At 46.3% G+C, this 489,025-nt stretch overlaps 2 protein-coding genes, 1 long non-coding RNA gene, 1 other non-coding gene and 4 pseudogenes across 39 annotated transcripts; 4 read left to right on the top strand and 4 right to left on the bottom strand.

Moving 5' to 3' along the window:
- Positions 1-24,175: 24,175 nt before the first annotated feature.
- LOC118610335 lies at positions 24,176-24,294 on the bottom strand (annotated as a pseudogene).
- A 27,584-nt stretch (positions 24,295-51,878) lies between these two features.
- Positions 51,879-51,997, top strand: LOC118610461 (annotated as a pseudogene).
- Positions 51,998-54,037: 2,040 nt separating this feature from the next.
- LOC118610113 lies at positions 54,038-54,156 on the bottom strand (annotated as a pseudogene).
- A 24,968-nt stretch (positions 54,157-79,124) lies between these two features.
- LOC118609983 lies at positions 79,125-81,704 on the bottom strand. Its single transcript, XR_004953571.1, has 2 exons — positions 80,154-81,704; positions 79,125-79,871 (listed from the first exon to the last, which is right to left on the bottom strand). It is a non-coding gene; the product is annotated as an uncharacterized LOC118609983 (long non-coding RNA).
- Positions 81,705-83,402: 1,698 nt separating this feature from the next.
- ZMYND8 (zinc finger MYND-type containing 8) lies at positions 83,403-188,850 on the top strand. Of its 31 annotated transcripts, none has more exons than XM_016121198.2 (24): positions 83,403-83,484; positions 84,158-84,391; positions 93,134-93,204; positions 116,785-116,933; positions 124,161-124,379; positions 127,324-127,437; positions 129,407-129,499; positions 130,674-130,761; positions 133,397-133,452; positions 135,842-135,919; positions 136,814-136,929; positions 142,381-142,862; positions 151,866-152,006; positions 160,098-160,250; positions 162,750-163,262; positions 167,889-168,272; positions 170,227-170,417; positions 174,863-174,943; positions 176,655-176,733; positions 178,455-178,694; positions 180,384-180,544; positions 181,585-181,651; positions 185,339-185,422; positions 187,164-188,850. In XM_016121198.2, exons 2-24 carry the CDS (start codon positions 84,378-84,380, stop codon positions 187,298-187,300), a joined length of 3,711 nt encoding a protein of 1,236 aa, XP_015976684.2. In that variant the 5' UTR covers positions 83,403-83,484; positions 84,158-84,377; the 3' UTR covers positions 187,301-188,850. The 31 variants fall into 31 exon arrangements, with proteins under 31 accessions (XP_015976684.2, XP_015976696.2, XP_015976701.2 ...); XM_016121210.2 differs by having other exon boundaries at positions 167,889-168,125; XM_016121215.2 differs by having other exon boundaries at positions 124,236-124,379; positions 167,889-168,125.
- On the top strand, positions 136,936-142,374 carry LOC107498280 (annotated as a pseudogene).
- Positions 188,851-193,507: 4,657 nt separating the features above from the next.
- On the bottom strand, positions 193,508-401,449 carry EYA2 (EYA transcriptional coactivator and phosphatase 2). Of its 6 annotated transcripts, none has more exons than XM_016121227.2 (16): positions 401,395-401,443; positions 369,498-369,608; positions 335,488-335,606; positions 323,020-323,065; positions 321,125-321,267; positions 315,931-316,047; positions 275,612-275,679; positions 273,597-273,774; positions 265,846-265,988; positions 259,961-260,044; positions 230,602-230,691; positions 214,382-214,440; positions 209,526-209,686; positions 205,508-205,622; positions 204,434-204,555; positions 197,363-202,909 (listed from the first exon to the last, which is right to left on the bottom strand). In XM_016121227.2, the coding sequence occupies exons 3-16, from the start codon at positions 335,594-335,596 to the stop codon at positions 202,446-202,448; spliced, it is 1,899 nt and encodes a 632-aa protein (XP_015976713.2). In that variant the 5' UTR covers positions 335,597-335,606; positions 369,498-369,608; positions 401,395-401,443; the 3' UTR covers positions 197,363-202,445. The 6 variants fall into 6 exon arrangements, with proteins under 6 accessions (XP_015976716.2, XP_015976713.2, XP_015976712.2 ...); XM_016121226.2 differs by lacking the exon at positions 401,395-401,443 and adding an exon at positions 372,047-373,350; XM_016121230.2 differs by lacking the exons at positions 369,498-369,608; positions 401,395-401,443 and adding an exon at positions 193,508-195,659 and having other exon boundaries at positions 202,809-202,909; positions 335,488-336,100.
- A 3,678-nt stretch (positions 401,450-405,127) lies between these two features.
- LOC118610145 lies at positions 405,128-405,234 on the top strand. Its single transcript, XR_004953804.1, has one exon. It is a non-coding gene; the product is annotated as a U6 spliceosomal RNA (small nuclear RNA).
- Positions 405,235-489,025: the final 83,791 nt, after the last annotated feature.

Consider the following 489,025-nt stretch of genomic DNA (forward strand, 5'->3'; position numbering starts at 1 on the left):
ATAACCTCAAACCTTTTTTCCAGGCTCAGTATATAGATCTGAGAAACAAATACCCCATTGCCCTCAAGTATAAATTCAAGTGAGAAGTGGGGTGTACTGCCAGTGGGAAGGCATTAACTTATTAGACGGCGGTTTCGAGAAGCCAGTTTAATCCTCCTCCCCTTCTCCTCTAGCAAGGGACAAATCTGAGCACCAGCTACTCTTCAGCAAAATCTTCCCAGCTCAGTTTGGAGGCTTTTATCACATTTTCCTTCCCTTCCTGTTTTCTTTCTTTTGAAATTCTACCAAGGCAATGCAAGGTAAAGTCCCTTAGGCACCCAAGTCCTCTCCCAAAGGCCACCACTATTACCATGTCTTAGGGGTTATTTAAGAGATGTATTTACAAATAAACACACATATATACATATACAAATTTTCATAAATTTTCATAATACATATAATGGCATATTATACAAGGCTTTGCCCCTGACTTATATTACTTATGGTATCGGGGAGATCGTTTTTATTCTTTTTTTTTACCTTGTAAACAAACTTTATTTATCTGTTCTTCAGAGATGACATTGCCAACAGTAATGAATTTGAATACAATAATTACTTATCAGCTATTTACAATTTACAGTAATATGTTAAACGATGAGGTACTATCCTTCGGATTTATCATATGTCATACTTAAAGAATTAGTCTTCAGTAAATACTCACCAGATCAATCTGGATAAAGTAGTCAATTAAATGCTCTAGTTTATCAGAAAAAATGGTTTCCTACTGGTACATGTGCAGCAGTTTTACTGTGTCTTGCTGGCTGCATGTCATCCCATCATGGGGTCTTGAGGCTTTTAAAGGTTGGCTGACCTCAGCCCTGAAATTACACGCTTTTTTTTTTTTAATGAACTTACGTTTTAGCGTGATGACAGTGAGCTTATTTAAAAGGATAAACCCTCTTCTAGTCATTTAGTAATTACAGAGTAGGAATATCAGAGGAATAGATGTGTTGAGGCATGCAAACAGTATCTATGCCAGGGGTGAATATATCAAAACCAAGTTAAGATTTTAGCTAATAAAAGCCATAAGCAAAACGAAACGAAAACAAAAAAAGCAAACAGACACCTTCTGAATATTATCGATCAACTGGATTGCAGAGTCTCCTAAGGATAAGTCACAGCACACATCAATCATGATGTCTGCCCCTCCCACAGGCCCTTCTAAAAGAAGGACCGAAGTCACTGTCTTTGGTACCTTGTGATTGGCCCCTTCTGGCCACACCACAGCCAACTGGATCAGACATGAGCATCAGCTCCAAGGACATCCAATGCATGGGCTGGGAAGTGATCTCTGAGGTGGCTGGGCACAAACATATTTGGCCAGATAGGAAGCAGTTTGACTTGTCAGATTTCCATGTGGGGTGAATTTAAATGAAAAACAATAGAATGAACCAGCTGGTTAATAAAAGGATTTGAAGCTGTGAGGATAAAGGACACATGAGATAGGAAGGAATAGAATGGGACTTGAAGAACAGACACTGAATATTAACAGCTAGGAGGTAGAGGAAAGATGCAAGAAAGAAAGAAAGAAAGAAAGAAAGAAAGAAAGAGAGAGAGAGAGAGAGAGAGAGAGAGAGAGAGAGAGGAAGAAGGAAGGAAGGAAGGAAGGAAGGAAGGAAACGGATGAAGGAAAAGAGTGATTTATCTTCCGGACCCCCCTTCTGCCTCCTTCCGGAAGGGCAGGTCCTTCCTTCCTTCCTTCCCTCCCCTCCCCTCCGCCCTCTCGAGATCTCCCTTCCTTCCTTCCTCCTTCCCTTCCTTCCTTCCTCCTTCTTTCTTTCTTTCTTTCTTTCGTCCTTCCTTCCTTCCTTCCTTCCTTCCTCTCCTCCCTCCGCCTCCCGCCCTCCCGTCCCCGCCTCCCTCCCCCTCTCAGAAAAGAAAGGAAAGAAAGGCAATTCATCCCCAGCAATAGCTGAAACACCCTACCTTTCACTACAAAAACACCTGAAAATTCTGGGTAAAAGATAAATATTCTTTCCAATGAATAACTGAGTTCACAAGAAAGTAAGGGAAATCCCCAGCTGCCCAAAAGACAAAAATGGAACTGAAAACCAAACCAGCAAGCATGAACCGATACTGTGAGTGCCAGAAGAGGGACATGTCATAGGTCACGGAAAGCAAGGGTCTTGAGCTAAAATGCAAATGCAAAGACAGGAAATGGGGCCTCGCGCTCATATAATCTGAAATTATAACACACAGAAACAATCTGCCTTGAGCTAGGAATCAGTGGACCAAGCGACTAATGGTGAAATTAGACCCCTGGGACTTCAGAAGACCGTGTGTTAGGATAAAAACCGTTGAAGAGATGGATACGGTGTAACGGGATATAAAAACGCCAGTCTTTATACCTGAGGCCATGCAAGGAGGGAATGAAATCTGAGAAAAGAGCACAAGGTGAGGGCAGCTGGTAGGTGGCAAGAAGGGAAACAAGACGACCCAGAGAGGCCCCCCCAAAACAGAGAAAGTAACTGAGCTTTCGCTTTGCTAGTGGTAGAGTTATGGGCTGCGACCGTGTCGACGAGGCCAGCAAAGCTCTCTGTGTGACTTTCGAGTGCCTTCCCCATTCACTCATCTTTTTGCCAAGTACCTACTGAGGGCTGCATTTATTTCCTATTGCTGCTATAGCACATTGCCACAAAGGCAATGGCTTCAAAAGCACAAATTCTTACAGCTTTGGGTGTCAGAAGTTTGGAATGAATCTTTAGGGGCTGAAATCGAAGACTGTGTCCCTTCTGGAGGCTCTAGGGCAAATCCGTTTCCTTGCTTTCACAGGCTGCCTGCATTCCTTGGCTCATAGCCCTTCGAGGCCGGAACCCACATCACTCCCACTCTGCTTCTGTTGACGCATCTCCTCTGACTCTGACCCTTCTACTTCCCTCTTCCAGGGCCCCCTGTGGTTAATTTGGACCCACTCAGATAATTCCAGATAATTTTTCCCTCTCAGAATCCTTAACTTAATCACACCTGCAAAGTCCCTTTTACCAGGAAAGATGACATAAACACAGGCACTCATTCTAGGATAGAAGACGGAAAGATGAACAAAACAGACCTGTTCCCACGGAGCTCACGTCCTGGAGGGTGTAGAGAATGAGGAAAGGGATGGAGAGTCCCAACGTAAAAACACATAAACAAAATAATATCAAAAAGCGATCAATGCTATGGAAGACATAATACAGGGGTAAAGAGCAGACGTTCTACTTTAGAACGTCAGGTCAGGCTCCTGAAAGAAAACGACGTTTGAGGTGAGACGTGAATGATGACAAGACAGTAGCTCGCAAAATATCTGAGGAAAGGGTAGCGGGAGCAAAAGTAGGGATTCACCTGGGGCATTTCAGAAACAGTGAGGAGGCAGACTAGCAGAGTCGGGTGAGGTGTATGATCTTGATTCTGTTCCTCCCGTGAAGCCTCTCTATTTAGCTCTTGCTGTCTTTCTACAGGGTTGATGCCACAGGTAAGACACCTACGAATATCCTTATCACAAGCCCGCCCTTTCCTAAAGTAGATTGAGTGAACCTTCATATCTTGCAATCAAAAGCTCCAAACTAATCTAGGATACAAAATGTTGAAATATTATTTAAAAAGGTGCAGTCGCTTTGGGAGACAATCCGGCTCGTAAAAAACTTCAGTGCAGAGTCACCACATGACTCAGGAATTCTACTCCTAAATATATACCCAAGAGAACTAAAAAGGTATGTCCACACAAAACTGGAACATGAATATTCGTAGCAGCACTCTTCATAAGAGCCCCAAAGGGGAAACAACCCAACTGTCTGTCCATCAAGTGATGGATAAAATAAACAAGATGTGGTATATCCACCAATGGACTAGTATCTAGTCACAAAAAGGAATGAAATACTGATATGTGCTTCATGGGTGAACCTTGAAACATTATGCTAAGTGAAATAAAGCAGTCACAAAAGACCGTATATTGTATGATTTCATTTATATGAAATGTTCAGACAGGCGAAACTATAAAAACAAAGTAGTAACAAATGGGGGAGGGAGAGATCAAGAATAACTGCTAATAGGTAAAGGGTTCCTTTTGGGGGTGATGAAAATACTGGAACATTGATTATTAGTGATGGTTACACAACTCTGTAAATACAGTAAAAACCACTGAGTTGTATACTTTTTAATTTTTTAAACATATTTTTATTTGAATCGTACACTTTAAATGGGTAAGTTGTATGGTATGTGAACAATATCTCAATAAAAGCTATTATTTAAATTTAAAACATACTCTGAGATAGTTTCTGCCTTTAAGGAACTGAAAGTCCAGTTAAATACAAAAAAAAAAAAATCAAATGTCAATTGTCCTGTGCTGATAAGTTACATAGAATAGATGATGACTATACAAGAGAAATGTTAGTAATCATGTCAGGTCACATTTCTTGAGTGACACTTGGTGCCAGACCTTGTCCCAGGCACTTGCAGATGCAGCCGCTATTATCAAAAAGCTTACAGTCCGAATGACTTGATGAATTCCCAAATGAGCGTCCTGGGGAAATTCTCTTCCCCATCTTGGGTCTCAATTTCCCCTCTTGTGAAATGAACTGTTTGAATGCTATGTTTCCCCATAGACAGGTGAGATGTTTTAAAAATATTCAGACAACACTAAGTAGCTCTGTGAGAACATTACTCCTTTTTCAATCATCTTCTAATTCTTCTACCTTTAGTAGGAAGTCTCATTGTGGTACAGTTTCCTTTTTGAACAAAGGACAATACATCCAAAATCTGAAGGCCTCTAGCAGGCAATAGTATCTAGCCAAAACGTAATCACGTTGTGTTGTTTCACTGTCTTTATTTTTACTCTACATTTCACTTATGACAAGGGATACAGGTTTTCCGCTTACATGGTGATATAATGTTTCCTTTTGAAATAAAATGTATATAACTAAAAATAAGTTCATGGATTTTAAGAAAAATACTAACTAAATAACATAGGTGGCAAAAATCATAAAGACAGAACAGGAATGAATGAAGCCAAGTTTAATTCCTTCTGCCCATTCTGTAGGCAGAATACCTAATGCCTAACACAGCTAACATAATTTCGGAATCATTTTGCTGATTCTGACATGTTGAAGCAGCCACAAGCACTTGGCACGAGAACTGCAGAAGATGCTCGCACATTCAAAGTGTGTCAGACAGCGATGAACCCCCAGAGGTTTCTTTCCCATAGGTGTGAGGTTCAGGTATATGCAGGTTCTGAATCTCCAGGTGATCTTGGCACACATTCCTCCCCGTCTTGTCCCCATTGTATAAGATTCACTCATTCAACAAATATTTATCGAGCTACTACCACTTACCAGGCATTCCTAGGAATATAAAGATGAGCCACAGACGGCAACACTTCCTGCTCCCAAGGAGATTGTAATCTAGTGATCTAGAAAATAAAAGAAATATACATACAAGATGATTACAGATTGTGATCAGTGCTGTAAAAGAAATAAAATAGCTTGTTAAGATAGGCTAACCACAGAACTACTTATTTAGTTAGGTTTGATTGTATTTACTTGTCTATTGACTTGGACTAGGTAATACATTAATGAGGTCCAAAATTCAAGAGGTACAAAAGGCTTAGGGTGAAAATCTACTTTGTTCTGCTTTCCGTGAGATGCTTAGTTTCCCTCTCTAGCGGCAACCAGGGTTCCAGGTTTTTCGTGTATCCTTTCATAGGTATTCTAACCTGGAGGAGCCAAGGGATACATAGTCTCTGTTACTTACTTAAACGGTAACATACATGCAATACACACTTCCTTGCCTTACTTTTTTCACCTAAGGGCACATCTTGGACATCATTTCCCTCATTCTTTAGGTAGGTGGCTAAAGAGGACAGCCTTTTTGTCAAGCACAGGGTTGGAGAAGGATGGCAGTCCAACCAATCGCAAGTGCGAAAGACTTGGTGTGTGCAGGACCTGGAAGATTCTGTATACCTGGAGTGTGATGAGCAAAGCGGGAGACGTGAACGATAACGCCAGGAAAGGAGGCAGGGGCCGGGGCATGCAGGTTCTTGTCAGTCTTCAGTAAAAGAAGTTTGCAATTTATTCTAATAGCAGTAGCCACTGGATGTGTTTTTGGCAGAGTGACTTGATCTGACTTGAATTTTTCAAAGATCACTCAGGCAATTGCAGGGGTGGGGGTGGACAGGAGTGGGGGAAGACACCAGGTAGGAGGTGGTTGCAATATTCCAGGTGACAGGGGATGTGAGCTTGGACTAGGATTGTATATGAGAAAAGACAGATTTGGGGTATATATCAAAGAGAAAATAGAAAACCTTGACAGTTAGGATATGAGAAACAAGGGGAAAAACCTTGAGCCCCTGGGAGGAGGGAGTTGTCAGGTTTCATGGGTATAATAATGTCCATAATTTACTTTAAACTATTTCAATATAATCAGTTTGATATTATATAAATGCCAGCTGGAGCCAATGAGTCCCGAAATGCAGCCCATGGACCAGCAATACCAGCATCACCCAGAACAGGTTAGAAATGCAGACCCCGATCCCTCCACAGAGCTACCAGAGATGGAACCCAGTAGTGAGTGATTTAACAAGCCCTGCAGGTGATTCTGATGCCTGTTCATGTTTTAGAACCTTTGGTTCAAGCCAGGGGTTTCCGAGGCAGACGGATTCCAGTCTGTGCAGGAGGTGAGGAGCAGGAGAGCCAGCGAAGCTTCATCTGCATTTGCAGCTGCTCCCCAACGCTGGCATCACCGCCTCAGCTCCACCTCAGATCATCAGGCCCTAGATTCTCATAGGAGCACCGGTCCCTGGTGCCAAAAAGATTGGGGACCGCTAGTCTACAGATGGTCAGCTATCTGTCAAGAATGCACACACAGTACAGGGATAATTAACTAGCAAGCAGCCTAGCAGAAATGGCCACACTCTCAAACTAAAATAGATGTGACTCTCAGTGCAGTGGAGACAGGTAAGAGACAAAGGGAGTGTTCTCGGCAAAGGAACCTTATCAGAGAAAGGGAAACAAAGCTGGACGTGCCTGGAACAGCTCTCGTAGGTGGAGTTCCCTGAACCCTGGGAAAAAACAGGCCTTATCTTGAAAAGAGGAAGGACTGGATCAGTTCGGGCCTTGTTGGAGGGGAACAAGTTGTGTGCAAAAGGAATGAGGACAAAAAAAAAAAAAAAAGGTTTTTTAATGCAGTTCTCACCCAAAAAAAAAGCATGCTAAGGGAGAAAAAAGGAGTCCATTTCTAAGAACACTGAAGACAGACTTGTCGCAAGGCTCAGAGGGACATGGCCGTGGATTAGCGTCTGCGTTCACCAAGGAAGAAGCAGATGTGACCTTAGGCAAGGCACTTCTCTTTTCCACGATGTCAGTATTTTCCCCCTCTAAGGAGTTGGGCTGTCAGCTGTTATAAATTTAAAAGTCATTCCCCAAGAAGGACACGCTCACCATCACCTCTGCAGTATTTTGCCATAAATGTTTAACCTAAATCGAGACCTGTGGAAACCATCAGACAAGTCCAAATGAAGGGACGTTCTGTAGAAGTGGCTTAGACTCTGGGGTGGGCAGGGGTGGGGGGGAGCAGGAATCATTGTCTTGAAAGACAAAGAAAGGATAGAAAGCTAGATTAAAAGCGGCCCAAAAGAGGCATGACTATTAAATGTATTTATTATGTGATCCTTGTATCCTGATTTTTATTAAAGTAGCTATAAAAAATATTGGAATGGTTGAGGAAATTTGAGCACTGAGAGGGTATAGTAGAAAATAGTTTTCTGTTAACGATAGATTTTCTGAGCATGATGACTGTATTTGGTGAGGTAGGATCAAGCCCTCATTCTCAGGAGACAGATGTCAGGTTACTTCCAGGTGAAGGGCTGATCAGTTTGCGTTGCGCTCTCAAATTGTTCAGGAAAAACAAATAAACAAAGCAGAGGAAACAACAGAAATGCTGCTTCTTTTAATCTTTTTTTTCCCCCTGAAATCCACCGTGCCTCTCTGAACCTGGGCTGGGACTAGGGTGACCAACTCATCTCGATTTGCCCGGGACTTTGCTAGAAAGTCCTGCATCCCAGAAACCCCCTCTCAGTCCTGGAAAATCAGGATAGTTGATTGCCCTAAAAGAGACCCAGATCTTCTCAGTTGGGCATAATAAGTCTTCTAATGAAGAAAGGAAGGAATTTCATTTAAAAATCATCATTTAGCCACCTCTTGATCCAAAGAGGTTGCTGAGATCAGGTCCCTACTTACCTGAAGATCCCTGGGGGATGAGCAAAACAAAACAATGGCTGTGATAATTTTCCAGCTGCCGGTGTAGTTGTGGAAACCAAGACATAGGGCTTGAGCCTTAGTTAAATCCTAAAAAAATGTAAGAAGCCCTATATTAAATTGTTAAGTTCAAATTAGTGAGAAGTTTTAGGTCCATTCCAATTATTTGTTCCACAAGAAAGCAAATGACCACAAGCTAAATCCTATTATCCCTCCTGCCCTCAAAGAGAACCCCTGCGAGTCAGCAGCTGCCTCTCTTTCCTGCCTTTCCTGTTTTGAGTTCCCCTTTCTTGACTTGAATGAAAGCAGGATTGGTTAAGAGGAAGCTCCTAAAGCTGGACTGCCTAAGTTCAAAATCTGACTCTGCTGTGCGACCTTGAGCAAATTACTCAGTGTCTCTGTGCCCCAATTTCTTCTTTTGCAAAATGAGGGTAATAATCATAATGATAGTATAGGGATGCTGTAACAGTTAAGTAGATTAATATATGTTAAGTGTTTGGGTTAGAGGCTGGCAAACATTTTCTATAAAGGGCCAGATAGTAAATATTTTAGTCTACCAGCCATACAGTCCATGATAAACTATTCAAAGCTAGAAAGCACCTATAGATAATATGTAAACAAATGGGCATTGCTATGTTCCAATAAAACTTTATATAAAAAACAGGAGACTGTTTATACAAAAAAAAAAAAAAAAGACTGGCACCAGCCCAGATGCGTGGTTCAACAGGTAAGTAGGTGGTACACTGTGGTATATCCTTACCATGGAATACTACTCAGCAATAAAAAAGAACAAACTATTGATACACACAATAATTTGGATGAATCTCCAAAGAACTATGCCAAGCAAGGGGGGGAAGAATCAGCAAAAGTCACATCCTATGTGGTTTTCGGTATATAACATTTTTGAAATGACAACAAGGATCGAGAAAAGGTGAGTGTGACTGTAAAAGAACAAAATGAGGGTTCCCTGCGGCATCGAAACGTTTCAGCATCTTGACTGTGGTGGGAGAGACACAAGCCACAGGGATAAAATTGTGTAGAACTGATACCTACACACACACGTGCAATGAGCACACATAATGCTAGGGAAAACCGAACAGGATTGGTGGATTACATTAATGTCAACAAGCTGAATGTGCTATTATAATACAGTATTGATTGCATAACGTTATCATTTGGAGAAAATGGGCAAAGTGTACAAGAGATCTCCCTGTATTGTTTCTTACAACTGTCTGTGAGTCTACAATAAACTCAATAAAAATTTCGATAAAATTTCAATTAAAAATTGCCACCTCGAACAAGCCAGATCCCGTGTGATCTCGGAAGCTAAGCAGGGTCGGGCCTGATTAGTACTTGGATGGGAGACCACCTAGGAAGACCAGGTGCTGTAGGAGTAAAAAAAAATAAGGGATCATAAGCTAACAAGGTCCTTGCAATCTGTGAGGTCAACCAAGGGTTACCTCGCCTAAAAAAAAAAAAAATTAACAAAAATAAATATCTGGTGATGTGCCGGATTCGGCCTGTGGGTCATAGTGCTAAAATCAGGAAAGTCTTGGACAAATTGGAATGAGTTGGACACCTACATATATTAGGCTCATGTTCTAGGGACCCCTCCCATCCCCAGGATACCAGCACAGATAATCACCCCACATATGTGTTACTATGATGACCACGGTTATGATTTTAACAAGACTCACACAGCTGCAACATTTAAATGAGCTCACGGGTCTGCCGGCACCTCTCAACGCTCCACACTTCCTCCACGTAGTCAGAGGCAGCAGGTAGAAACAGCGAACAGGGGCTGCCGTCTTGAAATAAAAAGTCTGACTGGGGCCCTGAATAACTCATTTCCCAAGCGGAACAATAGTCACTGTTTATTGAGCACCTGCCACATATATAGCACAGTACTAGGGCCCGGTGCAAAACCATTTCCATATCTTATCTCATTTAATCCTTGAGCAACTCAGCAAGCTAAGTACTATTTGTTATTCCCGTTTTGCAGCTGGGGAAAGAGGGCCTCTGGTTAAGCAAATTGCCTAAGAATATACGGCTAGAAAATACCAGGCCATACAAGAAAATTTTAAAGTATTAGAATTCAGGTTTGTGAGAGCTCCTGACAATGAATATAGAGACGGGGTTCTCAGTACTGGCTACAGATTAGAATTATCTGGAGTGTTGGGACACTTCCGGTCCCCAGACTCGATGCCCACAGTCTGATTTAATTGGTTGGGGGTAGGGCCCAGGCATCAATACTTCTTTAAAGTTCTCCAGTTAATTGATTTCATGCGTAGATAATACAGAGAACCACTGCGGCTCCTGTTCTCACTCAGTTTTCCATACTTCATGCAGCAATCTATTAACCGGTCTTGAAAAAGAATTTCATCTATTCAATCCAGTCATTTGAAGAGTAGGTTAGGATAAAGATGACTAAACTAGACTAGACTACATCAGGATTCCGGAAACTCACATTTCAGGAGATTGTGTGTGTGTGTGTGTATGTGTGTGTGTGTGTGTCTGTGTCTGTGTTTGCGTGTGCACGCACGCACCATCATGATATAAAATGTGAATCAACATCAAAACCATTTGAAAACTACTTTTTTAGACTTGTCAGATCTAAAATACGTATATGTTCCATGTGGCCCATATGATGTTTTAAAAAGTCTGAATTAATTGCCAGTATATGAATACTGGTAGATTTCACCTAAGGATCTGAATTTCCGTCCATTACTGGCTTCTTTAGAAATGTGTGCGTGGAGGTGTGGAAAAACAGAGTCTACTTTCCTGAGTGGCTCATACAAGGACCAGGAGAGGGGCGTGGGTTCTCCGGTTTACCAGGGTCCCCACCATTTCCTGATGTCTCCCAGACACTGAGGCTGAGTGACTGTTCCCACCTCTTGTCATACACAAGCCGGCTCTAGTCACTGCATCCTTGCATCGTGCATTTGAGCTTGTCACTCCTGCCCAGAAACTGAACTCCATTTGAGCTGAGATGATTTGTTTTGGTTTTTATTTTATTCCAAACAGAACGCATTACTGTAGGAAATATTCAATAAAGTTGAAAGGAAAAGAGAGACAGGAAGAAAAAGAGAGAATGAGAGAGCCAGGCTACCGAAGCTTATTCTATTTAGTCACAGAATTACTATGGGTTCCTCTAGACACAGAAGATAGAGCAAGGCCAAAAAAATGACCCCATTATCCAGATTTAGCAGAATGTCTCTTAACCAAATTTAGCAGCCCATGTTATGGGATAAAGATATCTTTAATTAATCAAAACATGTATTTTTTTTTTCCTATATCAGTTTTCACTCTTCACTAAATTAATGCAAATGAGGCACGATTTTGGGGAGGCAAGTAGTGTGGCAAAACACACACAAACTTCCCCTGTAGGGTTAGTCAGCAGTCTCTCTGACTCGTCAACCCCCTCCGAAATGAGTATCTGATGCTCAGAGTCAACGAAAAATGAGTTCAAGTTGATACGAGCCGCAGCTCCTTGGCATTAGGTGTTTATAACTGCACGAGGTAAAAGAAGAGGAAACAGGGTCACACACACGCAATCTTTCCACCGCTGAGTGGGGCTTAAATCAGCCCAGTCAGCAAAGGCAAGTTCTCTGTAAATAAACAAGCTGGGATCTTTCAAGGCCTCGGATTCTGGATGCCTGGGCTGCCAGCTTTTATAAGTCTGTTTTGCAAGACTTCAAAAGCCAGACGCCCTAGCCACTTGGTTCTTGCAACTGGCAATTAGTATACACAAATGCCTCCTCTCCCAGAAACGAAGGCCTCATTTTGAAAAAATAGCCCCCCAGGTTAAAAGAAGGCACAAATATAAGGCTATGTAGACTTGGAAGGTCCACCTAGAGATAGCAGCAGCTGTCTGTCCTTTAAAATATTTCTCTAGCCCCAGTTTTCATGCAAGGAATTTTTGTCTAGCTTGGTTCAGCCAAGTAAAGTCCAGAAGAGAGTCTGGCTCTACCGGAGTTCGCCAACTTTCAGTCACTCACATAAGGCCTTTGGGATTTTTGCCACAGCCACAAATCACCTTATTATTATTTATTTAATATTTGTTCTTTAAATGGACTCACCTTTTAATTTAAGTTTCTTTAAAAAGGAAAGTATAAGATCTGCTTTTCTTCTTAACTCAATTGTGGTTTCCTCCGGAAGTCTGAGATAACAATATCCAGGAAGCACTCTGATCGTTTGCTAACTAAAAGTGTGGTCTCTGGAAATGCAGATTCTCAGGTCCAAACTCAGACCCGCTGAATCAGAATCTGCATTTAAAACAGCTCCCCCACAGATGACTCATAGGCACAATAATCTTTGAGAAGCACTAGCCTCAGGGACTAGGTTTAGAGAGCAAGTCTCAACCACGGGTAGGAATCAATGAAGAAACCAAGGAAAGTCTGAGAAAGTTAGAACTCTGCTATCTCAGTGCAAAGCATGCTGGGACTGGGAGGTGCCCTCAGAACTCACTCTGGTAGCATTCTGGTTTCTTTACCCAAATTCTTAGTGTGTTTAGATATGGCAATGGGCTCATTTTTTGGTTCAAGGGGCAGGGAGGCACGAGTTTTAGATTTGGCCAATGAGAGCTTGCCATTACTGCTGGGCGCAGAGATTGGCTCAAAAATGGAGCTGTGATCCAAACCAAGTCATTCAGGCTCAATTCTTAAACTTTTGTTGGAATAGTTGCCTAAGAGATACTTATTCTTCTGGAGTTGCTAAGTAGAGAGTAAAGCCTGTAGCCTCTGGGGCCACCACTAAGTAAGCTTCAGACTAAGAATTAAGTCAACACTCAGGAAAACAGAGACGAGAGGTGAAAAGGAAAACCAAGTATAGATGACATTGCCGCCTGGACCCAGCCATGCCTGAAGTCCCTGAACTTTTGAGATGTGCAAGCCAATAAATTTCTCCCTAACTTTTTCTTCTATTACTTACAATTGACTAATATACCATCTACACAAATATAGTAAACGGCAGAATATGTTACAGACACTATCATTGGCCTACCCAAAAAACAGTCTCCCTTTTTAATCAGAATTCCTCTTATGACCAGATGTTCACCTTCCGCCTGGTGGCCGCGTTCCTCCAAGGAGCTGGGTGCCAGTCCCAGACTCGGCCCAAAGAAGAGAATGATGATAGGCATGGCAATCCAGATGCTTTCCAGCATCTGGTTTGGGCATTGTCATGTGACGCCCTCTGGAGCGACATGAGGAAAAATCTGCTGAGAGCTTCTGGGAAAGGTTTTGTGACCCGAATGTCTGGAATTGTGGGTGTTATTTTGCCACCGCAAGTAAGCAAAGCTTAACACGAACAGAACGGCAGAGAAGAAATGCAGAAAAGACTTAAGTCCCGACACTGCACGAGCCGCTGAGAACCATCTCAGCCTCTGACTCCTTGACAGCTCTAAGCATTGCCCTCTTGGGCAGTTGTGACTATAGTACCGGGAAGCCTCACCCATCTACACTACCGCCTGGGATGAAAGTATATTGAAAGAGAAATTATTTCCCTTCAGGAGCCCCAGCTAACATCTTGTATCTCGTTGGCTCTGACTTGGTTATGTGCCCATCTGTGAACCAAACACTGGTACTAGGGAGAAAAAAAAATCTCATGGATTGACTGAAGCCAAGCGGAACCCAACTCCGGTAAGGTAGATCCTCCGCCAAAACACAGGGGAGGAGAATGTGCGAGTTGGTGTTTTGTGGTCCAATAAATAGTGCCTTGGGAAGATTACAAAAGGACCCACGTTCTCTTCCAGTCCACAGAGCCATATGACTAATGAGGGAAAGAAGAAGAAGAAGAAGAAAAAAAAAACCACAGTACTTAGCCTTATGGGGAATTTAGAAAATGTCTACCATACGTTCCCTGCTTTCAGAGGATTTGTAAGTGAGATGACCTGCTCCTGACTAGATCAGCTTGGAAGATCTGCCTTTCAGAGACTATGTTTTTTGTTGAACACTATTCAAGTAACACTAGCCGCCGTAGAAAATAACTAAATAAACGGACCCGTCAGGGTTTGCATCACAGAAGTCTGTCTCCTGCTCACATCTCTGTCCAGAGCAGTGTTGCCAGCTGCTTGCCGCCTCCCCATCACCGTCTGCATCCAGTGGCGGCAGGGGAAAGAGAGTAGAGAGGCACGCACGTTTCTCAACTGCCTAGCCCTGCGCTGACATGCGTTACTCTTGCTCATATTCTATTTTTAAGAACAAGTCTCACAGCTGTACCCAGATGCAAAGGGGATTGGGACATGTTGTCCCTGGATGGGCGGCCGCTTTCCAGCGGCAATTCTACCCGAAGGGTAACTAGCCACCTCTGCCCCTCGGCTTGTGCCTGTAATAAGAGCGAGTACCCACAGGGATGCAGACATTCTTTAATCATGTTTAAGCCATCGAAACCACATGCCATACCGAAGTTTCTCTGCCTCAGCACTGCTGGCGTGCGGGGCCGGATAACTCTGTTGCGGGAGCCATTCTGAGCACTGCAGGATGTTGAGCGGCATCTCTGGCCTCTGCCCTCCAGCTGACGGTAGTACTCACCTTCTCCGCCAGCTATGACAACCAAAAATGTCTCCAGACATTGCCGCATGTGCCCTAGGGCACAGAACACTTCCATCGCCCAGAAAGGTCTCTCCTGCCCCTTCCCAAGCCCAGTTAGCCACTCTTTGACCTCTGTCACTGTTAGTTTTTGTTTTGTTTTTTAGTTAAGGCAAACCTTGGTTAACCTTACATATTGCAAGGACCTTGTCAGTTTACAATCCCTGAATTTTTTCCTTAATTTTTTTATACCTATAGCACCTGGTCTTCCTAGGTGGTCTCCCATCCAAGTACTAACCAGGCCCGACCCTGCTTAACTTCTGAGTCACCATTAGTTTTGCCTGTTCTTGGACTTTGTACCTGGCTTCTTTACTCAAATAATGTTTTCCAGATTCAATCGCGTTGGCTGTTGGATGCATCCATACTTCATTCTTTTTTATTGTTGACTATTCTATTGTCTGATTATACTACATTTATTTATCTGTCCTCTTGTTGATTGACATTTGGTTGTCTCCAGCATGCACTATATATGAAAAAAAAAAAGCTGTTCGGAACATTCTTGAACAAGTTTTTCTGTGGCTATGTTCACTCATTACTCTTAACCCGAAGGTGGAATTACTGGGTTATAGGGTAGGCATAAGTCTAACTTTATTAGACATTGTTGTTGGCCTTTCAAAATAACTATTTTTTTTTTATTATTTTGAAAGTAATATGTATTCGAGGAAAAGTCTCAATAATGCTTGAAATAATAACAGTAAAAATGTGTTTGGTATTTACCATGCGACGACACTATTCTAAATGTTTTAGGAACACACCAGCTCATTTAATTTCACAACAACCCTGTGAAGTAACATGATCACTATCATCTCCATGCGAGCAGCCGAAAACTGAATTGCAGGGTGGTGCCGTCACCAAGACCCTAGGAGGCAAAAAGAGATTTCTCTTTCTTTGTCACACCGTCTTCCCTCCCCACCTGGGTCCAGGACAATAATCCCTGACAGTGGCGCCAGGGAGGTACTCAACATTAACAAGGAAAAAGAGGTGGGTGTCTTACAAACACTCCATTCCGACAACTTCAGAAGTCTGGAGCGTCCTGCTCAGACAGTTCCAAATGCACTCAAGAACGTCGCAAGTGCAAACCACAAAATCGGGGAACCCCAAGATCGCAAGGCTCCTCCAGGACTGAGCAGCTGGTGTTGAGGAGAGAGCAGAGAGAAGAGGGACCCGCCTCCCTGATCCCATCCACTGCAGACCCTACTGGGCCACACAATGAGTCAGTGAGAAAAACCACCGTCTTCCCTTCCACCTTTGCGGCCTGTGTGTGTTTGCTTGTGTGGCGGTAAGCTCGCCTCCTTGCCGGAAAGGGGCTGTCCCTGCCTGTTCCTCCAGCCTCTGCAAGAATAAGTGACGTTACAAATATGTGCCGGTAAAATACATTGTTTTCATACCAAATGGAAACATAATGTGTAGACTGTTTTGCCAGTTTCTTTTTTTCCCTTAATTTTCTCAGTCAGCTCATCTTTTCCATCACAAGAGACCCTTTTCTTTCTAACGTCCACAGTATGCTTTTCTCTAGACAGACCACAATATATTTGATGAGTTATTTCTTAAACTGTCAGATGATGGATACGAGGGCTGATTAGACTATTTTCTCCCCTTTCGAATATATTAGAAATTCTCCACGCTAAAATAATAATAACACAACAATGGAAAGTTCCGTGTACAACATAACTTGTCTATTTAAGCCTGCAAAGTTGACTCTCGGTCAACTTGTTCATACTGACAGAAAGCCACAGTTAAAAATCTAAACACTATATGTGAAATTAGAAATTAGTGAATTAAAGCTACCCAACCATGAACGGTGCAGGACTGTTTTCGTTTTTGTTCAGAGCTCATCTTGATAGCTTTCTGATTCTCTGAAGATTGTTGGATGAGACAGAGGACAGCTCTCAGAAATCTATGTGGTATCTTAAGAAAGTGACTCATTGGAAACTGAAGTCAGGCCTTGTCGGTTACTTATAATTCAGTAATTGTGAACTCTTACATAACAGGAACTTGCATGCCAACCAGTCTTGTCAATACTTTACACAACTATTAACCCATTTAATTCTTTCATTAATCTTGAGAAATAGGTACTATTTTTACATTTTACAGAACAGGAATCAAAAGCAGAGAGAGTTTAAATGACTCATTCGAGGTCTCACAGATACTGAGAGGCGGGGCCGAGATTTGAACTCCAGGACCACACTCTTTTCATCCTTATTTTCTGCCCTTTCTCTATGAATTTGGTAATGTGTCTCTGGCAATTTACTGGGTGTCAGATACAGGAGAACTGGGAGTAGGTTGGGGAGAATAATGAAGATCATTCTGTGTGCTCATTCAGTGGAAATCTGAGGTGTCCCTAGAAATAACAGATCATCTGAATTAGTTATCTTTTCTGGGAAAGCAATAAAGCGATAACCACCATTTAAGGAACTTCTGCTGTGTACCAGCCACTCTGCTAGGAGAAAAAAATACTGTAATAATTTCATTTATGTCAAGAAATATTCTATGTACCGGGCTCTGTTCTAGGCAGTAGGGATATGGCTGTAAAAAGACTGACATGGTTTAAATCTATATGAAGCTTATTAGAACTTGTTTTGACCAATATAATGGGATAGAAGGAACACAGCACAAGTTCTAGAACCTAGGCCTTGAAAAACCTTGGAACTCTGCCCCGAGTCTACCACACTGGAAAAGCCTTGAATGAAAGACCAGAGTGAGAGAGACCCAGCTACCTGGCTGCCCCCACCGACCCTCCAGCAGAACGTGGCTGCATGATCAAACTCGTGTACAACTAACAGGACAGCTCACCAAACCAAAGATGCATGAGAAATAATAAATGATTGTTTTAAGCAACTATGTCTTGGGGTAGTTTATCACACAGCAATACGTAACTGTTACAGTATAATAGGAAAATGAAATTGAGTAAGTACTATGCAGCAAAGCCTCTAGATGCTATACAATCATATAAGAATCTGACCTGATCTGGAAGTGGAAGAGGGCCGCACAGTAGAAAGGACTGAGTTCCTAAACCAGGGAGACCTTCGTTCAAGCCCAATTTCGTCATTCCTGTCCTATGTGACCTTAGGCAAGTCATATAGCCTCTCTGAGCTTCGCTTGCAAAACAGAGTCATCGAACATACTCTGTTAAATAAGTAATACATGAGAGAACGTGTGTGAACATTGTGAGACAAATAGGCATTCAATAAAAGGTGGCTTTATTAGACAAATCCCAACACATCATTCAGTTTCTACCTTGGTGGGGTGCGGGTAGGGGGGACTAGATTTATCTCAGATCACTGACATCCAAGGAAGAACCAAAAGAGTTGGGTTTTCTCGGCTTTATCTGTTCAGTTTTGTTTTTGTTAATTCACAGCTGAAGGCTCAAAAGTTAATAGATGCAGTAGAGTTTAAAAGCCAGCCTTGTTTTCCTTGGTGCATTTAAGAAAGAAAGCAAAGAAGGGGGGAAAAAAAATCGCAAATAGTCACTTGTGTGGCTTAGGCAGAAAGAGACCAAACAAGTCAATTAACTTGTGAGTAAGTGCCCCAGTCATATGGCCCAGGGGCCCTCCTGCCAGGTACAATCAGTTACAGAAAGAGTGAGGTCAACACCAGCAGAAGGATTTCACCTGATCATTGTCGGGACACTTAAACACACCTTTACAGCTTGCAAACAGGACTTTATCTCTCTGCCACTTATCAAAACCTGCGGTTTGATTCTAGCATCTTAAGCTTCCAAGGAATGCTGCAGAAAGGCAAGGAGGGAGACACAGAAATCTACGCCTTGCCCCAGGCAGGGCAGATCTTCAGGCTATTTCCCAGGACTGGGTCCTGCTTCCGATTCTGTTGGCACAATCTCTCAACGCTCCCAGAGACTTGTTGCGGGACCAGAGGTGGGTCCAGGTTTAGGGCGACCTGAAGTTCATAGAAGTTGGGGGAGCCTTCTTTCAAAATAGTACAAAATTAAGTATTAGAGGTGAATATTGATTTAAAATGAGAAATAAAAAATTGTGGGTGGCTTTGGTAGTCAGACTTCAAAATGGCCCAATGATGCTTTGCCTCTTGGACATCACAGCCTCGTGTAGCCCCCCCGATCCTACGTTGCACTGGGGTGGTCTATTGACCAAGAGAATTTGGCAAAAATAACGATGTATTATCACTTCTGAGATTAGTTATAGAAGACACTGAAGCTTCTATCCTGGTTGCTCTCTCTCTTTCTCTTTCTTAAGTCACTTGCTTAGAGGAGAAGCCAGCTGCCATGTCACGAGCAGCCCTATGAAGAGGCCCATGTGGTAAGAAACCGAAACTTCCTGCCAACAACCACGTGAGCTCAGAAACAGAGCCTCCAGCCCTAATTGAGCCTGAAGGTGGCTGCAGCCCTAGTGACAAGATGGCTTCGAGCTGATGAGACTCAGCCAGAAACACCCAGACGAGCCCTCCTGGATTCCCACCCCACCGAAACTGTGAAATAAATGTTTATTATTTTAAGCTGATAAATGTGGAGGCGACTTATTACATAGCAATAGACAACTAATACAGTGGCCTTTGGAGATTCATGTTCTTTTCTTCTGAGCTGTTTAGGGAATGCTCACCTGTAAACATGAGCCCAGCCTACCTGCAGCCCAGCCCCCATCCCCGCCAAAAGCCCTCTAGAAATTCCAGCACTGTTTCTAGAGGAGTATGGGGCACAGAGCAGAAATTCAAACTATATTTGTTGAATAAATGAGTAAAATAAGGCTCTTACAAGAGTGGCATTTCATCCTTATTTTATAGTTCAGGAAACAGAAGCTCAGAGATGTTAAAAAACTAGCTTAGATTACACGGCTATAGACTTAGTGTTGGTTCTCTAAGGGACAGCCTGTAGTGTTCACTTCTTTCACGTTCTTCACAGTACCCAATATATATTAAGTGCCTAATAAATGCAGATTGACGGAAAGAGTATATGTGTACGTCTTCATCCAATTCAAGCACGTATATCTTTAGTATAGAACAAGAACAATGTGGGGTGACGGGAACAGAGAAATTGATGTTACCCTCTTTCTATCACAAACAATAATGGACAATGCACTGCTTAGGGAAGAAAAACCTAAAAAACGAAACAAAACAAAAAAAAACGCTCAAAAAACTAACAAAACCACTTCAAAAGCATCCAAAGACTAAAATTCAGGATAAAAGGGGTTTGTAGTTCCTTTCATGCATTGAATTAAAAAGTTGGTTTTGTTGGCTTTAGAAAGCTGTGTAAAAACAATTAATGAACTTATGGTTTGCGCCTCACTCTTTTGAACAATAACGAAATCTCCAAATTGACGCACACGGTTTGGGGTCCAGCTACTCAGGAGTGACCACAGGCAACTTTTGGTGAGCACTTTCTTCCCCTTAAGTGGTCACTCTAGTCAGTCAAGGTCAAAAGTTACCTGGGAGCCCGGTGGTCACAGTGAGTCGGGTGACTATTCTGGCTTCCTCTGAAAACTCCTACCCCTGAATCTCAAAATTGCATTGATTTAGAAGGATGATGGATATTCTAATTAGGCCATATGTAATTTAATTTTGGAGTGGTGAAACTTGCATGGTCTTCTGACTGTTCATCGAGTAAACATGAAGCCTTTGAAAATTAATGGACTTGTCACTGAGTTATTCATAAAAGTTCTTCAGCTCTAAGCACAGGATCTGGCCCATATTTGGTACTCAATAAATTAACAAAGTTGTTGATGTAAATGGGAGTAAATCAGACACCTCAAAGAAAGTGCATCACTAGGTCTGCCCACTGCCCCATCTCTTGTATCACCTCCAGGCCCCAGGACTCACTACTCTGCCTGGTTACAAAATTGGATTCCCTTTGCCTGGGATAGTCAACGTCTATTGATTTAACCTCCCAATGTCCATTCTCCTCTTTTCTAACAAGCACTTTTCTTTCTAGAATTCTATCCCTCTCTACTCTGTCCCATGTGCTTTTGGAAGGCAGATTCCACGCCAGGCTCCAGAGATGGACCCATCGCTGGGTCCAGCATATTCAGCCAGATTAATCAACATATCCAGTTCCCCTAACTACACTCATTGGATCTGAAAGAGACACTGACCCAAGTTTATTCAGTCAAGGCCAATATTCCCCTTTCTAGATTCTCAGCAAAACTGAATGGAAAGAACAGAGAGCTCCCATATTAACCCCCCTTCCCAAGACACACACACGCATGCACGCACGCACACACACACACACTCCCCTCACCATCAACATTCCCTATTAGAATGGTACATTTGTTATAATCAACAAACCCATATTGACACATCATTATGAACCAAAGTCCATAGCTGACATTAAGGTTCACTCTTGCTGATGTACATTCAGTAGATTTTGGACAAATGCATGATGACATGCATCCATCATTATAGTATCATAATCATTTCACTGCCCTAAAAATCCCATGCTCTCCACCTATTCATCCCACCTTCCCCCCAAACCCTGGCAACTACTGATCCATAGTTTTACCTGTCCCAGAATGTCATATGGGTGGGCTCATGCAGTATGTAGCCTTTTCTGATTGGCTTCTTTCACTTAGTAACATGCATTTAAGGTTTCTCCATTTCTTGCTGTGACCTGGTAACTCTTTCATTCTAGCACTGAATAATGTCCCACTGCATGGATGTATCACAGGTAACTCACAGACAAATGTATAAATGTATAAAAATAAGATTCATTCACCGACCGAAGGGCAGTTTGGTTGCTTCTAAGTTTGGCTAGAGTAGATTAAGTTTTGTAAGAAATTGCCAAACTCTCTTGCAAAGTGGCTGTACCAGTTTGCACTCCCACCAGCAATAAATTCGAGTTCCTGTTGCTCCAGATCCTCACCAGCAGTTGGTGTCAGTGTTTTGGATTTTAACCATTCACATAAGTGTGTCATGGTATTTCCTTCCGGTTTTAGTTTGCATTTACCTGGTGACATGTATGAAGAATCTTTTCATATGCTTATTTATTTGCCATCTGTATATCTTCTTTGGTGAGGCATCTGTTCAGATCTTTTGCCCATTTTTAAAATTGGGTCATTAGTTTTCTTATTGCTGAGTTTTAAGAGTTCTTTTTATAATTTGAGTAACAGTCTTTTACCAGATATGTCTTTTGCAAATGTTTTCTCACATTCCCCTGACAATCTCTAAACTTTTGTTGGATCCTCCATGAAAACGGTATTCTCCCTGCTGAGGTTGCTGAGAAGATGGACTAAAGCCAGGAGCTGCTGGCGGCCATCATACAACCAACCATAGGAAAGAGGCAGCCTGCAACTGGAGTCAACAAAGAAACGAGAAAAGACAACTCACGGGCAAAAAAGGGACAAACAGCTCATAAACGTATGCAAATAAGATTAACTCTTATGAGAAATGAATTTAAAGCTATAACATGGTATTGTTTTTTTCACCTATCAGACTAGCAAAATGAAAAAAAGTCAGTAATACAACGTGTTCCTGAGAATGTAGGGAAAATGGCATTGTCAATTGGACTCAGGTGTGGATACAAGTAACAGAGATGTGATGAATGTTGGCTAGTAAGATAGTTTATTTCTTTTATGATGTAAAAGAAGTCTGTAGGTCAGCTGTCCAGGGATGGTATTGGTAGGTCCATTTTCCTCAGGGACCTGGTTTCTGTCTGTTTGCCTGCATCATCTAGCCCTCCATTCTTAAAGTCACATGACACAATAATGGCTGGACAGCCATCTATCAGATCTGCATCCCAGGCAGCAGGAAGCAGGAAGAGAAGGAGCATACACCTTTTCCTTCCTGTAAGCCCCCACTCATTTCCATTTTCGTCTCATTGGTCAGACCTTAGTCATGTGACTCTACCTAACTGAAAAGGAAGCTGGGGAATTTTACTTTTATTCTAAGTGGCAATATACTAGAAACTGGAGTTCTGTTAATATGAAGAAATGCAAAAATGGAAATAACTAGGTCTTCTTCTATACAATTTACAGTAGTATAAATCGGTATAATTTTTTTATATAGTTGTGATTTGGTGTGACTTTTATATTTGTTCCAGTTCTTTTCAAGAAATTCCTTCATTCTTGCCATATCTCATTATTAGTCTTTTTACTTTTTTCAAATAAGAAAACTGAGGCAACAATAACTCACCCAAAGACACTGTATTGATCAGGATTCTTGACAGCAAATCAAATCAGTTTATAAAAAGAGAATTCACAGGCTCACCTGACTGCAAAGTCACAGGTAGCAATAGCTTCAGGTATGGATAGATCCAGAGGCTTAGATAGCGAGATTAGGACTCTCTCCTCATCTCTTAGTCCATTTCTTTTCTGTTGGCTTCATCCTTATTTAGGCTTTCCCCATATGGCGGCCCACAGCAACCCTACATTTCATTACATCCTGGTAGAAAAAGAGCACTTATTTTCCAGTATTCCTAGTAAACATCCCAGAACTGACTCTCACTGGACCGCCTTGAGTCACATGTTCATCTCTGGGCCAATCACTGGGGCCAGACATGAGCTGTGTTGGTATCCAGGCAAATCTGAGTCACTTGCTTATTCCTGGAGCCCGAGGGTAGGGGTCAGCCCCACCAGGATGACAGAGATTGGGAGAGGGGAAATTACCCTCAAGAAAACCTGGAGTGCAGTTTCCAGAAGAAGGAAGAGTTGCTAGGTAAACTGAACCACAAACATCTACTATAGTCATATGGTGACTCTGGGCAAGGCCACATCAGGAGCCCAGCTTCCCGATTCCTATTTCGCTGTGCACCACAAGCACCCCAGCTCTTTCTGTTGCCTAGGAACTCACTTTTAAGAAATCACAAAATGTAAACACAGACTAAAGGAGAAGTAATCAGAGAAGGATCGTACATTAAGGGGAGGTTCGGGAGGCCCCGGGAAAACGGGAAAACGTTCAACTTTTGGACTTTGTTACCATATTCACCTTGTCGAAAAGTTTTTAAACCTGATGAATTACATTCCAGAGTACTGAAATAATTTGCAGATGTGATTGGGGAAACACTGTCAGTAATCTTTGAGAAATCATGGAGTAGGAACAGCTGGAAGATTGGAGTTGGGCAAAAGCACATGGTTTTGAAAAGATGAACCCCAAATCCTGAGGATGGATTGGTTGGACTCTGAATTTTCCTCCTCCTCCTCCTCCTCCTCCTTCTCTTTCCTCCTGCTTCCTCTTCTTCTTGCTTTCCCTTTTTCTTTTCTCTTTTTAAAGACAGTTTTATTGCAATATAATTTACACGTCATAAAATTCACCCCTTTGAGTGTGCAATTCGACGCATTTTAGTAATCTTTAATATGATGCAGTTTTTTTCATTACCCCAGTAAGATCCCGCCCCCCTCACTGACTTACCTTTTTTTTTTTTTTTAACGCCTACAGCACCTGGTCTTCCTAGGTGGTCTCCCATCCAAGTACTAACCAGGCCTGACCTTGCTTAGCTTCTGAGATCAGATGAGATTGGGCACGTTTAAGGTGGCATGGCCGTAGTGACTTACCTTTAATCCCTGTTCCCACCCCAAGTCCAGGCATCCATCTACCTTCTGCCTTTTCCAGACATTTCTTCTTTTCTTTAGATGGAAATATTTTCACCATTTTTACTGGTTCTAAAAGCAAGACATTCACGGTAAAATTGCAAATGATACAGGAGTGAATAAAGGTGAAAGTTCTCCTGGCAATCCTGACCTTTATGTATTTATTGTTATCAATTTATATATATATTTTTAAAGTCCCAATATCTTTTCCCATATTATTTTATATTATCAGTTAGATCATAGCATGCATATTTACACTACTCTAAGTAGCACTGTATTCCCCCTTCTTTAGGTAGTACCACCCAGATGTTTCCTGCATGTCTCTCACTCACGTCCATCCTTATAGGTCAATGCCAGGAGCTTCAAGAATGGCCAATCGTTTCATTTTTGCTAAAGCCGTGGGAAGGTGGGATGTGTGTGTGTGTGTGTGTGTGTGTGTGTGTGGTCACCTGCAACCAAAAAGTCCTACCTAATACTGGCTATTTACGACTTGGTTTTTTGTTTGTTTGTTTGTTTGTTTTAATTTGCAAATACCTTCTGCGGACAACTTTCTGCATCAGTTCATAGACCTTAACCACAGTTCTTTTCATTGTTAGATGGCCATATACATGTATCACACTTCATTTAAACAATGTCCTTGTGTCATTCTTCTTGGCCATGATGCTGATGAGTATATACCAGCAGACCTCAATCTATTAGTAGATTGTAAAATTAATTTTTGGGGTCATGACTAATATTTTATTCATAATCGAACTAGTCTAGACCAAAATGGAGTAGAAAATAACGGAGCAAAATGGTAAATATCAAAATGCATTAAATGACATATATTGAAACCAATATTTTTATTTCAGAATATGTGTACAAACATGTATACTGGGTCATAGTATAAAATTTATATTTTACAGTGGATCGTTGTCCAAAAAGTTGAAAAACACAGTTAACTATAAACTGTCCTATTATCACCTAATTTTTTATATGAGTTTGTTTTCTCCCATAAACCAAGAACTAAACTTTCAGAGGGTCAAGTATCATTTATACCTGTTTTATTAATGGTAAAATGCTCTTTCCACCATCAAAACAACAAAAACAAAAAGCTTCAATTCAGTCGTAGTAAATGCTAAAAGAAATTCTGGGTCATCTTGGTTTTTTGTTGACACTGAGTCTTTTGAATTTTGGGTTAGACAAATAGGAAAGGGGGTTGGTATACTTTTTCATTCTGATGACCTCTCCAGCTTAGAGAATGGGGAGACCAAGACGGGGTCGGGGGGCGGGGTGAAGGTTTTACCTAGGTTTACAGAGAGGCCCTGGCTTTTCTAATGTTCTAGAAGAAGAAAATTTCCAACTTAATTTTAAGTTCTTTATTAGCCATTTTTTTTTTTAAATCCTCATGGGATGGTCATTTAGTATTAAATAAAAACTTTCTATTTCTAGAAGCATACAAAAGATTCCTTTGTTCTTTGCTCTAGACTAGGGATCCACAAACTATTAATGTGAAGGGTCAGATAATAAATATTTTAGACGTGGGGGCCCGCTGTTTGAATGGCTCAGTTCTGCCACTGCAGGCCCAAAGCAGCTCTATACAAAACATAAATGAAAAGATGTGGCTCGCTTTTGATTCACTTTATTTGTGGACCTTGAAACTTGAATTTTACATAATTTCATAGCTCACTGACTATGCAAAGAATATGTTTGTGGTGGTGGAAGAAATTCGTTCACTTTTTAAATTTCTGATTTTTATTCAGTTTTCTGAATAGGTAATTGACCATGGTTCAGGATTCAAAAGGTGCAAAGAAAAAGATCTCCCCAATTCCATCTTTGAGCCACACAGTTCCTCATCCCATAACCCAGCAGTGAGGTTCAGTTTCTTGTGGATCCCTACAGAGATTATCCACGAATATACAAAGAAATTCTTTTTATACAGCTATATTTTTTTCTTACATACCTGTACCATTCTGAACTTTGCTTTCTTCACTTAATCTTAGAAGTCATTGTATAGCAAGACATAGAAATCTGTCTTATTAATTTTTGGGTCATAGGGTTCTATTGTACGTCAGGGGTTGGCAAACTAAGGCCCATGGGCCAAATCTGGCCATCACCTGTTTTTTTTATAAATAAAGTTTTATTGGAACACAGACACTCCCATCTATTTACGTATTGTGTATGACTGCTTTTGAGCTACAACTGCAGAGCTGAGTAGTTGTGCCAGAAACTTCGTTACCTGTAAAGCCTAGAATACTTACTATTTAGCCCTTTACAGAAAGAGCTTGCTGACTCCTAGTATAGGTGTTCTATAGTCATCACCACTTGATGAACATTTAGTGTGTTTCCAAACTCTTGTGATTACAAATAATACTACACTGTATAACCTGCCTCCATGTGATTTTCCATGCACATTTCTCATACATAGGATAAATCCTAGAAGTGAAATCCTGGGTCAAAAGGTATGTGCATTTGTAATTTTGATAGAAATTGCCAGATCATCTCCGAAGAGATTATATCAATTTACATACGCTCCCACCAGCAATAAATGAAAGCTACAAATTTCCCAACCTGCTTGCTGACTAAGTGTGTCATCAGACTTTTTGATCCTTATCAAACTGGCAGGTTAAAAATGGCACGTCAATGTAATTTTAATTTTCATTTCTCTCATTGTGAATGTGAATTTCCTAGGGCTGCAATGACAAATTACCGTAAACTTGGTGGCTTTAAACAACAGAAATTCATTCTTTCACAGTTCTGGAGGCTAGGAGACTGAAATCAAGGGGTCGGCAGGGCCGCACTCCCTTCGAATGCTCTGTAGGAAAAGCCTCGCTTGCCACTTCTAGCTTCTGATTGGTGCTGGCAATCCTGGTTGTTCCTTGGCTTGTATATGCATCGCGCCAATCTTTGCCTCCCTCTGCACGTGGCCTTCTTCCCTGTGTGTCTGAGGCTCTATGTCAAAATGTCTCTCTCCTTATAAACACACAAATCACATTGTATTTAGGGCCCAGCCGAATCCAGTATGACCTTGTTTTAACTTGATTACATCTGCAAAGACACTATTTCCAAATTAGGTCACATTCACAGGTGCCAGTAGACAAGAATTTTTGAGGAACACTCAAAATTTGGAATCTGCTCATGTTTTCCGTTGCAGATGAATCCTGTTAATCAGACTCATCACTATTTAGATACCATACCCCATCTGATTCAAGCTAGAAGTCTTGATCACCCACATCTAGTTTCTTTCCCAGCCCAACATACAATTCAAAAATGGCGGCTCCAGCAGAGCTGATCCCAAGCACAATGTGTAGCCTGATGTTCTCCACAACTAAGTTTCTTCTAATGGAAAGCAAGGTTGCGCACCAAGAAAGGCTTAAACCAATATTCGATGAATTGAATTGAATTGAAATGTGAGGAAAAGAAGTTTCCCTTTAAAACAATAATACCTAGAATTATTATTATCTTATTATTATTATGTAATTAATATGTATAGATGTTTACTAAGAGCCAGGCACTTCTCTAAGCCTTTTACCTGTATTAATTCAGTTAGCCCTTTACAAAAAAACTGGGCGGATCCAGGCAGTCTGACTCTAGGCCACTATGGTAAATGTCTTGAATAAACTTAAAAGGGAGGGAGGAAGTTTTTCGATCTTAGAACTAAGAGTTGTTTTTTTGTTGTTGTTTTTTTCTTTCTTTTCTCTGTTAGATTTTAAAATATGAGACATCAAATACAATTTACTATCATGCCTATGATTTTGAACAGTTTGTTCCTATAAAGGACATTTAGGCTGGTTATCACCCTGACGTTTTATTTCTTTTTTTCTTTCTTCTTTTTTTCTATGTTCCATTTCCTCAACACTCTTCCTTTACCCTAAGTTGCTAATTTCAGATCAGGAAGATTAAGAAGCACAAATAACTTTTCTGTGAATTATTCTACAGGAAGTTCACCCTGATCAGATCCTGCTCATCAGTGGTAAAGGAAAAACAAACCAATACGAAACCCAAGTCAGGGTTTCTTCTCGCGAAGATGAGTGACAGAGTCTGTTCCAGCTCTTGCACTAATCTTTCTACAGAGAGACACTGTACGGAAAGTTTTTAAACCCCTGAGTAACTGATCAACCCCTCCACTTTCTGTAATGTATACAATGCGTGACAAAATAAATAAATAAATAAAAGCTGGACCCTTGAAGGACCGGAAGTTGAATAATGGACTTATGCATTATGAGAGAGTTTCTAGTTTCGATGCTTGAAAATATATCATGAATCCATAATTGAGATTCAATGGACAGAAATATATTTCCAGCATTTATACACGTTCCTTAATTGAACCTGGTTGACCAGCTTAAACAGACTAGTTTAAGACAAAGACCACCCATTTTTTCCCCCCATTCATTTTTTGAGCACCTGCTATATACCGGAAGGAAGGGGAGAAGACAGATTTCTTTAGTACTTTTCTGATTTAATCGAATAAATGTGCTCCAAGTTGGAACCACAGCTCTTGAAAGTAAGAGCAGTCATGTGGGCTACTGTGGCTCTGCCATTTACTAGCTGTGTGACTTTGATTAAGTTCATTAACTTCTCTGTGCCTCAGATTCCTCATCAGTAAATGGGAAAAATAATAATGCCTCTCTCAGAGATATATGATATATAATGTTATATTATATATTATATAACTATTATACATCGTATGTAAAACAAATGCTAATCTAGTATATATTTAATAATATACTATATATAAATATGTAATACATAAATATATGTGATATATGTATGATATATATAAACATATATATATCATACATATATAAAGCACGTGGTACCTGGCATATAGCACTGGCTCAATTATTTTTTTTATTATTATTATTATAGGTTACATAATAATTATAATAGTGTATATTATTAGTAGCAGTAGTATAGTAAGAGCTCTCACTCCAGACCATGGCACTCTGACCTCCTTAACTGTCCCATTTTGTTCAAAATGGACCATCACACTGAGGAATGACCTTGTCCCGACCATGACCTTCACATGGACCTTTTACCTCACATCCATATTTTAACCAAAGAAAGAAGTTTTCCGAACAGAAAGGCCTCCACCCAGCTGTGTTAAGTACCTGTAGTGGAAACATCTCCATGTTTGGACTTGCCGCCTGTCAACTGGTTAAAAGAATCGACAGATGAGCACATCTGTAAGATACGGAGCTTAGGAAGAACAAAGAGAAGGGAACTGAGTTAATGCCATTAGGTTTCGCCTCCCTCGGTTATAGGAGCGCACACTGGGGCGGCTTGGGGGTGGGAAAGTCAGAGCTCACTGCGTCGTAGCGTCAGCGGAGCCGCACATGAAAAAGAAGTCCACAAAGTTTCATGTCTATGAGCATCATTTTCGGTGTCATGACGTAGGTTACAGTCTTAGCACCACACCTCATCTCCTGTGAGACCTTCGATGAGTCCCTTAACTCCTCTGAGCGCCACCTTGGTCTTGGTTCAGTTTCCAGGGAGCAGACTCTGGGAGGGAGATCTGCGGGTGGAATGTTTCTGGGGAGTGCTCTTGAAAACAACCCCTGTGAAAGGGTGAGGGAAACAGGACTGGGCGGAGGGAGAAACTGAACCATGAGAGACAATTGCAAAGAAGGCCTCAGCCAACCCCAAGTGGAGCTCTACAGCTGGGATGGCCCTCGGAGATGTTTCAAATTGAAGGTGGGGGCCAGGTCTTTGTATCCCTGCATCAACCAGGCAGTGGACAAGGCAATGATTCTTAATTCAGGGACAGGGACCAGTTTTGCCCCCAGGAACGTTTGGCAATGTCTGAAGACATTTTTGCTTGTCGCGACTGGAGGAGGGATGCTCCTGGCATCTAGTGGGTAGAGGCCAGAGATGCTGCTACATATCCGACAGTGCACAGGACAGCCCCCCACTGCAAAGAAGTGTTACCCCACAATGTCAAAAGTGCTGGGGTTTCTCAAGGATAAAGCTCGCCCTTGGAGAGGACTTGTAATCTTGGACAAGGCAGCACCTTTCAGCTAAGGACAATTGCTGAAGAGGGACTCAGAAACGTGAGTCATCGGCAGCCAGCGCTCCCTGGCAGCTGGGGGAATCCGAGACTGGGTCCTGAAGGGGGGATGTGGATCACCCCCATAGTAGATGAGGTGCGGTGCTAAGACTGTAACCTATGTCATTACGCCAAAAATGATGCTCATAAACATGACATCATTTGTAAAAATCAATTTTTAACTATGCAAGTAATACTTAAATCTCATCTCCTTACAAAAATTAATGTTCTAAATCAGGGTTTCTTAACCTCAACACTATTGGCATTTTAGGCTAGATGACTCTGCAGTGAGGGCTGTTCTCTGCCTCCGCCCACTAGATGCCCGTAGCACTTTGCCCCTCCCCTAGTTGTGACAACCAAGAATACCTGGGGTCATTGACTAAGGTATTTCGGAGGGCAGAATTGCCTCTGATTGAGGACCACTTTCTCGGTAAATTTAAAATAACCCTTTACTGTAATTACTGGTCTCAGGCCCCTCCCCAGAAGTAACCACTACTAGTTTGTAGTGGATCCTTCCAGAATTCTTAGTATTTATTTCCATAAATATATATGCAACTGTAGAAAATGTATAGTTTTTTCCCACAGAAATATAAAAATTTAACCATATGTAACCATAGACAATAGATCATAGTTTTGTTCTTTTTTTTTTTTTGAATGCTTTAATTTTCTTTATGAACATATTTCCCCTGCATAGCCTATGCACTTTGAGAAAGCTGAGAGCACACTCAGTTCCAGGGGTAGGCAGGTAGCATAGACCCAAATTAATCCACATAAGCAAATCTCCTGGCTAAAATTCTTAGGTCAAAGCTGGGCACATAGCTCAATTTAAGCCAGTGGGAGGCTAGATTTTCTGGGGCATCTGGGAGAGAAACCATCTCTCTGAATATGACTGAGGAATCACGTAACTGCTGGAGGTTTGGCAGCCACCTTGTGATCATGGGATTGGAAGCCAGCTTTTGTTTCTAGCTGCTGCCACAGGAGACAGACTAGAAAAATTTTTAAAAATCTTACCCTTAATAATATCATCAAGCCACTGAACCAAACCCACCCTGAGGCCCAAGTTGTTATGGTGGGATCAAATTTAAGACCCACGGAGCCAATTGAGATTAATCATGAGCCTTTATTAGCCGGCCAGAGAATCAGTCCTGAGCTTCCAGAAGGGATAGCTTAAAAAGCCCCAAAATCCCCTCTAGCAAGCAAGCAGGTTTACAGAAGCAGAGGCTGGCCATTAACATATCTTAACACAGGATAATCACACCCTTAACATTAGCATATCTTTGCACAGAATATCTCCTAGAACTACACCCTGTTTAACATTAAACAATGGAAGCAGAAATTGGCCATTTGAAAATTTTCCACCCTTAACAAGGTTTCTATAGATTTTTCAGGATTATAACCAATTGCCTCCAGCAATTCCCCTCATCCAATCTGAATTAGATTTTCTGTTACATTCATAGTCCATACACGGATATACCAAAACTAATCATAACTATTCCCCTATTAAAGGACATTTAAGTTGTCTCTAATTTTTCACCTTAACAATGTACTTTTGAATTCAGGCTTTTTTTCTTTAAATTGCTTTGACTTTAGATGATAAACAGCTCACTCACTTATTCATTCCAAAAACACGTTATGAATCCTTACTGTACCTCACAGAGTTTCAATTCTTATAAGAGAGATAATGAATAAATATAAAACACTACAAAATATAATGTTATAAAATAACATAATGTAACATAACATAATAATGTAACATATGAAGTCTACGGACAAAGTGATTGGTTTTTACTAGTCGTGGTTTTCTGGGTCCAAGCTTCATGTAGCTGGGAGGCTTTATTTTCCAAGAGGAGTTAGTTCAGTTGGGAAATCTGAGAATGTATGCCATGCCCCTCCTTACACTAGAAAGATCAAACATCCAGTTGCTTAGAGCAGCCTCTGGGGTAAAGTTTCAGGATGTGATGGCAGGTTGAAAGCTCTCAAAAATGTGAGATCTCTGTGTCAAGCCATTAGCGCTTGTTAGCACTCTTCCTTTTTGATGAAAGAGCCAGGGAATGGCTTGCTAATTCTCTCCTTAATTCTGATCATCATCATTAATTATTACAGCCGCTAAGGAAATGCAGTTGGGGCATTTCTGAATGAAAGATAGGTTGAAACAAGTTTAGGGAAAACGCTCCTAAATCAGAAGCCCCAGGAACTAAAAATGCATAGCCATTGCTCTATTTAAGTTAACAGGAGAATGTTACCTCCGCAAGGATACTAGTTTGGAAATGAGGAATGAAATCAGATTCCTAGACCCAATTCCACTTGGGGAGGTTCCCCAATATGAACGAACAATTCTCAGACACCAGCAGGTTGCCCAAGAATTCAACACAATTCTGACACTATCTACCCGGAGATAGCTTCAGATTCCCTAAGTGTGTTCATACACACACACACACACACACACACACACACACACACACACACCCCACACTTAGACACCAGTTGCAAGGCCAGGTTACTGTGCTTTTCTGACCAACTGGCCACAGATGGGAAGTTTTAATGACACATTCCAACTGAGAATGCCAATCACAAGTCCAGGTTGTCACCTATACTTCTGACCAGCTGGCTATAAATCAGAGGCTCCCATAACCCCCTCCATGGGTTTAATTGATTTGCTAGAACAACTCATAGAGGTCAGAGAAACATGTTACTTACTAGATCACTGCGTTATTGTAGAAAGGTATGTCAGGAGTAGCCGGATGGAAGGGATCCGTAGGGGAAGGCATGTGGGAGGATGCGTAGAGTTTCACACCCTCTCCGGGTACGCCACTCGCCCTGAGCCGCCACGTGCTCCACCAGGAAGCTCTTCCAACCTCGTCCTCTTGGGTTTTTTATGGAGGCTTCATTACATAGGCCTGACTGCCTAAACCATTGGCCATTGGCAATTGATTCGACTTTCAGCTCTTCTTCCTCCCCAGAGGTGGGGGGTGGGTGGGGGGCAGCGAGGAGGTAGGGGGAGCCTGAAAGTTGCCTCTGGCCACCAGTCCCCATCTTCAGGAGCTTTCCTAGTCACCTCATTAGCATAACAAGGGACACTTTTTTCACTCTCAAGGTTTATGAAATTCCAAGAGTTCCTGGAGCTGTGAGCCAGGAATTGTGGATGACAACCGAATACATATGAGACATGTATTTTGGTCATCTGAACAACCTCCTAGTTCTTATAAATTGCAATATGGCAGGAATGTTAAGCCAGGACTCTCCGCGCTGTTACGTTGAAAGAGGCTGACAGATGTTGAGGACTACCGTTTATTTGCTATAATATATTACATTTTTCTCCAGACTCTTTAGCTCTCGACATTAAAAACAGTTCAATTTGCTCTCTTCTCTGGAAAACAATTATGCAGTTATATCACATCCCTTGATAGGTTTTGGGACCTGTTCCTCCCTTCTCACCAATACCACCAGTGGTATTAGCCAGGACTTCATTGTTAGTATTTTAGGGATTTCAATAAGCGACGTCTTCCTCCACCGAAATTCAGAATACGTTGAAAGACAAATGCTGATGTCAGAGAGAGAACAAATGATCACCATTATCCCTGATAAAGCTGATTAGGGAACATGGCTTCCAACGGGTGGACAATTTGACTTGCATACATTTCACCCCCGAATGTGAGTAAGCTCATTTATTCCTTAGGGTGCTACCAAGGTCATTGATAGAAAAGCCCCACATTTTGGTGGTTTGGCACAATAGAAACTTAGTTCTTGCTCCCATAAATTTCTCATCAGTGGAGCATCTCCTCCAAGTGAAGGTTTAGAAATCCAGGTTCCCAAATTCCCGTTCTGTGGCTCCACCATCGTTAGCACATCTGCACCAAGTCAGAAAGCACAGGAGCCACAGGAGCTCTGGAGGGAGAGTGCTCTCGGGAGACAGAAGGGAGCACAATCGCTAAGTCCCCGGCCCGTGTGCCAGCCCGGCGCGGCAAGGGGACAGCGTGGGAGTGGCGGCAGGGGCGAGCGGGCGCGTGGTAGGAGGCTTCAGGACATTTCAGGCATGTGAGACAGGCCAGAGCTCTGGCTCCTCTAGAAGGGGAGACAAACACTGAACAAGACACATAAGGGCGTGAAGTGGGGAGCCACGCAGGGACTAGGGGTGAGAGCATGACTCCCAAAGGAGGCGGTCACTTCTCGGCACGGCCAAGAGTTGTGAGGCGGGAAAGTGAGCCCCATGTAGCCAGGTCGCCTGATTTTTTAAAGAATGCCTATTAGGAGGAGATGGTCTCGGAAGGTCTTGCGTGTAAAATGCACACAGGTTTGCTCTTCATCCTGTAACAGCTGGAGCCCGTGGGAAGTCGTTGTATTTCGAGCAGCCAGCTCTGCCACCCGGCCTCAGGTAGGAGGGCACGTCCTTCACGCTTGCAGTTGGGTGGGGCCGTGTGAGTCATTCTGGGCAATGAGCTGTGGGTGGAAGAGACATGTCACTTCTAGTTGAAGCATTAACTATCGGTTCAGGACTCCCCAGAATGTCTTTCTTTCCCTCTGGTTGGGTCATTGGCAGCGTTTGAGATGGCAGCTGCTTCATGACTTGGGGTCTATGAGCAACTGCAATTTCCAGAGTCCCCCCCCCCGCTCCACACACACACCAAAATTTGAGATGAGCCCCTGAGATGTGAGGGTTTCTACTCCATGTCCCTGTGATTCTCCACCTGAAAACGCTCTCTGGTACTCATGGACCTCGTTCAGGGCAGGCCAGAGTACTGGGGACTGTCCCAGGAGCAGCCTCAGCAACAATGATGGTGCTCACCCCTTGCGTGGGATAATTCTGAGATGTGCTCTACATGTCTCAGAATCTTCCAGAAGCCTCCAGAAGGTTTGCATCCCACTTGCTTATGGAGATCACCTATTTATTATCATGCCTGTGTTGGCTCTCTTCCCTTCCCTGTCTCACTTTCTCATTCCTCCACTGGGGCCTCCAGGGACCACCACCCAAAGGAACTGTTGCATTGGGATCTTTATCTCTGGTCGGCTTCTAGAGGAACCCAACCCCAGATACCATCTGTCTGAAGGTCTCACCTCTGACCTCACCAGGGGGCTGACGGGAGGAGCTGGAGCGAGGTTGTAGAGAGGGAAGTAGGCCAGACCTTCCCAGCTGAGAACCAAATGCTGTGGTTCGCAGGGCGTCTCAGAAGTCGAGAGCAGCCCAAGCCACTTCCATTTTTTTGAGGCTCTCAAATTATGAAAAAAAGAAAAGAAATCCCAACGCAGGGTTATCAGCATTGTGGCGGATTCTCAACGCCCAGGCCCATCAGAGGTGAGGTGCTGAGCATCAGGGCTCATATTTCTAGTCTCTGTGCAAGAGGATTTGGCCTGAGAGTGGAGAAGGCAGAGGGAGGGAGGAGGTGACCTGGGCGAGGCTGCCTGGAAACCACTCCTCCTCCCCTCAGCTCCTAGTCCCCTCTAGGTGAGCATTTTAACCTAATTTCTGCAGGGTAGTGGAGTTTGGACATCCCTCTCTTCCTGCCTCTGGTCTCCCAGCATGCATCTTCCTCGTGATTGACAGGAAGGAAGTCAGACTGCGACACACAGCAGCAGCAGCAGCACACAGCGTTCTGTTGCACGGACCAGCAAAGTCATGTATATTGAGCACTGATCTTAATCCTCCTTGAACTCACATTTGGGAAACCCAGCTCACCACTCAGTTACCAGCTGCCCCAGCAGCAGCGCCTCTCTTGGGGTGATCATAGATCAGAGTGGTTTGGCTTTATGGCTCTGTTTTCTGAGCTGCCTAAATCTATGCTGCTTCTCCCCCCACCCCCACCCCGCACTGCCTTCCTTTCCAGCTCTTACTGAGTGGGGACAATTCACACCTTAAAAAAGAGCACTTGGCGCTGAACAATGCAGGTAGGGGCTGGGGGCTTGCAGAAAGGAATCTGGGAAGAAAGGAAGGAGGAGGACATCCCTGCCTGGAGGTCCTTAGGACTAAGAAGGGAGGGTGCTGGGAATTGTGTGAAAAGTCACTGAGATCTCAAAAGAAAAGAGCATCTTGACTCAGAACAATCCAGAAAGTCTGGATTTTCATAGCAAGCGTACATTACACAAGAAACGTGGGTGATTATTCCTGCTGTTAAAAGAACTGAGTTCACAATCAGATGAAGCCAAACTGCCTCTTTAACCTCCACAGATGCTGTCATCAGTAATGGTGGGGACTTTTTGTTTTTTCTTTCCTCTCCTGGGGGCATGAGACGACGGTTGTTAAGGCGACACAGGCATGAAGCCCTGTGCGTTGCAATGCGGCTGTGCCCGGACCAAGGAGGATTTGCCTTGGAAAAGTGATCATTGTTGTAATAGAAATCATTGCGAGAGGATTTTCTTACTTTTACCTAGTATTTTGGGAGGTTATTTCATGCTTCTCTAAATGTTTGCACCCATTTTTTTAGGTAATCCCTACCACAAACAAGGGGGGAGTCTTTGACCTTGTTTAACAATCTTTGCCCTCAGCTCTAGGCATGTTCCTACTGACCACTGCATTTGAGTGTTAAACCAAGATCGCCGAGCACCTTACGTGCTTAAGGGTCCCTACCCCCAGAGTGCCCTCGTTTTACTTCAAAGGGTCCTCTCTTTGGGAGAAAAGTCATTCACCTACCCAGACCTCAATACCTCTCCTGACCCACAAGGCCCTCCCTTCTGGCCAAACCCTGTTCTGATTTCTTGGTGCTAATCAGCCCCACTCTCTGAGTCCTGACGTTTGGAACCCTTCGGACTCCCCCATCGAGGGGGAAAAAACACCCTGATTTGTAGCATTCGCCCATTCCCACAGTATAAATACTTGTGCTATAGCCGATTCCAAGTTACCTAGTTTAACTACTGGTTTTTAGGACTCCTGAATTTTGAACGGTTTTTCTCTGGAGTAGGTTCACGCTTCTTCTGGCACATGTCTGAAGCCTGAGTGAGGACATTTGCTACAGCACTGCTTGTAGTAACACCAAGCTGGACACCACCTAAATGTCCATTCATAGGGGATACTCTAAGAAAGAGATACAAAGAGACATTCAAAGGGACACTGTGCAGCCATTTAAGTGATTAGGTAAATCTGCAGATAGAACCATCAATCTCTAAGAGATCTGATTGAATGGAAAAAAGCAAGGTGAAGATGATATAGCAAGGATCACAATCTAAACACTTCATATGGGAGTCAAGAAGCAAAGCAAATGCTTGAACCCACCTGGATGAATACAATAGGGAATGGTGGGGACTGTGGAAAAACCAAGACCACATACTCTGTCTACTGGCAGCAATAATTTGCTGCCATGAGAGAATGAAGAGCTATCATTTCCAGGTCTTATTTTTTAAGAGGAACAGGGAATCTGGATTTTTCTGTGACGTTTTTCTATACATCAAAATACTGCATGGGACCAAACCATACACGTCTATAGGCTGGATCTTGTTCATAGGCTACCTACAAGCAATGGCGAACTTCTCCTTTGAGAGAAAGAGGAAAAAAAGTTAAGTTTATACATAATTTTTGCAGAACACTTCTGCCAGTCTATTGTGTGTGTGTGTTGGGGGAGGGGTGGGTTATGCAAGTTCTCTTCTGAAAAGGAAATTAGAAAAACATTCCTCCCTGACTCGAGCAAAGCTGGGTTTTAATCTCCCACAGCCAGGTTCTTTTGTGTGGTCCGCAATCTGCACAGTGCTTGTGTTGACCCTGCGTGTGAACTGTGCTGCTTAGTCACCAAAGGACTGACATTATCCTCAGGTGAAGAACTAGGCTGATTGGAGTGCCAACCCTAGCAAGAGGCAGCCAGGGACCAGAGATAATGCTGGCCCGATCTGCTCTTTTAAACCAGTGTTTCTCGTTCCTGGTTGCATACTAGAATCATCTGGGAAAGTTTTGAAGACTAAGATGCCAAGACTGCACCCCTGAGCAATGAAATAAGAACTTCTGCTAGTGGGGCCCAAGCATGGGTATCTTTTTTAAGCTCCCCAGGTGATATCTTCCAGCCTAGGTTGAGAACTGCTGCTTTAAACGGTTTATCTGGGCAACTCAGGCTTTGCTTGGAGAACTCAAGTGAATACCAAGCTCTTTAGAAGACGGCCTCCTTCAAACTTTAGTCAGCTCACGTTGCCATTACAGAATACCTTAGAGTGTGTGGCTTAAATAAGAAATTTATGTCTCACAGTTCTGGAGGCTGAAGAGTCTGAGGTCGAGATGCCAGCCAGTCACTTCCTGGTGAGAGCTCTCTGCCTGGCTCCCAGACGGCCACTTTTTCTGCTGTGTTCTCATATGGTGGTAGGGGGTGGGGGTGGGGGGGGCAGCGAAGGAGATCAGGCTCTCTGGCCTCTTCTTACCAGGACACTAACCCCATCGCGATGACCCCGTCCTCATGACCTCATCTAAATCTAATTACCTCCCAAAGCCCTCATCTCCAACCCCACCACCACATTGGAGGTGTGGGGCTTCGGCATATGAATTGGGGGCATGGGAGGGGGAGAGATGCAGTTCAGTCCATAGCACCACCTCTCTCAAAGATGTTCAGAAAAAGTACAGTTTATGGGCTGGGGCGCCGGGGACAAGCGGGCCCCTGGCCTCTGCGGGTCTTTAGCTGGGGACCGATGGGTGTCCTTTAAGAAGTATGGTTGGGTCCCATCTCCGGGCTTTCTCCTGGCATCTGCTGCTCAAGTCTATGCAGTGGGCTGGGCCTCACCTTGGCCCAATGCTGAGGACTCCCTAAGTTTCTGCTGTAATCTACACCTAGGCCCTGATAAGGCTGCCCAGCCACACAGCCTGCCTGCAGAGTCACCCTGGGCCTGACCACAATCTACTCCGTGGCAGGGAGCATGCAGAAATATTTTGGCTGTGCTAACGAAATATCTTGGCTGTGCTAACGGGGCCACGTTCTGCCTGTCTGCGCCTCTGTACTGTCTGTCGTCAGCAGGGGCAGCTTTAGAGAGACCCATTCCACTCAGAGCTTGGGGCAGGCACAGGCTCAGGCCCCCCTCCCTTGTGTTCCCCTCTATCACACACTACCTCCCCTCTGGGCCTTCAGCCCCCTGATTGTCTCGTCCCCTCCCCCCGCCCCCCCATCACAATGCACTAAGCCAGAAAACCGAGCCTTCGGGCTTCCTCTTCCTGTCTCTAAACTGTCTTCAAGCTCTTGAGACACGTCTATTCTCAAGGCATTTTCAAAAACTAGGTTGATAATTGCACGATTTTAAAAAATCAAAATTTAAAAATAGCTGAAAAGAATGTAATGTTTATATACTGTAAATATTGACATCTTAAAACAGTTTCATCACACTGAAATTATCCCCAAAGTACATCGATACCCTAATTATTTGATTTCCACCATCATCCATCAAAAACGAGCCGTGAACGACGAAATGGAAATTTTACTTTGCCCCCTTTGGTTCCTTAATTTACATTCCACTCCCCAACCCCCTGCCTCAATTTCATCCTAATTATGTGTTTATGTTTTAAAGTCTTAATGATCACTCTTCTGTATTTCTTGGAAATAATAATATGGTTAAGAATTGAAATTAAATTAACGTTTTTTTTTTAATTTCCTGCGACCATAAAGTGTTAACGTTGAGGTGTTTTAAAATTTTTCTTCTGGGTTTGTTAAAGGAGGATAATGGTCACCGATATCTCAGGTTGCCCTTTCGTGTGGTGCCTGGACGTTTTTACACCTTGGGACAATAAACCACAGTAAAAGTCAGGAATAGAAAGCAGGACTTTCCTCTGTGAAGAGAGAAGGGCCGCTGTGGAAGGAGCAACAGGGAAGTAAATAAAGCTGGCGAGAAAGGGACTCAGGGAAGTTGAGGAGCCTTAAACTGGCTCCCTGCGCTCTCTTTGTGGCTCCTTAGAGTTACCTGCGTGGATTCTGCCGTTGTAAGTCACATTCCCACGAGGGGACTCAAAGTGAGACGTCAGCTCTGCCAATTTGGGACTTGCCAGCCTCCATAATCTGGTGAGCCAATTCCTTATAATAAACAAACAAACAAATATCCCATTGGTTTCTGTTTCTTTGGCGAATCCTGACTTATAGATATTTTTTCTTTACATTTCAAAAGAAGGTGTTTTTTGTTTTTTTTTTTTTTAATTTTTTCTCCCCAGTTTTATTTATTCACCCATTTTAAGAGTACCAGTCCATAAGTTTTGGGCACTTGTATCCAGGTGTGTAATCACCACCATTTTCAATAAAATTTTTTCTTTCATAAATTAAATGGAGCTAGTTATCAATTTAAATTCGTTATGGCCATACTTGACAGGCAATGCAAAACAGGAGAGGTCTAAATAACGGAGAGGAAGGCATGAGCTGTATTGGGGACAATTCGTAGTATCTTCCCTGGGAGGGTTGATCTTTTAAACACAAAAACTACTCAGTCTACCTGTTCTGTTCCTAAAGCTCATTTTTACAAAGTTTTCTCATCTAAGGAGCTTGGATATTTAATGGGCTTAAAGAATAATAAGTTCTATCAAACACTAGAGAGGATGTCCCACGATCATCCTGAAAAGCACACTTAATGTGTGACAAAATGAGTCCAGCCATTTTAAAGACCTTAACTCTGGAATGTCCCACCTCGTGTCTCGTAAGAGACTTTGACTTATACTCACATCCTGCATCAATAATTTTGTTTTGTCGTACAAACTTTTGACATTACTTTTGTAATTTAAATTATTAGATTATTATTCATCGAGTTTGCTCTGGGCCATGGCTTCTTGGCCATTAGTACACATTGCTTTGCATTTTTGCAAAGCGAGATAATCTAACCGACAGATTGCTTTCCATATACGGGGGCCTCTTTAGGAAGGCTGAACTTCACAATTAATCATGCCGTTATAAAATTCCATTTTATAGTCATCTTAATTTCTATCTTAGGTTTTTCTCTTGCTATTTTAGAGTCGATCATTTGCCTTTTTTTTTTTTTTTTTTTTAAGTCTCAAACAGGGTCTGAAAAGTAGGTCCTAAGCACTGCACAAGTATGTTAGGAAGGCATTTGGGTGCAAGTAACAGGGACCCCAACTTATAGTGACCTAAAACAGAAGTGGATTATTTTTCTCCCCAGACAAGAAGCCACTGGTGGCTCCAAGATTGGCGTAATGACTCAGTGAGGCCATCAATGTCTCAGGTTCCTTCTTTTTTGCTCCGTCATTTTTAGCACATTGGTTTTCAGCTCCTGATTGCAAGGTGGCCGCACACCTGCAGGCGTCACATCCATGTTCCAGACAAAAATGGCGTTGCCGGTTGCACGCGCCCCTGTTGATGTTGGGCGAGGGGAACAAAATCTTCTCCGGGACCCCGCCGCAGGTTTCCTTTTATATAGCCACCCCTACCTTTAAGAGGGGAGCCGGCTGGCAAACCTCATGTTTAGCTGTCTGATTTCCAGGTGAGGGAGTTTTAAGAGCCCGATGTCGAGGGAGCTCACCTGCAGTGGCTGCCGCAGAATCTTAGCAGCAATGGCATGAAACAACCTGAACGACTAAGTTCAGCACCAGAAAAGTGACTGCTGCTTTTGTAATTAATGAGCGACTTGCTCTTATTCAAATGTTAAGCCTTTAAGCAAACGGTTTCTGAAACTAAAACACCCAATAGCTTTCTGTGGCATGATTAAACATTAACTTTCTTACCCGTTGGTTAATTTTTCAGACTTACGGGTACGTCAGCACCACCTGGAGGCCTTGTGAAAACAGACTGCTGGCCTCACCCCACCCTGCCAACACCCGAGTAAGTCCAGGGCGGGGCCTGGGAACTTGCATTTGGGACAAATTCCCAGGTGCTGCTGCTGATCACAGAACCAGATTTTGAAAACCACCAGTCCTGCCGATCTCTTACTTTAATAAACATTTGGGCCACTTTCAGTCTTTTCTCTCTTTTATCAGAGCTGTGAGTGATAACATTGTTGTCGCTGTGAAAAGTGGGGGCAGGGCGTTGCGGGCAGAAGGAACCACACGGATCAGGGGCCTACCATGCATGACCGTTGTTTCTGCTGGCCCCTGGCCATTTTCATTCTTTGGGTAATGGTATCTTGGTTTCCATTTGGGGAACTCCCTGATGGCGGTGCTTGTTTCGGATGGGGCCAATTCCTCCTTTGGTGCTGGTTGGACGGGTGAGAGACAGGAGACCAGGACTGACTAATCAGTGCTCCTCACCCAACTGTACCCACAGTGATTGGTTCAGGGGTGGTCACTCGACCTCGGCAGATTCCATGAGTGTTATTCACAGGACCTTTGCAATTGGGAGGAAGTGAGAATGCTCCTTCCATTATGCGCGCTCATTAGGATTAATTAGGATGCAAGCTTAGAGAGGGCTTCATTTCCCTTTGGGGGAGACCGAGAATGAAGATATTACAGCAGAGACTAAAGGCCACCAATGGAAACTAGAGCCAGCTCCGTCTGTCCTTCTCTGGCCCTTTGCCGTTGCATGAGTCTGTACACTCTCTTTCAGGCTTAAGCCAGTTTGAATTGGTTTCTGTCTCTTGTCGCCGAAAGAGTTCTGACTAACCCAAGACAAGACCGGAAAGGGCTTGGTGTAACTTTGAGGAAGTGAAAGAAGACCCGAAGAGGAGAGAGGCTTGGAGGCCAGGATCCGTATTTTGAATTTTTAACTCGGTGAAATGGGAAGCCACTGGATGACCTGAAGCACAAGAGTCATGTGAAAACGGCTTCTTCAAGGACACAGGGCATGAAAACATGTGGTTATTAGCTTCGCGAGGCCAACAAATATTCTAGGTTTCAATGTGTTGACTTAAATGAAATTCTGTGGTTAAGGCCACTGGCTGCTGGAATTTTTTGCGTTCGAACACATGCAGAGATCACTTTGGAAATGAGCCCTCAGAAAGAGGGCAGAATAATACAGAAGGACATCAGGAATATAGCTACTGATCCCATTCTTCTTCTTTTTTTTAAAAAAAAAGAAAGGAAGAAAGGAACTATGTGTATCTGCACTGATCGTATTGATTGGAACTTCACCAAACCGATAATAGTGATTGCAATGGAGGAGTGTGGGCTTTCGTCTCTACACACTTTTACAACAAACATATATAGCTTTTAAAATTAATGAAGAACAAATATTCTCACTGTTGGGAGGTAATTATATTAATATCTATTAAGATTTTTTAATGCATACCCTTTTCCCTTTAACCAGCGTCTCCATAGTGAGGGTCTTCCATTGGCAAACCCTACAAAACAGGGATTAGCAAATTCTCTCTGTAAAGGGCCAGATCATAAATATTTGTGTGCCACCCGGCCTCCATCTCAATGACTCAGCGCTGCTAAAATAGTGTGGAAAAGCAGGTACAGACATTATGCAAATGAATGAGTTTGGCTGTGTTCCAATGGTTTTGTTAAACTATTTACAAAAGCAGGTGCTGGGCTGGGTTTGGTCTGTGGAAAGTAGATTGCTGCCCTCTGCTATAGAAAAGAGAACGTGTAAAAATATACGTGCCAGGATGTTTACTGAGGAATCATGTGAAACAAACAAATCAAAAAAGGTAAAAGACCTGACATAACATAAACATCTATCCATTAGTGGAACGGTTGCTAAATTGTGGTATGTTTATGCTACAGAATTTGATGCAAATATTAAAAAGAACCAGTTAGATCTATACCTATTGATGAGGATGTCATAAGATGTTAAGCGAACAAAGAGAATTGCAGAATAACAACAAACAATATGTGTAGTAGCTGGCCCCTAACCTGGGAGCACCAAGTAACTTTGCAGGGCTCCCACTGTGGGCAGAATGTAATTCCCAGTCCCACTGCTGAGCTTGGCCATGTGACTTACTTTGGCCAATGGAATGTGAGCAAGAGTCCTGTAGGCAGAGCCTTCCATATGCTTGCACAGTTCGACTTGGCCTCTGGAGCTCCTGTGGGTGCCTTAAGAAGAACATGTCCCAAATAGCTACTGGTCCAAGGAGGATGAGGAAGATACGAAGCAGACTCAACCCAGAGTACCCGCAGCCCGAAGCAGAATTGCCCAGCTGGGCCCAGCGAAGATCTGCAGACCCAAGAGCATGAGGATAAAGGTGCATTATTAAAAGATTTTGAGGTCGTTTCTTATTCAGCACTAAGGGTACAGTATAATTGATGCACACCTGTTGTTTTTGTCACTCCAGCATCTGTTCACGCTTATTCTCATCATAGCACCCTGATTTTCCTTTAAGGAAACACCCCTTTCCCACTCTCGGTCCCTGTGGAAGGTAAGGAGCAGTTCGACTACCTGGGCTAAAGGGGCAGCACGTGAACCACTGGTGTACTTGAGCCAGCTCGAACAGGCTCACAAGAGCTGATGGTGTAAATTAGTTGATGTCATATTGGTAACTTAAATTGGCCAGGATGGGAGTATTTACACCACAGAAAGTGGCAAACACTACAAATCAAAGCTTTTACTTTCCCGAAAAGCCAATCATTAGACATTTATCAGCACACCACTGCATGTGACTTAGTTCTGGTTGATCAGAGGCCCACGATGTCCTACCCACAAAGCAGGACTCGGCATGAGGGTCAGCTCAGGTACTAGAAAAGAGGCATTCAGTTCTACTGGATTTCCTGGACAGGAAGGCTTAAGCCTGGAGCTGCCAGAGGCACCTGTAGAGAGTAAAGTGAACACAGTGTAAGAACTAAATGCTGGCGAGAACCCAAGTCCTACTGGCATTACTTGAAGTCCTTGGTCCAGCACTGCCTGAAAACAGAATTTCCCCTGTACTCCCATCCTGGCACGTATATTTTTACATGTTCTCAAGCCAATATATGTATTCTCTTTGTGGCCAATGCTCTTGGTGCCCCACCCAAAGTCCCCTTGGCCTGCCTCTGAGATCAGCAACAACTGTGGTGACAGTGTTGGCACGTTCTCAGCCTTTCGCCTCACGTACCTGGCGTCTTAGCCTGAGTATCTCCACACAGGCTCCAAAGTGGCTGAGAAAAGGTGGCAGGGACTCGATGCCAACAGGGATCATCCTCAACCAATGCGACAAAGGAATCAATGGCTAAGTATCTCAGCTTCTCTGTCCCCTGGAGAGACCATTCTGAGAAGGGTTCTTTCCTCTCCTACCTGCTTCAGAAACAGAATGCAGGGAGCCATGCGTCACGCCATATTTTCCGTAGTTCAGGGTTTTTTTTTTAGACAGGATAAGGCACTCAAACCGAAACGCATACCTGGTTTTAAGGCTCAGATCTTAGTAAAACAAAGCTTTCATGTCCCACAAAACCCTGGTGCATCAAGCAAGAAACATCCAACCTGGAAGACTACTCTGTTCATGGTTGGTCTGCTCAGGAAGAAATTCAGGCTGAAAATAGCAAACTAAAGTTAGCGGAGCCATTCTGCATTGGGACCCCCCTTCAGGAACATCCTGTCCAGAGGAAAAGATATTTAAGGAGAAAGGAAGCAGCATGAGTTCAACTCAGCCAAGTAACAGAGGAAGAACATCTCGAATGCAGAGTGTGGTTCCGGTCTGCGTCCCCAAGAGAGGGCAGGTGGGACAAACAACCGCGAAACACCTACTGTGTGTTTCTGTCTCGTATATCATTCTCTTTGACCTTCTTCTTGTGTTTTTAATTTTTCTTTTGCGTGTTTTTCTGTCCTTTTCCTTTGCACTTTGAAGCAGGTTTTATCATACTCCTTTTACTGAAACTAAGCTTCAGAGGGTTAAGCCACTTGACCAACACTGAGCAAGGGCAGAGGTGGGATTTGAGGCTGAGCCCCGCTTCCTCCAGGTCGACAGGCATGTAGTTTGATGATCAATAAGTACTGTGTACAAATAAATGAGGAAAGATCCAGATGATAGGAAGGGAATTTAAATCCACAGGAATTTTCGACCTTGTAGAATTCTCCTTAACTCCCATCTACAGCGAAAAGTAGTAATGAGAAGATAATAATATTTAACACAGCAACATTAAGAATCTGGTACTGTGTTTATCCCTATAATACAGATGAGAAGACTGAGTTTCGGGAAAGCGAATTCCCTCCTATTCTATAGGCATAGTGATGTTTCGTCTTGATCATGACTCTACACCTTGAGCCTGATACATAGTTCTCACAAAGTTCCTTTTAACTCATTAATCTGTTTCTAGCTCTTTTTTAAATGAAAGGAACTTTCTTTTCTGTACTTCACTAGCATATCTTTTCTTCTGACCCACCATCAAGGCATAAACCGGAATCCCCAAAGAAAAGAAAGTTCTCTTAGGGCTCTCCTTAGTTGCAAACAACAGAACCCCAGTTCAAGCTGGCTTAAGCATAAAAGAGAGTTTTTGGCTTATCCTTGGTAGTCCAGATGAAGGACCGAATTCAGGTACAGCTGGATCCAGGAGCTCAGACAATGGCATGAGGAGACTGTTTTTTCCATTCCTTGGGCCTGATCTCTTCTGTTTTAACTTCTTACTTAGGGAGACTCTCTCCTCTTGGGGGGGCCCTTGAACCTTCAGCTTTATAATCAGTTTGGTAACCTCTGCAAAAGGGAACTTGGTGCTAATGGCTCCAGAAAAAGATCAGGACGGAATCTCAGCGGCTCTGATAGGCTCGATTTTGGTCTTGGTCTCATTTCTTGAACCAATCCTTGTGGTCAGGATGACAGAATATCTTCATTGACCAGGCCCGGTCACATGCCGTCTCCTAGAGCCAAAGAGCCCAGTTAGTTCCTCCCAGCAGCGTGGACTGAGCGTAAAGAAGGGAAGTTTCCCCAGAGGAAATCAGAGTGCTGCTAGTTTGACTTAATGGTGTTTTACGTGCCATTTACATAAATTTTAGAATCAACTGCCATCAAACATGATCTTACTGAGCACCTAATAGGCAACTATTTTTGGTGCTGAGGGAAGGAATTAGACTTGGACTTTCTAGAGTTCACTCACATAAACCCTCGCTTCTACTGGGTTGAGTGGTATCACCCCAAATTAATGTCCACTTGGAACCTCAGAATGTGACCTTTGGAAAAAAGGGTCTTTGCTGATGCGATCAAGTTAATGGATAAGGGGGAAAATATCTTTTCATTCTACCCTTCCAAATCGCAGCTGAGGCCCTTGTAACCAAAGGGATTAACAGGAGAAAGCATACAAATTTATTTAACAAGTTTTACATGACATGGGAGGCTTTCTAAGGAAATGAAGACCCAGTGTTTTTGTACTAGGTTTGATGATGAGTAGAGAGTATTGGGAAAATGTGATAAAACAAAAAAGGGGCATGAGCTAAGAGCAGTAAACTGGGGGAAACTTAGCGAGGCCTATTCTTTCAGATGCTTCTCCTCAACCCTCCGTCTTCAGAGATAAGGATGTTCCTTAAGGTCATCGGAGGTGGAGGGAGGGCACCTCTCACATGAAGGTCTTATGACCTGCTTAAGGAGAAGGTCAGAAAGTCTTTCCTGTACCAGCTGCTTCTCAAATTCCTTCAGCTTAAAATATTCCATATGCCAAAGTACCATATCTTAGAGTAGTGTGTCTTGAATCCCATCATTAAGATGAGGTCATACCGGATTAACGTGGGTCCTAATCCAATGGCTTGTGTCCTTATAAGAAGAGACACACAGACACACAGAGAAGAAGGTCATGTGACAACAGAGGCAGAGATCGGAGTGATGTACCCACAAGCAAGGAACACAGAGCACAGAAGCCAGGTGAGAGGCATGAAATGGATCTTCCCATAGGGCGTCCGGAACAAACCTGCAGCCACCTTAACTTTGGACTTCTAGCCTCCAGAAGTGTGAGAGAATAAATGTCTGTCTTCTTAAGCCACCAAGTTTGTGGTGGGTTTTTATTACAGCAGCCACAGGAAAATGATAAACACCTATTAAAATTTCTAAAGAGGGGGCAATGAATTCAGTCACATTTTTTTTAAGCTTACAAAAACATACTTTCTTCCAAAAGCTTTATCGATTTTTTTAAAAAATATCAATTAAAATTGAAATTGAGTCAAGATCAGACATCTCTTTTTATACCTACCTTGGGGCATCTGATCTCAATCAGTCATTTAACATTGCAGTTCTCTTTCCTGGTCCAAGTGACAAGCTTTTGAGTACAAATCCCACCTCTCTCTGCTCTCTTTGCTATGGCTAGGTATGATACCTATAAACTATGAAATCAAACCTACCCTACAATGACAATTACACAGCAATTTTGTATTCCTTTTGGCAAGGACAGTGTGGGGACTCAGGGAAATGAAAATAAAATATACAATAGGGAAGTCGATTGTGGGTGGTGGAGGTGATAACTGCTGCGGTCAGTCTAGTGATTAAGAGCAAAGATCTCAATGACAGAGTCACAATTAACCGGCGTAACTTAACTTCTCTCAGCATCAGCTTCCTCCGTAAACTGAGGTTTTTACCTCCTGCTTCTCAGTGTGAGGTTTAAATGAGATGATACATGAAAAGCCCTCAGCATAGAACCTAGCATGTAATAAGTGCTCAATATAGTTTGGCTTTAAAATTTGAACTATTTAATTTTTAAATAGAAAATACATTCGCAAGGTTCAAAAAGAAAAATGACACAAAAAGGAATACACGGAGAGAACTGACTTCCGCCCATCCCCGTCCACCCGGTTCCTCCCTCTCCCCCTACCGTTGGTAAACACTGTTGTTAGTTTCTTGTGCATACTTCCTGTATTTCTTTAAGCAGATATAAATATTTAGCCTCCTTATACAAAAGGTGGTATCCGGTATAAATTTTTTCTGCACCTTGCTTTTTTCATCTAACAACATATTCTGAAGACCATTCCCTGTCAGTAAAAATAGAGCTTCCTTATTTGTTATCACTATATACTGTTCCTACGGATGGAATCTGGTTGTTTCTACTCTTGCAATAACCAATAATGCAGTAATGCAAAACTCTGCACTCACTTTCTTCTGTATGTGTGCAGGTGTATCTGTAACATAGACATCTGAAAGTGGAATTGCTGGGTCAAAGGGAAAATGCCAGTATACTTTTGATGCATATTGGTAAATTATCCTCATAAAGGTTGTATCATTTTGTACTAGCAAGTTATGACAGTATCTGTTTTTCCTACAGCCTCCCCAACCCAGTATGTCTGAAGGATGGTTATTGCTTTGGTTATTGTTGTCGTGATTGTTGTTGCAATGTTATTTGTGGAAAAAAAAAACAAAACCCTTTTTTTTTGGACGTATTTTGTCTATAGATATATGTCATCTCCGACTTTATTTAAAGAAGTCACCTCAGAACAAGAACAGTCTGTAATGAAAGAGAAGCAATCAGAGAACCAGAAATGGTTTTTGGAAATTAAAACTATGACTCTTAGAAAACATTTTATATCCATAAATATGCTGGGAAATAGAATGAACATGGCCAAAGACCAAATCAGTGTTTGGGAATATCGGGGCGAGGAAATTCTTCATAATACAGAGATAACATTTTTTAGCAAAACGTGCTTTAAACCTACATTTTCATATCAAACAAGCATACTTCTAACAAAAATGAATTCAAGATGAATGCCAGAAAAATGAAAATGGAAACCAAAGCAAGCAGAAGTCTTGGTATGCAAGAGATGCCGGATTAACCTAAGAATGCATGACATACGGGCAGCAGGCCCAGGAAGACACAAGAACGAAAAATTAGAACATGAGGTCAACAGGCTCTATTAAACATGCCATAAAGGAGAGTGTAGGTGTTTTTTTTCCACACAGATTATATTATTAAAGATCTAGAATGTTCTAAAAACAAAAGGTAAAAGAAATGCATCCTGTCTGTCGGCAAGCTTAGTGTCTTGTTAGTGAAGGCAGAATAAATACTCACAGAGAGAATTTGGTGCAGGGAACTGGTGACATGAGTAATGGAAGATTAGAGAAGCCCACAGGAGACTGAAAGCCAGGGGTTGGAAGTGACAGTAAACAATGATGTGCTGACAAATGTTTAACAATTTGTTGTGTTTTCCAATGGTGGGGTATAAAGTATAAATTTTATACGTTAAGAGGTTAAAATAGTAAATTTTATGTTATGTGAATTTTATGCCAATAAACAATTTTAAAAAAGCATCGCTTGATTGCAAAACTTTAGGATTCTCAAGTACGTATATTGTCAAGACAACTAGAAAACAAAATAAAAATGAATCACTTAAAAAAAAAGAAAGAAAGTGACAAGGTAAGCCACAGACTTAGAGAAAATATTCATAAAATATACACATATCTGACAAAAGAATTACATTTAGAATATATAAATAACTCTTACAGTTCAATATAAACACAAAGATAAACAACCTGACAAAAAAATTGGATGAAAGGTTTGAACAGACAGTTCATGGAAAAAGACTTATGTATGCCCAGTAAGCGCATGAAAAGATACTCAATATTATTAGTAATCAGAAATGCAAACTAGAACCCCAAGTAAATACCATCACACACCTGTTAGAATATCTTCTTTAAAAAAACGACCCTACTAAATGGTCTCTAGGATGTGGAGCAACTGGAACTCTCATTCATTGCCGGTAGGAATGCAAAATGGCATAGCCAGTTGGAAAAGAGTTTGGCCTTTTCTTAGAAAGTTAAACAAAGTTTATCATATGACTCAACAATCCTGCCTTGATTTTCTGTATCTTGATTGCGAAGGTGCTTACATGACCATATACATTTGTCAAAACACATAGAACTAAATGGGATGAATTTTACTGTATCTTATACCTCAGAAAGCCTGATTACTTTAAAACAAACAAAAACCAACTGGCAATAACAAGTTATGATAAGGATGTGGAGCAACTAGAATCCTCCTTTATTGTTGGGAGTATAACAGGGTGCACCCACTTTAGAAAACTTTTTGGTGATTTCTTATTACCATCAAACACACATCTAACATACAACACTCCTAAATACGTACTCGAGATAAATGAGTGTGGATGTCCACACAGGATTATACAACGATGTTCGTATAAACTCTTTTCATCACAGCAAAAAAATGGAAACAACCCAAATGTCCATTGATTGGTGAACGGATAACCAAATTGTGGTATATTAACATAGGGACTTTATTCTGTTTACTTTTGTATTTCGTGTACCTGGAATAGTTAGTTGCCTGCTTGGCACATAGTAGAGTGCTTAATAAGATCTTGTGATGGTTCTTGATTCTAAAATTTGAATAGGCAGCACCAGTAATCATATGATTATATAAATAGTTTCCACTATAGAACAACCATGTTATTGGACCAAAAATAAAAAGAAATGAAACTTCCTCTATGGCCCCATCTTCCACCAAGGGGTCCTGGTCCCAGGGCTTCAGTAACATCTCCCATCATCCCAAAGTATAGTGACACCTTTCTACCAATGGAGCTGATTTATAAATTTTTTCTTTTATGGTTAGTGTTTATGGTGTCCCGTCTAAGAAATCTTCGCCCATCCTAAGTGGGTCTATATTTTTTTTCTAAGAGCTTTAAATTTTTAGATTTATGTTTAGGCCTATGATCTATCTTGAATATTTTTCATGTATGATGTGAGGTAGGAGTTGGGTTAATCTTTTTAGTATGACTACCCAATTGTTCCAGCAATATTTTGTTGAAAAATAAAACTTTTCCCTCACTGAGTTACCTTGGTGCCTTTATTGAAAATAAAGTGGCCAGTCTATAGCCATGCCACCCTGATCAAGCCTGATCCCATCTGATCTCGGAAGCTAAGCAGGGTCAGGTCTGGTTAGGACTTGGATGGGAGACCACCTAGGAAGACCAGGTGCTGCAGGTGTAAAAAAATTGTAAAAATACAAAATAAAATGAAATAAATAAATAAAATGTAAAAACAAGGAATTGTAAGCTGACAAGGTCCTTGCAATCTGTGAGGTCAACCAAGGGTTCCCTCGCCTAAAAAAAAAATTAGTTGACCATATATATGTCAGTCCAAACTGACTTCTCTATTCTTTTCCATTGATCTATGTATTTATCCTTACTTTTTTTTTTTTTACCTTTCGAGACATGCAAATTGGCCCAGCGTACTCATACAAACAAAATAGCCCTAATTCATACAAGTCTTTTCTGAGCCTAGTCTGTGCAAGTCTCTGGGAATACAATGGTGCTTAAGACCCAACACCTTCCCTTTGCTCATGGAGTTTGGAGTAGTGACCATTGACTGATTGTCCCTGCTTATAATCCTGTCTCTCCTCAATTCACCACTGGAGAGCCACTGTCCATTCATGCTCATCCCATGGGGTTCATATGACCTCAACGCCCCCTTCCTCAGGTGGACAAGGAACCTCTGCTTCTATGGCCAACACTAAGGCATTTCTCTAGAATTACTGGGAAAACGTAGTTTTCTTTCTCTGCAGTTTTGAAGTTGGGGAGCCGAAGGTGGCCACTATCACTTGAGATTGGTGTCAACATGAAGGGCATCAGAGCTCATAGGCAGAGACTGACAGATACCCGCCATTTGAGCAGCTGGTTCCAGCTGCGCCTGAAGCTTGTGCCTGGGCTTTCCAATTCTAACTCATTAAATTCCCTTTAAAAAAAAAATAAAATTTAAGATTGTTTGAGTTAAGCCTACTTCCTTCTGCTAAACATAAAGGAATAAGGAAAAAGGCAGGGTCAACATGGACAACTGAGAGAATTTCCCTGGCCGACTTTTTGGATAATTCTTACTGAATTCCCTTCTTTTGGATACCTCGGTCCTGCCCCTTGAGCCAATCAATCAACAGGTCCTTAGAGAGCAGTATTTTTCACACTGATGTTTATGACCCGCTAGTGAGTCATGAAACAAATTTAATGGGTTATGGCTAGCACTTTTTTTTTTTAATGAAATAGAAGAGATTAGAAAGAATAGAAACTATCAGAGTGCATTGTATGTTGTAAAGCTAAGTATTATTTAATAAAACCTTTCTGTCGTATGCATGTGTGCAGTGTATTTAAAATATATTTCCTCTCTATGAGCAACTAATTGTCTATTATATTTCAATAAAGCTTGAGAAAAATAAAAATAAAATAAAATAAATTTCTTCCTGTGGGATACAGTCAAATCAGTATGAAAATCACCACTACAGAGTAATTTGTGACAAATACTGTGGGTTGCCTACCCAATAACCACTCCCCTCTTTTTCTTTACTAAGAGAACTGCGATTTTGTTCAGGAGTGGAAGCAGCCATGTGTTTACGAAGAAGTTGAGCTGCGCAGAGTTAGGGGTGAGGGTTAAATCCCTTCATAGCCCATGAGGGCAGGAATGTTCTACAAAGGATGTTTAGCAGGTAAAAATACAGACATCTACTCCATAGCTCCTTCTCTATCTCCTAGTTCATTTGAGGTATCAGAAATAGCCAAGGAAACTAGTGAGCAAAAGCAATCTTCGATGGCTTCATTGCCGAGCAAAGACTGAATGCTCTTTTCTTTGGGAGTAGGGTGCTGTGAGCATTCATATTAAGTATTTAATCACATCAGTCAATATGGGAGATTCTGGATATACTTTAGGAAAGACTGAATAATTCATATTTGACTCATAATGCGTACATATTCTAATGCCAAATAAGTGGAAAATGATATACCAGAAATACTGTCCATGCAAATATGCATCTTTACATTGTACATGAAGAAGACGCCACAGCTTAACTGATAACAATAAAGCCAAAGAAACGGTAATTTTAATTCTATGTTGTTTCATTTAATTGACTACAGTGCGATAAAAGCAGGTTTATGCTTTAAAGGGTATTTATTTATTTATTTTTTAGGTGAGGCAACCCTTGGTTGACCTCATAGATTGCAAGGACCTTGTCAGTTTACAACCCCTTATTATTATTATTTTTTACGCCTACAGCACCTGGTCTTCCTAGGTGGTTTCCCATCCAAGTACTAACCAGGCCCAACCCTGCTTAGCTTCCAAGATCAGACGGGATCGCGCTGGTTCAGGGTGGCATGGCCATAGATGACTTAAAAATTCTTTTTCCAGTTTTATTGAGAAATGATTGACATACATCGCTGTTTAGTTTTAAGGCATACAGCAGGATGGTTTGATTTACGTATATTGTTAAATGAATGGTGCATTTATCACGTTCAGCTAACATCCATCTTCTCATAAAGATACAATAAAAGGAAAGGAAAGAAAAAAAGAGAAAAGAAAAAATGCTTTTGTAATGAGAACTAGTAGGATCTACTTTCTTAAAAATTTTCTTGTCCGTGAGACAGCTGTGTTAGCTATGGTCATCGTGTGGCACAGTAAGTTCCTACCACTTATTTATTATATAACTGGAAGTTTGTAACTTCTGACCACCTTCCCTCAAATTCTCCTCCTCCATTCTCAAAGTTTTTGTACACGTATATGCACATGTATATAATTTTAGGTAAAATCATAAAGGTGACCATATCTTATATATTGGGAGGGGGTTCCTTTTCTAGTAAAATCTTTTTGGTTTTCTCTTCCTTTTTCTGGTTGGCTTCCTCGACTTCTTTTCTTCTTTTCCTCCTCCTCCTTCCTCATCTCTAGTTTGTACACTCCCAGCTTTTTCTCCATGCCTATGTAATTTCATACAAATGCATATACACACATGTATTTGGACACAAATACAAATATACAAAGAAATACATATATATGTGCACACACACACATAAACATACTGGATACGCAGGAGTTTAAATAAATAGGATGAAGTTATCCTCTCTTTTCTACCCTCTGCTTTTTTTCATTTAACAGTTTCACATGGAAATCCCTGCAGGTCATCTGGCAAAAAGCATTTTAATGCTTGTGCAATATTCTGTAGTATAGCTATACCATGATCTACTCCACCTCTCTCTACGGATGGGTATTTACTTTGTTTGCCATTTTTGCCACTATAAACAATACTGCATGCATCTTCCTGCACTCATATCCTTATATACTGGTTCCTAAGAGTGGAACCCATCCCGTAGAAATGTTAAAAGACATTGTTCAAATGTCACAACAATATACAAGTATATAAGGATTTCCTCCATACGGCCACCAGCAATAACCGTTATGGCTCTTCCTTTTTATTTTTTCCCTCTTCCTTCTCTTCCTCCTCCTCTTCCTTCTAAACTGAGGTGAAATTCACATAACATAAAATTAGCCATATGGGGTATTCAGCAGAGTGTAACCATCACCTCTATCCACCCAGTACTACAACATCTTCATCACTTAAAAAGGAAACCCCATACCCATTAGCAGTCATTCCCTATTCCCCAGCCCCCCGCTCCCACCCTTGCCGACTGTGAATCTACTTTCTGTCTCTCTAGATTTACCTATTATGGACGTTTCATATAAATGGGATCATACAATATGTGGTCTTCTGTAACTGGCTCCTTTCACTTAGCATAATGTTTCAAGGCTCACTCAGGAAGCATGTATCAGTACTTCATTCCCTTTTGTGACTGGATAATATTTCATTGTATGGATGCAGCACATTTTGTTGATTCATCATTTGATGGACATTTGGGTTGTTTCCACTATTTGGCTATTATGAAGAACGCATCTATGAACATTCTTGTACAAGTTTTTATGTGGACATAGGTTTTCAGTTCTCTCGAGTATCTACCTAGGAGTAGAATTGCTCGGTCATAAGATAATTTTATGTTTAATTTTTTGAGGAGGTGCCAAACTGTTTTCTACAGTGGCTGCGCCATTTTACAGTCCCACTAACAGAACACAAGGGTCTGTTTTCTCATAAGAATACCAGTCATTGGATTAAGACCTTCTCTAATTCAATACAACCTCATCCTAATTGAACTAATTATATCTGCAAAGACTCTATTTCTAACTAAGGTCATATTCACAGGCACAGGGCTTAGAACTTGAACATATCTTTTTAGAAGACACAATTCAACCCACAATAGGGTATGATATCTTTCTGTACACAGGCAACAGAAGCAGCCATCCAGAAGTGTAACCAATTCAAGATAACGCTGATAACAAAGTGTCTTTTCCTTAAATTGTAGGAATTTCAGCTATTTATACAAAGGCAAGGCCATCAAGCATTGAGTGGCAGCCAGATTAACTTGGCAGAACAACAGCTTGGATAAATTGGCTAATTTTAGTTCATGAATACCACATTTTAATAAGCTTTAATAGCTCACATAGCAAATTACTATTAAGTCTCCTGTGGATGTATACAGACATGAAAAATTATGCAGCGGCCATCATTCAGGTGCAAGAACTGGAGGAAGGATGAGAGATTTCAATATTCCAAAAATATTATGGCTTTTCTGATGTTTCTTGTGGTAGATATAGCCAACTGGGTGAGCCAGCTACTGTTCCCAGCCTCTAACTATCCTCTTCCTCTTATTTTAGAAACTAGAAAGATCCTTTGCAGTCATGGTGGCCAACTATGCTGCTGCATTTCCAGGAATATGTTTGCTTTCTGATAAAAGGGACAAACACAACTGGTTCTGGCCCTTCCCCTGCCTCTTCCTGCCTTGGACACTGCTGTGATGCCTGGAGCTGCAGCAGCCATTTTGCTGCCCCAAGAGAAAAAGGCCAAGATGACCACAGAGTAGCTGGCTCTCATATAATTCACCCAGCAACAGCAGCTACCTGCTTCCAGATTCCTCGTTTTGGGAGAAAATGTAAGCCACTCTTAATGAACTTTCCTGCTGTTTATAGCCCCAAATATTCCTAACCGATTCATTTCTTATGCTACTTAGACACAACAGCATAATGCCATAATTATATTTAAGACTTCATTTTGCTTGGCAATTCAAAAGCCCATTCCCCAAAGTCAAATCTTAATGGGCTCCTTGAGAGTTGGTACCCCCAGGATTTCTTTTTTAATGATTTGGAAATTCAAGGCTTAAAAATAGAGATAAAAACAAATCAGACCCCCTTCCCATTGCAGAGACTCATCTTCAAAGGGATCACCTAAGGGCCATGGGGGGCCAATTACAACAGTATAACCCAGGTGGCTTCCTTCTCCTCTTATCCAGGACTATAAAGGGATCCTGAATCCTGTAGGGATTTAGACAACCCCACTGAGAGTTGTTAGATGTTTGTAGCCTCTTTCACAATGCTATAGAATATGCAAAAAAAGAAGTCATCCACTCTTGGTTCAAAATCTTATTTATGCTCTTTTGGCATCGCACAACATAAATTCTTCCTGGTTATTGATAAAAGCGTTGACTGAAATGATCTCTTGGAAAGAAATGTAGCAAGATTTCTCAAAATTACAAGTAGACTTTTCTCTCCACCACCTGGCCAAGGGCACATGACCTGGGCAATCAGATGTTCCTGCCCAGGAGTTTCCATTCTTGAGCCAGTGATGCTAAGGTAAGTGGACGGTGAGTTTAGATTTCCCCTGCACGTGGTGGTCAGTAACCAGAATCGGTGTGTGCTCAGGCAGGGGCAGTGTCTGGCCGAAAATGTGTCCAGTGGTGGCGGCGGTACTCACCTGGACAGAATTTTGCATGCTTAGGCTCCCTCTTTTCCTGTTGTTTGTTCGTTTGTTTATCTATTTGTTTGATTGTTTGTTTACTCACCTGGACAGAATTTTGCATGCTTAGGCTCCCTCTTTTCCTGTTGTTTGTTTGTTTGTTTATCTATTTATTTATTTGTTTGTTTGTTTATTAAGCACTCCTGTGATTCTGTAAGCTCCCGTAGCCTTCCAATAAACCCTCTTGCAGCTTAGTTTAGCCAGCACAGGTCTCTGTTCCTTGGCAGTTGACCACTTTGACTAATAGAGCTTGTACATGCCCAGAGACCCTCTGGGAAGTGACCAGAGAAGCTGGTGATGTGGCTGCCTCTGGAGAAGGCAAATGGGGCGTTGGTCAGAGGTGGAAAGGACACTGGCCTGTCATACGAGCCCCCCTGTTCTGCTTGACCTTTGGTCATTTTAAAATCAACTACACATATTACATTTTTTGTGTGTTCCTCCCCACCCCCACCCCACACATTACATTTAATTGAATAAAAAAATTCAAAGGCCCAAAAACATCAAATTCTATTTTTAGTTCAAATCACGGTCAGATGGGTGACAATGATGTGCTCTCTCTTAGGGTTTCTCGGTGCCTACAGCAACACACTTTTCATAAAAATAAGCCCAAAGGAAAACATCCCTGGAAAGCTGCAGGAGAGAAGTTCCTGCGCCTGCTTGTCTAGTCTTGATCCCTCAGGGGTGGGGGGGGGGGGGGAATGTGGCTGGGTTTTAAGTTACCTAATGAGGATTGCCTGTTTGTCTGAGAGCAGGAGGAACAAAACCCAAGCATAGGGAATGAGCTTGCCTATGCCTTGTTTTGCTTTAGAATTTGAATTTAGCCAAAGAAACATTTTAAGCTCATGTTCTTACTTATGGGCCTTCCCAGAAGTATTACTTCATCTAAACTCTTGGAGAGCTCATTGGAGTATTTATGTATTACATGTTTCTCATCTCTCATTTATTCCCACACGTGGACTCACTCATTCATTCAACAAATATTTGTCCTGTGACCTATAGTGTGCTTGGCAGCAGAATGGGTGGTGTAAGGGCTGCGAGTTAGTCTGAATTCTTTTGGCTGTGAGTAGCCTGAACCCAACTCAAACTGGCTTAAGCAGAAAAGGAATTTGTTGGCTTATGTAAATGTAAGCTTCGGGGCACATCAGCTTCAGGCATGGTTGGTTCCAGGGGGCACATCGAGACTTAGTCTTCATTTCTCAGCTAGGTTTTCTTCTGTGAAGGCCTCACCCTCAAGCAGATCCTCCCCTGAGATGGTAGCAATGATGGCCTCCAGCAGCTCCAGACTTACTAGCTTAGCCACCCCAGGGTGGGGGTGGGGGAGAGCCTTTCCAGCAACAGTTCCAGTAAAAGTCCTGGGTTGGCTATAATTTGTCCCAGCTTGAGTCGTCTGCCTTGACCGGAGTGATTGGGAGAGACACAGTGCTGATTGGCCAGTGTTCGGTCACGTGGTCAAACGAGGATGTGAGAGAGCAAGGTCAGTCCCATCTGAATCATGGGGATTGTGTGCTCGCTTCAGGAGCACACCTACTGAATCACAGGGATTGAGAATCGGAGGCAGGTAGTTCCCCCAAAAGAATACTAGGGTGCCGTGACCAGAAAAGGGAAGAATGATATGGCCATGAAAAACAACAGATGCCCAACTACAGTTCTGATGAAAGCGAATAAAATACCTTTCTTGGGGCTATCGAAACTCCCATGGCTGCTGGTGAGAGTGAAGACAGGGAGCAGCTAGGCTGGAGAGCACCCTGGCCATCCACCCATTCACATAACCCATGACCCAGCATCTCCTCTCCCGGGTACAGATCCCACAGAGCCGCTCATTCAGTCCAAGGGGATATGCACAAAGATGCCTATGGCAATGAATGATGTGGAGGCAGGAATGGGAGCCCATTGCTAGGAGAGTGCATTGGTAAAATGAGGTGGATGCACAGAGGACGCGGAAGCAGTAACAAGAAATGGACCAAAAGTTCACAGGCACGTGAGTGGATCTTAAAAACAGTGCGGGCAAGGGAACCAGATGAACTCTATAACACAACGCCACTCGCGTAAATGTAAAATGTATGCCTGCAATGTTACTAATCAGGATAGAGTTATCCTTGCAGGGTATGACTAGAAGGAAGCATACCGCTTCCCAATTAAAGATTGTATTTCCCAGCTTCCCTTGCAGCTAGGCATGGCCACATGACAAAGTTTTGGTCAATGGGATGGGAGCAACTCCTGGACCAAGGCCTTGAAAGGAAAGGCAAGCACCCTTCCTCTTCCCACTTGAGAGCTGAAGCAGCCACCTTGACCCATAAGGCAGGAGCCACATGCTGAGGATACTGAGTGACAGGATAGGAGCCAGGGACCTAGCCAGATAACATAGAGCGACCCAAATAGCTCTTGACTCCTTAGATCTGGACTATCAAAGAAATAAAAATCTATCTTGTTTAATCTACTCTTTTCTTTTGCTCTTTGTACAGATAGAGAACCTACATGTTTTTAATTTACTATTATTATTCCCTCTTCAATTAGCATTATGCTAATTATTTTATCAGCCTAAAGCATTTTTCAGGTACAGTACAGCAAATTTTCTTGGCATCCTAATAATGGAGGCCGTCGTCGTCAGAGGTCTTTAGTTGCAAGTGTTGGAAACCACCTCTGCCTGAATTAAGCGAAAAAGGAATTCATTGGTAGACCGTAGGATAGCTTGTTGATTCAAAGGAAAGGCTACAAAACCAGGGTTGTGGAAGGCCGAGATCTGGGTCTCGTCCTGGATCCGAGTGGCAGGAATGAGTGAACACTGGAGTAGTGGAGATCGATTGTGACTTATGGGACACAGTGGGCAGGGAGACCATCTCGGCATAAAAGCATCCAGCTGGGAGGCCACTTTAGAACGGGCCTGGGGTAGGCCTCTCAAGGAGGTGACATTTGAGCTAAGAATGGAGAATGTGAAGGAGCTGAGCCTTTACAATATTGGAGGAGAGTATCTCAAGCAAAATTCCTTTGGAAGGGAAACTTTGAACAATATAAGGGAGAGCTAGACTGTTTGGAATCTAATGAAAGAAGCAGAGATGAAATTAGAGTCTAGGTTAAGATCATGGAGGATTTTGGAGGCCATGAAAAAGAGTTTGGGTTTTATCCTGGTTGTTAAGGAAAACTAATAGAAAATTTTAAGTAGGGGTCTGGCATGATTTGGTTTGCTTTTTCAGATCTACCTGACTGCTGGGTGGAAAACTGATTGCAGTGGGACAAGGGTGGAGGCAGGGAGACCAAGGCGTGATGAGGTGGTGGAGATGCGAATGGGAGCTGGAGCCCACAGGGCTTGCTGCTCCTGGATGTGGAGTGGGAGGGAAACAAGAGAAGAAGGACCACTTCCTGTTTTTATGCTTATCAAAGCCACATGGAAGGAGCCAGATTTTGGTGGGGCAAGAAGGAGGCAAGAATTTTGCTCGGCACCAGTGATAATGGCTGGAGATACCAATCTGTAGATTTGGACATGCGTAGGGGACATCAATGGGGAAGTCATCAAGATCGAGGTGCCATTTAAAATCTTGGCACCGAACAAGATCATCCAGAAAGAGGGCAGTACCTGGCACCCAAATCCTGGGACCACCAAAGACCAACATGCACATGAGTCTTCTTTCTTTCTCTTTCTTTCTTTCTTTCTTTCTTTCTTTCTTTCTTTCTTTCTTTCTTTCTTTCTTTCTTTCTTTCTTTCTTTCTTCCTTCTTCTTTCTCTCTCTCTCTCTCTCTCTTTCTCCCTCCCTTCCTCACTCCCTCCCTCCCTCCTTCCTTCCTTCCTACCTTCCTTCGAGTCTTACTATTTTTATCCACCTGGACCTGTCCCTGGATGTCATTCCCAGGGAATGCCCCATTTCCTTGCTCTCTCCTTTCAGCTGCTACCCGCTCTTTCTTACCTCCTGTTCACCCTTCAACCTCCCGTGATCAGGCTGAAATAAGTAAGTTTTTGAAAGTAAGTCAATTTGCCGAAAACGATTCCTTTACTAGCAGGGCACGTGGATCCTAGTTAATAAAATATCTATCTAACTCCATTATCAAGAACTCGTGCACATCTGGAAACATGCCAGACATGCGTGTCCCTGCCCCAGGGCCTTTGCTCTTATTCCCTCTTCCTGGAACATTCTCCCCTGACCCCCAAATAACCATTTCTCCCTTAACCACTCCTCTCTCAAGTTTTTGCTTAAATGTCATCTTCTCAGTGAAGTCTGGAGACTATTTCCCTTATTTTCATCTATGTGTTTCTTTCATTCATTCATTCATTCATTCATTCATAAGGCAAGGATTCAGTCGTTTTGTTTATTTCTATATTTCCAGCACCTAGAACAGTGCTGGCACACAGTAGGCTCTCAAAAAAATATCTGTTGAATAAATAAATAAATGAACAAATGGACCAGATCGTGAAGACGGCACTGGCATTCACAGACAACGCAACACTTTTATCACAAGCCTCTGAACTGCGTCTTGGAAATTCCTCAGCAGGAGTCCTTGGGCAGGTCAAGGGTCAAAGTCCGGATTGTTCTCCCTCGCGTTCACCATCTTAACTCTCTTACTCTAGCCCCCCTGAACTCCCCAGGGCTTGGTCCACCGCCCTTCCTTTACATTCCTCAGCTCTGAAGTCCCCACCCGCTTTCAACACCCTGAATTCTTTCTGAGGATGGAATGGACTGAATAATATTTTCCATGTTCCTAATCCGGCCGAAGAATGCAGATGACTCAAAAGCAGAGCGCCAAGCCAGGGAAGCGGAACGCGGCGCTCCAAATTGCCACCAGGGGGCGCCATTCCTCCACGGAGTTTAACGAAGGCCCCTTTGCAAAGAGCTGAAATTCGAGCGGGAGGCGAAAAGGCCTCTGGTAGCCTTGGGCGCGCAGCGGCTTCTACTTATAGGTGATGGGACCGCTTGCTCTGATGCTTAGAAAGAAGTTAATTGCACAGGTTCTGTCCTGACTGTAGCTGGACCAGCGTTCAGACCCATACTTTGACAACTTTCTGGCTGGGTGACCCTGGACAAGTCACTTAACGTTTGGGAGCCTTCGTGATCTCATCCATCAAACAATGACAATAATGGGCCCGCATTCTGGGAGGCTGCAAGGAGAGGCACCTTGCGTGCACCAAGGATGGATCTGATGTGGGACATGATGAAACTGATCAGAGGTCATTCATTACTATAGTGATCAACTCAGAGCAGTGTTTCCCAAGGTGTGTTCCAAAAACAGCTCCAGGGCACTTGCTAGAAATTCAGCTTCTCAGCCGCACCTAACCTTTTCATTAAGCTCTGGGGTGGGTCCCTCCATTAGTGTTTTAAAAACCCTCTAAGTGATTCTTGACGTGTGCTCAAGGCAGCTTAGAAAGGTAGACATTCCCCCTGAATCATAGCTGTTTGAAGAGTTAAGTTATTGGGGCTAGGGGAGTCTTTCTGACTGTAAAGCTGCAATTTTGATGTGTGTGCGTGTGCACACACACACCCACAAGTCTCATTAATGGCCGAAATTCAGAAACTCCCCTTCTGAGTTCTCTTCAGAGCTCATTTAAAGCTTTGAGTGCCAGGGTTCCCAGCCCCGGCTGCACATTAGAATCAGCTGGGGCTCTTTCAAAACTGTATGGATGCCTGGTTCTCTCCCCAGACCAATTAATCCAGAATTTCTGGAGAGATCTGTGCTTTAAAAAACTCAGGTGAGACCGTGGCCCAGGGAGGACTGACAATCACCAGACAGGAAGCAGCATCTTGCTATTTATAATGACGCCGCCGGCGTGTGGGTAGTGAGGGAGGTGCTGAGCGATCTGGGGATCGAGCCTGGCTTCCTCATCTGGAGACTCAGGACTGCTACGGCTTCTCTTGTTGTCTGTGGGATGAAAAAGGAAAAGCGACTGGGGGTGGGGACGAGGCTTGGCCCTGGGAAGAAATGGCGTCGACCGAAAAACAATATTGGCTAAGTGTGCCATCCCCAAACAGATCTATTTGGGAAAAAGAAAAAGGTTGCAACCCAGAGCATGCAGACATGCCGAGCTATTTATGTGCACACTCTGCACTTATTTAAGGGAAAAGGAAGTGAACAGAAGGGGAAGTTGGAACCATTGAGCCTTATACACAGAGTTCTTCCTCATGTGGGATTCTCGCGATGACCCCGAGCGCGAGAACTTCCCTAAGCGCTAGCTCTTCCCAGACCTTCCCGAACAATGATGTTTGCTTGCAGTTCTGGTCTATCTTTATCCATGGTAATAAAGGACGGCAAACAGTTGCGTGTTTACTGTGTGAGGAGCACACTGCTCATGCTTTTTTTAGAAGCACCATCTCAGCACTCATCAAGTTGCCCACTTCATCGCTGAAGATCCCGAGACCTTAGGACATTAAACGTCATTGGGCCTGGCCATCTCCTGGTCAGTTACAGAGCTAAGACTCTTCAGCCCTGCACTGGGAAGCTGGGCTGGGACAAGGCGGGGCAAGCAGACACCCAGAAGGCGGCATTAAGGAGGCACAAACGCAGGGCTTGTGCTAATGAGTGCAGACTGGGTGCCTGAGGGCGAGCACCTCCTTAAATGTGGGGGGCCCTGAGCCTCCCTGGCCTCTTCCTAGTTCCGGTGCTGTTCCAGAGGCTGCCTTCTGAGTTGCTAGGGTAGAGCCCACTCAGAATGAAGGAGGCGTCAGGGTGCCGGCAGGCTTGTTTAAAAAGCCCACACTTTGTTAACAGCAACAGAATTTTCTTCCCCTTAAGCGAGAACAAATTAATATATAAAAATATCAATGCCAGGGAGGTGAGAGAATGATTAATAAGCGGTGTGCAGTGGGCTTGTGGTGGAGCCACCGAAGAAGTTTAAATTCTGGGCCCTCGAGGCAAACTTTTCAAAGTCCACACCCGATTGCTTCTAAGAATGAATGAACAGAGGAACAGTTTACCAAGTACCTCAAAAGGGACTATGGAGCAAACAAAGAAACAGTGTAGGTGATGTCTACACTTAAGAAATGCAGAGCCTCAGGTCAGAAAAACAGATTAATTTAAGAGAATTCATTAGTGTTTGACAGACAAAGCAGTGGATCCTCATTCTAAGGCCCTGTAGCTTAACCATACTCATCGATCTGCATACTTTGCAAAGAAACCTAAGTGTGTTGACATTTTACTCGTGAATGGGTGTATTTTCTTAGATAAGCAATATATTTGCACAGTACAAAATCAAAAGAACAAATAGTGGTCTCCCCTCTCCCCCCGTGACCCACGCCCCAGACTCTCGCTCCCAGAAGCGGCCTCAGTTTCCCATTTCCGGTGCGTCCTCTGGGAGTATCTTGTCTATACGTCGCTAATTAAAATTGTGTACCTGAGCATCTGTCCACCATCCTACTTGATCTTGAGGAAGGGAGTGATGGACACTTGAACCCACTGGTCCTCAGATCAGCCTTGGTCCCAGTGTGCCTCGCCCAGGGCGGCTTTCTTTTAGGGTGACCAATTGTCCCGGTTTGCCTGGGACCGAGGGGTTCTTGGGATGCGGGATTTCCAGTTTTAAAACTGGAAGGATCCTGGGCAAACCAAAAAGAGTGGGTCAGCCCAAGTCTATTCCTTAGAGCAAGTGTGATTCTAGCAATGAAAGATGCATGTTTTGCACACAATTTACCTTTTAACAACTGCTTCGTCTGGAGTTCAAGGGTTATTTTGTTCCGGGGGAAGAGGAGGAGTTGGTCAGGTTGAGCCAACTGAGAGACAGTGTGTGTGTAGTGTCTACTGTGCGGTCAGGAAGGGGTTTTCTAGGGCGACCTCACAGTGTAGGATTTACACTCAACAGGCTGTCATCAGAATCGACTTGCCCATATAAGTGTCTTTCTGTATCAACAGGCAGTGGCTTTGTTAGGATGAAAACTAGATTGCTGTGAAAAAGAGATTCCAATGTCAGCTTTTGACTCCTCAGAGCCATCACCAGAAAAACCAGTTTTTCAAGCAAAAGTATGTTGAGGGAGTCAGCAGTATCTCAGAAGTATGAAATCTAGGGAGGATCCTTAAAGGGTCTTAAAAAAGGTAATTTCAAGACAGGTCTTGCAAGATAGGGAATTGGTGAGAATTGGCAGAGTTTGACATATATATAGTTGGGCCTGTTGGGCACAGCAAAGCAAGGATTTTGCAGTGAGACTGGACAAGCAAGTTATTAGCCTTGATAAGTCAGCTATTTGGGTTGGTTCACAGTTATGCATTCCAGGAGCAAGTATTTCCTGGAGCAGGGAGCCGGCTCCCAGACTCCCCATGGACTGGGTTGGCTGCACCTCAGCCATCTGGCCACACTGAGCTGCACACGTCCCACATTGTGGGACCTGTCCTAGGCCAGGGACGCCCTGCAAAAAGATGTCCTTAAAGGTCAGTGCATTTGAGAGGTGACAGTCATGGACACGGAGCCTGACATTCCACGAATGATCTCCCCAATAAATCTGTTCTTATGAATGTGGTAAGTGCTAAGAAGAAAAAGAAAAAGTGTAAAGGGACAGATTAAAACCAGGGAGGGTCTACGTCCACGCCACCCTGAACGTGCCTGATCTCGTCGGGTCTCGGAAGCTAAGCAGGGTCAGGCCTGCTTAGTACTCGGATGGGAGACCGACCACCTAGGAAGACCAGGTGCTGTAGGTGTAAAGAAATAAAAATAAATAAATAATAAAACTGGGGAGGGGGTTGCTAACTTAGTTGGGGGTGGTCAGAGGAGGCTTTTCCAGGAAAATAACGCTGAAATTGGGAAGTAAATGGATCTGTCATGGCCTGGCTCACAGGGAGGCCCCATGGGGAGCAGAGGACAGAGGCCGGCGTCGGCGTGAGCTCGGGCTGCGGTGGGTAGCAGTGAGGGTGCCAAGGAGGAGCTGGGCTCAGACTGATTTCGAGGTGAAAGCCTTTGTCTACTGTTGAATTGTGTGTGTGTGTGTGTGTGTGTGTGTGTGTGTGTGTGTGTCCACGTACACACAAACACAAGAGGAGGCAAGGATGACTCTCAGGCACTTTTTTAAAAACCAGGGTAAAGCATACTATGTAACATCAAAGTTACCATTTTAACCACCGTACGCGGAAGGTTCGGTGGCGTTCAGCCCGGTCACACTGCGTGCCACCGTCAGCGCCGTCCTTCTCCAGAACTTTATCGCCTTCCCAAAGGGGAGCTCCACGCCCGGCTGACGGCTGACGTTGGCCCCCGCCGCCCCGTCCTCCAGGCCCTGGCGACCCACCGCCCTCCGCTCCCCGTCCCTGTGAACGCGCCTGTCTAGGCGCCTCCTACACGTGGGATCTGATGGCGCTCGTCCTTCGTTGTCTGGCCTGTCTCTGGGTTCATCCAGGTGGCAGCTTCTCAGGCACTAGGAGGGAACTGGGAGCTGTTTCCGCCCCCTGAAGTCTGTCCGACGCTTTGAGCGTCCCCTGCCAGGCAGTGGCCTCCTGGTACTTTCTGAAGTTCTCAGTTTGACCTGTTCTACCAGGTCGGGCTCGACCCATTCCAGGAAGTTCTGCTTGGGTACGGAGCAGAGCGTTTCAAGTGGGCTTTGGGATCAGACAGACCAGAACAGCCTTCACATCCTGATGCTGCCCTTAACTTACTGGGCGACCCTGGGACACCGGATGAGCCTCTCTGAGCCTCAGTGTCCCCATCTCTAGATGGAGACAACGATCGCTCCAATCTTAGGGGATCGTTCTGACATTTACATGCGATGACGCCACTTTGCCCGGCACTTGGTACTGCTGGAGCGTAGAAAAAAATTGGTACCTATTACTGCAAATTTGGACATCTTAGTTCACCTAATACCTTATCAAAAAACAGTATTCTGTACCTGCTAGCTAGCATACTGGAATTTTTATTACTCTCTAGCTTCGTAATTTAATTATCTTCTTGAGATCTGACTTGATCTCCTCTCACCAGACTCTGGTTTTTTTTGAGGAATATCTCTCTGCATGTCCTAAGGGCTGAACACAGAGCTAATACTGTATGGGTCTGACAAATATCTTTCCTGCTAATGAATGGTTAAATCCAGTTCTGCCTGGCATCTTCCAGCACACAGGCTCCAGCTCTGTCAAAACGATGAGCATCTGTTCCTTAGAATGTCCAGCCCCAGGCTGGAGACTTCCTCCGGAAGTACCCAGCGATCTCAGGTCTCAGGGATTATAGAGCCCCCAAATCTACCCCCACCCCAGTACACACAGAATGAAGCTCCTGAAAATTTGCCTTCATGTATCTTCTCTCACCCGCCATGGAAAAGCATGCATGTTGGCATTATGGCAACATCAGCACATTTTAAACACACACGGACTTTTGCATAAATTCGACCAAAGCTTAAATGTACCGAGATCCATTGTTCCAGCGATTCCGCCGCCGAGTTTTTCCTACGGACAACCCTTGTTCGAGACAGATGAATAAGGATGTTTATCATTGCAACGTGCATAATAGCCAAAGGCTTTCGTTAACAACCCAAATTTCCATCAATTGGAGGTGGTTCTATAAATTATGATACAGCAGCCCAGGGGTCACTACTCCAGAACCATTTAAAAGGAATGAGATGGCTCGATGCGGACTGACAGGGAGCAAGGCTCCCGGACAGACGGATGAGTGCGAACAGTGAGGAGCAGAGTGGCGCCGGTGGCATGTCACCGCTTGTGTCCGTGGAAGGAGGAGGGGGAGGCACTGTGCTTGGTATGCACAGGCGCCCCTGCTAACTGGCCACAGGAATGGCCTCCGAGGTCATCAGAGGGTCAGGGATGGGAGGGAGGCAGCATTTCTCTGCATACATTTCTATATTTGAATTCTTTACCATGCGCGTGCATTTCCTATTGAAAATAGTTTTTAAATTAATATGATACACACATTATATCTTTGTCAGGAAGCGGTAGGGTTTGGACCTCGGGCTAACAAAGAGGCTCCATTCTTGAAAGGCTGAGCATTCTCGATCTGTCTGTTCTCTGCTGAGTGATGTCTGCAGAACTCAGCGACCTTGGCGAGTTGATTTCGGCGGAGGTGTCTTCCCATGATGCTCAGTCGACAACAATCCCTGGCCTGTATGAAGGCACTTCGCAGTTTCCAAGGCTGAGAAGCACTTCCCTTTTCATGATCTCATCTACCCTGACAACGTTGGGGAGTAACTGGGGCGGGCAGGAACTCGTCCAAGGTCACACGACTAGAAAATGCCCGAGCCAGGCTTGAACTCGTATCTCTTTCTTTGCTCCTTCCTCGTGGCTCGACGTGGCAGTCTTTCGAGGTCATCTGAGACATTCCATCAGCCAAGATTTATCAAGTGCTTCTGCGTGCCAGTGACCTGTGACCACCATGCCGCTAAGCCCAGTGGCTGACTCTCAGATCTTGTTTGACTTGACTAGTCAGGAGCATATGATGAGGTGGTCACTTCCTCCTCCTCCAAACACTTTGTTCCCTGGGGTTCTGGGTTCCCCATGTCCTGGTTCTCCTCCACCTCGCTGGAAACGTCTTGTCATCTTTGTTGGGCACAGTCATAGCCAAATGTTCTAACTGTGTCGAGTCCCGGGGATTGGCCCTTGGTCCTGTCTCCTGTCCCTAGGACCCCAAGCTCATCCTGTACTGTGGCTTTAAATACCATCTAGACGCTGATGGTATTTATACCTCCCCCCCCACCCCACACTAGATCATCCAACTGTTCCCTTGACCTCGCCACTTGGATAACCAATAGTTCTTTACCCCCTCACACGTCCGCCCCTTCTGCTCTCGTCCCACTGGCTGTCCCCCCATCTCCACTGGCACCAACTCCATCCTCCCAACCGCTCAGGCCAAAACTGCTGGACGTAACCTGGGCCCCTCCCACCCCACACAAGCTCTGCCCGCTGGACCTTCCAAGGAGACCTGAAACTCATCCCTTCTCTCCACCTCCGCAGTCTCCACCCTGGTCTGAGCCACCTTCACCTCAGGCCTAGAATATTCCAACAGCCTCCCCACTGGTCTCCCTACTTCCGCCTTCCCCTTTTTCAGTCTGTTTCAACCCCGCAGCTGGAGTGAACCTTTTTGAACATGTCAGTCTGTGTCTCCTCTCCTGAAAAGTGATTTCCTGTCTCATTTAGAGTCAAAACCAAGTTCCTTAATGTGGCCTAAAAGGCCTTCCTGTTCCTCTCTTCCTCGGTGCCCTCTGACCTCATCTACCACGATTTCCTTCCGTGGCATAAAACCAGCCCACGTGGCAAGCTCCAGCACCCAGCGTGTGCAAGGCACTGTCAGAGCGGGGTTCCTCTTCCCTCCGCCTTCTGGCTTCTCGGCCTCGTGCTGTGGACGTTTGGAGCTAGATAATTCTTTGTGGTGGGGACTTGTCCTGTGCATCGTAGGATGGTTAGCAGCCTTCCTGGCCTCTATCCACTAGCTACCTGTAGCACCTCCATATCTCCAAAAATTGCCAGATGTCTCCTGGGGGCAAAATCACCCAGGTTGGGAACCACCGACCTACCCATCCCCATGCTTCCCGCCTCACCTTGTTCAAGTCTCGACTTAACTGTCACCTCCTTACTGTGGCCTCTGTCCACCCTGATTATCACCGCTGCCCATGCCAAACTCCCCACCTCCCTTCCTGTCATATTTTTCTCCATAGCACTCATCATCAGTCTGTGTTTATCATCTGTCTCTTCTTTATAGAATGTAAACGTCAAAGAGCTAAGGATTTTTATCCGTTCGCATTCACGGCTGTCTCCCCAGCATTTACAGCAGGACCTGGCACATAGTAGGCACTCAATAAATAGTTCTCGAAAGAACACGTAAACACCAGGCCTTGTAACAGATGCATGATGCAAGCCGGGCCTTGGCTTCCCGAGACTCGTATGCCAGTGTGGGTGCTGGGGGTAAGCAGATGAGAAAAATGCATGTGATGGCAGGTGGTGATCAGAGCAAGGGAGAAAAACAAAGCGGATATGTCGGCTTCCCAGCGCAGCAGACAGGGCGGCTTCAAACCTCAGGTTTACTGTCGCGCAGCTCTGGAGACCAGAAGTCTGAAATCGAGGTGTGGGCAGGGGCACGCTCCCCTGAAGCGGGCGGGGAGAGGGCTTCCTCGCCTCCTCCAGCTTCCGGGGGCTTGCTGGCCATCCATGGCCCCTCGGCTCACCTTCACTCCTGCCCTCCAGCGTCACCAGGCCTTTTCCCTGTGTGTCCTCCTCTGTGTCTGAATTTCATAGTGGATTTGGGCCCGTCCTGTGACTCTACAGAGGTAGCTTGATTACCTCTGTAAAGACACTATTTACAAATAAGGCCACATTCTGAGCTACTGGGGGTGGGGTTAGAATGTCAATTTGTGTGTGTGTGTGTGGGGGGGACACACAGTTCAATCCCTAACAGCAGGGTAAGGAATGAGGAGGTGCTGCTTTAGGGAAGGGGGTCAGGGAAGGCCTCTTTGAATTGAGCAGAGACCTGAACGAAAAAGGGGTGTGAGTCCTGAGAATTTCTGGCGGAGGCTGGGGTGGGGGTAGGGGGGCAGGAAGCATTCCAGGCAGAGGGAACAGCAAGTAATCAAGGTACCCACCTCACAATGTTGTGAAGAGTCAACGAACAACTTAATCTATGAGAAAAGCTAAGAGGCATGCCTTGCACACAGTTAGCAGGCAGTTAATATAAGTTGTTGTTATTATTTATCCTTTTAATAGGCTCTAACTCAGTGCCTACTGTGGGCCTAGCAGCCTCTGGGGCTGGGCGTCCAGAATGAACTAGCCAGACAGCATCCAACTAGGCTGGTGGCCTAGTTGGGGGAGACCAAGGGACCCGCGAGTCAACAGAGAACAGCCTGTGGTGTGACTGCTGGCAGTCACAGGGCCCAGTACAACAGGGGGATGTCACAGAGCGTGACTGTCTGGTGTGGCCGCAGCGGCTCCTTTAGATACGGCAATCAGGGAAGGCCTCTCTGAGGAGGTGACCTTCAAGCTGAAGGATCTTTCCAGATGAGCATGTCGTTAGGGGAAATCCATGGAGAAAGGTCCACTGGTCAGGTTGAGGTCTATGACCAGGTTGGCACTGGCCATGGCGGGGATACCCTGAAGATGAGAACCTGGTGAATCTAATAACACGTGCAGGCCACTTCCGGTTAATTATAAAGAGCATGAGGACGTCCTGATCAACCTGTTCTAAACCCTAGACTTCCTTTACCATCCGCATGGCCATCCTAGCCTTATCACCAAATGAAGAAAACATAAGTGAGAAATGGAATTCCCTAAGTCAGACCCCAAAGTTCATGTCCGACTTCAAGTCCGGGTGGGAGCAATTAAGAACAGGTACCATGGGTGCCCTGTTTACCTGCTGGGTGACTGGCGAAGAAAGTTAATCAGTGTGTCCAGGTGGCTCCATATTCTCAAAGGGTTCTCTGGGTTGGATTCAAAACTCCTCCTCCAATACCCTAGAAAATCCTTTCCTCCTGGGAATTCATTTTCTCTCCTAATCATTTCCAGCACATGGGAGGGCACGGCTGGTGTTTTATGAATGCTGGCTGAAGTTCCTTCTCCCCAGCTAGAAAACAACCAGTGTGGCCGTTTCGGTATTCCCATGGTCATGGTTTTTTCCTTTTCACATTACATTTTGTTATTTTGCTTCATTTTGGGAGAAAAGCCAGAAATCTGACTTAATCCTAATTTCCTTTCGCACGTAGTTGGGGCAATAGAGAAAACAGACCTAGGTTTAATGACAGACAAAGAGACAGAGACAGAGACACAGAGATAGCGAGAGGCAGAGAGATACAGAGAGAATGAATTTGCTTACTGTGTTACGGAGACTGTTGGATTTATATTCATTCATTCCACAACTGCTTATGAAGCACCAGCTAAAACCCTGTGCTAGGCTTTAGGAGTCCATCACAGAAACCAAAGCCATGTCTTTGCCCTCCTGTGGCTTACAGTTTATTGTACATTCACATCTGATTATGTTCGGGAAGAGCTATAGCACGAGAATCCCAACGATGGAACACTTCACTTCTTGTCCTTAGTTTTCCTCCTCTGTAAAATGGGTCCAGCCGTCCATGGCTGTGTAGCTCGGAGGTTTGTGGAGAGGCCCCAGGAAATGGCATCCATTGAAACAGAGGGGAAGAATGGCTGTTCTTTATGGCATCGTATTGAACACTAAGAACAGAGTGGGTTATTTTCTATGAGCTCCTATCTCAGCCTAAGCGACTGGGGCAGTCGCCTCCATTACCTAGAGGCGGAAGCAATGCAGACAGGTTGAATTATGGGTCCCAGGAGGCTCACGAGTCCAAAACAGAAAAGTAACAGAGAAGACACCGCCAGGGAGTTAGATGCGGCCGGCGAGTCAGGCGTGCCAGATTAAATGCAGGATGTACTGAGACGAAAGAATTGTTCGTTGTTTACCAGAAATTCAACTTTAACTGGGCATCTTGCATTTTTTATTTGCTAGACTTAGCCACCCTAAAGGGGTTCTGATGTCAGGCTGGTGGAGGCCCAGGGTAGAGCTGCCATAAGAGGTCTGAGCCCTGGAGCTTAGGGTGGAGCTAGGGCGGGGGAGGGGAGGGCTGGGTGTAAGGACAGCGCGGAAGGGCAAAGATGGGAGGGCTCAGAACCCAGGCAATTTCTGCAGTTTCCGGCTATCAGGATAACCCACCCCTTCTCCCAGTGGGTGGGGGTGGAGGTGGGGGCTTCAGGTCCTCAGCCGGGTGGAGACCTCAGCTTTCAGGAGACTGCCCCAGCACTGCTGGGTCCCTCCCAGTTTGCTTTACATACTAATGACTGTAGCTTACGTTTGGAACCTGGAGAGCCCCAGAGGGCTTCAGTTTTCTAATCTGACTTGAAAACTGGGGATTCAGGCATCCTCGCAGTTGATTTACTCAGCCAGTCCCTGTGCGATAATCACCAAATAATTTCTGAACACCTACTGTGTGCCAGGGAGATATAGAATTGACAAAACACATCAAATAAAAAAATCAGTCATAGGAATTTATACGCAGTTATTAAATATGTATCAAGTATAAAATGGCGATTGCCCTAAGCACCATGAGGGCTATATACATACATACATATATACATATATACATATATATATACATACATATATATAAATGTGTATATATATATATACACACATATATATATATATATATATATATATATATATATAGCAGGGGCATCCAATTTATTGAGAAGTGGGTCCAGGAAGGCTACTCTGAAGAAACGAATGTTGTGGTGTGTTTTGAAGGATGAATCGGAGTTATCGGGTAACAACAGATCGCTGAGTGGTGCAAGACACTGAAAATAAGCACTTTTACTACAGGGACTAGTTTGATCCAGACTACCCTCCTGGAGGTGTAATTATCCACATTTACAGGCCCAGAGAGGTTGAGTCACTTGCACAAAATCACACAGTGAGCAAATGGCGGCATCGAAATCTGAACTCCAGGCGCCCTGGTTCAGAGCCTTCCAAGATGGTCAGGGTTTGAGCTCAGAGACCTGAGGGGAAGTTGGAGAAGGGACTCCTGCAGGCCCCCCACCCCCACTGCCGCCCCCTAAGGCTGGGTCAGGAATTTGAGACTAGCCTGAGAACAATGGGAAACCTCTGAAGGTTTTTGAGGTGGAGGTTGGGGGATGGGGCTGTGTCCTGGTCCAAATTGAAATTTCAAAAGATCCCTCTGGTTGCGGAGGGTGGGGGATGGGAGCAGGCTGGGGCCTGGGGCTGGGGGGAGGCTGTTCCCTTCCTGCCCAGATGAACAGATAATGGTGGCTCTGAGCACAGTCACCAGCTCTGCAGAATGGTGCTGCGAAGCCGGAACCGACAGTGGAAGACACTCAGAAGGTAAATCCCACGGGACTCTGGGGTGGGATGTGGGAGAGGGAGAGCTCCAGGGCGACGTCCTGGTTTGGGGCTCGCGGAATTGGATGAGGAATGGTGGGGTGGGGGGTGGGGAGAGCAAGGCTGGGTCGCCTGAGAAGCACCTGAGGGTTGAGTTTGGATCGCATGGCCCCGTCTCTGGGATTTCTTTTTTGCCTTGGTGTGGTTTTTGTTGTCGCTAGCTTGGTTCCTGATCGCCTTTGAGTGTTTCCTGTCTCTTTTGGTTCCCTTTCTCCACAGCGTTTGAATTTCTTGGAATCTTCGAGGTCGAGTGGGCTTAGATTTCTTTTTTCTTATCAGTGTCTTCCTTTCTCGGATGCGTGAACTTCCTTTCCCGGCACCTCAGTTTCCTCGTCTGTCCGATGAGAGTGAATTAGCATTGGGTTCATAGCGTTGTGGGCGAGGATGAAATTAATTACTAGGCAAAATGTGCTTAGCACGGTGCCTGGCCTGGGTTCGCTGCTATAACCAGGTGAAGATGCTGTGGCTGATGTGCCGAGGAGGGACATGGACACGGGGCCTAGCCCATAGAAGTCACTCCCGTTACTTGGCGAGCAACCTGTTTTACGAGTACTGGAGTAGAGCGCAAGGAGTTTACATTCACTCAAATGAATAAATGTTTTGGGACTCCCAAATGAGGGACCTGCTCTAGACTCTGGGGTTACGACAGTGTGTATGAAAACAAGTTTCCAGTTTCCTGCCTTGAAAAGCAAATATGACACCTCATCTCTCAGCTTAGGACATGCTAAATACCGGGAGGGAAATGAAGCCGCTTTTGTGATGCTGATGCGATCCCAGGGGGCCTCCTGGAGGAGGCGACATTTGGTCGTGGGTCTGAAGCAGAAGCAGCATGTGTAAAGGTCCATAAGGGGTGTGACAAGCGACAGGTGGCACATTTTCAGGGACCCCAAGGTAGGTCAGAGTGGCTGGAGTGCAGTTAACAGTTGAAGTTGAAGGGTCTCGAGAATTAGTTGATTATATTTCTACACATGGCTATGGATGAAATTGCCACTATTCCGCTTTTTTATTCATGTGCGAATTATAACTTCATATGGTTCAAACCTAATAGATTGTGCAAGATGGCGCGAAATCCATCTTAGGGCCGTGGTTGTTCCGGTGGAGATCTTGTAGAGAAACTACTTGATGTAAGAAGAAAATGGCATTCGTTGGACAAATATTTATTGAGCAACTACTATGCCCCGGGCCTGTACTGGCCTGGGGAACACTGGTGAACAGATACACAAAGTCTCGCCTTTGTACAAGACAAAAAGGAAGTAAACAGAGAAATAAGGGGCTTAGATGTTGTGCTAAATTCTAGGAAGAAAATGACAGAGTGGTGTCCCGGGAAATGTAAGAAGTTAGCGCCAGATGGATGGTCAACAAAGGCCGCTTGGAAGAGTGGCGTTTGCAGTCGGATCTGAGTCATGAAAGAGAGCCATGTGCCTGAAGGTGTTCCAGGTGGAGGAGACGGTCTGAGGAAGGAGGCCTGGGCTGCCAGAATGGAGGGGGGCGGGGAGGGGGACTCATTTGAGAGATCAGAGTTGGGACCAGCCTGGAGAGGGCTCTGAGTGACAAGATTTTCTGCTGAAAAGGGGAGTAGCAAACATTTTCTGTGAAGGACCAGATAGTAAATGTTTTAGGCTTCGAGGGCCATCCGTGGTCTCTGTTACAACCACTGGACCCTGCCATTGCAGAGCAAAAGCAGACATAAACAATAAATGAATTAAGTTCCAATCATACTTTTCTCTGGATGCCGAAATTTAAATTTCATAGGATTCATGCATGCCACAAATTTTTATTTTTGATTTTTTTTTCAACCATTTAAAAATGTAAAACACCATTTTGAGCTCGAAGGTCAGATATTAACAGGTGGGAGGCTGGGTTAGGCCCGTGGGGCATAGTTTGCAGACTCTGGTTTTAAAGTTATGGGAAGCCATTGGGAGGTTTTGAGCAGGGGAATGAGAGGATGTGATTTATCATGGGAAAGTATGCAAATGAGGCTTCATGCCAGAAAGTGAATGTTAAAGTAACTATGTAGAATCCAGTGATTATTTAGTCATTCAACACACCCTGAGTTCCTGTAAGAGTCATGATGCTATTGTAATTCTACACTCCGGGATTTTATAACACAGCAGGGGAGTTCGAGAGTCAGGCACAAGTACCTGGAAACTTCAAGGGCAATAGACTCAAACAAAGCAAAAGCTGCAATGAAAATCAGCAAGGTGGCAGACGGAGGTGGCCGGGTGCAGTGAGCCCTGGGGGAATCGGAAGGAGTCAAGAGAGAGCACGTGGCAGAACTGGAATTTTATATTAGGTGGGATGAGAAGGATGTGGGTAGTTTTTTTTTTTTAATGTTGATAAAATGCATACACTTAATGTAAAATTTACCATTTTAACCACTCAAAAGTATACAATCCAGTGGCATTTAGTATCTTCACAATGTTGTGCGACCATCACTATCTAGTTCTGGAACTTTCTCATCGCCCCAAAAGGAAAACCTCAGTCGCCCTCATTCTCCTCTCTCCAGCCCCGGCGACCATTGACCTACGTCTGTCTCTGTGGATTTGCCGATTCTGTATATTTCATATAAACAACCATTCAATATCTGGCTTTTGTGTCTGGCTTCTTTCACTTAGCATAATGTTTTCAAGGTTCATTCCTTTTTCTGGCTGAGTAACAGTCCATTGTGCGGACAGACCACATCTTGTTTATCCATTCATCCCTCGATGGACAATTGGGTGATTTTCACCTTTTGCTTATTGTGAATCGTGCCCAGAGAAGGTTTTGAGCAGGCAGGTGACTGACGTCAAGGTCCCTATGGCTATCGTGTGGGCAAGAACCCAGAGAGGGCAGGAGGGGGAGGTGGGAGATGAGTTAGAACAGGATTCTCAGCCTCGGCTGTCCAGTGCAATCCCCTGGGAGGTCACACGCTCTAGCGGATTGATTCTGAAGGGGAGGAGGGGAGGATGGAGGATTGGGAATGACTGGGGAGACTGCTGTAGCAGCTTGGTGGCGCCGAGGGAAGGGGTTGGGTGATGAGCAGAAGAGCCGTGCTCAGAATATACTTGGCGGGCAGATCTGGCCTTGCTGATGGTTTGGATGAGGGCTGTGAGTGACAGTGGAGAGTCGAGGGTGCCGATTTGAAGCAACTAGATGAAGGGTGATTCTGTTGATCGGGATGGGGGCCCTGTAGGGGTGCTAGTGGGGTTTGCCCTGCTCAGTGAAAGATCCCCCCCCCCTTGCCCCCGCCAATACTGAGAAGTCACAAAGGTAAGGGTTGTGTGCTCTGGCGGTTAGAAGTCGGGAGCCAAGGAACCTCCCAGGTGAGAAATTAGTAAAGACACTCTGGACATGAGGTGGCACCTGGGATTCGAAGGGTGGGTGTTATTCCAACAAGGGATTCAGGGAGAATGAGCCATGATGGGTCACACTTGGGAACAGGTGAGCTCTCCCATTTCACTGAAAAACAGAGGGAGATGAGACGGGAAAGTCAGAAAAGGAGGGCCTGATACGGGTGGGTCAGGGTTGCATTTAATTGGCAGAGAATTGTGGAAGGTTTTTTGGAGACAGCGGTAAAAGTGATCATAGCCAGTATTTATTTGTTTTGAATGCTTTTTTATGGCAGGTGTTTTCATAGCCATTCATTCATTTACTCTGGAGTTACAGCCTTATGAGACAGGAAGCAGTATTCCGATTTTATATGTGGAGAACCAGGTGTAGAGTCATGGAAATTATTCGAGCCCCTCCAGCGAGGCAGTAGCAGACGCCGTCCTGATGACATGTGCTTAGTTATCATTCCACGGGGCTCTCATCTGAGGTAGAATTAGAAACCGTGTGGACAGGCTTCACTGGCGTGTTTCGGGGGCCATGTTTGGCCTTTTTGTTTTTGTTTCTCTGAAACACCAAGCTACCAAGCTTGAACCAGCCCTATTGGAACCCTTCCCCTACCTGCCTAAAAAGCAGCCTCACCCCATCTTTTCACTCCCCTATATCTTCACCCTGCTTTGTTTTTCTTCATAAAGTTGATCTCAATTTGATGCTTTATCTTATGTATTTTTAATTGTTTATTACTTCCTTGCTCAGTCATCAGCTCTTAGAGGGAGAGGAGGCACTCTTGCACATGTCTATGAACTGTCTGGATCAAGAGTAGGAACATGCTCATCCAGGGGTTAGACACATAGATCTGGGGCTTCAGGAGAGAGGTTGGGCCTTGGTCCTTAGCTTTGGAATCTGCTGTGACAGTGGATGGAATTCTTGCACGAAGAGGTTGCAAGGAAAGAAAAAACATCCAACATTTCCTCAGCAGGTACTCTGCACTCGTGTTAAATGATCCTCCCATCCCCACTTCACAGACTTGGAAATTGAGGCACAAAAAGGTTAAACAACTTGCTTAAATTCCCTTAGTGAAGAGAGGCAGCTTGGAAGGGACCCCCCCCCCCCCCGCCAACCCCCACCCCCTTCTCCAGCTGACTGGCTCCAGAGCCTAGATAAAGAGCATCCTATGCAAGGCCAGAAGGACGAGCATTTAGCGCTGGAGTTTCTGGGCTGAGCAGTGTTTTGGAAACTCGGAAGTGTCCAGCATCAAATGTTAGCAAGAAGTCAGGGAGTGGTACACCCAACTACCCAAACTACCCTGTTGAAGCTGATTCTTGGAGGTCAATCAATGATATCTTCTTTTTCTTTAAAAAAAAAATTAAAAATCACCCTTCAAAAATAATTTATTTAAACGGCTACATACAAATGTAAAAAGAACACGTAAGAGATTTTATCTAACTCTTAGGATGTTATAACTGATTCATAGGTGGATTCAGGGTACTGCACAGATAAGGAATGCTGACATGAATTTACAAATAGATGCAAAAACTGGCGAAACTTATCCACGTCAATCTACTGCATTCCAGGGAACTAAATTTGCATTTCTACGGCCATCTTTGTGCTTGAGCTTTTACTCTGAGTGAGGTGGGAGCAATTGAGGGATTTTGAGCAGAGGAAGGGTAAGCTCTGACTTGTTTTAACAAGAATCACTGGCTGCCCGTGTGTGTACGTGTGTGCACGTGTGCACATATGTGTGAATGCATGTGCACAAGCATTGGCAAGGGCAGAAGCAGGAGGCTCGGGCAGGGGGCAGGAGGCTACTGTAACCATCCAGGTGGGGGTGATGTCATATTGAGCTCTAAGACATGTCGAGCACAGTGTTAGATGCCGAGAGCACAGTGGTGGAGAATTCAGGCAAGGTCTTTGCCTCGTTGAAGCTCTCTGTCTGATGCAGGGTTTCTCAGCCTTGGCACTGATAACATTTGGGGCTGGCTTAGTTCTCTGTTAGGGGGTGCTTTCCTATGCATTGTAGGATGTGTAGCAGCATCCCTGGTCTCTACCCTCTGGTTGCCAGTAGCACACACTTCCTCCAGATGTGACAAGCAGAAATGTCTCCAGACATGGCCACTGGTCTAGTGGGAGAGAGAAACAAACAGAGTGAATAAATATGTGGTATTCTTTCTGTAATGGTAATTGCTAAGGAGTAAAAGGAGCATGGAAGTGGAGGTCCAAATCATCTTCCTTTTGGCTTTCATTTTGTTTCTGAATTCCTTACGTCTCTCCCCACCCACACCCACACCGAGGCCATCTGCCTGATGGCCATGTACCATCCCCCACTGCCCTTCCCTCCTCCTTCCCTTTGCCCAATCTTGCCAGTGCCTCCTAGAAAGAAAGAAAGAAAAAGAAAGAAAGACCTTTCAGAGGACACCTCTTCTCCAAGGTAGGGAGTCCTAATTGCCCCTCTGTGGCTCTAACATGACTGTGTGCTCTGAAGGTGAGCCCTTCTTGTCACCATGCCTGAAGTCGGCCTCCGTTCCAGTTGGCCAAAAAGAAACAAAACAAAACAAGATATTTAAAACACTTCCCTGCCTCAATCCTGTCCGTTTCGCATAACAGACAGAGAGGCCTGCTGCTAGCTTGAGGCAGATAACTCCAAGTGTGCTTATTTTCATAGTCAGGCGAACAGGCTATCTCGGGATGCAGCTTGCTGAGGCCGCTCCTCCTGCTGCTCGCCTGGCTGCAGGCCAACGGGAGTGGAGAGCCATTTCGGTGAGGCCAGGCCTCGGCTAGTTAAGGTGCCTGGGGAAGGGAGCTGGAGCCAGCCCTTCCTCTCCTTGGAGACCAGCTTTATCACTGAGACTCTCCGCCTGGCTTCCTTCAGCCTGATCCTGTCCCCCGATTTTCTCCGCCTGGGAATATTAAGAGAGACATATTCTATTCTATTTTTATTAGCTCATTGCTTATTAATATTCGCTGTGGAACCTGCTTGTTTAGGCTTGTGCTGGCTTTTCTATCCTGAGGCATAATGGTTGGAATTCTTTCTTCCTTTTCATTTGAGGCAAGGTTCCCCTACCTCGGCATGATGGGACGTTTCGGACCTTATTGTGAGTACTGTCCTGCGCACTGTAAGATGTTTAGCAGCGTCCCTGGGCTCCGCCCACCAGATGCCAGTCACACCTCTCCCAACATTGCCACATATCCCCTGGGGGTGGGGGGTGGGCAAAACCATCCCTGGTTGAGAACCACTGATTTCAAGGAATATAAAAGCCTGATTTTAGAGATGGCCAAGTTTTCCCTGGACGTCTTGGCTGGAGCTTTGTAGGGAGAGAGGCGCTTTCCCTGGGCCTTGACATGAGTCTGATCTAAAATTCTCCCAGCGCCATCATTCAGGACTTAAAACTCTTTGTCAAAGGAGTTGACCCCCAAAAAGAAATCACAGGTCACGCTTCTTTTTCGAGGCAAATGAAGGTACAGGGTTCAATGATGGGGAGTCATAACTGGGTTGGAAGTCTGCCCTCGGGCACTTGCCAGCTGTGTGACCTTGGGCCCCTCACTTCTCCCTCTGGGTCTCTAACAATACTCCCTATCTCCTGGAGCCAGTCTGTGGAAAGCACTGATTTAGCACAGCGCCTGGCCCCTGTGAGCATGTGGTCGCTGCCGAGGCTACTCTGTGCAGGGGGCGGTTTGAGAAGGGCCATTGAATCATCTCTAGACTGAGGCCGGCGGTATTGGGCTCATTTCCCTCTTATCAGCCGCATTCCATCAGACCCCGGAGTGGCCCTTGCTGGGCCTGTCCTGGGCTTCCTTTTCAATTCGTGTTCCTCCCAGGATTCCATCTGCCACCATACCTTTGTCTCTGTCCCCAGCCGAATTGCTGTTTTCCAGATAACCTCGGACCTCCCCGAATGCCAACGGCATTCCTCAAACAGAGCAGAGCTGCCAGAATAAGCTTGCAGCTTCCTGCTCTTTGCCCCAGAAAACATTTCAAGTGATCAAGTGATCAGAGAGAGGGCGGGCGGGAGGGGAGGATGCTGCAGCTGCTTATGCAACAAGCTCTAATCCCAGGTTAAAATCCACCACGGACACCAGTGGCATATTTCATTTCCTCAATGGGCCGTGAAGTTGGCTGTACACAAGGTCCGCCCCAAACTCACAGTCATGTTTGTTCTCTCAAAAGCACAACGTGGGGAGACCGACAACGGTATTCCTTGTGGGGGGGTGGCGGGACGCCACTGCCACACAACGAGGACGGAGAGCATGGTCTGATGAGCCTTGGCCCCCGCCTCTTGCCCCCCCCCGCCCCGTTTGGTCTTCCTGTACATGCTTCCACCCCCAGGAAGAGGAGGCCCCTCCCTGCTGGCGAGGCCCAGGCCTGTTGTCCTGAGTGCCGGCTCTCTTGGCAGTGGAGGTGGCCTCTTCAGCTTAAAATACAACAACGACGACAAAAGTCCCCTCCCTTTTCATAAAGCCTGCGACCTGCCTCTGCAGTACTCTGCGTGCGTGTGTGTGCGTGTGCGTGTGTGTATTCCTGGCTTATTTCTGTTTGACAGAAGATTCCAGCCGGGAAGAACTTACACACATAGAGACAGTGGGCCTCTGCTGTCCGTGAGGGGTGGGCGGGCCAGCGAGAACAAGCCACCGGCTCTGTGCTTCCTTTGTGGGAACCCACGGGTGTGGCACAAGAAAGCCCACGGGTCCTAATTTTAGGAGGAGAGGGGAGACTTTATGGGGTCTTGGTTTTTACCTCCTGGCATATGGCTGCCTCGCCTCTGGAAGCTTTCTCCAGCCTCTAAAGAATGGTATTTATTTAGATTCTGTTGTTCCAGCTTGTTGTAAAAAAAAAGAAAAAAAAACTTGTTAATTAAGCACCTTGTCTTAACAAAAAAAAAAAAAAAAAGGAAGAAAAAAAAATAAAAAGGAAGCATTGCCATTTTGAGATTCTTCTGCATGCCTTTTCCTTCTCAGGGTACATATCGACTACCAAGGCAGCTTTTGGGAGGAACAGGCAAAGACCTCCTCCTACTACTAAAATGGGTGCAATTATAAGCTGCTCTGAAAGACTAGTTAATATTTTACTGGGGAGCAGTGCCAGAGATGGGGGGTGAGGGGGGTCTGCCAAGTATAGGGCTGTGTGTGAAATAGCTACTCCATCTGCCTTAGGGGACGAAAAGAAGCCGTTCTCTGTGGAAATAAATTGAAACAAGAATCCTTATAAAGCTCATGGGATTTGTCTGCCCACCGAGGGCCCAGTTCCCCACGTCCATGCATACAGGGGTGACTGTGACAGGAAGGGCTAAGCCGTGGGTGTAGGCCTGACTAATAATGGGGGTTCTTGTTCCCTGCGTTTGACATCTTTCTTTCTCCCTCTGGGTTTAAATGGCTTCTCAGACCAAGAGGCACTGCCTGTGCCCTGGATTCACATGGTACACGCCTCCTTGGGAAGCAAAGGCGAGAGACAGCGGCTCTCTCTCTCTCTTTCTGCATCTGCCGGGAGAGCTGCAGCTGGTATTTTTCCACAGGCCTTTTCTGCGATCTCAGGGCCTAGTCTTTCCCAGCCAGGCCCAGAGTCCGAGAGAGGGTTAATAGGCAGGAAGCTGAAGGCATCGCAGACTAATACGGAAGTCAGATTTTTGTTTAACTGACAGGTTTAGCAGGCCTCAGCGGTGGGGGAGGGGGCGGGAGGGGAAGGGAAGTTTGTAGATCTAGGCATGTGGCCTGCTAGGAGCGCATTTGGCTTTTCTTAGGGTAAGGACGGAGGGGGGGCCCTTGGCATCCTGGCAGGGAGGCAGGAACCCATTTTGGTTTTCTTTTGAGTAGTGTGGCTGAGTGGGGCAAGGGGACAGATTCTCTGCGGGGGTGGGGGGTGGGGGAATGGCTCTCTGGCCTGCTTTTCCTGGAGGCATTTTGACAATGACTATGCAAACTTGACCACTCTGTGCCCCTCCTCCCCTCAGCAGCCCGAATCCTCTCCTGTCTGAGAAGCCACGGCTGCTCCTTAGCGATTTCTTGGGGCTCGCCTGTCCTGTCTGTTTGCCCTCAGCTCCTCTGAGGCCTGCCTCAAGCCCCTTTCCTCCTGCTCCCTTAGCTCTTTTCCTGGGGCTCCCCCGATTCAGCTTCACTTTCCCCTCCAGGGGAAACATTCTGCTGGATTGTTCTAGAAAAGGGCCAGCCCTCTGCCTAGCAAAGAGCCGCTTCTGTGGGGGCAGGTGAGGGCGAGCCCTTTCAGCTCACCCCAAAAACTCTCTTCGCAGTGGCCTCTGGGCCTCAGACTTTGCTGGGGGCAGGTCAGGCTGGCTGCACTGGTTTGCCCGTGCTGGGAAGTCTAGTCAGGGTATGGGAGAAGTGCGTCTGGGGGCCCCTTTCCTAAGTTTTTCTTGCTGCAAAAGGCCTAGCTTAGCCTGTCTTTTTCTATGCACAGGATGGCTCTTGCTCACCAGAGCCTCACAAAGATAATCGCTCAGGAAGTGTTTCAGCCAATCCCGGGTGGCCTTACACTCCGATTTGCCGGGCCAGCCAATCGGGGATGAGCTCTTATTAGGCGGCCAGATCATCAAGCCGAAGTGCCAAACCCTTTTTCTGTGAGAACTAGGAGCCTGTCCTCCATGTTTTATAAGTATTGACATTACACAGTGTTAACAATGCATCCACAGAGGTAAGCTCGACTTTTTAACCATCTTTTCTCCCCCTCCCTCTGAGACATCCGAATTGTGGGCGAGCAGTGTGATTTCTGTGTGGCTGGCCGTGCCACACTCACCCCCACAGCACTTAGGTTAACTTGGAACTGTTTAGAGAGAATTTTTTTTGCTTTCTTGGGTCACATGGCTAAGTAGCCATTAGCCATAGCTTGATTTTGCAAACTGGCAAGGGCCTGGAACACCGTTTCTTCCACCAGGACATGGTGTTTCTGGAATAGTTTGAAGCTAGATCCTGGTATGCCAAAAAAGAAGGTTTTTTTTTTTTTTTCCCCCTTCCCCTCCTCTCTCTCTCTCTCTCTCTCTTTCTCTCTCTCTCTCTCTCTGAGCAGTCCCCCCCCCCCCACCCTTGCACTATTGTCTTCTCTTGTGTCACATGCCTGCTGGGGGAAGAAAATGGAAGGTGAGCAAGCAGGCTCCTCTCTAAGGAGAGCTTATGGCAGACAGCAGAGCAGGCAAGTTTTCCTCTCCAAAGAGGTTCTGGGAAGGCTGGACTAAGTTTTGACCAGAGAGGACGTGTGCTTTAAACAGAACCAAGCCCTCAGCAGAGCAGTGCTAAGGAGAGCGCTCAGCTCCTGGGGCCTAGGTGGGTGGTGGTGTCTCTACATGGTCTTTTCTCTCCCTACAGGGTTTCTTCACTTGAAACTACATTGTTCAGCCTTTTTTCCTGACTTCTGTTGATACAGAATGTTCTCCTGCAAGCCAGCCTACAGCCAGCAAATGTTTCTGAAAGTGTTTTCTAGGCTTTGGAGGAAGTTTTTGGAGTAGGGATGGGGATTGGAGGGGGGGGGGCGTGGAGGGGGGAGATGTTGGACAACATCCTGCAATAAATCTGTGAGGACTCTTTTGAATCCCTTAGCTTTCTATTCTTGCATGATTTTCAATGAACTAATGTATCTTTTTTCCCTGTTTTCTTTTTTCCCCTTTCCCTTTTTTTTACATTGTATCATCTTCTGCCCTCCTGTGTGGTAGAGTGCAGAGGAAATAAAATCATGTCTGTGGCTCATGACAGCATTCCCTATTCAGTTGTGTTGTTGTTGTTGTTGTGTGTGTTTTTAATAATCCCATGTAACTGTTTAAAAAAATTTCCTTTTTGATCAAGTCCCAAATCTGCCAGCCTGTTCTCTCTTCTTAACTGTGGAAAAATGAGACGGTTGCTTGAACATGTTGGGTAAGTAAAGCGATCCATTTCCTCTGTGACCACGTATGAAGAGTTTGGCGAACATTTGGGGTCTGTTTTTAACAGGGGGTCTTGGCTATAGCAGTGGAGGGCTTTTCATTAGCAGGAACCAAGTAAGGGCTTTTTAATAGTGTCTTGATTTTAGGTGACTGTTTGAATCCACTGTTTTTCCTGAGAACCTGCAGCTAGGATTGAAGATATACACTTCCTGTTAACCCTCCTGCAGGGGAGAAATGTACAGTTCACTGTGACTTGCCTGGAGACCTTTAATTGGGTTTGTTTGGATATTAGGTAGAACTCTGGGTAGGTGATCTGCGTGTGAAGTGTCAGAAAGTGCTTGTTCTTAGTCACAGAGCCTTAAGCAGTGGTGGTGTGGTGTGTGGGTGGTGGTGTCAGTACTGGGGTTTTAGGGCATGGAGTGTGAAATCCCACCCACCAGCAAACCTGGTTTGATTCAGGACTCAGTGCTCAACGGATTCGGCCTTTTTCCAAGCCTGAGCCACACACATCTGTATGCATGCTGGCCTTTACTTGTGATCCATTTCTCACTTTTTACATTTCCCCTGATCTCTTAATGCCGCAGTTAGAACTTAAGAGTGAACAAAAAGTGGACTCTTGTTTTATGTTAGCTTCAGAATTTCCCTAGAAGTTTGCTGCATCAATTTCCAGTCTGGAGACCAGTCCAGCAATGACTGTAAATGCTGGAAATACATTCAGTTGCTGTTTTAAGCCAACTTCTTGGAGTCAGTATGCTTTTAGTGTCTAGCTAACCAACTTTTAGCACCAATTGGAAAAAAAGCTCATTTAAATAACAAGAAATGGACCCAATTCTAAGTTAAAAGTCTGTGTAAGGCCAGCTTCTTAGAGGAAAAGTGCAGGCAGTTAATGATGTTTTATATACTTAAAACTGAACAATGCTACTGCCCCACAAAAGTAAGTCCAGACTCTTAGCTATTTTCTTTGTTCTTATCTCCTGACTGTAAGTGGAAATTACATATTGAGGCCTCTCTAGAAGCAGCAATATCTAATCAGAAGACTCCTGGTTCAGAGCCTTCAACGTTTGCATAATGGTGTGTTTGTTGGGCTGGAAGGAAACCTTTGGCAAGGCATTTGTCCTCTAAAGCTTGCATTAAAATGGCTCCCACAGGTTTGCAAAGCCAAGATCTGTTTTCAAATGCTCAGCCCCAGCAAGTTCCCAGCCCTGGACCAAGCTAGCCACTTTCTTCGGGTCTCGTGGCCACCACCAAGCCACGAGTCTCTAAAAAGTTAATTGCTTTCAAAGTCGCATTATTTTCCAGTTTCACTAAGGGGTAAAAAAAATGAATGTCTGCATTGCAGCAGGACTAGGTAGGGACGGCAGTGCTGGCTCACGGAGCAGCCCAATGGGGTTCCTCTCTCCAGCTTTTGAACCAATAGACTTGGAGGAAAGGTTACAGATTGACAATTGCAGTGGCTGGACTCAGACCGGGCCTTCTGGAAATTTCTACCATCTTTGTTCCTTTTAGGAAAAGCAGATTCTCCAAGCCGAAGAAGAGTCTCTTGCATTCCATTCCTAGGGCACCTCCCCTCCCCCGCTTTCTTTTTTTATACCAAGGTGGAATGTTCTCTGTGCCACGTTTGCAAATTGCAGAGGGAGGAACAGAAAGAACATGGGCTGTTTTCCTTTTTCCTTCTGCCTCCTCTGTCCCCAAAGAGGATACACAGCTGCAAGGAACAGACAGACACACTGGAGCTTTTGATCCCCGCGCCCCCCCCCCCCCCCCCGCCAATTTTTTGTATTTTGTTTTTTCCTTCAAGACCCCCCAGGATGGACTCACTTTCTGCTTTGGGAAATTAAGTGGCATTCACATGGGGCGGGGGAGAGGGGACTGACTGCTTTTATTAGCTCCAGAAAATGGTCAGTGTTTGGTCTATAACTAGGAATTAATTATATAGAATCACTCAGTAAACTTTTCCACAGAGTTTTTCTAATTGCTGTGCATGAACATGGTTAGTCTGGTGGAGCCCTGTCCAGTTACTTTTATAATTACCAGCTGAAAGATTGCAGTCAGAAAGAAAGAACCAATGGGGCATCTTGGACTATAAATTAGGGATGAAAACAATAGCTTCTCTTTCCTTTCTTTCTTTCTTGTAACCCCTTTTCTTTCAAACAAAACATTCCCCCTTTTCTTTCCCCGGGGAGAACGGTGGGGAAGCTGCTTCAGGTCTTCCATGGGAGAAAGGGGAAGAGGAGCCACTCTAAAAACCAGGGTGACAGTAACCCAGAAAAACCCTGAAGGCAGAGGTAGGGTTTTTGAGTCCAACCACTTCAAATGTGTGATCTCTTTGTTTCTTTTGCCTTCTTTCCCCTTCTTTCTTCTGTGGCAGAGGCAACAGACATTTGTCAGCTGACTAGCCCCAGATCTGGCTTTGCCTCTGGTTGACCCTGAAAAGAAAGGCACACGGAAAAGTGCCTTGGCTATCCCCACAGCAGAGATTTAGTAAGGGAATGTGTTTCGAAGCCCATGCGTCACTCTTAAATGTAAAAACGAGGATTCACCCATGGCTGCAGGTTGCCTAGGCTATGGCCGCCCTTCCCCCTCCCTCCTCTCCTTCCAGATAAACAAGCTGGCTGCGGCCATGTCAGCCCTGCAGCTAGCTGTGCTGCCAGGCTGTCCCTCCTATCAAGATTACCTGCCTATCAGCCGGCGAGGAGCCAGCTGCCCGTCCTCACCCTGGCACAGCCTTGGGCACCATGCCCTCCTGTCTCCCCTGGAGCTAAAAAGCAGTCACCTTGAAACTCTCAGCACCACAGAGTTCTGAGGCCAGTGCTCAGACCTGTAACAGTAAATGACATTATCCACTATGCAGCTATTAGTTCGGCCTCTGAAAGGGTTTTTTTTGCAAAACCCATTGTTAGTTTTCAGGGCTCCGTTGGGGGTGGACACAAATCTAATTTGGGAGCATCCCGTGCATTGGCTAAAGGAATGTTTTACTGTTGTCTTTCTGCAGATTCGGATTGTCTTTCCTTGATGCCGTCTTAGGACTGGCTGGGTATTTGGTGGCCGTTTTGAAGCTTAGAAACAGCCTTTTGATTTTACTTTGGCCTTAGACTTGGGGTGCAGCCCTTTAGCTTGGCTTTTCAGATGCCGCTGCCCTTGAAGCACTTTCGTTTCACCCAGCTCCTTTTTGGTATGGATGCTAAACTGGTTTCTAATATACCAAGAAGGGGAAATGGGCTTCCTTCCCCTCCCCAGCCTGCTCCCTTTGAGCATTTTTGTGTTTGCACAGACACCTGTCTGTCTGCAGTTTATGCCACGGGGCTGCATATTTCCTCACCTTGCACCCAGCTCATGTGAGGGCGAGGGGGGCCTCATCTCACAGCCTCACGTTGAAGGTTCAGGATCTAAAAGGGAAGGGTTTTCCTTAGGAACCTGTGACTTCACATGCTCCCCCTGTCATTGCAGATTTTTTTTTTAAGCCTCTAAACGTTGGGTTGTTGGTGTCCTCTGGTTGAGCTTTTCCTGGTTCTGATATTTAGGAAGGTGGCTTTGAAACTAGCAGGGCTGCTTAAACAAGAGCTACAGCTATTGAACAAACTGCTACCATTTTAGCTTCAATACAGGAATGAGGCAGTATTGCCAGACGCCATTTTAAGAATCCTGCATAAATAGCTTAGCTACCGATGACTCTGCCTGTTTTAGGTGAGTGCTTATATAAAGCTGCTCTGCTAACCATTCCCTTCCCTCCCATTTTTTTTTTTTAAATTAATTGCAGATTTAGGGGAGCATGGTTTTGAAAATTTTGATGTTCACTATTTTGTGCTCTAGAAGAGGAAGATGTTGTGTCTTGGGGATTAACTATTTTTTACAGCCTGGACCAGTTTGATATTTTGAATGAAAGTAAAAAGCTGAAGGAAAAGTCCTTTCGAATGATGCATGATTCTTGAATTGCTGTGTGATGATCCTCAGCTGTAGAACCAGAGTTTTGTGCATGCTGGTTATATATTCTAGATGGGTTTAGATAGTTCTGGTTAAAAGTCAAATAGTAGGGGCACTTGGGGAGAAGAAATATCTGGGTATTGTGTATTCAGGCATTTTTCTGTCAAAACTAGATTTTTTCTTTTTTCTCTCTCTCTCTTGGAAGTGTTCAGGGAATGGGATTCCTGGGAATTACGGACCAGGCTTTGAGTCCTCAGAATTAATAATCAGAAGGCTTAAAACATCCTGGAGGTTCAGCAGTTCATCTGCAACTTTTAATTGCTCTTTTTCAGTGAATGCAGGTTAAGAAGTAAGCATAGGTTTTCTTGCTCAGGCATTGGGGGAGAAATCTTTTATTCTTTCTGGGATGGGATGGGAAGGTTTGGTTGTATTTGTAGGTGCTGTTATTTCTTTTTTAATCGCCTGAAATGTATCAGACTGTGAAATCCAGAGGCAAGTGACTTAGGGTAAATGTGGATGCAAGTGGTGGTGGTGGTGGGAGCCTACAGTGTATATACAACTAGTTGATGGTGAATTTTCCTGTTGGGGTAAGAGGCTGTTGTTTGCTTTTCAGCTAATATTATTACCCTTTCCTTGGGCGGGCCCCCAGCCTCCCAGCCGACCTTAAAAGAAAAAAAAAAATGTAATGTCAATTTGAAACGAGCTTGTTGGTTCTATTGTTTTTTTTTATTTTTTATTTTTAGCTTAAATATTCTGGGTTGCTGGAAGCTAGCAGATATGGAAGGAAAGATACTGTGTATTTTCTAAGACTTTAATGTGTTAATGACAAGAGTTCAAAGTCTTTTCTCCAGATGCAGCTGCCTTTTCTTTTTAACTATCACTGTTATTTGACTTTTTTTTCCACCTTCAAATGACTGAACAGTTCTTAACCTAAATTGACCAAGATCTGTGGGGGCATTCAGACAGGCACAAATCTTATCACCACTTTTGATGTAATATTCATAATTTTTTTCTCTAATAACATACTAGTACTTAACTCTAAACAAACAAAAAAAAACCCTGAGATCAGTGGTGTAGAAAAAAAGGAAGTCCCTTTAGATGTGGCTATTCAAATGACTAATTTTGCATTCTGATCTTTGCTTTTGTTAATGAAGTTTTCTCCTTTTTAATGCATAGACACTGCAATTTCCTTTAGTCAAATACAAGTTGTGTGTGTGTGTGTGTGTGCTTGCGCGTGTGTGCATGGACCGATGGCTTGCTGATCTGTGAAAAAGATGGTTTTCTGAAATTGTGCTTGAAATCCTTGGCTAAAGCTAGCAGTGCCATTCCTAAAGTTAGGTGATTATGGTGCCCACTTGTAATACTTGGAAAGATAAAACAGCTTAACTTTCCCTCCCGCTTTTCTGCTCCAGCATTGATTATCTTAAACTCAGCAGCAAATAGCCACCACATAACTAACTAGTTTGCATTTTCTTAGCCTCTCAGCAGCATTCCTGCCTGAAGTATTCAACCCCTCCAGGCTGTTACAAGCCAAATCATTGTTCTCTTGAATACAGCCTTCCTCTGTGATCAATACTCCTTTGAATGTTTTCATCTCTGCAAAAATCCTTCAAGTGGGTTTTGGGGGCTCTGTTATGCGTCATTGTTTCTCTCACCACCAGACATTTCGGTTGGACCCCAGATTAAGCGTTTTTCTCTATCACTCCAAAAATGGGATCGGTTTCAAGAAGTTTAGGATTTCACATACTTCATGCTAGAGAGGGAAACAATTCTAGTTGATAGAAAGATTAAGGTGGCTGTTTGTTCTTTTGAAGTGGACCGTCTACCCATCTCTGAGGGCTGCGTGGGGCTTTGTGTTAAAATTTATTTCCAGTCACCCCAAGCAAGAAACCATCACTAGTTTTCATTTGGACAACCTGTGTACGTGGCAGGCGGGCTGCTTTTGAGTTCAGAATGTTTGCCTCTTAAATTGAAGTCAAAAGTATTAGTGCCCAAATCACCTTCCACCACCACCGTTGCGTTATTTCTGTTAGCGACGTGTTTAAGAGGCTGCTTGCTTCTGATGAAAAAAGCGTTTGTGACAACATGTCAGTTGTCTCTTTGGGGGTTTGTGTTACAGCCTTTCTCTACAGATGCAGTGTAAGTGAAATTGTTAACTGGGTTCAGTATCAGAGAGCTAAAGGTGTTAATATTCTGATTTAAAACTAAACTATTTTTCTTCTCCCTTCTGGGACTAGTTAAGTTGGAGGCCTCTTAAGTTCTTCCGATTTAATTCTAGCTGTCATCTCTTCCTTTCTACCTAGTTCCTATTCTGAACCTTCCTCCCCCAACAAGCATATCTTCCTCCCCTAAACATATCTTCTTCCATCTCTCTAACCAGCTCTTTTTGGACTCATGTTTTGTCTTATCACAACCCCAGACCACGAACACAGAAAGGGACATTCTATTCCTTCTCACACCCATCCTCCCTCCCTTCCTGGCTTTGAGTCTTCCAAATGGAAAATTCCAGCCATATCATGGGTGATGTGCCCATTTCTTGTTGAACCACAGGTCTGATGGAATGGCATCAAGAGTAACTGTCCAGACTCTTGTCACTTGAAAGCCGGGGAAGTTCAGCACCTCAGACTTTTGCACCTATTAAAGCAGAACTTGATTGGCTTGGCTTGGGAGGTGTGTGTGTGTGCCTGTGTGTACACATACTGTGTAAGAGGTGAAGTGGCCTGCACTGTGTCCAACGGGGAGTTCCAGCAGAGAAAGAGAAAGAAGATTCTGGTGGACCTTCCTAGCAAAGGGGCCTTGCTTTCCCTGCTTCCCTCCCCAACCCCCAACTCTCAGCCTGTCTTTCAACTAATCCTTCCTCGCTCCACTTTTGTGGTGGGGGATAATTAGTCACAGCTCAAAAGAGTGCCGAATGCTTTCTCTAAGCCATGCTGCTAGCGAGAGGAAGCATCCAAGGGGTGGGAGTGTGGAGATCCCAATTCTAATTCTGGGATAAATGCTGGTGCTCTGAATGCTTTGAGACCCGGGCCTTTTTGCCTCTCGCCTGGGCAAATTTTTCTACTTTATAATTTCACCAATACGGTTTTTTTTTTTTTTTTCATATTCTGCCTCACCGGGAAATTGTAAGATTTAGCAGGGAGGTCTGAGAAATGCTCTTTGCCTTGCAGAATTCTGAGATCAGAACTCTGGGTATCCAGACACCCACCTCTTACCTGAAGTCGGTGTTAACGATGAGAAACTTGTTTACTTGAAGCCTGGGTTCTCATTGGCCCATGGAGGCAGATTGTAATTGTGTGTCTAAAAAAAAAAAAAAAAAAAAATGCCTTTTTGCATTCCCCTAATAGCAGGACCAACTGGAGTAGTAATTTGACTTAAAAAAAAAGAAGAACCTAGTAATTTTTTTTTTTAAAAAAACTCCTTCAGAAGGTTTAACACTTTGTTTGCCACCAAGTGTGGGTTTCTCCCCCCCACCCCACCCCACCCCTACATGAGGATGGGGGATTGTCTTAAAGGTGGGTTTCTTCTTAGGACCCCGAAATAGCTGTCCCCATGGGGCGAGTTCTCAGTCTACCTAAACGTGAACGTAATTTGCTCTGTTTCAGCTTGGCTGAAGAAGAAATAAAAACGGAACAGGAGGCCGGAGAGGGCATGGATATCTCTACTCGCTCCAAAGGTGAGTAAAAAAATCCCGTATTATTTCTTCCAGGGCAGAGGAGGAAATTGGAGTCTTTCTGGTGGTTTCGCAGTGAAGCTGTGGCTCTGTGAGCCGAGGCTGCAATAGTCCTCTCATTTTGAGATGAGGGACCGTGGATGGATGGGTGAACCTAATGGATGTAGAAATCTCCACCTTTGCTTCTCTTTTTCTCGTACGCCTATGTAGATATACTGACTGACCTGTCCGGGATTGTCCAGACGCTGAATTTTATATCTTGACTTAAGGGGGTGGCTGGCTGTCTCTCTGCAGGGTGACTTTCAGGAATCACAATTTAAATAAAGTATGTTCTGGAAGCAACCCTGCCTCCAGCTGTTGCTTGGTTTCTAATTTTAATAATAGGCGTGTTCGGGATCACAGCATTGGAAGGAAATGTAGGACTTTCTGGAATGCTGGGGCCGGTAGTGGCATGTAGGACAAAAATTAGCAAATTAGAACAAACAGTTTATGTTTTTATTCAGGAGCCTGTATTAGACGTCTCAGAATCTTCCGATTGAGGGATTGGTACTTTTTGTTTGGTCCGTGCACGATTTTACGAGGCTTCCCCAAAGAGAAGCAGTTACTCACTTTTTGCCTCCAGGGTGCTTTTAAAAATGAGCTACTGGAACATTTTTCATATCTTTGGTTGATGAAAATGCTCAACTCTAAACTTAATGGCTGTACCACGCCGTTGTTATTCCTTCGACGAGTCGCCGAGTGCCTGCTCTGAGCACGCAGCCCTGTGCGGTGGGTTGTGGGGCAGGTTGGGATGGCTGGAGAGAGGGTTATTACAGACCCTGCCAGAAAGATTTCTATCTGGCTAGTGAGAGAGCGTCACAAAAAGCAGTCTCTGAAACAACAAAGCTTTCTGAGGATTTTTTTTTTTTTTTTTTAAGATGGCATATCATTTTGGGGCCCGATAGTCATGACTGTGGGCCGGGAAGTGGGGGAGCTGGCATTTGCTGAGGCCGGCCTCACAGATCGGGGTCTGGCATGGGCCAGAGAGGAGAGGGGAAGGCACCTCAGGTGGGCTGGTCTGTGTCTGGGGTGGTCAGGCAAGGGAGAGAGCAACAGGGAGAGGTCGGGAGGGTGGGTCTGGTCAGAAGGCTGCTGTCCTTCACACAGCCCCCCCTGGGCCATGGGGGCCATCAAGCGGGGAGTTTTGAGCAAGAAAAGAACCCTCCTGAAAGGGTGTTTTGAGACAGTTGTGATGAGGGAGCGTGTCCCAGCCCCCTTGTAGCCAGAATGTGGAGGGAAGAGCACCCAGAGACAGCGAGCTGGAAGATGGGGTTCTTTTGCTATTCACTTTTCCGAGGGGCTTGGCTACCTTCTGTCTCTGTCCAGTTTCTTATCCGTAAAACGGGATGTTGGATTAGATTCTAAGATTTTTTTCTACCTTGGGCTTCTTTTGTCGAAAGAATACTCTCTGATGTTGTTAGTGAAGGCTGTGCTTGGACCAGGAGTTTTGTCTTACTGAATTCCTGGAATCTCTTTATGAGGTGGGAAGTGTTCCCATTTTGCAGATAAGAAAACTGAGGCTCCAGATGGTCACATGGTGGATCGGAGGCCCTGCCTTCAAGGAGGTGCCGGAGACCTGCCGTGGAGACTTCTCTAAGAGGGTTGGAGTCAGGGATTGTCAGCCGGGATGGGAGGCCTGCTCTGATCAGGACCCTCCCCCGTGGGACCCCATCCTTGCGGGGTACCCTGTTCTCTTCCCCTTCAGTGTGGAGACCTCTCTTCTCTTCTTTGGTCTGCTCAGGTGCTCCCAGCTCTTCCCCTGGTGGCATCCCTCTCTGACCGTGCTACCCGAAGCGCGATCACTCTGGGGTGATCATTGTCCCTCTGTCTCATCTGCCCCACTCCACACCTCCCTGCAGCAGCCAAGGGCGACCTGGAAAACAGCCCCGTCTCATTTTGCCCACTCCCTGCAAAGTGCCCTGCGGCTCAGGTCTGAGTTCCCTGTGCCCTGCTCGGTCACCTTGTGACATGCCGTTTCCCTGGGACCCTTTCCCTCTGACGACACTCGAGCTTCCCCCGCCTCCTTCCCCTCTGTTCCCTCCTTGGGGCCCCGTGTGTCCCATGCGGCGAGGGGGGGGGTGCGGGGGGGCAGGGAACAGTGGTGCCCTGGATCTTGCCGCTTCAGTCCCAAGGAGACGTTACCTCCCTGGAGGGGACTTCGGTGGTCACTCTGTCCAAAGGCGCCATTCCGTCATCGTCTGGTGTGTTTTTAAAAAGAAACTTGTAATTTTAGAGCAGCTGTGGATTTCTAGATAAGTTGTGAAGATAGTGCAGTGTTCCCATATCACGCCCCTGCACACACATGTGCACACACAGAGATTTCCAGTTGTGAACATCATACCTTAGTATGATTCATCTGTCAACAATAAATTAATATTGGTTATGTTATCACCAACTGAAGTTCATGCTTTGTTCTGATTTCCTTAGTTTTTCCACTGGGGTGTCTCTTCTCTTCAAGATCTCATCCAAGATACCGCATTATATGTCGTTGTCACGTTTCCTTAGATTCATCTTGGGCTGTGACGGTTTCTCTGCCTTTGTTTTGATGATCTTGATGGTTTTGAGGGCTACTCGTCAGGTGTTCTGCAGGGTGTCCCTTAACTGGGTGGGATTCATCTGATGTTTTTGTCATGATTGCACTGGGGTGGACTGGAATAATGGATTTTGGGGAGGAAGACTGTAAAGTGCTATTTCGTCACATCGTATCGATGGCACCTGTTATCCACTGATGATGTTGACCTTGGTCACCTGGATCAGGCTGCCTTTGTCAGTTTTCTCCCCTTCCGCGCTAAGCTTTTTGGAAGGAAGTCACAATGTCCAGACCACCTTAGGGAGTGGGGAGGTATGCTTCACCTCCTTAAGGCCAACAGGACATAAATTATGTGGAATTCTTCCGTATGGGCGTTTTGTTTCTTCTCTCCCAGTCGTTGTCTCATTTATATCAGCATGGACTCAGTTATTTTCTAGTTTGGGTTATAGTCCAATACTAGTTGTTTACTTTATTGCTCAAATTGCTCTAGCGTTGGCCCTTGGGAACATTTCAGGTGGCTCCTCGTCCCTTTGACATACTGGGATGGATCGATTGAACACTTTCCCGCTTTTCTGCCTCTACGAGATGCTCTAGGCTCCTCTTGTATATTTTCTGTCGCAACCCTTAGAATTAGCCATCTCCCCAAGGAACTCGGGTTTCATTTGTTGGAGAAATGGCATTAGGAGCCAAGATTGGAGACCTCAGTTGCTTGTTGTTGCCGAGGTGTCTTTGCTGTTAGGTCCTCTTAGGTGACAGAGCAAGGAAGTAGATACACGTACACTAACCCATGTGTGTGCACACGTCTGTGAACATTACCGTCTGTGTCTGCATCAGATTAAATGAGTTCACGCACCCGTCTCAGGTTCCGATCCGTCACCGCACGGATCAGTCCAGCCTTCTCCCCTAGCTTCTCTGTAGTCTCCCACTCCCACAGTGAGAAGGCTGGCTCCCACCATCTGTCATTGATTTACTGTATTCTGGTACGTTTGAGATCGTAAGTGTATGGCTCGACGAACTTCTCACACATGGATACACTCACAGGACCACAACCCGGATCGAGATAATTGACACTCCACTCCGAAAGCTTCCTCAGAATCATTCCCGATTTTCTTCCTGGCCCTTGTCCATGACCTTGTACTTCTTACTGGTTTTTTGATGGTCTCCTTTGCTAGAATGCAGGCTCCTTCTCTCCCCAGGCCTTAGACCACCTTGCTCAGTCCCCTTCCTTCCATTTGAGAGGCAGGATGGCATGGAAGTTTAAATCAGCCTGGCTTTTAGAGCCAGACACCTTGAGTTCACGTTCTGGCTTGTGCCCTGCCTAGCAGGTTTATGCTTTGTGGCTCATTTTTCTCTTATACACGAGGATGTTAAAGATAGAGGATTATGGCGAAGATTAAATTCGCGCACACATACGGAGTGCTCGGGTGGCACCGGGGACATGGCGAGCGCTCAGAAATGTTAGCCACAATTAGAATCGGCCGTGAAGTGGGATGAGCTTGTGTTGATATGCTGTCGGGTGGAAGCCCTACTTCCCATGTGCTGCTCCTGCCCTCACTTATAACCTCTAGGGAAAGGGCATGGAGGTGGACGCAGAAGCTATGCCCAGGCAGCAGAGAATTGTATAGGGTTACCTGGCAGGCAGGCAGGCTTAGGATATGCTTCCTGTCCTGTTGGCCTCTGAGACCTTTGAAGAAAGCTGGTCTGTAGCTGTTTGGACTGATTCTCCCAGGGCCATTGGAGCGCCTCTTCTGGTGAGGAGTGGGCATCCACGAGGTGAAGAGAGACCTTTCTCCCTAGGGGCTGCCTTGGGTGGCTTTCTTGGTGTGGGACTGAGCTCCTGTCTTCCAGGGGGGCTGCCTCCGTGTCTGGGGAACCTTTCAGACAAAGCACTCGGGTCAGGCAAGGAAATTGTAGACGCAAAGCCTTGGCATCGGGAGACCGTGGCTGTTGTCTCAAGAACCGAAGCCAGCGCTGTCAAAAGGTGACCCTTGCAAAGGCTGATGGGATGAAGTCTTATCTCTTTTAGTCTCAATTATCTCGAAATCCACAGCATGGTGATCTAGGCTCAGTGAACACATGTTTGTTCCTGTATTTTGGCTTTTCTTGTGGTTTGGGAAATTCAGTGCTTCAGTTCCTACATGCCACAATCCTTGTCAGGGTTCCTTAGTTGTGAGCAGTGGAAGGCAGCTCTGGTTAGTTGGAGAGGAAGGTGGTCAGTTGGCTCACGGGGCCGATGGGAAGGCTGGAGATCGCAGGCTGCTTTGAGGAGTGGAACTAGTCTAGTTAGTATACAGCCTCTTCGGGATCAACAGGGCAAAGTCCCCAGGGAGAATTCCTTACAGTGTCATGTGTCTGCTCTTTGGTCAGGGAAGGGCTGGTGTCTGGACACCGAAAGAACACGGGTTGACCCTTCGGGCATCTTGGGACACTGGCAACATTATGCCCTCCTTGTGGGTCGAGAACAGGCTCCGAATTGTCTTATACTTGGGAAACTTAGAGACTGACTACTGGGGTCCGAATTTGTGCATCCTGTTCCTACATCTAGTCCGTATGACCTTTCAGGTTCTCTAACTGTATACTCCAGTTGCTAACACCCTCTTTCCCCTCACACGTGCTCAACTCGTGAGCTGCGTAATTCCCAGGCCAGTTATTGCCATTACTCCGGCCTTGGCATTTACCGGATCGTTTCCGTTCTCCGGAATCTAAGCTTTCAAGGTGCCAGGTTGACATTTGTGTATGAGGGTAACGATCAGCTGAAAGATGCTCAGGCGTGAATCAGAAGTACCGTTTAGATGTCGAGTGTGTTTGCTTTAGCTACACTTTTCTGAGTACTTATTAGGGCCCGGTATTATGTGTAAATGACTTCATTCGATTCTCATAATAATGCCATGAGAGGGGGTGTAGTTAGTCCCAGGGAACCGAGACTCAGAGGGATTGATAACGTGGCAAAGTGGAGCGCTGAGGTCAGATTTTATCTTTGATTTGAAACCTTTGTACTTGGTTGTGAGCTTTGTCCCAAGAGTTCCAAGTCAGGTGTCTGTCTGCGGGGGCCAGCAGGCAGACGGGTGAGTGTAGCTGGCATCTGGGGTGACGGGGCCTTTGGTGAACAGGAAAGGACCTGGGCTGTCGGGGGTGGATGCCTCCATCTGACTGATCGTGGACCAGCAGGAAACATGGCTTAGCTGGTGTTGCCAGCTGGGATTTTATCCTGTAAAAATGCCTGATAGAGGCGATCTGTGCCGCCCCAGCCCCCTTTCCGAAAGACAATGCATGAACCCATGAAACACATCTCCGGGTCAGAAGTGGCTGAGCGTTAATCAGTTTGCATTCTCTGCGCGAGAGAGGCTGGTCACACCGCACGGTTCAGGGCAGGATTTTGGCCACACTCTACAGGAGTCAGGACAAGCCCCTCGAAGTCCAGGGACTTGAATGAAGCCTGAGCAGTGACGGACTCCGCACATACAAAAGCTCCCCTCTCCGGGCTGCTTGTGTCTTTCTTACTCCTGCCGTGCACGCATTTTGCGGCCTCGACTGCAGTGTGCCGAGGCGAGGCTGCCAAGCCTGAAACCGTTTTTAAAATGTCTGCGTCATGTCACCCGTGCGAGGAAAGGCGCCCGTTGGAAACCGTGCACAGATGCAGCGGAAGCCCAAGATATCGACATCTCGAACAGTGTCATTCTTGCTGAGATTCGCCCGGGTAGGAATATGTTTTCTGAGACAGGATGCTTGGAGAAGATGCAATTACGGCAATTTGCTAACCAGCCCCAGACTTTAATTAGCACAGGAACCTCGTTCTCACTGTTGTATGTAAATTAAGACCCTTCCACAAAGGGATTGTTTATGAGGACAACAAGGAGCTGGAGACCTTCTGTCATTTTTTTTTTTCAAGGAAAACTCTTTAAGGAAATAAATCCCTAAACACTCTTAAATCACGGTGCGATGCAGAAGTGCCGAGAATTTTTCTTTAAAAAAAAAAAAAGAGCATCGGTATTTTTAACTCTCTTTTGGCTCTTCGGCATCTCCTACAGCCCAAGAAGTGCCATCCATGTACTGTGCGATGGAAAGAATTTATTTGCGAGTTAGATAGCTACCAGATTGTTCCTCTCCCAACAAGGTCTGAGATGCCCGAACTCTGAAGATGGCGGATAACGGCTTTCCAAGTTTTCTACCTTCTCTTGGCCAGCGTGGCATCCACTGTGCATCTGTTCACGGAATCCTGTCGGCACCGTCTGCGCGGCTGAGCTCTGGTTTGCTCGCGGAAAGCCTTGCGCTCACCCCGTTTTTTGAAGCCTGACCCCACGTTAATGCGTTTGGGTGACTCCCACGGTTCCAGGAGACTGGCATCTAAAGTGGGGCTGTTTTCAGCCTTCGTTTGAAAAGAACCGTCCCTTCCTTTTCCTCCTCCCAGTAAATGCCTGTGGAATGAACGTCCTAGGTCTGAGGCCTTTTAGGGATCCTGGCACTTTTTTTTTTTTTTTTTCGCCTGAACGTTTCAAATCATAGTTACTTTATTTGGGGCCATCGAAGGCGGATCCTTGACTGTTGACTTGAGAGGGCACGTCTGGAAAGGCCACGTCTCCTAGTAGGGGGTGAGTGCGGTGTTACAAGGCCCTCTCAACACCACCCCCCCCACCCCTACCCCCAACTCTTGTTCCCTCCACCCACCCCGGCTTTCCTGGGAACCTAGAGATCCAGCATTTCACAGACTTTTTTTTTTTAAACCACAGTTTTATTGAGATATAATTCACATGTTGTACAAGACTCTATTGTGCAACCATCACGGTGATCAATTTTAGAGCTTTGTTTACCATCCGGATGAAGCAGCCTCATCGCCATGAGCAGCCGCTCCCCATCGTCCCCTTACCCGAGCCCACGGCACCTGTCAGTCCACTTCTGTCTCTGTGGATGTGCTGATTTTGGACGGTTCATATACGTGGAATTGTATAGTGTGTGACCTTGTGTGTCTGACTTCTTTCACTTAGAATAATGTGTTCAGGGCTCATCCATCGATACTTGATTCCTTTTTATGGCAGAGTACTGTTCTATTGTGGATGCTCATTTTGTGTATCCATCCATCTGTCGACAGATGTTTCGTTCTTGCCACTTTTTTAGCTGATGAGAACATTCGTGAATGAGTAGTTGTGTGGATTGCGTTTTCCTTTCTCTTGGGTACAGACCTAGGTAGGAGTGGATGTGCAGGGGGTCGTTGGGTCACTCTGTTTAACCTCTGGAGGAATGCATGGCCTTTGGAAAGCACTCAGGTCTCTCCCACATTTATTCCCATGACCCTGCATCTTTTCGACTAGCATCTCTCCTATTTCTGGCCTCCTCTTTAAAGCTCGAGTTTTTAGGAGAAGGATCTGTACTTACGTCTGGGGCTCCTCGTCTGGGGCTCCCCGCTCCCACCTTGCCCTGCCAGCTGCATTGTGGCTTCGTCCTAGTCCCTCCCCGTTTTTGATCATTCCTAAGCTTCCTGCAGACTCCATGCTGCTTTTTCTGGTGCAGGTTTTCCATACTCATCTACTTTTATCTCCCAGACGAGTTGGGCGTCGCCGATCTTTCTCCTGGGAACCTCTTTCCCTTGGCTTTTTTGCCACTGTGATCCTGGTTTTCTTCCTCTCTTCCCCGGGCCCCTTCTCTTCTCTCCGGCCTTTACATGTTGGAGTTGTCGAAAGCTTGGCCCTGTGCGCATCTCCCCCAGCATGTTCTTTTTCCTGGGCGATCTCGCCCACATCTGTAGCTTTATGACTCACAGAGTTTTTATTTCCAATATAGATTTTTTTCCTGAGTCATGATGCAGGGGCCCCGCGTACTGCTCACCTGACCTCCCTACCTGTTGTTCATAGGTGTCTCAAACTCAACATGTCCACAGCCGATTTTACGGCTCAGCCTTCCCCTCAGAACACCTGCTTCTCTGCCATGACGAATAACACAGCACTCTGCCAGTTGGCTAGGACAGAGACATGAGACTTTTCTTCTGTTCTGTCCTTTTGCCTTTTTGTGTCCTTGCCTTATATAATATTATCATCCTAAAACGTCACTCCTCTGCACGCCGTCACCAGCGAATGCAGCATTCTTAGCTGGTCTCACCATCTCTGTGCATCCCACCTGCCCAGTCTTTCCGAAAGCTCGTTTCTTCTGGCTGTCCTCTCCTGCTGTAAACTCTTAAGTGCTTTTTTTTGGTTGGTTTTAGGATGAAGATCAAAATTCTAAAATCTTCATGTGCTGGTGTCTGCCCACCTTTCCAGCTTCCCCCCTCCATGCTTCTCCTTTTCGTTGTGCTCCAAGCCACAGGGATCTTTAAGGTCATCGAAAGAGCCACTGGGCGCCATCGGGCCTTTGCTCATGCCTGGACGATCCTCTCTTCACTTTTATCCTAACCTCTCACCCACATTGGTTCTAAGGCTTATCTAAGTGAGGGTGGGTCCTTCCTTCTGTTTTTGCATGTTTTATTTTGCTCTGTGCACACCATCTGACCACTGAGACTGTTCTGGTCGGTGCGCAGCAAATGTTTATTTTGAATTAATGAGTGAATGACTTGACTTTGTCTATTGGATGGATAGAACTGTTCTTCCAGGGAAGGAAGTAAAAACAGCCTTTCCACTAGAGAGGATGGCTTTGTTTCCAGCATAATCCATGCCTGGAAATAATTGTCCGAGCTCAAATATCTGCTCTCTCTCGGAAACTATTGGTGGCCTGTCTTTCCTTCCCCACAGGGACATACTCTTTGAAATGGTCCCCTTCCCTCTGATTTCTTTCCTTCCTGCGATATTCATACTACTTCTGTAGTAGGCCCTTTCCAAAACACAGTCCGATTGTCCTGTCTCCTGCTGTAGATTTCCAATGGCTCCTGAAAACCAGTCTTGAGTAGAGATTCAAGGCACTGCTCTGTGAGTCCTTTCCAGGCTCATGTCAGAGGCCCTGTAGAACCTGCCCACCCCATGTGGCCTGCCAGGTGTGTGCCGGTCCTGTGATGTGCCAGGGTCCCTCCTGCTCCTTGCCCAGTCGCACCTTTGGTGATCCTTCCCGATTGCTCTCCTTGAGGAACCCCCTTCCTCTCACCTTCTCTACATCCTTGGGGACCCAGGGCCCCCCTCTCTTTCTGAGCCTTCATTTATACCTCCAACAGTGGAGTCCTTTAGCTTCCAAATCAAAATCACCCTGGAAAGTCCCTTAAATTGCCCTGAAAGTACACTGATCACTTCTGACTGGACGTTTTTAGGCATACTCAAGGCTTAAGGATTTCCAAGCTAGGCTAAAGGAGGACTCAAAGGCAAGTCCATAGACACATTGCTGGGCATCCAATCACGATGCCCTTGAGGCATTTAGGGTGGGCAGAGGATTCCGTAGTGTCCTGCTGGCCTGCCAGGCTTCCTTCAGTGCCTGTTAAGTATTGAGCTTCCATAGCTATACTGTCCACATACAGCAGCCACTCACCACTGTATGTGGCTGTTTAAATTGACATTGAGAAAAGAAAATTCCTTCCTCTGTCTCGCCAGCCCATTTTACATGCCCAATAGCCACATGTGGCTAGAGGCCGCAGCATCAGGCAGCAGAGATATATAATGTTGCCATCAGTATAGAAAGTTCTGTTGGACAGCACTGCTTTAATGGTCTTATTTGATTTTATCTATCTGTCTATTTATTTTTAGGCGAGGCAATCCTTGGTTGACCTCACAGATTGCAAGGACCTTGTCATTTTACAATCTCCTTATTTTTTACGCCTACAGCACCTGGTCTACCTAGGTGGTCTCCCATCCAAGTGTTAACCAGGCCCGAGGATTGGGCTTGTTCAGGGCTGCATTGCCTAGACTGCTCTAATTATTTTTAACACATGAATGGATTTGTTGTGAGGGCTGTGCTGGGTGCTATAGGCAACAAATACCGAAATACTTAACCAGGGACTGGCATAGCTTGGAACATGCTCGGTGAACGATCATTGTATATGAGTCTTAAGTTTTGCTTGAGCCTCTTGGGCCCTGCCCTTTTAAGAGTAATTCTGCAAGGAGAGAACGTGGCTGGCCACCTTCTAGTCTTTCTAAGTTGGCGTTTCTTATTGAGGCCCCACTGAACTAACCTTCTGCCAGGCCCTTTGGTGTCTTGGCCTGGCCGAGGGAAAATATCACGAGATATGCTGACCCACTCTCTCCCCTGCTCTCCAGACACTCTGTTGTAAAATCCATCTGCTTGTGTGTCTCCTTGCCCCACCGATATGGGGGACTAGGTCCTTCTCAACTCTTTGACACACCTGGGGCTGGCAATTTTATAGTAGCTGCTCAGGAAGTGTTTTTGTTGAATAAAGAAATCTCTTCCAAGAAGTAACAACTAAATAACTTCAAGTTGAATATTGGCTTATTGGGTTTTCCTTTTCTTGTTGTTTTATTTTTCTTTTCAAATGATAAAATTAGTATATCTCCTTGCAGTAAACCAGACTACACAAAGAAAAAGCTAACAATCCGCCCCCCCCCAGGTTTTCTGTGTTAATAGTTTGCTGTTTTCCTGTGTACTTTTTACCCCCTCCGTGTTTATGAAAATATAAACAAACTTAAACCATCGTGGGGTTTTAAACTTTTTAGAACTTGGCCATTCTGGCAGAGCACCCCTTATCTCTCAGCCTTTTATGTCCCGTGTCCTCCTCCACTGTACTCTCCCTTTAAGGGATGTTCAAGGTTAAATTCAATTATCTAAAAATTAAGAGTAATGGAGACCTTGGTGAAGGGGTACAGCCTTCCATCTGAAGGGTGCAGCCTGGAGGGAGGGTGGTTCCATGTGGAAATGGTGCTGGATCATGTGATTGTTATTGTTGTTGTTTTGTTCTGTTTCGTTTAAGAGAAGCTAGAAATCTGGATTTCTAATTCTAAGTGCAGTTTCTCCTGATTTAACAACATTGATGGCTAACTCAAAATTTGAAAGTATTGCCCAGCTGTGGGTGGACTGGGTTCAGCCTGAGTTCCTTCATTGGGTCACCTCTGGCTCAGACAGTAGCTGTAAGTAGCTGTAAGTTCCCCGGATTTCCTGGTGATTGCATCCCTTCTCTGTCTCTGGATCATCTCATGGGCTGTCCCTAGGGCCGTCTTCTAAATAAGGCTGATCCGCTTTTGTCCTTTACCTCCTTAACCACCCTCCAGTAACTTCCCTGTCCCCCTACACAGCCTTCGGGGACTGTCTTTGAACTGGGTTGCTACTTCTTGGGATGGGAACAGATAATACTAGTTGTTGGTGAGAGCCTTTGACTAATGTGAATCTTTAAAATCTAGACTCATCTCAAGGATTAAGGGAGGTGTTGAAAAGAGATCTTCAGACTTAAGAGGGTCTGATAAGAAAAAGGGCAAAGAATCAGGACTGAAGGATTGGGTTGAATGGTCACTATAGTGGGGGAGTCTCCCAGTGAGGAGTATTTTCCCTGGAGAAAAAGATTTTTTTTTTTTTAAACGCTAAATGGTCTCAAAACATAGCTCTCCCTGGGAAGAAAGAACAGAGCTAGGAAATAGGTGGTCTGAGTAAACCTCATGAGTTTTCCCCTTTGGTTTCTTAGTAATTGTGTTTATTAGTTACATGGGCCCATCACCTCCAGGATAAGAATCTTTACTTAATCCCCTATTTTTGGGGGAAATGGGTACTTGAGGCAAGAAACAGGGACGGCTGAGAACCTGTTGAAAAGGGAACTTCCTGCTCTAGTTTCTTTCGGACCCTGAAATGGCCAGGGCTTTTTGTGTAATCTTCCCTGGTGACTTCACAGTTCTCCTACCTTCTTGCTTCGCCTCTGAGAAATTCTTAGACTGGGGAAGAAAAACTGGAGTTTCCTGTGAGTCAGGTCTGTTCAGCACACCTCACGGCTTTTTTAACCCTCTCCATTTAGCTGGTCAGATGAGTATTTTGGGGGCACCTCTGAGCCAGGTCGTTGTGTCCGGCACTGAGCTCACAGCGAAGAAGGAAAAAACAGATCAAGTTCAAGTTCTGGAGGAGACACAATAAACAAGTGAACCAGCAAAAAAAGAAAATGATTTCCGAGCATTTTCAGTTAGAGATGATTGCAGAGAAGGAAAAAAAGACTTCAAGATGATATAATAAAGGGGCTAGAGGCTAAGGTGGTTAGCTATAAGGAAGGTTTTTCTGGGGAGTGACATTTGAGCGCAGTACCCAACTATGGAGAGATTAGGCTTAGAACATTCTAGAAGGAGGGCTAACAAGTGCAAATGAGTTTAGCTTGTTTGAGGCCATTGTGTTTAGGGGTTAAGGGAATGGAGAGGAGAAAAGGTGAGCAGGGCCAGCCGGATCCCTAGGGGCATTGTAGATTTTATAAAATGTTGGGTGTCAAAGCCCCCTTGGTGGGTTTTAAGCTGGGGACTGTTTATCTTATTTAGGTTTGAAGAAGGCTGCTATATAGGAGCAAGTGAATAAATAGTCGCGGGGCTTGGATCTAGGTGGCAACTGAACTGGCAGAAGCGACGATGGGCAGGCAGGGAAGGACCACCCATCCGCAGAGCTCCTGCTCTGCTCCAGGCACCACGTAGGCACTCGCTTTCATCCCAACCCTTTGAGGCTTGGCATTCTCCATGCGTTTTGCAGAATGCTGGGATTCTGAGGCCAGCTTCTTAGGCTCCGTGCACCTCATCTGAGTAGGGAGGAGAGTGCCTTTGGGGAGGAGCCCTGGGGATGAAGGTCAATCTGGAAGGGCGGGGCTGGGACTGGGGCCCCCCCTGGAACGCTCTGCTTTGATCTGGGTGGAAATGCTTTCTAGCCTGGCCAGCCTGAGAGAGGACTTAAAATAAGTTTGTGATTCTCATCAATGAACCTTTTTCGGAAACAGGCTGGGAAGAGTGAGGCCTGGTGTAAATGGAGGTGAAAATACAAAAAGATTTGGGCAAACTGGTTTGAGATTTCTGGGATACTATCTTTTCTCTGCCGGGCTCCCCCTCCCCCACAGGGGAATCGTACTAGTTGTAGCTGGTGGTGCTTTGTGCCAGATGCTGTTTACTATGCACGCATTGTCTCATTTAACCCTAGCAACCCTTTTGAGTTGTGTTCTCACAGTTAACAGCTGAATTGACTGAGGGCACAGAGAGGCCGAGTAACTTGCCGAAGGACACACAGCTGTCAGGCGACAGGGCTTGGGTTGCGACCTAGTGGTGTGGCTCCAGAGCTCACACACCGGAACACTGGTGCTGTGTCGACCTTGGTGACAGGCACGCCCTTAGTGATGGAGAATGAGAAGGTGGGAAGTGGTGCTTACAGTCCTAGGGAAGCCAGGTAATTGGTGCAGTTTAAGGCTTGGGAGTGGGGCTGGGGTGAGGTGGGGTCCCTGGTCATTTTGCCTTGACCCCCTTGCCGTAATAACTTGAACTGCTTTGCTTCCTTGAGTCTCACCTGTAAAATGGGTCTACAGACGCCCTTCCTACTTCCTGAGATTCTTGGGAGGATGCACATAGACGCTTCTTAGTAAATAGTATTGCGAAGCATGAAGCCACTTAGAGGAGGAAAAAGAAATATTTCCCCAATATGTGTTCACACGTTTGGGGTATTTCTCCGCCTCTGTAACCAGTTTCTTATTCTACATTTCTCTGTTGAATGTGTTTTATGTTCTGTATTTACTAGTCACTTAATTGTGGGCTTGTTTTTCCCTGGGCCTCAGTTTTCTCATCAGTAAAACGGTCATGCTTAGCCCCGACCTCCTTGTGGAGCATGACAATTGGTATTTGTGTTTAGAACAGTGCCTCATAGCTAAGTGGTCAACAAAAGGGAGCTATTATTAGTATTACTTGTTTCTGGCTGTCCTCCTCCCATGGGGACGCGGATTTCCCTGACAGGTCCCCCAGGTAGGCCAGGTGTCTAGTAGTTATTGGCTCAGTGACTATTCGTTGACTGACTGGTCGCATTGTTTTCTTCCCTTTGAAATCTGAAGTTAAGCTGCCAGGTGAAACGTTAGGCATTGGTTTCCTACTTCATGGATGTAGATGCCTCCATGGGTGGTGGATTTACACAAGGTTAGACCTGACTGGCAGGTCACTGGAAATTGTTTCACACCAGTGTTTCTCAGCCTGGGTACTGTCGACGGGTTTGCACACATCACTCTTCGTTATGCGGCCGCCCTGGGTACCGTAGGGCGTGTAGCAAGCCGCAGCCCTAGCCTCTGTACCCGCTAGATGTTAGTAGCACTCCCTCTGTTTGCCTAGGTGTGACAATCAAACATGTCTTCGGATATTGCCGAGTGTCTCCTGGGGGACCTGGTTGAGAACCACTGCTTTACACTGTTCTGAACCCCTGAGCCCCTTAAAAGTGGCCCCTGAGTGCTCAGTGCCAGCGGCATGTTCTGAGCTCCTGGGTGTCAGGTGCAGATGTGGTGTCCCTGGTTGGGGCGGCGCCTGGTGTGTAGTGAGAGTTACCCAGATGTCAGTATCCGTTTCCCCGTGGCCATTTCAAATCTGTATCTTGCATCGTTAAATACACCAGTGTGATCAGAAAGGACTCCAAGAGCAGTCCAGCGTGTCCGGCTCTCCTGGCTGTTCCTGCCGCCCTCGGCAAGCCCAGGGCCCACGCAGCACCTGTTTCTTTCACCCGGGTTCTGTTTCTGGCCTTTCTTCTCCCCCCCCCCTTCCCCCACTTGGATTCTGTTCCATGCTTCTGCATAAGATGGGAGTCCTTCTTTAGGCCGTTTTAAGGCTGCATCACGAGGTTTTGCATCATTCCCGTCGATGACATTGAAGTTGCTGCTGTCTAGGCAGCTGCAGTGGCTGGGCCGGGCCATCCTCCTGTGCACTTGTGGGCATGTGGGCCACAGGACACATTCTTAGAATCCCCGCATTGATTTCCGGGTGATGTGTTAGCATCCTTTTGGCCGGGGCAATTTGGGTGACATTGTGGGTCTGAAATCTTTGCTTCCCCAAAGGAACATGACATGATGACTATAGACGGCCTATCCTTTCTTCCCCGGCCTATCCTTTCTTCCCTGGTATCTTAAGAGAATTTTCTTGTCTTCATTAATTAATCAAGAGGGGCCGTAGCCCACCCAGGACGTGGTGGGAAATGTTCATCGCCTGGTTATTAGCGACACCTGGCCCTTCCTTTGCACCTTTCCCAAAGCCTGTTCATTTCCCTTTTCTTCCCTCAGCCCACTTTTCTGCTTCATCTGCTGCCGCCCAGGCGGTCTTTTTGTTTCTAAATTGACCCTCTAATGCCACAGTTCCCCTCTGCTATTTGAAAGTCACCCACCGGCACCTGAGCTTTCCAGAACCTGAGCTGGCCCGGAGGGTGGGGCCCACTATACTTAAAGTCCCTGCGGCCTGGCTAAATCATGCTGCCGGGCTTCAGCCACCAGAACCAGCTCCTCCCGCGAACCTTCTCAGCCAGCTATGATGTAAAGGCCAAAGGCAGCCGGTTGCTCCACATTTTTCTTTGTGGTGGTTTGGCTGAGTTTTAAGGGCCGCAGAGATGTATGTATACACGTGGGACGCAGCCTTCTGGGCCTGCGGAGCGGGCGGGTGGGTGGGTGGGGTGCAGTGGTTTCTTGTAGGGAGCAAGGGCTCTGCTTCCCCCCCTCTTTGTAACATATGAAAAAGCTTGGCATTCTAGAGTCAGGAAATTCCTGTTGAGATGTTGTCGTTTTTCCAGAAGGCCTCGTCCCAGCCGAGGGGAGGGAGAAAGGGCTGCTGGGGCTGCCGTCGCCTCTGGTTGTCCAGGGCGAAACAGTGAAATTCATTGGTAAATCAGCCTCTTTTCCCTAAATTGGAGCAATTTCTGTCTTGCCAGGAGGGTTTGGAAGTTCACCTTTTACATATGAATATGCCCTTGAATCACCATTTCTGTATTATTGAGAGAGAGAGAGAGAGAGAGAGAGAGAGAGAGAGAGACTGAGACTATATGTAGTAGGAAGATGGTTTTCTCATTTCTAGGGGAGGCACACAGAACGAAAGATAATTTGGAACAATAAACCATTATTAAAAAAAAAAAACAAGAAAAACACCTTCAGAATGCAAAGCACCGCAAGTCCCTGCGATGTTCTCGGCCCAGCCGCAGAAACGGCTGCCGTGTGTTGTGTCGTTCACATCCAGTGAGATAAATGGCTCCTCAGTGCAGTGCAGTGCGCTGAAGACGTGCAGCTTCGCCGAGCTGCTGTCTGTCTCTCCTGGGTGATAAATGAGAGTCGAAAGCCCGGGGACATGAAAGCATGGCGCCCTGCCCTGGGCTGCCTGGTGGCAGAGAGGTGAGGGTGTCCTCGCCCGCTTGGGAGACGTAGTGCATACAAGACCTGGTCTGGCCTGGTAAGTGGTGACTCTTAGCCTGTCCTCTTCGCCTCTTCCTCCTCCCCCTGGGAGAGGCTGCTGAGGATCCGGAAGCAGGAATGTCTGCCGTGTGGGAGCCTCTGTTCTCTTTGAAAGAGAGACTAGGCCCTCTGAGCAGCAGAGCTTTCTCCATGGCAGGTAAGCACCGCTTCCCAGGGCTGCCTGCCCCTTGCTCGCGTGGTCTCTGAGGTAACTGGGGTTCCTGCCTTGACGTTCACTCCAGTTGAAAACTGACCTTTTGGTTCCGCTCCTTCATTTCCATTCCAGCCCTTCTTTTCTTGGTCTGGGGTTGAAGTTCATGTTCACATGTGGGAGACGCTTTAGAAGGCCAGCTTAGTGGGAGAGCCCCCTCTCCGAAGGAGGCTGTGGCTGACCCAGGTCAGCAGGCTGCAGCCTCGTCTCCAAGATGCTGTGGGTCGAGGAGGTGTTCAAGTGTGAGCAGATCATTCGCTCGAGAGTCGTTTTTTTCTCCTGTCCTTGTCACTTGGGCATTCTCTGCTGTGAGAAACAATTCGCCCCCTCCCCACCCCCCATCCTTTGCTCCTGATTTCTCATTTCTGTTTTAGGCCTGGAGGAAGGCCTGGGCTTTTGTTTCATTATGATGTAATTACTGGCTGGAGGGGGCCCTAAGATTCCTGGGGAGGGAGGCCTGTCTGGGTACCTACTCTGTCTCTGGGAAGTGCTTTGGAATGATTAACCATGTTCTGCTTTGCTGGTTCTGGGAGAGCAGTGCGTGGTCGTGTTTGACACAGGCCATGGCGAGAGCTGGCTGTTCCTGGGTGTGGTGGCTGTGATTGCACTTGGTGCGTGAGCCAGCGCAGGTCTCTGCCTCTGACCCTGCCGTCACAGCTCCCCGAGGAAACCCAGGACTTTGCAGCCTGATTGGAATGGAGAGACCACGTGATTCTGGTCTCCACTTTATGTAGCCTGGCATTTCCATAACTTTGAACTTGTGGCATTAATTTAAAATGTTCCTCTGAGAAACCGAGCTCTGTTTTTGGAGAGGGGTGGTGAAGGAGGAGGAATGATTGTTGGCTTAAAAAAAATAGCTACTATTTATTGAGCGCTGTCCTCTTTGCCAGGTGTTAGGCTAAGAGCTTGAGTTAACTCATTCGATCCTTTGATAAATCCACAAGAACCACGATCTCTATCTTATTGAAGAGCAGGGGCACAGGGAAGTGTAGTTGGTTTCTTAAGGCCACACTGCTGGGCAGTGGCCGAGCTAGGCACCCTGTCTGCGTCATCTGGACTGGATCTGTCAGAGTATGTGCCCCCAACTTCTGTGTGGGGTGACCATCTTGTCCTGGCTTGCTTGCAATCTGTCCATCTCCGGCCAGCCACCAGTTGGTCACCCTACTTCTGTGGCCTATGATGCCTGTTGGCTGAGTTTCTCTTGACATGCAGGCCCCAGCAGGCTTTACGTCGACATCATTAAGGAAATTAACGCCCACAAAAACACACCACGGGGCTGGTCCTTGTGGGGACAGGCTTGGCCCTTCAGCTGGGGCCCTTTCCCTCTCCAGAGGAGACAATTCCCTGGGAATGATGTGTCATTTCCTAGACTCTGGAGAATGGCGAGCGCTGTGACTCAGGTGCCGGATGTGGGTGGGGGTGGGTGTGCCTGCTGTGGCCTGTCGGGGAGGCTGGACAGACATTGGAAAGGAGTGTTGGGGGAGGGGAGATGGACATGGAGACCCCCTTCACCACCCCCAGCCTATTTCGTGGCATAGGCCAGGTTCTGTCACCACTGTTTTCCAAGATTGGGAGGTAAAGCGCTTCTTGGGGACTGCCTTTGAGGGAATGGCTTGCGGTATCAGTGAGTGACACACAGTGTTTCCACCTTTCTCCAAGCTCCTTGTTGAATTTCTCCCCCCACACCCCTCACCACTGTCCGCAGCTGAGAAAAGAAAAAGGCAAAACTGGAGTGTGCTCTTAAAAAACAGACCCTGAGTCAGGAAGTTGTCTTGTACAGAGCTGAGATAAGCCTCTGCCTGGCATGGGGCTGTGCCTGGGCCTTGGGGTCACACCACTGCCTGGGTTCAAATCCCAGGCCGGTCACTTGTGTGATCTTGGACAATGACTTAGAGGGCAGGACAGGGAAAGGCATTTCGAACACTGCCTGGTACGTTTGAGGTAATTTGCAGGTAATAAAGTCCGTCTTACCTGTTACTACTGTGGCTCAGGAAAGCTAGGAGGCTGGGTTATCTTGAAGGGAGGAGTCCGTTAAGTCAGGGGACATCTAGGAAGGGCTGAGTGGGATTATTTCTGGTGGCTTATAAGACACAGGTTCGGGAACCACATGCTTGGCTCCTAATACCCGTAGAGCTTCCCATATTATTAAGATTTCAGTGAAATGTCACAGGAGGGGAAAATTCTGCTGCTTCCTGCTGCAGACCAAGCTGTTCTCCCGAGTCATTGCTCTGTCCTCTGTCCTCTGGGCAGCTCTCTCCCTGGCCTGTTTAACTCCTTCAGAACCAGACTTATTTTGGGGGGAAGAGGGTGGAAGGCAGAGAGGAGTGCCCCTGGGCCAACCCAGGGGAATCACAGGTCCTGCTACTTACTACCTCACGGAACCATCTCTCAGTTCTGGGGTGAACCGTTTCCCTGGTGATTCAGGCTGCAGTGGCTTTTATCGTCTTGTTCCAAGTGTATAGATGAAATGTGTTTACCAATACCTCTTCATCAGAATGAAATCCTTAAAGAAGGAAAAAGAAAACTTGGCTTAGCTTTCCGAAAAAGGTTGTTAAGGTGGCTTTGTTACCTTGACTACAGCAAGGCCCACACTTAACCATTCTGTCACCGGTGGCCTGGCCCCCACTGGAGTGGGTAGGGTTTTGCTTTGTTTTGTTTTGTTTTTAGCCAAAATGCTGATCTGATACCTCAGACCTCCGAAAGACACTCAATCCAGCCAGCATTGCCCTTTTTTTTCTCCCTAAGAGCCTTTTTTTTTCTCCCTAAGAGCCTTCATTGAAAGCTTCTGTTGTTGACAGATGTGTCCGTTGTTCGGAATCTATTAAATTTCTACCCCTCGGATGCAGCTGCTGAATTCTCTCTCGTTAACTCTGGAGGGAGTCGGCGTGTTTGTAACCAGGAGCAAAATCAAGGGTTTCTGTGTCTGCCTGAGACTAGAGGTTTGGAATTCTTTCCTGTTCGGGCACCTCTAGCTGAGCTGGATCCGGGTTTCCCCCTTCTGATGCCTGCTGGACTTGGGCAAAACTTCTTCCCCAGCTCTAAATTGCTTACGAGTGTGTTCATTCCTAGTGACCACCCCATCCTCCAATTTCTCATGAAATTAGAGGATTTGAAAGTTCAAGAGGGATCTTATGACTCTAGCTCTGGACTTTTTAATCTTTACTGCTGGCAATGCCTTTGAGGAGGTGAGGTGGGTGTGACCCTTCTTCCTAGGAAATTGCATCCACCTACAGAACTGTGGCACGTGGGTCACAGGTCCCTGAATGGAGCATGTTCTTGGGCTCCAGGTAAGGGGTTCTGGTCTGGCTCCTTTCTCTCCTCTCTTCCCATTTTGCATATGGGAGACTCTCTTGGGGTTGTTGCCTGTTTAGCTGTCCTCATTCTCTCATCTTTATTGTTCTCATTGCATCCTTCCTTGAGAAACTATTTCCTCAGTCCCGAGCTAGCCCCTCTAGGTAGCAGTGGGAGGGAGAGGAGGTCGCCTAGGCTTGAGAACTCAGACTCCATCCCCCAAACACACACCCTAGAGCATGTCAAAAGAGCCTGTCCGAATCCTCCAGAGGGCACGTCAAACCACAGGTGGCCGGGCCCTTCCTACACGGCGTGGGGCCTGAGAACGCACATTTCCAGCACATTCCCAGGGGAAGCTGCTGCTGCTAGCGTGAGGACTGTGCGCCTGGGACCCATCGTCCTGGGGGGGTGTCTCAGCTGCAGGCGGGGAACGTAGACAGCTCAAGGAGGCGCTGGTGCCCTTTGTGGCTTTAATGCCGACTGGGTGTGGGTTCGCCCGCCGTGTCCCCCATTCCCACACAGCAGCACCACTCCTGGGGGCGTCTGGGAGGTCCGTGGGAGTGCTCCTCGTTGTCGCAGTGTTGAGTACTGATGGCATTGAGTGGGAGCAAGCCGAGGTTGTCCTTGGAATTAGGGAGCGCTGCCCCTCCCAGAACCCAGGAATGACTTTTGATTGAGAAACATCAAAACACACTGTTTTTTTCCCGAGGTGCCCAAATGCTCCCCTTGGTGTGTCTGGCCTCCTATACTTTCCTTCTTTCAAAATCTACCCACAGATGGGACAAAACATATAACATCCAAACCTGTGGCCAGTTGCTTTCGGTTCTTGCCGGGTCAGGATGCCATTTCTTTTGGGACGCACCTCCTTTGAGCGCCCCCCCAAACACCTCAGACACCTTGAGCAAAGGTATTTGGGCTTCTCAGATCCACGCAGAAGAAATCCCAACTCACCTTCCTTCGGTCCACAAACCTGCAGTGATCGGCCCCAACTTGGTCCATCTGGTGACATTTTTTTTTTTTATCCTGAATCAGGCCTCTGTCATGCGCTCATTACCAGCTTTGGTTTGTGCCTGCTGCCTTTTTTATGTGAAACGAAACCTTCCACGTACTTCGTTTCTCATTTCATTTTGACACAGTAGTCCTGGCACGTGGTAAATAAAGTCACGAGGGTACACAGTGAAAAATAATGCCTTGCCCGGACCCCTGCAGGCTCCCCTTTCCTGAGGCGACCAACTACCAGCCCCCATTGAGAGCCCTATCATACTCCTCATGTTCATCCAGGAATGTGCTAGGTTTATGCAAACGGTGACAGATTACATCTGTGTGTGTGTGTGTGAGTGTGTGTGTGAATGCACTAGCCGCGTGTCGCTTTTTTTAACCTGATGCAGAAGCTTGGTGGTCGTCATGCATCAGTTTGCGTCGAGGGGCCTCGTTGCTCTTAATGGCTGCAGAGTACTCTGCCGTGTGGCTCTGGCGCAGTACCAGACCAGCCGGGTCCCCTCTCCTGGACATCGTGTCTTCTCTGGCCTCAGGCAGAGCACACAGCGCCCTGGTGGAATCATCGTGCGTGTGCTTCGTGCTCCTGCGGCTGTGGCTATGGACTGTGTTTCTGGGAGCAGACAGTTGGGTCAGAGACTCTGTGGAGGGGGGACAGTCCTCACGTTGATGATGGAGGAGGGGGGGGTTGGTGAGGATCCCTGCTGGAACGAGGGGAGGTTTTCTCTAGGGAGCGAGCCAATCCCCGGCTGCACCATTTGAGTGAGTCCTCTCACTAACTAGCTCTTGTGTGCCTCTGGGCCAATCCTTCGGGCTCTCCTGGCCTCCTTTTTGATGTCTGTGGGGTGACCCCCTGAACTCTGGGGTCTGTTCTCCTCAAGGCGCCTGTGGTTAGTGTTTAATTTGCTCTCGGGGCTGTGTCTCCTGGACGTTCGTTCAGGATTTTCCTGAGGCCTGTCTGGCGAGACTGGAGAGTTCCATCCTGTGGACTGGAGTTTGTGACAACAGCAGCTCATTGTCCCCCTGTGTGAGCCTGCCGGAAGGTGCTCCGCCTTTCAGTCCAGAGCAGGCCACCGGGAGGCCTTGCATGTGGCCATATCGGACCCTGTTAATCTGCCCCCTGTGGCCCCCGTCCAGACACAGGATGGTGACATACGGTACAGCCTGCCTGCGGGGACTTGCCTGAGAGTTAAAACTGGAGGAGGAACGTCGTCGGGCTATCTTCGGGGGATAATCATATTTCTGGATTCCATAGCCCATCTTATCTGTCGCCTGTGCTCTTGGCGTAGCGCGCTCTCCTGGTGCCCGTGGCTTCCAGCCCTCAGCATGTGAGGCGGGCCAGGCCGTGCCAGTATATCTGTCACCCCTAAGCTCACCTGACGGCCATCAGGCATGGAATGGATCCGCGTCCTTGCAGGTGATGAGTGGGTGGTGGCGGAAGTGTATGTGTGTTTAAACGAGATCCTGGGAGAATTAAAATAGAAAGGAGTGGGTGAGAAAGGTGGGGTTGGCATTTTACGGATGGGGGGAATCAGCGAGACTGTGCTTCGTGTTGACCTCTTCGGAGGAGAGTTGCAAGCATAATGCCTCCTGGCAAGGGGGCCCTGAGGATTTTCGGGTGGGTTATGTCCTTTCCGCATAGTCACACATCGTTAGCCTGACAGACACGAATAAATGTTGTCTTCCACCAAAAAGTATGTTTGCCATTGTTTTCTGGAATCACGTGGCTTTTTATGGTTTCCTGCTTTTGCCATCAGGAACAGGATGTGAAGAAGAAATATTTCTTTGGGTTTAGGACAGTACTGGTGCCCGTGTGACAACTCGTGGTCGCTGGGTCACGGCCTCGTCAACAGGGACAGTAGGGAAGGGTGGGGATTGTGGCAAAATGGAAGGCACATTTCCATCTAAAAATTTGCTGGCTGGTATTTAATTATCCATTGCCGTAGGCCTTGGAGGCTCTGATCTGTTATTTTATTTTTAAAAGAAAAGCCACAAATCTACATTATTTTGTGAAGTCTCCCAGTTCGGGCAGTGAATTAAAATTTTTACAAAAATGTTACGTAGGGCAAAGAAAGACTGACTGTCTGACCTTTGTCTGAAACAGTCAGTAAAAGGGGTTTTGGGGGGAAGTGTATCCCTGGATGGGGGCACACCGACAGGGCGTGCATGGGTTTGGAGACAGGATGCCTCGTGCCCTACACGGCCAGGGCCTCCCCGACTGCTTTAAAATGTGTGGTCCTGTGTGTCTCTTTTCAGATCCTGGCTCCACAGAGAGAACAGCCCAGAAAAGGAAGTTCCCCAGCCCTCCTCATTCTTCCAATGGCCACTCGCCACAGGACACATCCACAAGCCCCATTAAAAAGAAAAAGAAACCTGGCTTACTGAACAATAACAATAAGGAGCAGGTAAAGGGCCACTGAGGGTGTTGCCCACACCAGCGTGACAAAGGCTGTAGTGATGACAAGCGCTGCAGCGCCCCGGGTTTTGTGGATAAGCCGGAGTTCATTTATTTAGCAGGCTGCCTCACACCGGCTATCATTTGCATAGGGCAAAAAGGGCAGCTCAAAACGGGCCCGTGTAGAAATTTCTCGTGGGTTTTCAGATCTGGTTTGGGGACAGGGCAGTGACCCAGATGAGAAGAATAATGTGTTTTTAGGGTTTGGGGCTTTTCTTTGGGTTTCTTTTCCACGCTTTAGGCCTGAGGGTCTTTCCCTTGGGCACCAGCCTCTGCCTGGTGTTTGTGTGGCGGAGGCAGGCCAGACTCCTTTCTGGTCTCAGTTTTCTCATCTGTAAAAATAATGGATTTAGGTCTGTGGCGAGAGACCACTGTTCTCCCCACCTCCCCACCGATGCTCACTGTCAACTTCGGTAATTGGTCACCATTCTCTGGTAATTGGTCATTGTGCTTAGACCCTGGGCAGCAGACCCCACCCTCCCTGGCAGCCAGGACTAGTCAAGGAGATGTGACCATCTATCTATTCGTCATTTTGGATCTTGTCTAAGGAATCTTCCAGCTTTAAAATACTCTGATGCAGGCTAGATATATTTCCCATTTGGGGTGAAAAAAAAATGAAATTTAAAAAAAAAAAAAAAAGACCATGAGGCCCGAACTCCTCGTATCAGAGGAAGCAGGAAGCCCACTGGTTCAGGTACCACTTCAGGCACAGATTCTTCCTGACATATTCTTGCATTTCATGGGTGAAGCCATGCTGAACTGGGCTCTGGGGATTCGAGGTTGAATAAAACAAGGTTGTTGCTTTCACGAGACGAGACCCAGCAACGGTTAAATGCCCAGGACTGTGAGAGGGGCACTTTTCCGCGCACTAATCTATTTTCATTCCAAAATTATAGAGCGGAATGCCAGCTCTGGCTTTGCTCTGCGCCTGTGGGCGAGTTAACCTCTTTGTGCCTAGTTTTCCCATCAACTAAATGGGAATAATGATGCTATTGCTATGGATTTCATAGGGTTGTTGTGAAGAGGAATTGAGCTAAATTATATTAAAAAAACCCAAACCAATAATAAAAACGAAGCCTGGCCCTATGCTAAGTAGGCAGTCACACAAACTATATATGAAATAATTTAGCAACAGGTCTAGAAATGTTCTCGACCTGCGTCGTTCATTGTGACAGCCACAAGCCACGTGTGGCCATTGAACATTCGCGAGTGGCAAATGTGACCGAGAGGCTGACTTTCTAATTTAATTTAAATTTATCTGTGGCTGCAGCTACCGTGTGGGTCAGTGTAGGTCTAACGAATAGGGAGTCTCATAACAGGAGAAGAAACCATTGTGTTCTAAGTGAATTTCTGGGAGGAACTACAATTTGAAAAACGCACGTAAGTGTTGGTGATAGTAATTCCAAAACCAGTGCTTACAGCTAGCTAGCCGTTTCCTCTTGTAAGCTCTTTCCTGTGTTAAACTTTTCTAAAACCAATTTCTTTTAAATTGAGCTACAATTGACACGTGGCATTATTATTAGATTCAGCTGTCTTGTGTTAGTCTTCATGTTTATAATAACTGTGAGGTAGGGCTATCATCAGCCCCATTTTACAGATCAGAACGTGGAGGTTCCAGCAGGTTAAAATTGCCTCCTGGGAGGCCTCAGAGCACGTTTAGGTCGGCCTGTCACCCAGAAGCCATACGATAACTGCTGGGATTAAAGGCCGAAAAAGAGAAATACGCTCGTGAGCCCCTATCTGTCCGTTAAGAATTGGTTCGCGTCTCTCTTTCTGGAAACTGATCCACTTGGGCAGTTCACACGTTTTTGCCTTTCCCTCCCCACCCATGTGTTCCTAGCATTTCTGTAACACTTACGCCTTGTGACCACAATGATGTGTTTGTAAATCTGTGTCCCCTCTTGACTAAGCAGCCTCAGAAAGGTGGCCAGGGTCTGGCAGCTACTGTTGCCCAGAGTTTGACACAGGGCGGGAGCTTAGGAATACAGAATGAGCTTAGGAGATGGAAAATAGCAGAGCGAGGGTGACTGGGCATCGGGCGCGATTATGCTCCTGAATTATCTGTCATCTTCAGTACCGATACAAGAGTTTACAGGACCGTGGCACTGGAGAGAACTGTTCCCGACCTGGAGACCTGGCTTTTTCTAGCCCCGCTGCTTCTGGGGAACTTGCTGTGTGACCTTGTCCGTTGCTTTCCTATCTCTGAGCTTCAGGTACATTGTAAAATAGGGGTTTGGACTGCGAACATTATCAGGTTGATTGTAGGTTTGTTTTTTCAGATCCAAAACTCCCTGGGGCTGAACAGCCAGGAGTTGGCAAAGGAGAAAAAGCCTTAACTATCAAGAGAAGAAATCGCTGACTGACCTTTGACTCTATAATTCATTCTAGCGTATGATGTTTGCATGGTGGGGGCGACCTCCCTCCTGCATGATCCGCTTTCCTAAGGGGAAACTTAAATCCTTTATATAAAAAAAATTCATCTGGATATTTTTCCTTTTCCATCCCTGCACCTGTCTCCTTTTAGAAATTATGGAATTAAAAATTGATAGAATTTAAAACCAAATCATAGGTTGCAAATGCTGTGTTTGATCAACATAATTCCTATCAGTCACCAGCATTTGAAGAGCATGCAATTCCAGATAACCTGTGTATCTGGGTTCTTCAGAACTTAGAAGAATCCAGCGATAGCTCAAGCTCACTGGGTCCTGTCCCTTTAGATGCAGGGCCTGTGTGCTCCGGTTTTCCGCACTCCCTACCCCTCCCTATCGTGTCGTATCCTGCCTGCTTCCCTCATTCCGTCTGCGTCTGGCTCTTAGGCATTCGCGTTCTTTTGATGGTTGGCATATGTTGAGGTCCTCCATCTCTTTCCTCTTTATCTTCTCTCTAATTTATTTTCTGTATTCCAGTGTTTTAAAAAGAAAGCCATTGTAACAACAACAACAACAACAAAAAACGTATTTTTCCTCATGGGTGAAACTTTTTATTACCAAGTAGAGATAGGGGTTGAGTTTTCAAGTTTGGACCCTGTTTCACCCATTTTTCATATATTAGGAATTTAATATTTTTAGGGGAGTTTTAAGAAGAGCTTTAAAAAATACTTGAGTTTTAGGGGGACAAGTATTCTGAGGCTTATAATTAATTTGTAATGCCTGTGGTCCAGTGGTTTTACCTCTGGCGGATGTTGAGGGGACCCCCCCCCCCAAGCCCAGAAGGATGCTTCATGGAGGAGGGTCAGGCTGCCAAATATCCTTCAGTAGATGGAACAAGAACTATCTTGTCCCCAAATGACATGAGAGCCTTTGCTGAAAAATACCTCTCATCTTTAGTTCTTGGGATGTTTGAGTTTGAAGAGTCCTTTTGAAGATTTTCTCCTCCCTCCTTTCCTCCTATCCTCATCAGAAGGGTGAGAAATAACCTGCTAACAGATTTGTATGATTTGGCCTTAGGTATACCTTTGATCAAATATAGCAGAGAAAGTCACGAGGCTCCTTTACCTCCTCTGTGTGTACATATCACAAATAGGTGGGCTAGGACGTACCTGGTTGGGCCCAGGCATTGCCTTAAAAACTCGGACATTCCACAGAAGTCCTTTGTTGGACAGGAGTGCAGTTATGTTAACAATTGAGCCAGCTCAGGGAACAGCAGGATTGCTGGAATGTTCCCAAGATCGGGCAGCAGTGATAGATAGTATGTACCTGCTTAATTGCCTTGGTCACTGGAGCTGAGTGGAGCTGCCCCCTTAGGGTGGGTGTGAGCTCTGCCTCTCCCTGCTGTCTCCCGGGTCAAGGGTGAATGCCCGTGCCATTCCTGACACTGTACGGCTAGGCAGTTTGTCTCAGAGACGCACTTTGCAAAACCCGTACTTTAATCAAATGCAGAAGAACAAAAGCTGGAGCAGGGACTATTTTCATTTATTTATGTTACCGATGTGGCCCCAATAGGAATTTGACATGGCCAGTAGCCTGTTTTTGTAAACAAAGTTTTATTGCGCCATTCATTCACATATTTTGTGCTGCAGTGGCAGAGTTGAGTCACGGTGGCTGAGACCACACCGGACCCCGCAAAGCCTTAGCTATTTACGATCTTTATAGAATCCTTTGTAGAAAACGTTTGCCAGCTCCTGGTGTAAACTAAGGTATTCAGAAGTGACGGAACAAGCCTATTTTCTTGTTAAGGCAACCTGTGGAAGAAGCAGGGGAATAATAACGTCTGCTCACAGAGCCTGCAATTATCCCCTGGTAACACAGGTCGCAACCTGTTTGCCTTGCCAGCAGGCTGCTAACACAGCCGATACATGTGGCGGGGGGGCGGGGGGAGAAAAATCATAACTCATTTTACTTGAAATGATTCGCTTTTCCTTTTTTTAAATGTTCCATATTTGTTATCAGATTATTTTGATGGAGCAGGAAGCATTTACAAGTAGCAGATAAGGCAGGTATCTGATTGACAAGGAGATTACCAGGGAGCTAGTTCTCAGCCACAGTTGTTCTCAGGAAAGGACAGAATCTCCTGAGTTAGAGACCAGATCGGCCTGGCACTCACTCCTCAGGCTCCTCCTGGAACACCCAGCCCCGGGCAGGTGTGGGACAGGGCCAAGAACCTGGGGGAAACTCATCTTCTGAAATGACAGTATCCTGGCTTCTGTATAGGCAGAAAGGACTTGGGTTGTTGGTTTCAGGGAGATTAGCTGTCATACTCGATTCTTCCTGTTTTATTCAGATCTTAACGGCTCTTTCTGTCCTATTATTAACTTAGTGAAAGGAAGTCAGGCACTGAACCATACAGCTTACTGCTAGCATCCTGGAAGACCCCACTCAGGTGAGCAATAGTTCTGCTTGCTCAATATGCACCGTTTCTCCTCTTTCAAGAGAGCAACTCGGCCATTTTCCTAGGCAGATAACAGTCTTGTCCCCTAAGGGATGTATGGCCATGTCCGGAGACATCTTTTGGTTGTCCTAGTTTTACGCTGGGGCTGCCTCTGGACCTGGTGAGGGATGCTGCTCACACATGCAGTGCACAGGATGGCCTCCCACCGCAAAGAATTCCCTGGCCCCAAACCGCGTCAGTGCCGAAGTTGAGAACCTTTGCTCTGGAAGCCATTATCTTTTCATGTCCCTATCTATTATGTTTCTAATGTCTTCCTAATTTTCAGATTTTTTTTTTTCCCCTCCAGCTTTTTTCATTAAGCAAGTTATTTTGGAACTACAGAGAATGTTCTCAGAGGGGCGGTCACTCGATCATCAGAATCTCTTCTGCATCCAGCGTCATTTTAAATGGGTCACAGGGACAAGAGAAAGTTCTGGGACATTCAGGTGTGAGGCCTTGTTCTGGGGATGGGGGCGGTCAGATCAGTCTTTGTAACCTGATTTTCTCATCTGTCCAGCTAGTCTAGTAGTTTCCATCCTGAGTACCCTCCCCTAAGGCTTGCTGGGAGGATAAACTGAAGACAGTGTGTGTGACCAAATGTTGAAAAACATGGCACAGAAAGAATATTGAAACCATGATGTCATTCTCTGGAAATCCAAGTAGAATGCTCTATTTTAAACGTGTAACTGAAACAGGGAAATGACTGCTTAAGAGTTAGGCAATCACCCTAAAAAGTCTTAGTAGTTTCTTCAGAAATGAGAGCAGGGGGCCTTTTTTAGGGTCGGTTAACAAGGATCTAAGTGACCATCTGTGAGGCATCTCTTTATCAAGGAAAACGTAGACAGAGCAGGCATTTCAAGAACATAAAAACCTCATGATAAATAAACCCCAGGAACCAGACATGGGTTCCTGCAATCTTGGCCAGTCTTTCCCATTATCCTGGGGGTCCTAGCCATTAAAATAGGAAACAAAGAAAAATAATTTAAAAATATTGGACATGAGCAGAGCAGACAAAACCGATGTTACTTGGAGATAAGATTCTTGTTCAACAAACTATTAGAACTATTGATAAAAGATCAGTATTAGAAATCTTAACGGTGTTTCTGTGTACCAGCAATAACGATTTAGAAAATACAGAAGAAGGAGATCCCATTCATAGCATCAACAAAAATTATACAATCTCTAACCAGCGTATGAGATCTTCATGGAGGAAACTAATGTTTTACTGAACGATGGGAAAAAAAAGCTAGTTACACAAGGATGTTTATTCAAAGATAGGTGCTGTGGTTGTGGTGAAGCTATTCTGTATGGAATCAAGACTCAGAGTGGGTTGAGTAACTTTGTCAAGGTCACACAGCCAGTTACCTCCAGGTCATTTTGATGTTTACCGCCGGGCTTTCTCATGCTTCCTAAAACAGGATTTCTCATTGGTTTCTGAGTGATTTTATGCATTCAGAGGATGGCGTTGTGTAGGATTCTCTGATATATCTTTAGGGAGATGTTTCTTTTGCTATTTTGGGGGTAGGATGGGGTATGGCTTTTATGAATTGGCCACTGGATCATCTTTCTGCCATTGGTAGTTCTAGGTAGGTGATATGGCTTCTGATAGATAAGGACATACCATGTTTAAGAATTGTGGCTTTGGGAAGCGACTTGTTGGCTCATGATACTTTACGCATTTGGGATAGACTTAAAAAAATGGGTGATCATTTTTTGGTGACTCAAGTCCAATTAACCTATTGACCAAAATCCCGCTGTTGAAGGAATTCCAGGGCAAATTGTCATACTTTTGTTAGCTTCGTACATTTAGACTTTGATGGGCCCTTAACTGTCTTCGCAATACTAGTCATGGAGGCACTTCGTTAAAAGCTTATGTTATATCATCCCATTTAATCCTAGCCACAATACCATCCATGAAGACAGGCGGTATCACCTCTGTTTTACAGATGAGAAAACTGAAGCTGGAGAGGTTAAGAGACTTGCCCCAGGGTCGTGCATCTGAAAGAGATAAAACATGAACCCAGATATACTTAGGTTGTTTGGCGCTATCTCACTAGTGCTGCTTACTTACTTAGACAGCAGGTTTTCAGTCGACATCCTCTTAAAATAGAAGAAAGAAAAAGAATATTAATATCGAATGACCTGTAAACCCCGTAAACTTAGTAGAAGTAACCCAAGATGGCTTTTTTAATGAATGAATGTGTGAAATGCTGTGATTTTCTTTTGTTGTCATTGATGTATTTGTTCGAATTCCTTTTGAGAATGCACATTTGTTTTGAAACCAAACCTGTCTTTCTTGCCTACATTTCAGTCAGAACTAAGACATGGTCCGTTTTACTATATGAAGCAGCCACTCACCACAGACCCTGTTGATGTTGTACCGCAGGACGGACGAAATGATTTCTACTGCTGGGTTTGTCACCGGGAAGGCCAAGTCCTTTGCTGTGAGCTCTGTCCCCGGGTTTATCACGCTAAGTGTCTGAGACTGACATCGGAACCAGAGGGGGACTGGTTTTGTCCTGAATGTGAGGTTAGTTCCTGATGAACGAATGCGTTATCTGCCTCATTTCTTCTCCTTTCTCTTTCTTCCTTTTATTTTTTAATTCTTCAGATCATCCAGATACAGGGGAAGAGAGGAATTTATTGCCTGTTCCACCTGCTGTATCCTGGTCACCCACTTTTTGGGACCAGTGTTGGCAGTGGTCTCAGCCCCGAAGCTCTTGGAAAGACAAATTGCATTGAATATTTATATACATTTTTCGATTCTTTGAATCACGTTGGGATCTGCAACCCTCTCTGATTCTTCTTTAATGAACACTTCAGAAGTTAACTTACAAACCTTTAACAGTTGGTGTATTCTGAGAGATCTCATGCTATTTCCCCCCTTCTTGGACGTCAAATCCTGCTACGTCATCGAGTCATTGGCAATAGCCAGACTTAGAAGAACCAGTGTTGGTCGGTTGTATGTCTGTGTGGTTGCCATCTGATGCTTCCATTTACGAAGCAGCTACTTCTCCCGTGCTGCTTAGGTACCAGGGGATCCACAGTGAGCAAAAAGGGGCATGGATCACACATTCTTTTCAGGAGAAAAGGACAAAAGCCAACATAAGTAGTAATATACAGTGTGTTAGAAGAGTGTTCTGGGGAAAAAGAAGATGAGGAATAGGGCTGAGAAGGGTGTGCAGGGTGTGTCCATTTTAAATGAAGAGGTCCAGGAAGGCTGACCAAGATTTGAGGAAGGAAGAAGGGAGGAGCGAGCCACACAGCTGGCGGGAAGACCCCCCAGGCAGAGGGCACCGTGGTTTCCAGAACCCTGGGCAGAAGTGCATTGGCATAGCGAGGGGAACTTGTATATTTCATTTGTGGCAAGGCCTAAACACTCTTTATTAAAACGATTATTTCAGTTTCCAATTATTCTGAGTGTCTTCTGTTCTTGGTGACTTTTCCAACTCTGACCCTTTTTCAAGATGCCAAAAATAAGAGTGTCATCTACAGAATCATTTACTATGAATGTCACTTGGATCCAGAGCCATAGTTGAGTTAGATCTCAAACAAGGGAAGCTGGAAAGTTCTCCCAGACATCTTTAGTGGGGAAAAAAAGCAAGCTGAAGGAGAGTGTCTATGGTATAGGGAAAGAAGAAAAATAGGAAGTAGATGAAAAGAAATTAGGCGTCAATCCAATAGGACGATGACATTTTAATGGTGTTCTGCCTCTAGAATATCAAAAGATGGCCACCGGTTCCCTTTGAGTTACTCTGGATTGTGGATGTAGAGGACACACTGCTCCCTAAAGCCCTCTTCTTCACAGCCCGACTTCCTTCTTCTTCATCTATTTCCTTTTGTCTTGATTAACCTTGTCTTTTCCTTAAAGTTATTGTCTGATAATTTTGCAAAATAAGAGAGTGGCTCAGGGAAGATGTCTTTGCTGCATATGATAGGTCTTGAAAGGTGGCTGAAACAATAGGATTTTATTGTTGTGTGTAGAAAGAATTTAGAGGCAGGGCCAGCCCAGAATTTGTTCAGAGCCAGATTCTGCCCATTCCGTTGTTGAGGTGACATGTCCCTCCCGGCTCTAAGGTGGCAACTGGGGTTTTATGACATGTGGCTAGATAAAAGTGTCTCTCTTCACATCCCTTTTTATCAAGAAGAAGGACTTTGCTTTTCACCTTCCAGCTGACTTGCCCTCGTGTTCATTGGTTGCCAGTCCTCATGCAAAAAAGCCTTGAGAAATTCCTGTTTGGCACTTGTAGTCTAATATCGTGGGATTCGGGCACTGGGAGAAAAGGGGTCTGGGGTGTTGGGGAGAAAAGCTGAAAGACAGTTGAGCAGGCTACCCAAGTGTTCACCACGGGTGGTAGTTACCTGGAAACAGGCAGGAATTTAAACAAACAGGTGTTCTGTGTCTAGGATTTCAACCCCTGATTTCCTCCCAGGGTGCATTGGGTGGGTCAGTCAACAGGGGAGACGAGCCGTTTCAGGCTCTCTGGTAGCTAAGCAGTCAGATACTTGCGTCACGTACCGTTTTCAGCTTCTGAGCGACTCTTGTGTTGCCCTTTTCCTCGACAACCAGACACATCTGAAAATTCCTTTTGGAAGATCCGGAGATACGAAGAATGGAAATGAAATCCAAATTAACCGGAGAAAACTTTTCTCAGCTCTCCCGACACAGATGGTTAAAGAGTGTTTCCTGACATCAGAGTTTGCTATTTCTGTCGTTCCTACTACATAAGGATTCTGAAGCTCTGAGATGTAGTACCAGATTTCCTTAGCAGAATCTGGTTTCAGACGTTTCTCTGGGTCTCTTTGATGGGAATTTCCCTTACAAAATGACATTTATTGCCCCATGGAGCTAGACAGCTAGACTACGCTTCTCTTGTAGTTTGTCAGAATGTCACTGAGTGGGTTCACATTAGTGGTGACAGAGACTGAAGTCATATTTATTATTAGTTCATTACCATCCCTTGGATTCTTTCTACTGGAAAGACTGTCTCTTTCCATCAGTGATGGCATTGAGTTAATAATACCTTGTCAGTTTCCGGAAAGATGGCCTAGAACCTCAAGAAGAGCAGGATAAGTTGGCTCATTCATTATAGGAAGGGATCACCTGAAACCATCAGTGGCCTTTCCTTTCACCCCATTCTTGAAGCGCAAGGTCATAATGACGATTTTCAGGTCCCCGTCTACCCGAACTTTTCTCAGATTATGTCGTCTTCATCAACAACAACAGCAACAACAGCAACAAACATTTCCTGATGAGGTAATAAATGGATTGGTATGCTTCTTAATTTTTATCCACTGATCTAGGATATGGTCCAAATAGGTTGGAATCCTTGTCGCGTGAAACAACTGGTCTCATTTGGAGGGAAATTATTTTTTTATGTGTGAGCTTACCGGAAAATCAGGAGGAAAGGGAAATAAGTATATAGATAGTAACTTTTTTTCTAACTGGTCATTTATGTGATTTTGACTTGTAGAAGATTACAGTAGCAGAATGCATCGAGACCCAGAGTAAAGCCATGACAATGCTCACCATTGAACAATTATCCTACCTGCTCAAGTTTGCCATTCAGAAAATGAAACAGCCAGGGGTAAGAAGAAAGTTCCTCTTGGTAAAAGTGTGAATGGAAATAGTGACCTTTGTTTTGTTCTGTTAACATCTTATTCCATGTAACCTTAGCTTTCCAGACACCTGTGCATACTCTTTGGGCCTTCTTATATGCCTGAGTTCAAATACCTGTAAATGAAACAAGGTATGGTGGCATTCAGTTAATTCTTTATACAGTGAGCACTCTGTGTCCTCAAGGACTTTCATTGGGAAATGATGTATAATAGAAACTTGGTGGGGGTTTAAAATTCTGATTGGTTATGTGATGAAACCTCATAGCCCATCGGGGAAGGGGAAGTTTCGTGCTCCTTCCCACAGGAGTCAGTACGATTCCAACGCTGAGTACAACCCAATTTGTTTATAATCAAGTTCTGAGGATGAAACCTTCAAGGAAAATTCAGCCAGTGAGATTTCCCATAAAGGGTGAGGATTTGGTTAAGTTCCTTCAGTTTCGAAACGGGATTTGATGTATATAGCCTTTACCCCTTGAGGAAAATCTGTGTGTGACGCAGGTGGCATGCTGTGCATTTCACGTGGTTTCTCTCCCGAGCCTGAGTCATGTCGTAGCCATGGTGGTTTTAGTGGTTTTTTTTTTTTTTTTTTTTGTGACCGTTTCAGGAAGATGGCAGTAAAATACCTCACCTTTAAAAATAATCAGTGTGTCATTGCCAGTATAATCCATGTATTATGATCATTTTCCTACAGAAACTGGAGGGCAAGGTCTCCTGTTCTGATTGGCACAGAGACACTATTGGGCCCAGTGGTGACTCTTTATGAAATGCTTCAGAGTTTGCTTCCTAAGCCAAATGAACACATAGAAACATAGACTCTAAGGGCTTTTAGTAGCCACTGTGGTTTAATTTCTTTAAGAAAATATGCTTTAGTTTTGAGATTCTGAAATTGGGTACCACGATGAAAAAAATTCAGAGCATGCCAGTTGGGAGTTGCTAAATTGGGAAACTGTCTCTTTAACAAAATCTCTGTCATTGGAAGCAAAAGTGTATAGCCTCGGTTTGGTAAAAGACAAACTTTTAAAAACTACAGACTCCTATATGTTGAGTGATAAGGAATTAATTCCTGTTTCGCATAGGCTGAATTATATATTTGCTGAAGACTGTTGACAAAAAGAATAGATTCATGTAGACTTGTCAACACCGTAGAATTATAAACCAAAAAGAAAAATCGAAGAAGGCCTTAATTTCTCACATAAATTGCTTGATATAAAATCAATCAGAAAGTTGCTGATTTTGTGGAAGCATCTTTTTAACTTAGAACAGCCTGACTTTCGTTCTGGATAAAAGAGGACTTGGATGTCTGTAAATGGTTGCTTGTGCAGATGCCTTGCTTGAGTATAATTTGGTGTTTAATTAAATCTTTGAGATTTGTTTTTATTGATAAGTAAATACTACCCATCCACAACTTGCATTTTGAGCTGATTCAAGTAGGACTTAAGAAAATGGATCAAGATGAATAACTTTTACACAGTTCCTATTTTGGAGGTAATTTGGCGTCTCAAAGGAGGAGCAAAATTTTAACTGTGTAAATTTTGCCCCCATGTGTAAAAATATATGTAATTACTTAGGTTTTGGTATTTCTAGGTATAGCCAAATTTCACCGTCAGTCGGTTTTGATGCCGGGCCTCATTCAGAGATCGGGTCTACACTAACCAATGGTTCTCGTCAGTCTTAACGTAAACGGACAGAACCTGTTATTCACTTGAAAAGAAAACAAAATAAAAGCAGAGCACAACTGTCCCTGGTTATTGAGAATCAGGCAGAATTAGGCGAGAAACCAATTTGGAGCTCCTCAAGGTCATTCTTTATGGAAACTTTTTGGACCCGTGCTGTCTGAAAGGTTGTCTCTGTCTTTAAAGTGCTTCATTGGTGCTAGCGCTTGGGCTTCCCCAGCAGTGATGGGCTTGTGTCTGTGTGTGTGCATCTTTTCTTTTATAGACAGACGCATTTCAGAAGCCTGTTCCGTTGGAACAGCATCCTGACTACGCAGAATACATCTTCCATCCCATGGACCTTTGTACCTTGGAAAAGGTTGGCCTCCATCACAGAACTTCACTATTGTAGTCCACAGTTGTCGAGATGACTCAGCATCCTCCCTCATTTTTCGTGCCTGATCTCAAGTTAGATGGCTTCTCTACATTTCCTCTGCACCATGTTTATTGGGGTAGAAGAACGTTTGACCTCCCTGCTTCTATAACATTCTTCCAAGGATTGCAATGGAATGTTGAAATCCACCGAGTAGCTGCAATACAACTTTTGCTAGTGATTCTAGGTTTTTGCCTGAATTAGCATTGTGATGGATTTGAACCTCCCCCTCCCCCCAGAGGTGCTAATGAAAGAAACAGAAAGGAAGAGGGGGAAAAATTAAGTATCTGGGAAAGCTTCAGATTAGCACCAAGGATGTGTCTTTGTAGAACTTGACTTATCCTACCAATAAGGATATTTCTTTAATGCCTGAACGTGTTATAAAAGTTCAAGCTAGGAGCATTTAAGATTTTGCTTCCTGGCGTGTGTCATCAGTTTGGCTAAAATAAACTCTTATTTAAAAAAAAAGTTCATGTAAAACTCCATGCTGAAAATTACGCTTATAACACTTTAGATGGTATATGACATCCTGGTGCTGATTTCCAAATCATTGGAACCAAACTATGGGTAAAGAAATCACATATGAGGAGAAAATGTTACTTCATATTGTTTGCGCTGATGACTCCCAAATAGTAAATCTAACTTGTTTTGAAAATTGCACACACAGGCATGATATTCAAAGAAGACAGAGTCAGAGTCCTAACTTCATAAATTAAAAGCCTTGGAACTCAGGATAATAAGTTCCTTAACATTTCCATACCTCAGTTCCCTTGTCTTTAAAATGGGGATGATGGTAACTGCTTCACTGAATCCTCATTTATGAGACTTATGGGAGACTATTACGAATAATAATAATTACATAAATATATATGATATCTTGGATCATTGGAATAAACTGCTTGATAAATGACAGCTGCTGTAAAATGAAAAAATTCAAGTTAGCGTGATAAATTCATTTTTATAGAGTTATAGATCTCAAATATAATAGCATCTTGAGAAATGAGTAAAAGCATTAATTGGGCAAATGACTGCTAAGGAAATTTTGTGGGGGACGCAGGTGTTATTGGCTGTGGCTCGTGGAGACTCACTGGTGATTATACTCTGCCTTTTTTCCCCCTAGAACGCTAAAAAGAAAATGTATGGCTGCACGGAAGCTTTCCTGGCTGATGCAAAGTGGATTTTGCACAACTGCATCATTTATAATGGGGGTGAGTGGTTTAGGTGACTCCTAAAAAAGAGTATGCTGTGTGTGTTGCCCATTCTTTGCCTCTTCATTTAAAAAAAAAAAGAAAATCGAATCAGGCTCTTTTTTTCATGCATCAGAACCAATAACCGTGAATACTTGTGTACAGATTGCTAGTGTTTGTGACTAGGGGGGAGTGAATATGTATTTTTTTTTAAAGTATGAGCTAATGTCCAGAGTGGTTTGTGAATATAAGAAGCTGCTACTTGTCCTTTTTAAAAAATTTATTTCAATGGAGGAATTACTTGCATACAATAAAATGCAATGATTTTACATGTATATTCTATGAATTCGAGGTTCGTGTAACCACCTGTGTAACCACAACCCCAAATAAGATCGAGAACATTTTCATTGCCCTATTGTATTCCTTCTTTCCTCTTCCGTTATATTCACCCTCCTCTGAAGAAACTGCTGTTCTATTTTCCGTTGCTAGGGATTAGTTTTGCACATTCCAAAATTTCATCTAAATGGAGTCACAGAGATTGTGCTCTTTTGAGTTTGTCTACTGTAATGCAGCGTGATATTTTTTGGATTCATCCACGTTGTGTGTGCCAGTGGTTTGTTTCTTTTTATTGCTGAGTGTTTTATTTTTTTTAACATAGATCATATTCATTCACTTTGTTGTTGATGGACATTTGTGTCATTTTCAGCTGTGACCGTTACGAATTACGCCACTGCGAACATTCTTGTTCAAGTCTTTGTGTGGACGTATGTTTTCATTTCTCTTGAGTAAATACCTTGGAGTGGTATTGCTGGATCATTGAATAGGTTTATATTTAACTTTATAAGATTTTTTGCCAAGCTGTTTTGCAAAGTGGTTGTATCACTTTACATTCCTAGAATGTGTACAAAGCCTTCAGTTGCTCCACATCCTTGTGAGCGTTTGGCATTGTCTGTCCTTTTAACCATCCTTGAAGGTGTGAAATGCATCATAATGGTTTTAATTTACTTTTCTCTAGTGACCAATGGCATTGAGTATCTTCATGTTCTTTAGTCATTTATATGTCTTTTTTTTCCCCTGTAAAACATCTTTTCAGATCTTTCGCTCATTTAAAAAATTAGGTGGTTTGTATTTTATTATTGTGTCGTAAGAGGTCTTTATATTGTAGATGAAGTTTTGTCAGTTGCGTTTCCATGGGCTTAGAGGATTGAGCCTTCTGGACAGAATGAGGCGGATTTCCATGAAAATCTCCTCTCATGGCGCCTTTCCCACTGCTCCAGCTTTTCCCACAATCCTCTCTGCCTACCTTCTAGCCAGTAGATCTTTCAGTGCCTTGCCCGATCCCATTCTTGTACCCAGCTCCTCTTGTCCTCTGCTGGAACACTCCTTTCTTCTTTGTCTTGACGTCTTTTTCTCATCCTTCAGTCTTAGCTTCTCAGTCCTCTGGAGGGCTTTCCTTCGTGACCCAGACCATATTACGTGCTCTCGTTAGGGGCTGTCACAGTACTTGTCCTTCCCTGTGTGACAGTATTTATCACCCTTTCTGGATGTTCCTGTTTTTATTTGTTTGAGTAGCTCACAAGGATGTGAGCTCTTTAAGGACACACACCGTGTAGTGTTTCCAGCATACTCTCGGGTCTAGCATAGTCTTTTAGCTAATGTTTTGGGAAAGATTTATGAGTGGATAGATGTTTGCTTAAAACACACTTTTTTTTTCTTTTGCATTATTAGCTCAATAACAGGTTTGAGGGCGAAGGGAAGGGAGAGAATCACTAGACATTAAGAATTCATATAAAGATTGTAAACTCAAGCATATAGAAAGGCCCGTCAGAGCATATACACAAATGAGTGAGGTCCGGTGGGAGGAAAACATGAAGCTAGAGCCAGGATGGCCGTTGGCTGTGGGGCGAGCTGGAGACTGCAGAGAGCAGGGAATTTTCCTAGCTAGACTGGTGGGGTCGCCACTGGATATGCCGTGGTTTGTTGGGTTCGAGTTACCAGACCTTCTAAGTTTTCAAGACAAGCCAGAAATCTAGGTATTTATGTGCGTGTGCGAGAAATTCTTTGTGAACAAATTTACAGTTTCTGAAAATACATTCGAAGAAAACGTGACTTTCTGACCATCTTTTCCTCTGGTTTAGTGCAAAGGCAAGGAATTTAGAATTAGATCTAGGGTCAGGTCCTCGACCCATTAGCGAAGTGGTCTCGCGTAAGCAATGACTCCTAAGCCTTGGCTTACTCGTTAATGAAATGGGAAGATTCACATCCGCTTGCTAATGTGGCTTCCTGAGGAGTTAACAAGAAAATGTATTTTGAAGTACCAGGCACACCAGAGCCATTCAGTTAAATGTCTTCTTTTCCCCTTATTCTTTTTAGTTTGGAGTCTGGGTAGAGTAGGGATCTTTTCTGCTAACTGGAGACTTTGAAATGTAAAAGCATCTTTCTAATATTAATCCATGAATTATAGGGAAACCTCACAAATCACTCAGTTTCAGAAAAGGTGACATGAAGGCCCCAGAGGTTGGTTGATAGTCATGGGAGGAGTCATATAATTCGAACTGGTATCAGAAGGCAGAACCTTCTGGTTTTTGGTGTAATCCCAAGGCTGGCTGTTCCAGTGTTTCTATTCGAATTAATCCTATTTTCTTATTTCCCTTAGGAAATCACAAATTGACGCAAATAGCAAAAGTAGTCATCAAAATCTGTGAGCATGAGGTATGTGTTTCCCACTGTTGTGTTTTAAATGCACCCAAAGTGAGGGTTGGGGTGCCTGAAATGTCCATTTGTAGAATCTCCCATTGGGTAGTTAAAGTGGTTTTGAAATTTTTGGAGTAAAAGCAACAAAGAAGGGACCCCAATATGTTACAGAGCACTCTTATGTTAGCTGGGATTTTAGGTGGAAATGACCCATTTATTTTTCAGCTGTGAGTCATGGGCAAGCACTGGGCAGCTTGAGTTCTCTTGGTTGCATAGGTAGAGTTCATAATTTCTTCACCCCACAATCTGTGGCATTGAGTCAGGTTTTTTTTAGTCGTCTTGCTGAACATTTTTGAGTTTTGACATTATTTGAGGAAAGGTCCTGACCCTCAGGGTATCTTGGAGAGTCCCTCTCGTAAATATTCACGGGATCGCTGTGTGGATGAAATGAACCTCCTGGACTGCGTGCCCTGAGGTTCAGGTGTTTGTGGGACAAACTGGTGGCCGAAATGCTCTGAGGAAGAGGCTTTGTTAGATCCTCATTGTAAGAGTGAAAAAACGGAGAAGCAGTGGCCTTTGACCTGTCTTGTTCATGGCCTTCAACCTATTTTTTTGTTCTTTCATTCATTCGTAAAGGAAACATTTGAGAATCTTAGGATGTGTTCATATCTACACATTTCCATAGAGGTTTATAATCTACATTTTGTACTTAGTTTGAGTGTTTGCCTGGGTAATTTATACACAGGAAAAACAGAATTTTTTATGGCCATTTCGATGACTTTTTTAGTATAGTTGTTAGAAATGTACCTGTCAGGTAAACATGGCAAAGGCTTTAGGTAGGTATTTTTTTGATTGTCTTATGGAAAAGCTGTAGCAACTTATAAAGCAACTTGGAATGGACAGATAAGTGTGGTAGTTTTTTTTCTGTGTCCGTTTCAATACTGGAAGTTCTAATTTAAAAACATTTATAAGTTTTTCCGCCAGTGTGACCAGTAAAAACACAGTGGAATCTTACTGTGATTTTGATTTGCATTTGTTGGATGACAAGTTGTCGTGGGCTATTTTGGATACATTCATTGGCTATTTGGAGTTTTGCGTGGGTGAGTTCTTCACTCGTTTCCCTGTTGGGAATTCATTTGTTTTCCTGGAGCTGAAGCTTAGTTGCCTTTTTTTTTTTTTTTTTTTTAAGTGTGTGTACTGTCGAAGCTAGCATGAAGCCTAGGCTTTTAATTGGTGGGGCTCCCTGAGGTAGAACTTATTGAACCCAGATACCTTGAATGGCATCTTTGAATCTTCCTGTTGGTAACATACTTCTGCTTTGTGGGCTCCCAGGCCAGGGCTGTCCTGGATCGGATACATTACCACTTTTTACTACCTCATACCTTTAGAGCGGAAGTAGATAACTAATGAAACAACTGCTGTGTATTTGGTACCTTGCAAGATACAGGAGATAGAAATAAGTCTGATGATGATGAGAATAATAGCATCCCACAGGGCAGTGGGTGAAGCACAAGGGCTTTGGAGCCTGACCGCCTGGGCTCAGATCCTGGCCCTGCCTCTCTGCCGCAGCGAGACCTTGGGCAGGTTGCTTGACTTCTTGGGGCCTCATTTTCTTTCTCTGTAAAATAGTGGAGTGTGAATTCGGGTCCAAGAAAGAAGCTTCCGGAGCCCTTGGTTCTAAGTCATGATGATACTTAATTTCCCAAGAGGGAGAAGGACAGTACGTTATACAATTTTCGGATTGTTGTCAATGGAAGTAAACTAGGGCAACATAATATTAAGTAACTGCTCTGGACAGTGTGTGTAGAGAGGCATAGAAATCGAGCATGGCAGGTGGAGGCCAGAGTGGCTGGAAGGCATCGGGAGGCTCAGACAGGTGGGCCGAGGCCAGATCACACATGGCCTTGAAAGAATCGATCGGGCGTTGAGAGTTCGGTGTTAGTTTCTCAGCCTTGGCACTACTGACATTTGAGGCCGAAGAATTCTTTGTTGTAGGTACTGCCTTGTGTGTGCATCACAGATCCTTGTTGCAACTGCTTCCTCCATCCCGAGTTTTGATAAACCAAAAATGTCTCCAGACATTGCCAAATGTTCCCAGAGGGGTTAAACCGCCCTGGTAGACAACCACGGGTATGAAGGGAGGGATGAGATCAGATTTATGTTTGTAGAGGATGGCTCTGGCTGCCGGGTGTGTGTGGGGAGGGAGCCACAGTGGAAGCCGGAAGACAGGCAGGCATGATGGCGGCTTGGGCTTGGTGGACGTGTAGTGATGGGCGAGAGGGATAGTTTCCTACTGTATGACTTTGTTTAGCTAATCTCTCCTGCCAGATATCATGGTGCATTTCTTGAGGGCCTAGCAATGTAAGGCTCCTGGGATGACACATTCTAACATATTTTTGCTTTACAGATGAATGAAATTGAAGTATGTCCAGAGTGTTATTTAGCTGCTTGCCAAAAACGAGATAACTGGTTTTGTGAGCCTTGTGTAAGTTGGATTTCCTTTCTTTACTTCATTTTTTTGAATTCTATGCCTGGATGACTACCCAAGACAACTTTTTCCAGGTGGCTTATTTGATGAAACTTTGGATGAAGTTTTTTTTAAATAAATGTCTTACTGATAAAGTGGTGGCAGAGCGAAAGTCGTGCAGATAGGATTAAACCTCTCCAGCTGTACGTTCACATGTCAAAGGTCGCCTCGCGATAACTGGGTTTTATTAGCTGGGGCAGACTGCAGGAATCTTGAGTGAAAGGGAGCTCATCAGAGAGATGGGGGGAGTCACCAGGGTAATGCAGATGAGTGTTAACTGATTGATTGTTTTACGTACATGGATTTACATTGTCCACACTAGTGTTCTGTGGAGAGAAATGCAATTTTGGGGTGGGCTGGTGGTGATGGTGGGGGGCAGGATTGAGAATATAGTTTCTGTTTCTCTCTGTCTTTGGAGATGAGCACTTAAATAGGTAAAGCTTTGAGTAGCCCTCAATAAAGAATAAAGGTGGCTAATACTGTCCCTTATTCCGTGCTAAGTAAAACACGGAATTAATCCTCTGACTTAACAGAGGGTGGAGGTATTACTGTCTACGTTGCAGGGAAAGGTGGAATCCCTTGCTCATGGTCACCCAGGTAATAAGCACAACCAGGATCCAAGTGTCAAGTTCTTGGTTTCACTATTTTAACCCAATGCTCGTCTTCATCCAGGTTACTGGCCACACACCTCCTGGGGAACATGTCTAGGGGAGACCCTGCCCGAAACTGTCCTCATTCAGTTTGTGGCGTGTATTACCTCTACCTTGCTTTATCCTCACACGCCAAGCTTTTTACGTGTGTGTCTTTTTGTGAAATACATACCAACTCGGGATTTTGTTTTTCTTTTCCTAGAGCAATCCACATCCTTTGGTCTGGGCAAAACTGAAGGGGTTTCCTTTCTGGCCTGCGAAAGCTCTGAGGGATAAAGACGGGCAGGTGGATGCCCGATTCTTTGGACAACATGACAGGTGGGAGTTAAAAACAGGCTGGAAATGTGTAGCTTTCCCTGGACCTCTGATACTGGCGGTGGGTATGGGAAGGAGCAGAAGATATGGTGATTATTTCATTGTATTATGATAGTAACCAGTGCTCTTTGCAGTTTAAAAATACTGTCCTGCCTGGTAATGTGGGGGCTTCAGTTTATTTTTCAAGTATGTTAGCAAAGAATCTCGTTTTCATGGTTTTGGTGATGAACCCAGCATTGGGTAAAAAATCGTTTGTGACCCAACAGAAGTGATTCTTTCAGCTGCCCCAGGACCCCAGCGGGCATCTGGGTGTGGGTGAGTGGTGGTGGCCTTGGGGAGGAGTTGGGCTGTGGCAGTATGTGGGGACCTGATGCAGTGGCTGCGGGCTTTCACGAGAAACTACTTCCTGTGGAAGCGAAGTAGAGTTTCATAATAACATCACGGATGGGGCAGACTTTTCATGAGAAAACCTACGGCGGCTGTGAAGGCCCTGACATCACTTGTGTCAAATCGATCTCTTCGGACGGTCGTGAATTTATCGAAAGAAAAGAGCGTGCGTTAACATCGGGAATAAGAAAAGCCTTGTTGAGCGGCCTGGGTCGGTTTGCTGAGAATGCAGTCAGGTTTAGAGAGATCGCTTCACATGCCCTGTCAAAAGTCTGCATGTGTTTTAGTTGCGAGGCTTAACTGTACCAACGGCTCCACGGAGATGGCTGAATTCCCAGTTGTATCTGAAATTGCACTGGAACTGCCGGTGGCTACAAACTTCCTAGATGATTAAATAAAATGCATTATAATAAACGGTTAACTTTTTTTTTTCAGTATTTTTTTTTCAAAAGAAAGAAACCAGCATTGGAATAGGTTCCGTGGCCATTTTAAGTGCTGCTGTTCTTTTTTTCGAATTTTTTTTTTTTCCTGGAGTAAATTAAATGGCCATGCAAATTGCTTTTCCAAACAATGCTCTTGGGGATCAGAAGCATTTTCCCAGATTGCCAGTACACGAATCCCCTATCATTGTGCCGGGTAGGTCCCCCCACCTCGATCCTTTTCTCTGAAGCTGAAACGGGACATTCTCAGGGGCTGCTGTTGTGACAGGTGTGAGCCCCGCCTCCCAGCCTTTCCGCCCTCCCCTTGCCTTCGCCCACAGCGAAGTGAATTCTCCAATTCTCCAGCGATTAGCAGTTCCCTTTTAGAGGGCAGCCCCCTGCCTGCTTGAGAACAACAGGTAGACTGAGATGAGCAGCAGTAATATCTTGGTTTTCCTTTAGCAAGTTAAGTTATGATTAAACGAGGCAAAGGGCCTCTTGAAGCCCTGCTGAGCAGTTTGAAAGCGCGGGTGAGCGTATAGAGGGGAGCATTTAAAAGACGCATTCTAGATATTATATGTATACAACCACGGAATGTACAGAATATTCCGTTTATAATTTTAAAACAACCCTGGAATCTGAACTGTTGCTCTCTTGGTTAACTTTTGCTTGTCTTCTTGCAAATCGAAGAAAAGAATGAGTTCCAAAGTCATCTGCAAAATCATTACCTAGGAATCTGGGCCATTGGGTGTCAGGTGGTGAAATGGAAATTGGCCGAGATGGTCATGGGGTTTGATAGGGAGTGTTTTTTAAAAAAATTTATTTATTTGTTTATTCAAAGAAATAAGTATTTGGTGCCTGCTATGGGCCAGGCTGTGTGCTCAATGCTGGGGATACAGGAGTGGGCATGCGGATACTGTCTCTGCCCAGAAGGCTGGTATCCTAGTGCGGAATACAGATAATATACAAGTAGGCAGACAGGTGCGATGATCTCAGGTCAGGAGGTGATGGCGGGGGGTGGGGGTGCGCAAGAGAAGATCTGGGTAGAGGTGTCAGGGAGAGCAGTGACTCGGGCAGGGCCACGGCCTGTCGTGCTCAGGAGAAGCCAGGAGCGCAGTGCGGTTTGGACAGGATGAGGGCGGAGAGGGTGATGAGAGAAGGGGGGGTCAGGGGCTTGGGCAGGGCCCCGGTCACACGGACGGTTGTCAGGAGTCTGGATTTTTAGTCGAATAGCAAGAGGCATTGGTGGCAAGTTGTACTTCTTCCTGGGTCTTCATGACAGCATGGCAGGTGTTAACCCTCTTGATGGTTCGAAGTTATTCTTATTCAACAGCATAACACGGAGCAGGTAGACTTAGGACATGAGTGGGGAGAAGCAGTGCTTGCCCACACGTGCCGAGTGGTCCCAGACCCTTGGAGCCTTTGATTCTGCGCTCTCAGTGGGGCCTGCCCGGCACACACCTCTTAGTCCTCCTACCTGAGCGCCGCTGAAGATGGCATGGAGGCCCGGGCTTCTCTGGCTCTGTGTCCAGGGGCTGCTTTTTATGACTTGCAGGTGTAGGTTGGTTCTGGGTGGGAGCTGTCTTGGAAGTTGGACCCCTGTGTTTGTAAAACAGACAGCAGCCCAAGTCTGATGCCCACGAGGTTTTCCTTACGACCCGGATGTCTTCTGTCCCCTCGGAAGGAATGTGCTGGAAGGAATGTGCTGAGCTGTTGGGCTCACCCGAGGGGAAGGATGTGCCTTGAGCCAGTTGTTACGGACACCCCACGGTGGTAGAGTGACCGTGTGTTTGGTGGTGTCGCAGGACTGTTTCAGCTGGCCAAGGCTTGAGCCTCCCTGACAGCGGTGGGGAAGCCACTCCTAAAAGGAAGAGCGAGTGTCCCTCCCTTCCCCGGAGGTGTCCTTAAAGCAGAACCGGCCGGCGCGTCACTAGCCCACCCTGGGTCGGACCCAGGGACACAGCATGCAGACTAGAGGGAGGCTGCCAGAGGTACGACGTGCTGTCCCTTTTGCAGGGAGCTTGCTTTGGGGCTGCAAAACCAAAATGTGAACTTGGGCAGGTAGTAGGTGTAAGTGACATGGGTCAAGGCAGCAGAATAAGAAATGTCACCGGCCATTGCACGTTCGTTGTCAGGTTCATAGTAGAGAGAAACCGGAGGGTCCATGCACAAATCAAGGCATGCTCTCAAGAGTCTCATCACGTGCCTTTTGTCCTTTAAAAGACTTTGCTTTTATTTTTGGTTTCACTTCAGACACAATGTAAAAACGTAGACGATATTTTATTAAAGGCCTGTAGAACTATAAAAGAGATAGCTGGCATTTACTGAGTGACTAGTGCTGTTTTAAAGTGATTTTTGTAGAAGTTGCTTTTTATCCCCATCTTACTAATAAGAAAACTGAGTCCCAGAGTTGGGAAGTAGCTCAGCTGTGTGACTGTGGCCTCTCATGACATTGTCCCCCACAGGCTTTTATATTATTAAGCAAATCTGATTTTCCTTTAGATATTTCCTGGGCCTGCTTAAAGGAAAAGAAACACTCTCCTCAAATCACTTGCCAAGCACCTTCAGTTGAAGGTGCTTGACAGCCTGGTGGGAAGTGGATACCAGCCGGAAGTGTGGGAGCCCATCCTCACAGTGTGAAGGCGTGAGGACTGGCCGACCGGCACCTGGCAGTGCTGAGACTGGCTTGCGGTGCATTTTATTTGCTCCCCCTGGGCACCCCTCCAGCTTGGGGCTTGCCCTCCGTTTTACTGACAGCTGAGGCTGGCTTAGGGAAGGGGGAGTCCACTTGCCTGTGGGCAGCCCTGGGCGTCCTCACTGCTCCTGGGATCCCTTCTGGCCGGTCCATTTGGTCGGGGCTTTTGCCACCCAGTTGTATCATGTGGGAGTCTCACCCTGGGGACATTGATTCCAGGTGGTTCCTCTGGTTTCAGCAGAGTGACAGCAGTGAGTTGGACTGGGTGAGAAGCTGGTAATTTCCAGCACTCTGAGAGAACAGATACTTTGGGGGTCTTTACCCTTCGTTTTAGTTGATGTCACGAGTTAAAGAGTTAGACACAGCCATCCTGTGCCTTGAATTCTGCCCCTTGCATGTGCTTTATTTCTCCTGGATTTTTTTTTTTATTATTTCTTTTAAAAATAGGAAGAAAATACCAACTGTTAAAATGCGGGTTAAATAAGAAGTGTATCATTTTCTCTTTAAAACATTGGAAGACTGGGCTGTGTTGGGGCCAGATTCCTACGTGGACACTTTGAGAGCACCTGAGTAGATGGTGCTTGTGTTAGTCTGGCCGTGAGTTTAATTCCTTTCCACTTCGCTCCTTATTACTATATCCCGGGCTTAAGTTTATGGCGTGTGAAGTCCAAAAGGCGTCCTGAGAAAAGCTCACTCCCACCGGATGCCCAGCTGCAGACTGGGGTTGAGGCCGGGGGAGCAGATATGACAAGAGTTACGTCTTGGATGCTCCTGCGTGGGGGTTGTGTCCCCATCTCTCCTGCCTGTTGTCACTCGGGTCACTAACTCTAGAAAAGCAGCTCGTGTTTCATGAAGTCTGTGCACGCACAGCACACTGAGATGTGGGGTGTCGGAGGTAAGAAGATGGAACCGGCCCGGAATGGGAGGTGGAGGGCACACATACCTGAAGGCTACGAGGCTGTTTTTTGTTTTTTGTTTTTTTGTTTTGTTTTGTTTTTTCATTCCCCTCCCCCCCATGTGAATTATCTCCCATTCAAAACCATGCACCTCCTTTTAGAAAGGTCATAATTTTCCGATACTGCTTCTTAGTCCCACGGAGAGCCCTGGTTTTAAAAGAGAAAGTTTTTTATGCTTGAGTGCAGAAGAGTGAGATTGGGAGAATAATCCTCTCTTGAGAGGTGTAGTCTAGGATATAGTGATGATTTTCTTAACTCTCTACCAGCCGAGAGCCAAACGGGATTTATTATTTTTTATCGGATTAAAATGACTAAGTCTGTCGTGTTTTTTAATGTTTAAGCTAACTTTGTTGTCCAGGTTTGGTCCTGATGACAGAACATGTCTGTGAAGTAGATTATTTATTAACCATTCAAACCAAGACTTTTTTTTTTTTTTTTTTTTAATAATAAGAGGAATGTGCATTTAAGAATCTTGGCAAGCCTATTAGGCTACTTTGGTTTGCACTAAGGAAAAAAACAATTCTGGAAGCAACCCGAAAGTCCATCTCCAGATGAATGCATAAGAGAAATGGGCTATGCATATACAGTGGAATATTACGCAGCTTTAAAAAGTATATGACAACAAGAATGAAGCTTGAGGACATTACGCTAAGTGAAACGAGCCAGTCATGGACAAACACTGCATGGTTCCATTTACCAGAGGCATCTAAAACAGTCGCATTCAGAAACTCAAAGAGCGGAATGGTGGTCATTCAGGCTCGGGGAGGGCAAATGGCGAATTACTAATAATGGACATAAAGTTTCATTTTAACAAGATGAATATGCTCTAGTATTCACATAACCTTGTCCTTGTAGTTACCAGTAATATATTGTACATTTAAAGATTGCTTGAGAGGGTAGAACTCAAAGAGTTCTTACTACAATACACTATATTAAAAAAGAAATCTTGGAAATGACCAAAGTCAACTTAAACTCTCTTTCTCTTTTGCACTCCTAGGGCCTGGGTTCCGATAAATAATTGCTACCTCATGTCTAAAGAAATTCCTTTTTCTGTGAAAAAGACTAAAAGCATCTTTAACAGTGCAATGCAGGAGATGGAGGTCTACGTGGAGAACATCCGCAGGAAGTTTGGGGTTTTTAATTACTCTCCGTTCAGGACGCCCTACACGCCCAATAGCCAGTACCAAATGCTGCTCGACCCCGCCAACCCCAGCGCCGGCGCCGCCAAGATCGACAAGCAGGAGAAGGTCAAGCTCAACTTCGACATGACGGCATCCCCCAAGATCCTGATGAACAAGCCCATCCTGGGTGGGAACGCAAGCCGCAGGATCTCCCTGTCCGACATGCCTCGCTCCCCCATGAGCACAAACTCTTCCGTGCACACGGGCTCCGACGTGGAGCAGGACCCCGAGAAGAAGGCCATGTCTAGCCACTTCAGCGCAAGCGAGGAGTCCATGGACTTTCTGGACAAGAGCACAGGTTGGCCCCTGGGGGAGAGGGTGGATGAGGCCCCAGGGACACGGGGCGGGGTGAGGTCCCCATTGGTGCCGTAACCTGGCAGGCCCAAGCTGTCCCGTGTCACAGAATCAAAGGGAGCTGCATGGGGTTTCGCTCCAGTGGAGCAGGTTTTAAATTTAAAATGAGTAACTCAATGAGATTCTTGCTGTTAGGGACCAAAAAGTGACAAAAAGCGTCCCCAGTAGGTCATCTTGGAGGTTATTCCTAGCAGGGGGCAGAGGTGGCTAGAAATCCTTTAGAGTTCAGTTCAGACACTTCTTCGATTAATCATAACGATTTTCGATTTTCGTTAACAGTCTTTTCTTTCTCAAGAATTTTAATTGAAACAGTATTTTTCTATCAAAAGCATGCATTCACATTATTTAACGTTCACATCATAGTAGAGAAACAAGCAAATCAATCTCTCTCCCCTGAGCTGTCCCCCCTCCCCTTACAGGTCACCCTGCTAACAGTCACGTTGCATTTTTGAGACTTGCTGTAGTAGAATGGTTAAGAATGAGGACACTGCTCTCGAATCCCAGCTCTGCCACTCCCTTGTTTTGTGGCTTTAGGCAAGCAAGGTGTACCTAACCTCTTGTGCCTTATTTTTCTCCTCTAACATGACGACAGTAATAGGACCTGCTGCATAGGTTCTTGTAAAGATTCAATGAATCAGTTACACAGAGGGCTTAGAACCGCACCCGGAGTAGTAAGTGCTACAAAAATGTTGGCAACTGTATTGCTTCTTAATGGTGGTTGCTGATTAAATACCTGTGTGGATTCAGAGGGTGATACACGTGAGGGATGCTGGCTGAGTGTGTAAAAAGTAACAACGACGTGAAGTCTTTCTACCCAAACATAATTTGGTTGCATGTTAGATACTTAAGAACTTTATTACTTGTACAAAGAAATGGGTTTACCCTCATTTTTCTTGAAACATGGACTTCACTGTCATTTGTTCTACTTTTGAGAGACGTGGGCACAGACAAGCTTCCGTCCAGAGCATGGTGGTAAAGGGCAGCAACCCTCAGGTGCTGGGCTGGGGCGACCGTTGAGCAGACGAGGACTTGTGAATCCCGGGCGCACGCCCCATCTCAAGGGTTTCAGCCGTAGATGCCACGCGGGAATGTGGAGTCACGGTTTTCAGATCTTAACATTTCCTCCAGAGACCTGCGGAGGAATCTGCATTCATCACTCAAATTTTTTATGTAAAATCTCAAGTATTGTCAACTCAAAATGTCTTTATCTTAGACCAGTCCGGTCAAGATGGTGGAGTAAAATGTTGAAAAATAAAAATGTCTTAGAATATTTCCCAAAATGAATAAAGTACATCGACAGGTTGGGCTACTAGTGTGAGACTTTTGGCTAAACCAGGAACCCGGGGTAGCTTTTCAGACTCCCTCCCCTTTCCCCCTTCCCTTCCTTCCTTTACATAGGGTCTCTTTTAAGGAATAGGCATCTGTTCTTTGAGTGACCACAGAGTCCCCAGAAAATCAAATGATAGGGACTTAGTCATTCGTGAACTCGATTCCCCCCATTTTTATATTGTATTGTTTCCTGTTTCTGGATGGTTGGTTATTTTCGAGTACTGCTTGTAGCTGTTCCCGAAATGGTTGCAGGTAGAATAGAGAGCTAAGTACCAACGGCTCTTGTTTCTTCAAAATAAAGGTTGCAGGCTCTTCCTCCCCTTGTGATCACAGCCATGTAGTTCCAGGTACTCACGGCTGAGTGTTTAGAGCTTTGACGCAGTTTCAGAAAAAAACTTCCTTTCTGCTCTTTAGTTTCTGACCAGAGCCCTGATAAGCTTACCTTTATTCCGTGGCATGATTCCATTTAAGCCAAGTTCACGAAACATGGTACGTAATCACACAGACTGCTCAGCCTCTTAGTTCCCATCGAGGGCATGCTTTCGAGAAAGTGTGTTAACCTTGGCAGCAATCCTGAGCATCACTGTTGCCTGAACTTTCATTGTCATGATTTTTGCCGTCTTTTATTACATTTTTAATTTTAAATCTGCCATTTAGTTTCGTCCTAAGCTAAATAAAATGCGTTTAAATTGCTTGTTGTATTTTTCCCTCAAATACGTGAAATCTGACTGTTAAATTTAACACGTTGGTCTGTGAACTACCCTTGGTTCTTTTGCACCATATTTCAGAAAACATAGTTTTCTGGGAATATGAGGACATGTATAATGTGTTACCCCTCCCTGTTTTTTTTTTTTTAAAGATTCGGGAGGACTAGAGGTTGAAATAACGTCAGAAGTCTTGACAAAATTCCTCATCATTTGAGAGGCTTTTTAGGTGATAAGTTTAGTAGATTCCCTACTTCAGTAGACTTTTATAAAAAGTCCCTTTCCCAAAATCTAATCCCTTTGTGAGGGTGTGCTTCGGTCATTTTGTTAATCATGAGTTAGATGGTCAACGAGTAGTAGTACAGGAATAGAAAGTAATAATTCAAATTTGTTTTAATCTTATAAATTGCTCTTGACTCCTTAAGGAGGAGCCAGATAGTAACTATTTTAGGCTTCGTAAGTCTGTGTCACAACTATGCAACTATTAAATATTGTCATTGTGTTACCATGGGCAGTATATGGCTGTGACATTGAAATTTGAATTTTATGCAATTTGTGTGTTTCATAAACCATTAATCCTTTTTTTCCCCTCCAACCATTTAAAAATGGTAAAATACCTTCTTAGCTTGCAGGCTATACAAGAACAGGTGATATGCTAGATTTGGCCCATGGATCAGTTTGGCAGCCTCTTTTAGACTTGAGAGACACTGAGTCTCGCCATTTTACAGAAGGCAAGTTGAGATCCCTTTGGAGAGTGTAGGGAGGTGGCTACCCATCCTGAATCAGACTTGTTTTATTTTCACTGCACCCTACTGCTCTCTGCTGTTTGCAGCGATAATAGCATCTCGTGGAAGGAAAAGGACTATTTATTGGAAAACCCTTGTAATCAGGAAGAGCTATAATTGAGACAAGACTGTGATTTATAGAAAATTGTGTAAAAAAGAGATTGCTGTTGGGATAGAAAAACCATGTTAGTTGTAGCAATGAAAAATTTGTAGCCAGCAACCTAAAACTACGTATTGGAATAAGTAAGTTGTTAAATAAAACCTTTATGGGTGTTGAGAAACCCTTCTCTTTGTTTGGGGGAGGGGGGTTTGAGGAGCTCAGCTTCATGTGTCCATAATCCTGAGAACTGGATTTAGATTTCTGAGAAGCACTTGTGCTCAGCCAGAAGCCTTTCGCTCACGGTGTCCTGGAATCCTGTCGTTTTATTAGTCAGAGTGGTTTATATTCTCAGTGACTTTTTCCTGCTTCCCCCTTTATCTAGGCCTCCTGGCCAGAACTGATGCTTTTGTCAATATTTGCTTGTGGGATCCCAGTTTAAGTCATTAATATGTATTAGGATAAGAGTCCTGAGGCCTGGCTCTCGCCACCTTCTGAGCTAATGGTCCTTTAGTCTGACAGCTCCATATGGCTGGCTTACTGCTTAGGGAGAAGGGGAAATGTTTTCATATACTCCTTTTTAAATGGGAAATCAACACATACTTGTTCTAAAATAATTGTTAATTAAGAAGACTAAAATCGCAGATCACTCCATCTCCAACAGTCAGCCCTTAGATACAGTTTCCAGGACTTCTTCCATGTTGGTTTATAAGTCTTACTGTTCAGTTGAAAACTCATTCTCCAGGGATCCTGGCCTATGTGGGAATGAACAAGATTGGGGTGACCTAAAGCAGAAATATGCTCCTTATCATGACTGATTACATAACACAAGTGTGCTTGTGTGTGTGTGTGTGTTTGTAGCACTTCCCAAAGCTGTACCTGCCCTTGTGATATCAGGTACTCTGAGTGAGAGAGAGAGGTAAGCCAGGGCCTTTTCCTCTTCTTGTTTGTAGCCAGATGGGAATGTGGTTCAGTGTTGCCAGATTTCTGGTTACTCAAGAGAAGTCTCAAATATTTTTTAAAATGCAAACTACCCCAACTTTTACATATTGGCTCAAATTAAAAAAGATGCATCAGATTTGTATCCATGAGCTCCTTGGTTTGTGGATCACCGGTTTGCAATCCTTTAGTCTTGCAGAGTGTCTGGTGGAGACCGTTTAGAGGTTTTTTTTTTTTGTTGTTGTTGGTTTTTAATTTAAACTCAGTCTTGTGTTCTGAATACTTTTCCGTGTTAATAAATAACCCCTCAACACAACATTTTCTGTCCTGTCACGGGCTGTCTGCTGTGTAGCTCGTCTGTGCATGCCACTAAGAACTTGTGCGAGACAGCCCTTTGGACATATAGGTTGTTCCCAAGATTTTACAAGTAGAAGAAATTCAGCATGCTTCAATACCTCTTGTGCCCCACCCCACCCAGAGGGCCTGGGGTATGAGGGAGGGAAGGGACATTTTTTCTAATTTAATTCTTAAGACTCATGTTTCATGTAGTCAGAACAGCACTTAGCACAGGCTAGGATTTTGTAAATGTAGATAATAAATAATGTGTTTTAGCCTACACTTGTGAATTGCACATCAAAGTATAAAATCTGATTAAACTATTGGTGACTTCAAAGGCAATTAGTTCTTCCTCTGGGCAAAATTTACGGCTTTATAAAAGGATTGGCATCCATTTCAAAGCTTAATTGAAATGAGCATTTCCCAATTTTTTATTTTTCTTTTGAAAATGCGTAGTGATTTAAGACAGAATTTCCCAATCTCAGCACCATTGACATTTTGGGTCGGATAGGTCTCCGTCGTGGGGGCCATCCTGTGCGTGATGGGGTGTTTAATAGTGTCCCTGGCCTCTACCCACTAGATGCCAGTAGCACAACCTGCCCACAATCATGACAGCCAAAAGTGTCTCCAGACCATTGCCATATAGCCCCTGGGGAGCATAGTACCCTTCTAGTCCCTATTGAGATCCACTGATTTAATGCACCATGCTTTTGAAATTTAGCTCTGATGAAATTCTGATTGCTTAATATTTATCTTGGAAGCTCTTCAGTATTTACATTTAAATTATATCACTTTTTTTCCTGAACATAAAATATTCCTTTGAGTGTTAATATTATAGAATAAATAGCACAGAGTTCTACCCTAAGAGGTGACAGTTCTTAGGAATTGGCTGTTCCTTCGCTTATTCAGATTTTTTAATGTATATAATCACATTGATAATAAATTTCTTGTGGTGGAATGGGATCATACTAAGCTTCTGCTTCTTTCAGAAAACTTAGCAATGTTTCCTTGACATCTTTCTAATGGTCAATAGTATATATATAGATCGTACATGAATATGTCAGAAATGATGGGACATGACCGAATTTTGGGATGCATTTCTTGGGGAAGAAACCTGGTTTTATTCAGTTATATAGATGTAGGTGTTTTAAACAGATAACACGGGTTTGTTTTCACAGTGTCGATTTTATATGTATATATACGTCCTTGCTGACTTCCGAACCCCCAGTGCTGTGGACATTTTGGCCAGCCTGGTGTTTTCCATGTTTCTGTAGATGGTGACCACATACGAAGCCAGAATACGAGTCATATCGTCACAGAAGCTCTTGCAGGGTTTCAGTGGGAAATGCTGGGCAAGGACAGTGTGTCTCAACCCTTTTTTTCCATTGTCATCCCCTAAGGATCCATTTTAGACATTTTCTTCCTTATCATCTTCCTGTGAATTTTTTTTTAAAAAATGGAGGTGAAATTCACATGACCTAAAATTAACCATTTAAAAATAGACACTTCAGGGGTGGATTTAGTACATTCACAGTGTTGTGCAACTACCACCTTCGTCTAGTTCCAGAACATTCCCATCACTCCAAAATAAAATCCCTGTGCCCAGTAGGCGGCCTGCCTCCCACCCCAGCCCCCAACTTTGCTCCACCGCTGCCCCCGGCAAGCGTTAGTCTGCAGTCTATTCACGTGGCATTATCCTGGATATTTCATTTAAGCAAAATCACACAAAGTGTGACCTTTTGTGTCTGGCTCCTTTCACTTAGCGAGGTGTGTTCAAGGTCATCCACACTCCCACGAGCATCAGAACGCCATTTCTTTTTATGGCTCAGTGGCATTCCTTTGCCAGGGTACCGCAGCTTGGCTGCCCATTGATGGACATTGGGGTTGTGTCACGCTTTGGGCCGTTGTGAATAGTGCTGCTATGAACATTCGTGTACAAGGGTTTGAGTTGCTGTTTTCAGTTCTGTGGGGCGTATACCTGGGGGAGGACCTGCATGGAGTTTAAGAGTCTTGTATATCTTCTTGTGTACTGCATACATTTCTATGCTTTATACATAGAGAGTAAGATATATATATATTTTTTACCCCCTAAGAATCACTTTTTTGCCCCTTGGGGGCCATATTGCCCCTGTTGAGAATGTGTGGATGAGGGTGATAACAGTGGAGATGGGTGATCGGTAGAGAGATGTGGGATTTATTTTGGAAGTGGTATGTAGAAGAAGCCTTACAGAAGAGTTGGGTAAGTTGAGGCAGGGGAGCAAAGGGGGAGTTGAAGGGAGTGGTCTAGACATGTTTGGCCTTGAGCAGCCTGGCGAGTGGTGGTTCCAGTTACTTACTTTTATTACACATTGACACACATGCAGAGAGAATTAAACATGTAACAACTTTACCTGTGTTCTTGCCTAGAGCCTCTGCAGGATCTCAGGTCGGGCAGGGTCCTGTTGGACCACCTCCTGATCTCTGCTTTTTGCTCTTTGAATTCAACCTGTTAAGCAGGGAAATGGAGTCTCACTTGGCTGAGTTCTAGGTGCGAGAGCACCTTTGCCTGTTTTTTCGTTCCTGTCCTCTTTTAGGGTCAGGCTAGTTCATCAAAGTTCTCTATAGTCCCAAGCAGTGCTTTAGCGGGGAGTGGTAAGACCCTCCCTACTAGACCTGCTTGCCTAGTGTGTTTAAGAGAGCAGAATTAAAAAAGGCTGGTCTTTAGTCCTCGTGGAGAGTATAGTGCATTATACTGATCTCTGCAGCCAGTGCAAATCTCTTTTGGAAATAGACAGAACATGAATGAATGAATGATTTTAAAAAAATCTTAATACTAAAGATGTTATTGGTAATATTTGTCTTTTAAAATGCCTTTAACTTGTCGTTGGTCGTAGTGTGGGGGGCGGGATACTAACAGCAGTAGGAACGGCCCTCGGAATATTGCGTGCCGGGCCAGGCATTCCTTAGTCCTTACAGTGAAATTAATTTAACTTAGTAAAAGCTTAACTCTCAGAATAACTTCAAATGTTTATTGAGTACATTCAAAGTAGCAGCTGACACGGATTGGCTAACCTGATCCCCACCTCCTCTCATTTCCAGAGGAGGTGAAGGATTCCCGCAGACGCACCTGCCTCATCCCTGTGTGAATAGGTTGGTCTCAACACTGTCAGCATTTGGGGCCAAAGTAATTTGTTATAGGGGCCGTCCTGTGCACTGTTAGGATGTTTAATGGTATCTCTGGCCTCTACCTACTAGATGTCAGCCCCCCACCCCCCAGTCTGACAACCAAAAATGTCTGCAGACATTGCCCCATGTGTCCTGGAGGGCAAAATCACTCCTAGACAAGAACTACTAGTGTATATGATTGAATCCGAAGCCCTAGAGGTTAATGGGAACGAGAAAACAACGCCGTACCAGGGCTTAATAGACGCTGGGCACTGCTCGGATGGTTAATTTAGTTGATCCTTACAACTTGACGAGCGTAGGTACTTTCACGTTCCCTTCGTATTGTATCGTTAGTATCTCTTTTCGCTGCTCCCAGGAAAGGCTGCTCAGAGATTCCAGGTATCTCTTGCCCAAGGTCACACAGCAGGTTATCAGCAGAGCTGGGATATGAGCCCAGTCTGACTTCTGATCTGTGCTTGAATCCACTTCTGTGTCTAGACTCTTTCCGGCTCTATTATGTTAAACGCAGTGTGGCAGGTCCTGGCTCTAGAGCTGAGGTTAGCTCACGTATCCTGACTGGTATATTGACCGGCCATGGTGTACGAGTTCAATCCATTGAATCTTCACGCTGAATGTCGGCATCTGGCAGGGAGGAAACCCAGGCGCGTGCCCACCCACCTGTCCGAGCACTTTTGAAGCCCCTGTGATGTCTCGATTCCTAATGGCTTCACCACCAACAGCTTTTTCTCTTAAGGACCACATCACCTCAGAGTTGGTTTCTTGTGGCTCCGAGGCCAGCTGGCCATTGTGTTGCCTGTCACACATTTAGTAACGGGACCAATAACACTGAGCTGTTTACGCAAAGGGGCGAGATATAAAGACTCTCTAGGAGGCTCTGGCTGGCCCATCTGAATGCTTCATTTTGTTAAATGTTTGGCATCTCTCCTCCCTCCCCCCACGCAGTGGACGAGGCTCAAGGGAGCAGGGTGTGGGTAGTTTTAAGATACTTTTAAAATCCTTGGGCATAGGTATGACTTGCCACCCTCCTGTCAAAATTTGAAACGTAGTGAAAGGGAGATAATTTACCAACATCTCCTTACTCCATCTGGGCTGGAGTTTAGCTTCATCCTTTGAAATGGGAACCCCAAGCTCTCCCAAGGGGTCGAGTCGGCCTCTGGCAGGTGCAGTAACTGTGGGGGTCCGCCCCGTGACTTCCGCAAACGGATGGCATGCCGTTTGTATGCCTGGGCCTGGGCTCTGCATCTGGACCATGGTGGGGGCTGGTTTAATCGTTACTTGAGATTTACACCCGTGAATGGGCCAAACCAATTTCAGTGGCGGCTTAGCCGATTTGTCTTAGAGCTTTGTGTTTAATAGAATAACTGGGGAGGCCTCCTTCCTTTGTGGCTTTAACGGTTTAACATTGGGTTAAGGCCCTTTGCTTTGAAATATCGAGGGCCAGCCAGCCAGCCATGCCTGCTCCACCCCATCTGTGGGACTCTGGTGGCCTTTTTGAAATCCAATACAATTTCTCTACTCTCCCCGCACCTACAAGTTGTATATATTTTTTTTATTTGTAAATCTGTATTTTAATAAGTACCGTACTTTTTCAGCGTCACCAGCCTCCACGAAGACGGGACAAGCAGGGAGTTTATCCAGCAGCCCGAAACCTTTCTCTCCTCAAGCGTCCACGCCAATCACGACGAAAACGGACAAAACAGCCACCACTGGAAGCATCCTGAATCTTAACCTGGGTCAGTTGGAATTTTTGGAAGTCTCTTTTTGCGGCAGTTATGAATAGCTTTGCAAGTTGTGATGTTCTCTTTTGTGTGTTGGTGCCTGAACTCTGAACTCTCTGAGCAAACTATTTAAAAGGTGCAATGGCCGAAGATGAAGAGAGATCAATAAAATGAACAAGGAAGGGATTTCTCGGGGCTTGTTGACGTGCAAGCTGTTTTATCTTGAAGTACCTTACGCCAGTGTTTACAACCTCGCTTGCCCTTGACCACAGTAACCCAGTTCTGATATGGGCAAATGTACGTATTTGAAGAGCTGTAGGTGTACTCGATGTGTATGAGGTATTAGGAATCAGTAAGGTAAAATTTGTTCACGTGATAAGGAGAGAGAGATGGGCAGGATGTGGGTAAGGACAAGAGCCAGTGGTTCAGGGAACACCTATTTGAGTGGAGAGGTGCATGGCAGGATAAACCAGCCATGCCAGTATCAGCAGGAACATTCTAGAAGCAACAAGAATGCTCTAGATAAGAATGTACAGGCCCTAGGGTAAGGATGAACTTTGTGTTATAGAAGTGGCAAGGAGGCCCAGGTAGCGTGTCCCAGTAGGTGAGGGGGAGATGTGAGGTCAGGCCGCACCAGGGACCTTGAAGGCCCTGGTGGGGGGTGGTTTGAACAGTGAACCAACTTAGCATTTTAGGAGGACCTCTCGGGATGCTGGCCTGAGAGCAGCCGGTGTTAGCCGTTCTCAACCAGAGTCAGTTCCTCCTTTACCCCAGGAGACACTTGTCCGTGTCTGGGGACATTTCTGGTTGTCACAGCTGGGAGTGGACGATGCTGCTGGCATCTAGGAGGTAGAAGCCAGGGATGTTGTTGAAGACCCCGCAGTGCTCAGAGGAGGCCCCCATGGCCAAGAAGGACTGGGTTGTGCCGGTAACCATGTGGACAGATTCGGTTGTGGAGGGAGAAATAGCCAGGAGTTCAGTTTTCGATTTTGTAAGTTTGAGATGCCTAGGAGGCTCCCAGTAGGAGAAGTGAAGAGAATGGGGTGCTCTGAGGCCAAGTTAAGGCAGGAGGTATAATGCTGGGAATCTTGGTTTATACAAGGGGTTGGGGTAGAGCCCCAGTTCTCATAGTGGGGGGCAGGCATGGGGCGTGGAGTCGGGGCTACCGGCATTCAGTGGTTGTAGGCTAGGGATGCTGTTAAATGTCCCACAGTGCCCAGGACAGCCTCCCATAATGGAATTATCTGGCTCCAGTGACAGTAATGCTGAGGTTAACCCTGGTGTGGAGCGTAAAGGAAGAGTGAGGACCCCGGACACTTGAGCAGAGGAGGCTGAAATGGAGCAGTGGACAGGGAGGAAGCCACACCAAAGGGGAGGGTATTGTCCTAGAGGCCTTAAGGAGACAGCAGCCCGGCCTTCTCTGCAGTTTGGCTTTCTTGGTTTCAGTTACCCATGGCTTAGCTGAGGTCTGAAAACATTCAGTGGAAAATTCCAGAAATAAACAATTCATAGGTTTTAAATTGTGCGTCATTCTGAGGAGTATGATGAAATCTCCGTCCTGCCCGGAGAAATGAATCCTCCCTTTGTCCAGCATCTTCACACAGACTATGCCACTGGCCCGTTAGTCACTTAGTCGGCGTCTTTGTTGTCAGACCGTCGTGGTATCGCACTGCTGTGTTCAAGCAGCATTTACTTGCCTTAATAATGGCCCCAAAGAGCAAGAGTGTAGTGATGCTAACGATTCAGACATGCCAAAGAGAAGCCATAAAGTGCTTCCTGTAAGTGCAAAGTGAGCACAGTCCGGTAAGATTATTTGAGAGAGGAAGAGACCACATTCACATAACTTCTATTATTCTATATTATTATAATTCCATTTTATCATTAGTTATTGTTGTTAATCTCTTACTCTGCCTAATTTAGAAATTAAACTTTATCGGAGGAATTTATGTATAATAACACAGTATAAGTAGGGTTTGGTACTATCTGCAGGTTCAGGCATCCGCTGGGGGGTCTGCTGAATGGGGTGTTTAGGACGGGACAGGTGGCCACCTGGGTGCAGGGCGGTTCCATTGTGAACGCACAGCCTTTGGTGGTCAGCACCTTCCTGATTCATCTCGTCCTGCAGTACCATTTTCAGGTGGAGAAACTGAGGTACCCAGAAGCTGGCAGGGCTGGCGCAGGCCTGTGTCTCCATGGAGGCCAGTGCCTCGTTCACCCTGGGCCACCTGTTAGTGCATCCTGGATGTGATTGGACAGTCAGGTGGTGGCTTTAGGGGCTCCAGTTCCGATTGACTGGTGGGAATTCCTCATTTGAACAACGGGGCACCCATTTGCTTCCCTAGGGAAGGCTCACCGTTCTCGGGAGGGTGGTTTGCTTCCTCACATCCGCCTCCTGCCTCCACACCCCGAGAAGAACTGCCATGCAGAAGCGTTCTCACGGTCACGTTTCCTCTCTGCCATGCGTGGCAAGAATAACTGCTTTTCCCAAACCAGGCAGGCTTTGGGCATCCTCGTGACACTGTGGGCCTTTGGCTGTGGCCTGACTCATGTGGGGAATGCAAGATTTGTTCCTGTCATGTGTTTCTCGGTGGGTGGGCACCGCGGAACCCGAGCCTCTGTTGCCGAAGCTAAGCTCCCCGCTAGCTCTTCTTGTCCTGGGACATGCCTCGTTTTGTCAGTGGACATGAAAGCATTGGGAAGGCGAGTGTTTTATGGGATGGGATGTCAATCACCTAATGGGAAGAGGATCAGGTCGGGACCCAGGGATGGGTAGAAAAGTCGCAAAGCGGAGGGAAATGCTAAATAAATAATTCTTGAGCATCCCACAGATGCTTTACGGGACTTGATTTTTATCTCATCTGTTTGAGCAGAGAGAAATGAGACAGCGCCAAAGATAATGACAGTAGTAAATCTAAAAAAACAAAACAAAACAGTATTTAACTTAAAAATTTATACTTGCAAAGCAGAATTGTAGAGTCGAAAACAGATCCGTGATTGCTGGGGGTGGGGGAGGGGGAGGGATTGACCGCAAATCACAGAGGAGTTCTTTGGCAGAAGGAGTTCCTCTGCATTGTGTGCGGTTACACAGATCTATGCAGGTGTTAATATTCGTAGATCTGTATTCCCCCAAAAGGGAATTAAAACTATGAAAAAAAAAAAAAAAGCAAAAAACATGACAACCTTCAAGGTAGGTAATGCCCCCATTTCACGGAAGTGGAAACTGAGACCCAGGGAGTTATGTACCCAGACCTGCTCATACGTAGGTTGGGCTCTTAACCCAGATGCAGAAAATGAAATGCTGCGAGACGGGCCCTTCACCGTGCCTCTCGCGCCGTTGGGTAAGTAGGCCAGGGGTCAGGGGGCGAGGTGACGAAGCGGAATGGGCCGTCACAAGGAGGACGAAGGACGTTTCTTAGGAAGCAGCTCCTGCCATTTCACCCCCGAATTCTCAAGAAAAATAGAAACCCAGATTTTTATGCAAACTCTCCTAGTTTTTAAAATTCGGCAACAATTTCATCAAGAAACAAAAACTACCTCGGGCCAAACAAACAGAACTGAAAAGAACAAAAACCAGCCCATGGGTCATCCATGGTTACTTAAGTACGCTTATAATTACTTTTGACGCAAGATGGGGGACGGTTTCTGCAGACCGTTCTTGCCCTGGTTGGCGACACACGGTCCCTCATTTGCTGTCTTGGGCCTCTTCTCTTGGCTCCATACAAGGAGCCTGGCCCTGGAGGATTGCTGTGTCCCCTTCTGTGGCTCCAAGGCGATTCTAAATAAGTCATAGATAAGAATGAGTTGGTGAGGCTAGGAAAGAGGAGGGGGGCCTGTTCCTTCGCTTCTTCCACATTCCTGTTTGTGTTCTCTGTGACTTCCCTTACCTCTCTTACCTCACAGGGGATGTCTGCTGCGGGCCGAACAAGCAAGGTGCCTTACTGCTCTCTCACTTCTCTCTTAAAGACTTCCTTCCTTCCTTCCTTCCTTCCTTCCTTCCTTCCTTCCTTCCTTCCTTCCTTCCTCCCTCCCTCCCTCCCTCCCTCCCTCCCTTCCTTCCCCCCTTCCTATTTTTTTTTTTGGTGATGAATGCACATAGTAAGAGAAGTTTCGAAGAATAGTCAGGTGTTTAACGAAAAGCCACCCTGTCTGCCACCTCTGATCACCTGTCTGTGCCCCCCTCCCCACAGGTGACCACTTTGCCTATGTTTAGTCTCCGTGGAGAGCTCTTGTGCATACATATCAGTGGTTCTCGAATGGGGTGATTTTTGTTCCCTAGGACACGTGTGGCTATGTCTAGAGACATGTTTATTACCACTGGGGTGTGAGCGCTATTGGCATCCAGTGGTTAGAGGCCAGGGTTGCTGCTAAACATTGGCCATGACCCTTTCGCTGCCACCCCCCCCCCCCCCAAAGACCTATCCAGCCCCAAATGTCAATAGCGCCAACATGGAGACTCCCCACGAGCACATGTATGTGTTCATCATCTGTGTTCCATTTCCTTCTTTCCCGTTCCAGTGCCCAAGTGTTCTACTGAGTGTCACTTATTTCATCAGACAGGTTGGCTTTCCGCATCAGGACACAGAGATCTGCTGCCATTTTATTTTAGCAACTGCATTGTGATCCATTTCAAGGAGAACTGTCACTTTTAAGGTGGCACCTAATTTATTGACGCTAGGTGGTTTTCCGTTTTCGCTGTTGTAAACAGCTGCAGTGAAGACCTTTTTGCCCATACGGGGCTGTATCCAGAGGATAAATTTCCAGAAGGGTACTTGCGGGTCAGAGGCCTTGTGCAGTTGACATTCTGAGGGACGATGCCAAATTGCCCTCTGGGGGGGGGGGTGGTTCTGATTTATGCTCTCTCCGGAAATCAAAGATGATGCCTCTTTCTCTAGTGTGGGTACTTTTTTCCCTCATCTCTGGTTTCCATTTATAGCCTGAGCTGTCTTCCTATCATCTGAAAAGTTCAAAATGTTGGCAGCGAGGGTAGGTTGTGAAGATATTCCCGATATAGAAGGGCAGGGGTGGAAGGAGTCCTCAGAAGCGGCTGCGAGCTAAACGGGAGACGGCAGCTCTTCTCCCTGTGGGGCTGGGGGAGAGTCAGACATGGCTGAAAAGTTGCAGAAAGATAATTCCGTTAGGCTGACCTCCTGAAGATCTGCTCCCAGGGACCCGATCCCAGCCCCCTCCTGGCTTTTGGTGGTTTCTTGTTAGAATAAACGGTACTTTATTGACTTGGGCAATAAGCTTATTTTGTAAAATGAGATGCTTTACCTTTTTTTAAAATTTCTGTTGATTATGACTAGTCCAGAGTTCAGTCTTTTTAGGCTAACGTTACGAGATTGCGCGAACTGTAACACACACATGCACGTGATCATTCCGGTGAGATGTAGGTCTCTTTCTGTGAACCCTAAGGTTTAGACGAGTGCTGCTATTACTGCAGGTAAGCCAGGGTTAAGGCAGATCATGAGTTTGCTTTGCTCTCGTGGAAGATTGGTGCACGACAAGGCTCTCAATCTTAGCTGCCATTAGAATCACACAGGCATATTTTTTTAAAAAGGCCATGCCCAGGTCTTTCCCCCAGGTCAGTTAATTCAGTCTCTGGGGGTGGCGGTGGATTTTTTTAAAGCTCATTTTTTTAAAGGTCATTTCAGTGTGAAGCTGTGTTTGCAGTCACAGGGACTAGAACAGGGGATGACACATTGTACGGCCTGCAGACCAAATCTGGCCCCCCACCTGTTTTTTACGAATAAAGTTTTATTGGAACACAGTCACACCCATTCGTTTACAGGTTGTTGTTTCTGTTCACTTTTGTGCCAGAGCCCGCATGGTCTGCAGAGCCCACTTTATTCTCTAACCCTTCACAGAAAAAGTGTGCTGACCCCTGATAGAGGAGCTTGTGTTTTTCAGTAGCCGCTATATGGAATCTGTTAACCATGTAGGATGTCATTGATCATCTGGGCGGTGCCCCTCCCCCATCCCACTTCATGGAAACTTTTTTGGTGCGATCCTTGTAACTTATGCTCGCAAGGGCCGCCGTTTCCCTCTGGAATCCATTGTGCTTCCTCATTTCAGAGAGCAGAAGTTATGAGGCAGACCTCACGTTCTTCCGCATTCGCTCTCCTGTTAGCAGCTCAACTGTCGAAATCCTTAAGCCTATTCATAAGCTCTTTAATTGAATCTTTTTGTCTTTCTCTTTTCCTGGCCCTCGTCGTCCTCCTCCTCGTCCTCCTCCTCCTTGCCATTTTATTACTGTTTCACTCTGTTCTCTTCGTAAGGTGCTTCTCAAGTAAATGTGAATGAGCATTCTTTTTCTGAAGTGGCAATGTCATTTCTTTGAGCATCTTCAGTCCTAGTGCTGATAAGCTCTCTGAGTAGCCCCTGATCAGCATAGAGTGCAAGTGCGCACACAAGCACACACATGCTCACATGCATGTGTATACACACATACGATGCTCACATAATACACATGCACATCCTTAAATACATACACGTGTGCACACATGCATGCAAATGCTCACGCGTAAATGTTTGCACATACATGCATGCAGTGCTCACATATGGATATGGTTCATAGAGCCTGTTCTTGAATGACAAGGATGTTGTCTCTGCTTCCTTTGGAATCTCCATAAGTGTGGGGGAAAGGCCCTTCCTAATCTCAGTGGAGATGTTATTATGGTGATAAAGTCAAGTGGGAGCAATTAGTTACTCTGGTCACCTATGAGTGTTGGGTGGGGCATTGGGGAAGCCACCTCTGGTCACTTAAAGGGACGCGTCTCTGGATATGCAGTGTAAGGGAGTGCCCTGTTCCTAGGTAAAGGAGAAGGTGTGTGACTCATGTCGGAAAACAAAAAAGAATCGAGGGGAGAGTGTGAAGGCTTCGACCAGCTCTTGCAGTCCAGCTCTGAGTCCGTAGCTCAGGCCTCTAGCAGCCTGGTGGGCATTGGTGGCATGTGCTCCCATCTGGGAACAGGCTCAGAGGTGGCTTTCCCTCCTGGTCCTTGCTTTGATGCCACACGCTTTCTGACTAATCTTCTGGGATCGGTCCCGGTAGGGAAGATGCCCACATTCTCTGCTTGGTGTCGGGTGCAGGGGATGCTGGAGAGTGACGGGCCGGGGTGAGAGAGAGGCGTTGCTCCTGCGTGTACAGCCTCTCATTGCCTTCTGGACCTTGGCAGCCACCTTAGTTTTGCCCCCTTCTTATGTTTTGGGGACACTAGAGGAGGCAGCAGAAGAGGTAGAGAAAGAATTCAATAAATGCAAACTTTAAGGACCCTTTGCAGAACCTGGTTCGATTGGTGATATAAAGAGCCCACAGCAGAAATTGGGTGAAGGCGGGACCCCTGGGCCTGAGCCATCATCAGTCAGAGAGAGGCTCCTTTCTGGGATCCATGCAAGGAGCTCGGACTCTCACCTTCGGGAGAGGACACAGATTCACTACCCAGGGCTCATCTAGTCACCTTTCCTCAGATGCTGTGAGCCAAAGGGAGGTGCAGCAGGCTGGCAGGAAGGAAGGTCTTCCTCTCTTGTACTTGCCCTCTCTTTCTCGCTTGAGCTCCAGACTAGGGCCAGACTAGGTTCGGGCTAGGTAATAATGAAAAGTGAAGCCTCTGCAGTAAACGAGGAGCTGGGGCCCCAGGAACCAGTGTGTGCTCTGAGGGGCTTGGCGTCTCTCTTGGATACAAACCATCTCTGATCTGGGCCTGGAGTTGAAAGCACATTCTGCCCAGAGTTGCTGTCACTTTATCTGCTAATTGAGATTGAGCCTATTACTGTAACCTTTGGTTTTCGAGATCCCAAATGATGCTGCGTTCCACAGACAGCCATCTGGCTGGGATTGTGCATTTTTGAAATATTGAAAGCGACCCAGGCAATTGTATAGCGGGACTGACGAAACCTGCCAAGTGTTTTCTCAGGCTATTATCTCCCAAGTCAGCCCATGTCATCGAGCAGATGATACTGTCGGGACAAATGACAGAAATGTTTAAGGTTTTGCACCCTGCTCTCATGGTCTGAAACATGCATTTGCCAGAAGGAAGCTACACGATGAGCGTTGTTTGTTCGTCTCTCCAACACCTGGCCTTACGAGGGTGCGATGGTGTCTTCCAGATCGAAGCAAGGCTGAGATGGACTTGAAGGAGCTAAGTGAGTCGGTCCAGCAGCAGGTCGCCCCCGTGCCTCTCATCAATCCCAAGCGGCAGATCCGCAGCAGGTTCCAGCTGAATCTTGACAAGACAATAGAGAGTTGCAAAGCACAATTAGGTATGTATGTCTTTTAAGACTCACTTTTATCGTCACCATCATCGCTATTTGTGGAGATACCTCCTGGGTGAAATCAGAGTTGGATTCTGGCTGCATCGAGCAGTTGTTTTAACCTTGAGTTGCTCGTTCAACTAAAATACATTTTAACTCATGGCAAAATCGTTCAGATTTGCTGGGTAATTGTTCCGATGGGCTCCTTGAACTCCTCAGAGTTTATTCTTTGGTGGTGGCGGCCTGCAGACCCGGGGCGCAGGTTGTAAGACAGTTTGGGAGCAGAAGGGGCCTCCTGCGTTTGCCTCTGCGCCCCCTGTCAGTACTTATTAGCATCTCGACGTCAGGATGCAGTGTATCCCACAAGTGTCCAACACAAACCCGTCCCCTCCAGACTGGGCCCTCCCCACCTGGCAGACCCGACCTGCTTCTGTCCGTATTGCCTCCCTTCCTCTTCCCTTGTGCTGCCTGCCTTCATGCTACCTACCTGAATCCTGTCCCTAAGGCTGAGCTCGGTGTCATCTCCTCCAGGAAGTCTCCTCTGACTGCCCTCCCCATCTGCTGGCCTCCTTGGTACTTGATTGCTCGGGAGCATCAGTGGTCTTTTGTGTGGGGGTGGATACCCTTCCCAACCCAGACTGGAAGGTCCTCGTGGGCAGGGAGGTTGCCTTACAAAGGTTTTCCTCCCCTTAGGTACTTGGTCTTATGTACACACTAGTGCTCTGGAATATTGATTGAATAAGTGAATAAAGCCATGAGGGCATTTATAAAGAAGTGGGGGTTGGCTGGGCTTCAGGAGAGAGAGCCAGGGAGCTGTGGGTGGGAGTCGTCAGGCTGTCAGCAGAGAGCATTCCTTTTGGGTTACCTGTTCAGTTAGAACATTGAGTGGCAGGGATGAGGTTTTGCAGGCCATTTAAATATCCCTCTTGGGTCCTTCCATGTAGCTGGCCTAACTCCTTGATTTATTGCTATCGTTTATAAGGATCTTAATATTTCGGTTTACCGAAGTTTCCTGTGCAGCCTGTGCTGTGTTAAGTAAGTGCTGAGCAGCGATTGTCCTGGGAGGTTGATGGTATTATCGGTTCCATTTTGCAGTGAAGAAACTGAGGCTCGGGGAGGCGGATCACTCATTCAGGGTCACGTAGCTAATAAAAGGAGCAAGATTTCGGTTTATATCCTTTGGGCTCTAGTACCCTAGCTTTCCCTGTTACACGACTTTCTGTCTGACCATCAGCTGCACTAACACAAGCCCTATGACCCAGAAATCATACCAGATCTGGGTTTTATATTTTGACTTCTGTCTGTTGATGGCTCTCGTCATTTTGCAAGTTTGCTGTCAGTGTGTCTGGGCCAGGATAGTGACCCATTGCTCTAGAGTGAAGGCAGTAAGAGTGGCTTGGGATTTTCCCTTTTCAAAATTTTTGGATATAGTATTATTTGCGCACTGCCTGATGACGCTCATCGCTGGGAGCAGGAGACGTAAGTGGGTGAAATGGAACTGTCGTTAGTAATGATGCCTCTGCCCATTCTCGTTTGCGTGTATGTGAAACGCCTCCTATTTCGTCTTTCCCTTTCGATGGAGACTTGGAAGTAGGCGACTTTCCTCTTGGCTCCATTCTAAGTGCACGGACAATGCAGGCACAGTGAGTGACGTTGACTCTGTGCCTCAGCTCAGAGTGCAAGATGGGGACCGGGTCACCTGGAGACGGTGCTCCCCTCCTCCCCCAAAGGGGCTGGTGGCTTCTCAGCACAAGCCCGCCATCTTGATTTCTCTGCGAAATTTCCTGATTTGTGAATTGGGCACCAAGTTCCAAATTAAAAAACGAAAAACAAACAGTGAAACGCCCTGCGGGCCCCGCCGCAGCTTCCCAAATGAAACGTGTCCCCACAGGCTTGCGGGTCGTGAGGTTGCCACCTCCGCTTTAAAGCTTCGGCTTGTTTCTTTGTGCCCTGGACACACAGCGGGAAGGACTTTAATGCTTTGGGAATGCCTGGGAGCGGTAGGGTACTGGTGGTGAGCCAGGAGCCCAGGGTGTCGTGGCCTTGACTCTGTCGTGTGTGTGTGTGTGTGTGTGTGTGTGTGTGTGTGTGTGTGTGTGTGTCCTGGGCCAAGTGATTTCTCTGGGCCTCTTGTTTTCTATTCTGTAAAACGGATCAGTTTTAGCAGCTTATCTCTGATGTTGCCTTCCATCCCTCCCATTTTCTGTATCCCAGTTAGCTACCAACATTGTAAAGAGTTAGCTCCAGATAAATTCAGAGTCTATGCTATTGGGTCCCATGTCATCTTTGAATGTTGACGATGGAAACCAAACTCAAGTTCCGTTTGTCAGCTGTCATCAATGGCAACATGAGTTCACTGCTAACCCCACCGGGCCAGTGTGATGCAGTTTGAAATGTATTTTTTTTTTTTTTTTATTTCCAGCATTTGGCGTGGAAAATGTTTGCGTTTTTGGTCCTGCTCTTTATTTTGTGACTACGCCACATGCTGGGTTTTCTTTTTGAATTTAGGCATAAATGAAATCTCGGAAGACGTTTATACGGCCGTAGAGCGCAGCGATTCGGAGGATTCCGAGAAGTCAGATAGTAGCGACAGTGAGTACATCAGTGATGATGAGCAGAAGTCCAAGGACGAGCCAGGAGATGCAGAAGACAAAGAAGGCGGTCAGGTGGACAAAGAGCCATCTGCTCTCAAAAAAAAGCCCAAACCGGCAAACCCGGTGGAGATCAAAGAAGAGGTGAAAAGCACGTCATCGCCCGCCAGTGAGAAAGCAGATCCGGGTTCAGTCAAGGACAAGCCAAGTCCCCAGCCTGAGAAAGACTTTTCAGAAAAAGCAAAACCCTCGCCTCATCCCACCAAGGATAAACCGAAGGGAAAAGATGAGACGGATTCCCCCACAGTCCATTTGGGCCTGGACTCCGATTCAGAGAGCGAACTTGTCATAGATTTAGGAGAAGACCATTCTGGGCGGGAGGGTCGGAAAAATAAGAAGGAACCCAAAGAACCATCTCCCAAGCAGGATGGTAAGTGATCGTACAGTTTCCAGTTTCTTGATTTGGTTTCGAATGGCACCTTGCACTTGTATTATCAAAAGTTACGTGACCCTCTAACATCACCAGAGGAGGCACAACAAAGCTTTGACTGACTCAACGTCACCTAGCTGGCTGGTTACCTGATAAGACTGGGACTTAAACGGGGCCTCCTCTGGCCAATACCCAATGGGGTTGATTTTTAGTGCGGAAGTAACAAGTCTCTTAGGAACTAGTAGTTGCTTCTAGTAATCAAGTCATTTTTAGTTTAAGCAGCTTCTTTACATTCAGCATGCCCAGGCATCTCAAAGTGCGTTTTCTTACCAGAATATGAGGCCATGTGGGTAGGTGGCACCAGAATGCCAAGTGTTTCTTAGGACGCCGGAAATCCATGCGGTGTTGCGTGGCGTGCTCTGAACTGGTGTTTCGCCCCACCCCCACTGTATGTAGATTTAATTGACTTGAGTTCAGGTTTCTCAACCCTGGCGTTACTGACATTTGGGGCTAGGTAATCCTTTGTGGTGGGGACTGTCCTGTACATTGGAGAGGATGTTTAGTAGCATCCCTGGCGTCTACCCACTGGATGCCGGTAGCACCTGCCCAGTTGTGGCAATCAAAAGTGGCTTGACATTGCCAGAAGTCCCCCGGTTGAGAACGACTGCCCGAGTCTCAGCAGAGCTTCTGTTGCTGGTTTTATAGGCTGAACCGGCAGTGGCTGTCTGCAGGCCTGCTATAGACAGGGATGTTAGCAAACCCTCCGGAAGGCCCGTGGGAATGATGGCGAAGGGTGTCCTTTCCATTGACAAAGCAGTCAGCCCATTTTCAGTTTGTTTGGCAAGTGGGTAGTGAGGGGATCCCCACACGCCCAAGAAAGGCGATGAAGAATTCATTGAGGGCCTGAGAGAAATGTTGACCAAGGATAAATGAGATGATATAGCCCCATAAAACGTATGTATGTACTTTGTGAGTAACTTAAGGGGTCACCAACGTTAATTTTTGACTATGCCTAACTTGTGGCAGGAGCTAACTTCTCAGCCAAACCCTTGAGTAAGACCTGATTCTATTTCCCCTGGGCATAGTCTGGCTGCTTTTAAAAGGCAAGTCACAGACAGGCCTTTTGAGGATTTTTCCTCTGTGATTGTGTCAGAGTCTGAGCTGTTCGGGAACCCCTATTTCTGCAGGTCATCACGCGAGGCTGACATGTCTCTGGGTGTGCAGGAGGGAGAGAGAGAGAGAGAGCACTTGAGTGGGACAGGAAGGGTAGACCACCACACCATCATCCCAGAGTCATCTCTTAGATTTGTGGATGGCCTCTAAATAATTTGGTTATGTCGTGGAATGAGCTTTGAAGGACTGCCTCTCATGTTGCAGAGTAGGAATAGCATTTATTCCATGAGGTTTGAGGTTTATGGGAATATTTGGGTACAGATGGCTGTGTTTCTCTGAATGATATTGATAGATATTTACACTGTCCCCTTCTTTCTGGAACAGATCTTTTCATTGATTGGTTTTATGCTCCTTCCTCTTCCAGAAGGGATTTGTGACAGATTGACACAAATTCATAATCATGGAACAAAATGCAAATACAGTAGAATAGTGAGAGATCTGGGAAAAGTTAATATATAGAAATACATCGTGGTTCATTCTTCAGAGTTAGCAAAGTTGGGATTCATTCTGGCTCTGAGCTGCCCAGCAGTCAAAGCAAAAGAGGAAACACAGTTCCTTAAAACAGTGGTCCCCAACCTTTCTGGCTCCAGGGACCAGTGCCCCCATGAAAGTCTAATGCCTGAGGAGCTGAGGCGGAGCTGAGGCAGTGATGCTAGTGCTGGGGAGCGGCTGCAAATATAGATGAAGCTTCGCTCGCTTGCCTGCCGCTCACCTCCTGCCTTGCGGCCTGGTTGCTAACAGGCCGTGTACCAGTCCGGTGCGTGGCCCAGGGATTGGGGTCCCCTGCCTTGAAAGATCTCATATTTTCCAAACAATAAGAAAAAGAATCCAGTCGATTACTTGAAGCAGAGCTCTTCCTTGCACTGATATTGGAGGGAAATTTCTCCAGGATACCCCGAGTTTGCGGTGGAGGATTAAGCTGAAGATGATTCTAAAATATAATTCAGTTAGAACAGACTCCCAGGGGTTGGGACAAAATCAACTACCTATTCTTAATTCCAGAGGCCCCTCGCCCCCTTCCCCGATGATGGTTTGGGCTTAAAGAAGAGGCTCCGTGTCAGATTCTGCAGTAGAGCATCTTTTCAACGATGTGCTTTTATGAATTTGTTCAAGTGAAGGGCATTTTAGAGTGTGCTCTGGTGAACTCTAACATCCCCTCAGCTAGGAATTCAGCTTCTGCGTAGCATGCGAACCCTCATGATGCCAAAACAGCTTATAATAGCAAGTGACGCATGCGTAGGGAGCTCGCTTAGAGACTTGTGCTCACCTGTGACATCAACTTCCATCCTTCCCGTAAGCAGTCCTCATTTTACATACAAGACAGTAGCCAGACTCTGGAATAAAGTAGGTTAATTTGACGGGGGCGGCATCTGCGTGCTGGCCATTCAGGGAGCGACCCTTTTTTTGGGCTGTAGGTAATTGATGACATACTTACTCAGAGTTTCTAGAACAAACAGAATTTTCCAGAGCCTTTTTTTTTTTCCTCTTCATGAACCATCAGAATCTCCTAGAAATTCAAATACTTTATAGTGTCTGAATGATAACCCCCAAAGAGTGTTTTGGGCCTAGAATCTTTTCAGATTGTAAATGCCAGTTTTTCACTTGGAAAAGCGAGCTAGGTGTGATTCCCGCAGAGCTATAACCCGTGTGCAAAGCTGGCCGTTTGCTTTTACAGATGAAGAGAGAGAAAAGGACCTTTTTGTGGTTGCCCTTTGACTGAGGCAGAGGCTAGGCTAGCTAATCAATAATAATAGTGTATTTTTCGGTCACATGGCAGAAAAGAGGATGGTATTGAAGGTACTTCTGCAGGTTAGGAACCCTACCTGGAGACTGTCCCTCTGTGAGTTCTTAGAAAGGCCAGCCAGGTTCAAAGCTACCTGCGCCCCTGGAAGGGGCAGGTTCTTAACCACCACTGTTTGGCAGGTTGTCCTGGGGAAGGGTTGGGGCTCCTCACTGCAGGAAGAGCTCCCCTTCCAGTCCCACCTTGTACCCTTGCCCATGAACTTGGCTAAGGTCCCCTCTCCAGAGGGGCGGGAGGGCCAGCCAGATGCAGTAACCACCGAGAAAGCCTCCCTTGTCCGAAAAGTCATCTTGTCTTTCCTTCTCCATTTCCTTGGCGTTCCAAAACCCACAGCTCACTGAAAATCTTCCCTAGAATAATCAAGACTGAGGTCTTTTCTAGGCGTTAACAAATCTGAAAAGGTAGGCGGAGTCTTAATTAAAAGGAGTTAGACAGATGTCCAGATGTCCAAGCACGTCATCCAAGACCGGGGTGCTGACTTGCACCTGGGCTTAGTGTGTGATCCTTGCGGGGAGGCTCACCTTGCCAGTGATAACTGACCCCTGTTCTGTAAACAAGCCCTCACATCGTCACCCCCGTCTGTGCCGCTCAGTGCTTCTGGCTCTAACCTGCCTTCCGGCCCCCCTCCCTCACTGCCTCCCTCACTCACCGAAGTGCTCCCTGTTTGAACATGTCTTGGCTCATGCTGTTCCCCTCCAGAGTCTCAGCTCTGCCGGGTGAAACCCCAACCCCCCAACCCCCACCCCCCTGGCCCAGCTCCTCCCGGGAGACGTGCTTCTTCATAAAGCAGCTCTCTCCAGACTTGAGGCATTCACGTTCATTATCTTTGCCATTCTCAAGTCCTGCCTGTATATAGTCATTGACTTAGTATTTTTATTTGAAACAACTTACGCTTTTAAAAAAAGGAAACCCATTTTCCACTTCAGCTTGACCATCACACAACAATAGGTAAACCGACATTACTTGCTATACCTGTAATACATTTATCACAAGAATAAATAAAATCAAAAGGAAGGCACTCAAATTCTAGATAATACGTCGTGTCTGGAAGGTTCTGGGGTAGAATCCTCTTTAGTGTTAGGTGTCAAGGCTGAGTGCCAGGCTGAGAGCCAGGCTGAGACTTTGTCCTAGAGCGGCTCAAACGAGGTTAAAGGGATGCCTTTGTTTTTGAATGACTTAATGTTATTCAGTGCCTTGGCCCTTGGGAACCCGTCCGTTTCTTCGGGGTACATGCTCTAGCCGAAGGGGTTTCTCTACATCCCTGGGTTGACACTGACTGGGTCTTTCTCCAAGTGTCCGCCCAGTTCTGACTTCAGAAGACAGGACTCTGGTAGTGTGACCGTTCGTGCATTGCCTCCTCCTCAAGTTCACGGGCGTCTTGAGGGCAGGGGCTGGGTCCAGTTCACCCCGTTTTCCCCAGAGGCTTTGGCATGTCCAGATGTGAGCAAGTGCTCACAAGAGGAGGCCAATAGCTGAGATAGAAGGTGCTAAGTAAATAAGGTGAGGACATGCTGGGGGAGGGGGCAAATTTGGGGGGCATACCTGGACCCGGCTCGTTCCCTCCCTGGAAATTGCTGGCCCGGAGACTCCGCAGGCCAAACCTGAATCAAATCCGCTTTCTCTTTGCTTGCTTTTCCCTGTGTTGGTTTCAGTTGTAGCTAAAGCCCCACCGGTCACGACGACAGGCAGCCAGTCTCCCCCCGAAACGCCGGTCCTCACCCGCTCGTCCTCCCAAACTCCCACGGCTGGTGTCACGGCCACCACCAGCACCACGTCCACGGTCACGGCCCCGGCCGCCGCCGCCACGGGGAGCCCGGTGAAAAAGCAGAGGCCGCTTTTACCGAAGGAGACTGCGCCGGCCGTGCAGCGGGTCGTGTGGAACTCATCAAGTAAGTTTCAAACGTCCTCCCAAAAGTGGCACATGCAGAAGATGCAGCGCCAGCAGCAGCAGCAGCAGCAGCAGCAGCAGCAAAGCCAGCAGCAGCAGACTCAGTCTTCTCAGGGGACAAGATATCAGACCAGACAGGCTGTGAAAGGTACCGAGCCTCCCCTTCCGCTCTCCGTGGCGTCCGGTCCCTTTTTTTGCCACATCGACAGGAGAAAAATCATTCTTTTCTTTCCTTTTTTTCTTTTTCTTTTTTTCTTCTTTTTTTTTTTTTAGTTCCCGTTTGTTTCGTGGCCCTTGTATCCTGAAGGCCTCACACATGGCACTTGGCGTTATTTTTTAGACTCGTTTTGTAACCTGAGTTTTTACTTTTAATTTTTTTTTTCCATTTTATAAATGGTACATGCATATATATATTCTCCTTAGAAAGGGGGCGAGATATTTGTGCAAAATTTGTCCCAGTTTATGCAATTGTCCTGATTGGCCTTCCGTTTTATCCTCCTCCCTTTCTCAGTGGCCACTGTTACCTGTGAAACCTTTTTTTTTATGCACGTACACATATATATTTATATATATGACTCTCCATTAAAATACTCCCTTTTTTTTTTCTTTTTTAAAACATGAAAATGGTACCATTTTTTTCCCCCCACCCATCAGCATGTTTTGGAGGTCCGTCCATGTCAGTACACACGGCTCTATCTTATTTTAGACTGCTGCGTAGTATTCCGTAGTTTATTTAAAATGTTCCCTTATAGATGGGCATTTCGGTTGCTTCCAGGGTTTCCCCGTTGTAAGCAGGGCTGCAATGCATACCATTGTATGCGTTTCCTTGTACATACTTGTGGATCTCTGGCCATTAGTTTGGAAAGAATGAGGGGAGACGTTGGTAGCAAAGCCCGCCTCAGTGACTAGGAATTGGCCACCTCCACAAGAAGAGCTGGCACTGAGAACCGGGTGCTAAAGTTGCAGAGTCAAAATCCCCACCAGCTGTGCAGGAGGCTCCGTCTGGAGCTGACGAAGGGGCGGAGAGGGTGCTCATCTGATTGGTACCCATTGCCCAGGTCTCGTCCATGGGGAGGACATGCATCTGAGTCCTTGACTGGACTCCTCGACTGAAGCTTTCAAGGAGTGAGTGTACCTAGTGAGTAGGACTCTTAAGAGTAGCAGCAGAATAGGGGGTTGAAAGGCAGCCACATCTTGAGTCCCCCCTCCCCGCAGTGAAACCCTTCAAAGACTGGGGAGAGGGAAAGCTGAACGATCGAATAGGTTGGCGTACAGCTGGCTTGATCACCCATTTTCAAGAGTTGGTGGGACAGAACTGGACCTAGGATTCTGAGGTTGGGACAACTGGTTCCGGTCTTCTGTCTTTATGCCCCATAAGCATGCTGAGCCTTCCCCAGGGGAATTTAGGTAAGAAGAGAGGCTCATTGATGGTGTGTTTCTCCAGCTCCACGTTTTCTTGTGTCAAAGACCAAGCTGGACGCTACTTAAAGTGACGAGGACAGAATTTATTCAGTAGCCGACTATTGAAATGGGGGAAAAGTCCGGAGTAAACTGAAGCCAACTTTGATTTGTACCGAGGCAACTAGGTGTTTGAAAAGGAGAATGAGGTGGTAGCAAGGGGGTCGGAGTGAGTAGTGGGACAACAGTCAGCCATGTGGGAATTTACAAAAGTGGGAAGATGGCTGGTCCATGGGAAACCCCCCAGGGTTTGCTAACTGGCACCTATCGGAGTTCAGCTCCTGACTTCCCACAGAGGCTGGGAGACAGGGGCCCCCTCTTCAGATATTTGCCTGAACAGTCAGTTCCTTGGGTGCCCTTGAGTTTTCTCAGGCAGACACTTTCATGGGGGCTGGGGTCACCCCAGGGACGCAGCCTTGAGCTGTTAGAAGCTACGTTGATGTTTTAAGTCTTTATACGCCATGGTTGAGGCTAAGCGAGGAGGAGCCTGGCTGATGTTCGGTCAAGGAGAACAATCTTTGTCACCCAAACGTGGAAAAGCTCGCAGGGCCTGAGATCCGGGGCTTCACTCCCTCACCATGGCTTTGTGCTGGGACGGACCCTTCTCGCAGCAGTGAGGTGACCAGGACACTTTGCTTTCCTAGCTGTCCAGCAGAAGGAGATCACGCAGAGCCCGTCCACCTCCACCATCACCCTGGTGACCAGCACTCAGTCGTCACCCCTGGTCACCAGCTCGGGGGCCACGAGCACCCTCGCATCTTCCGTCAGCGCCGACCTGCCCATCGCCACCGCCTCTGCCGATGTCGCCGCGGACATAGCCAAGTACACTAGCAAAGTGAGTGCCCGCAGGCGCCTGCCGGGTGTCGGAGGACCAGCTTCCTTGGGGGACTGCGAGGGTCATGACCTCGCAGGCTTTAGCTGGTGCTGAGGGGAGAAGACCCTGCTTTTACTGAGGATCTCTAAGACTAATTCTTCCTTCGGCTCTACGTTGGAAGTGTAGACTATTCTAGACTGACTCTTACTCCGAGAGGGCTTAGCCTCTAAAGTCAGTACATAACAGGACAGTGACTCAGAATGACATTAGGCTTCAGAATGCAAGTCCCTCCTTAAGGCAGATTTTCCCTACGTGCTGGAACAAATTTCTTTTCCTTTCTCAGATAATAGCAGACCTAAGGGTCGGTTTGCTTTTCGAAGTGATGGAGAATGAAAGTGACAGGGGCTTCAGTGTGACACTTATAAGGGGTGGTGTCCATACCTAGATTTGCCCAGGAACCAAGGCGGCCCATCCTCCGAGGCTTAGTCCTTGTCGAGCGGTACAGCGGGCCAGCTTCTCGCTGTGTGTTCATTACCAGTGTTCGCTGTGTGGGCTCTTTCTTTTTCTCTCTTAATTTGCTGAGTGATTTTATGTTCACTTGTTGAATTTGGGCTAAAAAACTTGCAGTTCTCACCTCCAGGAGAATTCTCTGGAGTGACGGGCAGCAAGCACCCTTACTTGGCAGTGAGCGTAATCCCCAGAAATGCCAGCTCCCCAAGGACGGGATTTGGTCTGTTTTGCTCACTGCCAGGGCCTAGCACCGTGCCTGGCACATAGTAGGTGCTTGGTGTAGGGTTGTTGATTGAGTGCATGTTGTTCCTTAACTTCTCATCACTGAGCTTATTACTATCAGTAGCTATTCATAGTAGCTAATGAGTAATAATTTAAGCATTTAGCAAGCTAGTAAGTAGGTAATAATAATAATTTCCTCTTTACTAGTGAGAAAATTACCAGTTAGTTACTCAATGAGTAAATTAGTCTAGTTTTTAGAGAAAATGGGTGAAAATAGTTGTTTCCGGAATTCGTGAAGTCTTATGATGAAGAGTTGCTATATCATGTTAAAGGTGTAATCTTTTTTAGTCCTGGATAGTGTGAGACATAGGTATATAATTTTTGTTGGTGATTTTAAAAATCCTTCTATCTAGGTGTATTAGTTTCCTCTTTCTGCCTAACAAATTACCACAAAACATAGCAAAACAACACACATCTCTTACCTCATGGTTCCCGTGGGTCGGGAGCCTAGGCGTGGCCGAGCGCGGTCCCCGTTTCAGAACTTCTGATCGACTGCTGTTGTGATGTCTCCTGGGGATGAGGTTTCATCCGAAGACCTGACTGAGAAAGCAACCATTCTAAGCTCACTTAGGTGGTGGTTGGCAGGGTTCGCTGCCCCGAGGGCCTCAGTTCCTACCTGGCCGTTGGCTGGAGTCCACCCTCGTCCCTTGCCACGTATGCCTTCCCAGCATGGCAGCTTGCTTCATCGAAGCCTGTGACAGAGAAAGGCTACCAGCAAGATGGAGGCTACCATCTCACACAGCCTAAGCACAGAAGTGCGCCCCCTTTACCTCTGGCATATTCTGTTGGTTAGAAGTAGGGCAGCAGACCAGCCATCTTAGTGTCTAGTCTGTCATACTAGGTACGGTGACGCCTAGTGATATCTTACATTTGCATGGCTTTTACTCTGGGCCAGACACTGTTCTAAGTGCTTTCTGTATATTCCTTAATCTTCATGACTAATTGATGAGATAGCTCCTGGTATCACCCCCATTATATGGGTGAGAAAACCAAGGCCCAGCAAGGTTACGCGACTTGTCTACACAGTGAATGACCTGAGATTTGAGTGTTAGCAGCCAGGATCTAGACAGTGGCTCTGAACTGGTTTGTGAAGTCACACGCAGCCCACCGACCACGGAAGTCCAGTGTCCTCTACTTAAGATTCAGTGTGGCTGAAGAGATAATCCGAACCTTGTCTTGGGGGATAACTTTGTCTCTTATTTAGTTATTTAGTATGCCTGTCCCTCTTTTGTCTCCAATGCCGGAATTACTGTAGAGTCCCCAAGCATCACAGTAGGAAGATTCAACTGTCAGCTTGTTTTGTTTGTTTGTTTGTTTGTTTTGTTTTGTTTTTTTTGGCCATCCTTGAGGTTTTTGTCTTACCTGTTCCCCACCGGAACTAGTATTGACTGAATACTTTAAATGAAATTTTATTTAAGTTGACTTAAAATTATGTTTAACCTCATCAGATACTGTTCCTTTTGTTAAAATGAGAGCGTATCATCAGAGCGTTTCCTGGCACCAGACTGAGATTTTCTAATGTGATCTATAGGATTTCGAGAGAATTAAAGGGCAGAGATTTTTTTTCATCACTGATATAAGAAGATATCTAGAATTGCCTAAATGGTCTCTTGTTCTGCTTGCAAACTGAGCCTTGTATGTCATCTTTTGTTTGATTTGGTCCCAGCTGTCTATTTACAGATGAGAAAGGTGAGGCCCGGATCTGGCCGGTGGTTCCCACCGAGCCGTTTTTCGTAGCCATTTTTATTGTTTCTTTCTGCCTCCTCCTTTCCCCTCACAGCAAAATCAAAGAATGGAACTTTTTTCATTCGACATTTTCTTTGCAGTTAAGAAAGTGAGCACGGTGACATATTTTTGGAGCCGATGAACTTTCCTGTCTCCGAGGTGATCCCGAGTTGAAGACCCAGATTTGTGTGTTTTGGCAGAAAGGCTGCCTTTATTAAACATCGAATTTTTTGCTGTATTTGGAAGGAAGAGTGAAAGTCGGTCCACAGATTGATGATTTCTTTAGAATGGAATGTAACCATGGCGTTAGGAACGTATTAAATTTCATTCATTTTCTAAAGTTTTAAGCAATTTCGTTTTAATATTTTAAATTGACGTGGATGGTGCATTGGAGTTAGGCGGCCCGTGCAGAGTGGCTGACCGTAAAGCTGCATAAAACACACTGTTTTTGCTGGCAGCATCCCAGGGTGGCCCCGCAATAAGCGAGGAGCGACAGATACTTTATTTTATTCATTTTCCCCCCATTTGAGGGTGAAGTTGGGGTTACTGTTTAGGGGTTTGGCAGTAGTTTCACAATTACGTACCCATGTGAATTTTTCTGTAAAACTCAGACGAACAGGTATTTCTTTATGGACACCTGTTCTGCAGCGGGCACTGGACCATAGTCTTCACGTGATTTTCTTCTTCAGTCCTTGTGCACGGTCCACCTGGGGGCGCTGTTGTGATCCCTGTTTTCTGCATGGGGAAATCGAGGATCGGAGAGGACGGGTGGTAAGAGGTAGCGGCGGGGACACCTCCGGGACATCAGATACGAGGGCGCTCTCTGTCCTGCCTTCAGGCTGCAAAACGCGGGGGAGGCTCAGCAGTAGCAAGGCCAAGCCTGAGCCCTAGTTAGGGCTCCTGTCCTCTCTTCCTTCTCTTGTGATGCGGGGAGCGGTCAGCCGGCCAGTGGGAGGTAGGAGAGGAATTCGTCCTGCGAGTGCATTTGGTCATGAGATACCTGGGTGCCTGCCGTGTAGGCTTGAGCCTGTGCCACAGGCTTGCTGATGCCCATGTGGGTCAGATACAGCCACACGAACTGGGAAGGCCGCGTCCTGATCAAAGGCATTAGAATAACAAACCAGCTGCATCTGCACAATGAACTCTAGTATGGGTCTGTGAAAAGGAATGAAGTCCTGATACACCCTGCAAAGCAGATAACCTTGAAATGTTAGGCTGAGTCAGACGAGCCAGTCACAGAGGACACATACTGTCTGAGTCCATGTATATGAAATCTCTAGACTGAGCAAATTTATAGAGTTAGAAAGCAGATTAGTAGTCGCAGGGCCTGGGGGGTGGCAGTGGGGATTTTGGGGGGGGGGGATGAAGGTATAGGAGGAGCAGAGTTTCTTTTAGGGGTAATGAAAAGGTTTGCGTTGATGGTGGTGATGAGTGCACGATTCTGAATATGCTAAAAGCCATTGAATTTTACACTTTTAAATGGGCGAATTACATGGTATAGCAATAATACCTCAATGAAATTTTTTTTTTTTAAGGGGAAAGAATTGAAAAACAACAGCTACAAAATATGGCAGTCCCTCCTTTGAACCCACTGTGCTGTGCTGCTCACACAGAACACATCTGGGGCCTAGTTCAGCCTGTGGCTGTAGAAACTATAGCTTTATGGTCATGAGCTGCTCCCAGGATGTGAGACAGAGAACTTGTGGGTGACCCCGCTCTGGTTTATACCTGGGTTTCTCGGCCTCAGCACCTGTGACATTTTGGGCCGAGTAATTCTTTGTTGTGGGGGCCGTTCTGTGTACCCACTCGATGCCAGTAACATGCCCCTCCCCTCCCCTCCCCGACCAGTGGGGAACCACTGCTTTTATGCAGCGAGAGTTCAGATGTATGTTCTCTAGAAAAGCCTCAGAGAAGCGATCAGCTGGATTGTTTCTGTTTTTATCTTTCAGATGATGGATGCAATAAAAGGAACGATGACAGAAATATATAACGATCTTTCTAAAAACACTACTGGAAGCACAATAGCCGAGGTCAGAGACGACACGTTCATTCTGTTTGCTAAGAGTGTTTTGTGGGCTGCTGTGGGATGGTGTCGGGAGGAAGCTTCTCCAGGCCCGCCCTGCCCCGGCCCCTGCCCCGGCCCCTGCCCCGGGCCCTGCCCCGGCCCCGGCCCCTGCCCTTGGCACCGGCCCCGGCCCCGTCGCCAGGCCTGCTGTGCCGTTGGTAAGGGTGTTCCTTCATTGAGCCAGAAGGCTGATGCTGTGGACACATGCCCGTGCTACGTTGAGCAGTCCCCTTCTCATAAAACAGCCCAAACCAGAGCCTGAGTTGTTAACTGCTGAAACTGGAAACATGGTCTTTTTGCTCCATGTAAAATTGGCTCCTTGGTCGTCTCTGCAAGTTTGGACTTTTTTCATACCAGCGATGGAGAACGGTGGCCTTCCCATGTGAAGCCATTGACCAGTGAGGGCCTGGCAGGGTTAGGCTGGCCCTCGGGTGAAGAAGAAAACTTGAGGAATGTGCCCCGAGGGGCCTTCGACTGAGTATAATGTGGGTATAAAAGTTTAAAAGAGGCCCCCCCAAGAAATCAGTGGATCACCTTGGATATTTTTGCTAATACGACCCTCTTTCTGATTCTGCTGGGATCGTCAAATGAGAGGGGAAAATGTTGCTTTAGCAAAACCTCCCGCCCCAGCCCCCCGCCATACTGTATTCTTTTGTCGTTCCTTTTAAGAAGAGGCACACAGTTGAAAGTATGGGTCCATACAGTTTCCCTTGAAATCTTGAGTCCTACAAGATGCACGCCAGAATTTTTCAGATTTCGAGAGAAGTGATTGGCAGCCCCCCACGCTGGGCATGTTTCTGTAGCCGTTCACACGAGGTGGGGCGAATCAGGGCGTTTCGACCCCGGCTCTGCCGACACTTGCGCCTGGTAATTCTCTGCCGCAGGGGCCGTCCTGTCTGTCGCAGGATGTTTAGCAGCATCCTTTGGTCCTACCCACTAGATGCCAGGGTCCCCCTCCCGTTGTGACACCCCGCCGTCTCCAGGGCAACGCCGTGGAGGGAGAGGGAAGGGCGGCATCTCCCCAGCTACAACATTGTGATTTTTAAACACGGGGCGGGAGAGGGGGCGGACACCTCGTTTTCATTTGAGATGGAATTTTTTTTTCTCCAAATGAATTTGGCCCCGAACTTAAACCCCTCTCCCCCAAAATACCCCTTGGGTTTGCGATATTAGGCTTTGGCATTTCAAGTGAATGGCTCTGGTCCCCACCCACAACCTTAGGTAAGAGGTAAAATAGAGCTATAGTTATTTGTTTCTAGTTTCATTTTTGTAGGCCAAAGTCCTAATCAAACCTCTTAGGTGTAATTTATTATGAAACTCTGGTCTTCGTTTTCACTTTTAAGTGTCTTCTCCTGGTGCCACTATTCCTTAAAAAAGATGGACTGCTTGTATTTAGTTTTCTGGAATGATTGCTTGTGACTTTGGGTGGGTTAACCCACTGGCCTGTCTCTCTTCGAGTGTAGCTGTGGGGGGGGGGTGGTCAGCACTGACCCAGGCTGTCTGCTCCTTCATTCACTGTGTGACAGTGACCCCCTCACAGTGAGAGGTCAAGCTTCTGGGGGCCCTGCCGGTGAAGGGCACTCAGACACGCCTTTTTAAAAAAATGTTTATATCATCTATGTTTTCCATACTTATTTTTCCGGACGCACCTTCTAAGTCTTTCTCTTCCGCTGCAGATCCGCAGGCTGAGGATCGAGATCGAGAAGCTTCAGTGGCTGCACCAGCAGGAGCTGTCCGAGATGAAACACAACTTGGGTAAGGCCCGGCGAAAGGCACCGAGAAAGGTTGTGGACGGGAACTTCATCACACCTCTGGAGTCAGGCCCAGGTGGGAATTGAGTCAGAAGTAGTCTAGGGAGACCACAGAGTCCTGGAGAGGCCTGCCTGGGGAAGCCAGGTATAAAAGCAGGTACGAAACCAGGTATAAAAAACACTCTCTTCAAAATATCGACATCAGCAACAAATTAATAGTAACGACAGTAACAGCAGCTCCTACTTACTGAGCTTTTACCTTGGTGCCAGGAACCGTTTTAAGTGCTTTTTCATGAATTAAATAATTCTTTCAGAAACCCTATGATACAGGGCTCTCTCTCTCACCCTGGTTTTCAGATGAAGAAACCGAGGCACAGACGTGTTATGGAAGTTGTTCAAAGTCATGCAGCCATGATTCAAGTCCAGACTTGCCCTCCTGACCATTGAGTATTGAGTATTTGGACAAGTCCTGGAATACCGCCTCTGCGTCCCACAAGCTGCATTGTCGGCCGCTGGGCTAGACTGGATGCTCTTTCGCCTACTCTTCTGTACAAATATTGTTAGGGGATTTTCCCCCCACAGATAGAGCGGCTTCGTTTCAGACCCTCATGTAATAGCAGCCCCAGAGATAGGATGCTGGAAACCATAGGCTCTCTTTTGTTAGGGAGGCATGCCCACCTGCTCACCGGTGGTATATGTTGAAATCACACATTGTAAACTTGGATACTTATGAAGCTGACAGAAGGGAAGCCCATTGTTCTCTAGCTTGTCACCATGTGGGACATTTATTTATTTGGATGTTGTTGCTGCTTGTTTTTTCCAGTAAAGTCGAAGAATCTATATTTTTATGCAGTCTCCATTTTTAAGTAGGGACTGCACATTTGGAAAAAAAAAGATACTTGTGGATTTTTTTTTTTACTGGTCTGTTTTGAAGGGTCCACTTTTAAATTTCAGGAAGAGGATTTTAAGGAGTGGAGAAACCATTTATTTTAGTGTGCAGGGAGCTCCTAGTCGAATTGCAGAGGTCTGAAGTAAAATGAGAGCTCAGGAGACGGAGCAGTTTTCACAGTTGTCTGTCAGCATAACGGTCGGGCCACAGCGCCCTCTCTGGTAGGCTTGGCCCTTTGCCACTAAACACTGAAAAGAAAGCAAGTCTGAGTTCTGGTCCCAGCTCTGTGCCTCAGTTTCCTCACCTGTGAAAGGGGCATTATAGTAGTCCTTACTTCATGGGATTGGTGTAAGGATTAAATGAGTTGATATTTATAAAGTGCTCAGAATTGTGCCTGCATGGAAGTATTCGATAGGTAAAAAAAAAAAAAGGCTTATACTTAGGACAAAATTGAAATCGAGTTGAGTGGAAACTGGTTCGAGGTTTATTCGAAGGCTTCCCACAGGACCGACCACCCAGGGGCTCCTGGGATTGCTGCGTCGTTAATTGAGATGCCTCTCGTTTACCTTAACCGTCTTTGTTAACGAAGCTCAGTCAAGTCGGTGTGATGAGTGCTGGTTTTATAGATGAAGATACCGAGGATTGGGCGGGGTGTGTGTGTGTGTGTGTGTGTTTTACTGGCCCAGTGGGGTGCCCAGTCGGGCACCTCCGAGCCCCAGCTCACGTCTGTGTCAGAATCCACACCCTGTACTTCTTCATCCTCTGGTTTGGACACCCCCACGCCCCGCCCTGGGAGACGGGGGGTGAAGCCTGCGTCCTCTCCCCTCCCCCGTCAGAGCTGACCATGGCCGAGATGCGGCAGAGCCTGGAGCAGGAGCGGGACCGGCTCATCGCCGAGGTGAAGAAGCAGCTGGAGCTGGAAAAGCAGCAGGCGGTGGACGAGACCAAGAAGAAGCAGTGGTGCGCCAACTGCAAGAAGGAGGCCATTTTCTACTGCTGCTGGAACACCAGCTACTGCGACTACCCCTGCCAGCAGGCCCACTGGCCCGAGCACATGAAGTCCTGCACCCAGTCAGGTACTGCCGCTGGCTGCAGCGAGCGGGGTGCGGGGTGGGTGTTGGCGCCCTCGTGGGCCGGCGCGGCGAGGGTGGCTCGCCCAGCCCCTCGCCATCCTCCCTCCCAAATAGCTGTGCCTCTCACACACGCGGACCAGCTTGCGCGTGGTTGACGCCGCAGGTGCGGGGGTTTGCAACCTCTGGTCTCCTTTGCATTCGTTGGCCAAAGTGCGGCGCTTGTAACGCCGGCCCAGATGATGTTGTTTCATGTGAGTTGCAGTGGTTCTCAGCTGGGGGACATTCTGCGGCCCCCCCCGCCCCTCAGCATTGGCAATACCTGCAGACGTTCGTGGCGGTTTTAACGGAGCGGTGGTGTGCGCCTGATCTGTGACCTCTTCCTGACTAACACAAAGCAAAGCAGGTCTCGAGTCTCAGGCCAGGAGACTCCAGCTGGAAACGCCGTCTAGTTAGAATTTATTAGTAACGTTTTAAAAGTAATGTTTTCAGTTAGCTTTTGCTCGTGGCAAACGATATGAGCTTTATATGATAAGAATTAAAAGTCTCCATTTTAAAGGCTCTATTTAAATAAAAAATAACAAAATAATGTGACTAGGTAGCGTGTCTATATATAGATTGGCACAGTTTTCAAAGGTGTTGTATAAATGAAGAAGTTTGAGAGACGCTCTCTAGGCCAGGGTTGGCAAACTCTTTTTGCGAAAGCGTCCAGAGAATAAATATTTTCGGATTTGTGGGCCACGTGGTGTGTGGAAACTGCTCCGTTCTGCTGTGTAAGGCCAGAGCAGCCTCAGACGCTATGTAAATGGCAGGTGTGGCTGCGTCCCAATAAAACTTTATTTACAGAAGCAGGTGGCGCTAGGCGGCTGACTCCAGCTCTATCCTATCTCCTGTTAGTTTATTATTTTTAACCTTTAACCTTCCTTAGGGAGATGTCTTGGTGGTTGTGGGGTTTCCTTTTTTTTTCGTTTTTCTTTTATATTTTTGGAGTTTTGTAATTTCATTTCATGGGGGCACACACAGACATCCTAGAGATAAGGAATTACAGCATCCGGATTGTATTTCAGGGTTCATTCTGGAAGTGAAGGGGAGATGTCTTCTTAAATCTCTTTCTGTAGCGGAGTTAAATTCTCCTAAGTTCTGTCAAAAAGAAAAAAGAAAAAGTGTCCGGCAACCCTTTCGTGTTAGGACGAGACGGCCAGAGTGTCCTCTCTCGGCGGCGGCGTAATGTCCCTCCTCCTGGAATCTCTCTCGAATGCCCCGTTTTTGAGTTTGTCCACGTTTCTGCCGTCTCCAGGCGCCGCGCGCCTCTGACAGACGTCATGTTGCCTTCCCACGTCGGGTCCCCGTGCCTCGCCTCAGGAGGAGGCGGCTCCTTAGGGCTAAAATGGGTCTAAGACCAGACATTACGAAGGGCGTGATTCTAGATCCACAGCAGCTGGCCCTCGGTGACGACCTTCCTTTGTTCCGTGAACTGCTGTGAACAGTAGCAGTTCACACACGGCCTGGAGTTCCAGCCTGAGGAAGGCCGTGGTGCCCTGGCCGCTCGGGGCCTGCACGGAGCTCTGGCGGCTGAGTCGTGAGTTGCTTGAGCTTTGGTGCCGCCACGGGCAGAGCGGGCCGCCTCCTCCGCTGCCGGCCCGGGCTCCGTCCCACTCGGTTCACCCGTGGCTTTTCCCTCCTTCCCACCCCCAGCTACCGCCCCTCAGCAGGAAGCAGATTCCGAGGTGAACACAGAAACACTAAACAAGTCATCCCAGGGGAGTTCCTCCAGCACGCAGGCGGCCCCTTCGGACACAGCCAGCGCCTCGAAAGACAAGGAACCATCTGCTGAGCAAAGCAAGGACAGCGGCTCGGTGAGTGTCTGCAGGCCGTTGGCCGGCGACTCCGATCCTTCGGGCCAGGCAGAGTCTCAAGACCTGTCCCCATGCCTGCCGCCCCCGAAGGCACCCCGCTGTAGTAGGTGTGTGTGTCGTCGAGGCGGGGCAGTCAGGCTGCAGGTGGGGGTGACCGTCCCAGCGGGCAGGGTTCCTTTCCACCAGTGGGCTTGCGGGCAGGGGCAGAGGAACGTGGAGCCCAAGTGGACATTGGGGTGACTTGGCGGCTGCTTCCTGGCGACTCTCGAAGGTCAGAACAGCATCGTCTAGCCGAAGCTTCCGTGACGGGGAGCGCGTTTGGTGTCTGCTCTGTCCGGCGTGGTAGCCGCTAGCCACCTGTGGCCGTTGAGCACTTGAATCATCGTGGTGGTGTGACTGAGGACCTGAATTTTACTTTTTTAGTTGGATTTCAATCCGTTTCCGTACTCACAGTCACAGGGTCGTGGCCGCCATATCGGACAGTGAAGATGGTGCCTTCTAGTTTCCTTGTGTGGGGTTCGTGACATGGATGGATTGCATGCAAACATTATTTTAGGTGGCACATGGATACCTTTTATGTTTTTAATCCAGTGTGTGTTAGGGGGAAAAAGTTATTTCAGTGGTCAGCACCCTTTGATTTTATTGATATTATGGCCTAGTTAGAGGTTAGTGTGAAATAAAAGTGAATTAATATAATTTTGGAGTAATATACTTCCTTTTTTTTTTTTTGGATATGGTAAAAGTCTGGAGGGTGGATAGATCAGTGAGGGAGGCTGAGGAAATAGTGAATGTTCTGGAAGCTGTGGCTACAGGGTGGAGTAAGGGGCCACCCCAGTGCTGTGTTCCTGCCTGTTCAGTCTGGGGACAGAGCGTAGGTAGAGGGCCAGCTGACCTGGCCTCCCTGGCCTGAGCACGGCAGGTGGAGGGCACGCAGGTGCCTTTGGGGGAAGAAACGAGCACCCCCATGGATCCCTGGGCTCCCCTGGGGGCTACATTGGCCCCAGTGCCTTGAGTCCATCTCTCTCTCTTTGTATTTCTAGACCCTCGACCTTTCTGGCTCCAGGGAGACGCCCTCCTCCATTCTCTTAGGCTCCAGCCAAGGCTCTGGTATGTTGCCCCTGGTGGGTGAATGCTGTTCTCACGTCCCACACTGGCGGAGGGGAAGCCTTTATCTCAGAGAGGACTATGAAGGGTTTCAGTGGCAGTGGTTTTCAAACTACCGTGGATCCTTAGGGATCCCTGGGGGTGCCCTGGGCGGGTCAGTGGGGGGTGAGGGCGTGGCTGGGCAGGTCAGCTCTCAGACGCCTCTCCGAACTGATCAGTGTTTGCTTGTACAGTAAGTTCTCACTTTGCGTTGTGGGTAGGATTTTTTTTTTTTTTTTTTGCAACGTTTAAGTGATGAGACCAACGTCGCCATAGGCTCCTTGACAGAAACGAGTGGTTCTTAACGGCATCGCGTCAGTGTTACAGTGGAAATAACGTTGAGCGAAACGATGTTATTCGAGGTCTCGCCGCATCCGTTTTATTTATTGGGGTCCCACGTGAAACTGCGTCTGGACAGAGGCTTCTGTTGCTGACCCGGTGCGGGGTAGGCGGTGTGCGTTTGGGTCGGGCAGGTCCGTTTCCAAGGAAATGACCACAGTAAATGAAAACCGGGGGAAGCTTTGTCCCTGAGGACCCAGCACTTGTATCTGGTGGATGAGGGCACTTGATAGTTTAGGGAAATGAAGAAAAATTTTAGGTGGATGGTCTTTCTGTAAAAACCTTTCCTCTTAGGGAATAAATAACCTGGCAGGCTGGATGAAGGGGATTTTCTGAGACTTTCGGTTTTTCTCTTCTGCGAGATTGGAGATGTAGGAAGAGCCTTTCTCCTGCGCTCTCCAAACCTGTTTTGGGTCATTGCAGATGGGTTCAGAGACGGTGTCTTTCTTCATTGAGGACAATTTTGCTTAATTAATTCAAGGTCTTTCAGCTCTGAGATCTTTCTCTCTGCCGAATAACTCCAAGAATGTTATTTCTCTTTCACACGTTAAGTGCACAGAGGCAAAAGTGGTGTTTGTTTTTTGGATGAAGGAGAAGGATCCCCAAAGGGACCGGAGAGTGGGATTCGGAACTGATTTTACAGAGACCGTGAACTTGGCATGAAATACAATCGAATCATCTCTCAGAAAAGCAACTCCCTTCTCACTTTCCCTTCAGTTCTGATGAAATCTCTGAGGACAAGTTCGGTTTGGTGCTGTCTTTCGCACTCTGACATTTTCTGTTTTTTTTTTTTTGTTTGTTTGTTTTTGTTTTTCTTTTTAACAAAGAGCAGACTTTAGACCTGAGCGGCGTGGTACCCACTTAGAAATGAGTACTACGATTTGGTGTTTATTATGTTTCCTTGTAGAGTTGCCTTCTGTGCGTGGCAAGTATTAATTGGTTTTCTGCTTTTGGGGGGTGATAACGAACGCTTCTGCGTTACTTAAGTTTAAAAACGAGTTTAAAATAAAAACACGAACCGAGTCTGCGTGAAAGGGTTGTGGACGTGTCAGAATTGGGAAGGTGGTGTGAGGATGGAGATACATTGTCTAGGTTTCGGGGCCGCGACGCAGTGGGGTCGGCATGGCGTTGGGAAGGAGGCAGGTGCCGTGGTGCGCGGCAGCTGTTGGAGCGAGTAGGTCATAGCAGAAACATGGCTGGGAGCTGCATCTCACCGTGCAGTTAGTTTTGAGGGGAATACGGCATCCCTGAACCCAAGGGGTCTGCGGAAGGCCAGACAGCGAATATTTTCAAGCTTTGTGGGCCGTGCGGTCTCTGTTGCAACTGTTGATTAGCTCTGCCATTGTGGGGTGAAAGCAGACGTGAGTAACGTGTGCACAAATGAGTATGGCCATGACGCCCCAGCGAAACTATATTTGCTTGAACAGGCATTGGGCTGGATTGGGTCTGTGGGCCACGTAGTTGGCGGATCCCAACCTAAAGCACACTTGGAGGCCAATGGGGCGGAAAAGAAGGCTCAGCTTGGAGAGGGGACAGAAAGCCCTGTAGATGCTGGTGACTTGGTGCCAGGTGGGTTGGGGAGGAGAGAATGATCCCCAGGAGTCTGCCGACTTGATGGAGGAAGAAGAAGGGGCAGGAGGTGGGGGGAGGGAAGGATCCCAAATTCTACTTGAGATTCTTGGAGGGTACATGTCGCTGGGGGTTCTGCAGAGAGAGTTGTGGGTATGCAAGAGTTGGTTGAATATCTCTGGGGCCAGGCTCCGTGCTAGGTAGGGCCGGGGGGTTAGCAGTGAACAGGGCAGACAGTTCGTCTTTGAATTCCTCATACGTCTAACTTCTGCTGGCTGTCGCTGTTGGTGACAAGGGAGATGAAATCTTGAGAGCGGGCTCTATAAAACCTGAGGTCGCTAGCTCTTCATAGGCATCTGGTACTGGGAGGATAAGTAAGGAGGTTCATTGGAAGGGAGAAGGGTTTAGTGGGGGGTATGGGGAGGTATGAGCTTCCTCCAGTGACCATGGGCTCCTCCTGTTTACTTGTCTCTTAATTTTAAGATTTGAATCAGAGCATTACATGAATTTAGCGAGAGGAAATAAGATGGCACAGGGAACATCCCGCCTGGTCCTGGTCTCCGCTTGGGCTTGGCGCGTCTGGTACTCACCTCCTTACTTGTAAATAATGTTCTCTGTATTCCTCCTTCTGGTCTTTATTTTTAGAAGTCGCTTGTTGACGTCAAGCTTTAAGAAAATGAGAATGAGGGTCGTAGATGACCTGTGTTCCCCTGCCTCGTCCCAAACTAGTTATGCCACTGTTTTGTGTGCCGTGGGTTACCTTGGCCCCAACACTGAACTCTTCGGTTCTTGCTCCGGCAGCTGGAGGCAGAATCTCCTCTGTCACCTCACCTACCCCTGTCACAGGGAGACTCTCCATCTCCTCTGCTGTGACTTTTTCCATCATTGAGGTCGAGAATGTGAATTCCGGTCTGTACCTGCAGCTGAGTCTTCTCGCTGTGGCCAAGTCTGAGAACGTGAAACGTGATCGTTCGTGCCTCCGTCATCGCGACGTGCCACTTGTTGTAGAGGCAGATGGTGCCCTGCGATGACATTTCCGTTCTTGTATGGCCTTAGCTTCTTCGAAGCTTCCTGGACTTCCTGTTTCTTTTCCTTGATGGCGCCTTCACAGACCCCCCAGCAGACTCGTCACTGTATTCGTTATTTTATGGAGACGCCTTTCGTATCACTGATTCTCGACTCTTCGGTTTCAGATGTTATTTGCTGGTGTCTGACTGTCAGAGCTGAGGATGTGGCTGACTGGGTAGCCGATCCCGTGGCCCCCTCTCCTCTGCCTCCCCGCGTGCACCTGCGCGGCCCTCTGCGCCCTGTTCTGTCGCCACCCTCGGCAGTCGATGAGTTATGTGCCCCGAGGCATCTGAATCACTCGGGTGGCGTTTCCCGCCTTGCTGTGGTCCTGGTACCTCTCTTTCCCTGGCCGAGTCAGGTTGTCAGCAGAGCCTGGTGGTTGACGATTCTGCTCTCAAAAATTTGTGAATCTGTGGCTTACAAAGTTGGCTTTTACGTTGCCGTGTACCTTATGCACACCTGCAATGCTGGGCTGTGCCCAGTGATCCTGTTTATGGTTTAATACGCATTTTAAAACACCTTAGTCTCCTGGGAATGCGTTAAGTTGGAGAGGTGACGTGAAGCAAACTGGTTCGAGGAGCCAGTAGCGTGTTAATGAACAAAAGTCATGAGCACTCTGGGGTGTGTGGATTTGCGCTCTGACAGACTCTGAGGCTGCCTGTGCTATCTCTTCAGTTAGCGACAGGTGTGACAAGCAACCTGCCTATGCCCCAACCACCACAGACCACCAGCCGCACCCCACCTACCCCGCCCAGAAGTGTAAGTATGACCCTGTCTCACGGAACCTGCCGGGGCCTTGCTCCTGCCACGCAGAAGGCTCTGTGTGTGTGCTTGCGTGCGTGCGTGCGTGTGTGTGTCTGTTTCTTTGTGGGTTTGCCTTCTACCCTTCCTTTGAGTGATGGGTCTTGCTTTGGCTTGCATCTCTTCTCAGCTGGGTCTCTCTGGTGTACATCTAAATCGTTGTAGGGGATGAGAAAGTCAGAGCGTCTGGTTTGTCTTCTTGGGGGATGTTCATCCTCGCTCTTTTCTTAAAGGGTCTTAGGTTTACGCTGATTCTCCTCGCAGCGATTGGCCTGTGTCCTGCCCAAGTGGGGAGTTACATCCCGCAGGTACAACCTGGTCGTGCACGCAGATGCTGTACTGAGCTCAGCCCGTTTCTTCTAGTGCCTTCTCTGCATTCCCCAGAGCTGGCGGAAGGGTAGGGGGCATAAAGTGGCTCGACTGCATTATTGTAGGATTTTTCTCACGTATGGTGATTACCAACTAACTGCACCACCCCCCGAAGACCTTCTAAAACACCTATAAAGATGCAGGCATCACAAATCCGAAAGAGCAGCTAAGGAGAGGTAGACTGAGGATTCTCAGGAGTGGACCCTTGACCCCAGGTCTGCAGAATATTAACCCTCTTTTGGTCCTTGATGCAAGTGACTAAAGCCGAGTGACTGTCTCACTTTAGAGATGGATGCACATCATTCTCTTCTCCACTTGTCTTCCAGAAACAGAACTCATGACTAACTAAAACACTCACATGCCTTTTTACCAGGTGATAAGAAATGCCATCCCCCTCGGCGATGATCTGGTCCCCTCCTCTCTTATTCCAATTCTGTCTCTAAGCTTTGACAGTTGACAACTTTCAGCCGCTGCACTTCGGGAAACTAAAAGGTGTTTTGCCCCAGTCTGTCTGCACTGTGTGAATGAGCTCAGAGATGATGAGGACTTAGCGGTTTGCTGACAGGGCTCTGGTAGTGGACTGTCCAGTGAGCCCGCGGGTCCGGGTGGCTTGATAGTTTTACAGACGCCTCATTTGGCTCTTCCTTCAGCTTCCTCATTTCTTCCTCGGCCGCTGTTTAGCTCCTGTGATAGACACGTCCTTGAAGCCCTCTTAGATGCTAACTCTGGTTCTGCATCCTTCACTGACTCTCAGGCTCGTCTTTACTGGGAATCGGTGGGTCTGCGTCCCCAGTTGGACGTGACCATTCTGGCCCACACTCCTTTTGCTTTATGATCTACTTCTTTAGGTGGTTTGGTTATAAGTCTGTCGCCTATAAATTGATTAAAGAAACTTCTTTAATTATTAAAGTAAGTAGGCCGAATGCCAAATTTTGGTGACTTTTTCCCATGGCCCAGCTTGGATGCAGGTACCTGGGCTGTTTGGTGTCATTCGGTCACGTCACCAGGGTACACAGTTCCAGGTACCGCACCAGGAATGCCTCCCTTGGCAGTTCTGTACCTTTCTCTCTCATCTTTATTCTCTGTGAGAGTGACGCTCTACTGTTTTTCCAACCAGCTGTTGTTAAATTCTGAAAAAAAAAAAATAGGTTCTGCCTCTGTACTCTATAAACCCAAATTTTGGGAAGTCGGTGGTGGCAGCGTTTAGCCATCGGTGTGGGGGCGGAGCGGGGGGGATGAGGGAGGGGAGGGGGCTCCCGCAGGGGACGTGCTTTGTCGGACGAGGCAGGCAGGAACACTGAACGTCCCTTTCTGCCGGTCTCCTTCCCAGACCATCCCCGGAGTGGCAAGTCCAGTGGCTGGAGCAGCGATGAGAAACGAGGCTCGTCGCGTTCTGAGCACAACTCCGGTGCCAGTTCGAAGAGTCTCATCCCGAAAGAGTCTCGGCTGGACACCTTCTGGGACTAGGGACAAGTTGCGACACAAGCCATCCACCCTCGGGAGGAAGAAGAAAACCGACCCCAGGAAACCAGGAAACCGCAAGGAAACATGAGGCAGGAGGACGACCCGCCGTCAGACTGGAGAATTGCAAACGTTCGGGCTCGGCCTTTGCCCGGAAGCCACCCACACTACATCACGTCCAGCATTAGCTTCGACCGAGGACCGTTCGACCCACATGAAACTACACGTTAGATGTAAATAATGTACAATCTGTGGATGTCATTGAACTTAGAGTACCCTCCCCTTTTTATATTTGTATTGACTTTAACTTATAAAAAAAAAAAGAGCAATTTAAAAAACCCCAACAACAAAAAGAATGTTTTGATGTTGGAGAGGGTTGGTCCGTCAGCCCATCTCTGTCACACGGTGGTATGAGGACTGGGCCCGGGAACGGCTGTCGCACGCAGGTCCTCATCCCGGGGTGCCCAGGGGAACACAAGCCGTTTTCATCTCGACATCTGGACACGGGACACTGGGAATTATCAGTTTCGACGACGTCGTGGGCACGTCCCATCACACCATTGTTGGCCCCTTTGAAATGCTACGTTACTAGGTGTTCAGATGCGAGCTCTCTGGACCAGGAAGACACACGGAGGGGCTAGTTTATTCTGTGTGATTGAAATGGTGACTCTACTCACAAAAGGGAAAACGTGATGTTCTCGTTTACAGAAGAGAAGCAGCAACAAGCCCCGTTCCGCTCGATCGCAGGAGAGGGACGGAGCCGGGAAGCGTTAGGCGTCGTCAGCTCTGAAAACAGAAAGCTTCGCTTGGCTTTGGGATTCCCTTCGAACACACTCACACACACCCGACGAGAGAGAGAGAGAGACTGTGCTTCTCGGAAGCAAGAACTCGGAGGCAAGACACACGCGGAGGGCTTTTGAGTCTGGGATGAAGCATGTCTGTAGTATTTATATGATGGAATTTTACGTTTTTTTATGTAAGCATGAAGCAAAGGCAGTGCGAGAGAAAAAAAGACACCCGCCACGCTGTCTGTTACACTACGTATGCGGTAGTACCATTTTGTATGTTGTGTAAAAGAAAAAGCATTGAACAAAGCAAAAGGTGATGTATGTATATGAGAAAATTAATTGTACGATATCATTCCAAGTACATTTTGTTGTACATTTTAGTCTCGTTTACTTTCTCTTCATTGTTGATAAGAGGATGCGAACTGTACAGTTTCCAGCTAGTTACCCATATTAGAGAAGAAATAAAAAGAGTATTAGGACAAAACAGAAGAGAGAACATTTGTGAATTGCAGTTGTCAAAAAAAACAAACAAAAAAATAGCCTAGCTGGCCTTATTTGTGAAGCATAATTGCTTTTAGCATATGGAAGTATTTTTTCACATTTTCTTTGTATAAAATTTGTATTAAACTTAAATATCTTTTTTGATGACGGTGTTTCTTTGTGACTGAGCCAGTAGACTCACACGGTATGCTCTTTTGGGTTCCTCCCTTCCCCCCAATTTTTTCAGATTCTTCACCTTTTTTTAATTAAACTGTTTTTGGAAAAATGGCTTGGTCATCCTCGAATTCGCAGTTTTCCATTTGGTCGGGATGGCCTTGTCAGGTTTGCTTGACGGAGGCCGTGAGAGGCACGTCTCCACAGGCGGTGGACGCATTACAGAGATGGGTGCTTTCCGGGGAAGTCCAGTCCCTTGGGATTTTTTGACCGATGTGACACACAGTGGGAGGGGAGCGAATGTTCTTTCCATGGCCAAGATGAAGTCCTGAGCTAACAGTCGAGCGGGCAACACGTGACTCGAGCCCTGCCCTGGCACGCTCCGGACACCTAATGTGTCACAGAACGATCTTTTCCAGCCATTTAGAAACGTAAACACTAGTCTCAGTTCATGGGCTGTACAAAAGCAGAGAGTGAGCTGGCTTTGGCTCACAGGCCATCGTCGGCTGAGCAGTGAAAGGGACGAAATGGGGGTGGCGTAGAGCACAGGACCAAGGGTGGGCGAAGGTGGCTGTGCCAGCTGGGACCGTGTGAGCAGCCTCTCTGAGGAGGGGACATCTGACCGGAGACCTGAACGAAGAGCTGGCTGTGGGAAGATGGAGTGGGCGAGCAGCCCGGAAGTGACCAGCAAGTGCAAAGGAGCCAGGGCATGTGTGAGCTTGACACTCTGGATGAACAGCAGGGAGGCCGGTGTGGCTTAGCGGAGCGAGCGAGGCAGGAAGGACAGTGTTCGTTCCAGAGTCCGTGGTCTGAGGCTCTCCCAGGGCGGGCTGTGGCTTTCCCCTTGATCCGGGGGTCATCAGCCAAGTCAAAAAGGGCCGTTGGCCACTCTGATGTGATCTCCCCCTGGCCATTTTGGAAACAGGTCCCAAACGTGACTTGCTCATTCAAGTTGATGGGGCATCTTTGCTGTTTTTTAAGTTAAAAACATTTTTTATCTTCTATGGGGCATAGAAGATGTGCACCTTCCCTGCATTTATCCTGGAGACCGCAGAGCGGGAGGTGGACATAGCTCATTTTAGGGGAAGAGGGTGAGGCTGAGAGGGGCGGGGAGCAGGCCACCTCACTGTCGCCTTTCAGCTCCAACAAGCCAGGCGCTTCCTCGCCTGCGGGCCCTTGCACCGCTGTTCACTGGGCCTGGCACACCCTTCTGTGGCTGTCCTTCAGCCGTCCCCCCGCGGGCACTCCCTGACTCCCACCGCCACTCCCCAGTCTCACCGCTGTGTGCCCTGGGCTGCTGCTGCCGCTGCTGCTGCTGCTGCTGCTGCTGATGGAGGCCGCACAACTCCTAGGTAGTGGGGCAGCGTGCAAGCACAGGCAGCCTCAGCTTTCCTCCCCTGAGGTAACCCTGGGACCCTCCCTTCCCCCAACGCCCGCCCTTCCCTTCCCAGGTGCCACTTCCCGTAGAAAAAAAGGACAGCCCAGGAAGAAGCAGCTTACGTGGTGGTAGAGAAATGGTCGCTTTAATAAAGCTGTTGAATTTTAACTTTTACTGTATACAGTCACACGTCTCAAATGTGAAAAGATCGGGTGGGCCCCCTGTGTTTGGTCCCTCCCCAGCCCCCCAGTTCCCGTGCAACCCTCAGTTTGCATTTACAAACCAATGCAGAGGACGGTTCCTCTGCTCCTTTTACACAGAAATGGCGGCATTTGGTACACACACTTCTGTCCTTTCTTCCTTAACCTGAAGCCTGGGGTGTTCCGTGTTGGTACGGGTCCAGCGCTGCCCCGTGCCCCTGCGGTGGGTGAGCCTGGAACGTGGGAGAGGAGACAGTTCCTGTCACAGCCCTCAGCTGGTGGGTGTGCAGATTGCCTCTGAACACGGGCAGGGCCAAGGTCATGAGCTGTGTGAGGGGGCCCATGCAACTGTCTCAAGTGGCTGCACCTTTAGAGGGTCAATGAGTGGCCAGGCAAGAGGGGAGGGAAGTGTGGGGCGCTCCTCCTCTGACTTGAGTCTGGGTCGAGTGTTTTCCGATGCCCAGTGTCTGTGAATCTATGAATGAGGAGAAGAGAGACGGCACCACGGGGTTTGCCATGGTCCTTGCTCCTTTCTTAGCCATGGCTAGGCAGGGGGCGGGACCAGGCCTGGCGGTCTGGGGATGACCTTAAATGCAGTCAGGCACTCTCGCCATCTGGTGGCCTGTACGCGGAACTGCAGTTCCAGAGCACCTGGACCAATAAGAGGGAAAAAGGGAACCAAAGTCATTCACTTGGGCAACTTCCTGAGCTCTCTGTATGAGCCAAGCCCTGGGGACACAGCACCGAACAAAGCAGGTGCAGCCTCTGACATTCTCAGTGGGAAGCAGTCAGATATGCATATGGTGCAATCCAGGTGGTATAGACACGCTGAAGGTAAATACACAGGGTAAGGAGGGGAGGCGGACCGTGTGATTATGGGCTGGCCGCTCTGAGGAGCTGCCCTTTGGGCAGAAACCTGAAGAGGGTGGGGACCCGGCCATGGTGTCTAGGGCAGCGATTCTAAGCTCCAGCTGAACGTTAAGCAGCAGCACCTGGGGAGATGTAAAACACACCAGCAGTGCCCAGATGCCACACCCTTCCCTGAATAATGACATCGGTCTCTCTGAGGTGAGGCTTGGGCATCTTGTTAAAGCTCCACAGGTGACCCTAATGGGCAGCCAGAGCTGAGAGCCATTAGCCTTGTCGGGAGAACACCCCAAGAAGAAGGAAGAACAATTGTAAAAGCCCCGAGGCAGGGACCTGGTGTCTTCCAGGAAGAGAAGGCAGGTCAGTGGGGCCAGAGTGGAGGGCTTTGGGGTGGGGGTGGGGGTGGGGGTGGGGCCCATGAGATTAGAGGGGGAAAGCGGTCTGGGTCCAGGTGGGAGGTGAGACAGGTGTATCTGGATTGGCTAAGCCTAGCGGGAGTATCTGGTTGACTGAGTCTAAGTAGGATCTGATATATTTAACTGACTGAGCCTGGGTCCCATCTGGGTGCATCCGATTGGTTGAGCCCAGGTCACATGCTTACATTCTAAGCGCAAGCTCCGCTGGAAAGATGAGATTCCGATGCTGCTGGAGCAGACTCCTAAGATGGGAAATTGTCCAAACGGAAGGGCTTAAAAATGGTGACAGCGTCCACTGCAGAACTACCCAAAGTTTCTGTCAGTCAGGTCAGTGGTAGGGAGCAGAATTCACCCAGTTAGAGCAGAAAGGTTTAGCAAGCCCAATGTGTACTGTCAGTTTGGTCAGCTGGAAACATTTCCCAGAATCCCTTTCCTTTACTGGTTCCAAGTTGGAACTGACCCAAAGAGCAACTTGCGTGAGATTTTTGAGGGTGGAAAGGCAGCCACAGAGTCTTCTCCTGCAAGGCCGTTGTGGCTAGCGGAGGTGGCAGACAGCTGCAGATGTGCCCCCGGGGTCTGGTTGGTCCCTGCCGTCCTCTGCACTGCATCCAGGTCTCCTTCCTGACTCTTGGGCATCAGCACCTGGGCCGCCCCTGGATGCGTGGCTGCAGAGGCAGTGGGTTTCCACTGAGTTCTCTGCCCGCGCCCCTCCGCAGACTCCCCTGGGCGGCTGGCCTGCCTCACGGCTTCTCAGATTGCCCGGTCGGTGGCTCCACAGGCCCCTTTTCAGACCTTCGCTACCTCAGCACCGCTGCGTAAGGTCTAATTTCCATCACAAATTACTTACCCCAAACTCCTGGGCCAGATTTGCTTCCCCGAGTGGCTCTGATTCATTCCAGGCAATTTACATACATTGCATCCTAACAACCTGCATTTTGGACAGCTGAGGACATCAGGCCCAGAGAGACCAAGAAAGCTGCCTGAGGTCACACAGCTTGTGAGTGGCAAAAGCTGGACCTGAACCCAGTTTGATGACACATGATGATGCCTGCTCCTAACCATTACTGTATCTTTGTCATTACTGGAGATGCTTTTGTATAAAAGCCACTCATTCATTCGTTCGTTCTTAATTAGGCACCCATTCTTAGCTGAGCAATTTCAGGTGCTAGGGACCCAGCGGTGGACCAACAGACAGAGGTAGATATTAGGGTAGTGGTTAAGTTGGGGATTTCAAACTCTGTTCCTGGGACCAGGCAAGGGACAGACACCAGCAGAACAGGTTGGGAGGTAAAGTTGACACAAATACGTTTTCTTTGTAAATTAAACTTGTTAGAATAGATTTGCGCATCGATTTTCACCTTGAAAGATGCAGGTCCCCTTGGTTTAGTTACTGTTTTTCCACTTTTGACAGGAAAAACATTACTATGAAACACTCGGCTGGCCCGCGTGATGCTAAATGGCACCTGGTGCTTGACTTCGGCGTGTCGGGGGGACAACAGGGTGTGGTGGGGACTGTGGCACACAGGCACACCTGGAGAGCCCCTGCAGCAGCTCAGTGGGGCTGCGCAAATGGAGGTCAAGCGTCATCAGGGAGTCCGCTTCTTTAAAAAAAAAAGAGAAGCTGAAAATTTAGATTTTGAGTTAAAGCTCTCGTTTCCAATAGGTCCAACTTTGAAAACATAATGTGAAATGCACATTAATAGAACTGATTTGCGGGCCAGATCGGGGCCTGGGAGCTACCAGTGTGCGACCCTGTGCTGAAGGGCGTTAGTTTAGGGGTCAAAGATGCTGGGGTGGATATAAAAACAAATCTCCCCAAATTTAAAATAATTTTAACTATTATTTATTATAATTACAATTTTAACTTATTTATTATAATTACGTTATTAAAAATTAGAGAAGGCAACTTTTAAAATTGGGCGGAGCACGGGAACCCCACCTCCTGGCCCTGGAGTGCTGGGTCGCTCCTGGGGCCACTACAGCGTCCATTTGCCTCCCGGCATAGACCCTGCTCGCTGGTGGGATCCCCACTGTGGATGGGGCAGGTCTGCGTCTCACTGACGCCTGGGCCCCGTCTGAGGGAGATGCGTGTTGGATCTTTTCAAGGGCAGCCTGCGTCATTTCCAGGCTGGTCTTCGGGTGGCACCTGTGGGCAGCCTGGGGCAGGCTGCGGGGTGGCACTGCCCTCTGGTGGCCACCAGAGAGTATAGCCGAGCCTGTGCCGAGCTGGTAGCCCAGGAGCTGAAAGCCCCGCCCTGTGCGTGGGAGGACAGACGGTTCCACAGCGTTCTCAGCTCGAAGTCTCCTTCACCCAGAATGAACTGCAGATCCGTGCAGCAACCGGAGGCATCTCAGAAACACCAGGCGTGAACGAAGCCAGGCGCAGAGGGAGCGTCCTGAATGCACCTGCTTCTGTGAACCGGATCAGCCCAAACCAGGCGGCAGACACCGGGCGCTGGTGGCATGTGGGCAGAGGCTGGGAAGGGCCACGAGGGGGCTTTTTCGGGGGGCTTGTAAACGTCGTCCATCTTGATCTGGGTGGTGGTCACCCAAATGTAATCATAGGGAAAAACACATCAAGATGCGTACTTGTGTTTTGGGCAGTAAAGTGTGTGTAGATTATAAAATAAAATTAGAAAATCCCCTTTAAGTTTATGAGGAATCCCATGACCAGCTGGTTTTGACTGGACACCCTGCCTCCACCCCTCCTCCTCCAAACCGTTCCCCCACAGCAGCCAGAGCGAATTTTAAAAACGTAAATCGATCATGCCACTCTCCCGCTTAAAACGCTCTAGTGTTTTCTAATTGGATTTAGAATAAAATCCGAACTCTAATAAAATCCCAAATCCATGACCAAAAGGGTCCGACCAGATCTGACCTTGACCTCTGACCCTTGGCCTTTGACCCGGCCTCGGGCCGCTCCGGCCTCCCTTCTTTCCCTGCATCTGGAAAGCCCCCTCTTGCTTACCTGGACACTGGGCTTCCTGTGCCTCTCCCTGGAATGCGTGACCCAGCTCTTCTCGTCATCCTGGTCTGAGCGCCGGTGTCACCTCCTCAGAGGGGACCAGCCTGTCCACAGTGCCCCTAAGCTGTTCCAGTTGCCCTGCCCCGCCTCACCCCAGTGCCTCCTTCCGGACGCAGCTGGCGCCGACAGAACGAAGGCTTTATTTATTTATTTATTTTGGCTTAAGCCCGTTCGATTTAGATTTTATTACTTTGCAACTGAGCAGTTTTTGGAAAGACCAACACATTCAGAAGCCTCGAGGGCAGCAATAAAGTAGTGACGCCCTACCCGCTTCAAAATGTAAACGCGGTTTTATTTAATGCCTTTTTTCTGTCACAAAGCACCGCCTCCTCCCCAGGGCCCCTCTCCCCAGAAAACCGGACGGCAGCCTAAGGCACGGGCACTGTCCACGACTTGTCCGCTTCGGTCCTCGACAGCAGGAACGAGCGACGCTCTCCCCGACGGCCCCGACTCGCCTCCCCCACCGGCCGCTCGGAGACGACTGTCCCCCCGAAGCGCGACGTGGAGCAGGACGCTTAAGGTAGAACTGCGCCCCGCCCCGCACGCCCGCTTAAGAAACCAAACCAAACCGACGACTGAGAAAAGCAACGACACAGGTGCAGAGCAGACGCCGGAGTAATGAGATGAGTCCATAAATTAACAAAAAAGAAGACAAGCCCGCCCCCTCCTCACACCCGGCCCTCCCCCCAACCAGCAATGCCTTGCTTTTGTTCTACGAGTCCTGTGGGCAAGTCCGGACTCCGAGCCAGCCCTTTCCCCCAAAGTTAAATGCTCCAGAGCCACAGCTGGGTACTCTGCTTCTCAGGACCCGCGTTCGGGCTGAAAGGACGGCTCCTGAGATGGTCGCCGGACATGTCCTCTTGGCGGCAGGGACCCTGCCCGGCGTCCGGCGGGAGGGCGAGGGGCCTGGGCGCGTGGGGTTGCCCGGCAGGGCAGGTGGCGAGGCGCGGGTTCTGCTATAGATACTCCAGCTCCAGGGCGTGCCTCAGCGCCTCCAGGTCGGCGTGGCAGGATATCCGCCAGAAAGGCATGTTGTGCTGGAACACAGAACACCGCCCACACGGTCACGGCCCGCCCTGCGCCCCCCGCAGCCCCCCGCATGCCGCACCCATATCAGAGCCTCAGGGGGCGTCAGCTCGAGTCAGCAGAGCCTGGGGGCATGTTCCAAACCGGGAGGCACGTGATGTCTTAAGCAACCGCTCCCCCCCCCCCCCCCCCCCCCCCCCCCCCCGCGGCCAGTACCCACCAGTTCCCATCCCCTCTGCCTGCTCCGATTGGCTCGTCTCGGGCCGCTCGGTCTGTCCACTGCCTGGCCCTCTCCCCTGCCTGGGACCAGTGTGGAATTAAACCACGCAGTGAGAAAGCTATGCCCTTTCAAACATCTGTTCTCAATCCTGCTCCTTTAAGAAGCGAGTCTCAGCTTGGTGCTGGTGTGTCTTTAACCAGCGTTTGTTAATCTCTATTCGAACAGATAGGGCTGACCCCAGAGATGGCTGGGCAGCCATGCTGAACGTCTAGAATGACGGTTTGTTTTCTTTCTGTTTTTGTCTTTTCCTTTCCTTTGCGGCAGGTGACGCTCTGTGTTAGTCATGAGATCCAGTTATGGGCTCTAAATAGACGCGAGCTGCCTGGAAGGAACACAGTACGGAGATAACAGGGGAGGCCGCACGCAGGTGCGACAACAGCCGCGACTTGCGTATGAAGTGGTGTGTCGATCCCGGCGAGAAACCACCTGTGTGCAGAGAGAAGTCGGGGGACGACATCTGCAGCAAGATGGCGAGCAGCAGAGCGCCCCGCCCCAAGCTCCGCTCTACTGCTCTTAGCTGGTGACCTCAGGCCATCTGCTCTGCTGCTTGCCGGTAAAATGCAGACCAGATCTGCTGCGTGGGATTGTCGCGGCCCCTCGCGGTGCCTGGCAGCCTGTGCACCAAGTGCCCGATAGGTATTAGCTGCTGTACCATTGTCTACGTGCACAAGGACATACACGTGTCAATGTAAGACAGAGTCATGAGGGATGCAGGGCCACCACGCATGAGGGGGGCGTATTTGCAGGGCTTTAGTAGTTTAGAAATAAATAAGACTACGTCGCGAAGACAAAAAGTCATTCAGGTTGGCGTAAATACAATGTCACGGGAGCCGACAAGAGGGAGCAGCCTCCCTTTTGGGTGGCAGAGAATGGGGTGCGGCTAGGGCAGGCGCCTGGGAGCTGAGTCGTGCAGGATGAACGAGGGTTTCATGGCTGGCGGGTGGTAGAAGGGAACCACCCTGGGCAGGGCGTCCCTGGGTGGGCCAGGGACATGCGAGGACTCAGAGCTACCTACAGCGACGAGGACACAGCCACGTGAAGTGGCCCGTGTGCGTGTGCGCGCGCGTTTGCGTGCGGGGCAGGGGTGGCGAAAGGCTGGCCGAGCAAAGTTCCGGGGGTGCCGCGATGCAGTGTGGATGCCACTGTGTAAGCCCGTGTAAACGTACACGGCGTTTTCCATGGCGACCTTTTACAGCAACCGTCACTGCGTCGGACACCACGCGAGGGGCTGTTTATTGCCTCACTGAGCAACCGAAACAAACAAAAACCCCAGAATCAAAAAAAAACGAAAGACCAAAACAAACATTTTTTTCACGTGAGAGATGAGAGGGAGAACAGAGAGGCGACCTCGCCAAAGCTGGACGGGCGGCAGGCGGGGACCGGCCGGGACACAGTCGTTGCCGTCGAGGGCCCCCGACGGGCCGCGCGGCGCTGAGCACTTCGCATGCGCTACCCCTGTACCCTGAGCAGCGACCCTCTGCGGGAAGCGCTGTTTATTTTTTACAGGTGAGGAGACTGAGTCACAGAGAGGGCGTGTCTGGCTCCGGAGAAGAACACGGACTGCACTTTTATCAGTGGAAAATTCAACCGCTGGCTACAGCTGCTGCTTGCCCAACGGCCATCCCCCCCTCTCCTTGCTTCCAGAACTTGAATTTGGCGATGCCGTGTGTGCCTAGACGTAGGAGATGAGCCGTGACCGTCTAAGTGAGCTGCGACGACCCCAGCCCCGTTTGCCGCAGATTTGTCCTGTGCCCTTCCTAACTTGTGACCTGCTGAAGCCAGTGAGGAAGTTGGCTACGGGCTTCTGGAAAAGGTGTCCCCTCATGATTAGGGAGAAGCACCCTGCGGAGAACGTCCTCCTTCGTTTCCCTTCCTATTCGGATGCTGTCGTGTCGGAATGTGATACCTGGAGCTGTGGCAGCCGTTTTGAGATCAAACCAGAAAATAAAGAGCCAAAGGTGGTTGGACAGGTTAAGCAAAACGATGGAAAGGGAGGCCTCGTGAATTTCTGACCCACTGAAACATCTTAGGCACACCTACTTCTACTATTGGACGAGCAGGTGGTAAGTCACCGTTATGTACGTTTTCTGCTACCTGCCGCTAAAAGGTACCGAGCCTCCTCAAGACAGGCACGGGCCTTCAGTCACTGAGTGGAGAGATGGTGCTCGAGGATCACATGGCTCCCCAGAGTTCCTGTGGTAATTCTGCCGCCTGTGAGGTTCTATGCCCACAGGGCAGGAAGTATGAAGGAGTCCCTTTGTTTCCTGGAGTACGGCGAACCCTTTCCTGCCTCTGGCGGCTCTGCACTTATTACCCTACCAACTCTTTCTGGCATTGTTCACCTTCACCTTCACTTACGGTGGGCAGCGTAACAGTCCCCCAAAGACATCCACATCCTCATCTCTAAGACCTGAGTAAATGACCTTACATGGGGAAAGAGGCTTTGCAGATATTATTAAAAGTTGGATCTTGAGGTGGGGGAGATTATCTAGAGGGCAAGGACTTTGTCTGTCTCTTGCGGTGTCCCGAACAGGGCCTTCTGCACACACTCCTGGGGCTCTCACTGGAGTCAAAGATAATAAATCCACAGACGAGAAATCAACAAGATGATTTCATCTCATGGTAAGCGCTATGAAGGAAAGAGGATGGCGGGGAGGAGGTAGAAGGCAGCCGGAGGGAGGGCGTCTACTTTTGCTAGCTGGGTGGGTCACTAGCCCAGGCTCTGGGTGGAGGTGTGTGTGACATTTTAGTGGGTCTCACAGGAGGAAGAGCCATGCAAACATGGGGGTAGGTGGTCGAGGCAGACTGCAAAGACCAAGAGGAGGGTTTGAACTTGAAATGTCATGTTTGCTGCTGCATCGCATGGCTCCTGGCACACAGTAGGTGTGCAGGAAATATTTGTGGAAGGAACGAAAAGAGGAATGGAGGATGAGGGAAGGCGAGTTTCTCAAGCCAAGTCCTCAACAAACATCTTTTTTCCTCTCTCTATTTTTACAGCCTGTGGACTGCTAGAACCAGCCTTTGACATTTAGAATGTTCCCTTGTGCGCAAGGAAAGCAGAATCCTGTCCATCACGGGCCACAGATGCCACCTCGCTAATGCCTTCCAGTTGGCCCGGCTCCCCCTACCCTCCTCTCACCCGGCCACGCTTTTCCTTCTCTGCGAAGATGGATTCTGGTCGCTGCCCGGCCAATCCTGTCCCCCTTTAAAAAGTGCAATTCGCTTTTCTGGGAGGAAATGAGCCAAGGTGGAAGAGAATCCCAGGCCTGATGGCTACGGCGCGCAGGTGGGTTTACCACGTGCGGAGAGGCGGAGATGAACGGCCCACTTGGATGGAGATATCAGCAACACTGTCAGCCGGAACAGGCAAAGCCCCTTCTCCTGTCGCCGTATTTCACGCCGCTCAGGTGCCCGGCGGCCTGGGCTAATGACGCCCGTCCGTCAGGCCGGGCTGGCTGCTGGCGCACGGCGTTTCTCGCTAAGGGGCTGGGCTGCCGCTTCAGACGCCGGCGGAAGTTTTTAGGGGAGCTCGGTGTATGGGGGGCTGCCTGAGTCTTCTTTGGTGGACTCCACTCTCATCTGACCTACTCAGGGGTGTGGACTGACTGTGTTTTAAACTCCTAAGTCCACCCTCTTCCTGCCAGGCGTTTGGGGCAAAATACGTTATCAGTTTGCATGTAGCAGCAGTGGAAAGAGCAGGACTGGGCCCGGCAGAGCAACGGGATGGAAACAGCCTGGGTCCCTGGCGCTGTCTTGGCAGCTTGCGGGTCTTTTACACGAGAGATGAAACCGCTCTTGCTGAAGCCGCTGTCTGCTTTCCCTGGCGACCCCAACCCCAGCCCACAGAACCTGGGCAGCACTGGCCCTGCTGTGACCCGCTGACCCGGCCCTCACCCGAGACCACGCATTTGCGCCCTCAGCAACAGCTCCTCCCAGGGGCTTTGAGCAAACAAGAGATTTGGGTGGCTGTCCTGTTCCGTGTGAATTAGCATCCACGCTTTCTTTCCGTGCTGGCCCCGCAGGAGGGAGAAGCCCCTCTGCGTCTTCGCCCAGCCCCCAGCCCGGGGGAGAAAGAGCAAAACGGGGCTTTGGGCTCTGCCCCGCCCCCGACGTGCTGCGTTCCACGCGCACGTTCTCAGCAGCCAGTGACGGGTCAGGAAGGGCAGCCCGGAGAGGGGGCGTCGCCTGCTGACCGCCACAGCGGAACGTGGCGGGGCGGGGATTTAGGGCCAAATGTGTTCCCCTGGTCGCACGTTTCTGTGGGAGCGGGGCTGGCAGCAGGGTGGGGCGAGGGAGGTGCCCAGGACACAGTTTGAGGACGCAGCTCCCCGCGCTCCCCCTCCTCCTGGCCCCAGAGCAGCAGTTCTGAAAGGAGAAGTCTGCCCCCTGGAGGCCGCTGTGGTAACGTCTCGATGCGTGGTTTTTGACTGTCACGATGGTTTGAGGGCACTGCAGGTGTGGGCAGGTGCCCTGCCTCATCCCACACACCTTAGACCTGCACAATTTTCGAATGTGCTGTCAGATATTCAAGTAAGTACAAACCCCGATCAGAACACCCTGAACCTGGACTCTAAATGCCACTTCCCATGTCACGGACGGACCATCCCGTGCGCGCTTTACCGGGTAAACCAAGGGACACCCGTGTTTCATCAGAATTCCCTGAGCTGCTTAGCAGTTTGGAGAAACTGGGTTACGGCCGCAGCACTTCACCTGGTTCACGAACGGTCGAGGCTGCTCACCTGAGTCCGTCTGCTGAGTTCGCTGGGTCACAACCACAGCCACAGCAGTTCAGGCGCAGGTGTTGGAATTCCGCGCCAAACGTTAACATATCGGAGCCCACGTTCTTCTGCGTGTAAATGACTCTCTGATGGCACCATGGATGCCGATCTTTCGGATGACGTGGTTGTAAGTAGTCCGAATGAAACAACAGTGTTTCATTCCAGGACAGTAAAGGGCCCATTTTAAAACATCTGCTCCTTCTCCAGCTGGGGAGAGGACGGACATACGGCAGCAACCGCTCATGGACACCCCTGCCATTCTCCAGGTGAGAAAAGGGCAGGTATGGGGTGCCCGGGGCCCCGGGCCTAAGCTGTTCTCCAATCCACCTCCGATGGAAGCAAAGCTTGGTTTGAGCGCTGCCATGTGCTCAGGGCACAGTTTTGGCTGTATCTGAACTTGAAGGGGGAAGAAGGCTCCCGACGCCCCTGGGCCCAGCAGGGGCTTCAGCCAGTCACGGGAAACAGACCGAGCTCTTGCCCTGGCATGGTGCGTCACGTGACGATCCATGTGATTCATGCTGCCGTTTTGGCCACATCCCTGCGTATCGCCTCTGTTACTATCGCTTACTTAATATTTTTTTACTCTAAATTAACTTATTTTTAAAGTTAAAAAAAATATGCTTTAAGAAGAAGTACTCAGAGTAAAGCTGAAGTCCGCCCGAGGGCCTCGGCTACCTCCTTGGCCTCGCCTCCCAAAGGGCTGAAGGCTGGAGCTCTGGCCTCTCCCCGCCAGTGCTGGGGCCACACTGGCTCCCTGCGGGACGCTCCAGCCTTCAGACCTTGACCTTCTTGGTTTCTTTCTCCAACTGCCCTCCTTCTGATATCAGCTGGGCCCTCTCTCCCTCCTCCCCGTCTTTGCTCAGATGTCACCTCTCAGGGAGGCATGTGTGACTACTACCCACACTCGCCACCCACCCGAGTTCCCTCTGTTCCCATCTCTGCTTATTTCCCCCCGAAGCTCTGCTCGCCACCTGACATGCACGTTACACTTGGGTGTTTACTGCCTGTCCCCAGGCTGGGAGCTGAGTAAAGGGCGAGAGCTCTCTCTCTCCTGCTCACTGTGGGATCCCCCAGTGCCTGCGACAGCGGCAGGCACACAGTAGGTACCCAGCTAACGGAGCTTACACACTAGCTGGAGGATCTGTGATGAAGCCACTGATCACATCGGTAAAGCGGTCATGACGAGGGGACATCCTGAAGAAAGACTAAGGACAGCCGGGGGAGGGAGTCACAGGCGGGCCTGAGCCAGCGGGAAGGTCAGCGGGGGGGCCGGTCAGGAAACGGCCCAGCAGGTGTTGCTGAAGCCGCTGAAGCCACGGCCTGAAGGATGAGCAGGGGGTGGGGGGGGGGCCTTCCAGGTGGATGGAACGGTATATGCAAAGCCCTCTGAGCGCCCTCCCCCACTCCTGAGCCCCGCGCTCAGGAGCCTCGAGCCCGTCCCTCTTGCGGTTTCATCTGCTGAGACCCTTGACGTTTCTGCATTTCCTTGGAATTTGCTGCTGGAAGGGGGAAACCAGGTCCGCCCAATTAAGCTCTGTGACATTAACGATGCACTCCCCAGGCCTCTGGGCGGGGGGGTGGCGGGCTCTCTGGGCTGCTGCTGACAGGTCCAGACCCGCGACTCTGGCAGCTGTTTCTTTTCCAGGAACAGAGCTGCGGCCCCCAGAACCCCCGACCCTCTCCTCGTGGGCCTGAGCCTGCAAGCGCAGGCCTTCTTTTTCATCAGCTTAATGCCGTCTTTATGAACTGGGGAGGGTTCCTGGGACATCTGATCGGGGAGCACTGAATAAAACGCACACACGTGCCCTAGCCCTGCCCCTGGCCCGCCCCGACACGGCGTCTCTGGGCTCCCGAGCGGGTGTCCCAGAAACAATCCAGGGCGGCCAGGGGTGGCAGCCAAGCACAGGGACGGGGATTTGCAGAAGGAAATTGCTCAGGATGCTTCTGCGATGTGCGAATGGGAATGGACCCACGCGCAAAGGGCCTGGGGAGGGGCGACCCGGACAGCAACGGGAGGTGGGGGCGTCTGTGCACAGAGCCCTTGAAAACCGCGACGTGGCCCAGGAGGGGAGGAGAAGCAGCCCGAGAGACGGGAGACGCACCTTTTTCGCTCCCTGCTCCTCTTCCACCCCGTCGCCGATGACGATGTAGACGGCTTTCCTGCCGAACCGCTGCATTATCCGCTCGAAGCAGCTCTCCTTCCCTGCGCACACGGGAGGAGGGAAAGGAGAGCGGCTCGGTGAGGACCGGGGCTCGGCGCAGGGCGACCGCTGGCCGAGCGTTTGCCGTGTGCGGCCCTCCTCGGGGCCGGGTAGTAATCATTTCACCCTCCAGCAAGTTTTTGAGACGCGTGCGCACTGTGATCACCCCCGCGTGACAGGTGACGACACAGAGGCGCGGAGAGGTTCAGGGGCCTGTCCAGGGTGACGCAGCAGAAGAGGCCGCAGCGCGGGGGTTGGAAGCGGGCTCTGCAGTCTCTGCAGCTGTCGGGGGCAGGAGCGACGGACCCACTTTACAGGTGGGGCTGTGAGTGGTGAAGCGATTTGCCCAGGATCCCCGAGTTAGGAAGCAGAGGAGCCGGCGGTGCTCACGGGTCCCCCCCTCGACAACCGCCTCTCCGTGTTCTCCCAGTGTGTGAGCAGCAGCATAAATCCAGACTCGCTGGGTCCAGATCTCAGTTCATCCCGATCATGTCAGCAAGTTCAGTAACCATAACAACAAGGGAAAGAGCGATAACGATAATCATCGCTGTCACTCTGATGGGCTCCGTGCTAAGCGCTTCCCCTCCATCGAGATTTCCCAGCCTGGGTGTTACTGCCACGTTGGGCCGGATAATTCTCTGCTGTGGGCGCTGCTCTGAGCCTGCAGGACGGTTAGCAGCATCCTTGGTCTCCACCCACTAGATGCCAGCAACACCTCTTCTAGTCGCGACAATGAAAAACCTCTCCAGATGTTCCCAAGTGTCCCCTAGGATGACAAACTGTACCACCCCCACATGTTGGGAACCACCGACTCACATTTTTCATTTAACTAACACAGCAATCTTTATGAAACTGGAATCAGCATAATCCCTATTTAAGAGGTAAAGAAACTGAGGTTTCTGAGCTCACGGTCACTCAGCTGTGTGTGAACTACATTTCCCAGCTTCCCTTGCAACTGGTCGTGGCCACAGATTAAGATGGGCCAAAGGGAGGTGAGCACATGTACTGTGCGTCCCTTCTGAGCCTCGGCTTTTACATCCTGGATGTGCATTACGGCCTCCTCCTTCCCTCCTTCCCACGAGCTGGACGCCGATGTTGCGGGACCCCGACTTGACTGCTTCCGTGAGAACAAAACTGTAGGGGACGGTGGAATAATGACGGGCAGGACCTGGGCTCCCGGGCGAGTGTGAGGACAGGGTCGCCCCACCGGCCTGGACCACTCACCTCTGGTCTGCTGACATGCCAGAGAGAAATAAGCTTTGACTCTGATGTGAGATTTGGGGTGTGTCTGGTAGAGCGGCTCTGCAGGTATCCACACACTTTGGAAAGGTGAGGTCCTGACCCATTTCTCCAGAAGCAGAGGTTCAAGCACGTGGGTTGTGAGGGTTGCTTTGGAGATGCGAGTCATGACCGTGGACAAGTTCTTGAACTTCCCTAGTGCCGTTTTCCTTAAACTTTCCATTCCCCGGATGGACCGCTAACCTCACCCTCCCGCCCCGCATCGCCGAGGTCGGGGTTCCCCCTACCTGTCTTGGTTGCACTGTAGATGTTCTCAATAGGAAACACGGAGCCCAGCCCATACAGCAGGACTTTGGCCAGGGCAGGAATTAGTTGAGTGGTGGTGACCAGCACATTGACACAGTTGGGCCTGAGGACAAAGGAGATCGTGGATTAGAACTCGTAGGGACCACCAGGCCAGGCCTCCTCACCCTGCAGCATGCGCCTGGAGCCTGTGAGAATTCTGATGGGGTTTGGAGGCCTTGGCTAAGTCATCTTCAGGTGAGGGCAGGGCCCAAGGACTCTTCAGCTGTTTTTCTCTTTTAAGCCTGAAGCTGCCCGACATGTTGAAATGTCATATGAATGTAATACTTATTTAAGAAGCAAATGTTTGTTGCAGGGGCTACACCCTTAGGCAGTGGCAGGGGCCTATCCACAATGTAGATGAGTGCTATGAAACGAGTGAAGGGCAATAGGGAGAGGGGGGCCCGGGGTAAAGGAGCGGGCCCGTGCCAGTTCTGACAGTTTGAGAGAACCCAGAGACCTGGAGCTAAGGATGAACTTTCCCAGTCTTTGGGACAAAGTGTGTATCCATCTGACAAGACACACTGGTAGCACGGATGCAGCTCGGGAGCTGCCATATTTTAACCATTCGTATGTAGGGTCGCCAGATTTTTCTGATGCTAGTGCAGGGGAGTAATTTGTTTTCTGGCCCAGGTATCTTATTTAAGAGCAAGAGGCAATTTATTCGGAAGGCCTTGAATGAAACTGGATCCTTCTTAACTCACTGGATTCCCACCGAATGCCTACAGTCCCGTAAAGAGGTTTTCAGAGGCTATGCTGTGATTGGCAGGTGGACAGGACAAGACGGACCCGTGCACGAAGGTCTCTGGCTCTGCTGGGCCCCGATATCTCACTGCAGCTCTCTGCTGTGGCACAAGGTGGCCATGGTGCCGTGCATACCTCAGCTTTACCAAATGTCTGGAAAGTGTGCAAGTGAGGATTTCGAGAGTCCCATCCCCTGAGTGTGGAAATGGAGGAGCTGCCACCCTTGAATGGGAGAGAGCTCAGTGGCATGAGGGAAATAGAGGGTGCCCACGTACCGGGAATTGATGAGGTTTAGTGCCTTCAGGGAGTGGGTCAGCCAGAGGTCGGTCAGAGCTTCCAGCTCGGCTCTGAGCTGTAGCCAGGTCTCCCTTTTGGGCGCGCCTATCAAGCCTGCAGACAAAGAAAACAAAGGTGGGGAAGCCCCCGTTTCAGAAAGGGTTGAGAGGGGGTGGGGTCAGGGAAAGAGAGTCCCGCTCCCGTACCTTGAGGTTTCAAATCAGATGAAACCCAAGGTCGACTTCAATCCAGTGATCTTAATCTTACTTTGGGACCGATTGATTGATCAATACATCTATTGACTGATTCGTTCATCCATCCACCCATCCACCCATCCAACCCTCTATCCACCCATCATTCATCCACCCATTCATCATCCATCCAAAAAAAAATTCAGAAGTATCTTCTGCATGCATGGTCAATATTATAACAGGCACTGAACAGACAGAGATAAACAAAACATGCCGATTATAGCACTTACACTGTTACAATGGAGATAAAAATTAATAAAGAGAAACATTTATTGAGTGCTTACTGTATGCAGGGCCCTGTGCTTTTAACATGACTTATTTAATTTCTCACAAGAGGTGGACACTCTTTTTTTAACATTGAGATAAAATTGAAATGTGATATTAGGTTAGTCAGGTAAAGGAACTGAGGCTTTGTGAGGCTTCGTGACTCGCTCACGGTGGAGAGGAAAGAATGGAGGCAGGTTTGGGGCTGAAGCAGCTAAACTCCAGAGCCCACGCTACGGTATTTCTAAACCTGACCATCATTCTCTCGGCCGTCAGGGCCCTTAAGATAAGGCTTGGACCCGATACCCATGACGCTGCCCCTACTTAGTTGCCAGTATCATCTCTTGACGTGGCCCTGATGTCCTTCCATTCCAGCCCCAGTGGCCTCCTCTTTGTTCCTTGTCCCCTTTGTGCCTGGCTACATTCTTCACACTCATAAATGTCATTTATTCTGAAGGTCTATCCTGGTCAGTTCCTTCTACGTTATACTCTCTCAGTATATGATACCACTTCTTCATAGAACTTCTCACAACTATAATTTAAAACGCATCAGTGCCATTATCTGTGTTTGATGTCTGCCTTGGTCACGAGACCGTTTGCTCTTTGGCGGCAGGGGCCACGTTGGTCTTGTTCACCACCAAAGCCTCGGCCCCTGTGGCAGGGGCTGGCGTACGGCGGGTGCCGGATCGGTGTTTGTGGAAGGAGGAACGGCACAAAGCGCTATGTCGTGCCGGTGCTCTTTAGACGTGATCCCTCCCACGAAGGCGACCCCAGCGGCCCCAGCTCCTGCCCGAGGCCCGCCAGGCCGCGCACCTAGACGTGATCCCTCCCACAAAGGCGACCCCAGCGGCCCCAGCTCCTGCCCGAGGCCCGCAAGGCCGCGCACCTAGACGTGATCCCTCCCACGAAGGCGACCCCAGCGGCCCCAGCTCCTGCCCGAGGCCCGCCAGGCCGCGCACCTAGACGTGATCCCTCCCACAAAGGCGACCCCAGCGGCCCCAGCTCCTGCCCGAGGCCCGCCAGGCCGCGCACCTAGACGTGATCCCTCCCACAAAGGCGACCCCAGCGGCCCCAGCTCCTGCCCGAGGCCCGCAAGGCCGCGCACCTAGACGTGATCCCTCCCACGAAGACGACCCCAGCGGCCCCAGCTCCTGCCCGAGGCCCACCAGGCCCCGCACTGTCCGGGCTCCCCCAGCTCTCGTCTCAGCCCCTACTTCGTGCCCCTCGCTCTGGCCACGCTGGCATCGAACTCCTTTGTTCTTGGGGCTCTGCATTTCCTATTTGTGGCAGACACTGCTAGGTGCCTTCCACTATCCATTTTTCTTTTTAGTAGTTAATAAAAAGAAAAGTATAAAATACACCTTCTCAGTAATAAGGCCCCTGAGTGTCAGCTGAGTACAAGGCTGCTGGGCTGGAAGGCTACGTTCCTCAGGCTCCATCTTGGCCGGCCCGGCCTGGTGCTGTGATGTAGAAACAGCTGGGGGAGGCAGGGGGAGGAGGGGGGGAGGAGGGAGCGGAGACTGCGAGGGGGAGGGGGAGGGGGAGGGGGAGGGGGAGGAGTCTGGCTGCCACTGGCGTCCTGCCAGCTGTGAGCTCCCTGCCTGTTGACACATCGGGTAATTTCCCCTCAGCTTATGGGAAGGAAACAGCCTTACAGAAGCCCTGGGCATTTCCTGGGGCTTAACCTGGGTGAGGAGCAGATGACAGCCATTGGCTGACTCTATTCCTGATTCCCCTACCCCAAGCACACCTGCTCCCCACCTTTCTCCACGGAAGGGTGGGTGAGCAAGCAGGGCTGACCCCGAAGCTCTCTGCTCCACTCCTGCAGTCAACAGAGTGGGGTGTGAGAGGCCATGGGGGTGGCGGGGCGGCCAGTCTGGGACTCCACCATGCCGGGCTGAGTGATGCTGGGCAGGTAACTTAGCCTCTCCGACCTCAGTTTCCACCTTCATACAGCATGGACCATAAAAGCACTTACCGTATAGGCATGTTTTAAAGAGCAAACAAGCTACTAGATGAAAAGCCCTTAAAACAGAATCTGGCGTAGAGTGAGCACTCAGTAAACATCAGCTATTGCCAGGGCCGCATTAGGACCGCAGCCACACGCACGACCGAAAGCCTGTCCCGACGGGCCGTCAGGGAGGGCGGGAGGCACGGCAGAGCCTGCGAGACTTCCCGGGGGACCGAAAGGAGCTGGCGATACAGACTGCGCCTCACTGAGCGCCTGCTGCATACGCGGCGTGGAGACAGGCCTTGTGCATGCGTTAACGACGAACCTCACCGTGACCCAGGCGAGCAGAATTATTCTGAGCCTCATCTCGCAGACTTAGAAACTGTGGCTCAGAGGGGCTAAGTATCTTGCCAAAGGTCACATAGCTAGAAAGTGGCAGTCCTGGGACTGGAAGTGGATTCCCTCCAGTCTGAGACCCTAAATTCTACTCTTTCTGGGGGTCAGGGGAGGGAGCCCTCGAAGCTTTTGGGGCCAAGGTATATATAGCAGATACTATTAGCTGCTTACTCAAACCTTTTCCCTTTACGGGCCGGTAGCTGGTTTCGGATACTGGGACGATTGAAACACCCCCAAAGGCCTCCCATGAAGAACTAAGGGCCTGGAGAAACAGCGACCTAGGGCCTGGCCGCTGCCGAGCCAACCCTGTCTCCAGTCCCTTCCAGACTTCCGGTTCAGTGCCATAAACCAACGCCCTCCTGCTGCCGACACTGGTGGCCGTCACCTTGGCTGCGTATTAGAATCACCCAGGGAGCTCCGTGCGCTCTGGCACCCAGGCCACAGACAGACCAAGAAAATCGGATCAGAGATTCCTGAGCCGCCACCAATGTGAGGCAAGTTTGAGAACCAGTGGCTTTTAGTGCTTCTTTAAGGTCGCTGTTTCCCCAGGATCCCTGGGGGTCTTGGCATCTAACAGGCCCTGAGGTGATGCTCAGGCAGCTGGTCCGCGGACCACAGTCCGAGCAGCGAGGGCCGAAGCGGCTGGCCCCCAGACTCAAGCAAGCAGCAGAATTGCCCGGACGGGTGCTCGCACACAGACGGCCGGGCCACCCCAGCACTTCGGACTCGACAGGTCTGAGGTGGAGCCAGAGAACCTCCATTTCTAACAGGTCTCCCGGTGATGCTGATGCTGCTGGTCTGAGGACCACACCTGGGGAACCCCTGGGTGTGATTTGATATGGGAGGACCCAGTGCACCGCCCCCCCCCCACCGGTGGGTCGTGTGGCATCTCGTCAGGTGCCTTGTCAATTCCTCAGCTTCCTCCCTGCGAAGCGAGACCGATGGAACGCTAGTGTCCTCTTCCCAGAGCACGTCGCGAGGACGTCACTGCGTGAGCTGGTATCACCGACCCTCTCAGAACAGTGCCCGGCACGGAGCAGGTGCGACTTAAGCGCCAGTGCCCATCTCTGAGGAATCGCCCTTGGTCCAGGCAGCGGCCTGAGCTCGGCAGCCCCGCGGCCACCGCGGCCGGCCCCCCCACCCCGGCCCACTCACCGCCGACGTTGTTCTTATAGGTGTTGTACATCTCCTTGACCCGCCGGTAGCGGAAGGCCAGTTTCCTCATCCAGTCCACGCCGCCATGGACCCCAGAGCCCAGGCACAGGTTGGCTCCCGGGGCCGAGCTGTGGAAGCCGTCAGCGGAGAAGTTGTACGTGCTGGGGATGGGGGAGGGGACGGGAGGGAGGAGAGTGTTAACATGGGGATCTTCACCAGGAGACCGCGGGCCCCATGGGTGGGGCGCAGGGCGTCACGAAGCCACCGACCGTGCAAGGGCGACGTGTGCCTGTGAGTCCAGGGGGCAGCGGGACCGTGGCTTTTACTGGCTTCCCCAAGAACGGTGGCATCTTTTGCTCCTGACTAATCAGCATCCACTCTCCTTTCTTTCGGTATAGAGAGCATGTCTATTTTCTTTAATGGAGAACTATCCGTGATCCCTACGTGCTGTGGCCGACCTAAGGAAAGCCTCTCTCCCTCTCCCTTTAGAATTTGAGGCTGGAAGAGAATTCCAAAAAACGGTTGGATGTGATTCATCCCGACCGAGGAGTCCAGAAAGAAACCTCGGTTCGTTCCCGCCGCTTTGACCCAAGGCCGCCCTGCGTCACGCCCCTTCGGAGGCCTGGCTGCCGACCCTTCCTTCCCATTCTGTGAGCAACTTCGTATCTTTCCACACACATTCCCTATTTTAATTTTTCCTTTTTTGTTAAATTCGAGTTGATCACTGGTGCTTTGCAGATATAGCCCTCCACCTTGGGTGAGGCATGCTGGGCTAACAAGGTCCACGTGCGGGACTGGGGACAAGTCGGAATAGCGTACAAAGTTAATGACAAAAGTGACAGCTGGGAACCGGAAGTGGAAAGGGTGGGCGATTCGCCACCTACAGCAACTGGAGCGTAAGGACGGAGCCCCCAGCCCTCCAGAGAACACCGCTTTGTTTCCCTCTACGATTCTACAGGTCTGCAAAATCACAGGAGTGAGGCTTATGCTAGAACATCACAAGGAGAAAGCGGAGTGTGAGGAGGGGTGTGTATGCGGCACAGCCAGAAGCTTCTAAGACAGAAACGAAAGTGTCTTCGGAGAAGGAAAGGCTGAAAGGAACCACGTCCGCGTGGTACCCTGCTGTCTCAGGGTGTGGGTTTGGCTGACATTTTTTCTCCTTGTGTTATTTTGCCGTTCCTGGGTTTTCCACGATGAGCTGACGAGTGGAAAAAGAAAGGCGGCTTTATTTTTTAAAGAGATGCAATGGGAAAGGAATGAAACCGCATTTGGAAATCGTATCTTAAGCACCTCTGGTTCAACACCCCCACGATGGCGGAGATAAAAAGGAATGTGAAGCGAGCGCCAGAACACAGCGTGACGCGCGATGCGACAGGCGGCCGTCACACTCCAAGCCGGGGGCTCGGCCTGCTCTGAGCAGGGGTCGGGCCTCTGGGCCTAGAGAGAAGAGCACTTCTCAGGGAGGAGGCTGTAGTGGTGACAAGGGAAACTCTGCAGGGGCCGCAGAAACGCCGGGGCCACGTTCAAACTCCACAGCAAATTCCTCTGGGGCGGGCCGGCCGGGAGGACACGGGCCCGGGCAGCTTAGTCTCAAAGGCCTGCAGTGTAGACGCTGGTGTTCCTCCAGAGCGGGCTGTGTGGACAGCCACAGTGAGGCACCAACAGAAGTTTTTCTTCAGACGTCTTTAAATTCTTGCCCATTACCAGAAAAGAATACTCATGTACACACCTATGTCCATATAAACGTATACACACAGTCCCCGACACACACACACACGTTCGCCTGTGCCATTTTACACAGACATTCGTGGGTGTGTATTAAATCGGAAGCAAGGAAGTCCTCATGTCAGAGGGGGTCAGTCTTGACATGGGGAAGATATGGGCGATTGTGGTTTCTTCTCTGCTTTCTGCTGAATTACTCAAAATTAACAAGACCCATGGGGAATAAGACGTAACTTCTCATAACCTGTCTGCACAAAACTTCCTCTTTCCCCTGAAATATGTCGCTAGGTTTATCACCCACACACGCTTTTGCTTCTTCCTTCTCAGCTTCCCCGTTGGGTACGGTGACCAGGGGCTGAAGACAAATGAAATACACCCAACTAGTAGAAGGGAGCAGATCGTGTCTAATCACAGAGGCAGAAGCCATTTATCGAGGACTCACTCTGTGCTGGGTACTTTTCCAGCACATTCTTCACCCGAGGAGGAAGTTGCTATATGACTTCAACCCAGCACAACTTTTGGTTCGAGAACCTACTTTTTTAATCACCACGTGGTCCTTCCTCTCTGCTGTAAAGGTTCCTATCTTGCTGGTAATTCATTATTATTTTTAAAGAAATTGTTAATTTTCTGTCAACCGTTTCCATTTTCTGTTGAAGTGTCTGTGGATGAACCGCTTAAGCCCACCCGGTGGCTGCTCCTGCCCATTCAGTGGCCTGAGCAGTGGGGGCTGCAGGCCAGTCCGCAGCGGCGGGAGGGTGGGAACTGCCCGACAGGCGCCCTCGGCTTGGGTAGCAGTGAATTCGGGAGCCGGAGCAGCCCACTTCCCCCAGAATGCCCCTTGGTCGTAGCCTTTGGAGCAGCGGCCTGCTCCCCCTTTTCGGTCACCCCAGGATCTCAGCAGAAGTAGCGATCAGGCAGCAGTGAACTCCCGCGGGGGTTCACGGGGGACTGTGCCACGCGCATGTGGGACTTCCTGGGCCAGCACCCACACCAGACCCGCCGAACAAGCCCCCTTGTCACTGCGTGGACGGCGACGTCCCCCTAGCCCGGAGGAGGGCACGTGACGCGATGGTAAGTGGGTTAACACAAGATGCCTCCGCGAGGGGCTGGTGTCGGCTCTGGGGCCAGTGACCACCGAAGTCTCGGCTCCCGGAAGGCCGCCTGGATCTGGCGAGTGAACGTCCCGGGAGTGGAGCGGCCAGCAACGGAAGCGGCTCTGGTGGCAGCGGCGAACCTCAGCACGGCTGGCCAGCCGGGACTCCTGGAGGCCACGACGCTGACGCGGGCTCTCAGCGGCAACTGCGGCTCGAGCTGCCCGCAGAGGCTCTTCTCAGTTCTCTTAGACGCAGGGTGCAACGCTGTCGCTCCTCCTCTTGCAGATGACTGTTCCGCCTGGAAGTCAGGGTGGGTGCCACCGAGCTGGGTTCTTGCTGCAAGGAATCTGAGGACAGCCTCCAGCTTCATCAGGGGCCGGCACCGGGCCAGTCTCCCTTCACATTCCGATGGAGACAGAACAAGGCTGTGCGGACCTCTCTCGGGGCAGTGCGGAAAGGCGAGATAATCGACTCTTGAAAAAGAACAGGGACGAAACCCAGAGGACGCCCTGGGGAGGCGCCTGGATGTTGGTCCGTGAGCCTCCCTCCCCTCCGTAGCAGCCGTGAGGCTGGGTGGGTTACCGCGCCTCCTATACCTCCTCCCACTCCCCAGCCGTAAAACGGAGATGATGACCCAGCATCTCTCTCAGGGTCACTGTGAAGGTGCAGAGTTAATCCATGCGAAGCATCTGGAACGGGGCATGGCGCAAAACAAGGGCGTTACCAAAACGGGTTTGTGCTGTTAACTGGAAAAAGAAGGAAAAAAAAAAAAGAACCACCAAGGGGCTTTTGCGGCTTGGTGCCGGGCACATAGTAGGTGCTCAGTACTTTCTGAATGAAGACATGGGGAATTTGGTTTCCGGGGGTGGGGGAGGGGGTGGGGAAACACCCTTGGATTGAGGATTCTAGACATGAGGAGGCAAACGGCTTGGCGGGAGATAGGGTTCAGGGGGACTCTGCTCTGAGTCCGCTCCGGCCGGCTCCGGCTGGGGGATGTCATAAAAACGGAGGCCTGGTTGCTCTCGCCTTGAAAGGGAGACTGGTTCCCAGTGATGACTTCATAGGAAGGACACAGTTAACCTTGATCTGGGGTTTATTTACTCCATAAACTGAGAAGTCCCGGCTGGCACTGGAGCCTTGCTTCTTGCCAGTCCTGACTGCAGAGGGATTTTCTGAGTGGCTAATTAAAATGAAGCAGGCGCCTACCCCCCAGCACTTCTAATTGCTCTGGGCTTTGCAAAGACTTGCAGGGCTCACTCGCAAAAACTTAGATTTCTTTTTTAGGGGTAGGTAAGAAGACACAGCTAGGAAGCACACACTAAGTGAAACAAAGTTACAATGACTGGCCCCATAAGTAATATGTTATTTGGTCTAATAATATTTTTGATGAGCCTAGAGGTGTTGAATTGTGGTAATTTTGGATGAGGGCGGATTAACTTTGGTTCCGCTTTTATCAAGTGTCCCTAGGGGCAGGTCTGGAACATTCCAGCTACATTCCTCTGAAAGTGGTCTCATTTTGTGTAGCTGGGTACCTGATTTCTGGAATCTGTGTTCCCTAGAAACCAGACATACCACTTACTCATTTGAGAAGTGGATTTTTCTGAGTATCGACTTATTAACTTTTATATTAAATAATATATATGCTAATGAATGCAATCGAACTTTTGAAGACTGAACATTAACTCTTAACGGTAGTGATTCTGGGAGGTGAAGTCCAGAGTAGTTAGATTTTTTGTAATATGCATGTACTTACTTTAATAAGCAGGAAAAAAACCACACAGAGAGATAAAAACAAGCAGAGTCACAGGGAATCTGTGGCAATCTCGGCCTCAGTGGTTGGAGGGGATGCGGAAGGGGCTGCGGGGTGGGGGGCGGGTTGTGGTCCCCGAGCTCAGAGAAGCACAAGCCCCGGTTCTGGCTGGAGGGGCCGGCCCTGAGGTGCCAACCCGCCGGCACCTCGTCTCCACTTCCTAGTGAAAGGAGAGCTTGGTGACCCCTCCAAAGGGGCATGTTTGACCCCGCCCCACCACCCCTTCCTACCTTAAATCTTGGCCATTGTCATCGGAAGAGACGTCGTCGACGTGGATCTGGTCGCAGTCCTATGGAGCATGTGGCAAGAAGAGAGAGACAGGGAGCAATGTGACTGGCTAGGCTGATGCCGCCTTTAAGAGCCGGCGTCCTGAACCGAGGGGCGGAATGAGCCCTAGACTGGGAGGCCGACACCTGCATTCCAGCCCGAGCTTTGCCCTTAGCGGCCAGGTGACCTTGGGCGCAGTGTCCTCCCTCTTTCACCTTCGGTTCCTTTAATGAGCTGGTTGGCTAGAAGGAGGGGGCAGTGACCACGTAATTTATCATGCAAATAGAGACAGTTTTGCAAGTGAAAGGGGCTGCTGTTAATGTCGCATTGGGAGGAGAGGCCCAGCATGAGACCCTCCCCCTCCACCCCCAGGAAGGACAGGGACGCACTGTGAATAAGCCTTTGCCTTGTTCCAGGTTTTTCCTCTGCCTGGAAGGCTCTTCTACCTTCACCTGCTTCGTGAACCTTGTATTCTTCGAGCATTAGCTTCCGGACCTACCCTCTTCCCAAGTTCCCCTCTGTGTCTGGAATTATCATTTATTGAGCACTTCCTATGTGCCAGGCACCACCCCCAGGGCTGGCCATTTAATGGACTCCCATGATATGCTGCTTCCCACTGCCCATAAGTCCCTCGGTTCCCTTTGGTGAAACACCTTCTCGAATGTGGGTTAAGACCACAGGGAGGGAGGGGGATGATGGAAGGTGGGCACACGACCCAGGCTCAACCAATCAGAGACCCAGCCTCCCTCTGGTTAAAGTGACTGCTTCAGCGATGAGCATGTGGTCTAAGCCGGACCAATGGGAACTAGTCCCGAGACTCTGGCTGGGGCTTTTGGGAAAGAGGCATTATCCTTTCACAGGGGCTGCTGAGGGGTGGGATCAGGCCTGGAACTGCTGGAGGAAGGGTGGTCTGGGAGCCGGAGAGAGGGCTGAGGCCCTGGTCACACTGTTTGATTCTCTGGATCTAGCCACAACTGAAACTAGGCCACCTTGGCTGTGGCTGGCTAACTAATGGCCTTCCAGTGATATCTATACCCTAATTTCTGGAACTTTATAGGGCAAAAGGGACTTCGCAGATGGAATAAGTTAAAGATCTTGAGGTGGGGGAAATTATTCCTAGATTCTCCAGGTGGGCCCTAAACATAGTCACGAGGGGCCTCTAAGTAAGAGGGGTATTTGATGACAGAGAGGAGAAGGGGATTGGAGCCACGTGCTTTGAAGATGGAGGAAGAAACCGCAAGCCAAGAAATACAGGCGGAAGCCAAAAAGGCAGAGAGCGCATTTCCCCTCAGACCCTCCAGCAGAAGCCGGCCTCGCCGACACCTGCGGCCCAGGGAAACCGAGTCTGGACTTCTGGCCTGCAGGACTGTAAGAGAAGACGTTTGTGTTGTTTTAAGCTGCCGAGTGTGCGATAATTTGTTACAGCAGCCACAGGAAACTGACACCCGGACTTTCTGGTCTGAGCCTAGTGGAGCTGGATTTCGGTCCCTTTGGAAGGAAGAGTTAAGGGTGGTGCAGCGCTCCGCACGGAAGCTGCGCACGATGCACGGCAATCCTGTCAGGTCCCACGCCCTCCGCCAGAAGCTGCTCGGATGCTACACGTCGATATGGCAAAAGCTCTGACCGTGCTGGTTAGAGCTCCGGCTTCGGCATCTGACCGCAGGGGCTTGGATCCTGGATCCAACCGCTTCCCAGCTGTGTGACCTTGAGCAAGCGGCATAACCACTCTGAGCCTCAGAGGTCACACTGGTAAATGGAGATAAGGATGAAACCTGCCTCACGGGGTTGGCATGAGGAAAGGTGAGATGGTACATCTAGAGCATTTCGTATAGTGCCTGGTACACAGCAGGTGCTACATAAATACTAGTTTTTATTACTGTGTTAACATTTAGACGTTCTCATATTTTGATTGCAAGGTAATTTCAGGAGGCAGATATCTCTTGCAAAGACTGCTAGGGGGAGGGGAAGAACATGGAACTCTGAGCTTGCCAGCTGAGAAAAAAAAATTGGTTGGGACATCCCTGGACCCTTGATGAGAGGAAAGAAACTGGGGAAAGAAAAGATGTTTTCAAGATTTTAAGCAGATCTCTTTTTATACAACAGGCTGGATTTCATCTTTGAGAACAGGGGCTTTGCTAGGGGCAGTGATATCTAGAGTGATATCTAGAGGTAAGGTTGTTGTTATAGAGATGCGGGGGTAGGGTGTGTGGGGGGACAGTGGCATTGGGGGCATTCCGGGTGGCTTTGTGGGGAGTGAGGTTGGAACAGCAGCTGGGGTGGGTGGCCAATGGTCTCTCTCCGGCTCCTGAATGGGCTTTGGATTGGAAAGGGGTTTGCTGGAAGGTGAGGTTTGTTTCTAGGGTCCTTGGCACCCTCTGTCCCACAGCTCCATGACAGTGACAAAGTCTGGCTGAGTCCAGGAGCTGCTGTTGTCCCTCTGCACAGGGCCTGGCACATCTGTGGGTCTAGGACGATACCTGGCAATGGGCAGTCGTGTGACCTGATTGGCCTGACAGCAAAAGCAGCAGGGAAGTCCCATCGAGTGGCTTCCCGGGTGTCAACCACAGGTAGGTGGGAGTTGGTGCAGATGGCAAAGCACATGGCAGGCGTGACATGGTGGCTCCAGGTGATAAATTCTGGAGAGTGCTGGGGACAACTGGGGGGGGGACGGGGGGACCACTCTTGCGCCAGCAGATACCTTGCTTAGTTACACCTACGTCTTGTCTGCTTCTTGTTCCACATTTCCTTTCTTTCCACGTACCTGGGATTCTACACGACGCTTGGCAGTCTCAGGTGTAACTTATCTGCCGCTCCCCAAGAGGGAATGTCCTTTCCTAAAGTAGCTGAGCTGGGTGGTGTGCCCCAACTGGAAAAATCTATAGTCACACTAACATCGTAGCCATTAGCCACATGCGGTTAACTACGCTTACACTTAAATTCATTACAATTAAATACAATGAAACATTCAGCTCCTTAGTTCGATCTGAAGCGCTCAATAGCTACACACAGCCGGTGGCTACTGTTTGGATGGTGCACGTATTTCTATCATCACAGAAACTTCTATTGGACAACTGTTGCTCTAGAGAGACAAAGGAAATAGGCTGACAAATTCTATGTTGGCAAGTTCAGTTAGGGGAGAGATTGCAAGCTGCCTGGAGACATAGCGTATTGAGTCACTCTGTGCTTACAAAACTTTTTTTTTTTTTTTTTTTTAAACAAGAGCTAGTGTTTAAAACCAGTCGATCTCCCCCCCACCCCCACCCCAGATTTTCAGCTACTTTAAGAATTTCCACGCCCTGGCAATGTGTGGCTTGCATTCGTATATCCTGACATTCAACTGCCTTGACATCCATTTCCAGTTCCCCGAAGTATCTACTAGGCTTTTTTTTCACTTTACATCACCTGGCCACTTGGCCCCTGTGGGCATGCAAGTTTGAGAGCTCTGATCCACAGCCATCTTACAAGGATGGAAGGGTCCTAGGGACAGCACTCCCCATGGTAATGAAAACTATTTAAAAGCCAGCGTGCACTTTATGAAGCCAGGCACAGAGAAAACAAAATTAATAGCAGATTTCTCCCTAATTCATTGCTCTGCCTGAAATTGGAAAAACACCTCCCTGTGCCCCCAGGTCCTTCTCTCCAGCTCAAAAGCTGCTCTGGGGGGTCACGCAGGCTCAGGCTCCTGGGCAGGGTTCCTTGTTCAATCCCTGATGTCACTGGAAAGGCATGTGGGGAGGCTCTGGTTTTCTCATTTGCAAGGGGATTGTTAGGGGCGCTAAAGTGTGACAACAGTAGCGATCACATTTCGGACTTAATAAAATACCATGACGCTCTGCGAGACACTACCTCATACCCCACCAGCCGACCCGGATTGAGTTACCCGCTGAGCCGGCTACAAGGGGAGTGGGACATGCAGAGCACGGAAGGACGGTCCTGAGCTCTTGGGGGAGCGACCCCGATGCCTCCCGACTCTGCCATCGGGGCGAGGGAGGGGAAGGCATCGCAGGCGCAGGATGCTAGCTCTTCACAGCCCAGGGTGCTTCTGGCCTCCCTGGGTCAAAGTGCGACTATCCTGGCAAAGTCCCCACGACCTCGACGCGCGTCAGGCGAAGTGGGGCTGAGGCTCGGTGCAATCCCGGCCTCGAGGAATTTACACTTTGCTACCCAGAGAGATGCCCACAAAGAGCCTCGTGCAAGGATGTCCATCATTCCAACGAAACACTGGGAAAACACCGAAAGTTCTCTTGATTGGATCACAGCTAAATGAACTGTGGTACATCCATTCAGCGCAAGCCTACCCAGTAGTTCAGAAGAACAAGGTAGATTTTTATGTGAACACACGGAATTATTTCGAACACATCCCATGGCATGAAACAAACAGGCTGAAAAACGTAATTGAGCTATGAAACAGTCCCTACCGCAGAGGGCGCTGTAAGGATTAAACGAATCATACAGGTAAAGCACTCTGAAAAGTGCCGCACCCACGGAAAATGCCACATACACATTTGGCCTAATTACTGCTATTTTTACTATTTTGAATTCCATAGGCTCAAACTCTGCCTGGTATAGTGATGGTCAAATTGAATCCAGTTCACCATCGAGAGGGGCTCCTGGAGGGTCACCTCGGTGGATGAGGCACTTTAGAAGCGCAGCGGGAAACTGCATTCTTTGGCCCAAACTCCAGGCACGTGTCAAGGATGCTGTGCATTCAAGCACCTCAGGGAACCAGGCAGAAGAGGACCGGGGTAGAGATGCGCAGGTTCACGTGTCCTGGAAGGAGCAGCTGGAGTTCAACCACCCCCTCACCACCCCTCCCCTCCCTGGTCCCCGTCCTGGCCCTGCCATTTTCCCATTTTCCAGGTGTGCGCTCTTGGGCAACTTGCTAAATACCTTTGAGTCTTCAGGTTCTCTCTCTCTCTCTCTCTCTCTCTCTCTCTGTGTTTTAATAAACTTTTAATTTTAGAACTTTAGATTTACAGAAAAATTGCAAATACAGTACAGAGAGTTTCCACTTATCCACACCCAGTCACCCTCTCTGTTAGCGTTTTATATTCGTATGGTGCATTTGTCACCACTAATAAATAAATATCGCCATATTCTCAACTAATGTCAACTCTTCATTCAGATTTCCTTATTTTCCCACTACTATCCTCTTTTCTCTTCCCGGATTCCACCCAGGGCACCACATCACATCTTGCCTCTTTAGGTTCCTTTGGGCTGTGACGGTTTCTCAGACTTCCCTTGGTCTGGATGACAGTTTAAAGGCGTATCGGCCAGGCATTTTGTAGAATGTTTCTCATCTGGGATTCGTCGGATGTTTTCCTCATGGTTAGACTGGGTTATGGATTTGGGGGGGGGGTGGGGAGAGCACCGGGGTGACGTGCTGTTCTCATCACATTATATCAGGGGCACACGCTATGACCATGACTCATCACTGCTGCTGACCTCGGTCTCCTGGCTCAGGTAGTATTTGTTAGGTTTCTCCACCGTCAAGTTACTCTCCCCCATCTTCCCATATTATGCTCTTTAGAAAGAAGTCACTATGCAAAGCTCACAATCGAGGGTGGAGTATTTAAAAAATTGCTTGGAATTTTTCTCTATGGGAGCTCTGTCTAGTCTCCTCACTTATTTATCTAGTCAATCATTTATCTATGTCAGTATGGACTCATGGGTAATTATTTTATAATTTGGGTTAGAATCCAATATCGTGTCATTTGTTTTAGTACTCAGATGATTCCAGCTTTGGCCAGTGGGAACCCTTCCAGTCAGCTCACGTGCCCCTTTGACATACCCCATGATTGTGGAGTTTTTTTGAGCATTTCCTTATAACTTGCTCCCTGTTTATCAGGTGTCTTTCCTGTCCGGCCTTAGAATCGGCCATTTCTTTGAGGAGCCCTGGTTCCTTTTACTGGAAAATGGCATTAGAAAACAAGATCGGGGCGCTACAGAAGTGTCATTGCTTCTGGACTCTCTCTGGTGAGCAAAGCCTCCAGCTTTTTTTTTAAATTATGAAACATGGTGAGTGCATCCTCGTGTGCAGGTGTGCCATAAGACATGCGGCAGGCCTGCTACACGGTACCAGTTATACTCCTGATTTGCCTTTCATCAGGGCAAAACTAAGCTAAACTAACTCAAACTAGAGCTCAGACAGGGCCCAAGCGGAATGCAGGTCAAGTCAAGGTATCGGAAGGACTGCAGGCGTGCCCCACCTTTTATCAGCGATGACGGTGATTCATCCATCTGTCATGTGCTCAAAGTCCAGATTTAGTTTCTGGGTGACGCTGATCTCATAAAATGCATGGGAGGGTATCCCACCTTTTCCTTTGCTCTGGAGTTTATGTGGGACGGAATTTCTCTTTTCCTTCAATGTTTGGTGGGACTCGTGTTTAAAAACTAACTGGACCAGGTGCCTTTTTTAGGGACTACATCCTTAGCTACCTTTTCAATTTCTCATGGTCACTGGTTTATTTTATTTATATTTAAATTTCCCCTTGGGTTAATTTTTGTAATTTAGATCTTCCTGAAAAGTGTCCACTTCATCTAGGTTTTCAGATTCATTGATATAATATTATCCATTATTAAAAAAAAAAATCTTCCCTGAATCTGTAGTAATGTCCACCCTTTCTGCTAGATGTTGTTTATCGATCTCTTCCTTTTTTTTCTCCCCTTCCTCTTTCCTTCTCCTTTTCTTTCTCCTTCTCCTTCTCTCTCTCTTCTTGTTCGTGCCTGCCAAAGGCTTATCTACCTTGATGGTCTTTCCAGTGACCAGTTCTTATTAGTTTTCCTGTTTTACTAATAAATGTAATTTAAGGCTGTACATATCTGCTTAGATCAACCTTCACCTGCATCCCACAGGTTTGATACTTAGCATTCTCATGGTTGCTTGTTTCTGAACAGTAAGCTTGGTGACAAGTATCTATCAAGGCCCATTCTCGTTAAGCTGGCAACAGCTGGGGTTTGCTCAGCCTGCCCTGCTGCAGTCTGATCTCATTACTGTTCATTCTTGGCTGCCTGCAGACACAAACGCAGAAAGGAAATTGTTGACAAATTTGCTTTAGAAAAATGAGTCTCATCAGAGCCCAGATGGACTCCTTGGCCACTCCTTCTCCTTTGAGGCAAGGATATTTTTAAGTGAGATTGGTTAGCGCTGCCTCCAGGCTAGCCAGAGAGGGGCCTGCTCCTGGGGAGGGAAACCTGGGCCATCTTTCTTGTGTTGTCTAAATGTTTAACTTATCTGAAGAGCACTAAAGAGGCCGTGGGCCACAGTGCATTAATGGCCAGTTGGGCAGGATGCCTTGGAGAGCAGCTCAGCGCTGACATGGTGAAATATTATTCTCCCTGACAGCTCCTGCAGAACTGTAAATCAGGCGTTTAGCAATCAGGCCCGTGTGTCAGGCACGCAGCCACGGCCCGCCCAGATTCCGGCCACTTCCGAGTCCCTCCAGAAAGATCCTCCCCGAAGCTCTGGCGGCGTGTTGAAATGCTCCCCCTCCAGCCCACCCGCCTGCCTGGCCACGTAGGAATTGGGCTAGAGACACCTTCCGCTGAACACCTTTAGGCTGATTTTGTTTCTTATGAAGGACTCTTTCCTTCCACCTACTCTGCTGACCCGTGTTCCTTCTCATGCATCTCAAAACTGTGTCTTCCATGAAGGATAAATGCCTCAGCCAGCTTGGCCTGGGATCAAATCTCTGCACTAGCTATGAGACCCTGGGAAACTGAGCTCTCTGGGCTTCAGTTTCCTTATCTGTAAAATAGAGACCAAAAAATAAAAAATAAAAAAAATTAAAAAATAAAAATTAAAAAAAAAAAAAACCTTCCTTGCAGGGCTGTCGTGAGATTTCAGTGAGAAAGTGCGCGTGTGATGCCTGGCACTGGGGAAGAGCTCAAACACGACAGTGCCGGGGAAGTTAACCTCTCAGTACCTCCGGTAAGGGGGCACGAACAGTATCCACCTGCCATGGCTGCCGGAAGGGCACGTGCACGGGCCGACCCTTCGGTGAGCACGCCGTCCGCGTCCGCGACCGTGTGATGTGTGTATTATTCCTCCCTGTGCCTTCACTCAGCTCCAGACACACGCGCATCCTTCTTTCCAGAAATGCATTCGGGTCTTCGGTATACCGCTTTGTTGGCCTCCGGGGTGGGAAGCGAGGGGGCTGTCCCGGTTCAGTTGTTAATTGTGTGACTTCCGTTTTGCACGGACCACGGGAAGGTGGTATGCTAACGCACATTGTTTTTCATCTTTGTCTTCCAAGTCTACGCCGGGAATTTCTCCCTCTCCTGCTGTCAGATTTTGCTCGTGCTCCTCCCTCCAGGCTTCCCAGCTCCTCCGACCCTCCCTCTCTCTTTTCCTCTGAACCCGCGTCAGTCTGCATGCAGTACCGCACAGGTCTAGATTTCCTGCTGGGAATAATCTTTCTCGAGCTCAGTGGCAATCACTCTTCCTGCGAGAGGCAGCCTGGCCTGCTGTAAGTGCAGGGACTGTGGGGCAAGGTGGCTCGGATCTGGATACCGCCACTGCCACTGTGTGACTTCGGGCTGTTCACTAACCTCCCTGTGCCTCGGTTTCTTCACTTGTAAAATGGATGCTATGGACTGAATGTCTGTGTCCCCCTCCAAATTCATATGTTAAAGCCCTAATCCCTAGCGCGGCTGTATTTGGAGGCGGGGCCTCTAAGGAAGTAATTAAGGTTAAATGAGGTCATGAGGGCGGGGCCCCATCTAACTGAATAAGTGGCCTTGGGAACAAGAAGACACCAGCACCGCCCTTCTCCCCCACTGAGGAAAGGCCACGTGGGGACACAGTGAGAAGGTGGCCTTCCACGAGCCAGGGGAACAGCCCTTATCAGAAACGAAATTTGCCAGCACCTCAAGCTGGGACTTCCAGCCTCCGGAACTGCAAGCACTCTAATTTCTGCTGTTTAAGCCGTCTGGTCGGTGGCATTTTGTTACGGTAGCCCGCACACATTAATAGCCGGGGATAACGGTGGGGCTTAAACACGTGACTACCCGTAACCGGCACAGGGCGGGGCCTGATCCCTAGTGAGCACTCCGTACGTCGCAGCTATGACTTATTATCATCACCACCGCGACTGAAAAGGTAGTTCACGCCTTGCAGATTTAGGACTGTAGAGCGGCACCGTCTGATAGGACTTTCTATGAGATGCGAATGTTCTGTTCTGTGCGATAGGTCGGCCACCAGCTACGTGTGGCTATTTAACATGAAAATTGGTTAAAATTAAATTAGGAAGCGAGTGCCTCAACCGCACGAGTTGTGTTTCGAGTGCTCGGCAAGCGCGTGGTGCTCGTGGCTGCTGCGCTGGAGAGTGCGGAGTGGAACACGTGCGCGGTCGGGGAAACTGAGGCACCGCGCGGCGCTAGGTGTCGACCGGTTCTGACTGTGGCCCTCAGTGAGAAGTACGTTTTCTGTTACGCCGAGACTTAAACTGCTGGAACGTAGTTTATATTACTAAAACACTACGCACCACCGCCGCTCGTGATGTGCACTATCATGTCCTATTTTATTTCTTACTCTTTAATCACTGAAGAAATCACGCTCGATCTTGACTCTTTAAGTGGGCCCTGGTCTGCCATTTGAAAAATGCTAGTGTTCCCCGCGTGATGCGAAGCAGGGGGAGGGAAAGAGGCTGATCATCAAGGCTCAGACCAGATATCTTAAAGACCTCCCCTCGCCCAGTCCCCACAGCGGCCATGTGGCTTGCCAATCCCCCCATTTCACAGAGGAGGATGTGGAGACTCAGCTAAAGCGAGTACCTTGTTCGAGGTCTTAGAGCCAAGAAGGAGCGGGGCTGGGGCTTGAACCTCGGTTCTTCTGACCCCGAATGACCCCAAACGGCACCCTAACTCTTCCCGCGAGGCGAGGCCCATCGGCGGAGGCACCCACGTCGCAGCCCTTCACGGGTTTCACCAGGTAGGAGCTCTGCCCGTCATTTACTTTTCACTTATCTTTAAACAGACTTTCCCTTTCCCACGTTTAAAACCTTAGCTTCATTCTAAGCAATATCAGCTACGAAACTGCTGCTGTAATGTGCCAGCCATTTTCTCCCTAAAACAATACGTAGTGAGGAAAAAAAATAAGTTAAACAAACAAACAAAAAAAAACTCCTTTTGCAATATTTTAAATCAAAGCCAGCCACATGAAGCCTGGGTCGTGCTGTACCCTGGGTGACCCATGAATACTGTGCCCGTGGCTGACAGCTCTCAAGGGCTCGGTGTGGTGTTTCTCACTGGCATTAGGGTGGGACAATTCCCCGTCGCACGAGGCTGTCCAATGTACTGGGTTATCTGGCACCCCTGCCTGCCCAAAGCCAACAGTTCTTCCTCCCATGTCCAACTGCACCCTCTCCCCGTGGGGACGGCACTGCCCTTGCGAGAGGCGCTGGTCTAGGTAAGCACACGGGACGGAGCGAGGTGGCAATCGGTTAGTGCAGGCCGGTCTGCGGAGGCCACTGCCCCAGGAACAGGGCTTAGCAGGCCCCGAATCCAGGAAGCGGGGGAGTGCGGTATGTTCAGGGGTTTAAAAGAAGCCTAAACGCCTAGTGGTTCCGGGGTAGGAAATGAGGGAGCAAATGGTAGGAAAAGAGTATGGAGAAGTCGCTGGGGGCCAATCCACGGACCTTTCATTTTTATTTATTTATTTGCTTGGTCATATCTTTTTTCTTTTCTTTTCTCTTTTTTCTTTTCTTTTCTTTTCTTTTCTTTTCTTTTTTCTTTTCTTTTTTCTCTTCTCTTCTCTCCTCTCCTCTCTTTTCTTTTCTTTCCTTCCTTCCTTCCTTCCTTCCTTCCTTCCTTCCTTCCTTCCTTCCTTCCTTCTTTCTTTCCTTCTTTCCCTCTCTCCCTCCCTCCCTCTCTCTCTCTCCCCCCTCCCTCTTTTAAGACAGAGAGGCCATTGAAGATCTGTAAGCAGGGAGTGACGAGTGACATGTCCAGATTCTTCCTTCACCAAGTCCGCTGTGGCTACTGTCGTGAGAACAGACTGGAGAGTGTTGGGCTGAGTCTGTAAGCAGACCCCCCAATGTCCCTTTCCGCCTTCTCTGATGTCAGAGTTTTCACCTGCACATCACTGCCCAGAATAAGACTACATTCCCCAGCCTCCTTTGTAGGAAGGTGGGGCCATGTGACTAAGCTCTGCCCAATGGGATGTAAGCAGAAGTCCTAGATGCAGCCTCTGGGTGAGTCCCTTGAGTGTGCATGTAGTGGCGGTGTCAGACCCTGTGGTCAAGGGCAGCATGTGTCCGCCTTCTCCCTGCTGGAGTCACTGATCTCGTCTCCTGGGCTTACTGTCCCTGTCCCCTGCCTGCCGGGGCCAGGCTGCCTCCCTCTCGCTCCTGCCCTCACCGTACCAGGCCCTGGATATCCTCCCCGGGGACAGCACCCTCACCCACTCGCACCTCCCGACTTGGCATTGGCAGCCTGCCCATTAAGGCAACGGAGAGTGAGGAGGTCTCTTCGAGGGGTGGCCGCTTCATCTTGCCTGCAAATTCTGCGTTCCTTTAAAACATACCAAGAAGGAAGCTGGAGGGCAAGACGTGCCCAAGACGGATCTTGTTCACATGCTGCCATTTCAGCCAAGAGAGTGGGGGATGCTGCCACGCTTTTTAGGGCCACCAAATATCACGGATGTGACGACCAATCACCAGAGAGCCTCAGGGGCATGACATAACGGCGGTTAACGCCCTGCCATGTGACAGTCGGCTGCCCCTGCTCTTTCCATGTTAGATCCTTTTCCTTCTAGCACTGTGTCCACCTGTAAAGCCGCTGGCGAGCCCTGAGGGTCGTTCCCACAGCTCCGGGGCGGCAGGTGCATGAGTGTCAATCAAGCCTGCATCCGTGCCCCGCTGCCTGGCCGACATTTCAATGGCGGTTCCTCAGCTCTGGATTTTACTGCAGAAGAGGTGGCTCTTGCGTGAGGGCGAGCTGGCCGGGAGCAGATGTGGTCGTCGATATCTGTGCTCCACCTCCAGCCATCGGCTGTGATTCAGGGCTGGGCTGCTCACCACGGTCACAGTCTTTGCCGTATCTCTGAACTGCAGGACTATTATTGAATTATTGTGAAATCAGGAGTGGGCAAGCTCGTGATGTTTTTCTAACGCAGAGGAAAATAAATATCTGATGATTTAAACAATGTGCCCTCCTCCCAGGCGACCCCACCCCCACCCCGCATAGCCCCAGGGGCGCTGGGAGCCCTCTGGGGGAGAGGCCCATTTACTGGGCAAGTACCGAGTGCAGGCCCTGAACTCTTCCATCCGTCTCCCATCATCGGCAAACCCCGGAAGGCAGGGGCTTTTCAGCCACCCACTTAACAGATGAGGAAACTGAGACTCAGGGAGATGAAGCGACTTGCCCAAATCACACAGCCTGAAGGTGACAGAGCCAGGACTCAGGCAGGCCCGACTGACTGGAAGGAGCTTGCCCTAACCTCAGCGCACACATGCAGAGTGCTGCGAACTTGGCACCTGCTCCGCCTCTGACTGGTCCTCACCCCTCGCAGACTCCTCTCCACGAGCGAGCGCTTCCGCCGGGGAGTGTGATCTGAGCCAGATTCCAGCTCCGGCCCTTGCCCACTCCGGTCTGTTGTCCCCCCAGCAGCCAGGGGGAGCCTCTGAACCGTGAATGAGATCACATCATTGCCCTGCTCAAACCCCTCGCATGGCTTCTTGTCACTCTTAGATTATTACCCAAAGTTAACAATGGCACAAAGGGCCCATATGTTCTGCCCCGGCCCCCACCGTCCGCCACAATCCTGCTCCTGCTCCTGCTCCGCCCATCCTGTTCGTGGAGCCCACCCCAGGGCCTTTGCACTGCTGTCCTCTCCGCCTGGCACACTCCTCGCCCAGATACGCACAGGGCCCAGTCCCTCGCCTCCTTCACATCTCTGCTCAGATGTCGGAGAAGCCTCACCTGGTCACACACACTAAGCAAATCAGCAGCCCCGCGCCTGTCTCCTCCCTGCCTCTGCCGGTCTCCCTTACAGCACTTCATCTGACGTTAGATATTCGGCTGTTTATGGTTCGTTTCTCTGACTGTAAGTTTGATGCCTTGAAGGCAGGGACCTTGCTGTGTTTTGTTTGCCGTCAAACCCGCAGCGCTTACAGCAGGATCTGGCAGGCGTGCCTTCTCCACGCTGGCTGCTGCAGGCGGCAGAAGCTGCCCCGCTCTTGCCTGAGGGATGGCAGGCGCAGAGCAGAAGGGGATCTGACTTTGGTCCCTGAGCCTGACTGACCATCCATGGAGGAGCCAGCCCCCCAGATGGCCCCCCTGGGAGCCACGGAAGGCTGCCCTTTCGGCTTCGACGGGGGCTCCCTGCACCAGCCAGCAGTATGTTTCCACTTATGCGAGTCTTAACTGCTCCACGGTGTGACATGGCTTCCACCCAGCTGAGGTGCCCTGGGGGCTTCTGGCACTGGGGACATTTTGGGAAAAAAATTTAGAGAAAAAAACAAACAAACTGGCTTCCCTGAGTAGCTCCAGCTGGTACCTCAGACCCTTCTCCAGGGATGCAACTTCGACTTCAGGGTGAGCAAGGAGCAGCAGAGGGGGCAGGACTCTGAGGCATCGCCGGAAACACAGTCCCGTCCTGCACGGTACCTAACGCTGAGCCTCATGTTCAACCAAGACTGGCAAAGCGCATCCCGCATGTTTGGCGTTTGTCCTTCCGGAGCTTCAGACTCATGTATCTGTCTGTCACTCAGGCACCTTCACTGGCGTGTCCCAGACATCTCAGACCCCAGGTGCCCACGGCAGAAGGATGGGTTTGCTCCGCTACATCCCTCAACTCCCCTGTTTCGTCCATCTCAGAGAATGGCTCCACTGCCCTGGTCAGACCACGCCCAGGAGTCCCCCTAGACTCCTCTTTCTCCTCCTCCCCCCATGGACCAGCAAGTCCTCTGGGCTTTACCTCTACCCCAAAGCTCACAGCTTTTTCCCACCTCGATGAAACCCAGTTTTCTTCTTTTGCTGGGAGAGCCGTGATAATCTGCTGGTCTCCCTGTCTCTACCTTTCCTGTCTAATTGCCCGTCGTCCACACAGCAGCCAGAGTGGTCTTGTAAAAACATAAGCCACGTCATGTGGCACTTCCTGTTTAGTGTCCTCTGGCCCCATGGCTGTCCACAGCGCTTACGTTAAACCCTGAGGTCCCTGAGCAGGTCTGGCCTGCGTCTCTCTACAGGCTCATCTGTCCCGGCCGCCCCGTGCTTTGCTCACTCACGGCTGTCAGTCAGCCTCCTCTCTGATCCTGGATTACTTCGCACGTGTTCTCACCTTAGGGCCTTTGCACTTGCTGATCCCGCCTCCCTAAATCTCCTCCTGGCTGGCTCCTGTCACCGTGCAGGCCTTGGCTCAAGTGTTGCCACCCCGGGGGGCCCTTTCTGAGACCGTAGGCTCCCTCCCCGAGAATGAGGACCACCCCTGCCCCCACCCCATTCCTCTCACCCATCACTCACTGTCACATCTCGTTTATTTTTCTCACATCCGTTCCACTATCACAAACTTTCTTTAAGGATTTGTTTGGTTTGTTTACTGCCCGGGCCTGGGGGATTTTAGGGTGAATCAGACGGATGCGGTCCCTGTTAGTTTCATTCTATGAAAGAGACAGGGAAAAGTTAAATCTACCCTGGACTTTTCGAGTATAGGGGCCATTAATTTCCATTTTCTGCTAAAGCAAGTTGGGTGTTGCTATTGGCCATCGGCTCAGTCTTTACTATATTAGGTTCTATAAATACGTGCTCAATTCAACTGCCATGTTTATTTTGTTTTGTTTTACTCAAATTCTCTCCCTCTCCCTCTCTCCTTCCCTCTCCCTTCTCTTCCTGTCTCTTCCTCTTCCTCTCCTCCACTCCCCTCCCCTACCCCAAGCCAGGAGTGCTCTGTAAAGGAAGCCTGCACACTGCTGTTCATTAAAGAGATGGACTTGGGCCTCGATGCTAGCGGCGTTCTCCACTATTCCGACGCTCTTGTTTCCCTTAAAAAGTTTCTGCCTCGATCCTCTCTTTGAAACAGATATTGGACAGAGTACATTTTTTTTTCATAGAAGGACTGAAGCTCGAATGACTTGCCTAGACTGGTCAGAACACAAGACCGACGCTTTCAGCAAGATCCCCTCCCCCACCTCCTGGAACTCTCAGACTGCAGACCAGAAAGGAAAACCTATATCCTTTCCTGATGATGGTTTAGAAGTCATAACCTTCATATTTCTATTTCACAGTTTAGTCCCCAGGGATTTCCCAGATTCTGGGAAAAAAATTCCTACTAGGATAACTAGAATTGTACAGTTTATTCTAGGTTGCCTTTATTTTTCAATCTGTTAAACCGATACTGCAAATATAAATTACAAAGCCAGAAGATCCCGACATTACTTCTCTCATCAGCCACAGAAACACCTTTACCTGGAAGTAAGCTACTCGCTCTTCCATTAGAGATGAGCGATGCATTGTATTTCCCTCTTTGCTTTGGCTACCAGGAAGCTCAGAGATCAACTCTGAACTTAACTGCAGTAGTTAGCCTGAGCTGGGCTTTTTGGGTACGATGTCTTACCCTTATTCATTACATTGCTATCTATTCTTTTGCTTTTGCTTTAATAGTTCTGTTTTAAATATATTTCCCACTTGAAATTATTCCCAAGTCTTTTTGACATAGGCTGGGTGTAAACAAGTAAATTAAATTTCTGAAGCTGCTCTCCCCCACTTCCTATCTCCCTCGGTGCTTGCTTAGGGGCATGGGAGCGGATACTTTAAATAAGCGTAGTCCCTCTGCTTGCTCTGTCTTTGTAAAACATGCTTTCAGGGGAATGTAAATTGTTTTTAAAAGCTTCTTTCCTGGCCCGCTTCTAATTATTACTGACCCAGGAGGATCTGTACTAATTTGCCTTAATCGACTTATTAAATAGCAAATTTCAGGAGGAAGAAACTACGCGGCCCTTATTGGATTAGGAAAACGCCAGTGGACATCACCGCTAGAGCAGAGAGGAAGGCCCGTTAACTGCCCAGGGAAGCCCGGATAATCTGGCTAAGTGTGTTTCCAATAAACTGTCGCCGGCCACAGATTTGTGCCTTCCTGGGGGTTGCTAGCGAAAGGGGGGGGGGGGGAAGGCAGCGTCCTTCCCCCCCAGACCAGATGCAGGTGGTTAAACACGGCGAATACGAAATGAAACGAGCAGTTCCAAACCTCCAGGTCATTGAAGAACAGATGCGTGTCTGCCAGGTTGAAGATCATTTCTTCCATCATCAGGCCGATACGCACGGACGTCGTGGTGTCCTGTTGGAAGAGGGGAAGGTCGCGTGCGAGTGAGCCACCGTGGCCTCGGCCTCCATCGCCCTCCCGCCCCGCCTCCGAAAGGCGGTTTTGGTCTCTCCTCATTGGCCCGGCTCGCGCATGGCCTAAAATGTGTCTCTGCATGGGGTCAAGGTGATCATGTGCAGCTTTGGGGTTCCGCGTCTAGTTTTTCATCACCTATATTTATTTACCCTCTTCAGTATTTTGATCTCCCCCCAAATGCCCTTGGTATTACAACTGTGTTTAGTATTGCAAGGACCAGAGATGGACGTAATAAAGAGAGAGCCTTTTGGAAATGTGTGTCTTCAGGGGGGCCTGAGAGATTTCGGGGAGAGCAGTATAAACTATGTGTGAACACTGGGAGAACTGGGATGCTGGTCCTCTTAACAACAGTCTCTCTGGGGAGGCTGCTTACTCCTCCCGATATTTCATATGTCACTGATCTTTAACAACAGAGGAGTAATTGTCAAAACAAATTCGCCAACAAAAGCTGGTATGGTGCATCCATGCCAGGGAAAAAGAGGCAGCTATTACGAAAAGTGAAGTCATGCTATAGTTATTGCTATGGAACTGTTATCAAGAAATTCGGTATTAAGTAACAAAAGCGAGCTGCATCCCTGTGTAACGGAGGGAGCGCAGGTGGGCGACAATGGGGTCCATTCTCGCTCCCCTTCGCTTTTGTATCCACGGGGTGTAGGGCACTGCGCTGCTCTCCATCCGTATTTGGGGGCCCTTCCTGAAGAGCTTCTCCCTGTAGGAGGACGATACGTACCAGGGATTGACAAACTATGGCCTAGGGGCCAAATCTGGCCTGCTGTCTGTTTGTATATGGCTCACAAGCTAAGGATGATTTTTATATTTTTGACAGTGTATTGTCTATGGCTGCTCTGTGCTTTGAGGGCAGAGGCGAGTAGTTGTGACAGAGGCTGTATGTCCCACAAAACCTAAAATATTTACTATCTGGCCATTCCCAGTCTGCCGGTCCCTGATGTAGACCTTCCCTGTTGGACTCAGGTGTGACCATGTGACGTGCTTTGGTCAAAGATATATGAGTAAAAATTATGTTTCACTTCTAGTCAGAAGCTTTAAGAGTCAGTGCATGGTTCAACATCTCTCTCTTTTCCCATTTCAGAAGACTGAGTGTTCCAGATAAAAGCTTCCAGAGTAAAGATGATGTGGGTTGATGGAGCTGGACATGTATCATAAAGGAAAAGTCAATGAGATTTAGGGGCTGTTTGTTACTGTGCACAACCTCACCTAACCCAACTGATACATGTAGAAAATATGTAGCAAAAGGGATCTTAACCCTGGCTATATACTATAATGGTGTGAGGAACATTTAAAAATCCCAAAGCGCAAGTGGCACCCTGGAGCGGTAAAATCCAAATTGCTGAGGGTGGGGTCCAGGACTCAGAAACGTTTAAAGCTCCCCCACAAGATTTCAATGTGCAGCCGGGGTTAAGAATCACTGGTCTAAAAAGATACACGGCACTTGGTAGTATTGCCGGTTAATACCTAGGAGGTGTTTCTCGGTGCCACTTCATTAAGTATTAACATTTAATTCACACAAAGCTCTTTTGAGGTGAGCGCTATTATTTTCCCATTTTTCAGATGAGGAAACCGAGGTTCATGAAGGTCATAGGCAACTCGCTCGAGGCCACAGTGCCAGTGAGCGCTGGGATCTGTGCCCAGGAAACCTGGTTCCTGAGCCGCGCTGCTTCCGAGGAGGCCTGGAGGTGGCCAGGGCTGGGACAGAAGCAGGGGGGACCTTGAAATGTCATTCTATACGCTTCCTTCCTGGTCGAATTTTTTTTTTTTTTTGCTGAAAGGCTGTATTACTTCTATTATAAACATAAATAATTAACAACATCAACCCTTCCTGACCCTCGGATTAAGGGGAAAAAATGTAGCCGGTGATCTGAGCTTCACACACACAACTGTGAAGAGTCAGGCCCAGGAACACTGGCCGTTAGTGAACTGCCCCACAGGGCCCTAACTGCTTAGCACGCCAGGCTCCAGCTGGAAGTCGCAGGGTAGAGCGCTCGGTGAAAAGCGAAGAGAAGAGATGATGAGGAGAACCAACCCTTCAGGGCCAAGGACGGAATCACTGTGTGACCTGGGAAGAGGTTCTGGGTGTTTCCATGCTTTACTCATAGCTAAACCATTTCAGTGTAACTGCACAGTCCTTCTGGGAGAGGCTGTCTGTGCCCACGTCACCCATCGCCAGCCCTCAAACTACTGGACAAGAAGCAAGAAGCGGCTGCCACCCGAACTCATCCACTGAAAGGATTTACTTAGAAAAATATCACATAAGACAGGAAAAGTAATTATTGTGTCAAAATGGCTTATCTGTGAAAAGCGTTTGTGAATTTAGAAGATTGCAAATACTCTACATCGATAAAGCTGAAGAGATGATTTATGGATAGTAGGAGGATGTAGAGAGAAAGCGTGCATTGTGTGATGGGGCAAGGATAAGAAAAGCTGAATTCCTGGCTTCTAGTTTAGGAAGCCAGGGAACAAAAGAAAAAAAACATCAAGAAATTTGCAGGTAAGTCCCCAAATCAGCAGGAACTGAAAGTTGTTACTTCTGGGCAGAAAGGAAGGGCGGTGGCGGGTCGTCGGGGCCTGCTGTTTCTCATTACACTTCTCTTCGGAGGACTAGATAAGTTTTAAACTGCATGCATATGATTCTTAAATTAAAACGACTAAAAAGTAAAAGGAAATATTCTCAGCAATTCCACTTCTCATTACCTTAGAAAAAAACCCATACATGTGAGCAAGGGACACGTAAAAAGATGTTCATTACGGGATTGTTATAAACAGTAAAACACTGTAAACGATTTAGCTGTTCAGCCAAGGGAGATTAGAGAATAGTATATTCAACAATGGAAAACTAAATTCAATTGAAAAAAAATGAACCCGAGTTCCATGTATCAACACGGACACAACAATCTTCTGAAAGTTATATACTGCATGTTATTTCCTTTTATTAGAAACACATAAAATGCTCCTATTTTCCACGGGCATTTATGTATTTATAAATATCTGAAAGAACATACCCAGAGTCAGAACAGTAATTACTTCTGGCAGGCAGAGAGCCAGGGAACAGAAATTAGAGGTGATGATCAAAGTGAGCATTAGCATTACCTAGAATATTCTAAACATCTTTAAAAGGGAAGGGATTCAAATATTTATTGTATAATTCAAAATTAAACCAACATTTTGAAGATATGTAGACGCTTCCGAGCATCCTTAGAATCCCTATCTACTCCCTGAGCATTCTCATCAATCTGGTTTTCCTAAAATCTGCTTGCATGTTCCTTATTAGATTGTTTTGAACTGCGTAGATGGGACCTCTTTTCACCGAACTTGATAAATACTAGCTGTACGGAGATGGAAAAGTCTGGAGAAGCCCAAGAAAACATGACGGTCCCAGGAGTTAAGCAACACAGAGTGCTGCTGCCCTGGGCCAGACCACTTTATCCAAGTAGAAAATGTTTTTCCAGGGTTGCAAAGACTGAGAAACTGAGAGAAAAAAAAAAATTGGTGGAGACTCGGCATTAATTAATGTGAAATGCAGCTGGAGAAAGGGCAAGACAAAAGCCACCGGTTTCGTCACGAACCGCCTGCTGATCGTGTCCCTAATCTGTTCCATAAACACATCACCCTGGTGTGTGCGCTTCAGTTTACTCTGTGCAACCTGGAGGGGGAAGACCTTCTGGCTGACCCAGCCTATCGCCCAGACAAATAAAACCTAAAACAAGGAATCCTTCATGTTCCTCAGCTAATCAAAGGCCACGGACCCATGCAAGTCCACTCTGGTCCCCCTACTGCCTAACGCTGCAGTGAGGATTAAATGAAATAGCGCGTCTGTAAACACCCAGACTGCCGTGAAGCAGACATTCCGCGAGCTAGTTATTCGCAAAATCCCCCAATCCACCTTCTCTCGCCCTTAACAAGGAACCCGTTTCTGTAAACCTGGCAGGAACGCCCACAATCAGACGGTATTTTATTCTTCGAAGAGAGAGAAAAAAAAAAAAAGAATCGGTGGTTAATTTCCTAAACAAGCAACAGCAGAAACAGATTTGCTTTTAAGAAATGATCAACTTAAACCAGAGTGGAGAACTGAGAAAGGGGAGTTTTTCCAAAACAGGCTTCAACTTGTAAGTTGTGCACTGAAGGACTGTGCCGGGGGGCTGCTGGGGTTGGGGTGCATGGAATGTCGTCGTTAGAGTTTGTGGGTGGTTCTCTCTCAGTGAAGGCATAAATCAGGCTAAGGCACTGCAGAGTTTTCAACGTGCTCTAACGTTCTGCAGATTTCTCCGGGTTCGGTTTTGGTGATGGTGAGGAGGACTATGCACACATTCATTGGGGAGGCTCTGAGCACTGGGCACCCTCTGCCTGCCCCCCGGGCAGATGCTGTGGACCTGGATGCTGCTCGGTAACCTAATTATTACGCATTCTTGGTGAAGTTCTCTTAATTAGAGGAGGATGGTGGGGACTTTCACCACATGGACCTAAGGTCTGCCTTGTGGATCCATAAGGTATCTTGTGATGTATGGCTGTATTTCTTGGATGGAAGGGAGAGGGTAAGACAGTGAAAAAGAAAGTCTCAAAACGAGATTAGTTGATGTCACACAAACATGAATGACATGTGGATTCTCGGAGGTTTCAAAATCTAAACGCTGAAGTTCGTTCATCAGGGTTAAATAAGATGACAGTTGTTTTCTATCAAGTGTCCCTACCATCCCCAACTTTACAAGCTCCCCAATTTAAGATGTATTCCTAGAGGGCTACTTTCCAGACCTGGTAGATTAGGAGGCAACCATTTTATTTCAAAAGGAGTCCAAGATTTTCCCTCAAAAAAAAAGTCGTTTTAATAAACCACAACTCCATTTGTCCATTAAAGAATTTCTCTTTAGGAGTTTTCCAAGTTTTCTGTTTTAAGCATGTAGTGCTTTTATAACGGGTGGTTCTAAAGGGTGTTTGATTGAGAGAAGTGAGATCTACACACTACTCAGCCGAGCTGGCAGGACCTAAGCTTGAGGATGCTGGCAGCCATCCCTGTCACAAACGCAGGCAGAGCCTCCCTGACAATGCACATGACGGGTTCATATGAACTTAGTTGAAGATCGGATCCTAAAGTCTACTTCTGGACATTTTTGTCACCTGAGCAAATACATTTTCCTTTCAGGCTTAGGTTAATGTATGTTGAGTTTCTGTTGCTTATACTTGAAAGATCCTTGATTCTGCTCGCCGCCTCCCCAGGTTCATACAAAAACAGCTGTTTCCGACATCATCAACGTCCAGTGGGCAAGCTCAAGTGTATCTACACATCCCAGCAACAACCAGGCTTGGCCAGGCAGCACTTCAGAAAGATGGAATCAGGTCTTCACTTCTGATGGCACCTCTGATCCCCTAACCCAAGGTGACGTAAGCTAAGCGCATGGATGGGTCCAAGTTATTACTTGGTCTTAGCGCAACTCTATCCTGCCTATAAACATTACCTAATGGAGCAAATGGTTTCCCCCAAATGACCTCTCACAAACTGCCTCCACCATTCGTGAGGTGTGCATGAAAGTGGCCATATACAAGGAGGTCCATGAAGCCAGCGGTTGAGAACATCACCCTCCCTGAGCCTCAGCTTCCTCACCTAAACATCAGCGAGTCCTTTCTAGGGCTCCTGTAGGATAATGCAAGTGAGATGACTTGTTCCTGGTGCATAGGTATTATTAGCAAAAAGGCAGCAGGGCCCAGAATTTTCCATCAGAAAATTTCCCTCACTTAGAAATTCCCATGCAGTTTAACTCGGTATTTTCCAAACCATGGCCATTTTTATAACACCTTTGCGAGTTTTGAAACACTGCAGAGAAGCTGTGTGAACTTAATATTTTCCTTTGATTCAGGGACCCCTTTTCTCCCCTAACATAAATGTATTTTATAAAGAAACATGTTATCATGACCAGAAATGGCCAACCCGTTCCACTCACCATAACTGGAAGGTAACCAGGAAGACAAGCATGTGCATTAGTTTCTTATAGCTGCCAGAGCAAATTACTGCAAACTTAGAGGCTTAAAACGCCACCAGTTTATTCTCTCACAGTTCTAGAGCTCAGGATCTAAACTGAGGGGTCAGCGGGGCTGCGTTCCTTTCGGAGGCCACAGAGAATCAGTTTCCTTGCCCTTTTCGGTTTCTACAGAGGCACGTGCATCCCTTGGCATGTGGCCCCGCCACTCCGACCTCTGCCTTCCGTCCTCACATCTCCCACTACTCAGTCTGACTGCCCGACTCCCTCTTGTAGGACACCTGTGATCATACTGGGATCACGTGTCACATCTCAGAGTCTCCTTTGCCATAAACGATGACATTCGCAGGTTCTGGGGATCAGGAGGTGGACGTCTGCGGGGCGGGGTGGGCCGTGGGCCTGCCTCCCACGGCATGCAACCGCTTCACAAAACGCTGCTCTTCGGAGCCCACTGTCTCAGGTACTACTACGTAGTAGTAGGTAGTAGTTCTCAGCAGAGGTGGCACCTCTACCTAGAGAGTAGTTTGGAAATTTTGGGGGCATATTTGGTTATTGTAATCATTGAGGGGTAGTGGCATTTGGGAGGTGTGATATAGTGATTTATAAGAAATATATTTTGGTCTTCTGGGACAGAGCTCCTAAAACTCTTACAATTTCCTAAGTGATAACAGCAGATAAACAAAGCATCCTTGTTATTCAAAACAAGCCCCTTTCAACCAGAGAGGAGTTAGTGTTAATCAGGTGACTTTGGAAAGCCCCTAAGGATGGGGGCTGGAACGCTTAGTCCCACCCTTCGACCTCTGGGGAGGGGAGGAGCTGGAGATGGCTCCAATTGCCAATGGCCAATGATTTAATCAATCATGCCTATGTAATGAAGCCTCCATAAAAAGCCAAGAGGATGGGTTCAGAGAGCTTTGGGGGTGGAACACATCCACGAGCCAGGGGAGTGGTGCACCCCAGTTTCACGGGGTCAGAACTGCACTCTGGGCCCTTCTGGACCCTGCTCTGTGTACTTCCAAATCTGGCTGTTTATCTGTGTCCTTCATAACATCCTTCATAATAAACTGGTACAATTAAATAAATGTTCTTCTGAGTTACGTGAGCTGTTCTAGCAAATCCCAGCTGTTCTAATCGAACCCAGGGACAGGGTGGGGGAAATCTCCGATTGACAGCCAGTCAGTGAGAAGTACAGGTGACGACCTGGGCGTACGAGTGGCATCTGAAGTGGGGGCGGTTTTGTGGGACTGGGCCCTCCGCCTGTGGGCTCTGCGGCTGTGTCCAGGAAGACAAGGTCAGAACTGAGCGAACTGCTCGGCAGTGAGGGTGGCACGGCTTCCGCGTCCCACAACGCACTGCAGGGCAGCCACGCGTGGCCAGCCACTGTCTCGCCTCCCTCGTTCCTTCCACGCGCCCTGCGGGACGCTCACGTTACAGAACGCCTGTGCGTGGTTATCTGAGTCTAGAACATAGCTCGTTATAGAAATCAGCACGAAGCATTTTTGCATAGTTTGTTATATGCTAAACATACTTGTTTGTATTTCACGGTCCCGGATTTTTATATTTTTCCGAAATGCAGCCTTTTAAATGAGAAGTAGGTACAAGTGTTAGATTCCTTTATCATGTCTCCTATCGTGGGAACTCACATATCAAAATACATATTTAAAAAAATGTTCTTTTATTTATTTCCTTTATATTACAGTTAGGATATCATATCTGTTTTTTAAAGTAGTGAGTGGGTAGGCGATATTATTTAAATTTGCATTTCGGGGGAATGAAAGGGGCGTTTTACCATACGGATTTTCACAGGCGGCTCTGGCTGTACACAAAGTTGAAATCGGCTGTAAGGAAAACCTGGCAGCCGAAGCAGTGACTGCAACCCTGATTCCAACTGCCACCCCTCTGTCTTGTGGACAAAAAAGGGGTTCTCCGGAAAGCACCCTCACAGGGTGATCTGATGATAAATCCCTAACTGGGCAGGTCACGGGGGGTCGTCACGCCCCAGGCCTGTAACTTCTTTAGTCCGAGGTTTCTCTGTGCCTTAAGCCAGCCCCGTCGCCTTCCTGGGCATCCAGGGCCACGCGCCTGCGAGATGCCCCCTTCCAGACCCCGAGAAGGCGCATCTCATTTGCCCTCCTTGAATCCAGTCCCCGCCTGGCTTTCTCCCACCTTCACGTAATCTTCCTCATGTTCCCTCCTTAATCCCAAATGCAAAGTGCAAACTGCCATTCTCTGAAGCATTTCTCTCAGTATGTTGAGATCTTGCTTCTAGGTGTACTCTGTTTGGCTCGAATACATTTTTATAAAAATCCTCTACGGGTTTGGATGGTGTCACGGCAACAGTCTCCATCTGGTCTGTTTCGTGGCTCTTTACTCTCTGGCTGGGTGGGGGTGGGGCTGAGAGCCTGCGACATTAAAATGCTCGCTGCCCGCCCTGACACTTCACTTTACCCCGATAGGTCAATTCCCTGACTTGTTCAAAAGCAAGGGGTTAAGAGAGAGTTTCTCAAAACGATCGTATTATCAGAGCTCTCCCGGCTTTTGAGTGCCCGCTGCGTGCTGGTCCCTGAGCTCTGCCTTTTACCGTCACTGCGTCAGCTAGGGAGGGAGGAAGAGAAGCCCACGTCTGCATGCGGGGCTGGGGCTGCGTGTAAGGATAGCTGGCTCCTCCTCTCCCTCGAGTCTGTTGTCCACTCGGCAGCCGGCGGGCTCTTTCTAAAACGAAAACCCGAGGCGTCCCTCAGTGAACACCCACTAGCCTCCCGGGGCCTCTGGTGAACCCAGCATCCTTCGGTGGCCAGCACTCACTCGTCCACTCCAGCCCAGATCTCGGCTCCTTCGGCGCCCCGAACGTGCGCCTGCCTCGGGGCCTTGGCACTTGCTGTTCCCGCCGCCTGGACTTCTTGTCCTCCAGGCGCTTTCAAGGCTGGCTCCTTTGTGACACTCAGTTCCCACTTTCAGTCCCAGAAAGGCCTCGTCTGACCATTCTGTATAAAGTAGCCCAGATGCCACATCTCACCACCTTGTCACAGTTTCCGACAGCACTTAGCATTATCTGAAACGATCTTACTTGCTTCTGAGTTTGGTGCTTCTGTCTCAACCAGAAGGCAGGCTCTGTGAGACTATTGCTATGTCCCCTGTACCTGGAACATAGCCCGGTACACAGCAGACGCTCAGCTAAATAGTTTTAAAATAAATATATGAATGTGTGTGAGCTTTACCTACATTACCACATTTCCTCCTCAAAATATCTTTTCCCAATTTCACAGATAAATCAAGACTCAAAGAGATGAAGTGACCTGTCCAGGCAGATCTGGGATTCAAACCCAGGACCACTAACTGGCCAAAGAAACCCAAATCTTAATCATCGAATAAATTGCTTTATTAGACAGCTTAAGGCAGGTTACAATCAGAATTATTTTTAGTAAATGATTTAAACCTGTCGATGTCTACTTTTAATGAAATCAATGATCCATTTAATGAAATTACACTTCCAGAGCAGGAAGAAATGACAAGCAGCTGCCGTGTGAAACAGCCTTGATTCTCCGGCTCGGCTGGCTTTCCTTTCTAATAACTGCTGGACTTCAGAGGGGATATGGGAGGGCCCGGGGGCGGGAAAGGATCTCCCCTTACTGCCTCTGAGCACTTGTGCCTTTCATTTCCTGGACTTGATGTGGAAAAGCAAAGTTCCCCAGTAAATCCCTCACTTCTTACCGCCTTCCTCCCCACCCCCCAAGGCCAGGACTGGCTTTGCGGGAACCAGAAACCTTGGTCGAGATTGGAATCAGATCACTTTAGCTGGCCCTGGAAGGCTCCGAACCCCTTCTTTGGCCCTGGCCTTTCCCCCTACTTATTAGTGGCCCATAACTTTTTAGGACCTCACTGTAGGAGTCAGAAAGGGGTGTGTTGTAGGAAGACCCATTTTGGTAGATACCATTAATGGGTATCAAATGCAATGTTTCCAAAGGAACTTTCATAAAGAAACCAAACAACCAACCAACCGACCAACCAAAACAGCTCCATGTGAATACTGACTTTTTCTCACAGCGAGCTAAGGTTGGCTATTTACAGGAGCCATCTGTTTGTTTCATCCTCATAAGGGATGTCTCAAGGGAATGCTACGGTCAGTCCTTCAAGATGAGGGTGGGGAAGCCCACAGTCTTTACTCCGAGATGCCTGGACCCTGACGTCCTATGTTAAGCCCAGTCACAGGTGTAAGCCCTCTGGGACGGTCTGCTTATCTTTCCTGCTCCAAATGCATCTCTGAGTGCTCCCAGGGGAGGGAAAATCTTGGTGGCTCCAAAGAGACATCCAGAGATTTCTGAACACTCCCCCAGCATAAAGCTTCTTGGGTGGCGGATCCGTTAGCCCTGCTTCATGCTCCTCGTGAGGCTTTTCTGAAGGTGGATGTTTGGGAAATGGTCTTCCAACAGCCGCACATGAGCAAGTTCATCAATAGCTAATGTTTGGGTGAGAACTCTTAGCTCCTTAGATGCGTTTCTCAATAACTTCTGGTGGCCTGGTTAACGGTCAAAATCACTGAGAATATTATTTAATTATTTTTAAAGGAAAGGTTTGGCCTAGTTCTTTAGGGGATCTGATAGGTGGGGGCATTAACATTGCTTTTCTGTGCTTACAGGATGTCTCTAAAATGACAAATTTGAGCATTCTGTAAATCAGAGGTTTGCAACCTCAGCACTGTTGGCATTTTGAGCCAGATCGTTCTGTGTTGCGGGGGCTGTCCTGTCGATTTCAGGGTGTTTGGCAGCATCCCTGGCCTCTGCCCACTAGATGCCAGTAGCATCCTTCGCCCTGTTGTGACCATCAAAAATGTCTCCAGACACTGCCACATGTACGTGGGAGGCGAAACTAGCCCTGGTAGAGAATCACCGCTCTAATGATTTTTAAGTAGCAAAAAGGCTTAGTCCTTAGTGTGAGTCAGTCAACTTTGAGTGGGCAACCTTACTAATGAAACCAGCTTTCTAAGTGATGAGCTAAATTAAAAAAAAAAAAAAAAAAATCCATCTCTCCCAGCCAGCTGAGTGGAAGATGTTGTTTTCTTGTCTCAAGGGCAGTGTGACCCAGCAGTTCAGAAGCACTGCTGCCGCCGGACACCTGTCTGTAAACCCGGGCTCTGTCCTTCCTACTAGAAGGGGCATGACCTTGGGTAAGTCGCCATGCCCGTTTCCTCATCTGTATGACATGGGCAGCGTTTACCTCCTAAAGTGACGGGGGGAGTCTGTGAGCTGATATATCATGGAAAGCACTTGACGTGGGTGGTGGGCTCAGAGCAAGCACTCCTGGCAGGTTAGTCGTCATTATTTACAGAATGACCTGTTGGGGGCTTGCTGGCCACATCCGGCATTTGCACTTGGCTGTCCGTGTCTCAAGTACCACCTGAAGCCAAGGTGAGGGGGATTATTGCAGGGTTGGAGCTGAGCTTGGCGCTTTTCCATCCCAGCCCTTGCCTCTTCGTCTCAGTAACCAGACTGCTGTGAGCGTCTCGGTGGGGACCCTGTCTGGGCTTGCAAACTTGTGCTGCTAAGGGCTGACTTGTCCACTCTGGAGACAGTTTGCAAATACAGGCAGCCTGCCACCTGCATCTGCCTCGTTTTTCTTCTGTGTTGATTACCTTGGCACCCCAAACTTCAGGACAATGCGTTTCTGCACCTAGTCTGGAACGGAGACCTCTCTCCACTCTCTTTTAAAGGAAACACACACAAACACACAAAACCAATCAAAGCCATCACACCACGCGAGCCAACTGGGCCTTTAAAAAATCACCACCAAGTAGCTGTTTACAAGCTGAACAAATAATTACTCTGCCACAAGGAAGAAAAGTATTAATTAAAGCTATTCATTAAACCGGCCTCACTATTCTGTGGGGTTTATCACTTGGAAGTGTCAGCCAGAGGTTAGGGACGGATTAACACACAATGGAGGGCTTTGCCAGTTAAACCTCCTCCTTGTGGTTAGCTTTTAATAATAAAGTTGTCATTAAAAGAGAGAATTTAATGGTTTTAATTGGGTTTAATTACTTGGAAACTCTTGGAGAACAGATCAGCTCGTTTAAAAGAGGAAGACAAGAAAATGATGATTGTAAAGAAAAAATAGTCCAATTCGCATGTTTGAACAGTAAAGTTAAAAAAAAAAACCTGGCTTCTTTGACAGTTTCATAGAACAGAAAATAGAAAAGATCTTAGCTCAGCAAACCGGTCTATTTGAAATAACAAGAATTTTACTAAAAGAACTGTAGGATAAATCCCATCATCGCTGAATCACAAAAGAGTCACGCTGAATACAAATGATAAAATCATAGTCGAATTTAAGAGAACAAAGGAAGATGTCTAAACTGGTTCCTCTTTGGGAGTTTTCTGCAACTACTTAGCCTCTTAGGTTTTTTTTTTTTTTATCCTCTGGAAAATGTTCTTTCAGCTGGAGGTGTCTAACAGCTTTTAAAGCATTTTCCTAGAACATAAATTTAAAGGGCAAAAAATAATAAATAGATAAACGGAGCTGTGAACTATGGAGTGTGGAACCAATTGTCCTCATGTGGGACTTGGGACTTCGAGTGTTAAAACTGGGAAAGTTCCAGACAGACCCAGATGAGGCGATCACCTGGACATGCTGTCCAGGACGGAGGGCATTTCATAGCATGAAGGCCCAGTGTGGTTACAGAAGTTCGTACCAAGCGTCTAGAACAGAGCCTGACACCCAGCACTGCTTCTGTCCAGCACCGACACGTCCTCACCAGTGCTGTAGGTCTTCTGCTTATTATTATTATTATTGTTATTATATTAGTGATACTTCAGCAAAGCTTCCACAGAGAGGACATTCTTACCCCAACCAACAACATTCTTCTAAAGATGCAGTTCTTTAAAAGACATTTTTTATTATTTATTACATTTATTAATTTCGTCTACAAAAATTGTTTACTGTGTGCAGCAGGCACAGTTCTAAGCCCTTCACGTGTGTCAACTCATTAACCCGCCCCCACTGACCCCATGAGGTAAGTATCATTGCTATTATACCCATGTTACAGAGGTGGAAACTGAGACACAGGGAGGTGAAGTGACTTGTCTGAGGTCACATGACTAGAAAGTGGAGCTGGCTTTGAACTTCAGTGGTCTGGCTCCAGAGTCCATGCTCTAGACCAGAGGTGGGTAAACTTCTCCATCAAGGGCCAAATAGTAAATATTTTCTGCTCTGTGGCCTGTATGGTCTTTTGAAAGGAGCCACAGACAACACATAAACAAATGGGCATACTTGTGTTCTAATAAAACTTTATTAAAAAAAAAACAACAGGTGGCAGGCCAGATTTTGCTGACTCCTGCTCCAGACTACTATGCTGTCTCTTTGCTCTCAGACATGGAAAGTGTCTTGCTGCCTGCAGCTTACATTTTACTTGGGGGGGGGTGCATTTTAGATAGTGACAAGTATTCTGAAAAAAATGAAACATGAGGATGTATTGGAGGACGAGAGAGAAAGAGAAAGAGCGAGGCAGGTCGAGTAGTCCGTGTATATGTGTTTTGGGGAGGGCTGCTAGAGATGGGGCGTTCAGGGAAGGTCGCTCCGAGGAGGTAACATCAGAGTAAAGACTCGAATGAAACAAAGGAGCCGGTCGCGGGATGACCAGGTAGCAGGAACAGCTGGTGCAAAGGCCCTGAGGCAGGAACAAGCTTTGCGTGTCTTAGAAGCAAAAAGAAGGTGAGTGTAGAGTGAGTGTAACAGGCTGGAGACAGAGGAGAAAGCCCGGCAGGAGAAGCAGATAATTTAGGAGATTCCAGGCCTTAAGGAGGAGCTTGAACTTTATTCAAAGTGTGACTTGGAACCTAGGAACGATTTCAAGCAAGGACAATGAAAAGATCTGATTTGTATCCAAAGTAGATCACTCAGGCTGTCTTCGGGGCATGTGTCATTCTGTCCAACAAAAAACCCAGTAAGGTAGGCATTATTATAATACTCATTTTACAGATGACGGTCTGAGGCATGGTGTGTCCCTAACCTATTAAGTAACAGGACTGGGACTCAGGTCCAGGGTGGTCTGCTCCAATCACATTCTTTCATCCCTATGCCACTCAGCCCTAGAGAATGCAACTTCAACTGCCTGGACCGTCAATGGTCTCAGCCCAAAGGCTTCTTTGTGCTGAGTATCAGGAAAGCAAGGGTGTTAGAGAAGCTAAACGATCGAAGGGGTGTCATGGTGTGATGAACAGTGGGAAGTGTCCTATCACCCACCACCAGGGACTCTAAAGAGTAGGAGGCGGGGAGGAGAGAACAAACAATCCTTTTGAGTAGAAAATCAATTTCCTCTTGAATGGAGACAGAGCGCTCGCTCGACATAGACATAGTGTACCTGGACTCTCACATCTTTGGAGGGGCCTGAGAAGGAGCAATAAAGCACCGCAGGGGGGCTTCCTCCAGTCCCGAGGGGTGTGTTCCACAGGCATTCATCAGAACACAGGTCTCCTCTATCCTCACACCCCAAATTAGCTGTCAACGTGCAGCACGGTTGAGGGGGACAGAAATTCATTCATTCACTCATTCATCCATCCATTCATCCATTCATTAAAAAATTTTTACTGAATGTTTTCTATGTGTCAGGCACTGTTTTAGGCACTGGGATATCGCAGCAAACAAAATAGTTATAAACAAACAAACAAACAAACAAATAAACAAGCCTTGTATGTCTGAAGGCAGGGCTGCCGATGGCAGGTCGTGCAATGCACAACTCCAGGGCCACCATTCGCAGAGACCACCATGAAAGTGGCGTCTCCTAGAGTCGGGCAATGCACAGTCTGCACCGCTGACCTGCCAGGAGCTGATACATACTACAGAAACAAAGCAGAGGATTTGTGTCAGTGGGCTGTGTGGAGAGGTGTTGCAATTCCATGGCATGGTCAGGGAGGATCTTGCTGAGAAGGTGGCATTTGAATAGATTTTTAGGAGAGGGAGAAAGCCACGTGGGAGGAGGAACATTTTAGACAGAGGGAACCAAGAGTTCAAAGGCCCTGAGGTGGGAGTGTGTCTGGCAGGTCCGAGTACCACTGCAGAGGCTGGTGGGGCTTGGGCGGAGAGAGGGGAGGAGCCCTGAGAGAAGGCACAGAGGTCCAGGGGCCAGGTCCTGTGGGGCCACATCTAAGGCCCGCAGACCCTGGTAACTGGACCAGATTACACTTCAACTTTGAATGTTTCCTGAACACCTACTATGTGCTGGGAAGCCCATTTAGGTTCTCGGCCCCCATGTGGCTTACAACGTACACTTCAAAGTGAGTGTCTGTTGTTCTCGTCCGCCCTTCCTACCTCACAGTAACAGGATTCTGAGTATTTTATCACTCCCTACATGTGGTTGGGCAACCCCAACCAGCCCGTTGAGTGACTGGTTCAAGCCAGGCCGAGGAGAGCTTCGTCTGGCACTTGGTTGGAAAATGCTGGAAAAGTGGTCCTCTCTTTTCATTGGGGTTACCGAGCTGACAGGATGCTGGGGGGGGGGGGTTGTTTTTGCCATCACAAATGAAGAGAATGAAGCCAATCAGAAGAAAACAGAGCAAAGAGATGGAGAGAGCCTGAGCCCCTGGATGCAGCTGTGCCTGGAGCTAATGTATCCCTGAGGCAACAAACTTCACTTTTCTGCTTGAGTCAGCTTGAGTTGGCTTTCTGTTATTTATAACTGAAGGAAAACTAATTTGACAATGAATTATGGGGCACACAGAATGTGCTGTGCTAGCAAGTAGGGGTATAGAGAAAACTAAGACACAGACATGATGCCTGCACTTGAGGTGCTAAAGTCCAGCTGGGGAGAGAGACCAGTAAGGAGGTAATAAACTACTTGGTGATAAGCACAGGGTGCTAAGGGAACACAGAGGAGGGACATCTAACCCAGTGTAGTCAAGAAAAGCTTCCTGGAGGCAGACACGTCTCAGACCCGAGGCCGAGGAAGCATCAGCTGGGCAAATGGGTGGTGAGTGAGGAAAACATTCCCGGCAGAGGGAGCAGCATAGATAAAAGCCTGGGATTTGTAGGTGCGACTGTAAGACAACAGCCTAAAATATACAGCTGAGAGTCTGAGAGATGGGGCAGGAAAGGATGAAAGGAAGTAGGTCGGGAAGGATCTGGAAGCCAGCCTGGAGGGTTTGGACTTAATTCTGGGGACAGAGCTCAGAAGACAAGAGTTACAGAGATTAAGCAGCTCACTTGATGAGTGATACGGCCCACGTGAAACACGTGGCCTTGTTGGTCTTTCCTTTTCCAACTCTTGATACAAGAAATATTGAAATTTCCCCTTAAGTCTTCTTAGAGAAAGACGACAGTGCAAATGAGATGTAATAACTGATATTTGGCTTTAGTGTTAGAGAGGCAAAAGGGAGTGGTGGGGACTGTGGCAAACCACTCGCTTCACTTACAGGGAGGCAGTTGGTATGTAGCTCGAGCCAAGAGATGCCATTTTGGGACTGTGGATGCAGCATGGCTATATCTTCTGATTTTTGAAGAGAACTCAGAAATCTTAATTTTTATGTGACATCTCCTGATTTTGAATGTTGGCAACTAATTTTAAAAATGTAATAAAAATATGTTTAAGAGTCAATGTGGCCTGCAGGCACCACCCCCACAATATGATATCTGGTATAGGAAGAAATCAGGGCTGGATTGAAGGTTTGAAGGTTGACCATGGAACCTGGGGGCCTTGTGATTGGCCATGGTCAACCTGGATTGTGGAGGGGCTTAGAATGGCCTCTGGAGATCTGGAACTGATCCCTTTTCTGCCACAGGTAGAGCCTCCATGTCCTTCTGGGTAGAATGGGGATCCCATCTACCTTGTAGGTTTGTCTTGAGGACCAAGATGATGACTCATGACCCACTACTATGCACATAGGGAGAGAGAAAAGTATTTCCCCCTATGATCGAAGGCTTCTGGGTATGGGTTATATGTTACAAACTGGAAGTCACTGTAAAAGTAAACACTTTTTTTTTTTTTTAAGCTCTAGACACATAAATTCGACAATGAATGAAATGGACCAATTCCTCGAAAACCACAAACTACCCAAACTCACCCAGGATAAAAGAGCCACAATTATTAAAGAAATTGAATTCATAGTTAAAAACCTCCAAAAACAAAATGTCCAGGCTCAGATGGTTCACTGGAGAATTCTACCAAATGTTTTAAGAAGAATCAGCACCAATTCTTCACAATCTCTGCCAGAAAAATAAAAGAAGAGGCAACACACCACCCAGCTCATTTAAGGCTGGTATTTCTCTGATACCAAAATGAGACGAAGAGAGCATTAGAAAACCAAACAAAAACACCCTAATTTCTCAAGGAAAAGATGTTCATCTTTTACCAGCTCCAGGAAGTGTGTTTCTCTAACAGAACCCACAGTTCCCTTTGGGAAATATACGGTTCTCAGGCTGGTCTTTTGGGGTCAGTGGGACAGAAACAGTTATTCCAGTTTTACAGATAAGGAAACCTCTTTCACCAGCTCAAAAAGAAACCCCATACCCACACCCCTTGACCCTGCATGTTGTCTCTAGGGATTTACCTATTCTGGACATGTCATACACAATGTATGACTTTTTTGTGTCTGGCTTCTTCTACTTGGCATAACGTTTTTGGGGTCCATCCACGCTGTAGCATGGATCAGAACTTCACGCCTTCTTATGGCCAAAAAATATCCCACTGTATGCCTATCCTGCAATGTGTTTATCCATTCATCCCCTGACGGGCTTCTCCAAAGGGATTCTTAGACTGCACATTTCTGCTTAGAATTGGGCCCCACGAGGAGGACTTGCACGGTCAATTTTCCCCTTCTGCCATCGGAAGGGCCCGCACGTCCACTAGCTGACAGATGACGTGTGGGAAGCGGGCACGGTGGGGGAAACCTCCAATTTCCCTGTCAACATCGACCTCCAGTGCCACCGCCTTGACATCTTCCTGCCATTCACCGAGTCACACCCTCATCACGAAAGGCTCAGGGGAATTCCAGAGCTCTTTAGACAGCTCAAGAGCCCTATTGTTGGGAAATAAGTACCATATAAAGTGCAGGTGGGACACTGGGGGAGCCGGCGTCTCAACCTGCTAGTTAAGCCTAAAGGAAAATGGTTCCCATTATTTAGGATCGCAGGGTGCCTGGGATTTGTTTTCACCACTTAGCATTGTGAGTGGCAACCCCTGTATTTACAGAAGACAAAAGAGCTTCTTACTCTAACCCAACCACCAATTTGTTGTAGGTTTCGCAGAGAAGACTTAAATCCCTCTTATTATTATTATTATTTCAGATGCCCTTCAGCATTCATAGAGGTGGGGCTAGAAAAGGCAAAAAAGAAGTGGGGGTGGGGGGAAGCAGTCTGCGTTTGTTAAATTGGCGGGTGGAAAATTAGGAGCATTCGGGAGTCTTAACTAGTCCGAAGCCCTCAACTTAAGTTGAGGGATTCTTAAAGGTGAGGTCTTTCTCCAAGCGCAGGAGAGCACAGAGCTTCAAAGGAAGTCTCTGCTGATGAACACTTTCCTGACAACCTCAAACCATCTCTAAGATATATTTTATGTTGGAAATAATCCTTTAATGCTCTAAAATACATAAGCAGAGGCACTTGGCATGGAGGCCCACTGGCTCAGGGAAGCACTATTATAGGGGATTAAATCAACAAAGGGTCCCACCCCCTCAGCCGGAGGCCCCTGCAACTGTCATTCACCTCTAGGACGTCTTTCAAAGCCCTTCCCAGCTTCCTCCTCAGCCACCCCCTCCAGAATGACAACTGCAGATGTGTGATTCTTGCCCTTACTGGATGGAATGAAGTGACGAGTTAAATCACCATTCCTGGTCCTACAAAGAAAATAATCATTGCTGGAGAAGGCCAATCAAAGTCATCATTTTTTTATTAGCCACAAAGACTAAATATCTTTTACTTAACTGAAAAGAGAGCTGGGGGTGGGGGTGGGGTGGAGATTTAAATACAAGGTTTAACCCCCAGTGGGGGAAAGAAATCCCCGACTTCCTCAGAAAATCCTTTCCAAATTGTATTCATCTTGACTTAATCCACATCTACCGAGTGAATTAGGCAGTATTTATTTTGAAAATCTATTTTATAGAGTTCCAAGGACTCTGTTTTCCTTGGGCAGGGCCGACCCCCTTTCGGCGCTGGAGGCCGCTGTGAGGGCCCGGGCCGGCCCTTCAGCTTCCAAGGCGCTGGCCTCATAGCTGGCCTCATACGGCTAACGCAATGTAAATAAACACAGCTGAGCCCGAAGAAACGGCAAGGTTTTCTCATTAAAGGAATAAAATAAACAGATGTCCTTAAGCACTTTGGCTTGTGTTTTGTCAAAGGAGGGAAAGCTCTAGATGCCTGAACTGCAGAAGTGAATTAGGGCCACATCTCAAGGTAGATGGGGAAAAAGAAAGAAAAGGAAAGATTCCACAGTCCCCTGAATTAACTAATAGTCCTCCAGGGAGGGCACTTTTGATTTGAACCTTAGCAACTTCTACAAATAGTTTTTCACTGTGGGGTCATAAAACTGCGGTTTTTATTTCTTCTCAGTTTGTAAAGCAGTAACGGACAGGCCAGGCCATGTATCGCCAACTGGATCTGATTGAATCCTGATGGCACTGTGCTGGGTATTGGATTCCGGAACCCGAGCCGGAATCACGTCATCATACCCGCGAGGAAGTGGGGGACTGCGGCTGGTCGGAGGGGCAGGGGAGTCACGAGCTGGCCAAACTCTCTACACGGCTTCTTCTAGATACACAAAGAGGCTGGTGGGCTGGCTGATCCACGAGCAAAGCTGTCACCAGGTGAATTCACGGTTTGCATCTCGCTGTACAGACTAATGTGTGAAGGAATCACCTGTAGGTCAAGTTTAAATGTCCGTTCCAGTTCAGCACTTCTGGGGTGGGAGCAGAGACTCTGCGTTTCTAACAGGGGGCTTATGTTCCAACGGGGGTGTCTGCCAGTGAAGAGTTTCAGTACTGATATAAGAAGCAGCTATGAAGTCCGAGCCTCAGACCCTCCAGGGTCTTAGTTCAGGTGTTCCCCAAAGCAAACCCTGAGCCCAGGGTTCAGGTGCGAGCGAGTCATCTAGGAGGTGCCCTGCGAAGCACTGGTGGCAGTGTACAGAAGTGAGCGGGGAGCCGAGGGGAGGACGTCAATGAGGGTGGGCCCATGAGCAGGTCGCTGCTGTGGGAAACTGGGACTCTGTCCCTCTGGGGACATGTAAGAGACTGTGGAGAAGATCCCAAAAGTGTCACAGGTACATAGCTGTTAAGCTTATGGGAGTCGAGAGGGATACAGGGGTAAAGGTAGGGCCTTAACAGGGCTGCTATAATGAAAACTCAATCCCAGTCACTTAATAACGATGCTGATGGTGTTATTCTACAATCAAACCATCACACCAAGAACTGGATACCTGAGAACCCAGTGGTGCTGTGAGCCATCAACAGGGCACGGACCTCGTCGAGGCCAGAGACTTTCCTGAGGACGTGACACTGGACGGGTAGTATCGCTTCTCTTCTATTTGTTGGAAGAGGGAGAGGTGGTGGTAGGGACTTAAACCATACTGAGTAAACAGAATCTTCAGCCATGACAACGGATTCCCAAGGGAGATGACCTCTAGGAGGTAAATAGCCTGCATTCTGGAATGGTTTAGAACCGGACAAAGCCTGGAATCTGGCTGGGGGGAAGCAGAGGATTTGGGGTGAGTGGGAACCAGCGATCTCTGCTCCACGTACCCCACCCCCTGGCCTTGGTGTGTCACAGGCGTAAATGCTTCCAGGGGTGAAGGCGGCGCCATACACAAGTGGAGGCGCCGAGCCCTGGGGGGTGTGAACGCTCCGCTTCGGGGAGTGAGGGGGGCTGAGGTGAACCCAGGGGTGCATTCTTTGAAAACTAAGACCTGGTGTTGCCAGACCTTCCCATTTTCCAAGAGAAGTGAGACATCCAGATTTTTATGTAAAATATCCAGAATTAAAAATATTGGCAATGAATTTATAATTTAAGGAAATGCCAGGGGACCACACTAAACCTGTCTTTAGGCCAAATGCCCGAAACCTCTAATCTCTTCAGATTGAGCAAGGCCTGGACCTTTACAGGGTGACGTGGAAAGAAACTTCGGGTAGCATTCGGCCCAGGCAGGCAGCAACGGTCGCCTGGCTCCACCCAAGTCCCCTCGCCTGCCAAAGTGTCCCTGGTCCAAAGCCTGACTATAGTGGCCACTTGCTCAACACTCCACAGTCTTTGCTAAACTCCTGCTGTGGGCCAAGCTCTGGGTGAGGCCAGGCCAGGCTGGCACCTGGCATTCTGGCCCTGGAGAGATGCTGACAGGCCCCTGTCTTGTCCCAAGTGTGGATATTTGTTCCCTTGAGGGCAAGTACCTTGGAATCTCATTTCTGCAGTGCTAGCAATCACGCATGCTGAAAACTCCCTACCCACAAGCTATTTATTTATTTGTTTATTCAACAAATATTCTGTCAAGCGGGTGTGCCAGGCACTGTCAGGTGCCAGGGGATGAGGCCATGAACATATCAGACCCAGTCCGTGTGCTCTTAGAACGCACAGTCAAGCAGAAGCGTTTGCTCCAGTGGCTTTTACTTTTTACCGTGAGGACATTCACGTGGACCCTGGGGACGCAGCTCAGACACGTGGTAAGAGGAGTGGGCCACATGCCGGCTTTCATCCTTGCCAGGCTGGGTGACCCTGGCTGCATCACACCACCGCTCAGAGCCTCAGTTTCTCTAGAAATAGGTCTAACAGGCGCAGCCACGCCTTTTATGTCTGTGGTGGGATTCAGTGAGAGAGACGGTGCGAAGCTCAGAGCAGTCCCTGCGGGATGCTCGTCCCAGTGCTGTCTGTGCTGGTGGGCAGTGGGGGAGCCCAGGTGTCCTCACCATGGGGACGAGGGTAAGGAAGACAAGGGGCTCTGGGTCCAGAGCCTGGTTAGATGCTGGCTTTCTCCACAGCAGCACCGTGGACAGCTGAGGCCAGACGATCCTGTCATGGGGGCCGAACTGTGCACTGTTGGATATTCAGCAGCATCCGGGGCCTCTGCCCACCGGATGCTGACAGCACTGCCCTGAGGCGTGGCAACCAAAAACGTTATGACATTGCCAGAAGTCCCTTGAGGGGCAAAACTGCCTCCAGTCGAGAAGGACTGAGTTAGAGCCACGGTGCGGGACGGGGTGATACGGAAGGATCCAATACCATGGGGTGCGGGGGGGGGCAGTGAGAAACACAGGGCGTTCACACAACGCCATTTATGCACACGACAAATAAATGCACACGAGGAGAAAATACGTGAAAATAAACAAAAAGCTACACATTAAACCACGGGGAGAGGATGGGAAGAGTACAAACAGGTCTAAAAGGAAACGCACAAGAAACAAGAGAGAGGCCTTGTGTGGGCAAAGTGAATAACTCGATGTCTGTGTGTGTCCAACCCCCCAAAACAAACAAACAAATAAGAACGTTCACAGTAGGGAACTTGGCACACAGTGAACGTGTAAAAAATGAGAGAGTTTGTTCAAGAGGAATCTGCTGGTTGGCAATGGAGACGAGATCGGGTCCCTTCAGAGAGAGACCATGGACAGAAAACGGGATGTCTCTGTAGCCCAGAGGGTGAGAATAAGGAACAGCATCGCATGTGTCTGTGGCTGGTTCTGCCTTCGAAATGTATCCAGACTGCGACACCGCTCGCCACCCCGTCTCTCCCACCGCACTCCAAACGGCCACCATCTTCCCGCTGCACTGCTGCAGGAAGCCCCTCACCGGCCTCCCCACTTCTACCCTGGCCCTTCTAGACGGTCTGCTCTGCCCAGGGAGGCAGCCAGAGGGGTTCTTTGCAGATATAACTCAGACCCTCTCCTTCCTCACTCCAGAGCGCCATGGCCCCCACTTCAGAGTAGAAGCCGGTTGAGTGACCCCCACCCCTCTGCTTGCTCTGCTCCAGCCACACTACCTTCCTTGTCCTTTGAGTCCCCAGGAGAACTGCCACACTGGGGGCTCTGCACTGGCCGGTCCCTTTGTCTTCCACCAGATACCTGTTCCTCTACTTCCTGTAGGTCTTCATTAAAAATCCACTCTCCCCACGAGGCCGCCTTCTCTGGCCACCTTTCCTTAAATTGAATTTCAACGTTTTCCCCCTGTAATACTTCATATACTTCAAAGTATACCATAAATAAAGTGAAAAGACAAACCACAGACCGGGAGGAAATACTTACAAATCACATATCTGATAACAGACAGGTATCCAGAATACATAAATAACTCTTACAGCTCAACAATAAAAAGACGGACTAATAAAACCGGGCAAAGGATTTGAATAACTGTAGCTATTTCTCCAAAGAAGATATTACAAATAACCAATAAGCACATGAAAACATCAGTAGTCAGTCAACATAATTAGCTATCAGGGAAATGCAAGTCGAAACCGCAATGAGATACCACTTCATATCCACTAAAAGGACTAGAGTCAAAAAGACAGACAATAATAAGGGATGGCGAGAATATGGAGAAACTGCAACTCTTATATATTGCTTACGGGGATGTATAACGGTGCGACTATCCTGGGAAACAGCCTAGCAGTTCCTCAAAATGTTAAACCCGGAGTTCCCATATGACCCAGCAATTCTACTCCTAGGTATACACCTAAGAGCATCGAAAACATATGCCCATGCAAACACTTGTACACACATGTTCACGGCAGCACTATTCTAGCAGCTAGAGTGGCAGCAACCCAGCTGTCCACCAACTGGTGAATGGATGGAGAAAATGTAGTACTGTGGAAAATTATGTGGCAATAAAAAAGAATGAAGCAATGATACGTTTTACAACATGGATGATCCCTGAAAACAATGCTAAGTAAAAGCGGCCAGCCACGAAAGACCACGTGCTGTATGGGCCAATTTATAAGAAATGCCCAGAAGCTAATCTGTACATAGAGAAAGCAGATTAGTGGTTGCCAGGGGCTGTGGGAAGAGGCAAATGTGGAATGTTTGTTAATTGGTGTGGGGTTTCTTTCTGGAGTGATGAAAATGTTCTAAAATTAGATAGTGGTGATGGTTGCACAACTCTGTGACTATACTAAAAACCACCAAATTATACACATTAAAATGGTAAATTTATGGTATGTGATTGTATCTCAATAAAGTTGTTATTAAAAAAACACACAACTCTGGTCTCAGAGTTGAGCCTCCAATTGGGACTGAGCTGCCTGGAAGGCGAGGCATAAAAAGAGGCATTGGGGCTGGCCCACTGTGAAACCTGGGAGGGCTGCCGATAAATCCCGCTCGGAGTCCCTTCCTGGCCACAGGCAAAGGCTCCTGACCACCTTGCGTTTGCCTAATTTCAGCTGGAACAAACAGAGTTGGACTTCGGGGAAGTGGGGAGGGAGGAGGAGCGGCTAGGAAAGAGGCGGCAATCGCTGGCTGCTCCAGCTCTCCAGGGAACCTCTAATGGATCCACAAGACGCAGGGAGGTGCAGCTACCAAAGGGATGCTCTGGCTCTGAGTACTGGGTAGGAAGAGATGGAAAGGAAGTGGAGAGATGACAGCTTCGAGCAGCACATGCTCTGATTGGGAACAGGAAGAGAGCCCAGTTTCTGTTTTAAAACTCAAACACTGTTTGGAATCCTCCCTTAATCATTTCTGTTCTGTTGGTCTTATTTCCCTAAGTAAACCATGAGTCGCGCCTTTGGCCAGGATAACAACTGACGTGATTTCTGCTCAACACAATGGTCGCAAGCTGGTCCTTGGCGTGGATATACAGGGGTTTTTGACCTTCGGAGCCAATTCTGGACCTCCATAGTTCTCACCCTCCTCTGGAACGAGCACCTCAGTTTCCTTTGGGGGACCATGCCTCCCCTTCTAGCTCCATCTGGTTGGGACGGAGCTCACCTGCTCTTCCTCGCTTTCTAGGCTGGGCCAGTGAGATGGATGCCTGGGAGTTGTGCAGGAATTTAGGAGGTAGAAGGTCTTTTTTAGTTGGGATTGCTGAGAGGGAGTCACTATATGAAGAAAGTTGGCTGAGGGGTACAGAAACACCAAGCCCTGAGAATATTGCTTGAGCTCCTGGATCCAGCCCAACCTGAATCCCTCATATCCCTGCATTTTTCATTTCTTGTGATGCAATAAGTTTTCTTTGTAGCTTAAACACTCAGTGCTTCAAACTGAGAGTCCTGATTGATATTAGCTATTAATAATAAACCCCACATGGCTGCACTTACTAGAAAAGCACAAAGAGAAAGCCATGGGTCCGAAGTCAAGGCCATGTATTGTAGTTCTGTTATGAACACCTCGACTTCCCTGTGTCTCAGATACTGTCTGCAAAATGGGGCTCACATTCCTGTTCCTCTAGATCTTCTATACTTCTCTGACTTCCAAGTTTATAGGTGTAGCCCAGACCAGTTGTCCTTTATTCCTTTTGAAGAGAACTGTTTTTCCTCAATATTTTTCTTTCATTGTTCTTCTTCTTATTACATGGTACTTTGTGCTAGAAACTGCTAGCTATCCTCCAATATCCATTCTTCCTTTTACCCTCTCAGAATAATAGAGTCTCTAAATTTTAATGGGGCATGTGACTCCCTTGCAGCTAGATACGGCCTTATAGATTCCCTTGCAGCTAGATGTGGCCATGTGATCAAGTTCCAGCCAATGAGATGTGAGCAGAAGTGATATGTGCAACTTCTGGGTCTGGCCTTTGAAGAGAGGAACAAAAAATAAAAATATAAGAGAGGGTGGGGTTAACTCCCCTTTTCCTGTTCTCCCTTCTCACTGGCTGGAATATAGACATGGAAGTGAGCTGTTTTATCTTGGCAATGAGGGCAATGCTTTAGAGATGGCAGAGAATAAGACAGAAGGTCCCTGGTGCTCGGTAACGTTTTGACCAGCTTAAACTGCTTACACTCGAACTGTTAGGTGAGGGAAATAGTCCATCTTGTTGAAGCGATAGTTATTTTGAATCTACGGGCTGCTAGATTTAGCAAATAAAAAATACTCATTTTTCACTGAAGAGAGAGCTGGAGGAGGGAGTGGAAAATTCTAGAAAGGTAATGAAGATGGCACAGAACCCCTGGGGACTCCAAGGGCTTTTCACCTCAGTTCCCTCTGTATATTCTGGGAGCACCTGGGGAGCCAAGTGAGCCTGAGGTCTGATTCTCACTCTCTTGTGGATGATTTTACTCTCTCTGGGCCTTGGTTTCTCCTCATGTACTCTGGAAACAAATTGAGCATGATGGTCTCTCAGGTCCTTCCAGCTCTGACCTTCTGTGGTTCTGTAATTCTAAGATGAATGTTGAAACTCAGGTGCCAATGGGGCTGGGCGGGTGCCATAAACAAGCTAAACAGACCAGGCGGGGGCCGTGGGTCGCCAGGAGAGTGGCAGCCCCTGCTCGGCTCCTGCTGATTGCTGCCACTCGGGAATGCAGGATGGCCAGATTTTCTAATTTTTCAAGAAGAGCTGGAAATCTAGATTGTTTTGGTCTGTACAATCTCCTAATTTTTAAACGTTGGCGACAAATTCACATTTTTTTAATCACTCTAGGGGCCAAACAAAAAATGTCTGCAGGCTGAATTTGGCTGGTGTCACGAGTTAGAAAATTTTTGTTTTGATACCATGTTTTGTTTTCCCTTCCTCCCTCTCTCCCTCCCTCCATTCCTTCCACAAATGTTTATTTGATGCCTATTATGTGGGGGGCACTGTTCTATGCACTTGGGATAAAGCAATAAACAAAAAAAGAACAAGGTGCCTGTTGTCATGCAGCTTTCCTTTCAGAGAACTGTCATTATTCATTCATGCAACAGACACTTATTGAGCAATTCTGGCCCATGCACTGTACTTAGTTGGGCTGATAATTGTTTGTGGTCTCTGCCTTCATAGTACATATAGCCTAGAAGGGAGATGGACATTAAATGTATAACTATAATATAAATGAAAAATATAGTTATGGGGAGAGATGCAATTTAGATGCAGGGGAGTGGTGAGGAAAGACCTCTTGGAGGAAGCTACGCTGAGAACTGAAAGATAGGATTTGACCTTGTAAAAGAACTTTCTAGAACATTCTAGATTACAACAGAGGCTTCCAACGTGCCTCTCCCCCATGTCTCCTCAGCTGTCACTATTCTTGTATATGCAGAGGCTTTCTATTATGAGCACATGTGATTCCCTGATGGAGGCCAGAAGGTTAGGGAGGTAATGCCCCTAGGAGAAGCCCTCAAGCCCTGAGAAGCGGATCTGCAGATAAACACCCCAGCACCTTCGCTCGTGGGGTGGGTGGACTCTGAGCTGTGTTCTGCAGTCTCCCAGAGGGCCCTGGAGGACCCAGCCCCAGTTACCCACAGAAGTAACTACTTTGTACCCTGCAGTGGCTGCCTTCCCTTCCCTGTCTCACTTCCCCACTCTGTATCCGATGCGCCTTAGAATCTTCCCCCAAATCAACTACCTGCACTCACTGCTTGTCCGCGGCTCTGCTTCTGGAAGAAGCCCAGCAGATATGGGAGAGAACGTGGCAGGTTCAAGAACAGAAAGCCACTCTGGATGAGTAGTAGAAAACGGGGCTGGAGAGTGGGCAAGAGCCTGCTCACGAAGGGCCCTGCAGGCTGGGGTGAGGGCTTGTCAGTGGGGAAGCCACTGCTGCCTTTTCTGCAGGGGAGGTATCTGACCGGGCTTGCATCTTGACCCCTCAGTAGGAGGCAGTAATGGGCAAGGGTGGAAGCTGGGAGACAAGACAGCTGGAGGTGACGACAGCTGGGAGCAGGTGGCAGGCCTGGAGAGAGGTGGCTGGCAACGAGGAATCACGTGCGCCAGGTGGCAGGGGGCTCAGAAAGGAGCTCCGGGCTTTGTCCTTGCCTCGAGGAAGCCCACAATTTGGTTTATGGAGTGATGATGAGACAAAGACACCGAAATCATGCCTGAGATTACAAAGCCCTACGCAATTCATGAGAACCGGTTTGCTGCAGGAAGCTGTAGAGCTTCCCAGTGGGCTATCTCAAGAGAAAGAAGAGTGAAAGAATGCGTTTTAGGGGAGGTGACTTTACCAGGGTGGTTAGAAAAACCAAAGAACACTCAGACCTAGAGGGCAACTCCCTGCGGGAGCCCCTTCGGGACGGCCCAACTTATGCCGATGGCGGCCAACTCCACTCGGGTGTTTCAGCAGCTCTTGACTCTGCCATCCTCTACCTAACCCGTGCATAGTGCAAACACACATACCGGATTTCCCGCAGGCACTGCTAGACGTATTAACGGCATTCCTACGCAGTAAGAGATTTCTGCACCACCAACACCATTTTTATATTCTTTACAACATAACGGCATACGATAAATCTATCTTGCTAATTATACATCCAGCTCGTTATAAGTCCCATAAAAAACACGAGCAGCTGGAAAAGGCATGAGGTGATGTCAAATCATATTCCTGGTCTCTAAACAGAAACAGAAATACTTTCCAGGCGCTGTGAGTCTCATGGTTCCTACCCAGGCGTGGAAGCAGCTGCCAACGGGTCGCTCACCTTGGATGAGATGACAGCTCGCCAGTGCTCTGAAGCTCCGCCCTTCTGACCCCACCTGTCTCCCAGAAGAGAGGGCAGATGCCTGGAGCATCCACATGTGGTTTGTTGGGAAGCCCTCGGGATGAGCGCAATCGGCAGGGTTTGGGTTTTAGCGGTTGGGTTCGCTTTTGCATTATTCAGGTGGTTTCAATATTTCTTCTATTCACCACTGATCGGCCCGTCGCATATGCCCAGAATTCTAACTGGACGGCTCCCCAACATAATTTGTCTGATAATACATTTGCAAAGCTGTTGCTAAGATCCACACTGGAGCTGACAAAATGCCTCCCCCGTCTCAGAAAAATGAAAGGAAAATTAAGTTCATCTGCTGGAGACACTAAGATAAACAACAGAGAAGAAGAAAAGACTCTACCTTGTTTTTTAGCTAGGATTACTGGTTTTGGCTGCAGCGTACCCTAGTCCTCTTAAGAGAAAGCCAACACAACTATGAACTTATATTCTATTAAGTGGATGTTGAACACTTCATGTGTTAGAAGAAAAAGCTTGGGAGACAATAAAAGAGGAAGCTAATTAAATTTTCACATGTCAAGGGAAAATTCCATAGGTTTTCAAACCCTCGTGGGCCCAAAGGAGCAGCTTTTGTTGGAGAAGCCACTTCATAAACTGCCCCCGCGATCCCCAGGACAAATCAGCTGGACAGATGGTCATAATGGGGGAAAAGAAGGGAGACAAATGTATTCTTACCTTCCCGTATCTGGACGCAAAAGTCCCCGTGAGTAAGGAGTGAAAAATAATTATTGTCTCATCCAGGTCCCACACGAACACACGCTGTGATGAAAGAGAGGAAGAGAATGGAGACAAACGGATTTGCTTGCATCTGACTTAATGTCTGCAGAAATTATTCCCAGGAGGACAAAGAAATCTTGAAAAACGTTGTCTTTAAGTTATAAAACATGTGACTCACTGATGTGTCCCTGCGTCCCCTCCGACCTCAGCTGTGTAAAGTATATGCTTCTGGCTAAGTTTTGGGCTCCTACCGACCCAGCAGATTTCCAGAACCAAAAAGCCTGTTTTTGCCTTTCACATAAAAGCTCAAAAAAAGGAGGGCTTCAGTCCAAAATCAACAATAAAAATGATAAAACTCATCTGACAAAATGAAATACTACCATTTTACCTTCACAGCTCACTGTGAGTCTTTTGACCATTTCTGTTTTTAGCAACTCTGGCGGTTACCTCCATAATGCTAAATAACATACTTAGACCTTTACTTATTGATGAGCCAATATTAAACAATACCTTTTGACTTGGCAATCTGAAAGATTTGGGTTTAGCTCATGGTAATCTCCACCATTTCTCCAGAACTTTATATTTTTCACACATGTGAACGCTTCTATTTCCAATTCCATCAGCTGTGGACAGTCCCTTGGCTAGAACAGAAACCCGATATGGAAGATACGAATATTGGTGTGTCCGCCCTTTCCCCTATCTCCTCCTCTCTCTAATATTTATCAGCTTTAGTTTTACCTTTGTATTGTCAGTGTGGATAAACTGGTCTGTATATTTGGTTTTATAACTATACTTAAGCCTTCTGTGCTCTGTTTACATGCTGATTTTAAAGTTGGTAACCACTGAAGAGCACTTGGATCTCGTCACAAGTGTTCACTGCAGAGCCAAGTAATGTGCTAGAATTTCACTTCCTTCCCTATGTGCCCAATGTCCTCATCCCAGGGCCATTTTAAAGAGACAGTTCCCACCATCAAGGTCATATGCATTCTCCTTTCCTGCATTCCATCCCAATTAAAATCATGCCACATCTCTGTCTGTTCACATAGGAGTCGTGCCTGTTTGGTTTAACTTTTGGTTTTTGCTGGAATTTATTGGTTGCTTAAATTATGTTCTTGTTTCCGATAACATGTCTTCATTAGAATCTCAAATTCGGCCACACTTTCTGTATCAAAGATGTCCATCTTTGGTGACGGAATGCTCCAATATCGATTGGATCAGCTTCAGGCCTGCTGCACAGCTAGCATACTGAGATTTCCCTTTACCGTTATTTCTGGGTCAGCTCCACTGCTCCCTGGATCCCGAATCTCTTCTTGATTTTCTTCCTTGTTTTGCTCGAGTACATCCTTAAGTTGCTTCTTCTCAAAGGGTGCATGGAAAAGAATCTTACTGAATTTTTACATATCTAGTGACATCTTTATTTTGCTTCACAGTTCCTGTGTGTGCAGAATTCCAATTGGAATATGAACATCCTTTAGATCTTTGAAAGAATTCCTCCATTATCTTGTGGCATCCAGCATGATTGAGAAGTCTGACGTTTAGCTTGTCGTCAGTCCTTTGTAAGTTTTATTTATTTTTTTCTCCCTAGGATTATTTTTTAGGATCTTTCTTTATATCGGGTACCCTCAAATTCCATGAGGATATACCAGGTGCACTCTTTCTTCATTCATACTCTTTCTGCACTTAAGCATTTTCAATCTTATTTCTTCGAATAATTTCCTCCTATCTTTTCCACTGTTCTCTCTTTCTGGAATTTCTAATAGTCAAATTAAACCTCTGGATTGATATTACTTATCTTTAAAAATATATTTTCTATAATTTTGTCTTTTTGATCTATGTTCTGAGAGATTTCTTAAACTTTCTCTTCCATTTTTGATTCTTGCTGTTATTTTAAAATTTATGTTAACTGTCTGAGTGTTCCTTTCCCAATAGCTGGCACTTCTTATTTAATAAATGTAATATCTCCTTAAATCTTTATAAAACAATCAGAATTTCAAAGTTATTTTCTGTTTCTTAAATTACCTTTCTTGATGTTTATCCTACATATTTATCCTATCTTTTAATATTGCTGTTTTTCCTCATTTTTCTGGTGATCATTATTTTTAACAAAGGCCCTGACTGATCATTTGTGTAGCTGGTCTTGGGGGGGTGGAGGGTGGGGCAAAGGTACCTACGCAGTGTGACCCTCCACTGGTGTCTTTGACACCTCCCTAGAGCTCAGGGGATGTGTTTACCCATTAGCATTTGCCATACCTTTAAAAATAAAGAGATGGGTGGTATCAAAACAAAAAAGATCAATTAGAGTGGGAGTTTTCAAACAATTAGCAGACCTGAGTATAACTTTGTGCATTTTTTGGTCTAGTAGTTATACTGATGGCTATGCATGTGCTGGGTCATGATAGTAAGTGTAGTCCCTATGTGTCATGTTTGAAAACCACTGTTTTTGAGGAGGATGTCTGGGGTTTAAATACGATAAATCCTAATTTATCTAAATTAACTAGATCCATTAAACTTATATATTTTGGTAAGAGAATTTTTAAAAATCCACAAATATTTTCAAATTTAATTCAGGCTCAATTAATTTACCTACGACATCCCCGCTGAAGAAGATCGGTCCCCTTCCTCCATTAGCCCCTCAGTCTATTCCCCGGCCCTAGAGCCTAAGTGGAAATTCCTGGTGGTCATTCTGCAGGCGACCTACTCCCTAGCCCACTGGGTTTGGGCCAGAGTGGGTCAGAGGCCTTTTCCTGGGAACTTAAAGTTGGGGCCTAGAAAGAAATACATTGCCTTTGGGTTTTGTTGGTAGCCACATGTTCTGAAGGGCAGAGAAGGCCAGTCTTCAGAGAGAAAGAGAGAGGAACAAAGGGGTGGGAAGTGGAAAGACGACACTTTTAGGAGACCTGGTTTCAGTCAGAAGCAGAACGAGGGGCCTGGAGAAGAGCCATTGGAAAGCCAGCGCTGCTTGCAGATTCTAGCACCTTCGTTGTGGCACGTGGGGGGAGAGGTGTAAATGCATTTCCTTGCCCTGTTACCCCCGGAGTGTCTTGCTGATGCTCCACTCTACCCCTGCCCTAGGGTTCTAAGAGAATCCCTGCATCCTTAAAATGAGTTCAGCTTTCTGGTTTAGGTTAGCTCAAGTTGGTTTCTGGCACCTGCAGCTGAGGGAATTTAACTAATATACACTCGGAATTTTCCTCCTTTCCACTTCTTTATATAATTTCTCTCTCGTGGGCTTCATTAGCAAAACTGCCGAAGACTTAAGAGGTGTGACCTGTGCGAACCCACCATGCTGACATTAAGCACAGAAGTGAAACACGGCTCACACCTTTTCAACTGTGCTTGCCCAGCGGTACTCACTCTGGAAATCAAGAAGTAGATGTTTCCAGAATAGTATCACCCCATAATCTCTGACTTCCATGCCACCCCCACCTCCTTCTCAGTTTAATGGAAAAACGGCTCTCCACCCCCACCGCCCCCTACCAAGAGCAGAAACCATGTTCGGTGACCAAACAATTTTTTTTTAAAATACTGCAGCATGTGTTGCTCTCCACGATTTCTATAGCTCTGTAACTTTAAACTGGAAAACCCTCAGAAATACGGGAGGCAGAAAGGACCACTGAGGTTAATAAATATTCTTTTTGCCTTTTCCTGATGGGATTGTGTGAAGTCTCCTCAATTTTGGAAAGTGGGGCCTTTAAGAATCAGAGGAAAAGCAAGAACAGAATCCCCTGGACCGAGAATAGTTCCATAAGCAGCAGGAACACTTGCTCTGTTGCAGGTCCCCATGGTGGTCAAGCTCTCAGAGGAGATGCCTGCTGGAGGGTGACCACACATGGTGGACAAACATGATGTTCAAATTATTTAACACCGAGGATGACTGGGATAGACACCAGCCATAAACAACTGCGAAAGTCCTACTAGTCAACACTGGTTCGGTAATTCGGCCCTACCAGTGAATCCTGGGTAAGAAGCCAACGTCCTGGCCGTGGGCATTTGTTGCTTGTGTCTCCAGCGTCCACTCCCTTCTGATAAGAGCACCTGGTTCTCTTTTCCCATCGTGTGCTGTCTTTGTGGGACTGGCAATTGTGAGCAAGCATAAGACCCAAGCCAGGCCACGGGATGCCGTCTCCTTGAAATCGAACATCGACCGAAGTGGCACTAGAATTTCGAATGGCTGACTTTCCGACAGAGGCTGGCACCGGGAAGGTTCCCAGGATTCCTTGGTGAGGCCTTTGTAACTGTTACTGGTTTTATGACTTCCTTCAGTAAATTCCTTTTGGCTTAAGTAACCAGAGCTGGTTTCTGTTGCTTGCAATCAAAGGACTGTAGTTAATACTCCAAGATTCTTGTCCTCAACAAGGATTTCTATGCCTGATGTATGGCACGGAAACCCCAGAGGATGGCTGGGCTTTCACTGATCACTGTGGGCAGACAGTGAGGAAGGTGGCAGTGACGAAGCAAGTCACACTAGACATCAGTGCCTCTTGTTTTTCTTCTGAGACCACTCAAGCCCTGAGATTCTCATACAATTCTGGGAGGAGAGGTGCTTCAGTAATGAGAAAGAATTTCCTACCACCCAGATGGGATGGAGACCCAGAGTCAAAATTACCTTGATTTTAAGGAATTGCTGGAAATGGTATTTCTTAGCATCTCTGAGTTTGCGGGCTAAGCTTTGTAGCTGCTACGTATATTGGACAGGATTATGACTAGGGATGTGACGATGCAGCATTTGGATTTCTTGGTACTGACATTAGCTTTATACACTTACCCACGGCACACGCAAGCCAGCAAATGACTGCCTTTTGCAAGGAAGTACAAACTAGTGCACATGTCCATTTTTCTCCCTTGATAGATAACAGTTGCTTCTTTCTGCTTTTTGGGCATTCATTTGGCCTCTGTCCTCACTAAGACCCTCCACCTTCTCTCATGCATGCTTGCCTGGGAAAATGTCAGTGCCTGATCAATAATCCTACACTTCCCTTAGCACAATAAAGATCGGTGCATCCCTTAGACCAGCTGTTCTCAGCCTGGACCATACTCTGAAATCACCTGGGGAATTTAAAAATATTGATGCTTGGGCCCCACCCTCAGGAAATCTGATTCAAATGATGTGGGGAGCAGCTTGAGAATGATTTCTCAAAGCTCCCCAGGAGATTCTAAGGTACAGCCCCGGTCAAAAACCACTGTGCGAGAAGCTCAGCATCACAGGAACCATGCACACTCATCTGAGCCAGCCTCCCGTCTCCAGGTAGATAAACGTCTCTGCCATGTTAGAATCACTAGGGGAACCTGTAGAACTCCCCCCTGTCGTGTTTTAATTTAATTTATTTGAATCACTTGAGGGTGAGCCCTGGGCATCTGTATTTTAAAAACCATCCCAGGTGATTCTAATATGCAGCCAGGGTTAAGAACCACTGTGACCCAGCTGGGAAGGTCCACTGCCCATTGTTGTCTTTACTGGGGGATCTCAAAGTGTGGTCCCCAAACCAGCAGCATCTGGAAACTTGTTAGAGATGTAAATTCTCAGATCGGCTGAACTGGAAACTCTAGGGGTGGGGGCCCGGCGGTCTGGGCTTTCAGAACCCTCAGATGATTCTGGGGCTGCTACTATGTTTGAGAACCACTGTTCTTTGTCATTTCCAGAGTCACTTTTCTAGCCTGCCTGCCAACAGTGCATCCACATGGCCAACCTGATTCCTCCCTACTGTCCCTCAAGTGTTCTCTTCTGTTACTGTGCTTCGTGAACACAGAGGGCCAATCTCCCCCATTCTGTCCCCGCCCCCCTCCCGTTCTGGCCACAGATGGAGAGGACATTCACCAAGTCAAACAGAGGCGGCTGGCATTACCTCGATCTCGTTGTCCCCTGCCGGGGAGGGGTCACTGCTCCGCTTAGACCGTCCTCGGAGCTTCCCGTCAGAGGCCCTGTGCGGCCTGTCCGTATCTCCCTCTTTTGCCGGCGTGGAAGGTCCATTGTGTGTGTTATAGTCCCCTGGCGGAGGAAAGGGCATGGTGGGCATGTCAGAGGCTTTGCTGAGCATCTCCTCCCGGGAAAAGTCACCTAATGCCAGAACTACCTAATGCCAAAGCGGAAGGTCCCAAAGGCAGCCTCAAAGGCAAAGATCCTGCAGAATCAAAATTGCTCTTGATGGTCCCTTAAGTCGTTCATTCACAATCATTCATTCATCCAACAAAGACTTATTTAGTAGGAATAGTTCCAGGTACTGGTTCTCATAGCACCTGAACTCTAGAGGGAGGAGAGACAGCAGACAAATAAGGAAATAAATAATACGCCAGGTGGGGACATGTGTTATAGAGAATCAGTAAGGCAGGTGGGGGAACAGGGAATGCTGGGAGGTCACTGACTTGTGTGGGGCTAGTCGGGGAAGGCCTCACGGATAAGGGGACATTTGCGCAGCGATCTGAGAAAAGCGAGGGTGGGCCGCTGGGGGAGCGCTGCGGTGAGCAGAGTTTTGCGTTTGCAACCCTCTACATATCCTAAACCCGAGCATCCCTAGACAAATAGAGGAAGAAAATAAATATGAACATGTAGCTGGGCTTCAAACTCTTCTGTCATTAAGAGACCCCTCCCTTGGGGTTAATGCCAGGGGAGGGGGTGGGTTGGGGAGAATTCTGTGTTCCTGTCCCTACATAGCTAGCTCCATTCTCTATTAAAAGCGAGTCCTTCAAGCTTTACTTGTTAAGAGGTATGTCCATTTGAGAATTAAATGAGGTTATATACTCAAAAGCATCCAGCACAGGGCTGGCAATGAGGAGGTATGAGCAAAAGACTTGAGTTGAGTTCTGGCTCAACTAGACCCACATACACATGAAGATCAGTGAAAAGGTTCAGGGCAGAGGGCGGGCACCTGCCACCTCTGGTCGAGGTAGTGTTTCTGGACACGGGGCGCCAAGAGGATGCCAAGCTCATGCCCTTGGACAATGGTCCAAAGGCCCTGAACAAGTGAGCAGCATCCTCCCGGGACTCAGGTCCCAAAGCCAGCATCCAAGTTGTGTTGTTTTTCAAGCACAGAAGTTTTAAAGATAGGCTTTTTATTAGACTTTATTATCTTTAACTCATCAGGGAACTGAGGCTTAGTGGGCTGACGGAAGTGACAGAACTATAAACCAGCGTGGAAACAGGACATCCTCTCCCACCTTCTCAGTTTACAGCTGCTTGTTTAGCTCCCAAATGTATCCTGTAGACTCCATCTCTCCTTCCATAATCACCAGTTCTTGGATCATCGGGGGGAAATGCTTTTGTCTAAAAATACTTGGCAGTGGACTGAGTATTTTTCCCTACCGGGGAAGGACTATTTGCCTCGGAAACCCAAAGGACTGAACTTTGTTTATTTAATATTTATAAAACTTCTTAGCAGACTAAGGACATACTAAGAAAAGATGTGATTTTGACTTGTTGGGACTGCTGGGTCATCTCCAAGTCCCCATCATTCTCAGGGTACAGCATTAGAGATTCCCAAACACTGATCTAGCAAAGACTTCCTTCTGGAGGATGAGGAATAGGCAGTAAATAAAATTGCAGATGCTTATGAGTCATGTAAATAAGGTTTATCCTGATTCACTTGGTTGTTCTAAGGTTATGGAACCTTGGAAAACATTTGTAGACCCCATTAAAATCCAGGCAAATATTATTAAAAAGAGGGGGAAACATCAGGTATTTATAGATATCTAAATAAGGTATATGGGAAGCCAATTTATTAGGGGTGCCAAAAAAGCAACACTTTTCCCAACTTTATATAATCTTGAGAATGAAGGGTCAAAGTTCAAGGTCACAGTTAGTGGTACACAAGCTAAAGCAATTTATGTAAACCTTTCTTGGAGTTATTTTACTCTTTTTCTTTCTCCTCTTTTATTTTTTTACTTATTTTAACAGCTTTATTGAGGTATAATTGACACATAATAAGCCATATATATTTAGAGTGCACGATTTAAGTTTTGACACATGTATAACTCTATGAAACAATCACCATATCAAGATAATGAACAAACCCAGCACCTTCAAGAGTTCCCTTATGATCCTATTGTAATTTCTTCCTCCTGCTCCCCTCCCGGGCAACCACGGATCTGCTTTCTTTCACTATAAGTTATTTTGCATTTTAGAGTTTTGAACAAATGGAGTTATGCAGTATACATATATATGGCTTCTTTCAGCCAGCATAATTGTTTTGAGATTTAATCCATGTTGTTATGTGTATAGATAGTTCATTCATCTGTGTTAATGAGTACAGTTCTATTGTATGGATATACCACAATTTGTTAATCTGTTCATCTGAGGATGGACATTCTGGGTTAATTCTAGTTTTTGACTGGAATAAAGCTGCTAGGAATTTTCACATATCAGTCTTTACATGGATGTAAGCTTTCTTTTTTACAAGTATGATTATTAGGTCATATGGCAGGGTCTGTGTTTTACTTTTTAAGGAAATAGCTAAATTGTTTTCTGAAGTGGTTGATTGTACCATTTCACATTCTCACCAGCCAGGTGAGAGAATTCTAGTTGCTCCACATCCTTGCCAATATCTGGCATGATCATTCTTTGTGATTATAGCCATTCTATGAGGTACGTAGTGGTATCTCATTGTGGATTTAATTTGCATTTCTCTAATAACTAATGATCAGCATCTTAATCACGTGCTTCTTTGTCATCCCTGTACCTTCTTTGATAAAGTGTTCAAATATTTTGCTCTTTTCTTTATTGGGTTGTTTTCTTATTCTTGGGTTTTGAGAGTCCCTTATGCATTCTGGGTACATGTATGTAATGATTAATTTTTTATGTCTAGTTGACTGGGCTAAGGGATGCCCCGATAGCTGGTAATACATCAGTTCTGGGTGTGCCTGTGAGAGTGTTTCTAGAAGACATTAGCATTTGAGTCAGTAGACTGAGTAGAGAAGGTGGTCCTCCTCAGTTGCGGTGGACATCATCCATGCCATTAAGGGTCCAAATAAAACAGAAAGGCAGAGAAGGGAGAATTTGCTCTCTTCTCGAGTTGGGACATCCATCTTCTCCTGTCCTTAAACATTGGAGCTCTTGGTTCTTGGGCCTTTTGACTTGGACCGAATGACACTATTGGCTTTTCTTCTTCTCCAGCTTGCAGAAGGCTGATCGTGAGCTTCTTAGCCTCCATAATCACATGATCCAATTACTATAATAATTGGATCTCTCCTCCCCTACACTGGCTCTGTTTCTGGATAACTCTGACTAAATAAAGATATATGCTTTGCAATTATTTTCTCCCAGACTGTGGCTTGTCATTTTATTCTCCTAACAATGTTGTTTGAAGAGCAAAAGTTTAAAATTTGTACGAAGTCCAGTTTATGTCATTATTTTTCTTTTTGGATCATGCTTTTGGTGTTATATATGAGAACTCTTTGCTTAACTCAAAGTCACAAAGATTTTCTCCCTTTTTTTTTTATTAAAGATTTATAGTCTCATATTTAGGTCTATCATCTATTTTATGTTAATTTTTGTATGTCATGTGAGGTATGGATTGAAGTGTGATTTTTCTGAATAGATATCCAGTTGTTCCAGCATCTTTTGTTGGATCATCCTTTCTCCATTGAACTGCCTTTGAACCTTTGTCAAAAATCAGTTGTCCCGGGTGGAAGGGCAGAACAGAAATAAAGAATGAAGCATCAAAAAAAGCAGTTGTCCATACAGACGTGGATTTATTTCTGAACTCTATTCTGGTCCATTGATCTACTTGTCTGTCTTTATGGCAGTAGCATACTGTCTTGATTACTCTGGCTTTGCAATAAGTCTTAAAATCAGGCATTGTTAGCCTTCCAACTTTATTCCTCTATATCTGAGCTGTTGAGGCCATTCTAGGTCCTTTGTATTTCCATATGAAGTTCAGAATCAGCTTGCCAATTTCTGCAAAAAAGACTGGGACGTTGACAGAGATTGCATTAAATCTATAAATCCATTTGTGGAGAATTGACGTCTTACCAATATTAAGTCTTCTGATCTGTGAGTGATCTCTTTGTTTATTAAAATCTTTAGCATCTCTAAGTAATGTTTTATAGTTTTAAGTGTACACACCTTGTCCATCTTTTATCAGATTTATCCCAAAGTATTAAATATTTGTTGACATTATTGTAAATGGCATTTAAAAATATTCAATTTTTTGTTGTTTGTTATTAGTATATGGAAATACTATTGATTTTTATATCTTATCTAGTACTCTGCAGTGTTGCTAAATTCAACTTTTTAGTTCTAGTTGCTTTTTTGTAGATTCTATCTGATTTTCTACAATGGTGATTGTGTAATTTTACTTTTTACTTCATGAAATTTTGCTTATTTGCCAATATGGATGCCTTTATTTTTCTTGCCTTACGTCTAGAACCTCCAGTACATGTTGGAGGGAATCAGGAAGAATGGGCTTCCTTGTGCCGTTTCTGATCTTTGGAGGGGTCACTGCAGACCTTTTGTCGCTATCCTGTTTTAGTTGGTTTGGGCTGCTATAACAAAAATATCATAGATTGGATGGCTTAGACAACAGAGGTTTATTTCTCACAATTCTGGAGGCTGGGAAGTCCAAGATCCAGGCATTGGCCAATTTAGTTCCTAGTGAGAGTCCTCTTCCTGGGTTGCAGGTGGACGCCTTCAGGCTGTACCCACACACGTATGCACAAATCTCCATATATGGAGATTTATTAAAGGAATTGGCTCACATGGTTATAGAGGCCGAGAAGTCCCACGATATGCCATCTGCAAGCCATCTGTACAACGAGGAAAAGGTGTGGTATAATTCAGCCCGAGTTCAAGGGCCTGAGAAACAAGAGCTCTGATGTCTGAGGTCAGGAGAAGATCGATGGATGTCCCAGCTCTTCGAGAGAGTGAAACTGCCTTCCTCTGCTGTTTCGTTCCAATGTGGGCCCTGGATGGATTGGACGATGACGGCCCACACTGGGGAGGGCTGTCTTCTCCACTGAGTCCACCAACTCAAATGCTAATCTCTTCTGGAGACGCCCTCACAGACACACCCAGAAATAATGTTTTACCAGTGACTGGGGCATCCTTTAGCCCAGGCTAGCTGACATACAAAATTAACTATCACACATGGATTCTTAAAGTGTATTCTTTAGCTTCCAAATATTTGGGAGTTTTCCAAAAATCTTTCCATTATTTATTTCTAATTTAATTCTGTTTTCAGAGAGCATTATCTGTATGACTTGAATCCTTGATTCGAAACTTGATTTAAGGCCCAGAATATGTCTATTTTGGTAAATGTCTCATATGTACTTGAAAAAAAATATGTATTTTGCTGTTGTTGAGTGGAATGGATTAAAGACTGTCTATTACATCTCATCTTTTCTTTTAACTCTAGTTCTCTCCCCAGAGAAAATGTTAACAGTTGCTTTTGAATTCTTCCAGAAATTTCCTATGCAAATATGGGTATTAAACTATACTTACACGGAAAAATAAAACAAAACCCAGGATCCTGATATACATGTAGTCCTTCTGTGCCTTACTTTTTTTTCACAATCAGTCGAAGAGCGATCCATATTAGATCTTTCTAGCTTACTCTTTTTAACAGATGTGTAGTGTGCCGCTGGTGGATGCATTATATATAATTTACTTAACCTGACTCTTGTTAATGGATATTCAGCTTGTTTCCAGTCTTTTGCTATGATGCTATTTCAATAAATAATCTTTTTTGCTTAAATCTTTGTATCTATATGGGAATTTTTATCTTTAGAATAAATTCCTAGAAGCAGAAAAATTGGGTTAAAGAGTACATGCATTTTTAATTTTGTTAGATATTGCCAATCTGCATGGAAGAGCCTTCCAAGTTTCCTCTTGAGAGACTAAAAAATATTTTTTCCTTCTATTTACTGAGGGAGACCATCTAAGAAGTTTTAAAAAATCTCCCAACTTTTTTTAGGATAATTTGTATCATACTTAAAAATATTAAAAGGAAAAAGTTCTTAAGCAACCACTACTAACTGTCCTTTCTCCTGAGTAACGTCAGATGTTCGGATTTTGCCCTCTACGTCGGCAAGTTGTCCTGCAATCATCTGCAGATTGTTGGGGCTTTATATGGCTGCTAATTTGCAGTCAATGTGGACTGCACTGAGGAGGTGGAGCTGGGGGTCTAGGAGGGAGAAGAGCATTAGGCAGTGCTAAGAGTCAGCCTGATCTGTCGGCAGTATGTAAACCTCTTGAGCCTCTGATGTTTGAAACCAACCATTTAAGGACATCCTGGATAATTTCAAAAGTGGAGGTTTTATGGGAAATTTTAAGAGAGGGCATGAGTATGAGCGTTCGTGTTTTTGTATGTGTGTACATACACACACGAATGCATACATGCCTTTCCTTTACAAAGAACGCTGAGAAAAAGAGGCAAGAAATTCAGTTACAGCTGACAATTATTTATGTCATTAGATTTTATGTGAGCTTGTTAGACATACAATAAAAACCATCTCAACCACTTATCGTTTAACCTTAGATAAATGAAGAACGGGAGGAAACAATAAAGAAAAATTTCAGAGAAACACAAGGGGCCTTTATGCTTGCTCCTGATGGGGAACAAAAATGACCTTCTCACAGAACCCGAATTCTTGTGAAGCGAGTCTGGGGGATCCAGTTCGCCACTGAATTACAGGGGGATGGGGCATCTGCTTGAAGGTTTTCTGCTTATATTTCCTTTCTGAACCCAGATGGGGGAGGCCACCTTTTAAAAAAGCAGGATGGTCAAAGATACTTGAGGATTATGGCAAAGAAAAGTTTGTTAAATTCCACACCCTTCAAAGAAAGCAGTTTGGAAATCATTGCATATGCATTCCTTAAGCAGTCTGCGGTGAGACAGCACACTGACAGAAACCAATGCTCCAGCCCTAAGCTGCCTCAAAAGTTGACTAGAAAGGCTTGGTCACGTTGTCTCCATGTATCACCAAATCAGGGACAACTAACACCCCCAGGAAAGGAACACATAAGGGCTAAAAGCAACACCTACACTGAGAACTCCAGGAACAAAACAGGCAGGTCTTCACTATTGTTCTGTTTCTAACCATCAAGCAATTAGTATTTACTGAGTGAACGTCCACACACCATCGTGCTAGCTTAGCTTCTACAGAGCTCCAAGACATCAGCAGGTTTCAGGAAACAAAGAAAGGAACAAAACACAATGATATTTCTTTTCACTTGGACATTCTAATTTCTTGCTATTCTGGCGTTTAATGTTGATAAATCCCAAACCGTCTTCTAAAAGAGAAGACACATGCATAGAAGACTTGTGGAATGAATAAATAAATCCACGGGCTGGTGACTTGGTTGCACAGGGATGAGCATCCCCAAGGGGCCAGGATGTGGACTCTCCCACATGTTGTTCATAATCTAGATGGGTTCCATAGGTTGAAATAAGAATTTTTCAGTGAATATTTCTGACTTTTAAATATGGGTGCAATTAAACACAGGCGCGCGCGCACACACACACACACCCCAACACAATATATCTCAGGGCTATATTTAGCCCTTGGGTGACTAGTTCATTACAGTTGGGACCTATGTCCAGTCTGTCCTTCACATAATTGTTCAGACCATAGCCATAAATGACCATGCGACGGTGACTGTACGTACCTGCAAGTGACTCAGAACTCTGGTTGGGGACGCTGTGCGACGCCTCCTGGAGGACGTAGGTGGACGTGGAGATGGGGGAAGGGCAGATGCCGCTGGCAGGGACGTAAGGTGGGCTGTAGGATGAGCTGTAGTACTGGGAGTACTGGCTCTGAGGGAAGCCAGCGTAGGAAGGGTAGTCCTGGAAAGGGGAGCACACAGGCGGTGAGTGAGGAAGGCTCTCGGGCTGGAGCCTTCAGTGGGCGGGGTCACAGGCTCATGAAGGCGGGGCCCCATGGGGCGGGTCCACTAACTCTCTGTCTCTGTCCAACATTAGAATAAAAGCTGAGGACAGGGACTTCCCCCAGAAGAGGACCCTGAGAGAAGGATTCAAGTGCAAATAGTGTACTCGAGGGGTGAAAAAGACAGCAGTTGGGGAGCTGGTGAGGTAGAGAAGGGAAGAAGGGAAAGCAGCCAATCCAGAGGCATCTAGGTGGGGACTGGAGTAAATTCTACCTGGGAGACGCTGGATGGTATGAAACACACATCTCAAAATGATCTCGCCACGGAGCAAAGGAGCCAACTCCAGCTAGCTTTGGGAGCTGCTCCCATGGGGTTTTAATTCCCTGGCCCTACCTGCCTGCCCTGGGCATCGGTTCTAGAAAACACCCTTGGGCCCAGGGATGCACACACTGGCAGCTGTAGGTCAGCAGGTGCACCCTGAGGGACATGAACGTGGCCCTGACAAGACCCGTTGTGGTCACTGCTGTATCCTCAGTGTCTAAAACAATGCCAGACACATAGGCACACAATAAATACTGGATATTCATGAACAAATGGGTGAGTAATAAAGTTCGCACATACACCTAGCAGACTAGGTGACAGTTTAGGTTCGTGAGAGGTGCGAAAACAATAGCACCTACACAGAACTAGGGATCCAGAATCTTCTATGAGGGAGTCTTGGAGGTCGAATCAAAGAATGCCAATCCTCTTTTCTCAAGCTTTGCTTAAACCGGCCAGACAGTCCAACTCTCCCACAACAGTCATTTAAATATTCTGCCCCATCCTCACCACACGCCAGTGCTTCTTGACCCTACAAGGAACTCATGGAAAGTTCAGCCTCCTGGGCCGCACCCCAGACCTGGATCAGAATTTCTGGGGGCAAAATTTAGGGAGCCTGCATTTTTGACAAACTCTTATAGTGAAATGGATGAACATCCAGAGTGAAAAACCACACCTTAAAAAGTATTCTTTTATTTACAAGTATTTTTACTTATATATATAGTACACCAGAAATAATACAAAAATATATGAGACAATTTTCACACATTCCAAGGTTTAAGTCATTTAGATTCTTCAGCTCACTGAAGAAGAAATAGTGCATTCCTCATATTTAAATATGTTAAATATTCCTAAAGCCCATCTATCCTGGGGTAGTTCTGTCGAAACACCAGCCTGAAAGCATGTTCATATTTTGTTCTGATAGAATTTTAGACTGAGAGGAACGATGCATATGAATGGCACAGAGTTCTCGTACACCTTCAGCAGGTTCTTAATTCACTCTCCGAAACCAAGAGAATCATACTATGAGCCAGCATTCATCTTTACAGTGTTGACTTACTTCATTTAACTAGCATTTATAAAGCCCCCACTGTGTGCCGGGCACTCAACACTGGGACACAGAGGCAGAGAAGATGCGCCTTCACCCTTCTGAAGCTCACAGTCCAGAGAAAGAGCACACGCGTTTGTGGTCATATATTTTAAGATGTGACAGTCAGTGGGTGTCTTGGGCTCAGGTCAGTATGTAATATATAACATGGCCTCTGTCATCTTGGAAATCTAGTGATGCCCATTTCTCTGCCTCTACACTGAACCTCTCCAATGGCGTTGTGGACAATCTGGCCCCTGTGGTCTTCAATCCTAGGGAAAAAGAGGCTGGATTTCTGGTGGGGATCGTGGGCAGAAGGAGGTGTTCTGGATGCTCTGATTTAAGAGGACTGACTACTTAAGGAAAAAACTGAGACGGCTGGTGGGTGTACCTGGTGGACGCTGCCGAATCCAGCTGCGCTGGTCAGTCCGTTGGCTCCTTGATACATCCCCGCTGTGCCTGTGGAAGGAGGAACAGGGGGACAGATGAGGTTTCTTATGGTCAGAAGGGGGCGCGGAGGAGAAGGATGCAGCGGAAAGGTGGGGTCTTTGAGGTCTGATAGGTTGGAATGGAACTTGTGACCTCGGCAAGTCCCCAAATCTCTGAATCTCAGTTCTCTCAATTAATGAGTAAAATAACACCATCAAAGCACCGTGGTGAGAAATAAATGAGATAGTGCACACAACACAGCTTCCGGTACTTGACAATTAAAAAAAAATTGTTTATTTTAAAATGCGCATAAAATTTAAAATTTTACTACTTTTAAGTGTGCCACTATTTTCAGTGGCATTAGGTGCATTCACATTGTTGGACAGTCATTGCCACCATCGGTCTCCAGAACTTTCTTCATCTTGCAAAACTGGAAGTGAGGACTCATTAAACAAATCCCCCCCTTTACCCCTCCCCCAGCCCGGCACCCATCCTTCTACTCTTTATGAATTTGACTATTTTAGGTACCTTATCCTGCGACTGGCTCATTTCATTTAGCATGATGGCTTCCAAATTTCACCCACATTCTGGCACGTGTCAGAATTTCCTTCCTTTTTAAGGTTGAATAAAGTTCCATTGTACGTATATTCCACATTTTTTTTTTTTTTAATTCACTCATCTGCCTACGGACACTTGGGTTGCTTCCACCTTTTGGCTATCACAAATAATGCTGTTTTTTGGGGGGTATAATACCATGCTATAAAATTCCCCCATTGACTTGTCAGTTGAATTATTTCTAAAGTAAATTGATATTGTGTGGCCATCACTACGATGCGGTTTTAGAACATTTCCATCGCCCTCCAAATGTGCAGTCAACCTCCCCTCACATCCCCAGCCTCAGGCAACCGCTGATCCGTTGCTGATTTTAGAGTACTGTCTTTTCTAGATATTTCACAGAAGTGAAATCATACAATATGTACTTGTATCTGGCTTCTTTCTCTTAGCATCATGCTTTAGAAGCTCATCCATGTCGTAAAGTATATCATTAGTTCATTCCTTTTTATTGCTGATTAGTCTCCCAGGGTGTGAATGTACCACATCCAATTTTGGGCTGTTATGGGTAATGCTGCTAGAAACACTTACGTACACATTCCTGTGTGGATATGTGTTTTGATTTCTCTTGGGCAGATCCCTAGAAGAGCATTGTGGAGTCATGTGGTAAGAGTATATTTCATTTTTAAGAAGTGGCCAAACTCTCTTTCAAAGTGGCCGTGCCATTTTACTTTCCTACGATCAATGTGTGAGCGTTCCAATTTCTCCAGCACGTGGTATTTTCAGTCTTTTTGATACAGACATTCTAGTAGGTATTTAGTATCATCTCATTGTGGTTTTAAGTAGCATTTCTTTAATGAGTAACTCTGCTGGGCATCCTTTCATGTGCTTATGAGTCTATCTTCTTTGATGAAGATCTATTCAAATCTTTGGCCCATTAAAAAATAGTTAGGTTTGTCCCCTAATTAATGACCTGTAAGAGTTCCTTATGTATTCTGGACACGAGTTCTTTATTAGGTATATTATTTGAAAATATCTCTCCATCTGTAGCTTGTCTTTTCATTTTCTTAAAAAATTTTTTTCATTTACAGTTGGCATCCAATATTACATTAGTTTCAGGTGTACAGCATAGTGGTTAGACATTTATATAACTTACAAAGTGATCCCCCCTGATCTTTTCTTAATGGTGTCTTTTGAAGAACAAAAGTTTTTAGATTATCATTTTTTAGTTCTATAGATCTTTTGCTGCCTAACCCAAGGTCATTAAAATTCTTTCCTATGTTTCCTTCTAGAAATTTAATAGTTTTAGTTCTTATATTTAGGTATGATCTAATGTAAATTAATTTTTATGTATGGTATGAGGTAAGGGTCTAAATTAATCTTTTTGTATATGGATATCCAGTTGTTCCAGCACCACCGTAAAAAGCTTATCCTTTTTTCCACTGAATTATTTGGCAACTTTGCCAAAAATTAATTGACGATAAATGTGAGAGTTTATTTCTGGACTCTCTCTGCTGTCCCACTGACGTTTCTGTCCTATGTCATCCTGTCTTGATTACTGTAGGTTTAGAGGAAGTTTTGAAATCAGGTTGTATAAGTTCTCCAACTTTCTTCTTGTTATTTTGGCGTCTATGCATAAATTTTGCATTTACATATCGATTTTAGATTAAGGTTGTCCATTTCTATTGGCCAGAAGGAAGCGGCACAACATTTTTCAAGTGCGTCAACCCAGAATTCTAGATTCAGGGAAAATATCCTTCAGGAGAGAAGGGAAAATCAAGACATTCTCAAACAAAGGAAAACTAAGAACCTGAAAGCAAATCTACCACGAAAGCATGGGCATAGTTCTTGTAACAGAAGATTTAAAAAAAGAATCTTGAAACATCAGGAAGAAAGAAAATACAAGAGTAAAAACACGGGTGAAGTCTCTTCTCTGTGTAGGATGTCACCAGCTAAATAACAGTTTGCTATCAAGTTTTCGGAATTACTTATTCAAACATTAAAATAGTTCCAAAGTCAAATCTACAAAATAAACTATATTCCTCTCCAGGTGCGGGGGTATGTGCTGGGCACTGGGAAGACAGTGGAGAAGTGGGCTGCCAATAAGTACCTTCACTGGGAGCGTGGGGGCATGTGGCCCCAGAAATCTGGTGCCACACCATGTGGTCTCTGTGATGCCAAGTGGGACCGAGGTACGGCCAGGGAAGGCTTCCTGGGGGAAATGACATCTGAACTCTTTCTGGAGAATAAGTAGCAGTTAGCCAAGTGAAGAGAGCAAGAACCAGGAACATGGCTGCGCCTGGGCATTCTCTCCTGATCTCCGTTACATGGGGATCTTGTCTAAGGCCTAGAAATCATAGAATTGGTCCGCACCAGTGTGGCGCACTGAAATCTCAATTTGCCCTCAATGGCCTGTCCAGATACGTCTGGCAGAAAGTCTAGGCCAGTCTCTTCCATTCAAGGTCATTTTTGGGGTCATGGTTACCATGGCAACCCTACCTGCCAAAACTTAGGAACACGCCTGGCTTAAGAAGTTTCCTGGATTCAGTGTTTTCTCTCCTGATTTCCCTTTTCTTTTGTGTCAGCCTTCCTTCTGAATGATGGCTTAGGGCAGGTTTGGAAACAAACAGGCCCCAGTCCCATCTCTGGGTACTCTTTGTCCAAAACAGCCTCTTGTTTGTTTTCATTTGTGACTGGCATCTGAAGAATGGACAGCTGAACAAACTGCAGTTTGCCGAGGGCAGTCACCAAAGCCCCTGCAGTGAGACATCCATCCCAGGAGCAAGGGGGCACGGGGCCCCAGAAATCTGGTGCCACACCATGTGGTCTCTGGAGGGTTTTGCAAATGGATCCGCCCTGAGTTGGAATGCTGAACACTGGCTTCTTGCCTCCATCTGGCTGGTGGAATGCGTGGTGAGGGCTAGGGGAGGCAAGGACAGGAGGAGGAAAAACTCTCTCTGAAGGTGATGGCGGCAGGTCCTGCTCGGGGTTCTCCCACTATCCACTGGCCCCTTCGCTCTCATGTTAACAGAATCTCTGCTTTTAAGCTGGGCACATGGCTGATGAGAATAAGCCCTCCATTTCCCAGCTTCCCTTGCGGCTGCTGTGGCCACGTGATGAGCTGTAGATAAGGGAAGAAGGATGAGTTATTGTTTACAACTTCCTGGCTGTGTTCTCCCTCTTCCAGACGAATGGGGCCATCTTGGAACACCCGGCTAAGCAGCAAGATATGAGGGGCTTGGAGCCCCGCCACGTTTGGCAGAACTGACGTGGCCAGAACTGCCACATCGGCTTGAACTGTAGGTGAGAGAGGAATATGCTTCTTCCTTTTTGACAACACTGCTATTTTCTATGCCATAGCAGAGAACTGCTATCTTTAAAAAAAAAAAAAAAATTTATTGATTGATTGATTGGTTTTCTTGGGTTTTAAGTAACGGTTTACTGTCAATTCTTGGCTCAGTAAAAGAACGTTTCAGTCAAAATTTATTCATTCATTCGCTCATTCACTCATTCATTCAACAATCATTTCCTAGTGATGCACCAAATATTACTGTGTCAGGCACTGTTTTAGGTATGGCAGTAAGCAACGAGTTGACGTTTACACTCGCAGAGGAGAGACAGAACACAGTCGAGTGAACAGATACACAAGGAGTTAAGATAATTCCAGACAGATCCGAAGCCGTGATGCACTGGCATGGCCCTACTGAAGCGTAGTCTGTGCATGGAAGGCTATCTGCAAACTGTTGTTACCAGTCTGCGATGAGACGAATACAGAAATCGAGAGCCAGTATGTAGAAACTTCTGTTTTCTGCTGAATCCGATAATAAAAAAAATCAGGGCTTGTAATTTGTGTGTCTTTTAAAAAATTCCATTGCTCCTCAATCTTTTTTTGATACCCTCATCCTTTTTGATATTCCCCTCCCCGCCCCCCGAAACACCCCTGCCCTACGAAATTCTAACATTAAAAATATGCCATATATCTGTTCAGGCATTTAAATATATTTGTGCTTAACACACAAAAAAAGAGATGTTTTTGCCCTTCCCCGTACTGTTTTTTGCCCTCTTTGGGTGCCATTTCCCTCAATGCATGCACATCCTAGTGATTTTTTTTGTTGTATTTCACACTAAGTTAAGGGAAAAACCCTAATTCTTCCCCACAGTATGTGGAGTACTGGAGGACACAGTGCCTGGAGGTGGCCCTCAGTACTGAGAAAAGATGTTCCCAGCACTGGAAGCTGTAAGACATAGCGACTTGTTCAATGCTGCTGTCCACCTGCAAGGTGGGTATCGTTAACTCAGTTTACAGACACCTGGGGAGGCAAAAGTTCCCTGGTTTGCCCAACAGCATCTGAGCCGAAACTGTTTAAGTGAAACAATGTATAACAAAACCAATGTGACCACAGGCTTACTAATATAAACAAGAGTTAAGTTCTTAATGATGTATTTCTGGTCACAAAAACATCATCAAACTTCTAAATAAAGACCCCAAACGCTTCTAATATTAAACACTACAATAAATATGAGCTACACATCCATTTAAGAAAGATTAATAAAAACAAGTAAGAGAATTCTTTTCCAACCTGCTTATTCCGGCTCAGGTCATGGGTGGTCGGAGCCAACCCTGGCAGCTCAGGGCGCAAGGCGGGCACCTACCCTGGACAGGATACTCTTCCACTGCAGGGCACGTGCATGCACACACACACATGTGCACACACACACACACACACACACACACAAACACACACTCTCAGGCTGGGACAATGCAGGCCTACCGAGGAACCTCAGGTGTACATCTTTGGGACGTGGGAGGAAACTGGACCCCCTGGAGAAAACCCACATAGACATGGAGAGACCGTGCAAACTCCACACGGACTGTGGCTTGGCTGGGAATTGATTGCTTTTTTTTTTTCTCATCAATGTTACAATGAAATGATGTTGAAGGAAATGGTGTTAGTTCAAGGACCAGCTGTCACTGTAAGGGAAGAGTGGCTGCCAGCCTGTGGCACTAAGAAGCCTGGTGCAGCAGCACCACGTGTGAAGACAAGAGAGCCCTGTGGGGCGGCCGGCTCAGCTGCAGAGGCGACTCTGCGCGGTGGGTCAGGCGGCTAGAACCCGCATCTCTAAGGGGATGTTCCACGGAGAGATGAATGCTGGAGAAGACGTGGAGGAGCGAGCGCCTCTGGACACTCCGCCTTGCTTCATGGCCGAGGACACGCCATCACCATGGCAGTGCGATTTGATTTCATTTCTCCCTCCTTCATCAGTGGCTCTTCACCATCTAATCACGAGTGGGAGGTGGAAATCGAGTCCCGGATCAGCAGAGGAAGGTGAGCGTGTCAGGGAAGTGTTTTGATAAACGGTGGGACTCTTCCCCAGACAGTCACGTCAGGGTCATGGGTGCTGAGCTGGGGTGCACGAGTGGGCAGAAGAGTGAGCAGAAATGACTTATCCTGGCTCTCAGGTTCCAAAGTGTAGACCCCAGCACCTGGGAGGATGTAAGGAGCAGGCTAATGCTATTTAGTGCCCCGTGAAGGACTAGGTTTTAAATGCTAAACCCTTTGGGGACAAAGACGTGGTCCACTGCACATGCGACTCACACCCCAGGCAATTCACCGTGCAGTCTGACAACTCCTGAACTGGTCTACATTCGGTGCTGCGAGAGGAGTCCGTGATCATGTGCTTGGATGTTGGGGCAGCATCTAACTGCCGTCAACGTTTCTCAGTCTCACTCTTAGTTCCGTGTTTATGGGATTGCAGGCCAGTAACAGTTTGTGGCTGAACCCTGTTGGAGGGACAACTAAGAATCAGATTGATGTAAGCAAATGGCTTTGTAAGAAATATGAAGGAAGAAGGATTTTCTTGAGGAGGGAAGGAATTCTCCTGGCCAGAGAAATGGGGTAGGGCAGGAGGGAAGGGAGAGGAGTGGGTAGGGAAAGAGGATAAGGATGAGCATGTAGTCCTGGGGCAGAGGGATTCTACTCTCTCAACTCACACACGGCTGCTGGGAAAGCAGCAAGACCCGCAAATCAGAAGTGGCTGCGTGCGCCGACTCTAAGGCAGCGCTCAAAACCTTACAGGCCCAGCCTGCGAGGGAAGGAGCTGGTGCAGGCGCAGTGATAAATGGTGACTGACACAGAGCTTCAGTGCGGGGGAACAATAGGGGACAGTGAGGACTGCGGCTGGAACACACAGTTTCTATCTAAGTGGGTGGCGGTTTGTAGCAGACTCTATTTGGCTCCCCAATAGGCATTCCCAGTTCTTTTCTCCCTTGCTAGCTTCTTTGTTTGCTTTCACACTTTCTCTTGCAGCTAGAGGAGGGTCATGTAGTCTAGTTTTGGCCAAGGGGACTTCTGGGAAAGTCTTTTCTTTTTTTCCCCTGCTGGCTCCTCCTCTGGGTTATGTGAGGATGTAATGCCTGGAGTTACAGCAGCCTTTTTGGGACACGAGGTCACAAGCATAAAAGAAGGAGGCTCACATGCTGTGGCTGAAGGAGTGAGAGTGAAAAGAACCTTGTCTTTGAAGATGTTATGAAACCATTAAACCAATCTTGGGGTCCAGATTTCTTGTTAAATATGCAATAGATGTCATTATGGTTTAAACCAATGTGAGTTGGGCTTTTGGTACTTGCAGCCAAAAGCATTCCTAATTGATACAATGCTACTCATCTCCAGCCAACTTCTGTCACCTAGAAATGTGAGTCAAAGGTAGCCAGGGCTTCTGATTTTTTAAGAAAAGTCAGAAATTTGGATTTGTGCATAAAATTTCCCAATTTTTAAATGCAGGCAAAAACACAAATTAGTTGGACAAACTGAAATCAAAACCAAACAAAAACATGTTTGCAGGGCAGATGTGGCCTCTGGGTTTCCCATTTGTGATCTCTGGCCTCAGAAGACAGAATGATGAAAGAGTCCCGTGCCCACGATGTGGCAGACACAGCAGCGACGAGCCCCAGACCGAAGGGGCCTCATGGACCAACAGAGTGCACAACTCGGCAGCAGTCCATTCCAATAGCGGAGGACCGGATGAGGCCCCGACACAACACGCTGGCAGTGAGCAAGACTCCAGAACCATGGCCAACGCTGTGGACACTTTGGGGAAAACCCTGAAAGACCAAGACGAAACTTTCCCAGCAACACGGGGGAATGGTGGCTCAAAACAGAAATTATGTTGAAATGCCGAAAACAAGCTCAGTCCCATTTTTCAGCCCCTTGAGCTCGCGGGTTGAGCTTTATACCTTCCGTGTGGCAGACAGGAACTCTTTCTGCCCCGGGGTCTGTGCCTCCAGCGTCGGGCTGTGTAAACAGCCGCCGACAGCGGCCCATTCCCTCTTGTCATCCTGCAAAACGTTAGGTGCTAATGTTGAGCTAATTCAGGTGCACAGGGCACTTCCTCATTAGTCCGCCCAAGACCCCTCTTTATTTCTGTTTCCTCTCATTCCCTGTCACTCCACAGGCAAGAATTCTCATGTGTCTACGCACGTCCTTTTGCTTGTATGTGTTCCTGACAAGAGGGCACTAGTGCTTTGTGGGCAGGCACATAATTTCTGTAAATTCTATGTTACATTTAATATGGCTTCTCAGTGTTTTTTTTTCTTTGTTACCCAGCATTAAGTTCTTAACGCCCATCTGTGCTGCTGTGAGTACATCTTGTCTATGACATTTTATTACTCTCTATTTCATACGGTTTCTGTTTTCTCGCCCAGCATTAAGTTCTTAGGCTCCCTCCACATCGCTGGGGAACGCCTCGCCTGTCACTCTGGCAGCTGCCCAGGCTTCCCCCGCGGTCGTCCTCCCTCTCTCCCCTGCCACCTCCTCCAGAAGGTCAGCTGGGGTCCCTCCATCTCGGCCCACCACCATGAGGCTGCTGTGAGCATCCTCGGACACAGCCTTGTGGGCCTGTGAGTCTCCTCGGGATATATCCCCAGGAGTGGGACTGCTGGGTCTCGAGGTCATATGGACCCAGTTTCCCTAAGGGCTGGGGGAGAGCTCTCAGCACAGCTGCCAGGAGCATGTTCCCGCCGGCCGTGCCTACAGCTCCCAGAACCCCACATCCTCCTGCCCCCCGACAGAAGGGAATCCTAATCCCTCCTGCTGATCTCCGCTCTCCTAATGGGACTAACGTGATATCTCATTTCTTGTCTTCAGCTCACATTTCTCTGCTTACCGGTGACTCTGCACATCCCTTCTGGGGCTTGTTGCCTCTGGGATGTCTTCTTCTTTTCAAAGAGATGGTGACAGTCATTACGAAAACCTCTCTTTCTTCTCCTGGGCCAAGCTCTGCTACAACTGAATCCGAGCCCTTGGAAGCCTCTCAGTTACTGGCATTAGCAGTTGGACAAAGAATAGTAATAGCCCCCATTTATTGAGCACTTATTACCTTCCCCAGTGCTCGTCATTTCACACGCATTATCTTGACTAATCTCCATCGCAACCCTAGCAAGTGGGTCCTGTTAGGACGTGGCAGAGCAGGTTCCAGCCCAGGGTGGCCGACTCCGCAGGCCGGGCTCGCAGCCAGCAGGCGCTCTGCCCTCCAAGCAGCTGTGGCGAACGGCCCAGGTCACGGCCTGCCTCAGCTCTTTTAGGCCACCTGACTTCACCATCACCCATAGGTTTGACATGCCGCTCAGGGAGTGCAAAGAAAGACTCAGATAATCTCAGTGAACAGATGTCCCCTCGTCAATATTATCTGCTTTGGATTCATCTTACAATTTCCACACAGCAAAGGGACCTACTGGGTTCACAGCGACACTCAAAGACATGTATTCATTCATTTTAATTGATGCCACTATTAAAATGACATCGCTGAAACATACCAGGACTGCGAATGAAAAAGGTCTGGATATGCAATTGGGGAGTGCTCTAACAAGAGTCAGCAGGTCATGCATAACATGGAAGAGCCACGAAAGATGGAGGTGAGCCTGTTATGAAACCCCACCCGCTCAGGTACCCTAAGCATGGCCAAGAGTCCAGAAAAATCACAGATCTTCATACGTCAATTTTTCTTCTCTACTTTACGCAGAACGCAAAGTGATGAAGGCCAAGACCTGGCAAGTCCTGGCCCCACCCATAACCTGTTGTGCTCATTCATTCAGGCATTCGCTCATTTATTCAATAAACCTTTGCTGAGTGCCGACGTGCCGAGATTTCTACCTTGAGAAAGAACTGGATCCTGTCTTCTTAAATCTCAGAGCTTGGAAGGGAGTGGTGGAAGGCAATGGAGAATCTGTATGTAATTATTTGCCCTGATGACTACAAACAAGTGGTTAAAATTTCTAAGCCTCAGTTTTCCCACCTGTAAAATGGAACTAAGCATAGTTTATTTATTCGGTTTATTATGAGGTTTCTGTGAGATAAGGCATGTAAGGGGCAGAGCCCAGCATAGAGCAAGTGTTCAACAAACGGTAGCTGGGAGTCTTATTCTTTGCATGTTAACAATTACCATTGGAGATGTCAATGATGCTAGTATTTAATTCCTCATTTTTTTTATATTCATGAGAATAAAAATATCCAAGAAAATTAAAAAAAAAAAAAAAACTTGGATAAGACCAAAGAGCAGATTCTAAATGAAAACAAAAGATTTTAGGGACCCGGACTGAGCTCTCAGCTGTGAAACCAACAGTGACAAACGGTCTATATGCCAGGAAGGGAGGCGTCCACATCTGTCTGGCTGATACTGAGTCATCTAGTCCATTTTGCCATCTTAAGAGTCCAAACACGCACTCAGAGTCTGTCCTGCATCTTTGCTCCATGTGGAGTCCAGCCCACATCTGTGTTTAATCAAATCAGTTGCTAAATGTCACAATGGCCTCATTCACAGGTAGCATAAAGCATATTTAACTGGTAATAAAACAATCCACTTTACTGAGAATGCCATTTCAGATAGGCCGCCCTGTCACTGTGTCTCTGCCACACGAGTCGGGATAATGCCGGGGCAGAGATGGGGGAGAAGGAGGCCGAGGGGGGCAATGATGCTGCAGAGGGGAAAGCTGTCATGGGGGGACCCGTATGTGCTGCTGCAGAAGGGTGTCCGACAGGCAGACCTGGGTGGAGAAAGGCAAGTGCGGAGTCGCGAGGCTAGTCTGAGTGCCCACTAGACTCCGCGTTGCTATTTGTTAATTTCGGTTATACAGAGGACTGATGAAGTCGGAGGGCCTCTTGGAGGAGGTGGCAGTTGAGCAGAAGCTAAATGGAAGGGAGGGAGCTAGCTATAGAAAGTTCTGGAGAAAGAGCACGCCGGGTTGGGAGAAACAGTAAAATGCAAAGGCCCCGTGGTGGGAGGAAAGCGAGCGTGAGTAAAACGACTAGGACTGGGGGGAGGCGGAGTATCCACGATGAGGGCGGAGGGGCCTTCAGCGGCTGAATCGTCCAGGGCTTGGCAGGGCAGAGTCTCAGCCAGGCACAGGCACTGGTTTCTGATTGCGGTGGGAAGGCCCCAATAGACGCTTTTAAGAGGGGGGAGGGAGGGCAGTGTGCGTGGCATGGCATGGGGAAGGACTGTGTGCCTGCACCCAGTGCGGTAGAAGCAGATCGGAGGCCACAATGGACCCTGAGACCAAATGTGCTATTCTTACTGCCAAGGATCCTTTGGAAGCATTCTTGGGAACGGTCACCCATAAAAATCAGCGTTTCTGAGACAAGTTATAGATGCTGGAGAGTGTTTCACGGACATAGCACCTAGGGAAGGCACTGAGGTTAGACGTGCCCAGACCAATCAGTGCACCGCATTCCCCTGACTACCATGATCACTTTGCAAATGTGCATGTGAACTAGGCGGACCTGCATGAGAGGGACACTGAGAAGATGTTTGGCAAAGAGGCTGGAGCTGCTGCAGCCACTTGGCCACCACGAGGACCCTTGGGCATTTACATGGCTGTCTTCCTCCCAAAAGAGATACCATACCCAGTTTCCACTGACCAGGTATGCCAAAAATATCTGTTAAGAGGATAGATGGATGACAGAGTCATTATCCTTGATGGTCCTCCTGTCTCACAGATCTAACTAAATACCATCGCCATTGTTTATGAATAGGGCTTCTGAAATGCTCTGCAAGTCTATCCACTTCTCTCCATCTCTTCCACCACCATCTCCACCTCCATGCCTCTATCGTCTCTTTGCCTGGGGGCTGCATGATTTCCTTATTGATTTTCCTATACCCGTCCTGACCCTGGTTGAATCCATTATCCTCACAGCCACCCAGAGCACTTTCCCACATTGCTCCCAGCTTCCCTGCGGTTCCACTGCATTTATAACCCTGCACTGTGTCCACTGGTGTGGCCCGCCTCTTCCCTGGCCTCACTGAGCCCTACTTTTCTGCCTTGTTGTGAACTGTGTCCACAGAGAAGGGACGTTCAAGTCCCAGCCCCCGGCACCTGTGAATGGGAAACTGTCTTTTCAGATGTAATCAAGTTGAGACAAGGTCACAGTGGATTATAATGGGCCTCAATCTAATGACCTGTGTTCTCATAAAAGTAGAGAAATCTGGACACAGACATGCAGAGAGAAGAATGCTTTGTGAATGTGGAGGCAGAGATTAGAGTGATGAATCTACAAGCCAAGGAATGCCAAGCGTTGCTAGTGACCACCAGAAGCTAGGACAGAGGCAAGGAAGGATTGATTGTCCCCCAGAGCCTTCAGAAGTACCTGGCCCTCCAAATATCTTGATTTCAGACTTCTGGTCTACAGAACTGTAAGGGAATACATTTCTGTTTTTCTGAACAGAATTTTGTTATGGCAGCTCTAGGAACTACCTGCCTCCCCAACATGCCCGGCCATCTAGAACCTGCTTTGAGGATGTCTGCATTCACTCCTCCTCTGCCGGGACACCTCTTGCATCCTGCATTTCCACAAATTGGTGTGCACAGGAATCACCCAGAGACCCAGTTAAAGACCAGAGTCTGCAGCTTCGGGGTGACACCTGAGGTTTCTAACACTCTCCCAGGTGATGATGATGTTGCCAGACTGGGGACCACAGGTGGAGGCCCTGAACCCTCCCACGGCAGGCTGCTTTGTCTTGCTCAGGTCTCAGCTCAGATGTGACAGTCCCTAACCGCTGCAGCGAAAGCAGTCCCCATCCTCCCCCCACTCCAGCCACACCTTACACCTCACCCCGGCTTCGTTTTTGTCTTTTGGTAGCCCTTACGCCCTCTGAACTCATCTTACGTATTTAGATACACATGTATTATTTATCTTACTCCAAGAGAGCAGGGGCTCTGTCTATTCTTCACTGTTTTATGCCCGGTTTCTAGAATGGGGCAGGCTCTCTGGAAATGATTTTAGAAAAAAAAATAAAAGAATGTCTGTCTTGTTCTTGGCACTATTTCCAGCTTCGAGCACAGTACCTGGCACATAACAAACTTTCACTAGCTAACGAATGAATGAATACATTTAAAAAGTCAATGAATGGACCATGATAATTTCTGACCATTGAGCATGTACTATGTGCCCGGAATGCTAATTCCCTACCTTGATTATCCTAGTTTATCCCCCACCCAACAAGGAGAATGGAACAAAGTCAGCTCTGTTATGATCTCTTTTCGATCATTTCACCAATATTTACTGAGCACCTACTATGTGCCACTCTGTGGTAAGCACTAAGGACTCAGCGATTGACAAGACGGAAACCACGGGCTCAGTGGAGCTGACGTCCTGGTGGGGAAGGGCTGAAAGGGAATAAACAGGTAAGATAATGAGTCAGATGGGGACAGGAGGGACGGGAGCTAGGAATGCGGGGTACGGGTGGAGTGGTTGGCGAAGGTTCCCCATTTCAATAAAGACTTGCAGGAGGTAAGAGATCAAAGCCCCGGGAGGTGAAGCAACTTGTAATTCAAAACCGAGAGATTACAAGTGGCAGAGCTGGCATTCGAACCCGGGACGGTCTGAGGCTGAGACCCGTTGCTTTTCATCTCGGTGTTCTCCTTCCAACCCGCCGGAACTTCCACCCCACTGAAAGGTTCAGTAATAATTTCCGTGGGGGTTTGATTTCGCCGAGCTGAAAATTCCTTTCCCCCTTTTCCTCCCAGTTCACCCCTAGCTGTTCTACCCACTGCACAGGGTTCCATTCTTTCACGGCGGACGGCTGCCTGCTGGGCTGTTTTGATCACGTTTTGCGATGCCAGCCGCGCACACTGTGGCTATGCTGCCTTGAAGCCCTGCAGAGCACACGTTTATGACTCCCGGGCAGCCGGCGCTCAGCAATGAGAGGAAGTCTACTGGAGGCCAGGGGCTCGCCCTGGGGCAAACAGAGGCCAACATCTGGTTTGTGACAGGGTGGCCGTCCAAAAAAACCATGGTACAGCCTCTGGTCTACAGTTTCCTGGCAGTAAAGACAATCTTCTCCAAAACGATACTTTTTCTAATAGAGGGGTCAAGCGCTCACCAAAATGACCTCCCGTGGCAATCCTTCGATGCACCCTAAGATCACAAATCCTACGTCTGTCCAACTTCCCTGGCAAAGCGCCTCGTAAAATGGCGCATCGTTCTCAGGGACCCCTGCAGGAGCACTGGCCGGCCTTGCTCTCTCCCAGCATCAGCTGTGCCCTTCTGCCCACGGAGCTGCCTGTTTTAGTGTTTACCATTAGGAGTAAAGTTCCTTCCGCAGACCTGTAATTCCGCATGGGCCCATCTAATGCGCCCAGTAGGATGCGGGAATAACTTTCGCAAAGACCACAGTTTCCCTTAAGATGTCTCCCACTTGTAGATCAAAGCCGACTTGTCCTTGGTCCTAACAGCCATAATTCACTCCTTGCCCTAAAACCTCATGTTGCTTTTAAAGATTTGATGGTCTGAGCAGCTGCGAACATTGGCTTTCATCTCAGCTGGATTTATTTCCCCTTCTCTGGTCAGCGATTCCAACTTTTGTAACTTAAATTATTTCCAAAGTCTCAGAATTTGGGTGTCATTCTTCCCTAGTCCCGCCATCACTAGTGGGTGTTTTTAAGCCTGTCTTGGAACTCAGAAGGTGTTCACATTTACAAAGCACATTTTAGGTATGAGGTCAGCCCAAAGGACAGATGATGCCGGCCTACGCATCCTGCCGAATATTCTGTGTTTATATTTTACCCTCTCTCTACACAAAAAAAGTTTAAACCAAGGGGTTATGGGGCATGGACTCTGCAGGTCAAGGTTAACATCATCGGGAATAAGAAAGACCGATGTCACGTAGCCCCTGATAAGCACTGAGGCTACGACATCGCTTTGTGGCCTCCTGGTCCAAATGCGCAACCTCAATCTAATCATGAGAAAACAGCAGACAAACCCAAACTGAAGGACATTCGACAACATGCCTGACCGGCGTCCACCAAAATGTCAAGTTCATGAAAAACTGAAGGTCTGCCATAGGTTAAAGACCAGAAGAGGCATGTGGGATCCCAGGTTGGATCCTGGAACAGAAAATGGACACGTTTGGAAAACTGGTAGATTTCCAACAAGGTCCATAGTTCGGGTAAAAGCATTGTGCCACTGTAAACTTCCTGGTTTTGATGACCGCATTAGGGTTCCGTAAGATGTTCCCATTGGGGGAAGCTGGGTGGAGGGTACACAAGAACTCTCTGTACTGTCTTTGCAGCTTTTCTGTAAATCTGAACTTATTTTAAAGTAAAAAGTTAGAAAAAGAAAAAGAATGCAGATTCTAACAGGCAGAGTTTGAATCTGCGACTTACTGGTTACGTGATCTGTGCAAGTTACTTAGCCCCTCTGTGCCTCGATCTTAGCATCTGTAAAATGGGTATGAAAAACAGCACCCACTGAGAGGGTTCTTGTGAGAATGAAACGAATGCATACAAGCCATGTGTGGAGAACTGTATCTGGTACTAAGAAACCCCAGAGCAAACGCCATTACTATCAGCCCTTTTCTTACTGCTCTCACTCTGCTCTTTCTCTTTTCCTGTCATGTGAGTAGATGTGTGGTATGTGACATCTGGGTTGTGCTCCTAAATGGAAGGTATGGCGCCTTCCTTCCCCCACGGGATTTTTGCGAGATGAAATGAGAGAATGTTAGTCATGTACCCGGCACAGGTCTGGTGCATAGCATGCCCTCAATTCATATCTGTTGAGTGAAGGAATGAAAAGTTGACAGAGTTCTACAGATACACAATGGCCGAATGAACTCATTGCTCAATGTCACCTTCTTAGCGAGATCTAGCCTAATCACCCAAAGGAAAGGTGTAACTTGTCCCCACGGCCACACCCCTAATCCTCCTGATGACTCTTTGCTCTCTATCCACAGCATTTATTACCCTACAATATAACGTACTTATTTATTACCTAATTGGTTTTTGCCTTTCCCATCATGAAAATAGATTTTTATCTATTTTGTTCTCTGATGCATCTCAAGTATCTGGAACCATGCCCAGCACCCAGTAGGTGTCAATGAACATTTTTTGAATGAATGGATGAATAAATGTATGAAGCGTTCATGGGGATCTATGGCTGCTGGAAGTGTGGATCCGACCGTGTGTGAAGCAGCCCCATTAGAGGGCGGACCTTCACTTTCTCAAGGCACTTCAGTGCCATGTTAAAAATGGTCTTGACAACCGTGTAAGTCTATAATCACTGTGATGTGAAGGGCGCCCCCTGGAGCTGTGGACCAGCTGAAGCAGAGCCCGATGGGAAGGGCTGTGCTCATAAACACCACTCAGCTCTGCCCCGCACCGACAAGGCCCGCGGACGCCCTCCAATGCCCTCTCTTCAAAGACACAGATTTAGGTCTGCAGTTAAAAAATTTTTCTGTCTCTGGAAAACGTCACTGGGATCCAGAATCTCATAACGTTGAACTATTCTACCTGACCATTGCAAAAATGAGACAATTACTCAAAAGTCACCCAGTATTGATTGGGAAGGCATCAACTTCCATTGACCCACTCACGTCGGATGATGATGATGATGATGATGATGAAGACTTATGTGCCAGAAAAGGCTTTATATGTATTAACTCATTTAACTCTCATAACAATTCTGCGATGTGGGTATTATCATCAGATGAGCATAGTGTGGATCACAGAGGTTAAGAAATTTATCCGAGGCCACCCAGCTAGAGAGTGATGGGGAAAAAAGCGAAGTCGGGCCAAGCCATAAATGAAAAGAGAAGCAATGCCTATGAGTGCAGCACCGTCGGACAGGTGCTGGCAGGCCGTGTGAAAGATGTGGTCCGCACTCAGGGCCGCGGGCAGCTGGGAAGAAGTAAGACTGGCTCCTGGGCCACTTCCTGTCCTCGGCTGCAGCTGGAAGGCACCTGACACATTCTTCCTGGGACTTCTGACATTCCCAGGCCGAGCGTTTGCTTCCCCTTTTAAAACATTCCTTTTCCATGGGTTCTTTGCCTATGCCTCCAGTTGGGCTTAAATACACATCTGCACCATGGTGAACTTTCATTCCCCTGAAATAAGTTTGCCAGTAAAAACAAAAGTGGCCTCAACATGTAGAAGTTCACAGAAAAGCCCTTTTATAGAAAAATATAGCATTCATGCTCTTGAGCACTGAGCTCTGTGAGAGAGGAGGGCGAGCATTCTTTCATCACAGCTCTGTCGAGCTAGAAGGAGTCGGGGGGATCAGCCCTCCCTGCCTTCCCTCCCTCTTTTCCTTCCTTAAGCATTTACAGTTGTCTACTGATTGCCTTACCCAATATCCATTTCCTCCCCATTCTTGTTAAGAGAATCCACTTAGAATAGCAATGCACCCAAGAATAAACAGTCATTTCTCTATTCTCCCTTGTAGTCAAGGGTGACCACATGACACAGATCCAGCCACTAAAACACAAGCTGAAAACTTTTGTTTCCTGATCATGGATTTGCTCCTTTCGATTCTCCCTTCTTCGGCTTGACTGAAATGTGGAGGTGAGGGGTGCAGGTGAAGCAGCTACCTTATAACTCTGAGGTAACACGAATTAGTATGGAAGCTAGAGGCCAAAGACAGCAGGGCGGACAGAGAGAAGAAAGCTGGGACACAGGCTTTTCTGTTGCTTGTGCAAATGAACTCTAACGATATGTGCCGATGTCATGGATCCCGTGAGATAAGGGATGGTTTTTGCCATCTAGAAGTCCAAATATAATTCAACCGCTGCACTTCACAGGTGGAGAAACTGAGGGTCCAAGACAGGGACAGGATTAGAACCCGGATTTATGTCTTAAGTCTAGTTTTGTTCTTTCTACTAGTCCAGGGATCTCACAATGTGACAGAAATCTATAGTGGGGTTACAAAAGATAATTTTAGATAATGCCCTTTGCAATGCTCGTTTGATCTGAGTCACGGGCAGCCTAGCTCAGAGGTTGAGAGCTTGGACTCTGGTGGTCGACTGCTGGGGCCCACGTTCTGGCTTCACCACTCATCAACTGAGCGACCCCGGACATGTCGTTGGCCCTCTCTGTGTCTTAGCTCCCTTCTCTATAAAACAGATGTAACAATAACGTCTACGTCATGCAGTTGTTGTGAGCAGTTAATGAGGTAGCACCTGGAACATGGTAAGCAGTACATAAATATTAATTATTAGTAAGTCAAGGAGAAAATCTCAATACTCGCTAATCTCTCTTTTCAGCTAAGAGGACAGGCTCCAGGTTTGGAGACTTGGCTAGAATTTAATAATACTGTTTCATTTTCAGTGAATTTATTTTTACCAATGCTTTCCACTTATGGCAAACATTGCTGGCTTTCTACTTAAGGTAGTGCAATAAATTCGCCTTTTAAAATGAATTTATTTTAAGCCAAAAGAAGTCTGTAAATTAAACAAAATAGTACAGCTGGTACTGAAACATGACAAAATCATGAATATGATATTCAAGTGCCTGAAGTTTGGGAAATACTTTCTGGACCAAGGGAGAGAAATCTGCAGACCTACTCTGCTACCTGCCTCCCACTAACCGATCCCACACACCCTCCCCCTGAAGCCAGCAGGGCTCAGGCGTTTAGTGAATGAAATTCACCTCAGGCTTCCTCAATTGGTCCAGTTCTCTCTGACAGAATCCAGAACCTGACGCTGAACCTGGTGATGGAAAGAGCCAACCCGAACAGGCTGCTGGCAGCGGCTGGACGGCTACGAGTCCTGGCAGGTTAAGGGTTGGGTTTTTACCGTATGTATCAAAAGTGTTGAATGTGACTTGCACAGGGGATCTCTGGAAGGATGCTCCGGACACTGGGGACAAGGGCTGCTTCTGGTCAAAGAGTCATGGGTGGCTGTGGGGCAGGGATGTGTATTCACTATTCAAAAACCTTGATATATCATGAAAGGAAAGGGCACGGGGTGGGTGTGGGGCTCTGGTGGGTTACAGCTGCCAAAGTTTCTGGATTTCCTTAGGATCAGAGAGTCCTTTAAACACTGGAGAACTGAAAGAGGGTTTGTCTCCATCTCCCAGGGGTAGGGGCGGCAGCTGAGCTCCCTGTCCTGCAGGCCAGGGTGTGTCATACCTACTGGTTATCTAACTTCTCTGTGGGGTGGTTTATGGCGCTAGCCAGGCCTCAGCTGCTTACCTGCAGGAGCCTCATGGGGTGTTTCTGGCCCCCTGCCTCTCTGAGCATGTGGCTGGGGGCACAGCAAGAGTTTAACTGAACACAGTGCTGTTCAGGGATCAGCCCCTGGACCTCCCTCCCCTCCTGTACCCCAGAGACACTCTCATTTCTAGAGACAGTTCAGTGTGGTGGTAATACTGAACTCTGACCAGCAAGCCTGAGCTCAGATCCATGCTTCAGTACTTTCTAGAGGTATGACCTCAAGCAAGTGGCTTAACACTTCTGTTTCTCAGCCTCCTTCTCTGTCAAATGAGGCTAATTTCAAACCCACCTGTTGGTACGGTTGCTGATAACCACGTAGTGCAGTGAGAACAGTTATTGCTACATAGTTGTGATTTTTACTGTTATAACCCTGTGAAACAGAAAGAGAGATGACCAGAGTGGTGGTGGCTACTCATACTGAGCATCCCAGATGGCCAGGCCTGGCGCCGAGCCCCTGACTCTGCGTTTCCCCCGAGTCTTCAGGTAGCTCCACATGGTAGGTACCACTACCTCCATTCTACAGGTCAGAAAATCAAGGCTCAGACTGCAGAAGGACCTTGCCCAAAGTCCCCCATTCAGGAAGACACAGAGCTAGCTTCTGACTGGAGCATATCATTCTTCAAAGACTGCACTGTCTCCACTACTTCATGGAACAATATTTACAACCGGGGAGACCCCCTAGTGGACCATGAAATGAATCTAGCAGATGGAACGACCACTGAAGAACAGATAAACTTCGGTATTTGAAATGGCTAACACTTGTCTGGTGCACAGTCTGTACTTACTAAACACGGCTGAACGTTGCATGTCCTCTAAGTAATGTAATTTTAACAATAACCCTATGAAATATTATGCCATTTCAGAGATGAAGACGCTGAAGCCCAGAGAAGTTAAACAATTTCCCACAGCGAACAGCAAAACCAGGATGTGAAGCCAAGCCAGCCGGCTCCACAGTTGGTGTCCATTATCATACAAGACACCCTGCCTCAGTAGAAGAAAACCGAAAACACCGGATCTAGCTCAGGTCGGCGGGGGTGAGTGGGTGTTATTTTGTTGATACTTTTTTTTTCAATTGTGTGTTTATCCATGTCCAGGTATGAGTGCCTGCACTGTGTTAAAATATAAAGTATTTCTTCCTGTGGGTCTAGATCAGGGGACAGGCACACATTTTCTATAAAGAGCTAGAGAGTTAATATTTTCTGCATTGGCCTTATGGTTTCTGCTGTAACTATGCAACTCGTGAGAGCAGCCACAGGCATTACGTAAATGCCCAGACGGGGCTGTGTGCCAATAAAACTTTATTCGTGGACACTGAAATTTTAATTTCTTATCATTTTTATGTATCATGAAATATTCTTCTTCTTTTGCTTTTTCTCCCCAACCATCAGAATGTGTAAAAACCTTTCTCGGCTCCTGGACTGTGCAAACACAGGCGATGGGCAGACTGGGCCTGTGTGTCCCACACTTGGCCTAGGTCAGCAGTATCTGAAACGCACTGTTACAGAGCTTTTGCCCACACCTGCCCTCCTGTTTCTAGACGTCTAGATTTTCTTCTTTAAAAAGGCTCCTCTGGAGACAAATCCTGCATGAGTCTACTTCTGTGAGGAATCTAAAATTGTCAGACTCTCAGAAAGTCGAATGGTGCTTGCCAGGGGCCGGAAGGAGGAGGGGGCCATGGGTAGTTGTTGCTCAATTGGTACAGTTTCAATTCCGAAAGACGCAAAAGTTCTGGAGATGTGCTGCACAGGACTGTGCATATAGCTGATACTACTGTACTGTACCCTTAAAAATGGTGAAGATGGCAAGTCTTATGTGTTTTTTATCACCACACGCACACATGCGCGCACACACACACACTCACACCCCTCGGGGTTTCTTCTGGCCTCTGTGTATTTGCCCCAGGAGCATTCGTGTGGACAGAAGCAGCAGTTGATCTGTCCCTCCGTAAGTATTAGACACCCTCCTGCACAGCAGGGTATAGAGAGGCCCGTCCCTGACCTTTGACCTTCCCGCCTAGGGTACAGGAAGCCAAGAGTCTCCCAGCCCGGGTCAGGACAGGGCCATGAATGGGAGGCTCCCCCCGTCCCCCACCCTGCCCTACGTCCCTGCCCTACATCCCGGTCCACGCCCCTCCTGTCTCCTGAACCACCTCACTGGCCTCCCTGCGCGCAGCCCTCTTCAGCTGACAGGTACTCTTCACGTGGCAGATCCTGCTAGGATGTATAGTGTGTTGAACTGTGTCCTCTCTCCAAATCTATGTCCACCCAGAACCTCAGAATATGACCTTCTTTGGAAATGGGGTCTTTGCAGATGTAATCGAGGTAGGGCTTGAGGTAAGATCCTTCTGGAGTAGGGCGGGTGCTAAATTCAATGGAAGTGTCCTTATGAGAGACAGAAAAGGACACAGAGACACAGAGAGATGATGTGAGGATGGAGGCAGAGATCGACGGATGCACCTACAAGCCAAGGAACACCTGGAGCCCCCAAAAGCTGGAGGAGGCAAGGAAGAACTTTCCTCTAGAGCCTTCAAAGGGAGTGTGGACCTGCAGACACCTTGATTTCCAAACTCTTCAACTCCAGAACTGAGAAGAATAATTTTTGTTGTTTTGAGCCACCTGGTTTGGAGTAATTCACTACAGCATCCCCCCAAAGTATACTTGTGAACAGAACCTGAGTCCAAGCCTGTCTCTCCTCCCGCCCTTCTCACCTCACCTGAGGCGAAGCCTCAGCCCTCACAGTGGTCCACCCGACCTGACCCCATCACTAGCCCTTGGCCTCACCCCTTCCAGCTCCCTCTCATCACCTCCACTCCAGCTAAGCTGGTTTCTTCACTGCTCCTCAGACCCACACGTGCACTGGCCGCCTTTGCAGGTGCTGTTCCTTCTGCGTGGAACACCCTTCCCCACACCTCCCTGCAGGGCTTCCTTCCTCTCCTTTGGTCTTTGCTCAAAATCACCTTCTCTGAGAGGCTTTCCCTGACCCCACTGCTTCTACTTACAACAGGGTCTGCTCTGTACCAGCTTCCCAATCTCCTCCCCTGCTCTACTTTTCTGCATGAATCTGTCGCTGTCCAAAACACTATTTTACTTAATAATAATAAAAAAAGAAATCTTATTATTTGTCTCCCTCTGTTAGAATACAGGCTCTGCAAGGGTGGAGTTTTTATCTGTTATGTCACTGCTGTGACTCCAAACCTGGTGCATTGTGCTTCCTATGAATAAATATTTGTTGAATGATGAGTGAGTGAGTGAGTGTGGTGAGCAGAAGTCTGGAACCTGTGAATGTGAGGTTACATGGCAAAAGGGCATTAAAGTTGCAAGTGGAATGAGGGTTGCTGATCAGCTAACCTCAAAAAAGGGAGAGCATCCTGGATCATCCAGATGTGCACCATGCTACCACAGGGTTCTAAAAGCGGACGAGGGAGGCAGGAGAGTCAGGCAGAGATGCAAGCACAGAAGATCAGACTGATATGATACGAGCAGGACTTGACCCACTATCGCCGGCTTTGAAGATGGAGAAAGGGGCCGTGAGCCAAGGAATGTGGGCAGCCCCTGGAAGCTGGAAAAGGCCTGGAAATGGATTCTCCCCTAGAGCCTCCGGAGGGAATGCAGCCCTGCTGGCACCTCGACTTTAGCCCAGTGAGACCCAGGCCGACTTTCGACCTCCGGAACTGTGAGATAACCAATTTGTACTGTTTTAAAGCCCTAGATTTTACATTGATTTGTTACAGACAACTTAATACAATAATACTTGTGAACAGTAATTATAATAATATTCATGAACACGGGGTGTTTCCTCTGTGCTACGCGCTATTTTCAGTCCTTAACATGTACTGATGTATTTAATCCTTACGGCAATTTTACAACTACACAACCGATGAGATGGTGACTGCTAGATCCGAATCTTAGAAATGTGGAGACTGAGGCTCGGAAAAGTGAAGCTGCTTGCCTGTTCACACAGCTCTGAAATGGGAGAGCTGGGGTTTGAACTTGGGCAGTCTGGGTTCAGAGGTTATGTTCTGAACCTCCCACACTTGGTTATGAGGATTACATGATGCCGTGTGTGCAAAGTTGTAGAATCTACCAGAAGGGGACAATTAAAGACAAAGATTTCTGATTCAGGCTGTCTGGAGGAGAATCCTGATTGGTGTGGAGTCTGAGGCAAAAAAAAAAAAAGAAAAAAAAGAAAAAGAAAAAAGAAAGGTCGCTCCTATGTGCATTTACCAAAATATCCTTCCCTATTTTAAACCAAGAGGAAAAAGTTATTAAACACCCTACAATCAAAGAGTGGGACGATTTATAAAGGCCGACGCTGCCATATCCGTTTGTGCCCTTGCTGACCCCTGGGGCAGGGTCCCTGTGGCCGTATGTCCCAGAACCAGCGACATTTGGAAACGGCTGTTCCTCGCACCACAACGCAAGGTGGTAAAACAAGCAAACACCAATGGTCTGCCTTTAATTGCTTTGTTTATCAGGGTTTTTTTTTTCTTTTTGCATTGACTATTTTAAATATTGCATTAAAACACTGATCTTGATTACTGAGTTTCTTGTACCCCCTTAAATTTTGCACACTGAAGAATGCCTCACTTGGCTCACTTTAGTCCCAGCCCTAATCCTTTTTACGTCACTTCCCAGCTCTGTGATTCCCTTCCTGGGAGCCTCAGTTTTCTCATCTGTCAAATGGCAGTGAACTTGCTTAAGTGAGGACCGAGGGACTCAATGCCGGCAAAGTGCTCAGCCTGGCCCCTGGCCCCAGAAGCCCTCATCTGGTGTTATTTATTTTTATGATTATTCAGCACCTGTCACTAAATTAGCCATTGATTCATGATGGCCATGATGAGGTTGGTGGTCACTCAATATTCATCAAACAAATGGTGGCTATTGACGTACTATTAGAGTCACTGCCTCAGGGTTCCGAGCTGCCATCAGAGGGAAGAGAACAGAGGCGCAGGCCGCAGAGACATCTATTATGAAATTTTTTCCCTTTAGGAAGGGGGGTGGTGCCGGGGGTGGGTGGGTAGAGGACAGAAGGGGCCAGTTTTAAAACAATAAAGTCAATTTGGTATGGTCTGCTTTGGTGTTTTGAGATCTTTGAAAGAGATATTGTGTGCTATGGGCGGGGGGTGGTCGGGAAGGGGTTATATTTACACTGTAAAGGGTGAGCCCTGACCTTTGCTGGCGGCGGCCTCTCCTTGGTGAACTTGCCGGGGTCTGGACCGCCTTTGCCGCCACAGTCTTAGACTGAGACTAATGCAAGCCAGCTGAGTGGCAGGGGCCTTGACCGACCTCTCTCGCTTGGGTGGTTTCAATTTTTGCAAAGCCCAGCTATCTCGGGGACAGAACATAGCTCTCAGCCCCAAGCCTCTTGCTGCTCAGGCAAGGACGCTGCGTGGGTGATGCTGTGGGTTGTGTGTCCCCCGAAAAGGTACGTTCGACTCTTAACCCTCAACACCTGTGAATGCCACCTTATTTTGAGACAGGGATTTTGCAGATATAATCAAGTTAAGATGAGGTTATACTGGATTAGGGTGGGACCTAATCCAATGACCGGTGTCCAAATAAGAGGGAAATTTGAGCACAGACACACAGGAAGAATGTCACAAAAAGACTAAGGCAGAGATCAGAGTGCCAAGGGTTGCCAGAAGCCATTAGGAGCTAGAAGAGAGGCATGGAACAGATTCTGCCTCAGCCTCCAGAAACAACCCGCCTTGCCAATGAATACCTCGATTTCAAACTTCCAGCTCCAGAACTTAGAGACAATAAATTTATATTCTTTTAAGCCATCCAGTTTGTGGTACCTTGTTATGGGAGTCCCAGGAAAAAAACACAGGTGATCTTGTTGACCTGCTGGCATCTATCAGTTTTCTTTCTAACTTTGGCGGGCACAGGGCCATGAGCACTAGGACAGCCTGGCCTCTCAACTGCAAAATTCAGGCACACCTCCCTGTCCTGCCACAGGGAAGGTGAGTCGCCCCAGGCAGAGCACGTCCCCTCTCTTAGCCTCCACTTCTGCATCTGTGCAAGGAAGATGGCGAACTAGACTCATGTCTCCAGACTTTACTCATCTCTCTACCCCTTTATGCTTTTACCGTATCTTCAAACAACCTGCACTATTACTTTACTTAATGGTTCCCTTAAACTACTTTATATTGACTCGGGTTTGTAAAACATAGCTTTTTCCTAAGACATAATATCCATAAAATGACTCTTTGTTTTTACTTAAATAAATTTGTCTAAAGATAAGACTTTAATCACTACTGCAAAGAGAAAATCAATACCACTTGCCATTAATAATAAAAACATAAAAATAAAAAATACGTAGAAAACAACTGTTTATAATTTTAGCTTAATATGTTGCCTGCCAAAGGCCCTATACCTGAGTTTTTCTCTTGTTTTGTTAAAAATAAATATTTTCGGGGAGTAGGAGGTGTTAAAGACATACTAGCACTAACTAGAGACTTCCCTCCTTGCTTTCCCATTGACTTAGACAGCCTGAGAGAGAACAAAAGGTGTGACATCCTCGCTATGCAGACTACTCATTGCTACTGCCACTTTCATGTACCATGTAAAATCATCTCTGTACCAATGAATCAGTCAGGAGGGGTTACATCGTGCGGTGGTTTCAAACATCCTCAGTATTTCAGTGGCTTAAATGCAATCAAAGATGATTTCTCCTTCATGTTATATGTCCACTGAGGGTCAGCAGGGGGTTCTGTGAATTGGAGTCACTTGGGGCACCCATTAAAGAAGCCCTCCCCCCTCAATTTAAACACTGGAAAAGCGCTCATGGAGGGCTTCATGTTGGCTGTTGAATACCCTCGCCTGGAAGTGACGTGGTTACTTCCACCCTCAACTCAGAAGCTAGAATTAATCAGTTGCCTCTCTCCGACACCCTTGCCCAGCCACAAGAAGGGCAAGAAATGCAGTCCTGCCATTCTGGGTCATTTTGGATCAAAGTAGGGAATAGCACTAATGGCAGCCACAGTGACTTACTGAGACCTAGGGTTGGGTCATCCCAAATCAACCCATATCAGGAGTTGGCATATTATGCCCTGTGAGCCGGCCACTTGTTTGTGTAAATGAAGTTTTACTAGAACAGAGCCCTGCCGTTTGTGTATGCATTGCCTATGGCAGTGTTCACGATACAACAGCAAAGTTGAGTAGTTGTGACAGAGACTACGTGGCCTGCAAAGCCTAAAATATTTCCTGTTCATCTCTTTCAGGAAAAAGTTTGCTGACCCATGATATAGATGGTCCCCTTCATCCCCTCGAGAAGTACAATTTTGTAATGTTGGGTTATCGCTAGTAGGTTTTAACATCTGCTTTTTCTTGGCCTCTATTCCTTTGCCCTTGAATGACTAATACTCCATGGACTTGAGTCTCAACTAACGTCACAGACAACTTCTCAAAAAAGTATCACAGAATTCCTCAAACACAATGGTGTATGTTTATCAAGCACACACTATATGCCCGGCCCTATTCTACATAGTTCATAAACACCAACTCCTTTCATCTTTACAAGAATCCTATGAGTAGAGAAAACTACTGTCCTTTTAGTTAAAGGAGCTGAGGCACAGATAGGCTGAGTAACTTGGCCAAGATTACACAGCTTCTCAGGGGAAAGCTGGGACCTAGACCTTGGCAGTCAGGTTCCAGAGGCTACACGCTCGCTGACTCCTGCTTTGTCTCTGCTTCTTGAGACTGAAGTCAGCAGCGCTCCCTGTAAATGCTCTTAATCGTGACTAAAACACCTACAGTGTTTATTAAACTTGGAACCTATACAAAGGATGAGAAAACTTCCCCCACAGAAAGTTCAGGTGTGAATCCTCCACCTCTGTTCAATTTCTCTACAGCAATTCTACATATTAAGAATGTTTCACAGAGGTTCAATAATCAAGACTTCGAAATGGCTCTTCTTACCTGGAAAAGTCATCTCCACTCATTAGCTCACTGATAGACAGAAGGGACTAAATATCAGCCATCTACTGCTTTGTTCTGGCCACTGTGTAGCACTAGTTAGTCTTGCCACAGCGGTGAGCAGGTGACCCAGTTGGGGCCATCACAATCCTTGACTGTAGGAACTGTTTAAGGACCAATCACAGATCTTTGGGATTTCTGAAACTGGATCAGGGAGAGGGAAGGCTCTTTTCCTCTGGGTTTTGGTCACCTGCAGAAGAGCCTGGGGGTAGCTAGCACGACTATGGAGAACAGGAATAACCAGAGAGGCACACTGATTTGTCCAAAGTCACACAACAGTTAGTGGTAGACCAGGACGCATGCCATGCCCAGATCATAATCTGAACATGGCTTAGCCACACATTCGCCGTGGCTAAGGTGTGTCCTGTGCACCCACAGCCACCCTGGCTCATGCTGTTGCTTGGCATAATTTTTAGTGATGTTCCTCTTTTACACTAAAAATATGTTCAGGTTTGGGCTATAAGTTAAGTCATACAGTCACTCCAACCACAGCACTACTAAATACAGAGAAATGTCTTTTTTTCTTTGAGCATAATCAATGAGATGAGAAAGTACACACAATATTAAAAAGTCTTCAAAATCTAAATCTATGAATTTAACATAATTTTACTTTGTTCGAGACTAGACATATGCTAAATTAAAAACTTAAAAGAAACCTGAAGGACCAAAGATAAAGCAAATTAACTTAACTGAGTGCTGGGAATACAGGTTACTAAAACTAATTTCTTTTTTGTGTGTTTTTATGGTATTTTCCAATGATTCCACAAGGAACATATAATAATTTTATAGTGAAACAGAAAGAAATTATTATTTAAAAAAGATTTAACCCTTCATCACCAAGCCAACATCAGAAAGGACTTTAGAGGTCAACTTGTCCAAAACCCCCACACACTGTAGGTCATGACCCATTAGTGGGATGCAAAATCAATTTATGTGTCCTGACCAGCAATGTTTTAAATGAAATAGAAGAGAAAATATCAGAGTACAAAACATATAGTAAAAGCCAGCGCTGTTTTTCTAGAACCTTTGTAACTAGTCGTGCGCATAAATACCCGCATATCAGGTGTGTAGCAGGCTGTGATGCAGAATGTCCTTCTTAGTGTGGAGTGTGATCAGACGAGGGTGAAAGCCACTGATTTCTAGTCTAACTCTTTCATTTTACAGACGGGAAAGCTGAGTTCCAGAGAGAGCGTGTTATCCCTGATATTGCCCCATGGTGGGCAAACACCAGAAGATGTGCCTACGGCCCCTTTTAAGAACCTGCCCTAGCCTTCCAGGCCAGGGCAATATGCCAGCCATTCCAATGTACAGTGTCAAATGTCCACATGATTAATGAATCCATGGCAGGTCACAAGGCACGAGAAAAGTCAAAGCCTCAGTAACAGCAAATCCTAAGAATCCAGGCCTCCGAGGTCACGAATTCCACCCCTTCGCCAAGATGGAGTCTTCCTGTGCATCATTTTAGCCACATCCCTACTTTGGACCCACGGGTCTGTAATGAGGCCAGTCAGAGAATTCTAGAGAATTTCAAAGTGAGGCAGCTGACTGGGGCTCAAACACAGGGCAGCTGGGACGGCCTCAGGCTATGGTTTTGGGGTTGCACAATCCTTTTGAGCAGCCAGTTCTTAGAGACTGCAATTTAGGGCTGGAGTGGCAGAGATAGAAGGCCTGGTGAGACCTGGCAAGGCTTGCCTCAGAAGTCGGCAGGGGGCCCTGGTTGAGACAAACACATACAGACATGGGGGTCCCATTACGAAGCAGCAGTACGGCAAATGGCCCAACAACCGAAGTCCCAGTGCAGCAACCAATATTCCCAGTAGCAATCCACACTTCGAGGCAGAAAACGTACAAAAGACCGTGAGCCCCAGTGGAGTTAAAAACAGACGTTGAAAACAGTCCAATTACCCATCCAAAGGGGAGAAGCTAAATGCCATGGTATAACCATAGGAGACTAGCAGCCAGCACTAATGAGGGGCCCTAATTGTCCCAAGCACTGTCCCAAGCCCCTGGCATCCAGCTCCACAACAGCTCATGAGGTTAGCACTCATATTGATCCTGTTTCACATATGAGAAAATCAAGTCTCAGAGTCCTTCATCGTGATTCGCCCAAAGGCACACGGCCAGTAAGTGGTGGTGCTGGGATTCGAATCCCGGGTTTGGCTTTCTCTCTGGGTTACTAAGAGCCAGAAGATAGAATGAGGAGGATTTATTTGAACTGACTTTGAAAGATCTCCAAATATGTTATTTAGTGAGAAATACAAAAGGCCATTTTTGAAACATGATACATGGCAAGATATTATTTGTTAAAAAAATAATTTTCCAGTTGTGGGAGGAAAAATACACACACAACTGCATGGAGAAGTAACAGAAAGATACCCAGTAATATTACTTATGTGACTTATAAGAAATGTATGAAAAATGTAAAAGCAATATAAAAGGCAGGGGGATTAGTGCCTAGAAGAGTATGCCTGGGGCACGTGGACACTACTGAATATGAAATAATGTGGAAATGTTGCGCCAATCAGAGAAATTCTGAGGAAATTCTCTTCAGAAGCAGAAAAAAAAATGAGATTTGCTCTAAGGGTGCAAATTCCATATCCCTCAGCCTGGCAGCGGCTTCTCTCGGAGTGAGGATGGATTTGCAGCGTTGGGGTCTGTCCCTGTGGCCCTCTCTCCTAATAAATGGCTGCCTGCCTCAGGCTGTGTTCCCTCCCTCCCCCGCTGCCCAGCCCTTAATTATCCCTTTCAATTCCTGAGCAGAAGGTGACTGCCCCAGGCTGGGAGCAGACAGCTCTCCACTTTTATCTCTAAAGAATTACCAGGGTGGGACTTACACCTTAAATAGGACCCTCCCTTTTTACATCTATAGTTTTTTCTTTTTGTCTCTTGGATCATTGTTGTTTTCTTTTTCTCACTCTCCCTCTCCCAGATCCAATTATCAGAGAGATTTATTGTGGGATATTTTCGATAAATTTTGCAGACACAGACCTTGGTGTGGGCTCAGTTCTCATTCCACTGACATGTTAGAATTAAAAATGAAATCAGCACCAGGGCGACAACAGCAAAGTCCCTCTCTGGGTCTCTGTTCCTTTGGGAGTGAAAGGATAAGTTGGGATAATTCTAGAATGTTCTGAATGGAGTCCTTGGGACATAATGGGTGTTGTTACAGGCAAGTGTGGTGAATATTAGCTCCACTGTGCCCAACCTGAAGGACTGAAGGGAAGGGAGGACAAGGATGGGGTGACCCCGTCTCGAGGAGAGACCTTGTTCCCGTTCTCCTTGCATCCTCCATGACATTCTATGGTTCACTTGCCCCACAGATGCTGACGGATTTTTCTAAGATGCAAACTAGATCACCCTTCCTGTTTTAAACACCCCGATGGCTGCCTGGTGTTCTCGAAACAAAATCCAAATGCCCCTACAAGGCCACAAGGCTCTAGGAGGTCTGCCTCGCCCCACTCCCGACCTTATCCTCCATCCCTCCCTCCTTTGTGCACCAGCCGCCGGGCCTCCTCTCTGCCAGGAACACTCCTGACCCGTGGCTGCTTTTCTTAATTTGATGTATCAGCTCTACTGTCACCAGCTCAGAGACCCTGCCCACCCCTCAAACTAGACCCTCCTTCCTCAATTTCTCTTTGCTACATCTCCCAGTTTATTTTCCTCAGATCACTCATCACAGCCGACATCTTCTTGACATTTGCTCATTTCTTTGCTCACTGCCTGTTATGGACTAAATTGTGCCCCCTCGCCCCATTCATATGTTGAAGTCCCAATCCCCAATGTGACTGTATTTGGAGATCTCTCTCTCTCTCTCTCTCTCTCTCTCTCTCTCTCTCTCTCTCTCTCTCTCACACACACACACACACACACACACACACACACACACACGCATGCACACATCATGTGAGGACATGGTGAGAAGGTGGCCATCTTTAAGCCAGGAAGAGAGCTCTCACCAGAAACAGAATCTGCTAGACACTCAATGCAGGACTCCCCAAGCTCCAGAACTGTGAGCAAATAAATTTCTGTTGTTCAAGCCACCCAGTCTATGGTATTTTGTTATGGCGGCCTGAGCAGACTGATATACTGTGTCCTTTCATTGGGGTATACATTCCATAAAGGCAGAGCTTGACTGTCAGCTCAGGACTGTATGGCCCACATCTAGCATGCTACCTGGGACAGAGCTGGCGCTCATGAATGTCCACCAAGTGAATGACAGACGGTCTTTCCTACTCACGCAGCCATCTCTCCTATGCCTTGTACCTGCTGCTGTATAAACCAGTATCTTTCAAGGGAATTGTGGCACCCCTAGGGGTGCTGAGAAACTTGTGGAAACACTTTTATTGGGGACATTGGGGACATTCATGGCATTTAGTGGGCAGGTGACAGAGGTTCCAGACATTCTGCAATGCATGGTCCAGCAAAATGAACAATTTTCCCAGGTCCCACTTGGCTTTTGAATGTCTGACCGGACGTTCACACAGGTGAAGACCTGGCTTCACTGACCTGATCCTACAATGTAGGTGTCAGCAAATTAGTGTCTGTGGGGCGAATCCATCCCACCACGAGAAAACAGCCTTACGCATTCATTTTATATCATCTACAGTTGCTTTCGAGCTACCAGGGCAGAGTTATGGGTATTTGGGAGAGAGACATATGGACTCCAACGTCTAAAATATTTACTATCTGGCCCTTTTACAGAAAAAGTTTGTTAACCCCTGTCTTGGCACAGTCCATTTTATACATAAACACAAAGGATTTTTTTTCAGGATTTTAACATACATTAAGCGTTGCAGGAATGCTACTCTATGTGTTCAACTGTAGATGTACTGTATGATAATATAGTCACTCTTAATTAAATATTTCACAATATTTAACAATAAACAATACTTAACATTAATATTCAATTATGCTATGCAGAAAACAAGAAAAAGAGATGAGATGGATGAAAATCCTAAGAAGTGTTATAGAAACAGTGAGCAAGTAGCTGTGGGATAGGCCCAGAATTCTGAAGAAGTGTTAAGAACTGAGAATATGAAAGTTAGTAATGTTGTCTGACATATTAAAGATACGATGAATGTAATGTATAAAAAAAAAGTGAAAGAAACACAGGTGTTGCTTACAGATAGAAAGGAATGGAAGGAGTGAGTAAGCCTTAAATAGGAAGTAGAATCCGTCCATGCTACTTCTACAATGACAGTTATGCCAGTCTCAAACTGGCCACCCACTGGTGAGAATCATTATGATGCCACTCTGGCCCTAAGTGCCCTCTGTCCTAGAAATATGGATAAGAGTCATGGCTGCTCGTCAGGGTAACTATGGTGTGGCCCTTTCACCTCCTTGCACCCAGTCTTTAATGTGTTAGCCCCCATCTCTTTCCCCTTTTCAGCTTGTTTTAAATTGACTTAATAAACCATGAGATGCAAGTACCTTAATTTGTTCTGTAAGCCTTAACCTCATGACCCCTGGGATAACATGTCTCTGGAGGCTGTCACTGCAACAGGGTGATTTCCTGATGACATCACCACCCACGTTAAGAGAAGAATGGCTGCCTTTTGTTTTGTTTGGAATATACCATTATGGGAAGTCTTGTTGCCAGTGGCCACGCTGCTAGTGATGTCTATATTGCCTGAGTACAGCTTGTCAGCCATGTTCTTGTGAGTCTTCACATGAGCATGTCAATTTTGTTATGTCATCTAGTGTGGTCATGACTGGGTAGTTATACGTTCAAAAATAAAGTTTATAAATTATTTTACAGTAAGTCCATTCTGTTTGACTTTTAAAGATATGTGTAAGTAGGTTAAATTATATATGAATTAAATTTCGAGATAGTAAAGGGATCTTCTAGAGATGACCACCACGCTATGTCCTCATATGTGCATGAGGAGAGGAGATCTCTCTCTTCCTCTTCTTATAAGGATACCAATCCCGTTAAGAGGGTTCCACCCTCATGACCTAATCTAACCCTACTTTCCTCCCCCAAATTCTTCCCCAAATCCCATCTCCAATACCATCATCTTGGGGTGTAGATGACATACTAAATGACATAACAAAATTGACATGCTCATGTGAAGACTTTAAAATGTGAATTTTATGGGACATAAACATTCAGTCCATAATACCTACTACCACCCTCTCCCCACCCCAACAGTAACCAGATTATGAGTTGGCTTTTAATCATTCCTTAAGAGCTGTGCTGCCCAATATGGTAGCTGCTAAGTTGCATTTACATTTAAGTCATAATTAAAATTAAACGAAATTAAAAATTCAGTTCCTCAGTTGCACGAGGTGCATTTCACCGCTAGACAGCCACATGTGGCTGGCGGCTACCATATCGGACAGCATGGACATAGACTATTCTATCGCCACAGAAAGGTGACGTCTTAGTGAACTTCTGTTTACCAAACTGCCTCCACAGTGACCCTCAGTGTCTCCAGTTGTTTCCACTGGTCATCTCTAGTGGCTTGTGGGATGGGGGTATCCAAATCAAATTTGCTATTTAGCCAGAGGAAAAGGCCATCCCTTTAACCTTTATATGATCTAAATCTAGAAGACTTCAGCTCAAGCAGAAGGCAGCAAGCCTGCCAACACACATGAAAGTGACAAGAAGGTGACCACCAGGGTGGACGTGTTGCACGGTGCAGGAGTGCCGATACGACTGGAAAAACTCACCCACGTCACCATGTGCAGAAGAGTTGCTGATTCACACCAGGAAACTTGACCTCAGTCCAGGAACCCGCAGGATGCCAAGCCTGGCTCCTGTCTTGCTGGACGCAGTGAGACCAGACAGACTTCGCCTGCTCAAAACCAGCTGGGCCGGGACAGCCGAGAAGGAGCAGGGAATTAGCTCGACTTCACCAGGCCACTGGGTTCCAGCTCGGCTCTAACTGCGCCTGCCACTCAAGTCCCACTCAAGTCCACTGGAACACACCCTGATGATAAAATTAGCCAGACGTGGGGACCAAAAGGAGGCGTTCTCTCTAGCTTCCCAAGTCACCACTTGGCGTAATTTTCTCCTTCCATTCCTGGTCTCATGACCTGTGGTTCAGTTAATGACCTGTGGTTCAGTTAAGAACCAGATGGCAAGACAGAGGCATAAAAACCAGCCTTATACATGTTCGTCTGCTTAATAAGGTATTTTAAAGAGAGTGTTTAAATCAGTTGCCAATATTGAACAAAGTATGAGATTTACATTAAAATATAGCTTTGAGGATTACCTTGAAAAATGAAAAAATCTGGCCTTTCTGGGGCCCCATTCTAGTATGGCAGGAACGAGCTGAAGCCGAGCAACACCTGCCCCTCCACTCGGCCAGAGCAGGTTCAATGCCGAGAAGCGCAGAATCATTTATAAAAGAGTAAAAACTTGTTTCTGACTTGAGTGTAAATATTTATTTCCGGTTTTCCATTTGCTTTTTGTTTTGTTTGTTTTTATTGTTCTGACTTTACTTCTGGTGTTCTTTGCCATGCAAAAACAGATCTACAGTTAAACTTGTCAATCTTTTAATTGATGGCTTCTGGATTTCTGGGCCATGGTTGGAAAAGCCTTCTCCACTCCAAGGTTATAAAAATTTTGCTCATTCTCTTTCTAGTACTTTTATGGTTTTAGTTTTGACATTTAAACTGTTGATCCATTTGAATTTTTTTTCCTGATATGCAGTGGATTTTTCCCCCAGATGGATAACCAGTTATTCCAATTCCATTCATTGAATATTCCATTTTTTCCCATTGACTTAAGATAGCATCTACCCCATGTCCTGAATTACGGAAACAAGGGTAAAATGTACAAAGATTGGGGGGACTGCAAAGTAAGTTCTGCAAAGAGAGAGCACGTGGACACATGGAAGTCAGAAGAAAGACAGGGGCACCATGGACAGAACTGTATTGCTGAAAGGCTGGTTGCCTTTACCTATGGTATGTATTTTGCATTTAGCTGCTATATGTGCTGGATAAAAACACAAATGAACAAGTGCAGCACTATTCTCCTTCCGGCTGAGACTGAGTCACAGGGACTGGGTTTACCCTCCTGTAGAAAAACAGTTTAAAAACCAGATTTCCGAGATACTGAGCATCGGACAATGAAAAACAGTGATGCTTGAGGGAGGGGAAATGAATGGTGAGCTACATGACTGCCCCAGTGTGGAGAGTTTCTAGAGAGGGTCACGGGTAGTGCCCAGTGGTGTCTCTGAGTTGAGGAGATGGAGGGGCGTCTAGGGAGGACACGGTGGTGAGGATTAGCCAAGCAGAGCACCAGACCAAAGGGAGCTGCACTGAGAGAGTGCTCTGCAGATCTGTACACATTTCCCTTGAGTGTCTACCTGTGTACTGATTAGCACACACCTGTGAGGAAATTACCCAAGACTGGGAGAGAACCTGCTCAGGAAGAAGGTCCCTGCTCAAATCTACCTGGGAACACTGACTACTGAATTTCATTCATGGAGAGTCACAAGGTGTATCAGTCTGCAAAGGCTCTGAAAAGTCCTGCGGCAAAGACACCTATTTAACTATATGCCACACTCTATTTGATGCATCTGACTGTGACCTTCTCTGACATCTTTAATTTTTCACTGAGCATCTGTGAGCGCTGTTGCTGTGAAACACAGATGATGAAAGTTCAGTGACTTGTCCAAAGTTGCGTGGATTTCACGTGCCAGTGACGGTTCTAGATTTCATGAATCTGACACAAACTTGCCTTGATGGCCTTGGGTCGAGATCACTGGCTTACAAATCCTTTCACTGGACTCTTAATTTTCCTGTACCTCCTGGAGGCACATATCTCCATGCTGCTCCTGAATGGCTCATGTCGGGTTTTGAGCTTCAGTATTAATAATGTTCCCTGGCCTTTGGCAAATACGAAGACATTTCCATTTAAGAGGGCTCCCGCTGTTTTTAAGTCCTCCTAAAATGGGGAGTTTATGCTGATGTGATGACTCAACACTCTCACATTTACACTCCTCTTTTCTTTGACCACAGCTAGTTAAAACTGACAGTTCAGGAAAGAGATGTGAATTTGGGAAGAACACAGACCATCAAACCTGAAATTAGGATGATAATAATAATAATAATAATAATAACAATAATAATAATATATGTAGAGCACTTAGTTTGTACCAGGTGCTAGTTTTAATACCTCACCTATAATAACTCGTTTAATTGTCACAGGTACTATTAGTGTCCCCATTTTACATGGGAAAAACTGACATACTAAGAAGTAACTTGGTCAGTGTCACATGCTGGTACATGGTAGAACTGGGAAGTTAGTCTGATTTCAGAGTTACTGCTTTTAACTACCATGTTACGAAAGGAATAATGGGAATAATAAAAGAACACCCAACCTTTACGGCCTCATCTATGTGCCCAGGAATCATTCCACTTAGACCCCCTGACAGCCCCAGTGTGGTCATCTCTCTTGATGCCAGTTCCACAAGTGAGGAAACTGAGGCACAGAGAACTCGAGCATCTCACACGCGTTGTGCCATGGTGTGTGGGACACAGCCAGGACTGACCATGCCCCAGGTCCAGAGCTCTCAAACTCCAGCAAGTTCTTACAACACACTCTCAAGAGGTTTTTTAATCCCTTCTCTTTTTAATCTTTGTGGTCATTTCTGTAAATAGCAGTGTTTGAGCAGGAGAAGCCAAAAAGAAACAACAACAACAACAAAAATCAAACCCATAAGAAATACATTTCAGCTATAAAAACCCCTGGGTGAACTTGAAAAAAAGAAAACAAGCAATTATGCAAAGGCTGAACTGGTGCTGTGAACTTTTCTCTTTTACGTTTATTGTAGGTTTGGTTGCAAGGCAGCGTTCTCGAAACAGATTCAGATCTCAAACCAGGGCCTTGATGGGCGATGGCTCTGCAGAAGTTTCTGAGACCTGGCATAAGACCTGGGGAGGCGTCTGGCTTGTGCAGTGCTGGTTCCATGACCGTACACAAGCCACTCTGCTGCAGTGCCTTGGTTTATTCAGCCGTAAAATGATGGGGTGGTCCCTGCTCAGGTTCATTCGCATCTACAAAATTAGAATCTAATTCTTAGAAAGGGAAAGACCCATTTCAGCTTCTAAATGTGGACCAAATTCATTCCAAGTCAGTGCTTTCAGGCCTAAAATTCAATCCATCTCAGTCCCCTCTTCATTCCCTTCTTCGCCTGAAACTAACTAAGCTCAACCACCGCCTTCCATTCTGAAATACACACAGAGTTTATTTCTCCTCTGGAGCAACTTGCAAGGAAAAAAAAAAAAAAAGTTAATAGGAAGCACATGGTCACGGTGTGTGAGTGTTCTGTGTGTTTGTGTTTGAAAGAGTAAGGACTATGTCAGGCTTGCAAAATGCCTGGCTGTCTCAAGAGCAGTTTATGGCCATTAGCATTAGACTGAAAGCACTTAATTGGGACAAAGTCCAGCTGCTGCTGCGGCCCTTCTGGCATCCTGGCCATGGGAAGACAAGAAAATAACCTGGATTATTCTCCTGACGGGGCAGGGGGAGGCAGAGCAAGAGATGTTTTCCCACCTGTGAGGGGCTGGCAGGAATTGTGGTGGTGGGGACTGGGGTCTAGACCAGGGTTCACTCATGGAGAATCATCTTCTAGAAGGGTCTACGAGAATTGGAGGGCATGACGGTGTGGCAGTTTTGTCTCTGGGCACTGGAGTGTAACTGCCTGGCTTCAAATGCCACTGCCACAGCCATTTACCACTTTGTGTCTCAGCCTCTCCACCTGTAAGATGAGGATAATGATAAAACCTATGTCATAGGGTTATGGCAGGATTAAGGCACACAGCGTATACGCAGATCTTAGGAGACCTGAAGGAGTCCAGGAAATAGCTCTAGGAGGATTGGCACAGGCTCTGGAATTCTAGAAACCCATGTCCGAATCCCAGCTCTGAACACTTATTGGCTCTGTGACCTTGGGCAAGTCACTTCCCCTCTCTGAGCCTCATTTCATCATGTGTACAGCAGAGCGGATGCTGTCCACCTCCCACAGTTACTGTAAGGACCAGAGAAGAAATAATATTATTCTATATGTCCTGGCCCAGGGAGGCCTCTTGCTTCACTTTTCAATTTCATCTCCCTTATTCACTACCTCCAGATTCGCGAGTCTCGTTTAGAGTCCTTCAACACTTAGAGTCTTTTCCTGCCTCAGGGCCTTTGCTCTGGCTGTTCCTTCTGCCTGGGCTGTCCTGTCTCCAGCTGCTCATCTGGTTGGCTCCTTCTCATCACTCAGGTCTCCCTGAACCTGGGTCACATGAAGCACCACTCCCCTTGCCACTGCCCATCAAATTGCCCTGTTCTTGTCTTTCACAAGCTTTATCAAAATCTGTAGCCATCTGTTTATTTATTCATTGATTCCTGTCCAATGCTCTCCGAAAGGGAACTGTCTTTGCTGACTGCTGTGCCTCCAGTACCTAAAAAAGTTCCAGGCATACAGCTGGTGCTCAATAATACAGAATGAATGAATGAATGAATGAATGGATGCGGAGTCACTTCTACCTAACTTACCTCACTTATTACAGAGCAGGGCAGGGAAGGGGGTATAAGGGGGGGGCAGGTAGGCCGTATTTGCTGTTCAACCCTTATAGCCTTAGAGGCCCTAAGGCAATAAGTTCCATTTCTACTGGTAAAGCTGAAAAAACTGGCTTAAGACTGACCCAAATGTATGTTCAAGTCCAATGTTTTCAGCTATTTTGGGGATTGGTGCCATAGTCCACTTCCCACTTCAGTGGGACTCAGAAGGGCTGGCAGAAGTGACAGAAGTTATAGCGGAGGACGAGGAGGTAGGACAATGCCATAAAAAAGCTCGGGCTTCAGGCGAGGCTGGGGGTTGGGATACTACCAGACCCCCAGGAGACCAGACTCAGTCCGCTTCCCATTGCATTTGCAGATCACGCATTCCTTCTGTGCCTCAGTTTCCCCTCCAAGAAAATAGGAATACTACTAGCACTAACACTCTGGAGTGTCACGAAGGCTGTATAAGATGATTGAGCAACTTCAGGTGGCACGAGGTGAGTGGCTGGTCAATGTGAGCTGATGGTGTCACCAACGAGCTCTGATGCCAACCTTCACGCGGAAGCGACTCCAAGCGCTGGAGGAACACCCACATCCCCTTTCCCTTCCACACCCCTGAGATCATTTGCCGTCCCTTCACAATGTTTTTTCCTAAGAGGCTGCCCTTGACACCCACTTTTATTGTTTCTTTAATTAAACGAGATGAAATGAGAAGTCTTGCAAATAGTTTTTTTTTTTTTTTTTTTTAGAGAAGTACGATCACTCATTAGCCCACCACCTTGATCTTACCCCTTCAGTTTTGTATATCACTTTTCAGATCCTTGGTGCTCACTTTTACTAGCTTCCATGAAAGAAAAAAATACCAGGATGAAGATCCCCCAAATTACTGCCTCTGGCATTCTACTCCATGCGTCAGCCCCAACATGTTCCCAATGGGGCATGTGAGAAGAGAAGGGACCCCTGGGCGGTAAAAGAGTGGAGGTGGGCACAGGAGAATCCAGCAAGCCGGCTTCTTAGAGTGCGTAGGGTGGGAATTACACACTGGAATTTTTTTCCTTTCTAAGGTCACTCTATGGGGGTGCAGAGCCTCAAACCTCCTGCTTGAAATAATAGCTCCTTGAATTGCCTATCCAATATTCGCACCATCCAGCATTTCTCAGAGTCTCCAAGGGACTTCCTGTCCCAGCACACTTAAACTCAAAGCCAACAGCCCCCCAGGCCCTGTGTGATTCAGCCCTGCTCCCTAAGACTCTCTCCTCCTGTATCTCCCTGACTCTGTTCCAGCTCTGCTGGCCTTTGTTCTGTGGCTCAAACACGTTAGGACAGTCCCTCCATATAGTTTTGCACGTACCGTTCCCTCTGCCTGGAATGCTCTTCCCCCAGGTCCACACGCAGCTGGTGTCCCCTCGCCCTTTGGGTCTCTATCCAACCTCATCTCTTCAAAGAGCCTTTCCTGATGATTCTATCTAAAGTTACACATCTCACACCTCTTAATCCCTCCCCCACAACTTCTAATCACTCCCTATCCCAACAATATGTTAATTTGCTTCATTTCACTCAAATCCTCCCAAATTAGCCAGTTTATTTGTTGCCTTGCTTATCATAAATCTCTATGAGGGCAGATCTCATATCTATTCTGCTCACTGCCGTAACTCCACTACTTGAGATAGATTCTGGCACATAGTAGGTGCTCAATAAATTTTCTGATTAAATGAATGAATGACTGGACACCCAACTCAGCCAATGCTTTAGGGAGGGGCCATAGCACCACACTGACCGTGCATCTGGTAGGTGTATGGGCTCTGTCCAGTGGGCGGGGTGCTGAAGCTGGAGCCATAGCTGAGGAATCCACTCTGGCCAGGGGAATGGTTCAGGCTGTCTTCTGTCTTGATGCCTTGGAAGGAGGAAAAAGGAGCACCAGGGACACATGATTAGGATGCTTCCTTATCATCTGCAGAAGAGCTACTGAATCAAGACAGCGTGGTTTTTATTAGCTTCCAAACCAGGAGTTGCAAGCTGGTGGCTTGTGAGTTGAAGTTACCCACAGTCATGTTTTGCTAGACCTGCATATTTTTAGGAAAATCTGAAATGAATTTTCTTTGTTTAAAGATCAGGCGATGTCACCAATAAATTGGACTTATGGTTTCTTTTGAGCAACATGATGGTCTAGCAATAACACACCACACCTGTGTTCTCATGTGACAATAAGCTGACCCTATAGGCTTTCCAGTTTGTTTCCCAGGTCACCATGAATCCCCTACTGTCTGCAAGACATAGGGCTTATTTTAAGGCATTACTTTTTTTTTTTTTTTATTGCATTGTACTTTTTTTCACATTCTAAGACACTAACGAAAGTGAGGCAGGAAAAGGCAGGCCAAGAGGGCCTCGGATTTTGCACACATGGTAGCTTCACGCTTCCTGCCTGGCTCTGAGGGTAGTGAGTTTACAACCACCTAGCCCCTGCAGTAGCACCACGTATGGTGAATTTGGGGTGAAGATATTAAATGAACCATCCTTCCTCTGTGAAAATGATGACACTTCGCCCCAAGACACACTCTGCTCTTCTCATGGGGTTCCTGATCATCCAAAGGCCATGGTTATAAATCTGCCTTTAGTTTCGGCCAAACTCTGACACGTTTCCTCAAAGAACAGGCCCCAATTCCAGGAGCAACCGGCTGGGGAAAGGGCCGCATTGAGGGAGGGGGGCCGACCCATCCTCAGTAGCCCATGCACTGTCTTTTTATCAAAAAATGTAATAGATTTTGCTGATCTTTACTTTATAGTTGCAATAGTATTTTGATACTATTTAAATATGCATTTAAAAAAATATTTCTAGTTCTGGGAATCGCTTTGTAATTATGGTTTCCTTTCTTCTCACCCATTCGCCCTCCAAAATGAAGAGCATGCTTAGCGGGGTAAAAAGGATGGGTTTTGAGGAGCGAGGTCTGCGCTCGTGTCCTGGATGGCTTGCTGCATTCCTTGGTGACCTGGATGGCTGCTCCTCCAAGCCCAGCTTGGGAGTCTCCTCCCTTATGAAATGTGATACTGGTACCTGCTGGCGGGGTTGCCAGGAGATTAAAGGAAAGGGGGAAGAATGGACACCTACGGCTCTGAATGAGGTCATTAGCAACACGCCTCTCCTTCACCCCGTAGAACAGGCACTACTGCGCTCACAATATTAAAGGTAAAAACTGAGGTTCAGAAAGCCAGGCTACTGAATCTGGGTCCCATAACTGGCCAATGACTTTGAAGTTCAAGTTTTTCTTTCCTTCTCTTGATGCCTGCCGATAATGTGTGTGAAAGGATCTTATGCCACAGATGGTGTAAGACTTCAGTAACAATGATGACAGCAACGAGCAGCATTTATATGGCACCTTCTTTTGCTCAGTCTGCTAGGAATGGTTAATGGTTAATGGTGTACTCGGTGCACCTGGAGTCAAATTTAAACTCCTTGGGTGGCCCCAAGGCCCTACATGGGCTCTGCTCGGCCCCCTAACCTCTGCCTTCTCCAGGCTCCCTCGCTCACTCTTCCTGAGCTGTGTGCTGAGACTCTCTTTTGTTTTAGTGGCCGAATGGAATATCACTGCTTATTCAGCCAGGCTCCTGATGGAGGTTGATGAAGTTGATTCTCATTTTCTTACTATCGCAGTCCATGATGGAATGGACATGTTTGTCCCCTCATGTAACGTTAGAGCATTTGTCTAGGGTGGATATGACAAATGGAACTGCTGAGTCAAAGAGCATATAGATTTTTCATTTTAAATAGATACAGACACAACTGCAAAAATATGCTCGTTCATTCATTCCACAAACATGCAAAATAATACTCTACCTCAGGGGTTACAAACTATGGTTCATGGGCCAAATGTGACCTGTTGCTTGTTTTTGTAAATAAAGTTCAGTTGAAACACAGACACATCCATTCATTTATGTATCATCTGTGGCACTTTTGAGTTACATTGGCAGAGCCGAGTAGTTGTGATTGAGCCTGGATGGCCTGCAAAGCCAAAAATATTTACTATCAGACTCTCCACAGAAAAAGTCTGCTGACCCCTATTCTACATAAGGTAATGATAAACAGAGGAAGGAAAAACAGCAAATCCAGGGCTGTGGGTATCTCTGTAAAGAAAGGGAAATGACCTCTCTCTATTTTTTATTTTTTAAGTTGCATGGTCAGTCCAAGTGTAGTCGCAGTGTTACTCTTTATGGTTTTACATATGTCCTTAAATGTTGCATAGTAAATTGAGAAAAAATACTACTCTTAACCTCCTAGCTTCTAGTTTACTCGATTGTGTTATTTCCCTGCAACTATTTAAAAAAGGTAATAATGCTATTTGCCAAGGAGCAATGAGAAAAGTTTCCTATCAAGACTTAACAAGGTTTGTCCAGACAATGAGCAAACTGCTTGCTTGGGCACAGGCATGTGCGAAGGGAAATGGCTTTTCATCTCACCTGTCATCATCCAGTGACAAGGACATTCTGGGTGTGCGTAGTAGCCTGACTGAATATTTCCCTTAGGCCAGGCCCTATGAGCTAAGCCCTTCGTACAGACCAAGGGCTGAAAAATTATGGCCTGTGGGCCAAATCTGGCCCACCGCCTGCCCATGTAGATGAAGTTTTAGTAAAACACAAATACACTCACTAGTTTACGTATCATCTGGCTGCTTTCATGCTTCAAGGACAGAGTCGAGTAGTTGTGACCAAGACTGAGTAGCCCACAAAGCCAAAAATATTTACTATCTGGCCTTTTACAGAACAAGGCAGTTGAAGCAATGCAGACGATCTCATTGAATCCTCAGAACAACTGTGAGGAGGGCAGACTCAGCGTCAGTCATTGTATGAATGAGGAAACTCAGCCGGGCAGGGCCTTAGACGAGCAAGGGGCAGCAGTGGGTGTGAGTCGGATGTGTGCACACTCTTGCCACCTACACTGTGTTGTTAGTTACTCTAAAAGTAACTAAGACCATGACATGACTTTGAATCAAATTAATTTCCACCCGATGCCATGTTTTGTCTGGGAACAGGGCTAGTGTTCTCTTTTATGCTGAAAAAGAATATGGCTTCATTTTTCTTGGCTGTCAGCCAGGCGGGATAACTTACGTGTGATTGTATCACAAGTCTTCTAGCACAGGAGGGACCGAAAGTTAAAAATGATACCCACACCTGTCGGCCAAGGTCTGTCACAGGTAATCCCCTAGGATTTATGGAATGTACACTCTGGCAATGGAGCTTGGTCTGGGGCTCGGACCCCAAGGCCAGGCTGCCAGGGTTTAATTCCACCTCTGCTGCTGACCAGCTGGGTAAGCTTGGATGAGTATTCATTCACCCTCTCTGAGCCCCCACTATTTATCCCTCAAAAGAGGATAATAATGGGACCTTCCGCGTAGGGTTGAGGGGAAATTAAAGGAACCAGTGTAGACACAGCGCTGAGGACTGCGGGTGGCAACAGCTCAGCTATGGTGACTGCCAGTGAGTGCTTGACCTGAGGCCCCACAGGACTTGTCACTGCTACCTCTAGAATTACTCTTCGTTTTCTGTTTGTCACTGCCCTGTCCCTGGCCTCTGCCATCACTTCACTCCAGGTTTTATCAGTCTGCCAACTGGCTTTCCTGTTTCTCCTCTGCTTCCCACCTCCCCACAGTACCACGGTGACCTGAAAAACTCCCGGATTATATTCCGCAGCCCTCTGCTCATACACACGGCAACCAGAGTTCCTATCTCACTCGGAATAAAATCCCCTATCCGTCCTAGGACTCTCAGGCGCTGCCCTCCTCACTTACCTCGCCCCTCACTGAGCCCCAGCCACTGGGCTTCTTGGACTTGCCAAGTCCCTTCTAGACCCCAGGAGTCCCCATGGCGGTCCCCACTGCCTGGATGCTCACCCCCCTGGGCCTGCACGTGGGCATCTCAGTTCCCAGCAGAGCCAGCCCCTCATCTAAAAGGGCTGCGTGGCACTGGCAACTAAATTAAGTCTTTCTCATTCTTTCTTTCTCACAACCTTCTCTTCCCTTATATTGTGCCTGCGTATCACAACATGATGGGCTCTCCTGGGTCTCCAGCTGGCTAACTCCAGATCTTAGAACTTCTTTGCCTCCATAATTGGGTGAGCTAATGCCTACAATCTTTCTCTGTCTGTCTCTGTCTCTGTCTGTCTCTGTCTCTGTCTCCATGCATCCATGCATGCATCCATCCATCCACCCATCCTTTGTCTCTCTATCTCCATCCCATTGGTCTTGTTTCTTTGGAGAGCCCTGACTAATGCAGATAGGGACAAGTGAGCAGTGGACAGTGGACTGAGTCTGACAGTCTCAGTCTGCAGGTCTGTTGTTTTTGCCTCCCCAGCATCTACCTTCCTACTGACACCATCACTGTGTTTTCCTTTGAGAGAAACATCCCTCCCTCACACACACCATATGGTCCATGGTCCTCATCTCTCTCACTCCCACCTCCCTGCCTTGCTCTAAGTATTGTCACATGAGGGTCAATACGGGATTCTGGTGGGACTACTGGGAGAGATGAGTTCTCCTTCCATCGGGAGTGCTGAGCTGAAAGGATGCAAACCTAGAATCAGTAGGGACCATCTTTGCTGCCACATGGGAAGAACCTGTGTGGGAGTAAAACCAACTCAGAGGAAAGCATCAGAACAGGGGGTGAGATGTGTTTTTCTTTACATCATCTAAGCACCTGGATCTAGTTCTTCCTGATGTTAGAGTTCCTAGTATGTGATTCAGTAAATTTCTATTTTCTCTAAGCCAGCTTGGGTTAAGTTTCTTACTCTTACAATAAAAAGATGCCTTGATATAGTCTGCAGAACTTGAACCACATTTAAAGTGCCTGTCCTTCTCTATCTCCGATACAAAATTCGTCTGGCTGCATTTACCATTCTGAATTTAACTGAGGCAACGGAGAAGAAGAAAGATGATGATGTTGGGGACCCCAGGAGGAAACCAAGGGCTTGGTCTGGCACTCACCGTAGGAAGGTATCCCATAGGCTTGTGCCGGAGGTGGGTAAGCTGTGTAGGGAGCAGCCTGCTGGATCCCAGCACTATATTGTGTCTGGCCGTAGGCTGCCATGGCCGTGGGCAGCTGGCTGGGCAGGACACGTGGGCAAGGTCTGCATGGAAAGAGTAGATTAAATCCCCAAGCCCAACCCAGCATCCATTCTACCTTATTTTGGTATCAAGGCCACCATTTTCCTTTAAATATTTACTCTCTCCAGGGCAGAGAACTTTTGTGTTCATCAAAACCATTTCATTTTCCTGGGCAGCAGGAAGATTACATTTCCTGTCTCCTTTGCAGTCAGATTTGGCCACGTGACTGGGTTTTATCCAGTAGAATGTATAAGCCACTCCCAGGTCTGGCTAATAAAACCACCCCCTGTGACCCTTCTGCTCACTCTCCTCTTTCAGCAGCAGCTGTGGAGGGTACAGATTGAGATGGCAGAGCCATAATATGGACACGTCCTGGATCCCTGCATCAGTGTGTGGAGGAGAGCTGCCCTGGAGAGTTCCACCTGATCCACACCAGACTTTATGTGAGGAAAAAACAAACATTGGTGTGTTAAGCCACTGAGGGCAGGGTTTATAGATTACTGAAGCACAGCCTATCCCAGCCTGATCATCTACTTTAATTTAGACACCTTCTCAGTTGACTGCAGCTTTGATAGGGCTATCAATCGAGATGCCCTGCTCTTAGCCAGGAAGTGGGCACATGATGCAAGATCATCACACTTTCCGTAAGGTGTCTGGAAACACATCCAGTGAGCCAGGACTTAGCAGAGAACCTTATCTGAAAATGTCCCCAATTTACACTTGTCCTTAGAAACAGCAAGTGGAAATCAAAGATGGTCAACTCCTGTTTCCCTTCAAAAAATCCTATTTGGATTAAATGGGGTCTAAAATGAAAAACCAGAGAAAGGAGGGGAAACTTTCTAGTCCTGAGGTCATAAAACAAGTTAGAAAGATTAAAAAGACCTCAGCTGCTACTAACAACCCCCAAAACATCTTCTCGAGGGAAAGGAAGGCTGAAGCCTTAGCAACAGCTTCTCCAGTGTCATCAAGGGAGGAACATGGCCAGATATGGCAGTGCTGATCACTGGGCCAGGCCAAACCCAGGGCTTCTCCTGTTATGGGGTGCAGACTGGAGGCTCCCCCAGGCCGGGCCCCTAAGGGCCATGGGTAAGCTGCACTGAGCTCCCACTGCCCCTGTGCCCACCTGCCAGCTGTGCTGGGGTCTGATTCGCTAGTCTGTCTCCCCTACTGGATCGAACGCTCTCTGAGGGCAGAGACCACTGAGTCTCCAGGGCTCGGTGCTGAGGAGTGCCGGGTGAACGTTAAAGCAGGACGAAGGGATGAATGGGGAGGGGAAGAGGGAGAAGGATAGGGAGGGAGGAAGGTAGGGGGGAGAGGTAGAGAGAGAAGACAAAGAAAGAGGGAAGGAGAGAGAGAAATAAAAAAAAGAGAAAAGGAGGGAGAGGAAAGGAAAAAGCTAGAAAGAGAGGGAGAGACAGAGAAGAAGGGGGGGAGGGAGGAACGGAGAAAGAGTCTATGCATAGGAAAGGAGAGAAGGAAAGGAAGAAAAACTGAAAAAAAGAACAAAGAGAAGAAACACAAAAACCGCAGCCGACACTCTCAAACTGTTCCAGGCACCCTTCTCAGTGCTTTTCACACGTCTCAGCTCATTCCGTGGGGCAGGCATCATGCTTGTCCCCTTTTCCCAGATGTGGAGACAGAGGCCCAGGGAGGTAGAGTTGTTTGCTCAAGGTAGCTCAGCCAGTAAGTGCTGGCCCTGTGATTCCTCTCCAGACACCTGTCATCCAAGAAAGACGAGGGGAGAGGGCATGAGAAAACGAGGCAAGGGTACTCACCTCGCCAAGAACTGGGACACACGCGGAAGGGCCGATGTGGAGATGCCTGGAGGGGGAAACACAAATTTGAAGGGCTTTAGCTGTCAGAGTGATGGTCCACAAAAGCTGTGACTTCAGATACCGGCTTAAGCGGGAAGAAATTTAGAGATCTGCTGCCAGGGACTTTCTCAACCACAAACGCTTATCTGAGGCACAGCACCTTAGCACTCTCCTTGAAAACTCTTTCTGGGTGAACTTTGTCTCCAGGTACTAGTTGAAGGACTACAGAGAAAGACTCTAGAGCATCTCGAAACATCAGAGTGGAATCCATCCCCCCTCTCCTCCCCCCCCCCCCCCACACACTGTATACACAGAGAAACCAAGGCCAAAGGGACAGAGAGAAATGTGCTCGAGCCGGGTCACGGGACTAGACAGCAGCACAACGAGGACCTGAACTTGGTTTCTCGACTCCCAAGCTGGCGCTGTTTCCACTCCTGGGTGGAACACCACGCCCTTCCCCGCCTCGAAAGCAACCCTGAGAACCCCAGAATGGCAGATGATGGCTGGTCTGGATTATCCAACATCCATTTCCTTTCTTCTCATGACACCATTTTGATGCCTCCCTAGTTTCAGTCCATGGGGTTCAGGTGGGGCTGGCCCCAGAGCCTGGGGCAAGGCACATCTTGGATCGTCTCCTAGGCTCCAGCTAGAATGTGGAGCAGAGAGTGGGAAGGGACCTGAGGCCCTGGTTCAACTATCCCTGGGCACACAGCATCCAACCATCGAGGGGAGATGATAATGCAGGAGATGACAAAAAGGTGACAGAATTATGTGGGGAGAGATGTTTGCGAGAGGGTAATTTTACAAATGGGCAGTTTACTGCTATGTCATCTTTCGCAGTACAACTCAATGTCCTCATTGTGGAGCCTGGAAAATACTAGATAACATGTCTATTGATTGTACCACTTGCCAATCCACACTCCTTGGAATGTAGAGCAGTGGCTGGGGTGTCCTTGTGTCTCCTGAGAAATGTTCCAGGTCCCCAGAGCTCTGAGCCTCTCTCAGCCCCTGAGCTGGAGGCTCAGAAGACCAACTTGTAATTTCAACTCTACCACCCAGTAGAAATGAGCATCTTTGGACAGGTTGCCTAGAGCCTCTGGGCCTCAGAGTTCCCTCTTGTAAAACTGGGGAAAATATTTATCTCACAAGGATGGGTGAGGAGTAAATGAGAAGATGATGGTGATATCAGTGATTTACCCGGTGCTAATTATGTGCCAAGCTCTCTTCTAAACACGTTACCTGGCTTAATTACTTTCATCCACACAATCACCCCATGAAGAGGGTTCTAGTCAGGTCCTTCTGTTACGGATGAAGAACTGGAAGCACAGGGGGTTTAAGTAACTCACTCAAGGCCATGCAGATCAGAAACGGTGGATCTGTGATCTGGCCCCAGGTGCTCTGGCCCCAGGGTTCGTCTTTGCAACCAGAACACTGCGGCTCATGATGACAATCATCATCAGAGCAACTCGCATCCACACAGAAGTGCACCATGTGCCAGGCCCTGAGTTCACTGCTTATCTGCACGATCTCATTCAGTCCTCACAACCACCGCACAAGGCACGCAACGGTATTCTCCCCGCTGGGCAGATGAAGACGCTGGGGAAGGCTGAGTGTCTTGTTCAAGCCACACAGCCTGTGGGCACAGGACCTGGCAGCTGAACCCAAGGGTTATTTGAGGGCCAAGTCCATTCTCTTAATCACCTCTCTGGCTGAGTCAATTTCGTTTGAGTCTCAAACCACTGGGATGAGGGTGGGAGTCCTAAAGTCCACTTAGAGAACTACAACTAGGATTCAAAAGTAAAATAGAATAGACAACAGCAGCATGTATCGCATATGCGAGGAGGAATTGTGCAAAAATTTTGTTCCAGTTATAGAAGTCAGAATGTGTTGTGTGTGTGTGTGTGTGTGTGTGTGTGTGCGCGCGCGCGTGCGCTGAATGGTACTGTAAAAACATTTACTATGTGTTGGATTGAAAGAAAGTTGGAACGGCCGTGGTCTAACGCCAAAGGTAGCCCCTAGTGCATAGTAGGTGCTCACACAACTAATTTCCCTACTGGGGGTTTGCCGCCCCAGGCAGGGCCTCACGCAACCCCGTCTTCATCCTCCCCCAGGACTAGAGAATGAACTGTCTCATTCTGAAGCAGCCACGATCTCATTATTGGTAAAAGCCAGTGACTTGAGTGTGTTTGGTACATAAGTTACTGAATTAAACATTTTGAATATGTTTTCTTTAATAAATATGTAAATATTCATAAAAATCTAAATCTACGGAAACATTCCTATGGGCTGGGATTAACTTGGCATTCTATAAATTCGAAGAGAGCGTCTTCCTGACAACCGCCCCTCCACGATTTGCATGCTCGCCCCGCTCCACCTCTGCTCCTCTGAATTGCTGAGCTTTGCCATCCCCACAGGGGCAGGTCTCAATCTCCTGCCATGTCAACCTGTCCTCCTTTCCTTCCCACCCCCAGCAACCCGGCCACCGAGACTGTGCAAATGAGAACTGGGCAATTAGGGAGTGCAAAGAGATTTTCCTTCCGCAGACTGTGTGATTTTGGAAAAGCGTGAACTTTCATCTCATTTATTTATTTTTTATGGTTGTCCTTGTTCTAAAAACTGGGTATCACATTTATCTTTTTCATGATGGCCCAGTTGGAAATTGAGAATCCAAAAAACGAGTGGATTATATATGGAATGATCTTCTTCATCCCTCCCTTCTTCCTGTTTACCTAGATAAGGGTGGTGTAGACAGCACTGAGAATCCTGCTGGTATGTGACATCGTAGGGCTCTCAAGCTCTTTCCTTTCTTTGGGGCCTGAGGTGGGACTGTGTCAAGGATGAACATGGATGTGGAGCCAGGATTCCCAGGAGCGAAGAGCCTCTTCGCCTCTTTGTCTGGTGCTCTTGCTGTGGTCCAGGGGTGTCAGTTCTCGGAGGTTACGAGGACCAGGGGGCCACCTACACCTACAGTCCATCTACATACCAGGAAGTGGGCTTGTGGGCAATGCCGGCCTCGATGTGAAAGGTGGAGGAGTGGGCGTCACTGTTTGACAACCTCGGTGTTGCCCAGGGTGTCTTTCAGTGATGCCCCAGCTGCCCACTTCGCCTCTTTTGGATGCCACTGGATTTGAGAGCTTTCTCCAGATGGTAGTTGGAGCCAGATATATTCAGGGAGACACATGAGCCTCGCCAGCAAACTTCCCATGCAGCTCGGGAAAGGTCTTGCCCAGAGCCTTGGCAATGCCACTAAATGCAGGCATGATGCTCTGGAAAGCTGCATGGCCATTGTGCCACAGCTCGTCAGCAAGGAAAGAGAATATGAACAGTGGCCATGAGTCCCTCCATGATGCCAAAGTGTTACAGACCCCGGCAGTGGGTGTGGGGTGTCGAATATGCTGTCAATCTCAGTCTGCTGTCAGTCATACTGCTCGGGGTCACCCCATTCCTGTTCTTGACCTCGTTCGTCAGTGTCATTTAACTTGCCAAGACGAACGAGGCTGAGGTCAGTGAAGAAGTCATTAATAGGGACTCACATCCACGGTGTCAGTGACCTGACTCAACACAGACAAATCTATTTACTCCAAGGCTCGCTATGTGTCTCTGGGGATGAGGCTGGCACATAAAATGCGGCAGGTAGTTCTCAAGTGGGGAGGGGGAAAGCGCCTCCTCTGCTTATTTCTCCATTTAAAACTCTAAGCCTCCTCTTCCTCCTCAGCCTCCTATGGGTGGAGGGAGAAGGATTAGTTCAATGGATGGCCAGAGCCTCTGGGATGAACTCACTCATTCGCTCATTGCCTATCATGTGCTGGGCATGTGCTAGAAACTGGGTTACACTAGGTGAGCAAAAGTAGTTAGGGTCCCTGCCCTCGTGGACTCTCCCGTTTAGGGAAGATGGATGGCAAACATATAATGACGTAGATAAGTACTTAGTTATAATTATAACGAGGTGCAAGGAAGAAACAGAACAGTGTCGAGCAGCACACCTGGAACCTTCACGAGCACAGGACCGGCCTGGGGACCTCGTTAAGCGGCAGACTCCAAGTCTGCAGGTCGGGGAAGCTCCTAGGTGCTGCTGGCGGGGCAGGACCGGAAACCACGCTTTGAGTAACGAGAGTTTAGACCAGAGGCTAGTAACAAACTGCAAATTACTAAAAAGTATCACAATTCTGGGTTCATAAAACTAAATCTCTGTTCCTGAAGTCACAAACTCAAATGCACATCAGGTCCAAGAAGGTAATACAAATGGGCAAAGACCAAATTTTAGTAAGAGGAAACTAAAGCTGGAGTCTGTATGTGTAAGTGCACACTCGTGTGTGAGTGTGTGTGTTTGTGATTCTGTGAAGCAACTTGCCCTGGGACACACTCACTTTGTTGATTCATTCAGACATTCAACAAATGTTTATTATGCGCCTGCTGTGTGGGCTAGATCTATAACCCAAATCTCATAGTTTTTTTACTTAATATTTCTCCCAAAGAAAGCATGAGGGCAGACGGGTCAGACCCAAATTCAAATCCTGACTCTGCCGCACTAGAACTGTGCGACCTTACGTCCATCGCTTCCTCACTCTTCGCCTCATTTTCCACATCCGCAAAATGGGGCAGCATCTCATACCTGCGGGGCTGCTGCAAGGGTTACAGAGGTAGCTACCTGCCAAATGGTAACTGCTTAACACACAGGAGCTATTATTAGCTTTCCATTCTCCTGGGGCCCTTGCTTAAGCCACTTAAATCCAGGAGCCCAATTTGAGTGTTCACACTTTTTTTTTTTTTTTTTTTTAACCTCTCACTGGGAGGATTAAGAAGCTAATAATTCTGAAAGCAGCAACTGCTATTATGTTGTCTAACTGGACCCCGGGGGCCGCTTCTAACTGATCCTCATGAGATGAGACAATTTCTAGTGAGGTATCTGGAGGGAGGTTTTTGCTATGGAAGGTGCATGTCTATAAACTGGATCAGCTCATCTCTCTCACGTGGGTGGTGCAAATTGCTCCCAGACCAGGGACAGCGACAGCAGGAAGGAGCACTGTATTAGGAATCCGGAAGTGGGCACTCTGATTGACTCTCATTAAGTGACTGTGTGACAGCAAATGAGTCATTTGTCCATCGTGGGCATGTTCCTGAGGACTGAAAAGAATGCAGCCAGTATTTCCCGGAGTGTGAGGACTTGAGGGGGTATGTAAATATATACTCTTTTATTTAAATCATCACAAATCTAATGTAATGCATATTAGAATCATAACGAGACTATCAAAGTAACCTTTTATTTCTGGAACCGATTTTGTCATACTTTTAAAATGAATTTACTGAAAGGGAGTTGTTTTAAAGGAAAATGAGGAAGCAAGTGACAGTATAGGTGGTATGAACAGACGGCAGAAAGTGGCCTGAGCATGTGTGACATTTGTGAGACATTGCCCCAGGGGGAAAGTCCTTTATCCGTGGAGGGCATTGGATAGTAATAGTCAGTGCCCTTTTCATAAAGAGGGGATTAGTGATCTCCTTAACACTATACCAATTCTGTCCCATGCAGGCAGAGGTTGTTAGAGGTGCCAAGTCCCCCAAGGAAGCCCGTGAGAAAGGCTTAGAGGTGGGAAAGTAAAGGTGATCCATGGCTCCTAGGTGAGGACCCTGGCAAGGCTCCTGGCAGCTCAGCCTGCCGGCCCCAAGCTGGAACCAGTGAGAATGAAACTCAAAATTAGACCTTGTCAGGCTCAGGGCAGAGCTGGTGCAGGAAATCTGAGAGCAGATGACAGCCCGGCTTGTTCCACAGGGCCATGGTTTCACCCTTCTGAGGAAACACTTAATGAGATTATAGCCTTGGCTTTTGCATAATGTATCTGTATTTTAAAAGAAAAAAAATTCTCTATTCAGCTTTGCTTTCTTAGTTCTATAACTTCCTCACCCCCTTCCAGAAGATAGGATATAATTCAAACTCAATTTTCCCTTGAATAGTGATGAACAATAACTAATATTTCTCTAGTGGTTCCTACAAGTCAGGCACTAACTATGCTAAAGGACTGCGTAGGTCTTATCTCTTTTATTCCCTGTAACAACCCAATGAGTAAGTTATTTTCTGTACTTTACAGATCTGGAATATGGGGCAGGATGAAGTAAAGGAAACTTTACAAAGGATTCAAAGCCAATACCAACCCAAAGTTATTTGTGATTCCTCAAGACCACTCTGTATTCATCTACCCACCCATCTATCAACCTATCCATTCTCCTGCCCATCCATCCACCTATCTATCCATTCATCCATCCATCTCCCATCCATCCACCTACCTGTCCATTCATCCATCCATCTCCCATCCATCCATCCATCCACCCACCCACTCACCCATCCACCCACCCATCTTCCACTCATTTTCCCATCCATCCTCCTCCTAGCCATCCATTAGCCCATCCCATCCATTCTCCCACCCATAAATAATTTTTAAGAATCTACTATGAACTAGGCACTGAGCTGTGTGCTAATTAGGAACAAAAATTTAAATTGACATATAGGAATAAAAAAATTGTCTTTGTCCTGGAAGAATTCAGTGTCTACAGTAACAGTTCTCAATGTTGGGTGCCCAATACACTCATCTGGAGAGTTAAAAAAAAATCCCCATTGCCTGGGTCACACTTCTGGCCAGTTAGACTCTCTGGGGTGACACATTAGCATTAAAGATTTTTTTTTTTAACTTCCCAGAAGATTTCAATGTGTAGCCAGCTCTGAAATCTGTTCTAGGAGTGTGGTCCCTGGACCAGCGGCATCAGCATACCTGGGACTTTAAGAAATGTAAATTATTGGGGCCCCAGGTCAGACCTTTACAGCATCAAAAATGCTGGTGGTAGGGCTCTACCCTCTGTGTACCAGTGAAACTTCCAAGGTAGATTTGATGAACAAGATAATTTGAGACCCACCGAGCTAGCACCTTGCTACTCAGAGTGGCTGGTGGATCAGAAGTCTCGGCATCACTTCGGAACTTCTTAGAAATGCAAATTCTCAGCCTGGATCAGAACCTACAATTTAACAAGGTCCCCAGGTGATTCTATGCTTATTAAAGGGGGAGAGACACACAGCTAACTTCTGATGAGTTTTCTAAGCATCGAGTACTCTGTAAAGCCTTTGACATCACCACGCGCAAGCCTTTCTAACCAGTGGCCCACATGCAGGTCACTCTGTCACATTCCTGCTTTGTTTTTCACAGAAATTACCCCCATCCGAAATCCCTATTTGTTTAAAAATTCAATACCTTGTCCTTCCCCTACAACATAAACTCTACAAGAGGGGACTTCGTCCATCTTGGTCACCATTATATTCCCAGCTCCTACACCAGGGCCTGGCCCACAGCAGGCATTTGAGGACAATTTACTGACAAACGCATGCAGTGAACATATCGTCATTATCCAGGCAGGAGACTGAGGCTCAGAGATGGGTGGGAATTTGCCCAGGTTCACACGATGAGCTGAGGACAGGGCAGGGATAGACACATCCCCGGGCTGAGCCCATCTGCCTCATACACGACAGGCACATCAAACGATTTGTTGACTACGTGACTGGAGAAATGAAGGAATGAAAAGAGAAACTACCAACTCTCTCTGTGGAAAGGTTTGGGAGGTTTCACAAGAAGGCAGAGGCGACGCCAGGTAAGGGGGAGTCTGTAAGGCAGAAAGGAAGGGGAAGGGGACCACCTCTCGGCATCTTCCCTTGAAACGCACACTTGTTCAGATAGCAGCTCGCATGACAATCCCTGCCCCCGCAGCACTGCTTGTAAAAGCAAAAAATTTAGGAATAACCCCAGCGATCATCTGCAGGGGAGTGCCTAAGTGCACTGGGACAGGTCACTCTTTGGTATACTGTGAAGATTTTTTTTTTCTTTAGAGGTAGATCATTACTTAATGTATCTTGAGTGGACAAAGCAAATTCTAGAAAATATATATAGTATGATAACTTTGTGTTTCCAATTTTTTTCCAGCAAAACAATATTTCTACAGTAAATATAGCTATAAAAACATAGAGAAATTATATAAATATACATTTATACACATGCAATCGCATAGAGAAAGGCCTTAAATCACATGCACCAAAATATGATAACAGTGGTTACCTCTGGGGACGGGAGGAAGACTTAAGACTGGGTGTGGCAAGGGGGAGTTCCGCCCAACCGTTCAAGTTTTTACAAGGATCATCGTGTATCTGTGTGTTACCTGCTGACTGGAAATTGATGTGTCTTTGAAAAAGAAAAGTGGACAGGAAGGGCTGCCCGGCGGAGGGTGCGGCTGGGAGGCGTGGGAGTGCACGGGCTTCCACAGGGGCGTGAGCATCCAAACAGTGGGTCCTGCGGTCTCCCGGTCTCGCGGAGTCCTGTGACTTCTGCATCCATTCATTCGACAAGCACTTCTAAGCACCTACTAAGTGTCATACTTCGTTCTCAGCAGAGGGGATACAGAGGCAACTAAAGTGGGCAGGGTCTGCCCTCCCAGAACTCACATTCTAGGGGAGAGAGACTGGGAACGAGAAACAAACGGCTTCTCATGGAAAGGAAGAATATGAAGAAAACAAAACAGGACATGGAGCAGCGTGGCTGAATTCTGTCCCCTCAAAACTGGCCCAGAGTCGGACCTGTTCTCCCCACTTCATTGCTGACACTCCACCCAAGCCACTGCCTCCGTTCACTGGGTTATTGTGATGCCTTCCTCTCTGGTCTCTGGGCTCCTATTCTGTCCCCACTCCCTGCCCGTTCTCACATGCAGCCTGTCAATATATAAGTCAATAAGTCAGATCAGCCCTCGTCTGCTCCAAACCCTCTTGTGGCTCCCACCTCACTCAGGGCAGAAGCCAAAGTCCTTCCAACGGCTCGCAGAGGCCCGCACGCTCTGTGCCTGCTCATCTCTCTGACCTCATCTCCCCCATCGCTCCGCTGCTCACTGGTCCTCAGCCACACAGGCCTCCTTCCTGCTCCCCAAGTGCTCTGGGAGCACTCTGCCTCCGGGCCTTTGTGCTTGCTGCTCCCTCTGCTCATCAGGCTCGTCTTCCATATCACCATGGAGTGCCCTCCTCATTTCCTTCAGACTTTACTCAGGTGTTATCTTCCCAGGGGCATCTTTCCCAGCCACCCTCATGAAAACTGCAGCCCATATCCCTGCACTTCCTAACCTTCCCTGATTTTTTTTCGTGGCATCACCATTCAACGTGCAACACATTTTGCCGATTTATTATTATTGTCAGCCTCCTGCTCTGTACCGTAGGAGAACAGGGGTTTTGTGTTGTCTTCCTAGTACTGAGAAGCATGCTGGACATCTAGCTGAAAAATGTCTGTTGAATGAATGAGAAAATGAACAGCTACTTTCGATGAGAAAGTTCTCTCTGATGACAACTGCGGGATGAGGGGATCGTCCTGCAGGGAGCGGGGAGACTGGTCCAGGCGGGGGGCGCAGCAAGTGCAAAGGCTCTGGGGGCAGAATCATGCTTGTGAGTTACAGCAAAGGAAACAGGCCCAGGGCTAGGCCCAGTGAACAGAGGGGATGGGAGGTGAGATGAGTGACAGGCTGGCGGGGACAGACAAGTAGAGCCTGATGACCGGGGGTAAGGAATGTAGATCTTATTCTACACTTTCGTAAACATTAAATCCTCTCCAAGTTTAACTCATTTCATTCTCACATCAACTCTTTGAGGCTGGTGGGAAACTCATTCTCATTTAACAGATGAGGCAAATGAACGCCAAAGAGGTTAGGCCACCGGCCCAGGGTCCCCCCACTGGCAAGAGGCAGAGCCGGAACACTCGTGTTGCTGGGGGGCTTCGGGGGTCCCTGTGCCTGCGCAGGCCCCCTGAGTGTAGGCCCTGTGGCTCGTGCCTCCCTGAGGTCCTCCTCTATGACAGAAGGAAGGGCCCAAAGGAAGGAGACGAGGGGGCCAGGCAGGAAGAGCAGCTGGTCTAGCACTTGAGGCCACGGGTAGGGTGGAATGTTCCCCCAGAGTCCCAGTGCTCACTCCTCCCATGTCAAGAGAAAGAAAAGTGTGTGTGTGTGTGTGTGTGTGTGTGTGTGTATGTGTGTAACCTGATCCCTCTGGCCCTGCCTGCTTGGAACTTGGGAGCCACCTCTCTCTGCCCCATCACTGCCACTCCAAAAGCCTTTGCCTTGGCAGGCAGCTCCTTCCAGGGTGGTGGAAAGGGTACCAACAGCCCCAAGTCACAACGAGAAGAGAGATGGTGTGTCTGCGGGTGCCACTACTGTGGGGGGTGGACATCTGGGGTCTGGAGACTCAAAAGCTTGGGAGAACGCGATCACTGAGTTTAGAAGTGGGGACTCCGGAGCCAGAGTGCCTGAGTTTTATTCCTGGCCCTGCCACTAGTTGTGCGACTTTAAGCTAGTTACTTAACTACCCCATCCCTCAATTTCCACACCTATAAAATGGGCTCATAGCCTAACGGGAGTGTCACAATTACATGAAAAACAGTACAATGCACTTTGGAGTCAGACTACCCAGGTTCAAATTTTAGCTGTCATTGTACTGTGCCATCTCAGTCAAGCTACTTAACCGCTCTGTGCCTCAGCTTCCTCATCTGTAAAATGAAGTTAATTATAGTATCCCTTCTTAGAGTTGTGGGGATCGATCGAGTTAATACATTAATGCCTGACACACTGCAAATGTCAAGTGTTTGCTCTAATGGTGATGGAAGAGGAGGAGAACTAATCCAGATTTGCATTGTCCTGAACAGTACCTGGCACAAAGTATGTGCTCATAAAAATTCAAGACAAAAGGCAGGGAGGGGCTCATCTAAGGCACAGCTGCCCCCTAGCTCCCACTAGTGGCAGTCGGGCAGAAATGCGGGCCCAGTGTTTCTAAAGCACTCAGCATTTCAAGAGAAACTAGAAATCCGATTTTTATCTGAGCTGTCCCCATTCTTACAAGTTCACCTTTACTTAACGACATGGTGTAAACCAAACAAAGGCATACCTGAGGATCAGACTTGGCTGTGAGCTGCCTGTTTGCAACTGTGGTTTTGAATCCATTGTGGTTATCTGATACAGAGAATGACAGTGGAATAATAAGTTTAACTATTGTCCTATGCCCTTAAGGGGTGCCAGGCACTTTACATAACTTCCCCTCATTCAGACTTTGCAATAAGCACCCTGTGAAGTGGGTCATGATTACACCCCATTTGACAGGTGAGAAAGTTGAGGCCCAGAGAAGTGCACTGATTTGCCCAAGATCACCGGGATGGCTGGCAGTGGAGCTGGGACTCAGACTTGGATCTTCCTCACTCGGCAGTCTTTGCCTCTTCCTACCTCTCCTGGTCTGAAATGAAGGTGGTCTTAAAGTGACTTGTGCCTCTATCAGAAAAAAGAAAGGGTGACTGGCTTTGAGCAAGACTCAAGACATTTTTTCAAATTCTCAGAAAGCCAAGGGTGGTTTACATGGACGCTTCAGAGAGCCAGGAAGAATGAGGGTGTGTCCTCCGCCAAGCGGTTTGGGCATGAGAGCCCAGCCCCTGTTGGTGGCACTCGAAGTGGGGTTGTTCCAGCTTCGTTACCAGCATGTAAAGAAAATGTCATTGTCTCGGTGACATCAATAATCACTTCCAGAAGCCCGGAGTTACTTAAAAGCAAATTGCTTGTGATGTTATATTTGACTAGACACACATCTCTTTGGTTTTCCATGACAGTTGCATAGCATTTGTGCCCCGTGAGCTGGTATCAAGCACAGACCATGAAGGAGCGACAGCCGCTCAGCCCAGAACACCAGCAGCAAATCCCGAAGCTTGTCTAATAAAGAGTTAAACCCAATGGTTAAACATAATAGCTTAATGCCTTTTGTTAACTCCAGCTCTGCCAGGAAGGCTGACAGATCCCAAACAAGCAGACAATAGCTGGAATTGTTCTAGTGAAAACTAGTCTGGCTGCATCATTTGCCAATAATTTTTAAAACAGCTTAACTCTCCTCTGCTTCCTTGACTTCAACTCGACCTGAAAGCAAAAGGCAGACGAGTTCTTGTCCCAGCGTCAAACCCCTGTAAACAAGGCGCCTGCCTGGATGCCGAGATGGCAAGAGAGTGCTGAGGGACGGAACTCACAGTTCAGGACCATGACCCTGCGGGACATACCTCGGGCCCCGCCCAGAACACACCCGAAACTGACTGTCATCTGTGGAGGTGTCAGCAGTTCTTGCTTGGAACTGGAAACCGAGACAGGAAGTTCAGAACACGAACGAACGAACGAACGAACACACTTTCACCTTGAATGACTAGACAAAATTGTCAGCAGCGTATGCCAAAGTTTTGGTCCAGAGGCAACAATCTAAACGGCGGGAGGAGATATTGTCACAATGACAGTACTTTCGAGAGGATGCTTGTCTAAGGCTGTTGTCAGTCCCTTACTATATTCCACAGGGTGAGGGGAGACCACCACCAGCCCAGCAACGCTCGCGCCAGGAGGCCTACCTACCTTCTATGTCACTCAGAGTCCAGACATCGGCGTCAGCACGGTTAAGCTTCAGTTTACCCGGACAAGCGCTGTTTACTGTAAGGCTGGGTGAGATCACTAGTTCTAGCATTTCCTTGTACCTGGAAGAAAACAAAGGGAAATGTAATTTATTCATTAATTATGCATGCTTACTAATGATTCCTATTTCTTTCCCTAAGAGTATAAATATTAAAGCTGATTACCTAAACCCAGTCGTCTTATAAATTCTACATAATAAAAATTCACTAAACTTTTCATCAAAGGGAAATGAGGAATTAAAATGAAGTACTTGGTCCCCTCCGGAGAATACGCCCACTTGATTAAAACTTTCTCCTCCTTCCTACTGTATTTTGCTATTAAAAAAAATATATTTTGGTCTCTTAAATGTCATCTGAATGAGTGGAGTGAGCCAGAGAGACTTCCCAGTAGAGGACGGGAGTAACAGGTAGAGAGGGAGAGCTGGTATTTGGGGTCCAAAAGCCAGAGGCATGGGAAGAAGCTGGAGCTGACTATAGTTGAGAGTGAAAAACGGACATAGTGTTACATGGCATTACTTATATAGATGGAGAAAAAGGCTCAAAAGGCATCACTGATTTTTAAACCCCTCTGTGCAGCAAAACTCCACAGCCCATGACTGCGGTTCCTCCCAAGAAAGAAAACACTAGCTTCCGAGTTACGATTTTGATAAAATGTTGTGGAGTGGGGAGGGACAAGTCTCTTGGGTCATTTTCATTTTTTTACTCAAAACTTTTTCAACTCTTGCACTATGTCAGTACTTACTTGTTATAAATTCCTACTCACTGTGGTTAGAACATGCACATAATACCATACCTGGCAGTTTGCAAAGCACTAAACTAAAGCCGGCAACGTGTGACATTGATTCAAGCTATCCTCAGAGAAAGGCCAAGTTTGTTGACTGCCAATATCCAAGGTAGGGATCTGTTATTATTGTGCTAATAAAGCGCAATATACCAAATGATGGCAAAGTGGTTATAAATGCAGATTCCACCGTGAAAAGGTTGTGGATTCAAATTCCAGTATCACCACTCACTCACTACCTTGGGAAAGTTACCAGGCTGCTCTAAGTCAAAAGTGTTCTCATTTGGATGATGGGGATTATCAAAGTACCTCCCTGACAAGGTCAGGGTGAAGATGAAAAGAGATAATACATGAAAAGACAGTATGTAGTAGGCAGCAACTTTATGCCCATTCGCTGCCATAGGAATGAATAAACACAGGCAGTATGCTCATGTAATGGAATACAATACAGCAGTGAAAAAGATGTAATTGGAGCTCCACATAGCACAATGAACAGACTGCCAAACAAAGTACTGAGCAAAGAGGCAGAAAATTACCCAAGGTGCCATACCATTTCTATGAAGTACAAAATACACAAATGAATATTTATATTGTTTAGGATACAGACGCATGCAATAAAAAAGATAATAGTAGGTGTAGGAATGAATGATAAACACCAATTGCAGAAGAATGGCTAGTTATGGGAATAGTAAGGGGACACAATTGGGGAAAGGCTATCCTGGGGGCTTCAACTGTGTTTGCAACATTTTTAGTTCAGGGTTTGACAGAAACTGTGACCGTCCAAATCCAGCCCGTCATCTGTTTTTGTGTGAGCTGTGAGCTCAGAATGGCTTTCACATTTTTAAATGGTTGAAAAAAATCAAAATAAGGATAATGTTTCATGACATGTGAAAATTATGTAAAATTCAAATTTCAGTGTCCTTAAGTAAAGTTTTCTTGGAACACAGGCCTGCTCATTGGTTTACTGTATTGTCCATGGCTACTTTCACTCTGCAACTTCTGAGTAATTGTGATAGAGACCCACAAAGCTGAAAATACTTACTATCTGGCAGAAAAAGTTTGCCAATCCCAGTTTTAGTTTGTAAGCAGGGTGGTAGACACATTATTGTTATACGGTTACCATGTATCCTGTGTTCCTGAAACACATGATTTTTTAAAAAGAAAGAACTCACTTATCCCAGGATTTACACATAGGAAGTGCTCTGTATATACTTTTTAATCTGATGAGAGAATTCCACACAAATTGGCTTCTACTGTTTATACCTTTCTATTAGCTGATCACGTTTAGTTCTTAAACGTTCCCATATAAACATGCATCCTATGTCCTGTTTTCTTGTTCCCCAAATGCCGCAGGCACTCCAGAAGAGAGGCCGTGGCATTTTATTATTTTAATACAACAAAGCATATTATATGGAACTCAGCAAATAGCAGACATTGAACCTGTTGTCTGATGGTAGATGCCAGAAATCTGCATTTTACCCAAATGCATTCTCTTCATCCCTTTGGATATATGCAAATAACTCAAGGTTAAAAAACAAACAATGATGTAAAAAAAATAAACAATGATGTAAAAAAGAGCACTGATCTCAAAACATCCAGATACTAGGTGTATAGGTATTAGAGGCAGCAAACTGTTAGCTAAATGACCAAATCCAGTTAAACATAAAATGAATTGTCTTTTTCCTCTTTGGGGTTTAAAAATACTTGAAGTCATTGCCAACATTTTTAAATGAAGCAATTTCATATAAAAATCTAGATTTTGGGCTTCTCTTGAAATTGGAAGGCTATTGTCACATTTCTGCATAGCAGCGGTTAGCTGGAGCTGAGTAGTGGCAGACCAGTATGGTCAAGGCATGTGGGCTCCAGTTTGCCACAGTCCCTACCCCTCCCAAGTGTCTTGCATTTGACTCTCTTTTTTCATTTATATTTCCTCCTGGTTCCTATAGGCCTTTGCATTTGAGACCCATGGCATACACATCATCAGAAAAGACTGACGAGGAAAGAAACAGCAACGTGACACTTCTGGCCTTAGTCACATAGCTTATTTATTTTACTGAGTGTTGCTGTCATCCTCAAGAGCTCTTAGCACATCCAAACAGCATTTGTTGACATTACAGCAGAGAAAGAATGTGTGAGTTTTAACTCTGGGACACAGGATTGCTGTTACAGCTTTTGGTATATTTCCATCTCGCCTAAGATCCTTGAAGGCCAAGCAACATGGAAATCATCTATATTTCCACCGAAGCACCTGACGCGGGATCTTGCCATCTGATCAACATCTGCTGGAGGATGGGAGAAAGGAAGGGATGAAGGAAGAGAGGAACTAGGAAGGAGGGGGGAGGGAGGAAATCTATAATTGAGCGATTAGCTTCTTTTGACAAGATTTTAAAAAACTCTTGTTTACCCTCATTATCTACCTCACCCTAGACAATGACTCTAACGTATCAAACATGTCTCCATATAAATGACACCATGTTGTTTTATGTGTGATGTTTTAATTTACATGAAAAGTGTTGTAATGAGACCTCTTTTTGCTTATTAAACTTTTTTTCCAGTTTGCACTATGATTTTTTAAAATATATACACATTGCTGGCTAGTTGTCTAGCTTGTGGCTAGAATTCAATATTGCGCACCCACTTTACCATATTTATGCATTGCTCCAGTGATGAATGTTTAGAAAGTCTTCATCTCTCAGCCACCATAAACGATGCTGCAATGAACATTTCCATTTAAATAAAACGTATATATAATTTATGTATATCTATATATGTGCATATAGATACATACATATATTCTTAAATATATATATTTGAGGAAAATTTCTATCATTGGGTGGATGTGAGCTGAACTTGACCAAGTACTAACAGACTGTTCTTCACAATTCCAGTGCTAATCCTGATGCCCACCAGAAGTGCCTATGCATTCTAGTTTCACAAATTCCTGCTAACACTTGGCATTATCCAACTTTCTAAGTCTTGCCCAACTGATGGATGGAAAACAATATTTCATAGTTGCTCACTATTATGGGGCATATGAGTTTCTGAGAACCGTCTATTTATATCTTTTATCTTTGCCCATTTTTCCACTGGATTTTCTTTTTTTTCTCTCTTCTTGTTAACTTATTGCTTTGTAGAGTCTAGGTATTAGCTCGTTGTTTGCTTTAGATGCTGTAAATTTCTTTTCTTACTCTCTCATTTGTCTGTTTTCTTTATTTATAGTGTTTTGTAGACAAAAAAATTCTTCTATGTTTGTCCAATAATATTTTTCTAAATGTAAAAATTCTTTCCCTAACCCTAGGATATTGAAGTTTGCTTACATTTTAAGCTATTGGCTTGAATTTTTGCCATTCATATTTGTCTTTAATTAATCTGAATTCTTCCATTTAATATGGTTTAAAGTTGCATTTTTCTCCAATATTAGAGAAAATGAAAATAAGCCATTTTTTCCTAACATGCATTAAACTCTAACTGAATTTACCTCCCAGCTATGGTTTGTATTTTGGGTTCAATCTCACTATCACAATAAAAAATAAAAGCTACAAAACATTAAGGCATTGGAGGACAAGGGCTTGAGGGCCCAAGATCCTAGAGATATGAAAAATGGACCGAGTTAAGTCTGACTTCTATCACTTTTCCTTGCAGGATCTTTGCCAATTTATAAACACAGAGGGGAAAAGTAACAGCTCAGAGTTTTCCGGTCACATTGGGCTGGGGAGACAAAAGTTGGAGTTTAGGGCTACTAAGGTAGGCAAGATCCAAGCAAAGATCCTAGAGATATGAGAACCACAATAAGAGAGCTTAATATTGTTGACAGTCACTGCCTTTGAGGCATATGCTGACACCTAAGCTGGGTGGAGTGGGAGGCAGAGAAGCCAAGCAAAAAGCGGTAGCTAAGAAGGCAAGAAATGAAGGAGAGCTTTTGACAATCTCAGTACTGGAGTTTATGGCCCATCAAGGATGAGAGGCTTTGGTAAACACACACGGGCTTTTAACTGAGGCCCCTGAAGAGCTACTCCTTGACTGAGAGCAAACCAAATAGATCCTGCCTTGAATCTTCTTAATCTCTTATTAGATCAAAGTGATTTGCCTCCACTATGACTACCTGCTAAAAGAAAAGTAACTTTTCTTTTGGGGGAAGATGTCATCTTCCAGAGTCTCCATAAATTTTCTTATTCACAGTGTTTAGCATTTAATAAAAATTAACAGGCATTCAAGGATATAAGACCAAAAAACAAAAACTAAAACTAAAACAAAAAAACCCAAATCCATATAAGAGTCAGATACTGGGATTCTCAAACATGGTCTCTCCAACAACTTTGATAATATGGTCAAGAAAATAGATTCAAGGTATAGAATGCCAGTAGAGAACTAGGATCTTTTAAAAAACTTAATGGAAATTCTAAAATTAAAAATATAATAACTGAAATTCAGAATTCAATAGAGCAGTTGAACCACAGATTGGACATAGCATAAGAAAAAATTAAAGAAGATAAGTTAGTAGACAAATCTCAGAAAGAATTTTGGAAAATAGGTTTTTCAAAAAGTATAAAAACTATATGGGACATAGAAAAAAGGCCTAACATATGTAATAGGGGCCATAGAAGGCAAGGAGAGAGAGAGAACAAGTCAGAAATAATATTAATGAGAAAGTAACAGAAAAATTTCCAAGACTGATGGAAGATATCAAGCCAATGGAATTATTTTTTATTGTGATAGTGAGATTGAACTAAAAATACAAACCATAGCTGGGAGGTAAATTCAGTTAGAGTTTAATACAAGAAGGGAAATAGAGAAAAAATACACAGAAAAAATAAATACAGAGAAAAACCCTCCTGGGCATATTTTTCATAGTCGAACTACATATCTATGAGAACATATTCATCTTAAAAGCAGCCTAGAGGGGGAATAAAAGACAAATTATCTTTAAAGGAGTAACAGACTTTTCAACAGAAATGATGACTCTCAGAAAACCATGGAATTTCATCTGCTAATGTAGAATTTTATGCCAGCAAAAAAAAAAAAAAAAAAAAAATCCTTCGAAAATGAATCCAAAAATGAAATAAACCCAAATTAAGATTACTGCCACCAGTAGACCTATACCACAAAAAAATGCTCTGGAATGATGAAAACGCAGCAAGCAATGGAGAGCAACACGAAAGGGTGGCTCTGTGCGTAGAAGAGGGATGGATGAAGGTAACTTGTTCTAAGGAACTTGCATTTTAATGGAAATGGTAAAAGTACTAATTTAAGGTAAACAATAAAATTTATCAAAGATGCATGTTGTAATCCTGAAGGTAACTACTTAGTGAATAAATGGCTACTAACTAATAGAGGAGCAAATGGAATAATAAAAATACTTGACTAATCCCAAAGAAGACAAGAAAGAAGAAGAGATGGAATAGAAAAAAATAAGATAGATTTAAACTCACGGTTAGCAATAATTACATTAAATGTAAACAGAATAAAACTCCCATTAAAAGACTAAGATTATGAGTGGATTAAACAAACTGTAACTACATGATTATTACAAGAGGCCTTTTTAAAATATGAAGACAAAGATTCAAAGCTAAATATTGGGAAAATCCATATGATGCAAATACTAAATGAAATAAAGCATAAATTATTTCAAATCGACATAAATATAGAAACCATTATAGACATTTCAAAGAACATACAGTAATGATAAAAGAATCAACCCATGAAGATATAACAAAGTTTGTCCTTCCCCAATTAGTTGACATGGGAAATAAATATCACTAGCAAAGCCGAAGCAACAGAAATGTTCGTCCTCACAAAGTAAGCAGGACCTTAATTTAAAAACCTGACAATCGTTCCTTCCCGCTGCCAGCTATATATAGCTTATGGGCCACTGCTACCTTATAGAAGCAAGCCAAAAGTATAGCAATATGAACAGAGTGAGAAAAACCCTTCCAAAAAAGTCTAGTTATAGCTCTCATTTCCCAAGCACCTATTTCATGCCAGGCAATTTCTCGATCACTTTTACATTATCTCCTTTAATTCTCTGAACCACCCTGGGAGATTAATTATCCACCCGCATTTCCCAACAGGCCAACTAAATACAGATTTAGGTCTGAGCGAAGCACAGGCACTAAGAAAATGTGAATCATTCCTGTTCAGTGGACGCATCCTGTCCTGCCATGAAGATCTACATTTCAGCACAGGGCGAGTTTTGCATTTGTGTTTTATGGGTCATACTGTTTTATTACGGAATTACACGGGGCACTGGAAGGGGGAGGCTGTTCTCTCTGACGTTTTGAGGTCTTTGAAGGTCTCGACCTGGCTCTGATTATAGTGTTCACTTTACAGATAACAGAAGTTAAAATAGCTAACAATGCTCTGGGACCAAGAGCTCTTGGCTTATTTAATCCTACGAAGGAGGTAGAGATGAGGAGACTGAGGTTCAGAGTGACCTGGTAGTTAGGTCTGGCTCCAGGGTCTGTGCTGTTAACCACAGCTTGCGATTAAAACTGGGTCAGAATTTGAAATAAGGGCCTATCCAGCTCCAATGTGTCTACAAAGCCGCCCAGTCGGAGCACTGGCTCTGTCATTTGCTGTAGCGGCTCAAATCCTAGCTATGGGTCTTAGCAGCTGTATGACCTCGGGCAAGTTATTAATTTCTCCAAGTTTCATCCATAAGGATGAAGAAAATAATAATGCCCTTCCAGGCAGGTTATCCTGCAGATTAAGTCAGAGAAGGCGTGAGTGAGTGGTTGGTTGCTCAACAAAGAAAGGGTAGCTGCTGACATGATCTGCATTCGCACTGATAGAAGCTTAAAACATACATTTCAGGTAGACACTGGGAACTGTCACAGGGGTCATCTGCCAACCGCTGGTTCCTACTGTGGCCTGCTGGGCAGAGTTGAGTTCTCCTGCAATCTGGGGAAGAGCCTTCCTGTTCTTTTCGCCCTTCGCACAATGACCTGAAATTGGAGACCAGCTTATCCTCTTTGCAGGGGAGGGAAGAGAGGAATCAGAGGGGGTGGGGAGTGGGGGCAGGAGGAGAAAGACTGAGCTTCTCTTTCATGAAGGCAGGGAAAGGAAGCACAGGCCTGGGATTCATTTAGAAAGTTTTTTCCTGTGTATTGCATCGCGGCAAACCCCGATGCCCTCGATGCCCTCGCTGCTTCAGAACCGGGTTAAGAGGGGTGGAGAGAAAGAGGCATTTGAAAGCCCCCGCCCTCTGGCCTTCTCCTTGGCCGGCTGCTGCCAGCGGCTTGCACCATTTGTTACTCTTGTCACCACCCTTGTCTCCAGGGACTGAGAAGCACTGGGAGAGTGTGAGGCTGCTGGAGGAGCCAGAGAGATGACAGCTGGAAGGTGGGGGGTGGGGGCGACTTCAAAGACTGGGAAGGATCAAAAGCAGATGGCGGGTCCCAGGCGGTAGGCGGCTCACCTTTCCACACCCCCCTGAGCGCCTTGGCTACCTTGACTGAGAACAGTGGCCCTGCCTCCTGGATGGAGAGGACAGATGGCCAGTCAGCCAAGAGGACTTTAGAGAGGGCCAACACTCAGCATCTTCTAAGGGCTTAGAAATCCAAACCTGCCAAGAGCAATCACAGGTTTCTGGATAGACAGCAGTGGTGGCCCAAACCTGGACATGTCTGCCTGCCTCTAACCACCCCCATTTGATTTCAATTCTAAATACATCTGCTAAGTGAATACCAGCTCTTCCCCAGCCTCCTCCGTCTCAGAGGGACCAAAAGCCTAAGATCGTGCCCCTCCTCCTTCTCCTTCAACAACCATATCCAATCCATCACTAGGTGTCATCAAGTTTACCTCTTAAACATCCATGGAACCAACTGCTCTCTACCTCTACAACCACCGCCCCCAGCCAAGCCACCATCTTCTTCGCCCTGGACAATGACCTCAGCCTCCATGCCAGCCTCCCTGGGGCCACTCTGACAGCAACCCGAGGGACCTCTGATAACATCAATGAACCTGTCCCTGCCTTGTCTCGTCCTTGCTTATAACCTCCCATTGCTTTCCATTGTTCTTAGAATGAAGCAAAGACTTCTGAGCACAGCCTTGATCTGGCTTCCCTTTGCTCAGTGTGTCATTCTAACAACTGGCCTTTTTCTCCCTCTACACTCCCTCCTGTCAAGAGGTCTTGGCGCTGCTGCTCCCTCCGCCTGGAACACTGTTCCCCTCCTGCTCACACCCTTCAAAGGTCTCAGTTGTAGCATGATTTCCCCAGGCCATCCCTGAGTGGGGCCCGTTCCCCTAGAGCAGCTTCCACAGACAGGCCCATGACCCACCCTCTCACGCACCAGTCACTAGAACAACTTTTGTGGGTGTTTTTGTTTAGTTTCCATCTGTCTTCCTGAACGGAGTGTAAGCTCCCTGATGGCAGACATTTCGTCTCTTTTCTCCACCATTATATTCCCAAATCTTCAGCAAGACCTGGTCCTTGAGAGCTGTATAATAGATATTTGTGGAAGAATGGATGAATGTGCTGTATGAATAAACTTATTCATTGAACCATTATTTACCGAGCACCTGCTGTAAGTGCCAGTCATTGCCACTGTCACCATTCCATATAGGGCACTCATTTACGTTCCTGCCTTGCCTCTCTAGGCACGAATTTGAGACCCATCTTGATTTACTCTTCTTCCCAGTGTTAGCACTGTCCGTAGGACATGGTCAGAAGTACATGGATGGTGGATGCTACTGTTCTCAGGCCATCCCAGAAGGGAGAAGTGGTCCAAAAGCTCCCGTCCAAATGACATAAGGTGTTAATTATGATTACTACACTATTAAGCTCTGCCTGGCTGTCATGCCCTTGGCAATTCTACTTTGTTCTCCCCTGTAGATTTATACTTTCCAGCTTTACTGAAATATAAGTGACATATTGTATAAGTTTAAGGTGTACAATTAGGTGATCTGATACATGTATATACTGAAAAATGATCTTGGGGGCCCTGCCTTGAGCTAAGAAAGGAGGAGGAGAAAGTAGAAATGTCCAGAACCATAGCATACAGGAGAAATCAGTGCTTAAGAAGGAACATGGCGGGAGTAGTGGCTTCTTGGCATTTTGGCTTATTGGGTTTGTGGCAATAGCATCTTTTTTTCTTTGGGGTACGACTTCTCAGTCTATGTAGCTTGGTGGGGGGCTGACCCTACTAATAGGCTCTGAGCCTAGGAATTAGCATCTCCCATCCCTAGGTCTACAGTGATTGGCTGAGTGGTGTTGGTCACGAGTTGACAGGGGCCAATGAGAGGCCCAGGATGAACTGCTGGAGAAGAGATGCTCTTTCCCACCGGACGTGAATCTTGGAAGGTGTTTATTTGTAACTGCTGGCAGCACTGGGCTACAGACCACATTCGAGTAGCACAGTCTTAGAAGACAGTGACCCCCATTCTGATACATGTATATTGCATCCCAATGTGAAAGTAAAAGTAGAAATAAACTGCAGGCATAGCCAGTGAAATTTAGAGACTGCTGCCACTGTGGCCGACTTCGACATCAGCCAAAAGGGATCCCACACACTACACTGGTGTGGTCACAAGACCTTCCTCCTGTCCTCATCTCTGTTCCCCAACCCCATCTCTCTTATAGGGGGGAAGGTGTCACTTAATAGAAATTGTGGGATCAGGGCTGGGACACATAGGTGATGAACAAGGTACTTCCAGTCTCCTCTCCAAAGGCTATGAAGAAGGCAGATAAAGAAGGGACACAGTTAATGCTAAATTCATTCACTGATTCATTCATTGAGTAAGGTGGCCAATCATTTAGAAGTAATGACTCTCTTCAATCACATACCAGAAAAGGCTGCTCTTGTTCGCTAATTTATTTCACTCTTTTCTTTGAAGGCCAGGGACTGTTCCAAGCACTGTGGATATAGTGTTAAATCAGACAAATTCCTTGCTCTCATGAAGTTAACATTCAAGAGTGGGATTTGCTCTCCAGTTTTAGATGGCATTCATCAATGAGTGACCCCAGACAGCTGAGTTATGGATATCTCCTTAAGCTGAGAAAATAACTATATTGCTTTTTCTCTCTTAACATAAAATTCTAACCATTTGGATAATATTGCAAAACTCTGTAAAGAAATTTTAAAATTTTCGATAAAATTAAAGTTGCCTTTGGCCACGATCTCCCACCACCTTTATCCACAATTACTAAATGGGTGAATAATTCTGAAGACCTTTTTCTAGTCATAAACACACCCAAGCACACATATATATCCTTAAAAATATATAGGACTTTATAAATGTGTTTTACGCACGTGTTTTTACAAATGTCACTGATCTGTATATCCTGTTTTAGGATTTTTTTCACTCTAATAATAAAACATCTTATTGTTCTTTCCCTGTCATTTTTCACTGCTGCACAAGATTCCCAGGTATGTCTATACCACTGTCCTTTCGGCTGGTCCACAGGTTTCCCAAGTTTTGTATTAAATGCTACATTGCCTGGGACAGGCCTTCTTGGGTGCACGTGCATGTAGCTCTCTAGGAGTGATACCCCAAAGCAAAATTGCTAGGTCTGCCTTTAAAATTGTAAAGGACATTTGCAAATAGCTCTTCGGAGTGGCTGATCCAATTTATATTCCCAAGGGCTATATCCGTCCTCACCCCTTGCACTGTATCTATTCCTGGATCTGAAAAAGTTTTTATCTAAAACTCTCTCAGGAAGACATAAACGATTATTTTAACGTGCCTCCATGGCAGTCTCCTCCTCGGCACTATCATTCGGCCAAGCAGATTACGTTCTAGGGAGTCATGTCAGAATGGAGACCCAGCCCGGGTCTAGAACCTCAGCCCCACACTAAGCTCTCTCTCTCACTCAGGCTTGATATATTCTTGTGCAGGACAAAAATAGTCAATGTGAGGGTTTTAGCATCCTTCCCTGATAGCATGTAAAACAAGGGCCCTTTGTTTTGCTAATCCAGTTTTGCTATCCATGGGTTGTTGTTTTTTTTTTAAAAAAAAAACTTTTTATTTTGATTTTGTTATAGATTCATAAGAAGTCATAAAAAATAGAAGTGGGAGGTCCCGGGTACCCTCCACGCGATTCCCCCCCACCCCACAGCGATTATATCTTACATAACTATAGTAAGATATCAAAACCCAAACTGACATCATGCAGTGCGAGCGTATGCGCATGTGCAGCTCGGTGTCACTTTAGCACATCTGTAGATTGGTGTAACCGCCGCTGCAGTCGAGGCACGGTTCCATCACCACGAAGGTCTGCCTCGACCCGTCCCTCCACAGGCACATCCAACCCCATTCCCCCAAATGACCCCCGGCGATTGCTAATCCATTCTCCAGCTCCAAGATGTCATTTTGAGAACGTTATATAAATGGAATCACACGGTATATGACCTCTTGAAATTGGCTTTTTTTTTTTTTTAACATGACTCAAGTTCAGCTGCCTGCATTTTACAACGCATTTTCCAATATTCACTAGGCCCGCAAGAGGTGACCTTCAAGAAAGTACCCAATGTGCGGCGACTGAACAGGACAGGACCACACACGTTCTACTGATTTCAGGTTGGGTTCAACAAGGCCCTGGAGCAAAATGCAGAACTTTATAGAATATTTCTCATGCAGAGCTAAAAAAAAAAAACAAACCAAAAAACCCGCCCCCAACCCACAACCATCAAAACAAGGCACAAAGAAAACACCTTGACCCTTACTGGAAGGGAAGGCCCACCCCTGCCAGTGATGGCTGAAGAAAGTCAAGTGCTAGAGGCCATGGGGAGCCCCAGGACACAGCCCCCTTCCCCAGGAGGCAGGCAAGCAAGCAGCTGGAAAGCTGCTTCTCCTGGGTTGCAAAGGCGTTTTGCTTTGAGTTTATGGTCTCTACCCCTCAGTAGGTACCACGCCAGCATCGCTTCCAGTTACTTTCTCTTGCTCATCCAATCACAGCTGACCAAAATGACCTGGACCCATTGAAGAGACTCATTCTGAGAGCAAGGCATTTTAATCTGAGTGAAAGGGGATGAATGGAAGAAAAATACTGGAGAAATGGTAAGAGAATCTGAATACTGAAAACTGAATATTAGAATATCTTCAATCTACCTAAATCCTTACTTGTGCCCCCAGGAAGCAGTGACCATCACAAAACTGAAAATAATAGTTCACATGCAGTAAATGCGACTTAGGAGCGAGACACTGTTTTAAGTGCTGTTCACGTGGGATCCACGGGAACAGAACTCAGACCCCATTTTACAGATGAACAAAGCAAAGACAGGAAGTTTAATCACTTGTCAGAAAGAGGTAGCAGAGATGGATTTAAAGCCAGGACGTCTGACTCTGAATGTTCTACTCTCCCGCCATCTGCCGCTGACAGAAGCAGATGTCTTAAAATTAATCTTCCCTAATGACTGATCTCTAATTACATCATTACCCTGAAATTGAATGGGTCATGTAGTGATTCATGAGTTTTTAAATGTTTTTCTTCTTTTTTTGAGGTTGGCTCAGTTATATGCAATATCGTACAGTGAGGTTTTCTTTTCCTCCTCTCTCTCTCTCTCTCTTTTTTTTTTTTTTTTGGTAAGGTGGCTACATGGTAAAGGTTAGAAGTTTTTTTAAGTGAAAAATCTCAAGCATATGCAAAAGCAGACGAAAAAGTAAAATGAATCGCTGAGCACTTATCACTTAGATTCAACAACTTTCAAAATTTTACTGCATGTGTCTCTTCTAAGCTTTTTGGTTTATTTTCCTCTTTGGTGAAGTTTTTAAAACAAATCTGAACTTAAAGTCTCTATTCTCTGCCATGCTTCATTAAAAAATGTGGACATTTTCCATTAACACACCTAACAAAATTCACATTAATTCCTGTACCATCTTGAACACAGTCCATATTAGATCTTCCCCAACTGTGTCCACATGGCCTTTTAAGGTTGGTTTATAAGATTCAGGATCTAAACAAAGTTGACATGTTATATTTACTTAGTGTTTCTTACATTTATCTAATCTAGAATAGCCTCTCCTCTCTTTTTATACAGACTATTGACATGTTGAAGGAACTAGGTTAGTTGTCTTGCAAAATATCTCATGTTCTGATTTTTCTGTTTGCTTCCTCATGGTGGTGGTAACTTATTTCTCTTTCTACCGTATTCCCCATAAATTAGCTTTAAAATGTGACCAGGTTCAGATTCATTGAAGGAGGGCAGTAACACTTCAGAGTTCTTCCCATTGCCTCACATCAGGAGGGGCAGGGTGTCCAGCGTACCCTCTTCTACTGATACTAAAAGGGGTCAGTGGGTCCAGGTGGCTCTATTCTCCTTCCTCCATTATGAAGTTCCCCGTAAACCTCTGATCTAATGACTTATTCACTAATGTTCTTGAGCCGAATCAATTATTTCATTAGGGGTTTAGAAATTTAAAAAAAAAATTTAAAGGAGAGAAGAATGTTACGAGAATATTAATACATATTCTTGTAAATTACTGTCACGAATCTTTCTTCCCTGTACTTATCCAATCAGCTTGTGAAGTGGGTGGAGAAAGCAGAAACCTGGCACAGTGGGGTGACCGTGTAGGATCCCTCAGGTGTAGGGGTGCCTCAGTCAAATCCTGGCTCTGCCACCCACTAGTGGCTGGGATCTTGCTTGACTTCTCTGCCTCAATTTTCTCATCTGTTCAATGGGGATAAAAATGGTACCCACCTCCTAGGGCTGGTGTGCGGATGAAATGACAGTATTTACACAGGTCTTAGAACAGAACAGGATAACAGAATGAACTCTTCTCCACCTTTACAAGTGAAGAAACTGAGAGGCCAGCTAGTTAAATAAATGTCCTCAGGTCCCACAGCTAAGGACAGGCAGAACTGGAACAAAAATCTCATTCTACTGCATTACGTTGTGTCAATGGAATGTTTTTCCACATTTTGAAAATAATCGCAAATAATTAGGAAAAACACCTTTCGACCATAATGACTTATACATGGCTTAATATAACACCTAATCAAAGGCCCCACACACCGCGGGCCCTGAACACCCCTCTAACCTCGTCTCCTGGAAGTTCTGCCCTTACTGTGTCGCCTGCAGGGACACTGCCCTCTTGCCATTACTCAAACCATCTCATGGTCTCGCATCTGCTGTTCCTTCTGCCACAAATCCTCTTCTCCAGGATCTTTTTCTGATTCGCTCTCTCGCTCCATTTAGGTGTTTTCTCAAATGTCACCTCCTCATATTATGAAACCCACTCCCCATCTCTCCAACCACGCCTTTCCATCCCCTGATGCTGCTGTATTCGTCTTACTATCTTAAAATACGCTGCATATGTATTTGTTCACTATCTGGGGGAGGGGCTTTTTCTATTTTGTTCACTGTTGCATCCTTGGCATCTATTGCAGTAACTGTAATTAGCACTAAACAGCCAGCCAATAAGTAGCAGTTAAATAAATGCTGAGTATTCTTTTCCTTCTCCCCTCTTCTATCATTAAGGAACTCCTGAGTCTTAGCAGGGCATGAAGCCACCTACAATGAATTTCCCAGCTTCCTTTGCAGTTAGGTTGTGGTCATGTGATTACATTATGATCAGGATGGAATCAAAAGTGATGCACTCAACATGCAGGTCATGTGTTTAAAGAACAGCCCCTCTCTTCCTCATTCTTACTTCGCTAGATGCAATGTGATGGGAGTGCCATCTTGGATCATGAGGCAACGGGCAGGTCTTTAAGGATGATGTAACAAGATGGAAGCAGTCTGGGGGCACTGACGACCTCACAGAGGAGAGCTGCTGGGTCAGTTCAGGCTTTTATGTGAAAGACAAATGAACTCCCAGGCTATTTATGTCACTTGAGTTCAGTTCTCTGTTACACAGAGCCAAATCTATGTCTGTCTGTCTGTCTGTCCATACTTATGCATCTATGTGTATCTTCTAACAACTCCTATCAGGTTTTCTTCAGTGCATTTATGTGTGTGTGCATATGTCTAGCAACTTTACATTACGGGGAATTCTGAATATATGCAAAAAAATCCATATTCATCTAATGAATCTCTATGCCCATCGCTCAGCCCCAACAACCATTAACTCATGGCCAATTCAGACTCATTTCCACCTCATCTACTTCTTTTATAATACGTGCAAACAAATTCTAGCAATAATATACTTTCATTCGTAAGTATTTCAGTATAAATCTCTAACCCCCCAAACCCGTTTGAAAACACAGCCATAATACCATTATCGTGCCTATGAAATTCCTTATTACCAAAATCAGATATTAATTTATTTTAACAAAACCATGTTGTGTATTTTTTATTCTCATTAAAAAACACGCTGTGGGCAATTTCCAACATCAGTACACATAGAGCTACCTAACTCTTTTTAATAGCTGTGTAGCATTCCATCGAAATGATATACCAAATTTTATTTAGCCATTCTCCAACTATGGACATTCAGGTTATTTATAGGTGAAGTTTTCTTCCTTCCTTCCTTCCTTCCTTCCTTCCTTCCTTCCTTCCTTCCTTCCTTCCTTCCTTCCTTTCTTCCTCCCTCCCTCCCTCCTTCACTTCCTTCTTTCTTTCTTTCTTTTTGATATTTTAACCAATGATACAGTGACCTACCTACCTCAGGATGTCTCAGCCTTGGCACTTGAGATTTGGGGCTGGACTAATCTTTGCTGTGCGTGGATGGCCCGTGGACTGTAGGTTATTTAGTGACATCTCTGGCTGCCTCCTCACTAGATAACAGTAGCACCCCTTGTCCCCACCTGTAACAACCCAAATGTTCCAAGACATCGCTAAATGTCTCCTGGGCTTAGACTCCCCCCAGCCGAGAATCCCTCCTCAAAACATACACACTTATGCCAGTAGAACACTCTAACTTCTACAGTGGAGGGCCAGGAGAAAAGTGGGAACTGTAGAGTTTTCAAAATGGTGACTACTTGAGAAAAATATCAGTTTGTACTTGTTCTGAGTTTCAGTGAATACTGTTGCTGTGCTTCGATCATGCTTACCATAAAAACCTGAGAACTGATTCTTCACAAAGAACTACAGTTAGTGGCTTCAGATTTATCATGTCAATCAAAGGCTCTTTGATTTAATGTGTTTTTTTTTTTTTTAACATTGGAGCTCAGATCAGGATCCGATGGAAGAACATGAGATATGTTATATAAAACTGGCTTAGAAGCGGGGACAACATCCTAACTTTGACGGTCTGGCATGTTCCTACTGTAGGCTTATGTTTCAGGGAACATGTGTGATACTCTGCATTCCTCCTCTCCCTTCCATTTAATAATAGATCATATTATAATGGTGTTTCCACACAAAAAGGCAGGAGGACTTCCAAATTCAAAATGAAGCCTGGACTCAGTAGCCTTAAGCATGCCTCCTCTGCTAAGATCTGCCCTTGGCCAGGTTTAACATCCAGCCAGAACCTGCTGGGAAAAATTAACTTACCCCCCCCCCCGACCCCACCCCACTCCCGCCAAAGGGGGCATTGTGGGGCTGAAACAGGCCACGGGGATTACTAAAACATTAGGGTTGAGGCTCCCGAAATAGGCTGGTTCGGCTGATGATGCTTCGGCCCACAGCTGTGCTAAGAACACTCAGGATCTGTCATTTCTAGGGTAGTAAAAACAAGATAAAAAAAAAAAACAGTAAAAGATTTTTTAAAAAGTAAAAACAAATATAAAGGGAGACAAGGAAAAATGAGAGAAAACTTACAGGAGATCTAAAAAATAGTTTTATAGACATTCACAAGGATAAGTCACTTATTCATTCCATAAACACTACAGAGCACCTACTATGTGCCAGGCACTGATCTAATTCCTGGGAATCTAGGAGGGGACAAGACAGATGGCATCGTTGACTCTGAGTCAGTATCCTAGTAGATTTCTTTGTAGATCATGGAATTCACTCTTGCCGGTAAAATCCAGCTGGCAGTTCCTGTTAGTGAAGACAGACAAGACAGGGACATCTGAGCCAAGTCCTCACAGCAAGAAAGGGCTCATTGTGCTCCAAGCGCTGTTAGGTGCTTTACGAACACCGGCTCCTTTAATACTCAAAATAACCCATGAAGTAAATAATATTGTCTCCCTCTTTTTCCAGAAGAGAAAACTGAGGACCAGAAAGATGGAACGACCTGCGCAAGGACACAGAGCCGCACAGGCGACTGGCGGTAAGATATCTTTTAGCGCAGAAGTTCTTAGTGGGGAGTGATTTTGTCCTCCAGGAGTCACTTGGTGATATCCTGTGACATTTTTGTTAGTCACAATTGGGGGAAGGTGTTACTGGGATCTAGTGGGCAGAGGTCAGGGATGCTGCTAAACACTCTGCAATGCATAGAATGATTTCCTTAACAAAGTGTCACCTGGCTTTGTCCTAGGTGCCAAAGTTTAGAATCCCTATTTCAGAGGAATGTCTGTTGCTTGCCACATTGAGGTCTATGCATAGCTGTTCCCTCTACCCTGATGCTCATCCCATCTCCCTCACCTTTAGGTTTCTTCATAAATGTCACAGTGCCACTACCTCCAGGAAGCCTTCCCTGACTACTGCCACCACTGCCTTCCATTACTGGATTAGTTGTCACTGTACCCTGAGCTTTGCATTCATGGCATTAATTACCACTGTAATTAATAATTAGCTGAGTATTTAGCTGTGTAATGCCCACCTCTCCTGTTAGGCTCTGTACAGTTGCCATGAGCTACATGTGGCTCTTGAGCTCTAATGCAAACTGAGATGTGTCCTACCACATCCAGTTCTCAAAGACTTAGTACAAAAAAAAAAAGTAAAATAATTCATTAGTAATCATAAAAATATTGATTATATATCGAAATAATATTTTTGACCTATTAGGTAAAATAAAACATTAACATTAATTTCACTCCTTTCTTTCTTTCTTATTCTTTCTTTTTCTTTCTTTCTTTCTTTCTTTCTTTCTTTCTTTCTTTCTTTCTTTCATGTGGCTACTAGAAAATTTTAAATTACACCTGTGGCTCGCGTTTCTAACTCAAGTTATATTTCTATTGGACAGTGCTGCTTGAGACCTTAATATGCTCCACAAGGACAGAGATCCTAACGACCCCCAGCATGAAGAACAGTGCCTGGCACAGAGTGCATGCTCAATAAACACTACTGAATGAATGAAAGAATGAAATTTAAGAGACTGTAAGAGCTTGCCTTGTCCCTATCCTGGCTGTCAAGAACAGTTTGCTTTTATATTGCATTTTCAAGTTCTCCAAACACTCACCAAGGGCTATGTATCTTTTACTTGCCTAGTCCTGGCTGGCATGGACACTAGCTTTCTTTTCAGACATGACCCCGTGACCGCAGCCGGTTGCCCCATTTCCTTAGTTGCCTCCACACCCCAAGAGAGAAGATGAGGCTTGCAAGAACCATCTACAGCAGCCAGAGTTTCCCACAAAAGTCAACAGATGGTGGCTGGGGAAATCTGTCAACCTTGACTGGACAAACATGTTCTAGAAAGGGCCACTCAAACTGGCAGGGAATGGCATAGAGGCCAGGAGCCAACGAGGGCAAAGCTGTGCCAAACGGGGAAGTCAAGAGGCCAAGACCAGGTGTTTGGGAGGCTGAACAAGCCTGGGCCCGAACCAACCAGGTGGGGTCACCTGTCTCTGTCCTATGCCAAGGAAAACAGTTCTCCGAGATGAGACGAGAAGAAAGCGCACTAGGTCAGACTCAGGATCTACGCGGCATGGGGGCTCGGGCCCAGGCACTGGCATGGCGCTGTGGGGGCTGTGGCTCTCCAGCACTCCTGGAGGCTGCCCCCTCCAGATGCTGCAGTGGACCAGGGCCCTGGGGCCCCGCTGGGCATGAAGCTCTAATTTGGACCCAAGGATTTGAGGGGCCAGAAAAGAAACCTAACTTGGTGTGTTGGCCCCTTTTAAACAGGGCTTTATTTGCTCAGGAGCAAGTGGCTGTGAGCCCAAACCCCAGCCCTGGAGCTCGTATTCCTGTTTGACCTTGAGCAGCAAGAGCAACAGTTCACACTTAGAAAGGGGTCACTGCTGAGGACAGGCTCGGCGTTAAGTACTTGACATGCAGTGCTGAATAACGAGAGCCAACACTGGTACCGCACATCGGTAACTCAGAGGGCAAGTGGCAGAGGTGGTACTCAAACCCAGGCAGTTCCCGGCCTGTTCACCAGTTATGCGGGTTTGAACCCCAGCTCTACTTCTTACTTGCTATATCAAGTTGGGGAACTGTGTAGCAGCACCAACAACTGTCATTTATCTAACATTTACTAAGCTCTGATCACTCACTGCTCTAAGTGAGCGCTCTAAGTATTATTACTCGCTGAATGTATTGCTTATTAAGTCCTCACGACAACCCTCGGCTAGTATTTCCCCAGAAATTCAAACACAGGCCATTTGGCCCCCAGGTCACCACTACAGATGCTGGAGAACACAGACTCTGGAGCCATCCTGCATGGCTGGAGTCCCAGCTACGCGACTTGATGGTAGCTGTGACCTTATCCTCTCTGGCCTCAGTTTCCTCATCTTTAAAATGGGAAAAACAACAGAACCTACCAATTGTGGTTGTTGTGAGGGTATTAAACCAGTTAATACTTGAACGCGTTCGGCAAATATCTGGCAAAGAGGAAGTTGTTCAAAGAAAAGCCAATGTCCATCATGCCTGCAATACTTGGGCCACAGGAGAGGTGGCAAGTCAGGGTCAGGGCTCTCCAAGGAAGGGCGGGAGGAGAAGACCTTGAAACTCAACCTTTCGACTCTCTGCACACTGGACTCCCAGGTTTCCTCCTCACCCCCTCCCTCCCTGATGACCAGCCTCAGCAGCTCTGGGGTACCTCCCAACCTCCACTGCCCGCCTCCCCAGAATCTACTCTCCATGCTCCCGGAGTGAGATTTTTAAACATAAATCTGACCTTGTCATGCCCCTGCTAAAACCTCTTTAATGGCTCCCCATTGCTCTTGGGCTAAATTCCAAACTTTCACAGGGGCTAAAAACAGTGGCTTTCAAAATCTTTGAGACTTCACAGTAAGAAACACATTTTACAATGCAGTGCAGTGTACACCTTTATAAAACTTGAAATAAAAGTTTCAAGAAACCACATTGACCTCATGTGCGACACACATGAGCCCATTCCATTCTTTTTTTTTTTTTTTAAACTTTTCCCCAGTGCCGGCCGTGGCCCACTACATTGATTTCACGACCCTCTGATGTGTTAAGAACTGCGGTCTGAACAATACTGGTTTAAGAACTCTCAGCCCCAGGCCCTGTCAGCCCTTTGCCCCCATCTCTTTTTACGCCCTCCCCCCGCCCCCCTCTTGGCAGCCCAAGGTCTGCTCACGCTGAAGCCCTGGCGTCACATTCTCTCTCGTCACTGGGCCTTTGCACATGCTGTTCCCCCACCTAAAGCACTCTTCCTGCTTGTGCATCTGGCTTAGCCAAAGGCTATTTCCTCAGGACGGCTGCTGCCCAAGCACTGACCATGACCTGCCTTCAGGGCCTCTCTAGACATTAGAACCACCCTGGGAGTGTTGTTGTTGTTGTTGTTGTCGTCGTCGTCTAAACCCACTTCAGATCAATTGAATCAGACATTTCTAGGGGTGAGGCTTGAACATCAGCATTTAAAAATACTCCCAGTGAGTATACAGAGACCCCCTAGGTCCAGCAAATCAACCTGTTTCATTTCCTCCAGAGCACTTAAGATCATCTAAAGCAGCTTATATATTTGTTTATTTGTTTGCTTGTCGTCTGGAATTAAACAAACCGAGAGGAAAGAGTCTTAGGTTTCAGGACATGTGTTTCTGGCCCAACCTTACACCAAACCTCCAAGAAAGATGGAGAGACGTCAACTTTCTGAGGGCATTTTGCAGCAGCACCTCCTAGGATGCTGGCTTGCTTTCTAGTAGTTGTTGAAATACTCACTGTTTAAACCTACAAAATACACCCCAAACCCAGCAGGCTATGGGGGTCCCACTGCTTGGGTGGTAGGTTAGTAATCAGAAAAGGCCCTAGAACAGGGTTAGCAAATGCTTTCTGTAAAGGAACATAAAATGCTTATGTAGATAATGTAGTCTTCGTAGGTCACACTGTCTCTGCTGCAACTGCTCAACTCTGCCACTGTAGTTTTAAACCGGCTCCATGTAAATAAATGGTCAGCGCTGTGTCTCAATAAAACTTTATTTTCAAAAACAAGCGGTGGGTCACATTTGGTTGTTCACATATAGTTTGCCTACCCCTGCACTAGAATGTAGGGCTTAAGAGCTGGACTAATGGAATCCAACCATGTGACCTGGGTAAGGTCTTTAACCTCTCTGTGCTTCAGTTCCCTACCTATCAATGGGAATCATAAAGATGTCTAGTTTATAGGGTGGTTGGGAGGATTAAGTACATTAATGTATGTAAAGCATTCTAGACAGTACATGGCACTTAGCAAACACATCAATAAATCTTAGTTGCTTTTATTATTATTGTCTGGAAACAGAAAATCCTGAAATCAAATCCCAGCTATTCTTCTTGTCCTTTGGGCAAAGTGTCTCTTTCAGCTTCCATTGTCTTGGCTATAAAATGGGATAATAATAGTACCTACATTTAGGGTCACTGTGGGCAGAAATGAGCAAATATATGCCAAGTGCATAGTAAGCGCTCAATAGCTAAAGTCAATAGTACTGTATTATTCTCCAGGATAATAGTGATAGAAAAATAAAACAAATCAAAACACAGCTTGGGTGTGCCATGGCCCCTGCCCTGAGCTCAGGCTCCTCGCCTGGCCTGAATCTGGCAGTGTGGCTGGGGCGGGGGTGCTTTTTAAAGTTATTTGCTTGCACTTCTTCCCATACAACCCCTTCTTGAGATTCCAAAAGGCAAAGAAAAACCCAAAGCCAGCAGTTTCTGACACTCCCCTGCACCATTGCTCTGCATCCTGAATTCCTGCTGATTTCAATGGGATAGGACGCTTGGACACTTTCAGAGAGAAGATACCCTCGATGGTGGTCAGGTTCAGGTTCAGTAAATGGACAGTGGGGGAGGGAGAGGATACGAGAGAACCTTCATTCTCTGACATTTCTATACGTCAAAGAGAGAACAGTAGAAGTGACGTGTGTGCGTGCATGTGTGTGCGTGTGTTGGGGGTGAGTTTGCCTCCAGCAGACTCTGGGCACTATCTGGACATTTCTGGTTGTCACAACTGGGGACATCTACTTGCTGACTGGACTCACTTGGAGGCACTAGAGGTGGAGCTACATGATAAAGGGAGCCTGGGTCCCTGGTGGACCATGCACAGGACAGCCTTGCCCCAGGAACACTGTTACTGGTCCTCACGGGAGTGAGAAATCAGCTGTGATTGTAGGTTTATTTGTTTCAGCAGCTAGTATTTCCTTAACCGATACACGTAAGTCTATCCACACAATGGAATTTTATGCGGTCCAGTTGTCTTGGAGGCAATTCTATGAGTATTACTGAGGGGAAAAATAAGATGCTAAGCATGTGTAATATATTATTTTTAGAAAAAATCAGTTATTTCCCCTGCCCCATAAAAACAAAACAAAACAAAACAAAACGACCCCCCCCACCAAAAAAAAAAAAAACCCAAACTTAAAAACCGAAACCTAAATCCATCTGTTTAGGAACACATGAGTATGGAAAAAATGTGGAAGATTAAAAGGTCAGCGGTTTGCAAACTATGGCCCAAACCCAAATCTGGCCTACTACCTGAGATGGAAATAAAGTTTTATTGAAACATAGCCATGGCCCTTGGTTTACCTATTTCTACAGCTGCTTTCATGCTATAATGATGGAGCTGAGTAGTTGCAATGGAGTCTGTATCGCTTGAGAAGCCATAAATATTTACTATCTGGTTCTTTACAGTAAAAGTTTGCTGATCCTTGTATTAGATGACCAACATAGGAGAAAGAAAGATTATGCTATGTCCACAAACAAACCACTATCAGTAATGAGGCAGACGAGATCTAGATTAGTTGACACGGAAAAATGTCCACAATATGGAACTGGAAAATAGTAAGTGATGGTGTGCAAAGTCTGATCCCATTTTTATAAAAAGTAAACTATATGAATTGTAAGATGGCTTGTGTATATATTAAAACCCATCTGTAAGAGTCCACACCCAACAATTAAAGGAGATCTTGCTGAAGAGGAAACAGGGGGACCATCTACTTTTTACTCTGTATACTTCAGTGTCATCTTAAAATTTTATGATAAGCATGTTAATCATTTTTATAATTCAAAAGAAAACCAATAAAGGAAAAAACAGTCACAAGAAACTTGAACCCAAAAGAGTATAAAGGTTGCTAATGAAGTAGAATTTGTTGTTGGATCTTAAACCTCTCCAGATTCTCTAAATGTTAGGCTGGGGCCTGGCTGGCACATAGTAGGTGCTCATTAAATGCATGAACATGTGTTGAAGAAAATGACTAAGACAGCAAAAGAACTAAAAGAAGGTGGGGGGGGGGAAGGAAAAACCCACTTCCTTCTGCTCACCCAGCAAATACCAGGACATCAACCCAGACTGAGAAAATGCCCACAGGACATGCTGACATTCCAGTCTGACCTTTAGAATAACCAAAGGTGCTGCTATTGCTTCTTTCTCACCCCAAAATCAAAGCAAAAACAAACAAACAAACAAACAAACAAACAAATCTAGAGTAAGTCCTCTGTCAAAAATATTCCCACAGATCACTTGTCCATCCTCCCCTTGGCCTCATGCCAAGAATTGAGTGTCATCACTGCCTGCTGCCCTGTGGGTCCAGGTCAGGGTGGATGTAAACTCACAGCTCTGTTTGAAGATGAGAATGTGACCATGAGAGGAGGAGGTGGCTCTGGGTGTTTCCTGGCATTGGGGAACACCACCGGGAAACCTAAGAGTTTCTTCCATCACTCACCAGCTTAGAGGAAGGAGCATCTGTTTATGTTATTGCTGTTTTAACACAGGGCACTCATCAGTATGGTGTTTCTGGAGAGAGGCGGCACAAAAATCATATTAACATGTTCCCTTAAAGGTAGCTAGCTACCTGGAGCCTGTTTGCTACGCAAAACTGTTGTCCATAAACCACAAGCCAAAATGAGATGGAATTTAGAGGGAAACACAGCTGTGTGGGTTGTAGGATTGTTCCTTTACTGTAAACTCCTGAATTTACTGATTTTATTCTTTTAAATTGTTCTCCTTCCTCCCTCCCACCTTCCTACTCTCTCCCCTTTTCTCCTTCCACAAATATTTACTGAACTTTTACTATGTGCCAAGCATTGTTCTAAGTTTGGGGTATGGAACAATAAACAAAGTCCCAGCCCTTCTGGAGTTGACATTCCAGTGGGAGAGACAAACAATGAACTGTGGGGAACATAAATATTCTAGACAGGGTGACCAGGGAAGGCCTCTTGGAGGGGATGACACTTGAGCAGACACTTGATGTGGATTAACAGATGATGTGAAGGGGAGGTAGGGAAGAGCGCCCGGGCAGACCAGCATGTGCGAAGGCCCTGGGGTGGAAATGAGCCAGGTGTGCCGAAGAACAGAAAGAAAAGAGCAACTGGAACGCGGTGAGTGAGGGCAAAAGGGACAGAAGACACCCAAGTAGTAGCCAGGCGCCCGGTAAACCTTGGAGAGGCTAAGAATGCAGGGAATTGACTGAGAATTTTTAAACAAGAGAGTGGCATGAAGCGCTCTTTGTTTATTCACGAAATCCATATCTATTAGAGGAAATCTGGAAACCATAGGAAAGAAAAAGGAAGGAAAAAGTGCCACCCATGATTCTAGCATCTGTGCCAGTGATTCTCAGCCGGGGGGGTTTTGCCGCCCAGAGAACACTTGGCAACGTCTAGAGACTTTTTTGGTTTCTATAGCTGGTAGGCGGTGCACTGGATGAGACTAGTGTCTAGTGGACAGATGCCACGGATGCTGCTAAACATGCGACGATGCACAGGACAGCCTCGCAACAAAGAATCCGCGTCAGTTCTGCCGAGGCTGAGAAGCTCAGGCCACTGTTCTGGCTCCTTTTCCCTACCCCCAACCCCACCAGTTCTTATGCACACTTATTTTTAATTAGAGGAGCTTCTACCAAATTTTCTACACTGATGCTGTACTCTCCATAGATTGTGAAAACATAACATTCCCCAAGATGTTTTGCAAACACTACCTATGATGGTATCACATGCCTTAAGGTGTCACAACTGGATTATGGACACAGCTTCTGGGTTCCCTCCCACCAGCTGGTTAACTTGGGGAGTTACTGAGCCCCGTGGCCTCAGTTTCCCCATGTGTAACATGGGATCAACAGTAAATCTTCCTCAGAGGGTCATTATATTTATTGATGTTATGATTAAATGAATTAAGTAAAGTATCAAACAGGTGACCGACCCAGAAGGGACATGAAGCAGAACAATAAATAAATGCTAGTTAAAGTCACTCAAAATTGGGGTTATTTGTTACCACAGCAGAGTCAAGCCTAATATCTTGACTGATATTAATAGAAAATATAAGAATATATCGTATGTATTAAGAATAAGTATTGTTTCTTGAAATTTTCATTTACATACATGTTTTACGTGACGTGTATATGTGTGGGGTATGTCTGTGTTTATGCATTTTTTTTGGTATATCATTATAAGATTGTAATAACTACGTTTCTTACTGAGGTTCATAGTCAAAAAGTATTTAAAAGCAGTGGTTTAGAGCTTTGGAAAAAAAACTTAGGGTCCGGAAAAGAATATCTAAAATATTTGGAGGACTAGACAAAAGAACTTGAGAGAAAAGTTCTAAGGAGGTGAGTTTGGAAGGGCTAGTTTGATCGCTCCTATGTACACACACACACACAGAAAGAGTGTTTTCCAGCCATTTTCCAATTCTCTAGGGCAGGGGTCAGCGAACACTTTCTGTAAAGGGCCAGGTAGTCAACATTTGGTGGCCAAGAGGTCTCTGTTGCAACTCTCCAACTCTACTGATGAAGGGGGAAAGCAACCCCAGACATAGGAAGTGAGTGGGCATGACTGCATTCCAATAAAACTTTATTGACAAAATAGGCAGCTAGCCAAATTTGATCCAAGGGCCAAAGTTTGCTGATCCCTGCTCTACGGGATCAAATAAAGTAGAAAAAGGCTGAAACTACAGGAAGAAAGACATACATTTTAAATCCACTCAAGAACTAAATTCCAGTGGCCATCTGTTTTCCTAAATAAAGTTTTATTTGTTCACATGTTGTCTATGGCTGCTTTCATGCAATGACAGTGAAGCTGAGGAGTTGTATCAGAGACCGATGAACCGTAAAACCTAAAATATTTACCATCTGGTTCTTTACAGAAAACGTTTGCCGATCCTGGCCTACGTGGCCTCGTGCATGCCCAGGACCATGTTCAAATGATGGTGTTTAGGGGCTTAGGGAGGACCCAGGGCCACGGCCAGAAAAGCCCTGAGAACAAAGGGAGCCCCAAGCAGAATGATATTTTTAATAAAGTAAATAGCGCAGAAGCCAGAAATGAATCAGAGTAACCCCCGGCGCTGCACCCTGGAGAGATTTTGACCGCAGTGACGCTTAAGAAATGAGTTCGCAGCTTAGACATGCGCCATCAATGTTAAAATAACAAGAACAATGAATAGTAATAAAACACAAAGCCATGCACCCCGTCTCTACGGGCAAGACCTCCCAGGGTTTTGAGCTTAGAAGTAAGGAAGGAACAGCCCTTGCCACTGATGGCCTGTCTTGGCAGAGCATTTGACGGTCCTACAGGGATCCAATGGGTGAGGTCCAGAGGAGGAAGAAGTTCAAATACAAGCAGGCATTGGAGAAAGATGACCTCGGTCATGAAGATTCGAACTCCCGCTGGGAAACAGGACCCAGATTCTGAGGTCAACACTTATTCTTGAGACCCTCAGTACTCGGAGTCTGGCCTGAATTTTGAGACAGCCCTCGGGAACACTGGCTGTTCCCACCGCAAGCCAAAGTGGGACGGCTCCGTGCTTTCATCATTGTGAGACCTCGCTAGGGCCACTGTCGCCAGCTGATGGCTTGATCAGATTGTCCCAGCCCCTCCACCTCTGCAACGAAGCCTGCAGAAGGCCTGAAAAGCTAAACCAAAACACACCATCATCACATCAAGAGTTTGCTACAAAAGCTGACTAGGCAGATAGGAGCAGCGATGCATTCCCTTCCTACAACACGCCCAGAAGGGCCCAGCAGGCTGCAGAGGTGAAAGGCAGATTCCATCCAAAATCATCAAATGCCTTAATGATGACTGGAGTGGAGTCGTGAACAGTCTGCACAAACTCAAGCTTCCCAAGTCCCCACTGAGCACTGGAGAATGTGGATGATGGCGGCCTGCACTCTGCAGGCTCCGGCGGCTCAGCAAATGCCACGCGGAGCATCTGTGGGAACTCAGCAAACGGCAGGCAGAATAATTCTCCTTTTACAGAATGGAAACGCCGAGGTGTGGTTGCTGAACTCTCTGAAATGTCTTGGAGTTGGTTAAAAACAGGGAGCTTGAGCTTTCTAAAACACTATCAGTCACTGAGAGTCCAGCCACCCTGGCTCAAGGTGGCCAGCTCGTACATGGCATTTAGGGGACAGCAGGCATTATTCTAGGTGCTTTAATAGAAGATTTCATTTAATCCACAAATGCTCTATGATGAAGATTCTGTAATTATCCCCATTTTACAGATGAGGCAACTAAGGCCCTGAGAGGCTAAGGCCATCCAGATAAAGGGAGGTCTTCCCACTGCTAACTGCAGGGGGCATCTTCTGTTTTAAGAAGCAAATGAATTGCCAGGGAATGGTATACCTAGCATCTTTACCTTCTATGCTTTTCTCCTTGTCCACCTGATACCTCTGCCTTAGTATACAGTTGGTATGAATTACGTAGGATTTGCAAAATGTTACAGTCTGAATGTTTGTGTCTCTCCCAAATTCATCTGCTGAAATCTAACCCCCAAAATGGTGGTATTTGGAAGTGGGGCCTTTGAGAAGTGATTAGGTGATGATGGCGGAATGGGGTGACAGTGGCCCTAGAGAGCTCCCCTGGCTCTTCCTTGCAAGGACACAAGAAGAAGGCCATCTATGAACCAGGAAGGGGGCTCTCACCAGGCACCGAATCTGGTGGCACCTTGATCATGGACTTCTGGCCTTCAGAACTGTGAGAAATAAGCATTTGTGGGTTAAGTCACTCAGCCTGTGACAGTTTGTTATAGCAACCCAAATGGACTGAGCATAACAAACAAACATAACAAACATTTTCTGAGCACTAATTAGATGCCAGGTTCCGCTGAGAGCTGTATGGCAAAGAGCTCGTTGGATCTGCCCAACAATGCTGTATAGTGAATGTTATTTTCCCCCATCCCGGAGATGCTGAGGTTCAGAAAGTACCCTGAAGATGTAGTGATGTCAGCGGCTGGCAAGTGCTGAGCCCTCACTGTGCAGCACCAGGTGCTCGACACATACTCCATGTCCTCCTCCTCAAAGAGCCCTCACCTCATACTCTGAACAGCCCCCTCACTCTCCCATTGCCTGGATGAGGAAATTGAGGCTGCCACTGGCCCAAAGGTAGTACAGCCCTCACAAACCCGCCACAGCTCCAGAGAGGTCCACCCCTGGAAAGGACCTTTGGATCTCTTGTCCCCAGCCCTGACCCTTCCTTTAGGGCTGCAGTGAGCACCTCCCATTACATACTTGTTTCCCTGTCTGAGCTGTTCCTGAGGGTCCCTGGGGCAGCTGGGGGAGAAAAAACAGGGAGGAGGCTTCTAGCAGAAGTCTGCTCTGGGGCCCAGTGTTTGGAGGCGCCACACTAACCCCAGGAGCTTTAAGCATCCGCCCTGTTTGTTTTTGGCACAAGCCAACTTCCTGTACTTGAGAGAAAAGCCATCTTTTTAATGAGAGAAAGAAAAGATAAAAATAAAAGCGTGTGAAGGGCTTCAAGCCACGAAGAGGTTCTGTTACAGAAAGGCATTTTAATGAATTACACGAAAATGAGGCAACGACCTGTGGATTAAGTTTCCCTTAAAATTCTTACAGCTTCAGAAATTAGCGAGGAAGGGAATGCCAGGGGCCAGATCGAGTCTAGCTTCCTTCTGCTTACTTTGCTCCCACGTTTTTTTTGGTTTTGTCTGAGTGAGCCTTCTTGCCCAAATCCTGGATCTGGGACTTGCTGCGCCCCGTGGCTGCAACGATTCATTCAACGGCCAACAACAGTTATTGGGTCCAGAAAGGGCCACACCTTGGGCCAGGTACTTCAGTGGATTTTCCTCCTTGAATCTCACAGCAAATCTGTGAGATATAAATATTCTCTCCAGAAGCTGAGACTTGGAGACAGCAAGTTCATTTAGTCATTCAACAAGCACGAGCTTGTTGCTAAGGCCTGCACAGTAGGTCAGGATTACTGTTGACGCTGCTGACCCCTGGGGCTGGATCATTCCCTGTTGGGGAAGGGGTTGCCCTGGGCATTGCAGATGCTTAGCAACAGCCCAGCCTCTACCCGCTAGAGGCCTGTAGTACCCTCCCCAGCTGCAACAGACAAAAACATCTGCACACACTGTTAAATGATCCCTGGGGCGGCAAAGTCACCCCTGGTTGGGAACCGCTCTACATAATCGACTCTCAGAATCTTCCCTGCGAGGCAGGTCTGTTGGTGCCCTCATGTTACAGATGAGGGAAGCTGGCTTGGGGAGGTCAAGTTGCCTGCCTTTACCCAAAGTCACAAAGCTCATGTCAGGGAGGGGACTTGAGCCCAGCAAGTCTCACCCCAGGCCCGGGTATAATTCCCCTCACCCCTGACTGCGTGGGGAAGCACATCTCCGAGGCTGGTTGTTGGACGCCTTTGAGATGTTCCATTTCAGAGTTGGATAAACCCAACTCTCGGGTTCTCTCGACTATACAAAAAACGTCCCCAAGTGTCAGTGGGAATTTTGCCCCATTCCACATCTTTTCTTTAAGAGAGTCTTTCTGTTATAAAATGGTGCCTTTCCTCAGATTGTCCACTGCACCCTCCTTGGTGAGGAATGTTCTAGAAAGAACGTTAAGAATAATGCTAGTAATAACCACCTCACAACTGACAAGTATTTTCAAAACAGTAAGAGCCAACATTTATCATTTACCCATCACTAAGCTCCAGGAGCTTTGTAATATGTCATCTAATTCTTCTAAGCCTTTGAGACGGGGGCTGTATCTCCATGTTATAGATGAGGAAACTGAGGCACAGAGAGAGGATGTAACTTGCTCTCGGTCACACAGCGAGTAGGCGGCAGAGTCTATATTCCTAACCGCCAAGCTAAGCTGCCTCCCTTCACAGTGCTTACCAAGGGTTCTAGGCACTTTCCACGTTGTAAGGCCCTGACCTACCTTAGCCCGGGCACACGGCCATTATCGCCTTACTTTGGGAACTTAGGAACAGAGCCTCGAAAAGAGTAAGGAGCCTGCCTGGGCCACTCAGCAAAGGAGGGACAGAGAGGGCCAGAATCTGAACCTCGGAGTTTGGTTTTCGACCCTGTGTGTCACCTAGGTCACCTCTTTAAGTCCTTCCAAGTCCCTCTTTGGAGTCTCTGTGCCACTTTACTGAAGAGATATGTGTTAGGTGAAGTCAGGCAGCTCTTGGAGCCAGGATCCGAACCCAGGCCTGTGGGATTCCAAGGCGCAGTGTCTCCTTCTGTCCCACCCCACTAGCTGGTGACCTTGCTGGCACCCCCGACCAGCCTTCTCCAGCAAATACGCCTTGGCAGCCAGCAGGCTCAGGGCATCCGAAAGATAGGACGCCTCACACTTCTCTCACTATTTACTAGTTTCCCCCCCATTTACACCGAAGGGAACAATCAGAAACGACACTTCCAGGTGGTGAGACAGATGGCAAGTCAGGAGGCCGAGGAGCCAGCAGGCAAATCTTTCACCTCAAGGTCACTAGCTGGCTCTGCAGGTCACACCGTTCCCCTCCCACAGCTGCTGGGGCTTCACCCCTGAGAGGCCTGGGGGTGCTCAGGCCTGGTCAGTAGGAGACAGCTGGCCACAGCCCCCAATGCCACCAGCTGCCTGGAGCTGTCCACCCCCACCCCCGCCCTCTGAGCCAGCCTGTCGCTTTCTCTCTCAGGATCCTTTACTTGGGCCTGGCCATCTTCACAGAACAAAGCGTTTAACCTCTTGGGGGTCAGAGACTGACAGAGCTGGGCCCCAGCCCTGGCTAGATGGGCAATCTTTGCGTCTTTTCTTTTATGCCCTTATCACCATTTGAGTTTTGTGCCTATTACTGTGTGACCTTGGAAATTACTGTTATTTTCCTTTAGTTTTCATTAGTAATAGTAGTATTTTCAGAGCAGTTAAGAATGTGGGCTCCGGACCCAGACACTCCACGGAGGAATCTAAATCTGGGTCCCCACTTATGACCCAAGTGATCTTGGGCGAATGGTTTAAGCTCTCTGTGCTTCTGTGTCCTTATCTATGAAACAGTTCATCGTGATACCCACCTTCAGGGCTGTTAGGAATATTATAAGAAGTGACATGTGGAAAACACAACCATTCCTGGGGCACAGTAAGTATTCAATGCTATGACTAGTGTTAATTTGTGTTTCTGCCAATCCTGTCTAGGAAGCCCTCTATCTAGTGATTTATGTTTTTAAATTTGGGTGAATCCTGGAAAGGCCAGATGAGGCCTTTTCTCCTCCATGAAGATTTCGAGATACCAGGCTGAGCACGTTACACTTCTTGTGTATCTTTTCACAGATCCTGCGTAATATTGGGCAGATCTTTCATCGTAATTTCAATAATTATGAATGGCTAAGTTTAATTGAGCACTTACTATATATATATCCAGTATCCTCTCTAAGCTTAACGCATATCGTCTTATTTTACCCTCCCCCCAAACTTTATGTCTTAATAATATATCCATTTTATAGATGAGGAAACTAAGACTTAGGTTAAGTGACTTACCCAAGATCCTAGCAATAATAAGTAGAACAACTGGGATTTAATAAACTTCCTGAGAATGGGAAAACCCATTCTGGAAGGCAGGCAGTCTAGATTTTTCATGACACCATCTCTTACAAATAGCCGACAGAAAGCAGAGAACTCTGATTTCTAAGAATAACAGCCCTGCTACCTCATAGCAAACTTCTACTGCAAACGAATTAGTTTCTGTGGGAAGGATTCACAGTAAGCCCTTCTCTTTCCCTGGAAAGTACATTGCGGGTGACAGGAAATTTAGTTCAAACTGGTTTAAGTAAAAAAGGGAATGTATTGATAGCTAGGAAGCTTAGGAGTCGCTAGCTTCAGACGATATGCCCTGGGAAATCTCTGCTTCCCGGTCTGTGTCACATCCCTGTGGAGTCCCCTCCCACATGGCACCAGGGCTGGTCTGTGTGACCAATAGAATATTGCAGATGTGATGATATGTCATGTCCAAGATTAGGTTATAAAAGACTGCATGTACCAGCTTGGCTTCTTGGTGCCTCATCCCTGCTCTCTCTTTTTTTTTCCTTCTCTGTCATCACTCACTTTGGGGGAAACCAGCCCTATGAAGGGGCTCATGTGGAGAGGAGCCGAGGCCTCCTGACAACAGTCGCATGAGTGAGCACAATGATGCCTAACATGAAAGTGGCCCCAGCTGACACCATGATTTCAGCTTAGTGACAGACCTTGAAGCAGAGGACCCAGCTAAGCTACAACCAGATTCCTGACCCATACTACTAGCGTATACTATATCTGCTTTCTAATTTTGCTTTTCAAATGTTGTTATGTAACAGTAGATAATTACCACATACATTGAAACATCTGTGGGTGAAGAATCAGGATATCTGCAAGTAACTAGGTCAGCGAAAATGTACTGAGAAAGAAAGAGATAAAGCAAATGTGGAAAACTTTTAGTAACTGGTGAGTCCATGCGACAGATACATGATGTTCATGGTACCATACTGGTAAATTTTCTTTAGGTATGACATTTCCCAAATTAAAAAGCTGGGGAGAAAAAGAGAGAAGTACAGACATTGGAGCTAGGCTGCCTGGGTGTGAATCTGAATTCTATTTACCAGCTATATGCTCATAGGTTATTTAACCTCTCTGTGCCTCAGTTTCCTCATCTGTAAATGGGGATAAAAATAGCATCTCTCTCACAGACGGAGATGATAGTTAAATGGATTGATATATGTACACCTCTTAAATCAGGGCCTAGTTCCCCAAAGAGTCAGGTTTACTACCTGATTCTCACTTTAAATCCTGAGCGTGGCACAGAGACCTGGCAAACACTAAGCCCACAAGAAATATTTGTAGAATGAATGAATTAAAGAGTCAATTTTCTAACCAGTGGTTTGCAGGCTTCTCTCGGTTTTGAAGAGTTCCTCTGTTAGCTGATGTGGCCAGAAAAATCTCTCTGGAATTCAAGAATTCCAAAAGGCCTTACTGGAAGCACGTCCTGAAAGGTTGGATTAAAAGAGAGAAAAAAAAATCAAGGCATGATGAAATGAGTGCATTGGACTCCCAGCTAGAAAAACCAAAGAGGAACAGACAATTACAGGTTTCTGTTGCAAACAACAAGGCCATTCTCTTAACTATGGCTTAACTATGTGCCAGGCAAAAATTGTCACCAACCCCAAAACAAAAGTCCGCATAAGGAATTAGTAACTAACCCTGTCCACTATCCCAAGCACTTTTCTAACTGCCTTATGTCTAGCAATTCATTTAATTCTACAACAACCCTGGAAACTAGTAATATTTTTCTTTCTATTGTACAGATGAGGCACAGAGAGATCAAGTAACTTGCTCAAGGTCACACAGCTGGGAAGTTATGGTCTCAGGCAGTCTTACAGATAAAGGCCTTGCAAATTAAAAATATATGACAATGATAAAACCCTTATTCTCCCCAAAGTTCCTCTTACACGTTCATGTACATGAGTCTGACCCAATGCTCTAATGAGCAGAGATCTTTTCCCTTTAGAAATATGAGATAAACATGTCTATACTTTTTTATATACACAAAGGAATTTATCTATTTATTACTTTGCAATCAAACTGCCCCGGAGCAATGTTGTCTTTATCTTCACAAGGCAAGACTGTCATAAATTAAAATGATTCCCCATTCGGTCTGGCACTTAGCTGGGCCACTTAGAGTCACTTTGGACTTTGCCCTCGACTGACCTTTCCAAACTGCTTTTCAGGCATTGCCGCTCCAGGGACTCAAATGGGACTGATCACAAGAGCTTTACGCTTGTAAATGGAGCCACAAATTATTCCAGGCACAAGGAAGAAAAGAATTCCCCAAGTCACAAAATGAAAATGCCAGCTAGAGTTGTATTCTGGAAGTGACAGAACTGCCGGGGGATGGGCGACACCCCTCTGATTATTCGAGAGAAGTGGGTCAAGGGGAGGAACCAACCCCATTCTCCTATCCTGCCTCAAGAGAGTTTGGGGAAATTTTCCTCGGTTAGCGTCTTTTCACTCCAACCAAGGAGCAATATGTAATGTCTGTGTGTTCTGGGAGAAAGGCATCTGCCTTTGTGGGAGTAAATGGAGTCTCTTTTGTGCCAGAACCAAAAGCTGGCATTTCTCCTCAAAGTATCCAATGGGAAAATGATGATAGTGATAAAAGCCATCATTTAATAAGCCCTTATTATGTCAGAACTCCACTTAATTATCACTATCACTCCTACTCATTAAAAATACAGTCAATACTGCTATTTATTTGACATATGTTGAGTCTACTATGTGCCACAAAGTCTTCTAAGCACTGAACATGATATATATATATTTAATTTATAGCTGCCCTGTAAGAAGGTACTAACATTAGCCCTATTTTTTTTTTCAAATGAGGAATCCAAGGCACAAAAAGGTGACATCGCTTGCCCAAGGTCACACAATTACTAAGTGGTTTACCTCTCTTCTGAGGTACATGCTATCATGGTCCCCATTTTCCAAGTGAGGAAGATGAGCATCAGGAGGTGATATGCCTTGAAGACAGTCATAGTAATAATAGTAATTAATAATATTGCCATTTATTGAGCAGTTATGTGTCAAGCACTGTGCCGAGCACTTTGCTACCATGGTCTCACAAGCCAGGTGCTATCACTAAGCCATTTCATGGCAAAGATTGAGGCCCAGAAAGGTAAGGCAGGTCACACAGCCACTAGAGCATGGAGTTGCAAGGATTCAAATCTAGGCTGAGTAATTCTGTTGGTGGCAGCCTATGAAAACAGATGCTACAAAATTGTCCCAGCAGGCTGCCCAGAAGGTACACTGAATGAGAGACTAAAAATCTGCCTCAAGCACTCACTCTGCATAATACAGACTTGGCTTTGAGTAGCGTGGTGATGCAGGGGAAATGTGCTCTACACCCCCGCTAAGTCTTTCCTCTCCTGCTTCGCCTGGAGCATCAGCCTGCCCCCTGGCCTCCGGCCTCAGACTCGATGTCTCCAGTCTGGTCTCCTATTATTGCTTGGATATAGCATTAGAACATAACCAGGGACTTTGTTTTTTCATACACTAGGTGTTCAGTAAATGCGTGTTGGATGAATGAATAAATTCTAAACCACAAATTGGACCACAGCCCTTTCCTTTTTGAATCACTTGACATTCAAGGCCTCTGGTCACCTGGCCCCGGCTCAATTCTCCAACCTTGCACACTTGCTTATCTCTCGGTCCAACTTCCTGTGCTCCATTCACTGTGAGCTCCTTTACGTTTCCTAAACTTGTCATGCTACACCTCTGGGCCTTATTTCATGCTGTTCCCTCTGCCTAAGATTCCTTTCCCCTGCTCTGGTTCCCCTGTCCCACCCTATGAACTCGCGTTCAGTCCACACAATCAGGCTTGAATAAACCGTGTTCTTCCTGGGTCTAGGGGACAGCCATTGTCTGTACCTTCCCTGCATTCATCTTCTCGAATAGCTTCCCAACTTTCCTTTGGAGAACTGCAACTTCTTCACTCTCCATCCACGTAGTTTGAATGGGGCTGACCCATCTCAAGTGCCACACCGCCATTTACGAAGGGATGAGCCCGTGTCTCAAGCCTGGCCAATCAGAACCCTGCTCCATCTCTGGCCACTTTGATTGGTTCAAGGACGGGCACGTGTTCCAAGTCTAGCCATTCAGAGCCTAGTCCCACACCTAGCCATCGTGATTGGCTCAGAGATGGACACGTGACTTAATTTGGACCAGGGAGGGTTAATCCTGTGATTTTGGGAGAGCTTTGGGGAAAAACAAGCCCTAAGGGTCTCGGGATGCGGGAGCTGGAGCCAGGTTGATCTTGCCGACGTTGCTGTCTAAAGCTACGTGAGTGTGTTGTCTCCTTATCCGCCAAATTCACCAGGTGTGGCCGGCCAACCAGTAGCTGTCACCGCGCTGCTGCTTAGGCACTGTTTAACCTTTCGGCACTTCATGCTTCTTCACTTCTTGCTTCTTCACATGTACCTCTGCTGCCCCCAGCTATCTAAAGGGGTCCCTTTCTGCCTCACTGTCCTTAAGCTAACGTTTATTTAGTCCTTATCACGTGCTCAGGACAGTGCCAAGCAGACAAAGGTCTGGAGGTGGGAACCCAGGGTGCCATAAAACAATTCCAGCTGGCTGATGTGTGGGAGGGCAGAAGTAGGCTATGGTTATGACAGTAGGGTGTGTGAAATTAAAAACAATCAAACTACTTGATCTTATCCCGCCATCCACAGTTCCTGAGAGGTCTCCCAGCTAGGCGCGTTGAGTAGTTAAGGCAGCCCTGTGGGTTTCCTGGCTGCCGAGCTGGCACCCCGAGTAAATTTCAGGGGGATAGGAGATCAGAGCGGTGAGGACACAGTGTTCGAGCTATTTGTGGCCACATGAATTAATATCTTCCATGTGCAAAGATATTTCCATAATTCTCCTGAGACTCTTATTGGTGGGGAAGGCAAATGCTTGGATGGCTTCTCCTCGGGACACTCAAGCCAAATCTGGCTACTCCTGCAGGCCGGAGATGATTGCTCAGTGGTCAGTGAAAAATCGACCCAAATTGCAACCCCAGAGCTTGACTGCAAAGAAGCAGAGTCAGCCACTTCAGCTCTGAAATACGTCACTTGGGTCCACAGTCCAGGTCTGAGTATGTGAAACAAATTTAAAAGCTTGCAAATAAGAATAACAGCTCATATTTATCAATGCTTGAAAATCTACCTGCCAGGCACTGTTTCATTCACATTATCTCATTTAACCCTCACAACAACCCTATGAAGAGGTATCATCACTAGCCCCATTTTACAGAGATGAAAACTGAGGCCCAACACTTGGAAATCACAGATATTTTTACTGTATCCATAGTTTTGCATTTTACAAAATACCATATAGCTGGCATGGCATAGTATGTGACTGGCTTTTTTCACATAGGACTATGCATTTAAGACTTCTCCATGTCATGGCTTGATAGCTCACTTCCTTTTAGCACTAAATAATATTCCACAGTTTATTTATCCATTCAACTATTTAAGGATATCTTGGTTGCTTCCAGGCTTTGGCAATTATGAATAAAGTTGCTATAAACATCTATGTGCAGGTTTTTGTGTGGACCTAAGTTTTCAACTCCTTTGGGTAAATACCAAAGGGCACATTTACTGGATTGCATGGGAAGAGTGTGTTCAGCTTTGTAAGGAACTACTGTACTCTCTTCTAAGGGCTGTAACATTTTGCATTCCCACCAGTGATGAACAGGAGTTCCTAGTGCTCCACATCCTCACCAGCATTTGGTACCATCCAGCCTATTTTTCAAAACTTAAACACCAACACCTCCTCTAAGATGTCTACCGATGCCATTAAGAGAAAAAGTTCAATCTGTGTTTTAGTGCCAGCCCAGGGGTCAAGTCCAGGCCCAGGACTGCATCAGCTGGTTTTCTAAGTCCAGTATTGGAAAAACTCAGCTCAACTCTCAGCTCTACTACTAACAACTACGAAACCCTGGGCAAATCCCTTCCCTTCTCTCAGCCTCAGTCTTCTCACCTATAAAGTGGGCATCATGATGGCTAGGTGGCAAAGGGATTAAAGACAATGCATACGACATGCCCAATCATACAAATCCAGTGCTTTTCATTGGGGGGTGGTTTTGCCTCTCGAGGCATTTGGCAATGTTGGAAACATTTTTTGTTGTCACACTTGACAGGGCGGGGGATGCTACTGGCATCTAATGGATAGAGGCCAGGGATGCTGCCAAACACACTGCAATGCTCAGCTCCCCACGACAGAATGACCCAGCCCCAAATGTCAGGTGTGTGAGGTTGAGAAACTGCAGTAGGCATCACCTCTACAGTTAATATTATTTCTCAGGGTCATGGTGAGGACCAGATGGATTGACATTTATATAAGATTCCGAGCACAATGCCTGCCTGGCCCAGAGTAGAATCTTCAAAGCAGTTTGCCTTCTCCCTGTTGGCCTCCCTACAATCTAGAAACCAAACCACGACTTCCTTTACTGTCATCATCTCTTTTCCAATTATCTCCTAGTCCTTTCTCAAGCATCACCCACTTCCCCATCCTCTCCCTCTCCTCAAACCATATGAAAGTCTCACCTCAGGAAGGAGACTGCAGAACATCAGTTTAATGGGCCTGACTTGGGTTCTCAGATCAAGAAAAGCTGACAAACACCCTCTCGGTAGAGCAAAGCAAGTCACTTCACCTCGCTGAGCCTGTTTCCTCACCTCTAAGGTAGGATTAATGAAATACAACAATATGAAAAAGCTCAGCACAGAATCCAATAAATGGCAGCTATCATCATCTCTTATTTTTAAAAGCTTTTTATTTTTATCGGAGTTCATGGGAGACATGCATGTAGTTTTAAAATCCATATAATAATACAGAATTGATAGGTAAAAGAAATCTCACCTCCAGCCCAGTTCTCCAGGGGCAACTGCTCTCAACTTTTTTAGCTGTTCTTTCCAGTAATGAACTCCACATCTCTAAATAATATGCTGACACGGCCATTTCTTGATGTGTCAGTTTTAGGCTTGATTTCACACTCGTCCCCCTTATCCTGTTTCATCCAAATCAGAAGCATATTTTCACAGAATCCCAGAATCTTAGTAATGGAAAAGACTTGGACATTATCTAATCCTGATATTTCCAGACTTTTACATTCCACAAAGTGGTAATTTTATAAAGGACACTGGCACATCCAAAGATAGGAAAGGCATAGTCTCAAAGGATAATCCTTTAAACGAACATAAACTTCATTTTTCAGATTAAAACCTCACTACTCAGTCCTCTTTGCCCTGGCACGTAGACCAGTGTTTGTTTGTGAACCTCTGCCCAAGTCCAGTATCCTAGCTCAAAGCTGGAATCCCTGTATCATCACTGAGGCTTTGCTTGAATACTTCTGGGGACCAACCACTCACTACTGCATGAGGCAGCCTCCTTGCAGCATTAGAAGCTCTATCTAGTGTGGAGTTGAAACTGTTCTTGCCACCTTTTATCATGTGATACTAGTTCATCCCCGAGAACTCTGATTACATCAAAAGGGCCTTTTTCTCCAATATGCTCTCAACCCATGGACTTATTCTCCTGCCTCACACCCTTCACTAAAGATCACTCCAATCCCACTGGGCTCCTTCCAGCCTCCAGACAGGACTTTTCTTCACCAAACACTCCCCACCTCCTTCAGATGAGGTTCCACAGGACTTTGGGATCCTGACCCTTCCACAATTAGTTTTGCTGGTCCTCTCTTACTTTCAGTTTTCAGGATGAACTTTAAGTGATGTCATCATATCATCATCATCATCGGCGCAACTTATTTGTGATGGCAAAGCACGTCTCCAGCCTCTCCCGCCCCGCAGTTCTCTGAGCCTGCTCCAGCCCTTCAGGAACAATGCTTCCATTCTGCTATTTTCTCACAAGTTTCTCTCCTTGCGATGGTCTGCCCTTGCTAAAAGTAGCTGTTGGCAGCAGGGTCTGCATTTCAAGCAGCCTGGGTGGGAGAGCGGAGCCAGAACACAATGTGCTCTTGTCGCAGGGAAGAATGTGCTCGTAGTTCAGGGGCAGAGGCCCCCAACGCTGGCGCAGTGCTGCTTCCAGGCCACACGACCTTCTAGAACCCTTTCCATATATATATAGCAGTCCCCGAAAACCGCCCCTTCCCGCCCATCCGCATCCTGGCCTGGCAGAGGAGGAAGGAGAGACCACGACAGCTGATCCCAACGGCCAAGGCCAATTTCCCACAAGCACATGGAACGTCACCGCCCCAGCACCGGAGAAGTTCCATGCCCACTGTAAAGGGGTGGAGCGAAGAGTCTCTTTCCCACCCCATTATCCCATTATTCCCTCATTGCCACTTTCATTAGTTTCCTGTGTCTCCTTTCAAAATGTCTTTATGTAAAGAAGCAAATATGCTATTCACTCCACTCTTGTTTTTTTTTTTTAAACAAATAGTAGAATACCATACCACTTCCTTTTTATAATGTCTTTTAGGAGGTTTTTACCAAATTAGTGTCTAGAATAGCATCACTCTGTTTCAAAGCTGCATAGTATTCCATTGCATGGAAGAACAATACTCTGTGTAACCGGTTCTCTATCCGCAAGCATCTGCATCGTCTCCAAACTTCTGTTGTTACACATAACGCTACAGTAAAGATCGACATATGCTACTTTGCACACCAACAATTGCAGTAAGCTCCAGGGATAGACCCTGCCAAACTGCCCTCCAAAAAGACCACATAGATACACACTCTAATCAGGAATAGGTGAGAATATTTGTTTCTCTACAGCCTCTCCAGAAAGTATGCTAGAAAACTTTGGAATGTTTGCCAGTCTTCTGGGTGTGGTTTTAATTGCATATCTTTTATTTTAAGTGAGACTGAACATCTTTTCATATATTACAGAGTCATTTGTGTTTCTTTTCCTGTGATTACCTGTTCATATATTTCATCCATTTTTCTAACAGATTATTGTTATTGTTTTCCTACCAATTTCTCTTCAGAGCCTGCTGCCTCCTTGGTGACTCCTGTTACTCAGTGAGAATCAGCAAAGCAAGTATTTGGTGTTCACAGCCATCTAGCACCAACTTGAGACTTTCTTCTGGACTTAAAAAGAATTGAAAGTGAATGGAAATGAGATTTTAAAAATCATGAAGTGATTTAATGTTATCCAATGCTTTATTGGCATAACACCTAAAAACGAAACACATGGAAGGTGTCCCACACTTTGGGACATACTGGCTTAGTAGATAAGAGTGTGAGTTCTGGAGAGACTGACTTATGTGAGAACACTGCCTTCTGCTGACTTGCTGCCGGCGTGGGGGCACCTTCCCCTCCCTGAGCTTCCGTTTCATCTTCTGTGAAAACGAGCGCGTTAAGCATGCCCGATGTTAGGGGCCTCTGAGGAGCACACCACATAATGTGCCTGCATCTCGCTAGTCAATAAATGCCGCGTACTACCACTATTATGATATATATTTTTTGCTGGTAGTAAATTTTTTATACTTTTTATCTGGAAATAATTTCAGACTTACTAGTACAAAGAGCATCTTTTACCCAAACGCACTTGCTGTGAGCATCTCATCTCATTTGATTTGTCAATTGTGTGCTCTCTACACACACACACACACACACACACACACACACACACACACGTCTATTCTTTTCTGAACCATTTAGGAGTAAGTTATATACATCATGGCCCTTTACCTCTAAATACTTGACTGTGCAGTTTCTAAGACTAAGGGCATCTTCTTACATAATCATGAGCCAATTGTCAACATCAGTAAATGTAACACCAATACAATATCTTACCTAACTTACTCTCCGTAAGACAATTTGACAACCGACAATAATGTCCCTTATAGAATTTCTCCCTCCTACATAGCATCCAGTCTAGATTAGGATTAGGCACTGCAATTAGTGGTCTTATCTCTCTAGGCTCCTTTAACATTTTCTTTGCTTTTCTTTGTCTTACAAGATTGACATTTTTGAAGAATAAGGGGCTTTTTTGGAAACAGAACGTTCCACATTCTAGATTCATTTGCTGGTTTCTTCGCAATTAGATTCAGGTTATGCATCCTTGGCCAGAAAACTACACGGGTGATGGTGAGTCCTTCCCAGGTACCACACATCCATCCTCTCCTCAAGATGACGTTGACACTCATCACCCAGTCAAGGTGTTGTCTGATTTCGCCACTGCACAGCAGCTATTTTTCCCTTCAAAATTAATAAGCCATCTGTGGGGAGATTCTTTAAGAGCACGCAAATATCCTCGTCCTCGTAACACTCCCCAGCCCAGGTTTAGTGTCCAAGGATGATTCCTGACCAACGGCTGCAACACAATGAGTTTCTAACACAGCGCCCCCTCCCTCCACATTTCCAGTTGGTCCTTGTCATTTCTCTGTAAACGAGAAAGCTCCCTTTCTCCTGTTTATTTACGTACCTGTTTATTGGTATAGATTCCCAGATTCATATTTTTTCAATGGTTTGGAATTCACTATTTGGTGCTCTAAGACAAAAGCCAGCTACTGTTACATTTCAAAATTCACTTATTTGAGTTTAAACCCATCTATGTCTGTTAGAAGTTTTCAGGAGGCACAGCAGAGCATATAAAGTGAAAAATAAAAGTCTCCACCCTCCCCATTCCACATCTCACCGGTAAGCACAGTTAACTGTTTCCCTCCCATCTTCCAGAACTTGTCTGGGCATCTAAAATCACTTAATGCTGGTATGGCCCTTACTGTGACCCTGTGATACAGTTAGAGTCTTCCCCGGCCTCACTTGGGTTGTCCATCAAATCCCTTTGCTCTCCCCTCCCCTGGGGTAGAGGTCCCCTGGTATTAAAAACTGTTCTTCTTCCCTAAACCGAAAGTTGGTGAGGATGCTCCAATGGGGAGAAGGCTAACTCTGCTTCCCATCCCTTCTGTGCCTCAGATCTCTCACCAATAAAATATGGCCAATGTTCTCATGTAGAAGTGAGTCTAACTGCTATGAAGAGCCTTTCGAGAGGGCTTTACAAATGAAAGGGAGTTTTATTATGATCAGAGAAAGCAGGGCAACTCAGTGAAAGGAACCAACTTAGTCTGTAGCAAGTGGGAGGAAGTCCATTCAAACTTTTTGAAGTAAATAAAAAACAACCGAATAACCGTGGCACTAGCTTTAGGAATAGCTGGATCCAAGTGCTTAAGTGATTTCATCAGGAATCTTTTGCCTCCGTATCTGGCCTCTGTCTTCCTCCGAGCTGCCCTCATTCTCAGGGAGGCCTCCTCTAAGCAAGGCCACGATCTGCTAGGTTAGCCAGTCAGAGCGAAGGAGGTACTGCTTCCCCAAGAATTCCAGCAAAGTCCCCAGGACTGGTCCCCCTCCACTTGAGTCACGTACCTGTGCCTGAACCAATCCCTGAGGGCCGAAAAATTGAATGCTATGACTGACTGGGTCTCCACGTAGAACTGGGAGTAAGATCTATACCGGGTCACAGGTCTACACCTGGAACTGGGGAGTAAGGTAATGTCCTGTGAGTGCAGGGAAACCAGAAGGGAAAGGAAAGAAAGGAACACCAGAGGACGGAATGAACGCGAGGCATCATTCACAACAGAGGACGAAAAATGGGAACGAGAGAAAACAAGTTATGGATGTCCTTTGTAAACTATAAAATGCTGTACAGGCATAAGAAGTTATATTCTAGCTCGCAACACAGGACCTAGAACCCAGGCCCAAGTAAACATCTGAGATCACCTTGTCTCAGCTATTAGTCTCCAAGTTCCTCGAGGGGAGGGGCTGGGACACTTCCAGACTAGCTAGTGTCTCCACAGCTGCTGTCACATCCTTCCCATTCTGGAGGCTCCTCGATTAAAAGTCAGCCACAGTCTGGCCACAGCTAGATGTCTTGGCAGGATGTGGAAAGGTGGCAGAGAAGTGTGAAGAAGTGATTGATAGGGGATCAGTCGCAAGCAGACTTTTAGGGCTGTAACCTTGCTCGGCAGGTAGTTGTGATTAACCTCTAGATGAGAAGGTTCTGGGCTGATCTAGAAAAGAGGACAAACCTCCCTGTGCTGAAATCGAAACAGGTGAGCAGAGCCCACGGAGAGATGCCACGTCTCTCTCTGGCAGCTCCTGTTCTTTCAGAGGGATGGTGGGTCTGGCCTCCCTGGATAACCTGTGACAACAGGCAGGTCCTGGTTATCTGCAGAGGTCCGAGGACCCCAAGTCCTGGAGACACTGGTCTGGTTTCTGGCTTCGTGTCATTGGTGTCTGGAGCGAGGGAGACACACCTGCCCTCGACCCAGGGAAGGGGAAAAGGTAAGGTGAATCTGAGGAAAGTTAGAGTTGCGGGTCAGGCACTTTGCCAACTGAGCTGATAGCAGCTCAAGAGGAAACTGAAGCTGCCGGAGGATCCTCAGATGCCACGATTCCACAAGCTAGAACATCTCAAAAGCAAGAAAGAACAAGAAAGAACCGAGATAAGGGGGCTGCCATTTTGATTCATCAGGTAAAGTGTTTTAAAAAAGCAAATGAGAAATTTTGTACCTATAAAAAGAGACGGTCAAAATGGAAAGAGAAAAAATAACAGACTGTTGTTTAAAGTGAGCCAGTCTGCTCTGATGAAACACTCTACATTCACCTCCTTTTCGTCATTTTTTCTATGGGCCACCCGTTGTGGTCTGAGCTGAGTCTCACATACCGCTGTTTGGCAGAAAGTTCACAGACTTTGTGCAGAGTCATGAGTTCGAATCTTGACTTTGCCATATCCTAGTTGTTATACTTCAAGCGAGTCACTTGGCCCCTATGAACCTCAATTTCCTCATCTATAAAATGGGACAGCAATTCCTGCCTCGCAGGATGTCCATGCATTTATTTTCTGTTATTTCTTGAGCACTCACTGTGTGCCTCGCGCTCCGCCGGGTACCGGGAATACAACAATGAAATGACAGGCCCTAGTTTAAAACGGTCAGACAAAATTATTCAACAGGTTGCATATTATGTATTTAATGACAAGTTTAAGTGTTTTGAGGAAGTACAAGATATTAGGGGGAATTTACAAACTTAGAGGTGAGCTGATCGACCGACCACTTCCGAGTCCTGTGAGGGTTCAATTAAATCAGTCATTCATGATTTTTATCACGTCCACAAACCACCTGGACCACTTACATAGTTTTCTTTAAATGGACTCTTCTTCCTCCTTAAGTAAGCCTCATTCTAAGAAATACTACTCATTTATGTACTTTAGAAGTTCTCTCTCTCTCTTTTTTCCTCACACACACTAAATGAACATGTCAGTACCAAAAGAAAGATCCCAAAGCTCACTTTGGAAAGCAGAAAGATAATCTTCGCATGAAGTTCTGGCACATAGAAGGTATTCTGAAAATGTTGGTCTCTTTCCTCTTGGTCAACTTTCCTGGAAAGACAGTGATGGTCATTTTTAAAACTTGTTGTCCTCAATTCTTCTCTCCACGGGCCTCCCAATAGGCCCCAGAAAGAAAGTCAATCTTAACCCAACCTGAACCCAGCTCACTGATACACCATTAAAGGAGAGTTAAAACCACCTTGGCTTTGCACCCTGGCTGAAATTTGCAGCGAAGTCCAGGAGTGCCAGTCGCAGAGCCAGGGAAAAACACTTTCATCCAATTCTATTCAGGGGAAATCCCATAAATCAAGAACACATCACATAAGCTCACGCGCACACACACACACACACACTCACGCACAGTTTTTCTTGAGCAATTAAAGATTATTTAAACTTTTTAAAACTTTTAAAATTTGGCTTAATAGCATTTCAAGTTTCAGAGAAGTGGGGCATATTTAGGTCAAAGAAGTTTAATTCTGCCTTAAAAAAATAAGTGGAAACTACGGCCCTGGCAGGCAGTAGTCAGCCACGTAATGTTGGCAAGAGAAGGGGAAGGTAGCATCAGTGAGTGAAGGGGGCTGGCTATTTCAACACTGATGTAGTCTGACTGCATATTAAGTTCATAGACGTGTCCTTCCCCACCACAAAGAAATAATGCTTGCTATCATTAGTTTTTAAACAAATAGCCATTTCAGTTTGTTTCTTTATGTTTGATAAAGATGCAAGTACAAGAAACATTTCCTTAATTCCGCCCTAAGAGAACCAGGAAGGGAAGCTCAAGGATGGAAGTGCACATTCAGCCCTAGTGTCTAGGGGTACAAGAGGGAGGGGTGGGGACTGTGGCAAACTGAGGACATGCTCTGCTAGAGGGAGTGGTCATTACTGAGATCCTCAACTGTCACCACGCAGGAATGCAGACCTCTTTTGGCTGATCTCCCAATGGTCCAAGGGAAGCCAGGAGTCTGGGTTTTTATATGGAATCTCCTGATTTTTAAATGCTGGCAACTCATTCAAATTAAATCAATCCTGGGCCAACCAAAACACGTCTGTGGGGCAGAGGTGGCCACAGGCTGCCTGTTTGTGACCTCGGATGAAGGGGGAAGAAAACGGGCCTGAGATCTGGGTCTGGCCGAGACTCTGAGACCAACTTAGCGTGTGGTCCTCCTCCCTGGCCTCTCTGAGCCTCAGTTTTCCCATCTGTGTAATGCCAGGGCTGGCCCAGAAAACGGCCACGTCTGCCATCTGGGTCTGTCCGCTAAAAGCCGTAAGTGGAAAGACTGGCATATCTAAGCCATGAAAGTGGGGCATCATTTGACACCATTTCAAAAACCGGTAATTCAACGAGAACACTCTCTCTCTTCCCCAGCTGAGGTTTTTGGAGGCAGTGAGCGTGTTTCTAAAAAAACACAACACACCAAGTCAGGAATTTCATCAGGAAAAACGTGGCAGCCTCGAACGGGCTCACATCTGGAGATTTGCTCGTTGGTGGGGGAACAAGCCGTTCTGTCTTCGACAAATGACAACTCAAGGCAGAGGGGTCCGTGGGGCTGAGGTTGTCTCCTCGAGGAGCCTGGTGAGCACAGCAGAAACACAGCTAGACGCCTCCAATCTCCGCTATGCGCCCCCACCAAGAAAAAAGAAACGAAAAAAGCCAAACCACAAAGTTCTCGGTCACCATGAGCTTGTTCACAACCCCTTGTCCCACCCCAGCTTCTAAGTCAGCTTTTGTCTCAAATTAAACCCAACTTCCTAATTCCCGCTCTCAAACAATAATAGCTCTAAGACATCCCCCCAACCCCCACCCCCAGCTCCCGCCATTTACCGAGTGTGGACTCGGAGCCGGGCACTGTGCCAGGTGCCAATCCTTCAATACGCCCACTCCACAGATGAAAACACTGAGGCTCAGGCAGCTAAAGCTATCAAGTGGGAGGTTTAAACTGATGTCCACACAAAACCAAAGATCTCCAAAGCCCCTGACTACTTTTTTTTTTAAGTGTAAATTCTACTATGGAATATGGGTCTTCGTGGGGTTAATCCAACATAATCGTCATGAGAAGAGGCTGGCGACAGAGCCACCGAGCAGAACCGGCGTGTGCTTGGGGTCAGCACCGGAGAGCCATTTATGAACAAGGTGGGGGGTGGGGGTTTCCATTCCTGACCGGCTCTTTCTGAGTTTCTCTGTCTCCATTTTCTTCAAATAAAGAGGGGCAATGGGGCCGGGAGAGGCAAGTGAACATCAGGATAGCAGAGCGGTAGCGTGAGGGGAGGTCCAGCCCTGCTAAGCCCAGAGGGCCCTTTTGGGCATGCCGTTTAACCTCGAGTTCCTGCCACCTCCTCTCCAAAATGAGATAATGAAAAAACTCACTTGTGAGGATGGAAGAAGACCGCAGTGCCTGTAAGCACTAGATCAAGGCCAGGTTTATGGGAGGTGCTCCAACCCGCTCCTCCCCCTGCCATCCACATCCTCCCAGGTGCTTGGGCCAAAAACCTTGCAGTTGACTTGGACTCTATATCACTTCCTAGACCCATCTTCCAGATCCATTCCCATTCGCTGCCACCTGCAGAATATATCCAGGGTCCAACTACGCCTCACCACTCCTGCTGCTGGCCCCCGGGTCCAAGTCACCATCGCCTCTTGCCTAAATAGTCTTCTCACTGGTATCCCTGCTCCGTCTTTGCAGTCCGTTCTCACAGCAGCCAGAGGATTCTGCCCAAGGTAAGTCAGCTCCTGTCCCTCCTCTGCTGAGAGCCCTCCCATCTGGGTGGCTTCTTCCACCCAGAGTAGAAGCCAAAAATCCAACCGTGGCCTAAAATGCCGGACACTGTCTGCCTCTGCCTCTGCCTACCTCTAGACCTTCTCCTGCCCATGCCCCTCAGTCTGCTGCTGCTGCAATGGACTCCTGGCTATTCCTGAACACACCGGGCTCGATGCCACTCAGGGCTCTGCACTCGTTTTTCTAAAAGATGGTTTACAGTGAGGCCTGCCCTGCAACTGATGTGCTGGAGCCGGCCCGGACCAGCCTGCAGCAAATGATTATTACATTTGCAGGAATGTTGTGGGCTGGTTCCTGAACCACTGACAGCGTGAAATCAGCCATGGTCAGGAGTATTTACACAACAGGAAGTGGCAAACGCTACACATCACTGCTTTTTATTTCCAGAGAACCAGATCACGGGCACACCACTGCAGTGACCACTCTACTGTAAATGAAAATTAAATTGAAAACACTGCTCTTCCCTACTCCACCCCAACGACCCTATTCCGCCCTCCCTGCTTAGCACTTCACACGCGTCACACAGTAGGTTGCCTCCTAGTAGGTATTCAATAAGTGTGCATCGAATGGATGAGTGGCACCTATTGGCAGTTGTTATGGGAAATCTAAGCATAAACAGTTTTTCAGACACAAGACAGGATTTGAAGCACTGGTGAAAGGTCAAAAAGAAAACATCACATGGTCCACGGTACCAGCCCAGGGGACCGCTTTCCCTCCCCGGATTCTCACGTCTCCTTGGATTTCCACCGCATACCGATGGCACACGCTGTGAACATGCAGCAGACAACACACCGAACCAGTCGCGGGGCGGGGAAATTCACTCTTGGTGCTGCAGATCACAGAACCAGAGCGGGAGGAGACATCCCGAGGTCGCCTGTCCTCTCCCTCCACTCTCCAGTGAGCCTGCATCCACGGCAGTCCACGCTCTATAGTAAAACCTACTGTTTGCGAAATTTTTCCAAGCAGCATCCACCAGGAACTTTCTAAGGTAAAAGTTAAGAAATTCTCCAAAGACTCTTTAGGATGGATCAGCCTCTCATCCAATGCTGAATTCCTCCTCTAACATCTTGGACAGGCGGTCATATACAGCCTCAGTGGTTGGAAGGCCACCTACAATTAAACCCAAATCAGCCAGCTCATAACCTCACCGCCAATGCTGGGTCCGCTCAGACACAATTCAGAGCAGTTTTCTCATACAAGAAAATGTTTTACCAAACTGGTAGTGGGTGCCTCAAGCCTAGGAAATGATTGACTTCTAAAAAGGGTAAAGTTTACAGGTGGACACGTTAAATGCCATCCTACAATGCACAGGACAGACCTCCACAAGAAAGAACTGTCTGGTCCCAAATGTTAACAGTGCCGAGGCTGAGAAACCTGACATCTTCAAAGAGATAAGGCTTTTTCCCTCATTTTTCTTTCACGATGATCACCAACTTAGTTTACCCTTCATTTTCACACTTTTGATGGAGACCTGGATATAAGAAATATTTCCTTTTCCTCTTAAATTTACTCTGGGACAACCAGCAGTGCCATCCCAACAATAAATGGCAACTAAGCCTGCGCCCCAGTGTCGGGAAGGTGATAGGGAGAGGTGGGTGGGGGATCATGGCGAACTAAGAACTCGTCTATCTAAAAGGGACAGTCATTTCCCAGCCACAGTCAATTGAAGCTATGTGGAAATCCGGGCAGAGTGCTGACAGATCTTCTGATTTCTTAATGGAAGCCAGAAATCTGCATTTTTGTGTGAAATGTCCAGATTTTCCAATGTTGGCTCCATTATCTGTTTTCAGCGTTCTGCAGACCAAACGAAACGCTTCTTGGCGGCCAGCTCGCACCCTCTGTGTTGCATCAGAGGTCACTGCAGCGCCACTAGGCGGATCACGAAGAAGTCCACAATGGAGGGCAAAGCTCGGAGGAGGGGCAGGAACGTGGGCTGATCTTCAGAGGCCCAGCAAACGTCAGCCCGGCGCAGCCAGGTCCACGCCTCCCACCCCAAGCGCTCCTGAGGCATTTCCGGCTTTTCCTCCCAAGTCCAGTGCGTCTCCTCCCGTGCTTGGCTGGAGTGTCCCAAATATTGAGTGCGAATTTTGCACGAGACCCCACGAACGAGGTGACCCTTCCTAAACATTTCTTTATTTTACTTGAAATAAAAGATAATCCTCCAAGCCTGTGGGAAGGAGCGTGTGGGAGGCAGGAGAGTAGCAGGTCTTTAAAGTTCCAACCTTATAGGAGTGTTCGAGGAGAAAAGCAGATGACATAACCCAGAGCGTAGCACCGCGCCTGGAAAAATGACGAATTTCACGAATGGCACTGTAGCCCAGTAGAGGAAGGGTGGAGAAGGCTTATCTAGAGGTGCATTAGGATAGGATGCAGTTTTGGGGTTCACAAGGAAGCAGTCCACCCCTGACTTCCAGCAAATGTTGTTGACTTCGGATTGGAATTCTAGTTCTTTTCCACTCTGTCCAGAAGTAGCGTGCAAAGTACAGAATCCTCCTGAACAGAGATTAGTTAAGAGGTCGACACATCGCCTACATTTGAGCTCTTGCACTAGCCGTATCTAAAACCACGACTCCCCAGAACTTTTTATTTCCCCACATCAACAAATTTTCTTTTAACTTATATCACCTCGGAAGTAAGTTTTCTGTTACTTACAAGCAGAACAACCTAGACAGCTATGTGGCCCCTTGGCCAGGTTTTTTACTGAACTCCAGCTTTGAGGAGAAAAAGGCAAACTACAAATTCAGTGATGTCAGCCTGGGCTTCTCAGGCCTTTGAAGCTCGGAGACCTTTGCTCACTCTCGCATCCTCACCACCCCTGCTTAATTACTCGTCTTTTGGATCTCCTTACGTGGAATCCTTCAAGGTCCCCCTTTTCCCCCTTTCATGTCTGTAGTCATTGGAAACTATCACCCCAGTCCTTGCAATGTGAACAACACATGAAATTCTTTGCCATTTTAAACAGTGGCTGACGACCATTTATGAAACCTGCAAACATTTCACCACTCCTAAATCAACCCCAGATGACAAAATAATAATCATCATGAAACTAATGAAAACCCGAAGGAGGATGGGTTTAGACCACATCGCCATTACCCATGATGAGTGGGCGCTCAGAAAAAAGGAATCTTGAGAAAGACATAAAAATGAAGTAAACTGATTACTCTCCATGCCCACGAGACTCGAGTCCTGCTTTTTCCTGGAAACAGTTTTTAGCATCTCTTGGCATCTTTCTGGTCAGGAATTGGTAAGAAGAAAAAAAGGAGAGAGTCAGAGAAGGCTCAATGCCTTTCCACCGAAGCTGGATTCCAGGGTCTGTGGCCATGTTTGGGAGCGCGGTCACAAACTGTGAGCCCCTCTACGTGCATTTGGTGGTCCCTTGTGTTGATCTGGAAACTGGGCCATTTCTCATAAAAATCCAGACTTCAATGTCTCTTGAAAAATCAGAACGCATGGCAATATAGAGCCCGCATTCCTCCTGGTAAGTTATCCAGCCCACATCTCCACTTCGGGCATCTCGGTTTGTAATGATTGATTTCAGATTTAGGTTCTGCGCAGTTGTTTTTTTTTTTCTTTTCAGCCATTTGAAAATTATAATCATTTTGATTTCAGTCATGTCTGGTTGACACAGAATGGCTGCTGGATTTGAGCAAAATCCTATTGGATCAAGCCCCTCCACTGTGAGCTCATCTCCCTCTGCCACCTTGATAATCACTCCACTCACGCCAGCCTCCACGAGGCTCCCAGATCGGGGCGTTTGCACTTACCCTTTCTTCTCTCTGGAATGTTTTCCTTCAGATATCGTCAGCAGGACTCCCTCACTCGTTCAGCCCTGTGCTGAATTCTTCAAATCCAGAGTAGTGTGCTTGGTGCTCGATACATAGTTTAGAATGAATGAATGAATGAATGAATGAATGCAGTTTTCCATATTCATGGGGAAATGGAGGTGGGGGGGGTGAGGTGGAAGAAGAAGGTGAAAAAAAAGGCAAACCAGGAAGTCTGCCCACAGAGTCACCGAAAACCAGGTGGAACCTTCTGGAAAAAGACATTTTCCCTGATAGAGGAAAGGGAACAAGAAGAAAAATGAAATGAGAGCAGATGGAGGCACTGGAGCGCAAGGGTTTTGATAAGTGTTCTTCTCCGCCTCCGGCCCTACTCTGAACATAAATAATAATAACACAGCAGTGAACAAAAACAACCTAATTCTTCTCCCTCATGGAGCTGCCATTAGGTGGGGGAAGGCCCAAAAGAAACATATAAATATGGAAAGAACACAGAAAGTCAGATGGTGATAAGCCTGTGGGGAAAAATCAAAAGAAGGTGGATAGAAAGGACCTCGCCGAGCAGGCAGCCACTTAGCAAAGGGCTGAATGAATGAGGGAAGCTTGCCGATGATGTCTGAGGAAGAACAGTCTAGAGAGAAGAAAGGATAAAGGCTGGCTGAAAGTCCCAACTGTTAGAACAGGGTGGAGGGGCTCCGCTCTGCCACAGACTGGCCATGTGACTGTGGCAAGCCCCTACCCCAGGGCCTCGGTGTCCTCATCTGGACAGATTCTAATCCCTGATGGCTGGGACTTCCAGGCTGCCTGCTGCGGACCTGTCCTTCTTACAAGGGGATGCGAAAAGCCAATGTCTCGGGCTGCGTCTTCAGTCATCTGGAAAACCCTGAGCTGTTTTCCAGCTTGAGCCTGACATCCCAGGGACTTTTTCCTTCTCTCCCATGCCAGACTATACCCAAGTCCATTTGTGCCCGCCCCCCTCCCCAAGAAGACATGAGTATAGTTACTTCTTCCTCAACAGGTAATCAACAGCATTTAATGATCACTTGCCGTGTATCAGGTGCTCTTCTCTGCAGATCATGGTTGTTAACGCTTATGATATGAATTCACTCCATAAATGAGGAAACTGAGGCTGGAAGAAGTTACATAAACCCAAGGTCATGTGGCAACTATAGATTCTGGATTTGAACCTAGACAGACCAGCTCTTAACCCCTGCATTGTGCTGCACTTAAAGCTAATGGGATACGCAAATACATCCTTGTAAAACACTGAAAAATGACCACTGAAACTAATGCTCTCTTTGTTTCCCTCTCATGCCTGTCACAAATTAATTAATTTTCCATTTAAATGAAGGTGAAAATAAGAGAAGTTTAATTCTTTTGATAATGGTTAAAGAGGCAAGGAGCCTAGGGGTTAGGAAAACAATCTCTGGAACCACACTCCTGAGTACAAAGCCTGGCTCTGCTGCTTAGTTGCTGTGTGACCTTGAGTAAGTCACTTAACCTCTCTGTGCCTTATGTTCTTCATTTAAAATGGGAATACTAATAGCACCCCCTTCACAGAATTTTGAGGAATAAATGAGTTGATGCCTATAGTCATTTAGAACAGATCCTGGCATCAAATAAGCATTCAGAGGTCATTTTTATTAACACTGTATTTATCCAAAGGCTAGCCACTCTCCTTTTAAAGATATGAGATAAAGACTAAAGATAAGTAGACACTAACACGACCAGATACAACTTTACCAACACCCTGATACAACTTTACTAACACCCTTGAGAGACCTCATTTGTTTCATTTTATTCCCCTGAGAACAGAGTACAGATTTGTAATTCTGGTTAGAAGGTTCTGTCTATTTAGAGGCATTCGTTGTAAGCAGCTTGCAAGGATGAGCTTGAGAAGCAAAAGATTTCATTTAAATGAATAAATCTTGGCAGGGGTGGGGGGCGGGGAGTGGGGAATTTTACATCTTTGGATTTGTGTTTCTCAGACTTCACTCACAAATTCTGCCAAACCTGGCTGCCAATTTTGCTAGTAATTACCTGATGGACTTGATTCTAAAACATTTTTGTCTTAAGGAGTAAAAATGTATAAAACTATTTGTTTGAAATGCTTGTTCTATCTTTTTCAAATGCACGATAAAGAGAACTCTAAAGCAAAAAAATGTTCATACACATTTTATGTTAACGTGGAAAGGGTACACACCCCATTGCAAACAAGAACGCCCTTCAGAGACTAACAGATTCTTCTAGAACGTGTAAAATCCCAAGACTGTGGCTCCCTAAAGAACAGTCAGGGATATTTACAGGGGCAAGTAACCTTCACTGCCACCCCTTTCGTTGAACACTTCTGGGGGTGGGTGCAATTTCATGATGCCCTAAGAACACCACTCTCTGATGTGCAGACTGTATTCTCATTATTAGTGTACTTAAGTTGTGTAACAAATCTGAAATAGACAGCATTTTCCCCAGGAACTGAAGAGTATGAGGCTCATAGGACTCGAGTGATCAGCCCGATGTCACACAGAAGGTGAGCAATGGAGTGGGGAGTCCATCCTCCGCTATCCCCAACAACTTCCCTGGTTGGCGAAAAACTGCAGAGGTTCTTAAAGACCGTCACCTAGAGAAAGATGTCACAACCTACTGCCTTTATGTTTTCCATTTGATGTTCGAGAAAGAGTCCATTCATTCTGTGGCACGAAGGCTTAGGCTTATTGAGGATGAAGGATGCTACTGAAATGTCAGAATCAACCATAAATGACCTCAACCGTAAGTAACTGTGGGTCAGGGAGAAGTCTTTGAGATGTCTGTGTGCTTGTTCTAGAAGAGCTGCAGGTCGTGTAGAAGAATCGGCCTGTGCTTTGGGTCAGAGAGACCCGGAAGGGAATGTCACTGGGCAGAGACTTGACCTGTCCCCGCTTCAGTTTCTCCATTTGTTAAATGGATACACATATGTAATGTAATATTTGTTGTTGTCGAGAGGATTAAATGAGCTTTGTGAAAGTTTGACACATCACTCCTGGGAGAGACTTTTAAATCCACTTCTTCTCTCTCTAATTCTCCTCCCTGAATATTGAAATTATTTTGATTCAGAACTCTCAGATAAAGGCATACCAGTACACTTTAACTTTTCAAAGTTCTAGAAGTCTGGGGAAGTTTCATTCATTAGATAATAACACCAAGTCAAAATACCCATTGAGATTGCTAACACTTATATGCCCATAGATTTTTTTATATCCATTCTGTGAATGGGGAAACTGAGGCAAGGCTGGATGTGACAGAGCTGGGATCTGAACCCCGGCAGTTGGGCTCCTGAGTTCCAGCTCTCAATGATACGCTCCACCATCTGCAAATCTGGCGAAGACTAGGATTTAGACTAGGTTAGTTCGTCAGCATGTCAGATATGGACCATTCTGAGTGGGTACCATTCAAAGCTGGGGTTAGGAGGGGGCCATGCGTCTTTGGCAGGATAAAGTAGCAGGAGAAAAATGAGAAAACTTTTGTTTTTCTTTTTCAATTCATTAAGGTTCATTGGGGTGAGCAAGAACCTCATTTTTTTTTCTTCCCATGACTTCCCTTTTATTTTAACGGGGAAACGTGCATTTCAAAGACTGCTCAATAGCAGCGTTGAAGTCTCAAGTTCAATCACAATGTCCCCATTGTGGCTGGGGGACTTCTTGGCCTTTAAGCTTGGGTTATAAAAATTTGGTCTGAGCCCAAAGTCTGGCTTTAATAGAATATTTTAATTTTGTTTAATGAATATTATTTTAAATCTGTTTGGCAGTTTTAAAATGTGTTCTTTTATTTTCAAATTAAAATTTACTAATGTTCAGTACTTTCTTGAGGGTGGGGGTACAGCAAGGAGTGGGGGTGATAATAATACAAGCTACCATTTATTGAGTGCTTACTATGTGCCAAACACCCTGCTACGTGCTTTATATGTATGATCTCTTTTAACCCTCACAGCCACCAGGGAACAGCAGTCCCATTGCCATCACTATCTAGGAAGTTGAGGGGGTCAGCCTCCAGCCCACTGAGATGGCGTAGCTGGTGAGTGGTGGACGTAAGGCTGAGTTCGGAGTCTGCACTATTAAAACTGCCCTGCATTCTCTTGATACTGAAAAATGACTTGACTGACCAATAGCTGAAAGGCACACACTGGCCCAGTGTGCAATTCCCTGTAACCTCGGCTGGCTTGAGCATAATAGCTGTTTTATTGAGCATTTATTGATGCGGGCAGGCATTATAGCAAAGCGAAGTATTTTCAAAGTATTTTTGATGTATCACCTTATTTAAATTCTTGCAAGGGGCCTTTGACGCAGTTATAGAGTGGAAACTGAGACTCAGAGGGCCTAAGCCATTTGCTTAGGGTCATGCAGCTTGTAAATCGTCATCATTAGCATCATCATCATCATCATCATCATCATCATCATTGAGTAACCAACATTGATATAAATCATACTATTTGCCACATACTATTCCAAACACTTCATGTTTATTAACTTGATCTCTACAATAACTCTTTAAGGATGGGGGATTATCTTCCACCCTATTTTACAGATGAAGAAACTGAGGCACAGAAATGTTTGGTACCTTGCCCAAACTTAAATAGTTGGTTAACACTAAGCAAGGATTTGAACCTGAACAGCTTGGCTCCTGGGTTCATGCTCTTAATTTCTAGGCCGTAAATCAGAGCCAAGGCTTAAACTCTGGAAGTCTGACTCCCCCAACTCCTAACTCTTCCCCTACTACCTCTAAAGGGAAAACAGAGGCTGTCATCTGTCTGAGGCAAGGAGTGGCCCTGACACAGTTCTAGGCACAGAAGCCAATGTATAGCTTTTATTGAATCGGGCATGGCTTCTTTGGGCGAGGGGCCACAGAACTGGACCTTTTACTCCATCCTGCTTGAACACTGCAAAGCTCAATAAATCATCACTGCCCTCCGAATCCCCAATGAGAAAGAAGAGGCAGTGGGATATCGGTGAATATACACTGACATTCTGCTATCGGAGTGCTGGACTGGGTCCTTCTTGCCTCTGGATCCCCGGTAACTAGCCCAGGGCCTAGAACACAGCTCAATAACTACGGTTGAACAAATGAGTGAAAGAATGAATGCATTTGTAATTTTCTCCCATCACACGTAATATCAGGCCTGTAGGAGGCACCGGAGAAATAACAAATCGGTGAAATGGTATATGCAATGTCCCAAGCACATGTTCTTCCTTGTCAAGAAAATTTATCTTGTCATATTGCAATAGCTCAGGGGTCAGCAAACTTATTCGGTATGGGGCAAGATAGAAAATATTTGAGGCTTTTCAGGCCATGTGATCTCTGCAGTAACTACTCAACGCTGCAATTTTAGGACGAAAGTAGCCACGGGCAATAGCTCAGACCAGCTAACCGTAGCCAGCATTTCAATAGATTCTAACTCTAAACTTTCATTAATTCCTACAAAGATAGGCTGGAGATTCTGTGAGAATCAGCAGACGTCTCATCTCTGAGCCTAACTTTTGTACCTGATCATTGGTTAATAATCCCAAGTTAAAACCAGTGGAGACTGACTTTAAAGTCCAGCTCTCCAAGGCAGACATGTAGAAGAAATGTAACTTTTACACACCAGAGGGACAGGTTGGATATCCTGGCGCTTGCTTAGGAGTCAAAAATGGGGTTCAATCCTGGCTGTGACACAAGCCATGTAACCTTGAACACGTTACTTCCCCTCCCTGAGATTCAATTTTCTCATCTGTAAAATAGGGATGATAATAATAATAATAATAATAATAATAATAATAATAATAGCATATTACATCTAAAGCTATTTGGAGACAAAAATATAAGTATTCACATAGTACAGTGCCTGGCACATAAATAAGTGTTCAATAAATATGGGCTACTTATTATTTCCAAACAAGTTGTGCTTTCTGAAAAACAAAAAAACGAATTCACTAAAAATAAGCACCAAAAATGATAGCAAAGCTGTAGGAAAAGACAACATTTACAAAATCAGCTTTCTAAAGACAGTCCGGCAAGGCATTCCAGGGGTCCCAGGGTGTCAGAAAGCTCTCCACTTTAGAATAAACCACTGTAAATCCATGCCCACCCCCGGCAATTTCTCTACCCACCCCCACCCTTCAAAAATCTTCCTTCTCTGTGTTTTGGGTCACTTTGCCTTTCGTGTTGGTGGCAGAGCAACGCGGAACACATTCAGAGAGTTTCAGATGTTTGTTGAGTTTAAGACATTCTTGCTCCCCTCCTACCCCTCTCCCCTCCACACCCCAACATTGTCTCCAGGGAGTATGGTGTCTTTAGCAAGAGGGGAGCTCAGGCCCCTGGCAGACTGGAGGTAAATAATCTTCTCGGCTCCATTCTTACTCACGACTGGATGGGGCCAAAACTCTGTTTACAACACAAGGAGCAAGTCACAACTTGTTATGCCACATGACACCATCTGAACTGGCAGGCCACTGTTTCCTGCTCCTGTACCAGTCACACAAAAGGCCAGAGGTGCAGGAGTCTGCCCCCTGTGCTCCTTCTTCCCCCGCCAATCCTTTCCCAGTCAAGGAGGACATTCGGACCTCTGCTGGAGAGACAAATGTTTCTTAGAACAGCCAGAAACAAAAGCCTCCGTACGTGCAAATAATACACACCCACGAAAGACAACCTCTCTGCAACAACGCCCTGTCTCTCCTAAGAGGTTTCCTCCCTACATCGACCTTCCATCAGCACATGGGTTGGTACCAAACTCAGGGACACAGTGGCCACTCTCTCTGTCTCTCTGTGTTTCAGGGAGCTACCGAATCAATGAAGTCCTAACCCTTTGTACTTATATGTTGCACCCCAAATACGAAAAACACATACATGTTCACAGGAATAAAAAATTGTTTAGGGCACTATTAATACCTTCACTACGAAGTTACTGCAGGAAGAGGATGGGAGGTGGAGAAACTGACCAGAAGAAACTCGAGACATTTTCGACCTCTGGCTTCCGCATAGTTAAACACCAGGAATGAAACATCTGCTTTGGAGCAGGGGGTGGCCCAGGACCTGCTTTTCCTCCTGAACAGGGAGAGGGGTGATTGACGAGACGGGATTTCCAACCTTCCTATCTCACTTTACCCCACGAACATCTTCGATTGTCCTCAGAACCCAAGTCGAATCGGGATTTTTCAACCATGGGCTCCAAAATCCCATTCCTGTGTCCACTTCGACTAAACACATCTATCAGGCAGGAATTTAGACTTGGCCGAGGTAAGGAGAGCTGGTGGTTTTCGCCCTGTTTTGGTGACCTTCATAGGGCTTATTTATGCACTTCAAGCTCATGACCTAATACATATTGGTTTGGCTTCTCTTCTCATAATAGCAGCCTGTAAAAAGCTTTTGAGAATTCCCTGTGTTTTCTTATTTTGGGTCAAGAAAATAAAATCGATATCTAAGTACCCTTTTAAAAAAAACGGTCTGCACAATCTAAAAATTTGGAACGTTTCCACTAGGGCTAAGGATATCTCTTAAAGCCTCGAAAATCATCGAAGTTATTTTTAAGGTGAGGTATTTGGTAACGGCATATGTGAGAATTAGCTAAGAGGGACTTTTTGACATAAGTCAAACAATGACATTTAAAACTCACGTTAAAGCAATTACCATGCGGAATTTTCCGTGTTTTTCCCATTTCTTAAACAGAAGTGTATATGTTTTCAACATAGTTTCCTGCTGTAATTTTCTTTCTTGGCAAACCCACATCTTACCATGAAACCTAAAGTATGCACGCTACAGAAACAATAATGGTTGAAACAGACTCGGCTGTCTCAGGCATGATGTTTCTTTACAAAATTAAAATGTCTTTTGGCTAACACACTGTATGTTTCGGTTATAAAAGACGATTTTTGGGAGATGGCTCGGAAAGAAAGGGGAACCGACAGACTGAGTTGATGCGAGACAAAAGTTAAGTTGCTATATTCATACGGTAGTCAGACCCTCCAGTTCCTCATTCTTTGGGGGGAAAAAGATGTCGATTTTATCACTTTTCTTAAGCTAAATTCACAAAGAGTTGACGACTCTCCTCAGAATGACTGTGAGTAAGATACATACGGACGGATATGTTACAACTGAGAACACACGGATTTTTAAAATCTAACTTTACTAGACGCTCAAAAAGAAAAGAGGGGGGAAAAAATCCAGTACCACTGAAATCACACTTTTTCATGTTATTGACACGATGCTATTAATACTAAAAGACAACATAATTTCTAACTTTTTTAAAAATACTTCGTTCATTTAAATATGCCTAAATTAGTATTATCAGGTCAAGACAATTGGCCACAGGCACATTCTCAAAACTGGTAAGAAGTAAACCCGTCTCCCTGGCTAGTAGTTCAGCTAAGTTCCTCTTGTAAATGTCTCCGTGTATCTGAACGCAGAGGCAGAATTTTCAAAGAAGTCCGGGCAGAGCACAGATGTGCCCTAACTAGTATCATCAGATGGGTGATGACAGGGATGACGAAGCCCGAGTTATAGACCCCGGACTGTGAGCAGAGACCCTCTCATCCATCCTGCCAGGCTGCATCCCAAAGTGGGGGCCCTCGCAGAGCCTCCCGACTCTCAGCCCGCCTGTCCCAGATTCAGGCAACTGATGGCCTCCTCCCTTAACCTTCAAAGTGGCAAAGAGAAATCATTCTGGTTACCTGACTCTTGGAACCACCTGTTCCATATTATTCTTTGCTCTCCAAATGTTTATAATCTAACCCTCAAACAACCACCCACCCATAGCGATCCAGCACCTTCCAGTAAACTTGATTTGAACTGTCTACCGTAACATTTTAGGACCTTGCCACTGCCAGTAAATTTATTGACTCTTTTTAGGAACTGAAATGTGTGGTGTTATAGTATCAAAGGAAGAAATCAAATTAGCCCTTTTAAATAAACAGTCATTTTCCTTTACAGAACCAACCATACACAAGCTGCTAAATACCATGACTCATGGTTGTGTATTCTAAATACTTAATAGGATTTTTTTTCTGTTTGAAACAACAACAACAAAGAACATCAAGGCAGAGGCAGAAAATAATTGTGTTCCGTGCATTTAAAACCACCCAAATTCAGCATCTCTGTGCAAAGGGAACTAAGGAATGTTCTGTGAGCCGTTCATAGCACATGGGGAAGGCAGTCTGCAGAGGTCTGGAGGCCTAGATTCTGAACGCAGAACACAGGCTCTGTGGTCTCTCACGAGTCACTTGACTTGAGACTCAGTTTCCTTGTTAACAAAGTTGGAATAATAATAATAATAATAAAATACCTAACTCAAAAGGTTGTTGTGAAAATCCACCCTAAAAACATGTTAAGAGTAGACTCCACACCTAGCCTACAAGTAAGTGCTCCATCAATGGCAGCTATTGTCATTATTATCATTACATCAAGGATACAATTTGCAGATGGAGGGAAACGGCAAAGACGCCAATATTGATGAAAATGAGCAATAAATAAATAAATAAATAAATAATAAAAAGGAAGCAGCAAAAAAAAAAATTTAAAAGCCTGTGGGTTTTTTGTTGTTTGCTTGTTTTTTGTTTTCGTTTTTTTTTTTTTTTTGTCCTCTTTCTCCTAAAGACACATGGTGGGTACTTTCATACTTTGAAAGTGATTTTAAAACACATGCAATAAAGACTCAGTTCCTGCCCCTCTGATTCATTTACAGTGAGGCAAGTGGGTCTGTCTGAGCCAGTCACTCCAAGTATTTTCCCCCTGATGGAGGCGGGGGGGGGGGGGGGGGGGGGGGGGGGGGGGGGGGGGGGGGTCGTTATCCTCGGATTAGAAGAGGTGTTAGTCAAACACCATTAAGCCAGTTAAGATCTTCAAACAGCGAAAATGAAGCATTGTCTCAGGCGAATTCTCTGCTAATTGTTTCCCTACCAGAGCCTTCTTTTTTTGTTTCGTGTGTTTGGGGTTGTTTGGACTGCCACAAATGATGGGGGGTGGGGCGGGAGTGGACCATTCAAAAAGCTGTTATGATATGGGGGGCGGGGAGGGTTGGGGATCAGGGAGGAAGGAGGGGAGTGAGCGAGGCATTGTGGGGAGTGTGTGTGAGTGTATATGTGTGTTTTCTGCCAACAGGCTGTGTTTCCTCAACTCTAGGGTTAATTCTCTGTGAAGAGGTTCCGTGTGAGCAGAGCTCATCAACTCCCTTTCAGAGCGGTTAGCTAGGAAAAAAAAGGATTCTTCCACCAACAAAACCCAGTCTTGGCAAGAGTCAGAAGGTTCAGCCTTTGGAGGTAACTAAATAACCAGCCACTTCACCTCCACCAATCCCACAGATAAGGAGCACTACAGAATTAGGCGAATTTCCCCTTTATAAAAAAATCTCTGGGGAGGAGGTTCCCCTCTCCCCCAAGGAATTCATGTCAGGCCAGGCAACCTTGCATTTTATCTGTGCCTAGGTGAGAGGAAGCCCCCCCACACACACACACACCACCCTACACTCAAACACACACCACAGGACCCTCTGACCTGTGGCCACCACCTCATACTTATCCTCATACTTAAGCTTTTACTTCTTCCCCAAGCATTTTTATGCCAGGGAGGCCTGCCCAGCAAAGACAAAAGCCTACTCCAGTTGCAACTTCCACCTACCCCCCTTATAGAAGACAGTGTGCTGTTCGTGGATATTTAGGGAGAGGCAAATGTCTAAACAAGATATCCCTAGTCCCTTCATTTTGTTCCTGATAGCCCCGGGCTCTCTCTGCCGAGAGAGGCATCTGTCATGAGCTATTGGGAACCCCACTTATGCTCAATAATGGCCTGCGATTTTATTATACAAGGAGTTTATTGCTGGCCTAATTAGTTTCAAACTGGGTATTCCAGCTGAGGACACCTAAAAACATCTGGTAGAAGGAGCGAGAAGAAGTCCTCGTTCTGAGCTGGTGAAGGTTGGATTTCTACATAACTCTGGTCTCCTGTGCCGGACACAAGTTATCTTTGGAAAAGTAACTGAAAAAAATAATAATAATAAGGAAACGGTTTCTCCTTTGTGGGCAAGGAGTCATACTGTCACAGGGGGAACCAAAAACGTCTTAAAGGGAACGCGATTGGACTATTGTCTACTTTTTCACAAGCTGCGGGGATCTCGATAGCTCACTCAAACCTAATTCAAAATGTACTTAGCTACACCACAGAGTGTTTTTGCTAAGGACTTTTTCTTTCTACCAACAGCAGCTAGCATTTTATCAATTTATCCGTCTGGAACAAGGCTTGTGATCCCTCACAAGCAATTTAAAGCAGAAGCAACACCGCAGATTTGAAACAGCGTGTGTTGGGTGTTTTGGCCAAATGGTAATCCTATAACAACTCAGCAAATCATATCTCTTTATGATGTGTTTAATACCACACAAAAAGTATGAACAGGAGATTCTAAATTTAAATGATTAAAACATCTGTTTTCTAAAAATCCCAAAGTATTGGGATAACAACTTTTTGATTTGATTTTACTTCCTTTAATTATTTAATATTAGGAGAAGGATTTGTGTGTTTATACTCTCAGACACACAGCCACTACGCTAGGTGAGCTATTTCAAAATGGAGGAAAAATGCTAATTCTTTTAAGATAAAATAATAATTTGTGAAGCTTATGTTGCAAGAGAAAAATGAATTAACTACCATGTATGGGACAAATAAACTCATTAAAAAAAAGTTCAGGTCCTTTCAGATCTAGCCACTTTGGTCTAAATTGCAAACTTTTTCGGTTCCTCCAAAGGCAAGGAGATTTTGAATACAAACACGACTTTACGCTTAGTTACAACCATCGTCATTTGTTATATAAATTTATTATTAACTTTCCTTGGTCTGAGGATGTCTGTATTCAAGGAAGTATAAAGTTCAAGGGGTTTAAAGTTATGGAGGGAGGAAAGTTGGGGGTGGGGGTGTGGAATGAACATTTCTTGGGTAAAGGTGCGGGAAGATTTTTTTCACCAAGATTATTTTTAAAGGGAGGGTCCCTTTTCTCTCTCCCCAAATGGGACAGTCAAACGGCTACCAGCTAGCTCAGTGCTCATACTCTGGTGGTAGAAATTTCACTCAAGCAAGAAAGGAAGGGCTCGTGAAATTAATACAGTCGGTTTGAAATACAGCAATTGTCCGCTGGTCATAATTTCCTTTGGAAGGGCGCTCCCTAACTCAAACATAATTCAGCACTCAAATTCTTGCTTGATGTTTGTAAATCATTCTACCTCCGCTCTCTGCTCTGGCGAACAACTCCCCACTCCGATGGTCACTCATTTCACCGCGCTCGGTAATTAAAAGGTACCTCCAGCGGGGGTGATTTATACCTCAATGTTATATAAAAGGAAAAAAAAAGTAATTAAAGATTACATAGCATTTCGGGGAAAGGAGTAAGAAAAGAAAAATTGTGTCCATAAAAATGAGGCATCAGTCTTGCTTTTTAAAAATAATTCACAACGCAGCAGCGGGCACACTGTCCCCTTAGCCGAGGTAGCAGGGACGTCGCACGCTCAAGGCGCGTCGCCATCCACCGCTGAGAAGTGCACATGCAGGGTTTGTGATGTGAGTACTTTTACCAGTCAAGCTTTCTTGGTATTCTTTAAGTTCGTAAACTATTTATTTGGGGGCAGGAAATAGACTTAAGGAGCTAGGGCCAGCACGGCGGGTTAACCTCCAGACTGCACGCCTAAAAAAAAACAGTGCCATTCTCCACTTTCTCCCATTACAACAAAACCCTTATCTCCTAAGCATCCTTTGGATGCAAAGTTTTTTTTTTGAGTTTCAGCTCCAACTTCAGCAAGCATACAAAGCCCGGAGAGCTGGACCAGCGCAGGCCGAGCGCAGATAGACCTTAGAAAAGATAATGTAGCTACAAGGAGAAGGCTCAGCGGGCCGTTCCAGCCCCATCCAGCGGACCCCCACGTTTGCTCCTCGGTTACCCCGTAAACAGCGCCCAAGGGCATGAGTTGGGATCCCGGCTCCCGGTGCGTCTTCGGTCCGATAGAGGAAGCGCCCTCATCGCGAACCGGTTTTAAAACGAACCAAATGTAGTCAGCCCAGCCGCGTCTATACCGCCTGAGCGCCGTGCACTTGTCCCGCGCGCGGGAGTGCAAACTTCAGGGTCGTTGCCACCCCACCCCACTCCGAGCGTACGGGGAAACTGAGGCCCGGAGCCTGGGACGGGCTTTTCTCGAAAGAAGAGCTGTAGGCTGTCCCCTCTGCCCTCGTGCCTGAGGCGCCCTGGGAGGCCCGGGTGCGTCGATCCGGCCCGTGAACCCCCCGAGCGCCCCGACAGCTGCGGAGGCCCCCGCCGGGTGAGTGCCGGAGAGAGGCGCACGGCGCAAGGGTCGGCATGGGTCTCAGCGCGGCGGAGCCCCGCGGGCGGCCAGGGGTGGCCGCCGCGGGACGTACTCACCGAGCGCAGTGGAGAGGGCGCCCCGGCGCGGTGCCTCCGGACGGGCCGGCTGGCCGGCGCGGGTCCGACGCGGCGGGGCGACTGCGGCGGGCACGTTGCCGCCTCTGCTGCCGCCGCCGCCTCCGCCTCCTGGGCTGCCGCGGCCGCTGCCTGCGCGGGGAGGACCGGCCCCTTCCCCTCGCTGGGACAGGCCCTCCCTCTGCCCCCGCCCGGGTCCCCGCGCCGCTGCGTGGGCGCGTGGGCGCGTGGGGGCGCGGAGGCGCGGCGCTGGGCTCCGCGGGCGGACACCCCCGGCGGCTGGACGCGGGGCTCCGGCCTTTCAGCTGCCGCCGCGCTGCTCTGCGCCTGCAGCTCAGCCGAGCACGCTCGCTCCTGCCGGTCCTGCAGGAGGCGAGGGCCCAGCCTCCTCCCCACCCACCGACACCCCACACCTCCTCCTTCTGCGACCCAGGCAAGGCCCCTGAGAAACGGAAGACTGCTTAGCAGGAACCTCAACAATGGCACTGAATTCATTCATTCATCCACCCACCCACCCATTCATTCATTCATTCAACATATATTATCCAACATTTCCTATGCCAGGTATAGCACCTGGGAGATTCAGCTAGAACAAGACAGACTAGTTTTCTGCCCTCCCTGAATTACATTCGCTTGGGGAGAAAGACCATAAACAAACAATCAAGCAAAAAATCAAGGCAGAACTACTATGCAGGAGGAACACTATGCGCTGCGGCAAGGGGTCAGTGATTTTAGCCAGGGTAGTCAGAGGAGACCTCTCTGAGGAGGTGACACCTGTATTGTGAGCAAGTGCCATTACTGATGATCTCTGCGGGAGGAGAATTCAGGGAGCTCCTTTCACCCATTTTACAAATAGGGAAACTGAGGTCCTAAGAACTTAATTGACATAAGTCCTTCCACACTCACCCTCAAATTAAGGCACGTTATTCTCTCACGTCTACCTCGTTCACTCTTCCCCACAATAAACTGTCTTAGAGTCTAGGCTGCATTTTTCTCCCTCTCACCCACTTTCAAACGTTTATGAACCCTGTTGTGGGACACCCAAGATGTTTCCGTCCCAAAATAATACCAACCACTGCCATTCGTTAAGCTCAATAAAATACAGGATGCCCAGATAAATCTGAATTTCAGAAAAACAAGGAATAAGTTTTAGTATAAATATGTGCGATAGATGGTACATACTTACACTAAAGTATTTGTTGTTTCTGTGAAATTCAAATTTGATTGAGTGCCTTATATTTTTCTTTGCTAAATCTGGCAGCTCTGAGCCCAACCTTTTCTCATCTCCTTTAATCCCCAACAGAGACTGAAAGGTAAGAAGCTTTAATAAATGATCAAGTCTAAGTTCAAAGAAGGCAGAAAGTGGCTGGGCCAGGGCTGACATTCAGGTCCAGCTGACTCCAAAGCCTTTGAATTTGAGATAGACTATAGAGGCTTCAGCTCTAGTTGTGGGGTTACTGGGAGGCTGGTGAAATTTAAGCTCCTGAGCCCCTCACTTGCTGGGCCCCTTTTCGAGGTCCTGACAGGGGCCTAGAAATGTGTTCACGTGGTCCTTGCTCATGTAAAATTTACAAAAATCATTTGCTTCTGACATGTAGCAGCAATCAGCATAAACCATTGTCTCTTTCTGTTCAGATTCCCCAGTGTAGTACTTGACCTTGAGTAGGGTGGCATGGAGTGGCCACTGGTATTTTGGGGATCCAGCCAAAGGAAAGTCGAATTGGGACTTTGTGATGTTTGTGGTATCTTCCAGCTTTTTAACATCTGAATTTGTTGTGATGTCTTCTCTTAATTCAAAGAAATGTTCACTTTTGTACCTAGTTTTGGACTCATAATTTTGTATTCTTTTTCTTAAATAAAGTTTCCAAATTGTGTATGCAGCAGGCCCCATTATAGCTGGATGCGTCTCTGGTCATAGCTTATTCTGTCTCCTTTCTACTCTCAAAACTACAAACAAACGTATTTAGTAAGTACAGTTGTTCTCCCTTGAGCCAGGTAAGCCTAAGACCTATTGCTTTGGATGAAGATGACTCTTCTGCTTTCTAGATGCAGAACGTACATAGGTACTTGGCCTGGATTTTCTCATATCTAGAATGAGGATGATAGTACCTATACTGTATTATTATTATTGTGACAATTCACTGAGATCATGCTCATAAAACACTTTCTACTATGACTGTCACTGGCACTAGCAATTGCTCAACAAATATTATTACTGCACACACAACTCCACTTTTCATCACATCTTTGCAAAAAGCTCCAAGTCATTATCAATTGAGCGTCTTAATGCTCTCCAGAGGTGTTTAATTTATCTTGGCTCATGAGCCTTAATACAATGTTGTTTAAACAGTGGCAGTAAGCAGAATTATTTTTTTTTCCCTAAAGGAATAGAATGGAATAGACTAGAATAGGTTGAAATAAAAAAATACCAAGTGAATTTCATGCAATAAGAGTGTCTCTCTGTGTGTGTACAGGGTCAAGATGTGAAATGTGTTTCTTCTTGCAGATCATTGGGAAAATGTTGAAGAATGCTTATTAACTAAGGGTACTCTATGGAACACAAAGGGTTAATCTGTTTCCTTCCAGCCATTTACTTCTTCACCAGAATCTGGCCCATTATCTCATACATCACAGCCACACCCCACAACCCCCTGAGAGATCAACAGGAGGCAGGTGCTTATTAATTTTATTTTTTCCCTTCTCTTAGGGCACTGGTTCTCAACCTCAGCTGTACATTAGACTCTCCAGGGGAGCTTTTAAAAATCCCCATGCTGAGGCCCCACCCCAGACCAATTAAACCGGACTCTGGGGGAGAGACTGAGGCATCAGTATTTTTTAAAGCTCCCCTGGTGATTTCATGTGCAGCAGAGGGTGTGAAGCCCTTTCTTTGGGAGGATAAGGACTTGATCAAGTCAGATTCACAGCAGATAAGGTAAAGCTGAGACAGGATTCAAGACTCCCATTCATATTCAAGGCTGCTTAAAATCCAGTCGCCTTCCTGTGCAGGAGTGCCCCCTTTCTGTCCCTTTCTTTCCTTTGATTTCTTCTTAAGCATTTGGATTCATTTTATAATGACTAGCATAATAAACCCAGACAAAATCTGAAAATGCTAAACCATAAAGCAGAGTCTTTGGAGTGTAGACCACAGGCACGCCTACCCTGGAATAAAATAACTCCCTCTGCCCCCAGAGTCTTCCAAGCGAATGTCCTCTGAAGTCAGAAACCAGCCAACCTTGAAAACTACAAACTTCACAATGCGTCCAACATGTATATACATATCCTACAAGCACACATGTGTGTTCTCCATGCCAAATCATGCCTTATTTCTATACACATTCCTATCCCACCTGCAAAAATCTCCTCTATAGAAAAAGTACTCCATTTTTTTAATGCGTTCATTTAAACCTTGGCTCATTCCAAAAAAAAAAAGTATTTAAGGCAGCATGTGAAAACATATATATGGCAACAGAAAAAAGATACAAAACAAAACAAAACAAACGGAAAAAAAAAACAGTGAAGGGAAACACGGGGAGAAAAAGAAATGAAAGTTAAGGGTGAGGTTTGCATACAAAATGTAAGCTAGGGTGTACTGAACACTTGTCGGTGGTAGACTGAGACTCAGATGCTGAGCTTCCTGGCAGCCAATGCAAAGAGAAAAATGTAATCGATTCTATCAATGGCTTTCAACTTTATTTTATTCAAAAGTAACCATGTTGTGCTTGCATCAGCAGCACCTATACTGAAATTGGAATAATACAGAAAATATCAGCATGGCCTCTGTGCGAAGATGACACGCGAATTCTTGAAGTGTTCTATATTTTTATAGATAAATTAAAAAGAAAAAAAATCTTAGAAGCTCAGTATGAGAAAAAGAAAGTAAAGGATTCTAGACCCAACCTCATGCATCACATTTTCCTCCTGAAGGTAGTTGTAAAGAGTCTTGAAGGAACCTCCCCCCAGCCCCAAACTCAGCAGAGCCAAGATTGAAAGCCATAGATTTCAAAGTGCTTCACTGTGTTTATGATTCCTAATGCCTATGTGATAGAAACAAACAGAACTCCTGGAACAAATTAGAACTTTTCCTTATATTGGTCCAGGAGAGAAGTTGTCCCATGAGTCCTTACGGATGAGGAAATAGGTCAAACAGTGTATATGTGGGGGTCAGGCTTTTTGCTAACAAATGAAATATAAAATATCTCTTCACCCAAGAAAAAGGAAATTTGTATTATATATCACACATATAGCCATATATAATCATCCCTCATGTGTGTGTGTGTGTGTGTGTGTGTATGTGTATATATATCACATCCTCTCTAACCCAAGAACACAAATAAAGCAAACATTGAACATTTTCTGAGTAAATAGCTTCCCAACAGGCCACCTTTTTGTATTTAATACCCAACCTTCATAGAAGACATGTTTCTCACAATTTCGGACCAGTGTTTATACAGAAAAACTTATATTTATATCCCGAAAACGCAATATAACGTTTCTATCAAAATCGCACACAAGGAAAGTAAGTTTGCAACTGCTATTGAGAGAACATCTGAACCACGTTCCGAAGCGTGCACCAGGAGGCAAAGAAGGAGCCGTGCACGCGCATGTCGCCGAGTCGTCACGTCCACGTCGACTGCTTGTTGGAAACTTTAGTAATGATTTGGTGATTAGGAAACCAGGCTTTCAGCATTTTATATCCTAACAAGCTAGCTTGATACTTGGTAAGCATTTTAAGTGTTTAGTTCCATTTTTGAAATTTATTTTAGTGCTTGGGTTGACATGTCATTCGTTATCATTTTTTTTTTTTTTTCATTTGAAATCACAAGAAAGCAACTCGGATGTATTTTCGGGCAGAGCACCAGGATGTCAGGATCACCCAGTGTTCAGTGGGAGATGCTTATTTCCCTATGGAGAGAAAATTTCGAGACACCCATACGTGCTGTTCCCTTGGCCTGCACCACCCATGACACATTCCTGGGGTTTTCACCTTCACTTCATTCAGGTCCCTGCTCAAATGTCTCTGCACCAGAGAGGAGCCCCCCTACACACACACTCTGTCCAAAATAGCATCCTCGTTACCCTGTTCTCAGCTAGCGCACGCATTTATCACTCCACACACTACATCACGTATTTACCGATTTATCGGTTCACTGTTTGTCTCTCCCACTGGAATATCAGCTCTGTGTGAGCAGGGACTTGACTGTTTTGCTCCTAGCTGTATCCCCAGTGCCTGGAACAGTGCCTGGTTCACAGGTAGGCACTCAATAATAGGGGCTGGATGAAGACAAAATACAAATGAAATAGTTATAGGGTTTTTTTTTTTCCAATTGTACTGCAATAAAAACATTTAAATACTGTGCTATAGTCATATGAGTTTCTTTATTAATGCATTAAATAAATAAGATCTGGCAGCAGCCCTAATGACTTCCATAATTTGGAAGCAGTGCTGAAATACTTCAAGGTACTTGCAACAGCCCTAAGGTGACATGATAACACCTGTGATTTCTATTAGTGATAGAGTCACGGGTCCTGCTAATGCTACTGTGGTTTGTTGCCACATTCATATTTGAAAGAAATGCTAAATTTCAGTCAAAAGTGAAAATAAAATAGATTTTTTAAACCTGAGTTTACAGATCCCCTGAATTCGATCCATTCGATCCCAGGTTAAGAGTCTAATTGAAAGCAACCTCAGCTACCCGTAGATAATCATCTCCCTAGAAGGCAAGCATCTTTAAACCCCAGGAACATTTAGAGTTAATTACAGAAATGTCCAAAGTAGGAAAGCAATTTTATCAGTTAGCATATTTTAACTGAGATAAGATTCAGAAATAAATTTGAAATATTTGACAGGGTCGAAATCATCATATTAATACATTTTTAAAAGAAAGAATCTGTTCATATTTAGTAATTTGCATACTTTAAGAGATGTATGTGTAAGAGACAGGACTATTCAGGTAACTCGTTGGCCAGACTTGTTGATTATAATTTAAAATGTTATTGAATCATTGCTTAAACATGCAATTTTTAAACTAAAGTCTTACTAAGTTTATATGCAATCATTGGAACACTAAAAAGAAGTTAAGTTTTGCTGTATAAGTGTGACTTATTACATTCAAAAGAATGATTGAACAAGTAGAAATGCTGGGCCTGTGAAGTGCTCGCAAGGAAAATCCAAAATATCAAATTTAGAAGTGCAGTTTAAAATATTTGAAAGCATGTAATTAACTAAGTTTATAAATGAGACCAAATAGTAATCAATGACTTCCTTAAAAACAATGGCTGATTTTCATTCTTCTATTCTTAGAAATCGAAAAATAGATTTGAAAAGGAAACTTAAACACTGAAAGGGGAAAACTAGGTTTAGTAAATTGTAATTTTAGTAATTCATTCTATATTCTGTATTCTGTATACAAAACTCACCCAAACTCACATATAACAGGATGGATGATTGAAAATGGAATGAGCCACCGGAAATCCAGGATCCTTCTCTCATTCCGTATTTATTTTTGACCTAAGCGTCTGCCTCTCCTGTCCCCTTATTTGGGCCTCTGCCATTGAGGAATTAGCCACAAACACAAGAAAATTCTTTTCAGTGACCTAAGGAGAAGAAAGGTCATTCATTACACTGAGCTTAGAAACAAACTTAAAATACTGAACCACTTAATTTTTCAAAACAGTGGAATCTAAACAAATGCTAAACTGGTGAACAAATGCGCATTCATTGCCAAAACCCCAGTTGGTTTGGACAGCATTTTTTCCTGGTTCCTTCAGCAGAGCTGAATCCCTTGGCCTGCCCTCTCCAACAGTGTAGAAAAATTCCCAAGGGGAATAAAATAATATTATAATAAGCATTTTTAACAATCTACACACACACAGAAGCATATACACACACGCATACAGAGGAAGTATAGACATATCACTATTTTTTGAGTGTCATAGGTGATTCTATAATTCATCTGAAAGAGGTTAGAACATCTTGAAAATGAATAACAGATTGCCTTACCAGATAGCAAAACAGATAGTGAAATTATAATAATTAAACTGAAAAGTGTCGGCATAAAAAGACAAATAGATCAATGTAATAGAATATGAAGTCTGCACACGAACACATACTTATGCAAATTTGTCTTGCTCAATGAGGAAGGCTCAGATTACTCTGTTGGAACAAATGGTTCTTCACTGGGGAAGGTTAATTCTTATCTCTCTTCAGTCATCAAAATAAATTCTGAATTAAAAGACAGTTTAGAAAAAACATTCACTATATGTAAAACAGATAAATTGTTAGTAGTTCGGAATACATTTATCAAGAGTTCCTACAAATTAGGAAGAAAAAGACAAACAACCCAGTACGATAGTGAATAAAGAATATAAATATGCAATTAATAAACTATGAAATAGAAATGGTCAATAAACATTAAAAAGTATGTTAAACTTCATTAAAAATCAGAAATATATAAAATAAAACACACTGAAATATCCTTTTGTATCTGCAGATTGGTAAACATGAAAAAGATTAGTAACCACCAGTTTGGGTGAAATTGTGAAGAAATGGATATGCTCATAAAGTATTGGGAGAAACAGAAATTATTCAGCTTTTTTAGAGGAAAGTTCAACAGTAAAAATATTTTTATATATGTATATATTATATTCTAAATTTAGACATATTTATATTCTTTTATGCTTTAAGTTTCTACACATTCACATAAATTTAAAGTGTGCATAATTTTCAGCCCAGAAATTCAACTTCTATAAATTTATTTTAGAAAAAGCGTCGTGTAGGACCACAAAAAAGCATATATATAAGGATTTTCATCAAAATATTATAATAGCAAAAAAAATGGAAACCAGTTAAACCAATAGGGAATTGGTTAAATAAATTACGGTACAAACGCTCTATGCGTCAGCTATAAAGAACAAAGTAGAGGTACATGTTTATAAAACTTCCCAGGATATATCATTAAATGAAAAGGAATTACAAAACAAGTTGTAAAATATGGCCCCATTAATGTAAAAAAAAAAAAATCCAGCAAAACACATCCCTTTCTCTTCCTCCCTCCATTCACCTCTTTTCATGGAGACAAATACATAAAGCTGATACCAGTGATGACTTATAGGGATGGGGATCGGCTTTAGAGGAAGTATGAAGGAGGGGTATTCTTTGATTTTTAATGATGACTATTCAATTGTTAGGTGAGTGGTTTTTGACAAAATCGACTTCCCAGGAGGCAAGATTCCAGGTTCTGGGCTTTGTCACTAACTTGCTCTGTGCCTTCCCATTTCTGATTCCCAGTTGCCCCTTTGTAAAATGAAAGGAGTGGACTAAAGTCTCTCTCAGCATCAAAAGTCTATGACATTTTGCAAAAGTCCTCTCAAATGAATTTCGTATAGTTTTTTATTGCTGTATAACAAATTAGCACGAACTAGGTGGCTTAAAAGAACACACATTCGGAAGTCCAGAAACGGCTTCACTGGGTCTTCTGCACAAGTTCTCAGCAAGCTGCAGTCAAGGTCTGGCCAGGCTGCATTTTCCCCCCGAGGACCCACTCCCATGTTCATTCAGGTTGTGGGCACAATTCATATCCTTGTGGCTGTACGACAGGGCCCAGCTCCTTAAAGGCCATCACCCGGAGGCCACTTTCAGATCCCAGAGGCTGCCTGCAGTTTCTTGCCACGTGCTCCTCACCATAAACAGTTCAACTCACCAAGGGGAGCTCACACTCACCATAGGAGCTCACCCTCACCGGAGGAAGTTCATACTTCTCATAGGCTAGAATATTTCTTACTCTAGTGCATGCTAGTAAGACAGGGTCACACACACATACCTGTGTATATAAAATCTTTCTATATGTATTTCATGTATAAAATTCCTGTCATGTGTATATACGAAGTGAACATACAAATATATAAATTATACAAATTATATGTTATATATTATATATACATATACACATATAAATTATATAGAGATATATATAGATATATAATCATGGGCATGATTCCCTTGGCCTTGGCCATATAATGTAACCTAATTAAGGGAGCAATATGCCATCACCTTGGTCATATTCTACTAGCTAGAAGCAAGTCACAAGTGCCCCCCAACCCGGCTAAGGCAGGGAGTTCTACAGGGCATTAACACCAGTGGGTAGAGAGTATGGGGACCACCTTAGAATTCTGCCCATCATGACATCTTTACGTTGCAATTATTAAAAAAACAAAAACAAAACAAAAACCAATAATCCTCTATCTTTCCACTGATAAAATTATTTAGACAATGGAGTACTGGGGGAGGAAAGGGGATTTATCAAGAAAGTAGAATTTTATTTGCAAAATGAAGTTCTGTAGCAAAGATGACAAAGCTTTACTGCTAGAATTTTTATTTATGATTCAGAGCCTACTATATACACTAATTTTAAATCGTCCCTTCAAGCCATAGAGCACTGAAAAATACATATTTAAAGAGTATGTGAAATTGAATCACCTCTAGACAATTATTCTGAAAAATTAATTCCTGCCTAATTATATATAAAAAAATTAAGTCCATCATTTGGATTCTATTTTTTCCCATATTTTTTTGTACAATCATATTAAAAATTGAACACTGGGTGACTCCGGCATGCTTGGAGGGTAAAGTTAAGATTGAAGGTTCATCTAAAACAAGTCCCTTGGAAATGTGCGTTTAGGCTGAGATCATTTGCATGAAATGGTGTGAAGCAAAGAGGAGAGGAATTAACCTGATATCCTTTCAAATAGACGGCAATGTCAGAGATTTGTCCTTGGTTGCAGGGAGCCGGCCCCGATAATGAAGATGGATAGGAGAGAGCAGAAGGGAGAACCGGTCTTCACGTGGACAGCCGTGTGTTAAGATGGAGTGGAACTTCCCTTTCAATTATCAAGGTCTCCCCATCAGGTGTTGCATCTGTAGTCCTGGGGTGTAAACTTGCACCCCATCTGCACAGACCGGCATCTTCCCATCCCAAGCCAAGGCTGGCCGCTTTTACCGAAGGAAACAAATAAATCCGAAAATGCTTTCCGTAAGCTGGCCTCACAAAATGTTTGTGAGCGGAAAAGGTTTTGCTGTTCTTTGCCTCCCAGCAAATGGATGATCTGCCACGGCAGTCAAAACAAATGTTTCTGTGAAAGAGCCACTTCCCAGGCAAATAAACATCTTCGGCAGAAGTAAACATGAAGGGTGTTAGGACAGAGCAAAATACAGCCCTTTCCAGCTAAGGCTGCCAGTGAAGTCGAAATGCAATTTGATGTGTGCAAGTATTCGGAAACAACTGACTTCAGGGTGGGTTTTGTTTGTCTTGCACAATGTTTCTGAAAAACAAGTTATTTTAAAAAATTAGATGCCATCATTAGTAATAAGAAATCCTCATATAACATCTGGTGTCTCCTGAAAAATTGGAATGTGTGTAAACACAGGCTTACATTCCTGCCTAAATGGCATCAGCTGGTGAGACCGAGTGGTGATTCACCACAGTCTCCACCACTCCCTGTCGTCTCACACATGGTCTTCTTTGTCCATTTGTCTTTACTCTCCGGACACTGTAGACATCCGAATTTGCAGCCCTTAATTGGATGCATATCTAAGCTTTTCAACTTGGAGAAGAACATCGTCTCTAACCCTCTGATTTTACAAACAGGAAAACCGAGGCTATCACATGGGCGGAGGCTGAGCTGAACTAGATCCCCATCTCTTGACTTCTTCCCTGCTCCCAATTTATTGAGATACAATTGGCACATAACACTGCGTATGCTTAAGGTGCACAATGTACTGATTTGATATACTTCTGTATTACAATAGGATCACCACCGTAGCCTTAGCTCACATCTCCGTCACATCACATAATCACCATTTCTTTTGATGGTGAGGACGTTTAAAACCTACTCTTTTAGCAATTTTCAAGTATATAATACAATACTCTTAACTGTAATCACAATGCTATGCATTAGATCCCTAGAAATATTCATTTTCTAACGGGAAATTGACACTCTTTGACTTCTAAGTGATTTATCTTTCTGCTGTGGCCCTGCTTCTATTGCTCCATATTCATCACTAGAATATCAATTTCTTTCCAATTATGTGACTAAAATGTGTTATTAGATTTTCTTCTTCTTCTTCTTCTTCTTTTTTTTTTTTTTGAGAAATCTTAATTGCTTGGTACCCATTTTAGGAGAAAGTCTGCTCTGAGGCTTTTCAGTTATGTCTAATTGAAATTGATGATTTGGGGCCATGCCACCAAGGTGGAGTAAGCTAGATCATCCACTGGGATCTAAAAGACAATATAAGAACTTTTATTTCTCATATGTCATTTGAACCTAAAATAGAAAGAAAGACATTCGGATTTATTAATACTTAAGATATTCCAGTTGGCAGTGGTGCCCCAGACTGTGGGTTAATAGTCTCGGGTCCCTTCACGTGTCTGAGACATCCAGAGGGAAGAGTCAGAGTCTTCCAATATTGAGGGGTTGGGAACAACACATTTTCACCCATTAATTTACCTCTGTGTTGCCTCGAAGGTAAATCGATTAACTATGCTCCTTAGAAATTAACAAATAATACTTCGAAATTATTTGCATGTGCCTTCTCTATTTCTCAGACAAATTCCCTCCCCCACTCCCTCCCCCCTGGGCCCCCCCAACACATACTTTTGGAATGTCTTTTATGTTGGCAATGGCAGTCATTAGAGCAGCTCTTGAAATGTTTTAGGTTTGGGGAGGAGCTGAGGACTTTTCTCTTTCTCAGTTCCCCAAAGAGAATCATCTCATTTTGGTAGATTGGGCCTTTCAGCTCCGTGCCAGTCCACCGTTCACTGAGTAGGCTGGCTCCCACTCTCTAACTGGGAGACCATAAATCTTGGTGCACTGTCTTGTTGCAGGCCAGAAGCTGCCTACAGACCCCTCAAAATCAGAGCTCAAGTTAGAGTTGCCCAACACTTCTATAGGCAAAGAGGAGCCTCATCAAATGGCCTTCTGAAGTGGCTGCCCGTGTAGAGGATGCAGCAGAGTGACACCAATTTGCCCGGATCAATTTTGGAGACAGTCAGTTACACAAAAGGAGGCCCACTTACTGTATGTCTGAATATCGAAATGTTAAATAAGACATGTTCTAGGCTCTTGCTTTTACAAATATACCTTCATGATGACCTGAAGAGCCAGGTTCAGGTTTAGAATTCTTGCGCTTCTCCATGCTCTGGCTGGAATGTTACCCAGCCCATAGCCCATCTCTTTTTTCTTTCTACCTCTAGCTCCACTTAAGTCTGAGGGGCTCTGTGCACAGGTGTTTGCAGGGGATGAACCTGAATGTCCAGGCTCTGTCTCATCCCCTTGTCTCCCCGGGGGCTGCAGGGTGTGTGCATCTTGCTGATGCTATCTGCTTGTGAGAGGACAGCCCCTGGGAAGAAGCTGACAGAGCCCTGGGAGGAAATTCCAGGACGCTGGGGTGCATGGTCTGGGAGAGGAGTGTGGACTGTGGATGTGTACATCCCCTTAGCCTCGCTGACTCCAGCCCCACGAAGAGGGCACCTTCCAGGAAGACCAGACGGGGGCCTCGTGGTCACTCTAGTTTTAATTAAACCAAGCCTTCCCAAATGGCGTTGGACAAGTGGCCAAAGAGATTCCTTAGGGAGAAGGTGATGGGAATAATGCAAGCACAGGAAGAGGGCAGAGTTCACGTTCCTCACGTTCCAGGCCCAGGCGCTTGGTCCGACACACGCTTATTCCGTGCCTTCGGGGTAAAGGTGACACTTGAAAAAATGAGAGAGAAAAGGGTCGGTTTTTTTTTTAAAGAAAATTGGACCATGGAGAGAGCATTATTAAAAAAGATGTTTGGAATATTCCTGTTAAGGGGTTACAGCTGATATAGTTACATTATTGAAAATTATGCAAATGACCTATAAAAATGCTCAATACTGTACACAATTGAAAGACCTGGAAACACAATTTTCTGATAGAATTAAAAACCTAACATTTTTGTGGATTTTAAATTCATGTGTTAAAAGCGTAAAGATTCAACACTTTTTAATTCATTTTCAAGAACGATAGCTTAATCTTAGGGAAGATAGAAATGATCAAATTTCAACAAAAATCTTTGCAAAATTGGTACATGGAAATGGAAGATGGAAAGTATTTGAAAAATAAGTATAGCACGTGATACTTTTCTTTGAGCTGGGAGACATTTTTATGAAGTTACTTTTCCACTTATGACAACCATTAAAATCAGATATTGATATAAACTGTACCATATGATTATAAACCAAGAATTTAAAAATAATGAAGGATATTGAGTCACACTGTTTTCAATATCCAAGTAACAATAATAATGTAGCAAGAGTTCAACAATTTTTTAATGTGTTTGAATAATTTTTCAAAACATCATTTATTTCTTTTCTATCATTTCCTCTTTACATTTTTTCTTACATATGGTTTAGTATTCACAGAATGTGTGAATACAGTAGTATATGTATATACTTAATAAGTAAATAAATAAATATCGAGAGAGTAGTTGCAAAATATTTTGCCTTATCAGAGGTTTGGAGACCACTGATTTAGGGTAGAATGTGATCCAGGATAAAACCAAACATGACCCTTTGTTATCCACACTTTGGCAAGTCAGTCTGAGAATGGGTGCTTTCTTTTATTCCTCTTAGAGTTTTCCAAATAAATTGTAGCATCTGCCTCTGGGGGAGGTGGGGGCAGAGTTGTTAGTGTGTTGTATTCAGCACTCAGGAGCCTCTGGTTTCTATTTCATAATCGGAGTGATACAGGCAGCCAGAAGGCACAGTTTGCATTTATTTAAACTCTTGGTTTTTAGGGCTGATCTGAGGAATCTTGTTTACTCAGAGAAGTCACTGCTGAGGGCTGGAGACAGAGAAAGCCATCAAGCAATGGTGAGCATGTTGGGGCTATATTAAGTGTTCGATAACAGATGGAAAGAAGCTAGCAGTAAAAATCACTATCGTTTTTAGAACCCTTACCCAGCAGTGCACTGCGGACTTGTGTGTTCGATCTGCATTCCATCCCTATACTGTAAGAACTATTACTCACCCGATTTTAAATTTTGCATTTCGAAATAATTTCAGACTTTCAGAAAAATTGTAGCTGTGGTATAAAAAGTTGCCATATACTCTTCACCTAGCTTCCCCTAACAATAATAATTTACATAATCCTAGTACAAGAATCAAATTCAATCTCAAAAAATTAACATTGGTGCAACACTATCAACTAAACTACAGACCTTATTTGAATTTCACTGGTTTTCCTACTCATGCCCTTTTTCTGTCTCCAAATCCAGTCTGGAAATCCACATTGCATTTAGATGTTATGCCTCTTAGTCTCTTCCAATCTGTGATGATTTCTCCATCTGCCTCGTTGTTCATGGCCTTGACTCTTTTAAGAAGCAGTGGTCAGTGTTTTGGAGAATGCCTTCTTTTGGGTTAGACTGATGTTTTCTCATGATCAGACCGAAGCTGTGCATCTCCAGCAGGAACACTACAGAAGTGATGTTGCATCCTCGGCACATCTCATCAGGGGCTGCGTGAGGTCCTTGTGTCTTATTACTGGTTAGGTTAACCTTGACCACTTGATCAAGGTGGTGTCTGCTAAGAAGTTATCAGGTCTCCCCTTGTAATTAATAAATATCTTTGGGGTGATACTTTAAGGCTATGTGAGTATCCTGTTTCTTGCAAACTTTTCACCCACTGGTTTTAGACTTTGGGTGGCTCTCACCTGCAACAATTACTACTGTGGCGTTTCCTGATGGGATTCACCCTCACTTCACACATGCGGCAAATGAGGCCCACGGAGCTGAAGCATTTTGCCCAAGACCCTAAAAACTATGACTCTCCTTTGCTCAGCATCCTGTCATGGGCCCCATCTCAGTCAGGGGAAAAGCCAAAGCCTCGACGAGCATCCGGAAGACTCCCCCACGATCGGGTACCCATGACATCCCAACTTTATTCATTCCTCATTCTCCCCCTCACCCACATTCCCTAGGCCACAGTGGCTTCCTTGCTTGTCGGGAGCCATTAAGAGACACTGAAGAAGTCACATAGCTGATAGCCATGAAGCAGCTGCTGAGACTGCTTAAACAATGGTTCTAGGAAGCAGGGTGTGGAGTTAAACGTTACTATCTTAAGAGGATTTCTTTAGGTTTGCCTCCTAAAGAAATCCTCTTAGGATAGTGGAATGTTTTACAGCCCAGAAAAGGATGTTTGTACCCTGAGGGAAGGATATATAGGAACTTATGTAAATGTCAGCATTCCTACGGTAATGTACATTGTGCTTTGCTATTGTATCCAAAAACTTATATAAAGGCTGTGCTAAATAAACTCGGGGCTGCAGCAGTGACTGTATGCCCTCCCGAAGCGCTTTCCTGTCTTCTCTTTTTTTCTTAGGCTTCAGCCCCCTCTTTCAGGTACTGATTGGTTTTAGCCGGCTGGCTCCGGCACTTGCTTTTCCTAGAAAATTCTCCCATGTCTGAACCTTTGCATTGGCTCTTCCCACAGCCCGGAACACCTCCCTGGGCCCACTATTTACTTTGCTCATTTCTTTACTCAGATGTCACATTGGTGGTGAGGCCTTCTCTGATGACCTTATTTATCCCGCGCACAACCCTCCCCTGCTTTCAGTCTCTCCACCTGATATGTTATTTTTACTGATATTTTATTTATGTTTCAAACAGATGTTAACGATTGCTTGTCAACCCTCCACATTGGAATCTCCACGAAGACGAGAGTCTGTGTGTTTTGATTATTACTGAATCCCCCAGTCTCTAGGAGAGTGCTGAGCACATAATATACACTCAACAAATAATTGTCCAGTGAATGAATAAGCTTTGGAGCATACACGAAGGACTTACCTCTGTTTATAAGTAACAAGAACACACCACGCAACATGATTTCTCTCTAAAGGGAGGTTAGAGGCTCTCCTAACTGCAAGTCTGGAGATGGAACAGGCTGCAGGAGGTTGCTTCCAGGACTCTGATCACATTTCTCTTGATATTCTCAGTTCTCCAGGTCTCGTAAATGTTGGCCCATTCTTGGGCTGTTCCCCCAAGAATCTCTAGAACCATCCTGTCCCTTCTTCAGCTCCATTGTGCCTACTGAAGGCTTGACTCTCAGGTAGGTCCTCACCCTGCAGTAGCCCCTGGCCACTCCAGGCTCATATCACACTTACAGCTCGTGCTTCCAATAAAAAGAGAGAACTTCTCTTTCCTAAGATTTCCAATAAAATTCTGGGGCTGGGGCTCACTGTCTCAGGTTGCTTCGATTGCTCATCCCTGAATGAATCACTGTGGACAGAGAGACCAAATTCTCTGATTGGTTAGTCTTAGGTCATGTGCTCACCTCTGGGAGAGGGATCATCTCCCCATCCCCATACTGCAGAGACTGAAACTTGGCGAAGGGGGTTTCAGAAGGAAAACTGGGGTTTCTAGAGGAAAGGGGGACGTATGCTGGCTGGGAAAAATTGTTACCGTTCTGCATGTCAAATTTTATATACCTTCCATGGTCATACCCACTGGGATTCTGCTTCTTTAGGTCTGGGGAGGGGTCCAGGTTTTTGTAATTTTGGGAAGCATGCCAAAGGGATTTTGATTTACAGCCAAGATTGGGAATGACCTGTTTATGGAATTTGCTCTAACCTCCCTGGAGTAAGAAGGGGGCCCATTTCACAAATGTGATTCTAAAGTTTCTCACTTGAAAGGCACTGACAGGAGTTCACATCCATTGTGTTGAAGACTGTGGTAGGAGACTTCTCTTACTCTGGGTGCTCAATATCCTCTCCATCCTCCCACACAGCGGCCTTCAATTTCATGGTCCCACCTCTCCTCCCTCAGGACTGACCATGTGACTCAGGATGGCCAATCAGAGTGCTCTATCTTCCTGGCTATCATGCTTGGTTCAAGAATGAGCACACGAATCCCGCATGGCCAACGGGAGTCTTTTCTGGGGCTTTGTTTGGAGCTGTTGGGGACGTGTTGCTCCATTTACTTTGGGAACACAAGTACGAGTCCACAACTGTTGACAGCAGTGTTTATCAAAGTGAGAAGAAGCCTGACCATAAATAAAACCAACCTAAAGGAAAGAAGAGGTAAGAGGTGGAGAGAAAAGTTACTAGAGATGTATTGTGAGTACCCTGGATTCTGCCATGACTAAAGCTGATATGACCTCTAGACTTTTCATTTGCATGGGCTAAAAAATTTCCTTTGTTTTGCTTAATCCAGTTAGAGTTATGTTTCTGTAACCAGAGACCAGAGGAGGCCTAATTAACTCGGTATGAACTATAACCATCTCAGTTTGAGACATGTTGATGAGGTAAAGTCTAGCATGAAAAGGGCTTTTAAATTATAAACAACTATCCCATATGTTCGTGCAAATATTACATGCAAGTCAGCATGTATATTGAGTACCCTGTGTGAGGCACTGTAGAACACATAAGGAACATCCTAACCACGAATAAGATATAGTCCTAGGAATCAGTCTCAGGGATTGATTCAGTAAGTCTGGGGTTGAGCCCAAGAATTTGTATTTTTGACAGCCTTCCCCACTCCTCACCCTGCAGGTGACTCAAACCACATCTTAAAAGTGATCTAGTGGGGAGAGATGGGGAGAAGGAAAGGAGAGCAAAAATAAGGCAGAAAAAGTATTTGAAGAAATAATGACTGACAATGTCTCAAATTTGATGAAAGTCATGAATTCGCAGACATAGGATGCTCTTGCTGAAGTCAATCTAAAGAGAAAACCATGAAAACAGCAAGAGAAAAACAACATGTTACATGCAGGGGATGGTTTGATTCATATTTGACACCCCATGAGAAACTGCAAAGCATGGAAGAGAGTAGAACACCATTTTTAAAATGATGCATTAGTCTACAGCCATGCTCCCCTGAACAAGCCTGATCCCATCTGATCTCAGAAGCTAAGCAGGATCGGGCCTGGTTAGTACTTGGATGGGAGATGCAAAAAATAAAATAATAAGGAATTGTAAGATGACAAGGTCCTTGCAATCTGTGAGGTCAATCAAGTTTGCCTCACCTAAAAATATAAAATAAAATAAAATAATAAAATAAAGTAAAATGATGAATTAAAGGGAAAAAAGACCTTGTTAACCTAGAATTCTATATCCAGTGAAAATATCCTTTAAGAATGAAAGATATTATCAGGTAGGAGAAAACTAGGAGAATTTCTTTTACCAGCAAACCTACGCTACAAGAAATGATGATGGCCGTTCTTCAGGACAAAGAGAAATGATACCAAATGAAAACTTGGTGCTTTAGAAAAAAATGAGGACCACTGCAAATGTTAAGTAGCTGGATGAATACCAAAGACCATGTTTTTGCTTTTCCTCTTACAATCTGTTTATAATGCATGTGACTGTTTCAACAAAAATTATTATAATATTGTCTTGTTGGAGTTACAGTGCATGTTGATTTGCTACATATAACAATTATAGGTAACATGTTGTGATTCCTAGAGCAACCACTGGAAAACAATGTGATGAAATATAGCTAAAAGTTAATATGAAAATTAAAATAGAATTAGATGACTGATTGTTATCGGTTGAATTGTTTCCCTCAAAATTCATATGTTAAATCCTAATCTCTAATACCTTACAGTGTGACTGTATTTGAAAATATGGTCTTTAAAATGGTAATTAAGTTAAAATGAAATCATTAGGGTAGGCCCTAATCCAGTGTGACTGGTGTCCTTCTAAGAAGAGGAAATTTGGACATAGATGGGTACAGAGGAAAAGACCATGTGAAGACAGCTATCTATAAGCCAAGGAGAGAGACCTCAGAAAAAAACCAGCTAATAATTGCTTGATCACACACCAGCAGCTTGTGACAACTATTCCTCCACATAGTTATGAGTACTTGGGGTTGTCAAATAGATTATTTTATTTCATTAGATAACTTTAGAGTAAAAGAAGTAATCTCAAAGTTAACAAAAACTTTTATTTAAAAAAATATTTGTAAGTTATTTTATCACTGAATGATGCCCAGATATAAGACAGTTCAATCAGACGAGCTGAGAGCTGTCAAGGCAGGAGGTGTTTTTTTAAAAAATCACCTTTAATGGGGTATAATTTGCACATAATAAAATGCACACCTTTTAAGTAATTGCTCAATGAGTTTTGACAAATGCCTATACCTGCGTGGCTACCACCACAATTAAGATATAGAACATCTGCATCGCCCCCAAAATTTCCCTTGTGCCCCTTGCCAGTCAATGCTCATCCCCATTCCTGGCCCTAGGAAGCTACGGTTTGTATTCTGTCACTGCAGATTGGGTTTGTCTTGTCTAGAGTTTCATATAAATGGAATCTTAATATCTCCTCTTTTGAGTCTCGCTTTTTGGGTTCAGCATGTTTTCGAGATTCATCCATGCTCTTGTATTGAACAAAAGTTCCTTCTTTTTTATTACTGAGTGGTATTCCACTGCATGGATAGATCACATTTTGTTTACCCGTTCACCAGTAGAACACCTGGGTTGTTCTACTTTTTGGCTATCATGAATTATTATGCTGCCATAAATACTTATTTATGTGCAAGTCTTTGTGTGAACACATGCTTTTATTTCTTTTGGGAAAATAAGAACAGAATTGCTGCTTCATTGGGGAGGTGTGTGTTTAAGACAAAAACTTTGGTATCTTAACTTAGTAGCTGCATTGCCTTATACAAAACTTATCTGGATTCTGGAGGACAGACAAGTGAATTATCCCCCAGGACAAGGAAAAAAAGAAGAAATCTTGGAGGGGAGGCAGGAGGAAGGAACAAAGGAAAAAATATAAGTTTGTTGGACTCATCATCCTGTATTTCCCACTCTGAAAGAGAATCCACACAGGAGAGGCAAGATAAGCATTTGATTCTTTAATTTATCAATCAGTAAAATAATGCAGAAGTGAGGAGGAATATAGATTTCAGTCTAATACGAAGAAACATTCTAAGAGAATTATTAAGTGAGATGAACTTCCTGGAAAGATTCAAGCTGGGGATGGGTGACCATTTGGTGGGGGGCTGTTGTGTGAGAAATTCAAGCCTCAAAAGGTGATTGGGCTGCAGAATGGTTAAGGTCACTTTCACCCCTCCGTAATATCTAAACGGTCACTTTTACAGACATGTGGCCAGGGTGAGCCTTCATGTGTTGAAAGGACTGTAGGACACTTGATAGTGATCCTGATTTTAAACCCTGGAATCCTACCAGAAAATCTTGAGTTGAAGAGACTTTATAGTAAGGTCATCAGGAACTCATGGAATCATTGAAAAGGATGCAGAACTGGAGAGAGAAACAGAGCTCAAATTCCATGGTCCTAGCTGCGGTCACTCCCATGCCTTCTTATAGGCCAGACGATGGTCACATCTGATTGACAGCACGGCTGTGGTCCCTAAGACACATGCAATGGGGGAAGAGAAGCCATAGTCCTTGGACTGGATATGGGAGGAAAGGTTAGAAAATCATTCATTCATTCAGAAAACATCTGACTTGTGCCTAGCAGGGGCCAAGCTCCGTGATGGCTGCTTGGGCCAGGCTCAGGTAGAAAAGGTAAGAGGAAGCAAGTCCTGCCTGGCGGATGCTTGGCGGCTGAGTTTGTCTACACGTCAAGGCAGGCCGTGGAGTGCAGTGGATGCTCAACAGACAGACTTGGGTTGACATCTTGGCTCTGTTCCTCTCTAGCTGAGTGACCTTGGACAGATCACCTCAGCTCTCTGAGTCTGATTTTTCTCATCCGTAAAACGGGGGGTAAGAATCTCTGCTTCCAGGGGAGGATCCAGTTCTGTGGAGCCTGATCCTTAAATAACTTTGGGAGACCTTTTGGAGAATAAAGATGGAAACAGGTCTTATTTTTGCCAATATTGCAACACATGTCACCGCGAGCTTATTTCGGGTACCATCCTGGGGCTTTAGAAGAGGCCACCTGTGTGAGGGCCTTGATGCCTCAGCTTCAATAGTCTTGTAGTAGATCTACTTTTGCATTTTCATCTTTATTTTTTTTAAATGATGGAATGAAATAAAGCACATATAGAACTAAGCACCGTGCCCTAGCACAAAACAGCTAACTAATCGATTAAATAGCAGATTCCGTGAGCTGGTAACATTCTAAACACTTGATCTGTATTAACTTATTTAATCCTCATGGCAAATTTCTGAGGTAGGTACAGTTGAATATTCCATTTTACAGATCAGAACGTCAAGGCCCTGAGGGCGAAATGATCTATGCCATGTCTCCCAGCTTTTGAGTGATCTGGCCCAGGGCTCCTGCTCTTAACCACTGGACTTTATGGCTCTTGTTCGCAAGCAGGGGATTTTATTACCTTTTCTTGAATATCATGAGCATGCCTATTTTAGGAAAAGCTCTATAAGCAAAATGAGACCTTTATCCTGTAATGTGGGTAAAAACCCCCTTGGGACTCCAGAAGCTTGTTTTCTGAAGATTGTACTCTTGGCGAATGAACATGTTTCTGTCCCAGGAAGGTCGTGTGAAAATGCTACCCCCCAAGAACACACACTACACACTAACTGTTTGCCAGAGTCCCAGGTCCCCGACATGACCCAGTGAACTCCAAACTCTACTTTATATTATCCCTAAAGGGAAAACTGGGGACAAATCCAGTTGTATTTTCCACATAGTTTATGCACAGGAAGAGACTTGCAGACACTGACTTGTGCGTGATGCTGAGGCTTGTCTCTTATGCATCTCTCCAAGGTGGGATTTATCCCCCCGTGGAGGATGGCTGTGGCCTGACTGCTTGAGCAAGGGCTGAGGCTGCTCATGGGTTATTTCTGCCATTTTTCTAGAAGCATTTAGGCAGTTGGTCATATATGCTCCAAGAAGCACATTTACAAAAATCGCAGGGCACTGGGCGTGCATCAACCCTCGGTAGAAAGAGCCTCTTCTTTCGACTAAGGAATGAAATCACTCGAATAAATCGTATCCAAGAACATGACAACTAGAGGGTTGTCTTTTCCTGGAAAAGCATCTCTGGGTTTTAAAACAATTAGAGGAGTGCATGTCACTCGAAGAGGTTTCACTAGAAAAAACACAATCGCCAAATTGTACGATGCACTTTAACAGGGTTGTTTTCAAGATCTGATCTTCAAAAGCAAGGCTTCTCCCCTCCCTCCTCATTTACCACTAAGCTCTTAACTCATCAAATGCGAAATCAATTCAGAATCTCTAGTCTCCTTCTTCGAACCCTGCAATGCCTTCTCACTGCCCTTGGAATCAAGGTCAAACCCTAAGTGGTTAAGACGTCCCGTGGGACCTGGCTCCTCCTGGCCTCCCAGAGTCACCTCTCGCACTCTAAGCTCAGATGCCCCTGGGGTCCTGAGCTTTCCAGGTTCCCTTTGGTCTTTAGGGTCCCTGCTGGAACACTCCTTCCCCACCATCTTCCCTCAGAGATCAGTTATTTTTTGCTGGTCCTGCATTAATTTTCTCTTCTGGTAATAGAATCTTAGTCCCCCTGGGGACCCGTCATCTTACAGACTCTGTCCACATAATTTGGGTGTGACAAAGATATGGGAACAATTGAGGACCCACGTTTGGCCAAACTAGAGTCAACCCCCAGCACTGGCCGGCTCTGTCGTAAGGTACCTTTCTACTGGGGTTTTGAATAGACAGGATGTCAGCCTGGAGGTGCTCAGGGCCGTCTCTGCCACCATGAGAGGGGAGCCTGATTGAAAACGAAGCCACACAGAGGAATGCAGATCCAAGAGATAGAGACGGCTTCCTATGGCTTGAGTACCTGGATCCAGCCATACCTGAAGCTAAATTCTTTTGGACTTTCCACTTACATGGGCCAAATGTGTTTCAGTTACATGAGCTGATTGTTTCCCTGTTTGCTTAAGGCAACTTGAATTAAGTTTCTGTCAATTACAACTAAAAAGTTCCTCAAGAATACTTTCCCTTTCTTTGGTTAACTCTTGTCTATCCTACATGTTTCAAGCGTGGGTTGGGTCTCTCCTCTGTATATCCCCAGAATCCTGTATTTTCCACATATTAGCACCTATACCATTGCACAATAGATTCCTATTCGCTTATTAGATTCTCTCCCTAGACTCTGAACCATAAGCATGAGTCTTTCTGTGGTATTTCCTGTTGTGCCCAGCTCTGGTGTATAGTAGGCTGTTAGTAATTTTTGTTGATCAGATAAATTACTTATATAATTACAATCACTAAATATGTTTCTAGGAGGCTACAGCTATCAATTTTGAGAGATTAAGAGTTGATGTCTGAATCCCTGTTGAGAATTCTGAGATTGAATCTGGATTCATCAAGAAAAAGCGCTGTCATTGATTAGTGATGCCTGTCACGGGTCTGGAAATAAAGAGTTGTTACATGTGTACCCCATGTCACCAGCTTTGGCTTATATTATCACCGAATTATTATTCTTTGCTCTTTATTTGTTCCATAAGTAAATATCTTGTCTCTTTAATTAGATTACAAACTCCTTGAAGACATAGATCAGATCTTTGGCTTTTCAAGCATTACTCATTTCTCTGGATCGGACATACAATTGCTCAATAAAAATTTGTTGGCAGACAGACTTGCATCCTTTTAAAGTGACAAAGTGAAGATTTCACTGTCCAGTCAGCCTCATCACTTGTCCATAGCCTAATGAGGGAAAGGCCAGGAATTGATGTCCCCATTTTATAGATTAGGAAAGACAGAAAGAAAAGCATGTAGCAACATTTTCCTACTCTTTCTGCTTGGTGCTTATGATGATTAATTGTATGAGTCAAATTGACTGGCCAGCGAGTGCCCAGATTAAGCATTTCTAGGTAGTTCTGTGAGTGTTTCCAGATGAGAATAGTATTCGAATAGGTGGACTCAGTAAAGCAGATTGCCCTTTCCAGGGTGGGTGGGCATCATCCAATCCATTGAGGGCCCGAGAGAACAACAGGCAGAGGTCAGAGGGATTTTCTTTTTTTTCCTTTCTTTGCTTTGCTTGCTTGAGGCGAGAGGAGGGAGGGAGGGAGGGAGGGAGGGAGGGAGGGAGGAGGGGAGGAGGGAGGGAGGGAGAGGAGAGAGAGAGAGGAGAAGAGGAGGAAGGAAGGAAGTAGGATTAGGAGGTGCAGAGGGAAGTAGGAAGTGCGTCTGACAGTAGATTAACGTCGTACTTCCTGCCGTCATACTTCTTCATTACACTTCTTCTTTCTTCCTTCATTTTCTTTCTTCTTTCTTTCTTTCTTTCTTTCTTTCTTTCTTTCTTTCTTTCTTTCTTTCTGTGTTTGTGTGTACTTTCTGCCTGCCTGCTTGAGTTGAGACACCTCATCTCATCCTCTTTGGCACTTGGACAGATTGTAATCATAGTCTCCCTGGTTTTCAGGCTTTCAGACTTGGATTCAGAATTATACCATCTGCTTTCCTGGGTCTCCAACTTGCAGATGGTGAATTGTGGAATTTCTCAACCTCCACAATTTTGTGAGCCAATTAGTCATGATAAATCAATCTTCTATCTATCTATCTATCTATCTATCTATCTATCTATCTATCTCTCTATCTCTATCTCTATCTCTATCTCTATCTCTATCTCTATCTCTATCTCTATCTCTATCTCTATTTCTATCTCTATCCCACTGGTTCTGTTTCTCTGGAGAACCCTGACTAATAAAACGAACATGTTATTCCATGACATCTATGAGCATAAACTGCTGCACTAATCAAAGAGTTGCAGTAATTCTTAAGAATGAAATAAGCAACAGGCTTCAAGAATTCCTAGAAGGAAATCAGTGAGTGAGCTGGACGGTGCAGGCTGATGTCAGCTCCACTTGCCCATACTCTAACTGCAGGGTCCAGAAAGCTGCAAACCTCATTCCCAGCCCCCCCTGTGGGCTGGCTTCCTACAGATTCTCCTGATGAGAGGCATTGGTGGAAGGTGGGGGAAGGGAGAGGCCATTTTCCCAACCTCTGACAAGTAACAGTGACAACACCATCGGGAGCAGTGTTGGCAGGGGTGACATGTGGCTTCCGATACTGCTAAGGCAGCTTGTTCTCATCAGCAGCAGACTTAGAGGCACCGCACCTACGGACTCTAGTAACCTCACATTTCTCTCTCTGGTTCTTCCAGCCCTTCCAACACCTTGGTAATCAATTCCCTACATTAAATTCCCTCTGTGAAATATGAGATTGGATACTTACTGATAAAATCAACTGGTGTAACATGCACTTTACGGTTATCTACTTGACCCACGATCCGATTTGCTGAAAGTGGCTTCCAATAACCTAGGTGTGTGGAGCCCCAAGGCCAAATGTTTAGCATATGAACCCCTCCTTGGCCATCATTGACTCACCTGATTTAAATTGGGCCAATTAGATTTGCTCTCCAGGGAATTAGAACACGTGACACACGATCACTGAGTTGTCTCAACTTTTGCTCGAATTTAAACAAGTCAATGTGTGCAGATTGGCAGGTCTCACCTGGGATGACATTGTCCCTGGGAGCTCTGTCTGGAGACATTTTCGGTTATCATGACTAGGGCGGTGCTACTGCCATCTAGTGGGTGGAGGCCAGGGATGCTGCTGAACATCCTGCAATGCACCGCAAGGCCTCCCTCCCCAACAGAGAATGATCTTGAGGTGTCCATAGTGAGGATATGGAGGCTGGACTTTTGGAAGTGGCCCTGCTTGCCCACATGTGTGCTACGAAAGGAAAACAGCTGTAAGTGAAAGAGGAAACGATCCAGATGTGTGCAGTGGGCGGGAGAGGTGGTGGATCATTAGGGTGGTCGCACGGAGAAATTTTATTCGTTTTCTAATTAATGGGTTCCTCAGTAGCCCCCTTCCATGGAAAAAAAATACTCTTGTCTTTATTCAGTTAAATTTTGTCTAGTGGGAATGAATGGACCACAGCTACGTGAAACAACACAGCTAAATCTTAGCAATAAAATGTTGCATTTGAAAAGCAAGTTCCTTTAAATTACAGACAATATGATATTATTTTTATAAAGCTTCCACAAAAGCAAAAGTTTTATAAATGTTGCTTAGGGGGACATATATTGAGTGTCCATGACAGGGACCGTCTAGCTTAGAAAACTGAAAATATTTACTATCTGGCACTTTATGGAAAAAAAGTGTGCTGATACTTTAAATATCACATTAAGAAGAAATCGTTTAAAAACTGTCTTACAACAAGAGCCTAATTCAGTAAACTCAAATAGTTCTTCTAGGTAATGCTCAGGCTTTGGGCTAATCGGGTCCCCGCCTCTGCATTTGCTATGCTGAGATGACCTCCGGGTGTTCGGGGGCAGGGTGAGCACAGGTGGCCTGAGTGGTCTGGAGGGAGGGTGTCCTTGCACCTAGGCTTGTACTGCTATTGTGGCTCCTCAGGTCGCTGGGGGTCCTGGGGCCCCTGCAGTGCAAGCTCATGGCAGATGTAGCAGGACGCATGGTATCTGTTCTTCCTCAGCTCAGCCAGAACTCAACCACTAACTTGATCTCTCCTTAACTTCGAGACTCCTTGAGCCAACCCCACTCCCCAAGTGGCTGCTCCGCCCTCTACCAGCCAGCCCCCTGGTCTGGACAGTCCGCTTTCCACTCCAGGCTCTGCAGGGTGGCATGCTGCCCTCACCACCAGGCCCATGACAGACAAGCTGGATTTCGACGTAGCTGTCTTCTGAGTCCTATCTTATGAAGCCACGAGGACTGCCAGGCCTCATCCTTACGACATAGGAACCAGGAATAACAGGGGAAAGCAAAAATCCAAGGCCGCCTTTAGCCTCACCAACCTGTTGCTCAAAGTTCACTTCTATGGGACGGTCTTCGAGTGTAGCCAGGTCAGCCAGAGGGAGTCAGAGAAAGGAATCATTTTCAGAGTCTTACATGGGGGCTGAGGCAGCAGATCCTCTTTCTTCAGGGTACCCCACACCTATCTGATGCAGGTCCCCATTTCTTGGCCAAAACTCAAGGCAGAAAGTTGAGACGCAGATGTCTGCTTTACTCCCCTTGTATTGGTCAAGGGATTCCTTGTCCCCACCCTGTGATAAGTCACACGGCTTGGATCCCGGGAAGGAGGCTGCGTGCAGAACAAGATTGAAAGGGCAAATCAGGATGAACTTATTTCTGCAGAGGGTGGCAGAGAGGAGAGACTGTGTCACCCCAGATGAGAGGTGTCATTGTCTGGGCCTCAATAGCTTTTCATTCTTATCTTGGATCTGCGGAGGCTGGTCTGCATGTTTGGACTTTGGACACCATAGGACACCCCTGACTCCCTGTAAAAACAAAAACAGAAATAAAACTGCTTGATTTGGTTTAGAAGGACCCTGTTGCAATTTTATACAAGTTTCTCTTACTTTCAGTGACGAGCCCACCTAATTCAACCCACCTCTCAAAGCATTCTGAAATGCATTCACATCTTTTAGGAGACATGTCCTTGATTGCGGGAGGGGAAGAACATTCTTCCTAAGCACAAATATTTCACTGTTGATTATGTCTTTAAACACCCTCCCCGCCCCTCAAACACACACACTTACTCAGACATTTAGTCCACAAATGAAAATCAGCTCCTTCTCATCATCCTCAACTTTTCGAGGCTGTTGAATGATTTTTAAAGTAGACAGTCTGGGAGAAACAATGAAGGAGATTAAAGTGTATTTACTCAATGGACTAACACGCAGACGGATGGAAGACAAACAAGAAGCCTGGCTCAAGGCAGCAAGTCATCACGGCAGCCGCCATTTCTGCGAGTTCTGCTGTGTGCCAGCGACTGCACCGAATTCGGTACACACTTCAGCTCATTTAATCCCGTCGACACTGTGATCTAGCTATTAATGATTCCTCTTATGCAGATGAGGAAACTGGGGGCAGAGAGATGTTATATGATTTTCACAACTAGATCCTAAAATTCATACCGGAACAGCCCAAACTGGAACCCAGGCTCCCTTGGTACCAAACTCTCAGCTCTTAACCACGTGGCTATACTGGGGGTTGGCAAACTGGCCCATGGGCCACCTGTTTTTGTTAAAAGGTTTCATTGGAACACAGCCACACGCCTTCACTTAACTATGGCCTGCTTTTGCCACACAGTGACAGCCTTGAGCAGCTGCAATAGAAACTGTATGACCTTCAAAGCCCAAAATATTTACTATTCGGTCCTCCACAGAGAAAGTTTACTGACCCCTGGTGTATGTGATACTTCTTTATCAAGGGTAAAAAAGCAAACCACAGAGCTCTATATTGTCCTCCCTCCAAATAACCAGAAAAAAAATGTGTATGTATGTTTTAAGCAAATAGATTAAAGATCTGGGGTTTTTTCTCCCTGAGGGATGGGAATGCTTAATGTTGTTCTAATAAATACAATTTCAAATTAAGAAATTGATTGAATTTTTAAAAACTGAAACAAAAATTGGAACATCTCTGCTTGATTTGGATGGTGTTTGCAAAACACACAAGTGTTTTCTCCTCGGGCTGTAATTCAGCCCTCCTGAGAGATGAGCTGGCTCTTGCTAACTCGTCAGGAAAAGGCAAGAATTCCGGGTTCTCAAAAGGCAAATCGGTGCAAATTGTGGGAAACGCGCAGATCAAAAATTGTGTCTTTTGGGGAAATTTGGAAACTTTTACTGCCTTGGAATGGGACATTTTGAGTTTTCCGAGTATAACCTGGGAGCAGGGCTGGGTGGGGGCGGGTGGTCAGAAGGAAAAAGGGGTGAAATAGCCCAAAGGCTTGTTCAGATATTTTCTCAGCTTGCGTTGCTGTAGCCTGGGAGGAGTGTGTGTGTGCGTGTGCAGAGAATGAGACAATGTAAGCAAAGCTGTTGACATCACAGAATCAAATTGCCTGGAAAGTGAAGTCTCTGTTGTTGCATTAGAAAAACGGGAATAATGATAGGCCTTTATTACTGGGTTGGCAGGAAGGAGAAGAAAGTAGAATCAGGTATGTAAAATGCCCCAAACAGAGTCTGGTGCAAATAATTCTTTTTATTATTTTTGAACTTGGTCAATCAGAGGTCATGGATGCCAATCTGAGGCCACAAACTCAGGTAAGCAACAAATGCCACATTCCTTAAAATTCTGGGAATCGGTGTTTCACAATGTGTAGTATATGAAACGAAAATGGTTTTAGGCGAAAGCAGGTTTAGATATATGGATCTGGCTTTATATAACATTAACTCACACAGAGAGAAATTTATTTCATCTCCAATTCTCTTTCAGTCCTTCAAGGACAGTTTCCATGGTGCTTGTCTGCCCTTAACACCTCTCTAATGCTGACTCGTCTCTTTGTAACATAGAGGAAAGGCCTCAGGATGCAAAAGTACTTAGCTAGAGTATATTAACATTGCTTGGCTCTCATCAAATGTCATTTTTTCCTAGTCACCTCTGTTTAAGACAAGTGATATCATAAAAGGATATTTCCATTTTTATTAGTAACGTGAAGTTCCTTTTAGAAATAACTTTCTTTAAATGAAAAAGTAATATGGATTCAAAGGAAATATTAACTAAATGTTAGAACGTTTGGTTTGCTCTCATAAAATATTTGAGGTGGTGTGTAGTTATAAGTATGTCCAAAATATTAGGGGGACGAAGGGAGAAGGTAGTCAGGAGAGACACAGGCTAAACAGCCCAAAAAAGCTTGCTCAGCTAAATTTTTCTTAGCGATATTTGGGGCATATTTATATCAAGAAATTGCTATTTATCTGAAATTCAAATTAACTGGGCATCCTGTATTTATCTGGCCACACTGCTTGTAACTGGTTTGCAAACGATTGAAATTTTGAAAATCCTTCTCTAAATCCACCTCATTTCCAGTCTGAGAACTGAATCTGTGTCCTGGCCAGGGCTACCTCGGTCCATAACTCTGGGTTGTATGAAGATTTGGGGTTCTGGAGTTCGAGGCGGTACCAGTCAGTGCTACGTGCTGGTTACACAGGAGCGGCCCATTTTCCCCACTCACAGGGTCCCTTTAGATATGATGTCTGTGATGTCTCCTCCCATTCCCGGGGCACAGGATGTTGACTGAGACAGGAAGCTGAAGTGACATGCTTGGAGGGTGGCGGCAGCCTCCTTTGAGTTCAATGGTCTTCTCAGGGGACTGACTGCCCTGGGGCTTCAGAACACACAGAACTGTCTCTTCTCTTACCTGCTTGGGGAAATCTTTTTGCAGTTTAAGAAAACCCCAGTTTTCTGCAAATGGACTGTGGCTTTTGGAAATAAATTACAGGAAGCCCTGCCATAAAACTCTCCTAAACAAGGTAGTACAGAGCCGGATCCCCATCTGAACGGGGAATAAGAAACAAGATGGCCCGCAGGAAGAGACATAAATAAAAATCTGAAACTGCCAGCCTTCCAGAGGCGACTGACTTCCCTATTCCCATCTCCAGCCACCACTAAATAACAGCCCAATGAAAACTCCATCACGTCGAAACAGGATAGAGCTTTTTCTGCTCATGTTCAGTATGGGATGTTTCTCTGGTGTGCCCATCTTAGAGATGTCACCTCTCTTTATCTCAAGGGCTTGAGAGTCAGATCCCATGGGTTAGATCATGTGTTACCTCAGTGACACTGGGAAGTTCTTAAACTCTCTAGAACTCAGGTTCCTTGTCTCTGAAATATGGTTCCAACCTCACACACATGCTCATTATTAACATTAAATGAGCAAATACATGGAAAGCGTCAGGCACGTGCCCAAACACTATTTGTGCTGTAATTTTTATCTCATGTGCCAAAATACTTTCAGGTCACCTCTCCAGGGGGCAAAGGATGTTATTTTATCAACATCTTTAGGTCTATTTACAATAAGCACACATTTGCTTTTTTTTTTTTTTTTTTTCAGATTGCAAGCATGTTCACATCCAATAAATTGGTAAATGTGCAAAACAACTCTACTCAATGGGGACTGCTATCTCTCCTTTTCACGGATGAGGAAAATGAGGCTAAGAGGGTGTATTAGATATCTACAAATCACCCCCAAACTTACTGGCATAAAACAAGAGTCGTTTCTTCTTTTTCATGGTTCTGCAGGTTGACCGATTTACTGGGCTCACCAATGTGGCTGCCTAAAGCTGGGAGGTTCGTTGGGGCTCAAAAAGCTCAACTAGCCTCCCTCCCATTTCTGGCTGGCTGTTGACTAGGAGGCCTCAGTTCTCCACAAAGTATCTTATCCCCCCAGGAGGCGACACCAACTGCCTTACATGGTAGCCTCAAGATTCCAGAAGGGGAAAGCAGAGGCTTCAAGGCATCTTAAGCCCCAAGCTCTGGAACTCACAGAGTGGCATTTGCACCACATTATATTGGCTAAATCAAGTCACGAGTTCAAGCCCAGATTCAACGGGGTGGAGAAAGAGACCCCACCTCTGGATGGGAGAAGAAGCAGTCACGTTGCATAGGGGCACACCTGCTGGGTAGGAAGGATGTGTGGACATTAAACAAGCAACCACAAGAAGCGAGCTCTTTTGGCTGAAGTCCACGGCAAGAAAGAGGTAAAAAGGGATGGGAAAGCCAGAAGCAGGCAGTCTCAGGGAAATACTTTAAAGAAGAGGCAGAGGCCTGCGCTTCAGTTTTCCGATTCCAGGAGACACGTCTGGTGCAATTCGCAGCCAGGGCTCGTGGTTTGCTCTGGCGAGGATGCCTGTCTTAGTCCGTTCCGGCTGCTATAACAAAATACCAGAGACTGGGTGGCTTATAAACAACAGAAATTTATTTCTCAGAGTTCTGGAGACTGGAAGTCCAAGGTCATGGCGCCAGCAGATGTGGTGTCTGGTGCCTTTTGCTGTGACATCACATGGTAGAGGGGGTGAGGGAGCCCTCTGCGGCGTCTTTTATAAAGGCACTAATCCCAATGCACCACTCAAAGGCCGTGTCCTAATACCATCGCCTTGGGTACTAGGATTTAATTATACGCATTTTTGGTTGACACAAACATTCAGTCCACAGCAGGACTTTTTACTGTTCAAATTGTCTTTTCCATGAACAGTTTTCTTCCCTTTGCAACCTTTAGTCATTTAGTAAAGACCTTTTGGGCCTTGAATACAATCGTTACAGTGACAGCTTCCAGAGTTTACCTCTAGTCCAAACTTTTCCCTGCATTCCGGATTCGGTCCCCTACTGTCCAATCAACATCTGCTATTGCACGTCTAATGGGCATTTCAAACTTCGCATGGCTCAAACTAATTTCTGGTCTGACCCAAGCCAACACACTCTCTCACATGGCTCACCATATAGAATCCTTCCTAGTTCCCCACCGTGATCTATTTTCAGCACAGCTTCATGAATGATCCCATTAAAAGCTACGACAGAACATCCTGTTCCTCCACTCAGAACCCTCCAGCTGCTTCCCATCTCATTCAGAGTCAAAGCCAAAGTCCTTCTCATGGAGAACAAGCTCTGGATGGTCTTTCCCTCTCAACTCCCATCACTTTTCTGACCCCATGTTATTGTACTTTCTCGGCTCCAGCCCCCCTGGCCTCCTGGCTGCTCCTTAGATACTGTAGGGTCACTGTCATCTCAGGACCTTGGTCCTTGCTTATCCCTCTGCCTGAATGCTCCTCCCCATATGAGACAGCCTGATGGGAAAGCTATGCCCTCTGATGATGCTCTCTTGGGGGAATTTGAATTTGAAACTTAGATCTCTGGTTGGTTGGGAACGATTAAAATGATGACTCCAAAATTCTTTTATTTAGTCTTGAATAAAATTAAATGAATAATTGGAAGCCACACATTTTTTAACAGAAAGAGAAATTTTGAGATGTTGATGCAAGTACTTCAAAATATAAAGCATTGAGCCAGCCATTACATTCGGTTATCTTAAGTAAGGGTGGAAACTGTTGGGTGTTTGTAAATCAGACCTTGAAGACTTCGTAAGCATAAATATAATCAAGGTGGATGGGAAGCTTTTTTCCTATCAGATTTATGTATATCCTACAACTTGCCCTCATTCAATTCAATTCAACTGTATGTTTTTAAACCTTGAGTATGAATTTACAAACCAGCCTATTAATATCTAACTTAGTGACAGTGACTGATCTTCCTAGTCTCTTGGACTTAGGGGGAAAAAACCCTCTATTTTTCCCCATAAATTAAGTTATGATTAATAAATTAAAGCAAGTAGCAATAAGTTATGGTTATAGCAGAAGTAACAAAACTGATCTCGACTTTTTCCACCATGTTCATTGGCATCAGTAAAGGAAGAGGCAGAGGAGGTGGGTGATGGAGGGAGTCTCCGACAGGTGGCCTCTCCTGCTTCTGTAACTGTCCCCATGAAGATGGGCAATGAAGGGAGAACAATATAAATTTTGGACCTAGATGGACTTGGGTTCAAATCCCTGCTTCTGCACTTTGCAGTTGTATGACCTTGGGCAGGTCATTGCACTTCCTCTCAGCCTTTCTCTCCTCAACTGTAGAAATAATGTCCTTATTTTAAGATGATTGTGAGCCCAAAATGAGATAATGGCTATAAAATTGTTTATTTAACACCAAGTTTGGGACATAGTTGTTGGGTTCTTTCTTTCACTTGAGGTCATCTGATGTCTTTATCCTTGAAAACATTCAGAGCCCAAAGGAGCAATGGGTTCCAGACTGGTTGGATCACTCGTCCGAGGTCACAAAGCCAGTGAATGGTAGAGCTGGGATTTGAACTCACATATGTCTGACTTCATCTAGCGTTCTTTCTAGTATATCAGTATTTCCAGAACTTCCATCACTCAGTGCCCGCTTTCATCTCATACTTTTTGCCATATATGCACATCACCTACAATATTATTTTCTTCAAGTATTTCTTTAAATCAACTGATTTTAGTATATATATATATATATATATATATATTTTTTTTTTTTTTCAAATGAAACCAAGCAATGTTGTTCGATCCCATCTAGACGCTATGGCCTGCCGAGAGCTCTGAGCCTGAAGCTATCTCCTTCTTGGTTACAAAGGGAAATTAGCCAATGTAAGAGAGTGTTAAAGACATCTTAGTCCCCCGATGAGACTTTCTCCTGGATGTAATCAGAATGATTGAAAGATAATTGAACAAGAATGATTAATATTATCACTATGCGATAAAGCGTTATTTAATATCACATCCATATACAGTACGCAACCACACATCATTTTCTAGACACTAGAGGAAAATGCCCCACACTTTGCCAAATACTGCCTTACACTGAGGAATCTCCATAGAAAGTCTTGAAACAGGCTATTTTTCAAAATTTTATGATCACAACCTATGGCAACAAATATAAACTAAAACTAATACCCACATCCATACCAATATCTGTATCCTTGTCTTTGTCTGAAACCATGAATAACAAAAGTATTTATGAAAATATGCACAGCCCTTACTAAGCATCTGTGCTTTGCATGTAGGTATTTCCTTCTGTTCCCTTCCCTTTCTTTTCTTTTCCTATTCTTTTCTATTTAACTTTAAAAAGGTTAACCAGGACAAGTAAAATAAATACTTGGTACCTATAAATACATTAATGATGCTCGAAGTGTGCTTTAGTGACCCTGGGCTCCCCCAGATCCTCCAGGGAGTCCACGAGATCAAAACTCTTTTTGTTTTGCTATAACAATACTAAGATGTTTTTGCCTTTTCCAATCTCATTCTCTCACGAATGTGCAGAGGAGTTTTCCAGAGGTTACATGACATGTGATGATGTCATCCCCCTGATATGAACATGTAATGGGTTTGTTATTGTTCTTTTCGCATAAATTAATAAATATTTAAAACATTTCTCAGTCTCAATTCTAATATGGTAAAAATCAATAGCAGTAACCCACGTAAACAAAAATTCTTCGGCGTCCTCTATCATTGTTAGGAGCATAAAGGGGTCATGAGCCCAGGAAGCCTTGGGAATTACTTTCTTAAAAATTATTTGTTGGATGAATGAATGAAGAATTAACTTGTACAGCAAGTTGAGGGAGAGAAAGAAAGCTTTTATTGCACTGTGGTTCTCAGGGAAGCTTTCACAGGATGGATGGAAATTCAGATGGGTACCAAATTCAGATGGGTTTGTTTCATCATGGGAGGGAGGGCATTCCAGGAAGATGGGTCAGCATGTGCAATGGCCAGGTGATGGGAGAGGCAATGGGGTGAGGCGAGTCAGGAGTGGTGAGAGACCAGCCTTGCCTGGTTAGATGGTATGGTTAAGGTAGACATTCTTGGATCAGTGTTGAAGACCCTTCTCTCAATGGCCTCTGAAGCTGACTCAGAGGCCCCATTGGCCAGAGAAAACCAAACAGCCTGGTTTACACTCCTCGAATGTTCCCTCCCGCTGCTCCTGGGACCAGAGACCTCATCCACGGGTTCCCCATGCCGCATGGGGTGGGAGCCTACAGTCCACCACAGAGCTGAGTAAAACCTAAACTGTTTCTTTTCTTTGGAAGGCCTCTAGACACAGGAAGAGAGGCTGTTTTCTAGGATTTGCCAAGACTTAAGTCATTCCTCACTGATACAAACAATTTCTCGGGTTACTATTTGGGGCCCAGGAACATTCATGAACTGTACTGGGCTTGAACTCTTCAACTTTGAACTTCAGTTCCCTGGGTCATCTGCCTGGGGCTGGGGCACTGCTCTCTGGCCCTGCCCGGGTGTTCAGAGATGTGGCTCTGCCACCTCCGTGGTGAGGTCTCAGAGAAATTCTCATTCGCAGCTATGGTGTGGAGTGGGCTGACTTCAGTCTTTCTTCTGAGCTAGACCAGCAGATGCCAGGTTTCCAGAAGCACGTAGCCAGGTGTCTCATAGGAAAAGTGATGCACAGATGTAGAGAAAGACGAAGAGAGTGCATGAAATCAGAAGCAACATTTACTGAGTTTGGCATTTACTGTTCCTCGCCCTGTCCTGAGCACCTCGAAGGTTTTCTCTCATTTAATTCTCACAACCACGCAGTAGGGCGCAGTGTAATGGTTAAAGATAATGTCTCTAGGGCCACCCGCCTTAGTCTGTGTCCTAGCTCTGCCCTATAGCAGATTGTTTTTTTCCAAAATGGCTGCAACAATATCTTTCATCTCACATGTTCTTCTACGATATATCTTTGACCCTTCTCTCAGCCACAGTTGGAGTCTATGCCCCTTCTTTTGAATCTGGGCAGACTTGTGACTTACTTGTAACTAATAGAACATGCCAGAAGTGAAACTAGGGGACTTCCGAGGCCAAGTCAGAAAAGGCCATGCTGTTCCACTTTCCTGGAACATTCCTGCTGGAGTTCTGAGCCATCGTGTAAGAAGTTCTGCTTCTCTGAGGCTGCCATGCTGTGAGGAAGCCCAAGCCACCTGAGGAGGCCATGGCCAGAAGGCGAGGCCATATGTAGGTGCTGTAGTCGGTTGGCAGTCCCAGCTGAGTGGAGCATTTGATTTAGTCATTGTTGCCCAGCTGCCGGGCATGCAAGTGAGTGATTTCAGTGCCAGCCACCATATCGTCCCCAGGCTTCAAGTCTTTCCACATGAGGCGCCTGACTTTGTGGAGCACAGATAACCATCCCTGCTGGGCTCTTTCTGAATTCCCCTGTCTTGATTTCATTCTCAGGTAGGCTTTTCCCAAGCTGGTGGCAAAGACAGACCCAGCAGCTCCCAGGTTTGTCTCCCACTCGTTCAACATCCCCCGTTGCTGATAGTTTATAGCAAAACTCCTGAGTGTGACTCTGAATCTTTCATTTTGGATATCCTTTTTCTCTTGGTTCACAATGCTGGTCCCTCCAACATTCATTGTGGACAGGGAGAGAAGATATTTCATTGGCTAGGCTTATGTCAGGTGTCTACTCTTGACCCAATCCCTATGGCCGACTGGGTGAAGAGTGCTGGTTGGCTGAGCCTGGGTCACATGCTCACCCCCTCCCAGCACCTGGCGTCAGGCGTATCTAAACCACGTGGACAGAGAGTCCTGAGAAAGATGTTCTGGAAGGAAAGTCAAACTGAATTAACTGGAGAAAAAAAGATTTGTGCTGTGAAGGCAAAATTATCTGATGTCACCAGAGAGGGATTGGAGTGGAGTGATGGCTCCTAGATTGGCTTCAGGGAAGACTTAAAGGGAATTCCCGAACTTTTAAAACATTTACCATAAAATAATTCATTTACGTGGTTCAAAATTTAAACAGTATGCTCTTTTCACTTTACGCCTCCCCGCTCCTGTCCCTCAACCTATTATTCCTCCTTCCCAGAGGCAACCAATGGCGCCAGCCCTTGGGTTTCTGTATTAGTGCCTTATTGCTGCTATAACAAATGGCACAAATGTAGTGGCTTAGAACAACACAAATTCGTTATTGTTTAGTTCTGTAGGATAGAAATCTGACATAGGTCTTATTAGCTAGAATCAAGGTGTCATGTGTTTTCATTTCAAACCTAGTAAAAAGAAACACCGTACAATCAAATGTGGTGTATACCTAATTTTAACCTACTGAAAAGGTACCACCTTTAATTGCCCTGGTTCACGATCATCATTTATTTTTAATGAAAGAGAATGCATAGCACATAATACAAGTAATTATTGCTTTCTGAAACTTTCGTTTGAATCTTTTGTGGGTGAGTGCTTATGTGTGAACTGGGTCATGATATAAAAAGTATTTTTTACTATGAGTCATAGTCAAAAATGTTGGGAAGTTATTATTATATAGTTTAGTGGTTATGTGAGGTTTTTCTGGGGTCAGACTGTCTGGCTCCATCACTTACCAGCTGTATGACCTTGAATAACTGACTTAATTTCTCTGTGCCTCAGTATCCATGTCTGTAAAATGGAGATAAACAGGGTTTGTGGGAAGATTAAATGAGCTGAAACATGGTAAGTGCTTAGCACGGTGCTTGGTACATGATAAACACTTGTTATTAGTACCTTTGTTTGTATTATCTTTATTATTCCTTTATAGGCAGAGAAGGGATGAGATCTTCAGGAGGAGAAAGAAGAGAGGTTAGCCAGGGATTTTTTGTACAGACAGGAAGAGTGGCCTTAGCTTGGAGGAAGGAAGGCAGCCCAGGGCGGGATGGATGTAGGAGGTGTTCTCATGTTAACCCAGACCAGGAGAGAAGTCACGCTGCTGTGGGGCTCACTACTCTAGCTCCAGATGAAGGTTTGGGAGGTGCCTGATGACATGCAACTGAGTACGTAATTTAAGAAGGGGGGCTATCATTAACCCATCAGAATCCTCCACATCTGAGTACATATTAGTTGATGTGATTCATTTATCCAGTCAATAAGTATTTATGGGGTTCTTAGTGTGTGTCAAGTCCCATTCTAGGGGTGGGGATACAGCTGAGAATCAGTGGAACAGTATCCTTGTCCCCATGGTCTGTAAGGCCTAGATCTATGCAGGCATTAGAAAGGTTGCTAATTACAGGAGTGTTGAATGGTATTAAGAAGTACGCAATATTAAGGGTGGGTTAAGTGGGAGACTTTAATGTACCTGGGGCACATGGGGAACTCCCTGTGGAGGTGTATTTGGCCAGCTATCTGTATAAAGAGTAAGAGCGAGCAAGGTCAAGGGCTTTGGGGTGAGGAGGAGAACTTCAGGTGGACAGGAAGGCATCTGAAAAGACCTTGATGTGGGAGATGACATGGTCTTATGGGGCCCAGAACAAATTCAGTGTGTCACAAGGAATCCAAAGGAGAGAGACATCAAACAGGAGTCAGGGAGTCAGGAGAGCAGTGTTGAGAAGAGGCCACAGAGAAGGGAGGCTGAGGTCTTCTGGAGTCTTATATGGGGAGGAAGTAGCATAAGGTCTTGGGGATTTAGGGAGGAACAAAACAAAACATAACCTGAGAGCTGCTTTAAAAGGAAGGCATGCCACTGTTTAGGGAAGGAAGGGGTAGGAGGCAGCTGTTCAGAACAGCAGTCCAGGGGGGTATAGATTGAGAGCCCAGAAATGATGGGAAGGAGGCCCCAAGTCAGCTGTGGACCAGCTGTCCAAGAAACTCCAGACTCCATAACACATTCTGCAAAATTCCTAAGGTTCTACAATGTCAGGATCTGTGGGTGAGAACAAGCTAAAATTTCATTCGGATCAATGTCAAGTTCAGCTTCTAGAGTCATTTATTCATTCAACAAGCATTCTTCGAATGATGCTTAGAAATCAGGAAGGTCTGAGTTGAAATGTGGAGTCCGTCTCTTATTAAATTGCTAAGAAAGTGTCCACTCTCTGTCTCAGTTTCCCTACCTGTTACTTGGGAATGACGATACCTACTTCCTAGGGGGTGGGAAGCATTAATGTTGGGAATAGGCTGATCATATTGTTGGTTTTGGACTCTAGACTGGGCTTAAAGGACACAGAAATGAAAAAGACAGGTTTCTGGCCTCAAGTAGCTGCAGTCTTTTGGGGAAGACAAACAAGATGAGAAGTAATTACCATACCTTGGGATTAGGTACCTAATGGTGGAAGCATTGAAGGCTGTGGAAGTAGAGAGAGGAGAATCCTTGGGTCAGAAAATCAGTTGTTAATTAATTCATAGGTTGCCCCTCAGAGTTACTAGGCTGTCTTTTAGTTGTAAGTGATGGAAACGCAACTAAAACAGACTTTTAACGGTTCATACAATGGACAAGTACAACGGTGAAAGCTTTAGGCCTGGCTGGGTCCAGGTGCTGCTTGGAGTTGCTGAGCACTTGTTCTCACTCTATCTTTCCGATCTGCTTTTCTCTGTATTGGCTTCATGTTCAAGCAGTGTTTTGGTGGTCTGATGGCTTCCAGTAACTCCAGCCTTATTTCCTGTCAGTTTAACCACTTCAGCAGAAAGAGAGCCTTTTCCCCTCAAAGATTCCAAACAAATTCCAAGAATTGAGTCTTATTCCATTGGTTTGAACCATGTGTTCATCCCCGAGCCAATCACCGGCCCAAGAGAATAAAGTATGCTGATTGGCCCTGTCTGAGTCACACGCTCAGCCTTAGAGCCAGGGTGGGAGGGTGTCTGGGCAGAGATATGATTAAGGCTCTCAAGATCACATGGTTATTTTTTTTAAAGTATGCTGCCACCAAGAGGTGGCAAAATGCATTCTACTCTTTGTCCTGCTGTCCAAAGAGGAGAAAGGACAATGCTGCTTGAGTGATTTCTCAAGATAGAGGAGAGAGGGGTGCAAGCAACACAAAGTAACTGAGAGGTAGAGTTTCAGGGTGCTAGAGAACAGTAGAACACAAAGACTGGGATAGGAGTTATCATCGGCTAAATACTACACCCACCCCTTGCCTTCAAATATTAGTTAGTCATGAAGATTGCTATTTCTGCCTGGGTGATGTTCCTGTAAATGGGACACTAGTTCTTAATTACAGGAATTCATGAGTATATAGCAGTTACAAATAGATTTAAAATACTTTTCTTGGTTTCTTATTCCCATGTTACGCGCTTACGGCCAGAAAATGCCCCCTACCCTTGCACATTCTAGGCCAGGTTCAGGAAAGATGACCCTGTAACTGGCTTCTAGGAATAGACACTTGACTCAGGCTTGGCCAGTTGGAACGCTCCACCTCCTAGGCCGAAGATTCAAGGATGAGCCAATGCAAGGCATCTTCAGGATGATTTGGGCAAATAGCATTGTTTCTGTGGAGTGTGGTAAGCTCTCAGAATGGAAGCCTGCAGCTGCTGGTGTTAAAACTTGGGACCCTGCTGTAAGATAGAAATATAGCTAGTTCTCATGATATCTTATTCATACCTGATTCCACTTTGCCTAAACTCTGTGTCTAGGTTATTTTTAAGTTACTCTAGTCAATGCTATCTCATTTCTTTTTTATTTTTAAGTTAAATCTTTCTGAGTTGAGTTTCTATCCCTTGCAACTGAAAATATCCTGTCTCGAACGGAGATCATCATTATTCTCATCTCCCTCATGCCACCTTGCAGAGAATGACTCTCAACCCAACTCAGTGCTTGACTTTAGAAAAATTCATTTTAACGATCATCTTTTGAGTCCCTACTGTGTGCCAGTCCCAGAATCAGTCTTATCGATACAGATTTAAGTAACACACAATCTTCTGCTCTCATGGGGACACATCCACAGCTTATGGCAAATATCAGATTGTGATAAGGGTAGAAAATTAATTTGTTCAAAGCCATTTGTCAACCTATAATATGTACAAATGCTGAACTAAATGGTAAGGCCATAACAGCCAGCAAGGCTTATTTCTTGCCAGTTTAACCTGTCCAAAGGATATGCATAATATAGGGGAGAGGACTAACAACAAACTAGCAAATAAAAAGCAACATGAAATAAAATGAAATAAAAATAAAGTATGATCAGTGCTTAGGTGATGAGGCACAGTGTGCTACGAGAGTGCATAGTCTGGGCTAGGCGACATGGATGATGACTGCTGAAATGGTTAAATTCATGTGTCAATTTGAGTGGGCCACAGGATGCCCAGATATTTGGTCAAATAGTGCTCTGAATGTTTCTGTAATAGTTTTTTTTTTTTTTGGATGAGAGTGACATTTAAATCAGTAAACGTGAGTAAAGCAGATTGCTATCCATAATATTGGTGAGCCTCACCCAATCAGTTGAAGGACTGAATAAGAACCAAGAGATTGACCGTTCTCCAAGAAAGAGAGAATTCTTACTGTGTAATGGCTTTGAACTGGGATGGCAACCTTTTTCTGCCTTTGGACTCAAACTAAAACATTAGCTCTTCCTAGGGCTCAAGCCTGCTGGCCTTCATGATTGGCTGTCCTGATTTAAAGCCTTCAGACTTGGACTGAAGCTAAATCATCACCTCTTCTGGGCCACCATCTTGTTGACTCACCCTGAAAATGTGGAATTTGTAAGTCTCTATAATCACACGAGCCAATTCCTTATACTCATCTCTCTCTCTCTCTCTCTCTCTCTCTCTCTCTCTCTGCTCTATCTCTAGCTCTATTTCTAGCTCTAGCTCTATCATTTATTAAAGCAAAGAACATCCTTCATGACAAGGTTTGTCATTCCAGTACAATTAGGAAAGCTCTGGATCATATTTCTTATTAATAGAGATGCTGAAATTCTCAATAAAATGTCGGCAAATATAATTCAGTGACATAGTAAAAGAACAGTATATTGCGACCAAATAACATCTATTTCATGAGGCAGGAGTGGCTCATCATTAGAAGATCTGACAATATAATTCATTATATTATTACATCAGCAAATTCAGAGAGGAAAACCAGAAGTTATATAAAAATACGCTAGAATAGCATTTGATAAAATTCTACAGCTGTTCCTAGGAAAAACTCTATGTAAAACCAAGGATAGAAAGAAACTATGTGAATAGAATAAAACTAATTACTACAAACTAATAGCAGACGTACTATGACACCGTAAAATATAAATCAGGCCCAGTAAGAAAGAAATAAGGCAGGATGGCTATCATCTACACTTATTTCAGGATTTCAAGCTAATGCAATTATATAAGTAAATGGAATAAGTAGTGCAAATATCCAAAATAAAGAAGCAAAATTAACCTCATTTTTTGGCAGGTGGTACAATCATACCATTTTATATCCCCACCAGCAGTATGGAAGGATCCCCATGTCCTTATTTTTGTCAGTACTGTGTCTGGCTCTTTTAAATCTTAGCCAGTCTAATTATTTTTTTTTTTTAAAGGACACTCATCTCACGATTGTTTTAATTCTTGTTTTGAGCCTTCGTCGAAGTCAATAACGCCTTCATTTTTCTAAAAAGAAGGAATTCATTTACCTCTTCAGGCAACAAATATTCAGAGCGCCCTCTGTGCCGGGCACCGTGCTCCTGCAGACGAGACCATGGACTGGCAGAGCTGCGACAGAACCTAGAGAGCTGGTACGAGTTCTTTGTTTTGTGGACGAAGAAACTGAAGCATGGAGTTCAGCGATTTGCCCAAGTCGAAGTGCCTTGGTTGAAGGTCAGGGACCAGAACTTGGATCTCCATGCTCTTTTAACAACAGAATGCTGCCTCAAAAAATAAAACAGACGACCTCAGATGATTTAACTGGAAAGTATGATTTGGGGCGAGGGGGGTTGGAAGCGAGGCTGGAGTGAGTGAGGGGAAGTGGTTTAGTCCAACCTCAGTAGCTGTGGAGACTTGGCTTTGGGCTGCAGAGAAGGCTGCAAATGTGACATTCTGCAGTTGGTCCCCCTCAGAGTTTCGGAGAGAGAAGTAAACTTCAGGAAATTAGCTCTGTTGGCTGTCTTTGTCATTCTGAACCCCTAGCCCTCCCCAAACCCATTTCAGAAATCCAGTTCCATTTTTCTTACCTCTGACCCTGGTGGCTGAAATTTCTCTCAGTATCATAAAACCTGGGGTTGTAAAATTCATATTGCAACTTTAAGAGCCACATCTGTTTTAATCATTTTTTTTGTTTTGTTTTAAGAACACAACGGGTTTTTAATGGCAGTAATAAAATGGAAAAGTTGAAGGAAATTATCACAGATTTGTAAAGCTATAAGGCAGGTTCCTGGGCTCATGTGAGCAGTCAAATTACAAAGAAAGAACTCAATTGCTTTTATTGCAGGCAGATCTCTGGTTTTAGCATTTCTCAGTTGAATCTATTGATGAGGATTAGCATTTTATTCACTTCAGCACCCATGATGGCTTTGGCACATATTACCCTGATGGGCCAGACTGGTGAGAATCACGCATCTCAGAGATGCAGAGAAATCCAGAGATATAGCATGACGGGAAAAATATTGGGTCTGGCAAGTTGGAAAGACCTGGTTTTAATCCTGAATCCATCATGTTTAAACTGGGTATGTGGCTTTAAGCAAAGTCCTAACTTCTCTGAGCTTTGCCTTCTTCATCTACATGAGGGACTACATGAGCAAATTTGGCAGTGAAATCATACAAGGAAATCACCGAGCCCGATACCAGGCAAACAGACGTGCTTAATGAATGGTGGTTGTCTTCTGGTTCTCCCCTGAAGAGTAAGCTACTTGGAGCAGCCAGTGCAGGCGTCCTGTCTACATCCTCTTGCACTGACCTCCTCTCACTAAACAATGCTCACTACAGACACCTGTGATTCTTCACCTGGGGCTCTTTTCCAGCCCCAGCAGCATACCTGGCCAACATTTGGGGCAAGGCAGAGTGCTGATGAGTTAATGCCCCTCCCCTGCCATCAAGCAGCCCTCACCCAATGACAGATGGGAAGGAGAGGGAGAGATAAATAACTCCTTCTCTTTCCTGCAAGACATGCATGTTGTGCGTTGCTCCCAGAGCTCCCCCGTGGAATAATGCTCTGTCCATCTGCCCATGGTGGTCACCTGCTGGCCAGCAGTCTTTATAGGCTTTCTTCTCTTTTCTGTCTGTCTTCTCTTACATCGTAGTCCATTCAGGCTTCTTTAATACCACAGACTGATTTATGAACAACAGAAAATTATTTCCCACGGGAGGGTGGAAGTCTGAGATCAGAGTGCCAACATGGCGGAGTTCTGGTGCGAGCCCTCTTCTGGGTTGCAGACTGCAGACTTATCCTTGACTTGGCTGAAGCCCCTTTGATAAGGGCACTAATCCCTTCACGAAGGCTCCACCCTCATGATTTAATTACTTCCCAAAGGCCCCGCCTCCAAAAACCATCACATTGGGGATTAGAGGTCAACATAAGAATTCTGGGTTGGTGACACAAACATTCTGTCCATTATGTCGTATGTACAAGGAGAGAAGGGACGAGGAGTATGGGAGAAACAAGGAGAACGATCCCTGGATGCCCTAAAACTTCTGCCAGTATCATCACCTGTGGTCCAGAGCTCCGTGCCCTGAAACTGTGGAAAGCCTTGCTGCTGACAGGAAGAAGTGCCCACAGATTAACACTGCGTCCCCAGCAGCTCCCGACCCATGACTCTCAGGAATTAGTGCATAAACACCCAGCTCCCTCACACCTCAGGCAGAATAATTCTGAGGCCTGTACTCTGTACCATTTCCCAGGATTTGTCCGAGGGAAGAAGCTGTGGTCACCCACATGGTCTCTGGCTTGATAAGACACACTTTACTGGCTACTGCTCTAGCCTGTCTCATCCCCTTCTTCCCTTTCTATTGACCATCACTTCTCGCCTGTCAAATAAATGACATCCTTGTCTCAGTGTCTGTTTCTGGGGAAACCCCAATGTCAGGTGTCTCTGACACTTGAGTGATGAGCAGAAGTGAGCAATGAAAAGAATTGGGAAAGCGTGAAATAAACATGGTGCCTGGAATTTTTCTTTTTGGTTATACCATTTCCTGAGATGTGAAAGACCATGGGAGAATAAGGAGGAACAGACGATCACAGAGGAGCAGTTAAGAGCCAGACCCCTGGGTTCACTTCCCAGCTTTGCCATTTATCACCAACAGGAACCTACAGAAGTGATGAAGCTCTCTATGCCTCAGTTTCTTCATCTGTACAATGGAACTGAAAAGTACCAATGAGGGCTGGGTCCTGATGAGGACTGAATGAATTAATATGCGTAAAGCACCTAGAACAGTCCTTGTGTAATAAATACTCTGTCATCATTATCCTCCTCCTCATTATTATTACATTATTATTATTATTAATACTACTATTACTGCTACAGACATAAGATTGAGATGCCTGTTGGTATCCAAGTATACATCTGGCCCAAGTGCTTCTAACTCTCCAGGGACAATGCAGTGAGATAACAATAGACATGAAAGGGCCCGGGAAACTGTTTAGACTACCGTTTGTGCCTCAGAGCTCCAGAGACTGTGAGTAACTTGCCTTGGTGCCAGCGCTGGACTGGATGCTGCGCAGGGTGGCTCGACGTGCCCGCTACGGGAATAAATAAGTGAACCAACAGATTAGCTCTTGCTGGCCACAGGTAAGCAAGACATTAATGAGATGACATCAACAGGGGTCCCAGAGCTAATCAATTTAGGAGCTGCTTTCAATGTCCCCAAGGCAGCTCCAGGGTTTTTAGAGCTTGTCTACCCCAGACCTGAAAGGTTGTCCTGGGAATGAACTGTCCTCCTGCAAAGGCTTTGCAGATCTGAGATAAGGCAGCATCAGAGCCTGAAGAAACCTGATTCGCCTAAGCTTTGGCAGAGCCAGCTGGGTATCCCTCACAAGTGAGTGAGGATCGACAGCCAGCCCAAGTAGGCATATAGCTCCTGGCTCCTCTTAGACAAGGGTCCAATGTGGAGATGATGACTCTGCTGAAAACAGCTAAGTCCCAAAAGATGCTTGAAAAACCAAGTCCACTGTCAGTGGGAGTGTCAGTTGTTATAACCCTTTGAAAAGATGACTGACGATATCCAGTGCCTAGATGAATCGTATTAGAGCCTGAGGCCAAAGGAGAAACGTACATCCCTAATATGTATGTTTTTATGTAATTTTTTTTACGGTTAATTTCTTTCCAGAAGTAATTTTGAAAATATTAGTGATGAGTTTGCTTCTATGAAAGTCAGGAAAATGAAACTGATACAAGTCCTGTTTGGGGTATAAATAAAATATTCAAACAGAAAATACTGCTGTGAGTTTAATATGCCTAGATTTCAACTTTTTAATATATTTTTTCAACTACTTTAATATTCTGGAAATTATCATTAACGAATATATAAAAATATATATACAGAGGCACATATTTCCTTGGGCCCCTGCTGGACTCTGTCTGTAAATTTTTGATGTTTTGTTCATCATGGATTGTTTGTAGCATTAATTTTGATTTTTAAAACTATTGCATTCAGGTATGATTTACCTTGATTACTGAGTGTTTTTGGTATTCTCTTAAATTTTGTGCCTGAGTGCCTCAATCACCTCACCTTAGTGCCGGTCCTGATGGAGCCAAACCATACGGAGCCTCACCCTGAATTACCTGCACTAGGACTCGACACTCAAGAAAATCTCACTGCACAAGGCACAAAGATGAGCATTTAATGGTGTTCACTGTAGCACTGGGGAACCAACCCTGAAACCCCGCAGAAAGACTTCTTAAATAAGTGATGGTCCATCACAGGATGGCGCACTCTACAGCTGTTAAAAGAATATGATTGCTTTGACTTTTCTGGCACAGAAAAATGTCTAATATTAAGAAAAAGTTTACAAAATCATATCTACAATAAAGCTAACAGTTCTACTTACACTGTTCAGAATGTTTTGCGTGCCTTAGCTCAGTGAATCTCACCACCTTCCTAAAAGGTTATAGCTGAGGAAACCCGGCCCCAGAGAAGTTAAGTAATTTTCTCTAGGACACACAGCAGGGAAACAGTAAAATCAGGTTTTTTTTGAATGCAGACAATGTGGTCCAGGAGTCCAGGATTTTAACTATCAAATTAAACTGCTTCGTATGTTATTTCAAAGTCTATATTGACATATGCACAAATTATGTAGCAAAATTGGGTAAAACACAAAACTTGCTAGCGGTTATCTCAGGTGGAGATCAAAAGTACAGAATACTTTAGCTTCGACTCTTACATAATTTGATAAAGTGAGAATCCTCAACAAGTATGTGTTGTTTTCATAATAAAAAAAAAAAATAGGAAAACTGTTAAGTCCTCACTGAGCACCACATCCTGTGCTAGGCGCTTTTAAGGTACTTAGCTCTCAACAGCCCTATTATTATACCATTCTACAGATGAGAAAGCTGACGCTGGGTAAGGTGAAGGGACCTGACCAAGCTTGCTGAGCAATGAGGCCAGAGTTCGAACCTAGGTCCCCGAAGTCGGATCACCCCAAACACCGTCTGCTGCTTTTCCTCCCCCGCATATCTTCCCACAGCTGCGTGAGTGCCCTGCGGCGCTGTCGCACACATTTTCTAGTTATTCCCCTATTGTTGGGCATTTAGATGATCAAAGGGGACTCTCTCTTTTGCAGCAAGGAGGACAGGGGGAGTCACTTGGCCAGGGGACACGGTGTGACATGGCGAAGGGACGAGGGCGTGGCTTGGTCCCACTTCCTATAGCATTTTCTCAGTGGCCCCATCCTCAGAGTCCCCAGAGTCCCCAGATTCTAGGCCCCAAAAGGAGCCGCCATGCGGTGAGGGCACCCCCCGCCCCGGGCTGTCATCCTGCCTTCAGGTCCCTGGGGGATCCCCTGCTGCCTGCTGCCGTGGGCGGCACCATCTGCGAAGCGCAGGTGTGCCCGGCCCCTTGCCTAACCTGGGGCTGCGAACACTGGGCCGATTGAGGCCCCCGCGAGCTCGGCGGGCAGCTGCGCCCGGGCTGCCATCTGTGTGCGCGGGGCCGCCGGGGGAGCCTGGGGGTGGCGCGGGGGGTGGGGCGCCAGGACGCGCCCTCCACGGGCCCCATTCAAGCGCTGCCAAAGCCTAATTGATGAGAAATGGCCCCGAACAGGTGCGAACCTGTCTCCGGAGGCGGAGGGAGGCGGAGGGGCGGAGGCGGGGGCCAGGGCGGGGGCGGCTTCGTAGTGGGAGCGCAGCTGTCAGGGGTCATTACCGAGGCGGCCTCCCAGGGGCATTGCAGCCCGGAGGTGGGGCGGGAGTGGAGAGAGAGAGAGCGAGCAATAGGGGGAAACGTGGTGGGTGAGGGGCAGGCAGGGGAACCCCTAATTTTTTGAGCACCCGGAGTCTCCTGCCGCCAGGGTCTTAGATCTCCAAGGGGCGCGTTAACTCCTGCGACCTCTCTCATTGGAGGAGACTGAAGCCAGGTGGAACCGGCCTCACACCCAGGGACACCCAGCAAATGGTAGCACCACCAGGGACTCCCCGTCCAGCCAGCGCTGTCCCCAAGAGACTCTCGGTGGTGTTGAGTGACCACTCTGCTTCCTTTTGTTTTTGGTTTTTGTTTTGTTTTATTTTGTTTTGTTTTTGGTTACTCGGGTTATGTATGTGAAATGCTGTGGCAGAGTTGTGAAATTGTCCTGTCTTTACATGTTTAAGTTGACTACCTCAGCCCTTTTAAACACCGCTTTCTCCCAGAATACCAATCAAGGTGCAATCAAATTGTGCTTTTTCTTCAGATGTGTAGAGGACTGATTTGTACAATTATAGTTCCCTAGGGCCCTGTGGACAGGATGGGCCAGTAAGGTGGCAGAGAGCCCAAGTGAGTAGTGAGCCTTCTTTTCGCGTTGGCTGCTGGTCTTTGGGACTGAGGGGAGAGCTTATTTAGGCGTCATTTCCAAAGGCCCAAGATAAGGCCCTTTTCTGTAGTGCAACTCAGGGATAAGAGGGTCCTCAGGGTCCCATCCCCCACCTCTCAAAACGCCTCCTCCCTTGGCTGCCCCTGAGGCGGGTTGGATGGAACCCACATTCTCAGCGACGGACTCCTAGCCAGGTTGTCACCTGCGAACTATCTTCCTGCAGCAGCCAGAGTGATCTTTTCAAAATGAAAATCAGTGCTCATCCCTCACTGCCGAAAACCCTCCAATAATGAATTCCCTATTCACAAGAAGAAAATTTCGATCCCTACCACGGCCCATGGCCAGAGTGGACTTGCTGGAGGACACCTATCTTACCCTGGTTTGTACCGATCCGGTCACATTCGGGCAGCATTCCGCAGTAAAGTGCCTACGATGTGCCAGGCGCTGCTCCAGGCTCGTGGGAAACAGCAGTGAACAAAACAGGTGACCGTCCCATCTGCACAAGGCCGGCATTCCAGTGGGGGAGACAGACAGGAAACAAGCGGGTAGGAATTCAGTAGTGTGACCGCCTCTCAGTCCTTCAAAAGCATCACAGTGGTCCCTTTCCCATCACCTTTGCAGACGCTGTTCCCGTTGCCTGCAACGCTGTTCCTTAGCAATGCGCGTGCTTAGACAGTTCAGCGTCACCTTCTCAGTAGCGCCTTCCCGACCATGCTATTTAACCTCGCGATCTATGCTAGAATTAGCTATTCATCTTATTTGGCTTTATTCGTCTTCATAGCGTTCATCAACACCTGACATACCATATATTTATTTGTTGCTAGTTCCCCCCGGTATCTGTGTTAAGCACATCCCTTCGCTATGTTTCATGGCCCTGTAATTGAGTTCCGACCAACAGCGTGTGCCAGAAGTGATGGGCATCACCTTCAGGCCTGGTCCAGAAAACCTGCAGCAGGATGCTCCACACTTGCTCCCTTGCTGCAGAAGATGGAAATCATTATGAAAGTGAAGAGTATGACGGAGGTGTGGGTGACGCTGCTGTGTTGGAGAAAAACATGTTTCTTGAGTATTTGCTTTCAGAGGCTTTATCTAGGGGCGATGGATGGAAGGGCCGAATTGAGCAGAGCCCTGCTGGTAGGATTTCAGTCATGAACAGGTGCTCTTTCCTTTTCAATGAAACCACCAAGGCCTAGGTCGGTTCTCCTAAGGTCATGACTGATGAGGACATTGTTGACCGCCTCCCTACCCTATGTAGTGGGTTGAATAGTGCCCCCCGCAAAATATAGGTACGAGTCCTAACTCTGGTGCCTATGAATGTGACCTTATTTAGAATAAAGATCTTTGCAAATGTAATTAAGGTAAGGATCTCAAGGGGATTAGGGTGGGTCCTAAATCCAATGACAGGTCTTCTAAGAGACGGAAAAAAAGACAGAGAGAGAGAAAGAGAGAGAGAGAGAGAGAGATGAAAGACAAGTGAAGATGGAGGCAAAGATTGGAGTGATGCTGTCCAAAGCCAATGAATGAATGCCTCCAGCCATCAACAGCTGGAAGAGGCAAAGAAGAATTCTCCTCTGGCAAATGTGGACCTGCCAACAGTTTGCTTTTGGACTTCTGGCCTTCAGAACTGGGAGTGAATACATTTCCATTGTTTCAAGCCACCAAGTTTGTGGTAATTTTTTTTTTTTTTTTTTTTTTTGCAGCGACCCTAGGAGACTAACATACTCCCTATCACACACACAAAAAGCTCCATTTGCTTTTGGAACTCTGGCCTGGCCAAGACTGTATGGGGTTTGGGGAGGGAGGCTCATAACCTGGACCCACTTAGAGGCAGATGTCCTGTGATATTATTGAAGTTTACACTTCGAGGCCTGTCGTTTGCCCAGGCACCTTCCAAAACCCTGGGAAGGGCGCTAACACCACATTCACGGGGCACATGTTTGTGAAATGAGCGCAGGTACACTATTCTAACTACTGTCCCTTAAGGCCATCGTGTTGGGGGTAACATGTTAAGGGCAGGGACGTTTGACGTGGTCAAAGGGAAGTGTGCTTGGGATTGCATTCATCTGGTCACATAAGATGTTTCATGTGGCTCAGAGCCGTCTCTGTGCTTGGTGTGAATTCATTGCTTGTCCTCCAGGTGTAAGAATGGCTACCCAGAGAACTCCTCCTGCTCACTGTGGCCCCAGAAAGCATCGTCAGAGAATGAAGATGGATGCCATTGATAAATTGGTTGATGAGTCATCCGTTAGCGGGCATCTAAGATTAGTCACTGCGTTTAAAAAACTTGCAATGCCTTGAAATGTTTTAGCTCATGTAGGAAAGAAACTTGATAGTGGTCTTCCCAGATTTGACAACTGTCCTACAAATGCATGTATTATGGGCTGAATTAAGTCCCCCCAAAATTCACATGTTGAGGTCCTGGCCCCCAGTACCCCAGAATGTGACTGTATTTGGAGATATGGTGTTTAAAGAGGTAATTAAGTTAAAATGAGGTCATTAGGGTGGGCCCTGGTCCAATATGACCAGAGTCTTTGTAAGAAAAGATCAGGATGCAGACACACACACTCACACACAGAGAAGACCATGCAGAGACACAGGGAGAAGACAGTCGGAACAAGCCAAGGAGAGAGGCCTTAGAAGAAACCAACCCTGCCGACGCCGTGATCTCACACTTCCAGACTCCAGAAAAGTGAGAAAAGAAGTTTCCGTTGTTTAAGCCACCCAGGCCGTGATACTTTGTTATGACAGCCCTAACAAACTCATACAGTATGTGACATTACCAATACCAGGTTATCAAGCCGAAAGAAACTTTTCTAGACTACCACTTAGGTTTTTTTTTCCCCCCTGATCAATTTTTTCTAGAGGAAAGAATGAGTTACTTTTCTTTTTTCCTCTGGATGAAATTATATTTATAAGAAGAGATAATCGAGAAGTCTGTGGTCAAAGGGAGAAATTGTAATTAAGTTTATTTCATACAGGAGCAAAAGCATTTTAGGGCATTCAGATTTCCTTGTGAAGTGACTAATTTACAATCTGGCTGAATTAATAACTCTCAAAGTATCCTGGGCAGTTAATTAATAAAAATATTGTTTCCTTTTGTTTTGCTGGATTTTGCGATTTATGTCACCTTTTAAACGAGTAATTGGTTGCCATTTTTTTCCTAAATATTTACTTTTATGCCTGATTTGGTATTAATAATTTTGTCTTCTCAAAGAGGGCCCCTCAGTTGGTGAAATCTTCAGGCCCAAGACCAGATCTGTCCCTATCCCAGCCTCCGCATCCATCCCAGTAGGTCAACATTCGGGCAGAGCTTCACCCCTCAGGGGGGCCCTCTCAGCTTTCAACCACTTGGAACTTCTCCCACTTGGGCCCTGTTTTCCTGGGAAGTGAGTGCTGAGTACAGAAGGGAGAAATGCATAATTGATGAGACTCCAAGCCTAACTGGCTAAAGAGGTCAATTAATTATTAAATATAGACTCAATGGGGAGAAATTTCATTATGGGGTCATTTAATTAAGTGGCAGGCTAGAGGGACATTCAAAGATGGGATTTCAAAGGCTCTTGTTTCTGAGTTTGATTTGGGCTAAGTCTGAGCGTGTGACCGTGGAGGGAGGGGATGGCCTTTAAACTCTCCCTTATTTCTTTCCTTCCTTCCTTCTTTCCTTCCTTCCTTCCTTCCTTCCTTCCTTCCTTCCTTCCTTCCTTCCTTCTTTCTTCTTTCCTTCCATCCTTCCTTCCTTCCTTTCTTCTTTCCTTCTTACCTTCCTTCCTTTTCTCTCTCCTCTCTCCCTTCAGGCATGGCTGAATCCAGTAGCTCAAAAGATTTTGAATTTATTATTCTCCCTCTCCTCCTCTTCCTTTTTCTTCTACTTCTTTCCCTCCCTCCCCACCCCACTGTCTTTCTCTCCCCTCTGTTTTCGTTTTCGGGCCAACTTTCTCCTGTCACCTCCAGCAGTTCTATGCTTTATTTCCAACCTTAGAAAACCTCAACAGGAAGAGAATGCTATTATCCTGGAGGTAAACTTCTATCAAACGGTCTGAGTCAATATCCATTGTTGAACCAATTACTGCGTCAGAGAGTGTGGAATACTTGGACTGGTCAGGACTTGGATTGGGGTCAGGTGGATCCTCACAGACCAGGAGTGGGGAGGAATGGCTCCCCACATGAAAACCAGGGTTCTATGGCCAGAAGAAGAAAAAATGGATCCTGGGCAGACATAAAACAACAGATGTCCATTATGACTCTTGGACAGTCAGTCTCTTCTTCCCTACCTGAAAAAGACTGTTGTTTTGAAGAATCCATCAAGAGGGATTATCGCATCTTGACAATGGGCATTCGTGAGATACGACCGTTGACATAAATCCTGAACACGCAGGATTAGTGGGCACGAGTTTCGAGTCAGAACAGCAGTATGGAAAATTGGGGAGTGCTCAGGCTGTGGGGCCCAACGAAACAGAATTCAAGGTGAAGAGCTCTGAGAAGGACAAAGAGGGCAATTGCATCTGAATGAGAAGAAAACCCCACCAAAAAGAGCCTTTGATTTTTGGTGTACTTAACAATGGCACCTCAAAGTATAAAAAGTAATAAAAAATGAATAAAGCCACGTTTTCTGGTGGGAGGGTCTTCTGATGTAGCCATTCTGCAAACAGAGGTTACGTGAGTGTCCATTATGGGGGTAGCGGATGGCTAAAATGTGGACGCACCCTCACAGTTCTGAGCAGTCGTTAGGGCAATGCGCGAAGAAGCATGCACACCACAACATGGCTGGATCCTAAAAGACTAGTTCTAGTGTGGAGAGGAAGAAGTAAGAGAGATACAGAAGATAAGACATGTACGCAAAACACTACAAACCGTATAAGAATACATGCAAGCCAAAAATACATCATAAACACACGAGAATGGTTGCCTATTGTAGAAGAATGAACTTGAATCAGAAGTAGACACTTGGAATTTTAGAAAATGAGTGGCAAATAGCTTTTAAGTTTTGGAAATGCTGGCTTTCTTGCATAATGACCACTGGAGGATTTGAGGAGACAGCCCTGAAGTTTCCAGCGTATGGCTGGTCTCTTCCATGTCGTCTCCTTACAACGGTGCATCAGGTGCTGGGGAGAGACAGGCGACCTAGCAGCGGATGCTTCTCCTGCGCTTTCCCAAGCAACTTCTAGAAGCTGCTGTCTCGATACCCCCTAGCACTGTCCTGGGTTGGACCATCCCTGACCTCCACCCGAATTCCCCAGGTAGGACATTTGTCAACTCCACCGGTCTGGAGAGTGTGGGCTCTGTCCAGGCTACTGTGAGTCTGGTGGGGCTTGAGGGTGTGTTGTTTCCAGTCCTCTACTTTCTAAATTACAAAAACAATGCATATTCATTACGAAAAACAAACAAACACACACCCTTCTCTTACCTCCTGAGGGGAATGTCTATTGACAGTTTGGTGTTTGCTTCCACACAGTTCTCCGTGCCAACCCCCAACCCGTACATGGATAATTTTGCTTTTTACGGCTAATGAGATGATGCCCCGCGTGTCTGTGAGGATCTTGCGGGAAACAGATGGTGCATTTGGTCTGGGTACTAGAGGGGAGTTTGATGAATGAAATGGTTACCAAGGTGTGGGGGTGGGGAGAGCGGTAAAGAATACACCTCGGTAATGACTCCGGAGAGCCAGAGGGAGGTGGGGAGGCAGCAGTCACCAGACCAGACAGGGAGGTGGTGGCCCTCAGAAGAAGGGCGCTGAATCCTTGGTGCCTGGCAGGGAGCAAGGGGGGATAAAGACCCTGCCCTCACCCGGCTTCTACCCTCCCATCTCCGGCCTCTCCTCCATGGACATCCTCCAGCGTGAATTTGGGAGGGTGGCCGAGGAGGCCCACGTTACCTGCTCCCTCTAGACCTCTTCCTTCTATCAGTTTGGACTAGAGGACCTCCAGAGCTTTGAGAAAGACGTTTTATTAAGAGCCAACAGGATTTACTAATGGAAAGGATTGTGGTATGAGGAAAAAAAAAAAAAAGGAAACAAGGGTAAACTCAAGATTGCGGGACTGGGTATTGGTTGGATGTTGGGGCTGTCAACAAGTTTGGGGGCATAGGAAGAGGAGGATGGAATCGAGAAATCAGTTTGCTTTGGCTCTGCCCCAAATAGAGAAGTGTTATCTACAGCTTTCTAAATCTTTTCTTGCATGAGCATCTTCACCCAGACTTGTCCTCCGACAAAGGTTGGAGAGGGCTGAGGCTGGGCAGTGAGCTCCCGGGAGCCTCTGGGTCAGACTCTGAGGATGGCTCACCGAGTTGCTTCTCAGAGTGAAATTGACAAGGTCAGGTGCATGAATACTGTGAATAATAGAAGAGATACATTAGAAATGACAAGCATAACCAAACCAGAAAATCCTCATTTCTAACCAGATACATTAAGTATCTGTTTTTCGTCTCCGCCCCAAAGATGTGCACAGCTGTCTGGCATTTGTGGACCGGCTCAGGCTACTTAACTCCCACCTGCCTTCCTGCGGTCAGGCCTCTTTGGTGAACTTGGATGTTTGTGCCGCTGCTACCAGCAGCTTAGCTCTGCTGAGCCAGCAAGAGATCTCTGGCAGGCAGAGGAGGGGGCCTGGCTTTGTTGAAGGGACACACTGGAAGGGGTATCTGATTGAACTGGATTCGAAGGCAAACATGGGATCCAATGCAGTCCAATGGGACAGTGGAAAGAGTCGCCCTCCTCTCTCCAGCAAGCCGAGGGAGTGGGGCCAGGTCAGCGAAGGTGGAGTTCTGAGTGGAAGGCAATGGGAAGAAAGAGCAAGGCATTTTTATTTGTGTGGTTGGTTTGTTTTTTTTGTGGTAGGAGCAATGAGAAGCGGCACTCACGAGACAGCAGGACGGTGGCACCTGCCAAAACCTTCCACCGGAAACTTTGTTAGCTGCTGGTGGTACCCACGAGGGGGATGGGGCACGGGACAGATATTTACAACATACGGAAGGCGTGTGCCTAACGTTACCATGGACTTGTGGTTGCACCAGGCAAAGATGCGATTCAAACGGACTCAAACGCAGGAGGAATTTATCAGTATCGTTTTGATGGCATTCACGATGTTCTGCAATCATCACTATTATCTATTTTCATAACATTTTCATCACCCCAAACAGAAACTCTGTACCCATTCAACAATAACTCCCCATTCCCCCAAGAATTTGTTGGGTACTGAAAAGTCCAGGAGGGTAGGCTGGCTCCAAGCAGTTCGTTGCAAGTGCTCAAACAATTTCACCTCTCAGTGCTACCCGTTCCGGGCCGATTTTGAGATGAGATCTGCTTTTGGGATGTCAGGAAGGCTGACCCAGCTCCAGCCTGATATCCTCACAACACCACCTCCAGAGGGAGAGAGAAACAGGACTCCCTGGACAGTTGCTCAAGCAAAGGCCACGGGATTTGCTCACATTGGCCGGTCTGGCTTGGCTGACGTCATGCAGCTATGGACTGAATTTCGTGTCCACCCTAATTCATATGTTGGAACTTAATCCCCAACGTGATGGTGTTAGAAGGCGCGGGCCTTTGGAAGGTGATGAGGTCCCGAGGGTGGAGCCCTCCTGAACGGGATCAGTGCTCTTACAAGAAGAGAAGAGAAAGAGCTCGCTTCCTTGCTCCCTGTTCTTTGCTGTGTGAGGGCGAGAAGTTGGCTGTCTGCAAACCAGGATGCTGGCTCTCGCCGTATCCTGGATCTGTTGGCACCTTGACCTTGAACTTCTCAGCATCCAGAACTGTGAGAAATAAATGTTTGTTGTTTAAGCCACCCAGTCTATGGTATGTCGTTTTAGCAGCCTGCGCTAAGACAAGTATAATCCCTGAAACAATCACTGTGGCCAGGGGCACTGGTTGCCTCGTTGGCTTATGGACTGCTAGTGGGGAAGAAGGTGGCTTCCCAGACAAAAATCAAGGTTATGTCATCTGGTGAAAACATGCTGGTCAGCAAAACTGCCAGACGTTCACTACACCCTATGCCTTAAGCCATCTTTCCGGAGTGAGCAAATGACTCCAGCTAGGCCAGCAAGTGCCATCCCGGAATTCTTGCTCCAGTGAAGTGAACTCAGGTGGCTAAGTTTATTGAATGCAAGCCCAAAGCCACCGGAGGCCACTGTGCAAAGAGGACCTCCTGGGTCTGAAGCCAACGCAGAAGAAAACAGAGCTAAACAGAGAGCGACTTGTGCTGATAACACGGGTCGGCACCTGACTCCGCTAAGCTTGACGCTAGTTCTGTTTCTGGATGGTACAGTTGTGGGAGCCAATGAATTTGCTTTTTGGCTTAAGCTGATTCAAGGTTTTATGTTTTGTCGCTTGCCATCCAAAGAGGATTAAGGCTAGTTCATGACAACGAATCACTTAACGAACATGAAGGTAGATGATTTCTAAACTCTCCTCCAACCGAACTTTCTAAAACATTTCCCTTCTAAGTTTTGACAACAAAGAATTTTATGTTATTTGGGATATCTTGCCAAGCCAGAGAAAGTTTTACATTGTCACCAACTCACTGTCTGCCTTCAGCCACCCTTCCGGGTCCCTCTTCCTGGCCTGTGCTTCTGTCATTCTGCCTCGCCTCAGGGACAGAGGATTTGGAGGGCTGGAAGATGACAATGGTGACTGTAGCAAGAGACGTTGATATGGTGACTTTTGAGCAGAGGCAGGAAAAGATGAGGGAGGCAGCTGCGTGGTTTTCTGGAAGAAGCGCATCGCAGGCAGCAAGAAGAGCATGTGCAAAGGTCCGGGGGCGGCGTGGGCCTGATGTGTTCAAGGAGCCCGGTGTGCTCGGAGGGCATGAGGGTAGAGGAAGGTACAAGGTCAGAGAGGAAATGAGGTTGGGCGCAGGCTGGGTATGGAGCTGGATATTATTGTTAATACTAACATGACATTCAGAGTTACACATTTTTTGGTCCCATGAATTTTTTTCCTAGCTTTATTGAGATACAATCGACATGTAACACTGTAAGTTTAAGGAGTACAACGTGATGATTTGGTCACAGATACATTGTGAAATGCGTACCACAACGAAGGTAGTTAACACATCTTTCGCCCCACATAATTACTATTTCGTCATTGTGGTGAGAACATCGGAGGCTCTATTCTCTTAGCAACATTCAAGTATACGATACAATGTTGTTGACCAGGTCACCATGCTGTTAAAGTTACACGCATTCTTGAGCACACATATGCCAAATTCCCACAGGCCCATATATACACCTCGGACCTTCACAAACGTTGGCCTGTGGACATGTAAACACACACACTCACACACGGACACACGTCCACACAAGCACACTTATATCCTTTGCCTGGGCACACATATTTTAATACACTTGCCTACATTCTCTCTGACATGCACTCGTGCATACAAGTGTTCACATGGCTGCTAACACACGTGCACACTCCTGCCTGTTCATTTCTCTTCACTCATATATACACGCTCACTGGTATCACCCTGCCCGTACACACTCACACTCAGTCCCAGATCCCTGGCCTGATGCCCCCGTACACACGTACATGTTGGCTGCTCACACATCCCTGCGCGGATTCAAACACACAAGCAGCCACATTCCCGTCCCCCTCACGACCACCAGCCCCTAACCCCCGTTTTTCTCATCGGGGTTCATTAATCATGGGGTCAAGACAGACATGTGAAACATCATCCTGCTGTGCCATTATTTCTGGGAAAAAGCTGGGGGTGGGGAAACGTTTATTAAATTTGGAAGGGTTGCTTCTCTGGGGAGACTCTGAAGAAGAAGGTAAAAAAGAAAGCTCGACCGAAGATGGAAAGCCGAGCTCAGAGCAAGGGATTACGGGGATCAGCCGAGATCATCTCGCTGCTTTCATTAACCCCAGAGTTTATTTTTTCCCTCTCCTTCTTGACAAGTTCATGGAGACTGACAGCCACAGCCGTAGGCGCCAACTCCACCCCCCAAAGCAGAGTTCCTTGTGAAGGCCCCCGGGAGCTTGGGCTAGGGAGAGACCAGGGTGTCGTCAGCTCTGCTGGTGTAGTGGGTGAATCGTCTCCTCCCCCCAAATTCATGTCTACCTGGAACCCCAGAATGTGACTGTATTTGGAAAGAGGGTCTTTGCAGATGTTGTTAGTTAAGGATCTTGGGATGAGGTCATCCTGCATTATTAGGGTGGGCCCTAAATCCAATGACTGATGTCCTTTTGAGAGGAGAGGGACACAGAGATGTAGGCAGAAGGGCTTGTGAAGGTGGGAGCAGAGATTGGAGGGATGAAGCTATGAGCCAAGGTACACCAAGGGCTGCTGGGGGAGGCAAGAAAGATCTTCCCCTAGACCCGCGGTCCCCAACCTTTTGGCACCAGGGACCGGTGCTCCTGTGGGAATCTCATGCGCAATGATCTGAGGTGGAGCTGAGGCGGTGATGCCAGTGCTGGGAGTGATGTTAATGCTTCGCTCCCTAGCCCGCCGCTCACCTCCTGCTGTGCGGCCCGGTTCCTAACAGGCCACAGACCTCTACTGGTCTGTGGCGGGGAGCAGGAGGTGGGGTGTTAGGGACCCCTGCCCTAGAGACTTTGGAGGGAGTGCAGCCCTGCCGACACCTCGATCTCATATTTCTGGCCTCCAGAACGTGCGAGAGTAAACCCCTGTTGTTTTATGCCACCGAGTTTGGGGCAGCCCTGGAACGAACACCAGTATGGACTTCAATCGGCTGCACGGGCTTGGGCAAGTCCCTCACTCTGCTGGTCCTCGATTCGCTCTCCTGCAACATGGGATGCTCTTGGCCATCAGCAAGTGCGTGCTGGGCATCTCCTATGTGCCCGGCATCAGCTATACTGCAGGAAGCCAAGTAGACAGGAATTCCTGCCCCCACGAAGCTGACGCCAAGAGGGCGGAAGAAGATAATAAACCTGAAAATAAGGTTTTCAGGTTTGTTAAAGAAGATACCAGGTATGCTGGGATGTGATGAGGCCTCCAGGTTGGCCCGGCCTGCAGGAAGTCACACTCAGTTCCAGCTCCCAGTGGGATCGTAACCACCCAGGCTGGCCATTTCCTTTGGTCAGATAAATAAACTCAAGAGAAGGAAGCTGTAGAGATCCCCGAGGGCAGAGGTGAATGGGGTCTGGTGAAGCTGAGCAAGGTGGGGTGAGAGGGTCCCCAACCTTCCCCACGCAGAGAGAAACTGGGTGGCAAAGACGCCTCTTTGGGTTCCTAACCCACTATGTGTCTCCCCTCCAGGGCCTGCCTCCTTCCTTCAGGTCACTGAGACTTGGGGACATCTGGAGCCCATTAGGGTGGCATCAACCCCACACAGGGATGTTTTGACTGGACCCCTGGATGGGATTTCTTGTACATTAACAGTGTTTATTTTCCAATAAAGATTCTGAAGTCAAGATTGCTGCCCTGGTCCCTTCCAAGGGGAGAGGTGAGTCAGCAGGCCCACCCTCTGGCCCAGGGGCCCTTGGGTCTTCCACTAAGGATGGTGGATGTGCCAAGACATGGCGCAGCGCCTTGTAGATGGTCAAACCCGAGGCCGAGCCGAACCCTCTGATGATGCATACAGTCTCTGATGCAGCTGTTCATCACTGCCCCTGTAGCACAAAAGCAACCACAGACTATTTGTAAACAAACAGACTGGGCGGTGTGTCAATAAAACTTTATTTGCAAAAAGAGACAATGGGCCACAGTTTGCTGACCCCTGCCCTGTGTTATCCCAGCGCTTACCGTATGGTCTTGAATTCAGCGTGTGACCAATACATATTTGCTGAGTTGATGAAAGATTTTCGCTGCTCCCTAGGTAGGAGACCTTGAGCAAGTCACTTTCTCTCCTCTGAGGCTCCATCCCCTCATTTGTAAAATAAAGAGACTGGACCAGGTGAGCTGTGATCCTCTCTGAGAGGAAGCTATGGCTGAGGATTTCAAGGTGCCCACAGCATTTCTGTATCATCTTATCTGAAAAAGATGTGAAGTATGTGTACACGTTTTGCAAGGAGGTATATATACATTTTCTTGGTCCCCTTCTTTGATTCAACTTTATGCTATTATTCCTTTACCCAAAAGTTCTGGTCATAAATTACCATGGGTCTCTGACCTTCCCAGGTCACAAGGGAATGGCTGAACTACCTTCCTGTCCCCTAGTCTGGCTCCTACAGCCACGCATCATCAGGACTTCTAGTCATAAGTGACAGAAACTTAAGCTGGCTTCGACATAAAAACAAAAATTCATTGGCTCATGAAACTAAAAAAGCCACACACAACATGGCTTCTATTCTGGTGCAAAACTCCGAGGAGGGAGAGGTCTCTAAATTCAGACCTTGCAGATACATTTGTCAAAGTAGGAGGAAGAAAAATGGAAAACATGTTTAGCTTTGTGTATAACTTGACATGTGAGACATTTGGTATGTGAGCCTGCATTCATACTCTTGTCCTGGGGCCCGCAGATGAGCTGGACCTGGGTGAGTGGGCTTTGGCACCTGCGGGAGCCACGAGGGAGGCTGTCGGCGTCTCTGCCACACCCTGGCTGCAAGGGACTCTCTGGAATGGGATGCAAAGTCTAAGTCACGCGGTTAGTGTGAGACGCGAGTGAGATAACGTGTGCAAACGTGCTTTGAGAAACCCTATACAAGGTTAGGACCTATTATTATTACTGGAAGTGATTAGAGGCGAACATGTTTCATCACCCTCTTGAGGGATGGTGCCTGAGACCGAGAGGATTCTGGGAAGTGTCAGACCAAAGGTGAACAGAGAAAAGCTGTGTGCAGATGGGAGATAAAGCGACGAGCTTAATGTGGTAGGAAATTTTAGGAACTCCATAAATATTTAGCTTGTTGCCGAGACATCAGTTGAGATCTACCTTTGCTAGAAGGATCTTGACAAAGCAAGCAGAGCGCCTTGGTGTCTAGCCTGAAGCCCTCAGAAAAGGAGGGGTCTTCTCTACCCTGTCCTGCTCCTCCATCCCTGGAAATCACGATCTGGACAGAGGCTTGGAGCTTTGTGCAGAGGTGTGGGGAGGAGGGCACAGAGGAGGAGGACAGATGGAGGTGGAGGAGGGGAAAGGAAGAAGGAGAGGAGGCGGCTGCAAGAGGGCACAGAGTAAAAATTCCAACCATGTTAGAGCTGGAAGGCGGTCCACAGATCCTGCCCCAGGAAGTGGAGGCTCAGAGAGGTCAAGCAACCTGCTGAAGGCCACACAGCTCAGCATTGGTCTCAGGAAAGAAAGATGGACCACCGAGGGAGAGTGGTCTGTGGCAAGTGAGGGTTGGGAGCAGTTGGAAGAAGGCAAAAGCTACTCCAAGCAGACCCCCACCCGGCAGGGTCGGTGCTATCCTGGGGGGTGTGTGGGGGGGTCTGGAGTGAAGGAATTTACGAAGCACCTATGCCTTGCCAACCTCCCTGCCATGGGCACTTTTCTCACTGATTAACTGTTACTCTTAGGTTATTCTTGGTCATTCATTACACACAAGTATATTTTTGCTTTGTTTTGTTTTATTGAGCACTTTCCTTGGGTTTTCAAGCCACATGCCATGTCAGTGAACTGTTGGAAAAGCCAACCTCAGTCCTTCTGGCTGTCGCCATCCAATTCTGTACAAATGTCCTGTGGTCTGGGGTAGCCCAGGTCATGAGGGGCCTTTCTTACCAGTACACCGCCGCCTCTTAATGAGACGTTCAGTTCCCTTATGGTCTCTTCAGGACAGGAAGCCCCAGTCAGTCATACCATAGCTAGGGCATAAACATTTTGGTGAAATTAGAAGTCCCTCTAGCCAGAACCTAAATTCCCCAGGTGAGAAGCAGAGGTCAAGGACACAGACCCCGGAGCCAGACCACCAGAGCTCAAATCACAGCTCTACTGCTTATTAGCTGTGCAGACTTGGCTACTGGCTTAATTTCTATGCGCCTCTCTGTGAAGCAGAGATAAAAAGTGATCGTAGGAGTGTAAGACAATACACAGAAGAGGCGGAAGAAGGGGGGCGGAGGGGAGGAAGGGAAGGGGCGGGAGGGAGGCCTAACTCCTCCGGCCTCCCAGAATCTGGTCCTGCTTTTGCCCTGGCCCCCCTTGACCTCATCTGTCTTCACTCTTGCTGTCTGGACCCTCTGGCTGGCCAGCCTCGTCCCTGGTGACTCTCTGACACTCTCCTCTCTGACCTCCTGGATGCTGCCTCTCACTTGACCAAACCTTCCATGGCATTGGCTGATTTCTTCAACCAAGCCAGATTCCAGTTCCCCATATTATTATACCCACTTGACAGGTCAAGAAACCCAGGCCTTGTGAGGGGCCATGGTTTGTCCTGGGTCCCCTGATGAGGCAGGAGCAGGACCAGACCCAGGTCTCCTGACGCCCAGCCCCATGCTGCCTGCCCTTCCTGGCAAGAGAGGCTGCCTGGGCAATAGCTGAGCGCCCAGAGTCATCTGGGTCTCAACTGGGGGCAATACTGCTACTGGCATCTAGTGAGTGGAGCCCAAGAGTGCTACCGAATGTGCAAACGCACAAGACGGCCCCACACTACAAAGAGTTACCCATCTCCTAATGACCACAGTGCTGAAGCTGGCAGATTTAAACCTATGATACATTCTTTAGGCTTCTCTTCTGTAAAATGGCGATCAATAACGCCAGCAAGCTCACAGAATTTGGGGAAGATGACATGGCCTGTCGCATGCAGCGAGATGAACCTAGTGAGGGATGGTGTACCAGAGGGGCTGGCTCCTGACAGTGTCCCGTAACTAACCTCCAAGAAGCGCAACGGAGGACCCCAATTGCCAGAATCCAGCCCAAGTGGCACACTTGTGTCTAATAGAATTCTGAGTTCCTCCCCTCCTCCCTGCCATCAACATTCGAGAATCCGAGCGTTAATTTAAAAGGAGAAACTGCATTACCGGTTCTCCGTGCAGATCTGAGCCTCCATTTTAATTTGCCTTCATTATCTCTTTCTCTTATTAAGAACGGCAAATCTGTTTTGTGTTTTCATTATTCCATTAGCTCGAGGAAGCTCATCAGTAATGTGGGGGGAGCTACCAACATAAATAGCATAATTTTCATACAGGCAATGCAATAATTGACTTAAATCGCTATCCTGCGGAGGCCACGGCTCACAATTAGAGAAAGCGTGTGATTTGAAAACGAGTTAAAATTGATTGGATTTCAGGGGAAACCAGGTTTGGAAGGTGTTAATTGCATTCCGCCTAAACACCAGGTCTAAATGAGGCAGCCGGAGATTTCGGGAAATGACAAAATCTTCTCTAGAAATGGCCCCGAATTGCTTAATAGGATAGGAGAGATCTGATTCAGATGGGGGGCTAATGGGCTCACTGTGTTTCAGGGCGATGGGCTGAAATTCTCATCTTGGAGAAACTCCTCGAGGTAAGAGAGCCACAAACCTCACCGTGTTTTATGGCCTGGCTGAGTTTTGGGGGCAGATACTGATGGTACCCCCTTTCGCATCAGGAACCTAAGTCAGACTCTGCCCGCCTCTCCTCAAAGCTCCCAGTGACCTTCATCTCATTCTAGGGAAAAGCCACGTCTATACAACAGTGTGCGAGACGCTTTGTGATCTGCCCCGTAAACTTGCCGACCGCCTCACTCACCAGGGGCGACCGAGGTCCTTCACAGTCTTGCCCCTGCTGAGTTCTCTGCTCTCATCATTTTTACTGCAGGATCCCTGATGGTCCCCGTGTCCTGCCTTACCAGAACCTTTCCGTGTGTTCTCCCCACCACGTGCACCTGGTTAATTCCTCAGCTGCCCCCAGATCTTACTTAGTTCATGCCTCTCTTCTCCTCTAATCCTCTCTCTTAAAGTCCCTGTGAATTCACAGGAAGAAACATTAGAAGAAATCCTATTCGATCGGACTAGTTAGTTACCCCCGCCCCCAACTCCCAGACCTTTCCTCTCATCCCACAGATACAGTGGGAACGGACCTATTTGTGCCCACTGACTCCGCTTCCTGGTCACAGCTGATTGTTCCAGGGGTGGCCCCTGGTCCAAACAGGACCGCTCAGCGCCCTCCCCTGGTGCCCCTGGCCCAAACAGGACCGCTCAGCACCCTCCCCTGAGAACGTGAAATGAAATGTAAGGACTCGAATCTCAGCCTGGCTGCGCTTTTACGTCTTTCTCTTCTACTCTCTGTGTTTCTTTCTTAATCCTTCTGCTTAATTTCCTTTTACACATGATTTTATATAAACGCGCACGTAACGATGCGTATTTTTAAGTGCGGCACTTAATTTTCTTGTTTCTCTCTCTTTGCACTTTATGTCATTCCTGTAACCCAGAGCTAGGGGACCCATGCTAACAACTCAGAACGTACCCTTTCAAAATATTTTTATCTGTGCTTACATTTATATGTACATATATGTTTATATTTATGTGCTACACATGAAGCTATGCAAATGGATTGGGATTTTTTTTCTCCAATTATTCTTTATTTTATAAAAATGGGATTCTATTTTACACTCTTTTCTGCACCTTGGGTTTTTTTTTTTTCCCCTCTTATTCAAAAATATCTCATGTAAATATCTCCAGGCCAACTGAGAGAGCTCTAATCCAGTCTCGCAAACAATGCTATGGTGGTCTGAGTTGCATCTATGACCAGAACTATCCTCAGAGCAGAAGCAGAGCGAGTGGGTCTGAAGCTGGAGGAGGAGGAAGGAACTCAGACAGACACCGAGAAGCGCCGCTGAGATGAGTATTATCAGCGTCTGGGCTGGCGTAGAGCCCCCCTGCCTCTCAGCCTTTGGACCTGGGAGTCCCCACGGCTTCTTTATAAGAAAGTGGTCCTCCATGGGGTTAAGCCATCTCAGTGGGCATCAGCTGATACTAACAGGGGAATCCGGCATGATGCTTTAGGGTTACTTAGTGCTTTTTTTTTTTTTTTTGGACCTTGAGTGGTGAGAGTGGGTTAGCCAAACTCCTCAGGTAATGACATATCATCATAATGGGTCCAGACAAGCCCCAGCACTTGAATGACTTGTTCATTTGCATGTCTTTTCTCATTTATTCATCCTCCACTCCCACCTCCCACCACTGTCAGGCACTCCGATGTGTTTTCTAGATGTTTTTTATTTTGTATAATTCTGCCTGAAATAGGCGAGCATTGCTTTGCGTGTATAAATTCTAAAATTATATGTGTGGCATTATGTGAAAGGCTACTTTCCCTCTTTTAACATTTCTTCGTTCGTTCGTTTTGCTTTTCACTCCGCGCCGAGGTCTGAATCAGTCATCCTCCTCAGCTCGTCACATTATCATCCTTGGCTACGCAAGGTCCATCTCTTGTTCTAGAAATCTATTTAGTTGCTCTAATTTAAGTTCCCCAGTCCCATCCTCCCTCCTGGCACGTCCGAGTGCATCCTTCTGTTGGTATGTGTGTTTTGCAAAACACGTTATAGTTGCTTTCCGTGCATCTGTTTTTAGCACGATGACACTGTGCTACCGTTTAGACCCCTCCACGTCGCCATGTGCGCATCTGGGTTTTGCTTGTAACCGTCTCATAATCTCCCTTGGTGCGCACCTGGCATGTTTAGCTCATTGCCAGAGAATATTTCAGAGACATCGAGTTCATTATGCCCATGCTGTTTCATTCTCACATGAGGATGACTCCTGTTCCTATACTGTTTCAAGGAACGAAGGCAAAACAACAACAACAACAACAACAACAACAACAACAACAACTAGAATTTATAAGTGGAAGGAAAGAAAGCAAACTGCAAAAGCAAACAGGCTGCAAACAGTGAATCTTGCTTTTGAGAAAGAATCTTGCAGGAAACAGTAAATCCTGTGTGGGGGAGAGTGAGTGGCATAAAAGGATTATCTGGCATCCGGTGAAAAGTTTGGTTGGAAATTGTTGTCAAGTCATCAACTAGAGGAAGTGAAGAATCATTTGGCTGTTTGTGGATTTTTCTAAAAACCTGGACAGTGTGATTGTGGAGCATCTGTGACAAGGTGTCTGAGCCATGACCGAGAGGTTTTTCCATCAGCACCTCTGCCCTGCACCGTGAGCAGGTACCATCGTCCTGGAAACTTCCCACTCCCACAGTCATGGAGTCCGGGGTAGTGGGGACGACCAGGCTGCTCCACCTCCCATCTCCCCGAACCAATGCTGCCATGAACATCCAGACACGTGAGTCCTGTGCAAGGACATCTCCGGACATGCATCCCCAATAGATGTGACATGCCCCCAAGGGTGCAAGAATTGGGTCTTGGGGGGCTGGAAAAATAGGATGCTTTTTAAAAATTGTGATAAAATACGAAGCATTAAATTCACCATCTTAACCATTTTTAAGTGTCCAGTTAGTTCAGTGGCATTAAATACATTCCCATTGTTGCGCAACCATCACCAAAACTCTTTCCATCTTGCAAAGCTGAGACTTGTCCCCATTAAACCACTCCCCATTCCTGCCAGCCCCCGACAACCATCCCTCTACTTTCTTCTCCATGAATGTCACTGCTCTGGGTACTTCACATGAGCGAAATCACCTAGAATTTGTCTTTTCGTGACTGGCTTATTTCACTGAGCGTAACGTCCTCAAGGTTTATCCATGTCGTAGAAGGTGTCAGAATTCCCTTCCCTCGTCTGTCTATACCATATTTGTTTGTCCATTCGTTTGTCGATGGACACTTTGAAATATTACTTTTCTTATGTATAAAGCACAGCTCTACCCAGAGCATATAAATAGATATACAATATATACAGTGTTGCTGTGGTATTAAAATTTCACTGGGAGGGGCAATCAGGAAAACTGCCAAAAAATGCTCCTTCGGGGACAATAATGGCTATTGATGCCTGTACCAGATCATTCTCCGTTGTGAGGCTGTCCTGTAGAATATTGAGCAGCATGCTTGGCCTTTACCCACTACATACCAGTTGCATGCCCCCAGGAGTGACAATCAGAAAGTTCTCCAGACATTGCTGAGTGTCCCCCGGAGGCAGTGGGGTGGGGGGCGAGATTGCCCTGGTTGAGAACCACTGCTCTGGCCTCTGGCCCTGGGGGTGGGCTGCCCTGTCTGAGAGCATGCTCACAGTTGGGTGCACACAGTTGCTTTCTCTGAGCACTACCAGGTGACTCTCCAAGTGACCAGCCTCCGGCCAGCTGTGCCCGAGCATCGTTGTTGGGGAGAAGGCTTTGAGGAGGAGCCTGACCTGAAACATACAGTGGCCTTGAGACTGGAGAACAGGAGCCTTGCCAAATTCAGCACACACACACACACACACACATGAAAAAACAGGATTTCTTGGCACAGAGTCCCTGTGGCCTCTGGGTCACCTTTCCCAGCTGTGTGAGCAGAGATGGCCAGGACTCTTGCCCCATTCCTGGGCGTCAGGCTCCAGAGAGCACCGTGAATGGACAAAGCTCAGGTGTTTGCTTCTAACAATACCCTGCCACTCCTCGCCAGCCGCATGCTCACCCTTCCAGAGCCTCCTACCCTTCTCCGCCCCCAGGTCTTTGTATATGTTCATTCCTTTAACTGACGGGTATTTATTGAGCACCTAGTACAGTGCCAACCTCTGAGATATAATCGTGAATAGGACTGGCCAGCTCCACCCAAGAGCTTTCATAAAACTGGGCACTCGGATGGCTACACGTCCCTCCCTCCCACCCCCACCCCCACCCCCGCCTCCCAGCTTGGGCAGCCAGGAATTACGAAGAAGGGTCATCGAAGCTGAAACCTCAAGGGCGAGTCCCACCTGTTTCCACAAACTCTGACTAACAACAGCAAATTACAACAACAATGGTGGTTTCTCTTGGTTGCACACTTACCGTACGTGGACTGTGTCTTTCGCCACCTCTCCAGGGCGTCCCTGCTCACTGGAGGAGAAGCCAGCGTCTTCAGTGACCGCGTCACCTCCCCCCTGCCCTCAGCCCTCCCCCAGCTCACCTGCTGGCACTGCCCCTTCACTCACCCCTTTCCAGCCACACTGGTCTCCTGGATGATCTCTCAAACACATCAATCAGGCCTCTGCTACAGGGTCTCTGCATGTGCTTTTCGGGTCACCTGGGATACGCTCTTCCTCTCCTCCATCAGACCGTTGCTCAAATGTCACCTTCTTGTCATCCTACCTGCTGGAGAATCATCACCCTTCTGCCCGGCACCCCCGTCTGGGAGCACTGCTTTATTTTTCTCTCTCATGCTTGTCGCGATCTGACATATTTGTCTGTCTGTCTGTCTGTCTTCCCTAGCAGAAAGCAAACTCCACGAAGGCTGGGGTTTATCTATCGTGTTCCCCACTGTACTCCCAGCATTTGCCAGAGACTGGCATGCAGCAAGCGCTCGATACATGCACAGAATCAACGACTGCACATACGCCTCATAAAAGCCCTCTAGGTTCTCGAAATTGCATAGCCACACAAATGCCTCGGAGACCCTGTGAAAACGCAGATTCTGGAGCCGTGGGTCTGGGCTGGGGTCTGACACGCTGCCCTCCTTTCGGCTCCCAGGGGATGCTGACGCCGCTGGTGCCCAGCCGGCCACACGGAGCGTCACGGACTCAGCTACGATGACCTGCGTGCATTTTGCAGATACGTGAAATCAGGTCGTAAAGTTGACTCGGATGTGAGAGGCCCCCAGCTTTCAGTGTGTCAGACTCCCAAAGCTGATGTCGAGGTGAAGAACTGGCCTTCCGGACCGCAGACCCCAAGGCTGAAAAGTGTCCCCGAGGCGCTCGCGACACGGAACTTCCCCCCATGAGCACACTGCGGGGCCGACTCATCGCCAGCTCTGTCCGTCCCCAGCCTGACCTGAGGTGGCGCCAGCATCCGCGCTCTCACTGAGCACTCTGGAGCTGGGATTTGGGGTCTGTGTGTGTGTCGGGAACCTTCCAGAAAGCTTTCTTGGCTTATTGACAATGAAGAAAAATCTCTGCAGGCCTAACCTTGCACTTTGGTGAGGGTGAGCTGGTAAACTTGATAAGCAAATTGAGAGTCATCTGCAGCATCATCTCATTAGAAGGTTAAGGGCCTTGATCGTCTCCCTTTTACCTGCTCCCTGAGCTCGACAGGAAACCGCACAGGAGGCCAAAGGTGGCCATTTTATCCAGAGCCTTCTATTTCCTTGGTTCCGTCCGAACTCAATATCACAGAGAGACGTTTCAATGAGAAGCTCTCAAGTTCCGTCTCAGCTCTCACGGCCGGCCGATTTCCCAGGCCGCTGTTCCCAAATCCAACCAGCGGCCCCCACGCTCAAAGCGCAGCCGCGCGCACGCGGGGCAGAGACGCGCCCCGCCCGCCTTGCCCCCGCACCGGCCGCAGCTCGCGGGCCATCACTGCTTTTCCATTTCCTTCACTACCGACTGCCTCCCGGGCTGTTCCCCCAGCCCGAGAGCGGAATCCTAGTCCGCTTTCTCTCATAGGCAGCCTCCTGGTTAAAGGCCAGTGAAGTCTGGGACACTTGAGAGGTCGTACATGCAGCGCCTCAAGGAGCCAGGCAGGGAGTGTAAATAAGAAAGGTAAGTTAGGTGGCCACGTGGCGCCTGGAGAGCTCAGGTCGCCTCCTGAAAAGACAACAAAGCAGCAGCTCCTCCACCCTGGCTGAGAGTTGCCATCGGGGTGGGGGGAAGGCCCCGTGTGGCCCGCTCCAAACTTCCACATGAATATCCATTTACATGACCTCTCCCCATGGTTAAAGGCTGCAGACTAATTCGCACGTGTGACAGTCAAGTTCAACCCACGAGGGTCACCGCTCTGCAATCTTGGCTTAGAAAGCCGAGGAATGAGTCAAGGTGAACTGACGGAGGTCTGAATCAGTCGGGAGCGGGGAACGGAACAAGGACGCAATTAAACGGGTCCGTTCGAAGGGAGTTTTCTATTCTATTCGTCCAGTATGGTCAAGGTGGAGGGACACCGGAAGGAATGGTGCCCCTGATTTAGGGGGTCTGCTGTCTCCCTCCAAGGCCTGGGGGTGTGAGGGGAAGAGCAGTAACTGAAAGCCGGGTGGAGAGTCATGTGAAGGGGCCACTTCACAGAGCCACGACATTGGGGGTCTGAGCCCAGCCAGACCCTGTCAGCGAGATGCACGCAGGCGACCTGCTGGGCAAAGAGCAGGTGGAAAAAGTTGAGGAGGTAAATGGAAGACCCCGGCACAAGCCCCGCTGCCGTGGGGCACACTGGTGGTTGCCATGGCCACCGAGTTGACCCCCTCTGACCAAAGGACTGGAGGCGCCTGTGTCAATGTCACCTCGTGGTGCTTCTGTATCGTGGACCCTTATGTCGTCAGCTTAATCTTGTCCTTCAGATTTGGCACCGCTTATGTCTTCTTGGCTACAACCTCGGATCCTTTTGTCCTGGATTCTGAATCTTTAAGGCCATATAAAAATAGAAGGAGCCTTTTGAGGTCCGACGTCCTGAGTCCGGATGTCGACCCTGTCGTTCCCGAGCCGTGTGATGCTCGGCGAGCCAGAGAGCTGCTCTGAGCCTCAGTTTCCACTTCCATCACAATAGAGAGGGAAGATAACGACCCCTCCCCGCAGGGTCATCAATGGCTGAGACGTGATGATCCCATGGCACTAGCATGGTGACCGGAGCTTCACAGGCACTCCGTCAATTTAGATGCCGTTATTTTTAATGTTATCATGACTCGCTCTCTTCCCTGTCTGCTCCCGTTTATGTCTCGGTTACGGCCTTCTCTCTGTAACCCATACTCCCACCTGGCTCCCGCCAGTGGTCATGTCGCTGCCCCTTCCCGTTGACCCTGAAATGCCCACATAACTAGAGGGCACAGTTCCCGGCTCTGACCTGTGCACAGTTCCCAGCTCCGACCTCCAGCCCCACCTCCGGACAAAATCGTCTTCCTCGCTATTATTCAGGTTGCTGATCTGACACTGATTCCCACGTGCAGAAATCGCCCTGGCTTTGACCCAGGGAAGGAATCTGCAACTAAGTAACACGAAGATGTTCATTCCTGTGTTATTTACTATTGTGAAGAATTGGAAATGATCTCAATGTACAAGGATAGGGAACGGCCCGAGCCAGGATGGCAGATTACGTAGCTTTTGGAGACGATATTTATGAAGAGTTCGTGATAACATAGAAAAGGAATACAAGATGATGAAGTGAAAAAGCAGGATTCTAAATTATTTTTTCGGGTGTGATTGGAGCTGTATTTGGCAGGGTGAGAGGAGTTTGCATATGTGCCCATTATATGCATGCAAACTTGTTTGTATCCTCTTGATTGGAAACATTTAAAAGAAGAAAATCTTTTAAACAGCGCAAGCAGTTCTTCTAATTTAATGACGATTTGCTACTAATCGAGTGTAGAGTGGGAGGAGCGATCAAACTGGAAGATTATCTTTGGGGTCTAGTTCTTTCGGGAGCATCTCACTCTGCTGAACAACTCTGATGTCTCAAGATACATGATTTCCACGCAATATACATGCTAAATGCAAACCAGATACTCTATGTGTAGACAAAACTGTTTGGGAACAATTTAACAGGGCATTTTTGCATTTATCTTTATAACTGACCCCTGTGAATGGGGTGACTCCACTGTAGAAATGGAAACAAAAGCCTGTAGATAGAAAAAAAGGTAAGCAAATGCTCCGAAATACTACCCGTGGTTGCATATGATGAAGTGTGGGTGCCCTTTTTCTGCCCGCCTCGTCCATTCGTTGACAGATATTTATTGAGCATCTACTGTGTTCCAGGCACTGTTCTATGCACTGAAGAAAAAGCAGTGAGTAAAGAACCTTATGACTGCCTGGTGGGTGGAGACAGACCGTGAGCAACTAAACCAGGAAAATACAGAGCGGGTTGGGACTGACGCGTGCTTGAGAGAACCAAATAAAGCCAGGCAGACGGTAAGTGCCAGGGTGGAGGATGGGGGTTGCCAGTTCAGGTAGAGCGTTAGGAAGGCCATGTTCAGAAGGTGGCAGCTGAGCAAAGATTGAGAGGAGAGGAGGAGGTGGGGATATTTGGGGGAGGAAGGTGCTGGGTGGAGGGACAGCAAGACACAAGGCGGCCAGGGGGCCGGAGCAGAGAGGGGCGCGGGGAGAGTGGTTTGCTATACTTTCTGTGCTTAATGAGGTGGTAGAGCTTGTATCACGGAAATAAGAGCCCTTTATTACCCTTAAAGAAAGAGAAAAGGAGACGGGTTGAGAGAGAGGTGGAGAGGAAGTCCCCCGTGTGTAGCCCATGCACACTTCAAGGCTTTCTTTGCACAACGGCTGGCTTCCTGGGAGACTGGAGCACCCCCCCAAGTCTGCTCTTCCCTGTGCCTGCACACGGTCTCAGGAGACACGCCCCTCTCCAAGGATTTGATGCGACGTGGCCTGTGGTCGCAGGACTGCGAGCTGCACCTGCTCCTTCCCTCGACTCCCCTCCCATTGCCCACAGCCCAGAGGAGCAGAGAGACACGTGAGCAGACCGTGCTGACCACCCAGACGTCCCAAGGGCACTGGGGGCGATGCCAGCCCTGGGAAGGAGTCGCCGATAAAGATCCGAGGTACTCATAAGGAGGTGCCAATCCATTAACTTCACCCGAAGGGAAGAAAATAATTTTTCAATTACTGGTAACGGGAAACAAAATAGTGGGAAATTGCAAATGACAATCTTTTTAAGACAGCCCAGGGGCCACTTCCAGCTGACCCTATGCATTAACCGGGCAGGGAAAATTTTTACTCGGCTGCTCTCTCCTGTGTCCTTAATAGCATAAAATAAAAAGATTTTAGATAAGATTTCATTCTGTGAATCAATTGGTAAACCTCACTAGGCTTCATGGGACAGTCTGGCCTCAATCTAATGAAAATTATTATTATTTTTTAACGAGAATATCGATACTGAATTGGATCCTATAACAGAAAGTATATACAAAGGATTTTATTTCAACTGGAAATCTCCGGCTTCTTCAGAGCTTTGTTTAACCCACTACCTGCCAGCATCTCAAGCAAAGGATGGTAAAATCCAGTGGGAGAACAAAATCCAAAATTCTTGCCATGAATTTCGCACAGCCAGAAAGTCTAGCCCCTCACTAGTTTTCCATACTGGTCTTTGCTCTGTCTCTGGACCTGTGTACCTGCACTTACCTCTGCTTGTAATGCATTCTCCTATTGCCCGCCCCTGGGTTTCTCTTTCTTAGTCTCCAACTTCAAAAATCACTTGCTCGGGGAAGCAGGGCTTAACCAAAACCCTCTCCCATTATTCACTCTCTCAGCATCCTTCACGTCCCATCACAACTGTAATCATTTATTTAATGTTTCTGCAACTTCTGTGGAGACAGGGGGACGTAAACGTCGTTGTTAATTTTAATCTCCACTTCGGGGGTGGCCAGGTCTTCTAATCAGGAATTTATTCTCTGGCCTGATTCCCCTTTCATGTCATCAGAGAGACCAGCCGCTAGAGAGGCAGTGACTTCAGCGGGTCCACCAGCTCGGTGTTTGGTCAACACCAGAGGCTTTGCCAATTGGCTCGATGAACATTAGACATGAGAGGTCCCTGGCGAAAGTCATGGCTGATGATTTGTGAAGCGGATGTTGGAAATGCATCCTCTTCAGTGCTCTGCAAGGGAAGAGAATCGGAGGAAACATTTTAGAGCAGCTCCCTGCTCTTGTGTGAGCTTTAATCATCTAGGGCTGTGCTGATACAGCAGCCACAGACCACATTGTGGCTATTTCCATTTCAGTATAAATTAACCAAAATTAAAATAGAATTGATAATTCAGTTCCTCAGTCACACTAGCTGAATTTCAAGGGCTAGAGGCTAGTGTACTGAACAGCACAGGATAGAACATTCTGGCATTGCAGAGAGGTCTACTGGACAGAGCCCATGTAAATGATGGTGCCCTTGACTCTGAGAGACACGCCCTGGGTTTGATCCCTAAGTGGCCTTGGCCCTGAACCTTATAGACGTTAGACAAATCCTGCTGCTGGAATATCATTGCCTTTGCCCCAGTGAGCCTTTCCTGCAAAGCATTTTCAGGACCTCAAAAAGGACAGGGACCTGGCAGTGCACGGAGCGTCCGGACCAGCGTGCATGGCTCTTTCCTGCTGCCCGTTAACAGCTGTCGATTTGTGTAAGCTGCATGCGATCTGAGACTTGCCTCTACCAAAACCTGGGCGCCAGCTGCCAGCTGCTCTGTTTACTCTTTTTTCATTCAGTAAAGATTTATTGAACACCTACTATGTGCCAGACGCCTTTCTGGGTGTGGAGGACACAGTTAAGTCCTTGCTCTTGTGCAAATTATGTTTTTGGCTCCACGGAGGTAGAACAGACAAGGAAACAAATGAGTATGACCGTGTTAGCGGGCGATAAACATTATGAAGACAATGGGGTGGCATGGGAGATGGAGGTGGCTTGGCGGGGCGGGGTGGCGGGGGTGTTTCATGGAGCAGGTAGCACACTACAGCAAAACTGCTGTCATAGAAGCTGGAATTTATCTACTGTCCCCTGGACTCCCAGACTCCCGGGCGCCTACTCAGCGAGAAAAATGGAAGTTCCTTTGTTACTGGCGCTGTCACTAACTTGCTGTGCGACCTTAGCGAGATCATTAGCCCACCTTGGGTCTCCCTCGGTTTCCTTCCATGTACATCGAAGACGTTGGGTTTGAAGATTTTCAGACTGTGAGCTGTGACCCATTAATTAGGTCTCGCAATCAAGCCGATGAGCTGTGATCATCATCTTAAAATATATATATATATATATATATATATATATATATATATATATATATAAATTTGCAGAGTGCATTGCATGAAGAAGAGTAAGATAAGTATAGTTTCCTGCAACATGTGTGCGTGTGTATGCGCACACTCATGCGTGTGCTAGGCCACCATGTAAATTGTGGTTCTTACCATGGGCCGCTGTCAAAAGAATTAAAATGCTCTGCGTTAGATCGCCCCTCTGGACCTTCCAATTCTATTGTGCCACGAATCTATCATTCTCGACTCGTGGGACCGGACAATTTAACAACACGCTCACGAGCAGAGTGGAAATTGAATCAGGGAGTGTGTTCTGAGCAGACATCGCCTACATTTTTATTACTCCCAATATGCCAAAATCACATTAAGGCTACATTTCAAACCCTGTAATATTGCACGGAGGCTTGGTACGTCCTGGGGACCTGTTCCTACACTTCCATCCAATCCGCCCCGGTCTGAAACTCTGAAATCCCTCTTATGGGAGTGCAAGCTCTCGGCCTCCATTTACTCTCAGTCTCTCACTCCATGGGGTTCCTATCCTTCCCATTCATTCATTCCTTCATTCACATGCAAACTCGCTCACTCCTTAGATCATTGACCATCCCTCTTAGGAGTGCCTGCTATGGGCCCGAAACCACTGGAGGTGCTGGTGACATGATGTCTGTGGTTCGCTTCAAAATCACACAGTGAAGTAGAGCGGGTGGGGGCGGGAATCATTGAAGTCAGATGGACCAGGAGTTGAGGCCAAGAGGTGGGTATGCGGGGTCGACCTGACGGTTCTCTCTGCTGTCGTTTGGATTTGCAATAAAACGTCCACAGAGAAATAAAAGCCCTGCGGAGGCTTTGCGTGCCCTCCGACGGCCGACCTTGCGGCAGCGTGACCCCTTCCTCCTGGTCTAGCACGTCCTTCCCTTCCCCTGGCCCCCGCCGCATAGTCCTTCTTGCTCTTCCCGAATCGCTCCAGGCTCTGGGCCTTTGCTCTTGCTGTTCTTCCTCACCCCCCTCCTCCCTTTCTCCCTCCACAGACTCCGGTCTCTGCTCAAATGTCACCCGCTCAGTGACACGTTCCCTGATTACCCCATGTAGAGGTCCAGCCCCTCCTCCCCCAAACACCCTCCTGTTCGGTCCCTGCCTTAGTTTCTCTGTCAGACTGTCGGTTCCACGAAGGCAAGGGTTTCTGTCTCTTTACTCCCTGCTACCTCTTCAGTGTCTAGAAAAGTGGCTGGCACATAGTAGGTGCTCAAAAAAAATATGTTGAATGGTGAACGAATGAATGACGCACAGATACAGATATTGGGAAAGATATTAGTATAGAGGAAATGTCAATCAGCTTACGGCGGGTCTCTAAATCGGCGAGATCACGGGGCCTCGTTAGTCCCATCTTTGTGCTGACGTGTATTTTACAAACATTGCCACAATGCCTAGCGATTATTTTTGCAGCTTGAAAGGAAAACCAAATGATGATGTTTAAAGTGAAATGCAGGGGAGTCTTATTTTTATTAGACCAGGATTGAGTCTTTCTCCTCCTCTTTTAGCACCCTTGCTTTTTATTCTCCCTGAGGAAGCAGAAAAGCAGAATGCCCTCCTCGGGCGGGGACGGGTGAGCTCTGGGATTGGGGGGGGGGGAGGGGCGCGCGGGGGTCGCAGGCGTGTGCACTGCCATCCGCCCAGAGGCACAAAGAAGGATCCCAGGAGGCACGCTCCGCTGGCCCTCATTCCCACCCCCCGTCCCACCCCGCACCAAGCCCCAGGGACCTTTCTCTAAAACAGACCTTGAATCTGATCACGCCTCTCTGTCCCGTCCCTGGCCTGGCCCGAGCCGCAGTCATCTCTTGTTGAATGACCGTATCGGCTTCCTGGCCAGGCTCCTCCTGCAGCTCCCCCGGTCCCAAGACAAAATGTAAAGAGCTTGTCACTCCTGTTCCTAACGCCCCCCTCACTCCACAGAGACATTCCACGGCTCCGAGAATAAAGACCGACGTCTTCTATGAGGCCATCCGCAAGACTCACCTGGTCCGGCTGCTGCCCGCCTCTCTCCGCCTGGCCTCGGGCCAGGTGCTCCCTTCCCAGCCCGTCCTTCAACCTGCGAGGCCCGTTCCGGTGGAAGCACTCGCCCTGCAGCTCATTCCTCCCCGGGCCGACTCCTCGTCACCGTCCAGGTTTCCCCTTGCACGTCGCCTCTTCTGAGAGGTGGGGACCACCTTCCAGAAAGTCTCCATCACCTCGCCCCGGGAGTTGTCCCCTGCCCTGGCACTGCTCCGGATCTGAAATGGCCCTGGGTCATCATCTGTCTCCCCAGATCTGGGTCTCCCTGCTTATGACAGCCCCCCACCCCCACCCCATTGCCCAGCACGGCCTGGCACACGGCGGGAGCGTAAAACTCGATTGCTGAATGGAGGCGTACCCACCCCACAGCTCACTCGGTGGCTAAGGGTAGTGTGAAGAGCTTGTTAGACAATAGAAAAAACCTTTCTGTATAACCCAGTGTGAAGAATCCAGGCCGCACAATCACGTGTCCGGGATGATGACACTTATGCTGGAAAACATCGAAACCAAACAAAAACGTTAAACAGCTTTGCCTGGGAGAAAGGCAGAAAGACTCACGATGTACATTTTAGATGCTTCTGGATGTAGGACTATGGGTGATTTATATTTCTTTGTTCTGCTTTTTAAATTTTTCCACATTTTCTTTAAGGCACCTCTGTTTCCTTTACAATGAAAAAGCCAGAGATGAAAAGGCACAAAGGGACTCTTGCGCCCTCTGCTGCTCATTATTCAGTACTGCAGGGAAACTTGCAGGGTCTGCTCCAAGTGGAGCATTTGGGGGTGACAGGGAAAGGTGTTCCACCAAAGTTTGGAAGTAGGTTTTCCCGGTACTAGAAGCAGATGAGAAGAGGAATCATGGCAGCCGCCCTCATTCCCCGGGGAATCCTTCCGAAGTCCTTGGTCTCCTCATCGTCCGTAGAAGACCCCCAGACTCCATTGCTCGCCTCCTGCCCCTCCCCTGCTCTGAAGGAGCCCCTCAGTCCCAGGTCCCCCACCTCCCGTCCCCTGCTGAGCTCTAATACTGGGAGGCACAGGAGGACAGCAGGGTCAGGCTTTCTGGGGTGCCACTTCCTGCCTTTGTGTCCCCGGGATAGTGAAAAATCAAGGTTTCGCAGCCTTAACACCTTTGGTATTCTGGGCCAGATAATCTCTTGTGGGGTCTGTCCTGTGCACTGTAGGAAGTTTATTGGCACCCCAGCCTCCACCCACTAGGTGCCGGCAGCCTCTTACTCCCATGACAACCCAAAGGGTCTCCAGATATTGCTAGATGTCCCCTGGTGGGCACAGTCACCCCTGGTTGAGAACCACTGCATTCTTTGTTACGCCCCATACCTCCCTAGTTTTATACTGTCAGAAGATGCTCAGAAAATACCAACTGAGCTACTGAAGAATAATTTAGGGATAATCTGCTCTGGTAAGAAAACGAGTAAAAAGAGAAGAGCCTAAGACCCCCTCCTCCTGGCAGGACCCTCACCCTCGTTGGCTGCTGCCGGCATGCAAGCAAGGTTCCTCACATTCCTGGTCCCCCATAAATGTCCCCCTGGCCCTGCCAGAGCAGGCCCCAGGCTGCAGAGGGGGGACGGGTCTCCCAGGCCCCCTTCAAGCTGGGCCTGTTGTGCTTGGCGCTGTCTGCGGGCCTCCACGGCGAGGAGAACGTATTCAATCAACCTAGAAAAATAATAGCACGAAGGGTCAGAGTTATTGTGAAAAAGAAAAGGTGCTGAAAAGATTCTGGCAAACAGGTCGCCGGGGGTGGGGGGTGAATAAGGGAGGCCAAGGAGCCTGGCTAAACGAGGGGAAACCTCGGCGGTGTGGGGGCACTGGTGTCCCCTTCAAGGGGACAGGACCAGCTAGGAAAACAGAAACGTGCTCCCTTCCTCGGCCTGCCGGCCTCCCGTTCTCGAGTGTGGAAGCAAGGAAAACCCGAGGGGATCCAAGTTTCTCTGGGTCCCTCCCTGCCTCGAGCAGAGAGAGCCCCGGATTTACTTAAAAAGTGCTTGCAGGTTTGGGGGATCCTGCTAAGAGTAGGGGGATTCTCACTCCCTCAGTTCCTGGGGTAAGAAGATCTTTCTATCCCCAAAGCCTGGAGCTTATGGAGATGGAGATAAGAAAAGAGGAAGCCGGTGATGGGGGCAACTTGACCCCAGGAAAGTGGCCTTGACCCTAACAACGACCCTCAGTCCTGAGCGCATATCGAGGGCCAGGCGCTTTACAAACTATTTTCCGTCACATCCTCATAACCGCCCAGCGTGATCGATGGCCTCCGGTCATGCATTTGCCCATTCGGCAAATATTTGTCAGCACCTACCGTGGACCAGGTTCTGCGCTTGGTGGTGAAGATACGAATGTGAAAAGAAAACATGAAGAGCGGCTTAGTCTCCCACACTGCTTGTGAGGGCGTAAAATGGTGCAGCCGCTCTGGAACAGTCTGGAAGTTTCCATATAAAGTTAAACACACCCTTACCATGCGACCCAGCGATCCCACTCCTGGGCGTTTAACTTAGAGAAATGGAAACCTATGTTCATGTAAAAACTTGCATGTGAGAGCTTAGAGCAGCTCCTGGACAAGGCTGCCAGACTGGACGAAGATAGAGCCAAGAATTGCCCTTGTCACTCACAGAGGTTCCCCAAGATTTTGCCCCACCCTCCCTCCACCTCTGTATCCTCAAAATTTCAGCCTCCGAGGGCTGCTGCTGGGAAAACACTTCTTTATTAGATGCCTGGCACGCCCTCGTGTGTCTCTATGGTGTAATAACATCACAGGGTTTTCAAAAAAACAGAACTTCTTTAAAAATAGGAACGATGAGAATGATAGTGGCTGCTGATACTTACCGAGGGCTGATGTGTCAAGAAAGGCATTAAGAAATTTAAACGCGGAAAAAGAATTTTTTGGAGGAACTTATATATGACTATAGCAACAAAAACTAATTCACACAGGAGACGAAAGTAGGAAAGTAGAGGATGAAATGCTCCCCCGTTGGCCAGGCAGGAGATGGGGTGGGTCCCCAAGGAGAAAATCCTCCAGAACCATCCTCTTAAGGTTAAAGAGAAGTGGGGCGGCGTCCCAACAACAGATGCTCGCTTCCGCTGCTCCGCCCTTCAGGAAATGTCTACTGGGCTCTCTGTCGTGCGTGAGTGATAGTGTGAGAAAGGGGAAAGAATTAAAAGAAAAGGTAGCTGTTTTCCATACCGGAGTTGATGCAGGCTGGAGATGACAGCTGCCTAAGCCGTAGGCAGCGCGCAGAGACGTGGAACCCGGATGTCCATCTGGGCGAGGGTTGGCGGGGTGAGTAAATGCAACGAGAGATGAGAATGGGACTCTTTCCGCCCCTGGTTCGGTGGAAGCCTCAAAGGCCAGGAGTCGCCCAGGGTGGCAAGCGCCCTTTCCTCCGCCGATGCAGGAATTGCAAAGGGCCAACTTGGTTTTGAGACCCTTAGCATGGTTCCTACTTACAGGAGGTTGGAGAAGCCGAAAGAGAGGACTGGTTTCAGGGAGGCACTGATTTGGAGACCCTGCGTAGAGGGTGGCATTGCCCTGCTCACAGTAGTGGAGGGACGGCTGTTCCAACTCTTCCCGTAAAGCCAAGTCAGAGGGACGGGGGTGAACTACCTGGAGAGTTTGTCCTGTGTCTCCTGGACAAGCCGGTGCCAGATCCAGGCCTAGAAAAGTCTAGAAATTCGAGACTGTGGCTGCTCAGCACCCACTGCCAGCAGCAACAGGAAGTGACTCTAGAGTGGACCAAAGGTGTACGTTTCTGAACCCCCAGAAGCAGCTGGCCTGGAGTCACCTCGGACTCCCAGGGGGAGATAGTTCTGGAAATGTGAGGGATAAAGTGGAGATGCTAAGGGTCTGCGGGTAAACTGGAAAGCGACCTGCTGGAGGAGACGCATCACCTGAGTCTGAGGAAGTACATTCAGAGGTTCCCAGTGGAGGAATTGCCAAGGACTGTTGTTCCACCAAGTGTGTCTGGGTGGCCGCTGGGAGGGAGAGCAGAGTGGATGACTGAACTGCCGACCTCCACTTTGTCACTGTACTGGAAGATGCACCCCCACAAGCAAGCTCGAAGAAACCAGGATGGCGGGTGGGGGGTGGTTCTTCGTTTCCCACATTCGGATCAGGTGATAGAAAGGGTGAGTCTGGAAGGCTGGGAATCTCAGGGTCACACTGTAATTGTCTTCAAAAATTAACCTACAATGGAGTCGGAGAAGTTAGTGTGGCCCTTGGTGCTACAGCGTGAGAAAACTAACTGCTTTTCAGATTTGAAGATGGTAAAAATGGCAATGAAGAGTTGATTTAGAGCAAAAATCTTTTATAGTTCCTGCCAAGAGCTACCTGATCTGGTTTCGGTTGTCAAGGACATCGTAGGAACTTATTTTGTGCCCAGCACGGTGCAGATACCCTTCAGAGAGAGGTCAATGAACCCTGACGCCCAGATGTAGAGCGGCTGCCGCCTGCCATCCCACGAGTCGACGTCTGATTGACGGATGGCTTCGGAGAGAGCTTTTGGGGTCATATCTCAGTAACCACCGACCTGCCCGTCAAACCCAGAGATTTAGGGTGGCACTGGACCCTGAATCTGGAAGAATTTAGCAACTTCGTACTGCCAAATCCAGGGGAAAATATGCACACAGAGAAACCAGAAAAGCATAGAATGAAGGGAGAAAGAAAGAAAATGAAAACACTCTGTTTGCCACGGGCAGAATCAGCCTTTGCCAGGAAAAATGGAATGCTGACTTGGTAAGCACATAAATTCAATTTTCTACGCACTCATAAGTGAAGAAAAGCCAGACACAGAGAAATTGCCAATACGACTCTAAACATCGACGAAGGCGAAATATGTATTAACTCAGCCTCATGGAAAATGCTTAATAATCGGAAAAGGTAAATACCACCACGTTTTACATACTACATGATCTCGATGATGTGAAAACAACTATCTATCCTGATATCTATCTTCATTTCTAACTAGCTTGATTTATCATTGTAGGCAAAAGATTGGATGAATGTACAGCAAATTGTTTTTTTTTTTTTTTTTTTTAACTGGTAGGGCATGGGCAGTTTCTACTTTTGATCTTTATATTTTTCAGTGTCTTGCAATTTTTCTAAAATAAAAAGTGTATTTTAATTTTGTTTTGTTTTGTTTTTTTTTTTTGCTTTGCTAGTCCCTTTGTTATTGAGACAAGACACATGTACAGAAACTCATGAAGGCACACACAGCATAGAAGGTTCTAAATGAGGGCTACTCTCCTCTCCTGTATTTCCAACACTCACAAGCCTCACTGCCTCAGCATAACTACTGTTAGAATTATTCTTTTATTTTTTAGGTTGTTACTGTTAAATACTTATACTAGGAATGAAAAGCTGAGTGAGGTCTGTAACAAACCGAGGATTCAAGCCACGGATAACGGGAGGGGCTGCTACTCTGCGCCACCTTGTGGCTGGACTTCAGAATGCAGGCCCAGCGTGGCCCTATCTTGGTCCAAAAAAGGCAGAAATATGAAGTTATAAGGAAATATCTCAAATTTTAAAAGTTGGAAACTAACTAAATAATGTTTGGACCAAATAGAACACATTTTAAGACCAGTTTCCAGACCACCGGGGCATCTTCTTTAAGAAATAAATGTATAGTGCTATTTCTTAAATTATAAAAGTTAAACAATACCTAATGATAAGATGAGGAATTATGTTTACATACATTCCTTCCCCAGCCACTTCTTCCTTTCCCCTCTTTGTTTTTATTAGTTATATTATTGCTTGTTCTGCCAGTGACTTTTATGACTTTATATATTTATGCTCTGCTTAAAAATTTTTATCCACTTTTTATAGCATCTACAATGTCTGAGGAAGACAGCATCCTTCGTTAACCTATTTAGTGCTAATAATTACCCACTATTATGTATCTACGGCATTTCAGGCGCTTTACGTTCACTCATTCATTTATTCATTCATTCATTCAACAAATATTTGAGTGCCTACTTATGTGTCAAGCACTGTTTTAGACATGGAAATACAGTGGTAAATGAAAAAGGCAAAACGCCCTGCCTTTGTGGAACTTAAATGCTAGCAGGGGATATGGATGATAAATTAACAAATCAGTGAGATACGTAGCATGTTAGAGGGTGGCAGGGACCGCGGAGGAATAATGGGGCAGGGAATGAGGAATGCGAAGTATCAGTGTGTGTGTGTGTGTGTACGCACACGTGTGCACGCCGATGTGTATGCATGCATGAGTGTGCCTGTGTGCGTGCACATGTGAATGAGAAATAGTAGCTACGATAGCCAGGGAAGGCCTTCCTGAATAACAGACAGGGACTGGGCCGTACGAGTATCTGTCGTGCACACATTCCCACCACAGGGCACAGAAAGAGCTGAGGATGGGAAGCGAAGTGTGTTGGATGTGTAGGAAGGGACTGAGACAAAACGAAGTCAGAGAAGAAAGGGTGGAGGTGGTGATGGAGGAGGCGATGAGAAAGGCCAGATTCTGCTGGGCCAGCAGGGTTTGCTGAGAGAGTGGATATGAGAGAGAAAAAAAAGAGTCAGGGACGCCCCTGAGGTTTCGTTCTAAACAATTAGAAGGATGAGGTGGCCTTCGATCTATAGACCTATTAACTTGCTTCAGCTGTTATCAGAGAGAAGAGGTTAGATGGATATATACCAAGATGTTATTAGTGATTACATTTCAGTGGTAAGACATGGGTGGTCTTTATTATTCTCTTGTGCTTTTAAGTGTTTTCTATTTTTGAAAGCAAAGACTATTATTAATAATAATATTTATTACTGTTTCATTTTGGGACTTTCAGGTATGGCAGGGATGTGCTCAGCGGGTGAGGTCAAAATACTTCCTACCCAGTTGGGCTCTATATTTGTCATCATTCGCTGCATAACAAACAATCCCAGAATCTTAAATTAGCATTTCTGTGTCACTTTCAGATATGTGAGTTGGCTGGGACAGCCCCATTTCAGCTGCAGGTCTGGTGCGGGTCCGTAACAGGTTTCTCATTCTGGGGTCCAGGCTAGATGGGTTGGGGCATGCTGTTAGGGTAGACATTGGAAGCCCCTAGAGGAGTAAGAGGAAACACACAATGCCTTTTAATGTCTAGGCTGGGAACTGGCACCTTGTGGCTTCAGCCCACATCCTATTGACAAAGTAAGTGACGTGGACAAGAACATCAATGAGGCCACAAAGTATACTCTGCTGACAGTGGAGAGGGAATAAATATTTACTGAACGATAATCTAATCTACCACGACTTCACTTCTTACTGTCTGTAGTAATTTTTATTGAATTAATTTAAAAACTTTTCTTACACATTTTGTTTGTTGTTGAATTTTGACAATCCAGAAAAGCATAGTCAACCAGATTAAAATTCCTTCTTATGCCACTACCTGGGGATAAACACTGTTCATATTTTGTTAAATATCTATTCATAGCAGAAAATTCTTGTAACTGCAAGACTAATGTTGACCTTGGCATTCAGACAATAATTGGTATTCAGGTAATAATGGCCATTTGGCATTAGGTTTAGCTTTGGCTTTTGGAGAGTTAAAGAGACAAATGCCTTTTTTATAGTTACTTCTCGCATTCCTAAGACTGTCTCGTGTGTCATGGATGGTTCAGTAATCAGGGAGGTTTCTATCCATCTAATCAATGAAACGTACAAGGTATGCTATTCACCTTCTACTTCTAACTTGGAGGTTAAAAAAAATCTCTTTATTCCTTTAGATATTGAAATTGTATCAATCAGCTTAAAAACAAATGTAATATTTATTATTGCAAGAATAACATGCTACACGGAGAGAGCTTTTGGGATCACACCAGCAACTCAGCCTGTCAAATAGGGAGAGCTGGGACGGCATCAGATCCCAAATCTGGAAGAATTTAGCAATTTTGTAGCGTCAAATCCAGTGGGAAAAACACACACACGCAGATTGCGAAAGCTATTGACTTTACGTGCAATAACAATTTAAAGATTCTCAAATATCGTCACCAAAAAGAATTTACATAAATATTAAGAGAGGCTGTATTAAGTAGAGAATTTAGGAAAAACTAGATTTGAGTCAACAAATGTTTTAATACAATTTTAATATAAGGTAGAGCTCAATATATTAGGTTATATAATAATCTCGAAATTTGTGTAATATTTTGGTGCACTGCCATTCATCTTGTTAAATACAATAATTTTTAAGTACTAAATTTGATTTAGTTATTTAATTTCATTTAGAATATGAAGCTTTCAACATTACAACCTACTTGGGAACTTTTGACATCTTGTGAGGATCAATTAAAAGCAGAATGTCGGCTTTTCCATTTCAAAATTTCAGGAGCAGGAAAAACTCCAAAACCACGTATCAAGCCATCCATGAAATTTTTCTCCTGCCTTGGATGGAACCCAGCATGTGGGGGTCTGGAAACACTTTCAGAGCGTGGCTCTGTGACAATTGTGTGCCTCGTGTCAAAATTCCATCCTCCCCTTATACCACAGATGAAAAAAATATTTACACTGGGAAAAAAAATGAACAAATATGGAAACTGAGTCTGGCCCTGGGTCAGCGCGGGAGCCGTGGGCAGCCGTGGGGAGGGGGGAGCCCTGCTCGCTTCTGCGGGGAGAGTTTTGGAGGATTCCTACTCTCCATGGATGCACTGCCCTTTACAGCTTGGAAACTGATTTCCCACGTGGTATCTCAATTGTCCTTAAATCTTTGTGGCAGGGCCTCTGCCACGTCCATTTTGCAGATGATGAAACTGAGGCTTGTAGAAGCAAAATTAGCAAGTAGCCGGGGGCGGGGGGTGTGGGTGGGTGCAGAAATCAAACCCGGTGTCATGCCTGCCCATGCACACTTTCTGAGTATCATTCTTGGCCAGGTCGCCTCCTCTCTATGGACCCCATCTAGACCCCTACCCGACCCTCCTGCAGCTCCTTTCAGATCATCTTTATGCCAGAGAAACCCATGATCCTCGAGCAAATCGTAACCAAGAGAATAAATAAAACCTAGGGTGAACATCAGGGCAGGGTCACCCCCTGCGGTGACTCACTTGTGCAACAGGCCGGAAGGCAAATCACTGTAAAGAAAAGCATTCAGTACGTATTCTGTGTCTGTCGTACAATTTGGCAAAAAATAGGGAAGTGCTAAGTGCTGGGTGCACATCTGAAAGGGGTGTGCCTAGACCGGAACCTGGGGAATCTTCCCTGAAGTCATTCTGGGGTATTCTGTGAGGAGAATTTCCCAGCACCCACCCTGCAGGTCAATGAACAGATCATGTCTCTTTTCTGGTTGAAGCTAATGACATCTGAGCAACCCTGTAGGGACCCCAAGTTTAAAAAACTTGTCCACCTCTTCTGAATTGCCACCTGGTCCTTGCCCTCATTGCCCTCCTCGCTCAGGGCCAGATGCCCCTGGAGGCTGCTGGGACAGTTATTCAACCATTTTGAGCACCTACTATGAGCCCAGCCCTACAGTAGTGATTGACAGGTGCCATCTCTAAATAGGAAGTAGTATCATCTCCATTATATAGAAACGAGCAATTTTCCAAGTCACACAACTAACTGCCAGGAGACAAATTTGAGATACAAACCATTTTCCCCTCCATGTCTCTTTCCTCTGTGTTCAACAACATCCCCTCCTATCTAATCAGTCCGAGCTGCCTGGCTACTCGGTTTGTTTGGCGCTAGAGCCCAAAAGCCACAATTCTGTAAGGAGATTAGGCTGAGAGCCTCAAAAACCCAGAGGGAAGGGCACAGACTAAAGGTCTTGACTTAGCTGCAGGTGTGTTTTAATGATCTTAAAAAGCCCTTTTTCAATTAGGAATCGATTGCCTTTATTTAAAAATCAGGAAAATCTGTACCAAAGTCTGAATTTCTGGATTTTCTCCAAAATTCGGATGGTCGGGCCGTACAGGGCTCACATTCCTACGTGGCAGCCGCCGGCAGGAACTGAGTGTGGGCCTTGCTTTTCGAGAGGGCCTGTGTGCGCCCACCTCCCCAGACCTCGCTCCTCCCTGCTGTCAGTCACACTGCAGGCTCACTCTCTTACATCCCCTGGCCCATCTGTGCCTCCGATCAAAAGAGGGGAAAATCCACCCTGAGACCAAACGAGCATTCTCCTAGGCAGACAGGAAAGGAGAATTAAGAGAG

Source organism: Rousettus aegyptiacus, unplaced genomic scaffold (assembly GCF_014176215.1).
Source record: "Rousettus aegyptiacus isolate mRouAeg1 unplaced genomic scaffold, mRouAeg1.p scaffold_m13_p_12, whole genome shotgun sequence".
Taxonomy (NCBI): domain Eukaryota; kingdom Metazoa; phylum Chordata; class Mammalia; order Chiroptera; family Pteropodidae; genus Rousettus; species Rousettus aegyptiacus.

Bases quoted from the DNA above. Each gene is read 5' to 3' on its own strand.
- EYA2 (XM_016121224.2), bottom strand. From the start codon at position 335,641: ATGAATAAATTACATTTCCCTTTGTTTTCTTCCAGGTACAAGGAAATG. The intron at 230,692-259,960 runs GTAAGAATACAT...CTCTTCCAACAG, and splicing joins TTGCGTCCAGATACGGGAAG to GACACCACGACGTCCGTGCG. The intron at 209,687-214,381 runs GTAGGAAGGGGT...CCCCATCCCCAG, and splicing joins GACAATGGCCAAGATTTAAG to CACGTACAACTTCTCCGCTG.
- ZMYND8 (XM_016121185.2), top strand. From the start codon at position 85,577: ATGAGACGGTTGCTTGAACATGTTGG. The intron at 93,205-116,784 runs GTGAGTAAAAAA...GTCTCTTTTCAG, and splicing joins TATCTCTACTCGCTCCAAAG to ATCCTGGCTCCACAGAGAGA. The intron at 168,273-170,226 runs GTACCGAGCCTC...TTGCTTTCCTAG, and splicing joins GACCAGACAGGCTGTGAAAG to CTGTCCAGCAGAAGGAGATC.